Source organism: Phascolarctos cinereus, unplaced genomic scaffold (assembly GCF_003287225.1).
Source record: "Phascolarctos cinereus isolate Bilbo 61053 unplaced genomic scaffold, phaCin_HiC Scaffold_4;HRSCAF=312, whole genome shotgun sequence".
In the NCBI taxonomy this organism is placed as follows: Eukaryota; Metazoa; Chordata; class Mammalia; order Diprotodontia; family Phascolarctidae; genus Phascolarctos; species Phascolarctos cinereus.
In genome coordinates, this window is record NW_027555847.1 from 308,191,300 (window position 1) to 308,768,015 (window position 576,716).

The following is a 576,716-nucleotide window of genomic DNA, read 5'->3' on the forward strand; positions in this document are numbered from 1 at the left end:
CATTTTGCAACTGAGGCATCCAATTTTTAGATGAAAACTAAGGAAATTGGGACTTGGGATCTTGACTCATCCTTCAGCACAAGGACACCGACTGAATCTGTTGGACTAGGAAAAAGAAGCTCCCATGGTCCATGCTCATCTTGGTTTGAACTTTCTTGTTGCTTTCATTCAGGGACTTTCCACCTCTTCAAGCCATGGCTAGTTCACTGCTGGTGGAATAGGGTGAGTGGACGCAATTGCCGGCTCTAGCAAGGCTCCGCTCCTGCTGCTGTCACACTACCTTCTCGTTTTCTTGATTTTGGCACTTCATTTGCTCTTTTGTGTCTCTTCCTCTTAACTACTTTCTCCCTCCCCCACAGACCAAAAATCTGTCTGTTCCATTAAGGAGAAGTAAAAAAAAAAAAAGTAGATGCAATGAGAAAGGCATTACATTGAAAAAACCTTAACTTTAGGTGATTGAGGTTTTGTCTTTTTCCTACAAATTTTGAAATTCAAAAAGCATTACAAAAACTCTCTGTTTCAAGAAATACAAGAGGAACAACTACAGGTAATAGTGAACTTTATGAGGCAGGTAGCCCTTTCTCCAGTAAAGAAACAGACTACTGTATACAGTGGTTGCCTTCAATGATTGATGCAAGTTACATGGTAACGGCTGCCACAGGATTATTTTTAGGGGAAAAAAATTATTTAGAATCAGTTTTCACTACATGCTTGCCCACTGAGTGCATGCCCTTTACTGTACTCTTAGAGCCCAATCAGCTTATTCACTCTTCTTTGAACTTAACCTTGCATCTCACCTCTTTGCTGCTTTGCACAGGTGCCCCCACACCTAGAATGCACTCCTCCTTCACCTCTGCCTCTTGGAACATGTCACCTTCTAAGAAAAGCCTTTTATGGTCCTCCTAGTTGTTAGAGATCTTTCCGTCTCAAATTATTTTGTATTTACTTACCTGTTTACATACACATTGAGTCTTCCAAGAGAATGTAAGGGAGAATATAAGGGCAAGGGCCATTTTTGTTTCTTTATACATCCAGCACCTAATACAGTGCCCTACACAAATGGGGCTGCTTTATAACTGCTTATTGAATTGAATTGATTAGCATTGTGACAAAAACACTTTGGGGGGCAAAAATAGTTTGAAGACTTTTTGTATCTAATTAAATCCTATTTTCCTGAAAATCCCCATTTGATGTATTAACACATGTATTATTGCAAAGAATTCCTTTCTCTAACAAAAAATTTATCTTTTTGTAATTTGTCATGTCTCCCAAACCAAATTCACTCCACACACTGTTCCATTCTCTTAGGTGACTCAGTGTTAGTAACCACAAGGTAAATTATTCAACCTGCTAAATGGGTCCTTCAGAGATGCAGATATCATAACAAACAGTCCCTTGAATTGGTATCCCATTATCCTTTGAGGTCTACAGCTATAAAGTATCCAGGGCTATTCAATTGAATTGTCCTTGGAAAGTTCAAATTGCCAAGACTTCCTAGACATTCTCTGAGTGGGAGTCATGTTATATGTCACTTCCCCAACAAGCTGGAGAAAGTACGGGAAGAATTAGACAAAAGTTCAGACAGTTTTCAGGCTAATCAGAAACTCAGATATTTTGGGTGGAGAACGAGAGAAAAGAAATGGTCATCTCACAAAAATGTTCCAGCATCCTGCTACATCATCTTGGGAAAAATTCCCTCAATGATTTGCCCAGGGTAAGTAAAAATTGACACTGGGCATCTATTAAAAAGTAAAAGACATTGGATATTTCCATTCAATTTATCTATCAGTAGAAGAGGGTAAGCCAAGAAAAAAAAATCAGTGAGGTATCAGTGAGGGCTTAAGTTTTTGGGCAGGGGTAGTGGTGGCGATGGTGGTGGCAGAGTACAGTATTTATTTACTAAGCTTTTTATATATGGAACAAGATCATAGCAATCTCAGAGTTCTCTTAACATGGACTTCAAAAGTTAGCAAACTCAAGATATAACTATTGCAGAAGTGACCTTAGCTTTAAGTTTAGGCATTTTAATTGAATTTCTACATGAATAATGTCCTAGAATTATGAATGTTTTTTATTTTCCCAGCACATTCAACAACTTAATTGCCTATTCAAATCTAGATTAAATGAAATATTCTGCTAATGACTATGGTAATTAGTGATAACTTGTTAATTGAAAACAGTGGAAATAAAATGAAAATTTCTCTGGAGCATATCTGCAATAGATTTTCCCAGGCTTGTCTGGCTGTCTGTAGAAGTCTGTTACTTGGGAATTGTTTCTATAGTGAAAAAAAGTATGTGGGATTGGCCTTTGAATTAATCACCACCACTGGCCCCTGAATTTATGCTGATCTCTAGAATAGGCAGTCATCACCCAAGAGCTAGATGCAGAGCCTTCAGACTTTCCTTATCTCTTGGACAGCACTCCTAGGTGTCTTTGAAGTGGGGAGGACACTAGCCCATGGGTCTTGTTCAAAAAAGAAATCAAAGACCAGTGATATTGTGGGTTGGAGGAAGAGCTACAAGACCTCTGAAGGACAAAGAAATAACACATGGACCAGCAAAAGAGAGAAGAAAAATCAGAGAGAAGGAAAAGAGTGGTAGAGAAAGACCAGAGGTAACAAAGTATGTGTGAAAAAATACAATTGGAAGAAGGAATAGGTTAGGAGGGAAAGAATCTGTAGATGTGTGGGGATACAAAGACTGAAACAAAAATGGCCCTGGATCTCCAGGACTATACAATTATATATAAACAGGTAAGTAAATACCAAATATTTGGAGAGAAAAAGATCACTAAGAACCAAGAGGTTTAGGGAAGGCTTTCTCTGATACTTAGCCAACGAAAACATCAGAAAGCTAATTCTATTATATTGTGTATGATATTCTGTCATTTTTTTAAAATGAAAAAACAATGATTTCACATAAGTGAAACACTTCACAAATGAAAAGCAATGAAAAATTTTAAATCAGGCAACATCTATCAATCAATAGGCCTTTGGTGATTATATTGCACTTGGATACAAAACTCTTATAGTTCATGGCAAAATCGCATGAACTATCTATGTTTGGATTTCATGATTTATAGATAATCAACTGTGATAAAAAAAACAATTAAGATACTAGTCATTTGATATAATCTTGGCCATAATAAAAAAAAACAACCTGTCATATAGTCACATTCTCTGCTATACTAGATGTTTAACTAATTACTTGTTAATAATTTATTATTATTTATTAATAAAATTATTACAATGGTTGACTGTTGGCCTGACCTAAGGTCCCTGGCATGTGGGCCAGTGAATTTTTCCTTTTTTTTTTTTGCATTTTAAAAATTTATTTATTTTGACTTATCAATAATCACTTTCATAAACTTTTGAGTTTTAAATTTTTCTCCCCCTCCCTCCTTACCTCTCTCCCCAAGATGGCATGCAATCTGATATAGGCTACACACGTACATTCCTAGTAAACATTTTCACAGTAGTGATGTTGTAAGTAAGAATTAGAACCAATAGGAGGAACCACCAGAAAGAGAAAACAAAATACAATAGAAGAAAAAAAAATAGCAAATTCTATGCTTTGATCTGCATTCAAACTCCATAGCTCTTTCTTTGGACGTGGATAGCATTTTCCATTAAGAGGCCTTTGGAGATGTCTTAGATCCTTGTATTGCTGAGAAAGGTTAAGTTTATCAATATTAGTAATTGCACAACATGGCTGTTACTGTGTACAATGTTCTCCTGGTTCTGCTCACTTCACTCAGCATCAGACCATACAAGTCTTTCCAGGTTTTTCTGGTCTGCCTGTTCATCATTTCTTATAGCACAATAATATTGCACTGCATTCATATATCATATTCACAGTTATGATTACTATCTGTGTCTTTCTCTCCATTCTTTGCACCCCCCCCAGAATTTTCACTTTTTCAATGGCCTCAGACTAAATCCCTAATTGCAAGTAACTTTCACAGATACACATGTGCCCTTGGTGTCAAGTAGGGCCAGGTGAGAATATAATTAAGAGAGAGCAATGTAAGGGTCAGGCTTTATCATTCAACTGGCCTGCGTGTAATTTTGCCACTTAGTTAAAAGAATTGCTTCTATGAACAGATGTCTAGCAGTGCCATCACTTTGAATCTTGGCCTACAGAGGAAAAAGCAAGTAAAATGGGAAAAATAATATTGTTGGTATTTACCTAAATGTTGGGAGAATTAAATGAGATTATAATAACTCATTAATGTTTCACTTTACCTATACATATTCATAGTTTAAACCCTGTGTCTTTTTTGATCCTCACAATTCTGGTGAAAGACATTAAGCAAATTGCCCACGATCACAGCGATAACATGTATTAGAATCAGGATTTGAACCCAGTTTTTCAGGGCAAGTCCAGCATTCCATCTGCCATACATTGCCTCCAAGGTATTTTTTGGTCAGTAAGCTATTATTAAGGTGACACTATGTGTAATCAAACTAGCTCCAACCTAACTCTTTGTTAATTTCAAGTAAGTCAATCTCTACCTGAAACAGGTATTTTGCTGCCTAAATGTTGTACTTAGTGGAAATGAACATTCTTGCAAGTCACTGGAAAAGGGAAAATTCACTTGCCCACATGCATAGGGACCTGAGGTCAAGCTAAGAGTCAACCAAGCCCTCAACAATAATTATAATAATTTTGTTAATAAATGATAATGAATTGTTTACAATAAAATAGGAAGTCTAGTTGAGCAGATAGCTGGCGTCAGAGTCAGAATGAGCTGGATTCTTGCATTCTTTGGGTTCTGCTAATGTCTAGGAATAAACATAGAGAATTAGAGGATGTTAGAGTTGGAAGGGACCTTTGGGTTCATATAGTTCAATCACTAAGGTTGAGAGAGGTGAAAGGATGTTTCTGTGAAAGAGATGTAACTGGAATCCAAGCTCTTGGAGGGCTTTCTCTACTATACCAAACATTTAATAACTTGCACAACTAAAATGAATGAAACAATGGGGTGGACACTAAGAATGTATGAACCTCAATAACAGCATTCTATTATGATTAGGTATTAAATCACATTCTGTTAAATATTATGATAATATTGTATTAATATTATTATTTTTGTAATCTTGGGCAAATAATATAAACTCATCATCTCACATTTTCTTTAAATACAAAGTATGGAAGAGACTACAAGCCTTCTCACAGAAAAAATTCTGAAGAATATTATAAATGATTGGGTGTGCTTTTCAAACATGACATGTTATCATCCATCTATAAAAATAACAATGTTATTTTTCTTACAGCTAAAGATGAGGTTACTCCCATAATTCAACTAGCATGGAAAGTATATGCTTTGAGGTTTTTTTTTTTCCTAATAGTAATGAGGCAGCTCAGTGGTATGGTCGAAAGAACACCAGGCCTGGAGTCAGGAAGACCTGAGTTCAAATATGACTTCAGGTACTTACTTAGCTGTGTGACCTCAGGTAAGTCATTTAACCTGTCTAGGTTTCCTTATCTATAAAATGGGGAAAATAATAACTATTACCTCCCAGGGTTTTTGTGAGGATCAAATGAGATAATAATTGTAGAGCGCTTACACAGTACCTAGCACATAGTATCATATAAATGTTTGTTAGTTGTTGTTATTATTAGTGGTGGTGACTAATTTACAATTTCCTGCCTAGTCCTACTTGACAGTTGGGGCACGTGTATATCTTTGGCAAGCTATCTGTGGCTAGGGATTTAGTCTGAGGCCATAGGAAAAGCGAAAACTCAGTCCCCACATGCACAGGGACCTGAGGTCAAGCTAAGAGTCAACCAAGCCTTTAATAATAATAATAATAATAATAATAATAATAATAATAATAATAATAATAATAATAATAATAGTTGTTGTTGTTAACAAGTAATAATGAATTATTAACAAGTAATAAAATAGGAAGTCTAGTCGAGCATATAGAGAGCTGGCTTCAGAGTCAGAAGGAGCTGGATTCCAGTCTTGCTATGACACCCTAGCCAAGTCACAACCTCTCAGTGCCGAAGGCACCTCACTAAGGCTCCCAATATAATTAAGTTATATTGACTACACTCTTCTGCATTGCTGGAAGAAATTCCTCACTAGGAAGGCTCTCAGGGCTGAAATCACAGATCCAACAAAAAATTAACAAAATTTCATTTTCTTTAAAATATCGAAATAGTGATTGTTAGTAATAACATTTACATAGTTCTCTGCATTGACCTTGATGCAAAGGTAGAAGAGCCTGAAGAAGATCAGGAAGATGATACAACAGAAGACACATCAGAAGATTCAAAATCAGAAGGTGAAAAAGTTGACATTGATGCAGAGGAAGAAGAAGAAACAAAGGAAAAAATCTCTAAGCAGAGAAGATGAATTGTAACTCTCGCCATTGGTATCTACTGTGTCCAGTGTAAAGAGAAAATGTGAATTAAAATTGCTCTGTTTGGGGAGGCTTGGGATTTTTTTCTTTTTGCTGTCTCTTCCCTGACCCCACTGTCAAAATGTCAGGATTATGGTTTTTGTTTTGTTTGTTTTTGTTTTGGGGTTTGTTTGCTTTTTTAGTTGAATTTTTTAAAAACATTCCTCATGAATGTAAATTTGTACTATTTAACTATTTGGTGTAAAATCAATGTGTACAAAAATTTAAAAAAAAATTCTCCCCTTCCCCCCAAAGAAGAACTAAAGGATGCTTTCTAGGTAAATAGTACAAATACCACTATTCTTATTTTAAAGATAAGGAAATTAAAACTGACAGAAGTTAATTGACAAGATGAGGGTCACATAGCTAGCAAGCATTGTAGCTATCACATGAGCCTGTTTCTCCTGACAGCTAGTCAGCTAGGTGGCACAGTTGATAGTGTTCCAGACTTAGTCAGGAAGACCTCAAATCCAACTTCAGGCACGCACTAGCTTTGGGACCCTGGGGAAGTCACTTAATCTCTGCCTCAGTTTCTTCATCTGTAAAACGGTACCTATTTCCCAAAGTTGTTGTGAGGATAGAAGGATAATACTATTTATAAAGTGCTCTGCAAACCTTAAACCACAATAGAAATCTCTGTTATCTTTGAACTGTATAGTCATATCTGATTTTTTGTGGTCCCATTGGTGTTTTCTTTGCAGAGATACTGGAGTGGTTTGTTATTTCCTTCTCCAACTCATTTTAGCTATTTATCTTAGCTATTATTATTATTATCCCTAACTCTAAGACTTATACTACTGTTGTCTAATTCCTATATATCAAATGAGATAATTCTTGTGAAGTACTCTGAAAACCTTAAAGCTCTAAATACATGTGAACTGTTAATAATATAAATGTGGAGGTAACACTTTTTTTAACAAAAAAAGTAAGTTACAATTCAGGTTCTATATAATATCCTGTATTCTTATGCTTAAAGTAGGAATGCAAGTATTGAATTAAATTCATATTGTAGGGCTTTGTTAAAGATAAGACTTGCTCTAATTAGGTCTTTTTGGAACTTTCAGTAACAGGATTGGCAACAACCCTGAATTATTGACAGTTTCACACTCTTAGCAGGTCATATTAAGAGCAAGGCTCCTACGTAGTTAAGCAGAGTATGACTTTATGTGTTATTTCTCCTCTCCTCCCAAGGTAAGCTCCCCATGCAAAAAAAAAATACAGTAAAATTCTGTTTAAAAATGCTTTGCTCTCTCATCAGCTTGAGTAGTTCTTGTCCCTAGGGTACAGAATGATGTATAGAGTTCCTTTCTCATTCTCACCTCCAAAGCCAATCACATGGATGTCATTTCTGTTCCTTGACCTCAATGCTATGGTGAGTTTTTACTGTATATATAATTGAGCAGAGCAAAATAGATACTTGAGCTTTCTGAAGTACTTATTTCTTTGCATCAAATACATACTTCCTTTGGTGAACTCTCACTCTTTCAACAAGCTTCTTTGAGGAAATGGGCTTTAACAGCTTAGCTCATTTCACTTGTAAATGTAGGATTATTTTGGTCTTAGGAATTCCAGAAGGGTATCTGGGACCTTTAGCACCTAACCCCGATGGACTTGCCTCTTTCCACTTAACCAATATAAAAGTACCACTTTCTCCTCCTTAGGTGCTTTTTTCTAAGCTTGCCTCTATAGGAAAGTAATGAAATATTTTAAATAATGTATTCTTCAAAGGACACTGATTCTTTAAGGTATCAGAAATTTTATTATTGGGTGCTTTGGATATGTAACCACATACTAAAAATATGTGTCATGTTTTATTCCCTCAATTAAAAAAAACAACCACAAACATCTATATTTATCTTTGGGAATACTTAGAGAACAATCAGCAATTAAATTGCTAAGGCTAGTTTCTTGATCCTATTTCTAAAGTCATCTTACATAGCATGCTGGACAGACTGCATAGAGAGCATATGTGTGCTGGATAAAACAGATGCAGGCTTTGGAGAGACTTTGAGATTTGATGTAATTAGAGGAGTGTGGGCGGGAACAGCTTTGAATAATGAGCTACTGTCAGGAAATCATATCTGATACATGTGTAATCCATTCTGTACAATTGTTTCAATGCTGCACATGTAATTACACTATAAGGTGTAATAGCCACTGTCAAGCTGTGCTCCTTAAGTTTAAGACAAAAAAGAAAAAAGAAAAAAAGATTATAATCAAATATCATCAAAGTGTTTCTTGGAGACAGTCACATATCTTCAAAAAGGTCTTCTGGACTACTGTTTTTTAAGGTTTCTAAGGACATATTTTCAGATGAGATGGGTTCCTTGCTTGATGACTGAAGTTGTGAAGCCTCAGGTCTAAAGACAAAAAAAAGAAAAAAATATTTTTCAAATTAAGAGCCATGGAAACAAGCATCCAGAGGGTTTACAAATGAAAATAAAGAAAACTACAGTTGGTTACTCAGGCTTGGGGAAGAATTTTGAAGAGTTTTTCTCCATGAGATGCCAAGTGTAAAGCAAGCTGAAGGAAACACAAAACTGTTATTTATTTATTCCAATCACTAGCTGTCTTTCTATTTAATTTGTTTCTACTCTAAGGCTACTAAATATGCAAAGCTGACATGAAGATTTCTGTGTTGTCAAGGCAGACATGGCTGTGCTGTGTTCATTTGCACCTCAAGATGGCGGCAAGATTCTCAAACCTTTCATTAATTATGTGATATATATATACATATATATATACATATATACATATATATACATATATATATACATATATATATATACATACATACACATACATATATATATGTATATGTATATCCCTGACGTGATACGATACACGATCTCAGACTGAAAAACATTCCATCTTAGGCCTGCAGACAGCTGTCACCTCTTCCTTTGGTCACAATTGAGAATTACAGAATTTCTGTGATAGAAGGGACCTTAGCCTTCCTCTAGTCCATCTCCTTCACCAAAGGTGATGCCATTATAACATGATGACAGGAACTGTCCAGCTGTGCTTGAACACCTCCCAAAAGGGAGAACTTATAACCTTTTAGGGTAGCCCATTCTACTTTGGGGCACACCTAATTATTAGGAAGTTTTTCCTGACCTCAAGCCTAAATGCAAATTCTACCCACTATTTCTGGTTCTGCCTTCAGGAGCTCAAAAGAACAAGTCTAATACCTCCTCCATACAACAGCCCTTCAGGTATTAGAAGCAAGCTATCAAATCATCACCATCATCATCATCATCATCACCATCACCGTCATCATCACTCATCTCTTACTATGTGCCTGGCATGGCTGCTAATCACTTTATACTTATTATCTTGTTTTGCCTTCACAACATCTCTGGAAGGTAGGTGCTATCCCCATTTCACAGACAAGGAAACTGAGGCAAACAGATTAAATGACTTGCCCAGGGTCACATAACTAGTAAATGTCTGAGTCTAGATTCAAATTCAGGTCTTCCAGACTCCAAACCCAGTACTCTATCAACTGTGCTACCTAGCTTCCCTTAGTCTTTCCTTTAGGCTATACATGAGCGATATTTTCAACCAATCCTCATATCATGTGCTTAAGCTGTCCTGGTTTGACCTCCTCTGTGTACTCCAGCTTATCAACATCCTTCTTAAACCATGGTATTCAGAAGACAATACAGATTCCAAATGGGAATCTGACTAGGGCAGACAAATATGGGACCTTCTCTTCCCAGTTTCTGGAAGTGATATCCTTCTTCATGCAGCCCATGACTGCATTAACTTTTTTGGTTGCCATTTATATCAAGCCTCTAAAAATCTTTTTTTTTCAGAAAAAAACTGCTATCTATCTATATCTTCTCCTTCTCATAATTGTAAAGTTGATTTTTGGTAGCCAAGGTCAAGACTTTTTATTTACCCTCCTTGAATATCATCTTCTGTGATTCAGCTCAATGCCCTAGTCTGTCAGGATCCCCTTGGAGTTTTATCCTATCATCCTCTTTGTTAGGTATCCCTTCAGGCTTTGTGTCATCTGCAAATTTGATGAGGATACCATCTCCGACTTTATCTAAGTCACAAATGACAATGTCACACAGCATAAGGTCAAGCAGAGATGCCTGTGGGCTACTTACTGGAGACTTCCTGCCACACTGATGTTAAACAATTAACAACTTCCCTGAGTCTGGCCATCCATCCAATTCTATATCCATTTGATTGTATTATAATTTAATTCAGAGGTTGGCAACCTATGACCCACAGGGCAAATATGGCCTGTGGTCTGTTTCTGTACAGCCAGCAAATTAAAAAATGTTTTTTAAACATTCTAAAATAAAGTTTTAGTGTATTAAAATGTAAAAACAAAAAACAAAAAACACCACCAAAAAAACCCCAACCCTATTCTTAACTTTCTGGTTATACAAAAAGCAAGATACAGGAGGATTTGGCCCATTGGCCATAGTTTGCTGACCCCTGGTCAAGTCTATAACTCTCCATCTTCTCCACAAGAATAGTATGACATAAAATCTTGGTCAACTATAGCCAAAGAATTTCCATCAACTACTAATCTAGTAATCTTGTCACAAAACAGAAAGGAAATGATGTTTCTTTGGCAATAACTTCTCTTGATGAAGCCATACTGGTTCTCTGTGACAACCACTTCCCTTTATAAATTTTTGTTAATCATCTCTTTAAAACCCCTTCTAGAATTTTCACAGGAAACCACACCAAGCTTACTGACCCACAGTTGGCACACACTGTTCTCTTCCATTTTTTGAAAATTGGGACAATACTTGCCCTCCTCCCTTTTGTGGTACTGCTCCCATTTTCCAACCTCTTTCAAATATTACTGAGAGGGGCTCAGTAATTTCATCTGTCAGTTTGCTCAGGACCTGACCATGTTCTTTATCTGATGAATTCATGAAAGGCAACAAGGTACTCTCTTACTATCTCCTTATTTATCTCAGGTATCAACTCCCTGTTTGTTAGTTATTTTTGTTTCATCAATTCCAGTGTAAAGGTCATTTTCCTTTGCAGAAAAAACAGAAACAAAATAAGCTTAGCTCTGCCTTCTCCTTGTCAGTTATCAAGCTATTGATATAAGGCATTAACGCAAAGGAAAACCAAGCTCGTGGTAAGGTATCATTACCCCAGATTTCACTGTGGGAAACAGAACGTCATTTACTATCTTGATTTAAAATCAGGTTCAGGTGACTACAATTCCTACAGCAATGGAGAGACTTCTAGGCCTATGTAAATTTGTCAACCTAGGAAAACAGACCTTTTCACTATTTATATTTTTTTACTTGTTTATCCCAATTTTGCCTTGGAAAGTGTAGGGCCCAGGGTGGAATCTAGGATTAGAAGGTGTGAGGAAAAGGGAAGAGGCCCCTTTCTGTGACTTTTGATCAGAAGGTCCTTGTGGTCTAAGATACCATTGACATAAATTGTAACCCCTTTATAATCCAGATGATCTTACAGAATTGTTGTGGCCAAAAGAAAAAAATCATCACTCTGCAGTCAACTTGGTGATGAACCTTTCCAGATTCATCTAGCTGCTCCAGTGACACCACAGAGACAGCCCTATCACTGGGCCTGTGATCTAGCTTTTCCAAATTAGTAAGAATAGCCAGAATTTCTACTCAGTTGGTAGAGCCTTCAAGGACCCTGGGTTGCCTCCATTCACAATGAAGTACCAGAGGAGAAGATGAACAGATAATGGTAATAAGTTGTTATTACTACTACTGATTAGAGGTGGCAACAAGAGCAGCTCTGTTCCACCTATAGGAACACCTATATATAACACCTATAGTTAACACTTGTGTGTTAACCTGTCTGTAAGATACAGCCTTGTCTCCCACTTCAGAGATAACAGGAATTAGGTTATTGCTGTTATTGAATATACTTATATGACAGAATCCCCAAACGACTTCCTTAATGTGAATAAGGATGCCTAGCGCTTCTTTGGGTCTTTCAGTAGATTAATCAAAAAGTTACTTAGAAGCTTTCCTGGGGTCCATGGACCACAGACTCCTTATATAGTTGTTGGCGGCTACTAGGCCTTGATGCTCACTCTGACCTGACCCCACAGTAAACCACAGGCTATCAACATCTCCCCTCATGGGCATAGTCATTAATATAATACCACAGTAGGAATTGATGTAAGGTAAGTAGAGCCCACTCTCCAGGAGTTTAAATGTTAAAATTAACAGAATCAACACAGACATACTTATAGGTCTATATAATTAAATATCTAAATATAGACTACATAAGATGGAGACACAATGATATAGCACAGACCAAAAAATATATAATTACATGTATTACTTTTTATCATCAACTTAGGAAACATTACATTAAAAACATCTTTAAAATCTATAATAACTTTAAAATTGCTTTTCTTTCTGCTGCCCAGCCCTCCCCCAAAGAACACAATCATTTCAATAAAAAGTTAGACATGTAGAATTCTTAGTTCTTTTCATATTTCATAAAACTCTTCCCCTACACACAAAGAGATCAATTTAATAAAGAAACAAAGACTTCTAGCTCTGGAGTCTGGTGACCTGAATGCAAATTCCATCTCTGACAACTAAGACAGGTGTGAATGTGGGCAAATTACTTACCTTTTCTGGGCCTCAGTTTCCTCATCTGTAAAATGAGAGGTCTGGGCCTATAAGGTCCCTTCAAGCTCTAAATCTAAGATTCTAAAGTGACTCTCAAATAAATAAGAAAAAAGACTCCAAGCCAATAACAACAACCTAAACCAGGGTCTATCAGCTAGCTCCAATCTATAGAATTATATAGGTTTCTAGAATGAACTAAAAAAAACCCCAGTTATTCTACATATTTTATTTCCCACATCAAAGAGATAATCTACAGAATGAAAATCTTAAAGCAAAGAAATTCATGTTGCAAGGACTAATGCTTTAATCTAGTTGGTGCGGTGGATGGAGCACTGGGCCTGCATTCAGGAAGACATGAGTTTAAATCTGGCCTCAGACCCTTACTTAGCTCTGTGATCCCAGGCAAGTCACTTCATCCTGTTTGCCTCAGTTTCCTCATCTGTAAAATGAGTTGGAGAAGGAAATGGCAAACCATTCTCATATCTTTGTGAAGAAAATCCCTAATGGAGGCTGAAGACTGAAATGACTGAACAAGTCAACTAGTATTTATTAAACACTACTATGTGCAAGGTACCGTGCTAATAGCTAGAGACACAAAAGCAAGGAGCAGTCCCTGTTTTCAAGAAGCTCCTTGTTTAAGTGGGAAAAGACAACATGCAAAAAGTTATATAAAGGCAGCTAAAATGAGATAACAAGCCAGTCTCTAAAGTCACGAAAAGATAATGAGAAACAAGTTTGAAACCGGAGGGGCTGAGGGTGCAATGCCAACCTTACTACTCTCTGACTCCATGACACCAGGAAAGAAAAATTTACAGCCCATCATTAGTTCATGTATAAAATTAGGACGATGCTACAAAGGAATCTCTTAGAACTGCTTCTTCCTTCCCTCCTGCTTCCATCTTGCCCACCTCATTCTCTGACCTTGGGAAATTTTGATAACAATTCAATTTAGATATAAATATTTCACAGAATATGCAACTGGTCCATATAGTTTTAAGAAAAGGTAGAGAGGGGGCAGCTAGGTGGTGCAGTGGATAAAGCACTGGCCCTGGAGTCAGGAGGACTTAAGTTCAAATCTGGCCTCACACACATAACACTTATTAGCTGTACAATCCTGCGCAAGTCAATTAACCCCTATTGCCTCACAAAAAAAAAAAAGGCAGAGAGGAGGAGCATGCAAATAGCTGCGTCTATAATAGTGCAGTAAGTTTGTCAACAAAGCTTTGGGGATCTAATCATGAGAAATTATTTCTAATGAGAAACTGAGTTGAGAAATTATTTCTAATGATGTATAAAATGATCAGCAAAAACAAGTCTCAATATACTGAGCTGTGATTTGACAACGATTATGAGTTATTAAATTTATATCTGGATGGAGAACAACTCAACACAAATGAGTGGCAAGTTGCATCAGATTCAAAATTTGGGACTGGTGGAACTCATAGGTTATTCAAGTTAGACATTACAGTAAGTTTTTTTTAAAACCAGTGGAGATCACTGGGTGGATTATAAGTAGGCACAATGATCTCCCGTTAACTGGAAAGATTTAAATAACACTAAGCAGAAACTGGCTATTTAAGAGGCAACTAGTATCTTCAACCTGAAGATATCAATGAGCTTAATTCTGGGTCTCCACCCAAGGCGAGAATTCCCGCTTTTTACATAATTCCCAGTGGTGCCGCAAGAGTCCCAGACCTTAGTCATATCATTTAAGGTGATATGAGTAAGGTGTGTGGGTGTGTGTATGGGGAACATAGCCACCACTCCTTATTAGGGCCTGGCAGAGTTAGCCACCAAGGATCTTGTGTCTAAAAGCCTCTTGAGGAGCTGTGCCCTTCAGGCCATGGACCCTACCTAAAGCCTAGCCTCTGCTGTCATGTTCTAGGGGAGCTGTCTCTACGGGCACTGTAGCTTCTGCCTCCTCAGCAGCCACAGCAAATGAAGACCTGGAAAAGAAAGTGTAGTTACCAAAGTTTTTCATACTATTAAATAGCTCCATGTCAGAATCATTTGAAATGATTGTAAAGATGTGTTTGTACATTAGCTTTATCTCCCCTCTGAACATTAGCCAAATTGGATTACCTGACATCTGGACTACTGGGCCTTTCCTCCTGTCCTGCAGATGAACCCAATTCCCTCCCCCCCAATCTGTGCTGTCTTTCCCTGTGAGAGTGTGTACTCCTTGAGAGCAGGGCCCATCTCACTTTTGTATCTGTATCTGTAGTTCTTAGCACAGTGCTTTGCACACAGTAAACACTTAGGGATAGGGACAAGGATGGACTTGTGACTTCATTAGTAAAAAAAACTCTTGGGTAAGTAAACTGGTTCTGCCAGTGCTGGTTTGCATCTTTTTTTCTTTAACTTCTGAGTCTTACAGAATTGCCTAAAGCAGGGGGGTCAAACTCAAAACAGAAACAGATCACTGTGGACTGCATATTGATTTGGAAAATCTCAAATTCACATTATGTTGTATTGTATTTTTATTTATCTTGTTAAATGTTTTCCTACTACATTTTAATCTGGTTCTGGCCATAGGCTGTGATTTGATGCCTCTGGAGTGCTCTGGGACTATAAAGAGATTTGCTTGAGACCACACCTGTTACTATATGTTACAGTTGGGATTTGAACCTAGGTCTTCCTGGCTTGAGGACAGCTCTCTCTCTTTCATGATGTCTTGTTTTAAAAAATACTTAACAAATGTTTTTTCATTCATTCATTCGTAGATCAGAACTCTATTACAATAAATAGCTGAGTCTCCCCCCAGACTACCTCATGAATTTGCACTCGCCCTAACAGGTTGTGGCTGTGGTCCCTACATGGCAGCTACTACATAGAAGCTGCTGGTGGCACAGTGCATAGATCCCTGGACCTGGAGTCATGAGTCAGGAACACGAGTTCATCTCTGGCCTCAAACCCTTGCTGTGTAACCCAGAGAAAGTCTCTGTTTGTCTCAATTTCCTCAATTGTATAATAAGGATAGTAATAGCAACCTACTCAGATGGCTGTTGTGAGAGCCAAGTGAGATAGGTGAAGGGGCTTAGCACAGCACCTACCCTTATTCACTCCTGTGCCAGATTCTAGGAGAAACTCTGAGGGCCTTGGCTGTCTGGTACTATTCATTGCTCAGACTCCATCCAGAACTTTCCCTTTAACCATCAGACAACTGAACTCCACTTGCTTTTACAAACGGGATGTCCTGAGAAGGTAGAGCAACCACAGTTATCTCACCAATCATCCCTCCAAACTACGGGTGTCCTGTCCCCTGGCACCTCCATGGTCTCAGGGGAGTGTGCCTAAATGTGTACTAAAATTGTAGTGAGGCAGCACACAGCTAAAGATCCTGAGGGCAAAGGGATTAACTCCTAGTTCCCTTTTTCCTGAGAGTCCTTTCTTACTTTGTAGAGATCTCATGAAGTTCTCCCCGGGTGTAGCTGTCTGCTAGACCCCACAATTGGTACCTGAGTAGAATCCATAGTCTACACTTTTCTCTCCCAAGGGGTCATGACTCCGTGAAGCTGCCATTTCTTTGTGGGTCTAGTTTGTTTTATACGTTTCTCATCTAGGGAGGCAGGTGATGCCATGAACCACTGCTACTCCAAGAACACAGCTACCTGACAATGATAGAACTCCAGATTCATCAAAGTTTAAAAAGTCATCACTTGGTCAATGAAAGGGAGAGAGAGAGAGAGAGAGAGAGAGAGAGAGAGAGAGAGAGACAGAGAGAGAGACAGAGAGAGAGAGAGACAGAGAGAGACAGAGAGACAGAGACAGAGAGACAGAGAGACACAGAGACAGAGACAGAGACAGAGAAAGAGACAGAGACAGAGAGACAGAGACAAAGAAATGGAGAGAGATAAAGAGACAGAGAACAGAGTGAGGCAGAGACAAAGGGGGTAAGGGAGGGAGGGAGACAGAGAGAGATGGGGGAGTGGGAAGAAGAAATAGAAAGACATACAAAGACATAGATGCAGAGATTCTCTCTTCCCTAACACTCACACTAAAAGGATGATTCCCTAATTCCCTTTTAGGTGTCCACTGCTAGATCTGATCACCATTCAAATGACTGGCTCTGATTTAGCTTATAGTTCTTATATGTAGCCCAAAGATGTTTTCTCTTTATCCAAAGATCAAAGGACTTTATTCCTCTAATATTGATTTAGGAATTGTTTGAACTTAGTCTATACTTTTGACTGATTTATCGAATCAAGCTGTTTGGGTCTTCTGTAATTAACTAGAAAATGGAAGAGCCTCTTAACTGGCATTTCCTTGACTCTGAATTCCCTTCCCATCCCATCCCCTCCCCACCCCTTCCCACTCTATATACATCTTTGAGATTAATCTTAAAATACCATGGGCAGTGGGTCACACCCCTGCTAAAGATCCTGGCCTTCCACTTCTAACTGGGCCAAGTCAGAGGATCAAGACCATTTAGTACAATTCCCATTCTTTTACAAATGAGGAAATATAGGACCTAGACAGATAAAATAACTGAATCAAAGCCATAAGTAATTAGCAAAGAAAGGATTTGAACTGACCTCTAATTTTACTGTTTCACTTTTATTTCTCTTAAGGTTGCTTCTCTAAGTTAATGTTCCTCATCCTGACATTCAAGATAATTCACTAGCTGAGTACCCCATCCTTTATCCTTTGCTGATTCAACTTCAGTTCTCTCTCCTTTAACCCAGACACCCTACTTCATTTTAAAATTAAAATTTAAAATTAAAAAATTTTAATAATTAATTAATTTATTTTTAGTTTTTAACATTCACTTCCATAAGATTTTGAGTTTTAAATTTCTCTCTCTCCTCACTCTTCCTCAAGATGGTGTGCAATCTGATACATGCCCCACTTATACACTCATATTAAGCATATTTTCCAATTAGTCATGAGTAAAGAAGAATCAGAACTAATGGGAGGAACCATAAGAAAGAAGAACAGAACAAAACAATAACAACAAGAAGGACAGCAGATAGTGTGCTTCCATGTGCACTCAGACTCCATAGTTCTTTCTCTGGATGTGGATAGCATTCATTGTGAGTCTTTTGAGTCCAGACATTCTACTTCAGTCAGAATGGTTTCATTATTTATCCTGCAAGGGCATGAGCATGGGTTTTTCGGATGGCAGACAACAAGCATTAATTGCTTACTGTGTGCCAGGCACTGTGCTAAGTGCTGAAGATCCAAATACAAGCAAAAAAAAAAAGATAGTCTGTGCCCTCTAGGAGCTTACATTCTACTCATTCGATTGTAAGATCCTGGGGGGCAGGGCCTGTCTTGCTTCTTTTTGTATCCTCAATGTTCAGCACAGTGCCTGGCACATAATAGGTGCTTAATAAATGTTTACTGATTGATTTGTGGAGGAAGTTAAAGGGAATGGAAAAGGAGAGGGGGAAAGAAAGGAAAGAAGGTACACATTTGGGAGGATGGTGGCAAAGTCTGGAGAGTCAGAAACATGGATGGGAGAGGAATGAAGCATTGCCAGCATGGTTCCTCAAAACAGAGGCCTAGGAAGGACCTCATCAAGGGGAGAAAAGGGCAAGAATGGCTGGGTAAGAAGAGCTTGAGGAAAATTCCAGGGTTAGAAGGCAGCTCAATGTCTGGAGACTCAGAAGTCCAGCTAGAAGGTGGGCATGGAGACTTTATGCAAACATCTTCAGTTAAAATACCTTATATCCTTTGCTGAGTCTGGTCAACGCTACTCTTTCTTTAAGGCCCAGTTCAAGTTCCAACCCATTCAGGCCTCTGAGCCTAATATCATTTGAGGTTCTCTAAGTGTTGTATAATTACTGAATATCTGATCATTTTCACAGGTAAATTTTCAAGTGTGGTATCAAAAGATTAATCTAGCACAATGGCTAGTACATTAATGGTCCTCAAGGAATAAATGATGAAATGGTAAAGAATTGCCTTGTCTGACACAACAGTCCCCATGCTCACGAAGCTCCTGTGGCTCCTTACTACCTGTAGGATGAGGTACAAATACTTCAGCTTGGCACCTAAATCTAAGCATGTAATTTTTGTTGAATTGAAATTGAATTTGTAAAACTGAATTAGCATGCTGTTGTCACTATTAGAATAAGTTCTAGATTTGGCATCAAAGGACCTAGATTCAAATACTGCCCTACCAGGGGTGGGGAACCTGCGACCTCAAGGCCACATGTGGTCTTCTAGGTCCTTGGGTATGGCATTTTGATTGAACCCAGGTTTTACAGGACAAATCATTTTATTAAGGGGATTTGTTCTGTGAAGTTTGGATTCAAAGGGCTGCACTTGAGGACCTAGAGGGGCACATGTGGCCTCGAGGCCACAGGTTCCCCGCCCCGCTAGACAATAGCTGTGTGACAATGAGCAAATCTCTTAACTTCTCTGAATATCAGTTCTTATAAAACTCACCACCAGGTACCATGTACACTTCCTACTAATAATAAGTTATAACAATAATCACATCTAGCATTTATGTGGTACCTATTATGTGCCAGGCAATATACCGAGAGCTTTACAAATATTTCTTGTTTAATTCTTACAACAACCCTGGGAAGTAGGTGCTATTATTATTTCCATTTTGCAGTTGAGAAAACTGTGGCACACAAAGATTAAATGACTTGCCCAGGGTCACACAGCTACTAATTTGAGACTGTATTTAAGCTCAGGTCTTCCTGAATCCAGGCCTAGTGCTCTATCCACTATGCCACCTAGGTGCCATGAAATTTTATCTCATAGGGTTGTTGTAAGAAAAGCATTTTGTATAACTTAAAGCTGTGAGGTATTATTATTAATAAAACCTTGTTCAAAGAAAGTGAATGCAATGTTCCTTCTCAGAAACATGTCAGCATCACAAAAAGATGGCTTAATGTTAAGTTGCATAATTGCTGAGATTTCTTTGTTGTATTTACTTGCTTTCACTATGCATAGAAAATTTTGAAACCTGTAATCAGAATTATGTTGCCACCATCTAATTAACTATGAATAGTACAGATCAAAGACAAGATTTGTGGAAAGAAATGGCCTATCCTGGGGAAGTTTCTCTATAATGCTATGATGAATGATTGACTTGCCTTTTAACTAGCTATTAGTTAAACTGCCAACATCTTTTCAAGCAGTGTTTGCTTTTACTGGTTCATTTTGTAAAGATGGCCCTTTTCATCTAAGTAAAAAAATACACACACACACACACATACACACACATATATGTATATATACACATATAAATGCACATATATTTAAATATCTAGGACTTTTTTCATTCATTCAAAAATTCACTCGATAGATCAACAAGCATTTATTAAACACCTACTACGTTATAGACACTGTACTAAATGATGAGGATACAAATATAAGTGAGAGTTCCTGTCTCCAAAGAGTTTGCATTCTATCCATTTTTCTAATGGGCATAATAGAAGAAACAAATATTTACCAAGGATGACCTTTATGAAAAGAAGAAAGCTCAGAGTTGTGACTTCAGCTCTCTGTGAGGCCCAATCAAACTGTGGGATGAAATATGGGATTAATGATGCCACCGAATCATCTCCAGAAACATGTGCGTGCCAAAGAGACTGGTTCTGGAGTCAAGCAGCAAAAATGAGTTTTTAGGATATAGCTGTTCAAAGTAATCACAAGACAGATGCCGGCTCCACAATCTACTGTTTATTACAGGCCATCATCTAGTTGTTGTTGTTTCTAATATTCACATTACATTTGGCTGGACATGTATGGAAGGCCAAAAAATTAAAGAGAGCTGATAAAGCACTTCAGCTCCCATTAAGATGGAAAATAAATTGGGTCCACAGTTGCCAAACTGACATAATTATCTTGCTATCTGGTTCATGTTGAGCAAAGAAACACGAAATGGACTTGAAGTGTTGGCAGACTTTATCCCACAAGCCTGGTGATGCTATTATGGTTCTATGTTTCCCAGCTTTTGAACATGATACTTGAAGACTTGAAGAAAGGCAAATAGAGCGAAAAATGAACAGGCTGCATTGTGAAACATATTCCTAGAAACCATAATTATCAATCATCTGCTCAGGGATGGATTTCCTGAATATTCCCTTTGTTTATCTGAATTACTTACAATTTCACTGCTTGTAGTATTGCATAATTAGTGACCAATCCACATATATTTAATACATAATACTTAATACTATGTTTGTAGACATTTTCTGTGTTCTCCCCCGAGTAACCATGACAATAATAATGAAGTGACTATAATTTTATAGTGGACATAATTTGATTGCAAGCTCATATCTACCGTCCCTGAGGCTGACAGGATTGTATTTCCCAGACTTATTCTTTCCCCCAATCCAGTATAAGCCAACAAACATTTATTAACGAATACCAAATAGTTTCTGTGATTACTGCTTCATAGATATAATCTCTGAGATTTTCATAATACAGTTTGAGACCTCGTACTGCTAGGCCCCCCTGCCTTCCTACTTTTTCTTCATTATTTTGCTTGTTGCTAGAGGTTTTGAAGAGATAATGGTCTCTGTTTAGGTGTGTTACAGAGGGCATTCTTGCTGTAGTTATGAGTTGGATTCAATGGCCAAAGTAGGTCTTTTTCACCTCTGAGATTCTATGATTCCATTTGCATATGTAAGAATATGCATATACAAAGCTGTCAGACTTGCTACAACTTTGGAGAAATGCTGTTACTTGCGAAGTATACTTATAAAACTCTGTATGTGTATATAAAACCACACATACCCATATTAAGACATACTCCAAATATTCACTAGTAACTGTTTCCCTAAAGATTTCTAACAGTTGTAACAGAAGGCTTTTAGTCTCCAAAATTAAACAATATATGTGAAAGTACTTTGTAAACTAGAAAGCGCTGAAAGACATAGCATGCCTCCCTACCTGAACTCTTCCGAGCAGCCACCTCATCCTCTCTTGTACACATACATTCATTAAGCACTGTTGCTTAGACTTACCCTATCTCTTAGCACCTCAGTAGGGCAGCTTGACCTCATTTCATACCTATGAGTCCCAGTGGTGTACTGTAACAGCTTACAGACAGTTCTTCCCTATTTGGAAAAACCAGTAAGAAACCATATCTTTACAAAACTATAATCTCTTACAGGTTTCTTCATTGCTCTCCATTAGTGAGACTCAGTGAGAGATACCAGAAATCTTGCTTTCCTGTTGATCTTCAACTCGTAGCAGGAAAAACCGTGAGGCTCTACTTATATTCACCAGTAGGTTCACGTAAGTAATATATTTATTTACAGCGATGACAACAACAACAACAACAGAAAGTAAAGTTCCATATTGGTTAAATCTGACTAGCTGGTCCCCTTTTAGTTTAGTTTCAGTGTTGAAATGAAAGGAGACATCCAAGTGATTCAAGAGTTTAAAAAAAAAAGTAGGTTCATTAGCCATTGCATACAAAGGGTACTCAATAGCATCTAGTTTGGATAGACTGGGTACCTTTGCTTCCATATGGAAATGTACCTGGTAGTGGGGCAGAGTGAGATGCCTCCTGTACTTTGGGACATCTGCAAGTTTGAAGGGCCTGGACATCACGTGGATGGGCCTTGTTATTCCTTTAGGTAATCAGGAGGCCAGGTCAATATGACTCGAAGCCACCAAGAAGTTGTATAAAGGCAGGCTCAATTTGAGATTTAGCTACCTGGTTTGATCAAGTCCCAGGGACAGCTTTGATAACTATCAAGGAACAAAAGTGGGTGGATTGGGAAAAGATAACCCTGGTACATATGAGCCTATTACATACACATATTCTCTTCTTCTTCTTCTTCTTCTTCTTTTTCTTCTTCTTCTTCTTCTTCTTCTTTTTCTCTCTGTATACATCTTATACACACACACACACACACACACACACACACACATGTTTCGGTCAAACACAAACGTGTGTGTGTGTGTGTGTGTGTGTGTGTGTGTGTGTGTGTGTGTGTGTATTATGGGCAGCTAGGTGGGGCAGTGGATAGTGTGCTGGGCCTTGACATAGGAAGACTCATCTTCAAGAGTTCAAATCTAACCTCAGACACTTACTAGCTGTGTGACCCTGGGCAAGCCATTTAATCTTGTTTGCCTCAGTTTCCTCATCTATAAAATGAGCTGGAGAAGGAAATGGCAAACCATTCCAATATCTTTGCCAAGAAAACCCCAAATGAGTCATGGAGAGTTGGACACAATTGAAATGACTGAACAAAAACAATATATATGTGCCTGTGTATATATATTTATATATGTATATATAGTCACATACATACATACATGAATATAATATACACACATAAAGAATCAAGTACAACAACAAATTCAACTAAAAGGGTATCTATATTATTTTATTTCTTATAATTTAGTTCATTTATACTCATATTCAGGAAACTCTTCTGGCCTTTATACTGTTTAGCCTTCTTTGAGATTATTTTCAGATATAATAAAGTAATAAAAAAGGAGACAGCATGGTATAGTGAAAAGAACACTGGAATGGAATTCAAGCCTCCCCTCTGACACCAGTTATAAGACTGAGGGCAAATCAGCAAAGCTCTCTGAATATCAGGCAACTCCTTTAAGGCTTACCTCCTGAGCTACAAAAGGTTTTCTGCTGGTTGAGAGGTTCCATACCTTGACATTCACCTACTTAAATGCCACATTAACACTACTTTACTACTTAGGATAAATCATGATGGTCAAGACACAGTCTGATTCTTATATAGTACAACAAACTGTGGGTCATCTCTTGCTCCTCTTTTGGAGGAAACCTAACTCTCTGACTCTCCTTCTACCTTTTATAATGAAGGCTCTGAAACCAGTGTCTGGCCCAGTTGTTTCTAATTTATTATAGCAAGCTTTCTCTGGGCAAATGATTCAATGTGATTCAGCAAGCTCACTCTTGAAAGGAGTGAGGCTATTTTCAAAACAACCAGCACATGTTAAATAGTTAAGTAATTTAACATAAGTATACATAAAATAAACAAGAGAAGAAAATCTTCACAATTCACCAGCCTGGGGTTATACTTGAACAGAATAGGGGCTGTTCTCTAAATCTGGTGGTCAAAGGATGTCAAGAGTTGGTTGCTAAGTGGAAAAGAATAGACAGAAATATGAAATATAGCCCTATTTTGCAGCATTTAAGTTGGAATTAAACAGAGCCCAATGAATTGAATGAATTTTGCAAATTTAAACAGAAAAACCAAATCTATTTAGAATGAACCAACCTAAAACAAACTGTTACATTATATATCTAGTTTCAGTTGATTATGTCAGCAGAATGGGGGGGGGGAGAGAGAGAGAGAGAAAGAGAGAGGGAGAGACAGAGAGAGAGGGAGAGACAGAGAGAGAGGGAGAGAGAGATGGAAGACCGACAGACAGAAGTTTTAGTAACTAGGTTGACATGTTAGCTAACTGCTGTATTCTAACAAGGTCTTAAACATGCATTGCACTCCAGTTTGGGAAAAGATGAACTATTGATAAGAATGTTTATCATACTGAAATTTGTAAAATTTCACAGCATCATCCATGATAGCAAGCTGCTTGCTGCTGCAAAAGCCCATCCTTTGAACCTATGATTTCTGACACACCATGATTTCTGACATATCAGAATTACAGGTGACCCAATGGACAATGAGAAGATTATTGGAAGGTGTAAGAAGGTTGTAGCATACTACCAATGATGACCTATTGGTGAGAAGGAACAATATTGATGTGGAGGAAAAGGGAAAATTGTCTGAAGATATGTGGACATACAGGGAATTTAGCAACAAATGTAGTTCTTAAAAAGAAAGGCATAGAAGATGAAAGCAAAGGCAGGACATGGAAAAAAATACAAAAACATGGCCTGATCTTGTAAGAATAGTATCAGTAGAGTAAAACTTGAGGATGAAATGAAGCTGGCAAGAATGCTAAGGGAAACCAAAAATGATTTTTAGCTCTATTGGGGAAGAAGCAGATCAAAGAAGAGAGAGGATTACTGCTGGTATTGATGAGGTGTAGATGCTAGAAGTGCTGGAACCCTGAAATCACAACAAGCGGGTCCTGTCCGAATGAATTCTACCCAAGCCTTCTTTCAGCCAAAGACAAAATTTATTACCAGTGAACCATACTGGCCAGACTCTTAAAGAATCTGAACATTAGTGACACCCATAAGGACAAGTGGGCATGAGGAAATCTCAGCATTTAAATGGGGGCCAGGATGAATCTTATATACAGCCAAGTAATTTTGGGGTATTTGGAGGGGGGGCTGGGAGGAAGATCTGGGTGACTGGGGAGAAGCTTAGGGTGAATGGCTGGGAGGTTGAATGGGGTCATACATGGGATAGAAAATGAAGGGCTAGGCTTTATTAGGGTAACAAAGAGCTGGAAGTAAGAGGTAGGAAGGGGTCTGGATAAGAACAAAGATGAGAAATATATTAGGATCAAAGACTAGGCTTCTTCATTAGGATATCAAAGGAAATAAGGCCTAGGAGAAGGGAGAGCTAGTCCATCAGAATAAGAATAAGAGATAAGGAAAGGCCAGTTGAATGGATTATAGCCTCAGCAACCAGTTGAGACCAAGTAGGTGAGTGAGGTCAAAGGAAGTTTAAGGGTTTTCTGGGGCCATAGACAAATAGGACCCACATTCTTTTAGGGGCAAGGGGCAAAGGTCTTGGCTTGGGCCCATATCCCATCAATATTGTTTGGGGAGACCATACTAAGATGGAGAAAGGACAGAATAAGGATCCAAAAAGATCTCAATAGATTAGCACATGGCTGAATATAATATGTCATTTTTTAATACGGTCAAATGTCAAGTCTTATAGTTGTGTCAAAAAAACTGAGGCCTAGAAAGGAAAAATGACTTAGTCACTGGTCTATATGCAGTCAGTAGCAGAGTCAGGATTCAAATCTAGGTCCTCTGGTTCCAAATGCAGTGTTATTCCTACCAAATCACACTACTTGTAATAGTTTACTGTTGTGTCTTAGTAATTATGCTGTAGTAAATAAAACTCAGATTGTCTTCGAATTTTAGAATCTTGGCAGGGCTCTGTTCATAGTTCTATAGTGGGAAAGGACTTAAGGCAGGGGTAGGGAACCTGCAGGCTCGAGGCCACATGTGGCCTTCTAGGCCCTCAAGTGTGGCCCTTTGACTGAATTCAAACTTCACAGAGCAAATCGTTTGCATTCAGTCAAAGGGCCCCACTTGAGGACCTAAAGGACCACCCGTGGCCTCGAGGCCAAAGTTCTGCACCCCTTACTTAAAAGATCATCTAGTTAATCCAATCCATTCACTTTACAAACCGAGGTGAAGTGATTTGCCCATGTTATTATATGTAGTAAGTAGAAAAGTTGGGATTCAAATCTAGGTCACTGGATTACAGGACAGCTAAGGGGTTCCATAGTGCATAGAATGCTGGGCCTGGAGTCAGGAAGATTCATCTTTCTGAGTTCAAATCTGGTCTGAGACACTAATTTGTGACCTTGGGCAAGTCACATAACCCTGCTTGCCTCAGTGTCCTCATCTGTAAAATGAGCTGGAGAAGGAAATGACAAATTACTCCAGTATCTTTGTCAAGGAAATCCCAAATAGGATCACAAAGAGTTGGACATGACTGAAAAATGACTGAACAACAATAAAAGTTGGATTACAAATTTTTGCCCTCTTCTCACTATGCCCATGAAGCTTATGGGTGTTTGATTAATGGAGAAAGACTCCAGGTTTAGATAGAAGATTACATAGAATAATTCTAATCACAAATCTGCATGAGTGGCTTAGGTATAGCAATTCTTCATCTTTTGAAAGAGAATAATTGATTTCACATCCTGCGTGCATGTCAGAATAAATTGTTTTTACAAAGGGAAATATGTATTTTCCTATTATTATGACATGATTACTACAAAAGGCCTGTCTTTGCAGTCAGCTAGAAAAGGCTTAGATTATACCCAGACCAGAGAACTTCATCAGATGGTGTCCTGAGAACCAGACAGCTATATGAGATGAGACTTCTGAGCCTTAAATGGACAATTTTATTCACTGTTTACTTTTCCCCTTTGCAACTTTTACTAAAGGGGACTGCCCCCTTTGGTTTTTTCAATGCATTGATCATTTTCTCCTCTTTTTTTTTTCTCCCTCAGATTGTTACCCATCATAAGTACCAAAACCCTTGAAGTGTTGGCCATATCAGTTAGTGATTCGTTGAGGTTATGCCTCTCATTAGAATCAGATGGTGGAATGTGAAAAATGACTATTAATAATCAATATCTTGGAGATTCAGAGCCTCCTCAGACCCCTTCTTCCAAAGTCCAGACTTTAAGTTCAGTTTTTCTTCTGAAGGGCATTACTGATAACGAGAATGCATTGATTTTCCTTATCCTGATCAGCCCCCACCCAAACTTGCAAGTAATTTAATCTAAGGTAGGGAAGCACATGGTGTTCTCAAGCTTGGGAGAGACAGATTCTTTTGTCTAGATAGCCCAAGGCTGGGAGTGGTCTGGTATGGCTGGAAGTGGTCTGCTATAGAGATATTTTCTCTATTCAGGGGTGAAAGAGTGAAATCAGCCAGTTGGAAGGGTACAGAAACTGTACACCCTAACCCCAAAGTGAGCTTGGTTCCAGACTGACTCCTATGCATGGACGCATGCATGCTGCCCGCTCTGAGAGAAATTAAAAACTGATACAACCTAAAAAAAAAAATTGACAACAAACTAGCTTTAAAAAAAAAAAGGCCTGTCTTTACCATCTGTAAATCAATATCTCCATCCACATACAAACCTTTTGCTGTTCTAGGTCTTCTGGGATTGTGAAGCTTCCACCCCCTGCCCCCTTAACCCCCAGCTATGTCAAATCATGCAAGTATCCTGTGCACAGTAGCCCTCTGGAACCTCCATTGCCCTCATCCTTTTTAAGAATTTTGAGTTCACTTAGCTTCTAAAGCATTGGGTAGAAAGCTATGCAGTGAAGGCCAAATGGTCTTCTAAAGGAAGTCAAAAGAATCAAGGAGAATCCAGTCATGGGCTTGACATAGAAACCTCTAATATTATTCTAGTCCTCCAAAAGTTTAAATGTAGAAACTGACACCATGAGTACTCCAATGTATAAAAATGATTGCAACTATTATCTAGAAAGAATCTTTTCAACATAGCTAAAATGTAAAATTATAAATGTTTACCACCAAGGTGAGACATATTCATACGTGAGACAGGGAATACTTTTGCTCACATCTATTTTCTATTATACAAGTAGAGGGGTTGAATATATAATGACATCAAGATAACCTCTGGAAATTCAGTAAATATTTGATATCATCTTATTTTCTTGCAATTTCTTGCAAGCACACACCTGTGCTGGCAGAAGAAAAATCATGTTACTTAAAAATTCTAGTTTGTTTGATTTTCTGTTAATTTTCAGTTTTACTTCAGTTAAACTTCAGGGAATATATCCTTCTGTACCCGGAATGAAGTGGACAACCAAGTGTAATAGTGCAAAACATTCTAAGCTGATATAAAATCTTCAGCTGTACACATCCCCTACTGAAAGAAACATGGTCCCTATTATCAGCAGGGAATAACCAACTTACACCATCACTGTCAAATAAGACAGAAGAATCACATTTCAGAAAGCAGAAACCATAGGTACAAATTAAAATGTTGAAACTGCAAAATTCTGAGAATCCAGCTTGTCTGGAATTAGAGAAGCTGTCATCCATAAATTTGCAGTCAGTTCCAAAAGACAACCATGAAAATTGGACAGGCTATAAACATGCAAGGAAAACATACAGCTGTATTCCACCCAGGCCAATCCAGATTTCTATTAAGATGCTTCACTGCATGTAACCTCAGCAGTCTTTTTAAAGGCTTTAAGGGGGCCCCATGAATGGAAAAAGAGGAGATTTCAGTTTTTCTCAATGGCTTCCTTTGTTACTTAAACATAAATTGTTCTCTGAATTTCCCTTTGTTAAAACAAGCCCATTTGTTTTACTCCTTTTCATTTCACACACAGTAGAAGGGTCTGACTTATTATTTTACAATTGGAACACTTTCTATAAAACTAACAAATTTAGATGTGACTGGAAGAAATATTAGAAAAATCATAAATAAAGTAATAAGCTTCCAAAGAACACTGAGCATGTCTGTCTGCTTAAAAGTGTTTTACTTTGTTATATACTGGGAATCTCTAACTGAAAAAGTGCTGTATCTCAGGAGTCTCCTCCCTTTTCCTCTCCCTCCTCTTCCTTTCCCTTTTCTTTTCAAGAATGGGTCTCCGCAACTCTAGGTAGAGTGCCCACCCATGGGCCCAACCGCAACACAAAAGCTTTGACTCATTCTGTTTCTGACCTGCACCAGTTCATGTCTCCTCAGGAAGTCTGTCCTACATTAGAGCAAATACTCAATGGGCTTACCTCACTACAATTCAGAACTCCTCCACTCAAACAATCTACCAATCTCAGTCTCCCCAAGTAGCAAGGATTAAAGGCTTGCATTAACAAGCTCAGCAGGAGTCTTTAACTGGGTTGTTTGGAGGTAAAAGAACACCTGAGAAACAAAGTTCCACATGGTGGCTAGGTTCCATGAAAGCCTACTGAGCGCAGATCAAAGGAGAACTCTAGTAACAATAGCACTATAGAATCTAACACTATTTAAACATTGTTTCTGTAGGAAAATGAACTCAGAGTTCCAAGTTAGAGTGCTGTGGACACATCTTCATCTCCACTCTTCTCATTCCACCTACTGCAGCTTCGTCCCTCTGGACACACTGTTGTTGTTCAGTGGTTCAGTCACCTGTGACTCGTTGTGACCCCGTGGACCATAGCATGCCAATGCTGTCCATGGACTTTTGTTGGCAAGGAAAACTGGTTTGCCATGGAAAACTGGTTTGCCATTTCCTTCTCCAGTGGACTAAGGCAAACAGAGATTAAGTGACTTGTCCTGGGTGAAAGGGCTTGTAAATGCCTAAGGCCAAATTTGAACTCAGGTCTTCCAAATAGGGTACAACAGTATATATGTTGAATATAAATATGCTCTTATTTGATCAATTAATCAGTAAGCATTTATTAAGTACATACTATAAACCAGGCATAAAGACAAAAATGAAAATAATTCCTGTTCTCAAGGGGCTTCCATTCTATTGGGTAAAAGATACTGTTATCTGTTGCCTAATTTAGATATATGCTTCCATTTTCAAAGACAAGTCTATTCAAACTTTGGAAATAATAGCTCAGTTTCTATAGAACTTTACAAAGTGCTTCTTTTACAACAAAATGATAAGGTGGGTATTATCTCCATTTTACAGATGCAAAAACAGTCTCTAAGAAGTTGAATAATTTATGCAGGATTGAATAGCTGATAAGTGGCACAGCTGGAATTCAGGCTGGGTTTTATAATTCAGTGTTCTTTGCACACAACTTCTAGGCACATTATCCCACTGTTTAAAGCCAACATTCTTAACAAGGGGTCCATGAACTTTTAAAAAAATTCTGATAACTGTATCTCAAAATAACTGATTTCCTTTATAATCCTTTTATTTTATGTATTTAACAACATTATTTTGAGAAGGGGTCCAAACATTCCAAACAACTAACAGAAGGGGCCCCTGGCACAAAAAAGGTTAGAAACTACTAGGTTAAAGTATAAAATCTGAGGGGCAAAGAAAGGGTGTTTTTTGTTTTGGTTTGGTTTTGGTCAGCAGACAAAAAAAAGGCAAAGATTTCAGATAAAACAATTTGAGATTGCAGATAAATCAAGATTTAACTTTTTCCCCAAGTGACATATTAAAGAAATGCAAACAAGAGGAAGTAGGCAAGAGCCAAGTTGTATGTTATATCAATGAACTAGAACACTTATGACATGAAATGACCTATGAGCTTTCAAGATTTGTTTCAAAAATATCATTGAGGGGCTACTAAACGTGGCCATCCTATATAATTTGGCAAAAGTCCTAATTCTGGTAGAAAATGTTTGTTTACAGCACCAATATTGTTCAAAGTTTTTACTGTGAGAAAATGGAAGAGTGAGAATCAAAGTTAGTTAAAAATGCCCTTTTGAAGCATATGCAGCGTGAAGTGTTTTTCTACAAATGTTCCTTTTCAGCTTTTTTTTTTAAATTTAAGAAAATTAAAGATACCACCCTGAGTTACAAAAAATGTGACTCAGCTACTCCATTGCTTGTCAAATTAGAAGAAAATGTTTAAAATCAAGGAAGGGTGTTGAGTGAAATTCCAGGTGTGTTAAAATCCAAATGAATGATGGAACCTTCAGTATTTCTGATGAGATTTAATAAGAAATAAAAACAGACCACAACGACTATGGGAACTTTCAGGCCTCTGTCACAGGTGGTTTGCATAGATGCACACACCGATACTATTTTATTGTTTGGTGGATTGGGTTTGAGACAGAAGGAAAAGAAGAAACTAGGTATATAGACATATGCTTCTGCTCTGCTCTTCAGTGTCTACGTCCTTATTGAGCAAACACTCTCAGTGACCTAGGAATCTGATAAAAGTACTAGTCTACTAAGCAGGCCAAGGGGCCATTTTTTACAGAATTTAAGAACGATTATAGCTGACAGCTGTTATAGAACCTTTATGGAAGTTGAATGAAAATATCTATTGCAGGTAAGCAAACAAAATTGAAAAGAAATAAAACTTTAAAAGTGATAAAGTTTGTTTTTATGTTATAGATAATTATATTTGAATATCATAGAATTGCAATAAGTGATTAGGCTAGGCAATGTATAAGATCCTTTTCACCTCTGAGTCCTACAACTCTAGGCCAACTATGGAAGAAAACCACCTCAAGTCACAGTGAAATTGACTTGTGAGAAGACAAGCCATGAGATAAGATACTTTTCAAAGATAAACTTCTTTTCAATATTTTAATTCTATATTAAACAAAAAAGGATCATCTTTCACATATGAAGATTATATTACTGGGTTAGCATCAGTAAGCTATATCCTCTGTTTCATTTTTTTTAAGTGATGATCAATAATTTGTCAAAGCATCCAGACCTTCTCACAGAGTATCTCTCCTGTTTAATAGCAAGCACACTTTTCAGATGGTTGGCCAGAGCAAATTGTGGCAATGAAAGAAGGATTTACCATTTTGAAGTCTAACTGCAACACTGACTGCATTTATCAATTGGTACCAGGGAGATGGATTTGTGAATGAAAATTAAGTTGTTAAGGTAATTTGACAATACAAATGCTAACCTCATTTCTACTAAACACATTTCTTCAAATCGATTAAAGCCAACAGAAAACATAATTTAAAAATATGTGTTAAGCTAGATCTAAGAGCTTCTGGATAATTTCTATAGAATCCAGTGTTCTGTGTGGTGGCCTATGTTTTGCATGAATTGTCTACATTTGGTAAAAAAAAATTATAGGAATGTTTACATGTAAATGAATATGCATTGTGAAAAGATAGCTCTTAATTTTAAAGTTTACTTTTTCTCAAAATTATATAGTTCCTAAATTCCTGGTACTTTAAATGTTGCTATTTTCTTAAAATAGTGTAACTATAAGAATCACTAATGAGACACTTTCAAGAGTGTGAGAGGAAATTAAGTAAATTGTTTATGCAAATTGTCCTTAAAACCATTTTGTTATTGTTTGGTTGTTTCAGTTGTGTATGGCTCTACATGACCCCATTTTGGGGTTTTCTTGGCAAAGACACTAGAGTGGTTTGCCATTTCCTTCTCCAGCTCAGTTTTACAGATGAAGAACTGAGGCAAACAGGGTTAAATAACTTGGCCAAAGTAACACAGCTAGTAAATATCTGAGGCTGGATTTGAATTCAGGTCCTCCTGACTCCAGGCCCAGTGCTCTATCCACTGTGCCACCTAGCTTCCCTAAAATAATTTACATATAATTATTTTAATACATAAGAGGCAGTGTGGGGTAGGGGATAGAGGACTAGCCTTTAAGTCAGGAAAGACTTGGCTTCTATCTCTGACAAACAATAAGTGTGACCATGGGCAAGTCATATCCTCTCAGTGCCTTAGGTAAAGCTTTAAGGCAATCTCTATGCTGATGCTTCTTGCCCCAACCTCTCTGATGACCTCTGATCTATCTCCAACTGCCTTTCTGACATCTCAAACTGGAAGTCCAGTAGACATCTTAAACTGAACATCCAAAACAGAAATCTATCTTTTTCCCCTAAACTTTCCTGCTTCCTATTTTCCCTATTAATGTAGAGGGCAGCCCCACCTTCCCAGCCCCTCAGGCTTGTAACCTACAAGTTATCCTCAACTCCTCACTATCTCTTGCTTTCTATATCTAATCTGTTGCCAAGGCCTGTCAATTTCACCTCTGCAATATCTCTCCACCTTCTCTCCTCTGACATTGCCTGGTGTAGGCCCTCATCACCTCATGTCTAGACTATTGCAATAGCCTGCTGGTGAGTCTGTGGGCTTCTAGTTTCTCCCTACTCCGAAACATCCTCCATTCAGCCACCAAAATGATCTTCCTAAAGCACAAGTCTGCTCATATCACTACCTTACTCAATAAACTCCAGTGATTCTATTGCCTCCAAGATTAAATAAAAAATATTCTGTTTTGGCATTCAAAGCCCCCCTTTTTTTTACCTTTTCAGTCTTTTTGCACCTAATTTCCTCACCACATATTCTTTGATCCAGTGATACTGGCCTTCTGCCTGTTCCACAAACAAGATGATCCATCTCTCAGTATTATTTTTAAAGACTGTTTTTCAATTTGATATGCTAAAAAATACTGAATTAATGTTGCTGTCCTCTTTGTTTACAATATTGTAATCACAATCCAGAATTTAACTGAATATAAAAACATGATTTCTATCTAGTAAATTTAACTGTAAAGGTAAAAAAAAACAACAAAAACCCCCAACCCCCAAACAAAAACAAACAAACAAACCAAAAACCTGAGTTCAAATCTGACCCCAGACACTTATTAGCTGTGTGACCCTGGGTAAGTCACTTAACCCTGATTGCCTTCAAAAAACAAAAAGGAACCAAGACTTGAAAATTTCCAGGGAGCTAAGTGGTACAGTGGATAGAACACCAGTCTTGGATTCAAGAGGACCTGAGCTCAGATCAGACTTCAGACACTAGCTGTGAAACCCTGGGCAAATCACTTAACCCTGATTGCCTTTATTTTTTTTTTAAAGACATTTTCTCTGGCTATCCCCATTTTTGGAATGCTCTCCATCTTCAAATCTCTATACTCAGACACTTAGTAGCTGTATGAGCTTGGACAAGTCACTTAATCTCTATTTGCTTCAGTTGACTCATCTGTAAAACAGAGATAATAATAGCACCTACCTACCAGGGTTGCTGAGAGGATTAAATGAAATAATAATTGTAAAGCCCTTAGCATAATGTCTGGCATATAATAAGTGCTATATAAATGTCAGATTATCATAATCATTATGGACTTCCCTGGTTTCTTTTAAGTCTCAACTGAAATCCCAACTTTTACAAGAAACCTTTCCCAACCTCTTTTAAGTATAGTGCGTATTTAACTGTATATTGCTAGCTTTTTAAATATTTGTTTATGTGTTGTCTCCCCCATCAGATGGTGAGCTCCTTGACAGCAAACTGTTTTGGGGACTGTCTTTTGCTCCTTTTTGTATCCCTAGTGCTTAGCACAGTACCAGTCACATAGTAAGCACTTAATAGATGCTTACTAATTGATTGATAAGACTGTAAGTTCCAAATGAGTTGCTGATCTGCACCTATGAATGAAGTTTTCAACCCTGGAGTTCCCCCTACAATGATGAAATAACAGGCCCAACTCTCTCTCCCTGTTCCAATACAAAATCAATTTATTTCTGCTAATATCATTAGTTCTATTTGTCTTATGGATACTAATCCTATGATAAAAGGAAAATTCCAACCATTCAAAGCAAATTACTATTAGTTCCCACAAAGCTGTTGCCTTTTATGCTTATTAATGTCTTCTTTAAGATGTTACAAATTGAATTTCAGGAACCCTACACACCAGATGGAGAGCTGACAAGACAAGGAGGATAGAGAAACACCTTGGAATCAAGAAGAAAAAGGTTCAAGTCTTGCCTATGAGGCACTGGATTTCCGACTCTGGGTAAGTCACTTAACCTTTTACATTGTTCCTATCCACTAAGAGATTCTAATCCAAGACATATAACATGACATACACAATTACACCAAAGGACATACAAATTCACATTCAAACATCAGGAGGAGCTATCTAACATCAAGTATTTTTATTATCTTCCATAAACAGTAGAAGTATCTATGTGTAAATGTGGATGAAGGAGAGTGAAGAATGCAGTATGTGTATGGGTGAATTTCTTGTTCAGGAAAGATGGAGGTGAGAATGTCCAAAAGAATGCTTTGTCTTGTATAAGGAAGAAGGCAGCAATCCACATCTGCGCAACTGGGACTTTATTAGAAGACTACAGATGTCAATCAACACAGAATAACCACTGTACACATGTGAACCAGATGCTGCCACGTAAAATAACCCATGGTGTTACATAGATGAATCACTGAAAATGTAATTACACATCAGTCTTAGGTTATTAGTAACAGGTCCACCTATTTGGATCCCATATGGTTCCATCCATGTAGTCCTGGAAAATCAGCAGATCAGTACTTAGAAACGCACAAGCAAAAGTCCTTTCTTTGCTACTCCTGGACATGCACTCTCTCTCTCTCCCTGTAACTTCCCTCATGACAAATAAGTGATGATTGTATGTTTTTAGTCAAATATGTTTGGGATAGCTATCTTCTGCTGCCTCCCATTAGGAAAGGTTGTATCAATGTTTATATGATAGAATCTACTTTTCAAAAGATTTTATTTCAACTGGAAAAGCACTTTTTTTCCCCAACAGACATACAGAATGTTTATAAGAGTATGTCTACAAATTCATGTTAGTAAGGGAAAGTATTTATTTGTTTATTTACTTTTTGTAAAAATTCTGACTCCCTAATTTGCCCAAGCTGCAAGTATAGGGGTTTCTCATGGGCCAACACAAGCTTGGCCTGCTCCATTTACAACTTGTGCTGGTTCATCCTCCTTAGGCAACTGGTAGCTGCCCATCGCTGAGGGCTTACCATAGTAATGGCAAACTTAGCTCAGACACTGTATTGGTATAGCTCACTGTAGCTCAGAACTCTTGAGCTCATGATCTACCAGCCTCAGCCTTCCCTGTATCAGAGATTACAGACATGCACCACTTTTTGCCTGGCAAATTTATTTAAAATTACTTAGTATACACTAAGTTTAGGTTTGAGTTTGGGAAGTGAACTGGTATATATAATTATTGTACTGATTATGAGGTCAATTTTCTTTAAATGTACACACATATACACATTTATAGGTATAGAGAGATGGATGGATTCACTAAAGCAATGGCTCTTCATTTTTGTGTCTTGCAGCTCTTTGGTAGTCTGTTGAAGCCTATGAACCCCTTCTCAGAACATTTTTTAAAAGATTCATAAGTGGAAGGAATGCTAAATTTCAACTAGAAGTAGTAAAAATAATGACATAATCTTTTTTTCTATTCAAGTTTGTGAACTCCATGAAATTTATCTGTGGGTCCCTTAGAAGTCCATGGCCCTAGATTAAGAAACCACACACTAAAGTGTCATGATATTTAAGGTGGTTAGGAAGAATTTGTTTTAATACAATGTTTGTCAGAGCTCAGAGGGTGATCTGCCTGGGTCTAATAAAGTTTCTGCCTATTTAACATCATCTATTTTCTTGTTTTCTATTTGTGTCTTGGTACTCAATGACAAAATGAAGCTGAATTTTTAAGTCAAATACATAACTTTTTCGAGAGAGTTTAATTTTCTTTTTTTCACATATACCATTCCAAGCAAAGAAAATCAACAAACCAAAGCATCCTTCCAAATTACACCAACATTGGAAAACTAAAGCATGACACATATATTCATGACTACTATAATATCATATTTAATTAACTTAATGTCAGAGTCTCACGTGTTCTTAAATGACCTAAGAAAGATGGAAAGCAACAAGGAAAGAGCAAGTGATCCAGCAGGGTCCTGGTTTCAGCTGTTGGTTTTACTTTCTTTGAGTACTAGGCAGCATGAGCCCAATTAACCCTAACTGGCAAATGGGACTGTCTCTCTCCTTTTCCAAAGGTATTTTATCACTCAATTAAATAAAGAATAAATCTTAGATTGACTCTAATCCCAATATAAGGATGGCATCATCTTTTTAAAGCTGGAGAGAAAGTACATAGTGTTGGGTGTGGGCTTGGGGCTGAGGGAATGGGGGATTAAACATATAAAGTGGCATGTCAGCATATTCTTTGGAAATCAGAAGCACAGATCACAAATTTAAATCACAGGTAGCATAACATCCCCTGAAGGGAAAATTTCCAGCTGCTTAATAAGCACCCTGAGCCTTTATCCCTGATTAGCATACTATAAAAACCATAAGAAAGTAAAATCATTGCTACTTGCTTTTAATACCATAGACTGTTAATTGTAATAAGATATTCAAGGTCTAGCAATAAGAGTCCCTTGCCAATCTGCTGGGAATTGATGAAAGCAATTAAGGAGAGGGTCTTGGTATTGTCAAGCTGTCAAGCAAAGCTTAATATGATTCTTTAAGATTGTACATTTCTTTCTACACTCTTGAAGAAATAGACTGCAAGCTGCTTTCTGGCAAGAATTAGTTTCAGTAAAACCAAGGGAAATGTGACTACATTACTAAAAGCCCATGCTATGCAGTGATTAAATTAAATTCTGTGTGTCAAAGTAAAAACATCAAGAAATAAACCATATTTTAGTCCAAAATGAATCTCTTGAGTGGAAAATGTGATATTTGCAGATGTACTGATTGGAAAACTGATTTTACCATAAAGAATATTAAAAGTGAAATGCCTTAAGCCTAGTGAGAACAATTATTTGGTTTCTTTCAATTATACTTTTTGAAGGAAAAAAAAACCAGTTCATGCTGAAGAGAAATGAATTTCCAATAAATAAGATCTGACTCATTTATTACTAATAAAATAATCTAGCTTAAAAAAGTTAAGTTTCTAAAAGACCACTGAGATCAACTATTTTGTGGCTCTGTCTTCATGGCAAACATGGGCAGCTTTGTGGTATGGGAGTAAGGGAAGCACTGAGCATAAAACTTAAGTTCAGCACTTTAAAAAATCTTTTCCCAGGAGCTTGCCATAACAAAAATGTTGGTGCTTTTTGCAACTTTCTTCAACTTGCTCGGATGTGAGGGGTAACCATTTTGGAGTCCCATTTCCTCTTTCTAATAATGAAACAGATTTTTGGAGAAATTCTCCTCTAGTTCAGTTCCTTGGAGAACAGGGATTGAAATCATTAGTCTTTTGACCCACGAGGTTCAATTTCAATCCAACAAACATCTATTAAGGCACTGTGTTGGTTCTGGGGCTACAAAGACAAAAACAAGAAAGTCACCTACCTCAAGGAGCTTGCCTTCTTCTAGGGGTGAGGTTACAACATGTACACAAGTAAATACAACGTGCATGAAAAATAATACAGAGTAATTTCAAGATGAAGAAACTATCAATAACTGGGTAGGTCTGGTATGTCTCTTCTAGAAGGTGGCACCTGAGCTGATTTTTGAAGGAAACTTAGAGCTTCTGCAAGCCAGAGGTGAGAAAGGAGAGGGTAGCTTTTTTTCTGACCCCTTTTAAGAAAGTTGCATTACATCTCACTCATTCAGTTTTGCAGAGTCCGGGATTGATATTACCTTAGAGGCTGGCCAAAAACCAAACCAAACCAAACCAAAACAAAAAAACCAAAAATATGCTTCCTAGAGTCAATCCACAGCCTATCCTCTCTAAGGCAAAGACCTGTTTATGAGAATTACAATGGTGGCAACAACCTTATTTAACATAGACTACATCCTTGAAAACCAGTGCTAAGGTTGATGACGGCAGCACACTGGAAAGAAACAAAGCCAGACATAAGGAATAGCCTGCTGATCTTGAAATATATGAAATCCAAGTGTTTATTTATTAGTCTTTCTAGAATAATAAAAGCTCTCTTTTCATGCTTCCAGATGCACCATAAAAGGAGTAGCAATATCAAAAGGCAGTACTAGTTTAAGTATTAAAAGAGTGTTAATGTGCACATTCTACTGTTCATTTCACATCTGTGGATGGGAGTAAGGATGAGATGTGTAGAAACTCTAAATAGATTAACACAGTACCTCAAGTACAAAGAGGACTTTCAGAAAAGTCTCATTAGTGTTTTGGCTGATGAAGTTGGCTGTATTTTGGGGGTCTTAGTTTTCCTATTGTAGCCAAAATGGTGACAAAAGAAGTAATGTGCTGTCTAGAGACCAGCAGACAAATATTTTTAGAAGAGATTGAAGTTTGTAGGCCTAGGCTGGTGTAGACAGACATGGCAGAGACAGACAAAGCAGAAGGGGATATTTTCATGTTAAAATAGAGTGATCAATGGAACTTAATCAGAGAACTCCTTTGATAATGATCTAAGCATGCAACCAAAATATTTATTGTATTACACATGTATTTTTCTACTGATATATGAAGAATTTCATACTCTTGAGACTAAGTATAAGACACGAATTATGGAAGCAAGATGAGGTATTTTGTACTTTCTATATAGTGACACTAAATGAGAAATTAAATGATGGTTGAAACAGCCTTTTGTTATGAACATGAGAATCAGCTATTTATTCTTTTATAAATCACCAAACCACATACCAAATGTTTATTTTTATCTCCTACACTCAAGGGAAAACAGATGAAAAACCCTCAGAAGACAAACGGAAACTTGCTTCAGAAAAATGGCTAGAGAAATGATTTTGGGAAATCTGTATGGCCACTTAAAAAAAAATGGCAACTCTGGGTGCGAGTGAAGGATTTCTCAAGAAAAGTGAACAAGATGGCTTTGTTTGATTATTTTTAAAACGTTTCCTTTTTTTTTTACGTCATGTTCAAGTGGATCCCTCCTCATTGTCTTAGCCAGTGAGCTCTGTTAGATAATTAATAGGGAAGAAACACTGACATTTATATGAATACATATCTATCTTACTTCAACCTCCTTCAATTCCACATCCATCTTACATTGTCTGCAAAATGTAGCAGAAAAATTAAAAAAAAACTTTCCCTCAAATTATATATGCAGCAAGGACTCCCATTTGGCCAGGGTGGTATTAATCAAAGCATAATTGGGCTGTATTCTCACATGTATGCTAATGTTTAGCTGCGGAAACAGTAAGGCTTGAGGATGGGCCCGTTTGCTCTCCTTGTCATACAAGTGGGTTGGTGGTGTTTGCAAAAGAAAAGACTTGGATTTATACGCCAAGCTGAACACGGAAAACTTAGTTTTCATTCCTTGAATTTCAAGTACTTTGAAAGATGCTATCATTTGACCTTCCCCTAAAGTAGCTATAGTCAGAAAACCATATACTTGGCGAAGAATTTCATAGTTTGCCTCGTCTATTCTTTTGTCCCCAGTTCAACAAATACTTAAGTGTTTTCTCTGTGTAAGGCATTAGCCACTGAGAATACAAAGACTGATATGACTAACCCACATCTTGCTCAAAAGGAACAATTTTCTTGGTGTTAATATTCTGGACCTATGGGGAACTCCTGGTGTGGAAACTTCCTCCAATGGTACAGATGGGCAATTCATCTGTAAACAGCAGTTTTATAGGGCTGTCTGATGTTAAATGACTAAAGGTCATTTGAACCCAATCTTCCTGCTTCCAGACCCAGCACTCTAGCCATAAAGGACTATGATTTCATTGCTATAGGGCGCTCCAAGTAAGGGAAGTCCCTTCAACAATGCAGATTTTCAACAGCTCTATATTTTATAGTCACAGCATCTCAAAGGGCTTACGACCCAGCAAAATGGGAGAAATATATACAATACTCTCCTATATGACAGAGAATGGGAGGTATAAAATATACAAAGGATAGGTTCAGCCAGGAGATATTTTTATTTATAGGGTGGGTAGAAGGAAAAGGTAGGGGGAGAAGTAAGAAAAGAGTATCAATGAAACATTTAGAATACATAAAAGGTTAAGGAAGTTCATAAGGGGACATAATTAAGGCAATGTTGGTACAACTATGTTAAATTTACTTTAAAAAAAATCAAAGCTTTCCATAGAGATTCAGGGTTTCAGATACAATCCTCTTTTTCTGTTCTTTGTTTATAGAAATGTTCATGATTGATGATGTACGTCAAGCTTTTTTAAAAAACAGAAAACATGGGGAGGGAGAGGAGACAAAGAATAGAGAAGAGAGTAGATAACCTTTTAATTGGACCCTGAAGGAAAAGAGGGACCATCAGCAGTTGTGGTGGCAGTGGTAGAAGGATGTATAGAGGAAGGCACAGAGACAAGTCAGGATCAGAAAAAGAAATGGAGAGTAGTTCAATGTGGCTGGAAAGTAGAGTATGTGAAGGGAGCATTGGGAGATAAGACTGGAAAAGTAGGATGGAGCTTGAGTGTGGAGGGCCTTCAGTGCAAAAGTCAGAAGTTTATTCTTTACTACATAGGCAATGGGCAATCCATAAACATTTTTTGCATGGAGAAAGGACAAGATCAAAATCACATACCAGGAAAATTCTTCAGATAGCAATATGGAAGGTGAATTGGAGAGGAGATAAGAAGATCATTAGATGTCTGCTATAATAGTCGTTATGAAAAGACTTAGGAATTTTCTTGGGCTTCCTCTTTTCCTTTTGTCCCTAAATCTAATTCAGTACAGGACTCTACTTTTTTTTTTTTCCAGTGAGGTGGTGAAGTGGATCAGGTGCTGGGCCTGGAGTCAGCCTCAGACACTTACTAGCTGCATGACTCTGGGCAAGTCACTTAACCCTGTTTGCCTCAGTTTCTTCATCTGAAAAATGGGCTGGAGAAGGAAAAAGCAAACCACTCCATTATCTTTGCTATGAAAATCCCAAATGGGATCATGAAGAGGTGGACCAGACTGAAACCACTGAATAACAAGGGTGAGGGGAGGACACCAAACCCATGACTTAATTGTTATAGGAAACTCCCTTTCCGAATGCAGGTTAATGCTTTTAATACTGTTTTACTAATCATCTTTCCCTAATGGGCAACACTATTTTCTCCTCTTTTCTCACACTCAATTTTCTCAGTGAAGTAGGTAAGCTTATCTGTTAAAAGATAAGGTATTAGTGATAGATTTGGGAGCTTAAGGTGAGAAGAGATTTGAAACTGAAGAGAATATGACAAAGAGACAAGGAAAAATAGCTGTGTAGCAGCGAGAGCCCAGCTTAAATGATATAATACAATGGTGTAACAATTAAAAAAAATATTCTGTCCCTATTCTTACAGTTTCCCCCAATTAATCAAATTAAAAACAAAAACAAGAGCAAAATTTAACTCAATACCTATCTACGTTGTCCAGCAAAACATATTCCCACATTAGCTATGTCAGAAAATTGTTTTTGAATTTTAAACTCATTACTTCTCTGGAAGGAGGTCAATTGTGTGTTTTATCTTCATTCTTTTTGATTTGTGATTTATCATTTTTAAAATTTATTTATAATTTTATCACTGTCAGAGTTCTAAAATCTTTTAAATTTTAAATTTAAATGTTATCGGTAACATTATTTCCATTATATAAATCATTCTCCTAATTCTGTTTACATCATTCTTCATCAGTCTATGAAGGTCTTCCCAGTGTTCTTTGAATTTGTCCATTTCATCATTTCTTATATTACAAAAATATTCCATTACAATCACATATCACAATTTATTAAGCCATTTCCAATAAGTGAATGGCACCATAGTTTTTACTTTTTGATTTTCAAGAGCAGCTATAAGTATTCTTGTACATATCGATCATTTTTCTCTTTCATTGATATGATTTTTGGGGGAGTCAAAGGGTTATGCACAGTTTAATAAGTTTTGGAGCACAATTCCAAATTTCTTTCAAGAATAACTGGATTAGGGGCAGCTAGGTAGCAACACTTAACTAGCTGTGTGACCCTAGGCAAGTCACTTAACCCCAATTGCCTAAACAACAAAAACAAAAACAAATAAAAAAGAATAACTGGATTGAATGCAGATCAAAGCAAACTATTTTTTCTACTTTCTTTTATTATTATTATTATTATTTTGGTCTGTGTCTTCTTTTACAACATGACTAATATGGAAATAAGTTTTGCATGATTACACATATAAAACCTATACAAACTGTTTACTATCTCAAGGAAAGAGGAGGGAAGGGAGAGGAGGGAGAGAATTTGGAACTCAAAATTTAAAAAAATGAATGTTAAAAACTGCCTTTACATGTAACTGGAAAAAAATAAGATGTTATTTAAAAAATGCAACAATGCCCAGAGACAATCCTCTTAGTTTGTTCTTCTTTGTATATGGAAATATTTTGGTGTTTTTTTTTTATGTTTGTCAAGTTCACAATAAGAAAAATTTTGAACAAAAAATTACTAGACCAAATCATGGCTCTACTACCAGTGCACTCTTGTATCTGTTTTTTCCCATGGCCCCTTCAGTGTTTGTCATTTTCGTCTTTTGTCATCATTGCCAGTTTGATGATTGTGAGGTAGAATATCAAAGTTGTTTTAATGTGTACTTCTCTAATTATTAGTAATTGAGAGCAGTTTTTCATATGATTGTTAATAACTTGGATTTCTTCCTTTGAAAACTACCTGTTCATATCCTTTGACTATTTATTTACTGAGGAATGACTTTTAGCCATAGAATTTGAATCAGTTTTGTATATATTTTGGGAATGAGACATTTATCAGAGAAACATGCTGCAAAGATTTTTATTCCTAGTTACTAGTTTTCCTTCTAATTTTTACAAATAAGATTTGTTCAAAAAATTTTTAAATCTTATATAATCATAATTGTCCATTTTATCTTATGTGATCCTACCATCTGTTTATTCAGGAATTCTTCCCCAATCAATCGATTTGAAAGGTCATTTCTTCCCTGCTCCCTTAATTTATATGACTTTTTATATCTAAGTCATGTATCTATTTGGAGCTTCTCTTGGTATACAGTGGGAAGTTTTAATCTAAACCTAATTTCTGCTAGCCTGCTATCCAGTTTTCCCAGCAGTTTTTGTCAAGCAGTTTATTCTTCCCCCAGTAATTGTGGTCTTTAGAGTTATTAAACACTATGTTATTATGTTTCTGTATGTTGTGTACTTAATCTATTCACTCACTCCACCTCTTTCTCTCTCCTCTCTCTTTCTCTCCCTCTCCCCTCTCCCTTCCCCAGTACAAAAATTATTTTAATGATTACTGTTTTGCAGTAGAGTTTGAGAAACTGGTACAGGCAGACCCTTTTCATTACCACTTTTTTCATTATTATCCTTCAGATTTTCAACCTTTTGTTTCTCCATTTGAATTTTATTATGATTTTTTAAAACTCTACAAAATATTGTTTGGGGAATTTCTTATAGCACTGAATAAATAAATCAGTTTAGGTAGTATTGCCTTTTTATTATATTGGTTTGACATAAATATGAGCAATTAATGTTTCTCTAATAAGTCTGTATTTCTGCAAAGAGTATTTTATAGTTAGATTTATATAGTCATTGGGTGAATCTTAGAAGATACAGTATTTGATAGGTTTTGTAGTTATTTTGAATAGAAATGTCCTTCCGAGTTGTTTTTGCTGGGTTTTGTTAATATATAAGAATGCTGATGATTTATGTGGCTTCATCTTACATCTAGAAGCTTTGCAGGTTATTAACTATTTCAATTAATTTTTAGTTAACTGTCTAGGGTTCTCTAGGTACACCACAATATAATCTTCAAAGTCAGAGTTTTGTTTTCTCTTTGTCTATGCTTAATCCCTCAATTTATTTTTTTTCTTATTGATATAGCTAGCATTTATATCAATATTTTATATAGTAGGGGTAAAAACTGGCATCCTTGCTTTATCGTTGACCTTTCTGGAAGGACCTTTTACTTTTCTCTAGTACATATAATGTTTACTAGTAGATTTAGACAAACACTATTTAAAATATTAAGGAAAGGTTTATTTTGTTTAATAGAAATGAGTGTTGCATTTTATCAGAAACCTTTTTGTTTTTTTAATTAATTAATTTTTAGCTTTCAACATTCACTTTCATAAGATTTTGAGTTCCAAATATTCTCCCCATCTCTCCCCTCCCCCTACCCCAACATGACATACAATTTGATATAGGCTCTACATATATGTTGATATTGAACCTATTTTCACATTAGTTATGTTGTAAAGAAGAATTAGAACCAATGGGAGAAACCACGAGAAAGAAGAAACAAAAAAAAAAGAGAGAAAGCAAATAATAAGCTTTGATCTGCATTCACACTCCACAGTTCTCTTTCTAGATGTGGACAGCATTTTCCAGCCTGAGTCCTTTGGAGTTATCTTGGATCTTTGCATTGCTAAGAAGAGATGAGTCTGAAAGTTTGTCATTGCACATTGTGGGTGTTACTGTGTACCATGTTCTCCTGGCTCTTCTCACTTCACTCAGCATCAATTCATTCAAGTCCAGTTTTTTTCTGAAGTCTACCTTCTTATAGCACAATAGTATTCCATTATATTCATACCATAACTTGTTCAGCCATTCTCCAATTGGTGGGTATCTCCTCAATTTCCAATTCTTTGCCACCACAAAAAGAGCTGCCATAAATACTTTTGTACATGTGCGTCCTTTACGCATTTGTATATAGACCTATAAGTGGTATTGCTGGGTCAAAGGGTATGCACATTTTTATAGTCCTTTGGGCAAAGTTCCAAACTGCTCTCCAGAAAGGTTGGATTGGTTTGCAATCAAAAGCCTTTTTGGCATCTATTGATACAACATTTTAAATATAATATTATCATCATATTTTTATTTATATTATTAACATGGTTTATTATGTTGAACCAAATTTGTACTCCTATTATAGACCCAATAAGTCTATAATGTATAATATTTTTAATATTTTGTTTTAGCCACTTGCTGATATTTTGCTTATAATTTTTGCATCAATGCTCATTAGGGATATTGGTTTGTAGTTTTCTTTTTCTCCTTCTTCTCTCCCTGGTTTAGGCACCAAGATCATATTGGTATCATGGAAAGACTTTCTTTATTATTGCAAACAATTTATGTAGTACTGGAATTAATTGTTCTTTGAGTGTTTGGTAGAATTTACTTGTGAATCAGTCTGGTCCTAAAGACTTTTTCTTTGAGAGTACACTGATATAAGTGGTATTGCTGGGTTTTCTCAATCAAGCAAAACCTTCCCTTAATACAAATCCTGGAAGTGTTACCTAAGAATTAAAGTGATCACAAAAATAATTTTGGTGCTTCAAATGGCTTTGAGGAGATGGATAGATTTAGAATGGAATTTTGAGAATTTCTGAATTTGGTAGTACAAATCCAAGTAGATCAACTATACAAAAACAGAGCCCTACATTCTAAAAAGTTGAACTCATTCTCATACAACATTGAGGAAGACTATAAAAATATTTCCACAACAGTATATGCTACAGTCATCCTGATAGTAAGAACCACAGGAGGAAAGGTGGCACCTTTAAACTTCAGTTCAGCTGTCATCTTTTTCATGAAATATTCCTTAGTGACTAAGGGCTTAGTGTCTTCCAGAACACCTGTTCTGGTCTTCCTCCTCTCCCCATCCATTCAGGTTATCAAGACTCTTTTCTGAAGTTACTTTGTATTGACTTATCTTTGTAAATGTTTTATTCTTCTAGAAACAGGGATGGTTCAGTTTTTTTGTATGTCCATCCTCTAACACATTGTGTCAGTATAATTTTGATCTGAATTGTACTGAAATAAATATTCCTTTCTAGATATTACATTCTCAGAGGAGGTGAGGAGAAATGATCCACTTCATGCTTGGACCTTCCAGGTTACCAGATTCAATATGGAGTTTTAAGGAACAATACTAACCTAGGAAACTATAGCATACTCATGCTATTGCCTCTATAGTTCTGATGAAAGTTATATTGAATTGGAGAACACCAAGAACTCTGGCTGTGCAGAAAAATATAAGGCACATAGTCTTAATCAAGTTCTCGGTAAAATTATCTACATTTTCACTTTGAAAAACCAGGAAACTCCCAGTAATGCCTGTTGTCAACAACAATGAGTTACCTAGTATATTTGGTGTTATTTCATAAGTGTCTAATGAAATATGTGGAAAATAGAAGTCATTACCCCCCAAAAAAAAAAAACTGAAGTGAAACTGGTTAACTCCACCAACTATTAGTGGCAGTGTTTAGAAATGTTTTGATTAAAGACAATATTGTTCTGTTACTCTTGAGTAACTACACCATTGTTACTGTTACAATCTGCACCTGGAACTTTATTCACATATATTTCTTTCCATCTTTGGTGTAGTTGGAGAGCTTTACCATTATAACCACCACCTCTTCCACTTTATCTTGTCTCAAAATACATTCAACTCTATCTAGCTGAAGTACCTTCCTATAGTAGGAAGATCACTGAATTTGATTTTAGAGTGCCAAATTTCAAAATATGGCTCTGTAATTTATTACCTGTGTGACCCTAGAAAAGTTACTTTGAGTTGTAAGAATAGCTCATAGAGAAGAAAGTCAAAACAAGAGGATGATAGTCACATGATAATATAAAGGAAAATAACAGTAAATCCTAACAAGATTCAGATTAATGTGATGCCCAATCTTGGGTCTGGAGGGCTGATGATTTTTTCTTCCTCTCGATAGAGAGGCAGTAGATTATGGGTTCATAATCCTGCATGTAATGTCAAGACACTACTTTTGTTTAACTTTTTCTTTAATTTGCTACAAGGAATAGTTCTGGGGTAGGCAGGTTATTGGGAAGTGGAAATGATGTAAAAGGACAAAAAGGTTCTTTAAAAAAGCACTTTAAAAATACAAAAACAACAAAAAAAGACAAGTCACTTTACTTATCTGGACCTCAGTTTCCTTATTGAGAAAAAAAGATGGGTGGACTAGATCAGAGTTTCTAAACCTGAAATATGTGAACTTGTTTTTAAAAATATTTTGATAGCTGTATTTCAATGTATTTTTTATTTCCCTTGTAATGTAATGCATTTGATGCACTTAAAAACTTGATTCTGAGAAGATGATAGTGTTAACCAGACTAACAAACGGGATGACACAAAAAATTTTGAGAACTTCTGAGCTACAAGGTTCCTTTTAGCTCTAAATTCTTTGATCCTATTAAATTTTGAAATTTTTAAAATAAGAATTTATTCATTTATTTTTTGCCTTTTTGGTGAGGTGATTGGGGTTAAGTGACTTGCCCAGGATCACACAGGTAGTAAGTGTTAAGTGTCTGAGGCTACATTTGAACTCAGGTCCTCCTGACTCCAAGGCCATTCACTGCGCCACCTAGCTGCCCCTTAAAATAAGAATTTAAATTAGATCATTGGGCAATACTGTCTGAGGAAGTATTCAACTATTCAAGTACAAAACCCATAACGTAATATAACATTTATAGCATAACATCATTTTTATAACATAAGAATAACATCCATGTGTTATTTGGGCTTTCCTTGATTTGTGTGGGAAGTTACTCGTATTTAAATTTTAAAAAAGTATTTCAAGTCAACAAATATTTATTCAGTGCTCACAATATGTACTTTGTGAATAAATGTGGAAGCATTATTTCCCCAAATGGTGCTTATTATGATGGGGATGATCTTGCCTTCAACTTCAAAAATTTATCAGCATGAGGAAAAGAATCATTTAATTTTTGTCTTGGCATGCCCAGCACCTGCCTGGTATATCGCTGGAGCCTAATAAATACCTGTTGATGTCAAAAGGTAGATGCTTAGAATAAAGTGGATGAAGAACACTGGACAGATAATAGCAATAGTGGACAAGTAAGATTATATATATGCTTGTTTTGTGCCAAGTGCACAAGATTCAGACATCCAATAATTTCATATTGATAGCTGCGAGCATATCTTAAGCCTCTAAAATGTCTCAAAACCACATGAATAGTTCTAAGAGACACATGGAAGTTTTGCCTTTTGTCCTTTGCTTGCAATCTCAGCAAATAATTTATTTTGTAAGTGTGTTGTTCCCTCATTTCCTTTCTCAAAATATTTTTCACCCTTTGACTCTTGCTGTCAGGAAGGCCCTGTTTCTCATGTGATTTCAAACCATATTAGTTGCTGCTTTTAAGAAGCTTATGTCTACTACTTTAGAATCATAATTTTTTTTCATGGCGACAGAACCTCAACCTGGACTACCTGGCAAGAAGTCCAAGTTGAGGATCTGTCTCCATGGTAATTATAGATCACCAATTTTATCATTCTTATTTCTTCCTTACGGACTCTGTTCCAAACCAAGGAATTTTTATATAATCTCTTCACTTGTGCCTTGGACTTTACGAAAGATCCCCATGTGGAATTCTCTTCATAATTCTGTCAACCAATTCAAGTCCCTCCTCACTTCTTATAAGAAACCCTCTCTGGCTCACCCCATTCCACTATATTCATTGTCTCTTCCATATTTGTTTTTAAACATAGTTTATGCCATTTAAAATGCTTTCATGTTAGTGCTGTTTCCGTGTTTAGACTACAATCTCTTCCACAATAAGGACTTTCTCTCTTTCTCTCTGCCTCTCTCTCCCCTGCTCCCTCTCCTCCTATACCCCCCGCCCCAGTATAGGGATCTTTATTACTCAGACGATAATTCTAGCTTAGATTCATGCACAAAGCATTTTCCACAACAACAACGGCACTTAGGTGAGGCAAGTGTTATTATCCTTATTTTATTTTTTTAAATTAAAAAAATTTTGTTGTTGTTGTTTTTAGGCAATTGGGGTTAAGTGACTTGCCCAGGGTCACACCACAGCTAGTAAGTGTCAAGTGTTTGGTCTGAGGCTGGATTTGAACTCAGGTCCTCCTGACTTCAGGGCCAGTGCTCTATCCACTGTGCCACCTCACTGCCTATTATCCTTATTTTAGAGATGAGAAATGGAGGCTTGGAGAGCCAACCTGACCTGTCCACGGTCACAAAGCAAATGAATACCAGCGCTAGGATTTAAGCATAGATCTCCTAACCTCAAGTTTAAGACTCTTTCCATTACAATACACTTAAAAACGAAAACAAAAACAAAAGTAACTGATGAAGTCCAATACCATGCTACAGACATACTAGGGCAGGGGTGGGGAACCTGTGGCCTTGAGGTCACATGTGTCTCTCTAAGTCCTCAAGTGCATCCCTTTGACTGAATCCAAACTTCACAAAACAAATTCCCTTAATAAAAAGATTTGTTCTGTAAAACTTGGACTCAGGCAAAAGGTCACACCCAAGGACTTAAAAGGCCACATGTGACCTTGAGGCCACAGGTTCCCCAACTCTGTGACTAGGTGAACAATTAATGCTTTATTAATGCTTATGTTAAAAAATGCAGAAAACATACCTATGGGTACATACTATTATATTTGAATTGTTCATGATGAAATGCGTTCCAATGGATTTTTTTTTCTAATCTAGAAATATAATCCTATATAAGACATTTAATTTGTGTCACTAGGCAACAGGCTCACCATTACAAGTATGGCTGCTAAAAGGTGGGAGATTTTGGCCCCAGCAACCCATAAAACAGCCTCTATTCCCATTTGGTCAAGTTCTGATTCTGTAGTACTAATAGCAGAACAACAGAAAAGGAGCAGAGAGTACTACCAATCGTCAAGGTTTTAGAATACATACTAATATTAGTTTAGGTATTGGGTCTCCTTGTACTCCTCTAAGGGCACAGATATAGTCCTGAAGGAGCTGAACTATGCTGATAAACAAAAATGGAAGATTTAAGAAAGTTGAGGGTAAATAGAAGAGTGGTTCACAGATTTTCCCTAGAAAGGCAAATAAAGAAACTGACAATAATGGATTCATCATGTCCATAAAGAAAGCAACAAACATTCCATTGGCCACTTGACCATGAATGAATTTTAAAAAGGCTTTATCCAGTGGTTCCTATATGCTAAGTCACTTCACCTTACAGTGCTAGCGATGAGCATATGCCAAAAGAACACTACAACGATTACGACAGCTGAAGCAGGTCTTCAGAGGATGAAGACATTCCAGGAAGAGCCTGAGAACTGAAACATAACACTGGTATTTTGTGTTTTGAATGTGAAGGCCGGCAGAGGAGAGGACAGTGAGAACTGTGATAAAATAAGGCTCAGGGAAAAGGAAGGAAAGACCAAAGGCTTGCAGATTATCGAAGAGTTTCAATTTTGTATAACATGAATACTTTCTTCAAGAACAGGGTCTGAGAGCACTCAATACAACAATGACTAACCATCAACAAAAATTAAATGAACTCTATCTTAATGGAAAAGCAATGACTGATTATTGATGTTTTAATCATTCCTTAATGAGATGTGAATGTATAGTATGAACATCAATGCATCAGAACGAGGGACAAAAAATTAACACCCCATCAGAAGAAAGGATTAAGATTAGAAGGCAATCAATCTACACTTATTTATCAAGCACCTGCGATGAGCCATGTGCTGTGCTAGGAGATATGAGCAGAAAGAAGGAAGCGATCCTTACTTGAAAGGAAGGCAATAACCATTTATATAGTGCCTACTATGTGCCAAGTACTATGCTGAGCACTTGACAAATATTATGTCATTGGATCCTCACAACAACTCTGTGAGGTAGGTACTCTTATTATCTCCATTTTACAGTTAAGGAAACTGAGGCAGACAGAGTTTAAGTGACTCGTTCAAGGTCACACAGGAAGTGTCTGAGTCTCGATTTGAACGCAGGTCTTCTTGACTTGAGGCCCAGGGCTCCATTCATTGCTCTACATAGCTGCCTTGGTGAGGAAAGGAGCTTATACTCTAATCATAATAGTGTCAATCTGACCTATTCAAATAGGCCAAGGAAAGCTAAGGGAAGAGATTATGTTTCACGATGGGCTCCACATAGACCAATCTACACTTCTACCGTCATCTATCACTTCTTCCCAGGATGAACCCTTGACTCTAGCCCTGGCGTTCTCAACCAGTGGGTAGGGGAAACTTAGGGGAAGCTAGGTGCTACAATGGATAGTCCTGGGCCTGCAGTCAGGAAGACCTGAGTTCAAATCTGGCCTCAGACACTTGTTGTGTGACCCTGGGCAAGTCACTTCACCCTTTTTGCCTCAGTTCCTCACATGTAAAATGAGCTGGAGAAGGAAATGACAAACTGCTCCAGTGTTTTTGCCAAGACAACCCCAAAAGTCATCTCAGAGAGTCAGACATGACTGAAATGACTCAACAACAACAACAAGGAGAAGCTTGTTAAGGAAGTAAGGGGAATATTTTTATCTGATTTTATTTTGAAATGATGAATTAGTGAAGTTACAAAATTTTTGGTACACCCTTGGAAAGCATATAACATTCTTAGAAAACATACTGACAAGGTTTTACTTCTATCTCTAAATTAACCCGTATTTGATGTGCATATGCATGGTAAATTCTAGAAATTTCCTTTCATAATGAATAAGGAGTACGGAAAGATTCAGGGAAACCAAACAACAGAGGCACTGAAAAAGGCTGGGAACTGTTGCTCTGGCCCCAATGGTCTAACTCACTATCTACCCAAAAGATCTTGTACCTCCCTGTCTTTGTTCAAGTTGCTCCATGGGCCTGCAATCCCTCTTCTCTCTCTGGATTCAAATCTTTCCTTCATCTTGCTAGGCCTGGCTGAAATGCCATCTGTTTTTCCAAAGCCTTCCTAGCTGGAAGTGATCTTTTCTTCAACTTATCACTGAGTGGGCCAAAAGTTCTTTGGAAGCCCGAGAATGACATTTTGCACAGGGTCTCACCAGCAAAGAGCATGTATTCAGGAGATATTTGTCATCTCTCCTTTCAGAAGTGGCCTAAGGAATAGTTAAACTCACAAAATTAAGGAAATACTTTAAAAGCTTTGGCAATCTTAGTTCTTTTTTTGACAATCATTTCCCACCTTTTTAGAACACTACCAATGGGTTTTAAAATAGTCCCGACATTATTCTGTTCCTTCACTGTACTTTCATTTTGTACTCACAGCTATTGCCAATTGCAGGCAGGGAGTAGACAGTATGTCAGAAATCGCTTGTTCCCAAGTCCTATAACTCATTTGCCTGAAGAGAACAGTTCTCTCTATTCAGAAAACACACGAAAAGCCCATATTCCTCCAAATGCAAAAAGTGGCTAAAGTAAGCATTCTGACTACTTCAATAACCTTATGTCAATATACAATGTATTAAAGTGGTTGTCATGAGCAGAGCTCCCCCAATGCATTCTGCATTGTCTCATTTTCTCTGCATATTATTTCCCATGGCTTTGCTCCCCACTTGTCAATTAGGGCAGTCAAATGTTTCCCACCTCATGAATTCCCAGGCATGAAACTATGGTGAAGTCAAGTTGTAGTTGTGTAATTGGGGAAAAAATAAATAGTACCCTTCTAAGATCATTATGAATTATTAAAGAAATTTTGTCAAATCGGGTGACATAATGCACATGTAAGGAACTCAGATGTTAATGAATACCTCTGGTGCTTTACACAAAATAAATAGATTTCAGACATTTCATTTGATAAACATGACTGTGATTACAATACGTATTGTTACTATAAATTTAGCAAATGACATCATATATTTAGCAGCAATCTTCTGCCATTAGATGCAGAACATCTCCTCCCAGACATCAGGGGTGTTTAGCCTGTAGCCAGGGCATGCTTTGACTTTCTTTTCCCTACCAGGGGCAAACACTCAGAGAGGAGTCCTTGAGGTTCTCAGGACAAGAGCTATATCTATCACTGGTGAGTTTTCTGTTTGCAGCTTTTTAAAGATGCATACTCTATGGTAGACATAAACAAAAAAATTAATGAGACATGCTGGGCTATTTTATTGGTTCTAATCTAGTCCTAGTATCAGGTCTTTCAATATGAATATTTCCAGGCCACTGGAAGGCTATTTTATAAACTTCTAATGCCAAAAAAAATAATAATACTGTCATTTCTCTCAAAATTATAATAGGGAGTAGGAAATTATACATAGGATACAAGCTGATTTTTAAAAATTCAGTGATAATAATACTGGTTGATGCTTATATTTATAGTGATATATCCATCTATCTATCTATCTATCTATCTATCTATCTATCTAGATATAGTATAGATATTCTCGAAGTCCAATATATTACCTGTCTTGAGTGTCATGAGAGCTCTGAGAGGTAGGTATTATACAAGAATTATTATCCCAATTTTAGAGAGGAAGAAACCGAGGTCAGAAGTTAAGTGACTTGCCCACAGTCAAAGTCAGTAAATGTCAGAGGCAGGATTTGAACCAAGGCCTCCCTGTCTCTAATTCCAATACTCTATCTACTAAACCATGATGCAGCCTGTGTACATACAATGATACAAGGTAAAGAACACGGACTGGTTCAGGAGTCAGAGGAGCTAGGTTCACATTTTATCTCTTCCACTCATGATCTCTGTGAACTTTAGCCAGTTGCTTAATTCTCCTTAGTCTTTGTTGTTGTTCATTCATTTTCAGTTGTGCCCAAATCTCTGTGACTCCATTTGAGGTTTTCTTGGCAGAGATACATTTGCCATGTTCTTTTCCAACTCATTTTACAGATGAGGAAATTGAGGCAAACAGGGTCAAATGACTTACCCATGGTCACACAGCTAGTAAGTCTCTGAGGTTGGATTTGAACTCAGGTCTTCTGGACTCCAGGCTCAGCACTCTATCCACTGTGCCACCTAGCTACCTACTCCTTTGATCTCCAATTCCTCAACTATGGGATGAAGTGGTTGTGTACTAAATGGATTTGAAACTCCTTCCAGCTCCAGATGTATGATCTTATAATCTGATGAATCCATATCTCTTCTAGGTAGTTTAATATTCTAACATCATGGAACATAATGGAAAAAGCACTGGACATGGAGTGAAAATATCAAAGTTTGAGTCCCATCTCCACCCTGTAAGGTGGGGAGCAGGGAAGGGAACACCTTCTCTGGGACTATTTCATTAGCTCTAAAATGAAGAGAATAATGTTTTCCCTGCTTGCCACCTGGGTTAGTGTGAAGAACATTTTTTGCAAAACATAAAATATTACATAAATGTGAATTCTTATGTCTGAATATCTGAGGCTTTTAAATGATAAACTTTTAAAAACGATATTTTTAATGGAAAGATAGTGCCTAGCACAAACTATGTAGTTAATTTTTGTTAATTGAACATTTGTGGGTAAAACATAATTTGCAAGTCTCTGCCATATTAGGCTTAGTATAACGACCATCATTTAATGTTTTCCTGATGACTCAGTATCATCATTCCAGACATACCATTTTTATATGCTACAGATGCCAATAACTCACATTCATACAGTGTTTTTATTTACAAAATGCTTTCATGTAAATTATTTCATCGGATCCTTACAACAACACTGTCAGGTATCACAGAATTACAGAATCTCAGCGATGGAAGACACTTCAGAGACCATTAGTCCAACCCAAATCTGAACAGGTATCCTGTCTAAAACTTCTGTTTGCAGTACTCCAGTAAGGGGCAACCTAACTCCTTACTAAGGCAGTCCATTCCACTTTAAGGTGGCTCTGATTGGTTAAAAAATTCTCTTTCTATCAGGCTTGAATTTGCCTCTTTGCAATCTCTACCTACAGTTCCTGGTTCTCCTAGGGCAAAGCAGAACAAATCTATCCCCTCTTTTTAGCATACCTTCAAATATATAAAAAAGGGATATTGTGCCTTCCCTAGAATAATTATCCCCAGTTCCTTCAACCAATCCTAATGTGTATGAAATCAAGGCCTTTCACTGGATGTTGCCTTTGTCTAGGCAGTATCTAACTTAACAACATTCTTCCTAAAATGCGGTACCCAGAACTGGCCTTAATATTGCAGAAGTCATCTATTCCACATTTCTCCATCGTGTCCAGAAGAACAGCATGAACCACTGCCAAATCCATGCTGCCTCTTTGGGAATCTCTACTTCCTTTTCTAGATTTCCTTTCCTTTTCATTCTGACCATCCATTTAACAATACATCCTACAATTTCTCCAGGAATCAAAGGCAAGCTCCTCAGCCTCTAGTTGGCAGATTCTATTCTCTTCCCTTTTTTGAAAATAGTGACAACATTTACCATTCTCCAATTCTGTGGTACTTCTCCTGCTTGCCGTGCAGTCTGAACAAGTATTATTATACCCATTTGCAGGAGAAGAAACTCAGGCTGAGAGAGGCTAAGAACTTAGACAAGACACAGTCAGCAGGAAGGGAGTTAAGAGTTGAATAGGATAGCTAGGTGGTGCAGTGCACAGGGCACTGGGTTTGGAATCAGGAAGATCCATTTATATGCAAAAACCCCACAAGTTTCATACATTACAAAAAACCCTTCCATTACAACACAGAAGTGATATTATCAGACAAGCATCAGTGAAGTACACTAGCTTTTCTAGAGTTATTATACAATGCTGTAGATAATGTAGCTCACATAATACGCCCAAGAACAACTACACTCCTACACTCAAGTACAATTAAAATGACAGAGGCAGCCCTCTGAGTGTGGTTAAGCCATGTTGGTTATGTTTTTTTTTTTCCACGCAGAAGGGCGCAATTACATTGAAAACTGAAGTTTGGGGTATTCAGAATGTAAACTGTCTGGGGTGGGGAGAAGACAGAGATGGGGAGAAAATTTGGAACTCAAAATCTTGTGGAAGTGAATGTTGAAAACTAAAAATAAATTAATAAAAAAAATTAAAAAGAAAAAAAGAAAAAGAAATTGAATAAGCCTTAAGTGAGTTCCCTAAGAAAAAATTCCCCAGCACCAAAGGTATTTATAAGTGAATTTTACCCAACATTTAAATAACAATTAATTCCAATACCATAAAAAAAACTATTTGGAAAAATAGGAGGAAAAAGAAAAAAATGAAAACTGAAGTTATAAAAAAAAACTTTAAACAACCTTCTGGAACCCAAAACACAATCAACAGAAGACATACACAAGAAATCAAACTGTTCAAATACCTTTTGCAAAGTAAGATGCGTCAGATGCATGTAATTTGATTAAAGCTGCTATATGTAAAACCGTGTAGTGTTTATGTCTTCTTGTAAACAAAAAGCTGTACTACAGTATTATGCTACAACATTTTTACTTTCACAAGAGTAAAGCAGACAAATCTGGTGCAGGCCAGCACGCTGTTTCAGAGACAATCAAATCTCTGAGGCAGTTTGATGGATTTACTTCCACGTAACTCGTTTCACTGCTTTTATCCTTTGAGTCAGAATGTCTTACTTTCACAGCATTTAGTAGACCATGGCTCATATATGGCACCAAAAATATTCATTTCACTGAAAGGTCTGATCTTTTATATATAGCTTACTTTCTGTTTCAAAAGAATGAGTTGTAGAAATTAACAGGGCAAAGTTTAACTATGGTAAAAGTAGACCATCAGTCTTTTTCTGGTGTACCACTTTTTTTTTTCATACAGGCACATAACACCAGTTAAAGATATTATACCTTGATTACATTCCCAAAAGACAGATATGCTGCAAACATGCAGGTTTTACATATTTGTTTGGCGCAGGTGAACTAAATAATCTTGTCTCCAATATCTGTGTATTTCAATTTACAGTGCAAGTTATCATCCAATTTTATTCAGAGGGGGGGCATATACATTTATAGGGCTGAATCTATCTAATTCTGCCTATCTCAAACACCCAAACATCCTAAAGTATCAATTATAAGACACGTTTAAAATAAAACTCTGGAGAACATCAAAGGAAAATGCCATGCATCTGCTCTTTAATGTTTTCCTATGATATATTAAAATAAAAACAAAAACAAAAAATTTAGTCTCTTTGCAAATAGTGACTTAGTTTATATTCTCTGGATTTTTTCAGCAGAACTGTTTAACTCTTCTTGTTATTTAGCTGTTTCAATTGTGTCTACCTCTTTGTGACCCCATTTTGGTGTTATCTTGGCAAAAATCCTGGAGTGGTTTGCCATTTCCTTCTCCAGCTCATTTTTATAGATGAGAAACTGAAGAAAACAGGGTTAAGTGACTTGCCAGGGTCACACAGCTAGTAAGCGTCTGAGGCCAGTACTTTTTCCACACTTTCAAAAATAGATATGGAAGACCATTGAATGATTAATGACCTAACAACAGTTAAAAAACAAAAAACTCTTGATACCAAGTTGCAAAATCTCTGCTACCTAGTTGCTTTTTGTTCATGGGCATCCTCATAAAAATAGGAAGAGGTACTTGCACTTATGTGATTGCCTGGATAAGGTCACATGGACCTCTTTTAGAAAAGGTATTAATTGGAAAATGAATTAAAAGGTTGGAATAACCTTCCGTAGTTTTCTAACATTCCAGAAAATCATCTTTTCTGTTATTATCAGTGTCCTTTGATTTCTTGCCACCATTCAAAATATTATGATTGTGAGAACTGAGAAAGCTCATGGGACTTGGAGTCAGATTTGAATCCCTGTTTATATTTGTTATTATGTCATCATGGACAAATCATTAAACTTTCTGAGCCTCAGTTTCATCATTTATGAAAGAGGGATAACAAATATTTGTATCATTTACCTCATAAGTTGTCGCGACGATCATATGCAATGGTGTGAATACAGATAGTATTCTGTAAACCTTAAAATGCAATACAGATGTCAGCTCCTATTATTAATAACATTCTGTTTCACTAATATAATTGACCATAGGCATCTCCTTGTTAACTTGCACCTAGCCTTCTATCTTTTGTTCCTCTTGTAAAATAGGAACATTTATCACCATGTGTAAAATTTGTGTTACGATGATTTAAGGAAGGCTTACTTAGGATTACAGATTTGGAGCTGAAGATTGCTGGAAGCCATGGAGTCTAACTCCTTCATTTTACAGTGCCCTTTCTACTACACTAAGCTGCTTCCGGATCTTCAAATTTTTCATCATCCTTGTGATGACCTTCCTATTGATAGGAGATCAGGTCACAAATTTCTAGAAACTCTTACTAATGCTTGACTTTGAATGAAATTTCAGGTATAAGTAACATTACAATTTGCCTCTTTTTTTTTTCTTCACTATTTGCATCTTTAATGTAATGTAATTATGGAATTGAAAAATCCCATTCAGTGCTTAGATCAATCTTCTCACTGAATCTCTTCTGTGAACATTTCTTATTCTCTGTTATACCCTGATTCACAGCTTGAATGACTGAGTTAGACAGTGAGAACTGGGGAGGAAGATGGAGAAAATATCTTAAGGCACTTGACCTCATTTCCTCAGAGGGAATACTTACAACTGTCTAGCAATAGAATGGCGATCTTATGATTGCATTTTTCCGGTGGCCCTGCGATACCCTTAGGGAAAATAGATCTAAATCACTTTAAAAATGCTGAAGACAGAGAAGGTTGTTCTTGATGAGTTACTACGAAAAAAGAGAATGAGAGATAAAGGCTAGGTGCTCCTGGTCCACACCCTCCCATAGTAATGTCACAATAAGTACACTCAGCAGCTGGGACATTCCTCAGTGTTTCTTGACATTGTGTGAATACCACACTGCAATACACTGGCTATCTACCAACAACTCATCTTCTGTTCTGGTCAGACATTTCTTTGATAATATCCTTCTTCCCACTTCTGCATACTTCCTAATCTGTAATTTGTTGTGGTCAGCCAGACAATATGCATTGATTAAATGCTGATTGTGGGCTAGGCACTGTTCCTTCACACCACATTCCTCTCTGTTGCTCTTTGAGAGGTCTACTTTAATCCTTCAGTTACTAGAATATTTTTCACAGCCACAGAATATCACTGGAAAAAATATTGATGTTAAAACACTGTTGTTTCAAGGAGAAGTGTGGGGTCATTGTGTCCTTGAGACAATAGGAGTTGCCAGCCTCTGATGACTTACTGACCAGACATTTTTCTAAAAGGAGAGGAAGAGGCTACATCCAGAAAAGCTAAGTGTTTCTATATCCTTTTTTTGTATATTCTTGCTGTGTTAGGGCAAAGCAAACCTTCTTTGTTAAGTGTTCAGTGTTTTGTGAGTCTTCTTACACTTTATTTCCCAATACATACTCTCTGATTCAATGGCACTGGTCTCCTGGTTGTTCCAAGCACAAGATGCTCTATCTCTCAGCTCTGGGCATTTTCTCTAGTTGTTCCCCATGACTAGAATGCTCTCCCTCCTCCTCTCCCTACCCATTGAACTCCCTGTCTTCCTTTAAGTTTCAACTAAAAGCCCACCTTCTAATCTACAGGAAGCCTTCTCCAACCCCTCTTTATTCCAGTGCCCTCCTTTTAATTATTCTCTATTTATCTTGTGTATGTAGCTTGCTTTGTATATATTAGTTTGTATTTTGTCTCCGTCATTAGATTGTAAGCTCCTTGAGGGCAAGGACTGTTTAAGTATTTTCAATACTTAGCAAGGTACCTGGCACATAGTAGGCACTTAATTAATGTTTACTGACTGATTGATTCCCAAAGGCAAGCCAGCCCTCTCTCCTCCTCCTGCTAAACACTGGGCCCAGATTATCACTGGTTTCCAGTGCCTGTCTCAGATATGCGTAGTGATGAATATGTGCTACAGGCTGCCCATCCAATTGCATAGGACATATCTATGAGGCCATTAGTGGACTGCATTAAAGCGTTTAAGATCTTACACGAGTTACAGTTAATAAGATAGCCTGCTGTGGCAGGGGAAGAGAGCATGGTGGGGGGAAGGAGGGTATATATATGTAAGCTAGGGGGAAAATCTGCATATGTATTTCAACTTCAAAATCACTTGAGCATGACAAGAGAAGGGATAGTGGCATTCCACTACACAATGGGACCTAAATGGCTACATACCTGAAGGGCTGCCACACCTCTCCAGCCTCTTAGAACTTAGTCTTTTTTTTGCCTTTCTGCTCGGTTCTCTTTATTTGTGCTTCAGCAGGGAGGATATAAAGCCATCAAGAGATGAGCCAGGATTTCCAGACTTTCTGATTTAGTGCATTTAGCGCTTTGCCAAAGCTCATGAAATCCCAGCATGTAGAAGCAGTTTAGGGATCAAAATTCCGATGGTCTCAGCAGTCTCTCCATCCTAATCAGGAAGCCACTGGGGCTTGGCTAACACAAGGCCCTATGGCTATACTATGTAATCAATACCGATCGCTTACTTAATTTGCTGAATGCAAAGAATCAGGCAACAGTTTAGGAATGATATTATTGCATTTCTACTGTAAGCCTGGTCTGATCATCTAGAAAATTGAACTGGAAAGAGAGATGAATTTGGAAGTAGAGAGCCTGGCTTTGAATGATGGCTCTGTTATTATTATCAAATAGGTGGGAAAATCATTTAAAATTTCCATGTCTCGGTTTCCTCATTCACAAAATGAGGGGATGATACAAGATGACATTTAAGGTTCATTCTAGCCCTATGTTTTTTCTTTTTAACCATACCTGTGATATAACTGGTATAAGGAAACTCTCTTTACAAATGCAGATTAGCAAATGCTCTGGAACTTCTTGACAGTTGCTTGGGGCATTTGGAGATAAGTGACTTGCCCAGGGTCATACAGAAACAGAACATGTCAAGTCTTCTTGATTCCAAAACTGGCTCTCCATCCTCTATTCTGTGGGTCCTATGATCCTAAAATTCACGAGAATTCACTTCAACAAACAATTAGTAAGAACCTACTATATACAAGTCCTTCTGTTAGGTTGTGGTAGAAAGATAAACAGTGCCAGAGATTCTGCCCTCAAGAAGGGATACAATATTTATACAAATGTTAATGTGTTATCTTAATGATCTGGAGCTTTGAAATAAATAAACAGATGAGTAAATCGATAAATAAATAACAGTCCATATTCTACAATAGGAGTTCACATGATTAAGGAAATCAAATTAATTCAATTAAAAAAACATTTATTTAGTTCTTACTATGTATCAGGGACTGGGGATACAAAGACAGCCTCCTCCCCTCAAACCTACTCAACCAGGGCTACTTATACTTTACTGGGTGAAGGGGAACAGAGGTGACAACATATGTACAGAGAAGCATATATCAAATACATACAGAACAAATACAAAGAAATTTTGGGGAGTGTGTGGGAGAGTACTAACAAGTGGGGGGAATCAGGAAAGCCTCCCATAAGAGGTAGCAGTAGAGATGTATATTGAAGGAAATGAAGGATTAATCAGGTAACAACTAAATATTTTCTTTAATAGACTTAAAACCATCTTCAATAGAACAATTGCTAAGGGCTTTAGGATGTGATTTGAAAGCCTGAAATAAAAAACAAAACAAAACACCGATGAATTCCTGATTCTGTATTGGAAATTTTTTTTGCATAGCGCTTTAAAACAAAATGAACAAACAATGAAGCAGGTAATTAATAGGGTAAAATTGTAATATGAATCTAAGCTAGTTGTCTAGAATTGCCAATTTTCTTAATTTGTAAACAGTATCTACATTTACTGATTTTTGAGTGTCTATTGCGTGTAGACCAATGGGGGAATATATGAAATTTGATTAAGATGATATAGAGTTTGAAATCTAATTACCTGGAGGGCCCTGTTTAATTGATTTTACTAGCTCACTAAGCACTTAATGTAGTACTTCCTTCAAAATTTGCAGTATTGAGGGTGGTCATTCTGATAATTCTCATTATCCTGCAGATGGATACATGCATATCTAGACATATGCATATAGAGATATACATACATGTATAAATATCTAGATATGTTTGTATATATGTGTGTGTGTGTGATATATATGTGTATAGCATCACATAAATGCAAACCATTGTCTAATTTTCATAGTTTAGATGCAGCTGTTGTAGCACTATGGTCCTGTTAATCAGATATAGGGCAAAAATGTGTACTCAGGTAAAATTCTGCTGGTAAACTGTTGAGAATCTACAAGTACTTAATGCCTTCTGAACTGATGTAAAATACTGATAGATACCTAATCTCACAAGATAAGTGTAGTGAACCTCTTCTACAAGGGAAAGAACTGGTTTTATTTTGTGGTTCTCAACACACAAATTTGTTTTAGGTATTCTGTCAGGGGATTTAAAAAGAAAAATTACATTCAGCATTTCTGCTAATTGAGATGACCCTGATTAGTAAGGTGAGGCAACATGATGCAAGGACAAGACTGAAATTAGGAGACTTACACTTAGGACTGGCTTCTACACTTGCTAGCTGTGTGACCAAGGGCGAGTTGTTGACCCTCTCTGAGTCTTAGTCTTCTTATCTGTAAAATAGAGCTAGCAATGCCAGCAATAGGTACATTTAACAGCAACTAATAAAAGCTAAATGAGCTGCTGATTTACCTTTCAGGGTTGTTGAGGGGACCAACTGCAAAGTAGTCTGAAGAACTTGAGATTGCATGTAAGATCTGCTATTAGTTTTATTATATTATTAATAGTTGAAGTTAGCCATATATACATTTTTTGTTATTGTCTGTTCTATTGTGGAAAAGCAGAAGATCACAGAAAGGCTAGAACTGCTGCTCAGGGGTAAGAAGAATTAAATAATGAATAAATGAACGGTAAAAGCTGACACGGAGAAGGTAGAACAGCTTCATTCTTACTTTGCTTCTATTTGATTGGCTAAGGAGATTAAATGACCTTTGGACTGGAAAGGATAAGCAATCAATCAACAAGCATTTATTGAGCACCTACTGTGTGAGATGCACTGTGCTAAGTGCTAAGCATACAAAGCAAAAAAGTCTCTGCCCTCAAGGAGCCTGCAATCTAGACAAGTGATACAACGTGTACCAGGAGAGGTAGATATGATATTGAGACAAGATAAAGTTAGGGGAAAGGCATTAGCATACGGAAGGAAAGGCAGGAAAAGCTTTATTTACAAGGTGGTGCTTGAGCTGATCCTAGAAGGAAATCAAGGATTCTAAGAGAGGAAGGGAAGAGGGTGCACATTCCAGGTATGAGGGGTGGTGAGCACAAAGGCATAGAGATGGGAGATGAAGAGCCATGTACATTAAGAAGACAAGGCCAGATAGCTGGACCATAGTGCCCTCATAGGGGGTGATGTGTAATAAGGCTGGAAAGGTAGATTGGAACCAGGTGGTGAAGAGCTTTAAATACCAAAAAGAAAAAAATATATTTGATCCTACAGGTAAAAAGGAGTTATGGGGTTCATTGAGCAGGGGAGAGTCATGGTCAGACCTATGCTATAGAAAAAGCACTTTGGTTGAGGGACTGAGTCAGGTGGTCACTCTGTGAGTATGTTGTGTGTGAAGAGAAGGCAAAAAAAAAAGGCAAAAAATACTGACACTCAAAATAAGTAAAGAGATGGTAAGAGAGCCCCTCATTGCCCTTGATGAATTCAAGTCACTTTGCCCAGAAGAATCAATTCTTGGGTATTAAAAAAGCTAGGAGATGTAAAAGTGGCAACTATTGGATATGGAGTAAAAGACCTGGGTCCAAGCCTATGTCTAGAGGTTTTATGTTCAATGCTGGGTGTCATATTACAGGAATGACACAGATAAACTGGCTGGGAACCAGACACAGGCAACTAGCATGTTGAAGGGCCACCAGAATTCATGCCACATGAGGGCTATTTGAAGAAACTGAGAATGTTTAAAGTAAAGAAGAGAAGAGTCATGGAGAAATGTGACAGCTATTTTCAAGTCCTTTATAGGGGTGTTCTGTGGAAGACTGATTAGACGCATTCTGTTTTACCAGGGGGACAGAATTAGGAGCAAAGTGTAGAAGTGGCCAAGAAGTAAATTTAGTCTTGACGTCAGTAAGAACTTCTTAATGTTAGAGTTCTCCTGGAGTAGAATGGGTACCTCAGGAAGCAGTCTGTTCCTCCTCAATGAAGGTCTTCAAGCAGAAAATGGATGACCATTCCCAGGACAAGCTAGAGTAAGGGTTCCTCTACCTTTGAACTGCCTTCCATCTCTGAAATTCTGTGATTTTGTGGAGAGGCTACTTCTAATAATATGGAAAAGTTTCTTTCTTGAAGTAGATAAAAATACCTATGACCTTGCTTAAGCTTTTTATCTGTTTAGTAATCCTTTCTTCAAAGAAATGTGGAGTTCTTCCCACTCATATTCTTGACGATCACAAGATTCTAAGTTTCCGAATTAGTGAGATGTGGATTCCCACTAACTTGCTATAGGACACTGGCAAAAATCAATGGTATAGTAGAAAGAATACTGGCTCTAGATTCAGGGTTTGGATTTGAATTCCACCTCTACTTATTTCCTGTTCTTGGACAAGTTATTGCACTCTGGGCCTCAGTTTTTTCATTTGTAAAATCAAAGGGTTGAATCAGATGGTGAGGCCCCTTCCATTTCTAGAGCTATAAACTTACGGTTATCAAGCTCCCTTCCAGCTCTCACACTGTGAGCAGACTCTAAGAGGAATCTATTTGCTTCAAAATTTGCCATAGGTCTTTTGTATTTGTTATTAACCATATTTTTCTTTATTTTATACTTGAATATTTCTTCCTAACAATTATACCTCCCTGAATCACTAACGAAAAACCTTCAATTCTAGCATAGCTCTTGTCTATATAATCTTCACAAATGATAATGGGGGCACTGGGGACATGAAAACTGCCTTAAATATCTGAATGGCTGTAATGTGGAAGGGGTACACTTTTTCTACATAGTCAAGAAGAAATTGTTAAGTATTTACCATGTGCGAGGTACTGTTTTAAGTGCTGGGAATACAAATACATACAGAAAGAAAAACAATCTCTGTTATTAGAGCTTACATTCTAATGGGGGGAAGACAACACATACAGAGGAAGCTGAAAAAAAGTGGTGGTGGTGAAGGTTCCCAGAATGGAGGCATGGGAGAGGAAATCCTGTGGAGGTGAGTCAGCAGTGTTGATCAGAGAGGATGAAGACATGGTCAGCTTAGGCTGACTCCTAAAAACGGAGGTTCTGAGAGGAAGTAGCTAAGTGGAGGGAGAGGCCTCAGGAGTGGATGGGCACTTCCCAATGTGAGAAGTAGTCTAGGGTGGAGTGAGCTTCAGAGGGTAAAGAGGTTTCTGGGACATGGTAGAGGAAGTACTGTGGAGATGAGTCACCTATGCAGCCTGAAGAGAAATGTGTAGCTCCAAAATGAAGAAATGGAACTGGGGAGTTAAAGTTCTACATCAGAATATTTCTTTACAGTCATTTCTATTACAGCTATTCTCCAACAGCATGGGCATTCTCTTGGTCTTGCTATAATCCACAAATGTTCCACTTCTACACAAATGAACTCCAAAACTGCATTATCTTATCATAGTCTTTTATCACTTTAGCCTTCCTTCTGCCTTTCAACTCATAACTCTGTTCTTTATCCTAATCGTGACCTCCAGTGCTTCTACCTCTAAACTATTTCCCAGGTCATCATGCTTACACTGGTTATATTCTCCTCCCTTCTCTGTTTCAACCCCTTGGTGAATGAGTTCTATTTTACCCTCCACACATACTCAGGGTCTGCAAACTACAGCTTTCAAGCCAAAGACGGCTCAGTACTGCTGGGCCAGATTTTGCCCCTGGGGATGTAGTTTTGCGGAGATATCTGCTCAACACTAGAATCCCTTGCTTCCTTATCCCATTGATAATGACGATGCCTTGCCAAGCCCCAAACTTGGATTAATCCCACTCTCCAGTGCCTACACATTTGCTGCTGAATGGAGCTGGGGACAATCATGAAATGCTATTAAATTATGTTACATAATGTCAACTGGGTCATCATTGCAATGAGGAATTTCTTTTACATCTCCCAAATTTATTCAAGTATTCCATTCACTACAAAGGCTTTTCCAAACTTCTTTTTCATCCCTCCTCAGACTTCACTTGGTTCACCCTTCTCTGCTGAGAACCTATTCCGCCTCCTGTTTCACATTATTTAAATACTTTCTGGCACTATCTACTTCATCCTTGTCTCACATGCCTAAAAATACACCCATGTCTCCCCCATCTTCTTGTGAGTTGTGAGAAGCTAATCCATTGTTTTTGAAGCTATGGATCCAGCCAGTCATTCTAAAATCAATTTGATGTTATATGAAGAAAGTTATTGTCCTATTCATATTCTTTGGGCCACTGTTGGGCATATAACACAAATAGGCCAATGGGAGAATGAAAGGTCCTGTAGATAGCAAGATATTCATAGCAATACTTTTTGTAGTAGCAAAAAAACTATAAACAAAGTAGGTGTCAATCAATTGGAGAATATGAATGTAATGGAACATTATTACACTGTAATGATGATGCGAAGAATTTAGAGAAAAATGGACATACATTATGTATTGACACAGATCGAAGAAAGATAAACCAGGAGAATACACAAAATGACTCTAGTAATGAAAATGAAGACACCAGAACTGAGATCAATACTGTCTTCAGATGACTGTGCAACCTTGCAGCAGGCACAGAGGTAGTGAACTACAGGTATGGGATGGAATAAGACTGTCAGTAGCAGTCTTTGTATCAGATTGATTATATGTAACTTTGTTTTTTGTTATCATGGTCACAAATTTTTTTGGTGGGGGGCTTTCTTTGTACCCCAAGTGTTTAGTATATTGCCTGGTATCTAGAAAGTACTTAATAAATGCTTCTTTACTGACAAATTTGTGTTTCTGTTTAATGAATTCTGAAATATAATTCAAGAAGGCTAAGATTCTCCCCTGCCCCCACCATGTGAAATATTCATTTTACACATATGGTTACTGATTTGAGAGTCTTTTCTCCTGATTAAAAAAAAAATGAAGGATGCTATTCCATTTACTTATGAAGTGTCTTCAAAAATTATAGTCTTTAAAAGCTTCAAAATATATATAGCATATATAAGTTACATAGCACATCGTAAGATTTTGTAATAGTTATATTTCATAATTCTATTTTGAAAAGTTCTAAATATTTCTCAACCTCCCTCATTAAAAGTCTAATATTTAGCAATCTTGAGGCTATTTATTCTTACAGAAGATCAAAACAATCAATGCCCTGTTCATCTCTATGAAATCAAATGACTAAGATTCAAGGTCTTATATTTTTGCACAGTGACACTTTGAATATAGTTAACCTGATTCACTGATGACTAGGGAAAACTATTAAGGAAGGCACTTTCTGTATAAAAGGTGATAATAAGCAAAGCTACATTAATTGTCTGTGTAATTTTAATCTACATGTAATTTAGGATTATCATGCAAAAGTGCATGTAATTTAAAACTGGATTGAAGAATCTTAATATATTTCTGCATAATATTACCATTTAGCACACACTTTCTATACAGAGGAGGCTGTTCATTAAACTACTTCCTTGAATTATTGAGTCCATGCCAATGACTGATACAAAACATTACTTAATATTCAAGGAAATTGCATCTAGCTAGTAAAAATGACAATAACAAAAACAGCTATTCCAAAAAATGACATGGTGGCATAGCTTTGCAAAAAAAAAAGTGTTTACTTATGATATAATTTATTCCTTTTTCCTAATAGGTCCTATAAAATTAAGGTGAAACAAGGGAGAACACCAACATGAAAACACAAATACAACATAAATAAAATAGTCAAAGGAAACAAAGGATCCAGTTGCAAATTGTCTTTGCCAGTCATCCTGGAACTCTTCCAAAAACCAGGTCAATTAATGTCATTCTCAAAGCAGTTCCATAATTTACAGAACTTTTACTTTGGCAGCAAAGCACTCTAAATATCATGGATGCTGCCAATTTGGGGAAGTGATCATATTATTACATGGGAGATTTTCTTGAAAATTTTCTCCCATTGTTTCTAAGGATACAGGCTATCTTTGTGTCTAAACACACTTCAATAGAGATTCTGTAAGGATGAAAGGAAATTCTCTCCATGACTACTGCTTTTTTTTTTGACTTGTAATTTTTTTAAGGTAGAAATTTAGTAAGAGTTATTGTTCCACATTTCTGATGTTTTCAAAAGAGGAGTTGATTTGGAAACTCCAGGGCCTTGGAGGAAGTGGTCAATCTATTGTCCTTGGCTAAACACATAGTTCCATTTGGATGGGTATCATTTTTCTTTATTATGACTTAATGACAAGACAGAATGATGCTTAGTCTACATTTTCTTGGGTATCTTGATGCATTTCTGAGGTACCAAGAAGAGTTTCATGAGTTCTTGGGTTGAATTTAGGTCACAAAGAATATTGTCCTTGGCTAAATGTGAGGTCCCATTTTGGTAGATATCATTTTTCCTTATTATGTTAATGAAAAGTCAGAATAAACCTCTCATATAACTCCCTGAAAGACGAAAGAAAATTTGAAAACTGTGATACCTTCCTTATCTAAAATTCTTCTCAGAGGCTGACCATAAACAAACAAAAACTGCCTACAGCAGCCAAAAATTGCATAAAATCTATTCATTAATAACCAGTCATAGAAGTATCTCTCAAGATCTTACTCAGAGCTTATTTACCCCTATTTTACATGTGATTCTAATACACATTTCCAAATCTATAACAGATTGGAAGCTACAAATAAAAGAGCTGACAAAAGTCATATTGATAGAAGTAAGAACTGACAGCTGTTTGACAACAGAAGAGACAGAAAAACTGAAAAACAACAAAATAGCTAGGGGGTGCCAAAGCGAACAGAGAGTCAGGCCTGGAGTCATGAATCTTCCTGATATCAAAACTGGCCTCTGACACTAGCTAGCTATGTGACCCTGGGAAGTCACCTAACCCTGTTTGCCTCAGTTTCCACATCTGTAAAATGAGCTGGAGAAAGAAATGGCAAACCCCTCCAGTATGTGAAAAGAAAACCTCAAAAGGAGACATGAAATCTGACATGACTGAAATGACGAAACACCACCATCCAACGAAGAAGCACTCCAGCTAGCCATGCTCAATCCTTCACTCATTTCTTGGGCTTGGTTCCTGACTCTCTAGATGTCTCCACCATGGCCCCATGAGGGTACCTTCTCATCCCCCTCCCATTTTCAGCTCCCCTTTATATCTTGTCTTTCCCTATGAGAATGTAAGCTCCTTGAGGGAAGGGACAATTTTTCTTTTTGTTTGTATTTATATTCCCAGTTCTTGGCACACAGTGAGTGTCCACAATGAGAAAAAAAGAAAACAGTACTTTAAATGTATTGCTGGATGCTAAAACCTTCAGATAATGGTTACTATATAGCACGCTCATCTTCAGAAAGGACTAAATTATAAAAATAACTGACATTTAGATGGAATTTTAGTTTTCAAAGTACTTTAAAATACTAAGTTAGTTTAATTATTTAAAAGCCTCTGGAAGTTATATGTTATTTCACAGATTGAAAAAACTGAGACTCAAGAGTGGCTGAAGGACTTGCTCATGGTCACAAAACTAATAAGTGTCAGAAGTGAGAATTGAGTACTCTATACACAATGCCACCAAATAGTGCAAACAGTAATGCCCATCAGGGTTAGAAAAGAGTTCAAGCCTACATTATTTGTCCTTACAACATTCCTTAGGACTCTTTGTGGGTACCTCTTAGTCCCTGCCGTACAAAGGGTCCTCACATCATTCACTGGCTTTCTAGAGATTCCCCAAACCATAAGATCCTTACTAGACCTTAATTAATAGACTCATTCTCCTTGGAACACTCCCCATGGCATTGTGTCTTTCCTTCCTTCTTTCACAATCCCTTACATTTTACTCTCAGGTGAGTTAAATTCGTAGCAAAATGTTAATGATGATTGATAGATCAGTGATAAAAGCTTAATGTGCTAAAATCTGACCTCCCTGGGAGGGTGTCTAAATTTTAAAAGAGGTTACTCTTAGTTACCATAATGAAAAGGAATTCATCTCTAGTGGCACTGTGGTATTGGAATGAAGGTGGGTGAAGCTGGGTCTTCATATCTATTGCCCCTTGAATCAAATCATGTAAGTAACTGTGTCTAGATGTAAGGACAGCTCTGTGAGGAATTTTATTGTTCAATTTTATTGATTTATAAAGGTATCATAATTGTTATTAATCTATGAGGATTAGTTTGTTCTGGAGGGAGAAAACATTTAAATCCCTTGCTGGAGACAACTTTTATTGTTTAGCCATTTTTCAGTCATAGTCTTTGTGACCTCATTTGGGATTTTCTTGGCAAAGATACTAGAGTGGTTTGCCATTTCCTGCTCCAGTTCATTTTATGGATGGAGAAACTGAGGCAAACAAGCTTAAATGACTTCCCCACGGTCACACAGCTAGTAAGGGTCTGAGGCTGGATTTGAACTCAGGTCTTCCTGACTCCAGGGCTGAAAAATAGTGGGTTAGAGAGGCTTCAGGAGACCTGCAGGTCTCCTCTAGGCATCGACAGTTATGAGAAGATCTAATGACACTAGCATCCTTGCTATTCTATGAACATGGTGCTCCCTTCCCAACTCCATGCCTTTTCACTGGCTCTGTCCCATGTCTGGAGTGCTCTTCCTCCTTGTCTCTGCCTCCTGGCTTCCCCTCAAGTCTCCGCTAAAATCCCATTTTCTGAAAGAAATCCTTTTATGGTCCTTATTCATTATAGTCATTTCCCAATAAGATTATCTTCAATTTATCCTGACTACATCTTGTTTGTACATAGTTGTTTACATGTTGTTTCCCTCATTAGGCTGTGAACTCCTTGAGGGAAGAGACTTTTTGTCTTCCTTTGTATTCCCAGTGACCAGCACAGTAACCCGGCACACACTAAGCACTTAGTCAATGCTTGTTGTCTGACCAACTGAAATCACAAGGCTGTTGTGAGGAAAGCACTTTATAAACTATGAAGTGTTGGGTTCAATGCAATTCACTGAGCATTTAGTTAGTATTCACATGCTGTACAAATAATAATATTATTCAAACTTAATTTCTTCTCAACTTTATTTCTTTGCATGCAGAGTTTTTTCTTGGAAATTTGTTTAACTTATTTAAAATCCAGACAAATTGAGCATTTAAAGAAAGAAACAGGTCAAATTCAATATATTTTTGTAGATCTGTTCTCACTGATGGCCTCTTTCTTCAGTGACATAGATCATTATCCATTCATGACTGTCATGCTGTGGGACTTTCTGTCTACAGCCTTTCTAAATCCACTTTGTATGGACATCAATAGAGCACGTGGTGGTTGTGGTTTCATTGTTTTCAGTCATGTCCTACTCTTTGTGACCCCTTTTGGGGTTTTCTTGGCAAAGATGCTGGAGTGGTTTGCCATTTCCTTCTCCAGTTCATTTTACAGATGAGGAAAATGAGGCAAACAGGTTAAGTGACTTGCCCAGAGTCACACAGCTAGCAAGTGTCTGAGGCCGAATTTGAACTCAGGTCTTCCTGACTCCCGGCCTAGCACTCTATCCACTGTGCCACCTGACTGTCCCAGGAGCATGTGGATCATCTATCTATACATTACTTCTCCCTCTTGGTATATATAACTACTGCATCTTTTTTAGGTGTCCACATTTCTCTTATGACAAACTTTACACCACACTCCCTACACCATGTCTTGTTTGTAATGTGCTGTGGCCCACTCACAACCACCTTTCTCTCTACTGTCCTTTGGGTAATCATGAACTTCAATTCTTCATTGACTAGTAAGTATTCCATGGCCCCCACAAAATCTAAATATAAGATTTTATGAATTTCATAAACTTAAAGACCTTAAGTGAAAAATTCTCATGTTACAGCAATATTAGAAGGAAAAGAGAAGACTAATGATGAATTTACAGTTTACACTGTTTTCATTTAAACTATTCTCTTTTACCAGGCATAAATAGTTAGTAAACAGAGGAATTCAAGAAAGACATCTACCTTTCATCCCTTAGACTAAATGAAAATGTAAAAAAAAGTCTTTCTGCAAAAATAAACACTAATTTATGAACCTATGTTGACATATTATAAGGTATAAAAGTTATTTTCGTAGTTGCTAGGACTTCAAAATTTTCTGACAACTTTCTATAGCCTATATAGCAATAATGGAATGAAAACTAAGAATAGGAGGTTTTTATGCCAGTCACAGCTGTTGCCATGAACTTGAGATTTCTTCCTCAATTTCTACAGAGACAATGTAGAACAATACCACCTAGCTTACAGTCAGATGAGACATGTTATTTATTTTTTGAATTGCTTTCATAATTACTCAAACACTGAAGGAAGTGGGGAAAAAAGATTGCTATGGAAGGAAGAAATTAGCAAATTCATGAAAGAGTTCTGTTTACGTGTCTGTTTATAAATTTGATGCTTTGATTATAGATATTTGTTCCCAAAATTGCAGGCTAAACCTAGGTCTGCAATGTGAAATGCAAGATTTGCAGAATTCAAAAATATAATATAATCTTATGTATTAAGATTGATTGGGACAAGAGCCAATTGCATTGCTGTCTTATTTCCTTCTTTCTATGGAAGCCAAATTTCTTAGAAGAGTAGTCTAGCCTTACTGCTTCTTTTTTATCATTTAGTAATCAATGGTACCATCACTCTCTCAGTTACCTGGCTAGAAATAGCCTTGGAATCATCCTGATTTTTCCCTCTCTATACTGAATCACTAGTAATGATAGTAGCTGAAATCTATACAGCATTTTAAGGTTTACAAAGAACTTTACACACATTGTCTCATTTGATATTCCAGGCCATCCAGTTCAACAGTTATTATCATTGTACTTTCAAAGATGAGAAAACTGAGGCTCAGAGAGCCTAAGTGATTAGTGCATGATCACCTAGCTACTAATTGCCAGAACTGGGGTTAGTACCTAAGTATCTCCCAACCCCAAGCCCTATGGTCTTTTCATAATACTAAACAGTCTCACAAATTCTATTCATTCTTCCTTGGAAACAATTGCATCTATCTGTTCCTTCCTTTCTACTCCCAACTTCTCCAAGTCCTTATCATCTCACTAAAGGACTATTATTATAGTGTCTCTGTTTCTACTTTCTTTTTCTCCTTCGAACACCACTCCCAAATAATCTGTTCTATATGGTGTAAAATCAACTTTTTTAACATACTGCACTGCACATGGTGAACCCTGCTCAAAAAACTTCAATGGTTCCATACCGTCTAGAGTATGAAGACTTAAACTCTTTAGTCTAGTATCAAAGACCATCCATAAGAAGTTCTCATACTACTTTTCTAACCTTATCTCTCACTGTCCTACATGAATCTTCTCTAGACAAACTAGTAAAGTCCTTGACCTGTGAACATGTCATAGACATTCCTGCCTCCATACTTCTGCTAAAGTTATTCTCCTTTACTGGAATACCTAAAAGCTTAATCTCTCAAACAATCAAATCCCACGTCAAGACTCATTTCCTTAACCTTAACTTTCTACAAACATCTAGTTTATCAAGCACCCGGTTAGTATTGTCCAGGGTGCTGGTAGAGATAGCTGGACTTAAAAAGTCATGGTCCCTGCTCCCATAAAGTCTACAGTCTAGTAAGAGGAGATATCACATAAACAGCTATAATATAAAATAATACATAAGTGCGTAAGAGAAATATACAAAAGGTGTTATTTGAAATTTCACTAGATAAGAAAGATTATTAACTGGAGGCAGAGGATCAGGGAAGGCTTCATGGAAGAGGTGACATTTATTCTGGGCCTTTAAAAGATGGATAGGATTTCAATAAGTAGAGATTTAGGGGAAGAGATATTCCAGGAATTAAAAACAAATAAACAAACAACTCGTTAAGTGAACTCAGGCAGGATATATTTATGGGGGAGGGTATATAGTCTAGTTTACTTAATGGGGTCGGTTTTATTTCACAAAGACTTCAAACATATCAGAACTTAACAAATGACCACCACTATATATACAAAATATTTTTTTTTCTAAAATGTCTTAGGATCATAGAAACTGAGGTTGAAGGGTAATTAGAAGTTGTTTAATCTATACCCCCTTCATTTTACAAATGAGGAAACTGAGACCCAAAGAGATTAAGTGACTTGCCCAAGGTCACTGGAATTGACCAGTGACTACAAACTCACCTAACCAACTAAATCTAGCTGGCCCACCCTGAGGCTGCCCACTTCTCTATCAAATAAATACTATCATTGCTTCTAGAAACAGCATGACAGTCAAGTGTCCTATGGTTCCACTCACCATTCCTAAACAGAAACTCCCATTTTTTGGTAAACTATTCCCCTGTTTATGTTGTTGTCTCCAATTACAACAGAAGCTCCTTGAACACAAACATTGTCTCATTTTTGTGTTTATATCTCCAGTCCTAGCACAGCACCTTGTACATAGTCAGGAATTAATGCTTTTTCATTCTAGGGTCACATTTGGGATTTGAACTCATGACTTTTGTCTCTAAATCTAGCGCTTTTTCTACTACAAAGTACAATTTTCTCACAAATGTCATGCATAGTTGTTCTATTTCTCTCTTGTAGGTGGGACAATATAAAATGCTTCTAAACCTAAAAGAAGGTCAGTGTTTTATTTTGTTTTTTATAAAGAGCTATACTGCGAGAAACTATAATTCAAATTTAGTAAGCCTGAGTTTTTTAGAGAATGCTAACAAATGTGTGTACATACCTACAAATGACAATATAGGTAATTGGTATTTAAGAAACTTAATTACTTTGTAAAGAGATATTTAGCATGATTTCTTGTAATTTGTTCATTACTACCCTGTAGAATATTACCAGTCTATAATTAGTAAGCTAAATGTTACCTGGATAGCCTAAAAACTGTACCTAATAAATGTTATCAACAACCATCTGAAAATATACTTCAAATTATAAATAAGAAGATAAATACAAATTAAAACAACTCAGAGTGTACCTCACACCTACCAAATTAGCAAAGATGAGAAGAAACAAAAATAGACTATTTTGGAGGAACTATGGGAAGATAGGCACACCAATAAATAATATACTGTAGTTGGAGCTATGAGTTGATCCAACCACTCTGGAAAATGATTTGAAATCTGAGAACAAAGCACCTAAATTGTTATAATCTTTGATCTGATGATCTCACTCCTGAGCATACACCCAAGGAGGTATAAGACAGAGGAAAATGTCCCATATGTAAAAAAGAATATATTTAAATCAATACTTTTTTAGGATATCAAAATGCTGCAAACTGGACGCTCTCTGAATGTCAAACGGATGACCAAATTGTGGTATATGAATTCAATATAATGCTATTTTATATCACAAGCAACAATGAATAAAAAGGAATTCAAAGAAATTTAAGAAGGCTACCAGGAACTACAGAATACAGAATGAATGAAGCAGAACAAAGAGAATAATATATACAATGACCACAATGATGCAAGAGAGAGTAACAGTCAAAAACACCACAATTCAGATTAATGTGGCAACCAATATTGCCTCCAAACATTTTTGTTCTCTTGATTGAGAGGGGGTAGACTACAAATATATAATATTCTATATGTTGTCTGAAATGGTGGGTGTGTCAGTTTGTTTTGCTTAAATTTTTTTTTATTACAAAGGTTACAAGAGAAGAATTTGGGGGGAGGGAGTTATTTGGGAAATGACAATGAAATAAAAACCAAATAATAATAAATATCTTTTCAAAAAAGATTTAAAATGTCTTTCTAAATAGCAACCTTTCTATTAGGGATAGACAGATCTAATGACAGGAACAGAGAATGTCAGAACTGGAAAGGACCTTTAAGACCACCCAATCTGGCATCCTCATTTTACAAAAGATAAATAGATCCCCAAGGATGTGAAATGACTGCCCAAGGTCATACAATGAGTTAGTGGCATAGTCAAGCCTAGAACTCTCTCTCTTGACTCCCAGTGTCCACTGGGTTTTATTTTTTTTACTAACCATAAATTACTGAGCTGAATTGGATCTGTACCTGAAATTTCATTGGGAGAGGGAACTCCCAAATAAAGCACCTTCTCTACAACTTATAATCTTAGAGAGTTGTGTAGAGCACTAAGAGGATAAGTGACTTGTTCAGGGTCTCAGCCAGCATGTGACAGAAGTGTGACTTGAACCCAGGTCTTTCAGGCTTTTAGCCTAGCTCTCAATTATGCCGAGTTGCTTCCTGACACTAATAAATGGAGATAGTACCTAAGATCACCTAAATGCAGGTACAATTTAATCGTTGAAATGTTGTGGCACCTTATGATAAAACAGGCCTACATTTTTTAAAATAGAACTCATTATTTAAAAAGTTTGGTTTTCCTAAATGGCAATGCTGCCTCTCATTTAATAGACTGGAATGATGCCACTAAAGAACAATATTGGAAGGAATAGAAATAATTATATTATTTACAATACAAAGAATTAATTATCGGCAAAGGCAGGGTAATACTAGGTAGACGGAGAGGCATCCTGAGATGTGTTGAGGCAGATGAGGGTGACACTAACAGAGCCAATGCAAAACCCTTGCTGCAGAGGAAGACACTGGCCCAATGATTTGTGGAGATCTTGTTAGCAGTAAAGCAGCTGTTTTCTGGTTCTCCTCCAGAAGACAGACATTCTCCACTGGGTCATTAGAGCATCATGATCTCAAATTCAAGACTAGAATAAAGCAAAACTACTGCCCTCAAACCACTACCCAGAATAAAACCAACAAAAGCAACAAACTTCAATTTTAAGTGAAAAATAAAATTACATAATTATAGATCAGGGTTGTGTGGAGGATTCTGTATGTGCAGTTTAAGTCATATTATGAGGAGGTTGTAGGTTCTACATAGAAAGGCTACATGTGTAATGAATAATCATTATGGTAAATAGTAAAAGAGGGGACCTGAGTTAAAATTTGACCTCAGAGACTTACTAGCTGTGTCACCATGGGCAAGTCACTTAACCTTGACTGCTTCCCCTCACCCCTTTACCAAAATAAATAGTGAAAGAGTGCATCTTGGATTCTAATCTACTGCAAAATACATGAATGACTGTTTACAAAGGATGGAAGGCAGACAGATACTTAATGGTGTTTTTCCTGGTCCTTTAAAATGAGATAACACGTAAAGTGCTTTGCAAACTTTATCTAAGTGCTACATAAATATTAGATATATTATTATTAAAAAGTTCTGTCACTAGCTTTCACTTAAGAAATGAAATACATAATGCTATTCATATGTGAAAATAACGCTTATGATTTATTTGTAGTTGTAGCAATGTTTTCACAATGAACTTACCACAATTCCTAACTTCAGTCTCCCTAGTGAGTAGCTAAACCCATTGGTGAAGCAATGGGCTAGATTTGCGGATTCTTTAGCCATGGATATATACAAGTATTGAAACCATGTCTCATTAGGTTATGCTCTAATCAAGAGAGCTAATTTCAGCAATAGCAGGTATATATAGTAGTTGCAAGGTAAATATAGTAACTATTTCTGCAGGCAATAGGACGTAGCTCATAAAACACCAGAGTAATGTCAAGAAGACCTGGGTTTGAGTCCTGCCTTGGCATTACTGGTAATACTGTTGATGGGCAACTCTCTAAAATGTTAAATTGTAAAGCAGTTGCTGACCTGTGCTGGAAGAAGGGATTTCCTTCCTGAGAGTTCCCTGTGCCAATGAAGTCTTAGTCAAGACCAAAATGAATACCGTAATTTTATTTTTACTATCCAGAGGCTTCCAAGTATGAATTCCATAGAATTCCAATAATGTCAACTAGACTGACTTGTGTCAAGGATAAAAAAATAGGATCTTGAGGAAATTAATTCATACCTAAGAAAAGTATAGATATTGTCATATTACTTACATAATTCATAATTTCCAGTACTTACAGCATGTTGATCCCTCCTTTGTGGTCTCAGGCAGAGGTACCCTACGCTCTTCCCTCAGTTTTTGGCTCCTGTTTATATTACAACCTTTTTCTTGCCCAATATAGCTCCTTTTTTTTTTGCATGGGTCTTGCCAGAAAACAAATTTGATAAATTTCTTAGATTTAAAGATCTAGAGTTGGAAGGGGCTTCAGAGACCCTCTAATCTAACCCCCTCATTTTACAGTTAAGGAAAATGAGGTCTATAGAGGTTAAGTCAAACGTGCAATGTCATCTCTCCTATCCCTGGTGGATGGAGGGTGAAGGATTTTTCCCCTATATGCTCAGATCTGGCAAGTTCTGTGAGGGGTTCATTATAAGGTTACAGCTGCAATATAATAATAATAATATGCAAATAATATGTACATAGTGCTTTATGGTTTGCAAAGTGCTTTACAAATATGATCTCATTTGATCCTCACAACAACCCTGGGAGGATTGATCTTCTTCCTAGACCACCCTTTAATGAGAAGAGGAGGCAAGAGGAAAACTAGAGAAAGGAGAAAAAAATCAGGTCAATTGGGCAATTGTACCCAGGAGACACTACCAGGAACCTTGGAGGTCTCCACATCTCAGTGATTTATGCCTCTGGCACCTGTTACTCCAGCACAGTGTTCATGGATTTGGCCATTTACTGGGACATCCAGAATGTATCCCCTGAGAATGGGGAGGGGATCCTATTTATAAAGAATAGCACAAGAGATCACTCTATGGACATCTTGGAGGAACACACTTTGAGAGTTACTTATCCAGGGTACTGGTCCATTATTACACAATGGAAGAAATAAAGAAGACAGACAGATAGGCATAATAGACAAATGTATGAATAGGGAGCATCTTTTAGATGCTTTGGATATAAGTTTTGATTAGCTGAGAAAGGAAATTGAAGTTCATACAGACAGACCTATTCATGTCCACTGGTCCCAAGGCACATATTTAGATTTCAGTCAGAGATTTATTGTGCCAGAGTATTCTGTTTCTAGAACCTCACCCTACTACGGATATTATCTTATTAGCCAGGAATTAGGGGCTGGAACACTCAGGCCAGTCTCTAGAGAAACATGCCAAGGGGAGGGGAGATCTTAACAATTCTAGTTCAGATTCAAATAAACTTTGGGGGAAAGAAGTGTAATAACTAGCTTCTGTGAAAAAGCATGTTTTTTAACTTTTGAAAATCAGATGTAGCATTCCAAGAGGGTGGCGTGACATCAGAAGAGATCAGTGTCCATGCCTCCACCCAAGAGCAGAATTCATCTGAACACAATCCAAAGGGATTACCTAAGAAACTACAAAACTCATACAATTCAGAAATGAAAGAACATTTTGGTGATCTTCAAGTGAATTTATTACTTTTAATTTTCTATGTCTATTATAATGAACCCCCCCCAATCCCTCTTGTTTAAAATGAACTTGTTGCACAATACAGCATCTCAGCAAGCATCCCTATAATTTCAAGGTATTTCCCAACTACTGTGGACAGGCTGAATGACTATGGAGGAGCCTCACTCTTGTATTATTTGTTCCTGCCAGTTACGAGCTCCAAAAGAGCTGTGAAGTAGATTACCTAAAACAGCAGTTCCACAGAGTAATCCATGGCAACCAAGTATTCCACTGCTACTGCTCATATGAAAGGCCAGATCTTCTCTCCCAGTATTTTATGTCTGTCTTTTCTTCTCTAGCCCACTTAGACTCATATTTAAATATTTAATCATATTTAAATTTCTGATTTATTTGTACTCATTTTGAGAATTCTTTCCCAAACACTCTCTGAAGAACAAAAAGATAGATGATAGCCTTAGAGCTCCCTGATCTTAAAGGAAATGTATCTCTGTGTGTGTGTGTGTGTATATATCATATATACATACACATATCTATACCTTCAAGTTATAATCAAACCAAGGGGTTGAACTATATCAGGAGATCTTAACCTAGGGTCAATGAAAATGTTTAAAAATATTTTAATAATTGTATTTCAATATAATTGGTTTCCTTTGCATTCTTATATATTTTTATTCTGAGAACGGCAGCTAGGTGGCGCAGTGGATGAAGTGCCTGTTTTTTGTGCACAGTCCTTCATTTTTGAAGAGGACTAATAACATCATGGGGTGATGTTTTGTTCATGAGTCAAGAAGACTTATCTTCCTGGGTTCAAATCTGGCCTCAGAACCTGGGAAAGCCATGTAACCCTATCTGCTTCAGCCCCTCATCTGTAAAACGAAGGAAATGACAAACCACTCCAGTATCTTTGCCAAGAAAACTCCAAATGGGGTCACAAAATTGGACAAGGCTGAAAAATGACTGAGCAAAACAACAACATTCTGTGAAGGGGTCCATACATTTCATCAGACTATCAAACGGTCCATGGTACAAAAAAAAAAAAAGAAGAAGAATCTCCAAGCTAGATGACCTCAAAGGTCCCATCCAGCTCCTGAGCCTAGGAGATACTAGTTCACAAATGGCTTCAATGCAAACATAGTACAAGAAAGCCTAAAATTGCCTATTTTAATTAGAGAGCCAGCTCCTATTAGATTCACATCCAGTGAGAGAAAACATTTTATGTAAACATTACTTAAGGGAGTTGATCATGTGAAAATCTGTTTGAACATAACTCAATTCTCAAAGTATTAGTGTTTTAGCTATTAAATTGATATTTCACAAAAACAAAGTATTTCATTTTTAGTATCCAGGGGCTTCAAGTTTATTCCCATAGCATTTTAACAACAAACCATAAAACATTTAAACCACTAAAATCATTGAGTCAAGAAATATTGCAAAACTGTGATTTTAAAAAAATTTAACAGTAACCCAAATCTAATTGAACATGTGGATTTAAAAGGATTTATTGTAGAGAAAACCACTGAATAATAGTTTTTAAGTATACTTTTAAAAAATATGATGCTATTTTATAGCACAAATCTGGAAACAGAACATTCAATGCAAATTAATGGATTAGTCTCCTTTGGGGGCAAGGATCTGTTAGGCTCCTTAGCCTGAATTCATACCCCAGCATGTGATAATTTGGCATAGCTACATTCTGTTGCTATGTAAATCTGTTCCTTTTCTATCTGCCCAATTAGGTTTCTAAGGGAAAATTCTGTTGAACAAAGTCTCTCTTTCCTAGGTTCTTACAACTGAAAATAGTCATCATCAACCCTGAGAAACAATTCCATTTTGACCTCAGCAGACCATTGTTCCTTTGCCTTTCTTTATGGTTTTTTCTCTCTTTTACATATTAAGCTTTTTCTTCTGACAATATTCCCATCACCTCTCTCACTTGAACCTCTTTACCTCATACTATTTATTCATAGCTTTTCAAATTCAGTGGTCTTTCCAATTTTGACCTTCCTCTAAACATTTAAAAAAAAAGAATTCTTGGGAAAGTGCAAACATATAGACAAAAGTATAATAATAAAAAATCATTGTATGTATCTCAGAATTAGGATCATTGTGACTTTAGCAAAACAATTCAGATCACAGTTAAAACAAATAAATGTAATACAAAATGCTTAAGGAGTACACTCATGTCTAAGAAGGAAGGTGGGGTGAATGGAACATGTACCTAATGTCTTTACTTTGGATGACAGCAATAAAGCAAAGTGTAAGAGTCATTTGGAGTCATTTAATGTTCAATTCCAAATCTTAAATGCAAGACAGACATGCACATTTCATGAATTAATGGAAGAGAAGAGATGGCAAAGATGTAAGCTGGGTAAAAGAGAACAATGAGTCACATTACCATTTTGGAACATTTCAATTTTAAGTCATAGACAGTTTTATCTGAATTTTTAAAAAGTGAATGCTTCTTTGCCACCAGCTCTTTTAAAATATTAATTTAATTTTTCAAGCTGACAAACACTAAGAAATAGCAAACTGACAAATCCTGCAGCAAAATAGAAGGTTACAACAGTAGGAAATGGCCATGTTAACTCTCTGTTCTACTTTCAGAATGGGAGAGGGGAAAAATAGTACTTGACCAGGAGTCAGGAGATCTGGGTTCAAGATCCAGTTCTTCCATCAAAATAGCTGTGTAACTTGGACATGTTATGTGACTTACCTAAGACTCAGGTTCCTTATCTGAAAAATGAAAGGGTTCAACTATGATCCCTCTGAGTTAACTGATCAAGGTTGGCCAGCCCCTTCCAACTCTAATCTCTATTAAAAAATTAAATGATTTTAAACCATTATATCTATGTGAATATGTAATTACTTAACTGCAAAAATTAACTCCACCATTTTTCATTTAATGAATTTTGATGTTAATGTATTCAACCACATTGTGCCTAACAAAAAGAAAAGCTGCAAGTCACTCCAAAAGAACTGTTGGGAAAAAAACAAAAAAACTCCCCCAAAACAGAAATCAGGCCAGCCTCAATAACTGAGAGAGAATTGCTTCATCTAGGGTGCTCCTTGATAAGAGTCTGTACAAACCACTGCCCATGTTAAAAATAGACATGCAATGATATTACTGAAATTGCTAAATCATCAGTGAAATTGGAGTGATCAACTGTCTCAGTTGACAGGGAAAGCAGAGTGGAAAAGAAGGTATCTGGGCTTAAAAGCACTATCTGGCTATATATTCTCAATTCATTCCCACCAGGTCAACTGCAATCAACTGCTCTAGTTAACATGGAATCATGGAATGGTGGGAGATGGGGAGGAAGGAGGGGCATTTTCATAGATTCTGTCGCTATATGTTGCTTTTTAAGAAGCTAAGTCCCATAATGAAGTTTTTTTTTTAATTTTCATTGTTCTTTATTGAATGAGAGTGAGGCGAAGAATACAGCTTGGGCCGTATATTGGCAAGGGGGCTTTGTCAGTTCCACGTTTACACAAGCAACAGAAGTGTTTAAGCTTTTGCAGCACTAGTGTCTACTTGTCAAACTGGACCATGTTTTATGCAGAAGTTGGAATGGGATAGTTGTGGATAGATAGGTAAGCCTCCTCCACGCTTGCAGCAGCTTAGCTACAATGGTCTGAGGTTCTTTCCTTATTTCTGTTTCTTGTGGGAGGCCTGCCTGCTGACATTCTTGGGAAGGCAGGTAGGAGCCTGTGTAATGTGCCTGTGTTCACCTGGGTGTCTGTGTGTGGTCCATGGTTGGACAGGATTTAGCATGGCTAATAGATTTGACAGTAACCAAGTGACAGAGTCGGGGGGGTGGGGGGGGATGGGGCTGAAGTTTTGTCAAGGAGACCAGAAGTCAGTCAAGGAAGCCTGGAGATGGTGTAGCTGGGAGCCACTTAGGGGCCCCACTCACTTGGATTACAGAATATAAAGAACAGCATAGACTTAGTTTCAGGTGTGGTAAACCTAATCACCTGCCTGAGTGATGTAGGCAAAAACCAGAGGTAGGAATAACTGATGCAAAGGTTGAGGAAATGAGTCCATCTGGCAGGAATTCTTGGGCTGGGGGTCAGAGAGCTCCAAAAATTAGTAGAGAAGTTTAGAGGAGCAGAGATAATTTCCTGCTATACTTACTTTCTCCACAGAGAGGTCTTAGGGCTCTGGGGAGAGGGTGCTAGGGAAAAAAAAAGGTGCTGATAGATTTTAGGGCATATGTTATATTGCCCAGATTTGGGAAGAAAATGGGAAATGCTTCTACCCAAGAAAGATGACATCTGAATATAGGGTGAGTGCAGAAGACAGAACTTCACAAATGGATCAAAAGTGGTATAATGCTGTTACCCTCATTAGGCAGGCAGGAAGACGTGAGTAATAGAAGACAAATAATGTGGAGTTTAAATGATATAAAGGTAGTTGGGAGTAGCATTTGCATTGCCATGCTTATTCTACCACAATCTCTATACCAAATGGGATGTGGTTGGTTCTGCTCTGCCCAAGCAGGAACTCTCACATAACTTTGGAGGAAACCAAAAATTTTCCTTCAGGGATACAAGCCACAATGAAAGGGAAGAGAGACAGATATTCTTGAAGAGTCAGGGTTTGTAAAGTGAAAGCAAGTAAGAGAAGGCAGACCAGCTGAAGTCTCACTGGGATTATGATTGTCCACTTTATCTCCTTTCTGAGACGTTAGCTCTCTATTGGCAGATTTATATATTTAATGACCAAAAGAGGTGAATCCTGGGAATATAGCCAGGAAAATGATGTAATTTGACCATTTCAACTATCAGCAAGGAGGCTCTTTGGGGAATAGTGGACAGCACAGGGTAATGAGAGTATGTGCAGAGCTGATGCACCTCTGAGAAGGGCTGAGTCTGGTACGCTGACATTCTGGGTGTGCAGTAACTGAAGGCTGAGTAGGTCAGGGGCCTTTGGTGTGTTCTAATTCCTAACTGTTGGAAGTATCTTTTGATTCTTCTCTGTCCATCATCCACAGTTGCCCATATTGGAATTTATAAAAAGGCCAGGTAATTCTAGGCCTTGCAGAAATGAATGGCATACCAATGGAACAGAAGCCTTGTAGCACCTTCTTAGGACTTAAAAATTCTACCAGAACTTTGTATTAAGGCCATCAAGAGGAGAGCTGTTCCAATTTTTAAGGAAACAGCTTAGATTTCACTGTTATCTAGAACAAGGAGAGCTCTTTTAGGCCTTAAAAAGGGCTTTTATGATGGCTTCATTGGTATGGTACCTCAAGTGTAAGCTTTTTTTTCTTTTCTTTTCTTTTTCTTGTAGAAATGGATCCTGATAGGGTAGCCATTGGGAAAGCCAAAAAATAGAAAGACCTAAAGCTAGAAAGCATGCAGCAATTCATTGCCTGTTATTCACTATGGGAAACTACACTGTAAGGGAAAGGGAAGTTATTGATAATTAAGGCCATCTCACAGATTTGATAATGTATTGTGGAAAGAACAACAAAATCCAATAATGTTCTATAGTGTTGATTAAAGAAAATTTGATGTCATACTAAATGTATTACATGCTCCTATGTCTGCAGTTATCTTGCAGTCCAAATAGTGTATTAATTTTAAAATGCCCCAATACTGTAATATATCTCATCTATGTCGGTATTCCCTCCAATGATGTAGATCACAACCCATCCTTACTTGCCTGTCCTATAAGACCCTCATCCATGTCTTCTTAAGTTTGCCAGTGGGGATCTACCCAACCCAGTGAAAGTCTTTTCTCCTAAAAGAATTGATTATGCATAGTTAAATAACCCAGACTACTGCTGATGATAACATCACACAAGTAGCCACAATTTATGACAAAATTTTGGAAAGTCTTCTAAAGGAAATTAGGAATTTGGCTATTCTTCACACTAATAAATACCACCATCTTCAATATTTATTGGTATGAAGGTCTTCTTGGATCCTAGATAAGTATTTGGATATTTTATTACCACTAGCACATAAAATGAGGCATCTTGGTGTGGTGGAGAGACAGACAAAGCTGGTCTCAAAGTCAGGAATTCTTGGGTTCAAGTCCTAGCTCTGACACACAGGAACTGTCTGACCCTTACTCAAGGGCAGATAACTTAAACTCTCAAAGTTCTAGGCAATGCTCTCAATATATAAGTTGAAGAGTGGACAACTAGCATAAGTAGAGGAGACAACGTCCAGGTAATCCACTAGAAAACTTCAACAGCTTAACTGTAGTAGTCTGGAGATGTTTTTCACTTTTGCTTTATTTGTTTTGTGTGGACCTGGTTGTTGACACTCTGGTGGAGAGCAGATACGTACCTGTGTGCCTGTGTTTAGGTTTTCCCATTTATTTGTAAGTAGTTTATACTACAGGTCTCTATGCTGCTGCAGAGTGAGGAGGAAGAGTACACAAAAAAAGGGGAAGGATGGAAGGAGAGAAAGCTCTTTTGGATTTGGCCAAGAACTGAATATCTGTTGGGAGTGGATAGAGCCCTAGTTTTGACTCCAGGAAGTCCTGGGTTCAAACCCTGCCTCAGACACTACCTAGGAGACGCACGGCAAGTCACTTGACATCTCTGGGCCTCAGATTCCTCATCTGTAAAATAAGGTAGGTGGACTCAATGACTTCTTAGGTTCTCTCCTACTCTAAATTTATGGTCTTAACAGCCTCCACGGCTGAGTACAATCCTTTATCACCTAGACAAAGTGTGCATCAGTGAAGATCACACATGATAGGTTCTCTTAGGCACCTTTTTATTTTGAAATTAGTAAAAAGTAAATAGACCCTCCTTGAAAGAGAGATTGTTCACTAGTAGCAGAAAGATTAAGAGAAGCTAAAGTTTTGGTTCAGTGGCCTTAAAACATGCTCACTCATTTAAAGCTTTGTTTTGTTCTCCTTCCTTCTATGGCATTTACTATTGCTAATCAATGTAACATGTGGGGATAAACTGTAAGTTGTCAAAAAGGGAAAAGTACTTTCCCTCTTCAGACTTACTACTGACATTCTGTGACTAAAATATCCAGACTTTTAGTTCCTGGTAGTTTCCTGGTCAAGTTCTCCATGGTTAATTCTCTCCACAGTTAATGGGAATGAATGCTATTTTTATGTAGTTAGTACCTTTTTAATTCCAGAATCAGACAACAAGCAACACTAATGGAAAGTTAAGTCACTCCGTGGTGAATGTCAAAGTTCTGATAATTTTCTAGCTTAACCTTCTGAAAGGAAGAATGAAGCCATTTGATTGACACATGATGACATTGGAAAGAACATCTGTTAAAAAGCTCTGTGAATAATAAAATCTATCTTAATTGCCTATTTGAGAAAAGCTATAATTACCATAATACATGCCTTATTTATTAAACAAGACATTAATTTGTTTTGCAAATTTGCAAAGCTGTATTCAAGGGATTCTCAGGTCTGCATTTTATATTTTTAAATTCCTATTGTGTCCCACCAAGTCTTCTCAGCGAGAGAGATATCCAATGCTTTTTACAATATGATAAGCAAAAGAATGACTTATTTGGATGTTCCATTCTGCTTTTAGCAGATACATCAATATTCATCTCATGACAGGGTTGCTAATCTTTCAGTCAAAGTTCTTGTAGTCTCCTAGGTAAATCCAAACTAATAAAAAACATAAAGTAGAATAAGAGTATGCTAACTGCAGTCAACTTCGATTTGCCCAATTAATTTTCTTTTCTTCATTTCACATATGTTACCTTTGTACTCCAAATTTACATTACAAGTTCCTCGAAAGTAGGGCCAAAGTCTTGTACTTCTTCATATCTTTATTAATTAGCATAGTGTTGGGTACAAAAAAAGGACCATAAAGTCTTGCTGATTTGAGGGCCAATAGGCATAATTGATCTTTTGTCTAATTTGTTATCAATATAGAGAGAAGCATAATTGAAAATCAGCATGTTGTACAAAATAATTTAGACTTGCTTTCCAATATACACCTTTTCAAAAAGATTTATATTTAATATTTTTTCCCTTAAACTAAAACTATACTAAAACTAAATTTTTTGTCACAGATAGCCCTCAGTTGGATATATTGATTTTCCCCACACAGTATTTTTTCAAGTTAAGCTAATACTCAATCACAAAGCTCCTAAGTAGCAGTAGTAATAACATCATTGGATATTTACTGACTACCCACATGACATATAACATATGGAGGAGATGTAGTGTAGTAGGTTATAAAATAATAAACCTCTGAGTCACAGCAACATTGTATAATGACTGACTTGATTAGACTTAGCTCTTCTCAGCAATGCAATGAACTCAGACAATTCCAAAAAACTTATGGTAGAAAACGCTATCCACATCCAGAGAAAGAACTATGGAGTCTGAATGCAGATCGAAGCATACTGTTTTCTATTTTTCTTTCTTTGTGTTTTCTTTCTCATGGTTTTTCCCTTTTGTTCTGATTCTTCTTTCACAACATGACTAATGTAGAAATATGTTTAATATGATCATACATGTATAGTCTATATAAGATTGCATGCTGTCTTAGGAAGGGGGAAGTAGATGGAAGGGGGAAAAATTTAGAAATCAAAATCTTATAAAAGCGAATGTTGAAAACTAAAAATAAATTAATTAAAAAATAAATCTGTGAATCTTACTGGTACTTTATAATAAAGTTAGGAATTTTATATAATAAAGTTATTAGCAAAAAAAGAAAGTAAATAATAAGTAGTTTTACAAAGTAATTCATTTAAAAACAGAAGATGAACATGGAAGATATCATTTGTGGATGGTAACATTGAACTAGATCTACAAACTAAGAAATTAGAACATAAGAACACTACTTTGCTTATTTTAATCCTCATCCATGAACAATTCTAGATAGTAGAGAATATTATCCTTCAGAGTCCTCTGTAGACTCGAAACCAGAAAAAAAATATTTTGTGGTTGGATAGAAGGAAATTACTAAACTTTCCATACAGTTTAAGAAAGTGGGTTAACTGCAGCATGAGCTATTCCAGTCTTTCATGAACTGGCCTTCATCATTCACCTGCTTGAGGAAAAAGAACTGCATAAAATGGAAAACTTCTAAAGTCTAAAGTGCTGAGAAGGATTCTCAAGAATACTTGAATTCCAACAAGAAAAGAAGGGAAAGCCTAGGGGAGAAGAGGGTGGTGGTAGGGGAAGAGGGAAAGAGAGGAAATGACCAGTAATTAAAGGATTATTAAAAGCTCCTAAGATAAGACAAAGTCACGATCTTCCTTTATTTGCTTGGCTTCAGCTGGCCAATCAAAGAACCTCTGTGCTTCCTTTGCTTTAATCCATGTGAAAATCATCTGCTATTGTTTCATTTGTAGCCAATAATTACTGATAGGTTTTCATCTTACTAGGTTTGTAGCTCCCTGTTGCACTTTAAAGAAAAGATAAGAAAGGATGGCACATCTCTTTTCTTTATTAGTGGCTTTAAAAGGTCAGGAAATAAAAGTAACATGCACAGAGTAGTACAATTCAATGAAGTCCACGGTACTGGTGCAGCTTTCTAAGGGAATCTGAGACAGCAACATAAAACGGCTCATATATATTATGTGCCAAATAATTCTGGTTCTTTTTTAATATTAAACTTGATTTTAAGTTGTAATTTCCAATTACAGTTTAAATAGCCTCTCTTCATATGCTGATTAAAACATCATCATTTGAAATATATAAACACTTTTTGCATTAAGCAGCATCCTAAAAAGTAGCAAATACCATCACATTTCAAGCCTGGTTAAATGGTCATCTTGATAGGACTTAACTGTTTGGTAGACATTTAAAAATGATAGTTCTTGTGTTTAAGAAAATGTATAAAGATTATACTCAATTTTCCAAGAATCACAGAATTTCAGGGTTGGAAGGGACCTCAGAAGCCATCTAATCCAACCCATATATGAAAAAAAAAATCCCTACTAAATACATCCAAGTGGTCACCCAGCCTTCATTGTGAGGAATCCTGCAATCCTGAAACAACAGTTAATCAACCAATCAACAAATATTTATTAAGTGCTACTAAGTGCCACATGCTGTGCTAGTGATGGGGATACAAATACAACGAATCAAACAATCCCTCCACACAGGGTTTACATCCCAACATCCCATGTTAGTTTGCAGGTAGTTTTTCCTGACATCAAGCTTATATCTGCCTCATAGCCACTTCCACTCTGCTTATCCTCTCTGAGACCAACTACTAGACCATGTCCGGTCCCTCATCTGTGAGAGCTTGCCAAGTACTTAGAAATAACTCTCAAGTTACCCCTGCCTCGCCCCTCAGTCTTCTCTTCTCTAGGCTAAACAAACATTTATAGTTCTTTCAAACAATCCTCCTAAGACATACACTCTAGTATCTTCACCATTTTGGTTGTCTTCCTTTGAATAATCTAGTTCATCAATGATTTTCATAGAATGACCTTTCCTTTCTCCACCCCAGTCCACCATCCACTTAACTTATGACTATTGTCTTGTTGCTTGTTATGTGATGATTATCAACAGCCTTTTTATAAGGGCAACAAAATGGTTACTTTCAAAGAACTAATTCCAAAAGGAAGGGAGAAAAGTATAGCTAGCTAAAGGAGCAGATGAATGTACATGATCCTACTAATGATGTTGGACAAATTATCTGGGTTGTTCATTTGCTTTTTTGATATGTGCTATTTCCCCTTCAGACAAATGAAACGGACAAATAAAATTTATACAGAGAATGTTATGAATGTCAGAACAAGGAGCTGGAAAAAAATACAGACAATCCTTTCTATTAGTAAGGAGTGGACTATTTTTTGCCCCAGTATTGACTCTGCATTAAGCAGAGCATATTTTTTTTGGTGAAAAAAGTAGCACAAAAAAACTAGTATAAGACTTATCCGTGGAGACCAAAGTGAAAAGAATACTCATGAAAAGTCTGTCATCTTCTAGATATCAACATTCTTGATTAGTGCAGCTGTCATTTTCCTCTGCAGTTTGACAAAGCATATACAGCATGTTTGATAGCCCAGTGACTGACTGTACAAATGCTCACTATGGCTAAGGCCATAGTGAGCCAAAACAACTTTAGCATTGCAAAGGTGGCTTATTTGGATCTGCTGGTTGTAGAAACACAAGAGGTACTATTAATTAGCACATAAGAAAATTGCTATCTCGTTAGGGTTCTCTGCACTGTCCGATAATAATAAGAGCTCACATTTATATAGTGCTTTTAAGTTCTATAAAGGGCTTTTCTCATAACAACCCTGAGAAATGGATAGTACAAGTATTATTATTCCCATTTAAAGAGATTAGGAAACAGGCTCAGCAAAACTAAGTGACTTGCCTGTTGCCACAAAACTTGTAAAATACTTAGGGCTTTTAAATTCATGTATAGCACTCTTCCTCCTTATTACAATACATATAGGCATCTATGGATTTACTAGCTTTCGTGAAAAATGGCCAGATAACACCACAGGCTATTGAGTGTTTCAACTCCTTTATTGGGGATCATGTATGGTTTGGGCCACATGCATATGAAGATTTTCTTCAACACTACCATCTCCTGATACCTAAATTCTCAGTGGGACTAGTCTTTTGAACTGAGGCAGCAAAGCATGTGGTTGCCTAGAACCAATTATGTTTAGAAACCAATTTTCCTGGTAGGGTACCCAGGACAAGCACTGAAAATGCTGAAAGGAATTGAAATGGTGTTTGTTACAATGGTAGTGAGAGAAATAGCACCAGAAGACATGGCATTAACAGAATTACGATGTCCCGATTATGAGAAGCAAGCCCCACTGCACCCTGCATTGGTTGGGACACATCAAAAGTACTGTGTTAAATTCTAAGCACATATTCTCTTGGAGGAACTGATGAACTAGAGTGGTCTCAGAAGAGAGCAACTGAGTGATGTGTGGAGGTCTAAAAACTCTAGACATATGAAAACTGAAGAAAAGGAGTTTTAGTAATTTTTAAAAATTTTTTCATATATTTAAAAATGTGAAATTTATATACATTTATTTAAATATAAAATTTTCATATATTTAAAGGGTGGTTATGCACAGAAGGAGTAGATTTGCTTTGAATCATACAGAGGATAGATGTAGGCAGGGTGAAAGTTACAAGTAAGCATATATTGTTTCAATGCAAAGAACAGATATTTAATGATAAGAACATTCTAACAATGGAATAATGGACTGTCTCATGAAAGAGGTTCCTATCACTGGAAACATTCAACCAGAGAATGAAAGACTGGTTTACAGGCTCTGGCCTCATATCTTATCTCTGATATTTAATATCTGTATTTCCTTAGGCAACTTAGTTTACCTCTCTGGAACTTAGTTATGAAATAAGGGAATTGGACCAGATGGCCTGTGAGGCTCTAGCTTTGGAATTATGCTTTTGTCACTATCTACAGAAATAGGGCAGCTAGGCGCAGTGAATAGAGTGCCAGGCCTGATGTCAGGAAGACTCATTTTCCTGAGTTCAAATCTGTCCTCAGATACTTACTAGCTATGTGACCCTGGGCAAGTCACTTAATCCCATCAGCCACAGTTCCTCATCTATTAGAGGAGCTGGAAAAAGAAATGGCAAACCACTCCAGTATCTTTGGCAAGAAAATCCCAAATGGGGTCACGAAGAGTTGTATACAACTGAAAAGCAACTCAATAACAAAAACAGAAATGCTAGAATAGAGATTTTGAGACTGGCTAGAAAGTTAGACATTTAAGATCCTATACGATTAAGAATGTATTATCCTAGTTATCAAGAACAAGATAAAGTCTTTTAGGGGCTGATAGATAGATGGGTCCTGATTAGGCAGATATACTCTGCCCAGCATTCTAGGTTATATATACCGTTACTTAGCTTAACAAAAGATGCATTTTGGGCTCCTGGAGAAATAATAACAGTTAGCATTAATATGACATTTTAAGGTTTGCAAAGCACTTTACAAATATATAATGTCCTTTTATACTCACAACCACCCTAGGAAGTAGGTGCTATTATCCCCATTTGGGCAACTTATGATCTTTCTAAAATTCAGATTCCTTGGATTTAGCTGATATAAGGCCCAAAATCTCAATAACACTGAGCTATTAAAAAATGTTGAATCTAACTAAATATTTAAATAAAGATTGTAGCTAGATAGAAGAAAAAAAATCTAATTGCAAAAGACAGTAGAAAATCCAATAACAGGATTAAGATGCTAAAAGAAATAAACATCTTTCATAAATGAAGTTACAAAAGACAACCTTAAGAAGAAAACGTCAGCTGAGTGAGTTGCCTAAGGTAAAGAAAGACAAGTTAAAACATGTTGTGATTAAGAAATGGATATGGAGTCTGTGGCTGATGAAACTAGTTAGTAAAATAAAATGCAGATTAACAAAACAGACACAACTGAAGAAAATGAAAGAATATTATTTGTATTTTCTTTAAGCATTAAAACAGCTGGTAAAACTCCTCACTGATTTTTCAAACTTAAGAAGTTAAGAAAAGCTATTAATGAAATTTGAGTCAGAAACTAAAAGATTAAAATGTGGAAAAAGTGTTATTCTATTGACAGCAGTTTGTCTACTGCCCCTTTACCTCCTTCCAAACACATGAGATGAGATTTTCCCCAACAGCTCAGTTGGTCACAAAGGTGACTTTAAATGCTATCCAACTGAGACTTTAAAAAATCCAAACAACCCAACTGCCAAGAAGTACCACAGAGACCTCATGATGAAACAATTCTGTGTTGAATTCAAAATGTCAATGTATTAACAAATGTGCAAATTAGCTACTTGACATGTTGCCTCTATCATAGAATTATTTTTAAATTTTATATTAGTTCATTAATGTAAATTTTGATAATTTAAACTTATTTGTATAACACTTTGAGGATTAGAAAACACTTTTCTCAAAATAACTATACGAAGTAGGTAGCACAAATATAATTATCCTTATTTTACAGACATAGAAATGGATCATAGAAGTTAGCTCAATCAGGCAATAAATATTTATTAAGCACCTACTCTGTTCTGTGCTAATTGCTAGAGATATAAAGAAAGTAAAAAGTCCTTGCTTTCCAAGAGCACAGTCTAATGGGGAAGATAACATCTAAATGACTATGTACAAAAAAGATATGATACAGAATATTTGGGAAATAGTCAACAGAGGGAAGGTGCTAGAATTAAGAGGGAATCAGAAAAGGCTTCTTATACAAGGTAGGGTTTTAGCTGGGATTTGAAGGAAAATAGGGAACACAGAAGGCACTGATGGGGAGGGAAAGTATTCCAGGCATAGAGGACAGTCGGTGAAAATGCCCAGTCAGGATACAAGGAACAACAAGAAGGCCAGCAAAGTACATAGGCAGAGAATGCAAGGTGTAAGAAGACTGGAAACATGTTTATGTGTCAGATTAAGAAGGGCTTTCAATGGCAGAGCATTTTATATATGATCCTAGAGGTGATAGAGAGGCACTGGAGTTTACTGAGTAGGAGGATGACATGGTCAGACCTGGACTTCAAGGATATCATTTTATAGTTGAGAAGAGGATGCATTCAAGTGGGAAGAGACTTGCGGCAGACAGACTTCCAACTAGTAGGCTACATACATTGTAATAATCTAGGCAGGAGGTGATGAGAGCCTGCACCAAGGTGATGGAAGAAGTGTCAGAGGAGAGAAGGGGGCATATTCAAGAGATCTCATGAAGGTAAAACTGGTTGGTCTTTGCAAAAGATTAGATATGAGGGGGAGGTGAGACAAAGGAAAGGGTCAAAGATAACACCTAGATTGTGACCCTGGATGACTAGGAGGATGATGGTATCTTCCACTGTAACAGGGAAGGTAGGAAGGGAGAAGAGTTAGGCAGGGAGAAATAATGAGTTCAATTTTTGACAGGCTAATTTTAAGATGTAGTTTAACTACAGTTACAGAACTAGCTAGCATAACTATTGTGATGAAAATCTATTTCTTGACTCCAAGTTCAGGATTCTTTCCAAAACTCATCAGTGTAGACAGTACCAGCCCAATCACGCTTGCCATCTTTTGCAACTCTTGTTCATGTTCTCCCATAAAGCCAATACGTAGGTCCACCAGCATAGACCATTTTCCTGTTCTTTTGATACTGCATGTATGCCAATAGAGTACCTAGGCTGTCCACCAGTAATATCTTATTTTAGCTATGCTACCAGTCCTATTTATTTTTCTGGTAACACATTTCTTTGATGAAATCTTTTACTCCATATAACTCCAAGAAAGAACCATGCTAAATCAAGTCACTGTGTACTTGGAGATATAAAATATAAATATAAATATATATAAAATATAAATAAAAATATAAAGAGTACAGGTGAAGGCAGTGAAGATATGGTAGGAAAATATTACTTAACACTTAAATAATGAGAGAGGAAAAAGGCTTGTCTCATGCTTTTATTTTGTCAATATTTTCTTCAGTAAGAGAGTTGGAATATGCTGAAGCGTGACTTTTATCCTAGAGGCATCAAGAAGCCACTGAAGCTTTTTACTCAGGGGTGTAATCTTCTCAGACCTTCATCTTAGGGATGCTAATAACGAAACTAAATCGAGGATGGATTGGAAAGAGGAAAGAATGCCAATCATTATGCCCACTTTATGGTTTGCTTTTCCACTCTAGGCAGTAAGGCCATCGTTGTTAGCAACTATTTCTTCTCAATGTTCTGTGCTACTTCCCTATAATACAGCACAGTGTACATAATGCAAAGGGCTTAGAAATGTTAATGGTCTGATGTGTGTGAATTATTTCAGGTTATTAGATACCATTTAGAAAAGTGCTACTCTGAGTAGTACTGCAGTAAACATAGAGAACTACATTACTCTATTTCTCTAAATATCTAATATGAAAGAAGAGAGTCTTATCCCTTATATTTTTCAGTTGGAACATACCTAACAGACTGTAAATTGATCCGATATTACCGATATTAATGGGAGGCATCATGCTTACCATAGAAAGCACAATGAAGTTAGGAGGAGCTGGATTCTAATCTTAGTTCTTTTATTTTTCTTCTTTTCTTCTCCCTCAAGATTGGGTCTCCCAATCTCATCCACTCAAGGCCTGGTCAGTATAAAGCTCTGACCTGCTCCGTTTCTAATCTGGGCTCCTTCATTTTTACTGAGGCAACCTGGTGGCCCCCTGTGCCTAGGAGCTCACCATTTTGGTGTCAGACTTAGTGAGGATACCCTGTGGCCTTTATTCCACTATAGCTTAGCAACATTGAGCTCAAGTGATCCAGCAGCCTCAGCCTCTCCAGTAGTTGGGATTTACAGGCAGGCAGCACCACACCCAACAACTAATCCTAGCTCTTCTACCAAAATTAATTATATGAACTTACGTAAGTTGCTTAATTGCTCTGTGACTCAATTTCTTCATCTGTAAAATAAGGAGGTTGAACTTTATGATCACTAAGGTCGTTTATGACCTGAATGTAATCAGTTTTGTTTTAAGTCATTGAAACTGAGATATGACAGTGCATTCTATATGAGGTTACTCTTAAAGACCATTGATCACTTGCATAATGCAGATACCTATAAATAAAGCTTAAAGACCATTTAGTAAGCTATGTGTCTGCTCCTCTTTATTTCTGAGTGTAGTTTAAGGCACATACATTCATCTTCCAGGATCTATGGGCATATGGTTACGACAATCAGTTTTGAGAAACCCTGAAGAATGTTGTAGTTGAGTTAAATGTGCATTTTGTCTTACATTGAGTTCACTTAAGTTTCTGTTCTTCTTCACCAACCTCAGCAGCTAAAATGGACTGCAACATTTTCTTTTTTATCTCCAGGTGGGCCTTGAGTGCTTTCTGGAGGGCCTTTGGCTTTGGAATACCATTTCCCTAGAGATGCTGCACAGTGCCAAATCTCAGGTCAAAGATGATTATCATCTAACTTTTCTGGGGTGGTGATTCATGATGATTGTTACTATTCAGATTCTGAATTTTGAACATATTATGAGCCTATTTGCTCTTGGACTAGGTAAAGATATGTCACTTAGACCACTTGTCATGGAGTTAGTTTCAGCAAGGAGAAGGGCCATATCTTCATGTCAGAAGGGTGTAGGAAGAAAGTGTTCCCCTTGCATCCATTACTGCTAGAAGCAAGATCCTCAGTCAGATAAAAGATATAGAATGGAGATTTCAAAAACCTCAGTTTGGTTGGCTAGACAATCACTGCAAGTGAGCTGGGTCCAGAAATGAGAAGTAAATTGGAATGATCACATTCTGGAAATTGTACAGTACTTTCAGTAAGCACAAACTGTTGGAAAAGCTCATCACTTTAATGTCAATGTTCTCTGAGTTTTGTTACATGGCTGTAAGTCATGTAACACTGCTATCTCAGGAGTATCAATTCAGTTAAATTGAACAAGCATTTACTGAGCATCTATCTATTAGGTGCTAGGAACTGTGCATAAATCCACATGTACACCAACATCTACACCAAAAGCTACAACATTTATATGCTTTATATTTATTTATATAATATTTATATATATGTATATACATATATATGTATGTATGTATATGCTCATATAGATACAAAAGTTAATACCTTCAAGGAGAATTTGTACTTTTGCTTTCAGTGAAATATAAACTTGAAGGAAGGAAGGAATTTTTGTCTTTTTATCCTTTACAACAGTATGTGGCAAATAGTAGGTCCTAAAGAACTTCTGTTAAACTGAAAGGGTTTATATTCTATTGCCGCATATACCTATTCTCTCACCTCACAGAAATCTTTATGAAAGTTGTTCGTACGTGTAGTGAGGAAGTAACCAAAAGGCAGTGAAAAGACATATGGTGGGCATAATTAAACTATAGTCAGTTACCAAGGAGACCACATGGAAGACATGGTGTAAAATTGTTAAAGACAGAAAGGTGGGCGGTGATATGGTGCAAATGAGAGACAACAAAAGGAAAGTAAGGCCTCAAGCATGTTGGATAAAACTTTTATGGTGGATTTATTGAAAAACACAGAAGAATCATCTAAGAATAGATGACAGGGAAAAGGTAAGCTGCACATTAGTGGAGGGAGCAGCCACACTAGTCAAATTCCAGATCTATCAGAGTATCAGAGGATATAAAATAAATCATACATTATGATCAGAGACCTATTTGTGCTGATTACTCTACTTCAGGGATAAGATATTAAATATATTAACAGTAAATGCCTTCTTTTGTGGGGAAGAGTACAAAGGACATCGAACAATAAATTATTTATCTGGGTTTTGAAGAACTTCATGTTAAAAAATAAACCTCAAAATGATAGAAGGAAAATAAATAGAAAATATAAAGCATATGATATATTTCCTTAATCTAAAACATGGAAAGCAAATACTCTAGGAGGGGGTTCTGATGTTTTATTTCAACAGAAATCACGTCTCTCAGTGATTTGAAATTTAAATGCTTATAATAGCCTCTGGGAATTGTGGTAAGGATCCTTACCAGTCCACATTATAAACATGAGAAGAGAATTTTTTTTAAAAAAATCACCTATGTAGTTTTCATTAAAATGCACAATCTGTAAATTAATACTCTGTATATTTAATGGGAATTGTGATATCTGACTGAAGAAAATGTAAAGCCCTAAAGAAAAACTGAAATCATGCTTTAAAAGATCTTAGAATAGTTAATGTTGAAAACTGCATTAATATATTTTAAACCTTTGTTAAATTTTTTAACTTTTTACCTTTTTTAACTTTCTGAACACTTTAAAAATCACTTAAATATCCTTTTTAAAAATACATAATCAGTGACTGTATTTGAAAAACATAAAATTTTAAATAATTGATCTTTAATTATTGTCAATGATGAACACAATGAATAAATCATCTTTGAAGTATACTAAACATATTCAGTGTACTTTGGAGCAGTCCCAAAGCTCCATTAATCAAAACATGAAGGAACCAAAGTGGGAACCACAGAGTAGTTAAATAAACAGAGAATGAAGCTAATAAAAATCTACCTTAAAAAAAAATTCAATATTCCATTTCTTTTGAAACGAAGGTAAACATCATGATACAATTAAAGTCTTCTATAAATGAAGCTTTTATTTAATAACCAAAATAAACATATTCTGGCTTTACATTCAATGTGTTAGTAATTTACCATGGATAAAGGTTCATATTCTCTAAATAGTTTATATATACATATACAACATGTACACACTTGTGTTACATGTATACATGTACATTATATACATATATTATATACATGCATGAATATGTACATGTGAAATATCAATCTGCAGTCTTTAACTGCAACCTCCTCATAAGTAGGGGTTGTTCATTTCTGCACCTAGCACAGTGCCTGGTATATAGCAGGCATTTAATAAGTTCTTATTGATTGATTTATAGCAACTCTATAGTTAACTCTTTGGTTTTATATATGGTTGTTAGGTATATCTACAAAATTTTTAAAAGTATATTTCCCCTGATGTGGAATTTTTTGGGGCACTAGACCAAACACAGTATAAACAAGAAAAGTTTTGAAAAAATAGAGATGTCCGGTCACTATAATTCTGAAATAGCTAACACAATTACAATAACTTAAGAGAAATGTTCAGAGTGAGTTGAATATGTAAAATCTCTAAAATATTATAAATAATAGTAACTAGAATCTACATAGTACTTTAAGGTTTGTAAAACACTTTATAGATATCTCATTTTATCATCACATCATTCCTGAAAGTGCTATTGTCTTCATTTTACAGATAAGGAAAGTGAGGCAAACAAAGGTTAAGTGACTTGCCTAGGGACACATAGCTAGCAACTGTGTAAGGTAGGATTTGAACTTAGGTCTTCTAGACCCCAAGTACAAATCTTTATTCTCTGGACCATCTAGCTGCCTTTTGTTGATAATATTATAATAACATTTGGTCCTTCAGATAGTATGATAGTCAAGTTAAGTGTTTAGGGGCAGCTAGGTGGCACAGTGGATAATGCGCTGGGCCCAGAGTCAGAAAGACCCGAATTCAAATGTGGCCTTAGACACTAAACTGTGTGACCCTGGGCAAGTCATTTAACCCTGTTTGTCTCAGTTTCCTCATCTATCAAATGAGCTGAGCTGGAGGAGGAAATGGCAAACTACTCCAGTATCTTTGCTGCCAAGAAAACTCCAAATGGGGTCACAGAAAGTCAGACGTGACTGAAAAATAACTCAACAACATTTGTAGAATACTATACTCATTACCAAGGAGGGCCTATAGATGGTCTGGTTATGATTTAAGGATTAACATGAGAACTCCACTGTCAAAAGGAGTTGAAACTGCCTTAGTTTCCAAAGACCACTTTCAATGTCTTTTCAGGTGAAAATTCTGAAATGTGATGACAATATTCACCTACTTCTTATAACCATCATGAAGGCCATGGATATTAAATTTGTAAAATAGTTTAAAACTATAAGGAGCTATTTACTTGTTAAAGAATAATAGTTTAGAAATAAGTTACTCTAATAAGCTTTTAAAATGTAAAAAAATACGCAAGAAAACAATACATATAGAAATGTTTTCAAAGGAAACAAAAACTTTCTACTACTATATACCATATCTATAAATAATAGATGAAATATGGAAATAATTTTTACAACTTTCCAATTACGTCACAATAGTTTAACTCTTTGCTAAGGTTTTTTCCGAATTTGTATTCACTACAATTTGATTTACTAACATTTCCCATGGGTTATAAAATCAGTAAATTTTTCCAAGTTTTTTTTTTCTCTTGTCAATGTCCAATATAGGAGACATACCAGTTTAATATTTAATAATATCAATCTATCATGAATCAAATCTTAGTCTTCAAAATTCCTAATCAAAATAGTATTATAATTATGTAGAATAAAAGGCTGGTTTAGAGACAAGACTATTACTGGAACATAAAAATAACTGATTAACTTAAAATATAGATTATGACTTGCTCTGCCTTTCTGGGTTTTGATTATAACTGGGAGAAGGGTGAAAGTATTTCAAGCTAGTAACTTTTTGTGGCATTTATAAACTAGTCATAACCAGAAAATACCAGAATTGTTATAGGAAAGTTTTTCCCCAAAATTTCTAGTTCAATTTAAAGATAAAATAAATAGAGTTCGATTCCCTAAGCTTTCTTCTAAGCTTATGTGAAATTGTGACAATTAGCATACCAAGAAAGGACACTTAAAACAATACAAGAATGATACCTCAAAATTTGATAGCAACACATTATAATTTTGTAGAAGTAGGTTGAATTGAGTTAGGACAAAGCAAAAGAATTTCTAATTTGCTACTTAAGGATCAGGCAGATCAGAATCACAGACTGTTTAACATAGAAAGGACCTTAAAAAACACCTAACGCAACCCACTTATTTCACAGAAAAAAGTAACTGAGGTTGAGAGAGGTGAGGTTACACAAGAAGCCACAAGAATAGAACCCATGTTTCTGAACTGCTGGGCCAGTACTTTTTTCCCCACTATACCACAGCTGTCAATAAGGGAGGATCTGGGTTGGGGGATTTCACCCTCACATATGTGCTGATCTTTTTAGGGGGATTTCTGTCTGTTAAAAAATAGATCTCACCAATTGGAAGAATCACTTCTTTCAGGAGTAAAAATACTCCTATAATAATCAGATGTTATGATGCTAACACATTTCATATTTACTGGAATCAATGTACTGGGTTGTGAATGTTTTTATACACACATTTTAAAATAAATTCTAATGCTAAGAAATTTCTCTTCCAAGTAATCTTAGTACTGAAAAAGAAAACAAAAGTAGTAAAAAGGAACAGAATCAATTCTGAATTTCAAGTTCTCATAAAAAGCTAATTTAATTCCAGAACAAAAGAAAAAAACTTAAATTTTTTTTTTACTACAATGTCTTGAATAACGTATTAGTCATGTCTTAATAATTTCTTCTGTCAAAAAAGTCCCTCCTTGGTTTCAAAGGGATTGTTGAGGGATTTTATTAAAGATAAGAATATTCTTCTTCTGTCTTTATACAAAAATACATTTAACTGTTTCCACATCCTCAAGAGAACATCACTTTAGAATCACTGCAAATAGCTATTAATAGAAATCAGAATGAACTAAATTGCCAATTCAAATACATCATAACTTCTTGCTTCTCATTTTGAAAATATGTATTTTTTCTTCTGAACTAATTATTCAACATTCTATAATTCTGACATGTTATGGTGATAGAACACACTGAGTTGGTAATACATTCATTCTAGATCAGGGTGAACCTATGCCAGCACAAATGGTCAACCCTAATCAAAGAAAGCAAATGAAATAGCCAAAGCCAAGAAAAAACTGTAGACATGGATCTCATCTGTTCCTCTTCTGATACTGACTTTCAGGGCTGTTTGCTCTTTAAGTTGATTATTCTCTTTTGGAGTTTAATCAGATCCTTTTAAATGAAAATGTTTTCCAAACAATCACAATCATAGACCCATGGAATATACTCATTAGAAATAAACTATTTGCAATGTACCAGACATTAAAATTAATATTTAATTTATTCTTTCTGCAATTAAAGTTACTGTCACTTCCTTAATAAACTGCATTACAACATACATCATATTTAATAGAGTTACAATGTAAGATGTTATCTTATGAGGTTAGGTACTAATGTTGCCAAATTATAGAATGTACTGTATAATCAATTCCATTTGGTTTGAAAATAATATTAGTCACTACATTTTTTCATATGCTGAGCATCATCAGACCAATTTAAAGACTGTGTGGAAACAAAACATACTCAAAGTAATTTCATAAGAAAGTGAATTTCTGAAATATTGTTAGAATTTCTGAACACCCTGTCAAATTTAGCTTATCAAAATCAGTATCATGGACAATAGAAATATGAGGAGGACTGTAGTAGGATGATAAAATTTGAGCAAGGAGAAAACAAAAATCCATAGGAATATACTGTTGGAAAATGGATACCATTTTTACATAAATACCATTAACAGTCATTCAAATAAAAATGAGAACTTTAAAAATATATTAAATACTGTTTTCACTGCAAATTGGGTTACATTGGGTTATAACTAATTTACTTTCTTGTTTGATAAAGGTTATTTCAGGATATGCATTTAAGCCTATTAACCAATCAACAAGTGTTTAAGTGCTTACTATTTGCTAGCCATTGGAGATGCAAGTACATAGAATGAATCAAACTAGGTTATGAAACACTTTAAAAGCTCAACAGAGGAGTTTATATTTTCTGCTAGAGGCAACTGGAAGCTGCTGAAGTTGATTGAGAAGGGAAGTGACATTGTCAGAAATACCCTTAAGGAAAATTACTTTGCAACAGTATGGAAAATGGATTGGAGTGGTAAGAGACAAGACAAGCCTGGGAGAGCCATTAGAAGATTTTTGGAATAATGTAGATCAGAAGTGATGGGAGCCTGAACTAAGGAGGTAGCCATGGCTGGATTAAAGACATGTTGTAGATGTAGAAATGGCAAGCTTTGACCGTTGATTGAATATGTGAAGTGAGAGTAAGAAGATGAGAATAATGCTGAGATTGCAAATCTGGATTACTGGAAGGATTGATAGATACTTTTGGTAGAAATAGTGAAGTTTGGAAGAGAGGAAGGTTTTGAGGAGAGATAATGAATTCAGTTTTGGACATGTTGAGTTTAAGATGTTTTGGGGACAGCAGTTCCCAAAGTATGGAGTGGGCACTCCTGAGGATCTGACCCTAAGACCCGTTCAGGGAGGTCTACAAGGTCAAAACTTTTCATAAGAATAAGACATTTTAATTTCTAATATTGTAAATATTGATTGATATAATTTAAAAAAAAAGTTTTTGGTAGTATAATTTTTAGGAGTATAAAGGTATCTTGAGATTAAGAAGTTTGAGAATCACTGCTCTGGGGCATCCTGTTTGACATATACAACAAATGACTGGTGATGCATAAGATATATAAATACCATATCTCTTATACAGATGACTCACAGATATTTGAATGCTTATGTACATTATAGTTAAACAAGTGGAAGGTGAAAGGAGGGAACATAGGGGGTGGGGTTGCCTAAGACAGAACCTTAGGGAACACTCTAAGCAGTGGTCCATACAGGTAGAAGGAAAACCAGGAGACGATAGTAACATGAAAACCCAGAAAGGAGAGGGTGGTCAACAGGGTCAAAATGCAGCAGATATATCAAAATGATGAGCTGAGAAAAGTTTATCATATTTATCAACCAAAAAAACCTTCAGTTGGGTGATGTTTGGAAGCTAGATAACAAAGGGCACATCTGAGCAGAGTAACTATTTAATAATGTCTTAAGAAGTTATTTAACATTATTTAAATATTAAATTCATGTTCTGATGGCCAGAAGAAAGCAGCAGTTAAAGGGCTACTGTGGCTATGAAATATGCATAAAACCTATGTTACTAAGATTATTAATTGCCTGATGGAAACATTTATGGAGAAATAGAGACTTGCATGTGAAAACAACTTCTTTTCCCCCTGACATTAACTACTTACAAGGGGCCTAATCCTTTAACTGAGAAAATATAAAGTTGCTCTTTGAGGGGGTTACACCAATAACATCTACTAGGACCCCTAGTAGAAAAGCAGGCAACTTCCTAAGTGATAGGATTCTAGAGACCTCAGAAAGGCTCTTCGAACTACAAATCCCTCCCTCATCATCTTGTCCTGGGACTTGGAAATGTTTTACGCCTTTGGATCTAAAAAGGATTTTGGTCCCTAGTAAGATACAAAGTAAGGAGTTTTATCTTCAATCAATATCAACTAATACATTGTTTGTGGTGCAAGAAAAGGGCCCTAAGAATATGGGATAGTTGATACATGGAGTGAAAAGGAAAAAGGGTTGCTACGCATGGAGAGAGAGACCAAAGCACAATTTTAAGGGAGGCAAGGGCAACTTTATCTTCTTCCTAATTTTGCCTTTGGTTTTCCACCTCCTTGACAGAAAGTAAAAACCAAATCAGTTTGGCTTAACAATCAGTTAATACTCCATTAACTAACCAAAATGTGATTTAGTCAAAATGGTTTAACTGATCCCCAAATATGGCCACAGTCTAATTTATGGAATATTGAATTAATATCATTAGGAGAGTTCCATTTACTACCTTCCAACAAACAGGACTCTGGCCAATTCATTTTACATTATTTTTTGGACATTAGAAAAGTGAGTTATAGGATTAGATCCAGAGTTGGAAGAGATCTCAGAGGGCACTCAGAGCAACTCCATTGTTTTAAAAGTTAAGTGACTTGCCCATGCACACAAGGATGGGATGTATCAAAATAAAGATTTGAACCTATGTCCTCTGACTTCAGAGGACATTTTTACTCTACATTTTTACACTGTAGTAATGCTGCACTTTAATTTCTCTTTTCATTTTTTTTTCATTTGAGGTGTAATAAAATAAGGCCTTATCAATGACTAGATTTGATTGCTGAATAAGGCCTAATAGCATTATTTAGGATTTCTTTAACTATCCATTAAAATATGTATTGTATAGTTTTTTTTATCAGCATTAAGGCTATTTTTTAAAGTGTGCTTATTGAACCATAGGACCTTATCTAAGGATATCAAAAAGTCTGATGAATACAAAAGCAATTTGTGTGACCTCTAGTTTCTACGAGCTTATTCATTATGTTCCAGAGATGGAATTGAGAAAATAAATTAGAAAGAATTCTACCAAATAATTTCTATGAAGGTAGATAATAAATAACAAGGAACGAATAGCATATGGTTATGTTGAAGATTCACCCTGAGTGCTAACACACTGACAGAAAAGTATGACTGTTTCCCATAGAGCATAAAAGCACGTTTATATTGTATACATCAGTCACACTCATTTTTAATGAATATTTATCAATATGTACTAGATTCGAAGGTTTCAGAGTCTTTTTGGAAGTAGGAAAACATTAAATTATTCCTGAAATTTAAAAAAAAGTATTTTTATTTAAAGAAAAGGTGAGGGACAGGAAGATCAAAATGAGCAGTTCTCTTCTGTTCCTCAATCCTGCTAACATATGCCAAGTTAAACTATCATCTCTTTAACCACGCCACTTAAGTTGTGGTATGTTTTCAATTTACTAGTTTCCTGTGATCCAAATGAATGGAAGTCTTATTTTTCAGAATCCAAAGTTGCAGAACATTCAATAGACAAAGTAGAATTAAAAAAAGAGAATTACATATTTTAAAATTGTTATGCTTAAGACAAAGCAAAATAATTTAATATCGCACAATGAGTGAGAGTGTCTTGAGACGAAGAAAAAAATAGAAGTCTAGGAAAGTGCAGTTAATATATTAGCCAGAAACTCTATGAAACACATCACAAAAACTCTTTTTTTAAAAAAGTGTACTGTAGCAATTACCAAGGCATCTTGTATTCTACACTGTTGAAAATATCATAGCTTGAATCCTTTTGCATTAATAACTACATAATAACCTCATTTCTGTATTAATTTAGTTGTGACCTCAATGATAATGCGGCCAAGTGGCCTTACAATAAATGTAGTTTTTGTTGCATGGCTACTAAGGAAGGAAAGAAAACAAGCATTTATTAAGCACCTACTATGTGTCAGGCACTGTGCTAAGATCTTTACAAAGGTTATCTCATTTGATCCTCAAACAACTCTGGGAAGTAGGTGCTCTTATTATCCCCCATTCTGCAGTTGAAGAAATTGAGGCCAACAGAGGTTCAGGGACTCGCTCAGTGTCACAAAGCTAATACATATTTGAGGATACATTTGAACTCAGGTCTTCCTGATTTCAGGCCCAGCTGAAACTACCACAATCCTGTCCTCTTTCCACCTCCTTACCCCACCCTTCATTCAGTGCAGAGGCTACTCACTGATCAGGCAATTCACCAGAGGGTCAGTATCAATGTATATCACTGAAGGGGGAAACAAAACACAACTAACAGGAAATCCCATTTAATGAAATCATTCTTAACCCTTCATAAATGAGTGGGAAATAATCTCCCTCATAGACTCCTCTTTGCTGTTGTTTAGTCATTTTTCAGTCACATCTGACTCTTCAAGACCCTATCTGGGGTTTTCCTGGCAAAGATACTGGAGCAGCTTGCAATTTCCTTCTCTACCTCTTTCGACAGATGAAGAAACTGAGGCAAACAGGGTTAAGTGACTTGCCCAGGGTCACACAGCTGGTACATGACTGAGGCTGAATTTGAACCCAGCTTTTCCCGCTTCCAGGACCGGTGCTCTATCCACTGTCTTACCTGTGAGGAAAAGGAACAAATTCTGTAGGAGATGGGAGAAGAGAAACACACTCTAAGGACACTGGAGCGAGGACTACTGCTGGTAAGTCTGTCCCATTAGTTCCCTGCCTCCTCAGGTACTGAGGTTGCTGAAGTTACTCTTGCCCAGTCATCAATTGCTTCCTCTCCACCTCTATAGCTGTCAATCACAGAAGCTCTGTCTCTGCAGACATCACTCTGTTCAGAAGCTACCTCTGGACTGCAGTGACCAAATCACCAAGCACAGGAACTTGGACTACGGCAATCTGCAGCCTGAAGCTACTTTTCTGCTGTTCTAGCCACCTTGGACTTTCTGACCGCAGTCAGTGAAGCTCACTCCACTTCTACTTCAGTTAAGTGTTCTTTTAGCCTTAGAGAGCTCAGGCTACACACTAGTGCTGTTAGTTAAGTCAGTCCGCCCAGGCTAGGTGCCTTGGGGAGCTGTGGTTAGCCTACTTTTTAGAATAAATGTCAGTAGGTCATGTTGGTGTACACAGGGCTTTTGTTGGATTTTTCCTCTGACAAACCTTTATGCTTCACCTGGGTGACTCCTAACTAAAATTCCTGTACCCTAACCCCTTTTAATTACAGTGCCTTCCCTCTGTCACTTATTTCCTATTGATCCTATATATATATAGCTTGCTTTGTATATATTTCTTTGCATGCTGCATCCTCAGTACTAGCACAATGCTTGGCACATAATAGGCATTTAATAAATGTTGATTGATTGATTGCTCAGCCTTCTTCTCTTTTTGTCCCCTTTAGCTGGGGGTTCTCAACTCTTACCCCCAACTGGGTCAGGGATAGAGTTTATGCTCTTTTTTTTTTTAATTTACCACGTCAGGCAGCTAAGAACCCTTAGCCTTCACACCTCCTTTAGTCAGAAAAACTCATTCACTACTCTGTGTATCCCTTTCCATTCCTACCATGTGTTCCTCTAAAAGCAATGTTACACACAACATAGTTGTATGTACATGTTTATTCTCATATGTGTGTATATATATGTATACGTGTTTGTATGCACACACACATATTCCCTTTTAACTGAAAATTATGCCTAATTACCGTAACAAGAAACTTAGAAATGTTTGTTGAAATAACTTTGTCACTTTAGGAAAGTCTTCATTCATGTTACTTAGGAACTCAAAAATCTTTGGTTGCACAGGAGCTGCTGTCTTTTCGATGATCTTTAAGAAGAAATTTGGGAAAATATTCAAGATACTGGACCCCTTTGCCAACTCAGCATGAAGACTGACAATACTTCTGAAAGGTGATTTAATCTGCACTAAATAAAACAGACATGTTGCTACTTTCAACAATACTTATTAGAAATATTGAACTTACTGGGTCAATTTGGCCTCTCATAATGAGCCAAGCTGTTTGTGTGAACAACCTAGCCTGTAAAAAAGGACTGCTATATGTACACATTGTCTCTACCTCTCTCTTAGGAATAGCAGAACTATGGCAGAAAAATGAATACCATTTATTCATTCATTTCAGTCATTCAACCAATATTTACTAAGAATACAACACTGTATTCCAATGTGTAGGTAATTCAAAGTAGTCTCTGCCCTCAAGGAATTTATAATCTAAAAGAATAGTCTATATAGTCATAGACCAGGTTTTTTTTTTGTTAAAATTAGATCCAATAAATTAGAATGTCATGGTACCATGATTTTTTAGAAGTCAGAGCAATTAAGGTATAAATGTGGAGTTAACTTGGTATTCATACTCTTTCATGAAATGTTATATCCTTTTATTTAAACCCAATATAATTTCAACCCTTACTGACTATTATTTTATGTGTTAGATGATACTAATGGCATTTAATCTTCTGAAAATTTCAAATTTAAAGAAATTTCTTTTCCTCTTTTTTGTTACTCCAACATTAGCAGTGGCAAACAACATTTTAATAAACTTTGTGCTAGGATTTTAAAAACACAAACCATAAAAAATACATTATCTGAGTTTAGAAAGTACTTATGGAAATACCAATCATCTATAATTTTGGGATTATGTTTAATTAGGTGACTGTAATGAGAAACTATATAGAGTTTAGTATGATATATGTTGATTACACATTTTTTTTTCAGTTGATTAATTTTTTTTTATGTAGCCCCTTGGCTTCTGTGCTACTACCAGGAGAATTGCCAAAAAGACATTAGTTTCCAGAAATTGCTAAATAGATTCTGTTCCAAAGTGTAACTGTTTAGTGACTTCTTTATTTTCAAACTTAGTATTGAGCCTCATGGGAAGTAGAAGCCAGAAAAGATTCTTCATGTAGCATCCATGGAGGGGAAGTGATCTTTGGATGCCAACTGCCCACCCTCCACTTTCTCCATGACTCTGGTGGGCTGTGGCTGCAAGATGGTAGCACTCATAAATGTGGGACACTTGCTACTCTGCTCCAACCCTTCTCTTAGTCTGTCAGGGAGGAGGAGACAGTAAAAGAGGTCTGAATCTCCTAGCTATTAGTCAAATGCAGCCAACTTTTACTTATATTGTTGACCTCCCAATTGAGTTATTAATATATCCTTGTTGATTGACTAATTGAGGCACACTCTTCCTGCTCTCCCCCATCCTCCCAATACCACCTCCTTAGAACAAACAATGTAATATTTTCAGAACAGAAGAGACCCAGATAAATCTCAGAATATATACTACAGCTATCAAGTAACATAACAGACAATACCTAGTAGGACTAAGATCTCCTCCTCTGTTAACATTAGGTGATGTGAGCAACAGTCAAGTCACTTAATATAAACAGCACATGCAGGAAACTTTGTCTCTTTGGACAATCACAGATAATATTTTGGATGATGCTAAAAAGAAAGACAGCACTAATAGCAACAGTGAAAAAGATAATTTTTCAGTGAGTGAGAAACACAGGAGAAGCTAGTTCTAGCCTTTGGTCTACCACTTTGGCAGCCACTTCTGGAGTCAGATGGCTCATGCCATCTGAATCTGCATCTACCACACATCATAATAATTAATGTTGATAACAACCACATTGAGTCTTACAAAAGGTTAAATTATGTTCCATTTAGAATGGCTTGAAGGGAGGTGATAGAAAGTGTTTAAAGATTTCATTCAGAATACAGAAAATTGTAATATGATATCTCAGTACCTAAGGGATTAGCTCTCAGTTGTCAGGTAAAATCAGTTATTCAGAAAAACTTGTTCCCCAGTGGTTTGTGAAAGCAAAGGCCTAGGGAGATTTGTAAATGTTTCAATAGAAAGGTGCATATCAATTGCTTGTAATGAATTAAGCAAATAATAAAATAATATTTCAGGTTCTCCTAAGGAAGATATGAAAATAACACAAAATATAACAAAGAAAATGGACAGAGTTTCATTCTTTTCACTAGTTTATTTAGGCAACAGATATTGTTAGGCTGGGCAACTAACATAGACTGAAGTAAAACACCATACAACTTTTTAACTGATAAATATTGAAGTCAATATTCTTGGATATTTAAAATTCTCTTTGACACCTTTTCATTTTTACTCAAGGGCAGCTCTGATGAATTGTTTCATATTAGACATAGGTATACTGAATAAACCTGGATATACTCATTGAATGTGAAAATAAATACTGTATTTGCCTGGTAAAACAAAATATGAAATATCTACATCAAAATACAAAAGGAAAATATTTAGTCCACTGATTTAGACTCACACTTTTTTCTCTTTCTACACAATCTACACTTTGGTTATAAATAAAGAAATAAAATCTGGCACATGGGACTTCAATTCAATGGTGTCATGGAACAAAGAATAACGAGCTAGACTAGGAGTCAAAAAATCATGGGATTAACTCCCTCCTCTGACATCTACTAATTGTGATCTTGGGCAAGTGACTTGGTTTCTGTGCGCCTCAGTTTCCTGACATGCAAAAATGAAGATAATAACAGCATCTTTCTTCATAGGGCAATTGTGAAGATCAGGTGTGAATGTGTACCTAAACGTTAAAGTGCTGTAGAAATATAAGCTCATTATTTTTATGAATTTACAAGAAATTTCTATGTTTTATTTTCTAAATCCTGACAATCTATATTATATAAACAATACAGAATCAGATGCTCTAGTCTGGAATATCCATGGTTTCTTAAACTACTTCAAGTAACACTGCTCTTCCCAGGGTTGCTTATAGAAATAATTTGGCTGTTTTTCCTTTTGTGTTTTGGGACTGTTTCTTGCTCATTATTCTATGTGTGACTTAACCTCTGATTTTCTGGTTTTTATAAAATGCAAGTTTTCTGGTCTATACTGAACGAGATTTTGACAATTAAAAAACAATAGGCACAGAATCCAGGATTGGGCAGAGAAATGAAGAATATGAGTAACAGTAACAGGAAGAATGTCCACTTTTGGGGTCCAGACAAATCTACCCCAGGGATCATGTAAATCAACTTGGGCTCTTATCTAAAACATCATATGATAGATGGAATCTGATTTACATTTAATCCAGACTGTCATCTCATTAAAACTCAATTGGGATTCTTCTCTTTGCCATGTTTGCAGGTTAATAAGATAAAAAGGAAAAGAAAGTGAGAAGAAAAATCTCAAAATACAACCGAAACAAAAAAATGCTAACAATGGAGATATTTACTTGAATTTAGCACCTCAAGTTACAAATTCTGATTCGAACATTAAATTTTGAATCGTGCAATGGAGCTGAACCCAATATGATCCCAAGATCTTTAGTATCCTATATGCTATTTCCAATTAACCTGGAAATACCAGAAGAATTTTTTAAATGATAATTTTAGCACTTACAGTTCAGAAAATAAGAAATAATCACTAGGGTAACACTATTTATCTAAGCACTTCACATTCCCTCCAATTTAGCCCAACACTGGGGTGCAGGCAGGGGGACAGAAGGTCCTGGTCTTCATATAAATAGAAAAACAGAGTTAAACAATGTGAATTTTGTTATGGTAGAACGTGAAACTTTCATAAAAACAAACGTTAGCTATGCTAACACAAATGAACTTACCTTACTATAAGAATTAAATGAAAAATTACTTACCTTTCCTTTTCTTGAAGAGGTGGTTTCTGATGAACCAACTGAGGTTCTGTATCAACTTTTTTCTGCAACCGTTGCCTCTTCTTTCTACTTGGTGCAATATCTGTGACATCTGGACTTGAGATAATGGAATCGTTTTGGCTAAAATTGGCTAAAGTGAAATGAAATGAAACAAGAAAGTGACCCAACAATGCAAGGAAATTTTAAAATAACTAAAGTCAAAATACTCTTTTCAAGCTATAGAAAACATTTGTGAGTAAAGTGAAACCTTGGTGCTTATTTTTTTACCTTTTGTATTGACATTTAATAAAAAAATTAAAATTCCTGCTTTATGTTCCTCTGGCAATTGAGGAAAATACAGCTTTAGTTTTTGATCTTAATACCATATTTTTTTCTTTTCTCCTTAGTTCTAGTTTCACAGCTTTGAGGATTCACTGTGAACTGAACAAAATATGAAGTTAAAAAATATGAAAAATGAGCTGACATCACTAAATGTCACTAAAGTGGCTATACCTTTAGAATCATATAAAAATCACGCCTAAAAATGCTTAATAGACATGAAGCTAGCCTAAAGGGTAAAAAAATAAAAAAAATTTAAAAAGTGTTTAAATCGCGTTGTCTGTCACCTTAGCAAACAATCCTGCCATAAAGGTAGCATGAAGTCTGATGGATGGCTGAATCCTTCCTTCCTTCCTCCTAACAAATATCTGCTCAGGCAAATGTTGTGCAGGGCACAGTAAGGAATACAAAAATGCACACAAATCGGTATCTAAACCTGAATTGCTCACAATCCAATGAGAGAGGTCCACTACAATCCAACAAGCATTTTTTGATTCTGTGTGCAAAGGCACTGCGTTTCAAGCTGGGATGCAAAAATAAAAGGAAAAACAGTAATCGGGACCCTAAGTCCTAAAAAAAAAAAAGGAAAAAAAGAGTAGCTTAATACTAGATTAATATATCACTCAATGCTTATTTTCTGGATGAAAGCAGACTAATTTATAGAAGGACGTACAGTGAGCCAACTGTCTCACCCTCATCTTCATTATCATACATTTATGGAATACCTGAGTTAGGTATTTGAGATATCTAGATACATTACATACAGTAGTTGCTGCCCTTAGGAGCTTATAATATAGTTGAGAAATCAGGCTTGAAAAAAATGTACTTAAAAAGGTAAATAGTAGTATAAATCAAATAAGTGGTACAAATAATAAGAACTACAAAAATACAACTTCCCAAATTACATTAGGAAACTCATTTTGATCTCTCTAATAATAGGTTATCATCATTTGTTTAAAAATAAAAAAAACAAAGTCTTTCTTTGTCAGCAAAGTGCTGTTGGAAGGTATTCGGTTTTTAAAATCACAGATTCACAAAATATTAGACTTGAAAGTGGTCTCAGAAGCCCAACCTTTACCTGAAACATATATCTATATAGTCAATCTATAACTTTCTATTTTTAATATAAATTCAACCAGGAAGATGAGGTCCTTTATTTCAATCATTCATAGAAGGGGGGGAGCAGAAGAAGGGGAAGTGGTAAAAGAAAGTCAAATGATATGCCCATTATCATGAATACAGTAAATCAGGAAAGAGAAAGCTTTTTTCTTGATGTTTAATCCAGTAAAATCTCATCTAAAGTAAGTCCTTTCATATAATCAGCAAAGGATGGACTTCTATATGAAAGAAAAGGTTAGCAAAAGGGTCAGGGTCAGAGGGCATTTTAATAATAGATGGGACACAGATCAATTTACAAACTAGAAGAGGGATAGCATTACTGGCAAGTACAATGATTTAGAAAAGCAGAGAAGAAAGCAAAGGCAAGAGTTATTTTCTTGATATTTTTAAAATGAATGAATGTTAACAGTACATAGGGTTTTGCAAATAGAGAAAGAGGTGTTCTAACCCAGACAATCATGTACTAATACTCTGTTAGCTAGTCTCTTCAAAATACATACCAGTATTCACTAAACATAATATTTAATCTATAAAAAGACTGCACCATTTTTGTCTTTTCCCCAAATACACTGGAGCCTCTACAATGTTGCCATTTGGTGACTTTATTAACAGTGGCCACACAAACCGTGTTACAAGCCTTTCTTAAAATGTTTTCTTCCCATTTCTAGTTATATATCAGTGACATAATTTAAAGCTCAATATATTAAATCTTTGAAGTAATGAAGCACATCGTTTACAATTCTTTTTTGTACTTCATATCTTTCTTTAAAATGAACCTTTGATGTAAGTTACCAGGATGCAAAGCTATTAATAACCACATTTTTTATTATAAACTTAACACCAAATAAAATGAACAATGCCATACACATGAAACAGAAAAAGACTGCAAATGCCCTTGTATGTTTTTTAGCAATATTAATTAAAACTATTATTTGTTGAACTCCATCTCTTCTTTTTGAAGATAACTGCTTTTGCTAATAAGGATAGAACTTTCTATATAATAATGCTTCCATAGCTCTTTAGGATTTATGAAGTACCTTACATACATACATTTGATCTTTACAATGTCCTTATAAAATAGTTACTATATATGTATACATGTATATATGTATGTGCATGTATTATATATAATCCTACATGCAATAAAAATGAGGACTAGGCAGGTTGTGACTTCCCCATGGTTACACAGCTATTAAGGGGAAACAGTCAAACTCAAGTCTCAAAGTCTATCACTTTCCGCCAAAGCAGCTGTCTCCCACAGCTACTTACTAATCTTCTAGGTGCAGCTTATACATGTGCACACATATTATTTAACATGCAAATTCAACCATTTTATTACAAAATTAGTTAAATAGAAAGAACAAGGATTTAGCAAACTTAGGAAAACCTGAAAAGAATCTGTGATTTCATCAGCATGAAAAATTCCTAATATGGTAACTTTATTATCACAAATGACAATTATATGAGATAACAGAGTTCTAGACAGATGCCTGGGGCAAAAAAAAAAAAAAGGTTAAGTGACTAGCCCAGATTTAGAGGAGGAATTTGAATCTAGGTCTTCTAAATGCTACCTTTACTTTGCACTGTACTTAATCATCTCAAATATTTTGAATTGAATGATTCTGAGGCCAGAATTTTTTTATAACTGCAAAAACTCCCAGAGGGCTTTTCTACAAGGGTTTATATTTCCGGGTTTCCCACTGGGGAGTATGAGCCTGATGATAACTAAAAATCAACTGAGGCCATATCCTTAGCAGAGAGTAGTGAGCACAAAAAGGAAGTTTCTTTCTATTTATATTTCAATGATAAAGGTTAAATGTTAGCTAAATTCAGGCTTTAAGTTAAGATAAAAGATTTCACATTACTGTATTGACTGAAACAGATTACTAGAAAGAAATGCAAGTCTTGTGAAATTCAAACTTGGCAAACTACTCCAGTTTCTGCGAAGAAAACCTCCAATGGGGTCAGGCAGAGATAGATTAGACTGAAAGACTGAACAACAATAAAATTCAATTTAATTTATTAATAGTCACTAACTGCCTATAGTTAGACACACTTATGCAAATAAATAGCAAAGGTTGTTTGTTTAGAGTATAAACAGGAGAATTAATTTACTAATCCCCATCCTTTTAACCCTAATCTCTGTTTATTTTTTGCTTCTCAAGTAAATTATTACCTAATGATATTACATTAATATACTAATCATCTTTAGGATAGCATTGTGATATCCTCACAGGACAAGAACCCAGGATGACCCTGATGTCTCTAATTCTGGAGTAAAACAGAAATGTTAGCAAGCAGTTACTTTATTTCAAGTATCCTAATGGAATTCTGGGGGGTAGGTGGGAGGTAGGCAGAGAAGCATGGAAAGAGTTTTCAAACAGTAAAGTGCTTTTCCTTAAAAGAAAAAAAAATTTGAATCAGAACTAGAATATGGGAGTGACAAGGGTAATGAACTGTGATCTCAAGGACTTACTCCTTACTGGATGAATCTGATCACACAAGTCATTAAGGTCTAATGTTTCTACTTTGTAACTTTCTTCTACCTATTTAGTGGGGAACTGCATGCATTGTAGAGTCAGGAAACAGAAAAGCAGAATGAGCATGGAGACCATGGAGGATGGAGTTGAAACTTGCTTGACAAGGGGAGAAGAGGGAGGAAATTAGGTTGAATTGGTAGGGTGGTGTCAAATTGTATAAATCAGGCAGAGGGATTTGGACAGTATTCTCTCAAGACCATCCTCCATCTCTTCCTCAAATAAATTTCCTTCCTTTCCTCTTCTTTTTAAAGAAAAAGAAATAATTTTATTGCTATATTTTCATTTTACATTGCCCAAATTTCCTCCCTATATCCCTTCCCTTCCCTCCACTCCCTAAGAGCTATCCCATAAAACAAAGAATAATAAAAAAAAAATTCTCTAACTTAGAACTTATGCCAGTTTATTTGACTCTAAATCCTTGTCCTCTTCTCCTTACTCCTTCAGCTCCATCCTTACTCCTATTTAGGGTCATATAACCAAGTGACTAAAGGTAGGAGAGCACGAGCAACAAAGGTCATTTGAAGGAATTGTAGCTGAAATTGTACCTCTCTTCGTATTGAACAACACAGAGAGTTAGTTCCTTAACTCTTGGAAAAAGGGAAAGGGGGATGGCTAGCCAATACATGCATTTGAATCTTATTGCATACTTTTCAAATGCTCATTGAGAGTGCTGCAGGACAAATTACATATTTAGTTCACGTATCAAATTCACTACAATTAGAAAATGTGGTCTCTTCATATATAAATCTTGGAATAGGGAAAGGAAGGCTTTGACAAAGATCTCCTTACCATCTGACAAGGGCTCCGCAGGGGCCAGGAAGGATATGTTCCAACAGGAGAGAGAGGCACAGTATGAGATTCCCAGAGCTCTTTCAATGTCAAGATAAAATGACACTTTATCAAATGTTCTGGAGGCTTCCTTAACCTTTCAGCAATGTGGATTTACCCCAGGAATTAACATATTTTGTAAATTTAAGTCTACAACTATCAAACCCTCAAAGCTCAATATTTTCAACTTCTCAGCTTGTTTGGTCTTGTTACTTGTTATCAGGAAACTTGTTTTTAATCCTAAGTTTTAAATATTTATTTTTATGATAGATTGCTTTACAACATTAGAAGGCCTAACAAAGTCCCCAGGGAAGATGTAAAAAAATCAATATCCCAAAGTGTAAGTTATTAATGTTAGCAATCATTTAGCTTCAGAATCAGTATCCCAATGAAGAAGCCTCAGGTGTTGAAGTTCTATGGCAGAACTCTCCTCTATTCCAAAATCTTCAGTTGCTCCTCAGTTCCTAAAGAATACAGCTAAACTCCTTAACCTGCCATTTATGAACCTCCATAAACTGCCTTGACAACATTCTTTCTCATTTCTAACCTACAGGAGTCTGCCATTCCACTTGTACAGGTGCTACACAGTCTGGAGTGCCATATATATTTGGACCTAAGTGCCTATGTTCTCATTTCCTCTCTTCAGAACGTGCATTCCCCTGACCCCCTAGGCAACATATTTGTCTTACTTTTCTTTAAAGCCCAGCTCGAGTTCAAGCTTTTCAGTGAAATTTTTCAATCTGCCTTAGCCCACAGAACTTTCAGCCTCCTCTAAATGCCTATAGTAGCTAGATGACTAATTTAGAACGCGAAAGACACTCTTATATAATTTATCCTTTTATGTATGTATGTACATATATATGTACATACATAATATATATCCCATCTCTCCTACTAAACTGCAAATTATGCTAATAGGGATCATGTTTTGTATTTCATTGTATTAATCTGCACTCAATAGATTATAATATTTGATGATGATATCAAATATGTATATATTTAGATGTATATCTAATATATGAAAATTTGTTTGCTTTTGGGGTTTTGGATAATTTTCTCCCTTTAAAACCTACAAGTTGTTCAAAAGATAATTCATACAGATAACTATTGGGGTTTGATTGGCCCTATGTATTACTTGGGCAGATTTTGGTTGATGACCCCAAAGAATTTAACTAAAATATGATTAATGATCCTCACTACCTCTCCTACATCTCTAAAAACCAAGAAAGTGACATGTAAGAAAAAAAGTGATTTTCCATTTTTCTGACCCAATCCAATAGCAAGAGAACCATAATAGAGAATTTCTTGTCTGCTGCACTAACACAACTATGCCTCACACCAAAACAAGCATCAAGCTTAGATAAAAATCCTTAAATTAGAGCATTTAAAGCACTGTGTAAAAGCTAAGCTTCAAAAACTGCATTCCTTTCTTTTCCCCAAGGCAAAATAAAACAAACAAAACCACTTTTTTCCTATATCTTCAATCTTGGTAATGCATCTTATTGGTAGAAATAAAGTTATTGGAGGAAAGAAATTGAGATAAGGCCAATTATTCCCTGCAGAAATTTCCCAGTATCTTAGAATAGCCATATATCTTAAAGTGGGGTGTTCTAATCTAATCACAATCAACATTATGTTTTCCTTTGCCATTAGCAGATAGGGCATTTAAAATTTTTAAATAAATTACTATATAATTTTCACACTGTAATCTACATAAAAGCACTGATAACCATTTTACATAGAAAGTCAATGGAATAATTTCTTAGTTTGCAATCAGTAAGTAATTGATAATTAATTACCTGTGCTCTAGACCCTTAAAAGTATGTTATTTTCTTTTATTTTTCAAGAAGTCATATTTCTCACTTAGTCAACACAGCAGGAAGTCAGATATGAGGAGAAATAACATCTGACAGAAGGATAACCAAAGAGATCTTGGAAATTTAACACTCACAATGTCATTTGCAAGGGTCAGAGGGGTTGAGCTACAAAAGATAAATTAAACATAGGTGAGGTTCATGAGTGGAAAAATTATAAGTTGCCGATGTTAAATTTATTTATAAACTACATAAAAGTCATATTTCAAAGTTTTAACTACATTTCATTTTTAAAAGCTACCCAATTTTTATAACTGCAATGTTATAAATAATGTTATAACTTCAATGTTATATTATTCAACAAATATTTACTTCAACATGGTGCTGAGCAGAATGATGGGGAAGTCAAGTGATAATAATTATTTGTGCATACAAGATATTATCTCTCCACAAGATTATAAACTCTCTGGGGACAAGAAGTGTCCTCAAACAACAACAAAGTGTTGGGGAAATGAAGCATACACAAATAACTGCAAATTAAAATGGAGTAAGTGCCATAAGAACAGTACAAATTAAGTGTTCTGAAAAGTGATTTTAAAAAGCAATTGTTTAGGTACTTTTAATTGAACTGAGGTATTTTCCAACCTTTATAATTCTTCAAATTATCTCTTAAGGTCTTCATTTTGCTCACCCAACAAAACCTATTCTAATTATTTTCCCCTAATGCTTTTACCTGAAATAAAAAACAAGAGCTAAAGAAATAGACTTCACAGGTTAATCATTATATATTATATTTCTATATGTGAGTTTTGCTATAGTATTAGTGACAAGCACCATCCTGGATCCCTACTAGATCTAGCTGGTGTCAGAGAGGTCATCAGGTCCCAAGACAGTCTATTCCAGTTTTGGAGAACTCTATATAGAAAAAATTGCTTCATCATATTAAACTTAAATATGTCACATGGTTTCTATCCATGGTCAAAGCTCCACAATTGGGGACCAATCTATCTTATGCATGGAAACCATTCAAATATTTGAAAACAGTGATTATCCTCTGTCTTCTCTAGGCCAAACAGCTACAATTTCTTTAAGAGATTTTCTTACCTCATGATTTTGAGTCATCTCACCATAAAAATCTTACTTCTTTTGACTTACTTCAGATTGTCAATGTTATTCATAAAACGTGCCACCCAGAACTGAAAGCGATATGATCCCTCGAAGCTATTATACTCTCTCTCTCTCTCTCTCTGTCTCTCTTTCTGTCTCTCTCTCCTATAATAGCCAAACTCCTAAGAAAACATGTTATCATCTTTAGTCTAAACTGCCTCTATTTTCATTAATTTCTCAGTCCCTTACAATTTGCCTCCCCATTACATCTATAGATTGAAACTGCTCTTTCCAAGGTTGCCAATAATTTCTTAAGTGCTAAAGCCAAGGACTTTTTCTCAGATCTTATTCTTCTGGACTTTTCTGAGGCATTTGAAGATTCTGACCACCTTCTCTTGGTTTTCATCTATCCACATCTGTCCATCAATCAATTAATGAGCAAATATTAAGCACTTATAGAGCCTGCCTCGTGCCAAGCACTGGGGATTAAAAAAAAAAAAAGGAAAAAAATAGTCGATGCCTTCAAGGAGCTTGTAAATATAAAGGATTTTGCCAACAACTATGCTAAAATTTAGGCATTTACAGAATTTCTCCAAATAATTCAGTTTGAAAAAAAAAGATATAAGATTAATCTTAGTGAAGAGGTCTAGGACTTTTGGGGTGCTGCTGGAACCCCAAAATCGCATACCGGGCCGTGCCTGAAAGAATTCAACTCAAATCTTTTTCAGCCAGAGGAAAAGTTTATTAGTGACAAAACATATAGGCCAGGTGACGCCCGTAAGGACAGAAGGGCATGAGAAAGTCTCAGCCTTGCAGGCCTGAGATTCTCAGCTGGGTGATGCCCGTACAGACAAGCGGGCATGAGAGGTTCTCAGCCTTTTGAGTGTCAGATTCTCAGACCCTAATGAGGGCCAGGGTAGATTTTATATACTTTTGAGCGACCAGGGAAGGGTCTGGGTAAATGGTCTGGGAAAAGGGTCTGAGTGAGAATTCCCAGAGATTGGAATGTCTTAAGAGATTGAATAGACAATATGAATAGATAATGAAGGAACTGAAAGGTATCTGAATGAGATTAAAAAGTAGGCTAAGGCTTTCAAAGGGAGATGAGGGGCTGGGGCCTGTAGACAAGGGAAGCCAGATTCTCTTTGGGGCAAGGGGTGAAGACCTCAGCTTGGGCCACATCCCATCATTAGTATGATTTATTTCTAATAAATCTATGCTGGCTTACAATGACCATTGCTTCTCTTTCCAGGTACTCACAAACCATCTCTTTGATAATCAGTTCAGAAACAGATAAGATAAGCAAGACACAGAAGTAATAAAAAACAGCAGTCCAGTATTTAAATAGACTCAAAAACACAAACTACTTGAGGAAAAGACTGCTCAAAAGAATTGTTGGGAAAACTAGGAAGCAGTTTAGTAGGAATTTAGTTTAGAACAGCACTAAACCTCATATATAAAAAATACAATAAACTTTAAATCGATATAAAATCTACACATTGAAGGTCACATCATAAAAACCTAAAATAGAGGAAAATAGGAGGATGTAATTTTCACACTTATGGCCAATGGTAAAATTTTTAACCAAACAAAGAAATATGAAAGATCAAATATAGAATTTTAACTACATAAAATTTAAAGAGTTCTGAATAAAGAAAATCAATGTAGCTAGAATAAGAAGAGCAACTATAAAAGGGGGAAAACATCTTTGTGCCAAACATCTCGTTATAAAGGTCTAAAACCCATATGGTCTCCTGCCTCTACTCTGCCTTTTTAGTATTCCTGACTTACTTTAAGATGAGTAAATCCTAGCTGACTGACTGACCCTAAAGTTACCTCCTGCCTGCTCCGTGTGTATCTTGTTTTTATCTAATTATATATATATATATATATATATATATATCATCTCCACCATTAGAACACAATTTCCTCAAGGGCAGAGAATTGTTTTGGCCTTTTCCCTGTGCCCTCACTATTTAGCATAGAACCTGATGCATAGCAAGCACTTAATAAATGTTTGTTGATTGAGTGTCACAAATACATAAGACCAAGAAGCACCATTCCCTAATATGAGGCTACTAACAAGATATGGATATGCTGTCTTACAAAAAAAAATAGCATAGTATAAATGATTATTTGAAAACGATCTCTAGGTCATTAATAATATCAGTGGGGGGATAGAGTTAACAGAGATTCCTTCCCCATGGTCAGGAAAGGTAGTTCTTGCTGGTAGTTCAGTTCATCTTACTCCTAATATGGTAGTTTTGTTGTTATTATTGTTGCTATTGTCCTTAAAATTATTAGTAAGTGGGGCAGCTAGGATGACTTCTAAAAATTCACTCATCTGAAGTTCATGATATATTTTTGGAACATATGCATTGTGTTCCTACTTGTGAATCACAAACAGCAAGATAACAGTTGATTTCTCCCAAGTTTTCTATCATTTCTACTTCTCTTTTTCTTATTGGCTAGAACCAGGACCCACACAGAAGTTCCCTTCATTGATTTCCCTAATTTTAATAATTATTTATATTTTTAAAGTACTTTTCACAAATGTTGGATGTTGTAGGTGATGTGGAAAAACGGGGACACTAATGCACCGTTGGTGCAGTTTGCAACCATGTCCAAAGGGTTATAAAACTGTGCAAATTCTTGGATCCAGCAATACCCCTACTATGTCTATATCCCAAAGACATCCAAAAACAAAGGGAAAAAGATCTATTTGCACAAGAATATTTATAGCAGCTCTTTTTGTGGTTTCTAAGAATTGAAAATTGAAGGGATGCCCATCAATTGTGGAAAGGCTAAACAAGTTGTGGCACATGATTGTAATGGAATATTATTGTGCTATAAGAAATGACAAGAAGGATGATTTCAGAAAAAACCTGGACTTACATGAACTGATGCATGGTGAAGTGAACAGAACCAGGAGAACACTGTACACAGTAACAGTAATATTATTCGATGAAGAACTGTGGATGACTTAGCTGTTCTCAGCAATACAATGATCTAAGATAATCCCAAAGGACTAATGATGAAGCATACTATCCACCTCCTGAGAAAGAACTGATACTGTTTGAATACAGACTGAAGCATGCTATTTTTCACTTTTTTCATTCTTTTTACTTTTATTTGAATCTTCTTATACAAAATTATTAATATGAAATGTTTTACATAATTGCACATGTATAACCTATGTATGATTGCTTACCATCTCAGGGCGAGGGGAGGCGGGAGAAGAAAGCAGGGATAGAATTTGGAACTCAAAACTTTAAAAAAATATTGTTTTAGCATATAATTGAGGAAAAAATAAAATACATATTTTTAAAAAGTAAATTACTTTCCTCACAACAACTCTATGAGATAGGTGATACAAATATAATTATCCCCATTTCAGAAGAGGAAATTGAACTGCTAGGATGTTAAGTGACTTGCCTGGTCGCAGTCAGAATTTGAACCAAGGATGACCAGTGAAAAGACCAATGCTCTTTCCATTACACCACACTTCCTCAACCCTCTGAAAAGATCATGGAATCATAGATATGGAGTTAGACTGGACCTTAGAGGTCATCCAGTCAAACTATCAATTTTTACATAGGGGAAACTGAGGCTCAGAGAGGTTCTGACTTGCCTTAGATTACACAAGAAGTAAGTGGCAAAGGTAGCATCTGAAACTAAATTCCTTGACTTCAAATCCAAGGCCCTTTCTGCTGTGCTCCCTCCCTTCCCTTCCATGAAGTTATAAGCAAGGAAAATCAAGAATTTAGCAAGAAGTAGCTAACCTAAAAGCTAGGAAGACCAAGGTTCAAGTCCTATCTCTGACAGATAATGGCTATGTGAGCCTAGACAAGTCACTTAATCTTTCAGTATTTTAGGAAATAAACTGTAAGTGGCAGAGAAGTTACCAGCCTGTATTGGTAGTAGGAATTTTCTCATTTGGGAGCTCCTTATATCACCGAAATCATAGGTAAAATTTCAGTCTGTCTGTCTGTCTGTCTGTCTGTCTGTCTCTCTCTCTCTCTCTCTGTCTGTCTCTCTGTTTCTGTCTCACACACACAATTCCAGAAGTTCTGTTATGGTTTATTGTTGACATTTTTGAGATGCTATGACCTTCAGCTTGGCATGGCTGTCAGGCAGACTCTCGAGAACCAGAAAGTAAGAAGCTTGTCTGATTTTTGATTCAGTTAGTTTTCTGCAACACTTTATAATGATCATCCTTGGACATCTCATATGGGGTTTCACAGCAAACTCCCATAGCTCCTCTAGGCTGAAATTCTCAATCATTACTAAAGTTATTTATATATCAGAGATGCCAACTGACTTCTGAGACATCTGGATTTTCGAGAGTACAGCACAGGAACAGCATTACATGTGGTGGCCAAAAAAAAATCTACTGTTAATTGTTAAAGCAAGAAACACATGAGGAAAACAAAACAAAATAACCAGACTATGAAAGAGCAATTTTGAGCCTTCAACATTACCTTTTATTCCAGTGAGCAGTTATAAATAATAAACCCTGGAAAGCTGTTTTAATGGCTAATAGGTTTCAGATAACAAAACTACAATTTCTCAGCTTTCACCATTTTCATAAAGGGGCCCCTGCATGTATGTGACCCACATCGTGAAATGTTTGGGGTACAACATAAAGCTTTCATTGTTGCTCTAAAAGGAAGGGATTAACTTCTGGAAACTTCAAGACCTTTTAACTGTTTCCATCATAGTGGCTGGGTATGCCCTTGTGAGATATTTATGTTGGCTTTTCAGGGTTTTTTCCCCCCAATCATAAGCATACAGGAATTGAGATGTACATCTTAGAGATTACTCTATCATAGTCACTTTGAGGAAGATCTTGGCCTATTGTGAATAAATAAAATGAAACATTTCTTTGGAACAAAGTGTATGATATTTTAGATTTTGTGTACTTTTCAGTTAGCTTCATGTACCCTTTCCCTCCCCCAACGCTAAACAAAACAGCTATGTACACTGATAGAACCTCAAAGTATAGACCAGGCCTAGTTGTAGCTATGTATATTATTTTTCTTCTCTTCCAGCGAGAACCTTTCCTTATTATGAAGTTTTTCAACAGACAATAAGATCTCAATTATCTGTCCTCAATAACCATTAGAAGAGATAGACCAACAATTTATGAGATCATTGTCCATTTATGAGAAAGTTTTTCTCTAAAAGGTAAGACATATTTGTTGTTGTTGTTGTTGTTGGAAAATTTTTGGAATCAGACTCTAGACATTTCCATTGGGTAAAGCTGTCAATACACATTGATTTAAAATAGGTTTCACTAATTCTTATTTTAGCTAGGGTCTATTTCATTTATCTTTATTTTATTTTAAAAGCAAGTTTTATTGATGCCTTCTTTTCTTTATATTATACTTTTCAACCTCTCCTTGACCCAGACTAAACCTTTCTTTATGACACAGAAAAACAGTTAAACTAACCATGTGAAACAATGAATGCATCCTGAAATGTATAAAATATTTTGACACAGTAGTCTTACAACTTTCAACAAAGAGGCATATTTCCCTTATATATTCTCTAAGACCTTCAATTTTTTCATAATTCAGAGCTCAACTCAGTTTCAGTGATCTTTTAATTTACATTATTCTTGATATTGTATATAGTAGATTCTCAAGCCTCTGTGAACACTGAATTAGTGAATAATGAACCACTGTTCCTTAGGGAAATACAAGGGTAGGCTCCTGAAAGCCTCTGGTCATATTTACATTAGCACTTTCTGGAATGGCCTCATGTTGGTGAATTTCCTCTTCCTTTTTCTTGATGTACTCCATTGCTGATTAACATTGGACTCACCGCCAATAGCACTATAACTCATGTTTGAATGAAGCTTATCTTCCACATCTATTTTCTCCGTAAGGTACATCACAGACTTCTTGTGCTTAAGAACACTACACCTTCTACTAATAATTGTCTTCATGTTCTCTTCTCTACTAGAATGTGAGCTCCTGGCAGGCAGGGACTAATTTTATTTCCCTCTTAGAACCTCCAGAATTTAGCCCAGTGCTTGGCACATAGTAGGCACTTTAATAAATGCTTGGGGACTTAATATGACCTGAAATTCCTTCCAGTTCTAAATCTTATGATATTAAGATCTACTTATACAATGGTATCAGCAAGAAAAGGAAGACTGAAAAATATGACTTGATGGTGCACAGCAATCAATCAACTAGCATTTATTAAGTGCCTATTATGTGCTGGAAGAGGCAGCTAGATGGATAAATGGATAAAGCACTGGGCCTGGAGTCAGGAAGATCTGAGTTCAAATCTGGCCTCAGACACTCACTAGCTGTGTGACCCTGGGCAAGTCACAACATGTGTTTGCCTTTAATCCACTGGAGAAGGAAATGGCAATCCAGTATCTTTGCCAAGAAAACCCCATATGGGGTCACAAAGAGTTTATATGACTGAACAACTGAGCAAACAAATGTGTTGGATGCTATATAAAGTACAGGGGATACAAAGAATCTGCTCTCAAGGGATTCACAGTCAAATGGTGGATACAACACGCAAACAAAAATGTACAAACAAGATATATACAGGATAAATTGAGGGAAGGAATTAAAATTAGGGAGGACTGGGAAAGGCTTCTTGTAGAATGTGGGCATTTAGCTGAGGCTTGAAGGAAGCTGGAGAAGTTGGGAGAGAGTGGTAGACAGTCAGTGAGAATACTTGGAGTCAGGAGATGGAGTAGGCTATTTAAAGAATAGCAAGGAGTGGATCACAAAATACAAAGTGACTATATCACAAAATACACGGAGGCAAATTAGGTAAAAAGTAGTAAAAATAGGAAGGGGACAGGGATTTGAAGGAAGAAGGGGTTTGAAAGCCAAACAAAAGATTTTATATATGATCCTGAAGGTGCTAAGAAGTCACTGGTATTTATTGAATAGATGGGCAATATCATCAGACCTGAATTTTAGGAATTTAGGAATTCAGCAGTTGAATGGAGGATGGATTAGAGTGGGGAGAAACTTAAGGCAGTGAGACCAGTCAAGAGGTCATTATGATAGTTTAGGCTCGAAGTGATGAGTGCCTATAATAAGGCCTCTGTAGTGTCAGGTGAGAAAAGGATGTGGATAGGAAAGCACAAATTGAACCATGCATTGACCAGAGGGGTAAACAATGCTGGTAATTCTGCTGTTGTCCTTCAAATTGGCCAGTAACAAACAGAGCTAGGCGTGTGAGGAGAAGGTGAAGAGGAGGAGCCAGATGAAGCTCATGAGAGTGGCCCTATAACACCAATGAAATGATCAAGAGCTTTAGTACCTTTTTCCCTTTGAGGTCATTAGAAGAAAGAGTGGTCATTCCTCTTCCTCCTTTCACTTTAAATAATTTAATACAGATGGAACAAAATGGGGAGAAGGAAAAATAAATATGTTCATAGGATCACAAGCTGGGAGAGAGGTTAGAAATCAGTTAGTCCAAACCCCACATCTTACAGATAAGGAAGGAACAATACAATAGGTAAATTGCTGTCTACAGTCTCCCTCTCTTCCTGTAATAGGCAGCCATTTCTAAGCATCTTCCTACTGTGAAGATGATATTTAAGATGTCATGATGTACTTGGAAAAATATACTAAAGCCATTAAGGTTTTCATAATGGATTCAACAATGGTGTGCATAATAAGCTATATGTGACCTGAAAAAATACATATGACATTATAATAATATTCTTGGGGGAAATGTGCTGGCACAATTTCTGTCAATGTCATAATAGAATTATGCTTCAGGAAAAAAAAATCGAACAACTCCATTCACTTCATGGTATCTCTTTCTTTCCCCTAAAAGATTTAGAGATGAGGTAGATATAAAAAAGTATTTAGCACTCTAGGAAGAAGTGATCCAAGCTGTTTTTCAAGTATTTTTATGCGCTAAAAATCTGTTGGCAGCAAATTTCTATGTTAGAATTTCTATCTTAGAATTCCTTACTATTTTTGATTTGTTACCAAAATAAATGTTCATGATTACTATACTAGTAATATGTGTTCTTATTGTTATTATGTGTGTATGTATGCATGGATGCATGTATGTAGGTATGTGCATATATACATATATATATACATATATATATACATATATATATATATATATATATATATATATATATACATATATATATATATATATATATATATATATATATATATATATATATATATATATATGTATACATATACATGTGTGTGTGTGTGTGTGTGTGTGATAAAGACTGGGTCTCCTAATCTTGCCCAGGGCAGGAAGTACAGAGGTTACTCAACGGTACTTCTGCCTATCCTACTTTAGTTAGAATTCCCAAGCTTTAGATATCCCATAGTTTCAGCCTCCCTGATAACTCACCTCAGAGGAAGGTTACAGGAGTCTGCCACCAACTCTGGCTGCTACCTTATATTTAACTGGAATTTTTTATTTTAAAAACAGGTGCTACCATAATTAGAAATACAGTCAATCCTCAACACTTGCATGTTTAACTTTTGCAACTTCAAGCATTCGTGTGATTTTATTAGTAACCTCATTTTCACTTTCACATTGGCAACTGTGTACATTCATGGCTACCTGTAGTAGAGAAAAAACAAAAAGAGAGGTGCAACGTGTGCAAATGTGTGGAGCAGCCAATATCCTACTAGGCACTTCACTGGTCATACCAATGTAGAGTAAAGAGGTTCCAGGGTGCAGGAAGCATATACTGCTGATGAATTATTTCAAGCTGGTGCATCCTTCATGATCTCCTACACCATTCACCAGCCATGAAGAACAGAGTGTTGGAAATGTAACCAGACTCCTCATGTTCCAATAGCAATGACTAAAGTCCCAGCAATCTCTCCCTTGGTGGCCAAGGTAGAGAAGTTTACAGCAGTATAGTGTGCAGTACAATGCCTTCATACTGCCATACTACCTTGAATTTATTTTGTATTTAATCTGTATATTCTATTCCACTAACACACACATAGCATATATATATGTTACAGACGTGTGTGTGTATGTGTGTGTGTGTGTGTGTGTGTGTGTGTGTGTAGAATTATTAGAAAGTAGGGATTGTTTAATTTTTTTGTCTTTATATCCCCAGTACCAAGCAGTTCCTGAATAGGGGGCTTCAAAAGTATTGACTGATTGATTGCCATACCTCATTTACAAGGTTGTCTTGAGCAAAATGCTTTGTAAATTTATGCAAATGTGAATCGCCGTTGTTATTATTCCATCAGCCTTTATATAGGTCTGCTGGGCTAGGGTGTGAGGCGGTAGGGGAGAAGAACTGTCATAGATTTACCATCACTAAAACAAATGCAATCCAGAATGACTTGTAAGATAAAAATTTGTCTGCTGGTGCTTTAATCTCCTGACTGCCATAGGAACTACCCCCCTGATGTCTGCCTCTTTCTCCAAAAAAGATAGGTGCCATATATAAAGACACCTGTCTTACTCCTCACTGAAATTCCTATAATAAGCAAGGCACTATCTCTCTTAGTGTTCTGTCACTACTTTAAGAAAAGACAGTCTGTTACAATGAATCAGGTGACAGTTCTTGGTGCTGTTTTTTGGGAAGACGTTTTTAAAAACCAGATTTTTGTGAGCAAATAGTATATAACATTTTGGCTATAATAAAAAGAAATAATTTATGATTTTGGATATTTTTTCAAAAAGTAAATGCTATAAGGACACTTCATGATTTTTGAACTATTTATCAAGAACTTTTTTTGTATTTTTATATAAGTAAAAATAAAAGTTTCATATATTTCTTAGGTAAAATACAAATTTAGGAAAAGAAAAAACCTTTAAAACTTTAAAAATGGAGTAGTGTCTATATGTTGGTTGTAAAAAAATAATTCACTAGATTTGTTTGTACATAAATGAATAGGCTAGGTGTAAGAAGATCCATAAGATATTCATTTAACGGTAAATCTGGTACTTATATATTAAATACCTAAAGTTAGCATTTTAAAATATCCCTATAGAGAACATTTTAACTCTGCACAAAGAAGTATATTATTTGTAAATAATAGTTGTCAGATAACTCAAACAGGAAACATCTACAAAGGAGTTTTTATAACACAGGTAAGGCAGTTAGAAAAAGAGAAAAACCTTACACACTCTTCATTAGTTGAGTTAACAAATATTGATCAAACAGCAAGGAATGCTTGCTCCATTGGGAATATTATGAAATATCATGAAAAACAAAACACTCCTGGGCATCAAGAAGCTTACCATCAGGAAAGAACTGGGAATCAAGGCAATGTTCATCAATAACACAATAAAACCAATAACATCAATAAGAAATGGTGAAAGGGATAATTATGGAGAAACATGGGAGGATTTCTACAAACTGATGTGGAATCAAGTGAGTAGAACCAGGAGAACGATATTTCAGCTGTAACATGACTTTAAAATGAATAGCTTTGACAGACTTAAGAATGCTGATCAACATGATGATCGAGCAGGATTTCAGAGGATCAATGAGGAAGCAGGCTACACACTGCCTGACAAAGAGGTGATGGGCTAACAAAATGAGACACACATTTTTAGACATGGGAAGTATGAGAATTTATTGTTATATTTGTTGAGAGGGAAAGAGAGAGAGAGGGAGAGAAAGGGAGAAAGGGAGAAAGAGAGAGAGAGAAAGAGAGAGAGAGAGAGAGAGAGAGAGAGAGAGAGAGAGAGAGAGAGAGAGAGAGAGAGAGAATGTTCATTAATTGAAAATTTTTTTTTAGTTTACCATCTAAAGGGGATATAATGTCTACTATAAGCATAGCATAAAATACAAATAATGGCAGCTGAGGAACTATATGAACACTATACCCTAGCATCTCTTAAGAGTGTGGTTAAGTCTCTGGAAAGCAGACTGGAGGAAGACCAGCCAAGCTGTACAATGGCAAGCGGATTCCCAAAATCTGTCAGGACAAATCTGAGAGTCATTTTGTCCACCCTGGATCTGTAAAAGCACTCTGGCCTGCACAACCAACAGCAAAACTAACAAGTGATCATCCAGCTTTTTCTTTAAGAAGGAAGCTATTACCTCCCAAGGCATTCCATTCAATTTGGGGACAGCTCTAATGGTTAGGAAGCTTTTCCTTACACAGCTGGTTCCTGTATCTAGAATGCACCACCTCCTAACTTCTGCCTCAAAGAATCCCTAGCTGCCTTCAAAACATAGCCTCAAGGTCACCAACTATAGATGGCTTTTCCTGGTTCTCACCATTATTAATACTTTCTTATGCCAGAAATTACTTCATATTACTTAGCATATGTCTATATATCTACATCTATATACTTGTGTACACATATATTGCCAGGGGTATGCAAGCTCTCTGAGGGCACAGTTTTGTTTTCTTTTTGTCTTTCTATCTCCAGCACTATGTGCCTGGCACAAAGGTGGTGCATAGAAGGTTTATTGAGAGATAAGATGTAATAGGGACAAAAGAGAGATGCATACAAGTACATTAAAGTACATAAAATCATAGGAAGGAGAGAACATTATCAGCTCAGGGGAAAGTTTCACTGAAGAGTTGGCACCTAAGCAGAGCCTTCACAGAGAGATTTTAATTGGGGAAGATGAGGAAGGAGGCAAAAGACATCCAAATGAACTCATGGAATAGATAGCATTTTGGAGTGGGAGTGACATTAGAGATTATCTACATCCAATCATTTCTTTTAACACATGTGAAATTCAGCCTCAAAGAAGTTAAATGATTTGTCCAAAATGATTTGTCATACACCTAGCTACCGACAGAGAAGAAACTATAACTCATCCTGCCAGTTCTTAGGAAGTTATTCATTCCACTACAACATAGTGTCCCATCCCTGAGCCCACAAATCTACATCTCACACTTTAACTTAAGATCATATAGCCAAGAAGAGCTAATTTATCACTTTGATCTGACCAGAGATCGTTTGCAAGACAGTGGATTCACTCAATATAGCTAAAAATCATCCTATGTCATAATTAAAATGGCCTAGTTTGAAAAAGTTTTTAAAAGTAAAAACTGCAAACTATTACAAACTATATGAAAGATCACTCCAAATAAGTAATATGAGAAATGCAAACCAAAACAACTCTGAGATGTAAAACCTTGTACTCAGCAATTATTGGTGTCAGCAGATGAGAATAGTCAATGATATGTTGGAGGGACTTTAGTAAAAACAGGTACACTAATATAATATTTGTAGACCAGCAAATTGGCATAACCATTTTAGAAAGCACTTATTACAATGTCCATATTATTGAGCATATGGGATTCTCAAAGATTCCACTGCTTCACGTATGTCCTAAAGATAAAAAACAAAACAAAACACGAGAAAGATCCCTCACATAGAAGAAAGTACTCTTAGAGATATAAAAGGGAAGGGAAAGGGCCAAGCATTTGTGTCAGGCACTTAGCTAAGTGATTTTTTACAAATATCACCTCGCTTGATCTTACAACAACCATGAAAGGTAGGTACTATTATTATCCCCATTTTACAGCTGAGGAAACTGAGGTAAACAGAAATTAAGTGACTTGCCAGGGTCACATAGGCAGTAAGTGTCTGAGGCTGGATTTGAATTTGTCTTCTTGACTCCAGGCCCATCCTCAGCTCCTCTCTCATATCAGGGGCAACTAGTTCTTGTTAATTGTTAACTTTTCAGTGTGAGCATTTATACCTTGGAAATCAGCAAATGCTACAAATCAGGGTTTGATTTACTGTTTTGGTGATTATCTAAATTTTAAGAAAGTATTGCAGAATGTTAATAATGCAGATTAATCTTAAAAGTATGTCTTGCCCTTATATTTCACCCCCTCCTCCAAATAGCTGGTTGTTACCCATTCACTAGCACACCTTGTTTTATACTTATAAATCCTATCTATTGTTAAACCTTGTCATTTCAGGAGGCAGCTATGTGTTGCAAAGGACTGGCCTTCAAGTCAGAAACACACATTCAAATCATACCTTAGATCCTTATTAGTGGTATTACCCAGGGTAATTACCACTAAACTTCTCCTAGTTTTCCCATCTGTAAAGTAGGGATAGTAATAGTACCTACATCAAATGAAATAATATATATATATACATATACAAAATACTCACAAACCTTAAATGACTACACAAATATGAGCTATTGTCATTACTAGTTTATCTTCACAACATCTTTTGTCTATATGTTCCTTTCTTTCTGCTCGCACAGCTACCACCCTAGTATAAGCCCTCATAATCTCAGGCCTGCACTACTTTATAATAGTATTCTGGTTGGTCTTCCTGCTTCCAGTATCTCCCAACTATAAGCCATCCTACATCATGCAAAGTAATTTTTGTAAAGTTAAGTCCTCAACATGCCATCCTTCTCCCCATTCCAGTGGCTCCCTATTACCTCCAGGATCAAATATAAAACCTATGATTAAGTATTTAAAGCTCTTCACAACTTGGCTCTCTTCCAATCTTTCTAATCTTTTTGTACTTTACACTCCCTTCCTCTCCCCATTTAGTACTCTATGAACCATACACTGGTCCAGGGTGGGGAAACTTGCAGCCTCAAGGCCACATGTGACCTCCTAGGTCAAGTACTGCCCTTTGACTGAATCCCCAGGACTTGTTCTGTGAAGTTTGGATTCAAAGAGCCACACCTGAGGAACCTAAAGGGACACATGAGGCCCGAGGTTCTCCACCCCAGTGATTGCCCTATATGTCATTCGTTAACACATAATGCTCACTGTGCAACTCTGTGTCATTTTACTGGCTGCCCTCCATTCCTGGAATGCTTTCCTTCTTCCTTCTTGACTCCTAGATTCCTTGACTTCCTTCAAGACTCAGGCACTCCTGACTCCAGGCTCAGTGTTCTATCCACTGCTCACCTAGCTGCCCTAGCAACTGTAAGATGTCTTTTCTGGTCCAGGTCTCCCCCGCCCTCAATCCCTTCCAGGTACACTGTGTGTGTGTGTGTGTGTGTGTGTGTGTGTGTGTGTGTGTGTGTGTATGTACACTATATATGTGTGTACTATATATAGTAAATAATTATGTACATATAATATATGTTATATAAATAACTGTAATAATACATATATGGTTATAGTCATTTACATATTACCTCCTTTATTAGAATGTGAACTCCTTGAAAGCAGAGATAATGAAGCCTTATACCTTTCTTTGTATCTACAGTGCACAGTGCTTGACACAAAAATGTGATTAATAAATGTTTTTAAATTGCCTAACATCAAGACACGCATTGGTTCTATGACTGTATTCTTAAAATGTAGGAATCAAGTCTTTTAAAATTTTTTGTTCATACCATGAGCCAGTTCTTCAGGTTTCAGAATTGGCCTGTTAGCCCACCAGTGTAGTGAGGACTGAAGAGTTCCTCGGGAGTACTACAGAGAAACAATGGATTCAACTATCATCATCTGAATCAGACCTCTCAAATAATTGGATATAATTTGCTGTTGTCCAACTACTGAGAAAAACAACTCTAAATAAGAGTTTTCTACTATATAAGCAGGTCTGCATAACCACGACAGAAAAGTAGATAATGAGCACTGACAGAACACATCATTTCCAAATCTTTTAATGAAGCTAATGGGTGAAAATTATAGATTTCTCTAACATGATTCTTAACTGAACAGAAATTGTAAATGCTGTTATTTAAGAAAGTAGGCATATTCTCCCTCGTTTACATGAGGGAGGCACATAGAGAGTTGTGGTAATGTAGTTTCTATAGAAAAGTATGTGAAGAACTCAGTGATAAGAACAAGTTCATAAAACAAGAAATATAACATACAATGTCTATACCATTTGAAGTGCCCTAAAATATAAGATTGCTAATTATATTACTACCACCATCATCAAAAGACAATTACTAAATACCTGCATGTTCTTAAAAATCTACACAGTGAGTTAAAAGATGTGGTTTCTCTCTTAAGGGGAAATAATTGATGCCAAGAGAGCCCAGGCAAAATTGTTTTTAAAGTATGAATGCTATTTCACATTTATAGAAAAAGTATGGTATAAAATTAAGCAATTTACTTTACCACTGTATATATTAGTTTAATTTGGCATGATACGCAGAGGTGGTAAATTCTATATTGTTGGAGGGGATAATCCACATTAGTGAGATCACAGATTTATTTGAGTTTTTAATCATGTATAATAAAAAGCAAGAATTCATGCATAACTAAGCAAGACTGAGTCTTAAAAAAAAGAAAAGCAACTATAGCTGTTACTGTAACAGCATGCATGATTGATGTGCCCATTTCATCTCAAATGAGATAATATTTATAAAGCACTTAGTATAGTGCCTTTACAATCTTATTCCCTTGTGCCCTTCCTCCCCCCCTTCCTAAACTGAAATAACAATTCAAAGTAAAAAAAAAATGCTGGCTAGGACATGAATTTGAAGTAAATATGCAGAATACTAGCCAGATTTTTCTAGACTTTCTGAGTTTTCTAACTGCATATACTCTTAACTATTTAGAACTTTCCTTAGAAAATATTCTAGTTCTTTGAATTAATTAGGAACCATTGGATCTACTATTCTGAAACTGCTTAAAGATATTTTTCACTGTGCATGAATACTCATTATGTTTACTGTTGATGAGGAGGATATATTGTTATATTTATATGAGTTTGTGATATTTGCACTTGCCAACAATAATTGCAGTTAGCAAACAACACCATAACTGGGAATTTTAAAAAAAAGTAAAATAACCCAACCCCAAACCAACTAATCTATGCAGAGTTTCTAGTGAAAATTCTATGATTTTGTTCAAATATCTACGCAGGACAAGAAATACAAGAGACAGAATAGTGAAGGTAGAGAACTGGTCTAGAAGTCCCACTTCTGACAAGGCTGCCCCTTTGACTGAGTAAGTCACTTAACCTCTTGATCCTTGAGGTAATTCTCTAAGACTATACATTGCAGAGAAGGCGCCCACTATACTAGTAAGGGGAGATTCCTTATCTGGGATTTCTCTGTAACAATGACATCATAGATATACCACAGCAATGACAAAAAAGAGTAAAATAGGATACTTCATGGACTCATTAGCTTCTATATGCCCAATTCTAATTTTTAAGGAATTATTTTCTTTAGCGAGATTCTGTATCACCTTTTCCATTTGGCCAATTCTACTTTATAAAGAGTTGCTTTCTTCAGTGAATTTTTGTACATTTTTTTTTCATTTTTCTGTACTTCCTTTACCAAGCTGTTGACTCTTTTTTCATGATTCTTTTGCATCATTCTCATTTCTTTTCCAAATTTTTCCCGTACCTCTGTTATTTTATTTTCAAAATTCTTTTTGAGCTCTTCCAGAAGTTCTTTTTTGGGGGGAGTCTGAGACCAATTCATATTTTTCTTCGAGGCTTTGCATGTAGCCATTTTAACATTTTTATCCTCTTCTGAGTCTGGGTTTTGATCTTCCCTGTCACCATAGTAACTTTCTACGGTCAGGTTATTTGTTATTGTTGTTATTGCTTGCTCATTTTTCCAGCCTATTTATTGATCTCCAACTTTATGCTAAAGTTGGGCTCTGCTCCCAGGTCATAGGGGTTATTATCTCAAGCTTCAGGTTTTTTGTGCTGTTTTTAGAGCTTGTTTTAGGGGTCTATAAGTCTTCAGTTCTCCTAAGGGGGTACACCATCTAAGGAGAGGTGCTGCTCTCTTCACCTGTGCTATGGTCTATAAGTAACCTCAAGCACTCTTTTGTGCCCTGGAATTAGAACCAGGGTCCCTGCTCCCCTGCGGCTGAGAACTCTAATGTGCTAGTGCTCCTCTTCACCCTGGGATTACTTTCCTGGCCTGCTTTCTGGATCCCTTACGGGCAATGCAACAGAGTCCTGCACCCAGGGCCAGCAAAGGGTCCCCTATAATCTCCTTCCGACCAGTTTTCCAACCCCCTTTCCATCTGTGGGCTGAGAGCTCTGGAAGATGCAGTTGCTGATTCAGTTGCCCCCAAGGTCTGCTGCTGCTTGCCAGGGTGCGGCCTGAACTGGACTGCATTCCATTCTTACCTCACTGAAACAGATCTTTCTTATTGACCTTCTAAGTTGTCTTGGGGCTGAAAACTGTTTCACCTCTTCCTTTTGTTGGTTCTATGACTCTAGAATTCATTTTGAGATGATATTTCAAAGTTGTTTGAAAGAGAATTTGGGAGAGCTCAGGCAAATCTCGGCCTTTATTCCATCATCTTGGCTCCACCCCAGCTACTCTTTTAAAAAACAAATTCCCTTCAATCTTTACTAGCAACTAGTTTCACTCTTCTGTCTTTCACATGGATACCACTCTACCTGCCAAGAGGAAGAGGAAATAAATATTTCAGCATCTGCTACATCATTGTCAATTTGTTTTATAGTTTTTGGTCAGTATTTCTTCCCTATTAGATTATGAAATCCTTGACAACATGGATCCAGGCTTGCTAATTTTGCATTTTTCCTAATTTGTAACCCTCTACTGTCCATAAATAAGGCATGTAATACATGTTTTTAAAATTGTATTGAGGGGCATCTAGGTGGCACAGTGGATAGAGCACCAGCCCTGAAGTCAGGAGGACCTGAGTTCAAATCTGGCCTCAGACCAAACACTTGACACATACTAGATATGTGACCTTGGGCAAGTCACTTAACCCCAACTGCCTAAAAAAAAAATTGCATTGAGTGTAGAGTCTGCTAGATATATAGTAAGTAGCTTATTAATAGTTACTTAAATGATTTTTAAATGCAACATGGTAACTGGGGAAAGGTATTCAGCTGAGGATAAGAAATAAAGATCTTTTCTGAAGAGAAACTATTACTCTCAGGAGCCACCTACAGCTAAGTATCATCAACTCCCTCTTGTTGGTGTTGTAGCAAAGGAAGCACACAGGTTTTACAGAAATTGAGGCAAACTTTTAGCACTTAGTTGACCCAATTCTACAAGCTTTAGAAAAGGTAACGGTCATATTCAAAGGTCCCAAAAGGAATTCAGGGATAGTTTAAAATTCTGGTTAGTATCTGTATGCCCCCATTTTGAGGGCTAGATTACAAATAACAACTATAATTAATTAACTAAAATTATTATGCTATATATTTGTGTTATAAAATTTTATTAACAATTATTATTTAATTAGGATTGTTCCCATATATTTACACCTGTGATAATACCTTTCTCTTCACTTTTTTGTAGTTTTAATGTGATCTCTTTTTTAGAAGACTAATAGATAATTCCCTTAAGTAATTGTTATGTTTGTTAGTTTTATCAATTTAACAATGAACTTCTGCTAGAGATTTGGGCATTAGTAACAAGGTAACAAGGAAAGTCATCTTTCTGAAAATTGACATTGATCTAGGGAATAAATAAACACCACTGAGGAACTTGATTTGAATAGAGGCTTAAGACTTCAACTTAAGAAAAATAAATATGTAATATAAGACTTCATATTCCCCCTGAAACCTGTCTCTCTTCCCAACTTCCTTGTTCCTACTGTGGGCACTGCCATCAAGCTTATGACCTCTGCTCATTCAAAATTATTCCGTCTTCTTCACCCCTTCTAGTCAATCAGTCACCAAATCTTGTCTTTTCTGCCTCCTCAACATCTTTTGCATCAGACTTCTTTCTAATTCATAAGCCAACCAGTCTAGTGCAGACCCTCAGAGTTTATCACCTTGCTTGTCTTATCTCTCCTCTCTAATTCATCCTCCACACAGCTGCTCTCTCCAAGCCTGGTACAATGGATCACTCAGAGGTTAAGAGTTCACATAAGCAATTCCTTTAATAATAACAATAATAATAACAACAAATTAGAGATATCTTAGGTAAATGTATTCTGAAAGGCAGGGAAGAAAAAAGTACACATGGAAGCAAAGCAGGTAAAAAGCTTCCCGTGAGGAAAATAAAGTAATAGGCAAAGAAATTCCCTTGGGTCTCAGGAGCTCCCCTCCAAAGTCCTAAAACTGTCTTTACATTTTCCTTGCTAAAGGGTCTACCACCAGGGTTCCAGATCAGTTCACCCGGGAGTAAAGCTAACAAAAATTTCCTCAAGCCTGTCCCCCACACTCTCGGTTATACAACAGCCTCAGTTGTTTTTGTGGGAATGTTGGGGTTAACTCCTGCCACCTCAGTTTCATAACTCCTGTCATAACAGCTAAAGTGCAAGACTGAACTTGCCACTCCCCTGCTCAGCTCAGCGAAATTCAATAGCTCCTCATTGTTCCCCATGAGTGTATATAGCTCCTGAGTTTGGTTCCAATCTCCCCTTCCTGTACTTTGTGGGCTGTGCCTGTACTGCCACTAGACAGGGAGAGGGGCAGGAAAAGCCTAGAAAAGGTGAAACTGGGAAATACCTCCTCCAGGATCTAAAAAGGGTATCAGGCTAGAATTACATCTATCTGCCACAACTTAAATATTTCTGGTCTGGGGATACAATAGGTTCAGAACAAAAGCGACTTCTTGATTGCTCTTAAGGTGAATGGTAAGTAAGCCCTTAGTTTACACTTGTGAGCTTAGCCCTTCCCCACCAAATACTAGTTACACAAAAGACATTCACAAATAGCAAATTGCCATTTTCCAAGCAAAATAGCAAACAGAAATCAGAAAAGTTCTACAGATCAGAATATACCAGAGAATATGACAGTGATTAAGTTCTTCAACTGGGAGTGAGATAAGATCTCAGTTCAAATCAGGACAGAAAGAACATTTGGGAAGACCTGGATTCTAGCCCTACTACTGACAGACATACTAGCTGTGTGAGCTTAGACAAGTTATTTAACTTGGCACTTTAGATAACTCTTCAAAACCATAAGTTGCAGAGAAAGTGCTTACCTGTGTTGGTAGAGGAAGTTCCTCACCAGGAACTTCAATGATTGACAGGTACAGTTCCTATCCCATTATAATTCTGTAACTCTACTTTTATTGATTCCTTTTCTCATTCTAATGGTGATTATTTCAAACCTCTCTGGCTCTCCTCAAGTTCTCAATCAAACTCCCAATGCCTACATTTAATGAATGGCAGCCTTCTTGTTCACTGAAATGACTGAAGCTACCTAAAAGAGTTCCCTCAACTGCCCTACTCCAATTCTCAAAGTTTCTCAGAACCACCACATACTATCCTTCCAACCACAGAGGAAAAGGTATCCCCATTCATCAATAAGGTTAACATACAACACATACTCTTGAACCTTATTCTTTTCTGCTTACTCCAGAATAATATTCTAGCAGTCATCAATCAATCAATCTTAATTAATCAACAATATTTATTAAGTGACTACTTGACATCTATTCTCTCTAATGCATCCTCAAACTTTTTACTATCAATCTTCTGAAAAGTTACCTAATATCTAATTTCTGTTTCCTAACCACCTTCTCACTTTCCCTCAAAAATCATCACCTCATTGACCTGTCAAATATCTGCCAAAACATGGTGAGACTTGAATCCATGTCTTGAACCCTTGCTATCCAGATTCTATCTCCAATATTACTAAAACTACTGTCCCTAAGATAAAAAAATGACCTTTTTAATGGCCAAAACAGTTTTTTTAAGTTTCCATTACCTTTGATTTCTCTGAAGCCGTGATGTTAAGATACTTCTACTGGATAAAACTCTTATCTTCAGAGATACCATACTTTCCTGCTTCTCCTCCTACCTTACTAATCATGACTTCTCTGACTCCTTGACCTTTTCCAGACATTTATGATAGTTGTTACCCAAGGTTTTCGCCTTTGTCCCCTTCATATCTCTGTCCTACTCTTTTTTGGCAGTCTCATTCACAGAATGTCAGGACTGCAAGAGACCTTAGTAGTCAGCTCATTGCTCTAGCACAGCAAGATCTATTTGGATCCTGAATCTGCTCTCCAACATGTTAGCTCTCCCTAGGTTTTGTGTCATCTGCCAAATTTGACAAGCATTTCATCTATTCCTTTATCAAAGTTATTGAAGAACTTGTTGAAGAGCACAGGCCAAGCAAAGTTCCCAAGGGCATTCCACTAAAGAGCTTCCTTCCCAAATCATATGAACATAGACTTTTAGTTACAAGGACCCTTAAACTATAATGAGAATGATTCATTTCATAGCACCTGATTTGAGGCTTCTATGACCCTTTCAGATTATGTGATACCAGCATTGCCTACTAATGACTATTCTTATAAAACAATAAGTAAAGGTCAGCCATAATTATTTTTATTTAACTCATTCTGAATGCATATAATTCTACTCTCATAGGATCACAAAATCAGAGATTCAGAGCTGGAAAGGTCCTTGGACATCTTCTAATCCAGCCACCTCATTTTACAGTTGAGAAAACCAAGCCCCAGAGAAGCTAAATTATTTGCCTCACATCACACAAGTTCTAAGTGGTAGAGCTGGAATGAAAAGCCAGTTCCCTGGACTCTTCAGCAATTTCTCCACTGCATCCCATATGCCTACTCTCTCATACACTTTCCCCAATTCTTAGTAAACTATATCTACAAATAGAATATACAGAATTCCCATGATTCACAGTCTATTGATTATGTCAAAAGAGGGAATGGGGTTTGTCTTGTATGACTTTTTCTTGTTGCAGTCATGCTGGCTTTTAGTTATCATTGCTTCCCTTTCTAAATGTTCACCACTCATTCCTTTAACAAAGTACTCTAGAATTTTGCTAGGAATTGGAGAAGTTCACTGGCTTTTATATCTACTCCCTCACAGCTTAAATTATCCCTTCTATAAGAGATGATTTCCAAACTTTTACCTCTAGCCCTGCCCTCTTTATTGAGTTGGAAACTTGCATCTTCTACTTCTATTAAGAGCCCTTTAAAATGTAAGTGCCTTGATTCATTTCATAGTATCTGATTTGTGGCTTCTTTGACCCAAATTATGTGTATAACCATATCTTTGCTTCTTAGGATTTTGCTACCATAAATGCTATTCCTCCTCACCTTGGGCAATGTAAATGAACTGATATTGCTTACTAGAAAATATAAAAATGCATATATACATGCATATACATAAACATATATAGTTACATTAATATTTAAGACCTGGAAAGGCCTTGCTCTTGAAAGTTTATTTCCCCTCCCCTATATTTATCTGAATTAACATTCATATGAAGAATCTGGAGGGGAAAATCAATGAGCACTTCCGTACGGACTTTGATCTTCACTTGGGAGTATGACTTAAGGCCATTTTTCTAGCACTAGCTAGACAATTTGAGAGCCACCTCCCTGCAAAGATCCATGTCCACAGTAATAGGCTATTATACTGTATTCCTACATATTTATTATTCTCTTTTGCTTTCATCCCTGAAAACAGAAGCAATGGTCTCTCCTATTTTCTCAATTATAACTTCATAGATAAGTACTCATATAGGTGCACACAGCTCCATGGCACCTGGGATCACAGATAAGCTCCTACACATCCCCTCTTGCTCAACCTTGATTAAACTGGTAAACATTCCAGTCTCATCTCTTCCCCCTTCAATAAGCTACTATACTCAAAAGATACCAAAATGGAGAACTGGAAGAAGAGGTATTATTCTCATAATACTTTGCTCTCACTAATCACATCCAGGAACCTCTGAAAAAGAGGAAGCTTCTTCAACATGAGTCAAAGGTAGTACTTTTTGTATACAAAAAAAGAGAAAGCTTCAGGAATCCATCTTTGGGTTTGGCACACCATAAAATCTAGATGCAGATTTGGAGAGTGAAGTGCCCCATTTTTGTCTCCAGATACTCTGAAGCATCAATTGGCAACAACAGAATATCCTTTATTAAATCTTTTCTGGACACATCTGTCATTTGGGTGGGCTTCTGAGCTTTCCTGCCACCCTACAGAAATGCCAAAATGAAGGAATTCACAAAGAACTGCTTCTATCATGAATGGCTCTAACTTAATAACATCTCCATGTTGATGCCACACTGGCAGCTCAAATTCAGCATGTTCCTAATCAATTATGTGTGTTCTCCAAAATTTCTCCTCCTTTTGACTTCACAACTGACATAATTCAAACTTATGAATTATCCTATTTCCAATTTTAATTCCAAAATATATCTTAGATACATTTTCTCAGTTCTATTTCCATAGTAATCAACTGTCTGTACAATCCTTGGTTTCCTTCTAGATTTAGCTCATGAACCACCTACTCTGAGAGGCCTAGTTCAACTCCCTTTGCCCCAGTTATTAGTGTCTTTTCCTTCAAGGTTACTTTGTATTAGACTTTTGTCTTGTATATACCTATGTATGTACATGCTGTTTTCCTTAATAAAAGGTAATCTCCTTGAGGGCAAGGCCTTTTTCAACTTTGCCTCTGTACTTCCACTAAGTGCCTGGCACACAGTAGGAGCTTAATAAATATGTTTCTTTACTGGACTATTTGCAATATCTTCTTACTAGGTCTTCCTGCTTTTAATCTCTGTTCTTTTCAACAAGGACTTTATATCACTGTCCTCAGTTTCTTCAACTCTAAAATGGGGATAATAACAGCACCTAACTTGGCAGGGTTGTTGTGAGGATTAATTGAGATAATATTTGTAAAGAGCATAGTGTAGTGGCTGGCATGTAAGAGGGGCTATACAAGTAAGTACTCCTCCTTACCATGCCCCACCCCTGAATAAGCTTTCTTATAATTATGTCTATTCATTTGACTATGTTGTTTAAAAGTTTCAAAAGACTTTTTGAATGTGTTTTCCTATTAGTAAAATGGGAATAATAACATTTGTACCACATTTCACAGGATTGTCGTGAGAAAAACACTTCATAAAGCTTAAAAGGGCTATTGAATGTGAGTCATTGTTTTCATTATTGAGTAAAATTGCAATATCTTAACCTAGTAATTCCATCTACTGCCACCCCTACCTTCTACCTTTCTCCCTCTCCTTACTTATTTCATGATATTCTTCAGCCAAACTGAACTATTCCCTATCAACCAAACATACCCATTACTTTCCTACCTCCATGCTTTGCTCATGATTTTTATGCCAGGAATTCTTTCTCTCCAAGTCTTTGCTGAAGTCCCTCATTCTTCAAATACTGGCTCAGATGCTACCTCCCAGAACCTTCATCATGATCTTCCCTTGACTTTCTGTGACATTGTGTTATTTACCTCTCCAATTCACTTAATATATAATATTTCATATGAGGAGAATGGGCTCCAGTGAGTGGTCATGCCAATATTTTATTCTCCATGCTTATCTTCATTTGGCTATTGTTCCACACACCTGCCAACATAAGACCTCATGAAACTGGTTTCCCACCTCACCAAACTGCACATGAGGAAGAGATGGTCCTTCGTGTGACACCAAGGCTTGCTTAAGTCCTGACCCTACACTTGTATTTTGAATGGTGGCCTAATGGCAATGTATTTACTTTAACAGTCAAAGACGATGAAAATTGCATTTCTGGATTTAACGTATCATTACATATTTTCCATGTATGAGTATATGACATATCATAAATTAATAATAATACTATTAATAATAGTTCTGTTACTAGAGTTAATATTCTGTGTCACAAATTCTATTAGCTGGCCTATTTAATAAAGATATTTCTACTCTTTTTGTTCAATTAATAAAGAGCTGGCTGCTCAATAATGAAGATAATTCTGTTTCTCTTATTTATTCCTCTCTCCAAACAAAGCCTGAGAAGGCAGGACATCCTTGCTCTGCCAAGCTACGTGGTATCATTATCCTAATGATGCTAGTTTGATAATATTTGGGGGAGTGGGTAGAGTGTAAGTGCACTGAAAAATCCAAGTCTTCTGAGCCTCAACATTTGTCCTCAAACTACCTATTTTGTTTCAAATGGTGTAAGATTTTACATGGATTAGTAGTATAGTTTTCTTACCCTTGGGTTTTTCAGAATTTAATGGTCATCTTGTTAAGTACAGAAGTTTTACAAGTGAATTTTCAAAGATCTTTTAGTTTATATCCCACCCTTTCTTTCCTGTGCTTTTATTTACACTATTCCCCACTATGGCAGGAATTTATCTTAATCTTGCTTTTTGTTTAGGTATTTTGATAGCTGTATTTCAATGTAATTGGTTTCCTTTATAATACTTTTTTTTTTCAATCATTTAAAAGCATTATTCAGAGGAGGAGGCCCACAGTCTTCCTTAGAGTGACTACCAGAGAAGCCTATGGCACAAAACAGGCTAAAGATCCCTAGCTCAGAGTGTAATCAACTCCTTCCCAGCTTTTAGGAGCCAGTTCAAACATCACTTCCTCCATGAAATCTCTCTTAATTTCCCTTGTCAAAACTTATTTTTCTTTAGTCAGATTTGATAATACCTTGTTTATAGTTCTCTTATGCATTTATCGTGTTTCAACTTGTACTCTATTATAGTTATTTGTGTATGGGTTATATCTCACTACTAGAAGGCAAGCCCCTTGAGGGCAGTGCCATAAATCCACTGGGCAGGTTATTCTGTGTATCTCCCCCAGAAAAACACAAGATTCTTTATATAGTAAGCACTTAATAAAAATTGAAACAAAAACAAATCTGGCCTTTGCACAATACTGAATGTTATATATCTTCAATTATTTTTGACTGTAAATTATTTCTTAAAACTGATTTAAGATAATTTTTTTCACTGAAATATTGTATAGAAGCACAGAAGTTTACACTGTGTTTTAAAAAGCATCATTGGATAGAGCTTCTTGGAAAGAAAAAAAATAACAAGGAACAAATGTTTTCTTTAAGGTAATGTCATATAAAATAGAGATTTAAACCAGGCTGACCTACAGATGAAAGGACTATTATTTTGCAAGGAAAGTCATTAAACACACCTAGCTGCACATTGTAAAGTCCACTAGCAAAGGGAATTGTGACTCATGTTAGCTATTACGAAATGACTGATTCAGGGAAGTTGGTCTCAGACACAGTTTATAATCAATCACAGTCAATGTAATCTGTGAGTAAGTGGCACACTGGCCAAGGCACAGGCAATGAATAGAGTCCTTTAGAACTCATTTGGACATCACACAATGTTTAAATAAGTGTTATGATGAAGCTTGGTGAAAAACAACCACTGTGAACCACACTTCAGCTTTCTGAAATAGGTAAGAAACTGTACCAAATAAAAGTCCAACCGACGGGCTTTGTTTAGCAATGTGACCAGGCATAAAATAAACTATTATACAGTCCTGACGTCATGCCAGTGGAGACATGATCAGGTAATCAATCACTCCAGAGTCAAAAATCTGTAAACGTGGTGATTTAGTATTTAAACACAATGGCAAGTACTATGATTTATAAGGAAGCATCTCAATGAAACTACATTTACCTTTAGCCTATTGCAAATCTATTCAAATCACAAGGAATGATATGGCATTAATGATAATTATAGCACAAAGAATTAAGGCAATAGTAATTTCATGTTTAAAAATGATACTCCTCCCACTCCACCCCATTGATTATTGGCAAATTGTATTCACCACTTACGGAATCTGAGGTAATCTTGGGAAGGTAAAAAACATTAATATCTCATTGAAAAGAAAATAATGAACACAATTCATTCACACATGTAATACTTAAAGGTTTACAAAGTACTTTTGGGAGAAAGGATTTTGACCATATTGTCCTGCACATATTTTAACATACGTACACTGCTTCAAACTTGAACAACATGCATTTATCAAGTACCTACCATGCCAGATTCTGGGAATTCAATATACATATCTATACCTATATATAGTATGTATGTATGTATATGTATATGTATAGATGTGTATATATTGGTATATTTATATGTATTATATTTTATCATACATATTTATATATATATTTACAGTGGAAAGAGTAGTGGTGGACTTAGAGTTGGGAAACTCCAGTTTGGTCACATACTGTGTGGCTCTGGGCAAGGTACCTCTCTGTACCCCATTTTCCTCATCTGAAAAATGAGCTGAACAAAATGAGTTTGATGGTTCTTTTGAGCTCTAACATTCTGTGCTTCTACATTATTACAGCATTCACTCAGGTGAAAAATAATAGCATCAATTTCCAACTATTTTACAGAATAAGTTTCTAGACATGATGGAATAAAACCTAGGTAAGGAGAAGTTTCCCTTTCTGATAAAACTAATAAACAATACCACTTGGCAGCACCTTTGTCAAGAATTGTGTGAAAAAAATAAACAATCATGCAGCTTTAACACAGGAACTCACCAGAAATGAACTACATCAAAATAAGTCCAGTTATTATTTTTTGAATTGGAGTGATTTTTACAAACTCCAAATGGAGGGGCAGCTAGGTGGTGCAGTAGATACAGCACCGGCCCTGAAGTCAGGAGGACCTGAGTTCAAATGCGGCCTCAGACCAAACACTGGACACTTGCTAGCTGTGTGACCCTGGGCAAGTCACTTAACCCCAACTGCCTAAAAGCAAAAAAACAAACAAACAAACTCCAAATGGGTTTCCGATGGAATTGAGAACCTATTATATTTTGGTTATAGTATAGAATGCAATACTTCTAGACAGGTGAGATAACCAGGTTTATATTCCTTAAACAGATTATTTTCACATAATTGGATAAACAGAGGCAGCCAGAAGCAGCGGATAGAGGGATGGTCTTAAAGTCAGGATTGTTGTTGTTGTTGTTTGTCCTTCATTCTAGAAAAAGACCATGCCATCATGGAGGTGATGCCACGACATGAAAGTGAATTGGATTTAAGTAAGAGAGAGCTATGTAAAGTCACCAGGCTCAGTTTTTCTCTAGAGCCATCTGAGTTTAGTGGCCAGATACATATCAAGACAACTGGGGGTGGCTCCAGATGTGGTGGAAGACCTTGACCTTTTAATGCTAAGGTCTTTAGCAGGTTTCAGTTTGACAAGACATGGGTTCAAGTTCTGTCATTAACATATAAGAACTGTGTGACCATGGTAATGAAGTCACTGAATTCCTCAATACCCAGGAAACTTTCTAAGACAGTAAAGTACAGAAGAATTGAGGACCTGTATCAATGGAGAGAATTACCTTGTCAGGATACTTACCTACACTATTGAAATCATAGATCTGCTATTCTGTCCCTCCCACAAACCCTCAATCCCACCAAAATAAAAAAAATTCATGTTCTTTAAATAAATTTTATCATGTCCCATTATTTCATAAAATATCATTAATGAATATTCATTTAAAATTTTAAAATAACATCTCGGCAAAAAGATTAATGTAAGTTATCCCAAAAAAATCATTCAGTGTAATTCAGTCAGATTTAAAATACAGATGCAAAGGATGGTCAACATTAGGAAAACACTTATTGAAAACAAAAAATCTAAAACTACATATTTATATTAACCAATGTACTAAAAAGCCTTCAATGAGTAGAACATTCATGTAAAAAACCCCATAAAATAAAATAGAAGGACTTTATTTAGTATTATAAAAATTATGAATTTACTGACAATTGTTAGTGCACACAACAGAAACACAAGAAGCTTTTCTAATAAATATAGGAATAAAGAAAGGATTCCCCTCTTTCTCATTCTTATTTTACATAGTTCTTGAAATGCTAGCAATAACAGTAAGACCAGAAAGAAATTAAAGGCACAAATATATACAAAGAAGAGACAAAACTGATGCTATTCGCTGATGACATGATAGTTTACTTAAAGAATTATAAGGAATCAGTAAATAAACTAAATGAAACAACTACTATAAAGTAGAATAATGCAAAATAAATTCATAAATATCACTATAATTTCTCTATGTCAACCACAAAACTCAGAAGGAATAACAAGTAGGGAAGAACCAAATAAAATAACCATAAAATGTATAGTCGGCCCACCAAAGTATAATCAATGGCTCCATAGATGCAATTGGAAAATGTTCCTTAAAGAATTAAACAACAACTTAAACAACAAAATGATATTCAAAGCTCATGATTGGGCCATGACAATATAATAAAAATGAAAATTGAAAGGGATACTTTAGAGAGACAAAATAATAACAAAATTTATTTGGATAAATAAAAAGGCTTGCATACTTATGGAAATAATATAAAAAGTAGTAGTAAAGGAGGGATAGCACTTCTGGACTTCAAAGTATATTATAAAGCAGTAATCACCAAAACTATTTGGTGCTGATTAAAAATAGAAAAGTAGAACAATTGAATAGACTATGCAAGGAATAATTAGAAATTATAAAACTCAATAATGGAGTGTATGACAGACCTGAAAACATAAATCACCTGGGAAAGAATTCCCTATTTCCCAATAATTTATGGGAAAACTGGAGAGAAGCTTATAAAAAATTAGGCTTAGGAAGAAGGGAAGAATTTATGAACAAACAAGAGATAGGGAGCAATACTAGATGCAAAATGGGCAATTTTGATTATATTAAATTAAAAAGGGTTTGCCAAACAAAAGCAATACAACCAAGATTAGAAGGAAAACAGAAAGGTGGGAAACAATTTTTACAGCAAGTAAGCGTCTCTGATAAAGGCCTCATTTCTGAAATAGATAGACAACTGAGTCAAATTTATAAGAATACAAGTCATTCTCCAATTGATAAATGGTCAAAGGATATGAATCAGGAGTTTTCAGATGAAGAAATCAAAAGCTATCTATAGTCACATGAAAAAATGCTCTAAATCACTATTGATTAGAGAAATGAATATTAAAACTTCATCACTTCACAGCTATCAGGTTGGCTAATATGACAAAAAAGGAAAATAATAAATGTTGCCAGGGATATGGGGAAATTGGGACACTAATGCACTATTAGTGGAATTGTGGAAGTGTGTCCAAATGGCTATAAAGCCATGCATTTCTTTTGATCCAGCAATACCACTACTAGGTCTATATCCCAAGAGATTTAAAAAAAAGGGAGGGGGGAGAAGGACCTATTTGTAGAAAGATATTTATATCAGCTCTTTTTGTGGTGGAAAAGAATTGGAAATGAGGGGATGCCCATCAATTGGGGAATGGCTGAACAAGTTGTTGTATATGATTGTAGCGGAATATTACTATACTATAAGGAGTGATGAGCAAGCTGATTCCAGAAAAACCTGACAAGACATATATGAACTGATGCAAAGTGAAGTGAGCAGAACCAGCAGAACACTGTACACAGTAACAGCAGTACTGTACTAAGATCAACTGTGAATGACTTAGCTATTCTCAGTAACACAATAATACAAGACAATTCCAAAGGACTCTTTATGAAAAATGCTATCTACTTCCAGAGAAAGAACCGATGGAGTCGAATGCAGATCGAAGCATATTATTTCACTTTCTGTATTTTTTTTCCTGTTTTTCCCCCTTTGGGTCTGTATCTTCTCTTACAATATGACTAATATAATAATATGTTTTGCATGATTGAACATGTATAACCTATATCAACTGCTTATTATCTCAAAGGGAGAAAGACCTGAAGGAGGAAGAGAAAAAATTTATAACTCAAATTTTTCTTTTTTTAATAAATGTGAAAAATTGTCTTTATATGTAATTGGGGAAAAATAAAATATTTAAAAAATAAATGTCAAAATTCTCAATGTCAAAAAAAAGAAATTAGGCTTAGATCACCCTCTTATACTATATGCCATAATAAACTCAAAATGGATAAATTACTTGAATTTTAAAAGTCATACCATTAAAAAAATTAGATGGGGGCAGCTAGGTGGTGCAGTGGATAGAGCACCAGCCCTGGATTCAGGAGGACCTGAGTTCAAATCCGGCCTCAGACACATAACACTTACTAGCTGTGTGACCCTGCGCAAGTCACTTAACCCCATTGCCTAAAACAACAAAAAAGCAAAAAACAAAAAAAAAATTAGATGGGAACAAGAGCAGTAACTTTCATAGCCGTGGTTATGGGGTGAAATCTTAACCAAAAAGAGCACTGAGGCAGCTAGAAAGAACAAAATAGATCATTTTGATTACATCAAATTGAAAAGCTTTTACATGAGCAAAATCGAGGCAACTAAGAAAAACATAAAAGTAGCCAATTTGGGGAGAAAAAAAAACCTTAATAAAAAGTATCTTTCATGAGAGTCTAATATCCAAACTATAAAGGCAACTAGCAAAATCCATTACCCAGTAAGTTGTTAAAAGATAGCAACAATCACTTCCCAAAAGAATTAAGAACTATCAATAATCATATAAAATAATGATTTAATAAAAAAAAAAGATAAATATAAATGAAAAAAACTCTGAGGTTTTACCTCACACTCATCAAACTGGCAGAGTCAACAAAAGATGAGACTAGAAAATGTTAGGGTGGAGTGAGATTGTAGAAAAACAGCTTTATAAACGCATTATTGGTAGAGTTGTGAATTGGTCTAATCATTGCAGAAAGCAATTTGAAATTATACTTAAAATGTGATTAATATATTCATTTCCTCATGGATGGTGGTAGCTGTGGGAGAAAGGGACAAATGTGAGAGAGGTCGTGGAGATATAAGTGGCAAGATTTGACAAATGTTTGAATGTGTGAGGTGAAGAAGAGTAAGGAGTTAAAGTATAATTGTGGAGATTCAAAACTTAGGAGACTAGCAGGATGACGGTACCTTTTTCAGAAATATACAAGTTTGGAAGAGGGGAAGGTGTGGAGAAATCATGATTTCAGTCTTAGACATTTTTAATTTAAGATGTCTCTGGAATATCTAGTTTAAAATGTCCACTTGGCAATTGGTAATTGTGGGCTGGTGCTTAATGGGAAGCTAGAATCTGGATATAAAGATGTGAGTCATCTGCATACAGATGATAGTTAAAACTATGGAATATAATGAGGTTACTGGGAGAGTGCAGAGGGAGTAAAGAAGAGGGCTTAGGTCAAAGTCTTGGGCATTTAGAGGTATGCTGGAGCAAGCCACATACTGGCTTGCAAAAGCCAATTGTTAAAATTTTAGCGTGAGCATTTACACTTCGGAAATTGGCAAATGCTACAAAGCAGGGCTTGATTTAATGTTTTGTTGTTTAGACTTAAGAAAGTGATGGAGAAAATTTGGATAATTTCAGTTCAACTTAAAACTGTGTCACCGAGACATTTTCCCCCAAGACAGCCCATTGTTAAGTGTTTCCTAACATACCCTTGGGAACATCCACAGAGAACATGATATGGATGATGAACCAGCAAAGGAGACTGAGAAATAGAAAAAAAAAAGAGATTATAAGCAGCAAATAGTAGTGTCATCAAAACTAGAAGAGAAGAGAGTATCTAGTAGGAGAAGGTGGTTAAGTGTCAAAAGCCGTAGATAAAGCCAATAAAGACGAGATGTGAGATGTGTTTTCTCATGTAGCACATCAGTCAGTCAATAAACATTTATTAAGGATATACTATACGGTAGGTATTATGCTTAGCACTCGGGATACAAAAAGAGGGAAAAGACAATGGAAAAGACAGTCTGCAGCTTCTCTCATGATCTAATGGTAGAAACAATAAGCAAACAAATATTTACAAACAAACTACATTCAAGATAAATAAGAAATAACTTATAGAGGAGAGATATTAGAATTTAGAGGGGTTGGGAAAGGCTTCCTGTATTAGATGGGATTTTAGTTGGAACTTAAAGAAAGCCAAGGAAGCCAGTATGATGGAAACAAGGAGGAACAGCATTCCAGGCCTGAGGGAAAGCCAGAAAAAAACACTTAGAGCTAAGAGATGGAGTGTCTTGTGCGTGAAATAAATAACAAAGGGGCCTGTTTCACTGGATCAAAGAATATGGAGTGGGGAGCAAGTTATAAGAAGACTAGAAAGGTAAAAAGGGGACCGGAGGTTATAAAGGGCTTTGAATGCCAAACAGCATTTTGTATCTGAACCTGGAGGCAATAAGAAGCTCCTGAAGATTTTTGAGTAGAGACTTGATTTGTGTTTTAGGAAAATCACTTTAGTGGCTTAATGGAGATTGGACTGGAGTGATGAGAGATGAGGCAGGCAGGCTCAACAGCAGACTACTGCGATGGTCCAAGAGTGAGGTGAAATTGTCAAGCCTTGGCAATAGACTGGAGACTTAGTGAGCACCTGAGGATGATACTTGGGTTGCAAACCTGAGGGACTGGGAGGCCTTGGACATTAGAGGTGGAAGTATCCAAAGAAATTCTTAAAGAAATATGAACACATTTATTGTATTTTCTACTTACTAGTTATTCACTTACTGGCTTCATCTATAAATTTCTTTGAGATGAGGTGAATTAGTTGGGATTTATACCAAGAAGTGCGGTTACACAGTACAACTTAATGGAAAAACTAAGCATTTCAAGCAAGTCACAGGATCTGGATTTCAATCACAACTCTTCTCTTTTCTACTGGAGGACCTTTAGCAAGTCACATAACTTTTCTGGACCTCAACTTCCTTCTTTGTTTTAGAGTGAGGGAGGGTAGAATTGGTGACCTCAAGGGTCCCTCCCAACTATAGATTCATGATTCTAGATTTTTTTTACCTTCATTGTTTTTCATTGTTTGATACAGTCATACTGCTTATGATCTTTTGTAATCTTCCTCTGTAATTCTTTTGCAAATTAGTTTGTATTCAATTAGATACCAATACCATGTAACCTGTTGCTGAATGGCAAAAAATGGAAAACACATTTTTAATTGCTTAGAAACCCTTATTTCTATTATTTACCCCTAATAATTATTCCATCAAAAGTACCTACTCTTCACATAGACTCACTGTGACTTTTATTTGTTCAAATTTTCTATTTCAATTACCTTTCTAATTCAATTCATTCTTTTCAGTCATGTTCAACTCTTTGTGACCCCATTTGGGGTTTTCTTGGCAAAGATACTGGAGTGGTTTGCTATTTCCTTTTCCAGCTCATTTTACAAATAAGGAAACTGAGGCAAACAGGGTTAAGTGACTTACTCAGGGTCACACAGCTAATAACTTCCTGAGGCCAGATTTGAACTCGTGAAGAGGAATCTTCTTCATTCCATGTGTGGTAATCTGTGCCACCAGCTACTCATCTTTGTATACAACTTTATAAACCTGAATTTGTCCAGGGGCTTCACATGATCTAGAAATCAAAATAATTTATAAAGGTATTCAGGGACTTTTTCCGTATAGGGGATTAGGTTCTGGAAATACTGGTCTATATAAATTGTTTTTTCCTACGTACCACAGGAAAACAATATGATGGGACAACTTTCTGATGGCCCCTTTGAAACTCGAAATGAACAGCATTGTGCCAGTCTTTAACTTGTAATGAATGTACTCAATTGTCAATTCTATGCTTGTTTCACCTTGTCTCTTCTAGTCACTTCAAAAATTATTATTCCTACTATCATACTTTTATTTCAAATAAAGTCAACTTGTAACTGCATAAATCTCCCCTAATTCTGTTCTGTCATACCTGTCTCTCATCCTGAAATGATCTTTCATATTTAGGGTCTTCTGTATTTGGTGCCATTTAATTTTTTTTTTATTTTTGGCTATTTCCTGCATAGTATTAACCACAAGGAGTCTAAATTCTTTGAGTCAAGATTCTGACACTAATTTGCTGGGAAAATGTGGTGAAGGACCTGCAGCATCTCCGTTTCCTCATCTGTAAAATTAGGATATTGAATTTTTAAGACTGCCTCTGGCATTTGTAACCTATGAATCTATAAAAATAAGAACCAGAGAGGTAGGAGCAGTATAAATGAGATTGTCCAGTAAGCTAAATCCTATCACAAAGTAAGTGAAATAAGAATTATGAACTGCTAGAAATTATGCAACTTGGCTTATGGGGCTGAGTACCAAATATTGAGGCTTTGATGAATAATAGTAGTTCCTTACAATTATACACAGCATTATAATTCTTAAGGCATTTTCACATATATCATCACATTTGATTCCTTCATCATCCTTGTGACATGACCAGAATAGGATTATCATTCAAATTTTAGAGTTGAAGAAAATAAGGCTCAGAGAGAAGTGATTTGTTCAAGCAAATTTAAGTGATATGTCATAAATATCATATAAGCATTTACACTGGAACTATAGAACCCAGGCCTCCTAATTCCTGGAGTTCATTAAACCATTTCCATTACATAGTGCCAACTCCTAATAGTTTTTCACATTCCTATAAATCTAAAGGCAAGTAAAAAGTACCTGAGATTAATCATATATGCATAATTTCCATAGTCATTTTCTCTGTACTTAAAGGTATCTACCTCTCAATACATAGTCTTTAACTTATAATATTATCTAAGATGTTAGATACATAAAAGAATTGAATAGATTAACTTTTCCAAAATAGTTTCCCATAATAGTGGAAATATTCAAAAGACCCAAAACTTGAAGGTTGTTATTTAAATCCATTTAAAATTTTTCAAATCTATCATTTCATCTGATGAGATAATCTTTAGTCAATAGTCTGCTCCTTCTGTTTCAACTGGTAAATGTAATACCTTTCCCAACTATAAATTCTTTCTGTTACTGAAAACAAATATGATTTTAAAGAAAGGTTTAGATTTATAGGCGATAAATAGGTTTCAAAAGAAAAATGGAGGAGTCATTCCTAGTTTTCAGAAGAATGTGTAGGGAAGAAAGTCAATTCCTTTAAACAATCATCAAATGGTTTTTTTAGTCAGTGACAAAAATACTAGCCTGGATGGCCAATAGGTCTGTAGCTCTTAAATAATCCTGTGACTTTTTGTGGGATTGCGGTTCCATGACTTCATAAGGGTGGACACTCCTCCACCCCTTCTCAGTCACTGTGATTCTTGTCTGTGTTTCCCCAAGAATTCTGCACAGAAGCCCTAGTCAATTTCCAGAGGCTTTCTTTTTGTTGATTTGATAGCTAAGTAGCAATTATAGTAGTGTCTCTCTTAATACACGAATGGCTCACACCCTACACCAGTCACATACATACACACACACATCCATCCATCCATATATATATATACACACACACACACACACACACACACACACATATATACATTACATACATAACACTTTTCACATGTAAGTTGGCATTGGTAACATATACAGCTTGTTTATGTCTAACATGTATCATTCTATTATCCTTCAAGTTATTTTTTATTTCTTTCTTCTTTAGAGATTTTTGCTCCATGGATCACAGCAACCACTGTGCAGTTTCCCAAACGCAACCCAGTCTGATCTTCTCCCGCAATTGTGGAATTGTGAATCCTGTTTACTGCCCATATGCCTAGAATTGGACTAATCTCGTGGGCTACTGGTAGGGGTATATTTTAATCCACATTATTTTAATGCAATGTGGATGATTTGACCAATTTCTGTAGAGTTGCTGTGGATTTCAACTGAGGAGATTATTTGGTATTCTTGAGCCAAATGCTATTAATGCATTATTATCTGTAAACAGAAAACATAGCAATCCGTGGGGGATTCTACTACTTTTTGGAACACATTCTGGCCATTTTTCATGATACCTCCCCCCCAGGCCAATCTAGTCATTATACCTTTACTCAGACTACTATCTTCCCACAGGTAACTGTCACTCTGTCAGTAGATTCCTTGGCTCTGATAGGTTAACTTTTATCTTATTTCACCAGGGTCTAGCCCTCTACAGACTCGCTAACCAATGCTAGGTGTATGTCCTTCTCCCCTCCCCTTCTGGCTTTATCTTTTCTTTCCTTTTTTTTTTTATATTTTTTTTAATGTAAGTTCCTTGAGGGTAGGGACAGCCAGTATTTATATCCCAGGGTTTAGTAGAAGGCCTAGCACATTTGTTGTAGTTGTTTTGTTGATTAGTCCTGTTCAACTCTTCCTGACCCCATTTGAGGTTTTCTTAGCAAATATATTGGAGTCGTTTGCTATTTCTTCCTCCAGTTCATTTTATAGATGAGGAAACTGAGGCAAACAGGGTTAAGTGACTTGTCACATAGCTAGTAAGTATCTGAGGCCAGATTTGAATTCAAAAGATGAGTTTTCCTGACAGGCCCAAGACATTATCCATCTTGCCACCTGATTCAGTGTCTAAGTTCATTTAAATGTGGTTTGGGAGGATCTTTCACATACAGAGTGCAAAAAGCTGGAATTAAGCAAGATGGTAAGGAAAAAGTTGTTAGTTGATAATATTTTATACTGTTAATTTATATTGGGTATCTATGAAATACACAACAGTCTATGAACACAAAGAGGGATAACAGTCAACCAGCACTTAAGAACTTATTCCTAACTCTAATAAAATTTGCAATACCTTTTTTTTTGTTTTTGCAAGGCAATTGGGGTTTAGTGACTTGCCCAGAGTCACACAGCTAGAGAGTGTTATGTATCTTGAGGCGGCACTTGAAATCAGGTTCTCCTGACTCCAAGGATGGTACTCTATCTACTGCACCACCTAGCTGCCCCAAATTTGCCATATGTTAACCATGTCTAAAACAATAATGGACACTGAAGGGCAATATGATATCAATGGTAAATTTGCCTTATTGTGTATATCTAAAATCAACACGCAGAAAAACTTTATTGAACGTGGAAATCAGATCTATGAAAATGTTTTAGTTGTCACTGGGATATTTTTGTGAAGAAAGTATTTGATACAGATTAAATGGCTATGTAAATAAGATGTTATTAGCAGCTTTATTATTAGTATGTTGGTATCCATGAAATATTAAGAGAATAAAAAGAACTCCACTAAATAGGGCAGTTCTTCCATGGAGACTTTACAGAAATACATGCAGGCACAGTGGCCCACACCTTTAATCTCTGCTGCTGGATGAATCTGCAGCTGGGGGATTGCTTGAGCTAGGGAGTTTTGAGCTGCAGTAGGCTAAGATAATTAGGTATCTGTACTAAGCCCAGTACCAATACAGTGAGCTTCCCAGGAACAGGGGAGCCATGAAACAGCCTAAGGAGGGACAAACAAGCCTAGGTCTGAAAAAAGAGCAGGTCAAAACTATCATGCTGATTAGTAATGGGATTTGTCATGACTGGCTGCTGTTTTTCCTGCCTGAGTGAGTAGGATGGCCTAATCTCAAGAAAAGAAGGAAGAGAAAAGAGGAGGAAAAAAGAGATGAAGGAAGGAGAACAGAAGGAAAGGAAAGGAAGGAAAAAAGAAGGGAACAATAGGGAAGGGAATGTAATAAGCATTTATTAAGTATCTACTAAGTGCTAGGCACTGTGCTAAGCATTTTACAAATATTTCATTTTATCCTCACAAAAACCCTGGGAGTTAAGTGTTATTGTTGTTGTTATTATTATTATTATTGTTACTATTGCTATTATTATTATTATTCCCTTTTTATAGATGAGGAAACTAAAGCAGGCAGAAGTTAAGTGACTTGGCCAGGGCTACACAGCTACTAAGTGTCTGAGATTGGATTTGAAAAGAAAAGGAAAGAAAAAGGAAAGGAAAAGGAGAATGTTCATAAGATCGGATGACATAGAGTTGGGAATATGCATCGGGAAAAGGAACACTCACCAAGATGGGATCATGAATACTGGAAGTAAATGAAGTATAAAATCCATAGCTTTTCTCAGGTCCATTGGCCAATTATCATGGAAATGTATTTGACTGAACATAACAGTGACAAGGTCAAAGAGTGGGGATGGTGTTCCATTTTCCGGGTATGAAAAACATAGTCAAAGCACATGTTCTATTATGGGAGAGGTGGCTGTGTCTGGTGTATGTGAAGAAGAGTACATACACACATACTTATTTCAATTAATGTCAACAAAAATTAAATGCCTAACATATGTAACACTCCTTTGTAGAAATACAGTGTTTTTTATTAATTTGAGAATTAAAAGCTTTTGAAAGTGTTGACAATATTATAATTACTTTGCCAAAAATAAGTCTCAGAGAAGCTCAAATATCCAAATAACTATACTTTAAAAAAAAAGGCATTTTAAGATAGACCTCAAGGAGCATAAAACTGAAGCCACTAAACTGGGAGTTGTCATAAACTATCCATTCCTCTTCCTCCCCCCTCCCCCTTGGCTCAATCAGGAGCTATAAAGCAAAGTTATTTTAAATTTCATAAGAAGATGGATGAAAAATAAAAGTTCACAGCTTTCCAAAATGCATACCACTACAAGGATAGGAACTCAGATCTGCAAAGAAGCGCTGACAACTTTTGTTTTTGGTAGCTCTAGAAAAAAATACTGCTTCCATTTTGGCTAACCAAAAAACCAAAATGAATGTTAGCTATTTCAGGGCAGGGTATAGCAAATTTATTAGTGCCTCTTAACAGAGCAGTATTGGGGGCAGGAACCAAAACAAATTTGAAGGTTCTGGAGAGAGAAAAAAGCCAACAGACGTAGATGATTCCTCACCAATTTACTTGAACTGCATATACTCCAAGCATTTTTTTTAAATAATGCACAAAATAAGTAGAATTAATTTATATTTATTTAGCACCTGTCATCCTAAGCATTCACACTAAGTCCTCACAGTGAAGACTGACTATAAATCACTTCACTCTTTCATATTGGCTTTTCAGCCTGACCAGAACAGTACCAACAATGGTGGTGCAAACATCTCCATTCCTCCTAACAGAACATTAATGTCACAAAGCTAATTCTTTCTCTTGCTGAATATGTACCCCTTAGACTAAAAGCAAAGAAGCCAGCATATTCTATCCCAAAACTTGGGCCCTTTATATGCCATCAGGAGTTTATTTTAAATGAGAGCAACATGAAACACATGAAACAAAATTATATGTATGTATGTATATATATATATATATACACACATATATATACATATATATATATATATATACACACATATATATACATATATATATATATATATATATATATATATAGAGAGAGAGAGAGAGAGAGAGAGAGAGAGAGAGAGAGAGAGAGAGAGAGAGAGAGAGAGACAGACTTCCTGGAAACTTTAGAGCACAAAATAAATTTACGTTTTCACTTTCATGTAAAATGACTTCTTACTCAAACAAATGACTGTTTTTCACTCAATCTTAGAATCACGGGCCTGGAAGGAAACTCAGGGATCAAGTCCAACCCTCTTACTCAAAGAGCAGCATAGTTTAAAATGTTGTTATTCCTTATGCAAGTAACTTTTGTTGAGAATCAGCATGTCCAGCATTAGGACCTCTCATATGTAGGGCCTGTTCCTCTTAGGGGGCTCTAGTGGCTGTTTATTCAAAATGAGACAACCAGTCTCTTGAAGGCTGCACGGCAGCTTGGTGTGTTCGCAGTTGCTGTCCCACTGTTCCCAGTGATGTCAGGTTGCCCAAGTTGGTGATTCCATTGAGTCTACTTTTAGCATTCCTTCTGCCCACCCTCCTCATGGCGGCCTCACTTCAGTGCTCTGTACAGCAGCTGCTGAGTTAGGCGGCTGTCATCCATCCTTCACACACATCCAGACCATCAGAATTAAGTTGCAGCGAGCATTGCTTCAACGCTGGTGGGCTGGCTGCACTCCAAGTCCTCATTGCTGGTAAGGCTCTCTAAGCTTTTGATGTTAAATATGACTTCTAGGTGATGCTGATGAATCTGCTCAAGAAACCAGATGTGTTGCTTGTGGTAGAGACTAGCATCCTGGTAAGGAGAAGGCTACACTGTAGGGTTTGAGACTAATGTTGAAACTGTCGTAGCACTGACACTATGCTTCGAATCGATTAGAGTGTTCAGTTCTATGGGGCCAATGGAAATATTCAGCCATACATACAATTGCCATCCTACATTAAATTCAACACGCATTTATTTATTAAGTGCCTCTCTATGAGCAAGACATTATGATAGCTGGGTCTCCTTCAATCTTATGCCAAATTCACTGAGTTAGAGTGAATATGGAAAGCAGTCCATAATCTCTTGCAGGCCATACTTTTAAAATATTATGGTCATTGTCATTTATCCATTCCTAAATCTCAAAAACTTTTTTTTATAATTAATGAGTCTAATGGAAAAATAATACTGCAGCATGTTGAACGCTGCATAGTTGTGTTGGAGAAGCATAGAATATTATTGATCAAAAGAACACTAGAGGTCATCTTAGCCAACAATGTGCCCAGTATAGGAACCAATCCCACAACATGCAAGCTTAAGTTGTCCAACCTCTTCATGAACATTTTGGGATGGAATGCACTACCTCATAAGGTGGAGGCAGAGGGATGGAGAAGCAAAGAGGAAAAGTATTTATATATTACTTGCTATATGCCAGATACTTTGCTAAGTGCTTTCCAAATATTATCTCATTTACTCTCACAACAAGCATGGGAGTAGGGTGCTGCTCTTATACCCATTTTAGGATTGAGGAAACTGAAGCAAATAATGACTAAGTAACTTGCCTAGGGTCATATAGCTAGTAAGTATCTGAGGTGGAATTTGAACTTGGGTCTTCCTGATTCCAGGCCCAGCACATTCCATTCACTTTGCCAGGTGCTGCAGTGGATGGAGTGCTGGGTTTAGAGTCAGGAAGACTCATATTCCTGAGTTCAAATCTGGCCCCAGACACTTACTAGCTGCGTGACCCTGGGCAAGTCACTTAACCCCGTTTGCCCCAGTTCCTCACCTGTAAAATGAGCTGGAAAAGGAAATGGCAGACCGCTCCAGTGTCTTTGCCAAGAAAACCTCAAATGGGGTGACAAAGAATGAGACATGACCAAAATGACTGACCAACAACAAGAAGATACCTCTGTAATGTGCCCAATTCCATGTGTAGACAGCTCTCGTTGTTGGAAAGTCCTGCATTATACTAAGCTATATAATCTACCAACCTCTAATTTCCACCCATTAGGTCCTATTCTGCCCTCCACAGGTGACAGCATGGTGGAATGAGTGGACGAGAATAATTTGTTTCAATGGTCACGAAGGTGGCAGAAGCAGGTGCTGCGGAATGCTTCAAGCTTGGTCAGACACAGAAGATGCAAGGTCACCTACTGCATCTTGGGCCATCACCAGTCATCCTGACTTTTGTCCTCTGATGACTCAAGAAGAGAAAGTGGTGCTGACGACTTTGCGCATCTCTGCCTCACTTGAATCCAATTCATGAGCAAGTCAAGACATTACCTGTGATGTCCTGGGTCTTCTTCAAAAACAAAGGATTAACAACAAATTTTGGACTCCAGAGCTAAACAAAGAAAGTATAATTCCTCTTCCACATGACATATCTTTAACTATATTTAGATTGTTATCATTGAGATTAACATCCAGCTTCCTAGTCTACTGTTTCTAGAATGGTCTTTTTCTTTTGTAGCTTTTTGAAAATTGTTCATATCTAATCTTTTAAAATCTCTGTCTTCTTTTCTCTGTGATTTGTCAAAGATTATAAACAAGAGGTTGCATAATCAAGTTTTCAAGTCCTTTTAGTACCCTGGAATGTCTTCTATCTGGACTGGAGAAATGAATTTATTTACAGTAACTGGGATTAACTTGTTATCTTTTTTGCTTGTCCAGGTCTCCAACTCTCTTTTAACTCTGGTTGTTCAAGCTTTTTAGGTCAAAGAAATTGCCTTTTGATGGAAAATGAACCAATAGGAGTTATTTCTTTTAGTTCTCCAATAGAGATGAGCATATTTATTCTATTCTATTCTATATGCTAGTTTTTAGCTCCTAGGATCATAGGTTTTAGGGCTGCCAGTAAGGCCTCATGAAAGGCATCTAGCCAAACCCTCTCATTTTATAGTGAAAGCAATTGAAACCAACAAAGGTTAAGCAACTTGTCCAAGATCACACGAGCAGTGACAGCGACAGTATTAGATCACCAGCTTTGTGACTCCAGTTTGTGCACCCATTTTCACTTTGCATATGCCTTATTTTCTATAACTGATTATAAATTCCTTGAGGGCATGGACTGTCTTGTGCACCTTTGGATCTCCCACAAAACCTAGAATAGTACCGGGCATTAGCAGGCATGCAATACAGATTTCTTAAATTGCACTGACCTCTCCTTGCCAAAACCAGCCACTATCACCAAAGTATTCATATTCACGTTGTTTTACCAGGCTGGCTGTTGTTGCTATTGTTCAGTCATTTTTCAGTCATGTCTGACTCTTCGTGACTCTATTTTTTTTTTTTTGGCAAAGATACTAGGGTGGTTTGCCATTTCCTTCTCCACCTCATTTTCTAGTTGAAGAAACTGACACAAACAGGGTTAAGTGACTTGCCTACGGTCACACAGCTATGAGAGTCTGAGGCCACATTTGAACTCAGGTCTTCCTGACTCCATGCCTGGCACTCTATTCGCTACACCATTTAGCCGCCCTTCCAGGCTGGAGATGGATTTTAAAATTTCAGTTTTGGAATGGAGTTTTGCTCCATTCTCTATTTTAAAACAAAGAATAAAACAAGGTAATCAATTAATTGGACAAGGTACTTCGGTCTAGATTCTAAGTACACCTGTCAGCAGCAGATATTATCCCCATTATGAATACCTGTTCACTGTAAAAAGGAGTAAAGTTTTTTGAAATTTCACCATGTTTCTTGGCCCTTTGTGTCCCTTTGATTTTGTCAAATATAAACAACTCACTAAATTTAGGAAAGGAGGGCCAGATCTGTAATCAAGACCCAATTTTGCTACTTACTAGCTGTGTGCCTATTGTAAATTTATTATACTTGGCTGAACCTCATCTATAAAATAGGAATGATAATACCTACCAGGCTGTGGTGAGGAGCAAAAAAAAACTATAAATGGAAATATTTTCTATTCAACTGAAGAAGCACCTACTATGAGCACCTACTATGTACAAGGCACTGTGTGCTAAGTGCCGAAAACACAAAATCAAACATAAAACAGACCCTCTTTTAAAAAGGAATTTAAACTCTACTGGAGGAAAAACAGTATGTACACAGAGAAGGAAGCACAAAATAGATTCAGAGTATTTCTGAGACAGAGAGGAGGAACCTCTAAGTGCTCTGAAGCATTATTATCAACACACACAGAAATTATCACAATTTCTTTCAGGAAACTTTCCAACTTTACTCTGGGCCTAAGTAATTCATAGGAGTTACTAATAAGTAAGATTGATTAAAGCAATTTAAAGTGGTTGTCTAAATTTATGATGAAGTACTTTTCTATATAAGAAAGTCAAGGTAGTAAAAAAAAATTTGTTAACCCACAACTGTTATCAATTTTTTGCAAAGCTGACAATTTATACTGATACATTTCTCAAGACATCGATCAGTCTCTATAGTTGTTAACAATGTCTCTCATAACTACTTGTGGGTAATCAATTAAGGAAGAACTTCCAAGTGATAGCCTATAAAAAATCTGATGTAAAAAGAGATTAGATTTTGTGCAAAGTTGCACATTTTTAGTTGTATTAAGATTAAGACATGGACTTCTTGGTCATCAATGAACACCTTTTTAGATGGAATATCCAGAGAGAGGAAAAAAAAACATTTCTCCAATACTATCATTATTCATATTCATAGACAATGGGGCCCAAACAGTCACACTTTCTAAAATTACCCAAGAATAACACAGCAGGATGTGTTACATGGAAGGGGTGCAGAAGCAGCAACTGCTTTTCAGCTGCCGTCAGACACAAATGGTTACTATGGAGATAGCCAAAAGCTGGTTAGGTGAAACCTTTTTTTACTACTAAGAAGATGAGTTTAGGCTGCTGGACGTACCTATCCTTATTCCCATGCTTCAAAAAAACAAAATGAATTTTGGAGGCACATTAGCAACAACAAGGGCTAAGCTATTACAGAAACAGCAGCAGTAGTAGTAAAGGCAGTAGCAGCAACAGCGACTGGCATTAACATAGAAATTTAAGGTTTGCAGAACACTTTATCTTTGTTAACTTATTTGAATCTCATGACCCCATGGGGTAGGTGCTATTATCATCGTCCACATTTTACAGTTGAGGAAACAAAGACAGAGAATTTAAGTGACTGGCCCAGCTAAGGTCACGCAGTTGCAAGTGTCTGAAGGAGGATTCTAACTCAGTTCTTCCTGATCCTAAGTCTCAAGTTCTATCTACTACACCACCCAGATGCCCAAAGGCAAGGGCACAAATTGCATGATTCTACAGAATATACTATCAAAAAGGCATATACAGGTTTGATGCAAGGAAAAATTGCTTGATAATTAAGTTGTCCAAAAGTGGAACAGAATGCCTTGGTAACAGGTTCCTCCTCACAGTATGTTTCCAACAAAGCCTGGATAATCATTTACTAAGTGTACTGCAGAAAGAATTCTTGTGCAGCTAGACATATCCTGGGAGGCCCCTTCCAACTCAAAGATTCAGTGGCTGTAAACTGGGTCTTAACAGTGCCAGCTCCTAATAGGGTTCTAATGGCAGAAGCAAGAGAGAACCTTGCCTAAATTAGGAATTCTCTTAACACAGTTAATGGAATGGGCTGGAACTGACCCTTGTTATTCCAGAAGGCAAGGTGGTCCATGTGTGCAGAGAAGTTCTCCAGAATAAGTATGGCCTAAAAGAGTCTGTCTGAATTAGAATCCAATGAAAGCTCTAGAGGACCCAAAGCCTTTCAAGTACTCCCAGGGTGAAAAGGACATTTAATAGGCTCTTATTTCCCCTGACAGTTCTGGGTGGCAAACTACCGGGCCTTACAGCACTTGTTTCAGGAAAAATAAAAATGTAGTCATTACCAGGTGAGGTTATTGATACCTTTCAGGTTCAGTCTGGGGGGGTATTCACTTTTGGAAGCTAAGATCTTATACTGTAATTCAAAGAATCTGTATGCTATTCAGCATAATTTTGCATAAGCAGTACTTCACTATTGTCTTTCATTAGTTTCCTTCCAAACTACCCTCAAGAGAGGGGGAAAATTTCATCCCCCTAATTTTAGTCAGTGTGAAAAAGGGTGGTAGAGGCTGCTGTGATATAAAACTCAAACAGACATGGTAGGCTGTATATTGTCTAAGAAAAACACAAATTGGCATCTGTGTTGTATTGTATTTTTATTTATTTTGTTAAACAAATTATAATTTAATGACATTTTAATCTGGTTCTAGTTCTTTCAGGAGTTTTGGAGGCCTGCCAGCAGCTAGTTTGCCGCCTCCAGCATAGAGGAAAGATAACCTAGCTACAGGGCATGGGTATGCACAAGGGAAGTTAACTCAAATTGATCTCTGTTGTTTACCAGTTTATAATCTTAGTCCAGCGCCCCATAATGCAAACAGGTCTTAATAAAATGCATTCCTTTTGCTCATTATTCATATTAATTACTTAGATGTTATTCATTGGTGGAATATATCCAATTTACTCACTAAAAATGTTTGGACCTTAAAATGTTCAGTTCTTACTGAAATCAATCAAGTACTTATTTAAGCACTACTATGTACCAGCTGCTAGGGATACAAATACAATGAAACAAAGAAGTCCTACTCAAAATGAGCTTATATCTAACAGAGGAGACAGTAAGCATAAATATAATCATATAGAGAATAAACAACAACAACAATAACAACAAAAGAATAAAGCCAAAGAAATACAAAGTAGTTAAATGCAAGGAACTTTGAGACAGAGGGCACTAGAAGTCGGAGGGGACCACAAAAACTTCATATAGAATGTGGCACTTAAACTGAATTTGGAAGGAAGAGAAGGATTTAAGAAAGAACATGAGGGGAGGGAACACATGCCAAGATTGGGCCAGGCAAGGACAGCATGTCACGTGTGAGGAACAGAGAGAAGGCACTTTGGGTGGGTCGCAGAGTGTGGAAGGCGTGGCAATAGGACTTTCATTCCTCTGGCTTAGCAGATGATTTTTAAAAATTTTAATTTCTGATTTTACTATAAGATGATAATCTATCCTTTTTGTATCCAAATAGGTTCATTATTCCTAACTTAACTAGAAAAAAAGTATATCTCATTATTATTAAAAGATAAACGAACAAAAAAAATCTGTTCATAAAGAGGTTGCCTAGCAATTTATTGCAAATTACTCTACCCTTTCTTTAGCATCCATAGATAAAAGTAAATGAAAGGTTTTCTTGAATGGGAGCTCCAGATTCACTAAGTGACCCTGGGCAAATCACTTAACCTCTTTCATTATCCAGGAAAGGGATAATAATGCATACTTAACTCAGGAGGATATTTGGGGATTTTAATAATTAATCGAAGGCACTTTACGCAGTGAGTACTGCTATTAGGTTGCACATGTCTAATCTGAAGAATGATTTATACAAAGAAAGAATGAATACATTAAGTTCTCTCACGTCCCCTCTCCTGTAATTTTCTCCCCCTTTTCTTCCTTCCCCTCTCTTCCTTTTTTCCTCTTTCCTCTCCTTTCCGCTCTTTCCTTTCTCCTCTGCACCTCCTTACTGTGGGGGGAAAAAGTCCAAAGCAATCTGCAGGCTATATGATAAATTAAAATATTTGCTAGTCACCTAAAGATGAATTCTGCCTACCTAATCCATATTTTTATTTAGTAAACTGAAAGAAGACCCACTTTACATTTTAATATATACATTTCCTGCTCAGATTTTGTAGAATCTATTTTTTAAACCAAGTTCAAGCACTTTGGATCTGTGTTTCATTTCTTCTTGGCAAACTTCAGCTTCCTAATTTCTTATATGAAAACCAGAAGGAAAGGGACAGTTAAATGGCTAATAAAAATGCTCCTAATTCTTTTACATCAAAAAGTTCTTGCAGAACAATATTCTGATAAGTTAAATGTAAAGATATTAGAATCAGAGAACCACGGAATAAATTTATCTCTTGAAGAAGATTTGAGTTAAAAAAAATTACAGAGAACAATAAAATATAAGACTTCAACTAAACATTGGGGAAAACTCTGAAAAGTTTTGCCAAATTTAAAATAGCAGAGTTTTACAAGAAGAGTTACTCTTTACAAATTGTCTGCACACATGAAAGAACCTAATTCTATTGCCCCCAGATATAGCTGTGTATTTCCTTTTCAAGAAAAATTTCCATTGACTTCAGAGAGAGATGTGATGCTCTGAAGACAGAATGAGAGCCAGACTTATTGCATTTAACCAGTATTCTGAGAGTTTATATGGAAAGGAGCACAAATTGTTTTTCTCTGGGAGGTTTTTATCACATTTGATCATAAAAGGATTTATTTCACATATAAATGAGGTACCAATGTAAAATATGCATACCTGTACCATAAAAAGCAAAGTAACTTAATTTCTATGGCAGAGGATTTGGGGAAAATTGAGGGGTTTCATGCAGAATCCAATATAACCCTATGAATGTCTAATACTTGTCATTTTGGGCTCAGGTCAATTAATCAAGAATATTTTAAATGTCTTTTATAGATTTGAGGCTGTACCATCTAGTTCCATGATGACTTCAGAGATTTCTCTTGGGTCCAAAGTTCTAGGTTATCTAAACTGGCCCAAGATAATCGTAGATCTCCAAAATACTGGGTACTTCAGATTTAACAAACAACTCCAGCAAGTAATGGCCCCTTTTACATGAGGAAACTGAGGCCTAGCTAAGTGAGATTAAAGACCTTACCTGCCTGGGGAGGGTGGAGGGGAGGAAGGGGGAGAAAAATTTTCAACTCAAAAGCATATGGAAGTGACTGTTGATAAATCAAAATAAATTAAAAAAAAAAAAGAACTTACTGAGTGGTAAGCAGTAATATCAGGTGACTCAAGCTCAGGTCCTTAAAAATTCCACATTTAGAGTTTTTCCCAATGGAACACAGTAAACTATAGTATATGTCTTTTGCTTGGTCAACAATACACTTATGTGTGCTCAAATTTGTTTATTTTATTCCATTTATGGGTTAGTTTCTTTTACAGGTAATTTTTTAAAAGGTTAAGAACTACTAGCTTTATTCTCAAAACACTGAAGTTCAAATTCTATATACTTATTTTCAAGCATATTGTTGTTTAAAGTAATGTGCTAATAGGTATGAGGACTGGACTTATGATTTTACTAGTATACTCCCTGATTGAGGAAATTTCCTCTACCAAAGTAGATTAGCATCTTCTCTGTAACTTGTAAATCAGCTTCTAACTCCGTAACTTGGAGTCTTAGAGAGTTGCTCAGAGTTCTAAGAGGCTAAATCTTGCCCAGGGTCAGCAGCCAATATATGTCAGAAGGAACACTTGAACCTAGGTCTTCCAAGCCTTGAGGCTAGCTCTATGCTGCATCTACAATGCATTAGAAGACAGCACTATATTAATAAATCCAAAAAGGGAAACATACTTTGTTCTCACCTGGAACTACTTCAGAAGGAACAGGTAAATTTTCACTTTCCTCATCAGTACTTTCATCATAGGCTGACTCTCTTTTCTTACAGCTTTCAGTATGGTCTATAGATTCCCTAGGGACAAAGAAAGGGGTATTAAAATTCATTCAACTACCTTGGGTCAGATTTTTATTTTCACTTATTTATTTATTTATTTGTTTTTGTTAGGCAATGGAGTTAAGTGACTTGCCCAGGGTCACACAGCAGATTTTTTAAAACAACAAAATTAGTGCATATATTTTATGCTAAAAAGCTTCAGAAAAGATCCTAGGAACATAATTCTGATTAGATAAACACATAAACCAGTTTTATAGGCATATATATATATGTGTGTGTGTGTGTGTGTGTGTGTGTGTGTGTACACACACACACACACACACACACACTCACTATGATCATGCCATCTTACAGGGGGGAAATATCAATATTAATTCTATTAATATAAAGATTCTTCACTAAAATAAAATACACCAAAAAAGTGGTTTGATGCTTTTGGGCAATTATTCTCTATAAATAAATCTTGAATACATTTTCCATTGGCTATTATACCAGGTCAATACATGCCAAAACTTGCCACTTATTGAAGAGATTTTGCAATACTTGCCACCTAACTGATGAAAAAGTCATATGTGTTTCTTAAGTATTGTTTTTAAAATACTCTATGACCTACAAAAGATATTAAATATTGACATTAAAAACACTTTTAAAAGAGGGAGGTCTATTGTACAATAAGAGTGAAGGTTAATAGATGAACAGCTCAAGGGATGTCATGGTATTCATGAATTTTTTTTAAAGAAATGTTTAATTGATCCTGTATTCATGAAATATTAAAAGAACCCAAGAAAAGCCTCTAGCACATTGGTTAGATTTCTTATAGAAGATTCCCTTTAATATGAACATGGGGAAAATATATTTCCAAGAATGTGAAAAGAAACTGGACTCAAGGGTAAGGAAAAAAAAAAGCAACTTGAAACCTGAAGATGAGTAGAGACTAAGAACAAGAAATTCAACTTTGAAAAGTATTTTTTTCTCTTGAAAACAATATGAACAATATGATAATATTCACAGATGGGGAGAGAATAAGAAAAAAATTAGTACCTTACTTAACCAGGTCTTAGAATATTTCAGAAACAATAGAATACTTATCTTATGAGTGAAGTGGCAATAATTAGCAGTGCCCATTTTATCAGTGTCAATTTTAGATACATATGGAAAGATCAAATGAACTACCTAAGGTCATGAAGTCAATAATCATCAAGAACAGAATCCCTGCCTCTTAAATCCTAATTCAAAACTATAACACTTACTAGGTTATTTGAGCCATGAACATTATTATTGAAATGTTAAATAGGCTAACATTCATTAAGTTTGAAGAAATATAATTTAAATATACATATTTATCATCCAGTAATGGGATATCCAATTATAAATGCCAATACCTTTCATCTTGTGTGTCCTCTTCTGGTTCTTGGGCTTGTTTTAACAATTTATGCAAACTTCTAATCTTTGCTTTCTTTTCATTCAGCACCAGAACAAAACGCTTATAAAGGTCTGCCTCCAGATTTTCTTTAGCAGTCACACATTTTTCAAGACTAAAATTTAAAATCATAATTAAATTCTTACTTATTGGTCTTCTAATTGAATAATTTCAGTGAAAAGATATAAGAAAAACACATATCAAAATCATTCCCTCATGCTCATTGTTATTAGTATAGTTTACAGCAGAAGGCTCAAATGGTGTTAGAACACTTCCAAGCACAGTTTGAATCAAACTAAAATGTAATTGGGAAATATTTGACAAAATAAATAAAAATACAATAGGACATAGATAATGTTAATATGTGGTCTTCAAAGTCAATATGTATCCCACAGGGATCCTTATGCATGGTTTAGCAGACCCCATTTCTTTTTGAGTTTGACAGATTTACATTCTCAAGTAGGACTCACTGAGACTTAAATGAGAAAATGTAAGTAATGTATGCTACACGTCTTAAAGCATTACATAAATGGAAGTCACTATTATCTAGTTAAATTAGGGATACTAAATTCATTTTGTCATGTATTTCCTGTAATGATTGTGAAAATTTTAAAATGAATCTAAATAACTTAGCGTGAATGTCAAAAATTCCCAAATTTAGCCATTTCTTGGATTCATTGATGACAAATACACACACATTTATGAACTGAAAAGTCCAATTAAAAAACCAATGGATTGATATAGTTTTATAGTTTGGAGTGATATTAATAAACAAAGATGAGTAAACTGTTGAGGTCAGATTTGGGAGAGTGGTTTAGGTATGAAAGAATTCACTTAGACTTCTCTTTTAGTCGTTTGGAGCTTTAATACATGAAAGCACACATGGACCATTTACTGTAGCCATGGGGCTGAGTAAAAGGTGCTGATACTTGGGGAGGACTAGGCTTACAGATAGAGAAAGCTATATGGCCAACAGATTTTTAGGATTTTATGATGGTTAAAGATTAAGAACAGGAAGGTTTTCAGGGTCTTATGGTTTTTAAAAATTAAGGATAAGATAAGGTGGGACATAGGTTAAAGATTAATGACAGAGGGAACACTGGATAAGGCAGACAAGGAATTTTATGGTCTAGGATAAGGGGAAGTTTCATGGTGTTTCAAGATAAGGGGAAAAGGACTTTAGGATGCTCTTAAGTTACAGGATGAGTTGCAGAATGAGCCCCTCCTCAGGAGGGGCCTCACAAAGTACTGGAAAAGCAACCCTTAATGTTCTTTTTGACCCTTATGGCGCCATATGCTGTATCCACATCATCCCACTCCTCTTCTAAAAGTGATCAAATCATTTAAGAAAGTATTATTAATTTTAGTCTTCCAGTGCATGGAGAGAGTTAATCTGACTAGAGAAGTAAGGAAACGGCATATGGACATATATGGACATACTTGATATGTGATCTGCATGCCAGGAAGAACTTTACTTCAATAATCCTGAAAATACTCTTCCACGCTTTCACATTCATGTTGTCCAGGTTTTTAGCTGGCATTTACTTCGGTATTCCTAGTTTGCAGTTTACAAATTAAAACAATTTACTTTAAACTAGTACATACTCCTTTAAATTCCATCTAAATCAAGGTCAAAACATCTCTGATGAGAATAAGTCAGACTTATATAGTATTTTAAGGTGTGCTAAGTGCTTTGCAAACAATGATCCTACAGATGTAGAGACTATGAATATTATTATTCCCAAGTACCAGATAAACTGAGGAGCTAAGGGACCACTTAAACAACTAAAAATCACTGGGCTGGAGCTGGAGTGGAATACAGGTCTCCTGACTAAAACTCTTTCTACTGTGCCATGACAGCTTTTTGGCTATTTATAGTTACCTTCATTGAGAATTGAATTTTCAGGAAATTCACTTACCTCTCCCACCAAAAAAAAAAAAGAAAATAAAAAAGGGAAACATACAAATGTTGACATAACAGAAAATATGTATCTTCATTCACTCATATTTGAATTTCAAGAGACATACAGAATTTAGGACTTTAAGTGAATGACAAGGAAAATGCGGCATTATATTTGTTCTATAGGACCAGTGAAAGAACCTATTAGTAATATAAAAGCTAGGAGTCTGAATTTTTTTTAATATGGATTCCCCACATACACAGATATGAGATTTTCTAATCCAGTTTTTGAGAATCATTTCATACGAGTTATTTCTCATTCATTTCATGACTCGTTTCATAAATAATACATATGATTTAGGATTTGAGGGAGGCAGGTCTGGTGATTAGGGTCAGGCAGGCCACAGGACTGTTAGTTTGAGAGGTCTGGGAAAGGTGAGGACCATCTTATGACCAGAGGGTCTTGGCGAGATATGTGAGCTACCTCTCGGAAGGGTTTTAAGTTACGATTGGCAAGTCTTGGGCGATTGTGACCAAAGGATTTCCCCAGCAGAGTTTACAGCCAACAAATCAGGAATTTAGTAGAGAGATCTCAAGTATGGCCACATTGAGGCAGCCCACGAAACTTGGATAGGATGGTGATTAAGAAGAGTCGGAGCCTGAGGAGGTTATCACCAGAAGAGACACGGATAGAGTGGCTACGACATCCGAGTTGTGACTAACAGACCCCAGGAAATGCTCTAAGTCTCGGGTGGGGCTGTGGTTGGAAAGAAACCAGGGTCATAGCTCATAAATCCTGTGGTAGGATGAAAACTCCTTGAGGATAAGGACTTTTTAATTTTGCCTTTATACTCTTAGTTCCTAGCACAGTACCTTGTACATAATGTTTGTTGTATGGTATTAGATTGACAAAATGTCATTTATATGAATTTGTATATAAAGCAAAGTATAGGAAAAAGAAGTATATCACAAGGAAGGCAAGGAACTGAAGCTAAAACTAAGTGGTATGAGCACAGGCAGACCCTGCTGTAATCACAGAAGAGTTAACCTCTGCATGCATACTGGGTTATGGCACTGCCTTTATACTTTGAATACAAAGTATCACATAGGTACAAAATCCTTACCACATGTCAAGAATGATACTGCTCTAGCAAGAAGGATGGGGACTGGACCTGTGATCTCACCAGTAGAAGGCACTCCAAGGGGAGGAGACTTCCTCTATGAATGAGGGCTGTTTTTTTTTTCCTCTGGAGCTTATAGTCTTAGACAGGTACATGGAACACTGAGAAGTTAAGTGACTGCTCGGGGTCACATGGCCAATAGATGTCAAAGGTGGAACTGAAGCAGAAGTCTACCTGGCTTTGAGGACTTCTCTTACTATATACCATGTTATCTCTCAGGTACTACAAAAAGGTGTCTTTTTTTTCTTCAGGTAATGAATTATGGGAAAAGCAAAAATGCTATACCACTACGATGCTTTTTTACAAGGACTCAATTCAAGAACTAATTCACAACTTGTAATATATATGTATGTGTATATATGTGCATATATATATATGTGTGTGTGTGTATATATATATATATATATATATATATATATACATATATATGTGCCAAATGGAAATGCACTGTATGAAAATATAAGAAGAAAGTATCATTATATGTTATTACATTTTCTGACACAATATATTTTTGGGATGTTTCATATAGTAAATAATTCATCTAATTTGAATGTGATAACAGATGGCTGAACAGAATTTTCATTTAGATTACTTCAACAATTTTTAAATGAAACATCATATGTACTAATCAGCTATCAAGAGAATTTTAATCTATTTATTCAAATTAACTCTTTACTGAAACATCAAATTAAAATATATCTTTTGTATAAATGAAAACAACAAATGATTTCAGAACCATATATACAGTTAATTCAGCATTTAACTCTAGATAAGGCTTATACACTCCAACATGGATAACACTGTGCTAAACACCAGGAATACAAGATGAGATATGTCAGTCTCTACCAGCAAGGAATTCATAACCTAATCTCCTCTAGGCCTATTAGATGACCTAAAAGCAAAATAAAACTTTCTTTCAGGATGGGGTTTTGATTTTGTTTTTATTGGCATTTTGATTAGTAACCTGGACAAGAAGGATGGGATGAATTACAGGAATTTATCAGAGAAATGGATCTTTAAACAATCTACCCACTGAGCAAGTTGCTTTTTTCATGGTTTGGATACCAACTGATGACCTACTCCTGTATTTTCTAACCAACCTCTTCTGAAGCTAATACTTTTCTCACTATGAACATGGAGCTACTTTGCCTTCAATATAACTGTTCCACCTCCTCTGGGCATAGCAGAAAACCCTTATATACTACCTCTCTCCTAGGGAGTTATGTCTAAGGTAAATATGTTTAGATTTTAAAATACATATTATTAATATTACTGTTGTCATCTTCATTTTTCCCATTCATTCTTGTCTATTCAGTTGACATCCTCTTCTCACCTGGCAAGGCTCTGTCTTTTCTTCATTCTCCTCCATGGTCATCACATCTACTCCAATGGCTTCAATATCATCTCTGTATTAGAAACTATCTGCTCTATAGGTCTGATTCTGAACTCTCTGAGTATACCCCCAGCTGCTGGCAGGGCATTTCCATTTGGTATTCCACTAGCACCTCACTCAATAAGTCCGAAAGGTGTAACATCATCTTCTCCCTTAAACTTGCTAGGTTATTCCCCTCAGCTTCCTTATTTCCATTGATGGCATTACCATCCCAATGATCACACAAGCTAGAAACCTTTGTTTGGTTTCTCCTCTTCCCTTCTTCCTCCACATCTTAATTATTATCATATTCTACCTCCACAAATCTTCTCATATACGTCTCCTTCTCTTCAAGTCACACTGCCATCAGTCTAGTTCAGACAGTATTTACTTTCTTCCCAGAATACTGTCATTGCCTCTAACTTGCCTTCCAGTCTTCAGAATCTCTCTTTTCTAATCCATCCTTTGCTTAATAGTCAAAATAATCTTCCTAAAAACCAGTTAAACCATATCACTGCTCTGTCTCAAAAACCTTCAGCCATTCATATTTCTTAGGGGAAGCAAACAAACAAAACTCTTCAGCATGGCATTCTCAATATTCCATAAGCTCGCCACAAACTGATTGTTTTTATGACAACAGATTTTATTGACAGCTTGCATGCTTCTCTGTATTTATTCATCATATGAAATAACTTTCTACTCATTTCATAATACAACTTTAACATGCCTTATGCTTCCATCAACTAGGCTTCTAGTTCCTTAGTATTACCCTACCAATACATTCTTAACCCTCATACATTCACACAGGCCACCAGTCCCATGTCTATTTTACACTCTATGCTCAATGCCATGTGCTAAAATCCTTCTTTTGCTTTAAGGCCTGGCTGAGCTACCCCTGTTCCACGAGGCCTTCCACAACCCTTCCTTACTGAAGTGACTTTCTCTTTTGTCTGGATATCTCCTTTGTTCCTATTATATTATGCCTTATATTACTTATGGACATGTCTTACCTGCCTTATTATATTGTATGTTCCTTGAAAGCAGGACTGTGTTGTTGTTGTTGTTTTAAATTTATTTCTATATCCTATAGTACATCATAGTGCTTTGCACATAGAAGGCATTTAATAAATATTTGTTGTATGAAACTGAATTGTTGTAGGGGTTATATCATTTCAAAGGGAATTTACTAACTGAAAAAGAATGATTCTACTACTATTAGGTGGGCCCAGATAGTTATTAATCCACTGAAATCTTATAAAGTCATAATAGTCATAATACAAAGATAACAGACCCAACTCTAATGATATTCATACTTACAGTGACTTTACAGTATATCCCTTAAATTAATTAACAGACCCATATTGGGATACTCATGGCTAGAACTTTAAAAATAGCAAAATAATTTTGAAATGATCACAGAAACTGGATAGTCATAAACATATACATACATACATACCTACATACATACATATACATACATACATACATACATATATCTGTACAAATATAAATGAAATTCAATATTGAAAAATCGGAATTATGGATATGGCCAGTGGGGGGGAAAAAAAACTAAGAAGATTAAGGAACACCTCAGCAAATGCAGTACACAAAATGCTCATATCACAGTGGATAGTGAGCTGATTAATACCCAGTAATACACCATTTATTCTAAGCAAAAGAAATCAGATGGTAAGATATAGAGAAAATATAAGATATGTAGCAATGTTATTTTCCTGTTATAACCTTGCCTGGTCAGATTTTATGTATTCACTTGAAGATTTTACAGCTTTGGTAAGGAAAAGTTTGGAAGTAAAGAAGTAAGGAAAGCAAGGAAAGAGTAAGGAAAAGACAATATACATAAAAAAGTAAAATATACTTAAGAAGGTGATACAAGTGATTTAATACGTACTTAAGCACATGAAAGGTTCTTACACAAAAGATAACCAGCTGATCTCCACTCTGAGAACAACAAATAAAGAAATGGCCATAAGTTGAAGCATGAAATATTCAGGCTGATGAAAGAGAAGAATCATTTGATAGTGACAGATGTTAAACACAGAAATGAGTTACCACGGAAGGTTGAAGACATCTCTTGAGGTCTTTAAAAATAGAATTGATTCTGTCTCTACATAATGTAATCCTGCTTAAAGGCACAAAGATGAACCAGATGAGCTTTCAAGGTTCGTTTCTCAGTTCTAATAATTTCATGACTGCCAACCTCATTGAATTTGTAGAAAACTGTCACAACTAATGGATTATAACTAAATATCCTAGGGAATTTTACTATGTTCTCTATATCCAAGGAAAGTCCTTCAGAAAAGGAAAAAATGAATTTTGGTGCTGTAAATAAATTATCATGAAAAACCACTGGAGTAAAAAGTAATAATAATTTAAAAGGCAATATAATATAAATACCATCGAAGTAAATTTTTTTTCTAACTTTTCCTTTTTTAAAGAGTATATGTATCTCACCTTTCTCAACTAAATGGTATCTTTGCAAGTTTGAAATGTGACTGTGAATTGGGTCAGGAGCACAAAAGTCTGTATATTCAAAACTATAATAAATATCATATCGCTCCTGCATTAACACTCATGGAACCTATTTAGAGTTTCTGAAGCCTTCATACACAAAGCTTATTTACATAATATGATACAAATAACTATAATAAGCTTGGGTATCTAGTTTTCAAGGCCATAACAAATTAGAGATAATAAATTTAAGGGAGAACGGGACATGGAAAATGAATAGTGCCATAAACAGTCACCCTAATCACAGCATTAAATGATAGCTGACAATATGACAGCATGGAAAAATTAAGAGAAATTATTAAAAAAATAAACAATTATTTAAAAAGCATAGCAGTTTGCAATAATGTGTTGTAACTGCAAATCCATATCTCAGTATTTCCTAAGAGCATTAATGTATTCCATAGTTGATATTTATAAAACAAAAGTTATCATCCAAAAAAAGTTAAATCTTTATCAATACAAAGTAAATCATGGGGAAAAGTGTATTATATAAGATATTAAGACTTCTATTCAATTAAATATATTTGCATATGTACATATATAATTATGATTAGTCCAAGAAAACCCATTCGTAAAGGGCTCTACAATGTCAAGATTTCCACTCCATAACTTAAAGCTGATTTGCATGTATGTATAAAGCAAAAATAACATATTAAACAAAGCATTCATTTAATTTCAATACCAAAATTTTCATAAAGTACACTGATTTATAATTATGTCACATGACAGTGTGTTTCTGATGGGAACAGTACATGATAATTTGTCCTTTTGCAATGTGAATGTCAAATGTACATTTACCATAAACAGTTAATTTTCAACTTAATGGTGGCTGAACAAAGTTGACAATATTATTACAATGCCAAAGCTACATTGGGGCTGTATGGTAACCTTAAGAAAGTCATAGTTGTTCTTGATGCCTGGAGATAGTACTTTTTCTTATGTGAAATATCTCATGTGAACGGTAATCCTAATAGCAGGGAAATGTTATTTTGTTATATCATAAGTTAACTTTTATATTCACAATTTTGAAAAAAAGAGTAAGAACTAACTGCCGAGTTAGATTTCTATTTTGGAAAACAAACTACTTATGATCTGCAAATAAAAAGGAAAGTTTAATTTAAAATGAAATCAAAAGAGATTATAATGAATAATTCTTATTCTTGCTAATCCTCCACAAAGTTACTATTCCAATATCTCATCATGAAGTGGAGATAATTAGACTTTTAAAGGAGTGTGAGCTCTGACAGATCTAACCAATGAGGCAGCGTCTTGTGGGGAGAGAACATTTGGTCAGCAGAGGTAGGTTCAAATTTCACCTCCAAAAGTTAAAAGCCACTTAACCAGTTCTCTTTATGTAAAATGGGGATGATAACACCTCAAGTACTCACCTCAAAGGACTTTTTTGAGGATCAAATGAGATTGGTGTAAGGTGAAAAGTCCACCTTGGAGTGCTATATATCATCGTTATTGTTGATACTGTCATTATTATGGTTGTCATTATCATGATCACTTCCCATCTGCAGCTCTGCTTGGTTCCAACTCCAGGAACAAGATGACCCTCCCAGGATAAACTGATCACTTCTATTCCCATCACCTAGCTACTAACTCAGGACTGGATACTCAACGCTGTCCCACTTTTCTCAACCTTTTCGAGGGCAAAAGGGTGGACTCCTCTCAAAGCTTTCTTTTATGAAGAGCAAGATTTGGACTTTTCAGATCACTCTACTTTCCATATGCAGCTCTGCTTGAGTGGAGCTCCACTGAATAGGATGGAAGGAGATACTATTTGGTGTCCCCCTCCTTCCTACCCACCCTCCCAATTTCTTCCTTTTGTGTATGTCTTCCCCCTTTAAATGAGAAATTCCTTGAGGACAAGGGCTATCTTTCTTTTTCTTATTTATACCCCTGGTGCTTAGCACAGCACCTGGCACACAGTAGGTGCTTAATAAATGTTTACTGAATTGAATTACCAACAGAGACACATGCTGTCTGTCTGCTCTCTGAATCAATCCCAGGTAAATATGGAAAGGAAGATCACTAGTAGAATTAGTGATTAGGTGGACTATTTGTCAATTCAACCTATGAAATTAAACAAAGTACTAAATGGTCCCCAATCCTGTGTACAATAACAGCAGCAGAATGGCAGAAAAGGGAGCAAAAGGTGCTAAGAATCACAATTTCTAGAAAATTTATGGACATTCATTTAACTCTTGTTACTCTAAATGTAAGATCTCTCTCCAGTGACTAATCAATGAGTTTACATGACAATGGAAAAAACAAACCATATCATTATTTACATTATTAATGTAAGTAAAACAAGTAAAAAGATGTAAGAAAATTGTAGCTACATAAAAAAGATAGATTCAAATTCTATTTGGAAAAGTAGAATAAAGGAGTTGTTAGAGATAGTTTTTATTGTGTCTTCAAAGTCAGTAAGAATCATTTCAAGAGACACTTGTTTATCTCTCCTTATAGTACTCATGACGAGCCAAAGCCAAAAAGAAGGCCACAAAAACAGTTGCAGCTCATGTAACAACATCTAAGGATAGGAAGCAAAAGTGGAAAAATTCTGTAAAGGCCTCATTAAGATCCTCCAAAGTCAAACATACTTTAATTCCCATACTTGACAAAAAACATTGATTCAATCTGACAAGTGTCCTTACTTTCTCCATATTGCTAATCAGTCTTTTTCCACTATCTCCTCCTTCACCTCTGTCTCAGGTGAAGAAATGGCCCTTTTTCTTGCCAAGGCAAATCTCTCTATGTGAAGTCTTGTTGATATTCCATCCTGTTTTCTCTAGCAGAATGATCCATCATCCCCACTCTATCTACTGATTTCTTCCTTGTTGCCTACAAACACATCCATGTGTCCTTTGTCCTTAAAAAAAAAATCACTTAATCCAATAATCACCACAAGCTATTGTCCTATACCTTTATTCCCCTTCATTGCTAAACTCTGTGAAAGAGCCAATTACACTCGGTACCAGGGGCAGTTAGGTACAGTGCATACAACACTGAGCCTGGAGTCAGGAAGACCAGAGTTCAAATATGGCCTCAAACACTTAGCTGTGTGATCGAGGGCAAATCACTTAACCATGTCTGTCTCAGTTTCCTCATCTGTAAAATGAGCTGGAGAAGGAAATAGCAAACCACTCCAGTATCTTTGCCAAGAAAAGCACAAATGAAGACATGAAGAGTCAGACACAACTGAAATGATTCAACAACAATGACCACAACACTTGGTGCCTTTACTTCCTCTCCTGTCATTTGCTTCTATACAATCAACAATATGTCTTCCAACTGCATCATTCAAAAACTAAAACTAAAAATTAAAACTCCTCTTGCCATTAATTCTTAATTACCAGACTTAATGATTTTTTTCTCTGTCCTAACCCTCTTGACCTCTTTGCAGCCTTTGACACTATTGGTTACCCTTTTCTCTTTGATAATCTCCTCTCAATTTTGTGATACTGCTCTTTTCTGGCTTTCCTTTTACTTGTATGACTGTTTGTCAGTTTCCATTGCTGGATCTTTATCCAGGTTATGTCCACTAACTGTGGATTTCCTCTAAGCATCTCTCTCGGTCCCTCTTCTCTTCTACATTCTCTTGCTCAGGTCAATTATCATCATTATCTAGATGATTTCTAGATCTTGTCCAAAACAGAAAGAACTGATTATCTTTTCTCTCAAACCCCCCTCTCTTCCTAACTTCCCTATCGTTATGAAGGACAGGCACCACCACCTTCCCAAGTCATTCAGTTGGACCTGGATGTCATCCTTGAGTCACCCCTTATATTTACCATACGTGATCAATTTGTTTCCAAGTCTTGTCATCTCTACCTTCACAACAATGTTCCTAGGGTCTTCTTTCTCTTTATTCACACAGCTGCCAGCCTGATGCAGGCCCTCATCTCCTCCTGCCCAGACTATTGCAATAGCCACTGGTGGATCTCCCTGCCACCAGTCTCTCCGCACTCCAATCTATCCTTCACTCACATGCCAAAGTGATTTTCTTAAAGCACAGGTTTGTTATGTCACCCCTAACCCCACTCAGTAAACTCCGGTTGTTTCCTATTGAATCCAGAATCAAATCCCCTATTTGGCTTTCCAAGCCTTCATCACCTTCCCTCTTCCTACCTTTCCAACCTTCCTACTCTACATTTCCCTCCTTGTACTTTACAATCTAGCCACAATGGGCTGCTTGCTGCTTCTGGCACACAATACTCCATCTCCCTTCTGTGAGATGCATGTTGACTCCTCCAAGGAATGTGAACTCCTTGACAGAAGGGACTATGTTTGCGTTGGGACATCCCAGCACTTAGAAAAATACTTGGCATATTGTACACACTTAATAAATGCTTACTTACTGATTGACTAACATAAAAAAACTTGCCCATGCATACCCAGCTTGTAAGCATCCAAAGCGGGATTCATCATGATTCCACATTCAGCACTCTATCCAAGATGCCATAATAGGAGAAGCATTTTGAGAAATCTTCTGCCTATCACAAGCCAAAATCTGGCTATTTCTGGATAGTTCAAAAAATAGGAAATCCAGCAAACTCCTTTGTTCTCATCTGTGTGTCAGAGACTCAGAACGTGCATCAGCTGTCTCATATTCCTACTCCTGCTTTCCATTCAAGCAAGTGGTATTGAATATTGATGAGAAAGTCTTCCTCTAGCCTCTGGCAGTCATTTTAGACTAATTTGTTCAAGTACCAAATACCCAGTCTGCATTTTTGTGGGTAATTTATGAATAGTTCCTTTCATCCTAAGGGCACTCTGAATTTTGCATACACTGTTTATAATGAATATAGCTCATCACCTTTAATTTGATCTGTTTATTATAACATAAAAGTGCACACCAAGGTAGAATTTCAAATCAAAAGATGCCCTTTAATCCTACATGCTTAATATATATTGTTTTACACCAAGTTAGAAAAAAATATAAATTAATGAGATAGATCATGTTTTCAAATTTTGGATTATACAGTATGCAATTATTTGTACAGGATGAAATTAAATTAACTTGCTTTATTAAAAATTCTCTTATGACATTGGGGATAAAAATAATTGTGGGAAACTTAAATTTTTCTACATGTAATTAAAGCCATTAGTGATATGACATGAATGTATATAATTTCAAAAATCTGTTTTAGATCTATATAAAAATAACTTCTTTCAACTATGTAATTCTGTAGGTATTTTCTCAACGATTCGCTAAAATCCTTCATTGCTCTCAAAGTAGCAGAATCCCTACAACTATGAGTCAATGGTCTCATACAGAACAAACAACAGAATGTCTTTACACAATTTAAGATTTTAAGTCTGAATGTAAGAACAAAGTTGTAAATAGATACATATTCACTATTATTTTATATTGGCTTATAATATTATTCAGAAATGAATATAGATACTATAATTCATATATAAACACATAAATACATAAATATGTATATTACATATATACAAAACCTAGGTAATCCTGACTACCTATTAGTCTAGCTATCTATATATAATGTATCTACATATAGTCTAGCTATTTACATAGTATATAGGATCATAGGATCCTAGATTTTGAATTACAGGAGACCTTAAATGCCATTAATACGAATTCCTCATTTTATAGGTAAGAAAACAGAGACTCAAAGTATCACACAGCTAGCAGGTGTCAGATTTGTGATGTGAAAGCCCCTTCCAACACTCTATCTCATCTAGGACATGCTACTTCCAACATGCAGGCCTTGAAATTAGGACTAATGGAGTTACAAAGCTACAGCTGCAGCCTTGGCAAAATCGCTCTCAGGGGTGTGACAATCCTCTATGACCTCACAATGCAGAACAGTATTCTGACTTACACTGATTGAAAGGGTTTCCTCACCTTGAGCTTGAAGAGGAAGGTCAAGGAGGAAAAGAATGAGGAGAATGAATATCTGTATATGTGATGCATATGTAAGGGTGGAAGGCCCACTTCACCTCAATTAATGTAATTACAGAATGCTCAGATATCTTATTTGAATCAGTTAATAGATATGATTCAGCTTTAAATGTGTGAACAAGATGATTTACACCCCGTAGCCTATTTATGAAGTTTAAGCCATTTTGATTGGGCCAACAAAGGAACAGCTGATTGGCTAAACAAACAAGCTAATCATATCTGTAGAGAGCTTTAAACAGTGGAGAGATTTTAGCTGTTCATCAGTCAGTCAATGAGTCGTCCAAGTGGTGAACCAGGCAAGCAGTGAATGAGTAGAGCAGTGGGGGACTCCCAAGGTCAAGAGCTGAGGATTCTCAGCTAAGGATTCCAGAGCTGGAGCTAAGATGCTGAAAGGGAACTGCTCCTGTGGAGGGAGGGGAAGGTTTCTCTCTCCCTTTCCCCCACTTTCTCCCTCCCCACCCCAAATCTTTAACTATGTAACTGGACAGACTAGACCCTCAGCAGACAGTTCATCTGGCCAGGATCAGGGAGACTATACTTCTAGGACACAATGAATAAATCCAGGAGCAGAGTAACACTCTGAGAGTCTTAAAAAGAGAATAAGCTGAAAGGAGCATGATTCCTTGTACTAGAGAAGAATGGCAGCTTTGGATTCAAGAAAGGATTTCCAGGCCATAAAACATGAGGAAGCAGAAGGGAAAGGAACAAGCACTTGTTAAGCACCCACCCTGTGTCAGTAACTATACTAAACACTTCAAACAAATTTTATTTGGTTCACATAACAATACTGTGAGATCATCATAATAATTCCCATTTTACAGCTGAGGAAATGAAGTAGAGATTAAGTGACTTGCCCAGGATCACCTAACTAGTAAGTATCTGAGGCTATATTTGAACTCAGGCTCCAATTGTGAGTTACTTTTGCCACACATGTACTCTGCATGATGTCTCACTACCACTGTAAGTTTGAGCATGCATATGTGGGAGAGTGGGCTCCAGGATGTTGAGGGAAATGACTTGTACCTACTATTCTTACTATATCAAATCAGAAAATACCTTTGAGAAAAGCTAATTGAGGCTCCTGATAGATTGTTAATGGGAAGCAAACCAGTGAGGGATTATGAATAACACTAGAAACCTAGGCCCTTAGGCTTCTCCTAAGAACCCTGAGAATAACTAACAACCAACCTTCTGGGGGCCCCAAATATCAAGTGTGATAGAAGGCTGGGGGAGTGGCCCTGTGAGTGTGCATCTATGTGTATAAAACACACAGACATTTGTGTTCCTTTCAAACATTTAATCTATACACATTAATTCAGGGCATGCACTGAACTAAGGTTATTTTACACATGAGAAACTTCAGGAGGGAGAAACTAAATGACTTTCCTTCTGTCATTCCAAAAATCATAGCAAAAACAAGAACAGAACTAGAATTTCCAAATTCTTTATCCAATTGCCTCAATTACCCCAGTTGTTTTAAAAAAAAATCCCAATGGCATGACATTTCAATCAGATAAAAAGCATTTAGTAAGAGCCAAAATATGTACTCTAAATCCCACACACTACTCATACCGAGGATCCAAAAAATTAATCATGTATATTTATGTTTCTGGCACGGTAACATAATTTATGAATCCCAAAATATCCCAAAATATAATCTATATATTTCCTGTAAAGAATCCTGATGAATATTACTGTACTTCCTTCTTCTTTCTGCCTAGTTATTCCCTGTTGCCTAGATGTGCATCAGTACTATAAAACACTAATAACCTGTAGGAAATAATGCCTGTTTAATGGCGTAACTCTGTTTTTCCCAACTCAAACTATATTACAGGATGGTAAAATATCTAGTGTAAATTTTCTACTAGAAATCTCTCTAAAGTTCAGGGGGGGTAAGAAACAGGATGTGGAAAAACACAGGAATAGAATTCTAAGACAAGAAATAGAAGAATGAAAAAAGGGTTTTTTTAAGTTTATAGTCTTAATAAAGATCAAAATAAAAACTATCTTTTCAAAGATGTTCATATTAATATTACATGTAATTACAAAAAACTAGAAGTAATCTAAATGTCCAACAGGGGAATGGTTAAAAGAACTGTGGTACATTAATGTAATATAATATTATAGTGCAATTAAGACGAGCAAGTTAAAATACATTTTAAAAAATCTGGTGAGACCATTGTGAAATAACTCATAGAAAAAAAAGCAGAGACAGAGAAAAAACACTTACCTATGATCACATGAGAAAAAGTGAATGAAAACAAGTGAACAAAATTTGTCCCCAAAGAAGAGATGGAAATAAAAAATTCTTTTCTTTCCATAGATGAAGGGCTAAGGTTGAAATGTTGGTTAGTTTAGCTGAACTGTTCCTTTTTTGCCTTTGTTATTATTTGATAAAAGGGATGGCTCTGAAGGTACAGGAATAAATAAGAATATATGGAGTAATGTAAGTGACATAAAAACAAAAGATAATCAAAATCTTTTTAATGTAATGCTTTTGTGATCTCTTAATTGCTATATCTAATGGTCTTTTGTCAAACCTCAGCCTTCTTGACCTCTCTGCAGCTTCCATGTGATACCCAGTTGTTATGTGACCCCTCTCATGGGGGCCATCCTAGGCCTTTTTTTTTTCTTTTCTATACCTTTTCATTTGATCTCAGCTCCCATGGATTTAACAATTATTCCTATTCAGATGATTCTCAGATCTATTTTTCAAACTCTAGTCTCTCTCCTGAATTCCTGTACTACACCACTAACCACATACTAGACATTTTAATCTAGATGTCCTATAGGCATTTCAAACTCAATTATGTCCAAAATAGAACTCATAATCTTTACCTCTAAATTCTCTTTTCTTCTGAAAATTCTTGTGAGAGTTAAGGGCACACCATCTCCTTGTCACCCAGGTTCACAACCTCAGTGTCATCCCTGACACTCTCTGCCTCACCCAACACATACCATTAGTTGCCAGATCTTGTCATTTCTTCTGAATAATATATCTCCTGCATGTCCCCATGTCTTCAATCACACCACTATCACCCTACTTCTGGCACTCACCACCTTTCTTCTGGATTACCGTGTGTGATACCCCTCTGATTTGTTTGTCCTCTGTTTTTCTAATGATGGATAACCTCTTCCTTCCCAACTCTAAGTCTTTCCATATTTTTCCAAGTTCACCAACTCATCATTTCCTATACCACAGAAATATTCCAATCTTATACTGTCTAGTTATTTTAAATAGTCTAAAGCAGTATTGATTAAATATGGTTGACATATAGTATGATTCCCCCTATTTTTCTCTTTTGATTGAATCTATTTTACCTTTAACTTTGTCTGAGATCATGATCACTACCCCTGTTTCTTTCCCTAATAAATTCTACCTCTGACCTTTATTTTATGTTTGCATGCATCACTTATTTTTTATCCCTCCTGACTCTTACACTTTACTTCTACCCCAACCTTGCTCTCCTATTACTAAACCTACCCCCCTCAAAGATCTCACTCTTATCCTGTCATCCACACTCTTTGCCCTTCTTAGCCTCTTGTTTCTATCTGAATTCAGAAGACTTCTCTAGCCTTCCAAATGTTATTCCCTCTTTATCCCATTCTCAATAATCTAGACACCCTTCTATTAACCCCCCATCCTATTCCCTCAGCTTCTTATTTCTTTATAAATTTAAAAGACTTTTATTCCCTTCTAAATGTATATATTGTTCTCTCTTTAACCCAGATCTGATGTGAGTAGGGTTCCCTGTAAAAATCCTTCCCTTATCCTCTCCCCCCTCCCTATCCCCTCAGCTTTTTATTTCTTTCTGAATTTAGAAGACTTTTATACCCTTCTCGATATATACACATTGTTCCTTCTTTAATCCATTCCTGATAAGAGTTGGTTCTTGTGTGATTCTAAATGTGGAGCTGCCATAATTGAATTGGTTTTTTTCTTGTTGCTTGTAATATTTTCTCCTTCAACTAGGAGTTTCAGAATTTGACTATGATATTGTTATAGGCTTTTCTTGTAGAATCTCTTTCAGGTGGTAATCAGTAGATTTTTTTTTCTATTTCTACTTTCTCCTCTTGTTCTAATTCTTCAGGACAATTTTCTTTAATTATTTCTTATGGTATTGTATCATGATTCATTTTTTTGATCACAGCTTTCAGGTACTCCAATAATTCTTACGTTTCCTCTTCTTGATCTGTTCTCCAGATCAGTTGTTTTTCCTATGAGAAGTTTCATATTCTCTTCTATTTTTTTTTCATTTTTTATATTTTATTTTTTTGTTTCTTGGTCTCTTATAACTGTGCTGGCTTCCCCTTGTCCAATTCTAATTTTCAAGGAGTCATTTTCTTCCTTAAGATTCAGGATCTCGGGAGAATGGGGGTGTGGGGAGGGGTTGGGGGGGGTAGAGCCATGGCAGAGTAAAAGCAGTGACTTGCTTGAGCTCTCCCCCAACTCCTCCAAATACCTGTAAAAAATGGCTCTAAACAAATTCTGGAGCAGCAGAACCCACAAAAAAGACAGAGTGAAACAAATTTCCAGCCCAAGACAATTTGGGTGATTGATTAAAAACATGTATTGCACCAGGCTAGGAGAGGAGTGCAGTTCAGCATGGGTCATGCAGGCAAAAACCAGGCCTCAGTGAAATTGGAGCAGTCCTCAGGGGATTAAATCAAGGGGAGCTGTGGTGGTTTCTAGACTTCTCAACCCCAAAGCACCAAAGACAACTTAGAAAGTCAGTAGGAAAATTTCTTCGGGCCTCAGTGAGAGAGGAGCTCAGTCTGGCCCCACTACTGGAACAGCCCTTGGGCAATGGCTGCTTCTGGAGCTCTCACCGCACAGACAGAGGGGGAAACCAGTGGCTAATCAGAGGGAGATTGCAGGGATCTCTTTGCTGATTCTGAGGCAGGACTCTCTTGCTTTGCCCATGCTTGGTTCTGGGTCATAGTTCTGGGTGGCAGTCCTAGGGTTGAGGAGGAGTGCTGGTGTGGTGGAGCTTGTGGTGGTGGGAATCCTCCTCACAGTTCCAAGGCAGAAAAGAGTGCTTATGGTCACTCATAGACCATAGGCCAGGCCAGGGAAGGAGCAAACCCCTCACCCTCAATCATATCACCTTGGAAGAACTGAAAATTTACAGGTCCCTAGAAGTGTCTCTGAAACCAGCTGCACAAAACCCTCGAAGCTTGGGACAGCTTGTGGACATTCTCCATACTAGAAGGAGACCCCTACCTTAACAAAGAGTTTAAAACTCAAGTAATTGGCTGGGAACATGAGCAAACAGTGGAAAAAAAAAAGTCAGGCCATAGAATCTTTCTTTGGTGACAAAGAAGATCAAAACATACAACCAGAAGAAGACAACAAAGTCAAAGCTCCTACTTCCAAAGCTTCCAAGAAAAATATAAATCAGTCCCAGACCATAAAAGAGCTCAAAAGGGATTTTGAGAAGCCAGTAAGAGAAGTACAGGAAAAACTGGGAAGAGAAATGAGAGTGATGTAAGAAAATCATGGAAAACAAGTCAACAGCTTGCTAAAGGAGACCCAAAAAAATACTGAAGAAAATAACACCTTAAAAAATAGACTAACCCAAAAGGCAAAAAAGGTCCAAAAAGCCAATGAGGAGAAGAATGCCTTCAAAAGCAGAACTGACCAAATGGAAAAGGAAGTCCAAAAGCTCACTGAAGAAACTACTTCCTTAAAATTAGAATAGAACAATTGGAAGCTAGTGACTTTATGAGAAATCAAGACATTCTAAAACAAAACCAAAAGAATGAAAAAATAGAAGACGATGTGAAATATCTCACTGGAAAAACAACTGATGTGGGAAATGGATCCAGGAGAGATAATTTTAAAATTACTGAACTATCTGAAAGCTATGATTTTTTTAAAAAAAAGAGCCTAGACATCATCTTTCAAGAGATTATCAAGGAAAACTGCCCTGATATTCTAGAACCAGAGGGTAAAATAGAAATGGAAAGAATCCACCAATCACCTCCTGAAAGAGACCCCCAAAGGAAAACTCCTAGGAATATCATAGCCAGAGTTCCCAGGTCAAGCAGCCAGAAAGAAACAATTCAAATATTGTGGAAACACAATCAGGATAACACCAGATTTGGCAGTTTCTACATTAAGGGACTGGAGGGCTTAGAATATAATATTCCGGAGGTCAAAGGAACTAGGATTACAACCAAGAATCACCTACCCAGCAAAACTGAGTATAATCCTTCAGGGGGGAAAATGGATATTCAGTGAAACAGAGGACTTTCAAGCAATCTTGATGAAAAAAACAGAGCTGAATACACAATTCAACTTTCAAATACAAGACTCAAGAGAAGCATGAAAAGGTAAACAGGAACGAGAAATCATAAGGAACTTATTAAAATTGAACTGTTTACATTCCTACATGGATAGATGATATTTGTAACTCATGAGACTTTGTCAGTATTAGGGTATTGAAGGGAAAAAAAATCATATGGATAGATGGATATAGATAGATAGATAGAGGGCACAGGGTGAGTTGAAGATGAAGGGGTGATACCTAAAAAATAAAATTAAGGTGTGAGAGAGGATTATACTGGGAGATGGAGAAAGGGACAGGTAGAATGGGGTAAATTATCTCTCATAAAAAAGACAAGAAAAAGCTTTTACAGTGGAGGGGAAGTGGGGGAAGGTGAGAGGGAATGAGTGAATCTTATTCTCATCAGATTTGGTTTAAGGAGGGAATAACATACACACTCAATTGGGTATGGAAATCTACCTTACCCTACAAGAAAATAGAAGGAAAGGGGGGAAAAAAGCAGGGTGTGATAGAAGGGAGGGAAGATTGGTGAAGGGGGTAATCAGAAGCAAACACTTTTCGAGGAGGGACAGGGTTAAAAGAAAGAATAGAATAAACGGGGGTCAGGATGGGATGAAGAGAAATATAGTTAGTTTTTTACAACATGAATACTATGGAAGGTTTTGCATGACAACACATGTATAACCTGTATCAAGTTGCTTGCCTTCTCGATAAGGGTGGATGGGGAGGGAAGAAGGGAGAAAATTTGTAACCCAAAGTTTTAAAAACAAATGTTGTTTTTTGGGGGTTTTTTTGCTAGGCAATGGGGTTAAGTGACTTGCCCAGGGTCATAGAGCTAGTAAGTGTTTTATGTGTCTGAGGCCGGATTTGAACTCAGCTCCTCCTGAATCCAGGGCCAGTGCTCTATCCACTGTGCCACCTAGCTGCCCCTTAAAAACAAATGTTAAAAATTATTTTCACATGCAACTTGGAAATAAGATATACATGCAATGGGGTATGGAAATGCCCTACAGGAAAATAGAAGGGAAAGGGGATAACAGAAGGTGGGGGGGGATAGCAGGGAGGGCAGATTAGGGGAAGGGGTATTCAGAATGCACGCCAACTTCAGGTGGGGGGAGGGGCGAGATGGGGAGAAAATTTGGAACTCAAAATCTTGTGCAAGCGAATGTTAAAAACGTAAAATAAATAAATTAATAAATAAAGATTCTGGATCACCTTTTCCAGTTGGTTGACTGTCTTTTCATAATCTTTTTTTTTCTTGGATTGTTCTTTTTTAAAAAATTTTTCCTCAATCTCTCTCATTTGATTTTTAAAGTCTTTTTTAAGTTCTTCTATGAATTCTTTTTGGGCAGATGACCATTTTGATGTTACTCTTTGGGGTAGGAGAGGTTTTTTTTTCACTTCAGCATCCTCCTCTGAAGACAAAATCCAGTCTTCTCTATTCCCATAGTGACTTTATATACTTAAGGTCTTTCTCCTTTGCCTGCCCACTTTTAAAAAATTTGTAGCAGCTTATTATTATAATCCCCTCTAGAGGGGATGGTACTTCTGGCATCAGATCCTCCTTCAGTTCTCCTCTCTTGCCTGGAACTGAAACCAAGATCTCCAGCCTCCTGTAGGGGCCCACAGCCAGTGGCACCTGTGCAACACTGCTTCTGCATTCACCAGGCAAATGCTGGTTTCTTCTTACCCAGGGCCGCGTATTGGCAGCACAGCTGGGCCTGGTGTCCCTAAAGTAATTTTTCTTAAGCACATTGTGAACATATCACACTCTCCCCCACCCCAATAAATAAATTCCCATGGCTTCATATTACCTCAAGTATCAAATACCAAATATCCTATTTAGTACGTAAAGCCCTTCACGATTTGACCCCTTCCTACCTTTGCAGCTGGTCCTGTCACAATGAACTACTAGCTCTTCTATCTTCCATTCCTGGAATGCCCTCACTCCTGTCCTCCACCCTGTAGAATACCTCACTTCCTTTAAGACTCAGGCCAGTGACACCTCCTCCAAGAGTCTTCTCCTGGTTCTTCCAACCTTCCTTTCTAAAGCTTCTTGTCGCATGCTCATACCCATCTTATAGTTACATTTATATATATAAATGTGTTGTTTTCTCCATCAAAATAGAAGTTTTTTGAGGGTAGAAATTCTTTTTGCTTTTTACTTGTATCCTCAGCACTTAACACAGTGTACAGCACTCAGTAAAGTAGTTAGTAAATGTTCTCGAATGATACATTTCTGTGATATCTCTATCAAAGATGGTTCAATTTTTTGCTGCCTTCTGCCCTTTGGCGGGGTGGAGGGGGGGAGAAAAGACAGACGGACCTATAAGGAGAGACAGGGAGAGAAGAGGGGGAAAGAGACAAGAGGAGCAGAGAGGAATAGACAAATCTGATGAGAATTTAGAGGGAGGGACTGAAAAAATATTATCATACACTGCTCATTTAAATTAATTACTTTAAATATAAATAAACACAAGCAAGTTCAATTGATTATATTGATGTTTAGTGAGAAAATTCTGTTTTTAAGGTGCTTAATAAATGTTTATTGGTTGATTGACTGATAGTGGCCAAGACTGTCATGATAGGGTCACCCATAATGTAAACTGAGAAAATGGTAAACCCTGTTATTTCAGACATGCCTGTTCCCTTGATATACCTCTCCCTCTAATGGGAAATTTCTAATGATTTAAAAATAAGTGAGAGCCACTAGAAGTTAAAATTTTGTGGACCGGGAAAAATTTGCTACAGACTGTTTCACAGAGACAGCCTCATCAACTGGAAAACACTGACCTAAAACTCAATATTAGATAAGGAATGACTTTGGTACCTGTAACTGAGCAAACATTTATTATAAGTCAAAGCATAACTTAAAAAATACATACGAATCGACAAACATATGATGTTTCTAAAACTCTTCCAAAAGCTCAGTGTGTCCTAGATGCACACATGAGACCCACCGCTTTTGGACATCACTCCAGTCCCTCTGAAGCATCTCATTCTCTCTCTGCAGGTGTTTGTTCTTGGCGAGCTGGTCAGCTACACAGTTTAGGCAATAGCTCATCAGTTCTCGGATGACTTCAGCTGGGCTTGAGACTTTCTGCAGGTTTAGTGATCCAAGTATGAACTAGGACAAAAGGAAAAACTGAGTTAATTTCTAGTGACTAAAAAAGATTAAGTAACCTGGTTTCAAACCCAAGGGTTTTTTTTGTTTTTGTTTTTTTAAACAGGCAAAAAATGTAAAGCATAAATACAACTTCACTTGAACATTTCAGATGTTAGAGAGAAATGTAAGTATTTTACCAATTTCGTTTTTCCTATTCATGGTCATAATAGTAATAAAAATACAACCTAATAGCAATGGTAAGGACTCACCAAAAAAGCAGCATACTATTTATTACCACAAAAGTTCAGTTACTATTGTTATTCAGTTGTGTTCAACTCTTTGTGACCCCATTTGGATTTTTATTGGCAAAGATACTGGAGTGATTTGCTATTTCCTTTTCCAGCTCATTTTACAGATGAGGAACAGACACAGGCAGGGTTAAGGGACTTGACCAGGGTCACACAGCTACTAAGTGTCTGGAGTCAAATTTGAATAGAGGAAGATGAGTCTTCCTGACTTCAGGCCAGGCACTCTATCCACTGCACCACCTAGTTGCCCAACAAAAGGCCAGTACCATTTGTTTATTTGTTACCAACCTAATCTGCATTCTCTTTATTCAGTTAAAAATGTTTATACCAACACATTTTAATGCTAATCTCTAGTAATGTATATGGGAAGGGCATAATGAAGTTTAACATTGCTTAAAGATTTCAAAAATAGTTACATTCAGGCAAAGGGAGAGTTGTAGGCTATCAATAAATAATATTGTTTAACACTACATAACAAAAAAAGGAAAAGCTATGTACTTAGTTTCTATATCTAAAATCAATGTCTAAAACCACAAATAAGAACAAGTTAAGTATGTAGTAATATATTTTAGGTTTGGTTTGAGGCCTTTTTGAACCTGAACTATAATTTCATCAAGTCAGAGGAATGGCAAGTATGGAAACTGCCTGCATCTGTATGGAACTCCTTCCATTGACCATGACTTCATATCCTTGAAGAACTGCATGGGCACAAAGGATTAAGTGATTTGTCCAGTGTCATAGAGTCAATATGTGTCAGAAGCAGGACTTGACATAAGGTCTTTCTGATTCCAAAGTCTGTCTTCTATCCACTGCACCAGCAGTGTCAAACTCAAATAGAAACAAGGGCCATCAAATAGTACATAAGGATCCCTGCTGGTCATGTACTGCCTTAAAAAACCACATATTAACATTATCTATGTTCTATTGTATTTTTATTTTACTAAATATTTCTCAATCACATTTTAATCTGGTTCAGGCAGCACTCCAGCTGCAATGTGGCCTGCAGCCATGGATTTAACAACTCTATATACTATATGATGCTGCCTTTATAAATTTATCCCTTCTACATCACAGGGGTTGGTGCATAGCACCCTTGCAATGTGGAAAATCCATGTAAAAACTTTTGGCCCTCCATAGCAGAGAAGAAATCTGAATTATTATGTTGTTAAAAGATAAAATATGTTGATATACAATCCTATACACATATTTTATGCATTTCTGAGTTTCTAAACTTTTTCTGTGTCATCTGCTGGCCTTTATGTGTTGTCTGCAGCTTCTGTAAAAACTCCCAAAAAATTGCTATTTAATTTCTTATGCCGACCCATGATATACTGAAACCATGATGGGGAAAGTCCTGATGTGGAAGGGATAACTATATTAATACACTATATAGAAGCAAGTGATGAATCACTGAATGAATGAATGAAAACTATTTATTAAGCACTTTTATGTGTAAAGCATTTTGCTAACTTCTAGGAAGACAAATTGCAAAGCAAGCCACAGTCCCTGTTCTCAAGGAGCTCACATTCTACTGGGAAGAGACAACACCCATAGGAAGTTTCAGGGGCAAGTCAAATGGAAAGGCCCTGTGGTCCTTAGGGTGCAACAGCAAAGCAGATAGCAATCTTCCTTACTGTCCTTTCCTCTGATAAAACAATATCAGTTTCTGATAATGCCAAGGACTTTGGTCTCGAGAACTTCTTTTTCTAGGTCTTCAGTAGCTATGACTGCTTAAGCTTTTTAGCACACATAGGTTACTAGGCCAAATCTCCACAAGGGTTGCTCCCCTGGATGATGTCAGGGGGAGACTGGGGACTGGAAGTAGGGTAGATGGAAGGTAGAGGAGGATGCCTGGGTTTACCTCCTCCTTGGTGAAAATTGGTTGAAAACGTATTAGTGGTGGCAGGGACGGTGGGTACTTTCTCTACAAGGTTGCTACCCTCAAGGTTGATGGTTCGGGCGAGGGGCAGGGGGAGGTGGAAGCAGGGACAGTGATGCAGGCGGCAATGATACTATAAGAACTCTCCATTTTTCTGCCCCTTGGTGTCAGTTGGTCAGTTAGTGGTATTGGTGGGATAGAGAATAATTGACCCCTTTCCCACAAAGCTTGCTCCCCTAGAAAATGGCTAAAAGACCCAAGGTGAAAGAAAGGTTAATGGTCTCAGTGCCATTGTTATTCCAGAGGCTCATGAGCTCAGAGTTCGAGGGGAATACTACTGTAGGGTGGTGGTGCTGGTTTCACTCTCCTGGCACATGCTGCCTCCTGTTTCTTCCTCAGGGTGCTTTGCTGCTTCAGCAAGACTGGCTTGCTTGCCCTATTGGTGGCAGTTGTTGGTGAGACCATGAGCCTAATGATACAATTAGGAAAAAACCTTAGCACAGTGCTTGGGACACAGGTACTTAATAAATGTTTATTGACTGACTGGAACATCTGGCTTCTTCTTTTACTGAAAAACTGTAATATGTATTGGGGTGTGTGTGTATATACACACACACACACACACACATATATGTATATACAGATACACACAGAATATGACATATTTGACTTCCTAAGATCAGAGAATTTAGTCAGTCATGAAATCACGAACTTCAGAGATCATCTAGTCCAACCATCTCATGGACTGACTGAATGAATGAATGAAAAAGCATTTAGGAAACATCTGCCACATTAATTTTACAGGTGAGATAACTGAAGCACATAAATATTAAATGATCTGCACAAAGTTGCATGCTACGTTAGCGTCAAAACCAAGAAACAGGAGACCAGTCTTCTAACTCGGCTAAATGATCAAAATACCACACATGACTGTGACTAAGAAAATTCCCTAAATGGACAACAATTGAAGAATACATTATTATCCTGATTGTTTAAAATGTTTTAAAAGACAAGCTATAGTATGTATGAAGATGAGATTCAGCAAGTTGCGAGAGTGGAGAGAGTACTGGATCTGAACTCAGAGAGCTGGGTTCAGATACGAGCTGTGCCACTTACTGTGTAACCTTGAACAAGTTACTTAATCTCTTTGAGCAACCTTCTTGATTAAGTCCATTGGTAGGTGTATTCCTGATAAGGCATTCTAGATCAGTGATTGGCTATGTACAGAATTGAAAAGGAGTAGGAAGTTAGGCCAAATTGCCTTTGGGAAACTATGATATCAGTTCAATGACTCTAAAATAATCACCAAATCAAAAGTCTAGAATTTGCACTCGAAGTATCATCAAGTTATGCTATACAGCTAAGAATCTTGGAATAATAATCTCAGAAGAATCAACATTTCAGTTGCCCCAAAGGATGACAAAAATTGAGCCATGGTAGTTCAAGTGGTATCACATATTTCTAACAATGATTTGTTCATAAGAGTTAGGATAAAAAACATCATTAAGGACCTACATCATTCAAAAGAGAGGTGTGCCAATCATGTATCAAGAGAGGACAATAAATTAAGGACAACCTAAGTGCTGTACTGGCACCTTCCAAAACATTAAAATAACCAGAGGAAGTCTATATGAACATTAGTTGACTCCCCTAAAAAGTATTCACAGAAACATGGATAAGAAATGCACAGGGTAGCAAGACATGGAGGGCCTATGATGTATATCACTGGAGAGACTATCCACACCAAGGTCATAGATTCATTGAAGTATTAAAATATTGTTTCACAATTATCTGGTTCCATCACAGCTGTCTCATGAGCTGTAATCTGAAAACTTCTTAAAAAAAAGGCCTACATAGGATAACATCTAAAATTTTATGTAAAGCACCAGAAATATAATTATATTTATAATTTTTTAAAGCCAAAACCCAGAGACTACTAAAAGTTAAATGGCCCACTTATTTCTTTCCCTTGAGTGTAAAAGTAAGACACTTAAGAATAAGCCACCCCGGCACCCAAATTTACTCCCACTTGAATAACTATTGAGTAGAACAGAACAAAGACCCAGGGAAGGGAATACAGAAATAGAGAGCTCTATATCTTTTTTGGGGAAGTGGAAGGGCTGGCTATATTTGGGGATGAGTTGCATTTGAAGGTTTAAATTTTTTTTTTACTTTTAATTATAAACTTGTGATTATCTTAGAATAAGACTTAATTTTTTTGTTTGTTTCTAAAACTTTATGGTATTTCAGATTCTATGGCTCATCTACATAGCATAATTTTACATTTTTCCCCAAGAAGTTTTTATAATAATTTAATTCCTTGAGAATGCCTCTGTATAATATTCTTAAAATTATTTAGCAAGATACACTTTCAACAATGTACATGCTGAGGAATAAATTAGTCAGTTTACAAAAAAATTTAAAGGCCAGCAAAATGTCCCTACCACCCAGTTCCCCTAGCGTACTATTTTTAAACGATGTCAAGTAGTTCCTAGATCTTGCGACTACTTGGATTTGTAGCTCTGTGGAGTGGGCCTCTTTGGCTGATTTATGTTCATTAACTTGTTTAACATCTTCTGAAAGAAAACCATAGTTAAAGAGTTCTTACTTAACATTGCAGAAACCCTGCCAGGAGACTTAAGGATCATTTGTCTGTATTGTGACAACTTTTATTAGGTCTCTCTCTTCATTCTGTTTAAAGAAAAAACAATAGACCTTTTTTCTTCTTCAGAATATACTAACTAATCTACAGGCACAGAAATATGAGCTCAATTAGGAACACATTTATTATTATTTCTCTGGCTTGAAAAATGTTTTCATTTTACTTTTCTTTTTCAATCACTATAGCTCATAAAATCCATCCCTGTGGTCAATTCATTTGTTTTCTCTTAAGATTCTCCTTTCTCTATCGATCCTATATTTTATATCACTAAAAAAAAGTATTTGCACATGCATTATTTCACTTGGTCTTCATGACAAGCCTGTAAAGCAGCAGAGTTGGGTCTTGCCTGTGAAGTAGCAGAGTTGGGTCTCACATAAACTATACTGTGGCAGAAATTAGATTTAGATCAGAATCTGACACCATTATAAATCGCAAATAGATAAATTATCTAAGCATAGAAAGTCACACTATTAAAAAATAAGAGGAGAATGGCAGATTATAGCTTTTATTGGGGAAGAATGTATAACCAGACATGGAACAAGGATTTAAAAAGATGAAAGAGTTTTGATTATACAAATACAATAATCTCACAAAAATCAATAATCAAATTAACAGCTAATATTAAAAGGAAAATATGTCTTAAATATATCTGATAGAAGTCTAAAATCTATAGAAAACTGACACAAATTTCTAAGACTAAGAGTCATTTCCCAATAGATAAAGGGTAGAAAATGATAGTCAAAAGAAATATAAACTATAAACAGCCATCTGAAAAAAAAAGTCTTCCCATGCTGAAGGGGCTGGAGGCAGATAAGCAATAAGATCCACTTCTGGTGGAGCTGTGGATTAGTCCAACTGCTTTGGATTAATAATTTAAAATTAAGAAAATAACTGAGAGTTATGTAAGATTTCTTCCTTTATACTACCACCAGTATCTCTCCTTTTCCATAGATGTGGTCATATCACTTCTCATGTTCCAAACCTTTGAAACATTTCTTGCTACTACCTACTAAATAATGTTGAGAAGTGTGGCATTTCTCAACACGTCAGCACTACCCTATCTTTCTGGCATTATTTCATTATATTTCTCTCAAAATACTTTGAAGCTAATCCAAATTGGGGTATTCATTGTCCCTCATATATGCCCTAAAGACTCCTGGCTCCAAGCCTTTACTCACCTTTTTCAATATGCTTGGAATGCCCTTCCTTCTCAGTATCTGCCTCTGGGTCCTTTTCCTTCCTCTAATTGGAGAGGACAGAGGGTGGGCAAAAGAGAACTTTTCTCAGATCCTCCTTTTAAGGAGGGGGTCCATGGAGCCCTCATCATTCCCAAACTGGCTGAACTGCTGTACTTCATCATTCCCTCTCCTCCCTCTTTTTCTTCCTCCCTTCCTTTCTGCTCCTCCCTGCACCCTTCTCAGATTTTGTGTGTATGTTGTCTTCTCCTATTAGATTCAACATATAGTAGGTACTTAATAAATGTTATTGACTGACTTCATTAAGCTTCTGCCTCTCTATTTGTTCAATTCCTATCCACCCTTTAAAGCCTAACTCAAATGTGGAAATACAATAGCATAGTAGAAAGAATCACAAGATAACAGAGTTGAATGGATGCTCAGCAGCCTCCTAGTTGAACACAGGCCTGAAAAATCATATCTACAAAGCCACACCTTACAAATAGACATTCAAGCTTTGTGTGAAGACCTCCAAGGATAGGGAGCATGCCACGTCCTGGATCAACACATACACTTTTAAATAGTCCTGGTTGTTACGAAGTTTTTCTTTCAGTAAATCCTAAGTTTGACTCTGTCCAAACTTTTACCACTTTTCAATTTTTAATTTAATTTTTAAAATTTTATTTATTTTAATTTCTGGAATAAAACAAGTATTTCCATAATATAAGAAAAAAATGACTGCACATGAAACTGTAAGAGCCAAACACAACAACTCTGAAGTCTCTTCCACATGACATCTCCTCAAATATTTTTAAAAAAGGTTTAAAATGAATCTGGAAATCATAGGAAAACATGAACATACAAAGAACATAAAAAAGGATTGTACAGGAATCTGTGATTGTCTTTTATAGACAGGTTCCTGGGTATATTTCAAATTTAATATGATAATTCCAATACTGCTTTGTTTGTCCCCTTCTGAACTTCCAACTGTTCCCTTCCATTCATATTTTAATAATTCATAGACTTTTTTCTTTCCTTTCTTCTTTTTGGTATCAAATTCTTTGTAACAAATTAAGTGTAAGTCATGCAAAACAAATCCATACAATGGCTATAACTGAAAATATATGTCTTATTCTGGACTTCTAGTTTATCACCTCTCTGCCAATAGATGGGAAACACAATTTGTCATTAGACTTCCAGACTCATGATTGGTCACTGTGTTGAGCATACATTTTATATCTCCCACAGGTGTTTTCCTTTTCCATACTGTAGTCATATAAATTGTTCTGATATTGTTCACTCCATTCCATATCAGATCATAAAGTCCTCCCATGTTTTTCTGAATCTGTAAGTCTTTCACATACTTAACGAATATCGTCATGTGCTCCTTAGGTTTTCTCCTCCACCTGAAAAATTCCTAGTTTTTCCCATAGATCCTCATATGGCATGGATTTGAAGATTTTCCCATAATGGCTGGCTGTCTTCTAGATATTCCTAAGATTTTTTTTTGTCATGTCTTTTTTAAAATGTGGTGTTCAGAACTGAGCACTGTAGATGTGGTTTGACCAGAGTTAAGTAGCATGTCTACACCCTTTATATTTCTCTTAATGTGACTCAAACTCTCACTATTTTTCTTAGCTTCCATATCATACTATTGATACATATCAAATTTGTAGTACACGAAAATCCCCAGACCTTTCTCAGTACTACTGTCTCATCATGCATTTCTCATCTTATACATATAAAGTTGATTTTTGGAATGCAAGCAAAAACTTTACATTCATACCTATTAAATGTCATCTTATTAGATCAAACTCCATGCTCTATTCTGTCAAGATCTTTTGGAATTCTGATTCATCTAGTGTGTTAGCTAGCCTTCCCAGCTTTGTGCCATCTGCAAATGCCATGAGGAGGCCTATGCCTTTATCCAAGTCATTAAACAGTATATTGTACTAAGAGCTGAATTTCGGCCCCTGTTCTATGGCTAAGTAGCTATGTAATCTTAGAGAAGTAATTCTGCCTTGTTATGTTTTGTTTTCTTCCTCTCTAAAATGATAGGGTTGGACTGGATGGCCTAGAAAGGTACCTTCCATCTCCAAGAATCTATGAAATGCCACCTCTCCAAGAAGCTTTCCCTGATTTCCCCTAGTTCAGAGTGAGGGAAAGAATAAGCATTTATAAAGCACCTATTATGTTTTAGGCACTGGCTAAGTGTTTATTACAAATATCTCATTTAATCCTTACAATAACCCTGTAAGGTTAGTGCTATTATTATTTCCATTTCATATTTAAGGAAAACTGAGGCAGAGGTTAAATGACTTGCCCAGGGGTCACACAGCTACTGAGTTCCTAGGGCCAGAATGGAGCTCAGGTCTTCCTGATTTCAGACCCAGCACTCTATCCAATGCACAGAAAAACTAATAGTTACTTGCTTAAATCTCTCATGTCTTATCATGTATATTATCTACTCTAATTACTATATTTTTCATATCCTACTATCACCCAGGGGCAGCTAGATGGTGTAGTGGATAGAGTGTTGGGCTTGAAGTTAGGAAGATTCATCTTCCCGAGTTCAAATTTGACCCCAGACATTTAATAGCAATGTGACCCTTGGCAAGTCACTTAACACTGTTTGCCTCAGTTCCTCACCTATAAGATGAGCTGGAGAAGGATGTGGCAAACCACTCCATTATCTTTGCCAAGAAAACCACAAAATGGGATTATGGAGAGTCGGACATGACTGAATAACAACAATACTACCATCACACATAAGATCTATAAAAGCATGGCTTATGTTTTATCCAAACTTTATAAGTCCCTTAATTTCTAGCAAAGTGTTCTGTACAGCAGAAAGGCTTAATGAATATTTATTGACCAAATGTCAAAAATTAAATTGTATTTAAAATAAATACTTTGGAAAGCCAGCTTGAAAGTAACTTACGTGGAAACAATTTAGAGGAAGGATTTGTAACTTTTTGTGTGTCCCAGGGCCCCCAAACAATCTGGTAAAGTCCATGCACCATTTCTCAGAATAATGTTCTTAAGTGATAAAATAAAATACATAGAATTACAAAGAAAATGAATTATATTGAAATACAATTATCAAAATATTTAAAAAGCATATTCAGAAACCTCAGGTTAAGAATCTCAGGTATGAAGAATGAAAGTAAATTCTAGCAATCACCTTATTAAAGTTCTCTAAGTGACATTGTCTCCTAGAGGTAAATGTTAGAATATTCTTTCGTTTATAAAATACTGCTCTTTAAGCCACACTAGAGCAAGTGACAAACTAAGCTTATTTTATTTTTAGAAGCCAGATTACACTATGAGCAAAACGTGAACCCAGAAAATGACACCAAATTATCTCATTATCACAACTGCCAGACAGCTTTGACTAAGACACGTTTTTAGAAAGGAAGCCGTTTTTCATCACTTGAAAGCTTTACTCAGGCAAAAGGGATAAAGAGCTCATGCCACACTTGGATCATGAGCGTAGTGACTGGAAATCCAGCAGTAGAGAAAAATGGAAAAAGCAACCCATTCACTTTTCCTTTTACCTAATATGACAAGTGGCTACTAACGCTACATCACTACAGCTACAAGGGCTTTTGGCAAAGGAGAGGTCAAATATATTCAATTAAAATTCCCTAAGGACATTTAAAAATAAGTTTTGCTCCTCTGCTCACTTCATTCCCATGAAAAGCACCTATCTAAAATTGTTTCATTTGCTAAATTTAATTTCCACTTGCTAGTCTTATAATAAAAGTCAATACCTTGACTGGTTCCAAATTATAAAGTGAAAATGGAAATTTATGACAATTAATCAGAAAATTCAAGATCCCAAAGGGTTCACATTTGACATATTCTATTTTTCAACATACTCATTGACTCCAGATGCTTCAATTACCGCCTCTGTGCAGGCACCTTTTAAATGTACATCTCCAGTTGTGTGTTTCAGTGTCTCTTTTTCACTACCTATTAGGACATGTCTACTTAAATGTCTTGCCTATACTTCACATTGAGACAGCAGGGTAGAGGAAAGGTCAGGAAGATCTAGATTTAAATCCCCCCTCGGAAACTTGGTAGCTCTGTAAGCTGGACAAGTCACTTAACATACTTATTCCTCAGTTTCCTCATCTGTAAAATGAGGAGATTGAACTCAATGGTCTTCTCATTTCTCACCTGCTTTACTTTGGGACTTCTCTTACTGACTTCTCTGCCATGCCTCAAGGAAACTCTTTATTGGGATAATCTCAGCATCTCCTAAGATCCCATCAGCCTTGGTACTCCACTCATCACTACCTATACACAATAATAAGTGATTTTGTTATTACTATGTAGTTAAGTCCCAGATCTCTATATTCAGCCCTCATTTCTCACCTAAACTCCAGCCCTACATCTGGCTGCTAGACATCTTCAAGGGGATGCCCTATTTCCATTTCAACAACTATGTACTAAGTACTCTGTACAAGTCACTCTGGTAGATTTGGGGGATATGAAGAAACAAATGAGACAGCCTTTGCTCTCAGAGGGACCCCATTCTACTGGATGGTTGGTTGGTTGTTGTCCTTTGCCCTCAAAGAGGACCAAAATGACATCACTATGTTGGGGTCAAGGTACAGTGCGTCCATCTGTGCTTAGAAGACTCTACTACAGGCCACGCACAAACAGTCCATATAAATATTTAGAGTAGAGATGTCTCATTACGCTTTGCTCATAGAGCAGAGCACCTTCCCATGTCTGTCAATCAATTCTAAAGTTCTTCAGAAAGACCTTGAGATGAGTGTTCAGGGAAGATTAGCAATTCTGGTGTGAGGATGGCCAAGCCCTTTTCAGGTCTGCTTTCTCCCTGATTCACCCAATTCTCACCTGTGGCTCCAAGAAGATGTAGAATGTGCAGCAACCAAACCCCAGCAAACCATTTCAGCAGACAGGCTAACCCAGGTTAAGGATAACTGAAGACTCTCAAACCCATCAGTGATTTGGGAGAGAGGGGAGTGTCTATCCCCAGCACGTGAAGATTTCCCCTGACAGAATGGGAAGAGAACAATTTGTTCAAACAGCCATGAAGTTGGCTAAAGCAGGTGCTATGGAGCACTGAGCTTGGTAAGACATCAAAAACACCAAGGTCATCCATTGAATACCAAACCATCACCAGTCATCTTGACTTTGTTTTGCCACTGGACTCTGATAACTCTGGAAGAGTGAGGCCAATGACATTGCACAACTCTGCCTCACTTAAATCCAATTTGTGCATGACTCAAAAGACATTACCCATACCAGTTTCCTATTTAATAAGCTACTATACTACATGCTTTAGTAGTATATAAAAATATGACAAAGGCCCTGACAATAGTAACACATCAGAGTCAAGGCAAATCCAACTTTTATCTCATAAGATAGCTTACAAATGAGAAAAGGATGCTGATAAGTACTCTTTGGAACAAGATAGGAATGCTATATTTGTCAGAACACTAATCTCACATTTCTAGCTAGAGTAATTCCTTTTGGCAAAGTACAGATGGTTTACAAATTTTGTTTAAAGTCTCGAACTAATTTAACTTTTTTATTAAAAAATGTTCAATATCCTAGACATTTTATGTCATTTAGAGTAGCCCAATCAAAATGGAGGAAAAATACATGCTTGACTCTAACTACGGTAACACAGACTATAAAGGTCTTTAAGATGATGTAATGTTAAGTTATTTTCTGTAGAAAATATAAATATTGATTGGACTTGTGCCTGGCTTTAAATATGTAATTATGCCATATCAACCTAGCTATTGAAATTTACATAAACTTCTTCTACACTCTACTGTGAGAATAATTTATATCTTCATGATTATTCTACATATTTACTGTACATTATTTACAAGAGGTACCACAGCAGAGTGGAAAAAGCCTTGAATTTGAAGTCGGGAAGAGTTGAGTTAGAATCCTGCCTCACATGCTACCTATGTGACCCTGGAAAAGTCATAACCTCCATGAGCCTCAGTGTTTGTCACCTGAAAAATGAGAATAATAATGGCACATACTTCACAGAGTGATTGCAAGGATCAAATAAGGTAATATGTGTAAGGCACTTTGAAAACTCTAAAATGCTCTATAAATATGAGATATTATTCTTTTTTTATTTTTTTGGTATCTAGGGAATCTCTAGCCTAGTAATATACTAAGTAACTGACACCAAGAATGCTCAAACAATTTGTACCAAAGAAAACCCAAAAGTCATTGGCAGAAATTAGAAACATAATTCTCTGCCCCAAAGGCCCACTAAATTTTTTTCTCTGAAATACTCAGACCAAAAGAGGTTAGAGGAAAGGAGTTCTGGATGTGATCTGAAAAGACTATATAGTATTCAGAGGCCATAAAGCAAGTATGCATTAACTCAAGGCAAAAAGAGTATAATTTTTGTTTAAGGGTTGCAGGTTAGTCTCAGACATATACTTAGAGGTGAAACTGGAAGGTCCCAGATGCAATAAATGGATTTAGACATGCAAAGCTAAAGTTGCTTCTGGATTACTTTGTTAGGGGAAGACAGAACAGAATTCCTTAAGGAAAACAAGGAAGGGAAAAGGAAGGGAAACGAATAAGCATTTACATAGAGCCTATTATGTGTCAGATGCTGTTATTATCCCTATTTTACCATTGAGGAAATTGAGGCAAACAGAGGTTAAGTAACTTGCCCAGGATCACACAACTAATAAGTGTCTGAGGCTACATCTGAACTCAAATGTTCCTGATTCCAGGCCCAGCACTCTATCCACTGTACCACCAAATGTCTCTGGTGGCAGGAATGTAATGGGGAGAAAAATGGACAAAGGGGAAAGAAAGCAGGGGATGATAAGCTATTAAATGCTTAAACTCTTAAAAAAACCCAACTTTATTTCTATTCTGAATTTAAACACCAAGTAAAATGAGCATTTTCATATGCAGCACTGCTACAGTGGACAGAATGCTGCATCAAGAATCAAGAAGACCTACTTTTAAATTCCGACCAACACTTACTAGCAGTACAACCTTAGGCAAGTCACTTAAACTCCTTCAGATTCAGTTTCCTCATCTGCAAAATAATGATAATAATGTTACAGGCCTAGCAGGGTTGTTATGAAGACCAAAGGAGATAACTCTGGCAAAATACTTCACAAATCTTAAAGCACTATGTAATTGCTATTATTACGTATAGCAGAAGAGGGGGGAAAAGATTGTTCATGAAATTGCAGACCTCTAATTACATACAGCTTGTTTTTCTTTTAGAATGTATTATAAATTCAATCTGTTTTGGCTATCTATGATTCTTTCTATCTTCTAACCCAGTTACCTGTCCATTTCCCAGAAGCAAATGACTTTCACTTCTAGGTTTTGAATATATATATATATACTATAGTTTTGAGTTGAAAGTAGGAAAAATATATTTATCTTCTTGCTCTACCTTTGTTTTACAAATAAAAGATCTAAGTCTGAAACTCACCTATATCCATTATGTATGAAGGGCCGCACCATCTCTGTGGGCTGCTAAAAATTAACCTTCAACACTCTCCATTGCTCTAGAATCTGTTGCTGTGCCTGGTTTTCACTCCACAGAACAAGAGGCCCTTCCCAGGTTAGGCTAATCACCTCTAATTTCACCACCACGCTTCTAACTCAAACCTTTTCTGACACCACCTTCCTCAGCCTCCTCTCCCCTTTGACTGAAGAGCTGGAGAGTGGAGTATCAAATTCCTCCCAATGCTTTTCTTTATGGAGGGACAGAAACTGGATTTTTCTGCTCCCTCCACTTTGCGCCTGATGTTTTGCCTGGTTTCAACTCCATGGAACAAAATATCCCTCCGCCTCTCTCTCCATTTTCTTGCCTCCTCTTCTGTGTTGTCTCCCTCAATTAAACTGTAAGCTTCTTGAGAGCAACAACTTTCTTTTTTAAAACTATATCCCTAGTGTTTAGCACAGTGCCTGGCACATAGGTGACACAATACATGTTTATTGGTTTGGATTAGAAGTGATCCCCACATGTACAAAAATATTTATAGCAGCTCTTTTTGAGCAGGCAGACTTCTGAAAAACCTGGAAAGACTTGTATGAACTGATGCTAAGGAAGTGGGCAGAACCAGACAAACATTGTACACAGTAACAGCCACATTGTGCAATGACTAACTTTGACAGACTTGGCTCTTCTTAGCAAAGCAAGGATCTAAGATTCACAATGGAAAATGCTATCCACATCCAGAGAAAGAACTATGAAGTCTGAATGCAGATGGAAGCATGTTATTTGCTCTCTTTTTTTGTTGTTTTGTTTTGTTTCTTCTTTCTCGTGGTTCCTCCCATTGGTTCTAATTCTTCTTTACAATATGACTAAACTGAAAATATGTTTAATATGAATGTATATGTAGAGCCTATATAGATTGCACACCATCTTGGTTAGAAGGGAGGAGGAAGAGGGGGAGAAAATTTAAAACTCAAAATCTTATGGAAGTGAATGTTGAAAACTAAAAAATAAATAAATTAATAAAAAAATAAATAAAAAGAAGTGATCAAAAATAGAGTTTCCTGAGATTGGACGGGTAGGGAGGGGGTTTATGAGAATTAAGGGGAGAAGCTATGAGACTGCAGTCCACTCCACAGTGAGCCAGGGAGGAGAGATACCTTGGCAGGAAGCAACCTGCTTTCAACAGAAAAGGAAGCAGGCAAGATAGTCCCTGGGTTCTACAGAAGGAATGAAAGGGAATTCATGGGTTCTCTATTTCCCAACCCATCAGAACTTAAAGTCTGAGCACTCTTAACAATCCCAAAATCCCAAACAACTGAAGGCATTGTGTCTGTGGTGATTATCATCTAGCAATAATAGTCTTATGTCAGAGTGCACTGAACAAATAATTTTGCCTTTAAGGCATTTTATTATATTTTTTATTTTGTTATATTTTTTAAAAAGCACAATTATACAATGTTACAACACAAAATTAATTTGAATCTATGAGAATGATCTAATATCATAACAAATTTGATTTTGATGTTTTTCATTTCTATTCAACAACATTCATTATATGCAACATGCTATGCCAAGACACTTTTCTAAGGTCTTTGTTGTGGCTACCATTACCTTCCATTTTCCCTTTGTACATAGGTGTGTGTATATGTATACACATATCCATATCCATACATATACATTCAAAGTACTATATACCTATATGATAGGTGTATATGGCATATACCTGGGCTGTTTTTGCTTTTTCTTTGCATCCCCAATATTAAGTACAAGGCGTGGTACATAGGAAGCTCTTTAATAAATGCTTGATTAACTGATTCAATCATGGGGCTAGCCATTCTGAGAGTCAAATCCGGCTGGCCATCTGTTCCTGTAAGGCTAGTGAGCTAGGAATAATTTTTTTAAAATTTTACATTTTTTTTAAATGCAATTACATTTTATTTTAAAATAAGAGAACCATCCTTAGGCTGCCATAAAGCCACAGTTCAGATTTGGCCCACAGGATATAGTTTGCCAACCCCAGGCATATTATCAAAATAATATATAAAATTAAATTTCATGAAAAAGATATTTGTTTTTCAACTGAAAATCAACACACAAAAAACAATGAGGTAATTATATTTATTTCATAAGACATTTTATAGTGAAGATAAAAGCATTGCACATGAGTTTTCAATTCATATTTCAGTCTCTGCATTATCAAAAACAAAACAAAATAAAACAAAATGCCAATTGCTTCTTTATTGATAGGTGTTTACCAGTAAAAAGACTAATGGATTGGCTTTAGTGTGTTGTTCAATACTTAGCTCATAAATCCTTTTCAGTTTATAAAAGCACAGAGCTAAACTCCAAGGCCAATTCCACTGTGTTTATCAAGCTTTACAATGAAATGTCTTGGATATAAAGACTTCAATCTCTCTGAGTAATCAGCCTTAAATTATATTACATCAGGATTTATTTCTATGTTTTAAATCTGAATGTATGGAACCATCCTCTCTCTCACCCTGATTTTCAACTTCTTCTCCATTAGTTCCATCTCTGTGCTGCCTACAAGAATGGCAAAATCTCCCTTATAACCCTTCCATCTCCTCAAGTTATCCCTGTGTTTCTCTCCTCCCTGCCTATTACAACCACTCTTCTACAAAAAAGGCTTTCTTCATTTATCACCTCCACTTTTCTTATCTCGCCCCAATTCTCAACCCCTTACAATCAGTCTTCTGTGCCCATTTGAGTTAAATTACTCTAGTCAGGGTCACCTTCATTGATAAAGCTATCACTTTTTTTCATCTCTTAGCCTCCCTGAGCTCTCTGCAGTATTAGACATTTTTGATCATTGCCCACCATCCCTTCTGAACACTCTCTCCTCCTAGAATTTTCATGACATCACTCATTGTAGTTCTTTTCTTCCCTGACTGAATAGTTCTTCTTAGCTGCCTTTGCTAGATGATTACACATATCACACCCCCTTCCACAGGGCTTTTTTTTTCTCCAGGGCTTCTTCCTTTTCTCTCTCTACACTTTTTTTCCTGATGATCTCATCAATTCCCATGGAGTTAAATATCATCTCTATGTAGATCATGAACAGATCTATATATCCAGCCCTAGTCTTTTTCCTCAACTCTATTCTTTTATCTACAACTGTCTATTGGACATCTTCAAAATGATGTCCCATATCTAACTAAATCTCAACATTTAAAAAACAAAATTCATTTTCCTTCTTACTAATTACCTTACTTCTGCCAAGGACTAGGGTTTGCAAACTACAAATAATCCATAACTCTTCGCCCTCACTTACTCCCTATATCCAATTGACTGTTAAATCTCGCCATTTCTACCTCTTGAACATCTCTCATATCTGTCCACTCTTCTACATTCACAGCATAACCATTGTAATTCAGGCTCCTATCTCCTCTCACCTGAACTGTTCCAAGGGCCTATTAATTAGTAGATAAATTAATTAGGAGATCACTAATTAGGAGATCAATTTCCCTCTTTGCCTCCATTCTCTTTTCTCTCTAAGCCAATGTGCCAAAGCCAAAATCCCAGACCAGAGGTCTGACCATGTCATTCCCATGTTGAAGAAGAATTGTGTATTTCCCACAAATCAAATAACCAATATCTAAAAGATCAGTTATCACACTTCGTAAAGTTGAAAAATAAGAGATTACTATTCATTGAGACAAGATCAAGATTCATAGGTTTTTAAGAACTCTATAAAAATAAACTACATTTACTATCAACATATTTTATTATATATTATATATTGCAATATATAAGATGTATATTATGTATTGCATTGTATATTATTTAGTATTTCCTATAATTATATATGACTTATACATAATTATACATATTATATAATTATATATTATATTGATATGATATATTTTGCATATCATTTATGTTATCATATTTTCATTAGTGTCCATTCACATTTTCACTCCAAATTAGATGCACATGTGTGCACACACGCGCACACACACGCGCGCACACACACACATATATATGGACTTGTGCTACTGATCAATTAAATTAATGAAAATTATCAGGTTTAATAAACATTAAATCTACAAATTTCAGCTTCAAAATCTGATTAAAAAAAACAGTATTTGATTAAAATGATCCTTACCCTTTCGGATGAGTGCTTCTATTTTGTTTTTAAAGAAAACTTGAATTGTTGTCAGTTAATTTTAAGGATGGATTATTTTTTTCACTGAAACAAAAAGTCTTTTGTCTTTACATGACAGTCATTTTCCTTTTAATTAAATCTTATTTTTCAGTGATTAAGCATTTGTTTTCTCCTTTCTCTCCCCATTAAAACAAAACAAATAAATATAATCAAGCAAAACAAATACTTAATTTGGTCACTGCCAAAAATGTGTGTCTGCATAGCGAATTCATTACCTTTCTGTCAGAAGGTGGGTAGCATTCTTCATCATCAGTTTTCTGGACACATTTAAAAAATTTAATTCCATCTTTTTCAATATTCATTTCCTTTTAAATATTTCCTCCCATCATGACTGAATTTTTCCTCTTGATAAAGACATTCATTTAAACAAAGGAAACTGACACAATAACCTTGTCCAATATTAGATACTATATTTCATTCCCATAGTTGCTCATGTCTCTATTAATAGGAGAAAAATGTTTCATCATCAGTTCTCTTGAGTTGAGATAGTCATTACAATAAGTCTGAGCTGCACTGCGTTTTGATATTGCTTAAAGTTCCAATATTGTTGTCACTATGTATACCATTCTCCTGGTTCTGAATACTCTACATAAATTCATATGTTTGCCTTATTTTTCTGAATTTTTCATAATTGTCATTTCTCACTGCTCAAAAATATTTCTGTTCATATATGACAACTTTTCAAACCACTAACTGAAATATAAGCAACCATTTCTAGTTTTTGAAAGATTATTTAAATTTAATAACATATAGGATATGTGTGTGTGTGTGTATGTGTGTATATTTTTTTTTGAGTTGGGGAGGACTGGCTTTTAAGTTTGAGTCCTACAGTTTCCCCAGATTTCCTTTAATAGTAAGACCAGTGAGAATAAATGAGTCAGAAATCATTTAAAGGCTATGCCAAGACTCTACTAATGTCCTTTAACCAAGAAGCTGCAGGAAATAATCTACCATATGTTGGGTTAAATGTTTTTTTACAAACTAAAGTTATGGGGGTTTATCCTAAAGCTGTCTTCTTTATTTTCATTGCACACAGTACTGTGGTACTAGTTAGGAGTCTCATAGAAATCCAAGTACAAAGTAATACTTCCAGATGGTTTTTTAAAGTCTTTTCCAGCATTTTGATATTAGTTCACCAAGTTCTTAACTGCAGAGAACAATACTCTATTATTCAATTCTGTTTCATGTTGTAATGAAAGCAATTTCTGAAACATTTCCACATTTACAAACATCCTTTTCCCATCTTTGCCACCTGGGTTTCTACTTTTAATGGAAATTTTTTGTTCCTTGGGTTGTCTTCTGAAAACATCATAATAAATTGTCCCAACATATGAAGTTTGACTTCATTCAAAGCTTTTTTATCAAACTGTGCATATGGCTCCAAACATATCATGACCATCATCACATCACCTGACTCCATGCAGAGATCTATGAGAATCTGAATCTAAAATCTCCATTATTCATTCTCAACTATTTTGCTTCCCTATCTATTTGATTATTAAGAGAAAGACTACTTCTAATCCTACCAGAATATGATTCATGCTTTTGCTCTGTTCTCATACAATTATTCTGTTAGGTTCATGGTAAGTCCCTCAACAGTTTTCTGTATCATTTCTGACATAATGAATTGGTATTAAATAAACACTTTTAAAATCACACTTAAATAAACTCTTGTTGTTTGTCCTTCATTCTCGAAGAGGACCATGACATCAGGAATGTGATGCCATGAATTGCAAATGAATTGAATTTAAATGAGGGAGGGCTGTGCAAAGTCAAAGCCTCACTCAGATCAGGAGGACTGGAGATAGCCCCAGATGCAGTGGCAGACTTTGGCATTTTTAAGCTAAGGTCTTTCCCAGGTATCAGTTTGACTGAGGCAATGCTCATTCAGTGTTTAAGGATAGGTAGGAAATGATGCAAAGAATGGACTCTCATACCTAGTTAAAAAAAAAATCAATCTGGGATGGAAAGACCCTCAGGGTTTCTGGCCAAAATTGAAACAATTGCTATTTACACTCACTCTGACATTAGGGCCCAATAATGACCAAATGAGGCTTGGGCTGGCATCTGTGGTTAGCCAACTGATGAGAGCCAGAATGATTTGGGTTTAAAGTATGGTCCTTAAGAAAGAAATCTAGCCTTCTGGAGACCAATTTGGAACTATGTCCCAAAAGGCTATAAAAATGTGCATACCCTTTGACCCAGCAATACCACTTCTAGGGCTATATCCCAAAGAGATCATAAAAAAGCGGAAATGACCCACATATACAAAAATACGTATTGCAGGTCTTTTTATGGTGGCCAAGAAATTGAGGAGATGCCCATCAACTGGGGAATGGCTGAACAAGCTGTGGTATATGAATGCGATGAAATACTACTGGGCTATAAGAAATGATAAGCAGGCAGATTTCAGAAAAACTTGGAAAGACTTATATGAACTGATGCTGAGGAAGTGGCAGAACCAGGAGAACACTGTACACAGTAACAGCAATACTGTGCAATAATCAACTTTGATAGATTTAGCTCTTCTCAGCAATCCAATGATCTAAGATAATTCCAAAAGACTCATAATGGAAAATGTTATCCACATCCAGAGAAAGAACTATCGAGTCTGAATGCAGATTAAAGCATACTATTTCTCTCTCTCTTTCTCTCTCTCTCTCTACCTCTCTTGTTTTTTCTTTCTTGTGTTTTTTTCCCTTTTGTTCTGATTCTTCTCTCACAACATGACTACTGTGGAACTATGTTTAATATGAGTATAAACATATAGACTATACCAAATTGCTTGCCATCTCGGGGAGGGAATGAGGGGGTAAAAATTTGAAACTCAAAAATCTTACAAAGGTGAATGCTTAAAACTATATTTACATGTAATTGGAAAAAAATAAAATAGTATTAAGTGGGAGGAAAAAAGACTGGGTGGATACTTGGGCAGCCCATAGAAGAGGAAAACCCAGGAGGTCTGGAAAAGAGCAACAATATCCAGTATTTAGTACCTAACAAAAGAAAAAGTAGAGAGAGATGAGGCAGAAGTACCCTACAGTCCTCTAAGTGGTTGAAAGCCAGCATCATCTCTGATAAGTTGAAATCTGTCACAGCAAGAGGAGGAGACACTGAGCCACCTCACTGTGAATGATTCTTCTGGGAAAAAGAGATGAACCATTTGAGTTGGTCCACCAGGAAACAAATCAAGTCAGAGATTGTGGCAAAAGTCACATCTCAGCTCCTCAGCTCAGTACCCTCTCCGAGACCAGGGCTATGAAAGTGAGCAGAGTAGAGGGACCAGCCAGAAGAGCAGCAACACAATCCAAGAGTTCAAGAAGGGGTAAAGCTTGGCCCTGGGATAAAGTTCCTATCTAGAATCTAAGATTAGAGATATGAGTAAACAGAAAAAAACTCTTAATACAATGAAGAAATATCATGGGTTAAGAGAAGCCCAAGAGGCAAACCCAGAAGAGAATAACTCCATAGTAAGTACAACCACAGCCTCAATGAGGAAAAAAAAAATAATGCCTTAACTACAAAGATTCCAAAAATGAATAGAAGAAATGAAGCAAGAAATAAAATAATAAAATTAAGTCTTGCAGAGAGAAAAAGAAATAGCATAAAAAAGAACAAGATCCAAGCAATAAAGTGACTTCTAGAAAAATAAAATGGAGAAAAAAGAACTCACTGATTCTATGACACAAGAAATATTAGATCTAAATCAAAAGACTAAAAAATTAGAAGAACATGGGAGGCATCTATAATTGAAGGGGATCTAACTAATACCATAGATGTCTTCCTGCAGATCTCCTAAAATTAGGTGGGTAATAATGGAGCAAATGGAGAAAATGCATTTGTTTCACTTCCATCTCACTATGTGATAGTCACTATGTGACTGATCTATCCCTCCATATACTTTTCCATCTCTGTGACATTATCTTTTACATTGCTCACAGCGTATAATCATTTAATTATAATATGCTATGACTGATTCCTAACTACCATAACATAATCCATTGAGCTCTAGCTGATCCATAACTTGAATTTGTTGGGAAATACAGTATTCCATGATTCAGAGACATATAGAAGGGATTATAAAGCATATACGTTATCACATTAACATAAACTAACACATGAAATCATTTTTGTAGATAAGAATCAATGGATTATTTCCCCAAAAAAAGATTCCAGTCATGAACATATAAAACTAAACTGTTAAGTCCAAAGAAATAACTTAAAGTAAAATGTCTTAGAGAAATTATTTCCTTATAGAATCACAATAAGGATACAAAAGAGGTATGGAAGTCAATCAGATAACAAAAACCAAATATTAGTAATTATACAAAATATTATATATAAAAAATATAATGAAGCAGAAGAAAAGTCCATACTGTATGTTCAAGAAAATGAAATAACATTAGGAATAATCATCTTTATTGATGCATAACAGACCTCAACCACGTATCATCAACTTTGCTAGAAGCAGCATGAAAGATATCATGATAGATGTCTACAGGGGTTGGACTAACTGGTCCCTTACAAATTTAAATTCTATGAATGCCCTGAACATAATACTCTAGGGATAGATCTTAAACCTCAAAGTATCATAAAAATATGAAAAGTTGTGTTCATCATCTTCTTCATCATTATCATCAGTTTCTATGGGGTTGGATAGGGAAGGAAGTTCTATATTCCAATACTCAAAAGCACGAGGATTAAAAAAAAAAAAAGATGACTGGTATTGAAAAATCTAGCTGTAGTCTAAGGAAATGTGTTAGCTTTACTATTATTTCAGTAAACGCTGATGCTGGGAGGCTTTGATCACTTGAAACTCCTGAGAATATCATGGATACAAATCAAAACAGTTTGGGAAATCTGAATAACATTACTATGGCTATATTCCTAGACTGAATATCTATATGGCAAGATTAGAGATTAGAAAACTATAAAAAGATGCCACGTGCCCCCAAACTCTTTTTCTAAGGAGGAGCCGGAAGTTTAGAATTGCAATTCTCCTCATTAAGGTTACTCACTTAGATTAAAGCACTGTCCTCAGAAGGTCACTATTAAAAGGTGCATATTGTTACAATAGGAATAACACATCAGAACACAGTAATAAATGATAATGGATTAGCTAGCACGATTAACAATTACTGGCTTAATGGAATTAAGAGGCAGAGGGTGTTCATTTGAATTGATCTGTTACAAGCTGTCTGATACTGGACAAATTATTTCCATCTGAGCCTCAGTTTCTTCATATGTAAAATGATAGTACTGAACTAAATCAGACATTCTTAACCATTTTTGTGTCATGAGCTCCTTTTGGTAGTCAAAGGAAGCCTATGGATTCCTTTTTAGGATAATGTTTTTAAAAGAAGAAAATAAAATTCATCCGATAAAAAAGAAAACGAATCACAATTAAAAAGAGTTTACTATCTATCTAGAGCTATATATCGAATATGTGTATTATAACTATATCTATTTTTTTTTAAATTCAAGGGCAGGGGTGGTCATGAGACAAGATGGTGAAGTGATCTGGAGATAAGATGCTGAAGTGAGAGACAGCATTTTTACCTTAGCTTCTCTACAACCTTCATCACAATAACCTAGAAAGCACACCAGACCAAATTCTGATCAGGAAAGACAACAAAAAGTCATAGTGAGTAATTTTTCCAGTCCACGGCAATTTAGGAAGACAGAGAGATCTGAGGATACTGTGATGGAGCTGGCCAGGAGTGCAGTGTAGCAGAAGTAACAGCAGCAGAGAAGAGCATTTCAGGGCCCAGGGAAGGAAAGGAGGCTCAGCCAGAGTACCTAGGAAGAAAAAACTGGGGCAGAAAGAGATCCCAAGGGACCCCTGTCCTAGAACTAGGAACACAAACAGGGGTTTTCTGTTTATGGACAATGGAAGCTCTGTCAACTATTACCCAATCCTAATTTACAGTTCCAGGGCCAAAAGGAGCAGGAGCCCTACCTGTGTAAGGAGAAAGGAACAAGTTATAGAAACCTAGCTAATAGCAGAGGGGGGGACCCAGTTCTAAACTTTCGCCCTACACAGAAGCCTGCAAAGGAATAACCAGAGCAGGAGACCAAGACTAAAGGAGGGGCAGCAGTTCAGTCATCTGAACCTTCAGAACCTTCCAACAGGGTAACAGTGACTGAATCCATCAGCAGTCTATGGAAATTCAATCCCACACAAGACAACAAACCTGAACCTGGGTCAAGAACTTGCAGAACTCAGACCAGGAGTGAACAGACCTCTAGCCCAGTCACAGCCAGGTCAAGAAGAAAATACAGCAAGCAGCCAAAAAAAAAAAAGTTCAGGGGCCTCTAAGTTAAAAATCCCTGGATGAGATGGTCAGTTCTAGCACTAAATCCCTTGAATGTTGTATAACATCCTGGGGAAAGACCTTAAAACTTACAGTGTTATAGAAATGTCAGTATAATCAATTTCTTTATGGGTGGAGGAGGAGAGACAAGCATGGAAAGGCCTGAAGCATGCTGCCCATGAAGATTAGTACTAGGCACAGAACTGTATGGAGGACACAGGATACTTGTAGAGAGAGAGCTAAAACAGGTAGTAAGATGTGTAAAGAAGAAGCAGCTATGTCCTGTTCTTAGCTCCATCACAAACCTAATCTACAGCACCTTCACCAATAAAGAGGGGATGCAAGTACTTGACAAATAAGTTGAAAACTAGAGGTAGTCAGAATAAATAAGGATTAAGATTTGGAGTCAAGATAAGATCAAGAAAGCCAAAGCCCAGGTACAAAACAAATGATGCTCAGGAGAACCAAGGCTCAGGAAATCAGAAGCAATGCTGTAGAGATGCTACAGCAATGTAAGGCGTTTGCATTGGAGATGGACACAATGCTATGCTGTGATAGACTTGGCTATTTCATGCCCTGCTGCTGAGGCTTTTTGAGTATTAAAGAAGTAATACACACCTCTTCCTTTGGCAGAGAATTCATTCTGTTTGGGGTTACAAGGGTTCCTCTGCATTTCAAACCAAGGGAATATCCTAGTTGGGAGAGGGATGGAAAGGGGGAGTAATGGTAGATGATGCAGATAAGTGGCACAGTAGATAGGGTACTGGGCTGAGCTCAGGTTAAAATCTGACCCTCACACTTACTAGCTGTGTGATCTGGGACAAGTCACTTAACCTGTTTGCCTCAGTTTTTTCATCCACAAAATGGGATAATAATAGCACCTAACTCCCAACGTGTTGTGAGGATCAAATAAGATTTTTGTAAAGTGCTTAGCACAGTGCCTGGAACAGAGCAGGCACTGTATAAAAAACTGTTAGTTATTCTTCTTATCATTATTACTACTACAGCAACTACTACTACTATTAATTTCTGATATTAATCCTGACTGATGGATGATAGAAAGCCTGACTCAGAATCAGGAAGAATTATATTCACCTAATGCCTCTGACACATATTGCCTGTGTGAACCACTGCATGAACTTCCACATGCCCACCTCAGTCATTAGCATTGTGGCACATTGTAAATTATTTTTTTAATGGCTCTCACTTGTTACTAAAATACATCACCATATTAAACTACTTTTAGATATTCAGATGATTTTCTGAACTGTATCAAAAGAAGGAATTTCTTCACTGCATTTCTTGAGCAACTCTTAATCCATATCCTTTCATAAATTTTTTGCAGCCGGTCTGTCTAAGCTGCTGGGAGGTCTCTCTCACTTTACACTGACATTGTAAAGATGCAAATGTCCATTTAACACATTCTTGCCTTATGACCAACCCATCACCCCTTCACTCATATGTCTGTGATGACATTCTTAACTCTCAATAATCTCTCAGTATCTCCTCAATAATTCCTTGCTTGTAATGTCTTGCAACCTATTACTATCTACCACACGTATTTCCTTTGCCTGTGGGTGAAATTTCATTTCCAATTTTTAAAAGACTCTAATGTCTCTATGACTCTCAGCCACACAAAACTAGAAGATCACTAGTATTTAAAATATGGAGTTTTGTGGAAGTCATTAGACGATCCTTTCAATTTCTCCAAAATAATCAAGCCCATTTTCTTCCTGCTCAAGTTGGAGTTCAATTCATTGTGCTCATGAAATGACTATCAAAAATCCATAACCAACGTGCAAGTTCTCTAGGTTGTCTATGTAATGCCATAAAAGTTTGGGGAGTAGGAACTCTTCAATCACTCAATTGCCAAGTGTTTATTAAGTACTCATTGTGTCAGCTAGTAAATCAGTAGAGAAACATTTGTTAAGCACCTACTCTGTGTCAAGCACTGTGCTAAGTGCTAGGGATACAAAGCAGTTCCAGCTCTCAAAGAGCTCACTGTGTTCCAGGTACTCTGCCTAGTACTGGAGATACAAATACAAAAATGAGACAGCCTCTGTCTTCAAGTAGTTTTATTTCATTGGAGGAACATAGAATATTTAAAAAATAAGTACTTGTAAGATATATACAAAATAAGTACAAAGTGATTTGGGAGGGTAAGGCACTAGCAGTGGAGGAAGCCAAGAAAGAGCCTTACACGAACCTTAAAGGGAAGCAGGGATTTTAAAAGGTGGTGGTGTGGTGGCAGAGCATTCCACATATAGGGGAGAGCATGCCCAAAGAGAAGCAGTAGTACCCAGAATATCACAGACCAAGAACATCGAGAAGACAGATTGATTAGAGCAGAGAATACATATGAGGAAGTAATACTCAATCAAGCTGGAAAGATGGGCCCAGAACCAGGTTGTGGAGGGCATTAAATGCTAAAAAATGTTTGTTTCTGTCCAAGAGGCAAGAGAGGACCAATTAATTATCTCTAGGAGGGGAGTGACAGGAGATTGTGAAAGGTACTCTAGGAATATCAATTTGACCTATCCACTTAGTTTTTCCTCAGTGGGAAGCTAAGCCAAACTCTTTTGAATGGATATGGCTCTCTCCAGAAAGCTCTCCATGTTCCTGGGTTTGATGCAGTCAGTCCAAGTCATTCACAAAGAGTAAGTATCTAGAGGACCTCACCACCTATAAGGAATCCCTATTCTATTTAGACTCTCTGCTGGAGCTCCACCATGTAAGAGACAAAGATCTTTAGCAAGTACATACCCTTCTAAAAAAATTTACTAAAATAAAATAATTAATAGCATAAATAAGCTATGATTTTTTCAAGAAAAAAGAATGGAATTTTTTATTCCTTTTTAGTCTTCTTCCAACTCTTTGATCAAGTGCTACAAAAGTCTACATTTGAAAAGTAATGCCAACATTATAGGAAGTTAAACACCTGATTTAATCTTAGGAATTTAAGTAATGCATAAATTATGCTTATTATGTGTCAGGCCCTGTACTAAGCACTTTTTAAAAAAAATTATCTCATTTAATCCTCACAACAACACTAGTAGGTAGGTGCTATGATTATCCCCATTTTACAGTAAAGGAAACGGAGGCAGAAGTTAAATAACTTGCCTACGGTCACATAGTTAGTACATGTCAGACCAGATCTGAACTCAAAGCTTCCTAATTCCAGGCCCAGTACTATATCCACTGTGCCATGAGCTGCTTCACATAAAATATACATGGCATGGGTTATTTCCAGCTTCCTTAAAACCAAACATTAATTCAATTGATTTCAAATACTTTAAAAGGATACATTATATTTCCATTTCCAAAAATATTAATCTGTCCCCTTTAAACAATTTAAAACTCTCTATACAGAATAAACTTATCATGTAAAAATATGAGGTGTAATCTTAAATCAACTGGGATCTGCCTTCAATAACCTTAACTATTACCCCTTCAGTGTAAGAAAACTGAAATGATCCTTTAAAAAAAATGAGTTTTACATACCACTAATAAAAATATAAAATCCTATTAGAATCCTTTCATTTTATCACTTAAAGAAATGTATCAAACATGTTCCTTGACCCTTGGAAAAGTGGTTATGAGTTGTTTAAAAGATAGATAAATGTGCTTTCAGAGATCTCATAAGGGGAAAAAAAGCAAGAATTACTGAAATGCTGGTGATGATATTGTCAGTCATGTTAGCAATATATGTACAATTGATGTTTTCATCAGAAAAACACACACAAAGCACTTTAAGGATGAACCTTCATATAAAAAAAGAACATTTTAGAATGATTTCTCAATTGATGATACTCATAAAGATGAAACCCAGATCAAGAATGTTTTTTAAATTTTAATTTAAGTGTCCAGAGTTATAAATGTCAGATATGAAATAAATTTTCTTGAGACACTACTTTCCTCCAAGTGTTGACCTTTACTTGGAGAAGTGATGGAAACTATAAAGTGTTTCATGAATATACCCTAAGAATCAAAATGCCCAAATTGTGGCATTCAAGTTCCACTCCCTATGAAATTAAGTACCCTGAGAGTTAACTTAAATTTCTTCAAGACTGCCTTCTTGATTTTCTTGCTGAGAAAGTGAATATATGTCTATATGAAGAAAAATGAGATAATGCCAAGATAAGGCAAAAATAAAAAGGCTTTACCAACTTTACAACTCCAAACAATTTTCCAGCATGAGTAATGACACAAAATCTATTTGAAACAATCTTAAAGTGTTCATCCAGTTCTCTCAACTTTCAGAATTTACTAAAACTACTTAGAATCTCTATCTAATACATTTTAGACTTCTTTAATGTGGTATATACTGTGTATATGTAATTTGCACGTGGCAAAATTAATGAAGGAACTGGGGCCATTTGTAGAAAGTACAGAAAAGCCCTAGTTCTTGCCCAACCCTCTAGATGCTTACAATATTTATATATACATATATATATATATATATATACACATACACACATATATATACATATATATACATATATATATACATACATACACATATATATATACATATATACATATATACATGTATATATATATGCAAGCACATTTTATAAGGAAACATAAAAATGCTTTCTTTTTGGGTAAAAACATCTACAGTAATCAAAAGAGATAGGCCACCTTGCAATCATCTGCTTGCATTTTATTGCCAATTTGTTTACACTGAACCTATAAACAGATTTGCAAATAAGTATTTGCCCAAGGCTGATAATTAGTTATTGGTTTCCTTCCTTCTAGACCTCAGAAAAGGTGGAAAGTTATTGTCTTTTTTTTAGTGTATTTTTTTAAAAAATCTCACTTACAAAGCTAGCCCGCCTCATCCTAATTATTTATTCTAGTAACTCCTTGTTGCTGGGTTTTTACTGAGTTAGTACATACATTGAATGAGGTTTATTTTGTTCATCAAAACTAACTTAATTATTATTTGGTCCTGAATTTTATTAGGTCTCAATCTGAATTTATCTTGGTCCTGGATACTAGGGGGATAATAAGCAAATATTGTTTCTATGCACATAGTTCTCAATCCTGCTATTCTAATCAATAATGGAATTTAATAAATTAAAAATCCAGCAGTAACAATATAAGCAAAGCACAGGCTTCTAGGTTGAACCATTAGCTACTTTAATGATATACTTCTCAGCCCTTCAAGATACTTATTTTCCTGAGTTATATGAAGTTAGAATCTCAACCAGAATCTTGCCTGAACATTTCTCTTTCTTTGCATTTATTGTAAACAAGTTTTCCAGTTGATAATTCAAACCATTTGTAACTCTGGCAGGTGTTCAGTATTGAAATCTTTATGGAGGCTCATATTCCTTCAAAACTGTACAGGGAGAAGGAACCACATATAAAATTCTACTGACCCATATTGGGGGAAATATCCTTAAGCAAGAGAATTAAACTAACATAATAAAGCATATACTTTACATGCTACAGATGGTCAATGTGCATTGTCTAGTTCCATTATTATTTCCCTAGTGTCTGTTTATTTTCATGAATAGCTATAAAAATACCAACAAAAACCAAACTGCGCTTGTTTACTACGTTACTTTAAATTATATAAGGTTTCAAAGTCAAAGGTGGTACAGCATACACCCAAAATTATCTTTTAGCTAAATACCAAAATGAAAGCCTTGCAAAATGACACAATTACAAAACATCTCTTAATGGAAAGGGCATTCATTTTAAAGCACACTATCACAGAATGTTCTCCTTGTTTCCTTTCTATATCTCATCCTCTAAACAAACGGATAATCAATTTTTGATTGTCCATTGTGAGAGTAATTTGAAAGAGAGAACTCCACGCTTGTATCTTACATGCCATGAAAATTTTGAAATTTCCCCTAATTCAAAAAATAGTTATTAAACATTTGCTGTGGGTAAAATATTGTGTTGGACACCAGAGGTGGAAAGACATTATATAGCACAACCCTGAGCTCAAGCTTACAATCTAATGGGGGAATAAGAACATGCATAAATTATGATAATAAATATTATATAAGCGCATAGGAAGGATCCAAACTGTGGGTTAGGAGCAATTTGAGGAAGGAGGGGTCATTTCTAGATTGAAAAAATCAGGAAAAGCTTCATAAAGGAGAAAACAGGTCAGCTGCACCTAGAAGAAAAAAAAGGATTTCAATAGGCCAAGGCAGACGCCAATTCTCCAATAATGTATATTGAGAGCAAAATACAGGGATGAGATAGCATAGAACAAAGAAAGAAAGTAGTCTAATTTGGCTAGAACAAAGAGGATGTGAATGGAAGAAATACAAATGAGATAAGGCTAAAAAGGCAAACTATGGGAAAATGTATAACTAAGGCATTCATGCTCTTTCTGGTAAACAATGGGAGATTATGGATTTAAATGATATGATCAATGCTTTGCATTAAAAATATTACTTGTACCTCAACGTGAAGGTTGGATTGGAAGGAGAGAGATTAGAAGTAGGGAATTAGGAAGCTTCAACATGAGGTCAGATGGGATATAGTGAGGGCCTGAGCTAAGGTAGTAACAGTTGAGCAAAAATGGATTTTAGAGATCCAGTAGGAGAGCATTTGGCAACTGACTAAATATCAATAATAGAGAAAGGGCAGAGTCAAAGATGACTGAGGTTTAGGTAGAAGGTAGTGCCATGAATAAGTGAGGGGAAGGGAAGGGGGTTTGGTAGGAAAGGATTAACTCACTTTCACACATTCCATATCATTTACCAGACATCCTATGACTTTTGCTACCTACTTCTTTGTTTTGGTGGAAGAATAATGAAGGGTTAAAAGTTATTGAAAGAGAACAAGAATAAGAGAAACCAAAGGCACTGAGAAAAATTAATATGCTGTATCATTTAATAATAATATTACTCTGCAATCCAGCTTTTTCCCCATTTTGTCAGACCCCATTTCTCAATCTAGCTCATCAGGCATGGTGGAGTAATGTGATCACTCACTAGCTAACCAGTTTAAGTGGGACTCTTGCCTCTACTTACAGAAAAAGAGGACCAGGTTGAGCTAGGCACTCCTCAGGGGACAACTCTCCTGTTCTTCTGTCTCCCTGTCAAAATTAGAGGTTATTCATTCTCCAAAGGGGAGCCCAAAGGGGGTGAGTGGAGTACCTGATCGGGATGGTGTCTTTTTTTTTTCCTAGCCAAGACTGCTAGAGGCAGCTGGGTTCCACAAAGCAATGAACATTGCTTAATTGCCAGAGATTGGAGGGATCATCCACACCTGAAAGCCAACCCACTTTCCCCTGCTACAGACTGATCCTATCTCCCGAGGATTACTCCCATCTTCCAACTAGGAAGAAGTAAGGAGGAGCTGAGATAACTCTTTTAATTTTTTAAAATTTTTTTTAGGCAATTGGGGTTAAGTGACTTGCCCAGGGTCACACAGCTAGTAAGTGTCAAGTGTTTGGTCTGAGGCTGGATTTGAACTCAGGTCCTCCTGACTTCAGGGCCGGTGCTCTATCCACTGCACCACCTAGCTGCCCCAAGCTGAGGTAACTCCTAAGCCACCTCGTATTAAAATGTCTAACCAATTGAGATGATTTTACCTTTGCCTAGGCTTGGTTAAAATAATGTACTGTCAGGTCAATCAGAGGGAAGACACAAGTAGATTTAAAAGACTCAGCCCTCACTCAAAGTCTTTGGTCATTGACCCAATTTATTGATTACTGCTAGCCTAACTAATAAATTGATCGTGCTCAGGTCCCTGGTTTTTTGGTTGACGAGGCCAGTGTGACCCACTTCATTAACAGTTTACACATCACAGTTAGTAAATTGGTATCTTGCCCTGGAGGAAACTCTCTGTCTCAGCCTGCCTTTGTCACAATTTTACTAGCCATAGCACAGATAATCTGCAAAACTCAATAATTTGACAGAAGGCGATGTCACTGTAGAGAGACTGAAGGAAATGAAGAAGAAAAGAGGGCGTAAGAATTAACAAAATAGTGAAGAGGGAAAAAAATGAATTAGACAAGAAATTGCATTTTGTTCCCAATGATGGCGAAGCTTGATGTGGAGGTAAATAATACACTTCAATAATCAGATGCAGAAATTTTTGGTGACAATTATAAATGAAGACTACCCAGGACTCAGGTACTGAAAGTCAAAAGACAGGTGTAAAAACAAATTAGAAAGATACAAGGAAGCTCACACAAAGGGTAGAAAAAGCATGCTCCAGGGCATGAGAAATGAAGTAGAAAATAATAATAATACCTATATCAAGAGTTCTTAAATTTTTTGCATGATAGATGCCTCTGACATTCAACCATCAGTTGGTGATGAGGTGCAATCAGAAAATGAGCAAAAAGTTCTCAGAAAAAGGAACTTGAAATGATTTACAACCGAAATTTTTTTTCAAATTAATAATAAGAGAAAGGCAAGGCAAAACAATTTTTAGATTTTACTTAAAATAAGCAAACTTGTCAAAGATATCAAAAATGTAGTCATCATTGGAAAGGATATGGAAAGATAAGCATACTAATATACTGCTGATAGAGCTATAAACAGGTCTGACCATTCTAAAAAAGCAATTTGCAATTATGGCCTTTAAAAAAAAGGCAAATGAATGCCCATGACCTTTAGCTATGTGATCCTATTGCTCATCAGTCAGTCAATAAATATCAAGCACTCACTATGTGATAGGGCAGCTAGACGGTGAAATGGACAGTGCTAGGCCTAAAGTCAGGAAGACTTCAAGTCTGACCTCAAACACTTACTAGCTGTGTGACCCTGGGCAAGTCACTTAACCCTGTTTGCCTTGGTTTCCTCATGTGAAAATGAGCTGGAGAAGGAAATAGCAAACTGCTCTAGTGTCTTTGCCAAGAAAACCCCAAATGGGGTCACAAAGAGTCAGACATGACTGAAATGACTGAACAACAAAAACTATGTGCCAGGCACTATACTAATCCTCTGGATACAAAGAAAGGCAAAAAACATTTCCTGCCCTCAAGGAGCTCTCAATATAATGGAGTAGACAACACATACAAGCTGAAAAGCAGGGAGAGAGGTGAAGTACCCAAGCAAGGGTTTGATGAAGAAGAAGGGAATGCAGCTGGGGGGAGAGGTGTTGATGAAATGGTTGTCCTGGGCACCCAGGAGGATCTAGAAAAGTTTATGACTCCCACCTTCCACTCTCTCCAATCAGAGGGGCCCCCAGAGGCAGAGAGTACTAAGAAAATATAAGTTTCAGGGTTGATGTGAGTTTGCAGAATGATGAGATTCTACAGAACACTGAAGAAATCTAGAAGAATGCAGCCAGGTGGGAAATGATGCCACACAAACACACACACACACACACACACACACACACACACATACACACACACACACACACACACACATATATGTCAAGGAGGTCAAAGAAAACAATCCCATATAGACCAAAATATTTATGACAGCATTTTAAAAACGTTAGCAAGGAATTGTAAACAAAGTAGTTTCTCATCGATTAGAAAATGGTTATACAAACTGTAATATAGAAATACAATGGAATATTATCATAATATTATTCTAGACCCAGCCAGCCATGCTTCACACTCTACTCCAGCCCTGTTCTTGCCACTGACCTTTACTGTAACTGAACCCTCCAGACCACCAAACTTCACTATCTGCCCTGCTAAAGAACCATTCCAACATGTACTGGGGACTTAACCCTTTCACCACTGGAATTCCTACCCTGTGGCCCTAAGTGATCTATTGATGACTGTCACATGGTCTACAATAATTAGCTTCATTCACATTTGGTCCCGGCTATCTTGTTCTCTACGCTGTCACCAGCTGCATGCTTTCCCACAATCTCCTTTTCTTTTTGTTTAAAAAAAAATAGATGACTTTCTGGGTTGCAGAGAGATATATCTGGAGGTAATGTAAGAACAAAAGATATCAACTGCTAAGTAGATATGTATAATAACAGCAACAACAACAACAATAAAAACATTTATATAGTGGCATCTATGTGCCAGGTACTATGCTAAGCACTTTATGATTATTATCTCATTTAATCCTCACAACAACCCTGGGAAGTAGGTGCTATTATTTTTCCTTCTCATACCTGAGGAAACTGAAGCAAACAGAGGTTAAGTGACTTGCCCAGGGTCACACAGTAAGTTATCTGAAGCCAGATTTGAACTTGGGTCTTCCTGACTTCAGACCTAGGTCTCTATCTACTGTGCCACCTAATTGACTCTCTCTCTCTTCCTCTCCCTGACCTCTCTCTCTTTCTATATGCATATATATGCATATATATACTCACATGTACATATATGTATATATATACACACACGTGTATGTGTGTGAATATATATGTAGCAACCATCTGTGGTGTAATAAGTAGAAGTGTGTAACAATGGATATATGTATATATCTGTCCATATCTATATGTGTATATATGCATATCTATCATATTATCTTTATTAAATATAAAATATTAAATGCATCAGTTTGCATATTGTTATATTATACAAATTATAATTATATATCATTTTACATAGTGGCATAATATTTATTATAATATGCATAATATGTTATATGGTATATAATGATTATTATCTATATTTGTTTTAATTTTTAAATTTAGAAATTATAAAAATATAAAATATTGATTTTATTTAATTCTGTATTCTCTTTAATATTTTATGTGATCTAATAATTATGTAATTATTTAACAGTATATAATCTTATATATTATAACAAAATATATTCTATACTATGATATATAACCACATATATAATTATACAATTTTGTGTACTATATAGCATATCATATTATATATGAATTGTTATACTTAATATATGCATGATATATAATATGTAATATATAGTACACACATACATACACATACCCCTTGTTGCACACTTCTACATGTGACTGCCTACCTCATTTGCTCTTAGTACTGACTCTGGTTTTCTTGGCATAGATGCTGCAGTGGTTTGCCATTTCCTCCTCCAGCTCATCTTACTGATGAGAAAACAGAGGCAAACAGGGTTAAGTGACTTGCCTAAGTTCACACAGCCAGCTTTGAACTCCAGAAGAGGAGTCTTCCTGACTATTGGCCTAGGACTATCCACTTCGCTACCTAGAGGGCCCTTGACTTCTATAAGATAGTACACACTGAACTGACCCACCATATAAGGCTTTATCTAAGCCAAGAACCATTCAAAAAGTCTTCTACAAAGACAATTCTCATGGAAATGCAAAACATTGACACTTAGGGAACACTTCTCCCAAGACGGGTCTGAAACTCAGATTTTCCCTGAAACATACTTGTTAATGATACTAAGGATACAGATAAATAAGCATTTTAGAGAAGAGGCTTCCAGAAGCTGGCGGCAGCTCTTAGTACTTGTGTCGCTCAGCAAGGCCTTAGACTACCTTTGAGACAGCAGCCACTGAACCAACTCCTCTATATGGGAAGCTACTTGATATATTATGAAACGTTCTGTAGAACATTTAGGGTATGCTTCCTTAACAGAAACATAATTGCAACACAGTTTTGAACATCATAAATCACTTTCCTCTGTATTAATCTGTTTCCTGTCCAATGTATAACTTGATATATTTGCCAGAAAACTCTCAAGATGAGAAAGAATTATTTTATGGAGAACAAAAAAATACACATAATTCAAAACCAGTATACATGTAAATTTCTACCATACAGAGACAGTAAACTATCAAAGGAGCCAGCCTATTTCACAACATTAAAAAAAAAAGAAAAAAGAAAAAGCAAACAAGAAAAAAATCTATAGCATCTTAACCTAAAATTTTAATAGTAAGGTTATATTCTTTTTATCTTTCACAAAGCTGACAGGTTTATTATCCTAAAGTGAGAATTAGATCATGCCACTGTCTCCTACTCAATGAATTCCAGTGGCTCCCTATTGCCTCCAGTATCAAATATAAACTCCTTTTTGGCATTTAAAGCTTTTCACACCTCACCCAAACCTACCTTTCTCCGTTATTCTTGGCCAGGTAGACCCTAGGCCAATCCAGTAATCTGAACTGAGCTAAAATGCATGGATTAAGGCATTCCTGGATCCTAAAAAAAGAAGGAAAAAAAAAGCCACTCCTTAGTATATGGGGCATTGGGCCAGGCCACAGAGGATAAAGGAAAAGGGAGACTTAGGGGGTGTGGGCAAAAGGGGCTCTAAGCAAGGAAGCATAAATATCCCCAGTCCTTACCAGGGTTGGGGGATGGCATCCCCATCACTGCCGGCAGCCCCAGCCGGGGCTCTGAAGGAAGCAGCAGTGAATGACACACATGTAAATAATGGCAGTAACAGGTACAAAGCAGGTGTGGCTCTTACACACAAACACTGCACATTACTCCCTTCCACACACGGATGTTTATCATCCTATGGCTTTCTCATTTCTCATACACTAGACTCCATTTCCCACTGCCTTGCCTTCTAGGTAGCTGCGCTCCAAGCTTGGGTGCACTTACTTCTTAGCTCCATCTCTCATTCTCTCTATTCTCTTTAAAACTTCGTTCAAGTACTATTTTCAACATGAGGCCTTTTTTGATCCTACCCAGTTGTTAAGTTTTTTATCTCCCAAATCACCCTGTATCCATTTTGTATGTATAGAGAACAGCTGGATGGCTCAGTGGATAGAACTCTGGGCCTGGAGTTATGAAGACCTGAGTTCTAATCTGGCTTCAGACACATATTATCTCTGTGACTCTGAGCAAATCACTTAACCTCTGTTTATATTAATCCCCTGAGAAGGAAATGGAAAACCACTCCAGTATCTTTGCCAAGAAAAGCCTACAGGCAACATAGTCCACAAGGTCACAAAGAGCTGGACATGACTGAACAACATATATGTACATGAGGTCTACCACAACTAAACTGTAAGCTTATTGAGGGCAAGGATTGTTTTTGCTTTTGTCTTTGTATCTCCAATGCATGGTGTTTAATTAATGGCTGCTGATTGATGGGTTGGTTTTATAATAAAAAAATCTAAAATGTAAATGTAAATGTAAAATATAAATATAAAATGTATTTTACATAAAATGTAAAATAAAATGGGATATTTTTTAATGCACTATTTATACTTTTAAGATTAAGAGATAAGCACTGAATTAACAATTCATTAAACATGAATCTGGGAATTTTACCAACAAGTATACTAGGAAAACTGTAAGTCTGTCACTAGACCAAAGACATATAAAGCTTTAGAACTACACAAGAGTTTTACATACTGATTGTCGAGTTTGATCATCACAGGCCTGGGAAGAGAGCACATACTTCATGTTTAACAGATGCACAGAGATATTAAGTGATTTAACAATATATCCAAGGTCAAGCTGGTTAGTGACAGAGGCAGAACTCAAACCCAAATTATCTAATTGCAGGTTAAATGTTCATTTTAATACATGACTGAACCAATACCACAAACTTTCAAAGCAAAGTTGTCACAACTAGTATTTTCCTCTGTAATATGTGAAAAATATTTAAGAGCTATGAAACCCTCTTTTAAAAAATGCCCCTTGGTATAATTTATAAGTACTTCAAAGCACATCTTCAAAATTAGTTATTAGGTATGTAATAAACTAGTTAGTTATGCTTAAAACATCTGCTTTATTTTTTTTAAGATACCAGAAATGCTTTTGAAATGCCTTTTCTACTTACTATACTTTTAGTGGCTAATTATTAGAAAATGATCATCACACATTTTCCTTAAAAACAATCCTAGGATACTTTTTCTACAAGTGCCTAACCTAAGAATGAATCAACTAGATTTATTTTCTTATTTAAAAATGCTTAACATTATTCCAATTCACAACTGCCTTCATGATTTAAAAATTAAGAGGGAACTATAAGTGAAATTTCATGGTGCCATGAATGAGGGCCATACTTTTGATCAGTTTCCCTTCTCAAGGAGACCACATGTGAAAGTCAATGCTAAATTAGGGTAACTGCTGCTCACCGTGCCCTCATCACCTAACACTTGGACTACCGAACTAGTCTGTTGGGTGGTCTCCGCAAGTCTCTCCTGACTTTAGTCAATCCTCTCCTGAGCTACCAATATGATCTTCCAAAAGCATGGGTCTAACAATCACCTCACTTCTCAATAAACACAAATGGGGTTGTGTTTACACAACCTCCGGGAACAAATAAGGATCAAATATAAACTCCTCTCTTTGGCATTCAAAGCCTTCCACAACTTGGACCCTTCCTAACTTTTCAGTCTTCTTACATCTTACCATTCCTTTCTGTCCCTCAGCCCCTAATACACTCTGTAACCCAGTGACACTGGCCTCCTTGCTAAGACCTTCCATCTCCTAATTAAAAGCCTTTTCTCTGGCTGTCTCAGATAGCTGAATGCTCTCCACCTGAATGCTCTCTATCCTCATCCCGGCCTCTTGGCTCCTACAGATTCTTTGAAGTCTCAGTTCACATCTTACCTTTTGTAAAAACCACCTTTCCCAGCCCCCCTAATGCTAATGCCTTCCCTCTGGATTATCTCCATGTGTCCTGCACACATTTTGCTCCAGGGCTATCTATTGCCTTTCTTTCTTAGCTCAGTACCTGCCACATAAGAGGTGCTTAGTAAATGCTAGTTGACTGACATTCACAAGTTCAGGTTAAAAGTTAATTCATACTACCTCAGTTTCTATCACTGCTTCTAAGTGAATGAAAAAGCAGTGACTTATTCCTGTGAATCACACATCTGTGAAAATCAAGTGATTCTTTTTTCTTTTTCTTAAGAGTTGAAAGAATAATAAATTGATCTCTAGGCTACATTATGTTCACCTCAGCATTGTCTGTGATCTAACTGCTGTGTTTTACTATAAAGGTTTGTACTGTAATATTTCTGAAATTTCTGTTGTGGGGACATACAGTTAACACAATACCAGATAACACAACTTTTGCTATGAATATTTTTTATACATGAATGTAAATATGCAAGAGACAGACCTTCCACCTCCAATGTTTATAAATTGAATTTTAATATATTCAACTAAGATAAGATTAATTTGATCTCCTTTTAGGTTATTTGCCAAGGCTACAGAAATATAGTATTTGAAAATATGTTTATTTTCTGAAACAGGATCTAAAACCAATCAAAGAAATTGGAAATGAAGAAAAATTATTAGAATGCAAACTTCTATTCTTCTCAAAGTCAATGTTGGATCTATGTTCTTTTTAATTATTTAAATTGCCTCTAATACTTGGAAAATTTTTAATAATTTCCTTTAGAAAAAAACGACTTTCACAATTTATTCAACAATATACCTAAACATTGCATGTCACCTTATCTTTGCTTAAATTTAATCCTTCAATTGCTTTTACAATTTGCCTCAAAGGTCAGAGACCATGGTATGAACAAATAACATTTATAGTAGCTCACATTTATACAAGGTTTTATATTCTCTCAACTGTAAAATAAAGAAGTTGGACTAAATGACCTTCTGAGGCCCCTTCCAACTCTGAATCTATAATCCTCTGATGTTACATTCTACAGGGTATCTCACAATACCCTTGTGATAGAAACACAAGGTTGTGTAGGGGTGATAATTAAAGCCAAGGGAATATAGAAAGTCACCAAAGCAGAAAGGGTAGGTGGGAGAGAAGTGAAAACTGAGCCTTGGGCCATTCCATGCCTCGAGGGGGCAGGGCAAGGAAGTAGAAAAGATGACCAAAAAGGTCATTAAATCAGTAAGTTTGGTCCACAGAAGAGATATCTGAAAGAGTGTAACTCCTTTCCCTCTTTGCACAAATTGGTTTAGAACAATGCATACACCACCATAAGGGGTTGATGTTTTGATTAGTTTGGCTAAACTACCTTTTTTCTTCTTTTACAAAATTGCAATAAAAATGGCCTTTTATGTCAAGGAAAAGGAGAAATGAGAGATATTTGGAAATGAAGATGAGGTAAAAACAGAAGATGTCAATGAACAGAGATTTTTGTTTGTTTGTTTGTTTTTAAAGAGTAATCAGGAGAGCCTAGAGAGTGCAGAAAAGGCTTGGGATCAAGAAGGGGGTGATCAATGACGTCAATGTAGAAAAGTCAAAGCAGAGGAGGACTGAGAAAGCAATACTGAATTTGGTAGTTGAGAGACTGGGCCAAGTTAAGCCCTTGCACAAAATAATTTCATTACAGTGGTGGGTTCAGAACCCAAATTGCAAGAGTATGAGAAGTAAATGGGGCAAAATGAGATACTGGAGGCAGTGAATGTAGACTTTTTTTTTTAAAGAAGTTTAGAATCCTATCGTATAGACTTACTATTAAATGCAATATTGAAGGCAAAAATAAGAACAGGTACACAAATAAAGCAAGGCATTGTAAGATTAGGTACACTTTTGTTTTTAAGCAAAGTAAACCAGATTTCCACAGTTAAGATTTAACTATGACAGTTATTCACTAATCTCAGGTTGCACTTACCTTGCCAAACCTCTTCTCAAAACCTGAACTAACAAATACCCTGTGCCACTAAATCTCCAGAGTCCATGCCACCATTCCCTACGGAAATTAATCTCAGTTTTGGAACTACTGCCCTGAGGCTGAGCCTTCTGAGTGAGTCCAAACTTGTCTAGCCCAGCATATCTTGCCAGCCCTAGACCATACTAAACTATGCTTCGCAACCCAGGCTATCTTACCATTTGTCTTCCTAAACACATACGCAACCACAGACACACATTTTGCTCCAGGTTTACTATGTAACCAAATCAACAGTACCAGTACCTTTTAGAAAGTATATATCAATTGACTGCCCAATAGTTCAACTTACCACCCCCTGAAATCAACTCCTTAACCCAAAACTCTTTCCCAAGGGCACCAATCCCTTATGTATGAAGTCTCTATACATTAGAATTAAGTCCCTTGAGGGTTGGAGCTGTCTCAATTTTTGTATTTATGTCTCCAGGGCTCAGCACATCAGAGACTAATAAATGCTTTTTCATTCATTCACTCATTCATTCCAGGAACTACTGTAAATTTGTTAATCTATGCATGATGACTTAAGATCTTAGGAGAGGCAGAATGGTACAATGCATTTGGAGTAAAAGGGCCTGAGTTCAAATACTGGCTCTAGTACTTATTAGCTGTGTGACTATAGGCAAATCTCTTCTCTCTGGGTCTCAGTTTCCTCATTTGAAAAATGAGTGTTGTACTCCTTCCAGAAAAGAAAAAAAAAGGTAAGGTCAAGAGGCAGTATGGTATAGATAGTGAGCTGAATACAATCATAAACACCTGGATTTAAGACCCACTTCAGACACATACAAAGCTATGTGACCCCAAGCAAACCACAATGCCTTTGTGCTATTTCTTTTTTTTAATTCAATTTTATTTTCAGTTCCAAATTACTTCCCTTTCTCCCACTCCCTTCACCACCCATTGAGAAGTCAAGAAATATAAAACTCACTAAAATATGAAGTCATGTAAAATATAACCATGTTAACCATGTTCCCATGAGGAAAAATACTTCAATTTGCATTCTGATTCCATCAGTTCTCTACCTGAAAGTGGACAGCACTTTGCATCATGATTACTTTGTAACTGTGGTGGGACATTGGATTCATCTGAGTTACTAAATCTTTCAGTTGATTATCTTTACAACATTGCGATTACTCTGTAAATTGTTCTCCTGGTTGTACTCACTTGACTCTCCATCAGTTCATATAAATCTTCCTGAGTTTTTATGAAATTATACCCTTCAGCATGTCTAACAGCAAAACAGTGTTCCACCACATTCACATATGATAGATAATTTGTGCAGCCATTCGCCAACTGATGAACATCCCCTCAGTTCCCATTCTTTGCCACCACAAAAAGAGCTGCCATAAATATTTTTGTATATATGGATGCTTTTCCTCTTTCTTTGATCTCTTTGGGGCATAGTCCTAGTGGCAGCATTGCTGGATCAAAGAGTAAGCACATTTTATAGCCCTCTGGGCAAAGTTCCAAATTGTTCTCCAAAGTAGTTGGACTAGTTCACAGATCTACCAACAATGCCTTAATTTACCTGTTTTCCCACCTCTGCTACAGCATTTGTCATTTTCCTTTTCTACTTAGCCAGTCTCATGGGTATGAGGTGGTACCTTGGAGTTGTTTTAATTTACATTTCTCTAATTATTAGTGACTTAATGCATGCTGACGATAGATTTCTGAGGGGCTACATGTATCATCTCAATACATAAGAATGTAAACAATTTAACTGTTTATTTTGTTATGACTTCTTGTCCATATTTACCTTTTTATGTTTCTCTTGAGTTTTGTGTTTGAATGTCAAATTTTCTATTCAGCTATGTTCTTTTCATCAGATATGTTTGACTGTCTTCTATTTCATTAAATATCCATTTCTCCCCCGATAGGATTATATAGACAGTTCTCACTTTACATAAATGGATCATTCCACAGACCTCTAGGTAAAGTAATTTTTACATATTACAAATTTTCTTGCAAACATGGGAAATGGAGAAAGGAAGGAGGCCAAGAGCCTACGGAGGGAGGGTGTCACCACACATGGGGGCTGGAGACAGTGGAGTAAGCATAGGAAAAGGGATACATGGGGCCTAGGGGCCCAGTATAGACACTTAAGGGCCGGACATGTGGGTAAATGGGTGGATAGGGGCAAAGGTCTCCTCTCTCAAGTCCCTGATCTGGCAGTGGGGGCAGTGAGGGCAGTTTCTTAATGTATCCATTCTTCTGCTTTTACTTAATTTTAGTTGTTTTTTAATTTTTTTTAGGGTTGGGTTTTTGTTGTTATTGGGGGTGGGAGACCAAAAAGCATCCAGGAAAAGAGCAGGAGTAGAGAACGAAAGCACAGTACTGTACAATAAAGTTATCATAGGTTTTTGTTTATTTGTTTGGTTTTTGGAATGTGGATATTTTTCAGAATTCTTTAGGCAAATCCAAATTTGCATAATGAGAATTTATGTAAAGTGATAACTGTCTACATTCAGCTTTGGAGGGTAGGTTATTCTTGATTGTAACCTTTGCTCCTTTACCTTCTAGAGTATCATATTCAAGCACTCTGCTCCTTTAAAGTAGTAGTTGTTAAATCTTGCGTGATATTGCCTATGATGCCACAGTATATGAATTCTTTCTCTTTGTTTGCAATATTTTCTCCTTGACTTGGGAATTCTAGATTTTGGTTTTAATATTTCTGGGAGTTTTCATTTTAGAATTTATTTTAGGAGGTGACCAGTAGATTATTTCAATTTCTACTTTGCCCCCTGTAAGATATCTGGGCAATTTTCTACTATAATTTCTTGGAATATGATGTCTAGGCTCTTTTTTTTTATCATGAATTTCAGGTAATCAAATGATTTTTAAATTATCTCCATTTTTCATGTCAATTATTTTTCCAGTGAGGTATTTCACATTTTCTTCTACTTTTTTTCAGTTTTTTGACTTTGTTTTATTGTTTCTTCATATCTCACGGAGTCATTGGCTTTAACTTGGCCAATTCTAATTTTTAAGGAATTATTTTCTTCAGTATTATTTTATACTTTTTTTAATCGAGTAGTCAATTCTCTTTTAATAAATTTCTTGTGCAGCTCTCGTTTCTTTTCCCAATTTTCCCCCACCTCTCTCATTTGATTAAAAAGAATTTTTTTTCTTTTTGCTCTTTATAAAAAGCTCTTTAACTCTACTAAGAATTCTTGTTGGCCTTGTGTCCAATCTGTAATTTTCTTTGAGACTTTGCAGGTAGATGTTTTCAAGTTATTATTTCTTCTGTATTTGTGTCTTGAGTTTCCCCATCATCATGATAGCTTTTTATGGTCCAGTTCCTTTTTTTGTTTGCTCATTTTTCCAGTGTACTTCTTGACTTTAGACTTTATGCTAGTATTGGACTTTGCTTACTTTGGGCAGGGGGGTGGTATCTGGTCTGACTTGCTTTTATTGTTCTTCTGCTGCTTTCACACTTCACCCTTGGGGGCCTATAATTTTTGGTGCTTCTAAACCAGTGTGATCTGGGGAAGGATCTATTTACTGCCCTTCTGATCTGTACTCTGTAAGTTCCTGACCCGTGTTCAGGTTTATTGGCCTGTGTGTGGCTGAGTTTATATAGACTATTCCTAGATTCAGTCACTGTCAGCCCACTGGGAGGTTCTGTAGGTACAGAGGGACTGAACTACTAGCTTCCCCATGGTTTTGGTCTCTTTTACTGGTCATTCCTCTGCAGGCTTCTGTGCAGGGCTAATGGTTAAACTGAGTTCCCCCTCTGCTTTTGGGCTCAGAGCCACACAGCTATGTTTCTGGAACTTGTTCTTTGACCTTTACTCATGTACGACCTCTGCTCCCTGTGTAACTGTTCCTCTCACTCCTAAAAGTGTAACCTGGGACTGAGTAGTAGTCAACAGAACTGCTGGATGTCCCCCATTCCTGCTCCCAATGCTAGCATAGGGGTCCTCTGTGAACTTTTTCTAACCAAGTGTTTCCTACTTGGTATTTAGTCCCCTTATTGTCCCTGGATGTTGGATTGCTCCCAGGTGCCTATGCCTGCTGGAGCACAACTGCCTGATGCTGCACTCCTGGCCAACTCTCTCATCCCCAGTGCCCTCTCTTATTTTCCTAAGTCGCCCTGGGCTGGAAAATCTACTCATTGTGAATTTTTCTTTGCTTTCCTAATCAGAATTCAGTCTGGAATGTTTTCTGTGTTGTTGGAAAGGAGGTTGTAAAGGAGCTAAGGCACAAATGCTGACTCTCACTCCGCCATCTTGGCTCTGCCCCTCCAGTGGGTAATTTTCAAACATTATAAATTGTAAGGATGGTACCTTTCTGCATTAGTAGTGAAAATTCATCATTTAGAGTTTCTTATATCAGTGAAATCACAAAGCTGGTAAAAAAAAATAAGAGAACTCTGTCCCTATGAATTACTCAAGGTCACATAACTTCTTTTGGTGAACATTGTGTGAAAAGAAAGAAGGGCTTGAGTGTAAGGAGAAGATTATGATGACTAGGGAAGGGCTTGAAATAACCATCAAAAGTAGTTTAAAAATAAGGCTGGAAATCTCAACCATTAATAGAGTAGGAGAATCAGTAATGTGTCTGAAGCCACAGTGCTAAATTTTCATTGCATGTACATTTTAGAAACTGGCTTGATTTATTGTTTTGTTGACTGACTAGACTTAAGAAAGTGATGGAGAAATTAATGATGCAGATTAAACTTAAAAGTATGACATGCATTTTTAAAAGAGCTGGTTGTTAAACATTTGCCAGCACTCCACTGTGTTTGGTAAATAATGCAGATTAAACTTAAAAGTATGACATGCATTTTTAGAGCTGGTTGTTAAACATTTGCCAGCACTCCACTGGGTTTGGTAAATAATGGCTACTAAAATTGGTACTGTATGAAACATTTGGACAGCAAGAAACTCAAAGAAGGAGAGGTTGTTATAAAATGGTAGCATCTAGTAAAATGAAATTCAATAGGAATAAATGTAAAATCTTATACTTCAGCTTTTAAAAAGTCATGTTTGCAATATGGGGAAGACTTAGTCAGACAAAACTTGTTCTGGGAGTTTTAAAGGACTGCAAACTCAATATGAGTCATCAGTTTGATGTGGCAGCCAAAATAGCCTAGGGTAAATTAAGTTGCATTAAAAGTGCTATAGCTTCCAGGAATAGAGAGGTCATAGCCCTACTGTCCTCTGCCCTGATCAAATTTCATCTGGCAGTTATGTTTGGTTCTGGGAACCATAGTTTTTAGAAGGATACTGATAAGCTGATAAGTGCCCAGACGAGAACAACCAGGATGGTGAAATCCCTTAAGTTCAGGCCATATAAACATATAAGGATCAGCTGAAGGAATTGAAGAAGACTCATGATAGCTGTCTTTAAGTATTAAAAGCTGTTATATGGAGGAGGGATTAGACTTGTTTTGTTTGGCAGTAAGGCAGAAAAAGAAGCAATGGGCAAAAGTTCCAAAGACACATATTTAGGCTTGATTTCAGGAAAAACTTCCTACCAGTCCTAGCTGCCCAACAGTAGAATGGACTCCTTCATGAGGTGATGAGTATTCTCTTCTTGAAGGTCTTCAAGCAGAGGCAAGGCTACCATTTGGCAAGCATCTCACAGTGCAGGGGCTCTCAACCTGGGGTTCCTGAAAATGACTCTTTACATTGTAAAGATTTTGATAACTATAACTCAATATAATTGGTTATCCAATGTTTTCTGTTTTATGCACCGAAAAACAGGCTTTAGAGAAGTGTCACCAGAGTGACAAAGGGGTCTATCACCCCCACAAAAAGGTGAAGAATCCATTTTAGAGTATGGGTTGGAATAGATAATTGCTAAGATTTCTTCCAATTCTCAAATTCTGGGATTCAAAGCCAGGCCTCTTAATTCCAAGACTTCAACTCTAATATTCCTTCTTCATCAAGCAACCTCTTGTACTAAAGCACCCAGTTTCTCATGTTTGGCCTGGATTTCATGATCATGTAGCTACGATATCTGAGCATGACCATGCTGGTTTCCATATACTAGTCTGCCTTTCTGAAATACAGAAAAGGTATTTACAAGGGAGTGATATCACTAGAGTCACAAGACTTCTGCTGGAAATTATGTGACTATCTCAATAACAGGCGACTAATAGTCTGTAATAAATCAACCTTTATTCTCAATTCAGAACAGCTATATTTTAAGTTTTTCTGGCCCCTCAAAATGATTTTACCTTATGTGTATAGGTTTAACTTTTCCTAAGTTTAATTTTAGCTCTAGATAGATCTAGGTCTCCTTGAATTATTTTTGTGTTTGTTTAATAGGATAAGGTCTATTTCATTTTTGTTTATGTATCTTCAGCACCTAGTACAGCAGGTACTTAATAAACATTCATTATATAACTGATTATAATTCATGTCAGTATGTCAAGGACTTGTGAATTCATTCACATGAGAACTCCTTACAGCAAGGCAGACTAAGTTACAGGGTTACATATGGTTTATAGCTATACATTTCATAAGCAGTATATGAATACAAGTCTTCTTCGCTCTAGGTAAAGCAGTCTGTTCATTACATCAAGTGCCAATCAATATCAAGTATAATTTATTACAAATTATATAACCACGGTGGCATTGCGGATATTATCTATGAAAACAAGAGTAAAATTGTACTGCAATTAATTTATGAATAATAATATTTTTCATTTTAGAGGCCAGAAAAACTGCTGTAAATAAAAGCAATATTACATTGTATAACATCCCTTCTCCACTCCATGTTGTATGTTTTCAACTCAGATAATGTTACAATCTTTCACTTTGTAACAGTGAACTGCTACATAACAATTTATATTTACATAATACTCTAAGATTATGCCAAGTGCTTCCTCACAACGACCCCATGAAATAAATAGTATGAATATCATCATCCCCATTATAAAGATAAGTAAACTGAGACCCAAAGTGAAGGTTAAGTGCTACCAGCAAGGTCATGTAATTTTTAAGGCCTTTGATTTCACATCCAGCAACCCTTCCACAATGCTATGTCAGATGTGCATTAACACAAAAGCTACAGTGATGATCAGGATAATGAATATCCTTACTTCTCTAATTTCAGAGAATGTATGTCAGTCATTTTCTCACTTAAAAGTCAAGGGCTTAGGGGTGAAGTTGCATAGATAAGGAATGCTTGGGCACTTGGATTCCAGACTTCTAATACAGAATTTAAAATATAATTTCTATTTCAGTTTGAACCTTAAAGTAGTACCTCTTCAGGTATACCAAATTATTAACTGAAATGTTCATTGTATAAATCAATATAAATCAATATTTGAATAAATGCCATGTTATTTAAGCTGCAAAAAAAAAAGATTATTTCAGGGCTTTATATAGTTCTGATATACACTGATTTAGAAACAAGATTTACAACTAATATCAGATGTCAGATTCAAAGGAAATGTCTATACCTAATTTCTGACCAACCAGTGGAATAATTAGTAAGTAGCAGCCACTGTACTGCTGCCAGTGGTAAGAGTGGTTAAAAAGAAAATCCTAGGGAAATTCTCACCTGTTTTCTCTGTCTTAGAATTAATGTAGCTGAGCAGGAAATTATTCTATGCTATTTGCAGTAAGAATACAATGCATTATTCAGTTTATGTGTTTAAAAAGTATTTGTGGCCTGTCACCATCATTTATATTTTTATTTCTATGGGAAAGTGCATTTCCAATCCCAAACAACCAACTAAATGGAACTTTGGAACATAACCTATTTTAAAGATGGTATTTGCCAACTTGAGAGGGGGTGGTGGTATGTCTAAACACATGGCTTGATAGATACAGACAACTCCAGCAAGCTTCTAGTAACAATGCAACTGGGGAAGCAACTGTTTAACAACTTTTAGTCTTAGAGAATTGCCTGGGGGAGACTAAGAAGTTAAATGACTTGTCCTCCATGTAGCTAGAGTCAAAGCCTGGGTTTCATTCCTGAGGCAAACTTCCTACCCGCAATTCCACTTGGCTTTGAATAAGCCTAAGCTTACTGATCACTCAAAGCCCAGCTCACATCCTCCTTAGTATTATGTAATCAAAATATGTGAAGCTGGATTTTTAATGTAATCTTAAAAATAACCTAGTAATGAGACAGAGAACCGTAAGTTAATAGCAGAGGCAGAATATGAACTAGTAACAAAAATGGTGCTTCTTAGAGTGACTTCATAAACTTTATTCTATTTTCCCAACCTGATGTGATTGACCCCTCCTCTGATTTCCCACCCTTATCCCCTAATCCTGAAACTATGTACCTTCTTATAGCACATATTTGGCTTGCTACACTATGATAGATATGTGAACTAATCACAGTCTTTCTATTGGACTGTTACTCACTGGGGATGGCATGAACTAAAATCTGGTGTCAGACACTTAGTAGCTATGTGATGTGACCCTGGGCAAGTCACAACCTCTGTCTTAGTTTCCTCATCTGTTCAATGAGGATGACAATAGTATTCACTCCTAGGGTGGTTGTGAGAATAAAATGAGTTGATATTTGTAAAACATTTTGCAAATATTAAAGTGCTATATAAATTCGACTTCTTCTTGTTATCTTTGTCTCCCACAAATCCTAGCATATGAATCCACATATAGTTGGTGTTCAATAAATATTTGCTGAACCAATGTTGAATAAACAAAGCATCAGAGGGCCTGTAATAAACACAGACTACAAAATGCTTTGCTTCGTTCACCCTAAAATAGTACATAATTGCACACTTTGGAGCCAAAATGGTTTAAGAAACCTAAAGAATAACTATTTAAAAGAAACACTGACAGAACCCATAAAGAAGAGATAAAGAAATATAGGATCCTGAAAGAGAGATGTAGAAATTAAGGAATAAAATGAAACCCCACACTAACCCACTACCAGAAATGTATATGGGTTTAGATACAGTAGCTACGAAACTAGAAAATCTTTATGGTAGGGTACTGGGTACAAATTGCTTCTGAAGTTCCTGCTAGCTAGGTTGTCTAGTTAAGTGTGAAAGTTTTGAAAATGTTAAAAAGACTTATACAAAACTATGACAGTATTATGATGACAATGAAAGGGCCAATGCTATTGGATAATCTATGATGAAAATGCAGCTAATCAATACAAACTATTAGCATCGATAAATAATATCACAGCCACCACGGAGTTTTACTTCCTAAGAGCTCCAAGTACAGATGCAGGACACCCAAACTTTATCAATGTTTTCAAATACGTTATTTTGTTACTACACAATTGTCATGAAATCCTCTGTGTTATTTTGTGGTAACTAAGTAAATAAGTCACATCAGGCAGAACAGTACCTTGCTGTTAGCAAACACTCAGACCAGAAATCTAGTTTCACTTTATCTCCAATAATATTAACAGCTACAACTTGTTAAATAAACACCCCACTTCTGTTCGTGATTTTCATTGTAACAATATAAAATAGGGAAGCAGAGCTATCACTAAATATTTTCTGATGACACGGATTACATTTTTTAAAAAAAAATTAGGAATTCAGTTGTAATAAATCATTCAATATACTGCTAAAAGAAGAGTTTTAATCATTTTAGTATATGAAGGTCATTCTGACTGAAATTTATGTACTAAAATACACACAGTTCCAAAAAAGTAATTTCCTAAAGTAAAATTCCTGTCTTCATTCATAATGAATGTTTTACAAAATTTTACAGGAAAGGGGTACTATTTACTTTAATTGCATGCTACAAAATGTTAAATCATGAAGATTTACGTTGTTCAACTACTGTGAATGTTTTGGAATTAATTGCTATGGTGACAATGTTAAAATTGTGCAAACAAAACCTGGCTTCTAAAACTGCTCAAATTTGTAGATATATGTGGGAAAACAATATAGTAGAGGTGGTTATTCATTCATTTTCAGTTGTGTCTGACTCTTTGTGACCCCATTTGGGTTTTTTTTTTGGCAAAGATAACGAGAGTGGTTTGCCATTTCCTTCTCCACCTCATTTTACAGATGAGGGACTAAGGCAAACAGTGTTAAGCGACTTGTCCTAGGTCACACAGCAAATACGTCTGAGGCCAGATTTGAACTCAGAAGATAAGTCTTCCTGACTATTGGCCCAGCACTCTGTCCACTGTGCCACCTAGCTGCCCAAGACTTGCTAATACGCATTTTTCTTACTAGTGATTTGAACAATGTTCCATACGGTATTAATGTGGTTGTTGCTGTTCAGTTGTTTCAGTCACTTCAACTCTTTGTAATCTCATTTGGAGTTTTCTTGACAAAGATACTGGAGTAGTTCACCATTTCCTTCTCCAGCTCATTTTATAGATGAGGAATTAAGGCAAAAAGGGTTAAGTGACTTGCCCAGGGTCCCAGAGCTAATAAGTGTTTGAGACTAGATTTGAATTCAGGAAGATCAATGACATAGAAACTGAGTTCATTCTTAAGTGACATTTAACTGGAGTTGTTGATCTAACAGAAACTTTAGATGTTCAATAAATTTTAGTTTTCCCGGCCAGAACTTATGTTTAGATAAGAAAAAGAAGAAAAGAAAGAACACACATGTACATTTTAAGACAATATTAAGATACCATATTAAGAATATATTCAAATTTGTTTAATATGATCATACATGTACAGCCTATATCAGAATGCATGTCATGGGGGGGGAGGAAAAAGGGGAGGAAATTTAAAACTCAAAATCTTATAAAAGTGAATGCTGAAAACTAAAAATAAATAATTTTTTTTTAAAAAAGAGTATACTCAGTTTAGAAGAATTGCTGACCAACACTGATGAAAAGATCTTCGCCCTCCTCATCCCCACCTCCCCCCCCTGCCCCATCAGGAAATCCCCTGTACAAATAAAATCACAGATCCAGACTTAATCCCATTAAGAGCTTGAAGCGTTCCTGAAATTAAAGAGGATAAAAGAGATTTTTTTATTTTAAAATTTTTTGTTGCTATTTTTTATTTTTATATCACTTTCATTTCCCAATACATCCATTCATTTGCCCTGTCCCAGAGAGCTATCTATTATAATAAGGAATTTTTTTTAAAAAAAGGAGGAAATAAGTTCAACCAACAAAACAACACATGAAAAATCTTACTTTATGTTCAGTATTTCAAACTTACAGTTTTCTACCAGGGTAGCCAGTATCACAGTGGATAGAGCACCAGGTTTGGAGTCAGGAAGCCCTGAATTCAAATGCAGCCTCAAAAAAAAAATTTCTACAACCCCGGGCAAGTCACTTAACTTCTGCTGGCCTCAGTTTCCTCAACTGCAAAATGGGGATACTAACAGTGCCTACCTCACAGGGTTTCTATAGAACCAAATTTACAAAGCACTTACAGCAGCACCTAGCACATAGTAGGTCCTATATAAAAATACTCACACCCTCCCTCTCCACCCCTAACTGCTGTAAAGAAACAGAGAAGAGATATAAATAAGTAATCATAATCAGATCTGAAACTTCATTATTGTAGTAACTTCTTTTCTTGATGTGTATCTACTACAGAACTAACACATTCAGTTGCTAATTCACCAACACAGATTATGCTGGCTAAAATGCTCTAAATTCTGGAATCCTTTATTTCCATAATGTAACCCAAATTCTTTGTGTTTGAACTTTTTCATGTTTGTGTGTGTATGAAAATATGAATATATATATATACACAATACATATATGCATATATTATATAATCATTATAAACATGTGAACACTTTGCATGCTACATCTTTTGTTTAGGTCAAATTTCTTCATCTATAAAGAGGATAACAACACGTTTCTATCTACTTTCCTAAGTTATGTGAAGATAAAGTAAGACGTGGGAAAAAAAGTTTAAAAATCATATACAACTACAAGTAATTGCTATTAATATTGCTATTATCACTATTTAAAAAAAGAGATGAGGTGGATAAACTCATATTAACCATTTATTCATTGTTTAAAAGTACATCTATTAAGAGCACTCATGGATTTAGTCTATCTAGCTAATATTATAAACATGAGGAAATGAAATACGTAAATAGGTGGTATAGTAGATAGAGCGCCAAACCTAAAGTCAGCAAGATTCATCTCCCAGAGTTCAAATCTGGCCTCAGAGACTTAATAGCTGTGTGACCTTGGGAAAGTCACTTAACCATCTTTGCCTCAATTCTTCATCTATAAAATGAGCTGGAGAAGGAAATGACAAACCACTCCAGTATCTTTGCCAAGAAAACACCAAATGAGGTAATAAAGAGTTGGACATAACTGAAATGACTGAACAACAATAGAAAAGTTTAAGTTTAAAACAAGTGCCAAGATATCCATTCATTCATTTAACAGATACTCATTATACCCCTATATTAGCTAAGTCATCATACAAAACACTGGAGAAGATGAAAAGATAAATGAGATACATCTCTGCCTTCAATAAACAATTAAATATATTTGGTGTAAAAGAAAAGTATAAGTACTACATGAGTTCAGACAGATTAGTCCTGGTTGAAAGAAATCAATGAAAAATTTCAAGGAAATAGCATCTCAGATTGAATTTGAAGAATGGGCATGCCTTGGTCCAGACTAAGGATTTTGAACTTCATTCAGTAAATAAAATGGAGTTGCTAAAGATTCTTGAGAAGCAGAGAGCATTGATCAAAGTTATTCACTAGAAAGATTATCTTATAATTGTGTATAGGTTGGATTAGAGGAAGAATAGTTATTAAAATGCTATTAAAATAGTATACAAGATATAGAATGATAGTCTGAACTAGGTCAATAGCAAAGAGAATGTGTTGCTGTTGGTTTTTTTTTTAAGGGAAAAGGGAGTGAAAGCAAGAGACACAATTGAAAGAAAATTGGCAGGACTTGGTATTTGACCATACATGTGGAATGGAGGGAGAGGAAGGAATTAAATATAACTCAGAGGATATAAGCAAGCATGACTGGAAGAATAATAGTGCCATTAACAAAATTAGGGAACTTAGGAAGTAGAGAAGGTTTGGGGGAAAATATTATGAGTCAATTGCAGACATATTAAACTTTAAGTCTCGATAGGACATCTGTCAAGAAAATCAATAAAAAACATCAAGGAAATCAATGGAAAAAAATATGAAGGAAGGTGGCTTCACAGTACCAGATCTCAAACTGTATTATAAAGTGGTAATCATCAAAACAATCTGGTACTGGCTAAGAAATGGAGTGGTGAACCAGTGGGATAGATTAGGTACACACTACACAGTCATAAATGATCAAAGTAATCCAGTGTTTGATAAAGATAAAGACCCAAGCTTTTGGGACAAGAATTCACAAGCTGACAAAAACTTCTAGGAAAATTAGAAAGTAGCTTGGCAGAAACTAGGTATAAACCAACATCTCACATCTTACACTAAGATAAGGTCAAAATGGATATGTGATTTAGACATAAACGGTGATATCATAACAAATTAGGGGATCATGGAAAATTTTACCTGTTGGTTCTATGGATAAAGGAAGAATTTATGGACAAACAAGAGGCAGAGAGGATCATGGGAAATAAAAATCAATAATTTTAATTACACTAAATTTAAAAGTTTTTACACTAGCAAAACCAATGCAGCCAAGATTAGAAGGAAAACAAGAAACACAGGGAAAATTTTATAGCAAGTTTCTCTGTTAAAGACTTCATTTCTCAAACACAGAGATAACTGAGTCAAATTTATAAGAATACAAGTCATTCCCCAAATGATAAATGGTCAAGGGATATGAACAGGCAGTTCACAGAAGAAGAAATCAAAGTTATCTACAGTTGTATGAAAAAATGCTCTAAAGCACTCTTGATTAGAGAAATATAAATTAAAACAATTCTGAGGTACCACCTCACATTTATAAGATTGGCTAATGTGACATAAAAGGGAAATAACAAATGTTAGAGGGGGAAAATAGGGACATGGCGGCTAGATGGCTCAGTGGGTAGAGTGCTAGGCCTGGAGTCAGGAAGACTCAAGTTCAAATCCAGCGACCCTCTGTTTGCTTTAATCCACTGGAGAAGGAAATGGCAAACCACTTCAATACCTTTACGAAAAAACAAAACAAACAAACACAAAAAAACCATGAACAGCATGGTCCAAGGAATCATGAAGAGTCAGACATAACTGAATGACTTAACAACAATGCGCCATTGGTGGAGTTGTGAACTAATCCAACCATTCTGGAGAGCATTTTGAAATTATGCCCAAAGAGCTACAAAACTATGCATACTCTTTAATCCAGCAATGCCACTACTAGGTCTGTATCCCAAAGAGGAAAAAGGAAAAGGATATAACTGTACAAAATACTTATAGCAGTTCTTTTTGTGGTGGTAAAGAACTGGAAATTGAGGGGATACCCATCAAGTGGGTAATGGCTGAACAAGTTGTAGTATGTGATTGTGATGGAATGTGCTATAAGAAATGACTAGCAGGATGAAAAACCTAGGAAGACTTATATGGAGTGATACAAAATGGAGTGAGGAGAACCAGGAGAACATTGTCCACAATAATAGCAATATCGTATGATGATCAACTGTGAATTACTCAGCTATTCTGATCAATACAATAATCCAAGACAATTCCAAAGGACTTATGATGAAAAATGCTATCCACCTCCAGATAAAGAACTGATGGAGTCTGCGTGCAGATTGAAGCATAATTTTTTTTCACTTATTCTTGCTTTTTTAATTTTGCAACATGGCTAATATGGAAATATGTTTTGCATGACTTCACATGTATAACTAATATCACATTGCTTGTCTTCCCAATCAGTGAGGGAAGGGTCGGAAGGAGGGAGAAAATTTGGAACCTGTAACTCCAAAAAAAAATGTTATAAACAAATAAATAACAAATTTTTTAAAAAAATGGATATCCAGACAGAGATTTATAGTGACCAAGTAAAGATAAGAGTCTGGAGCTCAGAGAAGTCAGTCAGAAAAAGAAATATAGAAGCAAAGAATTCCAGAGTTGGAAGATACCCCACAAGAAATCTAATGCAAAACCAAGAATCCACTTTAAAATGTTACCAACAAGTGATCATTTGTTCAAAGACCCATTTCACTTAAGGATAACTCTAATATTATGATTTTTTTTTCATGGTTATCAAGTGGGAATATGCTTCTCTGAAATTTCTCTCCACTGCTCCTAGTTCTGCCTTCTCAGGTCAAGTCAGTTTGGGACTCAGTGGGACTCTAACTGAAACTAGAAGTAGATGAGATTACCAAGGTAGAGACCACAGAAGGAAAAGACAAAGACTGAGATCTGGGGAATCTCTACATATCATAAGCCAGAGGATGAAAAACCTTAAAACAGACAGATCAGTCTGAGAGGCTGGAAGAGAGCCAGAAGGGTTCTCAAAAGAGAAGAGTATCAATGCAAATGAGGACTGAGAAGGGGATATTGGCTTTGGCAATTAGTAATTCACTAGTCACCTTTGAGGGAATAGCTTCAGTAGAAGGATGGAGACTTATCAGATTTCAGGGAATTAAGAGGAAGAGTTGGTGGTAAGGAAGTAGAGTCAATGAAACTATTTTCTCCTGAAATTTAACAATAAAAAGACTTCTTCCTTTCTCATCTTTGTAATGAGATCATCACTTAATGGGGTAGCAGAATTAAGAAAGAGTTTAAGTAGGATAAAGGGGACAATATTGTAGGCAGTTAGGAAGAAGAAAGGAGAATGTAAAGAGGAGAGGAGAAAGGGGGGAGGATGGAAGAGATGAAGGGGAGAAGGGGAGAGGAGAGGAATGGAGGGGAGGGGAGGGGAGGGAGGACAAGGAAGCATTTATTAAGCTCCTACTCTGTGCCAGGCACAGTGTTTTACAAATAGTATCACATTTGATCCTCACAAGATACCTGAAAGGTAGGTGATACTATTATCTCCTTTATATATTTGAGGAAACTGAGAGAAATTAAAGTGACTCACAGGGTCATACAGTCAGTAAATATCAGAGGACATATATGAACTCAGGTCTTCCTAACATCACATCAGAGAGCTATGACAGCACAACCAAGATGACACAAGTTTAGCACCATTTATGTCTATGCTGCCTTAAAAATGTCCAAAGTTCTCTGATCTCAAAAACCATGTTCTTATGTTCTGCATTTCTCTAAGCGCATATTCCTAACATCCTCTCTGGGTGACAAATTTAGGTACAATACTATAGTACTATAGGTACTATAAAGGGCTAAATTTATCTAATCTCCCTTCACAAGGATAGTCTAGCCATTGCAAATAACAGGATCCTGGAAGTAACTCTAGAAACAAAACTAGAAAATATCACAAATAGATGATGATTAGAGACCTAAGACCGAGGAGCTTTCTGGTAGAAACACATAAACCATTAAAAATAAAGGTAATGACTAAGTTTTTTAAATGAATGAAGACTAAAAAATAACTAGGAACCCCTTCCTCCTCCCCCCCACAAAAAAAACCCCACCAACTTATTCCTAATTAAGCAAAGAGAGGGCTAATGATGCAAACTTTTCCATTGTTATTGTCTCATCAGTGAGTAACCTAGAGGAACCACCCTGACTTGGACTAAGAACTGGGCTCTATTTCATTGCCAGTTACAATCTAGGCTTTTTTTTAAAAAAACATTAATAATAAGCTCTGATTTTATGCAAAATGCTTTTTGGGGGGGCATTAGACAGATATGTTTTACTAAATGAATCTCTGACACATTTGAAAAACATAACTGAAATTTTTGAAGAAAATCTTGCCCTTGTCTCTTCCAAATCCTATGCTCCCATTTATGCAGTACTATAAACTTCCTCCTTCCCAGTTTAGGTAGTTCAAAGATTCTGTTTATATTTGACTCTACAACCTGATTCCAAGTATAGAAATCCATAATGGAAAATCCATTAACCATCTGTAGCTGAATCCTTCTCCAGCTAAACACACCATTCTCAGAGATACCTTTGAAGGATCAGTAAGTTCAAAATCCATTATGATGATTCACATTGGTTGGAAAAAGTTATAAATACTTGTTAACAGATGATTAAGAACAATTAGAAAGCTTTTCAGTCCTTTGCTATGGCTAACAGTAAGGGAGAGGTAGAAACCAGAAGCAACTCCAGCATCTTTGGGCAGAAGAAAACCACCAGATTTAGAACTAGAAGGCTTGGATGCTATTCACGCTGCTGACATTAAATTGCAGTGTGACCTTGGACAAATCATTTAATTTCTTTCAGCTAGAGTGTCCTCAACTGTAAAAATAAAGGCATTGACTTAATGATCTCTAAGGTCCCTCCCAGCTATAAACCTACTATCCTAAGGAAAACATTACTTCTGTAAGTTGCAGTAAATCGAGGGCATACCACTGTTGGAATGATTCTTTCCATATTTTCCAAAAAGAATGGATAAATCAAGAATGTACTTTGAGTATGGGGTTTAAATTCTAGATAATAAGAACAGGAGGGAATATTCTCTATTAGTTTGTAATACTTTCGTTGACGTGGAAAAATTACTTCCATCAACTCCTCATCAGAGGGGCCGACCCTTTGGATTGTTCTCCTCCCTTTTCCAGCCGAGTGGTAGTAAAGAGTTTGTTCTTACATTTTCCCCCAAACTCTTTTACTTGGTATGGTCTGTGACCAGGTACATACAAATCTGCTCAAACACTTTATCATACGTGCATAGAGTTAGAGACAGAAGAGAACTTAGAGGCCACTAAGTCCAACTACTCACTTTTTTACAGTTGAAGAAAGTGAGGCTGAGAAAGTTTGTTTTATTGTATTTTTAGTTCTAGATTCTCTCCCGTCATCCACCGAGAAGGGAAGAAATATAAAACCCATTCCAAATACATCACGAAAAACAAATTTCCTATCAGCCACATTCAAAAACAAAAAAGGAAAGGAAGAGGGGGAACAATGCTTCAGTGTATACTCTGAAACCATCAGATTTCTATCTGGAGATGGACAGCATTTTTCATCATGATTCCTTTGGAACTGTGGGGCATCATTGTGTTTATCAGAGTTACTAAATCTTTCACGATAAGGCTGAGAGATATTAAGTGGCCTGCCCAGGAACATAGTAAACCCTCAATAAATGTTTATTGATTGATTGACTAGTTGATTGAATCAGGATTTTAACTCAAATCTTCCTGACTCAAAACACCCAGCACTATATCTACTGTACCACCAAACTGCATTCTCCTAAATGAAAAAACTGCCTAGACTGGAATAAAAGGCCATCGATAATCTTGTTCCAATATACTTTTCCAGTCTTATTTCATATCACTCTATGTTCCAGTCCAACAAGACTATTTATTTCTTGAAACTGTCTTGCCCTGACCCAGCTCAGTGAATCTGCACAAGCAATTTCATGTACCAATTACACACTAATTTTCTACATTCCTACCTACTGAAATATTTTTCTTCAAGACCCAGATGAGATGCCATTTTTTCCAGAAAACATTCACTAATTCCATCAACTGCAAGTGATCTTTCACCACTCCAATTTCTCATAGCATGTTGTTTGACCCATTCCTTTGTATTTATCAGTATATATGTCCGACAACCCCCAACAGACTGTAAGCTCCTCAATGGAGTCAAAATTGTTTTTCATCTACATGCACACAGTGACTTGCTTTACTCATGTATCTAATAAATAAACAATCATTTTACTTTACTTATATCAGGTACTGAATAAATGAATAAGCATTTATTTAATTAAAGTGAACAGATCAGATGGATATCAAGGTTTAGAAGTCCAGTAAGTTTCATGGAACAAAGCAAGTTGAACTTTCTTCTATAGCAACTTTGGCTTTACTATATTCTAACCAACTAACTGTTCAACAATGACAACACTTAAAATACTATCATTAGGGGGGAAAAAAAGATTTTTACATATGTTTTTCCTTTGTTAAGGCCTAACCAGAAGGTATTGGGTGAATAACATTTTTGTGTGTGTGTGTGAGGCAATCAGGGTTAAGTGACTTGCCCAGGGTCACACAGCTAGTAAGTGTCAAATGTCTGAGGCTGGATTTGAACAGGTCTTCCTGACTCCAAGGACAGAGCTCTATCCACTGCACCACCTAGCTGCCCCAACAGTCTGTCATTTTCACACTTACTTTCTATGACAAAAAAATACAAGAAAAGATAAGCAAAATTCAAGATTTCTTGAAACAAATTCTATCAACATTTTATTTTAATATCACCTATTTTCCCCAAAATATTCCTTATAACAAAGAATAAAAATGAAGGGGGAAAAAAAAGTTCATCAAAACTATCACATGGAAAAGTCCAATATTATCGGAAGGATCCCACATCCATGCTTCTTTCCCCTACCCTTCAAGCAAGCAAGGGAAGGTATCTTCTTGTAGCTCTTCTTAGAGGACAAGTTTAATCATTAGTTTGACAGCATTAGGTTTCGATTGTCTTGTTATTTCCATTCCATTGTTATCGTCATTGTGTCTGTTGTTTCCCTGGTTCTGCTTATTTCACTTTGTGGTCAATTCCTATCAGTATTACCTTGTCTAGTTCACAAGATTTACTAACTTTCAATGTACTTTCAGTTTACCAGAAGAGAAAAGCAGGTATTCCTTAGTTTTAATGGAGGTCTAATCAACATAAGGAAAATAATAATGGATCAGTTCTTAGAGACTTTGCATTCCTCATCACTGTAACTGCTATTTATGCCATATTTTGTAGCTTTAAAAATGCTTTATCTTAGATGAGTCATTTGATCCTCACAACAACTGTGTATATTAAGGAGGGTGAGTTGTTGGTTGTCGTTACTGATTCTGACTTTATCTTTTCTTTTTATGGTATAGAGATAGAGACAGTGTCCAAAGACAATTATTTCCTGCTATTATTATTTTATATCTAATGTTCTAAGGACTGTTGAACAAATGAACAAAAACTGGCTTTTTTCCCTTTTTTTTGGTAACTGAATGAAAGCATTTGGTATATGCACTAATCTAATCTTTTTTTTTTTTTAAGGAATTTGAGGTTAAGTGATTTGCCCAGGGTCACACAGCTAGTAAGTTTCTAGTGTTTTATCTGAGGCCAAATTTGAACTCTGGTCCTCCTGACTTCAGGGCCGGTGTTTTATCCACTGCGCCACCTAGCTGCCCCTAAAGTACAACCACTAATCTAATTCTTCAGGCTTTCTGAAAGCACGTTTTGATAACTCCAGAAGCAGAGCGGACAACAGGGATGATATGTACTTTGACCTATTCTCACATGGTATTTTTTCTTACAAGGTCTCTGTATTTTGAAAACTTTTCTTTCCATGTAGCTTGAATACTATGAGATTTTAATGTAGCAATATCTAATAAAAACATCATCCTCAATCTTTTATGAGTCAAAGTTAAATCCAGGTAATTGTGAACAATAGCTTTGTCTATAACAGTGCTTCAGTTCTAGTAGCTTGTTGGATTTTTAAGGATATTCTGAAGTCTTTATTTGTAATATGGGATGTGTATTATTCATTTACAAAAAATAGCAAGGTTCTGATGTTTAATTCTAGGCAATGAGTCACATCTTGATAGGTATTCAATTTGTTGTTGTTGTTGAGTCATTTCAGTCCTGTCTAACTATTCGTGACCCTATTTGGGGTTGTCTTGGCAAAGACACTGGAATGGTTTGCCATTTCTTTCTCCAGCTTATTTTACAGGTGAAGAACTGAGGCAAACAGGATTAAGTAAATTGACCAGGGTTACACAGCTACTAAGTGACTGAGGCCAGATCTGAACTCAGGTCTTCTTGATTCCAGGCCTGGTGCTCTTCCCATTGCACCACCTACCACCTGCCCTACAAGGAACACCCCACAGGTATTCCATCGGTGCTAAATATTTATAACCTGCAGTGAAGCATCGCACCATTTCTACTGTTCCTTACATAAGCTTCATTCAACTCAATGTCTTTACTCCTGTAATTTCTGATATTGGCATTTACTTAACCTTGAATTTCCCCTCTCTTTCTTTAAATAAATTCCTCTGACTTAGCCATTTGTTCAATACTCCGTTGTCAACCTATTAATACAGTTCACGTTGAGTGGATGCTGCCCATACAGATCTTTTGATTCCACTCTTGGATTTTATCTGTTTCACGGGCTTCATGTAAAGATATTTAGTCTTGATGATATTATTGCTATTATTCTCATTTTAAAGATGATAATAATAATAATTAACATTTACATAGCACTTCCGATATGTTAGGCACTGTGCTAAGAGCTTTACAATTATTATTTCATTTGATGAAGAAACTGAGGCTTGATGAGTTTGCACAACTTGCGAAGGTTACACAGCTTAGTGGCAAATTTTAGCCTGGATTATGTGACTTTAAATATGATACTAATATACCACATCTGTCCAATAATACAAGCTCAGTCAACCACCAGAACAGATGACTGAATTTCTACTACATACCTAACCATTCAAAATTCAAGAACAATCAAACAAACAATGTATGATATGTTAAATACTGAGGACACAATGACAAAAACCAAATAATCCAAGTTCTCAGTAAGCTTACATTGTACCCTGGGAACCAAAATACATACACATAAGTAACAACAAAATTTATACTGAGTAAATTCAGGGTAGAGGAATGAAACAATCTTGGTTATCAAGGAGCTGACATTCTACCAGAGGAAACAATATGTACATATATGAGCAAGTGTATAATATATCTATCTATCTATCTATCTATATCTATATCTATATTTGTATATATACACATGCACATATATGCACAATATTATATATACACAGATAATATTGTAGCTGTGGCTAGATAGATGATAGATAGATAAACATTAATAAAGTACCAATAGATTTAGGGGGAAGAGGTGACCTATATGGGTGAAGCTAGAAAAGGAGACAGCATCTGATCCTTGAAGGATAAGTGGCATTACAGCTGGTGGAGATGAGTAAACTGTATACATATAGTACTTTACAGTTTGCTAAGTATGTTCATATATCTCACAACAAGTCGTGTATTTTAAATTGTTGTCACATTATGAACAGTGGTTACATTCATAGGTTAGTCCACAAATGCCTGGTTTTCTCAGTATGTAGCACAAATAGCTCATTTTGTGGGTATGTACATTTACTATAATTTGTAGCACTCTCTTTTTCTTTAAGTTTATTTTTAGTTTTCAACATTCACTTTCAGAGGATTTTGGGTTCCAAATTTCTCCCCATCTCTCCTCTCCCCCACCATTACAATGTGCATTCTGATTACCCCCTCCCCCAATCTGCCCTCCCTTCTATGATACCCCCCATTCCCTTCCCCTTTTATTTCCCTGTAGGGTAAGATAGATTTCTATACCCCATTGCCTGCATATCTTATTTCCCAGTTGCATGTAAAAACAATTTTTAACATTCATTTTTAAAACTTTGAGTTCCAAATTCTCTCCCTTCCTTCTTCCCCAACCACCCTCATTGAGAGGGCAAGCAATTTGATATTGTTCTAGAATTTGAAATTGTTCTAGAAACTGCCTTGGTTTGACAAATGAGTCTCTTAGCTTCTTCTCACTCAGCCCCTGCCAGCCAGTGTATCTGTTTGTCCCCACTGAAGAAAGGCAATGAGCATAGTTCTTAAATAGAGAACTGCATCTATTAGACCTCTCTCATATCAATTTATTAAAACATTTCTTCTTTTTATTATCAATATCATATGTTTGGAATTCTGTCCGTCCTTGTCTCTTCCTTCAAGTCCAAGCTAAAATATCACTTTTAATGAGGAGCCTTTCTGGATTCCTCTTAATACTAGTGCCTTAGTTTTGTTGATTTTTTCCAATTTATCTTGTATACACATATCTTGTTTGTACATAGTTGTTTGTATGTTATCTCCCTTATTAGACTATAAGTTCCTTGAGGGCAGGGATGTCTTTTACCTTTCTTTGTTAACTTCAATATTAAGCACAGTAGGTACTTAATAAAAATTTACTGATTGACTATGTACAGAATAAATCTATGAACAATAAATATAAAATAAATACAAAGTAGTTAAATACAAGGACACTAGCAACTGAGGGAATCAGGAAATAATGTTTGAGCTAAGCTTTGAAGGAAGGATTCTAAGACGCAGAGTTGAGGAAGAAGGCATGCATGCCCAATCTTCATTTAAGCTCTTTCAAAGATTAGCATATAAACATTTAGGGTGACTTTCAAATAATCACAACGGAAGAAAATCTTTTGAAAAATACTACTGGAACTATTTGTTCATGCCACAGTCCGGCTGGCATTCAGTCAATCATTTGTTTTAAAGTGATATTTGCTGTCTGGTTTCCACAGTAATACACAGCCTGTTTATTTTAAATATTACATGGTGAATAAGTAGAGAATTATTTTCTCAGATTCATATTGCACATTAACTAATGATTCTTGGCCAAAGAGAACACAAGAGACCAAATGCGTAAAAGACTGGTAGGATCCAATATGAAATTTAGCCAATATTCTGCTTTAGAGAACAGAAAATGTCAAACTCCAGCTGTTTTGGCTTAATAAAAGAATGTACAGCCCAGTTTAACCTAGTCTTTTTCTTTCCCTAGAGAAAGAAAAGAAGCCCATGACATAATGTGTCAATTTTTTTCCTCTTGTTTTGTTAAGGAGTAGGACTTTACATTTTGTCTTACTCTTATAACCTTTAGTTTCCTTTCACTTAATTAAGCATACAATAAAAGCCCTTATCTGATTAGGGAAAGGATTTGTATTTTGCGATTGAAAACATTAGAGAAGTCTTTGCTATTAAAGTTAGTATGAGAAAACTATCTTAGAAAATTAACACTGAAATAATTAAATTTGTCTCCAGATGTATATTTTAGAGCATATAACAGCTACTTTAGCCAAATGGTATACATTTTGGAAAAAAAAAGATAAATATTTCTCTGTTGGTTTGGCAACAAAATATGCAACAGCAGTTTAATTTAAATGAGAAAATAAGTATCAACATTGGAAGAAAATAGCTATTGTACAAACTCTTAGAAATTAAACCTTTAACTTCCCATTTAAAAAGGCAATACGCAAAGTAAAAAGAAAGTGACTTAGTGGGAAAAAAGGTAGAGATAGAATTTTTAAAGATGAGAACCATTTAATATTTCTCACATTAGATAATATGTCAAAAAAAAAGGTTGCTCTTTAGAAAGAGGCAGTAGTAGCACCAACCCCAAATAATATATTTTTAAAGGCCCTCTGGGCCTACTTTGGGACAAGAAAAGGGTTCAGTACAAATGAAATCCAATTTCACCAGACCAAAAGTGAACTAAGCAAAATTTACCGATTTTTCTTAATACAGATTGCCTTGTTATCTTCCATGCCTAGATTTTAGATAACAATGAAAATGTTTCTTTTCCAGAGCCTAAGCCATCAGAGATCAAGTCCTAAGAGGTACTACCTAATTCAATTCAAAACAAACACAAAAAATTTACTAAGCACCTACTACCCTTCTAAAATTTGTATTGATACCTTTTGTTTTGTACACCATAGTCATTTCCTAATGAATATCACATACACACACACACACACACACACACACACACCCTCTGAATCTCTCTTGTAACAAAAAAAGACAGTTAAGTAAAACCAAAGGTCAACCAAAGTTCCCAAACTCTCAAAAGAAGCAAAGGTATTTCAACAACTATTCTCTGGGACCATGGTTAATCACTGCAAATAATGATGGACTTCCTCTAATGTTGCTTTTGTCTACACTATCATAGATATTGTGCACATCGTTCTCCTGGCTCTGCTTTCTTCCTTCTGCATCAGCCCATACAAATTCCAACATTTCTCTGAATTTCTCATATTCATTCATCATTTCTTATTGTATAGTAATATTCCATTATTTTCACACACCACAATTTGTTCAGTTATTCCCCAATTAATGAGCACCTACTCTGTAATTATTTATTAACTTTAAAATGCTGCTATAAATATTTTTGGTTTAGATTTCTTTGTTATCAATCTCTGTGAAGAATGCGCTCAGAAATGAGATTATTAGGTTAAACTGCATGTACAATTTAACGATTTTTTACATAATTCCAAACTGCCTTCTTAGTTAGAATAATTTAAAGTTCTAAAGAAAGTGCATTAGTGTACCTGTCTTCCCAAAAAGAGGAAGAAGGTGGAGGTGGTAAATTATAATCTAGTAAGTATGACATTAATACCTGAAAAATTCTAGAAATGTGAGAATTTGGGAAGGTAAAAGCTAATTAATCCCAAAGAGCCAGCATGGCTTCTTCAAGAATAAGCCTTGTCAGACTAACTTTATTTCCTTTTTGGAAAGAATTATCAGATTGTTAGATGAGGAGAATGTGAGGCTCAGTAAGCCTAGACTTCGGAAAGTAATGTTTTTTATTTTTTCCTTTTAGTTAACACATGAACCAAATAACAGTACAATTGAGTAACTTCATAACTTTTAATAACCACACACAAAGTGTAGTCATTCATAGTGCAATATAAACTTGGAGGTCTCTAGTAGTGTCCCCTAGGGATTCAGGAGCCATGCTTTCAAATTTGCAGATGATCCAAACTATAGAGGGATAACTAATATGTTGGTTGAGAGAATAAGGACTGACATTGTTCCTGACATGCTAGAATAGTCTGAATTGGATAAGATGAAAAGTAATTGAGATAAATATAATGGCCTATTCTTGCATTTAAAAAAAATCATAAGCACAAGTACTAAAGAGAAGAGATATTCACATGAAAACATTACTGAGTTTTGCTTGAAACAAGTCAACTATGTGATATAGTGGTCAATAAAGCTAATGTACTTTTAGACTATAACTGAAGAAGCACAATGTCTAGAATATGGGAGTTGTCTGTCCAGCTTTACACCCTATGTGTGTCTGACAATATTCTTATTGTCGGACAATAAGAAGGGAAGCACATTTTAGGAAGGCATTGACAAGCTGGTATATGTCCAGAAGAAAGTAACCAGAGTGATGAGTCATCTAGATCATGCCATACACAGATTTTACTGGAGAGGGGAGAACTTGGGCGGGAGGTGGCAGGCAATAATACCCATCTTCAAATATTTAAAGAGTTGTCATATGGAAGAGTGATTAAACTTGTTCTTGGCAGGAATAAGGGCAGCTGGTGGAAGTTGCCAAGAGCCAGATTTTGAACTGATTAAGGAAAAATGTCGCAACAATTAGAACTGTCCAAGACATGTCTTGGGTTGTAGTAGATTAAGGGAAGCAGCATGGCACAAGAGAAAGAGTACTGGCTTTATACACAATGGGTTTAAATCTTGCCTCTGACACTTATTACCTGTATGATCCTGGACAAGTCATTTTAGTTCTCAGTGCATCAGTTTCCTCATCTGTAAAACGGTAGGGGTTGGATAAGAAGGCCTGTAAGTTCCTTTACACTTCAAATTTACGATTTTATGATTGTATTTCAATAGGATCCTTGAAGTATAAGCTAGAAGTCCACTTATCAGAGATACTGAAAAGGTTGGGTTAAATATTCTCTAAGATCCTTCCCAACTCTGACATTCATCAATTCTGATTTATAGCCCTGGTGATTCTATAGCTCTGCCTTTCTGCTTCAAGATTGAAGTTTTTATATATTTTGACTACCCTCATACAGTAATTCTTCCAATCCCTAGGCAATGTTAGGTGCCTCTATTATGTATTTCTTGATGTTCACTTATTACTGAAGGACTGAACAGTATTCCAGTATAAATATTCCATGGATTTTTATAAGGAGAGGCAAAAAAAAAATTCTTCATTTTACCTACAACATATTTCCTGACAATGGCCATCCAAATAATAGACTAAGATTTTCAAGACTAGCTTCTCCAAATGCCTACTCTTACGTTTGTTTGTCATCTGCCACTTTTCTGGTCTTATGATGAAATGTGGTGTTACCCTCACCCTCTAAGAATTAAGTGTGTACTCTTTTGTTTCCTACCTCTAACCCAGTTTTCTAACCAGACCAGAATTTTACTTACCTGTGTATGTTTCATAGTACTCTTACTAGTCTGTTCCTTAAGTGTGGAAAACATGTTTTCTCATTTTTATATCTCTCCTAGCACAGCATAATACATATAGTAAATGCTGAATGTTTGTAAAATTGAATGAATGAATTCTATTTTTAAAGAACTGTTAATATAGAGCCCTTGGAAATAAATTACATAATCTAATTTCCCATTGCCTCATATATGCTTATCTAAAACCCTAAAATAATTATGACATATTAGACATAATTTCACCTTGTTGAAAAAATATTTCTTTTCCTAAAATAGTTTATGGTTGCTTATGGGTCAAGATTAGCTCTTAAAAATTATTATGAATATAACAGCATTATGATATCACTGTATCCATTATATAAATATAAAAATCTAATGTCTAAAGAAACAATCAGAATTAAATATCCATTTTTAAAATTTTCTAATGCCTAACTAGCTTTTCACATTGCTGACTATAATCAATCAATGACTTTTTTTTGAGCTCCAGGTAGACCTAGCTTTTTATATGGATCACAGAATTAAACTAATAGGTGCCTAACCCACAGAGCCATTTCATTTAATATGGTAGGAAATATATCAGAACAGAAAGTGATTTGTTTCAATTTCTTCCACCAACTCAACATTTTACTTACCCAAATTGGGAACTGGGTCTTAGCCCAGAAAATGGGACACCACCTGTTCTCTACCTCACAGGATTTCTATGCAGTAATGACTACAAGATTACTTTGATTTGTTTGGAAATATGTGCTATATAAACAATTTGTTATTCTTTCTAAAGGCTTATGGCTAAAAACTCCACTGGGAAACAATGTAAAGCTGTGAAATTTATTCATGGGAGTTTGTTAAGTAATTAAAATTACATTAATTTAACAGATAGTATAAGTTGATAGTATAAAGTAGATTGCAAAGGGAGAATGAAAAATGTTTAAAAATATCAATAAAACATTTATTCAAAAATGATGAGAACAGACTATTTTCTAGCAACCTCAAACACTAAGAAAATGAAAAAGTGCTGACAAAACTAGAAATCATTTTTATCTCTTCACTAAAGCATGAACTTAAAGTTTGGGTTAGTTTACATATTTTTAAAACCATTGAACTTTTTTCCAAATTCTATATAGAGTCTATTTTATAATGCAGAATTTTTTGTATTCAGACTCCCCCACCCACCCAGCTACTATGAACCATGAGAGTTTTTTTGTATTTGACTTTTCCATGGATAGTAGAAATGAAAACTCTGCGATTCTGCCCACTGAAGCAGTTTCATGAAAAGCCAGATTCTCAGATAATAGCAAATCCAATGGGTCAAATGACATCTATCAAGCCCACTGAACACAGTGTAAGAGGACTGAGAAGAAACCACATAAGAGAACTAAGGAAAGGGAATATAGTATAAGAGAAGGGAAGAGAGGACACAAGAGAGAAAGGAATAACAGAGAAGAGAAAGGCAGAAGAGAGGGGTGAGGGGGGAGAGGGGAAAAGGGAAGGGGGAAAGGGAAAGGGATTTCATTAGACTATCTTTTTTCTGGACCACATATTTATTTTTATCTAAGTCTAAAAATCAAGACACACAATTTCTTAAAAACCAACTACAGTAAAAAGGACTAGGACCAGACCTGAGAGACTCCAACACAGCAGCAAAGATTCTTGCCAAAAAGCCACAGATGTCCACCACATGAGCAGCTAACATAATCATCATGAGGGATGTGATGAAAGTCCTTTGCACACAATGCAATCATCCTAAGGTGCAAGTATCCATCTGGTCTTCATTAATTTTTCTAGAAACTCAATAACTTTAAAGATGTTTAAACAAAGACATATCTATAAGAAACTTGTGTTAAAAAGAAAACCTCAAGAAAGTTATAAAGTGATTCTATGGTAAAAATCATGATCCATTTTGTTAAGGATGTAAAAGGAATTGGCCTTAAAACATCTTAAATTCTCATTTTATCCTTAACGTGGCAGGTCCAAAAGAGATAATCAAGACTTTGTAGAAATCAAAATTAGTCATCTCAGTTTGACTCCTAGCAAACATATCTAATTAAAAAATCAAAAATCAGTATGAAAATCCTTTATTTACTGATAATAAAACTAAGGAATAAAGAGCTCCTGATAAAATGCTAAAATGAAAATAGCAGTTTCTTTTACTTCTCCCCCCCCCCCACTTCATCATTTAATTTCAGTGGGAGGTTTTATTTGCATAGTCAATGACCAAACAACTTCCTTCTTCGGACTGATCCATTCACAACCTTTTAAAGAAAAGGAAATTTTCATGAATTTTTAAAATGAACATGATAAACACCTATTCAACAAGACAGGAATGACACTTTATATCCATCCTTGGAGATAGCTAAACTCCATTATCGAGTATTAAATCAAATATTACCAAATAATTATTGTTTTCAAACAGCTCAAGGATTGTAGTTTACAACTTAAACAGAAAGCAAGAATATTAATTCAAGTATTAGGTATAAAATTCAATGCAAACCAACATTTATTAAGCACCTAATGTTCGCAGGGTACCCTAGTAAGTTTAGTTTAAAAAAACAGCCATAACTTTTATGTGTGTATACATATATATGTGTGTGTGTGTGTGTGTGTGTATATATATATATATATATATATATATATATATGAAAGTATATAGGTACATATATGTATATGGCAGCTGGGTGACACAGTGGAGAAAGCACTGGGCTTAGAATCAGGAAGACTCATCTTTCCAAATTTAAATCTGGCCTCAGACAAGTATTAGCTGTGTGACCCTGGGCAAGTCACTTAACCCCATTTGCCTCAGTTTCTTCATCTGTAAAATGAGCTGGAGAAGGAAATACAAACCATCCCAGTATCTTTGTCAAGAAAACCCCAGGTGTGGTCATGAAGATTCAGATGTGACTGAAAACAACTGAACAAAAACACATATATGTATATACATACATCTATACACATACACAATATACTTTTATATTGCTATTGCATGGCTATTATATTATATACAATATATTGTTATTATAATATATAATAATACATTATTATGTTGTTGTTATATATGTGTATACACAATGCTTTAAAGTTTAAAAAGCAACTTCCTCACAACTCTTTTATCTATTTGCTAATGTCTATTTCTAATTTAATTTAACATACAAAATAACAAAAAAAATATGCTGATGTCCTGATCAATGTGAGAAAAGTATTTCATGAAATCAAATTAATCTTGAGACTATTATGGTGTTATCACTAAATAACTTAAGAGATGAAAAAAAATCTTTGGTCCCAACTTGTGATTTCATTGATAAAAGGATTTCCAGGTGAGAAAACTCACTCTACCAATGCAGAACTAGAACTGTCATGCAACTCAAGAGTCTTAGGGAGTTGTCTCAGGCCCTGAGAGGTTAAATGATTTATTCAGGGTCAAACAACCAGTACTATCAGAGGCAGGATGTGAACCTGGGTCTTCCTGACTCTCAGATCAACTTTCTATCTACTATGCCAGGTTGCCTCTCACAGTAAAGGCAACAAGTATCCCTTAATTCATTGATCCTGGCAATTTGAGTTTATCCTTTTAATATCATAAAGTGAGATTTAAAATAACAAGTGTATGTTTAATATACAACAATCTAATATTTATCCACACTGTAGCAGAAATGGGAAAAGCAAAAAATTACAAATTTCAAATTAAGAAAAAAAAAGAAAAAGGAGGGAAAAGTAGCAAAGGGGAGAAGGCAGTAAGGAAGGGGAAGACAGAAGGAATATGGAAGAAGGAAAGTTAGGAAGGAAAGAAGAGAAAAAAGGTGGAAGAAAGGGGAAAGAAGGAAAGGAACAAGAATAGGAATGGGCAAGGCATTTGCTATGAATGTGATCAGTTTCATAATGATGTCAGTATTATGTCTATTGACTTCTCTCTGTTCCTGGATACTCTCTTCTTTCTGGATTTTCCTGACACTTACTCTCCCGGTTTACCTCTTAGCTGTCTGCAATTTCTCAGTTTTCTTTGCTGGTTCATCTTCCATCTCGTGCTCCCTAACTGTGGGTATTCCCCAAGGTTCTGTCTCAGAGCCTCTTCTATTCTTCCTCTAGCTACAGTTTAGGGTCTACATTCCCTGACTTGGTAACCTCATCAGCTTCCATGTGTTTAATATCATCTCTATGCAGATTGCTCCCAGATTGATAAGTACATCTCTCAGCTGAGTTTTGGTGCCATATCAATCAATCAATATTTATTAAAGTGCCTTCTATGTTCCAGGCACCATTCTTCTAAGCACTGGGGACAGATACAAATAAGAGATGAAGTACCACGGCTGACAAGGTTATCTCAGTAATGAGTTTCCTGGGGCATATATCCAATTGCCTACTGAACATATCAAAATGGATAAACGGGAGATGTCTTAAACTCAACATGTTCAAAACTGAACTCATTTTTTTCCCCAAACCCTCTTCATTCCAAACCTCCCTATTTCTCTCTAAGGCACTATCATCCCTCTAGTCTTATAACTTCGGTATTATGCTGAACTTCTTACCCTCATATACAATCTGTTGTCAAATCTTGTCATTTCTACTTTCACAACATCTCTTCCATTAATCTTTCTACAACCACGTTAATTCGGGCTCTCCTACTCCCTGTCTTATATGACTGAAACAGCCTACTTATGTCTCTTGCCTCAAGTTTTTCCCCATTATGGTGTATCCGAAACACTGCTGTTAAGGTAAGTTTCCTTTCCTTTTTTTCTTTTTTTTTTTTTGTGAGGCAATTGGGGTTAAGTGACTTGCCCAGGGTCACACAGCTAGTAAAGTATTATGTGTTTGAGGACAGATTTGAACTCAGGTCCTCCTGAATCCAGGGCCAGTGCTCTATCCACTGCGCCACCTAGCCGCCCCAACTTAAACACCAATCTGACCAAGATATTACCCTATCTGAATGTAGTTATTTCCTATTGCTTCTAGGATAAATTATAAACTCTTCTGGGGAGCTTTTAAAACCCTACACACCCTGGCCTCAATCCATCTGCCTAGCCTCATGAAACAATATTCTATTATATCCTCACACTCTAATTCAGCCAGACTGACCTTCCCTCTGTTCTTCACATATGACACTCCATCCTCCATTTCTGTGTCTTCACCCTGGCCATCCCCCATGCCTGGAATATACTCCATTCCCCTTAACTCTGCCTCACAGAATCTCTGTCTTTGCTTAAGGTACGATTCCAGCACTATTCTGCATGAAGACTTTTCTAGTCCCCACAAAGGCATATCTTCTCTCTCAAACCACCTTATATTTAACAACTTTGTATATGTTTGCATTTATTACCTTTATATTCATATTTTAATTTTTAATTGTCCCCCCAATTAGAATGTGAGCTCCTTACAAGAAATTATTTCAATCTTTGTCCCAAGTGCTTAGCACTTAGTGAGCACTTATTAAGTACTTGTTAATTGATTCAATTCAAAGATTCAGTGGATCTGTGGTCTCTTCATTGTGAATATTCCTCCCAAGGAAGTATATCACAATCCAGCCATAGCTTTTTATCCAGTGTAATTTTTGTCCATCCCATCGTTTCTCTGCATCTTTTAATAAGCCATGGGTACCAGTGTGGCACTCAAGCTATCAAGTTGTTTCCTATTCCTCATTCTCACTACACAACCTACCCACCACCTTTTCAAATTGTACATTTTCTGTATACAATCTATTTAAGCCACTTCTTTCCTATAGGTCATCGCTGGTAATAATCTACTAAAACCCACCATGCATTGCTCTGTAGCCTTTTAAGTCATATGCAATTTTGATCATTCGCAAAGTGTGACTACAAATAGAGACTGGGTATTATGCCCTTTCCCAGTGTCTTGATAGATTGGTAGAATTACAGTTAACTTCCCTCCTCAGTCCCAAAGCCTTATTAAGTCATTTGGTCTAAACCCAGCTGCTCTCTTTGTCATCTTCTTCAGCACTATTTCTCTATTCTCATATGGTATTTTGGATACTAAGAATCCAAATCTGACAATCCCACTGCCATCACTGAGGAAAACAGTTTTTTGTAAAACTGTTGAGAGATCCGTTCCATGTTTTCACATGGTTGTCATCCATCTATGATAATCATGGCCCAACCAGGCTGGGTTGTTTCTAACACCAAGCTTTCTATAGATTTGTTTTTTCCTTTATCATTTGGCTTTTATGAGGCCTATGATCATCTGTCTTCCTCCTCTGTAATGTTTTACAAATGAACTGACATCCTAAACCAGTGTTCCCTTGCCGGCCATGTCTCACTAGCAAGGAGATTAAGTATTTGCTGGTTGAAGAAGTTTCTAGACTGATTTGGCAGCACCATCCTGGTAACTGTTTTATGTCAGCAAAACCTCCAAATAAAAAGTGAGGGGGGATGATGGTCTATGTTGGTGTCTCTGTCTTTATCCATTTCCTGGTTTTTGTGGTCAATAATTTTTTGAATAGGTCACACTGGAATTTTTATAATTGCATTCAGTGACTATCTCCTTAATTCTAATTTGTCTGAATTTACTGTTGCTTTTGACATTTTTATATGACTGAGGTAGGTGATTCAAAAATGACTGTGACATTTGTACAAAGTTATTTCTGGTCTACTCAGACCTATATTTCTTTCTTTTTTTTCCCTTTTATGATGTTATATTGAGTATGTACCATGCCCAATTGCTCTCGAATCTCTTCTTGAAGTATGCCTCATGCCAGTGTATAGGAAAACCAAGGTTTTTGAAGGCTATGCCACTGAAGTATAGGTTCCAATAGATCCTCCTGTACTATCCAAGAACTAATCCAAAGGTGTCAAACTAAAATAGAAACATATCCCTGTGGCTCACAGATTGACTTAAAACCCCACAAATTAACACTGTCTATGTTTTATTACATTTTTATTTGTTATATATTTTCAAATTACATTTTTTTTTGGTTCATGCAACACTGAAGACTAACCTGGACAAGTCAAGAGAAGTTTATCACAAGTAGGAAGACTATTATGACACTAATTCTTTGGCCATGACAATCTATGAAACAACATCAAAAAAAAAATTTTTTTAACACACAAGTTAGAAGCGATCCTCAGTCTTAGAAGCCCCCTTCAACTTTTTAAGTGATTGGTAGAATGGTTAAAAGCACAAAACAAACAGTGCTAAGATTCTATCGTATGTAGACCACTCATAAACATTAATCTAACAGTCAGTGTTCTGAATGTGAGATCTTTGTCTCACATAATTTGACCCATAAGTTGAAATGCTACTGGAGGAACTGAACCATATCAAACCATATCCTTATAAAGAAAATCAAAACCTGTAAACAAGTTGCAGCCAAAGAGAATGAATGAATCCTAGAAATTAGGTCAATATATACTTTTATACTGACTTCAATGCAAAGGTGACTAGAGGGAAAGATGCCCCTCCCAAAAAAAAAAAACTTGACAAAAAATATGGCCCAGAAATGAAAAAGAAATAAAAGAAACTAAAGGCTTTGGGGACTATGCAGAAGCCTCAATCTGATTCATCGTGAATTATAAATGAAAAATGAAAACAGATAATAAAGGCAGAATATTATACTGAAAACTAAGAAATCATTCATTCTAAGTAGATAAATTCAAATACAGTTGCTCCCTGACTGTGAAAATGTTTGGAATTAAATGAACCTTTGTACTATCTCTTAAAGGTAATGTCAGTGTTTAGTCAACCAGAAGAGAAATTTTCTAGAAATAAGGGCTCAAGAAAAGCAGGACTCCTCTTTCATGAGTGGAAACCACAGCTGAGTTCCTACCTAAAACCAGCGTTATTTGATTAGCATTTTGACTGATATAGAACTCTTTTTGAAGTAAGATTAAATAAAGAACATCTCCCAGTAAAGCAAACAAAAGTCAAACTATAGCTCCTGATTCAATTCTCCTAATCTAAGGCCTTGTTTTATATATATATAGACACTGATAAAATCTTAACTTTGAATCAGAGGAAATTTAATTGCTACCTCCTCACCAGAAGGCTGATACCACTGCTAATTTTACTAACTATTGGGATATTATTATTTTACCCTATATTGAGTTAAGAAAAATACTAGTTGTTAAAGTAGGTTGATCTTGGAGACATTATATAGGCATAATTGTAGAAAATGACGAATACATCAGAAAGTTACAGAATATGATCCACCACCTGTGCTATAAAATACAGTTAAAATTTTTTAAAAAGAATAATGTGCTTGTTTTAAGTTTCATGTATTTGTCAAATGAGGGATTTGGACTAAATGATTTCTAAGTTTATTTTCCAGCTCTATTCCAAGCTTCTTTCAGAGTTCTATTTACTTTTAAGTTTTTTTACCTTATTTATATGTAATTAAAATGAGAGACCTGATTAGTAGAGATTTTAAATGGTTTTAGGAAGCTTATTAATTATAACTGGTCACCATGCATTTATTAATTGCCTACTATGTGCTGTGCTAAGCACTGGGAATACAAAGAAAAGTCAAAAAAAACAGCCTCTGCTCTCAAGGAACTTATAATCTAATAGGGAAACACCATACAAATACGATATACATATATATATACACAAATACGATATACACACACACACATATATATATACACACACATATATATATATATATAGAGAGAGATGCACATATATACACACATATAAATATATACATATGTGTGAAATGGTTTTATACTGCATGTATTTATACTATATGTACTACTATCTGTATTTCCATTAGTTATAATGCATTATAATTCTATATATAAATATATAAATTCTAAATATATAAACATATAATTCTAATAATTACAATTAAAATAATATATTATTATTATATTTTCATTATTATACTAAAAGACGCAAGGCACTAGCATTAAGGGGGTCTGGGAAAGGCTTCTTGCAGAAACTATGATTTTAGCTGAGACTTGAAGGAAGTCTGGGAAACCAGGAGGTATTGGTGAGGAAGGAGAGAGTTCCATGCCTGGGGTACAGCAAGTGAAAATTCACAGAAATGAGAAGATGGGCTAGATTGTGCAAGGAGGAATTTTCTTTGCATCTTAAATTTTCTACTAAAAAGACAAAACCGACATTTTTGAAGGAAAAACTTTCATTTTGTCTGTTACTAATTTTTGTTCATTCTTTAAACCTAACAGTCATGAAAATGAGTATGTGTAGAGTTATGTCCTGTAATTCATTTCACTCAAATAGTCAAATGACAAACAGCTGTTTGGGGCTCTTAATTTACTTCATAAAGAACTTTATAGAAAGAGAATTCACTCTATTTTCAACTTTTCAAATGTGGCCCTTGAAATATTATCTGGGAACCCCTCAAAGATCAAAATTAAACAATACATTATAGAATACCAAATGAACTTTACATGTAAAGCTGAAACAGCAAGTAAACTGTTAGAAGAACATAACCTATGGCCCTACCCACAGTGACATTCCTCTTGATTTCACTTATTTTTTGTCCCTTGTACAAAATTCTTAATTTTTCCCTAAAAATTCAACAAGTATTTTAAAGTACTCACCACAGGCAAGACACTATACTAGGCACTAGGGATACAAAGAGAAAAAAAAAGAAAAAGAAAAAGAAAGAAAGAGTACCTCACTCCAGGAGCTTTTAACTAATTACATACTTCCTTGCCCTAACCAGTCCTGGCTTATCAAGGAAGGTAATTACCTCAATTACATTTTAACTTTGAGACTTTCCTGTGGTTTCAGTTGGAAATCCTCTTTTTCACTTCCCTTGCTTCCATGCTTGGACACATTTTACCAATAGCAAAGCCTCAATGAAACAGTTAAGTAAATGATAACCATACAATCTTTGAACCATGCCCTCTGAACTCTCAGAAATTTCTACAACCTCTTAAAGCACAGGGCTGGACAGTATTTTAGTAAGTCAGGTAAGTGTCTAGTAAAATGAGGTCTCTTGGATTCTGCCCTTCTTCCTTCTTTGGATCACATTTTAAACAATCTCCAAAGCCTGACCAAATTTTTGTTCACATCCTTCTTTTGGCGTGTCTGAACTTGCTTCTTCATAAAACTCCCTGGCTCCAGACATTAATTCTTTTCAGGGTATCTCAAGGGGTGTTTGCTGGAATCAGCACCAGAGAGCCAATGTTCAGTGTGAGCATTTACACCTCAGAAACAGGCAAACACTACAAATGAAGGCTTCATTCATTGTTTTGTTGACTGTCTAGACTTAAGGAAATGATGGAGAAAATAATAATAATACAGATTAAACTTCAAAGTCTGTCCTGCACACATTTATTTTTCTCAGAGAGCCAGTTGTTAAACATTTACCAGTATACCCCTGCCAAACACATAGTTTTGACCCTGTCACACAGTTAGTCCTTTAACAGTTCCATGTAGAAATCTGAATCAAACACATGTGCCATATGAGGTCATTTTTATTGGCACCCCACTATCTAAAAATTATTCCAATCACATCTTCTCGTATCAAAATTGTGCAGTAACCTGATTACTGCTTTCAAGTGAGATGGTACTTTTCAACTTTTTAAAAGTCAGTTCATTTTCAATTTTCTAGCATATGCCTTCTGATCAATTTTCTAGCATATATCCTCTAATTAATCAAGAATTTTCTTACTATGTAATTCCAGGAAACGAAACTTACACAGGCCCAAGTAAAACTAGGCAAGGAGTCCTTGTTGCATTTTCTTAGATTATTATACTCATCTACCTGTACCTTACCTTCATGGCCATGTTGCATCTAGTATAATATTCTGCCCATAAGGTGCTTCACTGTTGATAACTGGATAAAGGATATGCGGAATACAATTAAAATAACTAAAATAAAGTAACAGAAGGCACCTTTGAAACTTGAAAGTGCTATATAAATGAAAAGTACTATTGAAAATTCTATTATTCAATTATCTTCCTTGACAATTAGGAACTTAAATTCTAATACTGATACATTTGTTGTATCAGAGTTTAATTACTATTACATAAGCATCTTTTAAACCAGGTACGAAGGGAACACTAATAAACTCTGTGGAAGTAAAAATCTTGTGCCTCTCTTAATATGGTTATCTCCTTCAAGGAATGGGAAAAAAATATAATGGATGGGAATATTCGCTTGGTTAAGTGTGGGTGGGCTTGTCAGTTTTGTTTTGTTTTAATATAGCTTTAAAGCTGCTATAAAGTGAGGTTCCTGCAGTCTTTTGGTTATTCCTTGCATATGTCTGATTATAACTCTCAAAAAAATGGAAAAACATGTAAAATGAGAGGAAAAAAAACTTCTTATTTTGACTTGGGTGGCGGGGAGGAGGGAGAGGGAGAGACAGAGAGAAAGAGAGAGAGAGACAGAGAAGGGAAAGAGAGAGAGAGAGGAAGGAGGAGGAAGGGAGGGAGAAAGAGACAGAAAGAAACAGATACACTAGGGCATGAAGCAGCTGCAAGCCTGCTTTACAGATGTTTTGTCTGAGACACTGAGCTTTCATTTTCTTAAGAGGAAGTCTCTTGTTGAGACATGTTCCAGGTACTGTATAACAAAGAACAAAGACACCATCGGAAAGAACCACAAGAAATACAGTTCTTACCAATCGACAGTGGCTGCAATTTATTTTACTTCCTTAAGTCTCTTAGTTTAAAATGTTCGTGTTGTATTTTAACATGAATAGTCAGTATAGCGTGCAACGCTATCAGGTAGATCTGCCAGTGCCTTATGGAAACCCACCGCTCAAGCAGAATGACCTAAGATCCTGCAGAATGACTTCTCAGTGCTCACTGTGGCACCCTGCTAGCTCTGTATACTAATCTTTCTAGCCATTCCATAATAGTAGCCTTGATGAAGCTCATTGTTCAGGAAGCGAAATGCAGGCATGCCCAGATGGCATAAATATGCAGCAAGGACTAAACAACATTTGATGAACACATGCAGACCTGGCAGCAAGCCATGAGATAAACCTTGTGTCCAAATCGCTAGACAAACACTACTTGCACACGTGAGAGACGGTTCTAAGCCCACATGTGTGCAAGTCGATTTATTCCACTTTACCTCCTGCTTAACCCTGTAGGACTAATCTAATATGAAAACAGTTCATGTGAACATGAGCACACTACAAGTAGAGACTTCATTTGATTCATTTCACGTGTTCCATTGTGATCATAGCTTTCTAGAAAAAAACAGTACGAGGTGAGGGGAAGGAGTAAGCTTTGTGTTCTGAGGTGCACTAAATGTTAAAGCTGGGATTAAGAAATTTAAATTAGTTACACACGGGAAAAATTCCTCAAAGGCTTTTCCTCCTTGCCATGGGTCCACATTGATTTCTTAAGTTGTCAGAATCATTAGGGGTGGTGGGGAATGAGGGAGAAGGGGATGCACATCTTTGGCTTGGTTATTAACAATGATTAAATACTATATATAGGCTAATCAGAGTTGGAAGATGAACAAGAATATATTGTTAAAAGCTATGAATACCTCTGGAAAAAGATCATTTTCTAATTTCACTTTCCGAAGAGCCATGAGCACATGAAGGATGAGATAAGGAAGGTCATAATCGGTTTTAAATGCTGAATGATTACAAGAAAATTTCACTGGTCTGAAATTTGTATTAGTCTCACTTAATTTAATCAAGTAACCCTCAAAATACACATTTATTTCCCAAAGCTCCACCCAGTCAGAATATCTATGCTTCTTGTGAAACCTCAACAGGTTATAGAATTATTAAGCAGGTCATTAAACCTTATTATGATATACTTTGAAGTAGTTAATATAATGCTTTAATTAAAGTATATGTACTTCAATTATTAAATTATTATTATTAAATTAATTATTAAACCTCAAGCAGGTTATAGAATTATTTGCATCTGTTATATTATGCTCTCTGTCCTAATTTGCATGGCTGGGGTACAATAGCCCTCAGGTCATTCATTGTCATAGCATTGTTGTTCTTCAAATAAAGTAACCTGATAAAGGTTTGCTTGTACAGAGGAATAAACAAAATTATACAATTTCAGAAAAACAAGCTTTTAAATAAGTACCCATAATATATATTTTCTGATTAGCATGTTTGTGTTCCATTTAAACACAGGCACACACAATTTAATTCAATTCAGCAAACCCATGAATGTGATACCCATTCCTCTTACTTAACAAAAACTAGAGAAACAATTCTTCTACCATTTACAATAAAAAAAATCCTTTGCAGTTTTTCAGAATACATTATAATATGAAACTGCTCCATGTGGTAAACTTCTAAAAATTATTATAAATCAAAATTGATTTGTAATCAATGAATCAATTTTTTCATTCTATTTATTACCTCATCTCTCATTCTTTATCTTCTGAATTATTTTCCCAGCTTCTCACTTCTTTTATCTTCTTCATAGTATAAACTTATTTTTTTCAATATTGGACATCCTTTAGTGAAATAGTTATTATTAGCTTTTGGTAATTTAGGTGGGAGTTATTTTGGTTTACTTTTGCTTTTTATGTCAAAATTATTTTTCCTGGACATCACCTATTTACACAATATTTATCTATTATATGACGTTTTCCATATATTTTTACTTGGTACAATTATAAAGCCTTTTTAAAAATGGTACTAGGATATAGAAAAGGATCTTTCACAATCATGAGAAGACCAAACCATTCTTATAAAATGTTACATATGTGGTTATTCTTCTGAAGTTATTAAGAGAAAACAAGAATGCATTTTTAAATGGAAAAATAACTATTAGGTCATCTAGCCCATTTGTTGACATGTACTTCTTCCTAGCACATAAGTACAACAAAAGATTAGTAGCTTTTCTATTATATGGTACAATCTCCATTGTTTCAAATAAACAAAGTTATTTGCTATGATCAAATATTCAAAAATTACTTTCAAAAGATACAGTGTCAAAGAAGTACCACGGTGTAGGGGAAAGAAAATTGAAATCAGGAGTCAAAAACATGGGCTTTATTCTCACCTCTACCACCAAACAGCTGCTAAAACTGGAGCAATACAATGCAACAAATATTTACTAAGCAACAACAACTATGTACAGTGACCAGTGGCAGCTCTCGGGAAAATGCTAAAATAAATAAGGGCCCTTCAGATATGGAATTTGCTGTCTAGAAGGGTGTATGCATCACATACCCAAATTACTATAAGGCAAAATAGAACATAATAACATGCGAGGGAGGTATAAAACAAAGAGCCATGCAATGTAAGGTCTGAGAAAGAAATGCCCAGGAAATCAGGAAAGACCTTACGAAAAAGGTGGTATATGAGCTGGGTCTTGAAGAATGGACAGGAGTTCAATAGGCTTGCAGATACAGGAGGACATCCCAGGCACAGAGAAAAGACATAGGATTTACATCATTGGAGATGAGACAGAATGGGACATGTATGAAACAACTGGAAGCTTGGCAGGAGCATGGAATATATGCATGGTGGAAAGTAGTATGTCATAGGGCTGGAAATGTAGGCCTGTACCAGAACGACCCCAAATGCCACAATGAGCATCTTGGATTTGATGGAAGGAAGTCACTTATCTCGGGGCCTCAGTTTCCTCCTCTCTAAAATAGAAATTTGGGCTAGGTGATCTCTAACATCCCTTCCAGCTCTGAATTTCAGTTGTTCTACATAAATATTCAAGTTTATGGAACCCTTTCAATGACATAATTAAGAATTTATTGCCACCACAGTAATACATATTATGGCAAACATATCTAAAAACATACTTTTATAGAGTTAAAAATTGCCCTGCCCTTGACTACACAACTGAAACTAAACAGGACACCCAGAACAGACCATAATTAGTTCTGCAGCTGTTCAAGATCTGCTTGGCCAACAAGCTCTTCCTAGCCAGTTTACTTATGCATAGCTATTTTTTTAACCAGTATTTCTCTATTGTGCATGTCTATAACTTTTTAGATTAAAATGTTCAATCAAAGAAAAACAGTTTTCTGGCTCTTCCTGTGTATGTAGTAAAGCCTGTGCTGACACAATTCACTGTGCCACCTCATTTCTAGTGCTAGAAGATGCTCTATTTCCTTATCAACCTATAAATAAAGTGTTAGTAATCCAAATGTAGATATTTGACAGACAACTAATTTAATGACAAACTTTGCTCACTGAATTAAAATCAGTATTAGGATTTATGGGAATAGTGATCATTATAATACTTTTTCTACTCATCAAATACTATTCAGCTTATAAACATGCAAGATAATGATTTATATACTAAAAAGATTATCATTAAAATTTTAAAATTATCATTACAATTTAAAAAGCTTTAAGAAACTCATTATATCATAGAGTTCAACTCTCATTTTGCAGATGAAGGAGTTGGGAATAGAGGGAAGGGAATAATCATTTATATAATGCCACTATTTGCTAGACACTGCACTAAGTTCTTTGTAAATTTTATCTCATTTTATCTTCACAACCATACTGCAAGGTAGGCATTATTATTATCTCCATTTTTATAGTTGAAGAAACTGAGTCAGACAGAAGTTAAATGACTTGCCCAGGTTTACATAGCAAGTTTTTGAGGCTGGATTTGAACTCAGGTCTCCCTGACTTGGGGCACAGTGCTCTATCCACTGTACCACCTGCCTTGATGAAGAAACTATGGCCCAGAAAATTGAAGTGAATTCCCAAGATCATATGATTAGTTAATGACATATAGAACTGAAACCTGAATATCTCCATTTCTGGTTTAGTGAATTCACTGCTGTGTACATTGTTGGAGGATCACAGATGAAGGGCTTGAAGGGAATTGACAAGTCATGTAATCGTCTAACTCCATCCTTTTACAGAGGAGGAAACTGTGTCCACAGAGCTTTAGGGAAGTGTCCAATGTCACACAGGTGATAGAGAGCAGAGCTGAGTTCCATATCCATACTTTCTGACTCTATCTATGGTCCTCTTTCTAGGGTGACATAGGTAGTACATGGCAAAGCGAAGGATTCAAATTCGTGTCCTCAGAGGCCAAATCCAGTATTCACTCCACTGCAACCTCCTGAGCCAGTGACAGAGCTCAAAGACAGAATGCTTGGACCTCTCAAGTGCCAAACACTTGGACTAATGTTCTTACCACTATCCCATAATGACTCCCTGCTATGATACATAACTATACAAAAATTCATTATTTTTCACTTGTCAGTGAAAAAAAACCCATCATGTTTGTATGTCCATTTCTTATTGACAGCATCAAAATTTGCCATTTTATACTTTGCTTTTTTCCAGACACTGACTTTCTAGCTTTTTAACCTCTGGTACTTAAAGAGATCAGCAACACAGTGACAAGAAGGAAATAACTCACTTGCGAAACTGTTTCTCATTTTCTGTTGCCTACAGAGATGTTCCCAAGAATTAGCTCGAATAATTGAGAACTAATTTTTTCTCTTAAGTGGAATTTCCAAAATATAACCAGGATGAACTATACTATACATACAGTAAGATGTATTCAAATTATTACTTATCTGTTCTTTGGTCCTACTTCAAAGAGGGATTTGTTTCTTTCATTTGAAAGACAAGAGTAGGAGAAAAATAAACTCAAATAGGAAAACACATTTCTTCAACATTTTTAATCTCATACTTAAAGTTGAAGATTTCATTATTTTTCTTTTAAAATTTTTGTTTACTATTGAATTGAGGACATTAAAAAGTATGTGCTTACCTAAAAGATGAACTATCGTTACAATGATTACAAATTCAACACTATCAATTCTAATGTGACGGCCAGAGTTAAGAATGTAGTGATAATTACATTTATTACAGTTTACCCTATGATACCATCAGCTGTATAATAACCTTCCAAATTTATAATATGCATGCATAGACATTCAAGAAGAAAATAAAAGATGAAGATACGTTTCTTCAATTTTAACTCTTCCAAATGTACGTTCCATTAGTCAAAAAAGCAGAAAAATTTGGCTAAGCTCAATTGCTTTTATACTTTAATTTGTAGTAAAATAGCTGAAAAGGACTAGGTGGTACAGTGGATAGAGCACAGGGCCTGGAGTCAAGAAGACCTGAGTTCAAATACAGCCTCAGACACTTACCACCTATGTGACACTGGGCAAGTCACTTAACCCTGTTTGCCTCAGTTTCCTCATCTGTAAAATGAATTAGAGAAAGAAATGGCAAACCATTCCAGTATTTTTGCCAAGAAATCCCAAATGGAATCATAAAAAATCAGACAACTGAAAAATGACTGAACAACAAAAAACAAGCTGAAAAGGAACTGCAGAAAACTGCAAAAGAAATGTGGGGAAAACACAGGGTAGATTTCCTTACTAAGACATCTTCAAACATTTTCAAATATTCCATACAAGAAGACTCATCTATAAAAAGTGAGGATTTTTTAAAAATTCTGTCAAAAATACTGAAGATCCATAATTCTACATATAAACCTTTAGGTGTCACTCCTTGAAGGCCTCTGACCTTAATCCAATGACTGGATTATCTTTAAGCAGAAAGACAGTGAGGGGAAGAAGAAACATTATTTTGGAAGTTTAAACAGCATAACTACAATGAAGGCAAGAAAATGAACAAAGGAAAACATTTCTTAAAAGTAAGGCTTATTAACTGATGGCATTATCTCCCAAAGAATGCAGTGGAAGCCCCACTCCTTAAATCACTAGGAACTAGTCTGGACAAAGCACTCAGGAACAGACTATAGGCATCCAATCTGCATTGGCAGGGGAACTGTTTTGAAGAATGCTTTCTGATTTTCAACTGCTTGTCATTCAAAAGACACAAAAGAAAGGTAAACGTCTTTTGAAGAATGTTATTTGTAAATAAGCTCCACTGCAAACAAAGTATCTTGGGAGTGGGGGGGATTTGTTTTATTCACAAATTTCCAAATTTAAAAAATTAACAATCTTTCTCTTTGCATTCATTTCCAAATACAAATGTCCTATTAGAAGAAATAGTTTTATTTACTTTTCTATTTTTAATCTGCTTTTCTTTTCCAAATAGCATTTGAATAATGACTCAAGTATGTGTATAAAACCACTTCACAATAAAAAGGGAGCACAGTAACATCTGAAAAGAATTCAGTCCATCACCTATTAGGAACAGAAACCACAGATGCAACTGTTTGTCAGTAATTTCAAAGAAAACATTTTGGAAAAATTAATTATATTTTTGGGAAATCAGGTGACACTGGTATTCAGAGCTGCCCAAGGGCTTTCTTCTATGTAACTATGGATGTCTCTCCTTACTTGTTATTTAACCAATAGCTGCAGCCCCAAACATTCAGCTTGTGGTGGCAATGAGCCTCTATTCACTAAGCTACTCTTTGGATGCCTGGTATCCAATTGGCTGAGGGAAACATACTCCAAGTCCTTCCAGTTTGACCCAGAAAGACCTTCCACAGCTTGCACTTAACAAATCCCATCTTTGAAAGCCAAGGCTCATCTACAGGCCAGCACGAGGCAATGGAACAGGCCATGAATGGATAATCTTGTGCATGTAACAATATATGGATTCTTTAACTTTAGCTCGTGACATTCTTACCTATAAGATTTTTTTTTCCATTTAAACTAAAAGTGCCTGTGTTTATCATCTAAAGTTCTTCACAAACTGGCTACTTTTCCAGGCTTCAAACCTTCCATGATCCAGCCATATTCACCTTCCTCTTCCCTATCCTCAAAATTCCATGCCCTTTCTCTGTGCCTCTGCGGAAGCTGTACCTCATGCTCTGAATTCACTCTCCCTTATGTCCACCTCATGGAATCCCTGACACACTTAAAGGCAGTTCAGGTAACACCTGCTTCAGAAAGCCTATGCTGATCCTCAGACGTGCTAGTAATAACCCTCTAAAAATTACTTTCTAGGTACCATATAATTGTAATAGTACCCCTACCCTTACCCCATGGAATGTAAGCTCCTTGAAGGCAGGGATCTTTTGGTTATGTGTTTGTATCCTTAATGCCTAGTAAATTACTTTGTACATGGAAGGTGGTTAATAAATGTTTATTGCTTGAATGACTTATTACAATTCAACTTTTCTTCATCCTACTCTTAATTTCAGCACCAAAGAGTCATGAAAAAATTAATTTTGTAACTGCTACTAACTTATTCTAAATAATTTCAAATTTTATTATTAATATTTCTTATTCATGCTTCTTAGCTGTGGTCTGGGCAGCATTTTAAAAGTACATTTTCTCAAATAAATGATTGAGCAATAAAAAATGTCAATTCCATATTAAACTATTTCTTCATATAAATACAGATATACTTGAAGCCCAAATGTTCATGATCAAATTAATTTAGAGGTAAACATCCACTTGTTTAAATTAGAGTTATTAATAAATTTGAAAATCATTTATGAAAAGCTTACAAAATAAGAGAGAATCACCATCTACTATTAAGTTCCAGTTCATTACTGTTAGTAAGCATTAACTTGGTTCATATTTATAACAGTTTTCAAATTTATTTCATGTAAGACTATATGAAGTCAAAGATGTCACTGAATACTACATGGGATATGCCAAGCACTAATAGGTTTATGACAATGATAAGTTTATTCATGTGAATTTTATTATCAAATTTGTGTTAATAACATACCAGGAAAAAGAGACAACTTTGTTCAGTGCTCAGCTAACTATTGAAATCAAGCAAGGGGTTAAACAAATAGATGCAGGGTCATCTAGAGTTTTCAGCAATGTCACTGAAAGATGTCCTTTACTCAAGATTCAGGCAAATAGCAATTCCTACTAATGTTTATTTTCATCAAAAGTTCCTACTTATGATCCACACCGTACTAATAGCACTAAGGCCCAGAACAGTATAAAGCCTTTCAGAGAAATCCAAAATAACCCGAAAGAGATGAGACCAACCCATCCACTCTGGATAAATCAAGTGAATGAAAAACACATCTGCCCAGACCATGATATGAGAGATGGTCATCAAACTAGTCCACCAATTTGTATAGCTTGGACAAGTACTCCATCAGACGAATAGTGAGGTGGGTTGGGAACTGAATCAAAGGAAGAGATTAAGTTGGATAACAACTGGGAATTGTGCAATATTTTCAATGATCCTAGACAACATGCCACTACAAAATTCCATTTTTTATATATGTGTATAAATTGTGAAAGGCAGTATTGTGGAGTACACACAGTAATGGCTTGGGAGGCAGAGCCACGTTTTAATCTTGGTTTTGCCAACTACTATTTTTGTGACCCTGGGCAAGTCACTAACTTCTCTAAATTTGAAGTTTCCTCCTCTGTAAATCTAAAGAGGTTGAACTAGATGACCTCTAAGGTACTTTATCCAGTTCTAAAACTATGATCTTGGAGGGGCAGCTAGGTGGTGCAGTAGAGCACTGACCCTGAAGTCAGGAGGACCTGAATTCAAATCCAGCCTCAGATCAAACACTTGACACATACTAGCTGTGTGACCCTGGGCAAGTCATTTAACCCCAATTGCCTTAAAAGAAAAAAACCATGATCTTATGATCCTATGACTATGGAATAATACATTATTAGAAAACATTCAATCACAAACAATCAAAAAAGTAATTGAAAGATTCATGGCAGGCAAAAGAAGACTTTGGCATACTGCCTATCATAACTTACACACAAATAGTACAAGAGGCATCACTGAGGACTGCATGTCTTAAAAAAAACAGATGGACTGATAATAATAATAGTCACAGATGACACATAAAAAGGAATGAGATAAAAGAGAGAGAACTTGGGAGTACAAAAATGTTCTGAACCACCCCAGATGCTATAAGAACAAGAGGAAGGCCTCCAATGGTTCGGGGGAATCTTTTTTGAAAAACTTATGGGAAACCATGGATCAGAATGACAAAGAATGAAAAGGGTTAGAGATTTTCAATCACAGATGGATCAAAGAATCAAAGTAAAATAAGCAACTTAGGAAACAAAGGAACCATATTGTCTAAATGTGTCATAGAATTATCAGAATTATATGTAGAATTTTCTAACAGCTATTACCTAGGTGTTTCAATCTCCTTTCTTCTGCTTGCTTTTTCATATGGAGAATCAGGCCAATGATATTAAGTGATTAAAAAGGAAAAAAGGAGCAAAAAAGAAAAAAAAGAGGAAGGAATGGCAACAGTGAAGGTAACAATTACATTTTTTAAATAAAGAATAATTTCTTAGGAGTAGAGTATAGATAATATAAATTTATAAAATTATATAGGTACAAAGAAACAAATATAACCAGTTTCCAGTAGAAAGTACCATATGTGGTATAGTGGATAAACCTGAATTCAAGTCCTATCCTTGACATATATGTGTGACCTTGACTAAGCAAATCATTTAATCTGTCAGTATCCCAAGGCAGCTCTCCAAGACAAGTGGCAGAATAAATTGACAATCTGTATTGATAAAAGGAGCTTCTTCACTGGGAGTTTCCTACACCAGTGAAATTCCGAGAAAGGTCAAAAACAAAGGTCATGTATGTGTATATGTATGGGTATGTGTATATATAAATGCATATATATGTATATATACACATATGGATATATATATATGTTTAAGAGAAAGATGTGTACATATGTGTTTATATACACACATGCATGACCTCTATATACAGAGGGAAAAGTTGCATATGTGTGTAACTATATATGAAGAATTATACATTTCAGCTAGAATTTCATGAAATTAAAATATGTTTCATGCCATTAACAGCTTGCTCAAAAAGGTATGAAAATTTAGATACACATCTTTAAAAAGTAAAGCTTGTCATAATTATAGAACTAAGGAATATTCTAGAAATCTGACTATTTTTAAAGGAAGAATTCAGAACAAAAGAATCTTATATCTGAAGACACAACAAAGAAGATTCAAAAGAAATAGTCAGATAGGTAGGGGGGAGAACTAGGACAGAGCAGTGTCACATAAACCTAGAAGAGGGTGAACAACAGTATCAAAGGTTGCAAAGAAGTTAAGCACAATGAGGACTGACAAAAGTCCATTAGATTTGGCACTAAGAATTCATTGGTCACTTTTGAGAGCAGTCTCATTGAATAATGAAGTAGAAGGTCAGACTATACAGGGTTTAGAAGGTAATGAAAGGAGAGGAAGTGAAGGTACTTGGTAAAGATGGCCTTCCCAAGCACTTTAGCTAAAAAAAAAGTGGAGGAGATAGGGCAATGGAGGGTTGAATCAAGTTTGGGGTTTGTTTAATGATACCTAAGAAGTCATAAATACAAATGGAAGATTAGAGAGTCCATGGGGATAGGAGAGGGGGCAAATTGCTGGAGAGGATGAGAAGGAATGGGATCAAAGGTATATGTTGAAGGTTCTGTCTTGGCAAGTAGAAGAGCTACCTTTTACTGTAAAAAGGAGTCTAACAAGGACACAGCAGAGAAAGATGTCAGAAATGTGCAATGAGGAGGAGGGGAAAAGAGAGAGTTCTTTGTGGATGACCTTATTTTTTCAGTGATTAATGAAGTCTGTAGCTGAGAGGGTAGGAGAAGGGGTGCCATGAGAGACTTGAAGAGGGATTCAAAGGTTTGGAAATGGCACTGTTTGGATGAGGGGGATAGTAAATAGACTAGAAAGGTGTAAAAGTATTAGAAAGGTGTAAAAGCATTACCTTGCAGTGGTAAGGGCCTATTTCAAATTGGATATCTGACTGGCAAGTCAAATTCAATATGTCTAAAGAGATTGTGAACATAAATTTGCAGTGGAATCAGCAAAGTTTTGTGAGTTTTCTTCAGCTTTTTTTTAGCAGCATATGGATCAGGGTAAAGGAGGCAGATAGTGAGAGTAAACCATCATTGGAGTTCGATGAGGCTTCATTAGCAACAGGACAGTGGGGTAAGGATTTCAAGGATATAGAAATAGTAAAGAAGAGAATATAATTTAGTATTAAAGCATCTCTTTTGTTCTTATCTATGTTCTTCATAAAGATCACTTGCTTTTCTTCTACAGAACTCTGTTTAAAACTTTGGGGAAAAATTGTCCCCTTAAATTTACACACTGTTCAGCAAGTCAATTCATTAAGCATTATCAGGCACCTATTACAGGCCTGGTACCATGTCAAATGAAAAGGATATAAAGACAAAAAATGAAACAGCCCTGCCCCAAGGAGCTTCCATTCTATTCTGGAGTGAAAATAAGATGGATACAGATATTTGCATATAAAATATATACAAAGAGATCTTTTTTATGAGGGGAAGAACACTAATTGCTTATTCATATTGTGTGAATAGTGAAAGGCATGGATAAACACTCTTTTATCTTTTGCTCTGAAATACATTATTCTATTTATCCAGTAGGGGACTGATTCCTAGAGCTGGAAGAGTCATCTAGTCCAACTCATATATTTATTTATTTGCCTTTTTTGTTTGTTTTTTAGTTTTTTGGGGGTTTTTTTGTCTAGGCAATGGGGTTAAGTGACTTGCCCAGGGTCACAGAGATAGTAAGGATCAAGTGTCTAAGGCTGGATTTGAACTCAGGTCCTCCTGACTCCAGGGCCAGTGTTCCATCTACAGCACCACCTAGCTATCCCTCATATATTTATTTTTATAAAGCATGTAAGGGGGAACTAACTTCTTTCCAAAGCAGGACCATTCTGCTCTTTAATAGCACTGATAGGCCACACTATTTACAATCTACTGAGGTGAATATTAAGACAAGTTTTCAATTAAGGAGTACACACTAATAAAAAAGAAAAAGAAAGGAGATCAAAGTATATTAGACATGAGATGAAAGCATGGTAGAATTGTGTTCTGAATAATTAAGAGAAAGAATAACCTAAGCACAGGTAATTAAAAAGTGAACATATTATATTTTAGGTATAATATAGGCCTATCCTTATTGTATGAAAGAAATGATGAATCACTGTTTTATATGGTCTAAACAAGATTTTCATATGGAAAGAATAAATATTTAAGCCATCACCAGCTATTCTCTTGAACAGAAATATTCCTTTAAAGATAGTAAGATCCTGGAAAAATAATTTTAGGAATAACGTAGCAAGTTATGAATAAGTACGAATCTAATATGTTTCTAAAATTTTTGATAGACTCATTCGTCTGTAAATTTTACTATTATGTTTCTTTCTTTAAAAAAAAATGGATGAGGCCTGATAAGTTATACTTGGAACCTACTAATTAATTTAAAAGAAGTGAATCAGAAAAATGACAGTATCTTCTTCACTGTTCATTCTCTTTACATGAGACCAAGAGTACTCCCACTGAGTCACAGCCAAGAGAAAACATAAACATGAGCCAGGAGAGCATTTATTAGATCATCTTCCATCTTGTACATCAGGCTAAAAAAACTGTCAAGGAACTGAAGTGTAAAGAACAAGCATTCAGGTACTACACCTGAACCAAAAATAATTCATCATTATCATTTAAAAAAACCATATGATTTGATCCCTTTCAAAAAAGGAGTTTTCACATTCATGTTGCGTTTAAACATTCTTTAAAAACTGGTGAATGCTGGCAATTATTTTCATATAGAACATGAAGTATTTATTGATTATAAAGACTGTTTACTATTTTCATCTAGTTGTACAAATTTGTACCAATTACAAATATGCATTCTTCAATTTTTCAAGGTCTGTTATCAATTCACTTTATTGTTATGAATGAAGTCACTTTTGCTGGAAGTGTACTATTTGGGGATATTCAGCTTGTGTGAAGGGAAAAGGCCTGGGTAGAATAAAGGATAAAAGTATTAGTGAAGAGTTATTAGCTTTACAGTGTTTTCAAAATTAGTCAACAAATAAAGTACTTTTGTATGGGAGGGTCCAAGCTAATACAGATTTAAAATGGCTCACTATAAAGCACTTTCTTCACCCCTCATTCTTCTTCCCACTCTCTAGAATACCTTTTTCCCCTCGTACCAGAAGGCCTCTGCCATAAAATTAGTTAGCCCTTAGACAAAAGTAGAAGAAAAGGCTGTCCAGCTGGTATTATTTAAGGGACACCCAAAGAACCACTATTAGCACTGCTCTTTTGGATTGAAGTTCTGTGTCTCCAGGAAGTCTTATTAAACCTTGGGAAGTGGAACAATTTAGCTCAAGTTCGTTTACCATATTGCATAATTTGTTGCAATTAAGGAAGACGTAAGAAGAATGAATGCAGTTGGCTTGGTTTGGTTTTTTTTTTTTTTTGGTTGTTTATCCCCAGATGGGATGTTCCAGTGAAAAGCAGCAGGTTGTATAACCACCAGTATAAATTAAAGACTTTAATTCAATTCAAATCTATTAAGTGAGGTATTATGGTAGATAATAGAGATACCAAAATGAAAAATGCCACATTGCCAGCTTTCAAGAAGTTTATAATCCCTATTACTTGATAGTTGTAGAGGACTGTGCAATTATGAAACTCCTCTCATATGGGCAACATCCTCAATCAAAGTGGTTATATATATCTTATTACCACCATTGTATAACACTGTAAGTTTCCGAAAAGTCAAATGATTGCTGCTAACAGTAATTTAATAAATAAAACTATAGCCACTAAATTAAATATATCATTTCATAAAAATCAATTTTTAAGTAGCAAAACTTTTCAAAAGACTTTTTCTCCATATTTTCAAACTTAGTATCTGAGAAGTATTTACATTTGTATATGCATATTTTCTGGATTATCTCTCTCATAAAACATTTTAACGAATGTTGTGAAAACGCCTCATGTCTCCTCAAAGTACCACAGATACAAAAAGTGAAGACTTAACTTCAGTGAAAACAAAAGCAGTTTCCTTTTACTGAATGGAGCCTGGGGGACTTATTTCTAACTGCTGAAAAAGGAAGACATAAATTCTTCCTTCTACAGTAGTGACATTATTATTGAAACCCTTGTAGATAAGGAACTTACAATGCACTAGTCATAGGTATTGTTTTTGCTTCAGAAGGAAATGGAAATAGGCTCATGTGATTTTAAAAGGTCCTACTATATAAACTATTTTACCAAACCTTTTCCTTTCCAGTGTCTCTCTTTCAAATCAGTCACTCAATCAGCAAGTATGTAGAAAGGGCCTTTCCATACACACCAGAAAAGAAAAGAAATGGTTCCTGACTTTTAAGAAGCTCACATTCTATCCAAAGAGACAGCATGTATATAAATGAGCATATGCCAACTACAGACAAAATAAATACAAGACAAATTTAAGAAGGTACCAGCAACTACGGGGGAATCAAGAAAGGCTTCGTGTAGAATATGGCACTTGAGCCCACTTGTGAAAGAAAGAAAGAATTCCACAAGTGGAGGTGAGGAGGAAATGGACTCCAGGCATGGGGGGACAGCTGGTAGAAAAGCACGGAGACAGATGACAGGGTGAGGGTTTTTGTGAAAGTACAGGAAAGTATAAGAAGACCATAAAATGTACAAATGGGGATAAAATACAATAGTGTTGGAAATGCAAGATTGGGTTAGGTTATAAAGGATTTTAAGACTCAAACAGTAAATCTATGGTCACTAAATTCAATATATCATTTCATAAAAACGAATTTTTTAAGTAGCAAAATTTTTCAAAAGCCTTTCCCTCCATACATTTAAACTTAAAATCTTAGAATTGTTTAGCATGCATATATGCATATTTTCTGGAGATTTTCTTTCTTGTAAAACTTTTAGAGTATTTTGAAAATGTCTCATGTCCCCTCTAAAGTACCACAGATGCCAAAGTGGCAGAGACTTAATTAATCCAATTGTTACATTGATACTAGAGGCAATAAGAGTCATTAATATTTATCGATTAGGGAAGTGACCATGGTCACCTTAGGAAAATTATTTTGGCAGCTGTGTAATAATAATGATAATGATGATGATGATATGTAATATTCATATAGTGCTTACTAAGTACCAGGCACCATGTTAAGCACTTTAGAAGTATTCTCTCATTTTATACTCACAATAAGCCTGGGAAAAAGATGCTATTAGTATCTTCACTTTACAAATGAGGAAATTGAGGCAAATAGACATTAAGTGACTTGTCCAGGGTCACACAGCTAGTGTCTGAGGCTGGATTTGAACTCAGGACTTCCTGGCTTCCAGGCCTGGCACTCTATCCAATGCACCACCTCGCTGCTCCAGAATGAATTAGGAACTCATACTCATCAATAAGCAAAGACCTTTAGTATATAACTTGGAAGCACAAGTACAGATGTTAAACCAGATGAGACGCCTGCAAAAGTGTGAAACGTATAGTGAAACATAACATTAGCATTCTCCCAAAATCCCAAATACATCTAGTACAAGTTACTTTCCACATAAGTAGAATAATACACATATCTATTTTCATGTGTTCAGCACTTACACAATAATTTATATTTGCCAAAAAATTAGTCTTTCATAAGAAATCATCATTTAAAAATTATATTTTCAATCATCAAAATAAGCAGAGTCAGCCAGTCTAATGAAAGAGCACTGGCAGTGGTATGAGAGCCCTGGCTTCAAATCCTGCCTCTGACACTTTTCTCATGACTTTAGTCAAGGATTCCTGGGCCACAGTTTCTTCATCTGCAAAATGAATGGGTTGAGCTAGATGGGTAAGATGTCTCATACAGCTCTATGAGGTCTAGAACGCTATGATCCAAATCTCATTTGTTTTCGATACTACCAGTCTATGTAAACAGGCTCATATTACCAAATAGAGAATAGAACCATTAATATTAAAAATAATTGAACCAGAATCCTGTATTATTCACATCAACATATATCTCCTCTTGACACATTACCATGCTTTAAATGCCACACTAATATTAAGCCATCATTGAAATATATAGTGTGTACATAATGGGTATCAGAGATAAAATATTTTGCAGTCATCAAATTAGCTTTTTACTTAAAAGCAATATCATATTTGAGTCTGTTTCCATATTCTTCCCACTAAATATTTTAACTCTCAAAAAAGTAAAAAAAGTGATTAGATATCTAATAGTATTACAGACTGTAGCAATCAAAAAGCTCTTGATTACCAATGTGAATTATTATACTGAAAAACTGCATTTCTTACTATCAGGTTAGTGACAATTCCTGCAGCAGCTAATGAAAACCCAAGAAAGTCTTCCAGATCCTGACTTAAAGCAGTATAACTCAGAGTAGACACACACAATGCATTTTTAGAAGAAATATCAAAGCACACAATGCTAATAATGTTTATCACAACTACCATACAGTCTGTGTGATCACTTGTGTGGATACACATATAGACCAGCTCTCAACTAGGTAAGAATAATAGAAGTCATCAATGTAGGGCACATTTTCAATGACCTACAAAAGCGTCACTTTATCTTGGGGCAAGATTCATTTTTTAAAAATTGAGCAGTTAGTCCAATTGCCTGGGAAACAGTTTGAACTCCAAATGACCTTTGCTATCAAACAATACATCTTTAGCCCTTACAGCTAAGTAACCTTTCAGACCTAGATCTACCAAATCAACACTTGGGACACTTTTAGCACCAGGCAACTTTTACTCCCACCTTATATGTTGCCTTATTGTGATAAATTACTATTAAACTGCACATTTCAAAGGTAACTCATCAAACTGGAAATCTAATATCTGATTTTTAAAATTATCTTGAAAAAGTCTTATGCTGCTATGGTAAGCCGCAGCAATACAGAGAGCAGGAGCTTCCATTTACCTAATTATTTCATGAAGGTTAGTCAATCATCCTTGGGCATTTGTGCATGAAGGGTTAGGAACTGTTATGAAATGATTTTACATATTTTTCCTCAACAGTTGGAGAAAACACCTACTACATCAAAATCTGAACAGACAATGTGACTGCTTTTCTCTATGATCCAATTCTGTTCAGCTTAATTACCAGTTTTGAAAAAAGCACAACAAGGAAGATTTGGGAAGCTTTGCTCCATTCTTTAAAGACATGATGTCCCCAGCAAAGACATTTGGAAAGATTTCTTTCTGAATGGTCACCTACTTAGATGAAGCAGTAAATCACTGGGTCTGTGATGGTGTTTGTTTAGGTGGCAAAAGTTTCTGTGATAGGGCCTCAATGGCCCCTCACTGGGCTCTGTGTGTGTGGCCTATCTCTGTGTCACAGCTGGCTTGATACAGAAGTCTCACTGTATTCCCAACTCATTGTTATTTTAATATGACTAAGCAGTCAGCTTTGCCTTTAATATCCTCAAACAAGTCAGAAAGGTACTACCATCTTCCACTTTTTAAAAAAAAACAAAACAAAATGCTTGCTTTAAAGAAGTCAGGTTAGAATATAGAGATTACAATTATAAAACAAAACTAACCAACCTATGTATTGTGAGGGAGAAGATATCATTTAGAGTTAGGAAGGAACCCAAGATTTCAAGATACTGAGTAATGTAGAACATACAGTTACTTTGATCACTGCTTCAAAAGGCTACCAGAACAGAGCAGTAATTATAATGAACAATGCTAAAAAATTTGCTAGTTACTCCTTGGGTTCAAGATGATATTCTTCTTAACACCACCTTCTAATTATTAAGCTATTAGTTTAACATGCAATAACAGCTACAAAACAGATTTTCTTTATTGCAAAAGCTGCCTTACAATATGTCATATTACCTATGGCCAGCAACAAGCTACATATAACATGTCATGATGTGACATAGCTCTTTGACAAATAACTCAATAAAGCCACTAGTGACTAAGAACACAGAGAAGGCAGCATCAATAACATGGGTTCAGTGTGGCATGTTTAGCCAGCATCAAGGAGGCTGATCTCATGCCTGAATGCCAAAGATTTTAGATGACCTGCCCTAGATAACATAATAGGAGATGACCAAGGAAGGACAAAGATACAAATTTTTGGACTCCTGGTCAAATGCCCTTTGCCCTATGCTATGTTGCCCATTCACCACTTCCCTTTAGACATCTGATGCATATCTAAAAAAGAGTCAGCTACATTCAGCTATATCAATCCAATGACTAGCATTTATTAAGCATCTACTGTATGCCAGACACTGTGATAGGAAATGGAGATACAAAGACAAAAATGAAAAAAGTCCCTGTTTATATTCTTCTAAGGAAAAAAACAGGAGAGTACGTAAGTAGAACATAATACATGCCTAATAAATGCTTTTCAACAAGACTTGCTCAACTCTACACTGTCCTTGAGTATCTTGTGTCTTTGTCATATTGTGTCCTGCCAAGCTTCAGTCTTAGATCACTTCCATCATCTACTGACTTGATGTCATTTACCAAGAGCTCCCTCTTCGCCCCTCCTCTTCATTTCATATCATTCGGATGTCTTTTGCCATTATCCCTTCCCTCAAAGGTAGCCCTACTCCTTGCCAAGGCTAACTCGTTTACTTGTCCATGTCCTCTAACAGATTGTCCCCTCTATCATTCCTACTGTCTTACTTATCTTCAGTTTCTTCCTATCTACTGGCTGCTTCAATACTGCCTAAAAATATGCCCATATCTCCCCTATCCTCAAAAAATCCTCATCTGATCCATCCCTGTTAATTATCATCCCATATCTCTTCTGCCCTTTGTGGCTAAATTCCATGAAAAAACCACCTAAATGGATGCCTCCACTTCCTCTCCTCTTCCTCTCTTCTTAACTCTCTACAATCTGGCTTCTGACTTCATCATTCAACAAAAACTGCTTTCTCCAAAGCTGCCAGTGATCCCTTAATTGCCAAATCCAATGGCCTTTTCTCAATCCTCATCCTTCCTGACCTCTCTGTAGCCTTTGGCACTGTCAATCACTATCTTCTTCTCAACACTAAATTCTCTCTAGGTTTCCAGAATACTACCCTCTCGTGATACTCCCTGACTACTCATTATTCTCTTCACTGGATCTTTATCCAGGTGATTTTCATTTACTGATGTCTCACAGGACTCTGTCCAGATAACTGTAATTCTGCTTCAACTTATTCTGCTTGCTTATGCAATCTAATAATGTCCTAATAATGTAAAACGAGGATGTTAATAAATCACCTATTTCCCAGGGTTGTTGTGAGGAGCAAATAAGATATTAATTGCAAAGCGCTTAGCATAGCACCTGGTACGTATAGGTATTATATAAATGCTAGCTATCATTATTATATATTATTATATAGAATATGAAAAGAAACTTTCCCCTTTGCTGATATGGATATGGAATACTACATAGAATGTCAGTTTTTTTCAATGTATTAATAGGTTTTCCTGAGATTTTTCTCTTCCTCTTAAAAAAAAAAACCTTATCATAAGGGAAGAGTTTTGGGGAGGGACAAAAGGAGAAATCTAGGTGATGTAAAAACTAAAGGTATCACTAAAAATCTTTTTTGAAAAAACAAAAATACATGCTAACTCAAAGCAGCTTATAGTCACTATTTAAGCAAATCTGTCAATGTAACAAGATGGGTCACAACCATGAAAATATTTGGTACCACAGAGAGGTTCTATGGTTATCTCACAGCAAAGTACTTAAGGTGCCAAATTTAATGACATTAGGCATGTCATTAAAAACATGCTCTTGACAAGTGTGACAAATTTACTGACCTTTTCTATAATGACAAGTAGATATTTCTAGTATGATACTTAACAAATCTTTTTTTAAGTAAATACACATGCTCTGTCTCTTCAAGGTAAAGATGATATTTGAACAATGAAAGAGAGAATAATTACCTTGGAGAATGCATTGTAGAAACAGATGCTTGGAATTGTTTGTATCATTATGCAATTTTGCTGTCAAATACAATGCGTGGGTCCCCTACGAAAGTTCTCATGTATATATACTTTAAAAAGTTGGAAATAGATTTGCCTTAAACATATTTAAAAACTGTCCAAATGAAGAGTTTCTGTGAGTTATAAGGCCATTCATTAAAAATGTAAAAAGGCAATGTGTTCTGACTAGTTTGTAAGAAATAACTGACATCAAGGAAAATGGAAATTTGGCAGTCCAATTACAAAAAACAATTACATAACTAGAGGATGAGATTAAAAAATGAACATCATGATTAAGTAAACACAACAATATACATCTTTCAGTTGGAGCTAAGTGTTTTTATGAGCTAGCTTTTTCAGACATGACAGTCATTAAAACCCAAGTATCAAAATAAACTAAATTTAGAATATTGTATATGATATATGCATTTATATAATTTATAAATAAATAAGCATATATTGGGGGAGTATGTGCTCAAAAATGTTGACATATTCTATGATCAAAAAATTTTGGAGAATACTACTCTAAGTAATAGGGAACCAGTGAAAGAGAAGCCGTGTCAAATAATGTGACTTCATATTTCAGTACCTGGATGGGTACCTGAGCCGTTATGCAGAACCCCCAGCCCCTTCATTTTCGGTATAACTCTCCTTTACGGCTTCCTAAAGACCCTCTGTGTATACAAGTTTCACTCAGTGTGTTTAGTGTAAGTAACACTGCCCACACTGGGTAGTTTCCCATAAGAGTAAGGAGTCCAGACTGGACCTACGATTTCACTGGTATTAGGAACTCCCTGATGAGGAAACTCCCTCTACAGATGCTAGTCAGCACCTTCACTACAATTTAGTCTTGGAAAGTTGTCAAGTCAGGTCAGTGAAAGCTTAAGTGACTTGCCCAGGGTAACGCTGCCAGTGTGTATCAGAGGCAGGAGAAGAACATAAATCTTCCTGATTCTGAGGTCTATCCATTATGGCACACTGCCTTCTCTATATAAGGTTATGTTTGTTATTTAGGACTTTTGAAACTATAAATGAAAATTCACTGAATGAATTTGCAGTTTTTGCTGGAAATGTATCAAGACAAAGCAGTAACTTCTTAAAGCACAGATCTTTTTAACAAAAGAACATTCATCAAAATGGTCAAGTCTGTTAGGAGCTTAGTTCCTATTGACTTATTCTGCTTACCTATACAGTCTAATAATGCCCATCACTATTTTGCCTTACATCTCTAACCTGCTGGAAAATCTCGCTCTGTTTCCAAAGTTACGATGTTCTCTCAGCTGTTAAAATAATTTTTATAGTACTATTTTAATTTGTGGGAACGTAGATAACAGGTTGCTGCAGATTCAGAGCTTATATGAGTACCTCTCATCTAGCTGGTCAGTGTCCTAAAATCACTGGCAAGCAGATAACTAAAATATATGACATTTCAGATACAGAATCTTTTCTGTACAAAAAGGAAGTGCTGATTGGTGATCTTTAGTGCTAGTATTCTATCCTGAGTGCTGTCATCCCATTTTTGTTGCTAGAACTACACCTCTGGGGTTGTAACTCCCCTCCCCCTACTAGCCGTTGGGGAGCTTTCCCCTCTCTCTCCCCTACAAGCCGATCTGAGACCACAGGCTTCTGCTGAATAAACCTCATTAGGAAATTTAAGCTTCCTGCCTGCATGTGGCTTGTTTCTTTCTTCCCTGCCTGCTAGTTTATCACAAAATCACTCATTTAGAAGAGAATTGCCACTACATGTGGGAAGTAATAGGGACAGGAAAAGCCAATCAATTCTCCATTTCAATTATTTCCTACAGATCTACAAAATAATTCTACCCATTTGAGGGGAAGAAAAAGGTTACTAAATTACGGGGCCTTCCTCAAGCTCTCTTGACAGACACCAACTGAACACTATGGGTTGCTCATCTCTCTTCACCATATGACTGGTCTGGCTCCTTCTCTAGTAATCTGTGTTCCTGATGGCTCCTTTTGTGTCACTCCTTCACAATCTTCAGTTGAAATAATTTTTACTTATCACAGACTTATTGTGTTTATAACCATATAGCATCACTGGATTTTTTTTTCCTTTTGTTTAACCAGACCTATGATTTAATCAGGGCAGGGTGTTCCTGCTGAGGAACTTTGTCTGCCAGGGTAACGATTAGAACCTTCTCTGCATCTTCTTAGAGAGCTGTCAAGGACACTGAGAGGTTAAGTGATCTGCCCAGAGCCACACAGCTAGGATGTATCAAAGACAGAACTTGAATCCAAGTCTTTCTAACTCTGAGATCACTTCTCTATACACTCATGCTGTCTCATTGGAAAAATACTGAGGATCAAAATATGGGGCTTAGTTTCAGGGAGAAGGTTTTTTTGGGGTCAGTTCATCAAAAGCCTGCTGATTTTTTCTTTTCTTTCCTAAAATATTTTACTAATGCTTTTTTAACATCACTATCATTTTGCAATGACTTCTCCCCTTCTCAGACTCCCAAGAGAAGTTTCCCTTGTAAAAAAGAAGTTAAGCTAAACAGTAAGTCAGTAAACATTTATTGGGACAGCTAGATGATACAGTGGATAGAGTGCTGGGCCTAAAGTTCATCTCCCTGAAATCAAAATTGGCCTCAGACACTTACAAACTGTGTGACCCTAGGCAAGGCACTATACCCTGCTTGCCTCAGTTTCCTCATTTGTAAAATGAGCTGGAGAAGGAAATGGCAAACCACTCCAGTATCTCTGCCAAAAAAAAAAAAACGCGAATAAGGTCAGGGAGAGTTGGACCCAAGTGTTCAAAAAAAAATTATTAAGTATCTACTATGTGCTAGGCACTGTGCTAAGCAATGGAGATAAAAATAAAGACAATTCCTGCTCTTGAGGCACTCACAACTGAATGGGGGAGACAATATGTAAACAATTGTGTACAAACAAGCAACATACAGGATAAAATGGAATAATCAACAGAGAAAAGGCATTAGTATTAGGGGAGATTGACAAAGGCTTCCTGTAGAAGGTGACTGGGACTAGAAGGAAGCCAAGAGACAGAGATGAGAGAGGGCATTCCATGCATGGGGGACAGTCAGCGAAAACTGACCCCTCTCTCCTCTTCCTACCCAATTCTGGGCCCACAGCATCATCCATCTGCATTGTCTATCCAAGATAGAAAGACTGTTAATACAAATGCATATCATAATTTGGGCAACAGACATCTTTTATCCTCTTGCTTTCCTTCTGCGTATACCCTTAAGTTTAATTCTCTTGTCTGATTATATCTCATTTAGGAGGCTCAGCAAAGTACTGGCTATTAAAGCAATCAGAAGAGTGTGATCTGCAAGCCACAACATCTGGAGGATTTTATCATCTATCAGGAACCCTTATTCCATTTGGATTATGCAGTGGACATCATCTAAGACAAAAGGAAACACCTTTTGCAAGCATATGACCCCTTCTTTTATGCTACTATGGATATGAAAAATCAGAGATCATAGTTATCTCTGTTGTTATAACTTTCAAGGAATATCAAATGATATGTGAACAGGAAGTTCTGTTGAATATGAGTTTTGTAATATAATAATGCGCTCTACATTTCATCATCAAATCATATTTTCTCATTTTTATCTTTTCCTCTCATTTCATATCAATTTTTATCTTTGCTCTCACAAGTTGATATATAATCAGGCTACTGACTTGTTAAGGCAAAAATCAAAATCAATATGAAAACAGAAAATAGAATAAAAATGAGAAGATATGGTTTGACAATGAAATATGAATGGAGAACACTATTATATTCATACTTCCATTTTCAATAAAAACTATGTTTTGAACAAAGGCTTAAGACTCCATCCCATCAATTGATACTAAATGCTCCTGCTTTTACTTATAGTCCTCCAAGTCTCTAATTATTACTCTTCTAATATTTTATTAAAAACTCTTTTGCCACTAATTATCTTCTGTTTGCTGGTGTATTGCACCTAAATGCTACATGAGTTCCTAAGTCTTTTTGTGTTCTACAGAAAGCTAAGGACTTAACCTGAAAACCAATTTACAACCAACCATGACCCACAGCGTTGATAGTGAAAAGAGGAAAAAGATATTAAGGAGAACTCCCTTCTGAAGGATTGTAAAAGTTTTCTTAGTGGACAATGACTGCTTTTTTTAGGTTCTCTGGGTATGATGATGACAACAGATGCCACTCCCTTCCTTTAATCAATGAAGAAACTGAGGTCCAGAGGCTAAATGACTTTCCTTAGGTCATAATAATTACTACCAAAACTTCAACCCATATCTCCTTCCCAATACAGTACTCTGTCCACTATGCTATGCTGTCCAACTAACTTCCACAAAAATAATCTATCTTTTCCCTTTCTCTTCTAAACCAGTTTCATAACTGTTTTGTAACTACTGAATCTGAGGGAGAATTAAATAAATTCTAACCTTATAGAAGAAAATGAACCACATGAAAGAATGGAAGAAAAACTTCAAATGCAAAACATGCCAATACAATTTTCATCTTTCTGTTATGAGTCACCATAATTAAACATTAAATAAGTGCCTACAATTGTTGGTAGACTTGGACAGAGCAGTTTCTGTAGAGTGGTGGACATAGAAGCCAGATTGGAAGAATTTGAAAATCGCATAGGGCACATGCCCAGCAGTGTGATAGCTCTAAATCAAAGAACATGAACAACTTAGTGATCTTCTTTGGATAATTCCAAATTGTTTCCCAGAATGGTTATACTAATTCACAGTTCTATCAACAGCACATTAATTTGCCTGTTTTCACACAGTACCCTAACATTAACTGTTTACATCATTTCTCACCTTTGACAATCTCTGAACATGAGGTAAACCTAACAGGTTGTTTTAAACTGTATTTCTTTTGCTGTCATTGACTTGAAGCATTTGTTTATATAATTGTTCATATTTTGCTATTCTCTTCAAAATTGTTTTTTCAAACCACTTATCTGTTGAGTAAAGGTTCTTGGTCTTCTCTATTTTGTGTTAGCTCCCTTACAAATATCCCCTTAGACATAAGATGTTTATCAATGATACATAATGATGCAAAGATTTTGTCTTTCCCATTTGACAATTTTCTATTGCTTTGCTTGGTGAGATGAGAGGCTTTGTGTCCAGAATATTGAATATACTATAAAATATAGCTGATATGTCATCTGGTTTACCTTATCTAGAGAAGGTTCGCCAAGGAAGGTGGTCAGTTGGTCAAGAAACCTTTTCTAAGCACCTATTATGTGCCAGGCACTGTGCAAAGTGCTGGGAATACGAAGAAAGGCAAAAGACAGTCCCTGATCTCAAGGAGCCCACAGTCTAATGGAGAGACAACATGAAAACGACTATGTACAGGTAAGCTGTATAATACAAATGGGAGATAATCAAAAGAAGGAAGAATTTGCATTAAAGGGTAGCAAGAAAAGCTTCTTGTAAAAGATGGGATTATAGCTAGAACTTTTTTGAAGAAAGTCAGGCAAGTCAGGAGGCAGAGAGGAGGAAGGAAAGTACTCCAGGCATGGGGAATAGCCAGTGAGAATGCCCCAGGTCTAGCAATGGCATGTCTTGTGCAAGGAACAGCAAGGAGGCCAGTGTCACTGCATCACAGAGTATCTGGGGGGAGATGGGTGACAGAGGAGTGAGGGGCAGGGAGAGGTCAAATAAGATATAAGAAGACTGGAAAGGTAGGAAAGGGACAGTCTATAATAAAAAATAATTTTTTTAAAGAAGATCAGACTAAGAGTTCTATAAATAGAATGGAAAAATAGAGGAAGGTATGGATCCTAAAGGGACAGGGCTGAAATAACGGGAGAGATAGCATGGAGAGAGGATTTTTGCATCAGCATATGAAAACTGAATCTCAGGGACATGGGGAGAAGGTGGGAGTCCACAAGACACCGGATGGGAAAAGAACCAATTGTTCTGGGATTCTACCCTCTCAGATCCTGTGATATCTAAACACAATGTCTGTGTGGGGTAGAATCAGCTTCCACAGTTTGTCACTCCAAACACCAGCTACTTATGTGTGCAGATGATGAGCAAAGATGGCAAGGAGTTCTGAGTCAGGGTGTTCATGTGACATGGCCTCCTGCACTGACTTCATAATCTAAGCCAACTCCATAACAACATTCAAGGAAGACAGAATACATGTGGGGTAAGCATGTGGGGTAAGATCCTCAGCTCTGAGTCCCAGGTAGTAGAAACTCACTAAGTATCGTTAGGGCCCTGAACATCAGGATTTCCAATGGCTCTGACCCCATAATATCCCTGGCTCCATTGTGACTTGGGATCTCATGATTCAGCAACCTCAGCAGTAGCATAGAACAACTGTCATGTTTGTTCTTTTATTTTACTGTTGATGCTCCCAAACACTAACCTAATACAAAATAAAACACATAGGGCTTAGGGTATGAGCACTTTCTTATTATTTAATTTAAGCATAGAAGGCTGCTCACAAATGAACCAAAGATATAGATTGGTGAGGCTTGTTAACTAGATTATATTGTACTGCTTCATTTTGTATACTTATATAAAGAACATTTATTAATTACTGCCTATGGGCCAAGCACTGTGCTAGGTACCAGGGATACAAATACAATGAAACAATCTCTACTAACAAGGAATTTGCATTGTAATAGATTTCAAGTAAAAATTGAAGAAGCAGATTTTTTTCAATCAAATGTACATAAAGCATTCATTAAGGAGGGAAGAAGGAAGGAAGAAAAAAAGGAAGGAGTGAGTATTTATTAAGTCCTTACTATGTCGAGAACACTATGCTAAGTGAAGAGGATACACATATTAATAGCTAGCATTTATACAGCATTTTGGGTGTGAAAAGCTTTTATCCTCAAAACAAGATAGGTGATATTATTAAACCCATTTTAGAGAAGAGGAAACTGATACAGAGAGTTATATGACTCACCCAGGGTCACCCAGAGACTGTCCATGGCAGGATTTGAACTCAGGTTTTCCTGACTGCAGGTCCACTGTACCACTTGTTGTTTAATGTAATTTCCACTGATATAATCATATCCACTTCTGATGTTGCATAATTCAGTTCCAAGGACTTCACTAACAAGAATTTTCTTTTCCTGATCTTTATGGATGATGCTTGTGGGGGTGGGCTGGAAGGCAGTTAATCCCAGGACTCTGTGGCTCAGTGTCCTAGGTTGCCTCCATTTAGGTCTGAGGGGAAGTGGTGGTAATAGTTTGACTGGGCAAGCACAGGTTGGCAATATTTCTTGATAAATTTACTAAGAGGGAAGCTTAGGGTATAAGACTTAAGATTAGAGAGGATAAACCATGCCCCAAGGCAGGTCCTCCGGGATGTGTTTCACTCATAGGAGCTGCCCTCATGATAACCAGATTGGCTGAGATGCTTGGGAAGATGCACATAAGTGGGAGGAGCTTTTCTTGGTTCTGACCCACAGAAGGGAGGTGGGCTTTTTAAATGGTCTCACGACTTTTTGCCTTTTCCCTTCCAACTTTCTTCCAGAGTGAACATGAGAGCACAGTAAGGGGACAGACCCATTGGTCTCGCCAGAAAGCACATGAAAGCACAGAAAGCACCCATTTGATCAGAGGCAATTTCTGGAACCTCAGGTTCTGGTTGCCTTTTACTTTTCTTTTCCCATTTTTCAGCACAAGTCAGATACTAAAGAGGATACTTTTGTAGTCCAAGAATTAGCAGAAGCCAGGGCAATGAGAGTTTCGAGAGTTTCTGGGAAAGCACATGGCTTAAGAAGAGAGTTACAAACCCTGGCTTCCTAGTCAGAGGAGGATGGAATTTCCTATAATCCAGCATTCTATTGGAGATTAATTTCCTGCTAGTTTTAGATGTTGCCTCACAGGAAGCCTCAATTAATCAGTCAACAATTATTAATTAATTGCCTACTATGCACCAGGAGTAATGCTAGAAACAGAAGATACAAATACTAGTTTAAAAATTTCAGGAGTTGGTCTCCTTCCTAGAGAATGACAAATTCTGAGCTCTGGGTATCTGGGACAGAAATAAGGAATTTGCACATTGTTCCTAACATGTACAGGGCAGCAACAATAAGGGAGCAATATTCCTCCATTATATGGAGGAATAAGGGACCTGAACTCTGTACTCCACTATTACAATGAGGAGAGACAGAGAGAGACAGAGATGAACAGAGTCAGTCAGCAATGATCTCTTCATTGCCAAATCTAATGGTCTTTTCTTAATGCTCATCCTTGGCCTCTTTTCAGCCTGCGACACGATTTATCACCCTCTTCTTGATACTCTCTCCTCTCTAGGTTTTGAGAACACTCCTTCCTGGTTGTCCTCCCACTGGTCTGACTGAGCTTGCCCATTCTCTTGTCCTGGTTCTTCTCTATGGTCATACTCACTAACTGTGGCTTTGTTCTGTGCCCTCTTCTCTTGCCCCTCAATACTCTCTTGGTGATCTCATCATCTCCCGTGAATTTGATTATCATCTCTGCTGACAAATTTCATATCAATTTATTCAACTTTAATTTCTCCACTGACCTCCACTACCACATCACCAACTAACATTGGAAATCTCAAACAGAATATCCTGTAGACATTTCAAATTCAACATGCACAAAACAGAATACTAACCTTCCCCTCATCTGACTTTCCCTATTACTGTCAAGGATACCACTATCTTCCCAGTCACCCAGGTTCACAACCTCAGTGCCATTCTCACCTCTTCATTTGCACTCACTTCACATATACGAGATGATATTAAGGTCATTTCTGCCTTTACAACATATCTTGCATATGATCCTTCTCTTTATTCACACCGCCTGTACCTTGGTGTATGCCTTTATCACCTCAGCCTTGGACTATTGCCATAATCTGGTTGATTTCCCTGCCTCCTCTGTCCCCTCTCTGGTGTATCTCCCACTCAGGTGCCAAAGAGATCTTAATATGCCCACCACTCCACACTCAATAAAATCCAGTGGCTCCCTATTATTTCAAAGACAATATCTAAAATTGTATTTTGTTTTTAAGGCCCTTTACAAACTACCCCTTTTCTACCTTTCCAGTCTTCTTATACTTTACTTCCCTCCAAGTCTTTTCTGTTTTACCCACTGGCACTAAAGTTCTTGCCATTCCTCCTGATTCTGTGTATGATCATTGACTGGACTCCACGCCTGACATGCTCTGCCTCCTTACCTCCACTTAGTGATTTCACTTTCTTTCAAGATTTAGGTCAAATCCCACCTTCTGCAGGAGGCCTTTTCTGGTCTAACCATCCTCTCTTCATCTCCCTCATATACCTAGTGCCTTTACTCTGAGATTACCTTCCATTTATAATGTATAAATCTTACAAGTAAATAGTTATTTGCATGTTGCTTCCCCCATTAGAATGTGAGCACCTTGAGAGAAACGACCATGTTTTTGCCTCTCTTTGTATCACCAGCAAGCTTAACATGGTGCCTGGTGCACAGTTAGTAAAGGTTAACAGACTGGCTGGGAGTACAAATACAAGGAAGACAGTCCCTCCCCTCAAGAAGCTTGAATGTTAAAAGAAGGAAGATAATGCATAAAAGAGAGCTAAAAAGGTGGAGCATCTTTGAGTATCTTTGTAGAGATGGCAAGGAAGTGGTATAGAAATGAGGGTTCATCAATTTTGTGTGTGGGTGGATATATCACATGAAAAGGTGTGTGTGGAAAAAAAAGGGCTCTAGCTCTATCACCCAGTGTATTATCTATGACCCTATGAGGGTGACATTGATTCAGGATGACATTAGAGTCCTACAAAAAAGTAGGGCCTAAAAGAATTGGAAATTGAGGGGATGCCCATCAATTGGGGAATGGCTAAACAAGCTGTGGTATATGAATGTAATGGAATACTATTGTGCTATAAGAAATGATGAACAGGCTGACTTCAGAAAAACCTGGAAAGACTTGTATGGTCTGATGCTAAGTGAAGTGAGCAGAACCAGGAGAACATTGTACACAACAACAGTCACGTTGTGTGATAACTTTGATAGACTTAGCCCTTCTCAGCAATGCAAGGAACTAAGACATCTCCAAAAGTCTCATACTGAAAAATGCTATCCACAACCAAAGAAAGAACTATGGAATTTGAATGCAGATGGAAGCATACTATTTGCTCTTTTTTTCTTTTGTTTTGTTTCCTCTTTCTTGTGGTTCCTTCTATTGGTTCTAATTTTTTATTACAACATGACTAATGTGAAAATATATTTAACAGGAATGTATATGTATAGCCCAAATCAGATTGCATGCTGTCTTGGGGAAGGAGGTGGGGAGGGAGGGAGAGAAAAATTTAAAACTCAAAAGCTTATAGAAATGATTGTTGATAAATCAAGATAAATTAATTTTTTAAAAAAAGGAAAAAAAGTAGGGCCTATCAGAGAGGGAGGGGAGCTATATTATTTGCTTTGTGCTATTTTGAGGCTTTTGAAATTTTGTGTTTTTGTTGTTGTTGTTGTTGTTGTTGTTTGGTAGCTTTTTAGGAGCTCCTGTGAGGCCTTTGCATTTTCTGTTGGGGATAAAAGGGGAAAAGAGAATAAAGGTTAACCTTTCCTGACAAATAAATACAAATATATTTTCTACATAAATACATCTCATAAACACTTGTATGGGACATGAGGACCTCTTTTACTCATATCTATGATACAAGCTATAATCAGCCAATTCTAGGTACAAGTAGTGAGGCAAAGAATGTATAAATTTGGGGTCAGCCCTCAATATTGGAACCAGTCCATGCAAGGCAAGGGTGGGTGGGGCTTCTTGATCATGGGTTTATATGTGTATTTTTTAGAATAAATTAGAAGCAGATACCTAATCTGTCTCTTAGAGAATCTCTTAGAGACAGATACCTAAACAACAGCTTTCCTGGTAAAGAAAATACAAGCAGTGAAGAGTACCTATTAGGTCATGCAAGCTTTTGTTTTGCCAATGCATGACTGATGCTTACTACATGTTTCCTCTGCCTTTTCCAGTCCAGTCTGAAATGGCTCAAGGAAAAGTCCCCTTGGCAGGTTGCTTCAAATTCACAAATCTCACCCTTAGAAATTTTTTCCTGAGACTCAGCCTAAATGTCTTTCCTCTAACTTCAACCTCATAAAACTCCATACTGTTGATAACTATTTCTTACTTTTCATGGCATTTTATACTTTTGCAAATATGGCATTGGTACTATTGCTACTAATGTATATCTATCATAATTAGACATCTATAAACAGGGAAAAAATTAGGATGAGAAAAAAAGGCTATCATTCTGGACCAAAATATTACAGCAGTATCAACAGTTGATCATTAAAGAATATTTCAAATTCAAGGTTGATATTGATGCTAAAACATGGAGAAGTGATCAGACTGCAAAGAACTAGGAAGTTTAAAAGCAATCAGTTGTAGATGTTACCTCTTTTATGAAATAAGTGCATTCATTCTTGAAAGGCAATATATACAGCTTTCTTAAAAAGTTTTTGTATATATATATGACACTGCTCTAATTGGATCAAGAAACAGAATACTATAAGGCTTCCTTAATTAACTCTATAACCACTTGAGAAATAAGCCTAATAATTGTCATAGGAATTATAGAATCTCAAAGTTGGAAGGGACCTCAGCAACTACCTAAATCAACCCATATTTGAATACGATCCTCAGAATAACGTATCTGATATCTAGCCTTTGCTGGAAGACTGAAGGAGGAACCTCCTGCTGCACAGGGCAGCTCATTACACTTTGGGATAGTTCTGTTGGGAAGTTCTTTACAAACATGCCCAAATTTGCCTTTTTGCAACTTCTGCCCAGTTTCTCCTAGATCTACCCTATGAGACTACACAAAACCAATCTCTCCCCTCTTCCACTTGAGAATCCTTCAAATATTTATGTGTCTCTCCCCAGCACAGTGACTTGCTGATTGATTGACTGAAGACAGGTATCATCCCAAGTCTTTTCTTCTCTGGGCAAAGCATCTAGAGTTCTTTTAACTGATCCCGATACAACATGATGTGAAAACCCTTCACCATCATGGTTACCTAATTCTAGAAGCTACCCACTTTATCATTAAAATCACTGGATAGTTCCCCAAATGTAACCCAGACCACTGACTTCTTCCTATTTAATTCTAGCTTCAGCTCCACGACCATCTGTGGTGCATGTCCCAGATACATGACCTTTTTAAAATGTGGTACCCAAAATTAAACATAGAAAAAATTTTAAACAGTAGATGCAGAACACATACTAACCACACTGGATGGGTGATCCACTGTGTTCACCAATTAGTACAAGTATCTGGGACATGAACCATAGGAGGGCATGGAGCTGAATCCAAAATTTAATAGGAAGAAAATAGTGTTCTACATTGCATCTGGACAACTATCCAGTGATAAGATGAATGAATGAATGAATGGATGGATGGATGGATGGATGGATGGATAAGCAGGAGGGAAGGAAGGAAGGAAGGAAGGAAGCAAGCAAGCAAGGAAGGAAGCATTTACTAAGCACATACTATGTGCTAGGCACAATGCTAACTAAGCACTGGGTATACAAATATAATCATAAAGACAATCTCTGCCTTCAAGGAGCTTACATTCCAATGGGAAAAGTCAATATACAAAAGGAAGCTGAAAAAGGAAAAGTAGGGAGAATGACATTCCTAAACTCACATGGTTTTAAAGTCTAGAGGAAGACAGAAACAGTGTGGAAAGGAGGATGAAGGCAGGTAGGCCTAGGCACCTCAACAAAATGGACGTTCCAAGACTCACCAGTGGGTAGGCCATGTGAAGAGATAATCCATGATTAGTAAACTTAGACCCCAGGTGCTGAGAAAAATTCTAGGATTGGAGTTGAGGGGGAGAGAGGAGATTGGGATAGGAATGTGATCCCAATCTGTTCTCTGAACCATAACATCTTTTATAATACTAACCTGAGTCATGGAATAATGCCATAATCTCCAAAGAATCAAAACTGTGATTGATGCATAAGGAAATAGGGAGATTCATGGTCAATGTAACAGACTACAGCATATTACAGCAATGACTTGCATACAAAAAAATAACTTGTAAAAACCATTAATAACAATTACAATAATAACTAACATTTATAAAGTGCTTAGAATGTGTCAGGCACTGTACTAAGCATTTTTCAATTATTATCTTATTTGATCCTCATAACAATCCATTTTACAGATAAGGAAATGTATGATTTGAAAATAGGGTAGGCCAATCATATAGGGAGAGTAAGGTACAACACATGGCTAGTGCAAGTGCAACACCAATATCTATGAAATATGTTGGGGAAAAACCTAGAGGAAAGGCTCCATTATATTTAATAGATCCTTTATGGAGAATTTACAGAAAGACATAAGCAAAAATTATATAAAATGAAAAGGCAAGGGATATCTACAATATGCATCTGTAGAAGAAGAAACTCTAACATTTAGATCACAAATCTAAGCATATAAAATATCAATTTTGAATGTAGTAAAAGGGAGCCTAATTAAAATAATCCTGTGATGACTACTTAAAAAAAGGCTTCCACTTCAATTTATGTTTTGTAATAACAGAATCTCCTGTGTTCAGTTTATTCAAAATACTACTACCACTACTACTACTACTATGACACATAATCACCAGCTCTACCATCTGTCCAGCTAAGAAAAGAACTATAATAGGAAATCAATGAAATTTAAAAACACAAGAACACAAGAACAGGATGTAGGAGACCAAGGTTCCAGGTGTGTCTTCACTAATAGCTTTGTGTCTCATTTCTTCACCTGTGATAATAAATGTCCCCACCAACCTCATAGGGTTGCAAAACTTACATGAGATAATTTATGTGAACCTTCTTGGAAAATTATAAAAGGTTATACAGATGAGGCAGTGTGCTGTAGTGAATAGAGTGAGCCTCAAAGGCAGGAAGATCCAAGACCAAATACTGCCTTAGACACCATATAGGATGAATGATTCTGGGCACAAATCTTCTACACTTTCAACCTTCCCAGAAACTCTCTAATGTGTTAAGTTATGAAGAAGGTAGCAACCTATATTAGTAAGAGAGAGCTTCTTCATCCAGAAGTTCCCTACACCAATTAAATCAAAGATCCAGTCTTTATCCTTATATATGTGAATGACCTTACAGAAAGGTGTAACATTAAATAGCACCCTATCATTGATGAATGGTTGTATTTACTATACTTGTATATGGCATAAAAAACAAATTTACTTTAAACTCTCACAAGTGATAGTGCCAAAGTATTACATCACACAGAAACTCATGGAATGAAAGACTATTAGGTGAATGTCTAGGCTACGCAAAGCAGTATCTTTTAAAAAAAAATCTGGGGCATTATAAGAGTAACAGATATGATCCTCTCCATCAGAAAGATTTTAATACACCACAATCAATGAAAATAACATCTCAGTAGGCCTTGAAGTACACTGAGGGAACTCCAGATCAGATACCAGAACCAAGAGAGACAACATCTCATAGTAAACAATTGAGTAGGTTTTTTCAGTCAATATAATCAGAAGGGATTTGATAAGAAGGACTTGGAAAACAAGGGAGCTTGGACTGCCGACAAATTACAGTTACTTGAAGTTACTCGGAACTCTATTGACAGCTAGCCAATACTTAACGAATAAATATATAATTTCTCTTGCTTCCATTCCTTCTTTTCTATTCCCAGCACGACCACCCTAACCCAGCGTATTATCATACCATATTCGGTACTCTCCTATCTGGTGTCCTTACCTCCAGTTTCTTTCTACTTTAATTCTTTCTTTGTACCAGATGTAGATCTATAAATGGTACTTTCATCATGCAAATACTCCCATTCAACAAAATTCAGTTGCTCTTAACCACATAAAAGGATAAAGGTCAAGTACTTTAATCTTGTAGTCAATACCCTCCAAAATCAAATACTAAGCTTACTTCCCATTACTTATGGGAAACTCTGCACAAATTCTACCAAGAAATCAAATTGACCTACTCAATTTACCCCAAACAAGAGACATGGATTTGTTCATAGTTATATGAAATATCCCTCCTTCTTTGTTCTTTTTCCCCTAAGCTGAAACTTTTAGAGTAAAGCTCAAATGTCATGTCTTCCATGAACCTATGAGAGAAATTATTCTTCTTTTCTTGCATTAATAACTAATTATTGAATTAGGACCAAGATTTTTCTCCTTTTCTACTTATTCATCCAGAAATCAACCAGTGTGGGAAATCTTGAGCAAAGACTTACCCAGACTAAGACCTAATTAAAGACAGTAAAAGAAATTCTAAGTTTAGGTGAATGGGTAGATTCCTGTTCATCGTGCTTACTCAAAACAAGTTTGCGAAAATGTGAATTCTCCCTTTTGTCAGACAGGTAATATGGAAATTTGATAATGGTAATACGGAGATTTGGGTGCTCAGTGTCAAATAGCTCAAGACTCTCATCGGAATATAACCCGCCTCTCATGATAATATTCATTCTCTCATTAATTGTTAACCAATCAGAGTTGATTGTCACTCTCAGGAAGACCCACTCTTCTAAGGGCACAAAAACTGTGAGCCCACCACCATAAGGAGTCTTTGGCATTCAAGAATGCCATTGACTTCTTTTATTAATAAAATGCTAACATTATTAACAATTTACCCAGAAACTATGTCTCTCAAACTTTTTAAATGTCACCCCTATCAGGATTCCCAATTCCAGAAGCCTAGCTATGACCTCAAGCAGGCATCTAAGTCATGGGAGTGCTTCCTTAGTAGCTTTTCCTAGCCCAAAAGACCTCAGAGGGGTTATGCACTCCACTATCAGCCACCTCAGTCCAGCAAGAAGGTATAGGTATTCTCATTAATTATGGACACTGAAGCTCCTGAACAGATAAAGAGGAAACCTTACACTGCAGAGACCTAGTTACCAGAATGCTCCATTGCAGGTCTAGGGCTAACTGAATAGTTCTGGGCTCTTATCGTCTTTATTTGGAGTTCTCTGATATAGGGAACTCCCTAAAAGGAAACTCCTTCTATAACATAAATCAGTACTTGCAAGGAAACTTAGAATCTTAAGGAGTTGCCTAGGACAGTGGAAGGCTACATAAGCAAGGGTCACAAAGTCTGTAAAGGGCAGGACCCAAACCTATTTCTTCCTCCTTCCCAGGGCAGCCCTCTATCCACTATAGCATGCTGCCTATCATTTCTGGGCTACCCAAAAATAAAGGTTTTAAAAGATCCTTATTAAAGCTACTGCTCCTTTAGGATGCTAGCTAGCACTGGCCTTGATGAAGCATTCTTTTCCTGTTTCCTAACTGTTGATGCTGACCCTTTTTTATTTCAATGTTTATTGATACTGATTTATTTTGCTCTTTCCCAATTTGTTTCTCCCCAGTTTGGAACTTACTTAAGGCTATATCTGTCTCAAAAAAAGACTTTATTATGGGATCTTCTTTCTTGATTTTTGCAACCAATTTTTGTAACAAAGTCAAAGTCAATAAATATTTATTAAGCACCAGCCATGCTATGTGCCAGGCACTGTGTAAGAGCTGGAGATCCAAAGAGAGGTATAAGACAGTTCCGAGTCCCAAGGAGCTCCCAATCTAATGGGGAAGAAAACATGTAAAAAGAAGCTAAAAAGCAGGATGGGTGGCAGAGGGCTGGATGAGGTCCTACAGCCAGAGTGGGAAAGGATCTGAGAAAGTGAGACTTTCAGAACTCATTTCATCTTTGGGAATGATGAGTTTCTGAAGCTCACAAAGTCTACGAAAAGTAGCTGGATTTAACAGGGATTTTTTTTGTTTGATACAATTTGATACAAGCTGATACATTAAATCTGTCTATGTTAGGATTTTGTTATTTTGTTTTGTTTTTCTCAATGTTCACTTATAATTTACTCAATTTTCTTTGGGTTATTTGGGTTACCTATTTCCTGTTCATTTAATTTTCATACATAATCATTTAAGTTTGCAATGCTGTTGCCACATAATTCAACACAGCATTTTCTTTATTACATCTCTATTTTTGTGAATTCTCATTTTTTCATTTTTTATTAATTTGCTTTTGTCTCTTTTTTAAAAAAATCAAATTAGTTAATGGTTTCTCAATTTCCTTATTCATTTAAAAATAACAGCTTTTGTTTTTGTTACTAGCTCAATTGTTTTCTATTTGACATTCTGATTATCTTTAATTTATAAGTCCTTTGTGACTGTCCCAAATTATCAATTTTTTGTTTTTTTTTAAATGCAGCATAATGTACTAGCCTTTTTTACCTCTTTTGTTAATAAAAATATACAGTGATATAAATTTTCCATAAGGTCTTCCTTAGCTGCATTCCATGTATTTTGTTATGCTCTCTCATTATTATTCTTTTTACCATAATTTTAATTTCTATGATTTGACCTTTGATCTACTTATTATTTAGGATTTTTTAGGGTTTTTTTTTTCAATCTCAACTTAGGTCAGTCCACAATTTTTCTTTATTTTTCCTTTGTTATCCAGATCTTTGATTTTATCAGTACAGGGAACTCCTTATAAAGAAACTTCTACTACCAACTGAGATCAGTAACTATTCTACACATTACAGAGTTACATGTGGGCTTCAGAGGTAAAGTGACTTAGAATTACATAGCCAATATGTGTCAGAAGCAGGTCTTAAATCTTCAGTTCAACTCTGGAACTCTAGCCACTCTGTCATATTGTCTCTCATTTTTTCTTTGCTGTTGACAAATTTCATTACATGATATACATGATATAAGCTTAGAATGGATATCATTAAAATTTGTCATCCTGTATTTGCTTATGAACTATTTATGTGTTAGTTTATGATCAGTTCTTGTGTAAGTATCATGGAGAAGAAGCCTAAGGATATCTCATTCTCTATAATTCCCATTGAAATTTTTAAGTTTTTTCTATTTATTTTGCCATTACACTTGTCAATCTCTGACAAAAGAATGTTAAAGCCACCCAGAATCAGTGTCATACTATCTTGATCTTTTCAAAATTTTAAATTAAGTTTTCCTTTGAGAAGTTGGTTGCTAGACTCATATGAATGTTTTATTGAGGCAGCTGGGTGGTGCAGAGATCAAAGCATCAGGTCTATAGTCAGGAAGATTCATCTTCCTGAGTTCAAATCTGGTCTCAGACACTCACTAGCTGTGTGACCCTGGGCAAATCATTTAACCTTGGTTTCCTCAGTTCCTCATCTGTAAAATGAGCTGGAGAAGGAAATGGCAAAGCATTCTAATATCCTTACCAAGAAAACTCCAAATGGGGTCATGAGGAGTTGGACACAATTGAAAAACGACAGAAGAACAACAATGTTTTATTGATATTAATATTATAAGGCATTATGGCATAGTGGATTGAATATTATACCTAGAATTAGAAAGACTTAGATTCAGTTCCTACTTCTGATATTTAATAGCTTTGTGATCATCATTTAAATCATTTAACCTCTCTAAGCCTCAGGCAAACAGTACTACTAAGTAATAATTCTTCCACCAATGATATCACAGATTCTTGACTTATATATGATGTCTCTAGTTATAAGGTAGTTTCTCTACTTATCTTTCTTAACAGTATGTGATAGGGGTGGGATCTGTGATTTCAAAGGTATAGGAAACTCTCAAGTAAGGAAATTCTCTCTATCAATACAAGTTAGCACCTTCTCTGCAACTTATAGTTCTAGAGAGTAGCCTACAGCATTGACAGGTTAAGTGACTTATCCAAAATCACACTACCAGCACATGCCAAAGGTGGGATTTAACCCAGGTCTTCCTGATTTTAAGATAATTTATATATTCAGTATGCCATGCTGTCTCTCAATAGTATATTTACTCTTTTACTACTATTATAAATATTTACTATTTACTATATAACATATGCTATATATTATATACTACATTATATAATTACATAATATTATATTATTATATATTAATTATATATATTATAAAGTATACATTCTATATACAAAGGTATATTTGCTACATAAATATTTACTATTATTATAAATAATACACATTCACTATTACTTTACTAGAAATTAGGGGTGTATGAGGTCTTCAGGGAAGACTTGCACCTCTGGTGTGAGGGCTTGCTAAGAAGCCCTTTTCAGGGCTGCTCATCTACTTTTGCTGTCTACCTTCACCCAACTCTCACCAGTAGCTCCAAGAAGCTTAGCATGCACAGTGGCCACACCCTGGTAAAACCAAACCATCTCTGCAGACAGGCTAAACCAGGTTGAAGGTAACTGACAGGACTTAAACCCATCAGTGAATTAGGAGGATGTCTATCTGAAGCACATGAAGACTTCTGGTGCAATGGCCTGTTGGAACAGCCATGAAGGCAACTGAAGCAGGTTCTGGGGAGCACTTAGAGCTTGATCAGACATAGAAAATGTCAATGTCATCCACTACATCCCAGACCATCACATTGACTTTTGTCTTGCCACTGGACTTTGATGACTCTGGAAGAGAGGGTGAAGTTGATGGCTTTCTGCCCCACTTAAATCCAGTTCATGCACAAGTCATGACACCACCCTGTGATGTCATTGATCCTCTTTGAAAATGAAGGATAAACAACTACAAATCATTATTGTAATTAGATTTAGCCCTTCCTTTTGAATTTAAGTCCCTAGATTTTCTATGTATATACCTTCACATCCATAATCAAAAGCATGTTTCTTAAAACAGGAAATTTTGAAGATTTATTTCCAATTCATTCTGCAATTTTGTTTGTCTTTAATTGGTGAATTTAGTTCATTAGCATGTAAAATTGTTGTAGTTAAGTGTGATTTTCCCTCCATTAGGCATATTGACTGCTTTGTTTTTAACAATCCCATCTTAACCTGTGAACAAGCATGCAGCCACACATCTCCCAACCACAGCAAATACAGACCAAATTAATCTTCCTTTGTAACAATCCACTCTTAATTACTGCTCCTCTCTCCTATTCACACTGAAGACAGACCTGGAATTCTACTTTTAATGATAAAACATCTGTCTTTTTTCTTTCTTTTTTGCTCTCTCCTAGGCAGTTTAGATAAGAATATGGTTTAGGAAGCACACTCTAGAAAAAGCCTATGCCAGTTTCAGATTTCTAAGCAGGAAAAGAATTAAAACTTTTGATCTCAGAGAAGAACCATCTTTTTCCAGAAGTGAATGCTCAGTTTTGCAGAGGCAGTAATATAGGCTAACATGTCATGCTGTTTGGTATGTGTTATATGGCTGAATGGATAGAGCACTGGGCCTGGAGTCAGAAAATCGAAATCTGGCCTCAGACACCTCAGACTACCGTGTGATCCTGGACATGTCACTTAACTTGTTTGCCTTAATCCACTGGAGAAGGAAAGAGTAAACCACTTCAGTATCTTTGCCAAGAAAACACCATGGACAGTATTGGCATGCTGAGGTCCACAGAGTCACAATCAGAAATGACTGAACAACAAAAACAATATCATATTATCACTTCTTTCACTTACTGTAATTGCTGACAGATCTGTGATTCAAACTGATTCAAATCTATGCTTCTTTACTATATGAATGGTTTCCTCTGGGCTGTAAACAAGGTCATCTTTTTGATTCTGAAAATCTGGAACTCTGCAACTATGTTTCTGGATAAATTAAATTTAGGATTCCTCTCTGCCTGAATACTATAAATTCTATAAATTTTCAGTCTTCCCTTTGTTTCCAATACTTTTGGCAATTTCTTGAAACATACAGAATCTTTGGGGTTTCTCTTTATATATTTCTAGAATATCAATAATACACACGATTTTTTGAAGAGTTCTATCCTCTAGCTTTGTTGTTTGGGTTTGTAAGTGATCCAGTCTTCTTCCAGTTTTGCCATTTAAAAAAAATTTAAAAATAAATTTGCTTTATTAGTTCTTCTTCCATCTGTCATTTTTAAAATTCTGCCTGCGTGACTGTGTTCCTTAGAGAATTTACCGCCTCTTGAGATCTTCCATCTTCTTTCCTATAGTATAGTCTCATGTAGGGCTTCTTAAACTTTTTCCACTTAGAACCCTTTTCACTTTTCAGCAGCATTTGTTGGAGTTGCATGGCCTGAGGGCATGCCCAGTGCAATGTGCACATGCTTTGTGTTCAGAACCAAGGCTGAAGTGAGATTCAACAAGGGTTTTACATGTGTCAGAGTTTCCTTTATATCTCTTATTGGGATTCTATATCAGATTGGATGGTTTTTTGATACTGTTCTCTGTTCTAGAAATAAAGCTATTGTTCCAAATTTTTATTCTTTTCTTTAGGAGATTTCTCATATTTTTTTCCATTCACTTTATGTGAGCCTCCTTTTAAATTAGTCATTTTTTCAGTTTTTATTGGTTTTACTGTGAGGTATTCATTCACACCTTTATTTACTGCTTTTCTTTTATTTAGAGCATTTGTTACTGTCCTAATGACATGTGGGAGACTAGTCTTAGTAGTAGTAATCATTCGCTTCACCATCCTGTTTCAATTTATTTTAAACAATTTTAAACAATCAGTCAAGAAAATGCAACAAGGTACTTTGAAACTAATGCATCTAAACTCTAGTTCCACCAAGGTATCTGATTAAGTTGGTAGCAGTCCAGTGACTCAGTCAACAACCATTTCTTGAGTGCCTACTATGTGGCACACACTGTGCTAAATACTAGGGATACAAAAAAAAAAGACAAAAAATAGTCCCTGCTCTTAAAGAGCTCACAGTCTACTAAGGGAGATAACAATCATAAAACTATGTACAAGGGGCAGCTAGGTGGTGCAGTGGATAGAGCACCGGCCCTGAAGTCAGGAGGACCTGAGTTCAAATCCGGCCTCAGACCAAACACTTGACACTTACTAGCTGTGTGATCCTGGGCAAGTCACTTAACCCCAATTGCCTAAAAGCCAAAAAATTTAAAAAAAAACTATGTACAAATAATATACATACAGATAAATTGGAAATAATCTCAGAAACAAGTCACTAAAAGTAAGAAGGACCGAGAAAGTCTTTTTGCAAAAAGCTGAACTTTACATAAGACTTAAAAGAAGCTAGGGGCACCAGGAGGCAGACATGAGATTAAAGAGTGTTCTAGGCATGGTGGACATCAAGTCAAAGTGCTCAGAGTCAGAAGATGAAATCCAGAAGGAAGATTAAGTTGTGTATGTGTGTGTGCGCATATACATATGTATGTATGTACATATACATATGCATCTATGTATATATTCATATATATATATATACATAGATGCATATATTCATATATATACACATATGAATATGTACACACAGATACATTATATATTTAAGAGTTAAGATCTAGCAATTTCATATTGAAGAGATATCTATCATTAGCATAAAGATGGATTCTAAACATCTGCTTCATGGTTGGGAAAAAATAATAGATGGATTTGCTTCTAATGACTACATAACTCTGTCAACAGAAAATACTCTTAGACTTGAGGCTATATAGACAACATTCCTTTGATAGGTGACAGAATGAAGGAAAAGAGTTAGAATACTTGACTAGAAATAGTGAAAGAAAACTCCATTCAAACTATTCTAAAGAGTAGTTTCTTCTAAAGGAAGAAAATAGTTATACTTAAATATCAAGTAAAATTTAAGTATTACACACTTGGGAAAGTAGAGCTGTACAGTTTAACCTAGCTATATCTATGCCTTACCAACCTAACCTCTTAATATATGTCCTTGATCCCATCTGTTCCTGTCCTTTCCAGAAGACTGCACCCTCCACCATCCCCATACTCCCTCTCCATGTATGGATTCCTTCCCTACTTCCTAACAGATCCAAGTTCTATGTGGAGGTTCATGAACAGTTTTTGACAATTGAAAATAATTAAATTAGTTTCAATGACATAAATGTTATCATGAAAGGTATCCAAGTGATCCTTAAAGGACAGTCTTACATTCCATAAGTATATGACTATTTTTTATTTTGATAACTACTGTCATCTTAAAATTCAGTTTTATTTGCTGAAAAAAAAAACTAAATTAAAAGTAACTTTAATGTGACTTTTAAATGTTTCCTATAAAATGAGATACCACAGAAACCATGACAGATTGGGTAGATTACTGGGCCTGGAATTAGGAAATCCTGGATTCAAATTCCACATTAGATACTTAATAGCTGTATAATCCTGGGTAAGTCAATTAATGTCTCTAAGCCTAAACTTCATCTTTCACAAAATGGGAATAAAAGTAGCATCTATTTCCTAGGGTGGTTGAAAGATTCAAATGTATATAAAATGTAATGTATGTAAAAACCTCTGAAAGCCTCAAAACACTACACAAATGTCAGCTATTATTATCATTAACTTAAAATGAAGATGAGCCTAACAAATAAAAAAGCTATCAAAGGTAAGCTATTGCAATAACTGAAAAAGAATAGCTTTGTTCTATAACTAAAAAGTAAGTAATAAAACTGAATTGCCTTTTTCCAATTAAACTAAAGGACACATAATAAATAAATAGATGGAGGGAGGGAGGGAAGAAGGGAAAGAAATATCTATGTATTTATGTGTGTGTGTGAGTGTGTGTGTGTGTGTGTGTGTGTGTGTGTGTGTGTGTAGAGATATATCTACACATACATCCATATACACACATTTGGAAAAGGAATTTTATGAGGTTTTTATTACTCTTTCAGTATCAACTACCCAAAATACAGGAAATTTTTAAACTTTTCCAACATAAAAATGCCATCTGCCTATAAATGATATTCTATTTTTGCAAGAATTGCAGGACAAACAACAAATTTTCAATTTATATAAGCCTACACTTGAAAGTCATCACCAATTATGACAAAGAAGTTGGCATAAGACAAGTAAAGCCCATTATAATGGGTGGCCTTTTCTTCCACAGTTGTTTTGTTTCATCTGGAAATAGTCCTTTGAATTAAGTTCACCCAAAGCCACAAAGACACATGGCAATGATATAGACTTTTGACTTGTTCTTTTTAAAATAAGTTTATTTAGTTTCCATACTTGGCTTTATTTTTTCATAAATCTGAGGACATGTCACATCCATCAACTTCTAAATTGTGGGGGAAAGTAGGCATCACTTCCATAACCATGTAGGTACAAGCAGCCATTCAATACATGTTTGTTGATGGATTGATTAAAATGCAAAAATACTTTTCTTGGTTTAATCAAGTAACCAATTTATAAAGGAGTTGTATTCCAAAAGTTAATTTGTAAGCTGGCTGTTTGGCACTCAGTATATATTTTCTCATAAGGAAAAAAAAAGTTATACATGATGGCTAAGTTGCTGGGCCAGCTCATAAAAATCTATATAACCTACAAAGTAGATGAAATATTGCACATTTGTACAAAATACTAAAAATAACACTGTTGAAATGTTGATGAGTAAATAAGACAGAAAAGTACTGAAACTGGATAAGAGTTTAAAATCTTGAATGTTGATGTTTGAAAGTAGGTGAATTAGGAGATAGTGCTGTAAAAAAAAAAGGAGGCAAATGGAAAACTCTGTGGAGATTCTAGAGGGGCACTTGAGGCACTTTCAAGAGATTAAAAAAAAAGGCAACTTAGAGATCATCATATCTCCTAAGTTTACAGAGGAAGAACCTTAACTAAAAAAGACTTAAGTGACTTACCCACGGTTCCATAAATAAGCAGCAGAACCAGCACCTGAACACAGGTCCTCTAACTATGTACCTTTTACTATGGTGAAAAGCAAGTTCACTTCAAATACAGTAGCTTTCCTGATTTTAGATTCACTGGCTTGACTCATATGAGCAAGGGCTGGCAGAAAGAATAGGAAAAGTTAAGTGTATTCAAGGGGCTGTGACAACATGTAACAACACGTTTCAAGATTTTATTAACTAAAAGTTCTAAATAGCCAAAGAGATACAAAAAATGTTAGTGCACTGAGCGCAATTCTAGCACTATCTTAAGCATCTGGACACATGATTGGGGGGAAATTGGAAGGTTAGGAGTTGCTTTTGGAGGTGGGATTTGGAAAGGAAGTGAAGAGGCTACAAGGCAGAGAAAAACAATGTGCAACTGATCATTTTTATGTCTGAGGTCAGCTGTACGAATGAGGTATTTATTTGCATGTCAGGTGTTTATAACCTGGTAAGTCCCTCTATATATTTCTGCTCTTGTCTACATGACACACACAATATTAAGTAGTAAGATAAATTTAAATATATGAAAACACTGTATTTTACCCAAAAAACAGCTATAATGTTTCATAGATGAAATGATTCCAGTATTATATAATCTAACAGCAATAAAAACATGTAGCAATGTGGAAATTTTAAGTAAATGATGTCTATGTGAATTGAAAGTGCATGTTACTTTCAATTATTACCATGCTCCATCTGCATAAACTTAAGCATAGAGTAAATGTTCATTTTTTAGACACCATTAATTAAGAATCTGTGACCACTGGACCTGGGCTCAATTGAAGCAAACTGTGGCATTCTCTAAGAAGAAATGATTGCTAAATCAATAAGTAGCATAAACAAAATAAGTAGCATAAACACAATGAGTGTTATGTTCAACCTATTTAATAGGAAAAAAATGACAGGCTTGAATATTATATTAAATCTAATGAAATCATATATGGATAAATACAGATGAAATTCAATGAGGATAATTATAAAACTTATTCATGGCTCAAAAAATCAACTTCACACATACAGAAGGGAAAAAAGAAATAGAGATATGGACGTTATAATAGTCTAAACTCAAAGAGTCATCCATGTGACACGACAGTCAAAAAATTTATTGTAGTCTTAGGCAGCATTAGGGGAGGCATAGTTTCTAGGAATGAGGGGTTTATAGTTACTGGGTACACTGCCTCACTTGGACCACATATGAAGTACTTTCTTCAATTCTGGGCATTATAGTTTAAGGACACTGATAAGAAAAGTGTCCAAAAGAGAGGAACCAAGAGAATGAAAGGCCTGGAATCCATGTCATAAAAAGATCGCTTAAAGGAACAGGGGCATTCAGCCAGGTGGAAATAAAACTTGGGGGGAGAATGGAGAAGATATGATAGCTGCCTTTAAGTCAAAGGGTTATATTATATGAAAGAAAACTTAGACTTGTTCAATTTGTCCCCAGATGGTAGAAATAGAAGTAATGGGTAGAAGTTGCAAAGGGGGAAATTTGGCCTTTAAATCAGGAAAAACTTCCTAACAATTGGAGCTAACCAGATGTGGAATGGGCTTCCTTGAGAAGATGTGGGTTTCTCCTTCACTGGAAGTCAGGTATTGGATATGGGTTGGACCCCGTTCATCATGGGGTGATGTCTTGACTTGTGCACGAACTGGATTTAAGTGAGGGAGAGTTGCACTAAGTTGTCAATTTCATTCTCTCTTCCAAAGTCATCAAAGTCCAGTTGCAAGACAAATGTCAAGATGACTCGCAATGGCCCAGGATGCAGTGGATGACCTTGGTAGCTTCTATGTCTCATCAAGCTGTAAGTGCTCCTGAAAGCCTGCTTCAGCTGCCTTCATGGCCATTGGAACAGATTGTTCTTATCAGCCCATTCCACCAGGAGAAATCTTCATGCACTTGGGATGGACATCTCTTTAACTCACTGATGGGTCTGAAGCCTGTCAGTTACCCCTCAACCTAGTTTAGCCTGTCTGGAGAGATGATTTGGTTTTATCAGAGTGTGGCCACTGTGCACACTAAGCTTCTTGGAGCTACAGGCTTCACCTTGGGTGAAGGTGGACAGTAAAGGTAGATGAGCAGTCCTGAAAAGGGCTTGGCAAGCCCTCACACCAGAGGTGCTAGTCCTCTTAAACACTCTGTACACCCCATGCGGTTGGCCTAAATAGCTGCTGAGTTCCCTTCCAATTCTCCAATTCTATGAGGCTCTGTGACTTTGCTACTTTTCAATATTGTTTGTATGCTTTTAGACAATACTAACTGTAAATTAATCTGGTATATGACTACATGTATAGACCTATTTTTGAATTCAAGCATTCAAATTCTACTGTAGAGAGCACAATTACGATGGGCTGGCCATGTTGTTCGAATGTCAAGTATACACTTGCCTAAAAGACTATTTTTTTTATGGAAAACTCACACAGGGCAAGCACTCACATGGTGGTCAGAAGAAGCAATACAAGGATACTCTCAAGGTCTCTCTTAAGAACTTTGGAACTGGTTGTGTGACATGGAAGAAGGTGGCACAGGACTGCCCAACATGGCATACCCTCACCAGAGAAGATGCTGTGCTTTACAAACAAAGTAGAATTGAAGTAGCTTAAAAGAAATGCGAGATACACAAATTTATAGAATCCACCCCAAATGTTCACATGGACTATTTGTACCTGACCTGCGGTAGAGCATTCTGAGCTCATGTTGGTTTGATCAGCCATAGTTGGATGCTCTGTAACTTGATTCTAACAAAGTGATGTTATTTTGGTCCTCTTCAAGAACGAAGGACAGCAACCAATAAGTAGGTATAGATGCTTTCCTTTATTTCTAATTTTCTTTAGGGAAAAGGTTTAAATCCTTAATATAAGAGTATATATATACAGATATGTACACATAGAAGAATTCAGAATTAAACATATGTGTATATATATGTATAAAAATATGTATACATGTATAAATATATGTATGTGTATATATGTATATACGTGTGTGTATATATATACATGTATATATGTATACATACATATATACATGTATATATATATATACACACACACACACACACACACACATACAGAGAGAGACTCCTCATTGTAAAGTAGAGGTAACCTTGGGCACCTAAAGGCACTTTTCTGGAAAGGCTTTTCTTGGCCCAGTGATGGAACCAGATCTGTGCTGTCCGTATAGCAGTCTAGCTAAGTTGTGTATGTTCCTAAATAGGGTAAGGACATTTTTAAGTCATGTGATCCTCAGAGACAATCTATTAATTCATAGAGGACTAAGGGAGCGTGATCTTTGTTGCTCAATTTAGTTCCAATATAAAATGTCACTAATAATTTATATTTATACATGAAACTTGAAGTAGACTCCATTCACAATAGGCTTCATACTTAAATGAGCATCCAGAGATTTAAAACAAAACAAAAAAACCAAGCCAGTTTCTGGCAGGTTGCCCAACTTAACAGAAAAACATTTAAACATTTTAAACATCAGCTTATTCAACTTTGTTTCTATTTCAGTGTTTTCTAACTAACTCTACATGCTAAGAAAATACCTTTACTTCTGCTAGATTATGCTTGATATTTATTTTATAGCCCTCTGTGGTTTAATTTAAAAAGGGAAACAAAATATGACAATTTAAATAACAATTAAAGCTATTCTTTTCTGCTTTTTCATCAACACTTGCCCACACATGTTCTGACTCTACTCTAATTATGTGTACAACTTCTAAGCTGACTTTGACAAAGCCACTCCATCACACAAATAGCTACAAAATATTTGGCATTATCATGAACATCACTGATAAAAAATAATCACATAATTACTTCACAGTAGCTCTAACAGTAAATTCTGTCCCTTGATGAAATATATATAAAAATACTTTTTAAAAAAATATATAGTATTAGTATTAAATGTTGATAAAATTTATTACTGAAATAATTTTCACAAACCCTTGACTTGAAGCTTTTTGATGCAATATTTTTAACTGTACCTACATTTAGAAATTAGTGTTTATGAGCCATATGTTCTGCTCACAATGTGCTACTTGCTTTCTATAGTCAACATAATTAATTCTAGTTGAGAGTTTTGACATTTTATCATGAGGAATATCATGAAAATTTTACTTACAGAAACATCTTTCAGGCTTTTTTCATAGGAGAAATGGCAGTTCTCTTTAGAAAAATCAAATCTGTACACATTCGCTGGTTCTGTTCCCACCACCAACGCTTTTCTGAGTTCACCAACATACTTGTCTCTTTCCATAGCCATGTCATCAGCTTCCCTGGAAATCTCAGATGCAGTCACTATGGGAAAATATTAGTGATTTTTTTAAAGGTTCAAAGCAAAATTCTAACTAGAGTAAACATGTATTTATCTGTTGAAATATACTTTCCACTACTAGAACTAGCAGATATTTAAATTTAGAAAATCAATTTCCAACTCATTTAAAAATTATTTTACAGTAAAGCAATTACCCTGTTTAATATAATTATTTTATGTCTTCCCTCACTCACAAGTCATTCAACTTCTTACATAAAAGATTATCATGGATTATGAAGCATCTTAGTGGAGCAAGATTTAAAGAAACTTAAAATACCTATATATAACTGAAACTCATAGGATCATATCTGCAAGTAACCTTAAAGGTCACCTAATCTAATCTTCTAATTTTAAAGACGAAGAAACTGAGTGCCTGAGAAATTAATCTAAGTTGTGTAAGGTAACACTGGTAGGAAGATTCAGAGACAGGATTTGCATCTAGATATTCTAATTGCAGAATCAACAATCCTCCTAGTAACCCAATCTGCCTCCCTAAGTATTTAGCAGGGTAATCTATGCAACCTGTTAGAAAACTCAATCTAGCGAAGATTCTTCCTAACACTGAACCAAAATATTTCTTTCTTTAACTTCCATCCATTGCCTTAGCTCTTTTTCTTGTTGTAAAAATAAGGACAGAAATATTTTACTCCATCTTCCACATGACTTCTCTCCCAGTAAAAAAAATGTTAACTTGTCCATTCCCTCAACTGTTCCTAATCTTCTATGCTTTCAGACTACTTGCCATCTTGGTCACTCTCCTTTGTTTATATTCTAATTTATTCTATCATCATCATCATTATTATTTTAAAGACTAGGCTTCCCTATAGAGAAAGTACTCACAGTCCCAAATCCACTACTGATCAGCACTGAAGCTCTGACCTACTCCATTTTCAATCTGGGCTAATTCAAATAGGCAGTCTCATGGCCACCTTACCTTGGAGGCCCACCTGAGGAGGCAGTCTCATGGTCACCTTACCCTTGGAGGCTCACCATACTGGTGCCAAACTTAGTGTTAATAACCAATCAGCTTAGCACATTGCAGTTCAAAGTGCTAGCGCTCAAGCAATCCACCAGCCACAGTCTCCTCTGTAGCCAGGATTACAGAGGCCCACCACCACGCCAAGCCAATTTCTTCCTAAATAAGTGATATTCAGAATTGAACACAATAGTACAGATGTGGTAGTCCTACTGCAGAATACAATGAAATTATTCTCTCCTCTCAGCTAGAATGCACATCTTACTGTAGATGCAACATAAGTACGTAATTTGCTGGTACAGAAAACGTGACCTTATTGGCTTATATTGAGCTGTAGTAAACTAAAAAATTCGAATGTTTTTCATGTGAACATCTAAAGTTGAACCTAGATATAGGACTTGAATTTACCTCTTTTATTTATTTATATATTAAATTTCATCTTGTTTGTTTCAGTCTATCATGTTGGTCACCTGTTATAAGAGATAGAGCAGTAACCTTTCTATGCACCAGCAATTTCAGCCACTAAAACCAATATAATGGAACCAGTGAAATCCAACAGGGACACAGATGTATCACACAATTTGTGTAAAAGGAGATAAAAACAAAATGATTGAAAAAGGGAAAAGTTCAAAGAAAGGCAAAAGCCAAAAATGTACCCTGATGATAAGCAGTAAGCAAAGAAGGAGTAGACCTTAAACTTTATTCTGAATATCTACATGCAACTGGCACATAACAGATAAGTACTTAACCTAAGAACATAAAGAAAATCTACATCAGAGTCAAAAAAATTAGCTTTCTCATCATACTAGAGGTATTTGATAATATCATTTCATTTTTTGAAAAAATTCATTACTTTAAAAAGTATTTGGCCCACTGAAATCTACCACAAAACTTCTCACTAAGACTGAAAAGTTCTCTAAGAGAATACACATGTGGAAGATTTATTATTTAATGATGAGGGGGTTAATGAGTTTATGTTTACGCTGTTTGGGAAAAGGGTATCATAAGTTGTATTGCTATTGTTGACATTCTCATCAAAGCCATATAATAATCTATGCGTATTTATGATCATATGATATCAATTACCAAACAACTTTAAGTTAACACAGTGCTAATGCATTTGAGAAAGAAGTGATAAACTCCCACCACCAAATACCAGTAAAACTCCAAGAATATAGATTAAATACATTTATTGTTAATGAAAACTAATCAGTGAAGTTAGTGGATCAGAACTTAAAAGGGACTCTTCAGATCTTATTCAGATTGGCAAAGTTGACAAAAAAGAAAATAAGAAATGTTGGAAGTGCTAAGAGAAAACAGGCATATTAATTCACTGTTGGTGGAGCAGTGAATCTGTTTAGCCATTTTGGAAAACATTTTAGAACTATGCCTAAAAAATTACTAAATTCTGTGTGTCTTTTAACAAAGCAACACCACTACTAGGTCTATAGACTAAAAAAAACAAAAAGGACCCATATGTATGAAAATATTTATAGTAGTTCTTTTTGTATTGGCAAAGAACAATGTTGTTGTTGTTTATCCTTTATTCTCGAAGACGACCAGGACATCAGGGACACGCAAGTGAATTGGATTTAAGTGAGGGACTGCTGTGCAAAGTCACCAACTTTATTCTCTTCTCCAAAGATATCTGGGTCCAGTGGCAAGATATAGATCAGGATGACTAGAGATGGCCCTGCTGTGCCAAAGAACAAGGAACTAAGGGGATACACATAAATTGGGAAATGGCTGAAAAAATTATTTTATATGAATGTAACAGAACATAATTATATCATAAGAAATAATAAAAGAAATGGTTCCAGAGAAACCTGGGAAGATTTATACGAATTAATTCAGAATGAAGTGAGTAGAAGCAGAAAACAATTTATACAATAACGACAATATTGTATAGAAAAACAACTTTGAAAGACCAAAGAACTCTGGTCAATGTAATGGCCAACCATAATTCTAGAAGGCCATTAATGAAGAATGCCACTCCAGACAGAAAGATGATGGACTCAAAATACAGCATGAGATACATATTTTTAATATAATCAATGTGGGAATTGTTTTGCTTGACTATGCATTTTGTTTTCTTTTTTTCTAGTGGGATGGAAAAATAAGGATAGAAAATAAATGCATTTTAATTAAAAATAAAAATTTTTAAATTAAAAGGATATAAATTTCCAGAGGTAGGGACTCTTCTGTCTCTAGATCCACATAGTACCTTTTTCTTAATAAATGCTTTCTGATTATTTGATTTTTCAACCTTTTTCTTTCAAATTTACATTTACTAATATATCAAAAGACTATGTCAATGCAACCAAGATTAGGAGGGAAGCAAAAGAATGGGAAAGAATTTTATAGCCAGTGTCTCTGATAAAGGCCTCATTTCTAAAATCTACAGAGAACTGAGTAAATTTATAAGAATTCAAGTCATTCCCCAATTGATAAATGGTCAAAGGATATGAACAGGCAGCTATCTATAGTCATGTGTAAAAATACTCTAAATCATTACTGATTATAGAAATGCAAATCAAAACAACTCTGAGGTACCACATCACACCTATCAGATTGGCCAACATGACAAAACAGGAAAATGATAAACACTGCAGAAGATGTGGGGAAATTAGAACACTAATGCATTGCTGGTGGAGTTGTGAACTGATCCAACCACTGTGGAGAGCAATTTGGAACTATGCCTAAAGGGTGATAAAAATGTGTATACCCTATGACCCAGCAATAGCACTTATAGGGTCTGTATCCCAAAGCGATCATACAAATGGGAAAAGGACTCACATGTACAAAAATATTCATAACAGTTCTTTTTGTGGTAGCCAAGAATTGGAAGTTCAGGGGATGCTCATCAACTGGGGAATGGCTGAGCAAGTTGTGATAAATGAATGTAATAGAATACTATTGTGCTATAAGAAATGATTAATAGGCTGACTTCAGAAAAAATTGGAAAGACTTACATATATTGATGCTGAGTGAAGTGAGCAGAACCAGAAGAATACTGTACACCAGAAGAATACTGTACACAGTAACAGCCACAATGAGTGATGACTAACTTTGACAGACTTATCTCTTCTTAGCAATGCAAGGATCTACGACAACTCCAAAAGATTCATGATGGAAAATGCTGTCCACATCCACTAAAAGAACTATGGAGCCTGAATGCAGATTGAAGCACACTACTTTCTTTCTCTCTCTTTTTTTTGGTTTTGTTTCTTCTTTGCAAAGTTTCTCCCATTGGTTCTAATTCTTCTTTACAACATGACTAATGTGAAAAATAGGTTTAATATGAATGTATATATTGAGCCTATATCAATTTACGTGCCGTCGTGGGGTGAGGGGGAGGGGAGAGATAGGGAGAGAATTTGGAACTCGAAATCTTATGGAAGTGAATGTTGAAAGCTAAAAATAAATTTATTATTAAAAATAATAACACTATAATAAAAGACTACAATATACAAAGACAGAACTTGATTTCTTATTGCTGATTGTAAAACCTTTGCTTAATATCTTAAGCTGTCAAACCTACAAGTCTCAGACATTTACTAGCTGTGTGACACTAGGTAAGTCACTTTACCTCTGTTTGCCTCAGTATCCTCATCTGTAAAGTAGACATCATAATAGCATCTACCTCCCAAGGTTATTGTAAGGATCAAAGGAAATAATAATCATAAAGCGCTTAGCACTATGTCTGGAACATAATAAATGTTATATAAATGTTAGTTATTGTTACCAATTACAAATTAAGATCAATGTCGAACCTCATGTTCGATCTTTCTACGCTATGAATGTTGACAACCTACTATTTTGCACATAAAATTTTTTATGAGAAACATTATGAAGTATATTATAATAATTTTCTATTTAGTAATAACTAAATATTTATGCTAATGGACTTCTTCAGACACTACTCTCTTCCCCCAAGCACTAACCAAACAGAATAAAAAGAGCAACTGACACTCATATTGCTTTAAAGTTTGCCAGGTCTTTTACATACATTATCCTAAGTCCCTACCTCACTGCTGCATGGCCCTGTATAGAGAAGAGAGACATCCTCCACTGCAGACTGGACTAAAGCAAGGGAGATGTGCTCCTAGCATCACATCTGGACATCCCCATTGGAGGCCACAGAACCCATTGTGCCAAATGGAAGCCACGGGTTACAGTAGTATTATTAGCATTATGGATCAGCTTCAGTGGAGGTGAGAGAGAGAATCTCTCTAATGTTTCAAATATTCTTTCTATAAGAAAATTTCTTTGGAATTCCAAGCAATCAAATTACAAATAGACTTCTGGGGGGAACAAAAAACCCATCTCATTTATGAGAACGTACAGAATGATATTTTTACATATTAGTGTGATGATCTACCAGGGGTGGGGAACCTGTGGGCCTCAAGGCCGCATGTAGCCCTCTAGGTCCTCAAGTACAGCCCTTTAACTGAACCAAACTTCACAGAACAAATCCCCTTAATAAAAGGATTTGTACTGTAAAACTTGGACTCAGTCAAAAGGTAGCACCCAAGTACCTAGAAGGCCATACATGGCCTCAAGGCTACAGGTTCCCCATCCGTTTCTATACTGTAACAGTGAAATTTAGGAAAAAAAGCATAAATAACATTTGAATTCCTACAAATGACAAGGAAGCTTTTTTTGGTGATGGGTATAATGCTGATGTATATAAAAGTTATTAAGTTATTAAGATAAAAATTAATTATCCTATGTCATTCATTAATCAACAAGTATTTATTAAGTGACTCATGCGCCAGGATGTTATTCACAAGATTAAATTAGAAAAATACCTTTCAGATGATGAATCAATACCTCGAGCATCTATAAATTTGGCTAGGTAGATACTTCCTCCCATAAGGCAGACTAGAAACCATCTACAACTCAGTAGATGAAAAATTCCCCTAATGTCAAATTCAATATCACAGGCTGTTCAGACAAGACTAAGAGATCTAGGCCATTTATGTTCTGAAGAGAAAAACCCCATGTCCATCAAACACACATATGTTGATGTGAAAAGGGAGAGACACAACTAGATAAATGTATATGGAGTCCATCAATGAGCAGAGATAGCACTGCCTAGAAGAGGAAACAGCAATAATCCATATTTCTTGCTCAAGAAGTGCTACCTTAAGCAGAAGACAGAGAAGAGGTGGGGTACTCTCAGCTCAAGAGTCATAGACATGGGCTGGATACTGCCCCTCCAGGAAGTTTTGCTGTGAATGGGAAAGAGTACATCCATGCTGAGAGAACAGATGTATTTACTTATAATCTTTTTTAATAGCATAATTAAACAATCATATACAGTTAAAGAGTGTAAATAACATCAATTGGTCATGAGTCTCTCTAAATTTACCTAGGCTGGTTCTCAGAGGGCAGACAGATGGTCAGTCCCCAGCCTTTCTACCTCATTGGTCCTGCTAGAGTTTGTACCCATTGGTTTGGCCTTCTGAAGCCCACAGTCACCTCTATGCCTTGCTGAGGCACCAAAGTAGGACTGCAGTGTAGGGATGAATCAATGAGTCTAAGTATTTCTATAAGACTTTATAAAGGTCTTAGAAATACTAGATAACTCTTTTAAAAAGCTTAAGTCTTTGCTAACAATTGGGTTAACATATCCATTTGTTCAAAAGAAATCAAAGTAAAAATTGTTTCAAGTCCATTTTATATAAAAATAACCACAATTCCTTAAATTAGCCTAGATTTTGTATCATGCTTCTTGATTAGAAAAGAATGTGACCAATGCCAAAGACTCAAGCCAAAAAAAGAAAACAAATTAGCAGTTTCTTGTAAAGAGAACATTTACTGAAAATATAGCTAATGATGTCCAGAGGCCTGAATCCCAGAGCAAAAAAATATTTCCTGAAGAGTATATTTTGTATCATTTTCATCTTCTGTCATAAAACATAGATAATAGCATCAAACAAATGTTCCATTTACAAATAAAAATAATTAAATTATGCAGTATTTCTCTTGTTTGAGAATCATATAAGCTTAGGCTATCATTAAGGTACTGAAAAATAGTTTAAACTTGAATATTTGCTTTTGTTATTACCTGCTCCACTCCATGCTGACTGGCCATCTGTAAGAGTTATGTCAAAACCAGAACCAAGATCTTTTTCCCAAGATACTTGTAGAAAATAAATTATACTGGGCTCAGAAACCATATGGATTCTGCTCACATTTCGCTCCATTCTTCATTCACCTATTATGGAAAAAGAGAATAATCATTTAAATTAGTCTTTCTGTTCTCAAGGATTCTGTGCTTATTAAAAAGAAAAAAAATCCAACAACCTCACAGTTAAAATGTATATGTCTTAATTATGACACTACTTATCCAACAATTTCAACCATCCAGAACATAGCTAAGAAACAGAAAACCCAAAAGGTGGCTAAGACAGACCACAAAGTTTACACTCTCATAGCAGAGCACCAAAGGCCGTTCAGAACCCATTTACTTTTATTTTGCACATAATTCTACAAAGCTTAGTTATCTGGTTTTTCAAGTCCACAGCAAATGTGAAGCTAGAAGAAGGCCTCCTAGTAATTTTTGTACTGACAGAAGCAAGAAATAACAGTTCATGTGAAAAAAGGCAGAAAAAAAAACCCTCCAAAAAAACCACTGCGTTCTAGAGCATGGGGCAAGTGACTCAAAATGCTCCCAATGGATGTAAGGAAATCACTATATTATTATATATTATTATTATTATTATACCACTGAAGATTATGATAACCTGGCTAATTAATAAAAATGTTAGAGTATGATCAGCACAATCTATCTATTTAAAAAGTTTTTTAAAAGTATGAAAGGTATATTAGATTTCTATCAAAAATCATTTTTACTTAGTTTTTATGAGGGGGGAATGAACAAGGAGTGCATTACAGGAATGGGGGAGAATCTATGGGAAGAGGCAGAAGATGGAATGTCAGCATGAGGAAGAGCAAGTGTGGCTGAAACATAGAGTCAATGAAGGGGAAAAAAAAAGTAAAATGAGCTAGCAAAGGGAATCTAAAACCAGACGATGAAGAGTTTTAGATGACAAAGAAAAAAGTTTGCTGATCCTAGAAGCCAGAGAGAGAGCTCCTCTCATAAACTAGTGACATGCTCAGGCCTGTTCTTTAGGAATATAATTTTGGCATCTGTGAAAAGGATGGACTGGAAAAGAGAGAAACTAGACTTGAGAAGAGTTATTGTTGCAATAGTCCAGGCGAAAGGTGATGAGGCAGTGAACTGGAACACTGTTGTTGAGTAGAAAGAAGGTGACATATGTAAAAGATGTGGTGGAGGTAGAATCAAGAAGATCTGGCAACTAACTGGCCATGAGGGATGAGGGATAAGGGAGAATTTAGGATGCCTCTGAGATTGTGGACCTGGGCAATTAGAAAGATGATGGTAAACTCATTAGAAATAGAGGAGTTAGGAGGGGCAGCTAGGTGGCACAGTGGATAGAGTACCAGCCCTGAAGTCAGGAGGACCTGAGTTCAAATCCGGCCTCAGAACAAATACTTGACACTCACTAGCTGTGTGACCCCAACTGCCCTAAAAAAAAAATAGAGGAGTTAGGGAATTTAGAGAGAAAAGGGAGGAGCATTCAGAACAACCCTGAGGTGTACCAATAATTAGGGGGTAAGACATGGGTGGAAACCTAGCAAAGGAGATTGAGAACAAGTGGCCAAGATGGACAGAAAACTTGGAGGACAAAGATCACTCAAATCCATGAAGAAGAGAATTATCTAGGAGGAGAGGGTGATCAACAGTGTCAAATGCTGCAGAAAGGTCACAAAGAATTAAGTCTTAGAAAAGACCATTGGACTTGATAACTTTGAAATCACTGGTAACTTTGGAAAGAACAGTTTCAGTTGAACTGAGAAGTCAGAAGTCAGATTTCGAGGACTTGACATTTGTGTGAGAAGTGGTATAGTAAGTTTTATGAACTGTGCAGATTAGATAGAAGGGGGTTGAGCCCAAATGCTTTCCCTTGGAGGGGGGGAGGTCCCTCAAACACACAGTAATACTACAAGTCTGGAGGGCTATATATAGTTCAAAGGAGAAGGTGGAAGGAAGAACTTTTTTGATTGTTTAGGAACTTGGTATGAGTCCTCTAGGTTTTCTATCAGGTGAAACAAAGTCTATACTTTAGAATAGGAAAGGATTGGACCTGTGATTTCATTAGTATTGAGAACTCCCAGATGAGGATACACTCTGTGCTAATTTGGGTCACCACCTTTCTTGGCAACTAAAGAGTCTTAGAGAATTACCTGGAGTACTGAAAGGTCAAGTGATGTACTCAGAATCACAAAGCCATTATGTTTCAGAGATGTAGTTGAACCTAGGTTTTCCTGGCTTTAAAACCAGCTCACTACTCACTACACAATGCTGTTAGCTGAGAGAACTGAATAAGGCAATGAGGCATTTCCTCTTACAGAGGTGGTATATAAGAAATACTATGGGGTAAAAAAAGATATCAACAATTTATTTTTTTTTAATCTGGGCCTCCATAAAGCATCTGGAAACCTCACCATTGCCTGACCAATGATATCACTATACATCTCCTGGTAGCGAGAAGAAAGAAAGCTTTTTGGTCTCATTTTAGTCTCTAATGCTATTCCATTAAAGTCAGAGGCAAATAGATTATAAAGCAGTTTATTAAAATGTAAACAATCCCCATTTTTAAAAAAATGAATTTAAGATTATTTTAAGTTCAGATTCAGGACTCTGCTTAATAATTTTAGTGAAGACCAAAAAGTCAGTATTAAATGAATAATAGCTCTTTTCTGCCAAAACACTGTACTTGTCTGTTTAATTTAACTTGCATAATTTCCAATTGGGGCAAAAAAAGGATCTCTTAAGGATTGTGATGGTCTACAGAGAACAGACTTGTCTATTTTATTCATATATATAAAATTCTAGAAACACATGCCAATTTGTTTTTTCTGTTGTTCATATGAAATCAATCAGAAGTAGCCTTACATTGGATAGTGAAGGCAACATTTACCCAGACGTGATTTTCCAGAGAATTTAGGCATAAATTTCCTTTTGTAAAACTTATCAAGCTTATTAAGTAACTATGTTTTCAACAGCTATTCTTTTGGGAGGGGGGACAGGAAGATTTGAACAAAACTTATTAGTACAAAATACCAAAATGTAAGCCAGGGTAAAGGGCAGAAAAACTATAACTCCAAAATAGATGATCAATGGGTATAACATTTTAAATGCAAAAGATATTTCCAATCTAATTATTTCTTTACCCTCACCCTTAAAGGACATAAATTTATATAATTTCTATCTTATAATTAATTTAAACTTGTAAGATTTTATTGAAATACAAAATCTGATTGCCAAACAGTGATTAGACCCATGTTTTTGTTGAAATGAAGAACTCCATGTTGGATGCCACAAGTGAAGAGTGTTAATCACTGAATTATCCTAAAGGAATAATCAAGCCAAGGTAAAGTTCTTCCATGAAAAAATGAGATTAAGAGCATATGAAAAAAAGAAAAAGAAATTTTTTTCCATTCACTTTGTAGTTTTATTTTTTCTTAGTGATTAATGTGTTAAGTACTATCAAGCACACAAATATCCATAAGACCTAGTCTCTGCTCTTGAGAATTTATAATTAAGAGGGTTAAGATCTGTACAGGACAGGGGAAACTACAAGTTCCACATATACACAAAAAATCCTAAAGGCATTCAGGAGGGAAAGAGATCAATTTCTTTACAATAGGTTTCAGTTTTCTTAGCTGGAAAATAAAGGGATTAGACCACATGATCTTTCATTAGGTCCCTTTATGGGCTAATGTTCTATAACTATGACCCAATACTAATTTAGATGTATCAGGTACTCTTAAAAGAGAAGAATGTAATATTTGAGTCAGGCAAGAAAGAACAGAGTTTCAAAAAGCTGGAAGGTATTCTGAAAGTGCCACCAAGAGAATGGTAATCAGGACTGCTTAATGTTAGGAAGTAATGATGTATAATGCTATTGTTGTTGTTTAGTCATGTCCTATGCTTCATGACCCCATTCTAGTTTTCTTGGCAAAGATACTGGAGTGGTTTGCCATCTCCTTCTCCAGGTGATTTTACAGAGGAGGAAACTGGGGCCAACAGGATTCAGTGACTTGACGAGGGTCACACAGTTAATAAGGAGGTTGGGCTTCATATACTTTTAGGCAATTTAATTATTATGTTAACAACATGGTATAATACTTCACAGTGTTTCAACAGATCTGCGATTTTATCCATGTGGGCATTCTTTTTTTCAGTAAACATATTTCTCATTACTATATTGCCCATTTACAAAAACTGACAATTTGTTGGGCCATAAAATCCTCATAAACACATGGCAGAAAATCAGAAATATTAGACATAAATATCAAACATTAAAAATTAAAATTAAATACTAACCAAAAGACAATAAAATTACATTCTACTGAAAGGCCACTGAAGAAACAATGAAGAAATCAATGGAAATTAAATGGCTCAATCCTAAGGAATTGATGGATCAATAAACAAAGTATAAAACAGTAGATAACTTCATAAGTGATCAATGCTGTGCACCATTATGACTCTGGAAGACCAGTAATGAAGCATATTCTTTTCAACGTGCCATCTATTAACTCACAATCCCCCCAGACTACTAGGCTCCTAGATCCCTCCCATAGTCTTTCTGTATATAAGGTCCATCTTGTCTCCATTAAGGTGCTCAGATTCTTATAATCTAGTCAATAGCTCACTAATGTTCAGACTCCTTAAGAGTCTGCCCAATATTGACAGACATTCTAATACACCTTGTCTTTGGCTGAAAAAAAAAATATGTGGTTCAAAAGCGAATCAAGCCTATTTTCAGTTAACATTTTGCTGTTACAATTTCCATAATATCCAAGACTCTGAGTGAGAGGTTATTCATTGAGAAGATCACAGAAGAGCTGGTAAAGATCACCTCACACAATCTCATTTTGAAGATAAGGGAATAAGCCCACAGAGAAGAACTGATTTACTCAACATCACAAAAGAATACATCCAGATTCCTGGATAGCAAATCCAATGCTCTATATATCATGCTGTTTCTGTGTACCCCCTTCTTTCTAGTCTACAATATTTATAATGTTTTAAACAAGAATTACTTGTGCAAAAAAATCAATATGAAGCAATAAAAATGCTTACTATATATTGGCATATACAATAATTTAAGCTCCTGTTTACAGCTTTGAAAAGCAAGGCAAGCCAATAGTGTAAGTAACAATTCCAAGCATTCATACTCAATTATATTCAAGTATTAGCTTTTTTATAAGCATCATAGGCTATAAAATATTTGAAAAATTTTAATTATAAATATGCTATACTTGAACTACAACAGCCTTCTAAAAGGTATTCCTACTCCAATCCATCTCCCACATAGTTTCTAAGATTAATTTTCTCATTGATTTTATCATGTCATTATTTTACTTCACAACTTACCATAAGTTCTAATTTCTATCATATCAAATCTAAACTCTTGCATTTAGCATGAAAGTCTTCCAACAACATACCCCAATCCTGTTGCTAAACTTTTCTTTCATTATTATTTCCCAATACAGTGGCTCTGTCCCAATGAAGACATTTCCTTACTATTGCCTACCACACCTCATCCATAATAGCCTCTATGCCTTTGCTTATGGCATTTCCCACAGTTATAAAATCCTTTTCCCTCCCATGCATCAAGCCATGTCTCTCACTTCTAAGAAAGAACATAAGGGGTAGCTAGGTGGTGCAGTGGATAGAGCACCAGCCCTGGATTCAGGATGGACCTGAGTTCAAATCCGGCCTCAGACACATAAGATTTACTAGTATGTGACCCTGAGCAAGTCACTTAACCCCAATTACCTCACCAAAAAGCAAAAGAAAAAAAAAAGAAAGAAAGAAAGGACATAAAACCAATCCCTTTTAAGGCTTCTCTTAGGAAGTCCATCTCATTCTAGTCATTCTGTATCCCCTGACCACACTTACAAACATTTTAACTGCTACCTTTAACTTTCTTTTGTGTTTTTAGTACGTTATCTCACTAAAGCCATTGTAAAATTCTCAAACTAAATCTTTTTCATTTAGAGTTATTTCTTCTTCAATTAACAAGCATTTATTTTCTCTCCCTCTCAACACATCCCTTTCACATGCCAAAAAAAAACAAAAACCCTTGCAACAACAAAATAATAAAATGCATAGTCAAGAATGACAAATTACAGCATTGGTCATGTTTTAAACTGGTCTCCTTGAATCCATCACCTTTCTGTCAGCAGATAAGCAGTATACTTCATCACTGGTCCTCCAGAGTCATGACTGTGCACAGTATTAATCGGTTATGAAATTATCTACTGTTTTATGTTTATTGATCCATCAATTCCTTAGGATTAAGCCATTTAGTCTCCACTGATTTCTGAATTCTTTCTTCAGTGGCCCTTTACTGAATGTAATTTTATTGTTTTTTGGTCAGTAAAAGATGTCATTAATATTTCTGATTTTCTGCATGTGTTTATAAGGATTATATGCCCCAACAAATGGTCAATTTTTGTAAATGGGCAATACAATAATAAGAAATATGTTCACTCTTTTGTATTCTCATTCAGTAATTGGCAGAAATATAGTATATCTAACTTTTCTAAAACTCTACTCAGTTTTTTAATTGCATCGTTTGGTTTTGTTGTTATTGTTGTTAGATTTGTACCCCAGAAAGGGGTACGTTGAGAATCCCAACTATTAGAGCAGACCTGCACAACTCGGCAGTAGGTAGCAGCCCAAATTAAAATAGGCTAAACTTCTTCAGGCTACAGATAGGTTTCAGGGCACCCAAAATCCTTTGGCGGGCTGCAAGCGGCCTGTGGGTCATATACTGCACAGAACTGTATTATAGTTTTGCTGATTATTTCTCCCTATAACTCACTGAACTTTTCCTTCATGTATTTCATGTATGCTATTTGGTGTGAGTGTCTGTGTGTGTGTCTGTGTCTATGTCTGTGTATGTTTATCATATATATGTTAAATATTTGTCTTAATTCACTTTATAAACATCAAACTTCATCTTCTAATTCTTATACACTTCTCCATAAAGAGATGAACAAAAGTTTATACTGTAAGAATAAATTTAAATTTGAGGCCCATCTTGCTCAACACATGATTGAAGCAAGAGTAAGGATGATAAGACACCAAAGGCATTAAATGCTATCTTCTATGACTGAAGTTTTCCAGATCCCATGACCATGGACAGCATTATGAGAAACTTTCCCAGAGTAATAACTATCAATGTGATGAAAAAGTAGCCAATCTAAAATGAAATAATCAAAAAAAAAACCCTGGAGAATTAGAAATTTTTATGAAATTATGCTTAAATAGAGGAAGATGGTGGGCAGTATCCTACCATCTGTCAAGAAAAAAAGGCAGCAGGAGAATAAGGATTTGTCAATGTTACAGAGAAGAGGCACTCCAACCAGCTGACAAAAGTATGATAGTAATAATAACTCACATTTGACAAGCATTCAGCATTTATTAGCTGCTTACTATATACACTATACTAAATACTGGGGATATAAGGAAAGGCAAAAACATAAACATTCCTTTTCCTCAAGGAACTGATATACATTCAAAATGACTACCAAGTAAAACAGAGCTAACTGCAGAGGGGAGGGCTCAACTGGATAGAGAAACTATGCAGACTCATGCAGAACATGGGTTTTGATGTGAGTCATGAAAAGAAGACCGGAAAGTATGAGGAAGAGGAAGAAAAGGCAAGCATTTCAGGCACAGAGAACAACCAGTGCAAAGGAACAGAGAAGGGAAATGACATATCAAGGAATGATTTCCAGAACAAAGGGAAAAAAACTGAATAATAGGAAGGAATAAGATTGTAAAGAATCGTAAATGCCTCACAGAGGATTTATATTTGATCCTGCAAGTAAATGGTTGCTGCCACAGTTTACTGAGTAAAGAGACATGTGGTCAGACTAACTCTGTCAGAAAATCACTTCAGCAGCTATGCAGAGGATGAAATGGGGTGGGGAGAAACCAATTAGAAAGCTATTATGCCTTTTGACCCAGCAATACAACTTCTAGGTCTGTATCCCAAAGAGATCATAAAAACGGGAAAAGGATCCACACGTGCAAAAATATTTATAGTAAATCTTTTTGTGGTGGCAAAGAATTAGAAATTGAGGGAATGCCCATCAACTGGGGAATGGCTAAACAAGACATGGCATATGAATATCATGAAATACCATTGTGCTATAAGAAATGATGAGCAGGCAGACTTCAGAAAAACCTGGAAAGACTTATATGAACTGATGCTGAGTGAAATGAGCAGAACCAGGAGAATATTGTACACAGTAACTGCCACATTGTGTGATGACTGACTTTGATAGACTTGGCTCTTCTCTGCAATGCAAGGATCTAAGATAATTCCAAAAGACTCATTTTGGAAAATGCTATCCATATCCACAGAAAGAACTATGGAGTTTGAATGCATATAGAAGAATACTATTTGCTCTCCTTCTCTTTTGCTGCTTTGTTTTATTGCTTCATTCTCATGGTTCCTCCCATCAGTTCTAATTCTTTTTTACATCATGACTAATGGGAAAATATGCTTAATATGAATGTAAAAGTAGAACCTATATCAGATTGCACATCGTCTTGGGGAGGGGGGAGAAGAAGGGGAAGAAAATTTAAAACTCAAAATTTTATGGAAGTGAATGTTGAAAACTAAAAATAATTTTTTTTTAAAAAGGCTATTATGATAGATCAGGTGAGAGGGTGATAGATGTGTGAAGGGATATAAGGAGTATACTGAAGAGATACTGTGAAATCAAAAATGAAAAAACTTGGTAATGAAATGGAAATGTGGGGTGAATGATGGTGAGGAGCTGAGGATCACACTGAGGTTGGAAGCCTGGATAACTGAAAAGATGGTGTTACCCTCAATAATATGAGGGAAATTAGAAAGAAAGGAGATTTGTGGAAGAAAAATGAGTACTGTTTCATACACACTCAGTCTGAAATGTCTACAGGACATCCAATTCAAAAGGCACAAAAGACAGTTGTAGTAGTAGTAACAGCTAACATTTATATAGCATTGTAAGGTTCGCAAGTAATTTGTAAATATTATCTGATTTTATCCTCACAACAGCCTTTAGAGGTAAGTGCTATTCTTATTTACAGATGAGGATAGTAAGACTGACAGAGGTTAAGTGTCTTGTCCAGGATTATATAACTAATAAGTATCTAAAGCTGGATTTGAACTCAGGTCTTCCTTACTCCAGGTACAGTCCTCTACATACTTTACCACTTGGCTGCCTAGAGACTGAAATTCAGATGAGAGATCAGGGCTAGCTGTAAAAATCTGGGAATTATCTACATAGAGGTGAATATTGAATCCATGGAAGCTGACCAGATTATCAAGCAAGGGAGTGTAGATGGAGAACAAAAGAGAATCCAGGACAGAGTCTTGTGAGCTAGAGAGTATGACCTGAATAAAGATCTAGAAAAGAAGACTAAGAAGGAATAATTAGACAGGTAAGAGGAGATCCAGGAGAGAGCACCGTTACAAAAACCCTTGAGAAGAGAATATCCAGGAGAAGATGCTCAGAGTGACAAATGCTACAAGGAAGTCAAGATGAATCAAGCCTGAGAAATGGTCATTACATTTAGCAACTAAGAAGTCACCGGACAAAGAAAAGACTTGAAGCAAGAACAATTAGGACTCTATTCCAATAACCTGGGCAAGAAATGCAAGGATCTAAGACATCTCCAAAAGTCTCATGATGGAAAATATTATCCACATCCAGAGAAAGAACTATGGCGTTTGAATGTATATCAAAGCATACTATTTGCTTTTTTTTTTCCTTCTGTTTTATTTTGTTTCTTCTTTCTTGTGGTTCCTCCTATTGGTTATGTTGAATAGGAATATATATGTAGAGCCTCTATCAGACTGCATGCCTTCTTTGGGAGGAAGAGAAGGGGAGAAAATTTAAAACCTAAAAGCTTACAGAAGTGAATGCTGAAAACTAAAAATAAATTAATAAAAAAAATTAATTTTTTCAAAGAAAAAAATAATCTAGGTATGAGGTGATGAGATGAATGGAGAGAAAGGATCAGATGGGAGAGATGTGAAGGTTAAAAATGGAAAGATTTGGCAATTGATTCCACACATAGAATGAGAAAGAGAAATTGAGGATAATGCAGAAGTTATGAACCTAGGATATTGGAAGGATGGTATATTGCCTTTGACAGAAATTGGCAAGTTTCAAAGAGGAGAGAATTTGAGGGAGAAAATAATGAATTCCGTTTTGGACATATTAAATTAGAACTATCTTACAGACAACTGGTGATGTGGGACTATAAACCTCAAGAAAGGGTTATGGCCAGAACACAAACAACATGGTATGGAGATGGTTAGGAAGTGGTATAGATGCCAGGTTCCAAGCAAGATAAGGTGAAAACTCTCTATCAGAGCATAGCACCAGAGTTCACGATGTGATTGGGGGGGTAGGAGAAGTTCAGGAGGGATGGAAACTATGGTCAAAATAGAGGCAGCATGCTAAGGAGATGGCCAAGAAGTGACATGGAGGCCTGGTTCCAGATAAGATAAGGCAAAAGCCCATTTTATACATGAGAAGGCAACACAAAAAGGTTGAATGAATTGACCATGGTCAAAGAATTAATATGCATTGAGACAAGATAACCAAATGGTTTAGCAGAAATTTCTTGCGGTAATGAAGGGTGGCACCTGAACATTTTCCCTTTGTTCTAATTCTATATTCAAATTCCTAAATATCAGGAAGAAAGTATACCACTAACTGACACATAACTATAGTCTATTCTGGCACTCATTGGCTGCTAGGTGGCACAGCATACAGAGCTGGACTTAGGAATCAAGAAGATCTGAATTGCCTTAAAACCTTATTAGCTATGTGATCCTGAAGAAATAATTTTCTTCTCAGCCTCAGTTTCCTCAATTGTAAAATGAGGATAAATAATAGCAAGTACCTCAAAGGATTGTTGTGAGAGTCAAATAGGACAACACAGTAAAAGCACTTGGCAAAGCTTAAAACACTTTATAAATGCTAGCTATTCTTATTGTTGTTGCCAATTAACAAACTGGCTTGCAAGTTTGAAAACTTGAGAGTTCTGCAGAACTTGACCAGCCATGGCCAAAATCAAGGTTCTGAATCCATGGAGCCTGGAGCATTACCCATTTGAAGGTGATTTTAAAAACTTGTAAGATCTTTAAGATCTCTATGTCAGCTATCATTGCTACTGCATCAAAGCACAGTCTTTAAGTCTTGCCCATTTCATTCCAGCACTGTCCATCCAGTAAAATCTGGGTACAGAGCATATACTTAAAAATTATACACTAAAAAAATTCTAGTTACAAGAAAAGGAAAACAATGGAAAACCAATTTACATAAATTCACCAGAGCAGCTCTGCTACGATGTTCTTTCTATATCACAGGAGCCTGTTTTAGGGGTAACAGCATTATAATGAGGTCCATTTAGTACTTCTAATAATAAACATCCTTGACAAGATCCAAGACAGATCTGCCTTACAGGGAATTCCACTCTATAACAAGTCATGTTTTAGCAAGCACAAGTGTAGTTAAACCTCATTAACTCAAAACATAAGAGACTGGGGGAAAACAGAGTTTTAATTAACTGGGTTTGGATTACTCAATGTTTTAATTAAAAAGCAAAGAGCATCTGTAGACTTGGAAATATGAGCTGTTTCAAATGATGCATTACTCCAATATCAGCCTCCATTTCCATGTAGTATCTAAATCCTATGATTTGCTTATACAAACATTTCAGCAGTTTAATATCTAGTGCAACACTTATTTTATTTTGACAAGAAGGTGAGTATATTTCAGTTCTTCATAAATTATCTTCTCTATACCTGACTACACAGGACAGCTACAAAATAAGTTTTTAAAAAGTGGTTTAAGGTTTATAGTGGGTAAAGACTTCATTCAAAGGCCTCAGAAGTCCCAGTTTTCTTTAAATAGTATAGATTACTAGAATGTTTAAAGCTGCAAAGGAGCTGGTGGCACACACCTATAATCCCTGCTACCAAGGAGGCTGAACCAGCAGATTTCTTCAGAGTTCTTAGCTGTAGTGGGCTAAGCCAATCAGGTATGTGCACTAATGTATCACAAATTTGATTATTAGAAATTAGTAAAGTTACCTTTAGACATTGTTAATCATTTCATTTGGATTGGTCCTCTTGCTTTTTTTTTGCAATGTGTATATATTTTTAAAATACACACGCACATATATGTGTGTATGTATATAATAAGATAAAATGACAGAGGATACATTTTTCTAACTAAATATATACCTACTTCCCCAAATACCCAGAGTATATTATGTGATATTATATGCAGTACTTAATAATAACCTGCCATATAAGACATGTATTTCCTAAACTGGAAAACACAATTCTTCTGGTTCCCAGAATGATGAAATGGTGCAATCTGAAATTTGGTAGGTTTCAAGTAATGTTTGGCCAAGGAAAGAGTTGTCTTTTAAGTCAGCTTCAAAGGTGCAAATTATAGTAAGGGCATGCCTGAAAAAAACTAGCTCAATTACTCTGTGCTTAATTCTGCTTCTCTCAAAATTCAATTATGCTCTGTAACTCTTCTATAGTTTTATACAATACTTACTATTGCAAAACATGTTATATTCCATACACAGTGTTTATATACTCTTAAATACAAGACATAAAAGCCAGAGGCAGAGAGTGCCCTTGAGGAAGATATGAGTTTGAATTCAGCCTCAGCCACTTTCTAGCTGTGTGACCCCGGGCAAGATATTCCTGTTTCCTTATCTGTAAAATGAGGATAATAATAATAATAATAATAATAACAACAATAATAACACCTACCTCTCAGGGCTGTTGAGAGTATTGAATGAGAGAATTTTTTTTTTTAAAAGTGGTTAGCACAGTGCCTGGCATATAGTAGGTACCATATAAATGCTTATTTTCATTCCTTCCTCTTCCTTTCCCCTAACAAAAAGCATGCACGAGACAGCTTGGTAGGACTATTTTCAAATTTATGTCATAAATCTTGATAGACAATCTGACATATTACCAGGACTTGGACTGTAATTTTCCCCAAAATCTGGCTTGTTGAAAACCTTAGTGAGGACTATAACTAGTGTATAATGTTTATCTAGTGGCATGATAGCTATATAGTGGTTTCTTTTTTCCTTTCAAATACATTTCACTTTAGAAATGACATTTATATTAATAATAATAACTGCTATTTTTAGTGCTTTAGGGTTTGTGAAGCACTTCAAAAAACAGACATTTTGCTCCTCAAAACAACTACATAAGATAAGTGCTTTTATTATTCCCATTTATAGGTAATGAAACTAATGCTAAGAAATATGAAGTGACTTGCCCAAGGTCACACGGCTCTTAAGTGTCGGGGGCAGAATTTTGTCTTCCTGACTCAAAAGTCCAGCATGCTAGCCACTTCTTTTATTCAGATGTGATCTCTATTCAGATTACTAATTCCTGTATTGCAGACATATGCTTAACATGTTATATATAGGGAGTATTAACATAAAATATCTTAAAGAAAATCACACTGCTCACAGAGATTCAGAAGAAAAATAATGTTAAAACTTAGTTAACTTTTGCCCTGGAGGTTGGCCTCCTTCAGGTCAGAAAGCCTGATTTTAGTTCTCTACTCTTTAGGTAGCCTTTGAAGAAACATGTAATGTCACCAAACCTATGGTTATCATAATTATGTGTTAACAAGTGTGAACTAATCACTTAAAAAAGAACTATTCCACAGACTCAAAACCAGTTAAAGAGAAGCACCTTGCCAAAACCCCACCTAAAAGCAGGCTGTCATAAAACACCAGCTGGAAACCATTTCTGAATTAATTCAGCTCAACAATATTTGAATGGCTACCATGCACAAGGCCCAGTGCTACGGGGGTTTATAAAGACGAATAAAACATGGTTCCTGACCTACTTATAGTGAGAGGAAAGAGGAGTACAGAAAGAAGCACAACGCAGACAGAATGTGGCAAGGGACACAAGGAAAAATTTAAAGTGAGCTCCAAGGGCATTCAGAGGGGAAAAAAATACCCTAGAGTTCACCTTCAATAATAACAAGATTTGATATTTAAAGAAATTTAAGGATTACAAAACACTTTACATACACATTATAATTACCTGGAACCACCCTATAAGTTAAGCACTACAGGTACTTTTATATGCCCATAGAAAAGGAAACTGAGGCTCAGAGAGATTAGTTGATTTCTCAGTTGTCAAACTAGCTGTCAAAGGCAGGTTTCAAATCAAGCTCTTCCAGACTTGAGGTCCAGCAATCTATTCATTAATTTCACTTTGCTTCTCAAAATATCGCCTCAAAACAATTTCATCAAGTATGGTTACTACAATTTTTTTTTACAGTGAGGAAACAGGTTTCAATTTGAGCTAAGCTTTGAAGGAAGGATAAGATTTCAATAGATGGGGATAGGGAAAGAGTACATTTCAGGAAGAAGAAAAATATCAAATGTATAGAGGTAAAAGTATGGGATATGATTAAGAAGTAATCCAGTTTCACTGGAGTGTTAGGTACATAAGAGAAAACAGTATAAGATAGAGTATGAATTCTGCCTACTTCTCCTCCTAGTCTCATGTATGGAGGACAGAGATGAGAGAAGCACCCTCTACCAGAGAGGAGGGTGGCCAGGGATTCAGTGTCTTCAAGATTGAGAATAAAGTTTCCATGCGTGCAGAAAATGGGATAAAAAAACATATGAAGAACAGGATTAGGACAAGGGGAGTATTGTTAAAGATAGACCATACCTCTAATATGTAGACAAATATATCTCTACTTCCCCAAATGCCCAGAGCATATTGTAATATTATATGCAATAATTAACAACAACCTGATATATAAAACATGGAAAACATGAATTCAATTGGCTCCAAAGATGATGAAATGTAGAATGTGCTATCCAAAATTTGGTATGTTCCAAGTAATGTTTGACCAAAGAAGAAGCTGTCTTTTAAGTCAGCTTCAAAGGTGCAAATTATAGTAAAGGCAAGTCTGAAAAAACCTAGCTCAAGTGGTAGAAATTATCCATGATTGGAGTTTGGCAAGACAGACAAGAGAGTAAGAGACCCACAGACATTATGTCTCTCTTAATGCAGTTTTTGTCTTAGTTTTCTTAACTGTTTTACTAATCCAGCTGACTCATATTGAATTTGGAGCCCAATATGCTGTCTGACCATGCCTCCCTCATCTTGTTACTTGTAAAGTTGATTTTTTTTTAATCCAAGTATAAGACTTGGTTATCCCTATTAGATTTCATCTTATTCATCAGTTCAGCCCAGTGTTCTAGCCTGTCAGGATCTGTTAGAATCCTGACTTTATTATCCAGCAAATTATCTCTCTCTAAACCTTGCATCAAGTACAAACTGTATAATAAAAATGTTAAACACAGAGCCATGAACAAATCCCCAGGTCGCTCCACTGGATGTATCCTTCTAAACTGACATCTACCCCATATTCTGAGTCCAGTCATTCAACCAGTGCTAAATCCACCTAACTTTACTATCATTCTACCACACACCTTTCTTTCTTTCCACAAAAGCACCACAAAAGATGTTAAATACTTTGCTGAAATCCAGATAAGTTATATTTCTTTCTTTAACTACCTCCAGGCTAGTAACCCTGTCAAAGGAAATGAAGTTAGTGCATTATGACCTATTCTTGATGAAGCTGTGCTGGCTCTTCCTTTTCTAGATACTTGCTTTTAAAGGCATTTTTCTCTTCAAATATGTCCAAAGAAATGTGGTTCAATTCAATTTAATAACTAGTTTGTGTGCAGAGTACAGCATCTATAGTCTATCGGTGGGTAAGGTACAAAGATTAAACAAGATATGTTTTGTCTTGCTAGAGTTTGCAATCTAGTAGTGAGACACCACACAGAATAATTAGAATACAAAACAGAACAGGATTAATGTATGACAGAAGCAGCTAGGTGGTGTAGTGGACAGAGTGACAGGCCTGAAGTAAGGAAGACTCATCTTCCTCAAGTTTGGACTCAGATACTTACCAGCTAAGCAACCGTGGGCAAGTCACTTAACCCTGTTTGCTTCAATTCCTCATCTGCAAAATGAGCTACAGAAGGAAAGGCAAACAACTCCACTATCTTTGTTAAGAAAACCCCAAATGGGGTCACAAAGAGTCAGACACAACTGAATGACAACAAAACCATGGCTATCTTTGGGAATATGGCATGTTGTGAAATTTTCCAGTAAGACCAACAAAAAAGATTAGCAGTGATAGATTTCTTTGAAATGCTTACATAATTCAAAACAACTGTCAGCCTATTACATCCATTTAATCTCATCTTCTACAGGATCAGCAGCAGCCCAGACTGAATTTCAATTACATGAGGTTGCTGAAACTTCAATAATATTGCTAAAACCACATGAGAATCAAATTTTTTCAAATACTGTTGAAAAAATAATGTTTCTTTTAAACTTTACTTTCTTCCATCATTCTCAGAATATAATCATCTCATCTAAGACTCTGCTTACATTTGGACTTTTTAGCCCTTCAAAGACAATATTTTGAGAGGCAAACTTGGTAAAGTAAGATTCAGTGGTCAAGTCCATTTTTAAGCACTTAGCAGTGGACCACATGTGATGTTCCAGCACCACATAAGTATTGTGAACCTCAGTATCCTCTCAAATGTTTTCTGAATATCAACTGGGGCTCCCACAAGTTATTTTGTGAAAATATACTATTGAAAGAGGACTTGAAAGTACCTCATTCTTCCACTTACTGAAGTCAGCCTCTTATTAAATGTAAAATACAAAGCATCTATGAGTCCACTACAGCTAGGAAGGAGGGATGTCTTTTAAAATTCAGTAAGACTAATTCAATGGTCTCTTTGCTTTTACCATCCCTGTAAATGGGAGTAGTCAGTCTTAGATTTTTTTTTTTGTCCCTAGACTACTTGAAGTCTAGCTCTTCAGAAGAACTGACTGATTAGGGCCATAAGAAAACCAGTGTTTTGTTTCTAAGGGCAATAAAGGTCACACTACTATGTGCACCTCACCCTGTCAGAGCCAGGGATCTGAGACGAGCCTGCAGGTGGGTAGAGTCAAGTCCCACCCCAAACTGGTACATCAGTAGCTTTATTGAGAGCCCAGAACAGTTGAGAATTGAGTAGCTGATCTTTAGCACTTTGTGCCTTTGGTTCTTGGCTTCTCACTCAGAAGAGAAATCAGCTGTTGGCTGGTATGCAATTGATTCCATCTACACTGAACAAATACCATTCACAGTTGCTTCCCAGTAAACAAGACACTTTTTAAATAACTTTACAAAGAATTGTGTATGCTCTTTTGGCCTGTGATAAGGATAAAGCAGGAGCCAACTGACTTAGGTCACATAAAGTTAGTTACAACACAGTATCATTGATAACACCGGTCTGAACTTTTGCTTTTATTTGGGGGGCTGAAGGATGGTGGGGGTAGAAGGGGTTGGTTTATGGCTCCTTTTCAGACCGCTTTTGCTGCAGGTGTTCAAACCTCTGCAGCTCAGTGAGGGAGCCAGACTTAGAGATCAGAAAGGGCTAACTACGAGTTTCTAATGGAGCAATTAACTTAAGTGCTCCCTTGTTGAAAAAAAAAAAGGAGGCTGATACCTTAAGTGATTTCAGAATAAAAGATTAGCCCAGAGCACATGCTGTTAATAGACTGTAATTAGATTCCTGGTGTCACTGTTTGGTTTGACCTTCATTCAAAATAAAAGAAAAAAGGAAAGAAAAAGAAAATATGAAGCACAAAATAGAAGAGGGGTGAATGCAAGGCTGGTTGATCTTGAATATCTTAAATATCTCTCACTCCATTAAAAAAAAAATCAAAAGTAGGAACAGACACCATTGGTAGGCAAATATATGGTCATAACCCCAAATATTCAATATACAGCAATAATCATTATGCAAAAATTAAGGAAAATAAGGCTATAAAGAGTTTTCTGACCTGCTCAGTATTCATTCAAGGTAACAACAACAAAAAACACATGGCTTACCATCATCTTTCTTAAATTACTATTCCCACATTAAAAACATGACTAATGTAAGTATTCTATCATTTTTATTATGTAAAAGCATTTGTACTTACTAGATGTGCTCTCTCTAGCTGGCCAATGGAATTATAAACTTACTTGAAAATAGACCAGATAGAGCATGAGTAATTTTGAAACTCTATTTGTCTTTGTCGTTTCAAAACTACTCATTTGCAAATATTATTAGTAGAGTGAGTTAATCTAAAGCCAGGGAAAATTCTTAACTCTCCAAAAAGATTTTTTACAAGTTGGAATTTTCCAAAGCTCAAGAGAAAGGAATGACCCGGATTGCAGAATATTTCTGTAGTCCCATTAAAATAATCATTTCTATTAATTTTGAAATTCATTTAAAAAATGCAACTGTAGCCACGTACTGATACCAGCTTTCCTCAAATATAAAGATATAGTTAATGCTTAAGGTATTGATCCCACAAAGCTGATCAAGGCTGTCACTCCCATACAGTCATTAATCCATGCAAGCTAACAATCTTGGGTTTCAAGGATCAACAAAGGTGCCTATGGAATAAGATATAAGGAAAGGCATACTATGGATGAATTAATTACCTTTACTAATGAGGCATTCACTACTCAGATAAGTACCAAACACACACTCTCATTCTAAACCGCTTATTTCCAATGATTTCTTCTCTGGGATTTATAGGAGGTATTAAAGTGACTTATTTGAATTTCACTTCCATTCTCCACTTCATGTTTTCTTACTCTAGGAGAAGTAGGTTAAATAACTACAAAATGATAATCACTGATTAACTTACAAGTCAAATAAAGTTCCTAGAGAAAAATGTACAGCCTCCATCTCCAAAATCTTTTTAAAATAAAAGATGAATGCACAAACCTTAATAATATAGTCTCCTTCATGAGAATTAAATGGTCCCTTATATTTCTGCAACCTTGGTCATAAGGTTGAGTGAGTATCCTTAATGTCTTACAACATTTTACCAAGCTTTCACCAAAGATACTTCAGTTCTAATTAGAGAGTTTCAAGAAAGACTAACACTTTTCAGAACCAAAGGAAAACACAGGAGATAAGATAACACCTGAACTGTGCATCAGCTAAACAGCACCCTTTCATAGGAAGAGCTTCGGTAATTTCCATTTTCTAAGTTCTGCCTTCCTTTGTTCTTCTGTTTTAACTTCTGAATAGTGAAGATATATGTCACTGTGAAGCACAAGGTTTTCAGACAAGTTTGTCTGCTGTCTTTCTGAGCTGAAAAATGTGTTGTGCACAATTGAAACACTATTAATGTGACTTGTATAAGAAAGGAACAGCAAATTTGTGCATAGTGAATTCTACCCTCTTGCCACCTCAGTTTAACTATTACTGTATTCCACTATTTCCCTATTTTCCCACGGTGAGTGAGGAGGTACCTGATAAAGAAATAGGGTGCAAGGAAATCTGATTTTAGTCTGAAATGATGAAAGGGTATTATACATCCTCTATCTAAATTACAACCTAATTCTATAATACAAAAACTAAGAGTACAAAACAGGTGTTTACAATAACAGCCACGCTGTACGATGACTAATATTGATAAACTTAACCCTTCTCAGCAATACAAGGATCTAAGACATTTCCAGAGGCCTCATGATGGAAAATGCTATCCACATCCACAGAAAGAACTATGGAAGTTGAATTGCTATCTTTTTTTTTCTCTTCTGTTGAGTTTTGTTTCCTCTTTCTGATGGTTCCTTCTATTGGTTTTAATTTTTACTTACGTCACTAATGTGAAAATATGTTTAATAGAAATGTAAATGTATAGCCAGATTAGATTGTGCACTGTCTTGGGGAGGGTGGTGGGGAGGAAGGGGCAGAAAAATTTTAAATTCAAAAGCATACAGAAGTGATTGTTGATAAAATAAATTAATAAAATAAAATTTTTTAAAAAACCAGCTGTTTATATTCAAGCTATCCACTTCTAAGCTGTTCCATTTTGTTCATTTTCTACTGTAACATATTTCCAAGTAACTCTCTATATGTAAGCCACAATGCACCAACCCCTAGAGTTCTCCTACAGGTTTTATGCTGGCTACTGTCAGTTCTGGGTTCTGAGACTTGACAGGAATCGTTAGGCTCTTTAAACAAATCTTTAACTCTTCTAGAGGCTCTGAAAATGACCATCGCTTTTCCCTGCACCCTCACTTTACAATGCCTGATTAGCATTGTCACCAGGATGTCCAGAGAACTAGACCTGTCCAAATCAAACACGTCACCCTGCTCCCAAAACTTGATGTTCCTTTCTGTAAAATAATGCCAAGTTACCTGGTCAACAATCTCCCATCACCTCTGATGCTTCCTTCCCCTTCATCCCATAGATCAGTAACTAATCCTTATCAATCTGCCACCCCTTTCCACTGCCATTCACAATTTCACAGACAAAATTACCCTTTACCAGTATCTTGTCTCTAATCTCCCACCTCCAAGCTAAGCCACTTCTGAAGGTACAGCTCTGATGATGTTACCTTACTGCTCAAAAAATCTTTATAATGGCTCCATTTTGCCTGCCAAATAAAATCAAAACTCCTCTTTCACCTAAACCTTTAACATCCTCTATAATCTGGTCCCACACTCACCTTCCAGTGTTATTTTACAATACTCTCCTTAATAACTTTAGCCAGCTATTCACAGTTCCTCAAAGAAACCTCATCTTTTCCTGCATTGGTGTCTTTGCTCATGCTATTCCTTCTGCCTAATATGTCCTCCCTACTCCTCTCTGCTTGTCAAAATTTCAGCATCCTTCAAGCATCATTTCAAAGGCCATTTCTTCTATGAGAGCATTCTTTCATTCCTCCAGCCAGAACTAATCTTCTCTGAACTCCCAAAGCATGTTTTTGTACCTCTCTTTGTCTCATTCAACATTATATTATAGTTATTCTATGCATATCTTATCTTCCTTGCTAAATTACAAGCCCCACTGAGGGCCTGTCTTATTTATTCTTTTATCCTTTGTGGCATCTTGCAGCATAATACATATTCAATAAATGGTGACTGAATGCATTACCTCAATAACAGCAGTAAGAAAAAAAGAAAATTAAGAGTAGGAAAACTAGACTGTCTTTCATTGAATATTGATTCTACACTTGTTGAAGTGATTCATGAGATCTTCAAGAACATAGGCCTGCTTTTTTTCTAATCTCTAAGAGCAACGGGCATTATAATACCAACATTCTCTGAGTCGCATTTGATTGTGAATTAATTTTTTTAATGTCTCAAATTGGGGACATGACTAGGGATTTTGGAATATGGCTGTTTATAACAGGTTGGGGATTCCACATGGAGATATCTTATTGTAGTACATTCAGAGGCAGAAGGTATGCTAGTAAGAAGAGGACTTGCAATAGGGTGGAGATGGCATTCATGGGTATAAATGAAATATTTATTAGTTTGAATTATCTAGAGAGTGCCCCCCCTTATTTAAAAAATCCTAAACCCATAATCACACTCTCCCTTCCCATACAAAGGGCACACTCAACCAAACAAAAAACTCTCCCCCCAAATAGCCTCTTTACCTCATATCAATTCCTTTTTTGACTAGAACATTCTCTTCCATTTCTAAATATGTAACAATGGGATACCTACCCATAGAATTTCCACTCTGTGACACAAAGCCATATTTCCCAAATCCCCAGGCACTATCTTGAATTTGGAACATCCCTTTAATGCTTGGACACTTAAATACACCACAATGACTATACTTTAAAACTAAGAAAAACAGCAGTATGGACAGCAAAGTAGCTGAGGTACAAAGATTAACACGTGCTGCTTATTGTACAAATAATAATAATAATAATAACAATAATAAATTAGACAAGCAGCTTTCCCTTACCATTCAAGGCTGTACCTATAGGGGTTGTAGTGGCCGAAATTATTTCTTACAGAAAAAGATGATTCTGAGCAGAAGAGGGGAGCTTTGGGGTTTAAATTCAAAGCCTTAACTATTAGGACTGACACTGTTAAACCAACTTTCAGTTCTTACATAATATTCTTCCTAAAACATAAACATAATACTAACTTGTTAGAATGGTTCGTTTAGCCCCCCCCCCAATGTTCTCTCTCTGACACTAACATCAGTGTTTTGGTGGGTTATGACAGTATCTCTGAAAGGTCCAGGAATGAAACCCCAAAATATCTCTGTTGTGTGATACCATGGAAAGAGCACTGATGTCAGAGAACCTGGGTTCAAATTCTACTTCTGTGCCCATAGGCAAGTCACTTAATGTCCTGGGGCCTCAATTTTCTCTTTCATAAACTGAGGGGGTTGGACTAGACAGCCTCTAAGGCCCCTTCCATATTTATGATCCTAATATCTTGAAATACAGAAATCAGAATGAAACTAGAATCAATTTCATGATCAGAAGCTTAAGTATTAAGCATTTATCTGCATGGGGCATAGGACAACATACAATAATACTAAATTATACCATATGTTCCTCTAGGAACTTGTGGTCTAAGGTGGTAGGACAAGATGTTAAACAGTAAGATATTAACAGTAAGAGGCAGCATGGTGTTGTAGCTAGAAAGCTGGCCTCAGAATCAGAAAGACCTAGTTAAAGGCCTGCCTCTGATACTTACTACTTGTGTAATTCTGGGCAGGTAACACAACTTCTCACGGACCCAGATGAAGAGCTACAAAACAGTTGCCTATTTGCACTGATGGAGGAACTGACGTGTTCCCACTAGCAGTGAATCACAGGTCTGAACAAAAATATCATAAAAAAATCAAATATATTTGAAAAAAGAGCAAATATGTTAAGCAGAAGAAATGATGAATGATGACCACAACTCTTCCAGTAAATTCAGGAAAGATTCAGGAAGAAATGAGATTTCAAGAGCTAAAATGATGAGATAGGAAAGATTTTAATGAACTTTAGCAGGGAAAACCTTCCATGTGAATGGTACAACTTTACAAAAAGCTCAGTAGACAGATAGCAGAGGGAATAAAAAGGCTATTGTATAAAAACTATTTAAGAGGACTTGAAGAAGGCTGATTCCAGAAAGGGAAAAGGAGAAAGAAACATGGAAAGGGTGAAAAAGAAACAAAGTATGTGAAGCATCAGGGGCATTACCATTAAAGATTTCTGAAACATAAGGCTGAGGAACTTGGCCTTAAATTTTAGTGTGATTGGAAGGTCCCACAAGGTCAAAAGGAGGGCAACGACAAACATAAGAGGCAGCAACATGGCTCCAGTTAGGATGGGCTGGAGATGGGGAATACAGAAGGGACAAAAATGCTTTCATAGGAATATATGGCTTTAGGACTAGAAAGGGCTTTAAACATCACATAACCCAACTTCTTCATTTTATTGATGGGGAACCTAAGCCCCAGGGAAGTGAAGGAGACTTACCTAAGGTCACACAGGTAGTAACAGACATGAGATTTGAACCCAGATCCCTATGACACCAAATCCAGTGGCATTTCCACTACACAATCCTGTTTTACAAAATGGAGGAAGAGGAGAAAGAGGAGATTTTACAAATCCCCTGGATAAATAAAAACTTTCACCCCAATAAACAATCAGTAGCAGCAACAGTATTTTTAGTATAAAGTACTAGGCTGGAAAACTTTCACCCTTCTTAATAAACAAAGGGTGGCAACAGCTACCATTTGATGGAAGCCTTTTCCTCCTTCCTCAGCTTCCACAGCTAATTTCCCTGAGGGAAGAATGTTTATAATTCACGATGCCAAGACATTAAATGACCATTTCTAAGTTCAACTGGCTTCCAACTGTTTTTCTCATGCTCTAAGCCCAGTCAGTCATCAAGTCCTGGCCATTCACAATATTCCTCGCATCCATCCCCTCCTCTCTACTCACTGCCATAACCCTAATTCAATCCTTCATCACTTCTCACCTAGACTTTGTTTTTTGTTTTTAATATTTTGTTTTCCCCCGATTACATGTAAAACCAATTTTGAACATTCCTTGTTTTGCTTTTAAGTACTGAGGTCCAAATTCTGTCCCTTCCTTCCTCCCCTTTCCCCTGACTGAGAAGGTAAGCAATCTGATGTAGGTTATACATGTTCAATAATGTAAAATATTTCCATATTAGTCATTTTGAGGAAGGAAGGAACAAAGGAAGGAAAGAACAAAGGAAGGAAGGAAGGAAGGAAGGAAGGAAAAAATAGCATGCTTTAATCTGCATGCTTTAATCTGCATTCAGACTCCATCACTTCTTTCTCTGGAAGGATTTTTCATCATATGTTCTTTGGGAATGTCTTGGATCATTGTGTCTAAGTCATTCACAATTGTTCATCATACAATATAGCTGCTACTGTGAACAATGTTCTTGTTCTGCTTTCTTCACTCTATATCGGTTCATGTCAGTCTTTCCAGGTTTTTCTGAAATCATCCTGCTCGTCATTTCTTATAGCAAAATATACCACAACTCATTCAGCCGTTCCCCTGTGGATGGATGGACATCTCCTCAATTTCCAATTTTTAGCCACCACAAAAAGAGCTGCTATAAATATTTGTGTACAAATAGGTCCTTTTCCTCTTTTTTTTTTAATCTCTTCAGAATACAGTCCAAGTAGCGGTATTGCTGGATCAAAAGATATACATAGTTTTATATTCCTTTGGGCATCACTCCAATATGGTTGGATCAGTTCACCACTCCACCAACAATATATTAGTGTCCCAGTTTTCCCACATCCCCTCCAACATTTATCATTTTCCTTCTCTATCACGTTAGCCAGTCTGATAGGTGTGAGGTACCTCAAGAGTTGTTTTAATTTGTTTTAATTTGCATTTCTCTAATCCATAGCGATTTAGAGCATTTTTTCATATGACTATAGATAGTTTTGATTTCATCTGAAAAATGCTTATTCATATCCTTTGACCATTTATCAATTGGGGAATGATCACTTAGGCTATTTTAATATCTTCATAATCAATCTGATTACAAAATTACATATATATGTGTATACACACACACACATACACACACATACACACACACACACACACACATACATATATATATATAACAGACCTTAGAAGGTCATTTATCTAATCTAACTCCCTCATCTTACAGATGAGGAAACTGAGGCCTAAGGAGGTTAAATGACTTACCCAAAATCAGTCTAAACTCACTCTAATCCTTCCTCAAGCTGTCAGAATTATATTTCTAAACTACAGGACCAGTATGATATGTATATAGTCAGCTATATAGTCAAGCAATACAATGGATAAAGTGTTGGACCACTTGGAGTCAGAAGTCCTAAGTTCAAAACTAGTCTCATAAACTTACTAGTTTTGTGTGGCCTTGGGCAAGTTAATTAACCTCTGTCTTCCTCAGCTATCTTATCTGTAAAATGGGGGTGATAACAGCACCTATCTCATAGGGTTGTTGTGAGGATAAACTGAGATAATACATGTGGATAGCTTTGTAAACCTTAAAGCATTATATAAATGTTAGGTATTACTATCATGATCTTCATAATTATTATCATCATTATCATTATCAGTTTAGCAAAGACATGAGTATGCCACTTCCCTGACCAAAAACTTTCAGTAGTTCAGTCCTGCCTGTGGTGTACAAGACCACCTCCTCAACATGCTATTTAATGCCCTCTACGATTTGTTTCCAACTGACATTTACAGTCTTATTTGAGAGAACTCCCTTCTCTGCAATGCAGCTAAAGTGCATTGTTTGTTGTACACAGATTTTTTCCTTTCTCTCCCTCCTCTGTGCATTTGCATAGGCCTTCCTTCATCCTTGGAACATACTTACACCTGGCGTTCAGCTGTTAAAATCCAGTCAGCTACCAAGACATAGCTCAGGTCTCACTTCCTCTACGGAGTGTTTTAAAATATTCCCCAGTGAAAGTGACAGTAATCTCCCAGTGACAGTAATCTCCCACTATCATCTCAAATTTTTCTACAGCACTACAGATCTCTCCTTTGCACCTATCATATTCCCCTCCCAGTTTGATTTTTTTTTTTCACTAAAGGGGCCATTCCTTGACTTACTTCTTAAAGATGTCCATTCACTGAATGGACTCAAAATACACTCAAAGTGAGAATCCGAAAAGACCTTAGTTTAAAAGGGCCAGGGTCTCCCATTGCATCCTGGGCCAACTCCAGTCATCCTGATGAATATCTGGCCAATGGACTCAGATGACTCCGGAAGAGAAAGTGGGCTTCTGACCTTGCACAGCCCTTTCTCACTCAAATTATAGTCAAATGCAAGTCAAGTCATCATCTCCCTGAAGTCATGGTCCTCTTCAAGAACAAAGAACAAACACAATTATTCTTATTTGTTTACATAATGTATCCTTCCTATATTTAAGTTTTATGCATAAGTCATATGAAAGCAAAACTCATAGAAATATAGTCAAAAATATAAATTATTGATTTAGAGTTATGGTTTTAAGAATGACTACATCAAGACAGTTCAATCTACTTTTTATGGACACAACTTAGAAGTTAAATTTCTAAGTCAGGCACAGAAAACTGAAAAAAATCTACAAATGCCCTCAGGGATCCTGGCAAACTATAAATCCTAATGAAGTCATCAACAGTCTTCAAATATAAAATTATCAAGAATGATTCTCCCATTTCGGGGAATTTGGAAACATTTTAGAAAGTCAAAGGAGTGGCCTTATCCTTATCATCCCATTACAGATAAGACCTAATGGGAAATTACAAAGTACCCCAGAAACAAATAAAGCTACTTTGTGTGATATGAACAAGTCTATTTCAGTAATAAAAATAAAGAAGTTAACATACATAAATGTGAAGTTGGTCTCAGGATCAACTGGTTCTCAGAAAAACAAAACTCTTCTAACAAGTTGAAATGAAAATAAATGATACCAACCTGATAGATTTCAGTTGGAAAAATGCCATGTCAGTCCATCAACAACCACTGAATCCTGGTGACTAGCATAGTGGAAATAAAACTAGACAGAATCAAGTGACTGAATTTGAATTCTAGCTCTAAAGACATGTAACCACAGGCAAGTCCTTTAACTTCTCTCAAGTTCAGTTTCCTTATTTTAAAGTAATGTGATAAGTATTACACTAAATTCCTCAAAAGGTTGCTTTTAAGACAGAATTACACAAAGTATAAAGGGCTATAAAGTGCATATTATTATTACTGATTGCTGAGCAGTGTACTGGGCACAATATTTTCATAAAAAGATGGAAGGCATGGTCCCTTGCCTTCAGGAATTTATACTACAGCTCATTAGACAGAACAAATGACATGAGAAAATATCAATAGTATAAGATTCTACATACATACCACAAAGGTGGTACAGGTAAACACAAGCACTAGTTATATGATAAGAAAAGGAATTTCAAAGACATTGTCAAAAGCATATTAAATAACTATTCTTCATTTTTAAGGTCAAAAAATATTTGGGAACTAAAATATCAAAAGAAGGCATGAGAAAAGTGGTGAAGGAGAGAATGTTCATATAAGAAGCTGAAAGTGACAATTATTAATAACACTGAATACTCAAAATGAGCTATTTGTCTAAGCTAAATGTACCCTCCCAACTCAAAGGATTTACATTTTATAACGTGACACAAAACATGCTTTTTAATTCATTCTACTTTTGTGTGTGCTGTACCTTGGCTAGAAATATAAATAGAAAGAAGTCAATTTTACCAGGTCTTTCTCTTTAAGAGAAGAAGTCTCATGTCTCAGGCTAGAAAGGGGATACAAAGAAAGGCAAAATCACTGCCCCTGTTGTCAAGGAGCTCACATTCTAATGGGGGAGACAGTATGTCAACAACTATGTACATATAAAATATATACAGTGTCAATCTCAGAAGGAAGGCACTGACAACTTGTGGAGGACTGGAAAAGGCTTACTGAAGGTGGAATTTTGGCAGAGACTTGAAGGAAGCCAGAGAAGCCTGGAAGCAGAAAGCCATGAGACATAATAAGGATAAGAAATAAGTTCTGTTTTATAAGTTTTTGACTTAGAGTGGGTACTGGAAAGAAGACATAAAAAGAAAGCTCTCTACCACATTTATCTTACACTTGAATTTGCTCATGCTCTCAATGCCTAGAACGCCCTCCTCACAATCTTTTCTTTCCATCGCAATTACCTCAAATACTGCTTCTCCTAGACTTCCCTTGATTCCTCAGGCAGTAATAACTTCTCCCTTAAACCTGCTGTAGCCTATAGCTTACATGTCTCTTATGCACTTACGTATTTTTTATTATAATTATTTGTGTATGTTATGTTAACCTAATAGACTTTAATATTCATGGAGGCAGAGACCCTGTCTTATCTATATTTTGTATTTCCTTCAGTTTCTAGAATGTGGTACATGGTTCATGGATGTTTGTTCAGTTGAAATGAAATACCTTATTACCTGAATTGGTTGATAACGACTCAATTTGAGTGGCTAAACTTTAGCTGCTCAAAAAAAAAACCTTACCATATACCAAAATAAAGTCAAAATGGGTACAAGATTTAGACATAAAGGCTGATACTATAAGCAAACTGGGAGAGCAAGGAATAGTTTACCTGTCAGATTCATGGAGAATGGATGAATTTATGAACAAACAAGAGACAGAGAACATTATGAAATGCAAAATGGACAATTTTGATCACATTAAATTGAAAAGTTTTTGCACAAACAAAACTGAGGACACTTTTTTTTTGATGAGGTAATTGGGGCTAAGTGACTTGCCTGGAGTCATACAGCTAGTAAGTATTATGTGTTCGAGGCCAGATTCAAACTCAGTTCCTCCTGACTCCAGGGCCAGTGCTTTATCCACTGCACCACCTAGCTACCCCCAAACAAAACTAATGCAACCAAGATTAGGAGAAAAGCAGAAAATTGGGAAAGAATTTTTATAATCAATGTCTCTGATAAAGGCCTCATTTCTAAAATACACTCATTTCTAAAATATATAGAAAACTGAGTCAAATTTATAAGAATACAAGTCATTCTCCAATTAATAAGTGGTCAAAGGATATGAACAGGCAGTTTTCAGATGAAGAAATTAAACCTATCTATAGTCATAAGAAAAAATGCTCTAAATCACTATTGATTAGAGAAATGCAAAACAAAAACAACTTTGAGGGTACCACATCACATCTATGCATTGCCAGTGGAGTTCTAAAAGGATCCAACCATTCTGGGGAGCAATTTGGAACTATGCCCAAAGGGCTATAAAAAAGTGCGTACCATTTGACACAGCAATACCACTTGACACAGCAATACCACTCCTAGCACTGTATCTCAAAGAGATCATAAAAATGGGAAAAGGACCCACGTGTACAAAAAATTTATAGCAATTCTTTCTGTTGTGGCAAAGAACTGGAAATTGAGAAGATGAGGGGAATAGATGAACAAGTTGTGATAAATGAATGTCATGGAATACTATTGTGCAATAAAAAATGATGAGCAGGTAGCCTTCAGGAAAACCTGGAAAGACTTATATGAACTGATGCTGAGTAAAGTGAGCAGAACCAGGAGAACATTGTACACAGTATCAGCCACATTGTGCGATGACTAACTTTGACAGACTTATCTCCTCTTAGCAATGCAAGAATCTAAGACAACTCCAAAACACTCATGATGGAAAATGCTGTCCACAGCCAGAAAAAGAAGTTATGGAGTCTGAATGCAGATTGAGGCATATTATTTGGTCTCTTTTTTTTGTTTCTTCTTTCTTGTGTTTTCTCCCATTGATTCTAATTCTTCTTTACAACATGACTAATGTGAAAATAGGCTTAATATGAACTATGGAGTCTGACTGCAGATCAAAACATATTATTTGGTCTCTTTTTTTTGTTCTTCTTTCTTGTGATTTCTCCCATTGGTTCTAATTCTTCTTTACAACATGACTAATGTGAAATAGGTTTAATATGAATTTATGTGTAGCACATATATCAAATCACACACCATCTTGGGGTGGGGAATGGGAGGGATAGGGAGAAAATTCAGAACTCAAAATCTTATGGAAGTAAATGTTGAAAACTATTAAAAATAATTTTTTTAAAAAACACCTTAATCTATGTCTAGCTTCATAGCAAGACAACTCTTTAGCAAGTAAATATTGAGACCCTGTGAAAGATGTGACCTTCTGAAGCAGATATTCTTTTATGCATTTCTAAGAAAACATTAGAATACTAAAGCATGTAGAAAGAAAATACTCTCATAGTGAATAGGTCTTTGATTATTTCAGAATATATTACCCCAAGTCATTATTTCACAATTCCACATATTAATAACTAGTTGGGTGGCCAGTCCATTGAATTAGTACATGAGAATATATATCAGGGTCAGGCATTACAGATGGACAATGAACTGGGGCCAGAACTGAATAGCAGAAAGAAAGCAGGCTAGATTGTATTTGGGAAATTGCACAATTCTATTAACTATCCCAAGATGCTCTTTAGGGAAAAAAGTCATCTTTTTAACACAAATGTTTACCCATTGCTTCTACAGCGTTATAAATCTTGGAACACCACAATCTCTTAAGACTGAAAGTTGCAGAAGAGCTGAAAGGCAATGGAAAGATGTATAGTAGGCATCAACAGGTTTCAATAATGGCTTAGACTCAAAAAGTGGCTGAATATCAGGGAGGAAATGTACAAGGGAAAACCACAGTTGGCCAGTCACATGGCAAAAGAAAGGAATAACAGATGGACTCCATTGGTTCCACATTAAAAAAAAAAAAGACTTTGAGAAAGGACTTCAGCACACTGGATAGATCCCCAACGGAGAATCTACGGAAGACAGAAACTTGGATGAGCTGCAACTGCACCAACAGAGATATGATTTCTTAAGAAGCTTAATTTGGCTATAAAGTAGATCTAGTCACTTTGAAATATTCTCTCAATGGATTATCGTGGAACAAGCAGTTTATTCATAAATTATCAAGCATGTAAACAATTGACCAGTACATAGACTCCAATGAGGCTTATCATCTCTGAACTTATTACGAGTCATAGGAGAACCTAGACTTACTAGGATAGTAGGAGATAAGAGATGAATAGGGCCTGAATTTTCTGTATTGACCAAACCAATTATTATATAGATAATAGTGAAGGACTAATTAATTTATTGAGAGGCAACTAAGCCCTATTCTTAGTGAAAATCATGAGAACAAATAGCACATTTAGTACAGACTACTTAAAGACAAGATGAGAAAAGATCAAAGAACAAGGGACACATTATATTCACTCCTATTTACCTTGTTCAGTTTTTTAAGCTATTAATAGAGATAAAATGTTATTCTTGTTTACCTTAATGGACATAGTATATTAATATTTCTTAAGTAGCCATCACATACAAGATGCACTCTATACATAAAACTAGAAGTAATACACTCTCAACTTAAAATCACAAACTCCCCAAAATTAACAGTAAATAATCTTTTGAAAAGAAGAAGCAGTTTTGTTATCAGTACAGGATGTAAATGAAGAAAGAGATTTCAGAAAGACACTTTGAAAGAACTTTGCATGTGGTGCAAAAGGCCTTTGGGGGGGAGTGGGGATGGGAGGAAGGAAATATGATAATAAGAATGCCCACTTAAAGCAAAGTGATACAAATTCAAGCCAAGACAAATTATTCAAATATATAAAATAAGTCACAACCTGCCAAAACTTTTCCCCATTGTTCAAGGAATATCTCTGCCCAGGATTTTGCAAAGTTTTATCTAAAAAGTAGACATAAGTGATCAAAAGTATCAAATATTGCATTTTTCCCAGTTGGTTACAACACTGAAAAAGGATGAATGGCTTTGTAAGATCCCTTTGTGAATCTGTCCTCTCATCTATTTCATATCTAACTCTCTCTGTAAAACCAAACATATGATGTAATATAAAACTTTTCATTTTCAATATTTCTTCTCTATAGGCCATAATATGAAATTTAGGATCATTTTTGTACCAACACATTTAAGTTACAGATTTATTAAAAAAAATTAAGGCATTGTGAGTACAAGTCTAGATTAGGTTTTATCAATTAATTTTATCAATGAATCTGCTTATATTTTGAAATTTTAAATTCAATGTTATGTTCCAACCCATCTATAAGTAGACGAAATGTATCTAGGATAATTTAAATGTTATAATTTCATGATTTAAAATATTTTCAATGTTTCCTCTATCTTGTACCAAAAGCCCTTTTATAAATTTAACAAAATAATCACAAGAGTTGTCTCTACTGATCCAATTGACAACACCCCTTTAGGCATTCTTTATCTCAAATGTTTTCTTCTGAGACATATAATGATTGTTAATCATAACAAATAACTTAATTATAGCTAAATTACAAAAATTTCATACACTGTATCCTTTTCACTTTACACAGGAAGTCATCAAGCTTACAATGCAATTGGTTCCTATAAAACATACCTAAGGCAAAACATGATGTTTTGAATCCTAGTGTAGGATTTTCTATTCACTCCTATTCAGTTTCATGGGGTGTATGTTAAGGGAGGATTAGCACTTCTGTTTTGGTGGCTTGCCAAGCCCTTTTCAAGGCTGCTTATCCACCTTTGGTGCACAACTGGTCACCCTACTCTCATCTGTGGCTCCACAAAACTGTACCACATACAGCAGCCACACCCCAGTAAAACCATCTTGGTAGAGGGGCCAAACCGGGGTAACCAACAGGCCTCAGACCTGTCAGTGAATTAGATAGGTGTCTACTCCAAGAATGTAAAGACTTCCCTGAACAGAATGGGTGGGTGAGAACAATTTGTTCTAACAGCCATTAAGATGGCTGAAGCAGAAGCTATGGAGTGCTTACAGCTTGGCCAAATATCAAAGATGCCAAAGTCATCCGATGTATCTTGGCCAGTCATCCTGACTTTTGTCTTGCCACTAGACCTTGATGATTGGGGAGAGTGAGACTGACAACTTTGTGCAATTCTGCCTTACTTAAATCCAATTCACACACAAGTCAAGAGATCACCCTGTGATGTCACTGGTCCTCTTTGAAAACGAAGGACAAACAACAACATCTAGTTTCATATTATTAGATTTAGTCCATCACTGGAGACGTGGAGACATTTCTGGATCTTGGTTTTGTTGGCGGGTTTTTTTCCCCTCCCTGGGGGTGGGGGTTGGTTGGTTGTTTCTTTTTGTCACTGAACCTACTGGCAATCCATATCAGCTTCATGTCATCTATAAATGTGACAGGCATGCCACCTATGCCTTTTTTTCAATTATGTTAACTATGGAGACCTGAATATATCAACAACAGGGACAAGGGTCCCCTATACTTGATAAGCAATATGATGAACCAGTAAGCAAGGATAGCGATGGTCACAAAACTGGACTCTCAAGAAAATACACTATCACAATTAGTCTAGATAGGTTTGATCTCTGAAGAAGATACACAAATTAGTTTGGGATGGGTCTGGGTTGTAGTAAACCTTCACAACTGAAGAGGTTTATTAATACATTAATTTCAAGATCTGGTGGTTTATCTCAGTGCTATCTTCATCTATTCACTAAAAGATAAATCGGGTCTAAATTATCTTCCCAGAAAACAGACTCACCAAATTTGAGAAGATAGTATTCTCAGGATATAGTATGAGCAGGAGGGCAGTAGTGGGCTAGACAGATTAACTTTTAAAATATTTAATTTTTAAAAATTAAAACAATAAACTTTGTTTTAAAGGAGGCACACATAATCTCCATGGAAGAGATTCAGTGGTAAAAGTCACATCACATTATGCCTAGGTTCTCCACTTTGACAGAATCTCTCACCAATCTGCTGAAGTATCCTTAGGCTTTCCAGTAGACACCAGAGGCAGAGGGCTCTTCATAATATGAAGCTGCTATTTGAACATATGTAAGTCCATAGAAAGTTAGTTTCTGGAAATAGAGCCCAGATGATGAACTAGAAGGAAGAAATACAGTTGAGCTCTTGTCCAAAACTCCCCCAAACAGATCTATAAAATGCACCAGATGAAATCTTGTTGGAAAAATCCCAAAAAAACCACAGTGAGTCCCGGTTGGTGTACCAAAAAAGGAAGAAGTTCAGAAGGCAGCAATAGCAGCAGCAGTGTAGCTTGGGCCCCAAATTCAGAGCAGGTTCTGACTTCTAGCATCTAGCCCAGCCCACAGAGGAATCACGAAGGCAGGGAACCCAGACCAAAGACAAGCCTACAATTCTGCCACTTTAAACCAAGAGAGGTATCCAGCAGGCTGATGGAACAGAATCTAGCAGAACTCCATGTTTGCATAGACCCAAACCCAGGTCAGGAACTTGAAAAGGTTGGCCTAGAGAGGCAGCAATCAGACTCTGCCCTGGATCTGACTCTTTTGGGAATACTGAAAGCTTGGAGGTCCCTAGTTTGTCCCTGAGATCCTGGAATAACAAGACACTCGATAACCCAAGAAAACAGCAACAAGACCAGCCCAAACCTTCTCTCCAGAACTGTGGAAGAGACTAACCCTAGTATCAAGTCCAAAGTTAGGAAACAGGCTGAAAGAATAGGCAGGGGGAAGAAAAAAGAAAAAAGAACTGCACCATAATGAGCTATTATGGTGGCAGGGATGCTCAAGAACAAACACAGAAGAGAATGATTCCAAAATATCTACAAGCAATGCCTCAGGGGGAAAAATATAAATACATATGTAAAGCTTGGGTACAAACTCAACTAGAATTCCTAAAAGAGACAGAGTTTGAAAAAGAGTTTTTAAATGTTCTTATAAATGGCATGAGAGCACCTGAATAAAACAGAAAAGAAATGAGAGCTGTGAAAGAAAACAATTGAAAGGGAATTACAACCTGGTGCAAGAAGTACAATCTTGTCCAAGCAACAGAATCCCTAATTCGAATAAACCGAACAGAAGCCAATGACATGACGAGAAAACAAGAAATATTAAAGCAAAGTCAAAAGGCTGAAAAAAATGGAAGTAAATGTAAGCTATCTTATAGAAAAAACACCTACCTTAGAAAAAAAGTTCAAGAAAAAAAATTAAAAATAATTGGACTATCTGAACACAATGTTCAAAAAAAGAGCCCGGACATCCTATTTCAAGAAATTTTAAAAGAAAATTATCAAGATCTCTTACAAACAAAGGACAAATTGCAAAAAGAATCTACTGGATACCTCCTGGTTGAGGGGGAGGGAGGTTAGGTGTGAGGATGAGAAGGTGAATCTTGGCTGATTAAAACTAAAAAAAATTTAGTTGCTAAGATCAATGCATCCAACACATAGCCATGGCAATTGTCATACTGGATTCTTCCATGCCTCAGCCCTGTCAGTGCTTCTCCTGTAAGTATTACCAAAAGCAAAAAATAACCAAATGATCTGGTAAAAGAAGTTGTTTGCAGTCAAAGCTACATTTAAGCCATGGATGTACCATCTTGAAAGGAAGTAAAAGGTACCCTATCAATGTCCACATTAACAAGAAAAACCTAGAATACCTTAAGACCACTCAAAAGGTAAAATGATGCCAGGTGCACACCATTTTCAGTAGATTCAACTTCATTATCATTTAGATTCTTAAACATTGGCATTAGCACTGTGTAATCAGATAATTGGTCAGCAGTACTTGCTATATGTAGAATTGAAAAGGGAAAAAGTTAAGCATCTCAATCTAAAGGCCTTCAATCTCTCAGTGAAAGAACCCAAGGTCATTTTTCTGACAACATCCAGGAAATTGAGAGAAATAACTCCCTAGAAAGATTCAGGTCCCTATTAAATGGTTACCATCTTGTATATTTGTGCAGTTTTAATTACTTTACGATTTTATTTTTATTTTACTTTATACCCAAAAAAAAATCCAAGTCTCTCATTTAGAATATAAGGTCCTTGAGAGTGGAAAACATTCCTTTTTTTGTATTTGTAACCTAGTGTAGTTAGAGCTGTCCCAGGAAACTGCCACCCTCCTCCTTACTTCCCCATTCTCTACACAATCCCCCTGTCCTGGGACCTTCTCCAATACACCAGCGCCAAGTTGATGCCCCAGGCAGACCCCATCACCTCCTAGCTTCTAAAGGCTCCCTCGGCCTTCTCCAGCACTGGGCCTACGAAGTCCCTCCTGTCTCTTGACTCTGCTTCCAGCCTCACCAGGCAACACTTCATCTTCCTCCTGACTGCTATAAGAAAGGACTTCAGGCCTCAACAATCAAGGACAAGGACAGAATAAACCCGATTGCTTCAACAGATCTCTCTACAACCACTATTACTCTCTAGATTCCTCAACAGTTAGCATACTCCCATCCTCTGTTACTCTCCCCATCCCAGTGATTCTGAACTCCAAACTGCCAATGTACAAACCCCATTCCCCATTCTCAAGAGTATAATCCCTTATTCCCATTAACCTCAAACCTACTCTTTTATGGGCCATTCCAGATCTGCCTGCCCCTTCTGCTGTGCCCTCTGCAACTCTGACTCTACAACATACATACTCCTTTCATCTTAAATGTTTTTTTCCCTCGTATTTCATCTTCTGGGATTCACTGAGACCTGCCCCCTCCCGATGATACTGCTTCCCTTGCCACTGTTTTCAGGACTGACTATATGACCCCTAATACCTCCAAGTCAGTAAGTGTTATGGGGAAGACAGAATACTTGTTGTGCCTTGCCACTTTCAGACTCTCACTCTACCACTACCATTCAGTAACCTCTTTTCCTTTGATGTTCACAGTATTCTAATTTATTTCCCAATCCAAATCCTGGCAGCTATTATCTATTAAGTCTATCAGGACATTTTCCTTCCTTCCTCAACTAATTCAGTTCCTGGCTCATAATCTTTCTCTCCACCCCAACTCCTGCACCCATAAAGGGGATTTCAACATGCATACTGATGTTCCATCAAATAACCTAACTTCCCCATTCTTTAACCTATTCAATTCCCACAGACTATGTTTCCACTATTCATCTTAACCACATATAGATATCTTAACTTTGATCTTGCTATCACCCACAAGAGTTCCACATCCATGTTTATGAACTCAGAAATTTCTTTATCTGACCCAAATTTATTTTATAGTTAAGCCTCTCTTTGTGCTTTACAAACCCTAACCTGGTTCTTTGTCATCATCATGACCTTTATTTCTTTTCCTTTCAGTTCTTTCCCAGGCCATCATCCAAACACCAGCTACATTTGCCTTCTTTCCCTACCTCAGCCTCTTGGTAAACCAATTCAGCTCTACACTAGCCTCTATTCTCAACTCTTTTGTCCCCTTGTCCTATTGCCAAGCCTCAATACTGGACTACTCCCACTATCCACTTCTTCAGACCTATTCACATGCTATTGAACAGAGAAGAAGGAAAACACATAAAACATGCAACTTAGGTCCATTACAAACTTGTTATCTACTTTCACCTGGGCTCTCACCAAAGTATTTCTGCTTGTTGTTAATCAATCAGCTAATCCACTCTCCATAGGAGCTTTTTCCAAAACTTGTCTTTCCTCAAGCTTCCCACAGTAACCCCCTCACCCTCCCAGCTGAATGCCTTGCTTCACACCTCCCTGAAAAGAATGATGCAATCCACAAAGATGTAGGCCCCTCCTCACCCTTTCTCATCTCATATCAGTCAGGCAATCTCCCTATTTCCTCCTTTACTTGTCTTGGATGATAAGGTGGCCCTTCTCCTTGACAAAGCCAATTCTTCCACAAAGTACACCCTTGATCCCATCCTCTTATGTTCTCCAACAACTGCCCCCTCTATGGTCCTGATTCTTAATCTCTCACACTTACTTACAGATGCATCTATGTGTTTCCATCCTTTAACAAAAGAAAACCCTCAAATGAAATGACCATCCTGGATACCTATTATTCTATATCTCTCCACCCTTCTATGGCTAAACTCTTGGAGAAAGTCATCTACATTGGGTGGCTCCACTTCCTCTCAATTTTTTTTTAATATTTTTCCCCAATTACATGTAAAAACAATTTTTAACATTCATTTTTTTAAAACTGTGAGTTCCAAATTGTCTTCCTTCCTCACTCCCCTCCCTGAGATGGTAAACAATTTGATACAGATTATATATGTGCAATCTTGCAAAACATATTTCTATATTAGTCATGTTGTGAAAGAAAACAGGAAAAAAAACATGAAAAAAAAAAGGGAAAAATAGAATGTTCCAATCTCCATTCAGATTCCATCAGTTCTTTCTCTGGAGGTGGGTAGCACTTTTCATCATGCGTCCTTTGAGATTGTCTTGGATCATTAAATTGCTGAGAATAGCTATAATTCATAGCTGATCATCATACAATATAGCTGCTACTGTGTACAATGTTCTCCTGGTTCTGCTCACTTCACTCAGCATCAGTTCATCTAAGTCTTCCCAAGTTTTTTTCCTGAAATCATCCTGCTCGTCATTTCTTATAGCACAATAATATTCTATTGCATTCATATACCACAACTTGTTCAGCTATGCCCCAATTAATGGGCATCCCTTCAATTTCAGTAGTGATATTGCTATATCAAAGAGAATATACAGTCTGATTGCCCTTTGGGTATAGTTCCAAACTGCTCTCCAGAATGGGTGGGTCAGTTCACAACTCTAACAATGCATTAGTGTCCTAGTTTTCTCATATCCCCTTCAATATTTATTAACTTTTCTATCATGTTAGCCAGTCTGATATGTGTAAGGTGATACTTCAGAGTTGTCTTAATGTACATTTCTCTAATCTATAGTGATTTAGAGCATTTTTTTCATAACTACAGACAGCTTTGATTTCTTCATCTGAAAAATGCTTGTTCATATCCTTTGGTCATATTATCAATTGGAGAATGACTTATGTTTTGACTTAGTTTTCTATATATTTGAGAAATCAAGCCTTTATCAGAGATACTTGCTGCAAAAAAAAAAAATTCCCAACATTCTGCTTTCCTTCTAATCTTGGTTACACTGGTTTTACTTGTGCAAAAAAGAAAAATACTTTTTAATATTTTGTTATTTTATGTTTAATATCAATACTTTAATGGATAATCAAAATTACCCATTTTACATCTCATAATGCTCTCTATCTCGTTTGGACATAAATTCTTCCTTTCTTCTTAGATCTGACAGGTAAACTATTCTTTGATCTCCTAGTTTATGGTACTACCCTTTATGTCTAAATCATGTACTCATTTTGACCTTATCTTAGTATATGTTGTAAGATGTTGGTCTATACCTAGTTTCTGCCTTACTGATTCCCAATTTTCCCAGCAGTTTTTGTCAACAGTGAGTTCTTGTCCCAAAAGCTTAGATCTTTGGGTTTATCAAACACTAAATTACTACAGTCATTTACTACTATATATTGTGTACCTAATCTATTCCACTGATCCACCACTCTATTTCTTAACCCGTACTGGAATATTTTGATAATCACCACTTTATAATATGGTTTGAGATCTGGTACTGCTAGGCCACATTCCTTTGCATTTTTTTTTCACTAATTCCCTTGATATTCTTGACCTTTTGTTCTTCCAGAAGAATTCTATTATTTTTTCTAGCTCTATGAAGAAATTTTTTGGCAGTTTGATTAATATGGCACTGAATAAGTAATTCTCACTCCTCTAAACCCTCCGCAATCTAGCTTCCAAATACATCCAAAGAAAACTCTCTCCGTTTACTAATGATTTCTTAACTGCCAAATCTAATCACCTTTTCTGTTTTCTTCCTTCTTGACCTCTCTACAACATTTGCCATTGTTGGTCACCTTTTCTTCTTTGATACTCTCCTAAGTTTTGATAACTCTGCTCTCCAGTTTCTTCTCCTTCCTGACCACTTTTCAGTCTCCTTTGCTAGACTGCCATCCCCGCCACTTCCACTGAATGTGGGTATTCTGTTCTGAGCTCCCTTCTCTTTTCCTTCTATACAATCTCACTTGGTGATCTTCATCAGCACCCACAGGTTCAATTATTAGCTTTGCAAATAACTCCCAGATTTATATATCCAGCCCTCCATAGCTCCATTTCCACATCACCAACTACCTTTTTGAACTGGGTGTGCTAAAGGTATCTCAAACTCAACATGTCTAAAACAAAGGCATCTTTCCCCCTAAAATCCACATCTCCTGATATTTTTTATAACTGTTGAGGACACTACCATCTTCTTAGACACTGAAATTTGCAATCTCAATACCATTCTGAACTTATCACTCTCAATCACATCCTCATCCTATTACCAAAGCCTGTCATTTCTTCTTCTAGATCATTTCTCACTGTCATTCCCTTCTCTCCACTTCCTATTATCTCCAGGATCAAATAAAGTCTTCTGTTTGGCATTTGAAGCAATTCATAACACGGTTCTTTCCTAACTTTCCTACTTCATCACTTTGCTATCATCCACAAACTGAATGCCCTAGCCAAGCTGGCCTTCTCGGGGTTCTTCACACAGGACATCCTATCTTCCATCTCAATGTCCATTCTCGCAGTCCCCAGGCCTGGAATACTCTCCCTTCTCATTCGTGACTCCTAGGTCCCCCTGAAGCTCAGCCCTCTAGGAGGCCTCTCGAGGATCTCCCAAACCTCCTCCTCTCCCTGTGGCCCTGGGCCCTTAACCTCTGAGATTTCGTGCCATCTACTCTGCATGCATATTAAATGTAGCTAGTTGTGTACACATTGTTTCCTCATTCTCATTTGAGCTATTTAAGGGCAAGAACCAAGGAACTTTTTTTTGGGGGGGGGGTCGGTGTATCTCGGCTCTTAGCAACAGTGACCTGCATACAGAAAACGCTTTAAAAAATGCTTAATCACTGTGCCTTACAATTTGCGAACACCTGACCGGGAGAATGGCTTTGGGATTCCAATCCAGTAAATTCAAGTTTTCCTTAAATTCATTAATTCCGCCACCACCCCCATACCCTTCAGTATTCCGCTGTCCTGAGAAGAATGAGGATACCCCCCGGCTCCCTCGGGGAAGGGGGAGGAGAGGTGGGCTTGCTCGAGCTTTCCGAAGCAGAGGGGAGGGGCGGCGAAGAATGGGAAGCCAGCTCTAGGAGGAGCTGGAGGGACTTAGTAAGTTGGGGCGGCCCCCGGGGGTCCGAAGAGGACGAGGATAGCGAGGACTAGCCTCGATGGACAGGGGACGGCAAGCGAATTAAGCCGCTGGGGACACCCCCGCTTCCGGGCCCTACCTCGTTCAGAGTCTCCACTTCCGGTTTCCTCCAAAAGGCCCGCTCCCGAGGCACAAAGAGCCGCGGCCAATCAAAAGGACCTTCCTCCCTTTGCGTCACTACCCAGGGACAGATGAGTAGCCCCTTCCCTAAATTCTAGGCCAACCGCGCCGCCGCAGCCTCGCGGCGCGTGAAACCCGTTCTTTCCTCGGACCAATCATCGGGAAGCGTGAGCAGCAAGGAGAGAAGGAGGGGGCGGGGCCAAACGCCTCTTCCGCCCGTTGCCCCGGAAGGGTGATGTGGCTGGGGGTAGCGGAGGTCTCACTATGGTAAGAGCCGGAGGTCGGGGCTGGGTTGGTGCGCCTGGGCTGCGGGCGGTGGGCCGGGGTGGCCCTGGGGTGAGGGGGTGACGGGCCATGGGGCAGGCTCCGGTGCGCAGACGGGGAGATCCGCGGAGGAAGCGGCCGGCGGGGAGGCAGCGAGGCGCCCGCACCAGAACCCCGCCGGACGAAGGGTTTCTGGAAAGGGAAAAAGACGGGCCCAAGAGACCGGGGGAGGGAGAGAAGGACGAGGATGAGCTCCCTGGGACCCAGCTCAGGGCATCCAAGAAGGCCTCAGGAACGTGGGGCTGGCGCTGCCAACTAATGCCCCCGCCCCGCCAAGGGTTTTAAAAATAGCTGCTGGGAGCGTCAGCGGGCAGGTGTGAGGAGCCCCGACTGTAGCCTGGTTTCTCTCGAAACTTTGGGGCTTTGAGTTCCGGAAATCCCCATGTTTTCTCTGCTTTCTTTTCACGTTATTACCTGGGCAATGGTCTAGGAAGTTTTTCAAGCTCCAGCGCTTGCTGAAACAACTAATTGGTTGTTTTGGTTTTTTTTAGTTTCGTCCCACAACATACACAACAGTGGACCCCCAAGGTTTCCTTCATTGAAATAACCTTATATAAAGTTCCTTTATGGGAACTCATCCTGAAACCTTGCTTGCCTTGTTCTCCGCCTCCCCCCAAAACCCACTTAAGTAAAAGTGTAATTAGGGGATACCTGATCCAAAAGTTAAGTAAAAATAAATCTTGAAATGATAAGGGCATAAGAACTATTTGAGTGGTGGAAAGATCTAATAAGCTTCTTATATTTAATATTTGCCAATTATACCAAACACCAAAGGATCTTGCTATTTATTACCCCACCTCTGACCCCTCCTGGATGTGTGATCCTTAGTGTCCCCAAAGGAACTGTCAGATACTATAAATTACGTAGCAGATAGTGTTCTGTATTGGTAGAGAATTTCCTTACAAGGACTAACCTATTCAGCCAATGAAATCACAGTTTGATTGTTTGTTTTTAGAAACTAACATATTTACAAAAGAAGGCTTCAATGCATGTAACCTGGAAGGTTGTCCTGATTCTAGCCAGTACAGTACCTTGGTTAGAAGCTTAATATTTCCAGCTTAATAACTAGGTACTGAGTCCTGTTTTTACTACCCAGATTCTACATTGCTAGATACACTGTTGTAGGTTAAGATTCTCTATAATGGTGAATAAACTCTTGATAAGATTCTCTATAATGGTGAATAAACAGATTTAAAGGTAGCTCTGGGAAGTTTTCTAGTGGTTGATTTTTTTTAAAAATTTATTGTTCTGAACTTGAAACACCATGCCACCTGCTAGAAACCTCATGTACAAAAAAAAAGAAAGAAATAGAATTGCATATGAAACTTTGAATCTCATTATGAACAGCTTGTTTTTCTTTAATTTACCATATTCCAGCTGTCTTGCTTGTCTATGTTCCTCTCTGAACTTTGTCTTTGCATTTTCTTGAAATGCTTCTCTGGCACTCTTTCTTTTTTTGGCATCGCTATTATCCCAATTTCTCTCCCCAACCCCACCACCCAACCTGCAAAAAAAAAAAAATCCTCCTTTACAACAAGTTAGCATAATCAAGTAAAAGAAACCCACACATCAGCCAATCCTGAATATATACTTCTAGTCAGTCACTTCTGTGAAGAGATAGGAAATCTGCCTTCTGGAGTCATTGATGGATATTCAGTTGAAAGAGTTACTAAATGTTTCAAAAGCTTTTGCTTACAGTGGTATAGTAGTCATTGTATAAATTGTTCTCTTAGCCCTGCTCATTGCACTCTGCATCAGTTCATAATGACTTTCTCAGGTTTCTCTGAATCCATTCCTTTCATCATTTCTTCAGACAATACAATGTTCCATTACAAATAGCATAGTTTGTTCAACCATTTCACAGTTTACAGAAACTTAGTTTCCATTTTTTGCTACAATGAAGCATTGATAATGAATAGTTTTATACCATACGGATCCATTATGTCTAGTATTACAGTCCCAATTTTAGTGGCTTGAGTAATTTTAAACTGCTTTTTGTAATTGTTAGACCAATTCACAGTTGTTTTAATTATTACACCTTTGTCAGAGAAACATTTGCAAAGATTTTCCCCCCAGTTAACCCTTTCCCTCCTAATTTTTGCTGCATTAATTTTGTACAAAAACTTTTTAATTCTGTGTAATCAAAACTAACATTTGCAAAGATTTTCCCCCCAGTTAACCCTTTCCCTCCTAATTTTTGCTGCATTAATTTTGTACAAAAACTTTTAAATTCTGTGTAATCAAAACTGTCCATTTTATTACCTGTGTTCCTCCCTGTCCTTCATGTAGTCAAAAACTCTTCCCCTTTTCCATGGTTGTGAAGGGAATTTCCGTCCATTTGCCTCTAATTTGCTTATGATGTGACTTTCTAGGTCCTATATATAATTGCAATGTAATGTATTATATGGTGTAATATGTTGTTATTAACTTGATTTCTGGCAGACTGCTTTCCAATTTTCCCAGCAATTATTGTCAGCTAGTGAATGCGTCCTTATTCTAGTAATTGAAGTCTTTGGGTTTATTAAACATTAAACTGCTATGATTGTTTTTGTCTTGTGTTCCTCCTCTTACTCACTGATCAGTTGTTGTTATTGCTGTTGTTTTTAGCCATTACCAAATTGTTTTGATGATTTTTGCTTCTTAATGTAGTGTGAGAGCTGCTACTGCAAGGCTTCTTCCTTCCCACTTTTTTTCTCATTATTCCTTTTTAAATTCTTGACTTTTTGTTCCAATCACATCAGACCTTCTGTGTCTAAAGTTTCAGGCCTTTTCATCTGAGTTCGTGCTGTTTTTCCTTGTCATAGATCTCACTGTCTTTTTGTACAGACTTAGGCCGGATGAAGGAGGTTAGTGATATTTCTTTTTGAATTTTTATATCATTATTTAGTCTGCTGCCTTTTTTTAGGTCATTGCTGGAATATATGTGGGAGAGCTGGGCTCCTCTGCAACCTTTCATACTATCTTATCTTGAAGTCCTCTAACACATTTTCTTACGCGCGCACACACACAAACACACACACATACACATTTTTTTAACTAGGAAACAATTACTCTTTAATTCCACATTCATACAAGAGTAGAACTTTTGTCTTTTGGCTCTCATAGTGGGTAAAGGACATAATTCTAGTTTCATTAATTTAGTATCATAATTTGAAAGAATTATATAAATTATATTTAAGTTTAGTTTTATTTAAACCTAAGTAATAAGGCAAGCAGCCTTTGTAGAGAAGCATTCTGCTTGTTAGCTTTTAAGATCCATGTACCAATAGTCCTTGTGTGCTTAATAAAAATATATGATTACGGTTAAAATATAATTGTCTTAGTGATTTTTTTTTGCTGTTCAGATAAAAAATATAACAAGATCCAGGTAGAAAATAAGAACATCTGTCAAGCTGTTAATCTTTCTGTATTTATTATTTATTTTCATTAGCACGAGATGTCCGAATTAGGTAGAAGTGCATTTGGGGAGGTTCAAATAAGAAGGGTTCAAAATAGGCTCATGTAGTTATTCTTCAAGAATGAATCACTGTCTAGGCATCTTCTTGAGTTTAACCCAGACACATTCCTTAGGTAACCTAGAGATAATTAATGTTATGAGCTTAGGAAATAGTTCAAAAAAGGGCTTAATTCCAGAAATGAGTCAAAAATGGGCTACTACATCGTGTGAAGTTGAATTGAGTTTCTTTTTTGAGAGTCTCATCTACAAAAGTTTTCTGTGTCATAGCAGAGGACACAACCATTTAATAAGACACAAGTACTTTAATATAGGGGGAAAAACAATTTCATGTATTTGGCAGTTCTAATATAAATATAACAATAGGCTTAAGGAGCTACATATGGCTAGTGCATTTGCCACAACAATAACAACAAAAATTTGACCAGAATTAATGAGAATCTTGTTGCTTTTCATTAGTGTCATTAAAAAGTCTAAGTAAAAGTATGCAAAAATAAAAGTTGAGGAATTATTATGAATGTTAATAAATGTTAGAATATAAGTTCCTGGAAGACAAGGACTTTTTTGATTTTGGTTTTGATTTGCCATTATCTAGCAAGTGTTGGGTACATAATAGGTTCTTAATAACTTAAATACTTAGTTATTAATTGACTGACTAGACCATGTGCCAACATAACTAATTCCCTTAGGCCCACATTTTTGGAAGCAGTATGGTCCAGAGCCGTGATTCCCAATTTGAGTTGATGCTGTGTAATCATTTGCTTTTATTTAAAGTTCCCCATTTTCTTTCTCTATTTATGTTTTAGGGATACAAAGACAAATATAAAGAGGATTCTTGCTCTCAAGGGTTCACTGACAGTTATGTAGCACTTACAGACTTAAAAAGACTTTTCATAGGTCTTCCTCAGATGAAGAAGTGACTGTAGTTATTTTCCTCATTTTACAGATGAGAAAGCTGATGTGCAGAGAGGTTTATAGGATCATAAATTTAAAGGTTAAAGGGACCTTAGGACCCACCAACGCCCTCATTTTATTTTACAGATGAAGAATTTAAGGCCCAGGGAAGCGAAGGGTCATTCCATACAGCCCAATGTCTTACAGCTAATAAGTGTCAGAGGTAGGATTCCTATCCAAGTCTCTCCTTGTTCCAAAACTAGTATTTTTTATAGCATACTGAGTATGTCATTTCCTAAATAATTTGGACATACCCTGAGTTATTGGAAAAACAGAGTTAAGAACCACTGGACTGGACTAGTTTTTTGTTGGGTTGTTTTTTTTTTTTTAGAATTTTACAGTCTGTCCTCATAATCCTTCTATATATTTCTTTATAAAACCAACCAACCAATCCTGAATTATCTTAGCATTTGCAAAAACATCTTTTCTAATAAGCCCTACAAAAGAGATAGGATATTTCTCCTCACCCAATCTTTTTTACACCTTCATACTCAATTGAGGATCAAGATGTATAACAATGTATGGCTGCCCCTGTTACAATATGTAACAACTATTACAGGTCAGTGAGGTCAGTAAATGTGGAGAATTCATCAGCTATGCCCTTGAATGACCCAAATTTTAGCTTCTGACTATTTTTCACTTGGAAGTGTTGAGTGCAAATTTGAGATTATATATATATACATATAATATATAATAGTTCAACGTATAGCTACAATAAAGACCAGCTCTAGAGTTACTGTGCTGTGTACAGTGTCAGATGAGCTACCACTGACTTTGTAACACTTTGTCTACAACATAAAGAAATACCAGGGATTATATCCTTGTGCTCTTACTGTACTAAAACTAAATTTAAAAAACTTGTAGAATTATAGATTTAGAACTGTAGGGGACCTTAACAAGCAGTCCCTCTTTATTTCTCATTGTAAGCTTAAGAGGAATGACTTTATCATTGACCATTTTTTCTCCCATTACCTAGTACAGTGCATTATATATACAGCATGTTACCCGTGACCTTTCACTGGAACCAGTACTAAAGTCATTTACAACTCTAGAATTGTTTTTAATATGTCTGAATTATGGTAAATTAGGAATTAGGTTCTAATTTATACAACTTTCGTGACCTTTCACTGGAACCAGTACTAAAGTCATTTACAACTCTAGAATTGTTTTTAATATGTCTGAATTATGGTAAATTAGGAATTAGGTTCTAATTTATACAACTTTAAGTCACTGGCCCTTTGACTTTATACTGTGGGTTAATTTGAGCCCAGGTAAACATTTGAACAAGTTGGGGTTTTTTTTTTGGGGGGGTCATTTTTTTTCATTAGTAAAAATCCACCTTTACTCCTACCTACCTTCCCCCAATCCTTGAAAAAGAAACATTAAAAGCCCTTGTAACACATAGGTGTGGTCAAGCAAAACAAATTCCTGAGTTGGCTTATCCAGAAATAGTCATTATACCTGCCCTGAGTCTTGAACAAGTGTTTTAATAGTAACATTTAATAATAAAATAATAATAAAACTTAAGATGCTACTGTGGAAAAAAAATCATAGAAATCAGTAATTATATGGCATACTGATAAGATATGCATAGTGTATAGTTTTAAAGAGTACTAGTTTTTGAGTACCAGGACCTGGTTTGGAATCTTGGCTCTCCTACTTCTTGTATAACGTTGGGCAAAACTCTTAACTTTTCTGGGCCTCAGTTGCCTTATCAGTTACATTGTCCCTAATACACATTCCACATCTAAAATGTGTCATTTGACTGGAGGTAACCAGTCCTGATAGCTCAATGTTTGTTGAAGATACTCTAACCAAAAGAAATGCAGATTGGTGAGGAGAGCCAAACCCACAGTAGGATGAGGGAAATATAATTCCCCTCATGTAATTTGTAAAACCCAGCATCCAAACTCCATACACATCTTCTCTTTCTTATAGTTAGTACTAATCTAGATTATAAACTACGAAACAGAAAACTACATCAGTCATAAATGTAGGTTCTAGTACCATAAAACTTGACTAATTCAGCTTTATTGGGGAAAGACATGAGTAAATAAGTGAAAAGTCTTAATTATAACACTTTAAGTATATTAGCTGACATTTATATAGATATTTAAGGTTTACAATGTTACCATATATACGTTATCTCCTTGGCCCCTCAGGACAACCCTGTGAGTGTATATAGATGGATCATTGTCACTATTTTAAAGGAAGAGGTTAAGTGTCAGAGCCAGGATTCTAGCCCAGGTATCCTAATTCCCAGTCCAAGAATGTGAATGTACTTCTCTTATTCTGGATTATATTTATTAGGACTCTCCATACACTATGCTTTATCAGGGCAATAAAAATGGTTTATAATTTTGTGTCAAAGATCATTTTAAAATAGTACTGACCTTTAATCATTTTTGCATATAAATCGTTCTGTGTATTCGAAAACATTTTTGCCCTCCTATCAGGAATATTCCTCTTATATTCCTATGCTATTTTTCACTTTTTTCCTAATCTTACACTTTCCCCCCACTAATTGTGTTGAATTTTATCCTATTTTGTTTATGTAATCATTATATGATCAAAAATTAAAGATATGCAGATAATTGTGAAAAAGTTAAAAGGTATTACTATAATTAGTACACATCTTTTACCATATAAATAGCCATAGTTTTTTTATTTAAAAAAACACATAGTATTTCCTATTTTAGATTTGAGGTTTTTTTCATAGAGAATGCCTGCAAGTAGAGCTTTTAAATCATCAAAAGCTCATTTTTATAATGCACTATTTTCTAAAGAATGATAGAGAAGAAAATGGCATAATGCTTAATTTTTATAGTTTTTAGTAGCACATACAAATTTCGTCAAAAGAAACACATGAAATTAATGTTTTTTCCATGTATCAGAAATGAGGAATGTTACTTCTGGTTTTAAATTGTATCAGAAGATGGCATTTTGAAATGAATGAAGTGGTTTTTTTTAAAAAATAGAATTGGAATGTGCATGGAAGGTTAGAAAGAAATGCCATTGTGGCATTATTCCAGAAAATATTTTGGGCGGTGATTTAAAATGTCAGCTGATTTTATAATAATCATTTGATACTTTGTACTTTTGCTCTTGAGATCCATGTAACCTGTAAACTTGAAATTATCAAATACTTCCATGTTATTTAATAGACTTTTGTGTTTATTTTTAACAGGTCTAAACTTGTAAATGTATATTATACCTCTGGTTTGGGCACCTTGTTGGTAGTATATGATTTATCTACATCTAAGGACTATTCTTATGAAGATTATTTATAAAGTTGCTGCCTGGCTTATGAATACCTAAAATCATAATAGAAGGAACCTTAGAGGTTATCTCTTCTAACTTTCTACCCATCTTGTGAATATCCATATATGTATATATCCTAAATGTAGGGTATTAGTTAGGCTTCTTCTCCCTCAGTCCCAAGGGGAAGGTATATTCCTTTGATAATCAAGGCAGGTAGTAGTGTACATATTTCTTTCTAAAAGCTGGGCTGTGAGAGGAAGAAGAGATACAGAACAATAGTCTTAGTCATGGGCATGTTTTGTTGTTAGGAAGGAAAGGAACCCGTAAGTAGTAATGGTTGAAAATGAGAGAATAAGAAAGGTAGACAAGATAAAGTGGATAAAGGTCAAGTCACCATGCATTTATTAAGCACCTACTATTTTCCAGGCATTATGTTAAGCTCTGGAGATACAAGAAAGGCAAAAATAATCCCTGTCCTTAAAGACTGCTTAGTCTAATAGAGGAGACTATGCCATCAACTGTGTGCAAACAAGATACGTACGTACACACACAGAAGGAGAGAGAGAATAAGTTGAAAGTCGTCAGAGGAAGGAAAGAAACAAGCATTTATTAAGCACCTTCTGTGTTCTAAGCACTAGTGTTAAGGACTTCACAGATATCTCGTTTGATCTTCACAACCCTGGGAGGTAGGTGCTATTATGATCCCCATTTTACAGTTGGAGAAACTGAGGCAGACGGGTTGAATGACTTGCCCAGGATTACCTAAATTCAAATACAGATTTGAATTTGGATCTGAGTCCAGGCTCAGCACTTTATCCACTGTGCTGCCTAGCTGTAAATCTATGATCTAATAACAAGTGGCTGTTAACAGTTTTAAAAAAAGAGAGATGAAGGGGAATTTCTTATCAAGTGAAAAGTGCTGATCATGGTCCAGTGAGAAGGGAAATGTCTTCCTAGTGTTCTGAGTTTTTCCATAGGACATTTGGATTAAATAGGCTTTTGTGGACCCGTGTGAGGCACTAACTCTTGTTTATTCAACAGCACATTTTTATTAAGTGAACACTATACAGTAAATGAAGATAAGAAACATTGTTTATGGAAGGGAAATGGGTTTTACTTACAAATATCTAACTTGTGAACCAGGTTTTGAAATGCAACTCATTTATAAATAAGCGTGTGGTTTCTTATATCCTTACCTTCATATGACTTGTTCATTGATACAAAAATATTAAATTTACCCAGATGAATTTTTTGTTCTTTCAAACTCACTTATTTTGTGATGAAAGTAGAAAAATTACAAGATTTGATCCCTGTCCCCAAAAAGTTATTTACTTTAGCTTTGAGCCATACCAATGTAAATTATATAAAGTTACATAAATACATAATTATTTAAGATAATTGGATATTAGAACTGACAGGAGTCTTTTCATGCTGCTATATGTGACAAATCAATAATTGCCTAAGTTGAGAAAACAAAAACCGAGAATGTGCCTAGAGCTTGACTGCCAAATCTTTAGAAATTTCTTTCCCTTCTTCCTACTCTGCTGATTTGACTGAACACTTATCATCATTTTCATTTGCAGAAAGCAAATGACAAACATCTTAGAAAAAAGTTTAAGTATCAAGACCCTCCCCATTTCTGTTTATAGGATCACAAAGTTTCAGAACTGGAAGAAACCTTAGCATTTGTTTGATGGAACCCCCTCATTTTATAAATGAGGATATTGAGAATTATAGAGGTATGGTGACTTAGCTGAGGTTACATACCTATGTAATGCCAATTAAAGCTCTTAACAGGTAGAACACAGGGACCCATCTAATGAGATGAGATTTACAGTAAGAAGGCAAACTATAAACTCTTACATTTGGATTTATATGAGGTTTGAGGCATAACTAGACAGCAGCTCTTCTGAAGGGAAAAAAAAATATCTGCAAGTTTTAGTTAATTTAAACTCAACATGAGTCAGCAGTGTGCTATGGAACCCAAGAAAGGTACTTCAGGCTTAAGCTGGAAAATAATCAACATGGTGTCTAGGACTAAGGACATGAGGTGTTTTCTGCCTTGGTCAGATGAAATCCTAAATTGAATTTAGTTCTGGGTACCACGTGCTAGGAAATATTTGTAAACTAGACTGAGTGTCAGGAGCAAGGCAAGATGGTAAAGGATCTGGAGATAATGTAACTGGAGAATTAGTTGAAGGAACTGGGAATGTTCAGCCCACGGAACATTTTCACCACCTTATGGGTGAAAGGGTGGAGCGTAGGCAGGATCGTGACAGTTGGCACGTCAAAAAGAAATTATATGTATCCTTCTTGGCCCAAGAGGGAAGAACTAAGATCAATTGAGGGGAGTTACAACGGCAAATTTAAGCTTGATATGGGCTGGGAGGGGGCGAGTCTAACAATTAGAGCTATTCAGTAATGGAGTGGACTACTTCAGGAGCTGGTGAGTTCTCCCTCACTGGAAGTGTTGAAGAAAAGACTGGGTTACCACTTGTCCAGAGTGTTGTAGAGGGGATTTTCTTGCAGGTCTTCTTTAACCTTAGATGGCCTCTGAGGACGCTTCCAACTGTGATTCTTTTGTATGTCTATTGGGAAGTTCAAGCATAATCAGTTTAAACTTAATTTCTTAATGCTAATTGAAAAGTAAGATAAATGCAATTAGAAAAATAATATTTTGATTTGGGGAGAAATAGCAAAATCCTAGTATCCTAGCAAGTGTCCCAAAGAAAATGTCACTCTTAGATCTTGTGAACACATATTTTTCAATAATTGTGGCCACTTAGCTTGGGCAAATGAGTGCTAAATTTCTTTTGTATATAGTGCTTTGTATAATTTGCTTTTTCTCCAAATTGTTTTTTAACATCAGATAGTAATAACACTTGATGAATTTGTAAATAGAGGCTACTTTGGAAATGCTGACCTAGTTTTGTGTATGATAAAGTGTTGATCCATTTCTTAAATACTTAGTGATTTTCATAGTAATTAGGTCATGAACATTGACTCATTTTTGCAATGTCATTCTTGTTTTCATTCCTTTTTTTCATTTGTCTTCATTTCCTTCTTTTACAAATGAAAAAAAAATGTCTTTTATTCCATGTTAAAGGAAGTGATGTTTTAGATGAAAGGATATACATGTATGTATGTGCAAGCATGTACACATGCATTTTCACACAAACACAATTGGCTTATCTGATATTTTAAAGTTAATGTTTTGTTTTATAAAATTGTAACCTAATCATTTATGTAAATAGAATTGTAGCTTCAGTTTTTTAAACAAGAAGAATTAGCATATGTTATCTACTAGTTTTTTATTTATAATAGACCTTTAGGAACTTAAGTTTTCTTTGTTACATGAAGGCAGCCAGCATTATTTCCCTGAAGCAGAGACAGTGTAGTGAATCTAGGAAACTCTCAGTCAGAAATTCAATAAACAATATTTACTGAACACCTATTGTATGTATTGTTGATCATCTGGAAACTAAACAGAGGCTAAAGCATCCCTCCCATTTATATAGTCAAATACCAATCAGTCAAAGATTTTGAAGAATTTCTGTATTTTTTTTTCATTTTTTATTTTTTTATTTTTTATTTCGGTAAAACTATGTTTTGCTGAAGCTATTAACTACCTCAATTTGTTTGTTGGATCTCTGGGATTTTTTAAGTAAATCAGTCAACCGGTAAGCAGTTACAAAGTACATAAGGTATATCAGGCACTATACTATCAAGTTGTCTGCAAACAGATAATTCTTATTTATTTGGGGGAATGTTTATATTTTATGTATAGCAGATCTTCAAAAAGCAGCATGCAATAATGGATCGAAAGCTGTCCCCAGAGAGAGAAAGATCTGGATTCAAGTTGCCCCTCTGAATGTCTGCCTGTATGAGCCCAAACAAATCATTTTACCTCTCAGAATACTGAAAGACTCTCTAAGATCATAAAAGCCACAGAAGATCTGTATTGGTAGAGAGAATTTTGTTGTTGGGAATGAAATTACAAGCATCCAGTCTCATCCTAAAACAAAGCCCTTCTTGTCCATTGGATCTGAGTTGTATTTTCTTTCTTGTTTTATTGCTTTTGCGAGCAACACTAATGTTCTAGTACTCTACTATGGAAAGATCTTAACCCATGTACTTATATGGGGAAAACTTAGTCTTCTTTGAAAATAGTGCTAGTGTTTGGTTTTAGGTGGATAATTTTGATTATATCGAAGGAGGTCCTTTTTGTTACTGTGTTTTTAACATGTTAGAAGAAATTTTGTCAGGCATCTTCATTATTTGACATAATCATATGGTTTTGATTGTTTATTTGATTTATTATGCTAATTGATTTCTACCAGTAAGTCATTTTTATATCCGTGTTTTGTAAACAACAGATAATTTTTTTTTAATATATTGCTTGTAGATTCTCTGCTGAGATTTACTTTGAATTACTGTGTTATTAAAATTGGTCTGTAGTTATCTTTCTCTACCTTATTCCTCCCTGGTTTGGGCATTAGAACCATATTTGCCTTTAAAAGTTTAGTCAAATGCCTTCTTTTCAATTAAGAAAACTTATTATTTGTAGCAGAGGCATTGCTTGTTTTTTAAAGGTTTACTAGTACTCCCTTCTAAAATACGTCTGCTTAGGTTTTTGTATTAATTGCTGTTTTCATTATATGATAGGCTATGTAGGGTATATATGATATTTCTATCTTTCTGCATTTATGTATGATTTTTTGCCATAATTTTATAAGAAACTTTGTGATTCAAAAATTATACATGTTCCTTAATATTCCCATTCAGAAATGACCATAAGTCTTTCAAATATACTTTTTCATCTTTTTTTGCTGTTCTTTTTCCTTTTTTCTATCCAAATTATCTAGCTCTAACAAAGGAACATTAAAGTTCTCTATAATTGCTCTTTTACTACCTATCTCTTTTGCAATTTCATAGAATCATTAAATCATATACTTAGAAGGGTAAGGGATCTTAGAGGCCATCCAGTACAAACCGTTCATTTTATTCAAGAAATTCTGGCCTAGAGAGGATAAATGTTCTGCCCTCAATCAATGAGACCAAGGAGAGATTTAAACTCCCAATTCCATTGTTTCTGTCAGCCTATCCCCCCTACCCCACTTTGCTACTGTTAAATGCAAATAACTAAATTAATGATTATGAACAGTTTTAAGAATTGAAAGGGACCTTCTGTCCCTTTTTAGGCTCCTCCACTATTGCATAATTGAAAATAGACCACATGGGACTGGTAGCTAATTTGTAATTTAGTGGGTTACTATGGGCAAGTAATTCATCCCCCAATAGCCATGTTTATTTAGACTGGTCTTCAGAAAACAAGCTTGATTTATTTCCAAGACTGCTTGAAACCTCTCCAAACTGGTAGACCTTGCATTCCACTAGTAAAGCTTTCAAAGCACACAGGATCATCTTCACATGATAATAAATTGTCAGGCCACATCTTTATGGATTAGACATAGATTTATAGATATATCTATTTCTACCTATGCTTATATATACATTCCATTGTAACAAGCAAACTAGCATTAAAAAATTTTCCACATTTTGTGTTCTCTTTTTAGTCTTCAAATAAGGAGCTTCTCCTATAGGTATCCAGTGTTGAATAAATATCAGTCATTAGTGGTTTAAACAATAAGAACTATCCAAGGGAAGGATAATAAAGTCAGTGTAGTAAAGATTTCTGGGTTTTTTCATTCATACTTAATATTTCCATATGTGGAACACATTAATGCTAATAGTAATAGCTTTTATCTGTATGTAGTCCTTTAAAGATTGCAAAGTGCATTTCATACTTTACATTAGTCATTCCCATTTGACCCTCCCAACTTAGCTATGAAGTAGATACTGTTTTTTCTTCCATTTTACCGATGAGGAAACACTCAAAAAAATCACTGACTTGCCCAAGGTTGTATAGCTAATAAGTATCTGAAGGATTTTGAACTCATGTCATTCTGACTCCAATTCCGGCACACTAGCAAAGTGAGTATATCCAGTATGTCCACATAACAAGAAGAACCCAACAGGATCAGAATGATGACAGTCCGTGTTTTAGTATCTATCTGGGGATACAACGGCTTGTCCTTTCAAAAAAGGGGAGCTGTTGTTTAAAAAAACTCCTTTGATCTACATAGACAACTTATATTACTTGGCACTTTGGGGTCAAAATGTACATAAATTTAAAGTCATTTAGAGAACTCACAACACCTATGCATTCACTATTTTGGATCCTAGAAGTTAGGAAGGCAGACATTGTTAAGTCAGATACCACTCATGCTTCTGATAAATATGAAATCTAAAAATAAATTTATTGTGAAGGGAAAAAGTAAACCTACTTCTCCCCAAAATTATGATACATAATATGTTAAATAGTGATATGACCAAGGGTCTGACTTTAATTTGGATTACTTATTCAATCTGGTATCCATGTTAATTGACACCTGAGGGCCTGCAGAAAAGCAGAGTGCTTTATGGCAATGCCCTGAAGATGTGAAAGGAGAAAAATGTTAAAATGAACAAATTGCGTTGTTGGAAATTTCGTGATGCATATTGAGACCAGAAGAGTTAGGAGAAGCGTAGCCTAAGCAGAGCTAATTGCATATTCTGTCTTAGTGTTGAGCTATGTGTGAAAGTGAATAAGATTTTGAATATAATTATTAAGTAATTTATAACAGGATTTTTCAGTATGTGTTTTAACAAGCATGCATATACACATATTTTAAATCCACACGTCTGTGTTATATTTTATGAAGAACTTACTTATTCCTCAGCAACAGTTGTCTTATATTTGAAGTTAACATTTTTAAAAACTTGAAAACTAGGAAACTATCCATGAATATTTAATATTAATAACAACAACAATAATAGCATTTATTTACTTTTATTTTTTTAATTAGAGTTTACTAACCATGTGATGTCTTAGGCTTAGTATTTAAGACACATATTATATGGTCCAGGGCCTAAACAGTTACCCCTTCCACATCGTGGTGGGGGGAGTTAGGGCGCAGCATACCTACAGTCTGGAAAATCCGTGCAAAATTTTTTAGCCTGCCATACTAGAGAAGTTTAAATTTTTTTTAAATTTTTCTTTTATGGGATGTTTACAGTACCTCAGTTGTAGAATTTGGTTTAATTATTTTTGGTCATAGGTTCTGTGTTGGTTACTGGCCTTCACATGGCATCTTCAGCTTCGCAAAACTCCCCCAAAATTCCCATTTCATTTCTTAGTGCTGCCCCACACTATATCGAAATCATGATGGGAAAGTTGCAATGTGGAAGGGATAACTAGTTATTTCCCACTTAAAATTGGATGTCTTGCTGATAAAGGACTTTGAAATTTGTTGTTAGCTAGGTCTCCCAATATTCACAGACTTTTAGCTCTACCATATCTTTCCAATCAGATTTCCAATCAGAAAAGCATAAATCATCCATGAATTAGGAACTCCAGGCTTTTCTTTAATCAGAATACCGTAGGCCTAAGATATTTTTTTAAGTCCAGAGGAGAATAAAGAGTGCCAAAAGTTGGCCTAGACTTGTATTTTGGCTTCCTCACCTTTGTCTACCAAAATTATACATAAAACATTAGCTCAAGCTATGTTCTCTAGGAACCTGCACGTTTTCAGATGTTTAGGATATACTTTTATTGAACTGGAATTTTTTTTCTTTTTTAGCATTGAAGTTCTGTTTTGAAGCAAGCAGGAGTACGTGTATAATTCTAATCTTGGTTCAAAGCATTACAGAAAATGATCACTGATTAAAATGTAATAAAACTACATGGGGTGCTCTAAAAGCATTAAGTTAAAAAACAACCTTCTTCAACTTAATTCTGTTTCGAAGGAGGATAATCTCTCCTGTGTGCTAGTCTCATATCATCCTTTCAAGTTGGCTATGTTAAACGATACCCCAGAAGCATTTTAAACTTACCATGTCCAAACCGAATTTATTATCCTTCTTCTCGAACTCTCTCCTCCAAAGTTATGGATTTATAATCTATCAATCATTTAAGAAATTTTTATATTGATAACAAAGTGACAACTTGGAATCAGGAAGGCCTGAGTTCAAATTCTACCTCTGATATTTAACTCTTAGCCTCAGTATTCACATCTGTAAAATTAGAGGTTTGAGCTCAATTAGAGGTTGAGTTATTCTAGAAAAACTTCTAGCTCCAAATCTACCCTGTGAACCCTAAATCTATAATGCTATCTATGATTATGTAGTTTGACTCAGTTTTTGGTTTGGGATTGTTTTTGTGAGTCCCACCCCCCCAGCAGTTCTTCATGTTGCAATTGTAAAAGTAACTGTGGAGGGGCAGCTAGGTGGCACAGTGGATAGAGCACCAGGCCTGGATTCAGGAGGACCTGAGTTCAAATGTGGCCTCAGACACATAACACTTACTAGCTGTGTGACCCTGGGCAAGTCACTTAACCCCATTGCCTAACCAAAAAAAAAAAAGGTACCTGTGGAGATTAATACATAAACTCTGAAAAAAATGAGTTGGCTGTGCTGTGTTGAGAAAACGTAGTTACTAAACATGTCTGTTTTCATTCTACTCTGAAAGCTTATAATATCTACCAGTTAATTATATCTTGCCCTGTGTTGTCTTAAGTTATTTTCATTATTTTTATTTGTTCATTTTTATTCCCTGCTAGACCACTAAGTTAATATATATTATGATTTTAAAAAGGAGATAGTTAATACAGAAACAAATCAGTACGTCAGTTGTTGAGAGTGCAAGGCCCTAGTTAAAAAAGATTTGTCCTTAACACTGTTCTGTATAGAGTTTTTTCCCCTTACAATTAACATTCTGTATAGGTTACATATTTTATCAATTCACTTTCTCTGTGATTTTTTTATGTTAAGTTTAATATCGTTTTTAAAAAAACTAATTAGAACTTAAGAGTAAGAGAACATTGACTAAACCTATTAGTACTAAAGTTGGATTATCAGTTATGTTCAAGTTTTAAAGTTTAAAATACAGCTCTTCTATGGACATCAATTTCAAGGAAATAGGTCTAAAATTTCCCTAAAAAAGGTTAAATCAACAGTGATGATCAAAAACACTAATATTCTAAGTTAGAATTCACATCTCCAGCTGCCTTTCAAACATCTCAACCTGGATATTCATTAGACATCTTAATATGTCTCAAACAGAAGTCATTATCTTTCCCCTAGACCCTACCCCCCTCCTATTTTCCCTGTTACTGTAAAAAATAACCCCATCCTCCTAATCCCTCAGGCTCACAATTTAAGAGTCATTCTGGTTTCCTCACTTATCTCTCACCCCTCATATCCAATCTGTTGCCAAGACCTATCAATTTCACCTTTGTAGCATCTCTCAAATATACCTCTTTTCTCACCTGACACTGTCACCACTCTACTGCAGGCCGTCATCACCTCACACCTTGATTACTGCAATGGCCTGCTGGTGGGTATGCCAGTCTCAAGTCATTCCCCACTCCAATCCATCCTCCATTCGTCCACTAAAGCAGTTTTCCTAAAGTATAGGTCCAATCTTCACCCCCCAAATGCACTCTCAACAACTGACGTACTGATTTGTTTCTGTATTAACTATCTCCTTTTTAAAATCATAATATATATTAACTTAGTGGTCTAGCAGGGAATAAAAATGAACAAATAAAAATAATGAAAATAACTTAAGACAACACAGGGCAAGATATAATTAACTGGTAGATATTATAAGCTTTCAGAGTAGAATGAAAACAGACATGCCTTCATAATCAGAGCCCTTTGTAACCTAGTCTTGTCCTGCCTTTCCATTCTTCTTAAACCTTATTCCTCAACACATACTCGGCCTTCTGACTTCTCTACAGACAAGATACTCCATCTCTCAGCTCTGGGCATTTCTCTGGCTGTCTCCCATGCTTGGAATGCGCTCTCTCCTCCACTCCAACTACTGATCTCCCTGGCTTCCTTTAAGTCCTGTCTTAAACAGGAATCCCACAGAAAGCCTTGTCCAACCCCTCTTAATTCCAGTGCCTTCCCTCTTTTATTTCCTGCTTACCATGTGTATATATAGCTGGTTTTGTGTATATTTGTTGTCTTCCCCATTAGATTGTAAGCTCCTTCAGGTCAGGGACTGTCTTTTGCCTCTTTTTATATCCCCAGTACTTAACGCAGTGCCTGGCAACTAGTAAGCACTTAATAAATGTTTATGGATTGATATAGCTACTTTCTGCTTTTGCAGGGGCAGTGGTTGAATGTTGAAAAAGATGTCAAAATGTGCTCAACAAGCAAAACATTCTTATTTGTTGATGATAACGTTGTTTATTGTTGTTCAGCAGTTTTGAGTGATGTCTAATTTTTATGATCCCATTTGGCATTTTCTTGGCAGAGATACTGGAGTAGTTTGCCATTTCCTTCTCTAGCTTATTTTACAAATGAGGAAACTGAGGCAAACAGGATGGAGTGACTTGTCCAGGGTTATACAACTAGTATGTATCTGAGGCCAGATTTGAATTCAGAAAAATGAGTCTTCCTGACTTCAGGCCTGGCACTGTATCTACTGCACTACCTGGCTGCCTTAGCTATTATTTATATCAAATGCCAAAACATTATACTGTCTAACAGTCCATAAGGAGACAACATGTCTTAATAATTAGCTCTCCTCAAAGCCAGAAAGACTTGAGCTTAAAGCACACCTCTGACACATGTTGGCTATGTGATCCCTGGGCAAATCACTTAACCTTCCAGAGCTCTAGACAACCAAGACTATAAATTTCAGAGAGAGTGCCAACCTACATGATAGAGGAGGTTCTGCACCAAAAGCTCCCTGAACCATTGACATCCCTATCCCTATTCCCTAACAATTCATATAATTTAAACATTCCTGTTGTCCAAAATGGGATAGCATTTGGAAAGTTAGTCCATTATAATTAGCATTAATTATTTGGGGAATATATCTTTGTCAAAGATGTTTTTTTAACTCAATAATTTCCTCAGATTCATAAAATAAAAAAAAAAATTAATTGTAACAAGCTGTACTGAAAATTTCCCTTTACAATAAAGGGTCTGCTAGAAAATGGAATGCTGTTAGAAATGCTGTTTTTTAGAAGTGCCATTTTAAGGGGCAGCTAGGTGGCGCAGTGGATAGAGCACCGGCCCTGAAGTCAGGAGGACCTGAGTTCAAATCCAGCCTCAGACCAAACACTTGACACTTACTAGCTGTGTTGACCCTGGGCAAGTCACTTAACCCCAATTGCCTAAAAGCCAAAAAATAAAAAAAAAGAAGTGCCATTTTACCTGAAATTTATGTGCAAGGTTAATGAATAAAAAAGCATTTCTCAAGGGTTTACTTTGTGAGTGGCACTCTGCTAAACACTGGACATATAAATGCAAGATCTACGTAATCCCTGCCTAGTAATTCAGGAAAACAACAAAAAAGAAAGGTCAGCTGGAGGGCAGATGGAAAGGTCTTAATGGTGCTGCTGGAGTAGAATAGATGGCAAGGCCCAGTGGTCCTTAAAGTTACATAGGTAATTAGATGGAGGGAAAGTTGCAGGGAAGGTTACAGAGGCAGGCCAGATAACAAGACCTGGAAGATCTTTGGAGGCAGTGACAGGGCAGATGGTAAAACCTGATGGTCCTCTATCAGAAAGAGCTCTTGTTGACTCTCATCCCGTCTAAGCCCCAGGGAAAAGGCAGGATAGGAGAGCACCCTTCGTTGTGGCTGTTCTTCCTACTTCCCCCAATCCTTCTGTCCCCAAGTCCCCAGTGCGTCCTGTGACTGCCCACTGAGAGGACAAAGGATAAGGCAGTCCTGGTGATGGCAAATCTTCCCGTCTCCTGGCCCTCTTGGATACAATTCTTAGCTGTTCATTAAAGCAAGCTGTCTCTCACAAAATGTCTTAACACCTAAAACCTTTTAGTCCTAAATACTGAAGGGTTTAAGTTTCTTAAACAATGAAGTATGTATTAACACACCTCCAATATAAAGACAGCTGAATCACCCTGGACAAGTCACTTTAGCTCTCTGAACCTGTTTCCTTATCCATAAAATGAAAAGTTTGGACTCGACCTTCCATCTCTTAAATCTATTATCATATGTTCTGTTATAATCCCAGGAAAATGTAGTTCAGGAGAGTTTTAATCAATACTAGTAAATTCCTTAAAAATCATACTGAACATTAACATACTTATAGAATACCTAAGAAATTTCTTCTGAGACCAGCCCTCTTATCACTCTGTATATATTAGGTTGCATGTACAAATGCCTCCTTTGTCCTAATGTCTTTTCTAAAGAATCAGTAGGAAGAAACATCATTTCCAAAGTGAATATCTGACTTTTTGCATTTACTACTTAAAAGCGAATATTACACTATGAGAAAATAAAGATTAGCTACAGATATTGTATTTCCATGAAACTTAATATTCCATTATATTAGGATATATAAGACATAATCTGTTTATTTATCACATTAATTTCTAAAATGTTCATTAGATATCTTTTCTCCCTTGAAAATCAGAAGGAAAATATCTCCCCTACACACAAATTTAACCACCTCCAAATAAAGCCTCATGGCCTTAAAACATTACCATTAATATACTAAAATCTCTGTGTTCTATAACTCATTGTAAAATTTGGTAGTCAAGCCAGCTTCCTCTCAGTTGGTCTTTTGGAGAAATGGATGGTTTCTTTAAGTATGCTAGTTGTCATTCATTATTTCATAGGATCATAGAGAGTTGGAAGGCCGTCAAGTCCAGCCCCCTCATTTTACAGACAAGGAAACTGAGTGTCACAGAGGTCAAGTGACTTGCCCAAGGTTACACAGCCAGTAAGTGTTTTGAGGCAGGATTGGAACCCAGGTCTTCCTGATTCCAAGATCAGCATTCTTCTGTTTTTTGATATGCAGAGTATGAGAAGAAGAAATTAAATTTGTAAAAGGTATCAAAATATTATTATGAAATTGAAATTAATTTTTCCTTTTCTTCTTTTTTGTTTTTTAGTCTGCCATTTTCAATTTTCAGAGCCTACTGACAGTAATCTTGCTGCTTATATGTACCTGTGCATATATCCGATCCTTGGCTCCTAGCCTCTTGGACAAAAATAAGACTGGGTATGTTGCTAACATCTGACTGTTCTAATTAATTCTTTCATGCACATCATCTGGCAGTTAGTAAATTAAAATTTCATATATATGCTATGAAATTTGCTTACTCTGTGTAAATTGGTTTAATAATTCTTTACAGTTTCTTCTACTTTTAAAATAAAGTGGAGTTTTACATTTATGAGTACTTTGTGAAATTAAAACATGGATTTGACAGGTGACCTTGAAGTGTTATACTAAAAGTGTGTATTATAAGAAGCCTATTAAAATCTTTCCTCTTGGATTACTGATTTAATTTATGACTTCAAAAGATATTCTTTGGCATTAGCTCTTATGGAATCATCAAAAACATGAATAAGGTTTAAATCATTTCCATTTGGGAAGCATATTTCACAGGTTGTACGTTACTGAGTGTATTTATAGTGTCTATAAATAAAAATAATAAATCTTACCACTTTTCATTCTTGGTACTATAGTTTCTCCAAGCCTGTATCTAAAATTATCTTCTAAGAATTTTATTTGTATTGCTTAAAACAGTAATGAAAATCAACTATTGGACATCCTGTATCTTTGTTAATTTATATTTTCATGTCCTATATGAAAAAAGTAAAGCAACATGCTGAAAACAGTTTATTGCATTCATTACCAGGTCCAATTTCTTTTTTCATTTTTCAGCTATTTTGAAAAATAACCTGCTATGTGCAAAGCACCGTATTAGACCCTGGAGAAGATGCTAAGATAATTTGGCTAGGATATATGAAATAATATAAACTTCAATGCTGTACAGCACCTACACTATTAAATACAATAACTACATTAATAAGTAACAATTGGAGAATCTTAAAGTACTCTCTGAGGTCGGAAAAAATTAATTAGAGCACTTGAGTTCAAATCATGCCTATTCTGTTTACAACTTCTATATCTGAAAAATGAATGACTTTGACTGATTGGTCTCTGAGGTTCCTCCCCTGTAAATATTATAATTCAGTAAAGGAAAGATTAACTGCGGAATATAAGGAAGGCTTGTTGAAAGAAATGGTTTTTGAACTGGGCCTTGGAACAGGATATCAAAAAAGGAGCAATGAAAAGACACTGCAGATATGATAAAAAGCACAAAGGTAGGAAAGCCCTGGATTGTGCTAAGGATGATGTGTGATTAGTACAGCTATGGTATGTAGTCCACAAGGAAGGGAGCAGTGCAGAATTGGGCTGGAAAAATGCCAGGTGGTGAAAAGCCTTGAGTTCTAAGCTAATAAGTTAATAAGCTAATAAGGAATTTTGATAGAGAATTAGAAGCCATTTAAGACTTGAGCAGAGGAGTACCATGGACGGAACTGAGTATAAGGAGTATTAAACAACAGTGTAAAGTTTGGGTTGAAGCAAGAGTTTGATGTAAAGAGCCAATTAGGAGGCTAAGAGTAGTCCATGGAGATAGTGAGGAGGACCTAATATAGCAGTGGCCATAGGAACAGAAAGGAGGACACAGAATCAAGAGAGATTAGATTGAAGAATTGTAATGGATAGGATTTGGTGACTGATATGTGAGAGAAGGAAGAATCAAACACACCTCTTGGACAAAAATAAGACTGGGTATGTTGCTAATATCTGAATGTTATTCAGGGATCAGTGTGTTTGTAATGTGCAGAAAGCTCTTTGAGTCCTGTCATTTTTAAACACTAAAATTTTTCTCACAATATCTAACTAACAAACTATATTACTACTATTGGATTGAAGAATTTCAGTTGACTATACAGAAAGTGACCTTAAGGATTTTAGTATCCTGAGGAGATGACAGTATAGCCTCTCTTCCTTCTTGAAGTTTTCTTCGATTATTCTGATATCATCTATCTGCAAACTCCAATTTATATGTGGCACTTATACATAGTTTGTGCCTAGTACAAGTGAAATAGTATAAGAGAAGCTTAAAGAGATGCAGGATTCTTGACTCAGTAAGAAGGCAGATGAAATTCAGTTTTATGTAGATATTAACAATCCAAAGAGCTTTTATGATGCCCTGAAGGCTATTTCTGGGCCAAAGATGTATGGTGCATCTCAACTACTAAGTGCTGATGGAGCCGCATTGATTAATGATAAATACATGATCCTGGAGACATGGGCAGAACACTTCCATGCTGGTCTAGGTCTTCTTATTTTTCCCAACCTGGAACTACAGTGTCCACTCACATGTCCAGTCTCACCACTAATCAGCTTGAGAGCTTTGACCTGCTGTCTTTCCTACTTGGGCCACTTTAACCTTCTATGGGCAGCCTGCTGGCCCTTCTACTCCTGGGGGCTCACCATATTAATGCTCAGTTTAGTGCACGTATCCAGTCAGCTTAGTCCACTGCAAGTCAAAACTTCTGAGCTCAAGTGAACTTCTAGCCTCAACCTTCTCAGTAGCAAGAATGATAGGCATGTACCACCACAACCAACAGTGGGGTGAATTCTTAACAAAACAAAGGCTAGAGGTAATTACAAAAGATAAAATCAATCTTTTTGATTACAAGAAATTGAAAGGCTTTTGCATGAGCAAAATCAGTGGAATTAGAATACAGAAGGAAGGCTTTGACTTAGGGAAAAAATTTTCTCAAATAACTTTTAAGGGTCTAATAACCCAAGATATATAGACAACCAACATTAATATAAAATATTCCAAAAGTCAATACGGCTTTAAACTATTAAGGATTTAAGCTATTAAAGCCTAAAACTGTACTAATACTAAGAATACTAAGACTTGTGGGTGACCTTGTATATAAGACCACAAACATTTTCCCATCAAATAAGTGATCAAAGGGATAGGAAAAAACAGTTCTCAAGAGAAGAGTTGCAAACTATTTAACAGCTATATGAAAGAAGGCCCCCAAGTCATAAATAAAAGAAATGCATATTTTTAAAAAATTGAAATTTTCCCTCACATTCTGCAAAATGAGAATAGTCAGTATTGAATGGGCTATGAAGACAAGTACATTAATGCACTCTTGGTAGAGCTGTGAATTGGTCCAACAATTTAGAATTATATAAGGAGAGTGACTAAAATCTCTGTACCATTTGATGTAGTAATTCCACTGGTAGGCCCCAGTGAATGAAAAAGCATGTATTAAGCAATTATATGCTAGACAATGTCCTAATAACTGGGATGCAAATATTGTGAGCAAGTAGGACAGTCCAGAAACTTAAAATCTAATACAGGAAGACAGCAATGGCTTAGTTCCTGGATGGACAAAGCAAAATCAAGCTCACCTATAAGAGCCCAGGGACCCTGGGACAGAATCTAAGTTCTGGTGGAAAGGGAATGAGGAGGTTGGCCAAAGTGCAAATGACATTTAGAATTAATGGAAAGAGGATAAGAGAGAGGAAGTTATCAGCTGGGGAAAACATTTCATATCAAATATTTGTTTGAAGATTCCAGTATCCAAGAAATATGAGAACAGAGAAATATGGGATAAAAATATATAATCATTCAATAAGTGGTCAAAGAATAGGAACAAACTCAGAAGAAGAAATATCTGGGAAGGGGTGTGGTGGCCTGCCTCTGGGCAAATTAAGGCCGAAATTCACCTCAGAACCTTTAGCCCCAGACACACAGTCCAGGTTACAGAGCGTGATCAGAGTACAGCAGGTGTGATTTGGAAGTGGCTAGGAAACAGAAGTCAGAAACGAGAAGAAAGGCCCTGATACACATTAAAACATGTATAGCAGCATTTTTGGTAGTTTCAAAGAGATGAAAACAAAGTAAATATGTGTCAATTAGGACATTAATCAATGGTATTACATGACCATAATGGATTATTACTGTGCTATAAGAAATGATGGGGGAAAAAATGATGGATATGGTGCCTAGATGGTGCCATTGTGCACAAAGCGCTAGGCCTAGCGTCAGGAAGAGCCATGTTGAAGCCTGGCCTCTGACACTACCTGTGTGGCCCTGGGCAAGTCACCTAACCTCTATTTGCCTCAATTTCTTCATCTGCAAAATGAAGATAATAACACCTACATCCAAGAGTTGTTGTGACGATCAAATGAGATAATAGTTGTAAAACATGAAGCACAGTGCCTGGTACATACTAAGTGGTCTGTAAATTTTAGCTATTACTATATTATGATTACAGATCAAGTAGAGGTAGGAAAGCTGTATACACAATGACTCACAAAAATTTAAGTGGAGAGAACAAAAATAACAGGAATTGAAATTGAATGCAATGAAATTATAGTGACCAAGGTCTGGTTCCAAAGAAGAGAAATGAGACAATACCTCCCTCCTCTTCTTCGCAGAGAGGGGACTGTGGGTATGCAGCAGTGCTTATAGTGTCAGATTTTATCAACATGTTGGCTGGTTAGCTTTTACTGAACTTATCTTTCTCTTTTTTTACTGCTAGGAGAACCATTCCTTATGGCTCTTTTGGTAGAATGGGGGAGTTTGTAGAGTGAAGGATACAATGAGAAACATATGTGATGTACAAAGGATACTATTTTTTATAAAAACAAGATAGTCCTTCATTTCCAGGAGAAGTTTAGGGCCACTAAATGAAGTTTGCAGTTTCCCAAAGGTAATCAGTCCAGTCCACTTTCCTGCTCCACTTAATTCTGGACTAAACTTCTTATCCCTTTATACCATTTCTCCTAGATACACATATTGATAGACAAGCTCTCTAGGTTTTCCATTCATCTTCATGCTGTCTGGGCAGGGCACATTGTCCATTTACTTATTCTTTTTGTATGAATGGTCAGGCCAACCTTCTTTCAATGTTTACAGATCTCTTCTAGGAGAATTTGCAATGTCATGCAATAATAACAACAAAAAATAACTTTGGTCAGTGATCACTGATCCTAAGCATCAGGCCAGGCAGAGAAATGTATTTTCCCATTGTGGTGGAGTTAGGGTCTAAGTTAAAGAGTGATGTCCTGTGGATGGCAAGATTCTCCAGATGCTTCTCTTTACAAAGTCCACTAAGCTAGTTTCATTGAGCTCTGAAACATTAATAGACTCTTAGCACAGAAATTACTCTGGATGTATATATCACTGATTATGATTATGACTCATGTCAGCATGTAATATTCATTATATGAAGCCACTTTGTTTTCTTGAATCACAGCTCTTTCAACTATAATAGAACTCTCCTACAAAGCATGTATTTTTAGATGACATTTGGTTATTTAAATAGATTTTATTGATACCTTTTGTCTTTAATCACAGTTATTTCATATGCCCCTCCAGATTGAACAGTTAAGCAAAAATCTCCAATTTAGTGCCTGTATCTGATAGTGTAGACAATATTTCACCCTAGTAGACCCCTGCTCCTCTACCATAAACATACGTTTCATTATCTCTTCTCTTTAACTTTCATTGACTTTTCATTTACTTGGAGTTGGACATACTTTTAGTGACTCTTTTACATTTACTTTGTTACAATCATTATGCATGTTGTTTTTAAGAGTCTATTGTCAACACAGTTGATTTCTTTAAAAAATCTTCATGTTTGTATTCTTATTTACATACATTAAAGTTCCATTTTATTTTGTCCTATACACAACATAATATGAATATGTGTTCTTCGGTTAGGAGAATGAATTTGTTTTCATGTCTGTGTTTTATCTGAAAGTTGCATGCTTTCTGAGAATCATATGGTATTGAATGTCCTTTAACTGCAAAAAGAGTATTCCATGCTCAAGTGGAAATGTCTAGACAGATTGGAGAAAGTGAGTTCTGGTGACTTCATGCTTTTAGTTACCTCACTGCTCAAAATAACACCTCTTTTTTTCTATTGCAAATATCATGTAAAGCTACAAAATTAGCAAAAAAGAATATTAATATTTCATTTTGTTTCTTTTTTCCATAGCATAAATATGATAGTATTATCAGCAGTAAAACACATTAGTACAAAGCCATAGTTGCCCAACTGACTGGTACTGTTTTTCATCGGCTGTCAAAAGTATTCCTGTTTTTGAGATGATGCAGAAATATGTCTAGGAAAGGAAGTATAAACAACAGACTGTTTGGGAGTTACAAAATCAACAAAGTATAACCCACTAAAGGTTCTTTTTAGATCTTAAAAGATTCTCCTCACCTTCACCCCCTCCTCCCAATTCACAAAGTGAATTATTAAGGCGGGAAAGGAAGGTTGGGGGTGGGGGGTGTCCACACTAATGAAATTATGGATTTTTGGAAGGAAAGGAAAGTGAGATGATACTAGGGTGCTTAATATTTGTTGAAATGAAACATGTTAACTAAAGGCTATGGTTTAACACAGTTTTTGAAAGTACAACTTTCAATAGCTGATGACCACTATTAAATTTCATTTGTAATGAACAAAATAATGGTGGCCCTTCTCTTCAAGTCCTGCCCATCTACATGTACCCTTGATCCCATCCCCTCCTATTTAATGCATCAGATTTCCCCCTTAGTCATCTCTTCATTCTCTCACATCCATTCTTTTCCTGTTTGCTGGCTCCAAACAAGCCTACATCTCCTTATTCCCTAAAAACCCTCAAGCTATCATCTTGTAAGAGACCATAGAGGCAGTTATGTGACCCTGGGCAAGTCATGTAACCTCTCTTTGCCTCAGTTTCTTCAATTATAAAATGAGGGTAATAATAATACCTGCATCACAGGATTATTGTGAAGATCAAATGAGATTATTATAAAAGGCTTAGCACAGTGCCAGGTATATAGTAGGCTTTTAGTAATGCTTGTTCCCTTCCCACTTGCCCTATTTCTCTATCCTATCTCAGCCCAACTCTTAGAAAAAAATCTATCTATACTCATTGCCTACATTTCCTCTCCTCTCAGTCATTTCTTAACCCTTTGCAATCTGAATTTTGATCTTATCACACAAATGAAACTGCTCTCTCCAAATTTACCTGTGGTTTCTTAATTGCCAAGTCTGATGACCTTTTCTCAGTCTTCATCCTTCTTGACCTCTCTGCACATTCGATACTATTGATCATCCTCTTCTAGATATTCTATCCTCTCTAGGTTGTTATGACTCTGTTCTTTCTTCTTTTCATGTACATCTGATGGGTCCATCTTCAGTGTCTTATTGAATAGGAGTTCATGTCACACCCCTCCCTGTGGCTATACTGCAAGGTACCCTGAGAGAGAAACGAGAGGCCCAGGTGTTAAGCAAGTCAAACCACTACTATCACCTTTAGCAGAGGTATCCAACATGCAGCCCTGCTGCCCTGGCCAGATTAAAATGTAATTGGGAAATATTTAACAAAGAATAAAAATAAATGTTAACACATTCAGTATCAGCTTGGACTTATATTTTTGCCCAGGGTATTTCCTCTAAATTAACAGTTTTGCTTTGCATTCATAAAGTTATTTATTATGTTTTCAGGAAAAGGTGAGGGGCTTGCATAGGATTTTATTGAGCCAGTATTCTCTTTCTGTCTTGGCAGTTCAATTCAGAGGTAGTAAGTAATTCATTCACCATCTATCTGTTTACACAAGAATAATTAATATACTTTTAAAGTGCCTAACAGAATGAAAAGTCAAATCATGCTTCAAAGTAAAACACTTAACAGCTTATCCCAATATGTGTTCCAGTGTTTATTTGTATGTAAAACTAGAGAGGACCCATCCTCATCCTGATTTTTCATATTTCAAAAGTGCCTTATGTTTTCTGGAAGCGCAGATGGCCTTATGAACAAAAGGACCAGCTTTGGAGTAGGAAGGCCTAGCGTTGGAGTCCTGCCTCTGATGCATAAATCAGCTATGAGATCCTGAGCAATTCACTTAGCCTGTCAGTCCCTTAAGCAGTTCTTCGGGACTCTAAAATAATGTATCAAAATCACTGTGAAGCTTAAAGCACAATGTAAACGTAAAGGGTTTGGGGGGGGTTTATTTTGGTTTCGCTACCACTATTTCTGTTATTTTCAAAAAGTAAAATCACAAGTCCTGATCAAATAACTAAATTCTGTGTGCATTTTAATAAATACCATCACTTAATTCACATGCAATTGTAAATTGTAAATTTCTAGTCACCTAAAAATTAAAAGAAAGTGTTAGTAAATAACTATTGTGCTAAATAAAAATCTATTAATGGATTTAGTCATGAAAAGGCAATTAGCAACAATGGAAAAGATAGTGTCTTTGGCATGCAGATACTAGAATTAGAGTTCATGTTTGCAGAGGAATTAAATATCACTACATCCTACAAAATTAATTTCTTATTATTGAATTATGAAAATGTCTACTTCACCATTTTTATAATCTAAAAATTTAAGAAATTGGTTGTAGTTTTCTCAATTGATTTTCATTTCATTTTGGATATAAATTTTCTGTTTCAAAGTATAAGTCATTTAAAGCTAATTGCTTCTGTCTTTGTGTGTGGTAACCTTTGTAAAAATTTCTCCACTCAACTACATTAATTTACCTTTAAGTTGACCTTTTGCACACAGATTATTTATATGAAATGGTGTTCTGGATTCATGTGAAAATGGGGAATGAGTAAATTTAAGATTCAAACAAAAGTAGCCAGAGGGGAAAGGCCAGCTTCTAATGAATTCATCACACCAATGTGGAAAAACTAACTTGTGGGAATAGTTTACCATTACAAGTATTCACTTGCCACTTTTTTTTTCCCCTTTTTATCCTCTACAGACTGTTGGGTATATTTTGGAAGTGTGCCAGAATCGGTAAGTGTTTCTTTTGTTTCCCCACCAATCCTTCAGCTGGAAGTTATTTATCAACTTTTTTATATTATACATACATGAAAGTCAGCTTTAAAAGTGCAGGCTTCCCAGTTTGGTGCTTTTTTGTAAAAGTTTGCAAATATCCATAAAATTCTTTGTTGATTGGTATTTAAAACTATGCTATGCAAACTACTGTATAACGTTTCATTGAAGAAGTCAGTGGGCCTCATCTTTCCTAACTCAGCTATATGATACTATGAAGTTATTAGTGAGAGCAAGATTCAAGCATTTATAGTTTATTATTTTTCTATAATTTATTTCATATTGCATACTATTTTGAATTACATATATTCATGATGTGGTTAGGGAATACTGGTTTTCTGTCACTTCACGATGAAGTGTTATGGGGGACAAGTAGCAAACATTCAATAGTGTATCAACTAACTCTCATGTTTTCATAGAGTGGCTATTTCTCATTGACTGTGGAAAAGGCTCTTTTTTAGCTTCTTAAATAGCGTTTAATAGAGTTTTCTCAAGATATAGAAAATACATTATTTCATTGAAACTGATGATCAGTTGCTATAATTCATGCATTTTTGGGGGAGTATGATTGTACCATTTAGGCTAAGTACTAATACTACTTACTGTTGCTTAACTTGTCTTTTAGTCATCTAAAGAAAATAAAATTTCTATATTTTATAACCGTAAGAAATCAGAAATGTCAGTTGTATTTACATATAACCTCATTTAAATTTTTCTTTCCTGAAAGTCATTGACCATAATTTTTTGAAAGTCTTAACCATATTAATTGAAAGTCTTAACCATAATTTTTTACTTTTATTTTTCCTAGACTTAGGTAGAAAAAAAAAGCTTAACTGCAACCTGAATTCATATATAAGCTTTGAACTATAGCTTTAAAGTAGATTGTAGAATCAACAAGGCATTTTCCTCACTTAAAATGCCACAATTTTGACTATATCTAGCTTTAGTTCCCAACTTGGAAGGTATAGAACACTCAGAGACAATTGAGATGAGGACAAATAATGAACAAGTTGAAAATTTTAAATTAAAAAAAGTAAAACCTATTAGGAAATGTTAAAATTAAAAGAGCCTTCAAAGAGAAACTTAAAGTTGACATATATTTGAAGGATAGGTAGGATGTGAAAGATAATAACCAACTGCTTATTTTTAGAGACTGAAAGTTGACTGGCAATTTACATTTTTCAGTGTCTGCAGTTTTTCTTAGGCAGACTAAAAAAGTCATTGAGTATAACCAAAGGGAGATAAAGTCAGATGAATCATAAGGAATATTCTCAATCATTGATTATAGCTTTGAAAGCCAAAGTTTACTGAGCACAAAACCAAGAAGCTTAGGAGAAAAGAAGGTGAAAAGAAAAACATAGAGAAGGATGAAGATGAATAGCTCCTCCAAACACACTGCCTCAGGATGGGAAAGGGAAAAGCAGCTGGACTAGAATAGCAACCTAGATGCATTCTCTGTAAGGGCAAGGAGCCACAAATACCCCAATTGCCTCTAATAATAGCATTAATACAGATAGTACATATTGATCAGTGATCTCAATAATGATCTTGGTTACTAAGAAAATGCTAAATTGTGGTCAATATGTTCTGTTTACAAAGTCAGAAAGTTCTATTGATTTTTTTTTATAGTTATACCAATTGTTTCCCAGTACACCCATCCCTCCCTGCCCTGTCAGAACTCTTCCTTCTAAAAAGGAAAAACAGTTAAACAAAACCAACCCCTCAGTTCCTGTATCTGACAGCATGTACAGCGTTCAATATCCATACTACCAACAGGAGAAAGGAGGTATTCCTCATGTGCCCTCTGGAACCAACATACGTCATTTCACTTGACTTAAACTACATTTTTGTTACTTTGTCATCCAATTTTACTCATTGCTTATAGCCTTCCCCAGTTCTCCTTTTTGTACTTTGCACCAGATTCATGCAGGTCCTTCCATTTTTCTCTTGATTTCTCATATATATTGCTTATTGCAGCTTACTAGCATTCCATTGCTTTCATATGTTGCCATTTGTTCAGTCATTCTCTTGTTGAACACCTGCTTGATTTTGAGTTATTTGCTACCACAAAAAGTTCTGCCTAGAATATTTTTCTATTTGCGAGACATTTCTTGCTGTCATTGTCCTAAAAAGGTTTTTTCAAATTCCATTAGAATGTAAGATCCTTGTAGGTAGATACTACTACTGCATTTAAGTACTTGGCACACTGGAAGCACTTAAACAGTGCTTATTGGTTAATTGTACTTTTAGAGAAGGGAGCACATATCAATGAGATCATGGAGTCATGAAATATTCTGTTAATTCTAAATTTAATTTAATTTTAAAACACCAATTTGTAACTTTTTTTGCAGTTAGTGATTTTCAACTGTATATTTTTGTTTTCTCACCCCATCTTTTTTCTTCATATCCTTTTTATATGAAGACTTGGTGTAGTATAGTGAACAGTAAATTGTGTATGCTTTATTGAAACCAGGATTTGAATTCCAGCTCAGTTCATTAGCCATGTGACCATCGTAAAATCACTCAACCTTTTTGTGACTCGGAAAGTAATAATCAGTCTTAAAAGATTCTTGTGAGGAAAGCTGTCCATCAGTGTTACAGTGTAATGCTATGTTAATGTGAGATATTACTGTCTTCCCTTGGATGCTGTTGTCACCTTCACTGAATATTTGGCACTATGGAGTTGAGCAGTTTAGAAATGGCAATACCAAAATGCTGTTTCCTCAACCAGATGTCTTCTTCTCTACACCCAGAATGTATACACAAACAAGGAAGCTTTTTTAAATGAGAAAATGCACAGTCCAGATCATCTCCTCATCTCACACATCACAACTGTTTTACATTCATTTTGCCCAGACCTAAAATCAGACAAGTGGTAACATGCTTACCAAGTTCAGCTGAAAGATGTTTAACTCTACCACATGGCAGTTTCTTTTAAGAAAATTAAGAGCAGAAAAATAAAACCCATATGTAAATTATAATGTTCAGAATTGGAGGAGGAGGAGGAAAAGAACTTCCTCAAAAATTAATTTCCAACAGATGGAAAATTGCAGACAATATTAATTTCCTCAGTTGTTTGAGGTTTAATAAAACTTTGTACTGGATGACGACAGTATCTTGCCATAATGACAGAGTGTGACAGTCTTGCTTTTGGGATCTATCACTGAAATCTGTTTGCATATGAATGGTAGGCTTATTTGGGGATCTTTTTGTTTTCCACAGCAAAATATTCCATGTTTCTGGAAAAAAAAACTGGACCCACAGTATTTTTTATGAGAAAGTTTTCAATTAATCAGTAGGATTGGAAACTTTCTGCTTTAACCAGTGGTCCTAGGTGCAGAGGTGGGGAACCTGTGACCTCAAGGCCACATGTGAATTTTTATGTCCTCAGGTGCAGCCTTTTGACTGAGCCCAAATTTTACAGAACAAATCCTTTTATTAAAGGGATTTGTTCTGTGAAGTTTGGATTCAGTCAAAGGGCCATACTTGAGGGCCACGTGTGGACTGGAGGCTGCAGGTTCCCCAAACCTGTTAGGAGGTAGTATCAATTAAGTAATGTCAGACTGAGGCCATTTTTCTTATGGCGCAACCCACTCCTCCTTCTGTACTGCTTTCAAAAAGAAAAAACAAACAAACCAAAAACCTATCACTAGAATTTTGATTCATCAAAAACAAGAAATTTGTCTTGTGTTCTCTGAATGTTTACATTGAGCGGAAGCAAAGATATTTGTTTAGTTCATAGTCTGGAGGAAGTAAAGTTTACTCAGGAAAATTTTGTGAGTGGCCTAAAGGATTTTAATCAATGAGGTGATAAAGATTGACAGTTCCCACAGGCTTGAACTTTTTAAATGTATGTATGTGTGGCATTTAAATGTAATAGAAATGGATAGAAATTATTATTTCTAAAATTGTTTTTGGTGTCCTTTTTGTGTTTTCGTCTTTGAGCATTTCTTCAAACCCATCTTACTGCTTATTATTGTCACCCATATATGCTTGTATTTCCTATGGGAATAATTACTCTCTACCAGGAAGTCATTCACATTTTAAAAATACTTTTGCTAATGTATTGATTTCTCTTTACATTGCATTAGATTTTTCCTGGTACTATTTACAACACACAAATAGTTATACAATTCATTAAGCCTAATTTAATGGCTTCAGCTTTCTTGTTTATCTTGAACTCTGGCTCTCCACTGCAGTTTTTTGTGCCTCTTCTTCCTAGACATCAGGAACTATAATATGACACAGACTATGAATTTTCAGGGCTTTCTGTATTAAAAAAAAAAGGCATGTACAGTAAGAAGTAATTCTAATGAGTTTAAAAGTAAAGATGAGGCAGCTGGGTGGCGCAGTGGATAGAGCACCGGCCCTGGAGTCAGGAGGATCTGAGTTCAAATCCAGCCTCAGACAGTTGATACTTAGCTAACTATGTGACGCTGGGCAAGTCACTTAACCCCATTGTCTAGCCAATGAAAAAATAAGGCAGTTCATACTTGATTATACAGCATTTGTATGTATATAATGGCTACAGCATTGGACTTCCAGTCACACAGGCCTGAGGTCGAATCCTGCCTCTGATGTTTACTATGTGTGTAACCCTTAGCATTTAGTTAACCTTAGTCATTTAATCACTTTCAGTCTCAGTTTTTCTCATCCCTACAACAAATATTATTAGCTCCTACCTCATAGGATTGTGAGAAACAAATGAGATAATACATGCACAGTTATGGGCCCATGTTAAGCACTCAATAAATGCCTACTGAATCAAAGAAAATAAATAGCTATATTTATTTTTTTTCCAACAGGTGAACGAAAGAGTCCTTATGTAGCAGTATGCTGTATAGTAATGGCTTTCAGCATCTTGTTCATCCAGTAGCAGGAAAATGCCAGAATTTAATTGCTGTCAGATTTCTATAGATAAAGGACTTCCCTACAGAAAACAATGGGAAGGATGATTATTGACCCTTTCAGCTGTGTACCTTGACTGAAAGACTCCTGGTTGCTATTCTCAATTATATGTGTTAATGGACCAAGGTTGTTCTCTATAAATAACTAAGACGCAACTATTAATACCAGAGTGGATTGATATCTGCCTGATGATCGACCTTATTTATAGTTCTGCCACTACAATGGCATTCTGTAAATGTCATTCTTTTATGTCAACTGTTGATCTACAGGAGGTATTTCTATCGCATACAGTAGAAAGCAAACTTGGTAAATGATTGCTGAAGTTCCATTCTGTATGATTCGGCGTGGGGGGGAATTGTATCCTTATATGAGAACATTTCTATAATGAACATTTTTTTTATTTGAGAAAAATGGTTGGATGTTATGCAAGGGTTCATAAAAATTGCATTTGTAAATAATAATGCTTTAAACATGTTTTCCCTGGACAACGCAATTTGTACTCAGTTTTATCTGTGGCTTACTATGTTTTACAACTTTATGAAGTCAGTCTGTGCAGTACACAGAGAAATTGCTAAGATTGTGTGTAAGAGTGTTACAAGAAAAGTATTGTTTTCAGATCCCATTACAAAAAACATGAATTCTTATAGATTTTCTCAATTAAAGCAAAGAATTATAAGGAAAGTTTGCTAGGGTATTTCCCCTTGAAATCTGGATCTGCATGCATCTTAAGCTTTTATTCAAATACCTGCTGCTAAAGAAAAAAACATTTTAAAGATTAAGTGAACTAATTAGAACAGTTGTGAAATGGTGGTTCCTATGTTTCATTGATTTGTATCTCAAGTCTTTAATAATGAAACAGTTATTTTCATTGCCAGAAATTCAAACTGTATTAAAAAAAAGACTTTGAAAACAGATCAGTTGATCCAAACAAATGATTTTTTTTTTGACAACTTGATCTGGTGTCTTTTAGATGTCTCAAGATATATAACTGGTAAATGCAGGTATTGAGCTGTATCAACGCCACTAATTTAGTATTCTCTATTCTTAAACATATTTGATACTAATCGCCTTCAGATTGAACAAAAGAATAACATCAGTAACTTTTAAAACAACAAATTACAAAAGTGCAATTTATGTACTCTGCAAGAGTGCAGTTATTTTTATGGATCTTCAAGGAGAAGGCAAAAAAGGAAATTTTCATGATTGAGTATGCTTAAAATTTCTTTGTTTCAACTAAATTCAGTCAGTTTCAAAGTAGAGTTCAAAACTTGTGAAACATTTAATTATTTTAAGTGGGTTCCTTGTGTTGGCAGGTTGTAGGCCAACTTAATAAAATTCTTGCTCAAATATTGGTGTGAACACATGTATAAATGGACTCATTGGGCATCAGTTGGCTTCCACCATTTGCAACCTTTGTTTCCCAGTTATTTGGTCTAGATCTGTAACTTTGTGTCCAATGAAATAATGAATTTCAAATCTGAGAAGGTGCATATAAAGCATTTAAATTACTTTCTTATTTATGACTTAAAGATCTCGATGAGAATTGCATCAGAATACTTCTTTTTACTAAATTAAAAATTGTCCTCTGTAGAAAATCCTAGTTGCTCTTTTCAGCCATTGTACTCAACCAAAAGTGAAAAACTTGTGTGGGTTTTTCTTTTTGCTACATTCAGAAACAGTCTGAAAATTTCTCATTTGTAGAACATTGTTTTCTTTTGTTTTCCATTTTTAAGTTAATTTTCAAGGAGGAAGAAAGTCACAGAAATAAAATCTTTTTTAAAAAATTAAATATTGTCTGATCGACATGATTGTGTTGGCAGTTATTCTCAATTTAGTGGGGAGGGGGCATCATCTTAAACCACGAATGCTAGGAAGCATTGAGGAAAGCTTATTACATAGGGTTTTTTTTTTCTGGTGGTGGGGAGGGGAATTGCTTTTTTCATTTAAAGAAAGAGATAAGTACTATAATGGGCTGTCAGTGTATTGATTTGTATTACATTTTTGGCACATTGGAGCCTGCTTAAAAGTGGTCTAATTTACTTCAGACAGGGAATCAAGTTGAGATCTGTTTCTGTTTACTGATACTTAATTGTAGCACTAGATCTAGGGTTTCTGGGGTATTTAATTCAATAAACCTTAAGCACCATCTAGGAGCTAAGCACCATACTGCACTCAAGGAGAGATCAAAGATTAGGTAAGACATGGCTCTTACCCTTATGAACTTACTAGTAAAGGGATATGATTTACACACACACACACACACACACACATACACAGATGTGTTACAGAATACCTGAGTGTATCAGTCACTAAACATTATTAATCATCTACTATGTGCCAAGCACTGCTGAGGCAAAAAATAGTCCCTACCCTCAAGGAGCTTGTAATCTAACGGGAGTACTGCAGTTGGGCTAGAACCATCAAGTATACACTTATTGGTGTTAACAGAGGTTAATATTAACAAACACCTTGATTTTAACAACAATCCTTTTTTAAATCTGTATCTGTAGCTCCTAGTTCATCCGTACATAGCATGAAATTGTTTTGGAATGTTCATTATGAGGAATGAAATACAGGATTTTTGCTGAGAAAATAAAACAGTGAGGTTCACTTTTATGTACCATGTAGATTGCTTTTAGTACAATATTTAGGATAGTTAAATCACTGATTTTAAAGTTATGTGAGCTATAAAGCTCTCTGAAGTGTTGTCATTTAACTTTTAATACATAGAGAAAAACAAAAGCCTCCCAATTCTCTCTGGGATGGGGTTAGAAGTTGGAAGATCACTACAGATAGTTCCCTCTGAGGTAGTCATTTTGCTCTTTGGATTATTGGGGAAAGTGAGTAAAAGGTGGAGGAAGAAATAGAATGCTATGGAAAACATTTGTGGCAATGTCACTGTGTGGATGTTGGGCAGAGTGGAAGGCAGCTTATTTCCTATACTAACCAACTATGCCTTATGTTTCAAATAGACACAAACTTATATGATTTTTTTAAATGCTGAAGATCCTCTGAAAAGAAGCAGTTAGCATTTTCTTTTATGTGTCCTTCAAATAAGGAGTGCAATTTTTTAATCCAAAGGACAGAATAGACTTTTTGAAACCCGTGACATGTGCCACCTTTTGTTCTGGGAGAGTGGAGATGTGGATTAAGGACAAACCCATTCTAGGAGATTTCTGCATAATAGGTTCATCTCTGACAGCCACTATATAGCTTACTTCAAGTAAGTTGTACAGATTGGGTGTGTGGTTGTGAGAGATTACAACAGAAGTAGAATGTATGAACTTACAACCCAAAGATCCTCTGTATGCTCCTGTCTTTTGGAGCTGATTTTGTGACAGACTAGGTGGGGCACATTGGATGTGGTGCCAGGTCTAGAATCAGGAAGACTTGTGTTCACATTTGGTCTCAGTAGCTATGTGACCCTGAACAAGTCACTTAACCCTGTTTGCCTCAGTTTCCTCATTTATAGAAAAATGATAAACTGTCTGCAGTAGAGTTTGAATGCTTGGCAGTTCAGCTCCAGAAAGGACCTTGGTGTCACCTTAATCTCACCAGTTGATCTTCAAAGTCTTCTTAAGACAATTCAAATGGAAGGGTCCAATTGTAAATAAGTTCACTAATGAAGGAGTAAAATAATTAGATTTGGAATCAAAGGACCTGATTTTGAATCTAGGATCTGTTACTTAACATCTATATGACCTTGGGCAAGCAGCTTCACTTCTGGACTTGAGTTTTCTTACCTGTAAAATGAGGACATTGGACTTTCAGAGGTCCCTTCCATGTTCTCAATCCCATGATCCTTACTGACTCAGAGGATCATAGATCCTCTAATAAATCTTAAGGTTTGCAAATCACTTCATACCTTATCTCATTTGATTTCACAACAGTCTTGGGAGGTGTGTCTTGTAGGTATTATTTTCCCCAAAGCTAGGGAAACTGAAGCACACAAAACCAAATTTAAATTTAAATCTCCATGACTTAAGGTCCAACACTATCCACTATTTTGTATTGTTTTGCAATACTATATGCAAGGTACTTTGTTAAGTATTAGGGATACAAAGTGAAGGTTACACAAGCAAATGTGACTTCATGGAAAATCATGAATACCTGAGCATTTGTATTTCACATCTACATATTGGCACCCTCAAGAAAAAGAAAGATTATAATAATCCCTTCAACCAAACAATATAGCTTCTTCAAGAATAGGTTTTTTCATAGCACTTATAGTATGCTTCAGTTACTGAGTAAGCACTTTAGAAGCCAACCTTCATAACTTGTTTAAGTATTAGTTTTGATATTCAGTTTTAAAATTTGGAGTTTGAAATTTTTGTCTTCCATCCAGCCCCTCTGCCAATCCATTGAGAGTGCAAGCAATATGATATTTATATATGTGAAGTCATGCAAAAGCATTTCCATATTAGCCATGTTACAAAAGAAAAAAACAAGAATAATAAAGTTAAAATATTATACTTCAGTTTGCGCTCAGAATTCATCAGTTCTCTCTCTGGGCATAATTTTAAATTGCTTTCCAGAGTAGTTGCTAGAGCTAAACCATTTCACAGTTCCAGGTCCTTCCACAACACCTTCAGTATTTGTCATTTAACTTTTTGTTATGCTTACCAATTTTATGGGTATGAGATAGAACTTTGAATTTGGAATTATCTTATTAATAGTAACTTCTTGATAGGTTGTTGATAGCTTGGATTTCATCCCGTGAGAATTAAATGTTATATAATTTCATAACATATTATATATTAGAAAATTGCTTGAGAACTTATATGCATCTGTTCTTTATCTTTAATGTCAGATTTTTATCAGAGAAACTTGCTTCAAATGTTCCTTCTACCTCTGAGTTAATTATTTCTCATCTTATTTTTCCCACATGGATTTGTATTTGTAGAAGCTTTGTAATTTTATGTAATTTCAAACTGTTCGTTTTATCTCTCATGATCTCTATACATTGTTTACTCAAGAATTCTACTATAATATATAGTCATTAAAGAAATATATTCCCTGAAAAAAAAAGAAATAACAAGTATTCAATCTTTGTTTAATTAAGTTGAAAAAAAAAGAATTCATCAGTTCTTTTCTTGGAGGTGGATAACATTTTTCATAACGAGTCCTTTGGAATTGTTTCAGATCACTGTATTGATCCTGCTAGCTATCATTTGTAGCTAATGATACCTATGATTTACATGGCACTTATAAGGTTTGCAAAGTGCTTTCATGGGTATCATTTGATCCTCATAACTGGGGTAGGTGCTATTATTATCCCCATTTTAGAGATCAAACTGACAGAGATTAACTTACCCAAGATCACATTAGTGTCTGAAGCAGAACTCAAACTCAGGTTATCCACTGTGCCACTTAGCTGTGTAATATCAGTTATTACTCTAATAATAAATGAATATTATTGAATTCCATTAACATGGAAGCCATGTAGTATGGTGGAAAGAGTGGCAGATTTTGAAATGAGATGATGTGTGTTCAGATCTTGACTCTGCCACTTATTATTAATGTAAACATGCTTAGCTTCTCTGAGGGCCCTCAGTTTCTCAAATATAAAATAATAGGTTTGAATTAGAAGGCCACTAATGTCCATATGAATGAAAAAATTATGATTCTCTGGATCATAGGATCATAGGATTGAGAACTTGGAAAGCCTAATGTCCTTATTTGACAGAAAAGGAAACTCAAGTCCAGAGTAAGCTGCTTGCCCAAGGTCATATAGATATTAAGTAACAGATCTCAGATTCAAAATCAGATCCTTTGATTCCAAATCAAGTTCATTCACTCCATTATTAGTGAATTGCTTCCATTTGAATTGTCTTAGGAAGACTTTGAAGATCACTTGGCAAGATAAGGTGCGGGAGGAGGGGGGGAGCTAAGTGGTGCAATGGATAGAGCAGCGGCCCTGGAGTCTGGAGGACCTGAGTTCAAATCCAGCCTCAGACACTTGACACTAGCTGTGTGACCCTGGGCAAGTCACTTAACCCCATTGCCTACCCAAAAAAAAAAAGATAAGGTACATGACAGTGAGGTCCTTTCTTAAGCTGAACTGCCAAGCACTCAAACCTACTGCAGAGAGTCCTGTCTCCAGTGGGCTACTCATGTTGTTTGAATTCCAAATGTACATTTGATTAAAAGATTATATTTTATAGAGAGCTCACACAAGGGAAGTGCTCACACAAAAGTCAGAAGAAGCAATACAAGAACACTCTCAAGGTAATCTCTGAAAAACTAGTATTGACTGGGAAACATGGGAAACACTGGCACAGAACTGTTCAGCGTGGCATGCCTGCATCAAAGAAAGCGCTGTGCTCCATTGTGGAGGGCCAGAGCTGGAAAAGTCTAAATATGGGATTAGGAATTTAGGTTAGAGCTTGCCTCTTCCTTTTTCCTACCCATAAAGGGTTAATTATTCAAACCATTTGGCTCACCAACTTTCTCTTGCCTAAAAGGTTAGAATACTCTGACCCTTAGACTTTGATGGTAAGCAGGTGTGAAAAATTAAGGATGTGGGTAAGCGCTGGGGTTAGTTACTGTAAGAATGGTGAGAACTGCCTGGGGATGATTGTTAGCTTTCCCGATATAATCTGGACTTTCAGGTTAATAAATGGCTCAGTCTTTTGCTGACCCACCTGGCCTACTGTCTCATTTAACACTCCTCAGTTTGATGCAATACTTAGTCGAATGTGACGGGTAGTGCTTGGACAGGGACCCGAAGAGGTACAAGAGAAGAAAAAAGAACCTTGGCAGCTCCAATGCTGTGAAAATAAGGTAAGAGAGCAATGGTCACAACATCCTATCTTTTACACCAGGCTGAGTGGAAATATAGGGGAAACAAAAGAAAAGAAAAAAGGCTCGGTAATAGGAGCATAAGAAAAGAAAAGGGCTCGAACATAAGAATAGTGCCGCTTTGGAAGGGCCACACACACTTTCAGTTCTGGGAGGCATGCCTGGGATTGACAGTATGGGTCAAACACAAAGCAGAACCAAAGACAGCAAATATTATCTAAAACTTTTCAAGGAAATAGTGAAAGAAAGAGGTTTATTTATTACAGATGGTCAGTTACAGGAATTTTTGGAATGTGTAGAAACATGCTGCCCGTGGTTCCTTCCAGAAGAAACAATAGACTTAGAAACATGGGGAAGGGTGGGCGGACAAATGAGTGAGCACTACAAGGAAGTAGGTCCAGGTGCATTCTCCTTGGCTACATTCTCAATTTGGAAAGTGCTAAAAGTGTGTCTTCCTCCTCCAGAGAAAGTGCTATTAACAACAAAAATACTTAAGGCAGATGTGGGGGCAGGAGCAGAAGAAGAAGAAGAAGAAGATGAAGAAGAAGAGATGAATAGAGTATTTGAGGAAAAGCTTAGAATTGTAGAAGAAGATGTTATCTATGCAAAATCTATCACACCTTCAGCACCACCACATCCCCCACCTTCATATAGATCAAGCTCATGCAGAGAAGATAGTGAGGAGACAAATAAAGATCAAAAAAGCCATAAAACACATTGTAAAGGGATATTAGAAGAAGCAATTACAAAAACAAAAAAAGTAAGAGGAATCGCACATTTTCAAGCACAAGTCATAGCAGCTAATAATGTCCAAAAGCCTCAATGAACACTAAAATGTTTTAATTGTGAGAAACCAGGTCACCTAAAAAGGGAGGATAGAATACCCGAAAAATCTCTCAAAATTCTCCTAGTATGCCCTGTCCAAAATGTCGCAGTGGTAAGCATTGGGCTTCTCAATGTAGATCTTCTATTGATATTGATGGACAACCTTTAAACCCCCAGCGGGGCCAATCCGGCCCCAGCAAACAGTAGGAGCTGCGTTCTCTCTTATGCACCCCAGGCCAGCTCCAACTTCGCAATGACCACTGTGCTTGATCTTATACAAGCTACCTCTGGTAGCGCTGGGTTGGATTTAAGTTTTCATATTTCTACAGAAATTAGTGATGATGTAGTTTGCATTCCCACCAGTGTGTATGGTCCACTCCCTCCTGGGACTGTGGGACTTATATTAGGTAGGAGTTCACAGTCACTCCATGGTCTCATGGTTGTCCCTGGAGTAATAGATTCAGATCATGTTGGGGAAATTAATGTTATGTTGTATGCTTTCCCTCGTTGCCACATTTCTATCAAAAAAGGGGAAAGGGTAGCTCAAATGATTATCATGTAATATAAAAAGTTAGGAAAAACAGCTAAAAGAGTAAGAGGAACAGAAGGCTTTGGGAGCACAGGGATGTTTTGGCATAGAACTATCACAGATGCCAGACTTATATTAAAGTACATAAAAGTACAGGGAAGAGATTCAGTTTACTGAAACATACGAATGTCACCATAAGTAGCAAGAATTTTTCATAGGGGTCACAGCCAAAGATAAAAGAACAGTACAAGTTCCAAAAATAACTTGGAAAGAAGGGCTTCCCATATGGGTGGACCAGTGACTGCTTAACCTAGACAAAATCAGGGCTTTTCAACATAGCAGAAGAACAATTAGCTGCAGGACACATAGAACCATCCACAAGTCCATGAAACTCTCCAATATTTGCCATCAAAAAGAGGTCAGGAAAGTGGAGGATATTGAAGATCTCAAACAGACAAATCATGGCATGGAAGAACATGTTAAGGAACCTAAGTATTGACCAGTTATAGATAAATGGTTTAAGCAGCCAGGAGGTGCATTTTTGTAAAGAATTGATTAAAGTAGACCAACTAAAAGCAGCTGGAGAAAGAGAATTGTTATTGGATACCACATACAGGGACTTTTAAATACCCAAAGTTTGAACTTAGATGTCAGCAAAAAAATATATAGTACTAGAAGATGTAATAAAGTACAGAATAAGGATTCCTATTACTATGAAACACTTGACAGAAACAGAGATCAAAAACTTTTAACAACAAAACAAGAGGTACAGGCAGCTTAGGTTTTTACTTAAAAACATAATTTTCAAAAGGCAATTCACTTGTACATAGGATATTTTTCCTTCTTTTTAATGAGAGGGAAAACAGTAGAAAAAGTCTTTAATAACAACAGATTTTGAAAAGGGTTTTTTTTGGTAAGTTTTATAAGAACTCATTCAGATCTAAAATAAAATTCTCCTGTTCCTAGTCTTTACATGCTTCATATCATCACTGTCCCAAGTAGAAGGGAAAAGCAGTTTTCAAAACTTTATTAATAACAAATGGTGGAGGTATAAGCACAAAAATTAGGATCTGGTTATGGTTCTTATAGTCTGTCCACTCTTATAGATTTATTTCACCCCTCCAAGAAAGCAAGATCATATGTAATTGCCAATCTCGGCTAATTAAGATGCTCTACATCAGAGTAATATGAGTGGCACAACTTAAGATTGAGGGCTGTTGGGAGGGCCGTATAGGATATCTTATGCTTTCTCCTACTCCTGAATCTGTTTGAATTTTGACCTTTCAGAAGCATCTAAGTTTTTCAAAAGGAAAAAGCCCTATAGGAGAGTTTATTATGAAATCCCTAAATGTTTTTTCAGAACATATATAGAGCTGTAAGAACAATTACAATTGGTTTACCCAAGAGGAAAAAATGAATGTTTCAGATGCTGTCTTTAATTCTGCAAACAGCCAGGGCCCCACACCCATTTGTTCACCAACATCTTTAGAGAGACAGAAAGCTCAAGCAGCTGAAATGAATGATGATAAAGTAGATAATGAAATTGTACTTAAACTACCACCAGTTGTTAACAAGAAAGTAACACCATTGACTCAGACTCCACCGAGTTCAAGAAGAAAGGCAAAGAACAATAAAGAATTATCCTGAATATGGCATCTGCTCAGGGAACTTGGGTTTTGTTATTAGAACCTATTCTTATATATGATGGCAGTTCTGAGTAGTTCATCTTAACCATTTGTTAATTGTTAATTTGGAATGGGTGTTCTTATCAGCACAACCAAAGTACACTCTCCAAACATATCAAAGAGTAGGTAGTAGACAAATGACCAACAAAGAATTCTTTGCACATACTTCAAGGCATTCAAATAACACAATGACACTATGAGTGACATGTCCTACTGTGAACTTAGAGAAATTGAATTTCATTACACTGAGTTTTTAGGATATTTGGAAATTTTTCAGGTTGAATTTTTTTTCTGGTTGAAAGCACCTGTTTATTGGTTAGAATATCAACTCATGGCAACCTGTTTCGCTGAACCACTGTACAAATACAAAAATCAAATCCACTGGAAAAAGTTATAAACAGAAATTCATAGTAAGTGACCATTTCATAGGGAAGTCATTGTTGTAGAAGCACTGTTGGAGAATGACAAGTCCCTGGTTTTTATTAGCTTAAATTGGAGCTGTTAAGACTTTATTTGGATACAGACACACTCCAAAGGCAATGTGGAATCAATTCATCTTTTGTAACATTTACTGACTTATCTGGTTCAAGTCAGCACAGAGTGTGTGAAACAAACATTCTAAGATGAGAAGGGATATAGTAGAAATTTGACTATTATACAGTGACTGCAAAACAAAAGCTTTTAGAAAAACCAATTACATTTAGACTCCTTTGGATGTAATATGTAATACAAGTGTTCAAATGCCTCTTGGAAAGGAGGAAAAACAAAGAATAGAGCACCATTGTGTAAGTAAAATAAAGGCTTGAAATATCTAAAGACTATTCCATTGAAGTCCATAATAATCAAAAACCTAACATACTGTGTATGATACAAGATTTTGTCAGGCACATTTAATCTGTTATCAGTTATATCAATTATTAACACTTTACACATTTTTACTGTTACTGCATTAACATTCTGCATGTATAACCAGTAACTGGATGAAAAGGCCTGTGGTGCCTCCAAAGTGTAGGAAGAAATTTTGCCAGCACGCATGACAGATTACTGAATATAAGGTGCACCAGCAGCCCATGCTTGCTTAATTTATACATGAAATGCGATCTTAAAATCAGTCATTCTACTATAGAACACTGCAGGTAATGCATCTGTTTTCACTAATTCTAACCAGTCTAGTGGCATTGACTGTCCTTTGAATAAAGGGAGAAAAATAATAATGGAATGTTTTTCATGCTTTTCCAAATAAAACACATTACTGGAATCCCATATAACTCTACGGGACAAGCAATGGTGGAACAAAAAAATAGATCCCTGAAAATACTTCTTCAAAAGCAAAAAAGGGGAGAAGTAAAGGGAAGGCCACAAAGACAATGGGCACAAGCGGTATATGCTCTAAATTTTCTTACACCTGATAGAGAAGGCTATACCCTGGCTGAAAAACACTTTAAGGTTTATGGGAAAGATAATAATGAAGAACAAAAGACTCAAAAAAGTCATGTGGAAGGACCCAAAAACCAATCATTGGTTTGGGCCAGATAGGTTGTTGACTTGGGGGTGAGGGCATACTTCTGTCTTTCCAGATGGTGCAGAAAGACCAATATGAGTTCCTGAACAGAACATCAGGATCTGTGCCCAGGAGGACCCAGAAACTTCAGACACTCAGACTTCAGAACAAGCACAGAGACAAAAGAACAAGGAAGGAATACTTGAGACAACGGAGCAAGACCCTGGAGTTTGATAACAGCATTAACTCTCATTTTCCCCTGCAGCCTTGAGGTGTTGTTTTTCTTCAGTGCCTGTACAATGTACTCTTTCATTTTACAAGGGCAAGCCAGTTAGAATTAAGTCTTCTTCTGTCCTCCACCATGGGATGTGATTGCTCAAGGGAAGAATCAACCCCAGGACACATTGCTAAAGTGACTAACATCATACAAGGAGAGCTATGTTTGAATTGCTTACCACCTTGCAGGAGGATTATACCATAGCAAAGGGAAAGCCAGTATGCTTCCAATGTGTTTTAGGATAGAGGTAATTTTTGCTCATTCTGTTCTCTGGCATATTGTATCCCTTGTATCACTTACTGTCTCATCAATGTCACTTGGCAACAGCTTCATTATGTTATCTAGGATATTGTATCCTTTGTATACTTAACAGCTGTAAGAAGCAGGAAGCATTGGCTTGGAATGTGTCATTGGCATAGTGTTGAATTTATTGGAGATCTTTGATTCTGATTTGTCTTTTGCTAACAGTCATTTCCCAGGGACTCAACCCCAGAACCTAGCCTGAGAAACTCTGGAAAATTGGGCATAACCAATATAGTTTAAAAGTACCTGCTGTTTTCATGGGTAACATTGTTCGTTATATCTCACTATTGCTTGTTATATTATCTACAGTAAAATCATGGTTCAAGTCTTTGGGTACAGATGTTCATCACCTTAAGTAAATTTATAAAAAAAGAAAAGGGGAGTTGTTGAGGGCCAGAGCTTGAAAAGTCTAAATATGGGATTAGGAATTTAGATTAGAGCTTGCCTCTTCCCTTTTCCTACTTGTAAAGGCTTAATTATTCAGACCATTTGGCTCACCAACTTTCTCATGCCTAAAAGGTTAGATGCTCTGACCCTTAGACTTTGATGGTAAGCAGGTGTGAAAAATTAAGGATGTGTGGTAAAGGCTGGGGTTAGTCACTGTAAGAATGGTGAGAACACCTGGGGATGATTGTTAGCTTTCCCTATATAATCCGGACCCTCAGGATAATAAATGGCTCAGTCTTTTGCTGGCCCACGTGTCTCATTTCACATTCCTCCATTTGATGCAATACTCAGTTGCAGGTGACACTCCATGAGCAAAGCATAATTGTAGTAGCTCAAAAGAAATGTGAAATGCACCAATTTAGAGACATCTCCCTCCCAAATGATCAGAGACTATTCGTGCCCGACCTATGTCCATAGCCACAATGGGACACACTGTACATTGAACCCAACATCGTGATGCCATTTTGGTCCTCTACAAGCACAAAGGACAAACAACAATAGCAATACCACTAGCTCTGAATCCCAAAGTTAGAAAAAGAAGAAAAGAAAAAGGAAAAAGACCTAAATGTACAAAAATAATTATAGCAGCTCTGTGGTGGCAAAGAATTAGAAATTGAGAGGTTACCCACCCTTGAGAGAATTAAGAAGATCCCCATCGATTGGGGAATAACTGAACAAGTAGTGGTACCTAATTGTGATGGAATACTACTGTGCTATAAGAAATGATGAGGAGGATAGTTTCGGAAAAACTTGGAAAGACAGATGAACTGATAAATGATGAAGTGAGTGAAATCAGATCATAGTACACAGTATCAGCAATATATTAGTGATCAGCTGTGAAAGATGTAGTTACTCTGATCAATAATCATTTTTCTATCTTATTTCTTGACTTTGAACTTTATATTAAAGTTGGGCTTTGCTCACTTGGTTGGGGAAAGGGGGGCAGGGGGAGGTGGCATAGCACTGTCCCAAGCTTCAGGCTTTTTCATGCTGCTGTTTTCAGGGCTAGGTCTTGGGATCTGTAGGTTTTCAGTGTTTCCAAGGTAGTGTGATCCGAAGAAAGGTATAGTCACTGCTCTCCTGGCCTGTGTTCTTGTCTTTACCCAGGAAGGACCCTGCTCCCCTGCAGCCACAAACACTAGTGTTCTTCTCTGTCCTGAAATATCTCTGGGCTGAGAGTTCCTAAAGTTGCTACTACTACTACATGCACCTCGAAGGCCCATGGCAGCAATATTGTGTGCACTCCAGACCTGTCTCCACCTAGCTGTCACAGACCTCTCCTAACCTCCTAAGTTGTCTTGGACTGGAAAAATGTCTCAACCTTTTTGTTGGCTATGATGCCCCAGTATTCAATTTGACATATTTTAAAGTTGTTTGGAAAGGAATGTTGAGAGAATTCAACTGGGTTGCTGCTTCTCCAAAGTCTTCTATTTTAACACCAGTATTTAATGCAGTCCCAACCTGCCTAACACGTAAAGAAGACAACAGCAGCATGTGAGTTTTGCTCTTCAACTGAGTTTTAATTTTAAACCTGTTTAGTACTATAATAAAAAATTCAATAGTCCCTGTTGTCAAGGCATTTTCATTCTATCAGGATAGACAGCAAGTTCATTAGTATATGTAAAATATATACCTCAAAATATAAGGTAATTTTTGGCAAGGAGGCATTAACAGCAGGGAAGATGGAGAAAGGCTTCCTGTAGAAAGTGATACTTCCTAATTAATAGGCAAGACCTAATCAATGCCTGATCAGTCAATGTCTATAACAATCTTCTTGGGTATATGAAATAGAGGTTAGGTGCATAGGCTTATCTTGCAGTGATTCTAAGCAGTTGCATTAGCTTTTGACATTGATCTACTAAATACATTACTAAATCCCAAAAGGGAAGAAAAAGGGGAAAAGCTGGATAGAATAACAAGCTCTTTTAACCCAGAGCCCACTCTTCTGTTGTTGTTTTAGCATTCTGCAACAGCACCTATTACGTTCTATTTTTAATATTGCATTTGTTTTAATCAGCCAACATGGGCCTTCTTACTCTTCCAGCTCACCCCTCACTTGAGAACACAAAAAAGGCAAAACCCATTGCAAACATGTATGATCAATCAAAACAAATTTCCACACTGGCCATATAAACAAAATAATAATTTGTCCCATTCTTTATTCTGAGTCCTTCACCTTTCTGTCATGAGGTAGGTAGCATGTTTTATCATTATTTCTCTGGAATCATGGTTGGACATTTTGCTGGTATGAGATCCGCATAATAGTATCCCATCACATTCATATACCACAATATGTTCATTCATTCTCCAATTTATGGATAATCCCTCAGATTCCCATTCTTTGCCACTTCAAAGAGCTATAATTTTTTTTCATTCTTAGAGTTTGTTTTGCTTATGACTAATTTCCTTTCATTTATTCTCCCTCAAATTCCCCCTTTCCCCTTTCCCTCCTACTTTCCTATTAAGTGAAATGTATTTCTGTGCCCAACTGTGTGTGTATAGTCTTTCTTCTTTTGATCAGTTCAGATGAGAGGGAGAGCATCTATTAACTTTAGCAAATAATGGATGCTCAAAACAAACAAACAAAAAAACCTCAGACAGGGGCAGCTAGGTGGCGCAGTGGATAGAGTCTTGGAGTCAGGAGAACCTGAGTTTAAATCTGACCTCAGACACTTGACACTTACTAGATGTGTGACCCTGGACAAATCACTTAACCCCAATTGCCTCACCAAAAAAAAAAAAAAAGAATAAATGATCAATTATATAATGTTGCTGACTGATAGCCTTACGAATAACATAAAGTTTAACCCATTCACTGGCAAAGTTAAAATTATAACCCAAAGACACTAACCATTGCTAGTCAAGTGTTGTATATAAAAGTAATCCGTAAGCTATGAAGAGTCCCACAGAAGAGAGGGGAATTATATATAGATTGTATTTGTCATATACCTCAACTGCTTATTTTGCACTGTAGTGAGCTTTTGAAAATTACATATGCACATGGAGAATTTTAATTAAAGGGGGGCCAAAAATAATAAATGTAGCTAATCAAATAAGGGTAAAAAGGCAGAAACACAGCTCATCATATCTTTATAAAAAGCATAGTAAAGGGTCACCTACTCTGAAGATGAATTACTGAGGGCCTTCCAATTTCCTAATCAGATGAGTGGCTTTTTTTAATGGTTAAAAAAATTCCCATCATTTGAAATAGGCTGGGAATGGAAGGCTGTCTCTGCCTCCATCCTCTTCACCCACATATGTCTCTTTGTGTTCATGACTAATCAAAGTCACATTAGTTTTTTGAGGGGGTTTTGGTTTCTTTTGGTTTTAGGAGAATAAATCTCTTCAGTTTAATATATTACTGTTTCTTTTAACAATCTTTCAAACCCAAATAGGTTGGATTATTTTCCAAGTGATGTCAAGTCCTAATTCCTCCAGCAATGGTTTAAATCTAGTTCAGAGTGCAAGTGACAGTCATTAATAGCTTGTAATTAGTCCCTACTCTGTTATCGGTTAAGAGTATTCATGTGCTCAAATAGAGCCTACCAAGTAATTCTCATTCTCTATCCTGAATCACCTAGATGAGCTATGACAGTGAGGACCATGCCAATGCTCCAGGTAATCCAGCCAGCCAAATGACATGGTCTCTTTGAGAAATGGGTGAAACTTGTGCTGATTATTTTCCTGGTTGTTTGCTTCAATGCTAGTAAAGAGCTTCAGCCTTTCTCAGCACTGAATTCTCAGTAAAGACCGCTCAAGTAAGCAAATCATACTATCACCAAAGTCAGTGAGAATAATTAATATGTATTTCTAGTTGGTCTCTGACTCTAGAAAAAAGTCTAAATATGAATGGGGGAGGAGGAGAGCTGATTTTTTCTTATGACAGGAGAATTACAATGTAGAGCAAAGAACAACGTAGTACCCTTTTTAAGAGAAGTATAAACTCTTAGAGAGAAAACCACATTACTAATATGGAGCCCACATTTCCAACTCAACAGGTAAAATGTATCTGTTAATAACTTTGCCTAAAATGATCTAATTTAACATTAAACAAAAGGGCAAAATCTGTTTCCAATTCAAGCAGTTTGCTTGGATAACATCAACTATTAACATATTTACCTGTGAAAAAAATGAAAAAACCAAATTAACTTAGAGGAGAAAACACACCACTTGCATTAACCAATCCTCTCTCTAATTCCTACCCCCTGTGACTGACTCCATGGAGGGCAGATGAACCAAAGCATATGTGCCACCACAGGCCTGTTAATACCTGGCTACAGTCCTTCTCTTGGTCACAGAAATGGCAAGGCCCACAAGTATATATTTATCAAAAGATTTCAGTTTTTGTCCCTCAGTGGCAACCAATGAATTAAAAACTATAAAGCAATTATGAACCACTTTAAAAAAAAAAGAAAGAAAGAAAAAGAAGAAGAAAGTAGGAAAATATAGAAAGTCAAGGAAAAAAGACCTAGGAAAAAACTCAAAATAGGCCATGATTAAATCAGGAAAAATGTATTTTAACAGGGATAAGGTCAAAGTTAGATTCTTGCACTGTTGTAGATTGAAAGCCTTTCTGATAATTAGGACGTAGAAGGAAAAAAATGAGAGCCATGAATGACTCCACAGGCTGTCCTTGAAGCCAAGTTAAAGGTCACACAAATACTCAGAATGGATTGTTGACATCATTAGTCAGCACTCAGGACAAATGAAAATCTAATAACCAGAAGTTAGAATGTTTTTAGATTCCATTTAAGGTTATTATCAAGTAGAGAGCACAGTTGTAATTTTCATTCAATATTCCATTGATTTATTAATTTGTGACATTCACAAACTAGACATGGACATTAAGTCTCAGAAACCCAGCACAGAAACTAGGTCTTTGAAACCAGCCTGTGACTAGTGGGAAAGAGAGCTACAAACTGTACATGAAAAGAGGTCCTCTCTACTGACCCACAATAAAACCGGCTTATTCTTCAGGAAGCAAAAATGTAGAAGGGTGGATCCTTCTTAAAAACTTTTCTGGCCTTCCTGGCTCTGGGATCACCATGGCAGCCGTGAAGAAATCTGTGATGAAGGGCGGCAAAAAAAAGAAGCAAGTCCTTAAGTTTACCCTGGATTGTACCCATCCTATGGAAGATGGGATTATGGAGGCAGCTAATTTCGAGCAGTTTTTGCAAGAACGAATCAAAGTGAACGGAAAGGCTGGCAACCTCAGTGGCAGAGTCGTAACCATTGAGAGAAGCAAGAGTAAGATAACTGTGACGTCAGAGGTGCCATTTTCTAAAAGGTATTTGAAGTACCTGACAAAGAAATACTTAAAGAAGAACAGTGTTCGGGATTGGCTGCGGGTGGTGGCCAACAGCAAGGAGAGTTATGAATTACGGTACTTCCAGATCAACCAGGATGAAGAGGAGGAAGAGGAGGAGGATTAAACCCTCTTGGGTCTGGAAACATTTTGTATATGATCTTGAATAAAACTTGAACCAAAAAAAAAAACCTTTTCTGAGTAAAATGAACTTAACCCAGTCAGTATTATAAAGAGCACCATGCCCCTTTGAGTCTCTCTGCTAATGGGCAACCACACACCATTAAACATTTTGCATTCCATGCTTTTAGCTTTCTCAAAGAAATGAGGAATGAGCCATGAAGCCCAAATGACATTCACATGCCACCATGCAGCTTCAGTGTCAAAAACCAAATTATAGTTGCGGACTTGGCAATTCCATCCTTCCAAGGTTCTGTATGTCTACAATAAATACTCTTTTTTGGATATTTAAATCTCATGTTTTAATATATGTAGTAAAAATTAAAATTGATATACAAGTTCTCAATCAAGGTATGATTTTCCACCAAACATTCTCTAATTCTAAATCAGGTGGGAAGGAAGAGAAGAACCAGTTTTCAATTGCTTCCCTAAGTAGATGAGATTTCAAAGAAAAGATAGCATTTACATAAATATACATATGCTTATACATGCAGTATGTATTTATAGTGTAGAACATCATGACTAAAGATTAAATTCTACAAAAGATTAATGACAAATTTATTTTTTGGAGTTTCTGTTTATACTCCTATTACTAAAACTGATCATTCAGTTTAGAATTCTTGATTCCAAGTCCTTAGTAAATGAAAGATGTTTATATTTTTGAAGCATCTTTGCACTTCACAAGACATACATGTCACACCAGAGTCAAATTTATAAATATTTTCTTCCCATAATAGCTCCAGTCAAAGAAGACCTAATTAAGTTAAGCCAACAATTAGTAATGAAAATGTAGACAAAAAAGATGACTAATAAATTGTGAAGGTTCTTTCTATAAATTTCACATATTTGTCTTTTAGGCATATATATATATATATATATTGTCATAAGGAGACATAATTTGGTCCTAGAATCATCCACACCCTTTATAAGGCTCACAAAGAGAACAGTGTACAATGTTATGGATAGCTATATACCCACATCCTCTGTGCTGAATCACAAAAGAAATATATTCTTAGGGGAAAAACAATGGAATAGTTTCATAGGATAAGCTAGTGCTTATCTCTTTCTAATATCAGGAATGAGTTTTCAGTGGAGTGCCTCAGAGGTATTTACTAACTGGAAATTTATACCAAGCATTCAACAAAGGCTGTCAGATTACTTTACCTTTGTCCCTTTGAGGTATGCTGCCATATTTAGAATCCTTGAAGATTACATTTGTTAATCCACTTGTATGTCCCTGAATTACAGAATTCCAATGTGGAGGGGACCTCAAAGGCCATCTTGAAAAATTCCATACTTAAGCCAGAGTCTGCTCTTCAACATTGCTGGCAAGTGGCATCTTAAAGATCTCCCATGTTAAGAAAACCACCACTTTTCCAGGCAGCCCATTCCACTTTTGCATATCTACAATCTTTAGGAAAACTTTTCCTTCTAATAAGCTTATCTGTTCACATGCAATTTCTGTCTATTGTTCCTAGTTTTGCCCTCTGGGGCCAAACAGAAGAATTCCATCCCCTCTCCCTCTCCCTCTCCAAACAAGCCTTCAAAAACTTAAAAAAGATTATCACATCTCCCTTGAGTTTGCTAGCAGCTAAATATCCTCATTTCCTTCCATTGATCCTCATAGTCTTCACTATTCTGGGAATAATCTTCTAGATACCAACTTATTTGTCAACATCCTTCCTACAAGATGGTGCCTAACACTGAACACAACACTCCAGGTATGGTCTAACCAAAGCTAAATACAGCAAAACAATTGCTTTCCTTGCTCTAGGTACTGAATTCATTAATAAATCCTGAAATCACAATAGCTTTCTTGAAGATCATGTCACACTGTTACCATATTGAATTTGTAGCCCACTGAAATCCTCAGGTCTTTAAACTACCTCTCCAAGGGATTTTACCTGCTTTATCTTCTTATAAACTGCTTTTCACCTCCTTGGAGACTGGTTGTACCTGGTGATATCTAAACATGTTTTTATTAAAAATGTTATTTGTTTGAATGTCTAGCCTCTGAGGGATCAATTGAGCCAGATGTGGAACTCCTGGAATATGGAAGGTGGCAAGGTTTGTGTGGAGAACAGAAAATAGTTTCTCTGAAATGCAAAGTGCAAGATGCTTCTAAAGGAAATAAGGCTCTTGGTACAATTTAGCCCGATATCTATTTGTTCATGGCATAGATTTCTTTTTTTATTATAATTGCAAGCAATGACCACATCTCCTCATTTAAAACAAGATGGAGAATAGTCCTTTCATTTGGTTAATATGGGAATATCTAGACCAGGGGTGGGAAACCTGCGGCCTCGCAGCCACATGTGGAACAAATGTGGAAAGGTGGAACAAATGTAGAAAAAGGAATAATTCCTTTTATTAAGGATATTATAAGAATATAATTTGTTCTGTGAAGTTTGGATAAAATTAAAGGGCCGCACTTGAGAACCTAGAGGGTTACATGAGGCCTCGAGGCCACAGGTTCACCACCCCTGATCTAGACCAATGGTAGAAATTTCATTTAGCTTGTCAGCTAAACTGTAGGGATAGACTGGCACACTCTGCCACTATCAGTCATCATCTCTTCAGGTTTTCTAATCAGATTTTTTTTTTTAGGCAATTGGGGTTAAGTGACAGCTAGTGTCAAGTTTTGGTCTGAGGCCAGATTTGAACTCAGGTCCTCCTAATTTCAGGGCTGGTGCTCTATCCACTGCGCCACCTAGCTGCCCCTGATCAAGATATTTTCTGAATATTCCCTTGTGATGTTGCCTGTCCCTAGCACACCTTGCAGGAGAAATCCTTCTAATTACCATGGCTATAATTTGGATTGCTGCTCCCAGATGAAGGGCATGGTGATCCTTCTGGGCTTTCTCCAGAATCAAGAGAGGCTAGCACATAATCCAATTAATTATACTCTGCTAGAGAAAGCAAATTCTTTATTAAAATAACCAGTGTAAATTATAAATTAACTTCTAATTGCTAACCTTTTAGCAACATAAAATGTATAGGCAAGGTTAGAAGAAATCTTGTGCCTCTACAGACCTTTCTCCCTTGTTTATTTTGAAGCTCCACGTGGCTACTGCCAATATGAATTACCCTGTAAGATACTTTTTTAAAAATTAAAATTTTATTATGTGTTATTATGTAAATGTTTTATTATTTGTATCCTTATTTTTAATATTTCCCCCCTTTTTATCAATCTCAATAACTTTTTACAGGGATAAATTGATTTCAAATACTCTCAGGAAGTGCTATATTTAGCATCATTGGTCTGAGCTTTCAGGTTATGCATTCTTTTTATCCCCTGTAAATAGCAAAGAAAACAGTAATACTATTTTCTCCTGCGTGACTCACCTGTGATACTGTCTCAGTGAGAAGTTCTGGCTCTTCTCCTTTCCTGAAGCTGAAATTACTCATTAATCTTTTATTTCTTGATAGAATGGGTATCTTTGCTAACTTCTGTGGTGTCTTACAATGTTACCAACTGCTTCTTAAAGGTACATCTATTATTATGTTTGGATGGAAGTTTTTGAACAGAGACATCAATGGTTTCTGCATATTCTCAAGTATATAGAGTATAAAATCAGAAAATGTTAAAGCTAGAAACTATATTTTGAAAGAGAGAGAGAGAATATGTCATCCAAATTCTTCATTTTACAGGGGAGGAAACTGAGGTAGAAAGGAAGTGATGTGCTTACAGTGACATTGGTTATGACTAGAAGGGCTAAGACTGAATCTGCATATTTTTATTCATAGGCCAGTATTGTTCTCGCCATACATGTACAAAAACATGTAGTGCTTCTCTGTTAAGATACCACATTATGCTATGACAACCCTTAATCCATGAATACTTAAACCATGTCATCAATAAAACATCAGCATATTCTGGACTGTTTTAGGTCATGTTTTAGCCAAGTCCCAAAGTCTTTTACTATAACATAAATAATATACTAAAACATAAATAAGCAACTTGTGAGTTGCTTCAGAACATTTGCAAACTGACAAAAGCTCTTGTCAGCATTGCCAAGTCCCATCCACAAGAATTAGCCAACTAGGTACATCTAGGTGGCGCAATGGATAGAACACTAGGCCTGGAGGCAGGAGCACCTGAGTTCAAATCTGGCCTCAGACATCTAACGTTTACTAGTTGTGTGACTCTGGGCAAGTCACTTAACCCCAATTGCCTCACAAAAAAAAAAAAGTAGCTAACCAGATACTGACTGGCAGAGGGCAATGCCACTATCTCCTTTGAATACCATCTCAATCCCTCCCTCACTCAAGCTATTGAACCACAGAAAATTCCTATCTGTAGTCTGCCTGGTCCTAAGGGATGCAAATGACTCTGCAGCTCCTGAGAATTATCTATAGTCTAGGTCAGTTTGGGGGCTTGTCTACTACAAGGGCCTTCTTCACATTTTTTGATCATGGACTCCTTTGGCAGTTTGGCAAAGACTATGGACCTTTGTCAAAAAATTTTTTAATGTATAAAAGAAAATTCATATAGTTGTAAAGGAAACAAATTATATTAAAATACGTTCCTCAGAATATTAAAAACAACGAATAAAAAAAAAAACAAGTTCATAGACCCAGGTTAAGAACCCCTGGACCTGAAAGGTTTTGATTACCAGAAGGAAGCGGTAATTATACATTCTCACCTAGAGCAGCAGTATGCACAGTGACCTGGTCTTTTCCCTGAGAACAAGATTTTAGTAAGGTTCCAATGTATTAGTACCAATATTTATCCCAAGGAAAAAAAAACATTATGGACCAGATGTTAAATTGTATAAACATAGCATAAAGCTATTCTTCAGGAAAAGGAAATTTAATTTAGTCCTCCACAAGAAGAAAACACAAATAAGACCACATAACAATGTTTCTCTCGATGTTAGAACCTTAACAGCTGGGTTTTCCCATATGGAATATGGGTCACATAAATAACCCAGAAGTGAAGCAGTGGGGCTGTGAAGTTAGAAAAAAATGATAGATGAACTTGGACACTATACGTATCATACCCAATGGAATTCCAAGGAAATACGTAGTCATCGGGAAGTATTGGTGGCTTAAAATGAGCATTACCAAGATATTTTATGGGAATGCTATAAACGCACACAAATCAAAACCAACTTCTGAATTCACAGATCTCTGATCCTGCTAAAGTGATTTGCCTCCCTCTGGAGATAAATTAAGATGCTGCTTTTCAGAAAGATTAAGGTCCCTTAAAGATCACCGGCTAGGTGGTAGTGGATAGAGTACCAGGCTTAGAGTCAGGAAGACCTGAGTTTAAATCTGGCCTCAAACATTTCCTGGCTGTGTGACCCTGGGCAAGCCACTTAATCGTGTTTGCCTCAGTTCCTCATCTGTAAAGTGAGCTGGAGAAGGAAGTGGCAAACCACTCTAGTATCTTTGACAAGAAAACCTCTAATGGGGTCTTGAAAAGTCAGACATGACTGAACAACAAAACCAAAAATGATCTCTAGTCACTCTCCCTATTCCATTCCTGACTGTATGTTTTGAATTAGAGATGGAAATTGAGAAAATTTGCTACTAGTTGGCAATATTTATTTTTAACCTGAGATCAGCAGTGATTCAGAAATCCTAGATTTGATTTGCTAAGCTTGGTTGTACATTTCAAGGGGAAAGAATATAGTAATGATAATAATAGCTAGTATTTACATAGTGCTTAAGGATTGCACAGCATTTTACAAATATTATCTTAATTTGTCCTTCAAACAACCCTGGCAGGTAGGTGTTATTATTATCACTATTTTGTAGATGAGGAAACTGGGGGAGATAGAGGTTAAATGACTTGCCCAGGGTCACACGGTTAGTAAGAGTCTGAAACAGGATTTGAATTCAGATCTTCTTGATTCCAGGTCCAGCAGTCTATATGTTGTGCCACTTAACTGCCCTATTTGCTTTCCACATGGGTTATCAGCAGGCTAAAAATACAGTAACAATGCTTACATTACATTATTACTCCCAATTCTTCCTTCTACTAACATTCACTTTGGTATAGGTTATATTAATAATTGTTGTTCTGAATTTCATTGATATTAATCGATTACATTATAAAGTGTTTCAAAGTTTAAATAGTAATTTCAACAACATTGTGAGGCAGGTAGTACAAGTATTATTATACCCATTTTACAGATGAGGAAATAGCTCTATGAGGTTAAGCATCTTCCCCATTTGCACACAACTATGAAGTATTGAAGCTGGAAGGCAATGTGGTGTAGAAAAAAGAACACCAGATCTAGAATCAAATTCTGGCTCCAAAACTTTACTACTTGTGTGACCCTGAGCGAGTCAATCTATCTTCCCTGGACCTTAATTTTCTCACCCTCAATACCAAGGGCTCGAATTCACTGAACCCTAGAGTCCCTTTTCCCTCTAAATCTACAATCCTAGGAAACTACAAAGTACCTTACAGGGAAATTTAAGATTAAGAATCGACCTTTGTCATAAGAAGGTAGAATGAGTGAAAAAAAATGAAACCTATTTTTCATTCCCCCTTAACATAGGAAGACAAGGTGAGAGACCTTGTACTTTCTGTAGCCATCATGATTGATACATTGTCTTTTAGTAAATTATTTCACCGCTCTGCCTCAGTTTCCTCTTATGCAAAAGGAAAAGATTGGACTAGATGAGCTCTAAGATAACTTTCAGTTGCAAAAATCAATTCCTATCTTATTGCCAAGATGGACAATCAATGTCCATCTGTTGCCTGCCCCCCACAGCCTCAACTTTTTTATTGACCAAAAATTGCTAAAAATAAGTAACTAGGGAAGGAGCTTCTAGAGGACCAAAGTATGTACATTTTCCCTTTGGTCATCCCTGTTTATCTTTTAAATCCCTTTCACTGACCCATTTCTCAGTAATGTGGATGGAAACTCTAGAATGTATATACAAGAAATTTTAATTAATAATTTAATAGGTATAAAGTTTAATCTTCCTAAGAGTTATAGGGAAGGGCATTCACATGATTTCATGCCACCCATATAACTGCTAAGATTAGTTCCTTGTGAATTTGGGCTCATATTGGCAGGAAAGAAGAGAGAGGAAGTGTGTCTGATGTAGCTTAAGCCCCCTAACCCCATGTGAAATTGGGAATATAGAAAGTCAGCTGAAGTCTAAATACTTAGTTGTTGCTGTGCTAATAGAAATCCAAGCAAATAATACGATAGAATTGTTAAGATATCTCATCTAAACAAGTTAAAACAAATCAAAAAACATCCAGACCCATTTCCCCAAATGAACTCATTCTCCTAAAGGCTCAAAGGTCAATGTAAAGAGTTTAGGTTTCAGTGCAGTCTACCTTGTGTTGTAGCTAGAATATTTCTGCATGAGTCCTTGGATATTTATGTCGTAGTAGCTTACTGTGAGAATCCTCTGAGTCCTTTCTGCTGCGTGAACTCATCTTGGCTTGCTCTGTGGGCTTCTTAGTACTTTCAGGCCTCCTACTTTCAGGAATCTGAATGCATCTGATCTCATCTCACCTCATGTCAATAGCTGTGCACTAGCCTCTCCATTTATTAAATCTCCCACTTCACAGAAAAATGTCATACCAGCTTCATGATGCAATTACTTTGTGCCTAGACAGAGGTGGGGAACCTGCAGTTTCAAGGCCACATGTGGCCCTGTAGGTCCTTGGGTGCGGCCCTTTGACTGAATCCTAACTTCACAAAACAAATTCCCTTAATGAAAGGATTTGTTCTATAAAACTTGGACTCAGTCAAAAGGCTGCCGCCAAGGACCTAGAAGGCCACAGGTGTCCTTGAGGCCATAAATTCCCCTCCCCTGGTTTAGACACACCACTACATTAGAAATGGAGTTTTTAGAATTTCTTCCAATGATCAGTGATTTTAAGGCTCAAGAATCATGGGAAATGGGGTTTTCTACCTCTCAACCATGCATACTTCATACTGAATTTGTTCAATAGAAAATATTCTTTGCTTATCACTAACAGGTTTATTTCTTATTCTTCTCTTTCAATCAGTAAATTCATAAATGAATAATTTCTCTAAATATTTTTATTGGAAAAAGACCAACCCAAAGAATCAGAGGATCTGGTTTTGAATCCCAGCTCAGTGGGATTATGATCCCATGCCTTTATGTCATATAGACTTTTGATGAGTCACTAAGCCTCTGCAGGTTCAATTTACTCATCTGTAAAGGAGGGTGTTGGAGTAGATAATCTCTAAAGTTTCTTCCAACTTTGGTACTATAATATGAAATACACAAACAAGGTAAGAGAAAAAAATATCAATACAGCCATGAGATTAGAATTATTTATGTTAAAATAATATGTTACGACAAGAACACTTTATTTTATATACCCTTCTATTCTGTTTTCTGTCCATAAACAATTAAATGATCAAATTGTTTTTGTTGTTGTTCAGTCGTGTCTCACTCTTCATGACTCCATCTGGGGTTTTCTTGGCAAAGATACTGGAGTAGTTTGCCATGTCCTTCTTCAGCAGATGAGGAAACTGAGGCAAACACAGTTAAGTGACTTGCCCAGGGTTACACAGCTAAGAAATGGTTGAAGTGAGATTTGAACTTAGGAAGATGAGTCTTCCTGACTCTGGCTTGACACTCTATCCATTGTGCCACCTAGCTGCCCATAAAGTACTTTACAAATCTTAATTCTTTTTGTAAATTGCAGGTAATATTATTATACAGTACATATATTTTTGTTATTGTTGTTATATATGTAGTAATAGTCAAAATAAAAGTTTCTGTAATTATCTTTTCCTTACTTTGTATTACTGTATTTTTTTCCTATATATTTACATATATTTATATATAATATAATATATTATGTTATATTATATATTTATATATTCTTTATATTTGTCACTTTTAATGGCACAAAAATATTCTAATGCACTGATATACATTAATCTGTTCAGCATTTCCAACTGATGAACATGTCATTTATTATCAAGTATTTCTCAATACAAACAAAGCAGCAATGAGAATTTTTGTACAGACAGTTTAGTTTTTTTTCTTTTAATTGTGTCTTTGGGATATAGTCTTATACAATGCTTGGATATGGTCAATGGGTCAAAGGATTTGGTTAGATTTGTAACTCATTCTGAGTAATCAATAAATTAATAAATATTTATTAAGTGCCTACTATAAGCCAGCCACTATGCTAAGCACTGGGACACAAAAAGAGGCAAAAGATAGTTCCTACACTCAGGGAGCTCGCAGTCTAGAATTATGAGCATTAGAATTGAGGGGCTGGGAAAGCCTTCCTATATAAGACATCATTTTAGTTGAGACTTTAAAGAAGCCAAGAGGCGGAGATAAGGAGGGAGAGTATTCCAGGTATGTGAGACAGCCAGAGAGAATGCCCAGAGACAAGAGAAGGAGTGTCTTGTTTGTGGAATAGCAAGAAGATCAGTGTCAGTGGATTGATGAATATGTGCCAGGGAAGTGAGATGTAAGTAAACTCCAAAGGTGGGAGGGGGGCTAGGTTATGAAGGGCTTTGAACACTAAGCAAAAGATTTTTAATATATATTTAGTATATTAATTTAATTTTATTAATTAATTATTATATTTAATACATTTAATATTGGATGCAATATGAAGCCACTGGAATTACTGAGTAGGAGGGTGACATGGTCAGACCTGTACTTTGAAAAAATCACTTTAGTGGCTGAATAGAGTATGCATTGGAGTGGGGAGAGATTTGAAGCAGGCAGACCCACCAGTAGCTATTGTAATAGTCTACATGTGAAGTGATAAAGGCCTGCATCAAAGTGATGGAAATGTCAGAGGAGAGAAGAAGACATATTTGAGAGATGTTGCATAGGTGAAATCAACAGGCCTTGACATCTTCGTGGCTATAGGGGATGAGAGATAGTGAGAAGTCAAGGATAACTCCTAAGGTTGCAAGCCTGAAGGTCTGGGAAGATGATGTTGCCTTCTACAGTAATCAGGAAGAGAGAACTGATGAAGAAGGATAATGAGTTCCATTTTGGACATGTTGAGTTTAAGACTAGACATCTAGTTCAAGTTTTCTGAAAGGCATTTGGAGAGATTGGAGATCAGTAAAAAGGTAGGGTCAGGATAGGTAGACTTGAGAATCATCAGCAAAGACAGTAATTACATCCATGGGAGCTGATGAGATCACCAAGTGAAGTAGTACAGAGGGAAAAGAGAAGAGGGCTTAGGACAGATACCTGTGAGACAGATGCTGTTTGAAGGCATTATCTGGATGAGGATCCAGAAAAGGAGAGTGAAAAGGAGTGGTCTGACAGGTAGGAGGAGAACCAGGACAAGGTAGTATCTCAAAAACCTGGAGAGAAGAGAATATCAAAGAGGAAAAAGTGATAAATTGTGTCAAAGGCTGCAGAGAGGTGGAGGAGACTGAAGATTGAGAAAAGGCTGTTGGATTTCACAACTAAGACATCACTGGTAATTTTGGAGAGAACAATTTCACTGCTATGATAAAGTCAGAAGCCATATTATAAAGGGTTAAAAAGTGATTGAGAGGAGAAAAACTGTATATGTATATTATCATGCTGGTTTCCCAAAAAATCAAACCGTTTTCTAATTCCTACCCCCCTCTAATGTTGCAGAATGCCTATTCCCTTATTTTCTTACTTGAACTACTTTTGTCAGTTTTATTAGTATGAAGTGATATCAATTGTAGATGACTCTTGGTAGGAGTGCTAAGAAGAACTTACTTGTCCATTGACCACAGCGTGAGACAGGAAGTGTCAACATCAGCTTGAAAGAAGAGCAAGAGAAAAGAGAATTAAAATTATTTCTAGACCTTTAATTGCTTGGCCTTTCCTCCCTCTATCCTGTCTCCCATATGTTTTCACTTGCTATGATCCAAGACAGCACACTTATGCAGCTGTCTCTTAACTGTGTGATGACCCCAGCACAGTATGAGCTTCTAAGAAGACTCTTCTTGCTTTCTTATGTTTATTCCTCCTCAAAAGAAGTTGGTGACCTCGCTGACTTGAAAACCTGTCCCCTTGAAGGAATGGTCTAATGGACATTTTCAGAATCTTGACAGAAGAGACTTAGATTCAATCAATTCATTTGTTTCACATATGGAAATTAGTTTTAAAAAAGAAAGCTGATCATAAACCATGAACTGCCCTATGAGGCTAATTTCTTATGCAAATGTATGAAAGTTAAACACACATCCCTGGCTCCACTTCAACTCTATGTAAACATTCCTCCTGTTCAAGGCCAGCCCTAAAATGCAAGCAGAGGAGATGATTTCAATGTTCTCAGAACTAATAGGGGAAAGAGATTCCTGCTCCCAATTCCCCTCCACTGCTAGTGCTCTCAGCAACTGACTGTTACTGGTGGCCTGAATTCCCTAAAGAAAAAAGACATGATTTCTTTAACATGAGGACTATTTATAAGGCACTAAGCTAGAATAAATGTGGAAATATGGGGACATTTCTAGCTTAATCAAATATAGAATTGTTACTAAAAATATCTTCTATAAGTTGATACACAACCTTGAATGCAAACCTTAAAAATATGCGTACATACATGGGAGTACAGCAAATCAGATGTAATTGGATTGTATTCACTCACATATACATATTTATTTATCTCACTTTAGCCCTATTGGTCTTGTTTAACATGAAGGCATATACATAGCCTGGTAGATCTAAACTCCAGCACAAGAGGATGAAAATAAATAATAGGAGTTGTCAGAAGGGTGATACAGTGAATAGTCACTGGCCTTGAAGTCAGAGAGATCTGAGTTTGAATCCTACCTCAAATACTTACTAGATGTGTGATTCTAGGCAAGTCACTTAACCTGCCTAATTTTCTTAGTTTCCTTTTCTTAAAAAAAAGGGGAATAGTAACAACAGTTTCCTCCTAGAGTTATTGTGAGATTCAAACGAGATGACAGATTTAAAGCACTTTGCAAACCTTAAAGTACTGTAATAAATGCTATCTATCTTTAGGGGGAAAGATATTGAGGAAATGTAGGGAGAGAAATTATTTTCTGAACAAATGAGCTAAGCTATACATACACACAGGTGATAAAGGAATATATATTGGGCAGCTTAATAACTCTTTGGGCATAATTCCAGATTACTCTCCAAAATGGTCAGATCAGTTCACTTTTCCACCAACAATAAATTAGTGTCCCAATTCATCGGGGGAGGGGGAGAGAAAAAACAAGGAAAAAAAGAAATTTACGTGATAACTTTATTATATTTAAAAGAAATAGCAGGTTGTACATAATAGATGTGTATTTTTGTGTGCATTTTTAAAAATTCTACTGTTATGGAAATGCTTGCTTTATTTCATAAGTTAAAATAAAATTCAAGAAAAGGAATATATATTTGGAAGGAAGGAAAGAAGAAAAATCAGGAAAGAGAGTCTCAGTTAAATAGATAACTCCTCAAGGGTTCTTTTCAATTTAACAAACACACCAATCAATCAACAATTTATTAATCTCCTACTACGTTGTAGGCATGAGGCTGAAGTGGGGAATATAAATACAAAAGTGAGGCTATCCCTGTCCTCAAGAAGTTTAAATTCTATTGGGGGGGGAGTGCGGTTGGGGTCTGAAATGCTACATATGCACAGATAAGTGGGTACAAGGCAATTTGAGGGGGAGAAACATTAGTAACAGAGGGAATCCTAGACGTTTCACACAAAAGGTAGCCCCTGAGCTGAACCTTAAATAAAAATCAAGTCCTGACAGAGATGAGGAAGGAGCGCCTTTCAGGTAAGGTAGAAAATTTGACTGAAGGTATGGAGATGGGGGTGGAGGATGGGGTGAAAAGTTGAGCTTTGAAACATGAGACCTCTTTAGCTGGAGTATGTTAAGGGGAGTAATATAAAATAATCTGAAAGGCAGATTAAAACCACATCATGGAGAGATTTCTATGTCATCCTGAGAAATTTGCGTTTTATCTAAGAGGCAAAAGGGCAAATGAAGATCTGCTTTAGCCGGGAAGCAAGTAAAAAGGTTAAGCCTATTCCTTAAACCAAATATTTGGTGATAGAGGAAAGAAAGCATTGGAGAAAAGAGATTGGCAGAGACTCCAATTAGAAGTTTGTGATGAAGGTCTAATCTAGAGCCTTACCTAGATTGGCAATCCAGAGCCTACACCATTGCTGCACCTAGCCAAGCAGGATATCCGTATTCCATTTCTCTTCACTCTTCTCTTTACCTTCAGGACAAAACTGAATCTGTCATGCCATCAGAATTCCTGGCTGTTGATATGGTCCAACTGAGAACTTCTGTCTAAAATAAAGTTGTGGCTGTATAAAAGGAGAGGGATCTGAAATATGTTGTGGAGACAGGACTGGTAAGCCATTTATATTGGGGAGAAGAGTGAAAAATCAAGGGTAATTCTAAACTTGGCTGACTAGAGAAAATGGTGGTCCCCTCAACAGAAATAATTAAGTTTGGAAGATGGAGAGGTTTAGGGAGGAATAGAACAAGTTCTATTTTGGACCTGTTGAGTTTGAAATAGCAAACATCTAGGTAGAGACATCTAGCAGACTGGGTGATGTGTTATCCAGGTTTAGGAGAGAGGTTAAAGCTGACTATAGAGATTTGGCCAGCACATGTGTAGAGATGATCATTGAGTTCATGAGGACTGATGGGAAACAGTATAACAAAGAAAAGAAGAGGGCTCAGGACAGAGACTTAGGAGACATCCACAATTATGGACCAAGAAAAAGAGGATGATGCAGCAAGGTAACCAAGACTAGAAGGATCAATAAGACAGTTAAAAGAATGAGAAGAGAATATCATCACGAAAACCCAGAGAGGAGAGCATATCCAGGAGAAGGGGTAGAAAACAGTATAAAATGAATGAGAGTTGTCAAATACATGAGGACTGAAAGTCATTGCATTTAACAACTAAGAGATTATGATAACTGTCGAGAAGAGTTGTATTCCATTGACAAAGCAGGAAGCCAGATTGTAAGGGATTCAGAGTTGAGAGGCAGGTGAAGAAGTAGAAATAGCAAGGGTAAACAACTTTTTCCAGAACTTGTAAAGGAGAAGAATATGGGAAAATAGCCTATGGAAATGGCAGGTCAAAATGAAGGTTTTTAAAAGGATGGGGTTGCGATGGGGAGTTGGTCCTGGTTGTTGTCAGTAGAGAAGCCAATAGATGACATTGAAGATAAAAGGGAGGGAATCATGGAAAAGAAGTTCACAGAAGAGAGATGCAAATGGCTGTGATCCAGAGGGGTTGTGTAGGCAACTGTACCTTGGAGACTGTAATCAAAGAGGAGAGAATGGGGTGGGTGGGGGCTGGGGGGGCACAAGGATGATAAGGCTGGGATTTTTATTTGTGGCGTAGGAGAGAAGACAGAACTCCCAGCGGATGATCTTAATTTTATCAGTAAAGTAGGAGGCTAAAGACCTCGGCTGAAAGGGAGGGCATAGGGGACAAGAGGAAGGGGCTTGAGCAACTGTTGGAGGGAGAATGATAAATAGTTAAGTTGTTGTTCATTTGTTTCAGTCATGTCTGACTGTTTGTGATGCTATTTGGGGTTTTCTTGGCAAACATACTAGAATGGTTTGCCATTTCCTTTTCAAGATCATTTTACAGATAAGGAAACTGAGGCAAACAGGGTTAAGTGAGTTGCACAAGGTCACAGCTAGTAAGTGTCTGAGGCTGGATTTGAACTCATAAAGATGACTCTTTCTGATTCCAAGCCCAATGCTCTATCCACTGTGCCAATTTGCTGCCTCTAGATAGTCAAGTAGAGAACAACAAAGGAAATAGTGTGCAGTATTTCTCTAACTTAAATCACTACGCACCTGAGACTAGTTTATGTTCTGGATAATGCTACAGATTTCAGTGACCCATGTCTTGCATCAGAGCAAGGCAAATATTAAAGACACATTCCTCAGGAATGCTCTCACAATCCAAGACCACTTTCCTGGCCTGGTCGGGCCATTTATGTGAAGTTCCTCCTGGGCCATTTCTCTATAGCCTATTATACCAGCCCCCCTACCCCCAACTTTTGAGACAAAATCCCACCTTCTGAATTCTAAGTTGTCAGACCTACTTATGAAGAGGTCTAGGACTTTGGGGGTGCTTCTGGGAACCCCCAAGATTGCGATGTCGGGCCCTGTCTGAATTAATTCAACTCAAATCTTCTTCCAGCCAGAGAAAAGTTTATTGTTATGCTTTTCAGCGGGCAAGGATTCTTAAGGATCCTGCAATCTTAGCATGGTACAGTTAAAGTTTATATAGGATAAAATACAATAAAACATGTGCCAAATATGCTAACAAGGTGATTCAGGGTGGGATTAGGGAGTGGTTAAAGAGTGGTCAGTTTCTTAAAAGAACATGCACTTCTTGTATTTACTGTGCAAGCATTTTACCCAGACTTCACTAGGAAAAGCCCACAAGGGGGGCCACATGGAGGTGTGGTTTTAGGCCTGCTACGTCACTAAGTTAACTAGAGTTTAGGGGTAACTGAGAGTTGTGCAGTCTGCCACCAATCAACGTTGTGTTTGACAAGAGAGAAGTAGGGAGTATATATATATGTCTTAAGTCTAGGATACAGTTAATGAGGAGCCCAGGATGTAGATAGTGAGGTAGGGCAGTAGTATAGATAGTCCAGTGGGTAAGAATGTCTTTATGACCCAGTGCAAAGCCAGTTCAAATTAATAATTCGTTCAGGTGCTGTTTGTTACTGCACCAGGGAGAGAGATAAGGGTCTTGCTGGGGCCCACTCATGAGTAATTGCTAGGCACAGTGTCTTTGCGCTAGGGAGAAACTGTCAGGGATAGTGTTTCTGAAGCTAGGGAGAAATTGGGGTCCAAGTACAAGTACCCAAACATAAGCACCCAAGCACCCCATCAGTTAGACCATGGGATTTGGAGGTACATATTTACAAAGGCAAGATGGTAGATAGAGAGCTTACCTTGGGGTCAGGGAGAGCTGGGTAAAAAGTCTTATCTCTGTCACACACTGACTACACAATCCTAGACTAGACCCTCTTGGTGCCTTAGGCAAATCTGTTTATCAGTTGCTGTTGGGTAGAGAGAGGTCCCTTATCCAAAGTTCCCTACACCAAGGAAATCTGCAGGAACTGACAACTTCCGTCTCCTCCCTTCCCCCAAAAGAGGAGAGCCAAAAGGTTTCTGCCTTCTCTTTTATCTAATCACTCAGCCTAGAAAGTTTCCCCCTTTTCAGATCTGTTCAGGGAGGGGATAGGTAAGAGAGAAAGGAAAAGATGTATCATTGCTCACCTATTCCTAATTATTAGAAGGTTATAAGGTCAATCAATAATTATGATACTGTCATTGATAATATTCAAGAAGACTTGTGTAAGTAAAGCTGGAAGAAATACCAACCTCCCCACTGTTAGTATTTAATTCTTTTAATTTAAGGTCTTAGTACCTTATTGAACTTTAAATGCCCCAGGAGAAGGAATACTTAAATGTGTAATCAGTGCTAATGAGTTTATGGGATCCTTTCCAGAGAAAAGATTTCGAGGGCATTAAATCCTCAAGGTTTCAAGAGGAGTACCACTGACCATGGGAAAAGGATCATAGATTTAGAAGTGGAAGGGACATCAGAGACCTTCTCGATTAACCTCCTCATTTTATAGATGAGAAATTGAGGCCCATAGATGTCACATGGGGGTTTGACAGAGTCAGGATGTGAACCCATGTCTTGACTCCAGAGTCAGTAGTCTTTCCTCTATAGCCTATTGCCTCCATACTAAAAAAACATGGGCAGATTCAGAGACAAACTTCACTTCCTTCACAGTCTGATTAGGCCTGTGTCTGGCCCTATTCTCATATCATTATGAGAGATGAACTCTCAGAGGTGAAGCCTCCTCAAAAGGTCAATAATTTTTGACTATTATTTTCAACACCCCCCCCACTCACACCCTGTTTTTAAGCATGTAACAGAAAGAATAAGCCCTGCCCCACTCCCAACCTGAGCCGTTTGCCCTTGGCTTCCCGCCTCTTCCCTTGTCTTTGAATTTTGGGCCTGGAATGTAAGCCCCACCTCCCAGTTATGGGGATAGGAAGAAACTTTCGAGCTTAGAATGTAAGCCCACCCCCAGTTAAGGGGGGAAGGGATAGTGGTGGGTGGAGACTTGTTTGCATAGTGGGTGGAGACTTTTCATGGTGAGCAGAGATTTGCTTTTATAAGGCGGCCCCTGTTATGAGGTCTGTCTCTCTCTCCACCTGTATGGAAGGACAGTCGATCTCTCGAGATTGTAGTAAAGGCAACCTTTGCTTTCCACCTTGAGAAGTCTCTGAGTTTAATTTGGGTTAGGGTCGCTGCCCCACACAGCTTGATGGTATAGGAACACAGGGACTGATCCAAGTTGCCAAAACCATCACCACCATCAAAATCAGCATCAGTTGAAAACTTACTGGGTCCATGGTCCTCTGCCAGGTAAGGCTGGTGTGACTTGAGTTTTAATTCAATGAAATCAAATCCAACAAACATGTATTCATTGTTTACTATATGCAAAGCACTAGGCTCGATCTAGATGAAATATACGAAGATGAAAAGTACACATTTTCTTCTCCCAAAGAGCTTACTAGATGAACTATTTGAGGTTTATGAATTTCATTGCTAAGTGACCCACTACTTTCAAGTGTATATGAAAGACAGAGCACCATCATTCAGTTTTTGATGAATTATCAGGTCATTGCAATGTTAGTGATGGGTTGGGATCTGGGCCCCAGAAAGGAAAAACCCTGGATTTTCCCACATGGCGAATCTCTGGCGTTAGCCTGAGGCTATAATCCCATCAATTGGCCTTTCATTGTGGCTACACCCAATCTCCCAATTCTGTTAACCTAGCCTGGCCTTCTTTTGTCTTACCTCCCTATGTATGGCCCCCAGCCATTTCCCACCCTTAATTCTAGCTAGGCTCCATTCTTCCTTGGCCATGAGGTCCAAGTCCTAGGAGTTCTGTTCACCTCAGGTTACTGCCCACTCCTAGGTCCCTCCCATAGTCTTTCTGTATATAAGATCCACCTTGTCTCTATTAAGATGCTTAGATTCTTATAATCTAGCCACTGCTTACCCATGTTCAGACTCCTTAAGAGTCTGCCCAATATGATGGATGTTCTAATAAACCCTGTCTTTGGCTGAAAGAAAGCCTGGGTCAAATTCTTTTGGACAGGACCCACGTGTTGTGATTTTGGGGTCCCAGCACCCCTGAGCCCCTAAACCAGATCATTAGTACTTAATAAAATCTTGGAATTGGAAGAGATGTTTAGGTATTTGGTCATTGCTTTTTAGTGAAAATATTCCCTCTCTACCATAAATAAAAGTCCTAGGAGGTTGCAGTAGTTAGAGTGCCAAGCCTAGAGTTTAAAAATCCTGAGTTCAAATCTGGCCTCAGACACTTATTAGCTGTGTTTCCCTGGGTAAGCACTTAACCCTGTTTGCCTGAGTTCCTCATTTGTAAAATGAGCTGGAGAAGGAAATGGCAAACAACAACTTCAGTATTTTCAGAAAACCCCAAATGGGGTCACAAAGAGTCAGAAACTACTGAACAACAATAACATCTTACTTAAACACTTCCAGTGATGGACAGAAAACTCGCTGCTTTTAGGGACAGTTTATTCCACTTTCAGATAGTTATAATTTTCTTATAGCTACCCAAATCTGCCACCCCCTTTAATTTCTACCCATAGGTTCTAGCATCTCTTGCATCTACCCATTTGCCCCCTTAATTCAAGTCCTTATCACCTCTTATCTGAATCATTGTAAATGCTAAGATCTTTCCCCATTCTAATACATCCTCCAAACAATAGACAAAGCTATATCTCTAAAGCAGGAGTCTGATCACATAACTCTCTAACTCTATAAACTCTAAAAGCTTCTATTATCTCTAGGATCAAATATAAATACCTTCATTTGTCATTTAAAACCTTTCACAACCTGTCCCCAACCTACCTTTCTAGTCTTGGAAACTTTACTCCCTTTCATGCCTCTCTTCAGTTAAGCCAAACTGGCCTTCTCCATCTTCCTTCTTGGTGCTTTTGTGCAGAATTTTTCCCATGCCTGTGCTGTCTCTCCTTGCCTCTGCCTCTTAGCACCTCTAGTTTCCCTTAAGAGTCAGCCCAAGAACTCCCATCTGCACGAAGCCTTCCCAAATTCCCTTATCATGAGTCCTTTGGGAATGTCTTGGATCATTGTGTTGCTGAGAATAGCTAAGTCATTCACAGCTGTTCATTGTACAATATTGCTGGTACTGTGTACAACATTCACCTTGTTCTACTTAGTTCACTCTGCATCAGTTCATGTAATTCTGTTCAAGTTTTTCTAAAATTATCCTGCTCATCATTTCTTATACTATTATGTATTCCATCACTATCATAAACCACAACAAAACTGACTGTTCCTATCAATTTGACCATTTATCAATTGGGGAGTGACTTGTAGTCTTATAAATTTGACAAAGTTCTTCATATATTTGGGATATGAGACCTTTATCTGAGAAACTATCTATAAAATTTTTCTACCAATTTTCTGTTTTTCTTCTAATTCTGTCTTCATTGGTTTCAGTTATACAATTTTTTTTTAATTTAATGTGATTGAATTATCCATTTTATACCTCATGATGTTCTCTATCTCTTGTTAATTCATAAATTGTTCTATTCATAAGTCTGATTAGTAATATGTTCCATATTCTTCTAATTGGCTTATGATATCTCCCTTTATATGTATCTATTTTGACTTTATCTTAGTAAATGGTATAAGGTATTGGTCTATGCCCAATTTTTGCCAGACTGCTCTCTAGCTTTCCCAACAATTATTACCAAATAATTCTTATCCCAAAAGCTTAAATCTTTACATTTGTCAAACTGGCATACTCCCAGGTATTTTATATTGTCTACAGTTATTTTAAATGGAGTATCACTTACTATCTCTTCTTGCAGGGTTTTGTTGGTAACATATAGAAATGCTGATGATTTTGTGTGGGTTTATTTTATCTCCTGCTACTATGCAAAAATTGTTAATTGTTTCCACTAAAATTTTAGTTGAATCTTTAGGATTTTCAAACAATATTGTTATGTTGCTTGCAAAAAAAGAGATAGTTTTATCATCTCATTGCCCATTCTTATTCCTTCTATTTCTTTTTCTTCTCTTGTTGCTATTGCTAGCATTTCTGATACAATATTGAATAATATTGCTGACAATGGGCATCTTTGTTTCACATCAGATCTTACAGGAAAAGCTTCTGGCTTATCCCCATTACAAATAATGCTTGCTGACGATTTTAAGTAGATGCCTTTTATCATTTTAAGGAAAAATCCATTTATACCTATGCTTTCAAGTGTTTGTAATAGGAATGAGTGTTGTATTTTAGCAAAAGCTTTTTGCATCTATTGATATAATCATCTGGTTTTATTTTTTAGTTTTGTTATTGATATAAATGAAGTACTGAACCCTATGTGCTCAACTCCATTTTGTTTTCTGACCTTCACCTTGTATGCCCTTCTTCACGGAAGTAGGAGTTCCTATCTTAGGAGTGCCCACCTTAGAAGCTCCCCCTTAGAAAACCCACCAAGAAAGATACCCGCCCCAATCTTATTCCATGATCCTTATATGGACCCAAAGGCAGGATTAACCAATCGCTTGTTTGGCTTCTGTAACTTCCTGCTTATGCAACCCCTGACCCATTTCCTCTGTGGCCTCTGCCTTTATAAACTCAAGCTCTGCCCCTAATTGGGGCTGCTTGATTTGGGTGTGCATACCCCTTGCAGCCATGTTCTAATAAATCCACATTTCAAATTATGTCTGGGTCTCGCTCGCTGATTTCTCTGTACAACATAATCAATTATGTTAGTAGTTTTCCTTATGTTAAACTATCCCTGTATTCTTGGTATAAATCCCACTTGGTCAAAATGTATAATCTTTTTTAATATATTGTTGTAATCTCCTAGCTAGTATTTTATTTAGAATTTTTACATCCATATTCATTAATGGAATTGGTCTATAATTTTCTTTATTTTTGCTCTTTGTATTAGTGCCATATTTATTTCATAAAAGGAGTTTGATAGCACTCCTTTTCCTATTATTCCAAATAATATATTTAATATTGGAATTAGTTGATCTTTAAATATTAGATAGAATTCACTTGTAAATCCATCTGGTCCTGATGCTTTTTTCTTAGGAAGCTTATTTATGGCCTGTTCAATTTCTTTTTCTAAAATAAGGTTGATTTAAATATTCTATTTTCTCTTCTCTTGATCTAAGTAGTTTATATTTTTTGTAAATATTCTTCCACTTCACTTAAATTGTTAATTTTTTGGCATATAATTGGGCAAAACAACTCCTTATAATTGCTTTGATTTCATCTTTGCTAATGGTATATTCATCCTTTTCATTTTTAATGCCAGTGATTTTGTTTTCTTCTCTCTTTTTAAAAATCATATTAACCAATGGTTTGTCTATGTTATTTTTTTTTTATAAAATTAACTCCCAGTTTTATATATTAATTCAATGGCTTTCTTGCACTTAGTTTTATTATCTCACCTTTAATTTTTAGGATTTCCAACTTGGTGTTTAATTGAGGATTTTTAATTTGTTCTTTTTCTAATTTTTAAAAATTACTTACCTAATTCATTGGTTTGCCTTTTCTCTATTTTATTGATATAAGCATGTAGAGATATAAATTTTCTGCTTTTCCTGCATCCCATAGGTCTTGATATGTTGTCTCATTATTGTCCTTTGATTTAATGAAATTATTCATCGTTTCTTTACCCTGCTCATTTTTTAAGATTAGGTTGTTTAGTCTCCAATTAATTTTTTATCTGTGTTTCCATGGTCCCTTATTGAATATAATTTTTAATTGCACTGTGATCTGAAAAGGATGCATTTAATACTTCTGCTTTTCTGTATTTAACTATAAAGTTTTTTATACCCTAATATGTGATCAATTTTTGTAAAGGTACTATGTACCACTAAGTAAAAGGTGTATTCCTTTCTATTCTCATTCAGTTCTCTCCAGATATCTATCATATCTAGTTTATCTAAAATTCCATTCACCTCCTTAACTTCTTTCTTATTTATCTCTTGGTTAGATGAATCTAATTCTGAGAGGTGGAAGGTTAAAGGTCCTCACTATCATAGTTATTGCTATCTATTTCGACCTGTAATTCATTTCATTTTTCCTTTAAACATTTAGATGCTATAGCATTTGGTGCATATAGGTTTAGTATTGATATTGCTTCATTTTCCATAGTACCTTTTGTCATAATGTAGTTTCCCTGTTTACTATTTTAATTAAATCTATTTTAGTTTTAACTCTGTCTGAGATCGTGATTGCTACCCTTGCTTTTTTTTTTAACCTCAGCTGAAGCAAAATAAATTCTACTCCAGCCCTTTATTTTAACTCTGTGTGTATGTTTTTTCAGATTCTGATTTTTACTCCATTCTGCTATCCATTTCTATTTTATGGGTGAGTTCATCACATTCACATTCAAAATTATAGGCACCACTTGTGTATTTCCCTCCATCCTATTTTCCCTTTCTATTATCCTTTTCATTGTGTTCTGATCTTTTTGTCACAAAGTCTTTCAGTTTATCTCCTGGTAATCATGCTGCCAACAATGAACTTCTCCAAGCTTGCGAAGCCTATCCTTAGATTACAAATGTGTAATTATGCCCATGTGGAAAGCATACTAAACTATGTTGCTTGAAGTGTGGACCCTAACTCCCCTTTTAACAGCAGCAATAGGTCTTTATTGGTGTTTATATGTGCTCTATGTCCACAGTGTTTCATAGACTTGCAAATATCATAGAAGTCTTTCCTTCTTTGCAAAAGCACAGACGGATTCTATTTACTTTTAACTTTCAACTTCAAGCATTTATAGAAATTGAGTAAAAGCAAATCACTTAGATTTAAAACTGACACAAACCAGGCTCATTCATTGGCAACATTCAAAGTGCTCTGAGTCAAAGGTTTTGTGTAAAAGAAAAAACAAAATAAAACTTAAAACATAGATCCTATTTGATGGAATTTTACATGTATAATGCTGAATGAGTGTATATTTCTCCAAAAACAAATACCTTGTCTTTAAAAAATATATATACCTAAAGAAACAAGCCAAAAGTATCAAAATTCACTTTTGTCCCTTCAAAAAGGAATAAAGGTTCAGCTTATCTTTCCCTCAATTCATTTGCTTAAACATATCCCATAGGAATAAATGAATCAAGCATTTTTATAATATGCAAAATTATTGAATTAGAATACTGAAAAGTAAGAGATTCAAGACATATGAAAATAAATATCAAAGAGTAATTAATCCATGCTTATGTATTACCAGGGTAAAGAGATACACCTTTATGATTTGGATGTAACTAACAGATCTCTAGTTACTGAAATCTGTGTAATAATTGGCATTTAATCATTGAAATGTATGCCTAATATGTATGTTCAAATATGCTTTTGAACAAATGTTTTATGCCTCTGTGGGTAGTTTTATTTTCTATCTAGTTATTATTAGTTTATCCTTACATAGAGCTATTACCACAACAGATATTATTAGTATTAAAACAATTAAGAGAATGGGACATGATATACCAATTTACTAATTATAATTAACTGGCATAAAAATAGGCTAGTGACATTTGAAGTGCAAACCGTGCTTACTTCTTTACTAGTGGCTACATGCATAAGGTAGGTAGAAGTAGCCAGAATAGGTAGAAGCAGCTAGGTGGCATAGGGGATAGAGTTCTGGGCCAGAAGTCAGGAAGACCTGAGTCCAAATCCAGATTCAGATACACTCTAGCTTTGTGACCTTGGGCAAGTAACTTAATTTTTGTTTGATTCTGTTTCCTCAACAATAAAATGAGGATAATAGCACCTACCTTCTAGGGTTGTTGTGAGGACCAAATGAAGTAGCATTTGTAAGATACTATTTGGAAAGCACTTAGCAGAGTGCTTGGCACATAATAGTTGCTATACAAATGCTAGCTATTATTTTTATCAAATAGAGAATGCCTCCGAGCCATAGTCTCAGACAATAAGTAAACAAGTTTAGTCTGAAGCCAATCTTCATCAGTGGTACATTCTCCTCTTACTTTGACCAAATAAGGACAGGTTCCTTCATCCTACTTTCCTCCATCTAGTCACAGAGAGATACACAGATAAACAGGGTCTGGATCTACGATGCCTGATCTCTCAAGAAACAAGAAATGAGGTTCCATTCCTACAACCAATATGCCACATGAAAGTTTCTGTGAAAGTAATACCTACTCACACAAATGGACAGTAGAGAAAGGATTTCTAACACTGTAAAGCACAGAGGTCCCTGGTTGTCACATGTTTCTCTGTGAACTTGAAAAATGTCTTTGGCAAGATCCCAACAGGCCTTTTCACAATACCTTGAGGTAGCATTATGTTTCTGTGGATATTCAAGGTTCTACTTCCTTCTAACAAACTCATGGGGCCTAGTACAGGGCTTCTTAAATTTTTGTCACCCCCAACCCCTTCAGCACTTCTTCAACTGTGGGTCATGACTCACAGTGACCTAGAGATGGATTCATGAGGAAGTGTGAACATTCTTGATGGTATCAATGATGATGCTTCAGGTATCTTGACTTCCCTATTCATCAGTTCCATCACTAGCCTGCCCTAACTAAAAGTGGGTACAGCAAGAGGCTCCAGAGGTATGGACAGTGTCAATAACAGAGAGACATAAAAAAGAATTCTTCACAATAATGAAGAAGCTCTTTGAAGCTTCTACTTTAGGAGTGTGTGGATTCATGAAGGAACTATTAATATACTACTAGACATTCTCCCAGTGCCCACTGTCTCTTCTTTCAGAGGCACAAAAGGGGAAATAACAAAAATGCTAGCTTGTGGACATGCATTGTTCACTTGTAGCACATTATCAATGAGACTCCCCTCTGCTTTTAGAACATATAAACTTGATTTTTTAAAAAATAATGCTTAATTGGCAAAAAACCATTTTCTTCCTACATCCCCACTCCCATTGAAAAAAAAAAAAAAAGAAAACATTTATAACAAATTACATAGTCAAGAAAACAAATTCCTGCATTGGCCATGTCCAAAATGCATGTCTTACCTTGCACCAAGAATCCGTTACCTGTCTGTAAGAGTTGGGAAGCATATTACATCATATATCTTCTGGAATCATGGTTGGTCATTGTGTTGATCAAAGTTCTGAAGTATTTCAAAGTTTGTCTTTGCAATGTTATTGTTATTATATAAGTTGTTCTCTTGGTTCTGTACAATTCACTCTGTATCAGTCCTTAAAAATCTTCCCAGGTTTATCAGAAACCATCCCTTTTGTCATTTCTTATGGCGTTACATCTACATATCATAATTTTTTCATCAATTCCCCAATTAATAGACACTATCTTTATTTCCAGTTCTTTGCCACCACAAAAAGAACCATACTATACTATACTATACTATACTATACTATACTATACTATACTATACTATACTATACTATACTACTATACTATACTATGCTATACTATACTGTACTATAAAAGAACCATACTATACTACAAATATTCATGTCCATGTCGGTCCTTTCCCTCTTTCTTTAATCTCTTTGGCATATAGGCTTAGTAGTATCACTGGGTCAACGGACATAGAAATATGTAGTATATTCCAAATTGCTTTCCAACATAGTTGGACCAATTCAAAGCTATGCCAACAGTGCATCAATGTACTTTTGTTTTTTTGTCGCACAACTCCTTCAACACTTGCCATTTTTTCTTTTTTGGGAACTTTGCTGGTCTAATGAGTATGAAGTAGAACCTCAGACTTGCTTAATTTGTATTTCACTAACTATTAGTAATCTGAAGTGCTTTTTCATATGACTATTGATAACTTGTTTTTCTTCCTTAGAAAAATTTCTGTTCATATTCTTTGACCATTTTTATCATTTGAGCAATGTCTCTTTTATTAATTCAAATCAATTCATAAAGTTGATTTTATTTTCCACCCTACCTTCCACTGATACAAAGACAAAAATGTAATAGTCTCTGAGCTCAAGAAGTTTGAATTCTAGGGGTTAAGAACCCAAGTCTTTCTGACTCTAAACCTATCCCTCTAACTGCTACACCATGTGGATTCTCTGGTTTAGCTTATAATTATATAAGCTGTATAGTAGTATAAAAAGGAAATGTCAATATGAAGGGCATAATTTGGCTGAGGAGGACTTTCCCCATGGCTTCAGAAAAGGGAAGGGAAAGTCACACAAACCACTCCTGTCTTCATCCATGGGGCCTGGCTTTGGATGTTACCTTCCCTCTGGCCGTACCTCTTTCTGCCTACTTCTTTCTCTAGTGATTGAGGGAAGTATGGAAACTGCTTAAGATGCCTTGGTTCAAAACTACAGGAGATAGAAAGACCTCCAATTTTAGCCTAGGACAGTGATCTACAGATTCATGTGCTTATTCTTTTCCCCCACTATTTTCAGGGTTCTCATTAACACAGATTGTTAATAAAAATAATAATAAAAACTAAGAGTCCCTAGACTACAGTGACCTCCAGTCAAAAGGTTAGAGAAGAAAATCCTGACCTGTAAAAATCTGTATATCAACTAATTTCAGGAACCACTCCCCCCTTCCCACTTATATACTCTTTTTGTATTTATATAATAACAGGGGCAGCTAGATGGCACAGTGGACAAGCTCTGGCCTTAGAGTCAGGAGGACCTGAGTTCAAATGTGGCCTCAGACACTTAATATTTACTAGCTGTGTGACCCTGGGCAAGTCACTTAACCCTAATTGCCTCACAAAAAAAAAAACAAACCCAACCCAACAAAAAAACATAATGACAAAAACAATTAAGAATAATTTTATCCTTATCTAGAGAGAACCAGATCTGAAATACTAACGAAACAGCTTAACAAAAGGAATCAGACTTAGAGTTTAAACCCCTTCCCCAGGGAGAGAGAGAAAGGAGACAATTGATTAGTGGCTTGGGTCTCCTCTGGAAAAACCAGTCATCTCTCCTCAGCATACTTTTCATTTAATAAAGGGAGATGTGAGCAAAAGCGCCTAGCAGTCAACCATTCAAAGTGTCCTCCCTCTTGTCTTCTCTGTTCTTCAGTCACTTCTCCTCTTACCAACACAGATATTAAATCTCCCATAGAGGCATAATCTTGCTTTGTATATTTTAACTGAAATGGATGATCAATACAGTCTCTTCTCAGGCTGTGAAGACTATGCTGTCTTCTTAAGACACTCTACACTCGTTAAGACATTACTATATTTCCCAAGATCTCTTAGCCAGGACCCAGACCTGCAGAACATCCAAACTCAATGAAAATAAGAAAAAAATAACCCTTATGTTATTTACTTACCAGAATTGTGCTTTTTAACCTTACATTGTGGGGCAGCTAGGTGGTGCAGTGAACAGAGCACCAGCCCTGAAGTCAGGAGGACCTGAGTTCAAATCTGGCCTCAGACTAAATACTTAACACTAGCTGTGTGACCCTGGGCAAGTCACTTAACCCCAATTGCCAACCCCCCCCAAAAAAAACCCTTACATTGTTATGGAAATTTCAGTTATTAGATATATTGGTGAAGAATCTCAAATACTTGAAAAGATAGCTTAGTATTGAAGAGTTTCTGGTTATCTCATTGGTCATCTTTATGTAAAGAGAATCCAATAATTTGGAAAGGTATCAAAGGTTACCTCTAATTCCCACCAGGCTACCCTTTTAATCAAACTATACGGACTTTGCAAAACAAATTTTTGCTATTATAGTGTTATATAATAAAAGTGGTTCCTATAAGACTTAAGTATTTCATTAAATTTGGGAGTATCAAGATTGAGAAAATAGCTTATTATTTAACATTTTTATCTCTCCATTGGCATATGACATTCAATTGTCTGGACTTGACATGTTGGAGTAGGAGGTCTCTTTAGCCATTAACTCTAAATATTGCTGTTTCTTTGCCCTGTCCATGGCAAAGCATGTACTATATCTAGTTTTGGGGAGGAATGTTATTAGTTCTGCAAAAAGAAAAACACCCAAATGGTTCTTTCCAAGCTGGTGACTCTATGAATATGTCTATGAGACCATGTCATTGTGTCATGCTTTGCTTTTTTGCTGTTCTGTGGTTTACCCTGTCTTCTTCGGGTCTTGAATCTTCCCAGAATTTTTCACTAATATTGGAAAAGCTGGTGTACTCTGATCTAAAACAATATGTTGAGGAGGTGGATGTTAGGCTGTCAGATGGGATGAACAGGAAAGTTTGGGTCCTGCTGATGTTGAAGTAGGTGGCAGAGAAGCTGCGGCTGGTCAGGTCATGCTGACATCAGATTTCATGGAGCAGGATCAGAAACAGGCTCCCAGGACACAATGTGGTTGTGAAGGGCATTCTAGCCAGTCAACATGTTTCCTTATTTGTTCATGCAATTTACTTTATAGATTCATGCAAGCTGGACATTTTTTACTGAATCATATTATCATATGTCACAAATATTTCAGCTGTACAGACATGGTCTCTGAATCACCAGCCTGTAAAAAACCTTGCAGATAGTTTTTATTTTACAGAATAGATTTATTACATGAAAAAGGCTATAAAATATATTTCAATAATTGATTGATTTATTCTGTAATAATATTTCTCTATTGATTTTCACTATAAAATTGGAAGTGTATACCTGGGAAATAAAAACATTTCTCCTGATAGATTGAATTGAAAATTATTAGTGAGGATGGAAATTTTTGAAATCTCAGCTATGTGCTGAGATATGTGGCCTTAGAAAAAATATGGGAGACCACGGTACCTGGTGGTCATATTATTCTTTTCCTACGTATTCTATTTAGAGGGAGGAGAAAATCCCATTAAATCTGTCTAGAGCAACAGTCTTCATATGTGGACAAAAAAATCCCAGTTTCCTTTTCCCTGGAGGCAAACCAACCAGCTTATGTGTCTAACTTTACTGTAGCATTTGAAATAGACAAATGGAAGGCCTCTATGCCATCCAAAGGAAAGCACCATTAGGTTTGGGAGATGATTTACTTAGACTGTGACAGCAGGTGGGGTAAATGAAACATTTTTTAGGGGGAGAGAGGTGGGCTATCAAGACAACTTGCAGCACATGGCAGCAGGATTTTACAAAGTGAGTATTTTGAAGAGCAATTTCAATGAAAGTGGCCCCTTGAAATGCTTCCAGATTTAAGAGAAGTGTAACAAGGCTGACTAGAGTTCAAGATGGTAGATTCAAGATACATATGATAAAGTCTAGGGGGAAACAATTCTGAAAGATGAGGCAATTTGTAAATTTCATAGGTCTAAGAATTCTGTAAATCGATTCCTTCTTATATCAAGAATATTGCATTTAAGCCATGCTAGATAGATAGATGGATCTCTTTTCCTTGACTACATAGAGAAGAAAATGTTATAATCACCCTTAGTAACCCATTGTGATGCTCTTTCTTGTTTCTTAGGTAACTGGGTGGGGAGAAGATTTTTTTTCATTGACAATTATGCTAGGAAATTGTGATCTCTTTTTCATAAAGACTATATTCATGCTCTTCTATGTTCTCAGAGAGATCATAGAATCACAAAATTTCTGAGATAAGAATTTGATTGTAATGGGTTTTTTTTTTTGGTCTACAGTTAAAGGGCATTACAATTTTAATTCTTTTCAGGGCTAAAACAACAAAAAAGAAAGAAAAGATAGAAGTAGGAAAAAAAGAATTGTTCTTGGTACTGTAAGATGTCAGATCAAGAAAAAGATATATAATACCATGGACTTGACCTTTTTCTATTGGAAAAACAAAACCATGTTAGATGTGAGGAACACTTGAAAGCTGCAATTTGGATTTTGAACAATGTTTTCCATATGGGGCACATGCCAGCTGTAATCTTTACAGGTTTCCAGGTCACTCCCAAGGAAATACAGGTTTCAGATTTCAATCTATAAAGACTTTAGAAATTACAGATATATAAACTTAATTTTTATTCTTGAAAAATGCTAGGAAAGTTGCAAACACCTCATTTAAAGGAGGGTACTGATAACAACAAGCACAGGAACATAGAGAAAGTGCTAAAATGGACTAAAGAGCCATTTAATACACCCCCCTCATTTTACAAATGAGGAAACTGAGACCCAGGGTGGTTATGACTTATGCAAAGTCATACAGGTAGTAAGAATCAGAGGTGGATCATGGTCTCTTGATTCCAATGACCAAGCTCATTCTAGTTTACGTGCTTCCTCTCAAGCTTCATAAAGAACAAGCTTTGTTGGAACAGTCTCTTGAGATTGATTGTTAAACATGGTAGACAAAGGGGAAATGATAGATCTGATACATCTTTGCTTTCATAAAGCCTCTAATTCTGTCTCTCATGATATACTTGTAAACAATATGGAAAAAATGATGTCTGTCACATTACAATTAGGTTGACGTACAACTGACCATATTCCGAGAGAACTTATCAGGGAAAGTATTAAATTAGGGAAACAGGATAATATAACTTCAGTTTGGAGAGAGACCTTAAAGATCATTTGACTCCACTCTTAACCAATACTGGGATTCTTTATATGACACTCTTGTCTTGAAAAAAAATTAGTGTCAGTTTTTGAAGAGGTAGAGGAAAAACTGAAATTTCTTTAAAAATTTTCATAAAACCAATTAATAATAGATGTGAGTGATAATAACAGAACCTGTGGTGTAGGGCTGCTATAAGGTTCAAATGAGAGTACATCTGTAAAGGGCTTCACAAGTCTCAAAAGTGCTCTATGTTAGCTTTTATATTATAAGAATTGAGTTTCTATTTCATCAAAGCTCTTTTGTTTACATTATTGTAGTTATTTTGTATATTGTTTTACTAGTCCTTCCCAGATCCCATATGATTTCTAAGATTCTATGATGGTATGATTCCATTGTTTGAATTCAAACACTATTGACCTATTGTTTTAATCAAGATTGGCTTGGAGGTTTTACTTACTGTTAGATGGAGAGAACAACAGATTGAAATCTGGGATACTAATGACTACAGCAGCCTTGATAAAATAAATTCACTGGAATTTGTTTCCCCCTTGACCCAAATCTGATGACCATCAGGGCAGAGTGCACACCCTACATCGATATAAGGCTCATCTTTTCTCGGCTTCTGTGTATTTAAGAGCATGGTTGAACAGAAATATTTAAGTCTGTTGCTTAACAGGAGTCACTTGAACTTGCTACTTTTGGTTAAGGTCCTGTATAACATTTCCAATACTTGCTTCTGATTCCTTAGTGTCCAGTGGATGCTTTTGTTAATGCACCCAACCAATAGGCATTTGTCACATCCCAGGTCCCCAGAGACCTCTAAGCCCCTCGAGATTCTGAGTGTAAACCCTTTTCGAACTACAGCATTGGGCATAACTTCATACTCTTGGCTCATCAGTTACTGTCAGATTTAGTGAAAGAGGAAAAAATCCCACTAAACAAAGGGACAAATGATTTTCAGGAGGATTTTGCCTAATTAGGAGATGGATGACATAACAGAGGTTGCTGGCACTAATTGCCTACTGATGAAACTAATTCAGTTTCTGAAGCAGTGTTTTTCTTTGTTCCTGGTTATTCTTTGTTTTCTGCATGATGAGCTTTCCTTTAGAAATATGCTTCAGGAAAAAAAAAACTGCCATAAAAAAGTATGGGGCCACTGGGGAAATAAATGATATAATTACCTATGACACCCAAATAAATGATGGCTTCTTCTTCCAGTCCTCCCTCCTCTTAATGACTCTGATGACTGAAGTGCCAGAATTCATTAAGGAGAACAGAAGCTAAATCTCTGGAGATTAAGCAGTCAGCAGGATTCATACCTGCTGCAAAATAAGTTGCCTCCAGGAATGGCAAATCAGTACCTTTTGCAACTGACAAAGAGAACCCATTAGGTGCCCATTTTGAAACCAAGGAGAAAGAAAAATCAAGTGGAAGAAAAGTCTTAAGAAGAGAGACAGACAGAGAGACAGAGAAACAGAGACAGAAAGAGACAGAGACAGACAGAGAGACCGAGAGACAGACACAGACATAGACACAGAGATACAGAGAGAGAGAGAGAGAGAGAGAGAGAGAGAGAGAGAGAGAGAGGGAGGCTTTCTCTTGTTTTTCCAAAAATCAGGCAAAACCTATTTGTCAATAGGTCACATTGACTTGTTTGAAGTAATTTGGCTTTCAGAAGACAAATAAATATTGCATGTGTGAAGACAAGCCAGGCAGTTAGAGGCATTCTTCTTTCAGAAGGCCAAGTAACTAGACTCCAATCGAGGAGTATCTGGACAATTTTCAATTCCTATAGCAGAGGGTTCTTTTCTAATTATGTGAGGGACGACTTTAGGATTTCTAAAAAATTAAGATCATAAGACCATCAGTGTAATTTCTTTCTTAAGATAATATGCATTGGTAAACAAATGGTTTGCAGTGACATTACCAGATCAGCTGTGGTCTGTAAATTCTAGTACACTTTTGAAATGTTAAAGACATCTTATGGTAAGAATTCCAAAATGTCCCTGTAAATACCCCAGCATCTTAACGTCTGTTAAGTTGCCAGCTTTTCAGAAGTCTGATTCAGGTGTTCTTAACCTTTTTTGTGTCATAGACCACCTTGGCAGTCCAGTAGAGCAAATATATCCCATCTCAGAAGAGTGTTTTATAAAATACATAGAATTACAAAGGAAACAAATTATATTGAAATATGGTAATAGATATAATATCCATATATGCACATACATATTTAAAAACAAATACACAGAGTCCAAGTTAAAAACCCCTAGTTTAATTCTATCACAAACTAATCTTAATGTCAAATAGACCCTGGGCCTTTAAATGCAAATTTCCAAACCACTCTAGGGAGAAGGTGAAGGGAGAATTGCATCCATCACACTCTTATTTAAAATGAGTTTTAACCCCTTAGGCTGAAATAGAAAATATAAAAACCAGCCCCAATTTTTTATCACCAATTTGGCAGAAAACATCTAAATCTCTAGAAATGGAAGCCAATGATTTTACTGAAATGAAAGTTGCAGTTTTCAATAAAAGCAGAGTGAGGGTATGTTATTTTGAATGGTATTTGTAATTGGCAGTAGCAGAAGCAGTCTAGATGAACCGGAGATTGAAGAAGGGTGGGAATGAGTGGAGTATTTTGGTGGGGTGAAGCTGGCTCCTTGCAGTATCCACCAAACCCTGATAAAAGAGTTTCAGAAAATCAGTCTTTCTTCTTGCCCCCCATATCATGCAGCACTATTCATAGTACTTTGGCTCTGACTTGTAATGGTAACAGGGAAGACTGGGGGGGCCTGGAAAAATAAGGAGGAGTATTTGTTGTTTTAAATTTGAAAACAAGTCCAGCTGGTGTCTCCATAATCTCTCAGCTCCAGGATTCATGTATTAAATATTTGGATTTCACTGGGCTGTTCCGCTCTAAGTGGGTGTTCTAAATTATTGTCGTTTGTGTTTTTAGCATATGCGTGTATGTAGCCCTTCATATTTCACACTGGGCCTTATAATATCTTCAGAACTCTAGTCCCTGTCACTTCTTAGTAATGCAGGTGACCGAACTCTTCAAACCTATTCACAGTAAAGATCAGCTAATAATAATGGGAAGGCAGGGGGAGGGAGGGGGAATGAAACTCTCTTAATGTCATCACCACATCCAGCCCCATCTGAAGCTGTGGCTTTTTGCCCAGGGAATTAAATAGTGGTACGGGGAGGGAAATCACAGAGCTGGCAGTTGAGGGGAGCCTTGGCCTGACAGCTGCCCAGTGCTAAATTCTTATTGACTTACCTCTTTAGCCAATCCTAATGATAACTTCTCTTTAGATTTCACGCTGGACTTTGTTCTCAGAGATACAGTAAAAGGGATGCTATTGTTTTTGACAAAGCATTTGGCAGGGAGCTGTTTCATCTGCTCAGCAGTGTTACAAGTGCAGGAGCACCCACAAGCACCCTCTCCATAAACCTAGTGTGTGTGTGTGTGTGTGTGTGAGAGACTCCTCTGGGAGGACTATGCAATTGTGCCCAGGGAATCTAATAGAATAGAACCATGGTTCAGACAGTCAGATGACATGATATAGTGGGGACCTAAGGTCAGAAAAGATATAGGTTCAAATTCTGCTTCTGACATTTACTAGTTGTGTAACCCAGGGTGACCTCTCAGCCTCAGTTTCCCATGTATAAAATGATGATTAAAACAGCAACAAAAAAAAATCCCTCTATAGCACCTACCTTACAGGTGTGTTGGAAGAATGAGATAATATATTATCAAATACTTTACAAAATCTTTAAAACTGTCAGATAATACTGAAATCCTTCAGACTCATAATTTAACAAAGCCAAAAAGACTATTTGTGAAAGCCTGGGGGAAGGGAAGGAAATGTAAACCCTTAGAGAAGGACAATTCAGAAGAAAAGGTCTTTTTTTTCTTCTGTGTAAGAGGAGAGTTAAGCTCTTTCCCAGAGAGAACATTAAGATGATGCCAGAGGCGCTAGAATCTTCTCACGAACTACAAAGTATGTATGACAAAGGCAATGGGGAAAGTGTCTGTTTCTGTTTGAGGCAAATTTGATGAAGCATAAAGGGTGCTGTTTAAAAGGTGTCCCTTAACTGCTATTTACCTCCCTTTTCTCAGCTGTAAAATGTGGATAACAATAGCACTTTGCAGGGTTGTTGTGAGGATCAAATGTGATAATTATCAACAGTGCTTGACACAGAGTAGATGCTATATTAATGCTTCAATTTGTTATTAGGCAATTTTCTGTTTTTGGCCGTGCCACTATGTAGCTATGTAAAGGGAATAATAATACTTACCTTCCTTACAGTATCACGAGGAGAAAATGATATATTTGAAAGTCTCTTAAAAAACGCACCAACAAATGTAAGTTATTGTCATTATCATATATACAAATACACATGCATGTTTTAATTTTCTTACTCATTAATCCCCAAGTCAATGCACTACTCAGTCCTTTTTCTGAGGATAATCTTCAAAGACAACCAGGAAGAAAAGAGAGTTACTCTCTCTTTAGGTGTCTTTTCATGGCTGTAAAAGTCCCCTCGAAGGGATTGCCCTAATATTGTGAAATCCCAGTCATTCATGAGGGAGCTCAGGGAAATATCTTTGTTTTTGAGCCTGATCCTTCTGTTGAGGGAAGCCTTGATCCCTCTGGGGAGGGGTATTAACTCTCTTAGCCTTCAGGGACCCATGTAGGCTATTACCTATTGGCAGGACGCTGAATGCTTCCTGAGGGAACCAAAAGAATGAATGTAGCTCTGTATCATGAGCTATTTATCCCCTTCTTAACAGTAAGATCCAGTCCCTTCTTTTCATTATTGAAAATTCATTAAGCATCCTATGTCCTTAATGCTGCTTAACCTGAAAAAAGCCAGGTCCTTGCTCTTAACAGAGATTTCTTAGTGCTTTTTAAGGCATTGTTAGTCATTTACCATGATGCCATGTCAGTAGAGAAATGAGCATCTTATGCAATAATGCATATTTTCTAAGTGACAGATTTACACATTGTGAAATCTGGAGAGCAACTAAGGACTCCAGCCAAGTGTGGTATTACCATGGAAACCTTGTCAATTACATTCCAGGTGTAAAACAGGGAGATTATCTCAAATAAGAAGACTAAAGGATTCATCTACTCCCTGGTTTAGTTGTTAAAGTGAATTATGGTTTGAGATCACTAAGATACTTTGATTTTATTATATAAATTCATTGCCTAACCCTCATGTTAGGAACACTCACCCTTCTCATCTGACTACTGAAATCTGTCTTCTTTAAGACTCAGATTGGGCTTTAGTCTCTCAAAAGAGAATGGTACTCAAAGTACAATATGTATCAGGTATGGGACAGGTATTTATTTTCTTCACACAAAAGAAATGCTAAAAAAACCAAAATACTCTCACAAGTGTGCAGTGGCACTCAAGACAAACAGCAAACAGTAGTGTTCCCTACTATAATCTATGACTGGTAGGTTGAACTGGGAGGTTGAGTATTCTTGATTAGGTATTTTACATTTCACCTTAGATGCACTGTCCAAACAGCTCTCAGTATGTCTGCTGGTAAAATAGCTAGGATTAATCTAATCCTCTTCTCAGTGTTGATCCTCTCTAAGACCATTAGAGTAGGTTGCTGGGGTGCTCTATCCCTTGCATCATTAGGCTCAGAACAAAGGACTAAGGACCTCAAGACCTGTTGAAATCAAAAGGTTTCCTGACAGGTCCATCTGGGGAGAGATACTCATTTACTTAAGATTACAGAAGAACCAATGGGGAGGTAGGATGCATAGTAGAGAGAGTGCTAGGCCTGGAGTCAGGAAGATTCATCTTTGTGACTTCATATCTGGCCTCAGACACTTACCAGCTGTGTGATCCTGGGCAAGTCACTTAACCCTGTTTGCCTCAGTTCCTCATCTGTAAAATGAGCTGGAGAAGGAAATGGCAACACACTCCATTATCTTTGTTGAAAACAAACAAACAAACAAACAAACAAACAAACAGAAAACCCCAGTGGGGTCACAAAGAGTCAGACATGACTGAAAAATGACTGAACTTTCTGAACAAAAGAACCAATATTAAAGCAGAAAAGGCAGGCAAGAGTCCCAGTGCAAGCTCCCCTAGTTGAGAATCTCTGCAATAGCAGCCATGTGAATAAGATCACCATGGTGCCAGGTTGGATCAGGGCCAACCTTTTCCTAACTCTCAATAGAAGTCTCAGTTACATAATAACACCTAGAGGACTCCACAGAGTCCAGAAGCCAGTCTCCAATGTGGCCAAATTCTGTGACATAATATCCCTGGAGTCCCCAAAAAATTTCCAGGGGAATTCTGGGTGGACACTCCCTGGAATTGCCCCTCTAGGCCAATTCTACATCTGTTACACATTTATTTCAGGGGATGTGAAAAAAATTTTTCTTATTTTTGCTAACCTTTGATTTCTTTTATAAACCTATATATTTCATGTATCTATAAACATTACTTGGAGAAGGGATCCATAGCCTTTTTACCAAATTGTCAAAACAGTCCTTGACAAAATAATACGGTTAAGAACCCTGGCGCTAATGGGAATTTAGAGTTAGGTTCTGAAGAGCTTTAAGTACCATTCAAAGAAATTTAGGGAGTTATAGGGAGCCATTAAAGTTTTTAGAGCAGGGGAATGACTTGGTCAGACCTGTGTTTCAGTCACTTTGGCGGCTATGTGGAAGATAAGAAAGAACAGGAAGAGTTTTGACTCAAGGAAGTTAATTAGAAAGCTCTTACAAATAGTCTAGGGCAGGGGTGATGAACCTGCGGCCTCAGGGCCACATGTGGCCTTCTAAGTCCTTGGGTGCAGCCTTTTGACTGAGTCCAAGTTTTACAGAATAAATCCTTCTATTAAGGGGATTTGTTCTGTGAAATTTGTCACAGTCGATGGCCTGGAGGCCACATGTGGCCCTCTAGGTCCTCAGTTGGGGCCCTTTGACTGAATCCAAACTCCACAGAACAAATCCCCTTAATAAGGGGATTTGTTCTGTAAAACTTGGATTCAGTCAAAGGTGGTACCCAAGGACCTAGACGGCCACATGTGGCCTCGAGGTCACAGGTTCCCCACCCCTGTGCTAGATACTTATGTTGTCTCAAAAGAGATTGAGGTCTAAATCAGATGTCTGGTGTCCAAGTGTGAGGGATATCCATGCCTACTTTCTGTTCTTTTTCAGTCTACTCTTCCAGTCTTCTTACACCTTACTCTCCCCAAACCCTTCCCCTGCATTCTAGGGACACTAGCCTCTTTGCTACTCCTCAGGTAAGACAGTCCATTGAGACTGTATTTTCACTGGCAGTTTCTAATGCCCAGAATTCTCTTCCTCCTCCTCTCTGCCTTCTGGATTTTCTGGCTTCCTTCAAGTCCCAGATAAAGTCCCACTCTCTTTAAGAAGCCTTTCCTGATTCCCCTTTAATTGTAGTGTCTTCCCTCTGTGTTCTCCAGTTTATCCTGTATATATATCTAGTTTGCCCTTAATTGTGTGTTGTCTTCTCCATTAGGCTGTGAGTTCCTTGAGAGCAGGGACTGTCTTTTACTTTTCTTTGTATTTCCTGCATTTACTATATTGCCTGGCCCATAGTAGGTGCTAAATAAATGCTTGTCGATTCAACTTATTGTCTTGCTTCAGCTGTTGAAGTTCTGGGGAACAAACCTCCAAAACTGAAATAGTTTAGAAAGAAATTTATTAGGTTGCTTGGTAGAGGAGAGAGAGCTGAAAAGGAAGTATAGCTCCCTCTCATCCAGACTCTGGAAAGTTTACCTTATATAGGACTTAGGCAAGGGTGCCTGCACACCTGTCACAATTACCCAGTTAAGCAACTTTGCCAATGGGGCAATTTGACCAAAACACAAGCTTGGGTGGATTCATCACCAGTCCTCAGTCTGATAACCAAAAACAAGAATGATTTGGGTGAATCCTGGACCTTGTAGCCATCCTGAGCATTTCTAGAGAATTACTGGGATCATGCAAAATTCTAAGTATGGCCAACCTTTAATCAATCACAAAAGGTGGAATTTAAACAGTAAATAATGTTCCCCAAACCATATAATAAATCATTTTCCCTACACTATTATAAGTTGGGTAGCAATAAAAAGGTTGATAATAAAGCAATATGGTTAAAAATAGAATATACTTGCTTAATAATGTAAATAAATGTCAGTTATCATTATTACAGTTGTATTATACACAAGCCAGTGCCACAATTCAATTAAGCTTTTAATTAATCCTTTTGACTGATGATGTGAAGGAAACCTTTTGCCATTTTAGTCCAGATTGCTTAATTTCCCTTATTTCCTCCTATTTATCAGTCTGTCTCCTCTTCCTTTCACAGGAATTCATCCAAAAAGCTCTTCATCTGACCATCTTCCTCTGAAGCACGTTCAAACTCTCCCACCTCTGACCCTTCTTTAGAACCATGTCACCTCCTTTCACTCCTCACTGCATGGAAGAGCCGTATAAAGCATAACATTCCATCTAGAAGCACAATACAGCTCTATTATGTTTTCCTTTGAAGGGATATTTGTGTTTGACAGGGGTTCCTGGTTGTCTGCATCACAACCTGAAAATGCCTGCATTTGTTGTAGTTAAGTGACACTTGGTCAGAGCCCTCCTACTGACACATGACCCATGACTTAAACAGGAAGCTTTCTTTTGCTTAATGAACAGATTACCTCTGAGAAAACAGCATTAGCTAGGTTTGTTTCCTTAGGTGGGAAACCAGTTTATACTTGAATATTAGTCTACCATTCAATTAATTCTGCTGAGAAGGATTGCCAAGTATCATTATTCCTATATTACAAATGAGAATACTTAAGTATAGAGAAGAAAATTTTACTTGTCAAAGATCATGCAACTAGTAAATGTCAGAGTGGATACCAGAATTCCAGGCCTATTCTTTTTTTTTTTTTTAGCTACGTCACACAGACTCTGTCTCCCTCTTGGACTGTACACTTCTGGAGATAGTGGACCATACCTCCTTCAAACCTTTTACCTTCTTCTGAGCATAACACTGAACAAACGCTTAATAGAAATTCTTCCTATTTCCTGGGTCAGTCTTTGTAATGGTTTAACAAATCTTGAGCTCTTAGTAGGTAGAAATAAGTCTCACAACAACTTTAAAAATCCACTTGTGACCCATCAGAACTAGATTTCTTAGCTTTTCTTTATTCTGCCCAGTTGCTTGGTATTGACCTAGATTCTACCTGGTGGTCTGATGAGTCAAAGAGCTTAAAAAAAAAAAGATAGAGACAGTTGGGTGGTTAGCTATAAAGGCAATTAAAAACATTCTGGGTGGGCCATTTTCCCCTGAAGTTGTTAATATTGATGAGTAACAGCATGTGGTTTCTGCTGGGGCTTTAGTTACTTAGGATCCTAAATCTAGAACTGGGAGTGACTCCTGAGGCCATCTTGTCCAACCCCATTTTTTGGAGATGAGAACACTATGGCCCAGAGAGATTAAGGTACTTTCCTGAAGTCACACAGGTAGTCCTAGAGGCAGGATTTATATTGCACTATTTTTTAGAGAATAGCACAAAGCAGAAACTAGAAAACCAAACTCAGAGAATGGAGAAGAATCTTGAGTTCTCCGTCCTAAAGACTTTCTCATTATATTTCCGGTGGAGCCTTGATGATTGTTGATGTTCTCCGATTTTATCCAAAATTCAATCTACAGGAAAAGATGAAAAATAATAATAACACACTCCATAGCTGAAATTATTTCCCTCCTTCATTCCCACTCCTGAATTTCCTCTTGAAGTCCTAATTAAAATTCCATCTTTTACTGAAAGCTTTCCCCAACCACTCTTAATTCTAGTGTTTCCTCTTTATTAATTGTTTCTTATTAATATTGTGTATAGCTTGCTTTGGATATATTTGTATGTTTTCTCCTTCATAAGGCACTGTCTCTTGCCTCTTTTTGTATTTTCAACACTAAGCACAGTGCCTGGCACATTTGTTGTTTTTCAATCACATTTGACTCTTCGTGACCCCACTTGGAGTTTTCTTGGTGAAGATACAAAAGTGGTTTGCCATTTTCTTCTCTAGATTATTTCACAGATGAGGAAACTGAGGCAAATAGGGTGAAGTGACTTGCCCAGGGTCACCCAACTAGTAAGTGTCTGAGGCCAAATTTGAACTCAGGACGATGAAGCCTCTTGACTCTAAGCCGTGTGCCATCTCACTGTCTTGCCTGGCACATAGTAGGCACTTAATAAGTATTTATTGATTGATTTAAAAGTTGAACCCCAACATAGTAGTGAAGACTCTGAGCCTGCAGGCTGGGTGGAATGCATCCTTATTAGAACTGCCAGGGGTTCCAAATAATAGCCTGGCTCTTGTATCTCGGTATGAGACCAAGAGCCTGAGCCATCTGTGCTCCTAGAAATTCACTCCAATAAATTTGACTTAAAATATGTAAAAACAACAACAAAACCCAGCAAATGTTCCAATGCAGTGACAAAAAAGAAAAAGAAGAACAAAATTCTTTTCTGCGAGTATGCTTGAGCAGGCTGAACATTATTCCTATCCTTTCTTCACTGTATATTCACATTGAATGAATTCAATAACAATTTCATTCAATCAATCAATCAAAGTGCTTACTATTTGCCAGGCACTGTAGTCCTAGAGATCAAAAGAAAATAAATGTAGCCCCTGCCCTCAAGGATCTTGCTTTCCAATTGGGGTGACATACACAAATTGATCCACTTAAGATATCTACATCAAGGTAGCCTTAAAGGGGAAAATGCTGGCAAGGAGGGGGACTGAGAAAGACCCCTCCTAGGTGGTAACACTTGAGCAAAGTCTTAAAGGTAAGTAGGGATTTTGTAAGATGGAAGTCAGGGGGTAAAGCACTTCAGAACCAGGGGACAGGAGAGAGTTTATGGAATATCAGGTGTGAAAAACAGCAAAAAGGCCAGTAGAACTATACCATAGAATTAGTTCATGGAAGGCAGTAAGGTAAAAGAAGACTGGAGAGATAAAAAGAGGCCAGGTTTTAAAGGATGTGCTAAATAACTTATACAGTACTTTCCTCACATGAAGCTATAGTTAGAAGATATCAGAGGTAGGAGTCAAACTCAGGTCTCCTAATTACAAGTCTAGTATTCTTTGCTCAAATGGAAAGGAACTTTTGAGGTTATTTTATGCCAAAAGATGGAACAAGGACCAAGGTTAAGTTATTTGCTTGAGATCACACAGCCAGTTTAGTGGTGGTGGCAGAAGTAATGGCTATGTTGGAATGACAAGGTTTTAGCCATGGTGGGATTGAAAAAAGAAGGAAAGAAACCAACAGGGCTTATGGATCTCTTCAATGTAAAACATGGTGGTGGTTGCAGGACTTTTGAATGTTGCCCTAAGGAGAACTGCATAATGACCAAGACCCTTGGGATCTATATCCATTTAAGATATCTTCATCTACCATGGAATAAAATCTAGCGCAGCAGCTGGATAAGCAGCTGGGTGGCAAAGTAGATAGAGCCCGGGCCCTGGAGTCAGGAAGGCCTGAATTCAAATCTGACCTCAGGCATTTACTAGCTGTGTGACCCTGGGCAAGTCACTTCACCCTGTTTGCCTCAGTTTCCTCATCTATACAATGAGCTGGAGAAGGAAATGGCAAACCACTCCAGTGTCTTTGCCAAGACAACCCCAAATGAGGTCACAAAGAGTCAGACAAGATTGAAAAACGACTAACCACCAACAGCAGAAATGCTGGATAAGAGCTGCTAGTCTGACGCCCCAGGGCTGGTTACTTGCACCAGTCTCTGGCCTTCATCTACCCTCCAAGTTTGCTCTGAGCTCATTGCTTATTGGGTTCCCTGTGCTTCAATTCCATCCCCACCTCAGATTCCTCAGGACAATGCCATGTTTCACTCTAGTCTAAGACTTCCTCCCTAGCAAAAGGAGAGGGGAGAGGGAATCAGAGTGCAAGCATGAATCAGGTATGAGACAGGGAGTTTAATTCTCATAAACAGAAAAGGGATTACTGACCATTACAGGACTATAGAATGATTACTAGAATTTCTTTGGGACATTTGTGACAAGACTGCTCATTAGCTATTTTATATATTTCATCTCTACTGAGTATAACCTGATGAATGCCAAATGGGCTCTATGTGTCAATGGTTTCTATCTTTCTGGGAGACTCTTCCTGGTCTTGCCCTCCATCTGCTGCTGTACATGCTACTTTTCCCCTCTAGCCAACACCCTGCTTTCAGTGTGCTTGGGGAGGGGAAAGATTCCAGCTTCCCCTCAAGAATCTCACAAGACTCCATACAAAAGGAAAGAAAGAACAAACAGGAAGTAGCCCCATCCCATCATATAAGCCTTCTGAGGGTAGGAGCTCAGAGAATTGTCCTTAAACCTCAAGGCCATCTGGAAGAAGAGGCTTGAGGGCTACAGATTGCCTTTGAGGTATATCCAAAAAGTTCCAGTTCAGAAGCCAATTAAAGGAGTCCTCATGACCAACAGGAAATAGAATATCTTCACTTGTGCTGAAGTTGGGAATGGGGTAGAGTAGAAAGGCTTCTTTATCACATATACCCAAAAGGAACTACGAAAGAAGAAGGTGATGTAGGTGCAGGGGATGTGGAACAGGGAAGGCAGAGTGGTATACGGCTCTGGTGTACCAAAACTATTTTAAGATGGAAATAAGAAAAGCTGGAAAGACAACTGGGGCTCTGGAATATTCATGTATTTTATATCTCCAAAGTCTTGCATGGTGCCTGAGACATAGTAGGCACTTCATACATGTTTATTGATTGATGGCCATCTTTGTATCCCAAGTATATATGTTGCCCATTCGGAGAATTTAGTAAATGTTTACTGAATTGAAGAATAGGCATTTGGAGCAAGTTATCTAGACTAGCAAAGTTTGTGGCTGTACATGTATTTTGCTTCTCTGTTTTTTGGAGATAACCATTTCCACCCCATTCATGGCCCTTGCTAGCTATTAGCTTGTCCCTTCATTTTCTGTGGTTTCTTTTTCATCTGTCTGGTCATAACACTTTTCTGAGGAAGTGTAGGGAATTAATCTGATTGTAACTGCTGGCTATTGACTGATGTGACACTCAGTTCTATGATGAAACTGTGATTCTATCATCAAAGAAGTCAGTTTGTGCTTTCAAATTAAACTCAAAGAACGAACTGGATGCGTTCAAATAAAGTACGTTCTCAGCACTCTGACGTCAGCTTATTGCATTAACTAAATTCAGAAATGTGTATCATAAGTGATAGAGCTATAACTGGGAATTTTAGAGTTCAGGGCAATTAGCACAAAGTACAGCTTCAGGTGGTTAGGTAGGAGATGTGTAGAGACCCAGGTCACCAGTGCCAGGTCACCGCTAAGGAGGCAAATAGGAATAAGAGGAAAAGAGTTCAATCTAGTATGCCATCTGCTAACTTTCTTTTAAAACTAATTCTTCTTGCCAAGTAGGAGCTAAGCTCCATTGTTTCACAAGTTGTCCATACTCTGGTCAAAGCCTCAGTCACCACATCTTGGTTAAAGCATTGTTTGCAGACACATGTTTAGGGATTAGAATTCAACCTTAAAATGGTTTAATAAAATGTACATACCATATAACTACGAATATGAGGCAAACTGCCCTTCAGGAACAACTTTAGATGTGGATGATGCTCCAAAAGTGAAAAACTATTCTTAACTGTTCTGAAAGCTAACAATTGTTATGATTATTGTGAACACAGATAAAACTATAGCTGAGGGTTTTGACCTGTGGTCCATGAATTGCTTAAATTTTTTTTATATAATTTGATTTCATTTATAAATGATATCCTTTTATTTTATTTTATGCATTTAGAAACAGTATTTTGAGAAAGGGTCTATTGGCTTCATAAGACTGCCAAAAAGGTCCATGATACTAAAAAAAAAAATTAAGAACCCTTACACAAGGAGACTTCTGCAGCTAGAGCCAAGATGGCAGAGAAAGTACTCAGCTGAGTTCTCCCCCAATTCTCCTCCAAACAACTTTAAAATAATACTTCAAATCAAATTCTGGAGTGGCAGATCCAGCCCAAGACAACATAGGAGGTTGGAAAGAGAGATCTGTGACATGCAGGAGGAGGCTGGCCCAGGGCCCATGCAGATGAAACGCCAGTGTTGGGACTAGGTGGTAGTGACAGAAGCAGCAGCAGTTTTAGGAGCTTTCAAGCCAGAGACAGAAAGGGGACTTGGCAACTGGTCAGAAAGAGATTACAGGGTATCCCTGTGCTAGTACTGGTCATAGGATCAGACACTGTTTGGCAACTCCATTGCCTATACCCACTTCTGGGGCATAGTTCAAAGGTGGACAAGAGTACTTTCAGTCAAAAGGGAGTAGAAGTCTTGAGCAGTATCACTTCTGGTTTTTAGGGAGATGGGGCCCTGAGGCACAGTAACAAAAGCAATTCCAAGGGAACAGGGGCCCTTCCCAGGTAAGGACTAGAATGCAGACCAAGAGAGCAGTGACTACATCTCTCCCTAGATCACACCTCCTTGAAAGCACCCAAAACTTCCAACCCCCCCTTACCCCCCCCCACACTAACTCTCAAAACAGCAGTGCAAAAAAACCCCTGAAGCTTGAGACAGGGCCCCCCATTCCACCAGGAACAAAGCCCAATATTAACATAAAGTTCCAAATCAAGTAATAGGATAGAAAAATAAGCAAACAACAACAAAAAGAACATAACTGTAAAAAGCTACTATGGTGATAGGGAGAGTCAAGACACAAATTCAAAAGAACATAATGAGTCAAAACGGCTACAAGCAAAGCCTCAAAGAAAAAAATGTGAATTGCTCACCAACCCAACAAGAATTTTTGGAAGTACTAAAAAAAATTTTCAAAATCAGAGTAGTAGAGGAAAAATTAGGTAAAGAAAGCAAAGACAGAAAATTAGGAAAAGACAATTAACATCTTGGTAAAAGAGGCACAGGGCAGCTCACTGGTACAGTGGAACTGAGTGCTGGACCTGGAGAAAGGAAGACCTAAGTTCAAATGTGACCTCAGACACTTACTAGCTGTGTGACCCTGAGCAAGTCACTGCATCCTGTTTGCCTCAATTTCCTCTTTTATAAAATGAGCTGGAGAAGGAAATGCCAAACTGCTTTAGTGCCTTTGCCAAGAAAACCCAAATAGGGTCACAAAGAGTCAGACATGATTGAAACAACTAAACAACAACAACAACAACAAGAGGTACAAAAATTTTGAAGAAAATAACTCCTTAAGAAGCAGAATTGGCCAAATGAAAAAAGGGGTACAAAATCTCACTGAGGAGAATAATTCCTTAAAAGTAGAACTGGCCAAATGGAAAAAGAGATATAAAAATTCACCAAAGAATAGGGCAAATGGAAGCTAATGACTTTATGAGACATCAATAAACAATAAAGCAAGGTCAAAAGAATGAAAAAAAAAATAGAAGAAAATTGAAATATTTAATGAGAAAAACAACTGACCTGGAAAATAGATCAAGGATAGTATAAAAATTATTAGACTGCCAGAAAACCATAATCAAAGAAAGAGCCTAGATACTATATTTCAAGAAACTGTAAAGGAAAACTTCCTCAATATCTTAAAGGCAGAGGGTAAAATAGAAATTGAAAGAATCCACTGATCACCACTTGAAAGAGATCTCAAAATGAAAACTCAGAAAAACTAAGACTATCATAGTCCAATTACAGAGCTTCCAGGATAAAAAGAAAATACTTCAGGCAGACAGAAACTATTCAGATACCATGGAGCTACAGTCAGGATAATAATACAAGATTTAGCAGCTACCACATCAAAGGAATGAAAGATTTGGAATATGATATTCCAGAAGCCAAAAGAGGTGGGATTGCAACCAAGAATAACCTGAAAAACTGAGTATAGTTTTTCAAGGGACAAAAGGAATATTTTGTGAAATAGAGAACTTTCAACCATTCCTAATGAAAAGGCCAAAGATGAATAGAAGATTTGACTTTCAAATATAAGACTCAAGAGAAACACAAAAAGGTAAAAATGAAAAAGAAATCATAAGGCATACAATAAGATTAAACTGTTTGTGTTTCCATATGGCAAGATAATACAGGTATTTTCTAAGAACAGTGTCATTATTAGGGCAGTTAGGATTCCACAAAGAAAGAGGGTGCAAGAGTTGATTATGATGGGATCATGTAAAAAAAAATGGATAGCTGAGAAAGAGATATGCCCTGGGAGAAGGGAGAAGGGAGAAGGGAGAAAAAGAATGAGGAGAATTATTTCATATAAAAGAGGCATGCAAGGAAGAACTTTTACAGTGGAGGGAAAATGAATCTGTGTGGCAGGCAATGCTTAAACCTCACATCTGGATTGGTTCAGAGGGAAATTTGTACGTATATACACACATGCATATGTACAAATATTTGTATGTATTCTTGGTAATAGAGGTCTATCTTACCCAATAGGGAAGTAGGGGGAGAAAAGAATAAATGAAAGGTGGGTGATAAAAGGGAGGGAAGATAAAAGAATGCAGTGATCATAAGCAAAACAGACTTCTGAGAAGGGACAGGATGAAAAAATGAGAGAGAAGGATAAATAGAAGAAAATAGTGTAGAGGGAAATGCAGTTAGTAATTGTAACTGTTAATGTTAATGGGATGCAAGTGCAGATTGTATTAGAAACCAGAGTCCAACAATATATTGTTTACAAGAAACAAACACAAAACAGAAAGACACACAGAATTAAAATAAGGGGCTAAGCAGATCTATTATACTTCAGCTGAAGTAAAAAAGGCAGGGGTAGCAATCATGATTTCAGACAAAGCAAAAGCTAAAGTAGACCTAACTAAAAGGGATAAGCAGGGAAATTACTTCTTACTAAAAATCACCAGAAAATGAAGTGATATCAATATTAAACATTTATACAACAAATGGCATAGCATCCAAATTCTTAAAGGAAGAGTTAAATAATAAACAGTAAGACTATACTAGAGAAGGACCTCAACTTTATCTTCTCATAGCTGGATAAATCTAACCATAAAATAAATAAGAAAGAAGTTAAAAAGATAAATTGAATCTTAGAAAAGTTAGTTATGATAGACCTCTGGAGAAAACTGAATACTAAAAAGGAATATAACTTTTTTTCATGTACATGGCACCTTCACAAAAATTGACCATGTATTAGCACACAAAAACCTTACAACCAAATGCAGAAAAGCAGGAATATTAAATGGACCCTTTTCAGACCATAATGTAATAAAAATTACATTTAATAAAGGGCTTTGGAAGCATAGATTCAAAGTTAATTGGAAACTAAACTAATACTAAAGATGAGGTCAAAGAATAAATAATAGAAACAATCTATAATTTCATTAAAGAGAATGACAACAATGAGACAACATTCCAGAATTTGTGGGATGTAACCAAAGCAGTACTTGGGGAAAGTTTATATTTCTAAGCTCTTACATCAATAAAATAAAGAACAGATTAATGAATTGGGCATGATTAAAAAAACAAAAACTAAACAAATAAATTAAATATACCCAAAGAAACACCAAAATGGAAACCCTGAAACCCAAGAGAAAGTAATAAAATTGAAAGTAAAAAAACCCAACTAATAAAACAAAAAAAAGCCCAATTTGAATGAAGAAGTAGTCTGAAGGATAGCATTTTTAAAAACAGATATTTTTATTACTTTAATATTTGTAGATAATTTGAACCTGCTAACAGAAGTCCTTGGATGACCTAATTGTCAAAATGACTAGATAAGAATAATTTATAATGAACTGTATGTCTAAAGGTTTTGAGGTATTTGGAAACGTCCTTTTCAATTATTATCAATATTTTCCCAGCTGTTTTGGTTTAGTTTGTAATATTTACTCATTTTCATTATCTCTGAATACAGTTTGCTAAGTAAAGCAAAGGTACATTTCACTGCACAACTATTCAAAATGATCACAAATTGCATCTTAGCAGTCAAACTAATGAGTTTTTACTGCATCTTTAAAATGGGTCAAAATGTCAGAAGATTTACCTAGGGATGTGAAAAATTACTTTAATGATCAATCAGACAGCACATATTTATTAAGCGCCTACTATGTGACTGGCACTAGGTTAAGGGTAGGAATACAATGATAAAAGTCTGTCCTCCAGTACCTTACATTTTAACGGGGAAGGTAACATGTACCTATGCAGGGATGTACAAAACACATACAACATAGGAAAAAAAAGTAATCTTGAGGAGTAACATCCACCTAGCAGCTAGGATACTAGGCAAGGCTTCATTCCGAAGGTAGCATTAGATATGAGTCTTGAAAGTAATCAGGTATCCAAAAAGGTGGAGGTGAGGAAGGAGAGCATTCCAGGGATGGGGGTAGTTTGGGCTTAGTTATAGAGACAGGAGATGGAATTCCAAGTGTGGAGAATAGCAAGCAGCCCAATTTCCGTGCTCCCTCTTTGAGTGCCAAGGGCTTAGAATTAATTTTCCCTGTCTCCTTTACCTCCTCCACATTTCCATCTGAGGAAAGGGCAGAGCCTCAAGAAAGCTAAGCAGCCCAGACTTCCCACTATGCCTGGGTCTAGGCCAGAGGTACTTGTTTTAGTGAGCTCATTAAAATGTACATCAACCTTCCTCTATCCCTCCCAGAAGGAGGCTGAATAACTGTGTTCATTTCTTACCAATCTGTGCCAGTTCATCTTTAGTGTTAGATGCATGAATTTTATGAATTTATTCATGCCATTGGGGTGGGCTTCCTTTAGCTTAGGTCTTTAATGAGATCACAATATTAATATGATTTCTCAAAGGCTTTATTGGATTTTGATTATATCAAGTTGTTTTATGAACTATAAATAACAATAAAATTACACCAGCCTCTTTAATCAAGAACTACTTAAATAGGAGTAAATTAAAGATATTTGGTGGGAGGTAAAATATCCCAACAATCCTGTGAAATGCAAATAGCTACTTAGAATGATTCCCCTGTGTTAGATTCTAAGAATAATAGTGCCCAGGAGTCTGGATTAATTTTCTCTGAGATAATATATTATCTAGCTTTAATATACTGAGAAAAGCCCACAGGGTTTGATGCTAATCTCTTCCTCAGAGCCGAGGATATTGTCAGTGTCCAAAGCAACAAAAAAGGAATACGTTTGTTAAAATCTACCATCTCCTCCCATTTCTTTCCTCTCGCTTTATGGTGGTGTTCAATTGAAGTGAAAATGGCAGCTTGGTTTCCACTACTACCTGCCTCTCTTTGGCATGGATCATGGAACTTAGAACTGAAAAGTTGCTTAGAGATTGAGTTCCCCACTGCCATTCTATAGATACTGAATTGGAGGTCCAGAGAGCTGAAGTCATTTGTTCAAGTTTGCTAGAGCCTAGTGGTGGAGCCTGGATCTGAACCCAGAGACTTTAGCTACAAATATTGGATTTGTTTCTCTAGTCTACATTGGAATTCTATTTTTTAAAAAAGCAAAGAGAGGTTAAAGTGCCAAGGTTGGATCATATTACAGGGAAATTGAGAGAAATTATTCAATAAACTCTGGGTTCTAGATGACATTCACTCCTCACCTTTGCCATGTCTTTTTTTAGCAGACAAATTCCTTTTTAAGTTAAATAAGCCTACGTTTTGCTGGGTGCAGTAGCTTATTCCTTATTCTACCACCCATACCATCTCCCACAAAAGTAAATTTTAAATTCTTAATTTGTGGCTTAGTTTAGAAAGAATTGTTCTGTTGTTCTTTAGGAAGTGGGCAAATCTTGTGGTGCCTACTGGATGAGTAGAAACCCTGTCTTTGTCCCTTGGTGCTTTAGAACCCTTCTCTTTACAGGAGGAGTTAATCTGTAACATCCTCTAAACCTTCAGGACCAGAACTTTGGAAAAAATAGTTAAATAGATCATATGCACAAAGAACAATGGCTTCCATTTTGAGAGTGAAACTTCTGCCAGAAATACTGGTTGAAGAAAATGACATTTCTGCCACAAGCCTAACACAGTAGATGTATTTTCTGAGTTTTCCATCGTCTTCACCCCCTACAAAGCTAGAATATCATGTCTTTTGACTGGACTAGAAATCAGAATAACTGAGTTAGATTCCAGACTGCCATTGAATTACTGTGTGATTTTGGGTATGTTATTTAAAGTGACTAAATATCTTTTTTTATGGTCCCTTCATTTTAAGGTCACTATATGGTTCTTCTTCTGCTTTCTGGGATCAAATAGAACAAATTCAATCCCTTTTCCAAATGTCATCCTTAGGTCCTTGTAGATAGCAATTGTATCCCTTCTAGGCCTTCTTTTCTCCAAGCTAGAGTCGCAATTCCAACAACCAATGGCTTGGGCTCAATAGCCTTCTCCATTCTGTTGCCATTCTGGGGACCCTCTCTAGCTTATCAATGTACTTAACCATAGTGTACAGAATTGAACATGGTATTCATGATAAGGTCTACCAATGGTGGAGTGCAATGGCTATCACCTCCCTATTCTTGGAACCTAGATAACCTCTTTTTTTTTTTTTGGTAAGGCAATTGGGGTTAAGTGACTTGCCCTGGGTCACACAGCTAAGTGACTACCATGTGTCTGAGGCTGGATCTGAACTCATGTCCTCCTGACTCCAGGGCCAGTGCTCTATCCACTGTACCACATAGCTGCCCCAGATAACCTCTTACTGCAGCCCAAGATCATATTACCTTTTTGGCTAACACCTAACACTGCTGACTCATACTGAACCTGTAGCTCTCTTAGACCTTTAGATATTTATCAGACAAACTGCTGTCTAGGTATGCCTCCTCCATCATGTTCTTCCAAAGTCAGTTTCTTGGACCCAAATGTAAGATGACATTTCTCTCAATTTTATTTTATTAGTTTTCTAGCCTGTCAAGATTTGTTTTGGATCCTCACCCTTTCATTAAATGTGTCAGTTACACCTCCTAGCTTTGCATCACCTGTAAATTTGACAAGAATGTTAACTACAACTTTATCCACAATATTGACTAAAATGTTAACTACCGCTGGGTCCTGCATAGATCCTATTGGAGCATGAAGCTACAGGCCTCTTTTCCAGTTGATATGGAGTGATTAAATAATTTTGGAGTCTAACCATTCAGCCAGTTCTGAATCCATTTAATCACACCAGTTCGTAACCCGCAACTCCCTGTTTTGTTCCGACACAAATAGGGTGACATAGTTTAACAAAACTTTGCTGAAATCCATTCTTCTCATCTGCGAGTTTATTAACCCTGCCAAAAAAAGAAATAACATTAATCTGGTAAGACTTGTTCTTGAAGAAGCCATGATGGTTCTTTGTGACCACTACTTCCTTTTCTAGACTTTTACCAGCAATTTAAAAAAGAATACATTTTAGAATTTCCTCAGGAATTGAAGTAAAACTCACTGTTCTCTAATTATACCTTTTGTGGGATATCCCTTGAAGTCACTTTAAAGGCAGAGGTGACTTACAATGACACTTTATTCCTACCTCCCTCCATTCCTGCCTTGATATTTCCAAATAAAATGGAAAAGTGAAGAATAAGTTATTTTGCTCCAAATAGCATGCAAAGGTTGGAAATGTGTCTTGTAAAGACATGGCTTATCATGAATCTCTGTGGTGGACAAAATGCTGAGAATTTCAGGTTTGGTTACAAGTGTTGAGCTTGGCCCAAGTTCAGCAAGTTCACTTTGTAGAGAGCCTGGCCTGAGTTAGGAATAAATCAGAACCAGTAGAGGTAAAGTCATACCAAAGTCCACTAGTGGTTTCAGATGGAAACCAGATGAAATAGAATGGTTTTATACAACTTCGACAAGATACCAGAGCAAGCTTAGTAGTTTTAAATGGGTTTCTCTCAGGCATTTTATTTTAACTTGACCCTGAGGATACCTCAAAATCACCAGACCCACATTCAGGAAAACAAAAAGAAAGTTGGTAGAAACAGGTGGCTTCACAATTTTGACTTAATATTACTGCAACGACCTATTTCTTATGCAGATTATATGGCAGATTTATCCTACTACATTTCCACATAAAATAGAGCATCAAAGTAAGCCCATACTAGGGCTATCCATTATACACTTTTCAGTCTGTCCTTAATTCTATTTCTAGGTGGAATTTTGGAAACAAACTTCCACATCTTTTTTTAATGTGATGCTTTTGTTGTAGGTTCTCAATTATTTTAGCTTTCCATTTTACGCTTAAAACGTATGTCTTAAATCCTGCCTCACTTCTTTGTGTGTGGAGTTCATCTAGTCAAATGATGAAAGCTGATCATTCTAGGCTTTAGCACAATTTTCTTCTCATGTCAATCTTTATTTTAGTTTTACAATTTTTGCCAATTTGCCTTTTTAAAGATTTTCTTATTTTGTTCCTCAAAAATCAAAGACTCAAAATAGAAAGCACAAACTTGTGTTGAGAAAGTTTCTGACAGACCATGTTGCAGTGTGATTATTAGCACCGTGCTACAAAGGTCAATAGGGAAAGCTTGACTGATGATGCCAGGCAAGCACTTGGCCATCAGACTTCCACTGCTGCCTAGCATTTCTGAGTTCCATGACTTCGTTTTCCTTTGGTTTATCAGTAAAAAAGTTACTTGATCAGTAATTGAAAAGGTACTTCCTTTGCAGCCTGAAAAAAATTACAGATATGGATGACATGTTTTGCTAACAAAAGGTGTTTTGTGAGAAATTTGAAAGGGATTCGGGGAGAGGAATCTGCTTTGAGTGGTCAATGGGTCCCACAGAGGAGCAAGAGGCCTTCAATGTTCATTTGCACAGGGATCTCACAAGTAAATTAATTATCCTCTCAAGAGAAGGCAGCTATAGCATCCTAATCAGAATAGGAAGGAATGAAAAGGAAGGACATAAAAAGATTTCCCAAGGTTGTATGTTCAGGAATGAGTACTCTCAATGTCTAGAAAATGTTAATATCAAAATGAAACAAAGGTTTGTGTTTTTACAAATGAGTTTTTTTCTGTATTAAATTCCTCAGCTGAAAAGCCCCTTTCTTCCAAAAGAAATATGTCTCTGGTGAGCTTTATTGCATTATTCTGCAAGGTAGGCTAGGGACTAAATGATGGATAGGCCCACACTGAAGTTTACTGTTGGAGGACAGAGACCACCTCTCCACCATACTTGATAAATATAGTAAAGAATGAGTACAGACAGGAGGCTAAAAGAATATAAAGGCCCACTCTTTCTTTAGTGCTGATCCGCATACCAGAAACTCCATGTCCCTACTTGGTGCCTTTTCACCAGCTGTACCTCATGCCTGGAATGTTCTTCCTTTCCATCTCCCCCTCCTGGCTTTCTTGGCTTCCTTCAAGACTTAACTCAAATCCCATCTTCTCTGGAAGGTCTCTCATGGTGTCTGCCACCATTTGTGCCAACATCCCCCTGTGAGGGCTTCCATTTGCCCTTCATAGATCTTGTATGTAAATTGAAATATTGGCATATTGTCTCCCCTTCTTACAAAGTGAGCTTCTTGAGGGCAGGGATTACAACTAACCTCTCCAGTATCATGTCCTAAGGCCCAGAAAGCAAACAGGGATCTCTCTACCCAGCACTTAGCATTTATAGTAAGCATCTAATAAAAGCTGGTTGACCGACTTATTGTCTTGTAAATGCAATGTTGTACATTAGAATGTATACTTTCTTCTGAAGTCAAAGGGCCAGGGTTCAGATCCTTCCTTTGTCACTCTCAGCATAACCTTGAGAAATGCCAGTCTCCCTGGGCTTCAGTTTCCCTCATGTGTAAAATGGGAGTGTTGAACAAGATGGCCTCTAGAGTCTTTTCCAGCTTTAAATCTAGAAGCCAAATTTAAAATTTCATTTTGGCCTCTATAACTGTGATACTATAGCAACCATAAACATTTATTAAATGTCTATTCCTAGCATCAGTCAATCAAGATGCATTTGGCAAGAGTCTTTCACATGTCAAGGAATGAGCATCCATTGGGAATAAAAATATACAAGTGAGGCAACCCTAGCCTTCAAAGGACTTAAATTCTAATCAAGGGCACACAATATATATATCAATCAGGCAAGCAGTGATCAGGCAAGGGGGTTTTGTTCACAGACATTGAGTTTAGCTACAACATTCATTCAACATCAAAAAGCATTTGTGAAGATCCTTCTACATCCAAGGTGCTCTGCATGGTGTCAAGGATGCAGATAAACAAAATGTACAGTGAATGACACCTCTCCAGACATCTGGAGGTGGCTAGCAGGAGCTAGAGAGTCTTCTTTTTGCCAGACTAGTCTCCTTTCCACACCTCCCCACTAGTACCTAAACACCTGCATTTCACCTGAAATGTTAGGATCTCAATAATAGGGTATCCTGAAAGTCGCAATGCAATGTTAAGCTTTCTTATAAATCTTTGCATAAAAGCTTTATAAGAAAGCTTAAAACTTCAGGGTTATCTATTTCATTACATTTCATACAAAGTATCCCCAAAATCAAACCCTTTTGGTTGGCATCTTCAAATGGGGTGTCAATGGAATTTTTTTTTAAAGCTGATATTTTATATCATTTAAAAATTTACGAAGCACTTAACCCATAATTTCTCATTAGATCTCACTACAACCCTGTGAGGCAGCTACTACAGATATTATCCCTATTTTTCAGATAGGAAACTGAAGCTGAGAGGTTGAGTGACTTGTTCAAGGTTCTGTCACAAATAAATGTCAAAATGAGATTTGAATCCAGGTCTAGCATGCTGTCTTCTATAACACACTATCTTTCAACAAATAAATGAGAAATATGAGTGAAAGAGGGAAAGAGAGACAGAGACAGGAAATTAGGGGAAAACATGGATAGGAAATAGGACTGCAGAGGTTTATAACAATGTCAAGATATTAGGAGGCACCCTCTTTTCCAGAGCTAAGGCCCAGCAAGCAAACTGTGCCCTGAACTTGGCATAATACCAATCCTTTGTGCTTATCTTCTGGAACTGATTGTCTCTGAGCTCTGGCAAGTACCAACAGGAGCAGAGATGAAGTCCTGCTACGAACAGACTTTTTTGTCACTAGACTACCTTGCCTCACCGTTGCTGTTGTGCCTCACCCCGGTTGCCTCACTATGCTGTCTGACTCTATGTCTAGCCACAAAAATATAAATCAAGGTTCAGACAAATTCAAGCAGATCCCCCAACTTGAGGTGGGTCCCCGATACATGTGTCTAATCTGCCTCCTTGCTTGTCAGTCATTTCCCTCACTTTGAAATTAAATTGTTGCTTGATTCCTGACTCCCCTGTTTCTGCCCTACTCCCTTCAGCTTTGGCCATCCACAGGTTTAGAGGCTGATTTGGCCCAGTTAACAACATAAACTAGAAACAGGTGGGTCTTATGAAGTGGTATTACAGTTCCCTAAAGAGTGATCTTCATCTCATTCATCACTGTAGCTTGTGTGGTACACAGCTCTTTAGTTTAAATGCCAATTTTCTTTCTTTTTTATGAAATTTCCTTTCTGTGTGCACTCTGTGCAATGTTATTAATAAACTTAAATGTGAGTGTCATGCAAATGGGGGTGGTGTGTGTGTGTGTGTGTGTGTGTGTGTGTGTGTGTGTGTAATGGATGTGCGGTACAGATATGGTGGAAGTAGAGTTTGTAACTTGGTTTTCTGAAATTTTTTCAAAATTCTGAACAGACCTTTTGTAGTAAAATAAAAGTCTGGATTCTCTTCCAATCTCATTTGTGCTCAGGGAACAACAGCTTTTCTGGTACCTCCATTCTTTCTCCACACCCCAAATGTTTCTGAATGTTCCATATCTTCCAGGGTACAAAGATTCCATAGTATTTGGCAAACTTCCAAAATGTGGACTATGACAGAGAAAGCCTGAGGACATAATCTGAGTTTGTTATTGTTTCTTGGTCACCAGGATTAAAAAAAAAAACTTTTCCTTAGGAGTATTATGACCCAAGATATGCAAATTATTAATTTTTGGCAACTTAAGTCACTTCTACTATTTTTGATTATACTTAAATACCTCAAGGATGTTGTGTGGTTCTCTGATTCACGTCAGGTTCTTTCCTTGAAATCTGAAGACGCAGCTGATGGTGGGAATGAAAGCATAATACTTTAAGGACTGGTTTTCAAGGAGGAAAGACGGAGCTGTTAATCCTTTGTAGTGCTGATCACTAATCTCTTCTATTTGGCCTCAAGGACTCTGCACAATTTCCCCAACTAATCTCTCCAGTATCATATCCTACTACTTCCCAACAAAAACTCTTCAGATCCAATTGGATCAGTTCTCTGACAATCCTTCAACATATACCATGCTCCTTCTCACCTTCTTGCCTGTGTTCATGCTGTTCTCCCTCCCATCCACCTGAATTCCTCCAGGACCTTCATCCTCCTTCCTCAACAAAGTTTAGCACCAACTATTCTAACCCCCATGTCCTTCCCTTTCTTAGCTCCTAATAACATTCACACGAGATAGTATGGTGTCAGTCTATAGACATTTATTAATTATTTAATACCTTCTATATGCTAGCCATTGTGCTAAGCATTGAGGATACATAGAAAGGAGCTCACAGTTTAATGAGGAGGCAAGATGCCAAAAACTATGTGCAAAAAAGCTATATAAAGAATAGATTAGAAATGTTCAACAGGAAAATGGCACTAGAATTATGAGGGATTAGGAAAGATTTCTTTTTTCTGTTTTTATTATATAATATTTTATTTTTTCTCTGACTACATGTTAAAAGGATTTTCAAACTTTTTTTAAATAAAGTTTTGAGTTCCAAATTTTATCCCTCCCCTACCTGCTCCCTGAAATGGTAAGCAATCCAATATAGTTTGTACATGTGCAATCATGTAAAACATTTCCATGTTGATCATTTTGTACAAGAAGACTCAAATTAAAAGAAGAATGAAAGAAAGGAAGAAAGGAAGTGGAAAACAGCATGCTTCAGTCTGTATTCAGACAGTTATCAGTTCTTTCTCTGGAGGTGGATAGCATGCTTCATCATGAGTCCTTTTGGATTTAGGAAAGACTTCCTGAAGATGGAATTTTAGCTGGGACTTGAAGGAAGCCAGGGAAGCCAGAAGGTAGAGATGAGGAGGGAGATTATTCCAGATATGGGGGACAGCCAGTGACAATGCCCAGAATTCAGATGTGGAGTATCTTGTTCAGGGAATAGCCAAGAGGCCAAAGTCATTAGATTGAGGAATATATGTGGAGGACTGTTAAGTATAAGAAGACTGGAAAGTGACGGGGCAGATTATAAAAGGCTTCAAATGCCAAACAGAGGATTTTTAGGAGGTGGTTTACATAGTATAGTAGTTGGTGATTAAGCCTTGAAGTCAGGGAGATCTTGGTTCAAGTCTTACCTTTAAAAGGTACTAACTGTGACCTCAGAGAAGGCACTTAACCTCTCTGTGCTCTAGGCCAGAGGTGTCAATCAGGCATGGGCCACATGTGGTCCCAAATACTCCCAAGTGAAGGGGAACCAGATAAAAATGTAATTGGGAAATAATTAACAAGACAAACAAAAATACAACACAGAAAATATCATATTTTGAAATTGTCAATCTGCAACCTGCAAAGATGCTTACGTATGAATTAGTGGCCTCTGTTTTTATTTGAGTTTGACACCACTGCTTTGGGCAGCTTACTAAAGAAGCAGAAAAGATGGTGCTGATCTTCTTTGGGAATTTCCTCACTTGAGTTCTATATACTAATGAAAGCCCTTTTAATATGTATAATCTGTACTATAAAATTTAAAACTTAGTTACTTTAGCTTGCTTATCATTTATTTTTCATTTTATCATATATATTGGATTCATCTCCTCCCCTAGACTATAAATTCTTTGAGGGCAGGGTCCATGCCTTATAATCCAGATTGTGCTGGGTATGTAACAAGTGCTCCACTTATGCTAGAGCACCTATCTCACAGAATTGCTGTGAGAATCCATTGAAATAACACATGCATTTTGTAGTTGTTTAGTCATATCCAACTCTTTGTGACCCCATTTGGGGTTTTCTTGGCAGAGATACTGGAGTTGTTTGCTATTTTATTTTCCAGCTCATTTTACAATTGAGGAAACTGAGGCAAGCAGGGTGAAGTGACTTATTCAGGGTCACACAGCTATTAAGTGTCTGAGGCTGGAATTGAACTCATGAAGATGAGACTTTATGTTTCCAGGTCTGGCTCTCTATCCACTGTACCACCTACCTGCCCCATGTATGCAAAGAACTTTGTAAACCTTAAAATATTATATTACTACTACTAGTTAGTTGATTAATTATTATGAATCTGAAAATTAGTTTTAGAAAAAAGCAACTAAAATAATAATAATTGAAATATGCTTATAACATGTTTTACGAAGCATTTTCTTTAGGCTGTCTCATTTAGGTCCTCAAAACATCCCCGCTTGGTTAGGTACCATCAATATCTTCTGCTCATTTTGCAGAAGAAGGAACTGGAGGCAGAAAGTGTTAAATTACTTGCCCCTGGTCACACAGATAATGAAGATCAAAGGTAGGATTTTAGCCCAGGTCTATCACTCTTTCCAAGATGCCAAGTCCCTCAAGCAGAAACTAAAAAGCATTTTTGATCCACAGATGAGACAACAATTCCAATATATAGGGTTCCAAACAACATAAGCAGTGATTTCCTATTCTGAATCACTGCACAATTATTTGAAGCATCATTCCCCCCAAGTTGTTAGTGTTCAACCTCCCCCAAACTATTTTGCATCTATTCTGTATCTATTTTCTATTCAATTATTTGTTCACATGTTTTCCCTTAGTATGTTGGGAGTTTCCTAACATTAGGCACTTCTCATTTTTTGCCTTTGTGTATCCTGCACAGCTCCTGATATGTAATAGTCATGCAATCAGTGTTTATTGAACTGAATTTTTTGACCATCCACAATTCCTTCTCAGCTTTATTAAAGCTCTCATTTTAAAATATGCTAAGCATTGCAAGTTTTATGTACATTTTCTTACAAGTCCAATCTCTTTTTCTTAGACATATTTCTGCATTATTATTATTATTATTATTAGGTTCAGGTCTAGACCCCTAGATAATATTGCCTATGAAAATTGTAGTAGTATTTGATGTGTTAGGAATGTTATAAATTGTGCCACCACAATTTTGCTTCTTATTTTTTTGGGGAGGCTTTTTGGGGTTAAGTGACTTGCCCAGGGTCACACAGCTAGTAAATGTCATGTGTCTGAGGTTGGATTTGAACTCAAGTTCTCCTGACTCCAGAGCTGGAGCTCTATCTACTGTGCCACCTAGCTGCCTAATTTTGCTTCTTATTTGAAGACAAATCAAGAGAAGCTTTTTTTATTGTCTTATGTTAGATTCATTTGATTCTACTCAGATCATGTGTTTTGAGAGGCCTGTGGCTGCATATGTATACATACATGTACAAACCCCATTATATGTATATGGAACATATTTGCAGATTCTTGAAATCTTGGGCATGGCCCCTTTTTTACCCATTAAATTGAAAGATTAGTCTTGTACGGGCTTGTAATGTGGCTGCTGGCTAGATGGAGAAGAAAGAATTTCATGGCTTAAACCAATTCACTTACTTCTTGAAGCATTTGTAGTTTCCTTCCAAGGATGTAGCAAGAGGAAGTATTTCAGTTTCAAGATCCTAATTAATTCCACTATTGCCCTTCTCCAAAATGTGCTTGGATAGATCTGAAGGACTCCTAATCTGTGTCCATGCTAGCTCTCAGTACATCTAATTTGTTGGGTTTTGGATGGGGGGTGTGTCTATCTTTGTATGTGCCTCCTAGAATTGTGATTGAATTTTCCATGTGTTTGAGTTTACTCCTATATTTCACCCCTAAATATTTGGAACAAGAATAACTCCAAAGGGAGATAGGGAGAGAATAAAATGCCCAGATGTTATTCATCTCCAGTGTTGAACAGGCAGCTGCCCTTATTTCCTCATGTGTTTCACAGTGAGCAATATCCCTGTTTAGTTGGTAAAATATGCTCTGACTTCACAAAGAAAATGGATTTTTAAAAATTGTGTTTGTGCTGAAACTTCAGGTTGACATCAACATGGTCTTTAGACTGTTGACATTTGCAAGACTTATATGCAATCCTTACATACTGATGAATCCCTATGGAATGGCTGCTCCAGCGTTGGTGGCCATGGGACCTCTGCTTTTCTCCTACTTCTGTTTCCAAGGTATATTGATTTGACCTTTGTAATATCTTTTGAATATATCCCCTTTTTGCCTCTGACATTGCTACCACCCTGATGAAGGCTCTCATCTCCTTATGTCTGTACTATTGCAATAGCCTGCTGGTTGGTCTGCCGGCCACAAGTCTCTCCAGACTATAGTCCATCTTGTGTTCAGTCACCAAAGTGATTTTCCTGAAGTGGAGGCACAACCATGTCACTCCACCCCTACTAACTAAACCTCAGTGGCTCTCTATTACCTCCAGAATCAAATAGAAAATCATCTCTTATTCAAAACCCTTTAAATCCTACCCCTCCGCACAATCATGCATACACCCTTCCAATATTCCTAAGTATTACACTCTGACATGTATACCTTGATTCAGTGACACAAACTTCTTTCTATTCTAAGAATAAAACACTCTATTTCTTGGCACCGGGCATTTTCATTGACTTTCTCATGCATGAAATGCTCAACATCTCACCCCCTATCCTTATCCCTCATCATTTCTACCTCCTGGCCTCCTTCAAGTCCCAGCTAAAATCCCACACATCTACAGGAAGCCTTTCCCTATCACTTTTCATTCCAGTGCCATCCCTCTGTTAAGTATTTCCTATTTATTCTGTATATAGCTTGTTTATGCTAGTTGTTTTGATGTTATTTACCTCTTTAGACATTAAGTTTCTTTAGGGCAAGGACTGTCTTTTGCATTTCTTTGCCTCCCTAGTGCTTAGCACAGTGCCAGACATGTAGTAGGTGCTTAAATAAATATTTATTGACTGATTGACTGCTTATTGCCACTTAAGCCTTAGGAGCTGGCTTATGCAGTTTTCCTTAGAAATATCATGAATTATCAATTAATACCTAGTTATTTTCTAGATTCTTAGAAAATAAAGGAACCCGATATTTTTCTTCACCCCTGTTCAGCTTCCCAGAAAACAAAACATGGACCCTAGTCATGATAATTAGATAAAAAAGGCAATGGCTATTTAATTCCAAGACAGGACCCTATTGATTCAAAACTGACTTGTCACTTGGAAAGGGGTGGGGTGGAGACTATTCACCTTCACAGGTGACAGATTGAAATATAAAAGACACATAATGTTGCCTCCAACCTTCAAAAGTGAAAAGTTGAACAGGTTTAAAATCTAGCAAGAAGGAACATAGAATAAAAGAATCATAGATTTAGAGCTGTTAGGGCACAACTGGTCAATCCTCCTATCTCATTCACAGGAGAGGTTAAAGGGATTTAGATAGGGTAAGCTTAAATGACTTGCCCTAGGTCACACAGATAGTAAGTGGCAAATCCATAGTTTGAACCTAGGTTCTCCAGTGCAACTGGTAGCTTCATGCCTGAATAGAACAGAAGTATTAGGTTGGATTTTCGGTCATAGGTGTTTGGCTATCATTGTCTCAATCTTTCTCTTCCCTTTTCTATTGCATTAAGGACCTGGTTGTTTTAGCTCCCCTTCAGTGTCTCTCCTTTTCGTCCTCTTTTCAGTAATACTGGTATGACTCCTAACTTTGAGTTACCATTAAAAATAATGTACTACAATATGATAAATATTTATTAAGTACCCACTACATGCCAGGATAATTGTCTGACTAAATGCTATGTGCTAAGTGCTGGGCATGCAAAAAAGAAAAAAAAAGGCAGTTTCTGCCCTGAAGGAGCTTACAATCTAACGGAAGAAGATAACATACAAAAGGAAGCGGAAAAGCAAGGGGAAAGGAGTGTTGAGAGTACCCTATTAGGGGGCATGATGATAGCAGAATTGAAATTAAACAGAGCAGCTGGAGGGAAATGAAGAGTTAGCTGAGCTTCTGGGCCTTCCATAAAAAGAGACTTGGGGAGGAGTTTTTCCATCTGCCCTCTAGACCTGCAATCAGAGAGACAGAGACAGCTGAGGGTACTGATGAGTTGTGGGCACCAAAGCTGCCGACATTTCCTTGATGGTTAGTTTTCTGGTGATGAGCTTATCCTGGGAAGGTGTGATGATAGTATAGTCAAAATGAACCAGAGCAGCTGGAGGGAAATGAAGAGTTATCTAGGCTTCTGGGCCCTCTTTAAAGGGAGGCTTTTTGGGAGGAATTTAATACTTCTAAACCTAGAGTGGGTTCTTAGTACAGTGCAGGTCAGGTGGCAGTATGCCCCATGGGGCATGGCTGCTTCTGTGGATATGTGTGTTCAGTGCTGAAAGACTTTAGGATGAAGCAACAATCCTTTGGTCCGTGTAATGGCAGGTAGAGAAGAGTGTATCAAAGGAGGATTGGTTATCCAGCCATGAAGAACTGTCTACTCAATAGATTTTAAAGGGAGAGACCATATCTGTTCTCAGGCTCTTCCTCTTTTCTCTAAAAGGTGTGATGTGGACCTCACTCTCTCTCTGGAACTTCCTGTGAGGGGAAGAAGATGAGGTGCCTCTTTTGCCAGGCCCCTCTTGGAGGAGAAGATGACCAGGACAGAGTGATGAGCTTAGCTGGCCAGAAGACACAGACCTCGAGGGAGGCTTTCAGAAAGCACAGAGCCAAAGTGAAGGTAAAATGCCTGTTCAGCAGTCTGCATTTTAATGTGTTAAATATTAGCCTCTCAGCAGAATAAAATAGGAATTACGGGCTACCATATCACATTTTGTCAATGTATGTGTATGAGTCTTTCGTGTTTTGAGCATTTCTTTTGAATGGAAGAAATAAACCTTATCCACATTACACGTGGAGAACCTTTCTGCTCTATTTTGGAGAGACTAGCTATGAGCCAAACTTTTCCCCCAGGGCTTTTGGGTTGGGTGGGTATAAAGAAATAGAGAGTGTGAGAAAAGAGACCAACCCCTCCCTTTAGAGACTAGGTTCTCCCAAGACAGAACTAGAGTAGACAAATGTGTCTCAGGCCTGCCTCTCCCCAACTCCACCAGCTGGTATGGTGTTATAATATGTATGTTACTATGCTTGGATTTTTCTTTACAGTCTATTTTCTTGATAATAACTGTCTCTCCATTTTGAGCAAAATTGAGTATTTAGTGGGATTCAGTCTGCCAGTGCTGACAAAATTCCTAAGTGAAAGGAATATTGTCCATTAACATTTGGGGTGTGTCATATCTTCATTAATATCAACTTTCCCCCTCCCCAATTGCTGTCTTTTCACTTTGTTATGGTAGACTTGGCAATGGTTTGAGACTGTACCTCAATACCCAACCAAAATCATTGCTTTCTACACTGGGCTTCTGGCAATCCAGAGCAAGTTCCATTGTGGTAAAGAGAAAGGGAAAGAACACTCAACTAAGACTGATCCTCTGCCCCCAGAACAGCTGTGCACCTGTCTCAGATTTTATCTTATCTTCCCACCTCCCTGGGTGGCAGTGTGGGGTAATGGAAAGGGTATCACTTTTAGAGACAGAAAATGTTTGTTCCAGTCCAGACTCTGCCACGTCCTAGCTGTGTGACCTTGGGCATGTGTCTCAAAGTCGTCTAAAAAATGGGGATATTCATGCCTGTTGTACTTATTGGTCAGAGTTGTGGTGAGCAATGACACATAGCTCAATGGTTAGATCTATGGAAGATTTATGGCAGCACATGGAGGAGAATCTTACAGGATGATGTATGGATAAATTATGATCTGTATTATAGGAGGGTATAATACTCATATCACTTGGGACATACATGCATTAAAGCATTCCAATACCAATTATTTGAGTAGGTGTTATATTCCTCTACTAGGCTATAGACTCTATAAAATCTAGACCATGTCTAAACTTAACCAGAACCAAAGACTATGTATCTAAGCTAAATCTTTCCCATTGCTTAGGCACAGTATTCTGCACAGAGTGGATGTGTAGTAAGGGTTAACAATGGGCATCCCACTGCATGGAGTGCTGACTTCTGCCCTGGATAATATTACAACATCTAGGTTGTCCCTTCACCTTCATCCCTTGATGACTTTGGGGAAGGGAGAGGCAGTCTCTCTGTGTGTTTTTCTCTTTCTCTGTCTCTCTGCCTCTGCCTCTTTGTCTCTGTCTCTTTTTCTGTCTGTATCTCAGACTTCTCATGAAGGGTGAGGAAGACCACAGTCTCCCACTTCCAGTACTTAGGGTAGCTTCATATGTGCTGCCTAGATGAAACTGAGTGGGAATCTTGGACCTCTGGATGCCTCTTCTGTTTTGTGTTTCTCTCCCTGCCTCCACCCCCAGAGTAGGTGCCAACAATAATCTTGAGAGATGAACTTTTAGAGTGTGGCTGCCTCGGGAGTTCAAAAGTTTCTGGGTTCCTTATGTGGCACTGGCCATACTTTAGGAATTATTCTTTTTGCTACTACAATGTGTATTGAAGAAGATGACCTCTGGAAGAAGGAGAAGCCCAACCCTGAGCCTGGTTTGTCAGAGGTATCTGGCTTGAGGGAACTATTCAAATAGCAGCCAGCCCAGGAAAAGGTTAGATAAGCTTATTCAGAAGTCTGGACAAAATGTTTTACTTTTTGTTGTTTAGGTATCAACTTTCTGTTGAGTATTATGGTAATTATGAGTTGTTGCTTCATGGTTAAGTTTATGTTGATGCACACTTATGTGGTTTTGTTTTTTGTTTTTTTAAATTTTAGTAGTTCAATGTGAAGAAAGTGAATAGCTGTCCTATGACTGATTTACATTGTACATTGGGCAACTTCTCACCTTCTTTTGAGGGAGAGCCTATATAAACCAAATCTTTGAGTAATTCTCCTCTGGAATCTGTGGTAGTGGGGTAAAGAACCAGAAGTAAGAGAAAGAGTCTGACCTTAGGGACCAAGCTCCCTCAGAACTGAACTTGGTCCATGTGAGTGAGTCCAGAGCTATGAAGGATGGTTAAGTCAGAGAGGGCAGGTAACCAAAGGTCAATGTAAATGTGAGTTGCTATTAGCAGCCTGGGTCCATCTAGATGCAGATATTGTGAAGGTTCAAAGTCTGTCTCCCTGCTTACACATCCCCAAATGTGTTACAGAGCTACAGAATAGCTGTTGTGAGTTGGGAAGATTGAATGATTTAAAGATGTCCCAACTGGCCTCTTAGAAGTAAAATGGGAATCCTCTTAGTAGTCATTCTCTCTACTTAGAAATTTTTGAATTAGCTGATTATCAGAATCAGAGCCAATTTTATCATTCATGAAGAGCCAGATGCTAAGAAGAAAAATGAAACTAAAGGGGTCCAGGCTTGTGCTCGCTTTGGGAAACCTGACAACAGTATAGTGGAACAAGAAACTGAAGACTAATCCAGAAAGGATAGCTAGAGGGCTGGTGATGTCCCCATTAAATCTGGAAAGCCTCATTTGACACAGCAAAAATGGTCTGTTTTAATTTTCCCCTTTGTAGGAAATAGATCGTGCTGGAGAGAGAGAGAGAGAGACAGACAGACAGACAGACAGACTGACTCTATTTTGTTAAGGAGTCAAGACTAGTAATCAGACAATTGTGTTTTAATATCTGGAATGACTTGAAGCAAGGAGTTGTGGAGGAATCCTCAATCAAAGCAAATGACCAGCACAAAATGAAGCAATCTCTGCAATTTGAATCTATGTATATATATCTCTCTCCTAGAATGTAAGCTCTTTGAGGGTAAGAGCTGTTTTGTTTTATCTTTGTAGCTTGAGGCTTAGCAAAGAGCTGTCAAACATCATGCTAGTTGATAAATATTCAGTGAAGTCTATTTTATGAATAGGGGACATAAGACAATAATAGCTAACATTTATTTAACACCTACTTTATGCCAGGCACTATGCTAAGTGCTTTACAATTATTACCTCATTTGTTTCTCACAACAACCCTGAGAGGTAGGTGCTATTATTTTCCTCATTTTATAGAAAAGGAAACTGAAGGAAACAGGTTGCGTGACTTGCCCATGGTCACACAGGTAAGTCAGTGTTGGAGGCCGCAAATTTGAACATAAAGATCCCTGATTGTTACATATTGACTTAGACAATCACATATTGACATTATCTATGTTTTATTGCATTTTTATTTATTTTAAAAAATATTTCCCAATCATATTTTAATCTTGTTGGGTAGCACTTCCAGAAGCATGTTTGACCCTTCTGCTCCAGAGGATGTTAGCATCTGTGGGTCAGTAAAAACTCAGTCAAGGAACTCCAAATGCTGTTTGAGGATGGCCATTCTAAAAAAGATACCAGATCATACTTGTAGTTCTATCAACTTGAATGCTTGTTGGTTTTCTTGCCTTTTGTGCAAAGAAACAGATATAGAAACTTTATTTGGAAATTCTAAAAAAAAAAAAGCCTGTAAAGCAATCTACATGTCTCCCTTTCACAGTACAAATACAAAGCGGACCATATAGCCTGTAGTGGAGGGTTTTTTTTTTATGTGAATAGGCATCATGCCAAGTAAATCCTCACCAAAAAAAATCATTGTGGATTATGTGTTCTCTTTTTATCTACCATGAAGAATTCAATAAATCTCTCTAAGTATATTAAGGGTGGTCTGTATATTTCAAATGAAGCACAGAAAAAATTTGGTATTTTAAAAGTTGTCCATCATTTCTTTAGAAAAAAATTTAATTAGCAAACCCTTTCCCTTTTCCCTTTTCACCATTTTTGGCAATCTGATCATGTGAACTGAAATGTAGGATAAGGAAGCATATCTGGTACTAATTTCCCAACCCAGCACCAGATGTTGTTTTCAAGGGTCCTCCCCCCTCTCTACCTCCACTCCTGACTCTTATCCCTTCTTTTTGTAAAGTTTCTAAACTAAAAACTAATAATGTAGTTGTAGGCTAATATTTTAATCCCCTCCCCCCCAGCATTTAATGGTTGAGAGGAAGGTCATTAGTGACAGCACTACCTAATGCACCCAAGGAAGACCCTTTGTATACAGATAGAATATATATGACAATATCATTAGAGCCATTTCTATTTAATATAAGGGATATATTTACCTTTAGTGAGAAATATAAAACATCTTCACAAAATCTGAAGTTGGAAGATGAGGGATGGGAAACAGAGTGTGTGGGGGAGGGTAGCTCTTGGCTTTTAGAGGACTCTGATGAAGCATCAGTGCTCTTGTCTAGGATTTCCTTCCCAGGCTCTCATTGAGCTGGAAAATAACTCAAGAGGTTACAGCTGACAAGGGGGAAGTACTAGTTAAATATAGGCCAAAAATATTTACCTTTCCAAAAAATTTTTAAGCTATTACATAGTCTTTTTCAGTTTCTTTGATGCTGAAAAAAAGTTTAAATTCTGACCACTACAACCAATCTTTTCTTCTCAGAGGAAAAGGTATTATCCCTTGACAGACCTCTTCAGATAAATAACAATTGCTTGAAGGTTTGCAAAGTGTCTGTAAGAAACACAGGGTGTTAAGTCAGACATGTAATAAAGTGAAGGGTTTGCCTTCTATGTCCCAAAACAATGGGGCAAGTCAATAACTTACTGTGGATGTCAATGCCTTGAAATGCTTTGTACATCTATGTAGATGTGAGTTTATTCTCACATTCATTTGAGATATGGTCTTTTTACTAGAAACATCAAAAGTTACATTAAATAAAATGACCAACCTGGATTCCAGAGGACTGATGAGGGAATGCATATTAATAGAAAGGTTGTATGCTATAGTTACAGCGTGGAGGGGTACTGGACCAGACAAGGTCATTTTATTATTTTGTTTAACTGTACTCTGATAGCAACAAAGAAGCACCAGTAATCCCTCTGACAATGCAGATCTGCTACTTATAGTTTTAAAGAGTTGCCTGAGCCATAAGAGATTAAGTGAACAACTAAGGAAGGGGCAGCTAGGCAGCACAGTGGATAGAGCACCAGTCCTGGAGTCAAGTGAACCTGAGTTCAAATTTGACCTCAGACAATTACTGCTTATGTGACCCTGGGCAAGTCACTTAATCCTTTTTGCTTCGAACAAAAAACCAACCAAGGAGACTCAACTTCTCTCCTGTGAAAACATTCCTTATTTTTACCATCAGGATATTCTTTCTAACATTTAAATTAAATGTCTTCTGTTGAAATTTAAGCCTGTTCATATCCTTTGACCAATTATCAATTGGGGAATGACTCGTATTCTTATAGATTTGACAAAGTTCTTTACATGTTTGAGATATGAGACCTTTACGTTTCTCCCCAGTTTTCTCCTTTCCTTCTGATCTTGGCTACATTGGTTTTATTTGTACAACAACTTCATATATTAAAAACAAAAGAAGTTAAAAAAATCTAAGCCTGTTCTTTTAGCTCAGTAGACAACAGTAGAAAACATCTGTTTATTATTCATATACTGTATCTTTTTCTACAAAAAAAAATGGATTTTTTTTTAGCCAGGAGGCATATCCAGGCCATCTTTCAAAACCAAACAGCAAAGCATTCTAATAAATGGGCAGCTATAATACTCTCATGAAAGAATAAATGTCACTTCTCTTAACTAAAGATTTTTTTTAAATTGAGCAGTGCCAAACCTATCTTTGTTTTTCTTAATTTAAAAAAAAAAGGGAATTACCTCCCCCCCCCGAAATAAAGGGTATGGCCAAGACAATTAGGCAAGTTTCTTTCAGTTCTAATGTTACAGAACTCTATAAAAGCAAAATGATATTTCTCTAATTTTGCTAATACCTTCCAGCTCAAATCAGCCTCCATCTCCTTTGTATCTTGTATGTACCTTGTTATTTAGGTGCTGTTTCCTCCATTAGAATGGGAGCTTCATGAAGGCAGGAGCCTTGTTTTTGTCTTTCTTTGTATCCTTATCACTTATCAGAGAGGCCGACACATAGTAAATGTTTAATAAATGATTATTTTCTGAACGAGTGGCCATAATTTAAAGGGAAGCAGCTTATATATAAAATGCCAGTTGAGATATGTTAGTCATGAATTAACTATAATGCCTCATTATGGCATGGAGTTGATCTGGTGTCTTCTATGGCTATGTCCATGGAGCCCAAGCTCTGGTAGGTCCTAATCATCTGCAAAGATATATAAAGTGTTTTGCAAATACTTAAAAAAAATTATATACATGTTAGTTGTTGTTGTTAGCCTTGAGAGAGATCCTATGTCTGCCAACTGAGAAGTAATCTTGCTCAGTTGAGAGACACTTGTTTCATGGAAGTTGATTACCTGGTGAATTTTTTAGGCCACAGAAGCTACTAAGGAGTGAAGAGATTGCAACGATTTTCATTGACAGGAGGGAAAAAACCATGATAATAAAATAGCTATTTCTCAGAATATTAAAGGAAGTATTAACTCAGTGAAAATTACCTCTGCAGGCTATAAAATAAACCCACATAAATCATCAGCATTTCTATATATTACCAACAAAGTCCAACAGCAAGAGATAGAAAGAGAAATTCCATTTAAAGTTACTATAGACATAAAATATTTAGGAGTCTACCTATCAAAACAAACTCAGGAACTATATGAACACAATTACAAAACACTTTTCACACAAAGTCAGATCTAAACAATTGGAAAATCAGTTGCTCATGGGTAGGCCGAGCTAATACAATAAAAATGACAATTCTACCTAAGCTAATTTATTTGTTCAGTGCCATACCAAACTACCAAAAAATTATTTTACAGAGCTAGAAAAAATAATAACAAGATTCATTGGGAAGAACAAAAGGTCCAGAATATCAAGAGAACTAATGAAAAGAAATGCAGGGGAAGGTGGCCTAGACATTCCAGATCTTAAATTGTACTATAAAGCAGCAATCATCAAAACTACTTGGTACTGGCTAAGAAATAGAGTGGTAATCAGTGGAATAGGTTAGGTTTGCAAGACACAGTAGTCAATGACTATAATAATCTACTATTTGATAAACCCAAAGACTCCAGCTTCTGGGATAAGAACTCACTATTTGACAAAAACTGCTGGGAAAACCGGAAAAGAGTATGGCAGAAACTAAGCATAGAACAAAATCTCACATCATTTACCAAAATAAAGTCAAAATGGGTTCATAATTTAGACATAAAGGCTGATACTATAAGCAAACTGTGAGAGCAAGGAATAGTTTACCTGTCAGATTTATGGAGAACAGAAGAATTCATGACCAAACAGGAGATAGAGAGCATTATGAAATGCAAAATGGATAATTTTGATTACATTAAATTGAAAAATTTTTGCACAAACAAAGCCAATGCAACCAAGATTGGAAGGAAGCAGAAAACAGGGAAAGAATTTTTACAACCAGTGTCTCTGATAAGGGCCTCATTTCTAAAACACTAAAGTCAAATTTATGAGAATACAAGTCATTCCCCAATCGATAAATGGTTAAAGGATATGAACAGGCAGTTCTCAGATGAAGAAATTAAAGCCATCTATAGTCATGAAAAAAATGCTCTAAATCACTATTGATTAGAGAAATGCAAATCAAAACAACTCTGAGGCACCACATCACACCTATCAAATTGGCCAACATGATAAAACAGGAAAATGATAAATGTTGGAGAAGATGTGGGAAAATTGGAACACTAATGCATCGTTGGTGGAGTTGTGAAATGAACCAACCATTTTGGAGAGCAATTTGGAACTATGTTCAAAAGGCTGTAAAAATGTACATATCCTTTGACCCAGCAATAGCACTTCTACTAGGGTTGTATCCCAAAGAGATCATACAAATGGGAAAAGGACCCACATGTACAAAAATATTTATAGCAGCTCTTTTGGTTATGGCAAAGAATTGGAAATTGAGGGGATGCCCATCAATTGCGGAATGGCTGAACAAGTTGTGGTATATGAATGTAATAGAATATTATTGTACTATAAGAAATGATGAGCAGATGGACTTCAGAAAAACCTGGGAAGACTTGTATGGACTGATGCTGAGTGAAGTGAGCAGAACTAGAACATTGTACGCAAGTAACAGCTATGCTGTGCAATGACTAACTTTGATAGACTTAGCCCTTCTCAGCAATGCAAGGAGCTAAGACATCTCCAAAAGTCTCATGATGGAAAATGCTATCCACAAAAAAGAAAGAACTATGGAATTTGAATGCAGATCAAAGCATACTATCTACTCTTTTTTTTTCCTTCTGTTTTGTTTTGTTACCTCTTTCTTGTGGTTCATTCTATTGGCTCTAACTCTTCCTTATAACATGACTAATGTGAAAATATGTTTAATAGGAATGTATATATATAGCCAATATCAGATTGCGCGCTGTCTTGGGGAGAGGGGGGAGAAAAATTTAAAACTCAAAAGCTTATGGAAGTGATTGTTGATAAATAAAAATAAATTAATAAAAAAAGAAAAGTCCTATGTATGTGTATAGGAGCCCTTTTTGTGGCAGCAAAGTACTAGAAAATTTCTACACTATAAGAATCAATATGATGGATCTAAAAAAACTATGGAAAGATTTATGTGATCTGTTATGAAGTGAAATAAATGAAACAAGGAGACAAGTAAACAATATACACAAGGACTACAACAATGTACATGACTACGTAAATAGAAAAAGCCACACAACAAAACAATTGAAACTGAAGACTACAAATAATAAAGATGAAACTTTGACCCCACCCCCAAGAATAGAATATCATATACCATTGTCAGATGAAGTCATTGTTTCTAATTGGTTGAATTGTTTTTGCTTGATTGTTTTGATCACAATTGTCTTATATTAATTTATCATACAGTTTATCAATTGTCTTTATCAAAATTCTCTTTATAAAAAAGGCAGGTTTGTGTGCAGTGGAGGCAGAGAGTAGAAATAACTGCTGTAAAGACAAAAGGAAACAACAAAATATGTGTTTGTTTGACACTTGGTGTCTCCTATCTTGCCCAACATGAAAGGGTAGAGTCAGAGTCAATTAACATTTATTTATTTGTTTGTGTATTTATTTTTTTGGTGAGGCAATCTGGGTTAAGTGACTTGCTCGGGGTCACACAGCTAGTAAGTGTCGTGTGTCTGAGGCTGGATTTGAACTCAGGTCCTCCTGACTCTAAGACCAGAGCTCTAACCACTGTGCAACCTAGCTGTCCCTCAATAAACATTTATTAAGTTGTTAAAAGAAAAATTAGAGAAAATTACCCCTGCAAGTTGAATACCTATTGACTTTAGAAAATAGAAAGAGTTCTTACCATTTTTTTTCCTGTAAGCTGTCCCACTCTGACACTCCACACATAAATTAGAGGATTACTAAGAAGGAAAGCTAACAAATAAAAGGTATCATAGATAGAGCACTCATGTAAGAGCTAGGTTAAGATCTAGGTTCAAGTCCTCCCTAATAATAATAACAATATTTATATATCAATTTAAGGTTTGCAAAGCGCTTTATAAAGATTATTTCATTTCTGTTTTGTTTTTTGGGTTTTTTTTTTTGGCTGGGCAATGGGGTTAAGTGACTTGCCCAAGGTCACACAGCTAGGCTATTCAGTGTCATGTGTCTGAGGCTGGATTTGAACTCAGGTCCTCCTGACTCCAGGGCTGGTGCTTTACCCACTGCACCACCTAGCTTCCCCAAGATTATTTTATTTCTAGGAAGTAGATGTTATTTTTAATATTTGTATTACATATAAGGAAACTGGGGCAAACAGAAGTTAAATTTCTGGCTGAGGGTCACGTGATTGGTTAGTGTCTGAGATGAGATTTAAACTCAAGTCTTCCTGACTCCAGGCCAAGTGTTTTATCTATTAATCTCTCAGGTTCTAGGCAACTCTTTATGACTCCAAGGTCATCACTGCATCCCTGGACATTTCTGGTTGTCTTGACTTTTGTCATGCCACTAGACTTGGATGACTCTGGAAGAGAGTGAGGATGATGACTTTGTGCAACTCTGCCTCACTTAAAGCCAGTTCACAGGCAAGTCAAGACATCACCCTGTGAAGTCACCGGTCCCCTTCCAAAATGAAGGTTGAACAAGAAGACAGTTTCCATTAGTAGAGCGATTTTCTTTACTGGAGTTTCCTTTCTTCTCTAAATGATGAAATCATAATCTGGACCAAAAACCGAAACAATGAAAAATTTACCAGTTTGTTCCATTTCTCAAAATTCAGTATAAATGCAATTGTGTATTCTCTTACACTTATCTGACATATGATTACATATTCTGATTGAGTAAAGAAGTACAAAGCTCCTTCACAAGATTAATTCTTGTCTTTCTTCATGTACTACAAATGTGTGTATGTGTGTATATACACACATACAGTACATATATGTGTGTATATACACACACATACACATACATACAACATATATGTATATATAAATGAATATATATACACTTAAATATATATATGTAATAGCCACAATAGAAATAATACAATCAGCCAATCAATCAATAAGCATTTACTAAGCACTTATATTCTTGCAGATACTACGTTAAGCTTACATTCTTTCTGATGGGCAAGCTAATATGTAAATAACTAGGTACATAAAAGATATATACAGAATAGAAGGGAGATAACCTTAGACAGGAAGGAACTAACAGCTGGGGAGCAATTAGGAAAGGTCTCTTGCCAAAGGTAGTACTTAAACTGAGTCTTGAAGCAAACCAGGGATTCTAAGAGGCATGGATGAAGAGGGAGGGACAACCAGTACAAACACATGGAGATGGGAGAGGGAGGGTCAGGTGTCCAAGGAACAGCAAGTACACCAATGTATTGTAGAACATGTTGGGGGGGGTAATAAAGTATAATAAGACTAGAAAGCAACAAAGTGGCCAAATGCCAAACAGAAGGTTTTCTATTTAATTCTGGGGTTAATAGGGAGCCCATGGAGTAAGGGAGGAAGGGGGATATGAACAGAACTACAGCAACAGCAATAGAAAAAGGACCATCATAGCCACTCATTTAGGTAGCATCAAATGATTTACCCATAATCACCCTGGGAGGTTGATGGTTCAAATATTACCATTCATATTTTACATATAATGGATCTGAGGATCAAAAAAGTGAAGGGACTTACCCAAGGTCACACAACCGATCCAGCTCACTTTCCACTGTGATAGTTTATTTCCTATAATAGTTTATTTTCCTCTGGTGCCACCCTTGGGAGGCAGCCATTGAGAGGTAGTATGGTATAGTGGAAAATTTTGCTGGATTTGGAACCAAGGAATTGATTTGAATTTTTCCTCAGATATTTACTAGCTGTGTGATCAGATAAGGAAGTCACTTAAATTCTTAATCTCAGTTTTCTCATCTGTAACACTGAGGTAACAATACCTGTACTACCAACCACTTTGGGTTAATGTGAATGATGTCCTTTGTAGATCTTAAAGCATCACAGAAATATGAATAGTTATTCTAGTTGAGTAAGCTTTGGTGTTCTGATGAGATTGAAGAGGCCCTGGGAAGGCTCCGTCTTGATGAAAAGGTCTTATTACCTACCTGCCAAAACTAACCTAAAGTATTCTATATAATATTACTCTCTGGAGGCATCTTCTTTTAAAATGCATATATCCCTGAGGAATAGATAACATATGGAGTTGTTATTAGTCACTAAGCCACTAGTCACTGTGAATTAGTCAAGGCATTACCCTGTGATGTCATTGGTCCTCTTCAAAAGCAAAGGATGGACAAGAAGAAGACAGAATGAGAACTTAGGTCTTCCTGTTTCCAAGTTCAGTAGGCTATCTTCTTTGCCACCTACTCATTGATACTTATCATAGTATCATTCATTTAGAATTGGAAAGGATCTCAAAGTTTACTTTGTTATGATGCCCCTCCCCCCCATTTTCCAGATGAAAAAATCAAACCCTTGGACTCTTGATCTAGCATTCTTTCCACTGTGCCACTTTGTATCCATCATGTGCTAACCTTGTTGGCAATGATGGGCAAACCAAGAAAGATATCCACAAAAATATCTCTGACGTTGGTTCATGAAACAGAAACCTTCACTCAAATATACATATAAATACATACACACATATGTACTTTTTAAAAAGTCACCTTAAAACCTTGAAAAATATTATCATCAGGGATCTCAACTGAAAAACTTAGTATTTTAAGGCTGAGAGGTATTTGATTCCAAGAGACCACACAGAATGCTTTTGTTCTTAAAAAAGAAGTCTGTTCAGGCTACATGTTTCTATGACATGATTTACACATTCCTGATGAGTTTACACAGGTTGTGACCAACACTCCCACTCTGTCATGTGGTTGGCTCTCTGGTCCACTGTCAGAACAGTCACTGTTGATAAACAATATTAGCTGGAGAAGTTCTTCAACCCTATCAGTAGTTATGAGTGACTCTTGACCAGAATAGTTAGTAAATGAATCATGGATTCATTTGTAATAATTTGGATTGGATAACTTAAATTCTTAGATCTCCCCAATTTGACATATAGTGTACTGGGAGAAGGAAGAAGATGGCATCTCTCACAACAGAGTACTACTAATCTGATAAATGGTGTTGACACATAGGAGGAGATTTTCCTCACTAATCAGAATTAACACTCATGTTTTCACAGGATTTCTCTTATGAAATAGAGCTCAGGGAGACCTCACACATACTCAGGAACTTAGATCAGTTTAAATTTGAAATTATAATTCTGATAAGTTTTTCAATTCAATTTGGTGATCAAAAATGTCTTTATCAGAAAAATACAGAATTGAGAGACAAATGGGAAAAAATCACATTTCTGGTGAAAAAAGACTTCCTAGTTATTTCCTTTTTCCTTTCTTGCCTTCTATGCTATAAATTGAGTTAGAGATCAACAGAGTGACTCCAAAAGAGTATTTAATGAATGGCACAACAATTGGATGCCTATTGGTCCTATCCACTTATTTAACATTTAGAATTTGCTTGGGCTTCTTTCCTGAGACCAAGAGTGTCTGCCTCTTTTCTGAGCACTTGAGAAGTTTTACCTAATATGAATTATTAGGATAGCAATGAATAAAACATGAGGTTATCAAATGATATATACCAGTCAATCTAGATCAATTCTCTGATCTATATTCAATGGGTGTATCCCTTGACTCATTTCTGTGTATCACAATTCTTACCTTTGTTATTGGACTCCTCTGATGATTTCACAAATGGACATATATCAGGTGCCTTTATGATGGCCAAGGATATATGCAAAGATCTACAGTTATCATTCAGTTTCACTAGGCACATGAAGTTTTATTGCATTTAGGTAAATGGAGGACAGTGTTGGTGAAGGTCATGAGATCTGCAAGTCTTCATTAGTAAATTATCATTGCTGTTGCTGTTTCCAACTCCACTCTACCCAACGACTCCCTTCCATGTCTGATAGTCTGCACCTACTCTTGCCTTAAAGTCACCTAGAGTTATAAGCTTGTCCTTTTTTGGCACATTGATGATGAGGGTCTCTAGGTCTCCATAAACTCTTTCTTTGACCTCACTGGGATTCATCATGGTGGGAGCACGTGCACTGATGATGGCGGCACAGCTTTTTCCTGCAAGTGGCAATCTCATTGTCATGAGCCTCTTGTTCACTCCTTTTGGTAGGCATACAAGCTTGTGGACTAGATTAGCTTTGATTGCAAAACCTATGTCAGCTTCATGGTACTCCCCATCACTGCAACCACTCCAGAAAAACATGTATCCAGCTCTGACTTTGGTAAGTTGGCCTTCATTTGCAGCCTCGTTTCACATAGGGCTACTATTTGATTATGATAACCGATGAGTTTTCTCACAACAAGACCTGTTTGTCTTTGACATCTACTGGATTGTGTGTTGTCCATAAGTATGTGCACATTACACGTCCCAATGATGAGTAGGATCATCTTTGCAAAAGTTTTTGTGTATGTTTTTGTGTTTCAGCCACAGATAGGATCCCTGCCTGCCACAGTGAGCAGGAGAGGGTTAGATTAAACAAAGCAGGCAATTTTTAGGGCATGTTTTCTAGCTCCTTCCTCACAGCAGGAGGTTAGCAGTGTGGTCTTTAAGAAGACTGCTCAGAGGGACATGGCGATAGAGCATGGGCCCTGAAGGCAGGAGGACCTGAGTTCAAATCTGGCCTCAGACCAAACACTTGACACTTACTAGCTGTGTGACCCTGGGCAAGTCACTTAACCCCAATTGCCTTAAAAAAAAGAAAAGAACAAGAAAAAGTGAGTATAATGCTGCAGGAGAAAACATGGATTTTTAGTGATATAGAGGACTTTCAAACATTCCTGATGAAAAAAACAGAATTGCAGAAAAACTCTGAAGCACAAACCCAGAAGTTAAGAGAAACATAAATAAAAATAAACATGAATGAAATTGCTCTTTCAATTTAGGGCCAGGGAAGATAGAAAAAGAAAAGTCTGATCTTAGTTTGAAAAGAAAACAACATTTAATTCTCAAAAACAAAGGAATCTGACATTTACCCAGTGTTCACTGTGTGTCTGATGTTATGCTAAATATTGTGAAGAAGGCAGCAAAAGTATGGCATATCCTTACTTTAAAGGAACTTACAATCTTGTTGGGGAGACAGAACTGACCCATGAAACAATGAAAGCCATTAGTTGCCAAACTGTTTAATACTGATTGTAAGTTTGATGAAAATGAAGACTAGTATAGGCTACAATAGACGAGGAGGATTTACAGCCAGGAGCAGGAAAGATACCTCAACAGGGGGAATACCATGAAAAAATCAATGGAAGCAGAGATGATCATGTTAGATGGGGGAGAAAATGAAGTGATTATCTGACTAGGACAAAGGTTGGATATTAGGGAGGAATAATGATAGAGTGGGACCAGATCATAAAAGACCACAAAGGGCAAGAAAAAGAGTTTGGACGTGGTATACTGGACAGTAGGGATCTGTGGTACATTCTTGATCAGAGAAGTGACATGAACATGGTTGCACTTTCATTTACTTCTCAAATGAAGGACTTACATACATACAGGTAGAATCACCTGAACACTTCTGACAATTGTATTTTCCTTTTCCTAAACTTAGACATTAGTGAATTGAATCAATTAAGTGATACTCTGTAATGTAGCTATGAGAGATTGCCTTGGCTAGGAAAAAAATAATTTGATTGGCAAACCAAATTAGTATGAGATATTTGATTAAGGATAGGTAGCTATAGGGCCCATAAATGAGCCTATATTTTTGTGTTAGATTAGTGAAGTTGAAATACCCTCTTTGCTAAAAATCAGAAGAGTTAGGACTTAGACTGAGAAACACTTTAACAATCTACAATTTAATTGGTGATTTCTTTCTTGGATTCAGATTGCAACCTCACTATATCTTAATAAATGTTTTTTCATGAGTTACTCTGGTTTTTTTAAAAAAAATATCTGGTAGCCAGGCTTTTAAAACTTAACATATAACATTGTTGGACCTGTGCTTAAGTCTTTCTTATTTTGTAGAACCTTCTAGTGATTGTACTTCACTAGTAGAGCCTTCAAGAACTCAGAATTATATCCATATGACATGAGGCATCAGAGTAAGCCTTTAGTGTAAGAAGATTAGGACAAAGCTTAGGTCAGTTAGAATTTAGAGCTGAAATAATGTTGGTGATATCCTTGGTCACCAACAGCCTTTGCTAGCTTCCTAAACTCATTGAGAAATCTTGGTGATGTTAATATTCCTTCAGTTGCTCCTGTTTCAAGATAACAGTGTATTGGAACATTGCAAACCCTCCCAAATTACATTATTTATGCAGGAAAAATTAAGTGGATGAAAAATGCCTGTTGTGATATGACATGTATATGTCTAACTTGAGCAGATACTGTAAGCTGGGCCAGAACTAAACAGAAAGAGAACAGAAGAGTGAGTTTTTGGGAAATTGCTCAGGGTTTTTAATGAACACAAGCTTCTTCCTGAAATAGAGGTCCATCTTTTTATCACAGTTAAATAATACTTTCCGGTAATACTGTAAATCATTAAAACACACTAGGCAAATGCTAATGCGTGGTTTTCTTTTTTTTTTTAATAAATTTTTATTTCTCTTTTCTTTTTATATCACTTATAACATGTGGCTTTCTAAGTGGCTCATGGAATATCTTAGCCTCCAAAGAATGAAAGCTGAGGATCACCTCCCCCCAAAGTGGAGATGTTCATTGTGGGTGTGAGCAGGTTGCAACACAACAACAATGAGGAATTGTGCAAGATAAGCAACATAAGAATTGCACTAAGAGACATATGACCTTAAAAAGTAAAGTGTTCATACAGAAAAAAAGAACAATAATGGATGAATCTCTAACTTGTTCAGTTGAGAGCCATACAATTTTGACAACTCTGGGAATGTTGTTAGCTAGTTGGGTGGATCCTCTGTGGGGGAGGAAGTGAACAAGAATTGCACAGCATAAGAAGGTATAGATGGGTTGCAATCTGGAAGAGAATATCCACATTGATGATATCATAAATTCATCAAGGCACTGAAATATCTGTCTCCGTGGAAATGTAGCACTTGATTTCTATATTCTTCTATATATTACTTTATTTTTTTTTCCAATGCAGTGTCTCTCTATTCACTTACTGAGACACATTCCATCATTTGGTTCTTTACAGAATTGATACATTCCATAACTGATTTTTACAACAACAAGGGCATTTGAATTACTGTATTCTTTACAGTCAAATGTGTTCATTTGCATATTCTGTGATCTTTTAGACTTAATTTAACAAGAATTTCAAATTGATCCTTGAACAATGACACATGTCATCTATTAGGTTACTTATGGGAAAAAATTAAAATCAGATTGCTTGATTTTTATATATTTATCCAGAAGGTGGTCAGTTATTTGATAAAAACTGGAAGTCATTTTTAAATGTGTCATCCTGTCTTTTCAAAAGTTTTGCTTATCTGTTAATTTTCATGATAGTGAGATTTCTCATATATGAAGCTTTATGTGTTAAGGTATTTTGCATGATGTGTGATGTGATCATTAATAAACATTTCAATGAAGTAGTAGTTATGACATTTCCTTCTTGCAGTCTAAAAACAACTGGAATTTTCTTTCTACACTGAAGAAGTAACTGCTATTCTTTAAGATAGCGGTCATCTTTGCCTTGTTTGATTAATATGTCTACCTGAGAATCTGGATGAGACTTCACATGATGAGTAGCATCATATACCTTCCACTTACTTTGATCTGATTGTAAATATCCATGCAAGGTCTTTCCCCACCAGGGAACAGATTGAACAGAATGATGACACAGATTTATTTTTGTTGGGATTTTTCAAAGAACAAACCATAGTTCCATGGTCTCCTATGGAGTGGCTAAAATTAGACATCTTCTCTGGCTCAGTTGGAAAATTGACATCTATCAGCTTGGACAGCTCATCTATTATATAAGAATACATCCCATACTTGGTTTTCCAAGGTTCTTCAGTGGCATTCACATAAAAACCAGCACCAGTACCAAAGTCCCAGTTGTCATCTTCTCCTTTAAAGCTGTAGCCATATGGACCATTGTTTGGTACAGTGATGATCATGCTCTGCTGTAGTTTGTTGATAACCATTTTTTGGTAATAAAATTATGTTCTGTGCAAGTTAAACCAGACAGGTAATATAGAACAGGACATTTTCCAGTTTCTGCCTTGGGTGGTAATTAGATTCCAAATTTCATTTTATATTTTGGTTTTACATTGTTATACTCATATACTTTTTGAAAACCCTCAAAGCACTTGTTGCTGGAAATCCATTTCAAGGTCATAATCTCTTTGCTATTCAGTTGCTACTGTTTTTCTATTCACTGCCACAAGGTCACTGACAGAAGATGTATGATCCTTGGCTGGTGTAGGCATAGGTAGAGACTGCAGAAAGTGAAGAAGGGAGAGGAGGAAGGAGAGGACTCTATATGTTAAATTATCTAATGTTGTAACCATTTAGACCAGAGGTGTCAAAGCTTTCCCTGTGGCTGACAAGATTAAAATGTAATTAGGAGGCATAGGAATGAAAAATGACCCCAGAGGGGACCAAGTCTGTGCAGTTCATGTTTCTGGGAAGTATTTGTCGCTCACCTCTAGCAGAAGCAGTTTTTAGGAAACTTGTAACTGATCAAATATTTCAGATAAATGGAGGATAGACAATACAGTAACATCTACATATGAAATAGGAAACCCTCCTGATTATCAAGGGCAGGCTTGCATGAAGAAACATGGCATTACCATGAATCATCTTACCAGGCAGATTACCAGAGAAGATTTCCTTACCTTTGATTATACACTGGGTATAGATGAAAGAAATCTGAGAGATGTGAATACAGAAGTTTATCAAGTTAAAAACTTCAAAGCTAAAATTGAACTTCTCTGAAGCTATGAGCCACAGAAATGATTTCTCATTGAAAATCTATATTATGGAAATAACTCTGATTTTGAGACTATTTATGAGCAATGTGTGAAGTGCTACAAAGCATTTTTGGAAAAAATCTCATTAAGGCTCACTCTCATTCATTGCTAAAGGCCAATAATGATTGACATCAAGTTAAAAATGATATATGTGTATCAGATGATGTATTATTAAGAAGTAACAATCTGCAAAAAAAAAAGTGCAATTAGGAAACATTTAACAAAACAAATAACACAATAGATAATGTTAATATGTGGTTTTCTAAGTCAATAAGTGGCTCACAAGGATCCTTTTGTATGGTATTTGTGGTCCCTCTTTTCTGTTGAGTATGACACCACTGATTTAGACCCTGAAACCATGTCCAGGAAGCTCACTTGTGTAATATGTAGCACAGCACAGAACAGAACAGTGGACTAGAAATAGGTAAAATTGAGTGACTGAATGAAAAATCATTTATGAAGCATGTACTTTGTGCCACTCACAGTACTAGATACTCAAAATACCATTAAAAAAGTGAGAGTCCTATAATTTGAAGAACTTACATTCTAATGGGGGAAATGTATATAGGGAAAAGAAATTTAGCTAAGTGTTTTAAGGGGCATATTTACTAGAATCCCTTCCCTGTGGACAGGGATAGTATTTTTTTTTCCCTAAAAGGTATTGAAACCATCTTTGAGATGTAATTACTTAAAGGCAATGAAGGCTCAGGCCACTGATGTAGCTTCCTTCTTGTCTGAGTATAAGTGAAACTTGAACATTGGTTAGCTATGGGCAACATAGGAAGAGATGATTGATCATACTTATTAAATATCTTCCTCCCCTTCCCCCTTGGCTAAATAGACCTTCTTTTCAAATTGTTATATCTTTTACAAGTGTTTAATTTCATTCTCATTTCAAATCTAAACTGCCAAGGTACTGGCCTGAGTCATGCCTTTCTTATAACACCAGGGAAGGGTGTTTGGTTCTGAGGAGTCCCAGGGATGTGAGGGAACCATAGTGAGGTTGATTGTCACTCTTATTTTAGAAAAGGGGTACAAGGCAGATATGAAGATGTCCAGAGTGGATGGACATTTATGTGTGTGTATACATACAAAATTAGAGCATTTTTTATGTTTATATTATATACTTGCACATATAAGAATAAAATATATGTTTATATTACGTACAAGTATATAATGTAGACATATATTTGTATATAATATAAATATATAATGGAATAAATGGAGATGATTAAATACTACTTGTGCCTGGCACATAGTAAGCATTTAATAAATGCTTGCAGATTGATTGATTGTATCTAAGGTCTCAGAATGGAATCTGGTTCTCATGTGCTACTGTGAATGAAATTCCCTTTCCAGAAGTTTCTGACTGCAATGATTAGACAAGACTATTTGTATGATCCTTGCCACAGGAAAGTGTTTTGGCCTGGGGGTAATACATATAATAGTTTTCAGAAAAGTGAGCCAATAGGCTAGTTAGCATAGATTGCCTTCTGGGGTGCTGAGTGAAAGAATAATATGTTTCATTAGTTGCTTAATAAAGTTGTGGCCAAATGCCAAATCAGTTGAATCTACTCCGCTTTTGTTCTCACTTGGGCATTGTTCCACCCTGAAAAGAGAGGCAAAAGCTGTGAGCTCTTTGAGTTACTAGACAAAGACTTTCAAAGTCTCCCACCTGCACTGCGTAACCACTTTCCATCCGTCTCTTCAAAATCCCCCCCTCCCCATCTTGCCACAAATACTGAAAAAATGTCTGTTAAGAATAAAGGGTAACCATGGTTGTTTAATGGGTGAGGTTTTGGAACAAAACTTGGAGAGTGGAAAACGGCTGTTGACTATCTTCATTTTGAGCCTCCTGGTGAAAAAGCAGCAAAGAGGAATTAGGGGTGGGTAGGTTAGATGGATGGGGAAAAAAAGACAAGGAGAGATGTCTCAAGAAATCTTTCCAAACTTTCTGTTTACTTTTTGCTGATGAGTCAAGGACCCACAAGTATAACTTGCAAACTTTGTTTGTATCTTAATAGAAAAGGGTAAGAATCAAAAAGACATGAAAATTTTTAAAAAATATTTTTCCTTGGCTGGGGTACTTTCTACTTTGGAAAAAAAAAAGGTCACTTTTTAAGAAATGTACTTGGTAAATTGCAGCAATATAATAAAAATAGCTTTTTTAAAACATCAGACCCTGGGATTTCATTGGCATAAAGGACTTTCTCCTACCAATGACATTTGCAACTTTTCTGAAATTTATAATTTTAGAGAGTTGCCTGAGGCATTGAGAGATTAAATGACTTGCCTAGCTAGTATGTGTCAAAGGTAGTATTTGAACTCATGTCTTCCTGCCAGCTGTTTACTCAATATGCCATGCTTTATTAACAAATAAAAGCTCTGCTTGATTATGTATTAAGGGACCAACTCAGATTCTGAATGTTTCTCTGCTCCCCTTAGTTAAAGCCTTACAATACCAGTTACATGTACTGGCAATTAGAGTAGCTGGTGATGCCTTCTGATTGACTGTGAAAATGGGTGGGTTGGTGAGATTTACAGGAAGCATTTCTTACTTTACAAGTTTGTTTGAATGTCAAAAAACTATTAATTTAGGGAGGAGTCCTGACCCCAAGGGGCAACAGAGCCTATTTACTTCTTTCTTTTTTCTGGTGTTTGTTTGTACCAAGATGCTGTCTCTAAGGATATGGGAGCTTAACAGCATCATTTCTTCAAAGAATGTAAAGATAGTTGAATGAACAGTAACCAAATTGAAAGCAAGAGGTTTTGGTTTTTTTTTTAATAAGCCTATGTCTTGGGTTCCTTATAAACAAGACTCATTCCTATGGTGTTTTAGCTTCCCCTCCTGCTTCCTTTTTCCACTTCTCTGGTTGCTCTTCAGTGCCACTATGCAGGAAGCACAACAAGGAGGAATCTCTGACCCCTCTGACCCTCTGTTCTTTCCACTACACCATACAATTAGGCAGATTTATTGATTCAAGGCAGCACTTAACTTGGAGTCACTATGAAGCATCTTTGGATAAACTCATTGTTGGTTTCAAGTAGATTAGTCTTTACATCACCCATTCAGTGCCAAATTTGTAAAACAAAAAATTAACAAGCTGATATTTATCATACTGTATGAGATCACCAGAGAATGGTAAGTCATGCCATGCGGGAAGTAACAGCTTGGGTGGCTCACATTAGACAGGCAAAGTTGTGTCTGAGAGGGATGGGAGGTTCAGTGAGGTTCTAGTGTTAGAACGGCCTTTGTTAGAGTCCTCTTGACTCACTCAAGAAAATGTGGGCACATGTTCTCTATTACATCCCTTTAACACTCTTTCTACCATTCTTCTGGGGTTGTGTGTCACTCTATTGCCAAGGATTCATTGATTTTTTTTTTCCTTCTCCGGTACAGTCATTAGCAGATAATAACAATTTTCCATTGCACTGACTTTTGGAGGAGTCTTCAGTCTAAACTTTCACATCTGTTTAGGTTCATTTTCTTGTAAACTGTGATAACTTTAAAGAAACTGAGGAGCAGAGAAATCAATCTGCCTCAGTGCTGGTTGTAGATAACACTATGGAATAGGTGAGCTTTATCAGTGCTGCCATATATTTCCTTCTCAATGGCCTATGTTATTGCTTACTCAGATATCCTGTTATAGAAAAACTATCTTCCCTCACTTGGCACCTCCCTCCACCCATAGAGCTTATGATAACCCAGGGCCCCAACTCTGTAGACCTTGGTGAGCCCCTCCTTAGACTATTAAACTTACTCCAAATATAGTGGCTTTTGTGTTGGGAATTTCAGATAGAAAGGGAGAATTATAGCAAGTGAATGGGATAATGAATGAAGAATAAACAATCTATTCATGGGCACTTCACTTAACTTCTCAAACTCAATTTTCTCATTTGTAAAATGGGAATAATAATAGCACTTATCTCGCAGAGTTGTTTTGAGGATCAAACTAGATAATATCTTGAAGTGTTTTGCAGACCCTATAACTCTATATAAATCATATCCATTTTTAGTTATTATTATAATAACTATTATTGTGAATTAAGAGCCTACTATGTGCCAAACACCGTGATAAGTACTAGGCATAGAAATACAAAAGTGAGATAGTCCCTGCCCTCAAGTAACTTACATTACATCAGAATGCTCCCTGATTAATTGGTTTCCCCAAGGCCTAGTTGACAAAATCACAGATGGCAAGGGTGAAGATAATGGAGACAATGAGGTGTTAAGATCTTAAACAAAATATCTCCTCCTTAGTTATTTATGAGGTGTGAAGAAATTTTCTGATGAAAGATGATGGAATTAGAGGACAGCCAGCCATTGACTGGCTAAGAATCAGCAAAACCCTGGTGGACCTTCAAAGAGTAAGGCACCCTCTCTAAAGAGTCAAGTAAGAAAAGAGATAGCCCTGAGCAGTGCCATCTTTGGAAAAGAGAAGGGATTCAACTATGGATTAAGAACCCAACCCATGAGAAACTATTTTACTTTCTCATCATCAGCCATGATATCTTAGATATCTTGCAATGGAGCCACTGGACCGGTAGAAGACACTGTACCCATCTGGGTTCAGGTCCAGAGAACCCATTTGAATGTAATGCCTGGAAGAAGTAAGTATGTTGGTGAGGACTAGAAAACCATAATTTTAGGAGTTGATTTCACAGAGTTTATTGAATGAGGATAATCATTTTCTAGGGGATTTAGTTTGCTAGTATCAATTAGGAGGTAGGACAGATAATCTAGGGGAATTACTATTCAGTACATTCTCATAGAGGACTACAAAGTAGATAGGGGAGTGTTGGCCAGGGAAGGGAGTTGTCTATGGAGTCACAACTGTCACACCCTTTCCAGTGGCATTGGTAGTTTTATTTTGATTACTAGTCAAAAAGCAAGAGGTAGAAATTAGAATTGGGGGTTTAGATATACTAACAGGGAAGATGGTAAGATACCTGTATTGGGTAGACTATGGTTTCCTAGTAGAAATCTTCTTTGAGGCTAGCTGACTTTCACTTACCTCTCCCACCAAATAGGACAGCTTGGCTTCATGGCTGAGTGCTAAAGCTGAGAGGATTAACTCTCCCAGCATGGTGTTACACAGTCTCCGGAGGTATGGTTCCAGAGAACCACTGTTCCTCCCAGGGAAAAAGAGGACAGCAGCAAGGCATATGACAAGATGACCTTTCTGGTTGGGCTTTGGTTTCCTGGTAGATGGCTAGATGGGATGTGAAATCCAACAGTGATGGATCTTGTGCTATATTTCATATAATAATGCAAAGGATTGGTCTCATTTTCCATCTTTCTCAATGCATTGTTTTTATGTCAGAAGTAGTGTTGATATTAATGTGAAATTGGGCACATAATTCATATGATGAACTTCTTTGTCGTATCAATGTCATAACCATTTCTCAGAGTTTATGTTAAACACTCTAGTTAAGAGAATGAAGCAGGTGTTAGGGTGTTTCTTCTAATCCTGACTTTACTTCTATGATGAAAAAGAGTACTTAAAGTAAGAAGACTCCAACCATGCCCTAACTGTGTGACCCTGGGCAAGTAATTCAACTTCATTGAGTCTCAGTTTTCTTATTTATGAAATGAGGATAATAATACTGTACACTACCTTCCTCACAGGATTATAAGGAGGATCAAATGAGATACGGTATGTAAAAATCTGTAAATATTAAAGAGTTATATACATGTGAACTATTATTAATTTCCTCACAGTGTTATTGCTAGGAATCTACTTCATAAACATAGGAGTCTAAATAAATATCATTATTAGTCAGTCAACAACAGAATAAACTGGAGATAATCACATTAAGAGGGATCAGGAAAACTGAAGGGCAGAGATGAGGAAGGGAGTTCCAGGCATAGGGGGCAGACAATGAAAATGTAGAATATGGAAATGGAATGTGTTGTTTGAGGAACAGCAAGAAGCCTAATGTTACTGGAACACAAAACACATGTGTGTGTGTGGTGGGGAAAGGGGTAGGGAGCTATAAGATATTTAAAAATTAGAAAGGTAGGAAGGAGCTTTAAAAGTCAAATGTAGGATTTTTTTTAACCCTGGAGGCAATAGGGAACCACTTGAGTTGACTGAATGGAGGATGGGGGTTTGACATGGTCAGACTTGTACTTTGATAGTTGAATAGAGAATGAGTTGGAGTGGGGAGAGAGACCTGAAGAGGGGAGATCAGCCAGTAGTAGGCCATAGCAATGGTCAAATCACAAGGTGATGATGAGGGTTTATACCAAGATGGTGGCAGTGTCAGAAGAGAGAAGGGGGCATTATTGAGAGATGTTACAAAGGTAAAATTGACAGCCTCGGCAGCAAATTGGATTTCGGGTGGTGAGAGAGATTGAGGAATTCAGATTGACACCTGCATGGTGAACCTGGATGACTGAATTGATGGTGGTACTATTGACATCACCATCATCATGATGATCATCATCACCATCATCTATTGAAGCCACACTAAACTTGTTGAAGCTGATGTGGATTGGATGCAAGCCTAACAAGAATTACTAGAAGAGCTTAAAAATCAAGTAAAAGAGGTAGAGAAAAATTGGAAAAAGAAATGAGAGTGATGCAAGATAATTATAAAAAGAGAGTCAACATCTTGGTAAAAGAGGCACGAAAAAATACTGAAGAAAAAAAATAATACTTTAAAAGACAGAATTGGTCAAATGATAAAAGGGGCAAAAAATGTAATGAAGAAAACTACTTAAAAAGTAGAATTGGCCAAAACTCCTTAAAAAGCAGAATTGGCCAAATGGAAAAAGAGGTATAAAAACTCACCGAAGAAGAGAATCCCTTAAAAATTAGAACTGGGAAAGTGGAAGCTAATGAGTCCATGAGGCATCAATAAACAAATAATACAAAATCAAAAGGATGAAAACATAGAAGAAAATGTGAACTATCTCATTAGAAAAACAACTGACTTGGAAAATAGGCTGAGGAGAGATAGTTGAAGAATCATTGAACTATCTGAAAGTCATGATTAAAAAAAAAGCCTAGACATCATATTTCAAGAAATTGTAAAGGATAATTGTCCTGATATCCCAGATCCAGAAAGTAAAATAGAAATTGAAAGAATCAACTGATTGCCACCTGAAAGAGATTCCAAAAGGAAAACTCTTAGGAATATTATAGCTAAATTCCAGAGTTCCGGTAGAGGAGAAAATACTGCAAGTAACCAGAAAGAAGTCATTCAAATATCATAAAGCCACAGTCATAATCATGCAAGATTTAGCAGCTTCCACCTTAAAGGAGCAGAGAGCTTAAAATATAATATCCCAGAAGGCAAATGATCTAGGATTACAACCAAGAATAATTTACCCAGCAAAACTGAGTATAATCATTCAGGGGAAAATATTTAATGAAAGAGAGAACTTTCAAATATTTCTGATGAAAAGAACAGAGCTAAATAAAAAATCTGACATTCAAATATAAGACTTGAGAAGCATAAAAAAAGTAAACATGAAAGAAAAATCATAAAGGACTCAATAAGGTTAAACTGTTTACAATCTTACATGGGAAGATGATATTTAACTCCTAAGAACCTTATTATTAGGGCAGTCAGAATGTATATACATAAATAAAGGGCATGGATGTGAGGTGATTATGCTGGAATAATCTCCCCCCAAAAATATGAAGGGGTGAGAAAGAAGGATACATCAGAAGAAAGGGGAAGGGAGAGGTAAAATAGGGGAAATTATCTCATATAAAAGAGGGAAGAGCTTTTACAGTGGAGGGGAAAATGGTGGCGGACAACACTTGAACCTCACTCATATCTAAATAGGTTAAAAAAAAGTAATAACATACACAGTCAGTCAGGTATATCTATCTTATGCAACAGGGAAGTAGGAGGAGAAAGGCATAAGAAAAGGGCAGGGAGAGTGCTGGAAGGTAGGGTGGATTAAGGGAGGCAGTGGTCAGAAGCAAAACAGACTTTTGAGGAGGGACATGATAAAAAAAAAAAGAGAGGGAGAGAGGGAGAATAAATATGAAAAAAATAGTAGGGAGGGAAATATACAGTTAGTAATCCTAATGTGAATATGGATGAAGCAGAGAGCATTATGGGTTATAAACCAGAATCCAATAATACAATATTTATAAGAAACAAACATGAAACAGAAAGGCACACAGAGTAAAAATAAAGGGGCTGAAGCTGAATCTGTAATGTGTCAGCTGAAGTTAAAAAGGGCAGGGGAAGCAATTATGATCTAAAACAAACAAACAAAAACCAACCCAGACCTATTTAAAAGAAACAAGCAGGGAAACTAATTTTGCTAAAAGGTACCATAGATAATTAAGTAATAGCAATATTAAACATATATGGACCAAATGGCATAGCATCCAAGTTCTTAAAGTAAAAATTAAATGAATTATAGGAGAAAATAGACAGTAAAAATATACTAGTGGGGTTACCTCAACTTTCCCCTCACATCTCTAGATAAATCTTACTATAAAATATATAAAAAATAAGTTAAAGAGAGGAATATAATTTTTGAAAAATTAAATATGATAGACTTCTAGAGAAAATTGAATGGGAATAGAGAGAAGTATGCCTTTTCTCAACTATACATGGCATCTATACAAAAATTGACCATGTATTAGGGCATTAAAAACCTCACAAAGAAATGCAGAAAAACAGATATTGCATTCATGCTTTTCAGACTATAATGCAATAAAAATTACACTTAATAAAAGGCTCTGGAAACATAGATTAAAAATTAATTGGAAACCAAATAATCTAATCCTAAAGAATGAAGGGGTCAAAGAACAAATCACAGAAACAATCAATACTTTCATTAAAAAGAATGACAACAGTAAGACAACATAACAAAATTTATGGGATGCAGCCAAATCAATACTCAGGGGGAAAATTTATGTCCCTTAATGGCTTACATCAATAAAATAGAGAAAGGGTAGATCAATGAATTTGGCATACAATTAAAAAAAACACTAGAAAAAGAACAATTTTAAAACATCCAATTAAATACCAAATTAGAAATCCTGAAAATCAAAGGAGAGATAAATAAAATTGAAAGTAAAAAATAAAAACATTGAACTAATCAATAAAACCAGAAGTTGGTTTTCTGGAAGAACAACAATACAAGAGATAAACCAATGGTTAATTTGATTTAAAAAAAAAAAGAAGAAAGCCAACATAAAAAAATGAAAAGGGTGAATGCATCACCAATGAAGATAAAATTAAAGCAATTATTAGTAACTATTTTTACTCAATTATATGCCAAGAAATCTGACAATATAAGTGAAACAGATGAATATTTACAAAAACATGAATTTCCCTAATTAACATAAATAGGATACTTAAATAACTCTATCTTAAGAAAAAGAATCTGGGGACAGCTAGGTGGTACAGTGGATAAAGCACTGGCCCTGAAGTCAGGAGGACCTGAATTCAAATCCAGTCTCAGACCAAACACTTGACACTTACCAGCTGTGTGACCCTGGGCAAGTCACTTAATCCCAATTGCCTAAAAAAATAAATAAAGAAAAATTAAAGAAAAAGAAACTGAACAAGCCATCAACGAACTCCCTAAGAAAAAATCCCCTGGACCAGATGGATTCGCAAGTGAATTCTACCAAACATTGAAAGAACAATTAATTCCAATACTATATAAACTGTTCAAAAAATTTGTAAAGAAAGAATCCTACTAAGTTTCTTTTATGACTCAAAAATGATTCTGATACCTAAGTCAGGAAGAGTAAAAACAGAGAAAGAAAACTATAGACCAATTTCCCTGATGAATATCAATGTAAAAGTTTTAAATAAAATGCCAGCAAGGAGATTATAGCAATATATCACAAAAATTGTAACTATGACCAGGAAGAATTTATATCAGAAACGAAAGGCTGGTTCAATATTAAAAAAAAAACAGCTATCTCTATAATTAACCATATCAATAACAAAAACAACAAAAATCATATGATTATATCAATAGATGCAGAAAAAGTTTTTGACAAAATATAATACCTGTTTCTGTGAAAAACACTGGAAGGTATAGGAATAAATGGAGCTTTCCTTAAAATTATAAGTAGTGTCTATCTAAAACCATCAGCAAATGTTACCTGTAATGGGGATAAATTAGAAGCCTTCCCATTAAGATCAGGGGTGAAGTAAGGATGTCTATTATAACAATTATTATTCAACTAGATATGCTGACCATAGCAATAATATAAGAAAAAAGAAATTGAAGAAATATGAATAGGCAATAAGAAAATAAAACTCATTCTTTGCAGATGATATGATGATATATTTAGAGAAACCTAGAGAATCAACTAAAAAACTAGTTGAAACAATAACTTAAGTAAAGTTGCAGGATATAAAACAAACCCACATAAATCACCAACATTTCTATATACTACCAAGTCTAGCAGGAACAGATAGAGAGAGAAATTCCATCTAAAATAACTGCCAACTATATAAAATACCTGCCAAACAAACCCAGAACCTATATAAAAACAATTCCAAAATATTTTTCACACAAATAAAGTCAGATCCAAACAACTGGAGAAATATTAATTGCTCACAGATAGGCTGAGCCAATATAATAAAATAACAATTCTACATAAATTAATTTACTTATTCAGTATCATACCAATCAAACTACAAAAAGTATTATATAGAGCTAGAAAAAATAATAACATTCATCTGGAGAAACAAAAGGGCAATAATATAAAAAGAATCCAGGAAAAAATGTGAAAGAAGGTAGCCTAGTAGTACCTGATTTCAAATTATATTATTAAAAGTGTTAATTATGAAAAAAATCTGATATTGGTTAAGAAACAGAGCGATGGATCAGTGGAATAGATTAGGTACGTAAAACACAATTATAAATGACCACAGTAATCTAGTGTTTGATAAACCCAGAAATCGAAGTTTGTGGGACAAGAACTCACTATTTGACAACAATTCTTTGGAAAACTGGAAAGCAGTTTGCCATATATGTTGGTATAGTGCAACATCTCATACCATATACTGAGATAAAGTAAAAATGATTACATGATTTAGTCATCAAGATTGATATTATAAACAAATTAGGGGAGCATGGAAAAGTTTACCTTTCAGATCTGTGGATAAAGGAAGAATTTATGACTAAACAAGGGATAGATAGGATCACAGAAAGTAAAATGGATAATTTTGATTACCTTATTTTAAAAATATTTTCCACAAACAAAATCAATGCAGCTGAGATTAGAAGGAAAGCAAGAATCTGGGGGCAGGGGGAAATTTTACAGTAATTTTCTCTAATGAAAAGCTTATTTCTCAAATAGAGAACTGAGCCAAATTTATGAAAATAAGAGCCATTCCCCATTGATAAACGGTCAAAGGATGTGAACTGGCAGTTTTCAGAAGAAGAAATCAAAGCTATCTATTTCAGTCATTTTTTTCAATTGTGTCTGACTCTGTGACTCCATTTGGGGTTTCCTTGGCAGAGATACTGGAGTTGTTTGCTATTTCCTTCTCCAGATCACTTTATAGATGAGGAACTAAGGCAAATAGGATTAAGTGACTTGCCCGGGGTTACATAGCTAGTAGGTGTCTGAGGCCAAATTTGAACTGAGGAAGAGGAGTCTTCCTGACTCCAGTCCTGATATTCTATCCACTGTGACAGCTACTTGCCAGAAAAAAACTATCTATAGTCATATGAAAAAGTGCTCTAAAATACTACTGATTAGAGAAATGCAAATTAATACAAATCTGAGCTATGACCTCACACCTATTATATTGGCTGAAATGAAAGAAAAGTAAAATGATAAATGTTGGAGGGGATGTGGAAAAATAGGTGCACTTATGCATTGTTGGTAGAGTTGCACTGGTCCAACAATTCTGAAGAACAATTTGGAACTATGCCCAAAGGGTTATAAAATTGTGCATACCCTGTGACACAACAATATCAGTACTATGTCTGTGTCCCAAAGAGATCAAAGAAAAAGGAAAAGGACCTACATGCTCTTTTGTGGTGGCAAAGAATTGGAAATTAAGAGGATGCCTATCAATTGAAGAATGGTTGAATAAGTTGTGGTACACAATCATGATGGAATACTATAAGAAATCATGAGCAAGATGGTTTCAGAAAAATTTGGGAAGACATATATGAACTGATGCAAAATGAAGGGAGAAGAACCAGGAGAACATTATACACAGTAATAGAAATATTGCAGTGATGATCAACTCTGAATGATTTAGCTATTCTGATCAATACAAGACAATTCTGAAGAGCTTATGATGAAAAATGTTATCCACCTCCAGAGAGAAATGATGAATTCTGAGTATAGATTGAAGCATATTGTTTTCATTTTCTTCATTTTTCTTCTTCTTCTTTTTTTTTTTTTTTGCAACATAGCTAATATGAAAATATGTTTTGGCCTGATTTCGTATGTATAATGGCTATCACATTATCTACCTTCTCAATGGGTGGGGAAGGGGTTAGAGGGAATGAGAGAATTCAGAACTTAAATTAAAAAAAGAATGTTAAAAATAAATAATGAGTTGATTTTTTAAAAAATAGAATAAAGACTACCCCATGCCTTTATTTTATATTGAGTGACTTTGGAAGAGTTACAGACCCTGTTACCCACATTTAGGAAAATTTAGACATAAATTTAGACACACTTAAGCTGTTTTAGGGAGAATTCTCCAAGGTAAAACTTTGGGGTGGAAGCAAGAGCCAAATAGAGCAATTGATTCATTGAGGAGTCAAATCCAGAGAACTGGACACAGTATTCCTGATTCCAGAGTTCCTTGTTAAGAATGGGCAGGGCCAGGGGCAACATAAAAGGTGTTTGTGGGAATATCTTTAATGAATATGTTCTTGTTTCACAATTCTGTGATAAAACAATATTTATGAACTATTGCCTTTTTTCCCAGTGGTATGCTATAAAGGTTAAGCAGACAACATTTGTTAATATTTTGAGAGTCTGAGAAGAAAGATGCCAACCACTAATTATGAATAGTTATTAAATATAATTCTCGATGGAGAGGAAATTAACAGCAGATAGGAAACATTAGACGCTACAGAGTGTGAAATAAGTACACATTTTTCTTTTAGGGTGCTGAGTTTCAGTGTGGTCCAAGGACCTGTTGTGGTTGCTGAGATCCTTTTGGGGTATCTATGAGGTCAAATTTTTTTATAGTAATATTGACATGTTAATTTCAAATATAGCAAATGTTGGTAGATATAACCCACATAAACAAAAGCCTTTCAAGGTAGGTCTTAATAATTTTAAGAGGATAAAGGACCTTGAGACCCAAAAGTGTGAGAACTGTTATTTTAGTTTCTCCTGAATGTCAGCCACTTTATAATATCCTGATTCAAGTTCCTAACCAGAGACTTCAAAGTGTTTCATCAGCCCCTGCCATCCAGTAAGTCACTACCATTTACTGGACACCTACTGGGTTTGAGCACAGTAATATGGGCCCGTTTGATCTAACTGCTTTAATTTACCTCAGTACTTGTTCCTTGCAGCAGAGGATCAACCTTCTTTTTCTACATCAAACTTCTCTCATTGTTTCCCCCCCTAGGCTTTCTCATACCTTTCTCTCACTTTCTCCTTTTTTGCTACTCTACATCTGCTCCCTTTCTCTAGACTCTGTCCCAGATGAAAACTCTTTCTTTAGAAAGATTTCCAGATCAATACAGATTAATTTATTTCATACCATCTTGCATTTCACTCTTTGTTAGCCCATTAGATTGTAAACCTTTTGAGGGCAGGAATGCCTTTTAAAAATAATACTTCCTTCCAACTATGTGAAAAACAATGTTTAACATTCATATACATTTTTCAAAATTTTGAGTTCCAAATTCTCTTCCTCCCTTCCTCTCTCCCCTATCCCTCTCTGAGATATTAAACAATCTGAAATAGGTTATATATGTATAATCATATAAAACATTTTCATATTAAACATTTTATGGAAGAAAACACAAAAAGAGGGAAAGAAAGACAGAAATAAAAAAGGAAGGAAAGAAAGAAAGAAAAAGAATGGAAGAAAGAAATGAAAGATAAAAAAGAAAGATGAAAATTATCCTTCAGTCTGTATTCAGACTTCAGTTCTTTCTCTGGAGGAGGATAGCATTTTTTCATCACAAGTCTTTTAGGGTTGTCTTGGATCATTGTATTGCTGAGAATAGCCAAGTCATTCACAGTTGTTCATCATACAATGTTGCTGTTATTGCTTATAATGTTCTCCTGGTTCAGCTCACTTCACTCAGCATCAGTTCATTCAAATCTTTCTGGGTTTTTCTGAAATCTGCCTGCTTGTCATTTCTTATGGATCAATAGTATACCATCACAATCATATACCACAATTTGTTCAACAATTCCCCAATTGTTGGATATCCCCTCAATTTCTAGTTCTTAGCCATCACAAAAAGAGCTGCTATAAATACCCTATAAATAGTCCTTTTCCCTTTTTAAAAAAATCTCTGGGATGCAGACCTAGTAGTGATATTACTGGACAAAAGGGTATGCACAGTCTTATACCCCTTTGGGCATAGCTGTAGGAATGTCTTTTGTCTTTCTTTGTATCCCCCAGTAATTTGCACAGTGCCTGGCACTTAACAATTGCTTGTTGACTGATTGACTAACATAGTAGACATATATGCATATTTTATTTTTTTGTGTTGAAACAAACTAATTTATATGCTTTTCAAGAATAGGGACCATGTATAACCTTCACACATTCCATCCTACATTATATTCTCCTTGGCACCCAAAGAAGTGGGCATTTAATAAAAAATATCTTAAAGATAATAGTTTTCCAATTAAAGATAATAGTCTTTTTGAGACTGGCAAATAGGAGGGTTTTGTTTGTTTGTTTGTTATTAAGCTTTGGGGCAAGAATTCCACCAGTAAAGTAGCACTAAGTCTCTCCTCTTAGTGGAAATGATGAACAACATTTTAGTTGAGCAGCATCTCCCCACCCATTCCTGTGACTCAGGCCTCACATAAACTAAACTACCCAGATTCCAGAAGCCTAAGAAACATACAACTAATTGGTTGGGTGCATGGATGTACTTGAACTTTTTCATTTGGTTGGGCTTAAATAGTTGTGAATGTTAAATGAATCTAGAACAAAGTTCAAATCCAAACAAAATATTATGGCTATTAAGCCACAGGTATAAATATTATTAAGAAATAGAAGAAAAGGAAAAATAACAGAAACTCAAGGCAAACCACTAAGTAAGGGTTTTAGCTACCTTCCCTCCCAAAAGCTGAATTCTGAAAACAGAAATATAAATGTGTGTGTGTGTGTGTGTGTGTGTGTGTGTGTGTGTGTGTGTGTATATATATATACACACACATACATATATATGTATATATGTACATACATATATACATACGTATACATACATACATACATATATATGTATATATATATACATATATATATTTGCCATAGGAGATGGGAATGTTATATAGTTAATTAATAATCACTACAATATTTATTGTAAAGGAATTAAAGTGATACAGTGATTGAATCATTTTTAAGCTGTTACTGCTAGATCTCTTAAATGTGGAGTTGAGTATATGTATTATCTGTCAATAATAAAGGGGGAAGTTGTTCTTGCATCATTTTTCAGTTGTGCCGGACTCTTCGTGATCCCATTTAGGGTTTTCTTGACAAAGATGCTGGAGTGGTTTGACATTTCCTTCTCTAACTCATTTTACAGATGAGGAAACTGAGGCAAATAGAGTTAAATGACTTGCCCAGGGTCACACAGCTCATACCTGAGGCTGGATTTGTACTCAGAAAGAAGAATCTTCTTGACTCCAGACCTGACAATCTATCCACTGCTCCATCTACCTGCCCAAAGTGCAAAGGGAAGAAAAATGTACATAGCACCTACTATATGCCAGGCACTCTGCTTTACAAATATCTCATCTGATCCTCACATCAACCCTGGGAGGGAGGTGCTATTATTATCGTCATTTTATACACATTATCTTATTTGTTGTCTCTTAACAACTCTATCAGATAGGTAATACACATATTACTATTCCCATTTTACAGATGAAGGAACTGAGGTAAGGAAGAGTTAAGTGACTGGCTCAAGGTCACATAGCTATGAAGTGGCACGGTCAAGGGCTTGAATCCAGCTCCTTTGTCTCTCAGACAAGTGATCTTTTCCATATACTTTGCTGTTTTCAAATTCCTAAAACAAGACTTTGGCTCCAGAAATAATTTGAAAAAGGTAAAATTCAGCAGAAGGCTAATGTTATACACAGGCCATATTTTTAAATTATCAAAAAAAAATAATCTTACTAATCCTTAGTTTCCTTAGAGATGAGGGGAAGATGTGGCATTATGGAAAGAGAATAGGATTTAGAAATCTAGCTCAATGACTTCCTGTCTATGTAACCCTGGTAAGTTACTTTCCCAATCAAAGCCTCACTTTCTTTTCTATTAAACTAAAGGGTTGGACTATATGATGTCTAAGATCCTACTTCTAAAACTTCTTATTTTATAATCATCCTGAAAAAAAGGGAAAATAATTGTCTCACCTACTCCATAGGGTTATTGTAAGTACCGAGTGAAATAATGGATGTGAAATTGCTTTGTGAACTCATAAAATGAATTATGATGTTGCCTATAGAAACTCGTTTTAGGGTTAAGACATTGATACTTTGTTGTTGTTCAGTCATTTTTCATTTGTGTCTGACTCTTCAAGACCTCATTTGGGGTTTTCTTGGCAAAGATACTAAAGTGGTTTGCCATTTCCTTCTCCAGCTCATTTTATAGATGAGGAAACTGAGGCAAACAGGGTCAAGTGACTTGCCCAGGGTCACGCAGCTAGTAAGTGTCTGAGGCCAAATTTATGAACTCAGGAAGATGAGTCTTCCTGACTCTAGCCTCAGCACCCTATCCTCTGTGCCACTTAGTTACCCCATATTATTTCTAGGAGTCCTCTAATAAAATACAAGTACATCTAAGAAGAGTAGTCCATTATCAGCTGAATTTCATACCTTAGCACAGAATCAGATAATCTATCATACAGGAAATTATAGCAAAATGAACATCTAGGTCTAAGGATCGTCAGGTTCTGATGCAGGAGGGGGGAGGTTATAAGGATTGGTGAAGAGGGGAACAGACTCCAGTGGGGCACCACACTAGAAGACCTTGAGCAGCCAGGGTATCATAAAGGTACAAGATGTTTGCAGCAGGGGTATGGCTCAAACCAGCTCAAGAGAAATTGTTAAATTTTCTATGAGAGCATTTACTCTTTGGAAATTGCAAGTGCTACAAATAAGGGCTTGAGCTGTTGTTTTGTTGCTTCTCTAGACTTAAAAAAGTGATGGAGAAAATGTTAGTAATGCAGGTTACACTTAAAAGTGTGTGCTATCTACATTTTTCCTCCTCCTTTTCCCCAAACTTTGTTGTTAAACATTTACCAGCATACTACACACTCCTGGAGGGATTTTTTTTTACCAGTTTTCCCAGAAAATCATATTGCTGCCACTTTACTGAGTTCAAAATAGAAGATCAGGGCATCATTTTTCCATTATTATCAATGGCATTTCAATGACATTCTTCATGTATTATGTATATATGTATATATGTGTGTGTATGTATATATATATGTATACACATACACACAGAGTAGGTTTAGGGTAGATGGAATCATAGGAATACTGGATAAAGAGTCAGGGCACTTGATTTTAATTCCATTTCTTCCACTTACTACTTGTTAAAGTGTGATCTTAAGTAAGTCATTAACCTCTCCTGGCATCAGTTACCTTATGTGTAAAATGAGGAAGTGGGACTGGATGTCCTTGAAGGTCAGTAGGGTCAAAATTTGAGAGACCAAACAGGAAGAATAATTCCAGCCACAATAATCATTTGAAACCTTTTAAAACGGATTCTTTTTCATCTTAAGCCATCATGATTAAACAAAGCCACACTCCAGTCAAAAGTCAATCCATTCATTAGGAACACATTTTGCCCTCCATGCTTTGCATTTCAGTGACCTCTCTAAGAGGGGTGTGTGTGTGTGTGTGCATGTGTGTGTGTGCGTGTGCGTGTGTGTGTGTGTGTATGTGTATGTAGCTCTGAGGTCAGAAATACAGCAAGGGGCCACATCCTGTCATCAATTTTGTCCAAAGCTCCCACAGCCATCCGAAAGAGCCCAGCATGTGTAATAACAGCAGGGGATATTCCTATAGCATCAGAAAGCCTCAAAAGTCACATTTTTAGGAGAAATGCATTGTGATTTCTTGGTGGCACTGCTATGTTGTTATATTCATTAGGAAGGATGATTCAATCTTTCAATATTCTGAGTGCTTTTCTTTTTTTTTAACATATTGTTCATTTTCAAGTCTATAGCAATGAGGAAGAGATATGTGGTATATGGAAGAATAAAAGGATTTATTAATAGATCATGTTTTCTAAATGTAAAGACCATTGAATACAGTCTTCCCTAATGTAAAACTTTGTTGTTGTCGTCGTCATTGTTGTTGTTCAGTCGTGTCTGACTCTTCCTGATCCCATTTGGGGTTTTGTTGGCAAAGATTTTGGAGTGGCTTGCCATTTCCTTCTCCAGCCCATTTTACAGATAAAGAAACTGAGGCAAACAGGGTTAAGTGACTTGCCCAGGGTCACACAAATAGTAAATGGCTGATGCTGGATTTGAATTCAGGTCTTCTAGATCCCCAACATAGCACCACCTAGCCACCCTAATGTAAAGCTACATGCATTTATAAAGTGTACTTAGAAAACGCTGCTTTAATGACTTTGAAAAGCAAAAAACCAAGCAAATAAAGGTAGCAAACCCAATTTAAATGGAAGTGTTTTATTTTGCTTAACTCACCTGAGGCAATTGCTAATAATATTATTAGTAATGTTATTCATATATTTATTTATTTTTCACTGGACCTGTGATTTCATTGGTGAGGCACTTCCTTTCCAATGCAGATCCATATCTTGGCAACTTATTGTCCCAGAAAGCTGCCCAGAGGCTCTGAGAGGCCCATACAACCAGTGTGAGTCAGAGGCAAGATTTGAATTGGGCCAAGTCTTCCTGACTTTGAGGCCAGCTCTCTACTTCGAGGCCATATTGGCTTTCATTACTATTATTATTACTATCTAATCCAATAAACATTTATGAAGTGCCTACCTTGTTCCAAGCACTGTGTTAAAATTAGGATGCCTCAAGGAGTTTACAATCTAGTGGTAGGACGTGTGTGTGTGTGTGTGTGTGTGTGTGTGTGTGTGTGTGTGTGTGTGTGTGAGGAAACATGTAAAGGCAGGAAAGAGATAGGGGTGGGGAACAATGGGTGGGGGACACCAGGGGGTACTTGTCAGGGCATCCAGTTCCCTGGAGCTGAAACCAGGCAGAGCAGTAAATGCAGAGTGGAGTCAGCTTAAAAGTCCAATTTCGGCCACACATCTGGAGGAGGTTGGTACTCCATCCTCCGACCCTCCAATCAGAGGGGAGAGGAGGCAGAGGGAGGTGGTGTCAGTCAGGGCTTGAGTGAACAGCATACTGGTGAGTTTAGAAATGATGAGCCCAACCTGGGAGGGGCATCTTGTCCTGTGGAGCTGAAACCAGGCAGAGCATAACACTTTATTTTTTTTTTCCAGATAACTTTCACATAAAATGTAAGTGCTCGCCTGCCATTAGGGAGCTGATATTTTATACACATGCTGAATGTTTGTGTTTCCATACCACCAGTTTTTATGAAAGAGAAATTTTACTGAAGGAGAAAATGAAAACTAAGGAGACCAGTTGAATGCTACAAAAGATTCATGAAAGGGAATTGAAAAAAAAAATCAATCCAAAAATTGAAGAAATAAAACCAATAGATTACAAGTGTATTTTCATTGCCCCAGTGGCTATGGGCTTATAAAATTTGTTTTTGTTGTGTTGTCAATGAATTCTCTGAGGATGAAAAGATCAGCTTTGTGATCAAAGACATACAGAAAAATGAATCCTTAGAACCTCCAGGGTCAAGATGAGATTTCACCAGTGGGCAAATTTTATTATACTTTCTACTGAAATGTCAAGTTGGTTCGGTTTAATTCAATCCTCACTTATTTAACACCTCCGGTATGCTTGGCATACATATAAGATGCACCAGAATTGTATTATTTTTTCCACATCTGAAGTTTCATTTTATCAGAGGCATTCTGCAATGGTCAGGTTGCTGAACTGGAAATCAGGAGAACTAGGTTCTAATCCTACTTCTGGTACAAATTAGCTACATGACTGTACAAGTCATAGCCTCTCTAGGTCTCAGTTTAATTGTCTTTTAAATGAGTTGATTAGATTAAATCAGGTCAATTTATCAATATGCTTTTATTCAGTGGTTATTATTTGCCAGTCACTGAGCAAGAGAAAGGGGATGGATACAAATACAAAGGTGAGGCAAGCTTGCTTGCCTTTCAGACACATTCTACTGGGTGCTAGAAGATATTCAGAGATAAGTAATTATAAGAGATATTCTCTGCTCTCTCAATCTCTCTCTCTCTCTCTCTCTCTCTCTCTCTCTCTCTCTCTCTCTCTCTCTCTTTCTCTCATCTATCTACCTATGTATCTATCATCTGTCTATCTGTCTTCTATCTCTATCATACATATATACAAATATAGACATATATAAATAAACAAATCATTTAGTGTCTAACATCTAGATGATAGCTAGCTAGTTAGAAGATATAAATAACTAGGGGACTATGGAAAGGCTTTTCAATGGAAGTGGAACTTGGGCTGAGACCAGAGAGTAACTAGGGGTTTTAATATGATTGATGATGATGATGATGATGATGATGATGATGATGATGATGATGATGTTGTTGTTGTTGTTAAGGGAATCACCCTGTTTCCAGGCCCCCAGGCTCAAAACCTAGGTGCCATCATTGACTATACAATCTCACTCACCCTTATCCAATCAGTTGCCAGATTTTATCATTTCTACCTTGGTAACATCTCTCATATGATATTATCTCTCATAATATCTCTTTCCTCTGACACTGCCACCTCCTAGTGCAGGTACTTAACATCTTATGACTGGACTATTGCAATAACTTTTGAGTTGATCTCCTTGCTTCAAGTTTCTCCACTCTCCACTCTATCCTTCACTCATCTGCCAAAGTGGCCTTCCTAAAGTGCAGGTCAGATATTACATCCTCCACCCTCTATTCAATAAACTCCAGTGACTCCCTATTATTTCCAGAACCAAAGATAAACTCCTTTATTTGGCTTCTTAAACACTTTATAATCTGGCCCCTTCCCACTTTTCCCATCTTCTTACACCTTATGCTTCCTCCCATCCAAGACCCCATGTGACCCAGTGACTCTGGCTTCTTTGTTCTTCCTTACATAGGAGACTTCATCTCCAGAGTGCATTTTCACTGGTTGTTCCCCCATGTCTGGAATTCTCTCCATTCTCATCTCTGCCTCTGGCTTCCCAGGCTTCTTTCAAGTCTCAGCTAAAGTCCTACTTTCCTTAAGAAGTCTATCCTAGTCCTCCTTAATCTTCGTTCCTCCCCTTTGAATCTCTCCAATTTATCTTTTATACATTGTATTTGTTCATATTTGTTTGCATGTTAACTCTACCATTAGGCTATGAGTTCTTTGAGACCAGGGACTTTTTTTTTTTTGCCTGTCTTTGTATCCTCAGTGCTTAGTATAGTGCCTGGCACACATTAAATGCTTAACAAATGCTTGTTGCATTTAAGAACAACAAAGCCAATTATATTTGTTTAACACATATCTTCTTGACACTGCCTTACTAACATGTTCTTTAAGGATTTACTACTGTGTAAATGAATAATAAATTCTCACATGTATATGGTACTTTACAATTTATTAAATATATATTGCAAAATACAGAGAATAGTTCTAACATACCTATATGTATATACAATATATTTTATAAATATAAATATATAAATATAGACATATAAATATATGTCTATATTATATATCTATATCTATATCTATATCTATCTATCTATCTATCTATCTATCTATCTATCTATCTATATATGTATATATGTATATATCTCCTACATTTGATAGGATAAACTCTAGGGAGAGAGATTCTGAGGGTATTATCATCCCCATTTTAAAGATGAGAAAACTGATATACACCTACACCACATTGATTCAAGCACCCTCTCACTAAATCCACTTTGTGAGGGATAATATTCATAAGATCAAAGATATAAACAGGAAGGTGCCTCAGAGGCCATCTAGACAAATCTCTTACTTTTGTAGATGCAGAAAATAAAGCCCAGGACAATGAAGACATTTATCCAAGGATACAAGTAAGGTTGGGGTAGTATTTGAACACAGAGGCCCTTAGACTTCAGAGTCAGTGTTGTCTCTGCCCTTCCATGAGATGAAGTCAGTCGATCAATAAACACTTATTAACACCTACAAGATGCCAGACGCTAGGATAAGTGATGAGAAAGATTGGCCTTATTTGCCATCACAGACTAATCTTTCATTCAATTTTGCCCACACAGTTGCTAGTGCAGTTCACAGAAATCACATGTATTAGCAAGGGGTGGCCTTAATCTCAAAGTACAGTTTTTTTTAAAGTAACGATTGATCATTTAATTTTTAAAAAATTAATGAGAAACACTTGTGTTAAAATTATAATTTAGAACTCCAGGTAAAACATTTTGGAAATCAACAGAATTAAAATTAAAAGGACTACACCAAAATATCCTCTGTGAACTGTGCTCCCAGCTTGAGTCTGAAGGATATTACCAATTAGACACATATACTCACCCCATCTACAATCCTGGGCGCAGAGCCAGTAGCAGCCATATGCTAGACTTTGTATTATAGAGGGAAACAGATATGTACTCCCACTATCTCCCGCTATTTACTTTTCTGAAAATTATTCGAACTAGTGAGCAGCTTAACCTCAAATTTTCCACCCTTCTTTGTCTGCTTCTTGAGGATTCTTGTTGGTAGCAAAATCCAAGGCAACTATGTTGCATCCCTGTGAAGGAGGGAAGAGATGGATGAAATTCCACGATCTTTGTTATGGCTTATTTCCCCTGACACCAGTAGAAGACTTGGAGCTCTTTCTTGGGGGATATGACCTTGGGAGCAAAGTCCTTCCCCTTTATTTTCCAAGGCACTGAAGACAAGGCTTCAGGAGACAGCTGCTAACCCATAGATGAAATAATTTCTCAGAGTATAAACTTCATGGACAGCTAGGTGGTGCAGTGACTAGAGCGCTAGTGCTGGAATCAGGAAGACCTGAGTTCAAATCTGGCCTCAGACACTTACTAGTTGTGTGACCCTGGACAAGTCACCTAACCCTGTTTGCCTCAGTTTCCTCATCTATAAAATGAGCTGGAGAAAGAGATGGCAAACCACTCCGGTATCTTTGCCAAAAAAACCCCCAAACAGTGTCATGAAGAGTCAGACACAACTGAAACAACTGAACAACGACAAACTTTATGTAAGATAGATGATTAAAGATACGTATAGAGAGTAAATATAGAATCCATCTTTATTTGGCTCAGGAAATCAACTCTACTTTAAAATCCTGACTCAGACTGGACCACTCAGTAGAGAAAGTAGCTCTGACTCGATACAGATGCTAATGCTGACTATGTCTCTGTGACTTTGAGTAACTGATTTAATCTCCTCAGTTTCCTCATATGTAGAATGAGTAGGTTGGGCTATATGGCCTCTGAATTCCCTTCTAGCTTTAGACTACGATATTATGATTAATTCATTGAAAAAATACCTGTCCCAAAAATTTAAGTGCAACTTTAAGCTTTTATAACTTAAATAGTATAGCTTAGAACAAACCAAGACTTTTGGGACACCCTGTATTTATTGAACACCCAGTGCCAATCAACCAGAATTTTTTTTAACTGCCATCAAATAATGGGGATAAAAATGAGTTAACATATATGAGATGCTTTGCAAAACTCAAAGCGCTATGTAAATGTTATTATTAAAAGATAAAAACTGAAGTTCCTGTGCACCTCCCCTGAAAGGTTATCTTCTTCCATGAAGCAGTTAGACATGGGCTGAGTGCTCTCCTGCTATATTCCCAATCTCTTTAGCCTCACTTGCTCATTTTTTGGGTTTTGATGGTTCAGAGTGAGTGTAAATAGCAATTGTTTCTGTTCTGATCAGAAACTCTAAGAGCCTTCCTCTCCCAGATTGATTCTTTTGTGAAGTGAAACTAGGCCATCTTTTGCCTCACTTCTTACCTAGCCTTTAATCACTGAATGGATGTTGATTCGGCCAAACCAAGACCTGGGAAAGATCTAGCTGCAAAAGGCTAAGGTTTCCCTCTGCATTACCAGTTGTCCTGATCTATGTCTTACCACTGGTCTCTGAGGACCCTGGAGGAGAGAGTGAGGCTGATGGCTTTGCACAGCCCTGCCTCACTTAAATCCAATTCACTTTCAAGTCAAGACATCATCCTCTTGATGTCATCAGTCCTCTTGAGAATGAAGAATGAGGGCAACTAGGTGGCACAGTGGATAGAGCACCAGCCCTGGAGTCAGGAGGACCTGAGTTCAAATGCAACCTTGGACATATAACACTTACTAGCTGTGTGACCCTGGGCAAGTCACTTAACCCCATTGCCTAGGTCCCCCCCCCCAAAAAAAAAGAAAGAATGAAGGATGAATGATAATCTGTTCTGTTGGTTTGTGCCTCGTGTTTCCTAAGAGGGATTCCTATGACCCATAATGCAACCAAGTAAGGAGATTTTGCTTGGTTTCTGTTATAGATGAAGGAAATGCAGATTCATGTGGTTTAGAATGAATGAAGTAAAAATCATGTATGAATCACTTCCCATGTGCCAAGTCTTGGGCTCACCACTGGGGATACAGTGCAGGCCATGCCATTGAGGTGCTTATATTCTAATAGTGGAAGACATCACATTTTTGGAAAGGGGTCAGGGAAGGAAGTTTGGGGTCTGGAACTCCTTTGGAGAGTGAGTGGAACAATAGGGCAGTTGACTGAATTTCCAGCAAGACAATGATATTGTTGAGATGGAAGGCATGGAAAGGAGATAACTTTGCAGTGACAGGGCAAAACAATAAAATGAATTGGACTTCAATTTGTTGATGATATGACCCTTACCTTAGTTTTACCTTAGATTACAGCCTCTGTGTGGGAAATACTGCAATCTTTGAAAGACTCTCTGGGTTCATAAGAGTTGATTTACAGCCAGAAGAGACCCTCAAGGCTATCTTGTCCAACCCCCTTATTTTACAAATAAGGAAACTGAGACCCAGAGAGGTCAAGTATATAATCCAAGATCACACAGGAAGTGACAGAATGAGGATCTGAACTTTGGGCCTTTGAATCCCAGAACTTTTCTGTGCAACATTGCCTCTCAAGAGACCAACTCAGGAGTGATGAGATTAACAGTGAACTTTTTTTTAAAAATTGTGTTGAGTAACACAGAATACATTTTAAAAATTGTAGGACATTATTCAGAATTTTTTCCCCCAATATTATACTTTGGCTGGTTGAAAAATTTTTTTTTAAATTGTGTCTACATATCTATTGTTTAGCAATAAAAATCTTCCTTTGTTTGTATGATTGGTGGGGGATTCTTCAATCCTTTGGGAATCCTGAAGAACTTAATATTAAATAAAATGCTCTGGAAATTATAAAGAAATCTGGCACATGTTCTCTGTCTCTGAGAAATTGAGAGACAAGATAATTAAACATAATTAAACCCACAATTCTAGAGAGGTTAAGTTGACATGACTGGTACTGACAAGAAGTTTTCAAATGACTGATACACATAGGAGTAGATAGGATGTGAGTCAGATGTGCTGACTCACGCTTTGAGGTCAGTGGTAGTACAGTAGTGTTTGCTGGCACATATGGCCGCCCATTCTCTAAGCGTACTTATACTGGTGTAGACAAAGCTTTCAGAGAAAATAGGGGTTACCATGGGCTCAGGTGGTCAAGAAAGGCTTTATGTAGGAAACAGTATTAGATTTCTTTATTACTCCAGGTCCAATCTCTTCATCAAGCAGATGCTTCTAACTTTGGCCATCGTCCTGTAACACACACCCTTATCTCTGGACTGCATTATTGTAATATCCTCTTAACTGATCTTTCTCCCTCTGGTCCCTCTTCTCCCTGGCAAAATTATCTTTCCAATGCCAAGATTGTATAACATCTTTCTCTTGACAAAAAATTGTCAAATTCTTCCTATTACATACTAAGATAAAATACAAACTCCTTAGCCTGGCATTCCAAATCCTCTATGTTCTGCTTCTTGCAAAAAAAAAAGGGATTGTTTCATTCTTTGTATTGATGCTTCTGGTGCCTGACATGTTTTAAAAGATTAATCAATGTGTACAAAAACATTTATAGCAGCTCTTTTTGTGGTGACAGAGAACTGGAAATCAAGGGGATGCCCATCAATTGGGGAACAGCTGAACAAATTGTGGTATATGAATGTAACGGAATACTATTGTTCCATAAGAAATAGTGAGCAGGCAGATTTCAGAAAAACCTGGAAAGATTTGCATGAACTGATGTTGAGTGAAGTGAGCAGAATCAGGAGAACATTGTACACAGTACAATGTACAACAACATTGTGTGATGACGGATTTTATTAGACTTAGCTCTTCTCAGTAATGCAATGATCCAAGACAATCCAAAAGACACATGATGAAAAATGCTGCAGAAAGAACTATGGAATCTGAATGCAGATTGAAGCATACTATTTTCTCTTTTTTTTTTTTCTTTCCTGTAGTTTTTCCCTTTTGTTCTGATTCTTCTTTCACAACATGACTAATGTGGAAGTAGGTTTAATATGATTGCATGTGTATAGCTACATCAGATAGCATGCTGTCTTGGGGATGGGGGATGGGAGAATGAGGGGAAAAAATTAGAACTCAAAATCTTATAAAAGTGAATGTTGAAAACTAATAGCAAATAAATTAATTTAAAAATTTAATCAATGCTTATTGATTAATTGAATTTTCTACTTCATGAACACCACATTCTAACCAAAATGTGCCACAATCTCATCCTACCCTTTCTTGCCTCCATGTTTCCCTCCATTTATCCAGCATCTCTGGTATTGATAAAAAAAGAGTTCTTCTTTATTTCCACCTGATGAAATATTTTTCTTCCTTTGAGACCCAGCTTAGGTGCTACCTGTTCCACAAAGCCTTCTCTGATATTCCTATACAGAAATAAACCTTCCCTCATTAAATCTTTTATCCTCTATTCCATTCACACACGCACACACACACACACACACACACATATACAAATTCACAGACCCCCTGAAATCTATCCGTGGACTCCTTAGTCTAAGAAGACAGATTAAAAAATTCTGGATCTAGGCAAATTGTCCACCTTCTCTTTTAATTCTACTTATTCCTAATTTTGTTAAAAAGCTCGAGCTTTTCCCAAACCCTTCTGTCTGCTAAGGAAGCAGCTTGTTCTCTTGACTCCATGGGCTCTCCCTTTACTCAGGACAAATTTCTCACCAGGCAGATAAATCTCCAACTCCCCAAGAAATCTTGAGCCCTAACTTCTCTAGGACTCATTCCATATAGTTGCCTCTTCCTGTTGGCCCTTCTCTTTTCCTCACTAATTCTTCCAGAAGGTGAATTCCATCTTCATCTCTTTTATTCCCACCCCCTTGAAATCCTATTGTCTAGTGAAATCATTTTAACTTCTTCATTCTTTTTCAATCATGATTCACTAAAAATGATCATACATTTACATAGAATAGAAAAAAGGTGACATCTTGGCTGCACTGTATCTAGGAAGGACATACATAATGCAAATGGCCTTCTAAATTCTTTGCCGCTATGGATCTTAATATAACAAATCAGTGGAAGAGATCCAGAGTGGATTCCTTTTCTATGGATTTTTTTTTAGACTGGACCTGTAATATCATTGTTTGGGATGCTTTCAGTGTCTTTTGATACAGATCAGTGATATGCAATCTATAGTTTTAGAGAATTGTCTAGGGTCCTAAGAGGATAAGTGACTTGCCCATGGTCACACAGCCAGTAAGTGTAGGAATAAGGATTTGAACCCAGAACTTCTTGGCTTCAACTGTTCTTTCTCCTACCTATTTATCTAGGTGTATTTCAAAGTGGGGGTCTAGCATGATGAGAAATACTATGAGATATAAAATAAGATCACTAGATATCCCCAACAGAAAAGGAGACAGTGTCTTGCCCAAAAGAGAATCTTTAAATGGGCGATTATTCAGTTTAGGACAAAGAGCTGTGGCTCTGGATGCAGACAACGCTCCTCTGTGATGTGCCACCTTGGGCTTGTCCCTTGACCCCTGTGGCCTTAGATTTTTATGTGTGTAATGGAGGAGATTAATTTCTGCTCCTAAATACTTCACCAGGATGTTAAAAAGACAAATGAGATGACATGTGAGGGCTTTGTAGGGAAGGTTCTACATGTGTAATCCAAGCTACTGAAATTACACCCTGTAGATTTGAGGCCATTTGTCTGGGGGACTGTGAGATGTAAATCACTTTCCTCATTAGTTTGTCAGTTAACCTTGGGAAAGTTATTTAAATTTTCTGTATCAGTTGCCTGCCTTTCACACGTGGGAAAGTGACTCCATGCAAGGCTGGTGTAAAGTATTAGTGTTATGCCTTGGTATACACTAAACACAAGTCTTTCCTACACCACTATCTTGCAGTGTGACTTTGAACAGGTCATTTAACATCTCTGGGCCATAGTCATCCATAGTATGAGAAGATCTGACTAAAATGTTCTCTAATAACCCACCTGAGAATAAGCAGAAGATCTGTGCTTTCCACATTACTAATGATTTAATAGATAAAGTCCTATAGAGTTGTCTAAAACATATATAAGGTAAATTATTTGACCAGGGTCATATAATCAATATGTATCAGAGGCAGGGTTTGAAAGTTGGTCTTTCTGAGTTCAAACTCAAGATTCTACTAGGCCATACTATTCTAGGTCAAAATAAATAATTATATAAATATGCCACTGGAACTAGTCTCATGAAAAATAACCTTGAAAATTAATATGGAAATATTTGGCTGAGAATTAGTTCCCTTTGTGGAATGTAAGAAGGGCCAGGTAACAAAAAAAAATTTTTTTAATTGAAAAAAAAAGAAAAGAGAAGAAAAAGAAGGGTCAGGTGCTAATTTGCCTGTGAAATACAAATATGTTATCACTCTGGCTGAAATGAAGGCAAAAAATTTAGTCATTGAATACATATCTGGTTATAAAATTCTGCATATGCTATCTAATGTGACCTTTTAATATGTGCTGTTGATGCTCTTTTTATTTTTCTTGTATCATGGTCATTTTAGTCAATCAATCCATCACTAACCCTTTATTAAACACCTACCATGTGCCAGACATTTTACTGGGTTCAGAGATAAAAATGGAAACGATTCCTATGCATTGTCTTCCTTGATAGAACGTAAACTTGAAAGTAAAGATTGTTTCCATTTTTGTCTTCCTATCCCCAGTGCCTAGCACACATAGTACAATCTCTCATAGAGATATCAACTTGTGTTTGAGTTAATGTTAAATTGCATATATAAAGTCAAATATTTAGAGCTACCTTATTTATCACAGTCTCTTAATGCATTCTAAATCATCTATTTCATGTATAGATGTAATGGTGACCGGCCAATAGAGGCCCAGTCCTTAGAGAATATGCAGGAGCCTCTGCCCATTTGGAAGGCTTGGTGAACCTGCTTTTGAAAATGTGTGATGACATATAATGAACAGGCAGTTTGACCAGATCATGCCTTCTGTGTAAACTTGTTTTTGAAGCAACTAGTGTCACCCCAGCATCTTATCATCATCGAGAAAGATTCCCTCATTTGCCCTCTTTGGCCTAGAAAACACAAACTGCTTATAAACATGAGTGGAAGTAATTGATTGTATGGATTCATCCCTACTGGACATTCTTGTAAGCAAGGCACCCAATAGGCTCCAAAAGGAACCTCAGTTCTTTCTTCCTGTGCATCGCTGATTCAAAATTTTGATACACCCTTTGCCTGTTTTCTGACCAGTTATAGCATGGTGAAGAAAAACATTTCACTGAGTTAGAACTGAGTGTACATACAGATGGCTTGAGTGGGTTAGATTGCTTTCTCTTTTTTCCTAGTGGTGATCTAAGAAAGAAAAGCTGTAAGTCTTCAGGTAGGGAGAGACTACCAAGCCCTTATCTCCCCACCTGAATGAAAGAGAAATATTCTCTGTCCCTATTGTGTTTATTTTCTCCTCATCTTAGGTGAAGGAAAATTGGAGATAGAATGATTAAGCTGTGACCTTGTGAGCTACAAGAGTTGATATAAGCACTAAAGAACTGGCAGATGAACCAAGAAGGAGCCAGTCCTGAGAAGTGACCAATTTTTCTCAGGTCGACAGTGGATTGAACTGACAGCTAAAATACCTTATCCTGAAAGCAAAGAAACAAGGCATCCTTAAGCTGTGCCATACCCAAAAGTGAACTTAGTAGGGGCAAGAATTTTTGTAGCAAGCCCCTTAAATTTGACCTCACTTTCCCTTAGGATTGAGGGAGTAGGAGGGGTGAATATAACCTTAGATTTTTGGAGGGCCATGTACTTTGTACTTGTATTCTCACTATATATTCTCAGTAAACTTCACTTTGTAAAAGCTAGCTGGTGTTAACTGGTTGTCAATGATATAAATCAAATGACACTGAGGTACCAATCACTGACAGTGATATGGGGAAACAAACCAGATGGAGGCTTGAGCATTAGAAGAGATCGATAGCCCATTGGAGGAAAACTAGAATCCCAAGGGGCATGGGGGAAGATCCAGTCAGTCATATCCTGTGGTCCTAACCTGCTAGTAGTATACCTATCATGTAGATTGGGAAAGTAAGTTAAGAGTCTTTATATATATATAAACATTTATTACATTCATTTCCTCTTCCCTTGTCTACTGCTATCACCTTAGTACAGGGCATCATTAACATCCACCTGAACCACTGCAATAACCTTCTTATATTTCCTTAGGTCTCTTTTCTAGTCTTTCTAGTCTATCCTTCTAATTGCTGCCAAATCTAGCTAATGCATAGATTTTGTCATGCCATGATATTTCTAGTAAAACATCTTTAGTGGCTATCTGCCTACTGAGGAAAGTAAACATCCTTTTGCAGCATTCATGGTCCAACATAATCTGGCACCACTTGACCTGTCCAGGTTTGTTTCATGCAACTCCCTGACATATACTCAACAATCCAGACAAAATAGTCTATTCTCCATCCCTTTAACATACCCATCTCTACTCCCTTCCTCCCACTATTCTGAATAATCTTCCCCTTTTCTTCTTTACTCAGTGAATTTCTCCACATACTTTAAATTCTAAATTCTAAAACCTTTCTGTGAAGGCTTTATCTACCTCTCTCTCTTCTTCTCACTTACCTCCTTGGACCCCACATAACATTTTGGTTTTCATTTCTCAAAAGACCTAGTCATTATTTTATGTTGAACTAAATTCTCAAAGGGCAGGTAGGTGGTGCAGTGTTTAGAGTGCCAGGCCTGGAGTCAGGAAGACCTGAGTTGAAATCCAACCTCAGGTACTTACTAGCTGTGTGACCCTGAACAAGTCACTCAACCTTGTTTGTTTCAGTTTCCTCATCTCTAAATGAACTGGAGAAGGAAATGGCAAACCAGTCCAATATCTTTGTTAAGAAAACCCCAAAAGGAGTCATGAATTGTTAAACATGACTGAAATGACTGAATGACAAAAATTCTCAAGATCATGAAATCCTTTGGTTTTTATTTTGGAAGAAGACTCTTCATTCTGTGGGACCAGTCTTCCCTCAAGGGCTTTCATATTTAATCTGACAGAATTGTCCCCCTGCCCTTCACTAATTTAGTATATGACATTGAGTAAATTAAAATATGAAGAATGGAAAAAAGTCCCTTCCAATTTGAAATACATACATTCCCACTAAATAATCTCAGCTGCTAAAATACTGTAAGGGTTATAGTAAGGCACTGAATTTTGGCAAAGGTTACTAAAAAGAAGAAAGTGGGGGGGAAAGATAGGAATTGATATGTGATACAAACTGAATAGAAAATAAGAGTATTTGAGACTGCAGTGTAAAGTGTGTGTGTGTGTGTGTGTGTGTGTGTGTGTGTGTGTGTGTGTGTGTGTGTGTTGGAGGGCATTTGTATGCTTATCCTTTTGTAACTCAACAGTTTTTTTGAACATACAGGGTATGTGTTTGTAATGTGGGTGTTTCTTGTTTTCATAGCCTACTATTCATAGAGAGATGCAGATAGATTTAGCATTGCGGTAGTATGGTCTGAATATGTTTCCTCAAATAGTCACTCTACTCCTAAAAGGAAAATATGATTGTTCTGGATTGCTTCCTCATCCATCTGCCAGCCTCAGTAGTAACTCTTCTTTGATATCATAACATAGAGATAATGGATTGTCAAGTGAGATAGTGCTTTCCCCATAAGTAAATAGAAAAATAGCCTCACATTTGAACTATGCATATTCTATGCCTCATATTTCTTTATATAATGCTGGAATAATTGAGTCTACTACTATAAAGTAGGTCACTGGAACCAGTAACATTCTTAGAGTGAGCCAGAATGGAGGGATAATTAATTACCCAAGAAAGATGACTGTATGGGACGTTGGCTAGTTAGGGTTGTTTTTTTTTTATAGAACAGAAGAAATGCCATATTAAGCCAGACTAATGGTCCTTCCAGCTTAGTATACTGTCTCTGAGTTCCCTTAGTTACCCTCTATTATGTTATTTTTCTGCATGACTAACTTCCCTTTAATAATCTTAAAACTAGCATTCATTCAATCTATGTAAACTTTTCTTGAACCTGGATATATTTGTTAGCTCATACAACCTCCTGGAGGTTAAATTTACCTGTATTTCTTATTCTCTGCTCAAATAATTCAATTTCTTTGTCATAAAATTAAAATTGTATTGATTGAATGCTTTGCAGTTACAAAGTTTTTTTGAAGTATATTATCTTATTTGAGCATCCCAGTAACCTAATGTTATTTAGATACATTAACATAGATGCATTTAACATAGATACAACATAGACCCATTTAGCAGATGAGAAAATTTAAGTTCAGAAAGGTCATATGTCTAGTAATAATAGAGCTGGGATACAAAATTAAATCTTTCAGTTCCAAGATCTAAGATTTTTCACTGCGTGCTATCTTCTGAAAATTTTATGCTTGGAATGAAAGCATTATAGAATTTCAATTGCAAGGGAACTCAGGATTCAAATAATCAAGTGTTTTTGTTGTTGTTGAGTTGTTTCCATTGTATCCAAATCATCATGACCCAGTTTGGGGTTTTCTTGGCAAAGACACTGGAGTGGTCTGCCATTTACTTTTCCAGCTCATTTTACAGATGAGGAACTGAGGCAAACAGGGTTAAGTGACTTTCCCAGTGTCACAGAGCTAGTAAATATCTGAGGCCAGATTTGGACTTTTGAAGTTAAATCTTCCCGATTTCAGGCCCAACACTCCATTCACTGTACCACCTGTGTTACCAGTCCAATGGTATCAAACTCAAATAGAAACAGATTCCTGCAAATTGACTTAGAAAATCACAAATAAATATTATCCATTTTGAATTCTATTTTTCTTTATTTTGTTAAATCTTACCCAGTTATATTTTAATCTAGTTCAGGCTACATTTGGGAGTTGTGCTGGCACCCCTTCTAATCTGTCCTACCCCAGAGCAGAAGTCCCACCTTTGACATCCTGAACAAGTGACAATACAGCTCTTCCTGAAGACCTCCTGCAATGGAGGAAGAGCTTCCTGCAATGGAGGAAGAGCTTCCTGCGAAGGCATCACATTTCCATTTTCACCCAGCCTTGTTTGGTAGAAAGTGCTTCCTTATATCAACTTCAACGTTATTTCTGTGCAGTTTCCATTCATTGCCCTTGGTTTGTCTTCTGATCATAGCAGAATAAATCTAAGCTCTCTTCCATGTGATAGACCTTCAGATATTTGGAGATGGCTGTCATTTCCTCCCTCCCTTCAAGCTTCTCTTCCTCAGGCTAAAGATCCCTGTTTTCTTCAGCCAACTCTCATGATTTAAGACCCCTCACCATTTTGGTCACTCTCCTCTGGATATATTCCCTTTTATTAATGTTCTTCCTAAAATATGACACTCAAAACAGAATGAAATATTCACATGTGGTCAAACATTTATTATTCTGGACCCTATGAATCTCTTCATAGGTAGCATTAAGACTTTTTTGGTCCTCACTTAGCTGTGTTGACTCATATATAATTTGCAATCTACTCAAACTCTTAGATCTTCTTCACGTGAATTATTGCCTCGCTAGCTTTTCTTATGCAGTTGATCTGTTAAAGAGAAGTTTAGCACAGATTTTTCTTTATTCTTTATTATTAAATTTGACTTATTTTGGTCTGTTGAAATATTTTTAGAGCCTAATTCTAACATGTCAGATATATTCCACCCTTCCTTCCCCCACCCCCTCATCCTTTGGTCAACTTCTTGGGTCATACCATCTTGGGTCATACCATCTTCAAACATCATTGATCAAAAAACCAAAAAAGACTTTGCACTTAAATTGTAGACATCTATTTATCTCTTCTTGTAATAAATTTCTCCTAAATTTTTGTCAGTTCGATTTCAACAAACAATTTTAGTCACCTTTTATGTGCAAAGCACTATGTTAGGCTTATATTATGTGAGGGTTACAAAGACAAATATAAACTGGTCTCTATCCTCAAGAGGGTACATTCTACTACAGTGATGCAACATATACAACAGTGGCAGCATCATGCCATGGTGCTAGACTTGGAGTTGGAATCCTTCCCCATGACACTTGCTAGCTGTTGTGACAATGGGTACATCATTTAATACCTCTGAGTTTCAGTTTCCTGATCTGTAAAATGGGAATAGCAATACCCACACTATTCACCTCTTTGGGGAGTTGTGAGACTTAAATGAGGTACCATATAAACTAAGTTTCAAACATAAAAATACTACCTAAAAGTTATTATTTTTACATAGAAAGTCTAATAAAAGTTAACTTTAGAAGAGAGAATGCTAAGTAATGGGAGGAAAGTCAAAACTTCACAGAGGTATTAGCATCTTAGCTGAGTCTTAAAGAGAAGTAAGGATTCTGAGAGGCAAAGATGAGGAGGAATTACTTCTAAGCCAGGGGGACAATTTGTGTGAATGTGTAAAGGTGGTAGATAACATATCAAATATAAGGAATGATCAGTCATTCAGTTTAGCTGGAATTTAGAATGCATGAAGTGAGTTAATGTACAAAGATAGTTTGGAAAGGTAAATTTCAGCTTGATTGGGAAGAACTTTAGCAGCCAGGCTGCGAAGTTTGTGCTAGAGTCTATAGGGAGCTATTAAAGGTTTTATGTAAGGGAATAATACGGTCAGACTTACACTGTAGGAAGATCAAATTTTGCCAACTCTCTGGGCAGAAGGGAGAGGGTAGGATGCAGGTAGACCAATTAAGGAGTCAATTACAATAGTGCCAGTAAGAGGTAATGAAAGTCAAGTCTATGTGAATGGAGAGAAAGGAGCAGGCAAAAAGAGATGTGTTGGAGGTAGAATCATAAGACTTGGTAACTGCTTAAATATGGGGCTTGAAGAAAAGAGGAAGAGTCAAAGATTTTCTCTGATGTTATGAACCCAGGAGATTGGGAGGATGGTGGTGCCCTTTATAGAAATAGTAAAATTTGGGGAAGGGACAGATTTAAGGTGAGAGATGATGAGCTTAATTTTGTACATGTGAGTTTGAGGAACTGGGGGGACAGCCAGAGAGAGATGTTCACCAGATAGAAATGCAGAAGTAGAATTCTTAGGAGCAAAATATGGATTTGATAGTTATCTGCATAGAGTTGACAATCAAAACATGGCAGAAAATGAGATTTTTAGTCTTCCCCATAGCTTTCATGACTTTGAAGGTTTTGTTCTTATCTACTCTCAGGCTGTCTCTTTCTAGGCTGAAGAGTCTTAATCTGGTTAATTTGTCCCTATACAGAAGGACTTTAAAAAAAATCCAACTGATCACTGGCTTTTTTATGAATCTTTTCTCTAGTGGGGAGGAAGGGTGCCACAATTCTTCACACTTACTTATACAAAAGTGGGCAATTTAGTATCCCCTAGAGCAATGATGTCAAACTCAAGTAGAAACAGGGACCACTAAATCATGCATAAGGATCGCTGAGGCCTGCATATTGACTTAGAAAACTATATATTAGCATTATCTAGGTCCTATTGTATTTTTGTGTATTTTGTTCAACATTTTGAAATTATATTTTAATCTGGTTTTGGGTCTACTAGGAAGTGTTGGGGCTCTGCCCTAGAAGCATGTCATTCTGGAGAGCTCTCCTTATACTTAAAATTGAAGAGGAAAGGTTACACTTTCTGTTTTTATTTCAGTACTTTTTCTAATGGGGTCCAGCTCTCTATAGGTTCTTGACCAATGGGACACATAAATTTATTCACTTAATTTAATGCAGTCTTTCTGGCAACAATATATGGACATATACCATACATTAATACCATTAATTGACTCCAGAAAACAGGATTGCAGATGAAACAGAGTTGCAGAGGGAAATTTTTTCTATATCAAGAATGCTATATCCTCCTGGGAAGCCAAAATTAAGACAATAACACTTAAAAATCAGTCTATACTGATATTTAAGGCTGTAATATAAACTCTCTGAGATCAGGATTTATGCTCTATCTATATTCTAGTCACTAGCAATCAGCATGGTGCTTCACACATAGTAGGTACTTAAATATCTGCTGAATTTTTGCTGTTTGTCAGCAGGGTGAGGCAGGGTAGAACCGCTAGCACATGCAGTTCTGGAACACTAAGTTAACAGAGGAATTCCTAAATTATTCACCTGACAGAATAATTAAGAAATGACTTTGAGAGGCAGCATGACATAGTGGAAAGAACCATAGATTTTCAGTCAGAGGACCTAAGTGTGAATCCTGGCTCCCCCTCTTACTACCAGTGATTGTAGACAAGACATTCTACCTCCTTGGGTCTCAGTTTCTTCATTTTTAAAAGAATTGAACTAGATGACCTCTAAGGTTCCTTTCAGTTCTAAACGAATAACCCTATGAATGACTGAAGAGAAAATCCAGAGTAAAAAATTTTCCATAAGGGCGAGGTCTGGGTTGTAGCTGTCTTTACCTCTTTCCACATACAGTATAATACGTAGCACATATTAGGTAGTTAATATATAAATATTGAGCGTTGTTGTTTGGGGGCTAGGCTTAGCCTAACACTTTGAAGGTGACTGGAAAGACAGGCCAATTTTTCCTTCTGCATGAATATCTTAACCTCTACGTTAGTATCAACCTGAAGATAGTGACCCTCATATGAAACTGAAGATCATTTGTCCAAAAAATTCATTCCCTGCCCTATTGTCTGTAACTGACATAACAGCATAATTCATGTCTCCAGAGGAACAGAACAGTGGAGAACCACTAAGCAACAAAGGGATAACCAGGAAGGGATTTCATTAGAATTAGAGTCCAAATTTTTGAAAGCTAAACTGTGGACCACTCTTCTTAAGAGAGGAGAGACATAGAGCAACCAATGGCCATCACTTACAAAAGTTGAGATAAAAGTGTTTTAAAACTCAGGGTTTCTCCCTCCCCCATTCTTTTGTGTTATGTAAGCAGCTAGGCTAGAGTTAGAAACAATTAACTTCATACCTCTTTGTTGTAGATGGGAATTTCTACTTATGGGGACATGTATGAAGGCTGACCTTCTCTCTGTCATTTAACAAGGCAAGGTAAGAACAAAGATTCAATTTGGGTATCAGGATTGAGTGGGGATAGTCTCCCAGAATTGACAGGATATTAAAACCCAGTATTTGTTTATAATGTATTATTAATATTTTTGAGGAAATGCCATATGAGCATTGATTAAAAGAATAAGAATTGGGTAGTCTGGTGAAGAGAAGTCTTGCAGAGGACAAGGTACAGCTTTCAAGTATTGGAAGGGAGATTATTCTTTGCTCTGCTTGGCTCTAGAGGATAGAATTAGGAGAAACAGATGAAAGTAACAGAGAGGCTTTTTAAAAAAAAGCACCTTCCTAATAACTATTAGTAGTAACTCAAAGTAGAATGGGCTGCCTCAGGAGTTAATGGTGGATGACCACTTGTCAGGTAGAAACAATTGTTTATATATGGTTTGGGCTAAATAGCATTTGAGATCTCTTCCAACTTTAGGATTCTGTGATTCTATGATGAGGGTCAAGAAAACTTCACCTTATGGTATGTACTTGTTTTGGCAATTTTGGATGCCTGGTGTTTCCTGTCTTTTGTCACAGGATGTCTGATGGCTCCTATTTTTATTTGTATAATTTCAAAGGAAAATAAAACACAATTCATGATCTTGAAGAATTTTTCTTTTTCCCTAAGAATACAACATGATGGGTGGAGCCGAGATGGCAAAGTAGAAGAAGCACTGCACCCCTGTTCTGCCAACATTTCCTTCCAAACAACTTTAAATCAAATTCCAATATGGCAGAGCCAACAAAATGCTGGAATTAGACATTTCCCCAGCCTAAGGCAACTTAGGAAGTCAGAAGGGGAGGCCTGTGACACCATGATGGGGGTTGGACCAGAGCCCATATGATAGCAATATTGTTTGTAGACTTTGGAAGTAGCACCAACAGCAGCAGCAGCAGCAGCAGCAGCAGCAGCAGCTTTGGGAGCTCTGAAGCCAGAGACAATAAGGAGATCAGGCAACTGGCTAAAAAGAGATTATAGGGGATCCCTGTGGTAGCACTGGGTATAGCACCTGGCACTGTTTAGCAACTGCATTGGCTATACCACTTCCAGATTGTAATTCTAGGGTGAAGAGTGCTTTAAATCACAAGGGAGCAGAGCTCCTAAGAAGCAGATACAAATTCAGAAGACAATGCTTTAAAATAACTACAAGCAAAGCATCAAAGAAAAAAAAGTGAATTGGATACAAGCACAACAAAAATTCCTGGAAGAGCTAAAATTATTTTAAAAATTAAATAACTGTGATAGAAGAAAATTGGGAGAAGAAATGAGAGTGATACAAGAAAATTATGAAAAGAAAATTAACAGCTTGGTAAAAGAGGCATAAAAATATTGAAGAAAATAACAGCTAATACCTTAAAAAGCAGAACTGGACAGATGGAAAGAGAGGTACAGAAACTCACTAAAGAAAATAATTCCTTAAAAATTAGAATTGGGCATGTAGAAGGTAATGACTTCATGAGACATCAATATACAATAAAACAAAATTAAAAGAATAAAAAATAGAAAATGTGAAATATTTTATCAGAAAAACAACTAATCTAGAAAATAGATTGAGGATAGATAACTTAAGAATTATTGGACTGCCTGAAAGCCATGATCAAAGAAAGAGCCTAGACATCCTATTTCAAGAAATTATGAAGGAAAACTATCCCAGTGTCCTAGAACTAGAGGGAAAAATAGAAATAGAAAGAATCCACTGATCACCTCCTGAAAGATATCCCAAAATGTAAACTCCTAGGAATATTATAGCCAAATTCCAAAGCTCCCAGATGAAAAAAAAAGTAATTCAAGTAACCAGAAAGAAATCATTCAAATATGATAGAGTACAGTGAGGTTCACACAAGACTTAGGAGCTTCCACATTAAAGGAGCAATGAGCTTGGAATATGATATTCTGGAAGGTGTAGGAACTAGGATTATAATCAAGAATAACCTACTCAGCAAAACTGAGTGTAATCCTTCAGGAGAAAAAAATAAATATTTAATGAAATAGAGAACTTTCAAGCATGCCTGATGAAAAGATCAGAGGTGAATTTTTCTTTCAAATGCAAGACTCAAGAGAAGCATAACATGACAAACATGAAAGAGAGATCATAAAGGACTCAATAAGGTTAAACTGTTTACATTCCTATATGGAAAGAAAATACATATAACTCCTAAGAACTTTAACATTGTTAGGATAGTTAGAAGGACTCTACACAGAAGGCATGGAAGTGAGTTGATTGTATTGGGATGATCTAAAAAAAGAGGATGGGCAAAAAAGAGAGATATACTAGGAGAAGGGGGAAGGGAGAGGATGAATGGGAAAATTATCTCACATAAAGAGGTATGCAAGGAAGAACTTTTATAATGGAGTGGAAATGGGTGGGGGCAGGAAATGCTTGAACCTCACTCACATCTGAATTGGTTCAAAGAGGGAATATATGGGTATACACACACACACACACACACACACACACACGCATACATACATATGAGTGTGTGTGTGTGTTTTCAATTGGGTTTAAAAATTGATCTTACCCAACAGGGAAGTAGAGGGTAAAGGAGATAAGAAAAAAAGGTGGAGTTATAAAAGGGAGAGTGGATTGGGGGGGAGGGAGCTGTGGTCAGAAGCAAAACAGGGGAGTGACAAGGTAAAAGAAAGAGAGGAAATGCAGTGAATCCTTGTCAATGGATAGGGGAGATGGTAGAGGGAGAAATAGAATTTGGAGCTCAAAACAAAAAAAAAAAGAATGTTAAAAATAAATTAAGAAAATAAAGGAGAGTTTTAAAAGAGACTAAATATGAGCACATAGAACATTTCAAGGAAGAAAGCTGGAGGCATTTTGTTGTATTGGAAAGAATTGCTCACCTTTGCAAAGAGAAAATATATTTTCAAATGTCTTGTAAGCTAAGTTTATGTTGTTCATGTCAATAGAAGGAAAGAAAGTTTGGGCTCCTTCTCTTTCTTTGAAGACCCATAGTTTATCACTTTTTCTTGACATGTAGTCATTATGTTGTTTATGAAAGTCAACCCCTGAGCTCCATGGGAGGTGCTCAGGAGAAATCATAGTAGAATATAAAAGCCTTTTTCCTTAACCTCAAAAGCATACAATTTACTGTCCCCTGGAGACATCACATTCTGGAAATATCTTCAGGAGAGCTCTCCTTATGCTTAATTACAACTGAACTGAATTTAACAATGACTATGTTTGGAGAACACTGGAATTCCTCCAGACTTTTCCTCTTTGCAGAAGTAGATAAATTTGATCAATTTACAAAAAAAGTTTGTTTAATGTGCAGGATACTGACCTCAAATTAGTTTTTTTTTTTCTGAAAGCCAAGACATTTCCTCAGGTTGGTGCCATGGAGTCAATTAATGAATAAAAGCTCACTGGAAAGATGAAGTAAAGGGCAGTATGAGAAGATTTTTATATGGAGGGTGTCTCGTTAGCCTAGACATATCATCATGAGGATGATTTGTTAACCTCTTATGTAAATTCAGTCAAAAAAAATCTGTGGTTAAAATGGTTTTGGCTTCCAATGTCAAGACTTTGTGAATAAACAGAGACTGTGACCTATCATCAGTATAATTCAGGAGTTTTTAACCTGGGAATAGTGAACATGTTTTTTTAAAAAAACATTTTAGTAACTATTTCAATATAATTGGTTTCCTTGGTAATTGTATGCACATTATTATGTGTACTTAAAAACATTCTGAAAAGGGGACGGACTATCAGAAGGGATTCATGACATAAAAAATGTTAAGAATCCCTGCTCTAATGGAATGGAGAGATTATTTCTTTTCTCTAATGTAAGGAAGAATTCCAACCTTGACTTGTTAGTTGGCTAACTCAGGTAGCTGGACATCCTTTCAGAGTTGATGCTTTCAGAATTGTTTGTCCATCCCAGCTGAGAAGCAGCTCTTCATAATCTTTGATCCAGTATTTCTTGTTTCATTGTATTTAAAAGACTAGATACATATCCATGTGTGTGTGTGTGTGTGTGTGTGTGTGTGAGGCACCCATGCAGTGTGCTCGAGCTTCCCTTCCTTATTTAAATCTCTAAGAAAACAAATATCTTCCTCTAAGGGGAAAGTACATTCCTAAGAAAGCTGAATTCCCAGTGGCAACCGAGTCATTGGATGGATTCTCTCTTGCCAGAACAAGGATGTTTGCTAGGTTGTTAATCCTTCATTCTGCACAAACCTTTCTCCTGCGTGTGTGTGTTTTCCTTGCAAATGTTGAAAGTGCTTATAGGTCAGAGGAGAATATAAGATGCATCATCACTTGACAGGCCTACTAAGCTTATTCTGGTAACAGAGCATCCGGGATCTGTCCAAAAATGCTTTTGGAAGCCAGAGGATTAAGGTGCATTTCTTTTTCCTTTAAATTCTGAAGTCTTAATTGGGTAATTTTTGTTATATTTGGGGGAGAATCTGACAAGAAGAGCACACAGTTATAAAGTAAAGCATATAGTTCAGAATGGCTAACATTAAAAAATATACTTAGGAAAAACAGGGACAAACACGGAAAAATAGGGATTTTCATTCAGGAAATTAGCCTTTAGGAATAGGAAGCACTCATGAAGACAAAACTGTGGTACATGCTTCTTCTCTCGAGTTAGTTTGTACTTATCTGTCTCTCAAAACAGCTTCTGTGAGTTTGAAACAGTTGTCCACTCCAATAAATCTCCCCAAACAGCATTGTTTAAACAGACACTGTCACTATGGAAGTAAATAAGAATGATTTATATTTTAGGCTTAGAACCATCTGTTTTGTGTGTGTGTGCATGTGTGTGCACGTGTGTGCATGTGTGTGTGTGTGTGTGTGTGTGTAGAAAAAAGCTTGGGCTGTTTCTATTATATGTATGAAATGGAATAATAATCTAAATGGCTGGAAGGAAGCTGTTTATATAAGTTCCTTTCTCCCATTATTCCCTTCTCTCTTCTCTTGCTAATATTTATTTTAAGTACAAAGCTAAGTGTCTCAGACTTCATTCATGATCAGGACATGACTGAATGTTGCCACCCAGAGAGCTCCTGGTAAGAAATCAGCTTAGCTTTTATTTCCTCTTCCTTCCAGGATTTCCATGGTGCATATTCTGAAAATCACAGAACACAATTCTGTTCCCAAATATTTACCTATATTTAATGTTGGCCATTGGAAATTTCCAATGACACTTTCTATAAATTCATAGGACCTACTGAATTGATGGGGGTTTGAAAGTATTTAAGCTTTTAAATCTTCTTGTTAGTCAAGGCAGAACTTTTCCTTGTAAGTAAATGGAGGCTTGGTCAAATAATTTGGACAAAAGAAGGCATAACTAGTTGACTATAGTGTCTTTCCTCAGGCTTTTCTTTTTTTAAAACCTAGATATTGCTCTAATCACATAAGTGTCAGAAAATGTTTTCATTTGGAAAAACCAGGATTTTAAGAATTTTCAAGGGGTCTTGGATAATTCCATATAATGGCTACTGCTACTGAAGTAAACCTTTGGGTAGTTATCTAGATAATTCAACCATTCATCCTACTCCTTCCTTCCTTTCTTATCTTTGCTACGTGTAACTCCCAACCTTCTTCCAAACAACAATCCAGTATACCAATGGATCTAAGAGCACATTGGTATAGTTACACCCTACAGCAGTTCCAGTCACAATCATCAAGGCCTACCTACCTATCCTGGGACGGGTTGGTCCCTGTCTACTCATAAGTTCACTATGACAGATTCACCCAGCATACTGAGGGACTCCTTCACATTCTCTGGTTATTTCCAGGATATCATTAGATCATGTGGGTAGCACATCTGTGTTATTCCTCTCTCTCACCATGTGACCATATATCCTATGTGGCTAGGGAAGACATGCTAAGCCTAGATAATGGAATGGCATAAAAGACTGATGGTGTAAGCAAGTAATATAAAGTAGGCTAATTTAGGTTGTAATACAATTGATAATACAATTGTCCAAATACATGTTGATAGTTCTGGTTCTATTCAGTGCCTTACTCTAGGTTCTCATCATCTCTTGTATAGCTTATGGCAATGACCTTCTATTTAGCTATATTTTACACCACTTACTCATCTTACATATGCAATCATTTGCCATATCTTAACATGTCTACTTTCACAATGTCACTACCATCTAACTCCTTTCTCTTTATTCACATAGCTATTGTTTCATTTCAGTCTCTCATCATCTTGCCCAGATTATTACAATGGCCTCTTCATTAATTCCTCTGAGTATGCCCAAAGAGCAATCAAACTGTGCATACCCTTTGATCTAGCAATATTCCTACTAGGTCTGTATCCCAAAAAGATCATAAAAAAGGGGGAAGGACCTACATGTACATAAATATTTATAGCGGCTCTTTTGTGGCAAAGAATTGGAAATCAAGGGGATGCCCATCAATTGGGGAATGGCTGAACAAGTTGTGGTATGTGATTGTGATGAAATACTGCTGTTCTACAAAAAGTGATGAGCAGGTGGATTTCAGAAAAACCTGAAAAGATTGACATGAACTGATGCTGAGTGAAATGAGCAGAACCAGGAGAACATTGTATGCAGTAACAGCAACATTGCACAATGAACAACTGTGAATGACTTAGCTAGTCTCAGCAATACAATGATCCAAGACAATTCCAAAAGATTCATGATGGAAAATGCTATTGGCATCCAGAAAAAGAACTGATGGAATCTGAATGCAGATCAAAGCATACTATTTTTTTATAGTTTTTTCCCTTTTGTTCTGTTTCTTTTACAACATGATTAATATGGAAATTAAAAAAAAAAACCTTTTCTCTGTCCCTTCTAACTCTACTCCAGTCCATTCTACACCCTATTGCCAAGTAAATTTTCCTTAAGTCTAGATTTAACCATGTCACTCCTATGCTCCATTGGCTTCCTGTTACCTCTAGGATAAAATATAAATTAACCTCTCTTTTAAAGCCTCCACACAACCTAGCCTCAACCTATCTTTCTAGACTCTTTGGACATTACTTCCTTTCATCCTGTTGAACTGGCCTGCTGTCTGTTCCTTATATGTCATATTCCATCTCCTCCTTTATGATGTCCCTCATACCTGGAATGCACTGCCTGTCTACCTCTACCTCTCAGAGTCACTCTGCCTCTTTAAGATGCCACTCAAGCATCATCTTTTACATAAAGCTTTTCCTGTTTCCCCCAACTACTAGGGTCCTCCCTCTCAAACTTTTGTTGTTGTTGTTGTTGAGTTGCTTCAGTCTTGTCTCACTCTCTGTGACCTTATTTGGGGTTTTCCTGGCAGAGCTACTGGAGTGGTTAGCCATTTCCTTCTTCAGCTCATTTTAGAGATGAGGAAACTGAGGCAAACATGGTTGAGTGACTTGCCCAGGGTCACACAGCTAATAAGTGTCTAAAGCTGAATTTAAACTCATATCTTTTTGACTCTAGGACCAGCACTCTATCTACTATGCTACCTAGTTGCCCTTCCCCTCTCAAGCCACTATGCATTTAAATGGATTTTTATTTATTCCCATTATATTTATACTGCATCTTCTTATATATATACTTATTGTTTCCTCTATTATAATTGAGAGCAAAGACTATTTCATTCTCTCTACTGTACACCTAGCACAATGCCTGATATATAGCAACCAATTAATAAATGCTTGTTGATTAATTTAGTACCTATACCTTCCCTTGTCTCCCTAGCTATGACACTGGCATGGTGGCAAATTCAGCTTGTGTGGAAGTAGAGGTGTGATGGTTTTGTGTGTGTGTGTGTGTGTGTGTGTGTGTGTGTGTGTGTGTGTGTGTAGAGTACTTTCTCAGGGCTCTGCCACACCATGTGACCCATATTACTTCCAACCAATCGATCAATAGGCGACCTACTTTTTCTTCAAAGATGGGTGGTAATTCCTGCTACTGCTTTCATAAGCCAAAATTGCCTGGATAATTATATCAATTTTCTCTAGTCACTTTGCACAAAGAGAAGTACCCATGCTGAACTGGAGAAGGCAGATTGCTCAGTGTGATTTTTTTTTTTAACCAGGATGAATTATCTGTTCTGAATAGCTGAGGTAATACATCAGCGTTTTAAACAAAAGACAAGGTTCCCTGCTGAGGAAAGAACTCAGCTAAAATGTTGCCCTTTCTTTCATTTTCCATGTGCTTTAAAAAGGAGGTGCCTCTTAGGGAAAGCAGAGGTAGTCAAGAAGAACCCAACAATTTGGCTTTCTGTTACTAAATTCATTTCTCTCTGCGTATGACTGCCAAGGCCTTTCTAGATATAGAATATGCTTAGCCTTCATTCCTATCAACCGACTAGCAAGATCCATAACTTTAGGATGAAGAAAAAATCCATCTAGCCATATAAGGCATCAGATATTTTAATAATCAACTCCTAGAGTGAATGAAGGGCAACTCCTTTTTTTTTTTTTTTTGCAACTCCTTCTTGACAAAGCAAAGGGACCAACTAGAATATGTACTCTCCGTGATTTAATATTCCATTCAGTTCAATTTAACAAATATTTAGTAAACATCTGTGTACAAGATGCTGAGCTGGGCAAGGGGACTCAAAAGAGAAATATGACATGGTCCCTGGCCTTCAGGGGCTTGAATTTAAGAGGGAAGATAAGGCACACACCCTCGAAGTATAATATCAAGCAGGCTATAGTAAATACAAAGGGAAAATCCAGACAGGTCTTTCTTCCAATCTTTTTTTCTGCCAAAGTAGGCAACAGCTTTGAAAAATTTGAGAAGGGAGAGGTCACTTTCAAATGGGGAGATCAGAGAACATTTAGTGCAGAAGACAGCACTTGAGTTGGTGCTTGCAGTAAGAAAAGAGGGATCATTGGATCGTAAATTTAGAGCTGGTAGGGACCCTTGAGATCATTGAGTCCCAATTCCTCATTTTATAGATGAAGGAAGTGAGGCCCAGAGAAATAAAATGACTTGCCTAGGATCACATGGCTAGTAAGTGGCTGAGGAGAGAGATAGAAGAATTAGTGATTTAAAGGTAAAAGGCAACCTTAGGTCTAGTGACTATAGAGTTTAAGATTTCAGGTAAAGGAAGAGGGGAAAATAAACAAAAATAAAGGAAGTATTTACAATGTAGCTTTCAACAGTATTAAGGGGGAACAGTGAAGGGGATATGATTGGAAATGAAATATATAGGGCAAAATAATGCAGAAAACTTTGATGGTCCTTAAAGGAAATCAGCTAAATTTTCTTCTTCACATCTGGGAGAGGCTAGTTATGCATTCTCTATAATCTGTAAGGCAGCTAGCTATTTTCTTTTTATTGGCTTAGGGCCAATCTATTCTTCTCTCTCTTCCTCTCCCCCTGGCTAACACAGCTAAAATTTCATATAGATATCCATAGTTCAAACATAATGTATCATGCTGTTCTTAGATGAAGATGATACATTGATCGTCTGTCAGGAGGGTATGCTCTTTGAATTGTGTTCTGAATGGTGGTGATAGATTTCTGCTAAACAGTTCTCTCTTTCTCACTCCCTTCTCCTCATGTCCAGCAGCATATACTAACAGGCTACGGGAGTAGGAATACAACCTTTAGAAGTAGATCAGAGCAGAGCTAATTGGCCCACATGGGAATTGAATCCACGACCTTAGTCTCATTAGCACAGTTGTCTAAGCAACTGAGCTAACTAGCAAACAAATACTCTCAAGCCTAGAGAATAAGGCTGTATGTTGATTTATCTTCCTTTTAAAACAGGGACATATTTTCCCTATTGTGCAGAAAGGTTAAAACAGCATCACTGGTCTTGCTCAAATACAAAGGTTGCTAATCCCCCAAAGGTATCTGCTGTGCTTGAAATAGAAGGAAATGAACAGAAAGGAAATTCCCAGATTTCTTGTCTCTACCAATATGCAAATAACCCTACGGAAGACAAATGATTTAAGAGTAATAGTGCCAAGATTTCCACAGTCAAAAATTCTTATTTCCGCTGCTGTATGTCCTACTTATTAATGAAATTGAATCCATGCCTTTACTCTGATTGCGAAGCTATAGACTGAGAGGTCCTCTAGTTTATAGAAGCCAAGAAAGAAGGATTTTTCAAAGCTGCATTGCCTTGGGATAAGCCTCTTTCTTTCATCAGCTAAATGCTCTTTTCTCCTTATCTGCTCCCGTAGCACACACCCTTCAGAATAGTGAAGTAAAATGGAAGAAATGAGCGGATAATTCCTTGAGTTCATTCACAGAAGGAAAAACTGACAATGAATTCTGAGCTTCAATTTATGCTTTGAGCAATGGAAGGGACCATAACACTTCTTTAAGAGCTCCACCCTCAGTAATGTGCCTTGTTTATCTAGCACATGGCTGGCTGTTCATTCTGGGAGCAATGTGCTGTTCTTTAATGTAGAATAAACACTATCTTGCCAATTCTAGTACAGAGAATGGAAACTTCAGCCTATACTACTGACAGAAATCAAGACTATAGGTCATCTTCTTCCATTCTTCTATTTTCTTACTTTGGCAGCAGTTACCAGCCAACAACTATAACTTGCCAGCAGCTGATTGGTGTGGGCAGCCTTCTTTTAAAATTCTGAAAGTTCCTTTGAGGGTATGGAGCACAGAGGACAGAGTTTCTGGGCTATCACTGGGGAAGGGAAGAGTTTTGCATCTAAAGAGGAGAGTCTGCAACAAAGCCATGTTTAGATAGAACAAAAACCTGGTGGGGATAGAGTGAGAGAATAGTATCTCAGTGTTGCAGGGAAACCCAACAGTCTTCCAATACAGCCTCCATCCCTAAGAGAAATTCTTTCTCTGTAATCCCTTCTCTGTAATCCCAGCAGGCTGGCTCCAATGTGATCCACCCCAGTAAATTACGAGTCTTAATGTTATACTTAGGAATAATAAGCTGAGGAATCAGAGGGTAATAAGAGAATTTTGAGATCAGCCAGGATTTCAGACAGGACTGTACTGAAATCAGCTAATATCAATAAAGAAGGAAATGCTAAAAGTAATACTTTGAAAGTCTAGGTGATACCAGTCAAGTCCAATGACATGCATTCTCAGATAATAAGGAATTGCAAACATAATTCTAGACCCATTCATTATAATTTCAAAGAATGTGTAGGTCATCGGGAAGACACTTCTGATTATTTTACATTCCTCCCCAGGTAGTCTTAAAGCTTGCTCTTGCCAGAATATTTCTTGCCAGTGTTTGCCTTCTGAACCAGTCTAGCTGTTAAAACCTTAATGACTACATAATGGCTTCTCTCTGCCTCTCCCCTTCTTTTCCTCTCTCCCTCTCTTTCTCCTTTCTTCTTTCTCTGTCTCTGTCTCTCTCCCTATCTTCCTCTCCCCTCCTCCTCTCTGACTCTTTTCTGTCTCTCTGTTCTCTCTGCCTCTCTCTTTCTCTTTGAAAATAGTTGGAAAAATAGGACTTGGACAATAAATCCTATGAATAGGCAGTCCTGGTATAGATATAAATCCTAGTGGCCTCTTTTCAGCATGAAGTATAGCATTTGAAAATCTTCATTAAATTCTGTCTGTTTGGAAAGATTATTTGAATAGTCCCAAAACAAAATTTTGGCTTTCTAGCCCACCCTCCAGCCACCTGGACCGTAAAGGACAAAAGAAGTCCAAGTCTTTACTACTATGGCATCTGGCAGTACTGATGGACAACTCAGCAGCTACTACATGGAAGCACTGCTTTTTCATTTTGCTATTTGAAGGGAAGCAAACAAAGTTGGTGAGAAATGTTACTTCCCAGAAGTATTTGCTTGAAGAGTTTGCAGCAAAGGTTCCTTGCCTTCCTATAAAGCATAAGAGAAGAAAACAAGCCCCATAGCCATGTGTGGTTTTTTCAGTCAGTTTGGAAACTTTCCTTTTGTTGAGGATGTTTAGTACAAATAGGGATATTTAAGGGAAAGTGACAGGAGCTCCATGGGTAGCCTATGGGATTCATAGTACAAGATAAAGTAGGAAAGTTCCTGGTACATCTCTGTTTAGTGTATTGAAAGCCTTCTGATTCACTCACAATGAAACAGAGCAAATTCATTAGTGGAAACATATTTTCAAAGGAAAATAACTTGTTTCGCCTTTAGTCACTTGACAGATAAGTAATAGCTTAGAAAACTCTAGTGTCTATAAACACTTTTGTCCTTACATACAATCTCCTAGAGCTGGAAAATTTCTGTTGCTTTGATAAGATAATCTGCCATAAACCTTAACCCTTTTTAGCTATATGAACCTGAAGGCATTTCTGTCTTTGACAAGATGCAAAATGACACAAATCCAGAATAGTATCTGTTCAAAAATCCTGAAGAGGATAATAGTGATAAGCAATAAGCTATGACTTCATTGAAAATTGGGAAATGTTGCAGTTATTAACAGTTTTGTTTAGTCTGAGAAGCAGTGGAGAAAGATTGTTGCTTCACTGGATCAGATGGGGATGTGGCAAGAACTTCTTCATTCTTGGATTCCATTCCTAGCTCTGCTAATATCATTCTGTGTTATCTTTGACCAATGCCTCTATTTTTCCAACTTTAAACCATGTATAGTATTACCTAGGTGTAGGGGTGGGGAACCTGGACATGTGGCCCTCTAGGTCCTCAAGTGTGGGTGACCCTGGGACTGAATCCACACTTCACCAAACAAATCCCCTTCATAAAAGAATTTGTTCTGTAAAACTTGGACTCAATTGAAAGGCCATGCCTAAGGACCTAGAAGGCCACATGTGGTCTCAAGGCCTCAATCCCCACCCCTGAGTCCTAGGCTGCTAGGTGAGGCAGTGGATAGAGCACTGGGCCTGGAGTCAGGAGGACTCCTCTTCAAAATCTGGCTTCACTGACTAGCTGTGTGACCTGGGCAAGTTACTTAACCCTGTTTTCTTTAGTTCCCTCATTTGTAAAATGACCTGGAGAAGAAAATGGCAAACACTTCAGCATCTTTGCCAAGAAAACTCCAAATGGGGTCATGAAGAGAGAGACATGACTGAAAACATCTGAACAACATAGTATTACCTCATTTGTGTGGATACTGAGAGTTTTAAGAAAGACAATTTCTGAAATCATAGGTAACAGAGCTGGAAGGGATCTCTGAAATAATTTCATTCAAATTTCATATACACCCAAACATTCATAGCAGTACTTTTTTTGTGGCAGCAAAAGAAAACAAACAAACAAAAAACCCTGAAGACAAAAGAGGCATCCATTTATTAGGAAATGGATGAACAGATATGAATATTCTTGTACACTAAGAAACAACAAATATAAAGAATTCAGAGAAACAGTTAGACTTAATGAACTACTGTGGAATAAAGGAAAACAACTTACACAATGGCTACTCTAATGTAAATGAAAAGAATATGGAAATAAAGTTAAATGCTCTTCCATTATAACAACCAACCTTTGCCTTCTCTTGTTGAAATGTCCAGTGTTCTGGGTGTGAACTGTTGCATACCCCGTTACACGTGGTAGCTGTGGCAAATGGTTTTGCTTAATTTTTTTCCCTTTCGCCATAAAGGACAATGTAGTAGGTGGGGAGAGGGAGAGGATATATTTTAAAATGATTGTAACATAAAAAGAAAATGCATCAGTAGAAATTAAAAAAAAAACGAAAATAAAAATGTTTTAGTTCAACCCCTTTATTTTTACAAATGAGGTAACTGAAGCTGCTCAGTAAGGGGTTAGTGCCAATTAGTGGCAGAGCTAGGTCTAGAGACCAGATATCCTGAATTCTCAATCCAATTCATTTCACATTATACCATGTAGAAAATAATTGAGTCCAAAAAATAATACAATAGCAATCAATTTATTATCCTGTAGAAACAGCTCAGTCTGGAAATGCTGCCTGCATTGCATTTATATATCTCTTATCTCTAAATCTGTATCTCTCTATATATCTTATCTATATAAAGAGAGTAGAATTTTAGGAATTTAACTTTAGTTCTGTAGTTCAGAACTATCAAACATGTGGTTGAAACTAGATTAAAATGGAGTTGGGAAATATTTAACAAAATAAATAAATATACAGTAGAACATTTGCTACATAGAGCAGTTGTTCTTAGTCAGGACCTCTTTTGGGGTTTTCTTGGCAGAGATACTGGAGTGGTTTGCCACTTCCTTCTCCAGTTCATTTTATAGATGAGGAAACTAAAGCTAACAGGGTTAAGTGACTTGCCCAGGGTCACAGAGCCAGTAAATCATCTGGGGCAGGATTTAAATTCAAAAATGAATCTTCTTAACTCCAGGCCTGGTGCTCTATGCTGTGCCACCTGGGTGCCCACACAATAGAACACAAATATTATTCATATGTGGTCTTTTAAAGCAGTATGTAACCCCATAAGGGTCCTTGCATACAATTTAGGTCTATTGGTCCCCATTTCTATTTGAGTTTGAGACCACTGCTGTAGTTATCCTTTTCTTGATTCAATCAATCAACAGGTATTTAAATGTCTACTATATGTCTGACACTATGTTGGGGATACCAACAAGAGAAAAGAATGAGACTAGTCTTGCCCTATAGGAGTTTGTTATTTGTTTACCCCCAGGAAAATATTTATATCGAAACAAATCTATAATTTTTTTCAAAATAATTTTGTGGATATATTTTGGTTTTACATTGTCAAAATTTCTCCCTCTATCCCTTCCCCTGAAAGAAATAAGCAAAATCAGTCAATACATGGAAAGAATCGGAAAATACATTTAGTGTTCCACACCAATGGAACTACCATGGCTGCAGAAGAGTTAGGTTAGGGTGTTTTCTCATATCTCATTTTTGGGCCTTTTTTTTTTTTTATAATTTTGCAACATTCACTTTTGATTATTTTGTGAGTTTTGTTCTTTTCATTCACAGTGTAGTAGTTATTATGTATATTATTTTCTAGTGTCTGCTTAACTCACTGTGCATCAGTTCATGCAAGTCTTTCCACGATTCTCTGTATTAATTATATTCATCATTTCTTATAGCACAATAATATTTCATTACATTCATGTATCATACTTTATTCAGCTTTCCCCCCCCAGTTGACAGGCACCTATTTTGTTTCCAGTTCTTTGTTACTATGAAAGTGTTGCTATAAATACTTTGGTTATATGGAAACTCTTCTTATCAATGACTTCCTTGTGGTATAAGCCTAATAGTGGGAATCTCTGGGTTAAAGGATAGGGATATTTTAGTCACTTTATTTGCCTAACTCCAAAGTGCTTTCCAAAACGGTTGTACTTAGTCATAGTTTCACCAACAATGCACTGCTGTGTCTATCTTCTCTAACATTGACTATTCTTATCTTTTGTCACCTTTGACAGTTTTCTGGTGTGGAGTGAAACCTTAGAATTTTTTTACTTTGCATTTCTCTTATTATTAGTAATCTGGTGAATTTTTTTCATATAGTTATTTATAGTTTGTAACTCTTCTTTGGAGAATTTCTTGTCCTATACTTAGACCATTTAACTAGCAGAGAATGGCTTTTGGTCTTTCATGTATCTGTTAGTTGCCTATATATTTTAGATGCCAAATTTTTATAAAAGAAGTCTGATACGAAGATTTTTACCCCATTTAAGTGCCTTTCTTCTTATCCTAGATGCATTGATTTTGATTGTGCAAAACTTTTCAATTTCCTGCAATCAAAATCACCCAATTTTATTTTTTGTAATTGCCTCTATCTCTTGGTTGGTTAAAAAATACATCTCCTATACATATTTGTGAAATGTGTATGATTAGCTTCTCTTCTAAATTTTTTATAGTATGATCTTTAAAATTAAGGTCATGTATCCGTTTTGAATTTGCTTTATTTGAAGAATAAATAGAATAGAGCATAAGGCGTTGTTGGTCTTATCCTAATTTCTGCCAGACTGGAAAACTAAGGTTTTTTCTTTTTAAAAGAAATTGGTTCTCAGTTATCTCATGAAATAATGTTCCTGTTGACACTATAAGAGATGTAGTATTATCTCTATCCGGGAAAATTCCACCTGAACTTCAAGACATGACTCAAATATCATCACCTTCATGAAGCTTTCCTTGGTCCCATTGCTACAAGTGACCTCCTTCCCTCCCCTCTCCTTTTCTCTTTTTGAGACTAGGTCTCTCCATCCTGCTCAGATTAGAAGGGCAGGGGCCATTCATAGTTTTAATCCTATTGCTCATCAACATAGCTTTGACCTGCCCTGTTTCTGAGTTAGTCAGGTTCACCCCTCCTTAAGCAGTCTGGTGCTTCCCCTGCTCTCTCCCCCCCCCACTGCAGCTAAGAACACCTGAGCTCAAGAGATCCATCAGTCTGAGTCTTCCCAGGATCAGGGATCATAGGCATATGCTACCATACCTGGCATAACTATAGCTGATGTAAAATAGCTACTGACTTTTCTGAGTAAAATAGTTACTAAGAATATATTTACCTGAAAAATTTCCCCTAGTTTCTTAAAACAACCCATTTCCTTTATTAACAGGACTGGCTGTGGTAAGCAGACTAGAGAACTCATCTATGAACTAAGATTTGAGGGATATTTAGGTCCCATATGATGGAGATTATCTTTCCCAGAGACCTGAAATTTCTATAATTTGTTTATTACTTATGGAAATTCCAAAGGCATGTATTTTATTGGCACTAAACCCCCATTTTTTTCTAGTCAAGTTCAATTGTCAATGACTCAATGTACCATGGACGTGATCCTGTATTCTGAAGGCTATGCCTGATCAAGTCAACAAATACTTATTAAACATCTGCCATGTGATAGGCACTGGCCTAAGTGCTGGGGATAAAAGAAAGGCAAAAACAATTCCTGCTTTCAAGAATAACACAGTTTAATTGGAACGAGGGAACATGAAAACAATGATGTATAAAAATATGCAGAATAAATTGGAGATCACCTCAAGGTGATTAAGGAGGATTGGGAAAGGATGTATTTTTTTGGGGGGGGGTTGGCAGAAGGTAGAACTTTGGCTGAGACTTGAAGGAAGCCAGGGAAACCAGGACATAGAGATGAAGAGATAGAGTGTTTCAAACTGGGGGACAGCCAGTGAAAATGCTTAGCCAGGAGCTAAGAATGTCTTTGGCAAGGAATAGCTAATCACTAGTTGGAAGAGTACATAGAGGGGAGCCAGATATAAGGAAACTGGAAAGCTTAGAACGGACCAAGTTTTGAAGGGCTTTAAAAGTTAGGGGATATTATATTTGATCCTAAAGGTAATAGTGTGGCACTGAAGTTTATTGAAGAGGGATTATGTGGTCAGATCTGTTCTTTAGGAAGATCACTTTGAAAGCTGAGTGGAGGACAAATATATTGTGGCAGGGGAACCAACTGGCAGACTATTGCAATTGTTCATACATGAGGTTGTGAGGGGGTGATACTAGGCGGAGGCAATGTCAGAGGAGAGAAAAGGACAAATACTAGAGACACTGAAAAAAGAAATAACAGGATTTGGTAAATGATTAGGTATAGGCAGTGAGAGAGTGAAAAGTTCAAGATAAACCTTAGGTTGTTGGGCTGGGTAACTGGGTATCCTGGACTTGAACAGAGAAGTTTAAAAGGGGAGAGGTTCTTGGGGAAGAGATAATGAGGTTAATTTTGGACATGTTGATTTAGGGTGTCCGTGAGACATCCAATTCAAAATGTCAAATGGGCGGTTGGAGATGAAAGACTAGAGGTCAAGAGAGAGGTGAGGGTTAGGCGATAAGATCAAAGAATCATTTGCACAGAGGTGATAATTATATCAATGGGAGCTGATGAAAACACTAAGTTAATATATATTGAGAAGAACACACTGGACAGAGCCTTGGGTAACACCCATGGTTAGTGAATACACCATAAATCACAACTTCATTTGGGTCTTCACTACTGCAAGGCAATTCTTTTATTCTTCTCCAGTTGGTTTCCTATCTTACTACCCATATAATCTAACCCAAATATTTCTTCTTTTTTCAAGACTCTAATCCCTCTCTCTTTCCTAACCCTTTTAATTGAAGACCTTCATTCTTACTTTACTGAGAAAATTGAGGCCATTTGCCATGAACTCTTCTCTCCTTCTCTTCATTTCAAGATCCCTTAAAATGATTTCCTTCTTTCCTTCTTTTCCTTAATCTCTGATAATGAGGTGGCCCTTCTACTTGCCAGGTCCAACTTTTACCCTTTTTGTTTACCCATCCCTTCCTGCCTTCTCCAGAAGATTATCCCCTAAATAATCCCTTCTCTTCCTCTAATCTTCAACCTCTCCTTATTTACTGGATCCTCCTTTCTGCTTTTAAATATACTCGTCTCCTCTCTATTAGGGTCCAGTGAGAAAATCTTCACTAGACCATACCATCTTCTGAAGCACTTGTCCTGTGTCTCTCCTCTCTTCCTTAGCTAAACTCTTAGAAGAAAACAAACTGTCTATACTTAGTATCTCTACTTTCTTTTGTCTCACTTAATCCTCAACCCTTTATAATCTGGCTTTTGACCTCATCAATCCACTAAAACTGTTTTCTCCAAAGTTACCAACAACCTTTTAATTATAAGTGTGATGGTCTTTCCTCAGTCCTCATTCTACTGAACTTCCTTACTGTATTAACACTGTTAGACCCCTTCTTTCCTGTTTACTTTCTCCTTTCTGGGTCTTGGTGATATTTCTCTCTCGGTTCTCTTTCTACCTATCTGACCATTTCCTCAGTCTCCTTTGATGGCTCATCATCCATACCTCCTTTCTTAACTGTGAGTATTTCTTTTCTTTTCTTTTTTTTTAGGTAATTGGGGTTAAGTGACTTGCCCAGGGTCACACAGCTAGTAAGTGTCAAGTGTTTGGTCTGAGGCTGGATTTGAACTCAGGTCCTCCTGACTTCAGGACTGGTGCTCTATCCACTGCGCCACCTAGCTGTCCCAACTGTGAGTATTTCTTAAGGCACTGTCCTGGGCATTCTTTTTTCCTATTTTTTTTCATTTTCTTGATGACTTTATCAATTCCTATTGCTTTAATTATCATCTCTATGCTGATGACTTACAGATCCTGCCCAAGTTTCTCACCTGAACTTTAGTCCTTTTCATCTGAGATCTACTGGACATTTCAATTGGGATGGATGTTCCTTAGGTATCTCAAACTCATCACATACAACAGAACCTATATTTTTCCCAAACCCAGCTGTCTTCCAGTATTTTCTATTTTGGTCAAAGGTACCACCGTTCTTTCAGGATCCCAAGATCATAACCTTGGCACTATCCTTTACTCCTCATCATGCCCATCCTGTGCATTCAGATCAGTTGTCAAATCTTATGATGTCTGCCTTTACAACATCTCTTCCATTTCTCTACTCACATAGTTACCATTTTAGTTCAAGCCTTTGTCCTCTTGCCCAGATATTACAATAGCCTCCTAATTTGTCTTTGCCTCAAGTCCCACTTGAGTCCCATCTTCATTCCAAGTCTCATTCTCTACACTGCCTCCAAAGTGATTTTCCTAAGTGCAGAGCCTACCATGTGACTCCCGACTCTATGAACTTTAGCAGATTTCTATTGCCTCTATGATAGAATACCAATCCCTCTTACTAGCCTTCAAAGCCCTTCACAATGCCCTTGCCCTAATCTCTCTTTCCAGCTGCATTGGGCATTACTTCTTTTCCTGAAATCTGCTGTCCAAACAAATCAGAAGGTGTCTTCTCTGACTATCCTCCATTCACTCCAGTCACACCCTTCTCACCTGTCTTAAGTAATAGCTCAAGCACCATCTTCCACATGAAACCTTGTCTGATTCCCTCAAATGCCATTGCCCTCACTTCCTGTTCTATATTTAACCACTTAGTATTTATTCTCTTTACATCTTATTTTCCATGTACTTATATATGTACTTATTCTTCTCTTTCTTGAGAGTTGGGATGCTTCATCTTTGTATTTGTATTCAAAGGATCTAACACACAGTAGTTGCTTAATAAAGTGATTGATTTAATGATATTGAGACACTTTTAATTTTTATGTTTCATTGGTTGAATTAATCTATGAAAAAATGTAGTAGATACTTAAGCAATTAAATTTCTAAAAATATAATTATCATGAAACTATTGGCTAAATTACAGTAATTAAAAAAGCACTCTTTTTCCTTGATGTCATTTTAAAATATCCAAGCTATCAAGACTGACTCAATTCAATGGGCTAGGCCACTAGGATAGGCATCTCCAGTACTCTGTTCAGTGATCCAAGAGGTTTCAGTGACTAGTTTTAAATCTGTAGTGAGATTCATGTTAATTCAGCTGTTGCTCATGTGTTCAGGGAGATTTCTATCCTGTCTTTGAAGAAAACACATAACTTCCATCAGTATTAATGGGAATTACATGTGTACCATGAGAGGAAAACATGGACTAATGGTCTTTCTTGTGGGTCTTAGGGAAACATGATGACAAAATTTCCTGTGCATATTTTTATATAGTTTATGTTTAAAGTTCAATATTTTGATGGCTTTTGAACAAATAATTTAGCTATGACATTATACTCAAGATTAATTGCTTCAATTTCCTTTGTAGACTGGAGGTTATTTTGCTTAATTTGCAAAATGTGCTCCCAGTTGTTCATGGAAGTAAACTGAGGATCCATCAGGGTGGCCTGGCAGCCCTTGAATAGCTAGGGGTGGTCCCTTGGCCTGAAGGGAATCCCCAAACTTGCACTGGCAGGTTAGAAGAACACTACAAAAAGGTTAAGGGTTACTCTGTGCAGGATCAGTAGCAATTCTACCCTCTGCAAATCTGCTTCTCTTTAACCCTGTCTCCCCCACAAAGGTAGTTATTAATTAATCTTCCAAAAAATATTTACTATTATATAAATCATAGCAGCTCATGAGAGAAGCATTGCCTAGAGGGTACAACATTTACATAATGACAATGGAGGCAAACATAAATAATCCCTAGTAACTAAGCTGTGAACAACCTACTCTTGATGAAAAGTTATAAAACCTAAAAGAATCTTCCAAAACACTTTGAAAAATAAACTGCTAGAGCCAAGGAAAGGTCTGAAAGGTCCTTGAGATAAACATCTGGGATACCATTAAGGCCATGTAATGAACGTAATAATGTTCTTAGACTAAGTCTAGGGTGAGTAATGGACTCCAGGTAGACTTCTCCATGCTCTAGTAATTGAGTGATTTGGAGGATCTGGATAGTTGGTCTCTGTTTCTGAAAAGTCTTAGACTTCACAATTGAGTTCTTCCTTGGAAATGATGAACAAAGATTTGTCCATTAAATTTTCTGATAAGGAAACTGAAGCTCAGAAATATTAAATGGTTTTGCCCTGGCCACACAGTAATTGTCAGTTGTGACTCAAATCCAGATAGTCTTGCTTCTAAGCCTAACACTTTAAGCTCTATACCTTGTTATTTCTAGATCCTTGTATGTTAGTGTCTATGTATTCACGTGTGTGTGTGTGTGTGTGTGTGTGTGTGTGTATGTGTGTGTGTGTAGTGACCACAGAGCCTCTCCTTGATAACATAAGGGAGACAATTCTTTAGTGATACCAACAGGTTATGAGCCACCAAACCAGCCTAAGAAGGGAACTAAACAAAAAGATTTGAAGAGTGCCCTGAACTTAAGATAAAGTCTTTAATTTTAACTCCCTAAGGATTAAATGAATTTCAGTCCACTGCCCAAGATGATTATTTGAACTGGCATTAGAAATTCCCTAGATCCTCTTCCTTTTGGCATTCAAATGAATTGAGTCAGAAAAAGCTTTAAATAAAGGAGATGAAGTCTTCCACTCTCCAGGCTTGCATTTCTTCTTTATTGTGTATATTTGTCAACAATAAAAAACCTCTGGCTTTGGGCATTTTGTATTGTATTTTGGACAGTCTCTGGCAACTTAGAAGGACAGAACATCTCTCCATATACTTCTTTATATTTACTTGTTTGACACCTGGGAACATATGACAATATAATCCTTTTAGGAACAGGAGAAGTTGACATTTCTCTTACTTCCTACTTCTCTACATTTCTGATTCTCTAGGGCAGCTGTGTCACTCTAGAAAACAATGATTTGATTCAAGAAAATCAGCTAATGTAGAATTATTTTTCCTAGCCTTCTTTGTGGGAGAAAAATTCCATTGCAGTCCTTTAATCTAATTCCCAAGAAAAGGAGCTAGTACCATAGTGGATTTCAGTGCCTGGTTAAGAGGAAGGCAAGACTCAGGAAATACTGTGAAAGTGCACTCTTATATACTCTTGGCCATATTTCAGGGATCAATCAACCAATATTTATGAAAGGCCTACTATGTGCCAGCACTGTGCTTAGGATACAAAAAAAGATGCAAAGGACAATCCCTGTCCTCAAGGAACTCGCAATCTAGTGGAGGATACAACATGCAAACAAATATCTACAAAGCAAGCTATATACAGGATAAACAGAAAATAATTACCAGAGGACGGCACTAGATTTAAGAGGGATTGGGAAAGCTTTCTGAAGAAGATAGGATTTTAATTGGGACTTAAAGGAAGCCAGGAAATTCAGAACAGAGAAGAAAGAGTATTTCAGGTACTAAGTCTATCTCAGAGACAGCTAGAGAAAATGCCTGGTGTTAATATGTGGAGTGTCTTATTCTTAAAATAGCCAGGAGGTCAGCGTCATTGGATCAAAGAGTATATTTAGGGAGTAAGGTATTAAGAAGACTGGAAAGGTTATGAAGGGCTTTGAATGCCAAACAGAATATTTTGTATTTGATCCTAGAGGCAATGGAGCAGCACTGGAGTGTGGTGAGTAGGTGCTGGGATGGTAACATGATTGGATCTTTGTTTTAGGAAAATCATTTTAGTATCTGAATGGAGGATGGATTAGAGCGGGGCATGAATCAGGCAGATCCACCAGCAGGCTAATGCAATAATCAAGGCATGAGGTGATGAGGGCTCACACCAGAGTGGTGGCAGTGTCAGAGGAGAGAAGGGGAAGTATTTGAGAGATGTTGCCAAAGTGAAATACACAGACCTTGGCAATAGAATAGATATAGGAGGTGAGAGGTGGTGAGAAGTGTAGAAAGTGTCCCCTCCCCACCAGGTTGTGAGCCTGAGGGACTGGGAGGATTGTATTGCCTTCTACAGTAAGGAAAGTAAGAGGAGGGGAGGGTTTAGGGGAAAATATAATGAGTTCTGTTCTGGACATATTGAATTTAAGATGTCTATTGGATGTCCAATTTGAAATGTCCAAAAGGCAGTTGGAGATGGGAGACTGGGAGGTCAGCAGAGAGTTCGGGGTAGGAAAGGTAAATTTAAGAATCAGCATAGGGAATTTGATGAGATCACCAAGTGAAATACTATAGAAGGAGAAGAGAAAGGACAGAACAGTTTCTGCCTAGGACAGAACCCTGAGGGACACCTATTGTTAGGGGTCATAATCTGGAAAAGGATCCAGCAAAGGAAACAGAGACAGAGTGGTCAAATCAGTAGGAAAAGAACCAGGAGAGAGTAGTATTTGGAAAACCCAGAGAGGAGAGTGTATCAAGGAAAAGAGAATGAGCAATAGTCTCAGAGATTGCAGAGACATCCAGAAGAATGAAGATTGAGAAAAGACCATTTGATCTGACAACTAAGACATCATTAGTAACTTTGGAGAGAGCAATATTGGTGGAATGATGAGGTTGGAAGCCAGATCATAAGAGATTAAGAAGAGAGTGAGAGGAGAGGAAGTAGGGATATCTATGCTAGATGGTCTTTTCAAAGAGTCTAGTCACAAAGGGCAGAGAATTATGAGACAATAATTATTTGAAATGAAAGAGTCAACTGAGGGTTTTTTTTTTCTTTCAGAGTGGGGGAGATATGGACATATTTGTAGGTAGTAGGGAATAAGGCAGTAGACAGGGAGAGATTCAAAATAAATGAAACAGTAGGAATGACAGAGAGGGCAACCAATTTTTGGGAGGAAATGAGATCACTTGAACAAGTGGAGGGGCTATTAGCCTTAGCAAGGAGTAAGGCCACTTCATCATATGAAACAGGGGTGAGGGAGGAAATAGTGGCAGAAGGCACCAGAGTGATAGGAAATGAGGAAGAGGGGAGAAGAGAGAGAGCACAGTAAATGGCTTCAATTTTTTTTCTATAAAATATGAGGGATTTTAAACATAATGGGGTAACCTAGAGTTCACCCAAATTTCAAATATTTAAACCAAATATAATGTTTCCCCTCCCCAATTTTCTGTTTCTGTCAATGATAAACCTTTTTCCTGCCACTCATGCTCAGAACTTTTGTATCCTTTTTCATTCTTCTGATTCCTTTATCTCCTAAATCTAATGTGTGACCAAGCCATATTGATTATTCTTTTACAATCTCTCTCACATATATTCCTGCCTCTTCACTCTAAAAGTCACTGTAATCCTCATACTGAGATGACTGAAAATACTGTCTGGTTGATCCCTTTCCTTCTATTCTTTATCAAATTCAGTCTACTCCACACGTTGATATTCGACTAATATTTCTAAAACAATAATTTCATCATGACATTTCTCTGCTGAAGAACATCCTCTGTACTGCCACATCAAATCCAAACACATTATCTTATTAAAAGTCCCACATTACTCATACAACTTGATATTTCATAGCTTACCCATGCAAACTGTCTCCTCTTATCAGCATGTTGTATAAGGTTAGGAGTCCCATGTTGAGCATAGTGCCTTGCACATAGAAGGTGCTTAATAAATGTTTATTAAATTAAATTGAGTCAAGATAGAGTAGCAGGTAGAAATATATCATAGCTCTTCTACCATACCTTCTCCACAAAGATCTAGAAAATATACCAGACCAAATTCTGATCAGGAAATACGAGGGAAAAAAAATACGAGTTCTTTTTCCAGACAGAGATATCTGCAGACATTGGGAATGGGATCTGGCCAGGAGTACATCATATGCAGAGCATTCTAGTACCCAGGTACTGAAAGAGTACCTGAAAGTGGTCACCACAAAAGGAATCACTGGAATCCTAGGGAATCACTGAACTAGTGTAGGGTGAAGGGATGAGTGCCACCTGGCACATAACCAGGTCACACATCCAAGGCAAACTGAAGTGAGGACCTGCATTGCTAGAGGTGACTGAGAGGAATGGTCACAGAAACAAACAGTAGCTGTGTGGCTCTGATCTCAGGAGTAGGGCAGGGACTCAGTTCTAGCCACCCAGGCTAAAGCCTCCAGCGGAATAACCAGGGCAGAAATCCTAGACTAAATGGGAGCCTGCAGTTTGGTCATTCTGAACCTGTTGAGCCTCCTATGGGCTAATAGTGGCTGAGTCTAGCATCAGTCTACTGAAACTTTTAACAACAAGATAAGTCAACAGACCCAAATCTGGGTCATCAACTTGCAGAGCTCAGACCAAGAGGGCAGTGAGCAGACTTAGCTTTGGATCACATCACTCTGAGAGCACTGGAAACTTGCAGGTCACAGTGTGAACTGCAGAAGCAAGAGGAGGATGCAAGAGAACAGAAGCTCAGTCCAGACATTCCCCACTGAAGTATGCAGAGTCCAGTCTCAACATAAAGACCGAACTTAAAGAGTAGGCTGGAAGAATGAGCAAACCAAGCATAGTCCAACTAAAGAGCTGTAATGGTGAGAGGAATGTTCCAAACATAAATTCAGAAGAGAATGACTTGAAAATATCTAAAAGCAAAACCTTAAAGAAAATATATCTTGTGTATAAGAATTAATCAGAGTTCCCTGAAGAGATAAAACAAAAATAAAAGTTAAAAAAGAACTAAAAATTATTTTGGAAGCCAAATGAAAATAGTAAAGGAAAAATAGGAAAAGAAATGAGAACTATGGAAGAAAAATATCAAAAAAAAATTAATAGCTTTGATCAAGAGGTACAAAAGCTTGCCCAAGCAACAAACTCCTTGAAAATCAGAACGGAATAAATAGAAGCCAATTACTCCATGAGACAAGAAAAAAATATTAAAATAGTCCACAGACTGAAAAAGTAGAAGGAAAACAGGTATCTCAGCAAAAATAAGTGACCTAGAAAACAGACTGAGAAAAAAGAACTAAGACTTGTTAGACTCCCTAAATGCTATGAGCAAAACATGAATCTAAACATTATGTCTTTGCAAATCCTAAAAGAAAACTGCCCAGGTCTCTCAGAACCAGTGGGCAACGTGGAAATAGAAAGAATCCACCAGTCACTTCTTTAAAGAAATCCCAAAAAGAAAACTCCCACGAATATCATAGTCCAAATCCAGAGTTTTGAGGTCAAATAAAAAGACAAATACTGCAAGCAGCTAGAAAGAATTCAAGCACCAAGGAGCTATAGACATGATCACATACAATGTAGCAGCCACACCATAAAGGAAATTGAAATATATTCCAGAAGGCAATGGATATGGACTCACAGGCAAAAATAACTTACCTGGCAAAACTAAATATATTCCTACAGGGGGGGAAATGGACCTTTAATGAAATGGTATACTTCCAAACATTCCTGATGAAGATATCAAAGCTATGTAGAAACTTTCAAGTTCAAACACAGGATTGAAGAGAAACATAAAAAAAGATAAACTATAGGACATAAGTGATGAGGACAGGGAACAGCAGTCATTAACTAAACAAGGTTAAACTGTTTTCATTCTTATACGAGGAGATAACGCACTTACCTGCTCTAAACTCTATCATCATCAAGGATCATAGAATCTAATTAGATAGAGGACCCTGGAGTGAATCTGTTATATTTTGATGATCTTGAAAGAACAATAGAAAGGAAGGGGAGGAGGAATCAATTGGGTGGGGCTGGGGAGGGAAAGGAAGAAAATTATTTCACATGTATAGGGGGCACAGGAGGAAGTCTATATCACAAGAAGGATGGAATGGGAAAGTGTGGACAACACTGAAACATTGCTCTCATCTGAATTAGTCAAAGGAGGAAAGAACACACACACACACAACACACACACATACACGCCAGTATGCATGCATGCACACACAGATGTAGGTACAGAATATAATTTTTTGGGGGGCGTGAGTCAATTGGGGTCAAGTGACTTGCCCAGGGTCACACAGCTAGTAAGTGTCATGTGTCCGAGTTTGGATTTGAATTCAGGTCCTCCTGACTCCAAAACTGGAGCTCTATCCACTGTGCCACCTAGCTGTCCCCAGAATACATTTTAAGCAACAGGGAAATAGGAGCTAAAGGGATTAGGGGGAAGTGGCAGTGGGGGCAAGTTGAGAGGGAAGATAAGAGGTAGGTAGATTAAGAGAGAGATTAGTCTGAAGAATAGTTTATGCACTTTCTGAATACACTAGACTTTTTAAATAGTATTGTAGATTTAGAACTGGTAGGGATATTGGAGGTAATCAGCTCCAATGATCTCATTTTACAGATGAGGTACCTGAGACTTTCCCAAGGTCACATAGGCAATAAGTAGCAGAGCCCCTATCATTACCTAACTCCAGTTCCAGTGCTTTTTCCACTATTTCATGCTTTACATCCTCACCAGTGCTGTTTCTTTACCCTATACCCATCTCCCTAAAGGTCCTCCTTCTTCAATCTTTGGCTAACTTAATATCATCCATTCCTCATTGACTAACTTAAGTCCCTTATCTTCCATGGAGATTTCTGCTTTAGAAGGAGAAAATTATTCCTTTCTGGGGAAATTACATTCGTAGAATTTTATAGAGACCAATAGCACATTATTGTGTGAATTTTTTACATTCCTCTTTGTTCTTGGTCATAAACAAGAGAAAAAATAGGAAGAAGACTTAAAAGACTTACTTAAAAGTAGCAGGGAACTTAGAAGGGTGAATGGGAGCCTTTTTCTCTGACGTATAAGTAGGTGGCAAAAGCTTTCATACATGGTAGTTAAAAGCACTAATAAAATAACTCACATTTATATAATAGTTTAAGATTTACAAATTACTTTCCTCAAAACAGCCCTGTTAGATGGTACAAATTTTAGTACCTCAATGTTAGAGATGAAGATGGTTCAGAGAGGTTAAGTGATTTATGCCATGCCTATAGTCAGATACATCATAAGTGTGAGAGATGGGACTCCAAATACCAATAGTTCAATGCTCTTTCTACTACCCACAGAAAACCGTCAAAGCAGTATTGCACAAAGCTACCTATGGACACCAAAAGACTGGCTCTGTGGCTACACTTCAGAAGGGCTTTTACTTAGAGGAATAAAGATTCCGGGTGAGTACGGTGCCTGGAATGAAGAGGACATGAAAAATGCTTGTTTATTTGTCAACAGAGGTGGAAGACAGTTTCTTACTCAAACCTAAGGGAAGACAGTGTTAGATTAGTCAGTAATATAGAGACTGTACTTATTTGTTATAAGCAAGAGCTTTTGGGCAGGGAGGATGGAGAATAGTGATGATGATACTTAAAAATAAAGAAAATATCATTAATGTGTCTTTAAAAATAAGTACAGAGTAGAAGCAAGTTCAGAAGGTGACACAAGCAGGCAATATTGTAGCTATTATGTTAAATTTGAAATATCAAATTAAAATAAACAAGTTGTAGATAGTGAATATTCATGACTTCATGACTCTTTTGCTGTTGTTCTTCTTTGCATAGGGAAAAACTCATGTTTGTGAAATTGAAAATAATAAAAAGGAAAAATGTGGGAAAAAAAGGATTAAGGTACTTCTAAAAATCTTGCTCTGACTTGTATAGCATTAAAAACAATGCTATGGGGGCAGCTAGGTGGCACAGTGGATAGAGCACTGGTCCTGGAGTCAGGAGGACTTGAGTTCCTGAGACCTTGACACTTACTAGCTGTGTGACCGTAGGCAAGTCATTTAACCCCACTGCCTAGCAAAAAACAAAAACAGAAAATAATGCTATAGCATAATATTATGAAGTGTCCTTTAAAGTTTGTGATTAGCTCCTTAAACTTTTTGTTGATAACTTTTGTTTTTAGATCACCTTCATTTCCAATATGTTTCTTCTCCCTCCCTTTCTCAGAGGAACTCCTAATGTAACCTCTGGATTAAAGGGTCAGTTGTATGGGACTTTCTTCCCTCTGTTTGGGATTGATTATTCAATATCCCACTATTGTGTGAGGAGTAGAGTTGGTGAGAGTGGAAGAGAAAAGACATCTGGGTTCTTCAGGCTTCCAGCTTCAAGAGAAAAGGTGGGCAATTCCAATCTCTCTTCAAGTTGCTGAAGAGAGAGAGAACAACTCTGGGAGGAAGCTAACATAGGAGGATCTGGCAATCTCTATTATGTCCTAATCCTCAACTAGCCACACTTAATACTTTAAGAAATTTCCTGTTGGATGAAATCTGGGACTCTCTCTCTTGGTCATGCTGAATTATTTTGCTCTCAAAGGGACAGCTTTCATATATTATTATATGCATATTTCTTCTGATTTATGTTTTGCTATTCACTTGGATAAATGGGTTTCTTGCTGTGTGTGTTCATTGTGCAACTGGCATTTGGTGGGAAGGAAATCAAGCCTTAGTTATAAAGTTTGGGGCTCTCCTTTCTCATTAAGGAACAGTGATTAGTAGTTCAACTTGAACCTAAAAATTACTTCCCTTAGATTAGTAATATTTAAAGGAATAGATAAATCCTAGCACGGTAATGCCTTTCTCTGAAGGTTAGTGGGTATAGGATGACAGTGGGTATAAAAGGATCAGGTGAGGGTTTTTTGAGGGTGATGGAGATAAGGGCATATTTGTTAGCAGCTGAGAATGAGCCAGCAGACAGGAACAGATGAAAAGAAGTGATAGATAGAAGATGGAGATGATGAGAGACAATCTGTTGCAGGAGAAAGGATGGAATGGGATCTCCTAAACAGGTAGAGGGGTTAGCCTTGGTAAGGAGGAAGACCGCTTCTTCATGTGAGACAGGGATGAAGGAGGAGAGAGGGCAGAAGAAATATAACTAGCAAGAGTCACACAGCTAGCAAGTGTCTGAAGTCAGATTGGAACTCAATTCTGTTTCCTAATTCAAAACTCTTTCCACTATAGCATATCACAAAAAGAGTGACAATAAAAATGTATTTAGTGGTGAGAATCAGCGCAAAAATACTGACCAGGAACTGAAAAGGAAAAAAAAGTGTGATTTTAGATGTTCATTTCTACCATATGCAGATTCAGGTATAGGTCTTTAATAACACAATTCTCTTTTACTAACTTGAATCTCACTGGGGACATTGCACTATAACATTATTGAATTATATTTGTATTTGAGAAGAGAGGGCAGTGACCGGAGACAAGGAGAGGAGCTCATTTGATGGTTTCTACTACTAATGTCTGAATAGACATTGTCAACAACAGCAAAACACTTTCACATAATGATTGCATTTAAGATCCATTTTCCAGTCATCTACTGTGTCTGTATACCACACTTCCCCCAACAGTTGAGCACTCATATTTAGGGAAAGAATGAATTATGCAAGCTTTTGCAAAGGCAGAGGCCCATTTCAGAAGTGAGGAGAATTAATGTATCCTTTAAATCAGATCGATCTAACAACTGATCAAGCAGAGAGAGATCATCATTTCAACCGCTGGCTTGGGACAGGGGAATATTAATTCCCCAGCATCTTTAGGAAAGGATGAAGTAGAAAAGACCCTTTCTAGAAGATGAAGAGCATAGTGTTTCCTCACTGAAAAATGGGGTTGAAGCAAACAATTTTTGCCAGATCCTTCCCTTCCTTGAAAGAAGCAGTGAAAGGCCTACAAATAGACAACCCTCAAATTAAAATTAGAGTTTTCACAAACATATCCTGTCCCCTCCATTGCCTCAAATTGTTCAGTGTGGAGGCTAAATAAAGGTTATAGAAGCAGTCATGTTATTTAGGGCTCAACTGTAATTCCATTCCTAATTTCAATTACCATAATTACCCTCCCTTGGAACAACTTTCTAAAAGTCAGAACATCAAAGCACAAGTTGTTTGCTTGGATCTTCTGTTCTCTTATCAGGGTGCCCTGAGGTAGCCCTGAACCCTCTTTCTCTGCCACCCTCTCTCCTCTAGCCCAGACAGCCAGAAGAGAGGGCTTCAAGTTTCCCTATGTATTTGGTCTTCTACTGAGAACTATTTATAAAGTCTCTGCTGACTGTCCTTTCCTCATTCTGATAGAGATATTCTGTGCATTCTGGGTGTGGAAGAACCAAACTATGTAGTGGATGGGGAAGGCTGAGAATTAAATGAGCTAGTGGAGTGTTCCCCTCTTTCAAGAGGAGAGATAGGGATGAAAGTATGATTAAGAGCAATATAAATGTGATGTCCAGTCTGCCTGGAATTTCTGAGTTAGGGGTGACCCTAGTTGAGTTTTGTTTTCTCTCTTTTCTCTTCTCTTTCTTCTCCTCCTCCTCTGCCTTCTCCTCTTCTGCCATTGTCATCATCATCGTCATCATCATCATTATCATCTTCTTTTTCCTTTTCTTCCTCTTCTTCTCCTCCTTGTCTTTTCCTCCTCCTCCTCCTCTTTCTTCTCCTCTTCTCATTGGGTTGCCCTGATTTGCCCAGGCTAGAAGTACAGTGGCCATTCATGGGCCTTACCCTAAAATTGATTTACATGGAATCTTTGACCTGCTCTGTTTCTAACCTGGGTCTATTTGCCCTTCTTATGCAGCCCAGTGCCCCTCTTGCCCCCAGGGGCTCACCATATTAGTACCAGGCTTAGTTTAAATACCCAATAGGCTTTAGTCACACTGCAGCTCAGATTTCCCAAACTCAAACTTCACCTTCCCCATTGGCAGGGATTACAGATGTGTGCCACCATAACCAGCTTTTTTTTTTTATTATTCTTTCCCATTACCTTAATTGTCCCATACTCGGGCTCAGCAGATTCTTACGCTTCAATACCTCAAACAGACATGATTTCATCGAGGTGTGAGTAGTCCCTCCTCTTCTGCATGTCATAGCCCATATAGATCTTCTTTGACAATCTTCATGAGTTGATCTGCATCCCATAGCTAATCTAATGATCAACTTTTACATATAAAACATATCTAAACTTGTCTTTGTAAAAAAAAAAAAGGCCTATAATCTATCCATTAGTCTTGTACTCAAAGCCTTTCAAGATTAATAGAGGCTGGTGAGACCATATGCTTCACCATCATGACCTTCACAAATCCAAGGTCATTTCTAGGAGATGATGAAGCACCAACATAGAGCTCTAGTCACTTGAGCTGGTGGAAAGGATTCTCATAATCCTATACGAATCAACTTTTCTATCTCATCATTGCTTAACCTTACTCTGCAGCATTGTGTTAAATCTCCAAATGAGCCTAGCGGGTAATGGTAGAGTCCAGAGACAGTTTCCTCCATCTAAGTTCCTATCAATGCTTACTCAGTACTATATCCCCAATTACTACCAGTACAGGAGTATAGGCTAAGTACTGTGATTCAGACATAAACCCCAGTGGAGATAAAAATACATTTGATATACCACTTTTTTTTAAAAACTCATTTTCACAGTAAACTGAAGTAAACATAATTATAAAGCCACCCCCTCCGTACATTTTAGCACATAATTACAAGGAGGGGGAGCAGATTCTGAGCCTAGTATTCTTAAAGTCATGATAGATTTATTGTAGTTTTCACTTAATAACCCAGGTTTCTGTGATAACAGCTGTATAGTTACTACCCTTTTATAAAACTAACTCTGTTTTTACCATCATTTTCTGATAAAAAATATGATTCAGGGCTGGAATCTTATTAGTTTTCATTGCTTAAAGGTGTTCTTCATGACAAAGGGGTCAGAACAATGTCTATTCCAGCTCCTGGGATTCTGCATCTGAGAAAGAAATGCTCCATCACATGATAACCACACAGAGCATGCTGCCAGCAACTGGCTTCTCCTTGCCTTTGTTTTAATACGGTCAAGGCTTACAAGGTTACAAGGCTTACAACAATTTAACAAAAGATGGGAAAAATCTTCCTTACCATCATGCCAATGGAAGGAACAATCTCAAACTCTTGTTTGTATTTCCTTGCTATGTCTTAAAGGGTCTTCTATAATAGGTCCACACAATTTAGAGAGAGAAAGGAAAGAAGATAAAGAAGAGAGTTTTCACATGTACAAAAATATTTATAGCTGCTCTTTTCGTGGTGGCAAAGAATTGGAAATTGAGGGGTGCCTATTAATTGGGGAATGGCTGAACAAGTTACAGTATATGAATGTAATGGACTACTTTTGTGCTGTAAGAAATGATGAAGGGCATGGTTTCAGAAAAATCTAGGAAGATTTATATAAACTGATATAGAGTGAAGCAAGCAGAACCAGGAAAAAAATTGATATAATAAGAAAACATTTTAAAGGCAAACAATTTTGAAAAGCTTTGAAACTCTGGTCAACAAAATGATTGACCATAATTCCAAAGAACTCATGGTGAGACATGCTATCTACCTTGAGAGAGATGGATTCAGAGCATATATACATATGGATTAGAGTACATATACATATGTATATATATATATATATATATATATATTACATATACACATATATATATATTACATATACACATATATACTACATATTTATGTTATATGTAATACTTATCTTTTGGATGTGGCTAATGTGGAAATTTGTTTTGTTTGACTATACATATAATATTGATTTTGTTTTTCTTGCTTTCTGAATAAATAAGGGAGGGGTAGGTGGGAAGGAGAGAATTTGGAACTGAAAATAAAGTGAAATTGAATTTTAAAAAAGAATAAAGGTTTTACATCTATTTCTGACCCTTTCCCCACCAAGGCCAGAAAGTGATTTGCTTAGTGGGATCTCAGCCATGAACAATATTGCATAAGAAGTTAAAATGGTGCAAGAATCTTGAATTTTTGGGATTTGATAGGAGAGGGCATTATGGCAGACTTTAGAGCCATTCAAATGGAAAGGCAAACTGCTACACAAGAATAGCAGGGAAGATGGGCAGCTCTCTGGGTTGAGCTGAATGAAAGGAAGATGGTCTTGACATAAAAGGGAATTTAAAAAGAGGGGAATGTTTGGAGGGAAATGAGTTCACTTTTGGACATGTTGAATTTAAGATGTGTAAGAGACTTTTAGTTCAAGGTGTCCAAAAAGCAGTTGGAAAGGTGAGAGTGGAGGTCAGCAGAGATATTAAGGCTGGAAAAATTAATCTAAGCACCACATCATTTGCATAAAAATGACAATTGAATTCATGGGAACTTATTATTTACTATGAAAAACAGGACACAATAAAAGCAAAATGACTTCTTAAAGACTCTTCCCCAATAGTGTGTATCCCATCAACAAGTAAAAATTATACAAGATTTCTTGATAGATATACTAACAGAGCTAACTTTATTCAATCAGTCTTTAAGCAAGCCATCAACAGGGAAACATATTAGGACTTCACCACTGTTAGAGAGGAGGCATATTTTTGCAAAGTCCAAAGAGTGCCACCCTATAGATGATACTCCAGATGCTCCTACTTGTAGATGACATGGTCTTGATTGCATCAAGCCCTGAAATACTGCAAATCCTAGTAAACGAGATCTCTGATTACGCAAAGGAGTTGGCCAACAATTAATGAAGAAAAAAACCTAGCAATTGGATAGACAACCTATAGAACTCATCTATCAATATACATACCTTGAAGTATACAACACAAGGGAACACAAACACAGGTGCAGGTATCCACCCCCCCACCCCCACCCCCTTAACTGTACTGCTCTGCAATGAGATCTTGTCTCTCTCTCTCTCTCTTTCTCTCTTGTTCTCTTTCCCTTCAAAACACTCAGTTCTTCTATCAGACTATGATGTCACTCAAACACCAGCCCAATAGGACAGCTAGTTTTAAATGCCACCTGTAAGACTTGATGTTCCATAAACCAGTTTCTTTAACTCCCTGACTATGCAAGAAGTTGATCCATTGTGAAATCAAGCTTCTATTCCACATAATGTTTTCTGTTCATTGACCTATTGAACAAGTCAATTTCTCAGACAGTATAATGTTGGCTTTTGCAGTCCTTGTGAGTGGGTGCCACATTTGTGGCTTGTTAACAGGTTTATTAACAGATCTTTCTCTTAGCTGTGTAGTAACTCTGATTTGGGAAAGAGGAAGTCATTCTTACAGTGAAAAAAAGGAAATTCCTTTTGCTTTGGTCACAAAACTAGATTAGTTTACTATTTGATGTTCAGTTGTAATCAGTCGTGTTTGACTCTTTACGACCCCATTTGAGGTTTTCTTCGCAGAAATACTGGAGTGGTTTGCCATTTCTTTCTCCAGCTCATTTTATAGATGAGGAGACTGAGGCAAACAGGAGTAAGTGACTTGCGCAGGGTCATGCAGCTAGTAAGTATCTGAGGCTGGATTTGAACTCAAGTTTTCCTGACTCCAGGCCTAATATTCTAGCCACTATGCCACCTAACTGCCTATTATTTTATACATGAATAATTATCTTTGGGCAGCATGCCCTCTATGGAAAGTTTGGGATAATGTTTGACTTTAGGATGATATGAAAGAAAAAAATCATGAATAATTTCCTTAAAGGTACTAGTTATTCTTTTAAAATCAGTTAAAAAAAAGACATTTAAAAGGTATTCTTTTCTCTGTCTCTCTAACCTCACATCACCATTATCACAGAGCTTTAAGCATAGTGTAAGAATTAGATTTGGTTTGCAAAATACACATACTTTTGTGAGGCAGAACAAGTATAATGCTTGCTCCTAAAGCTACTCTTTAGGGTATCTACAAGGGACCACAACACATGTCAAGAGAGCCAATTTCATTGTCACCCTTACCATCATTGCCAGCTCCTAGAGGCTACTGAGCACACATTGTGGATATGACCTGGTTTCAAACATTATGAGGACTTACCCAAAAAAGAATATACTCAATCTTTGCCCCCCAAGAAACCAACTGCAGTATTTCCCTGTCTTAGAGAAGTCACTGCAATTTCCCTCATGTGAGGGTTCCCAGGGTATAATTTACTCACTCTGACACAGAGGACTAATGGTTACAGCCCTACAAATGCTTACTGATTAGTACTTGAAGAGTAAGGAGGCAATCTTCCATCACACTCCACACCGGGTCATACCCTCACTGGAGCACAACGGGGCCAGGTCTGTTCTCGGTTACTTGAAAGGGAGGTAGACTCAGAGGAGATTGTGGCAAAGACAAATGAAGAGCTGGAAAATGGAACCTCCCAAGAAAGTTGAAAGGAACTAAGATGATTTGGCTCCAAGATGAGAAAGTTAAATCATGACTAAGTGATTGTCTCCAAGTGTATGAAGTGTTATTTTAGAGAAGATGGTGACCAGCTGTTCTCCATCACTGCTGAGGAGAAGAACAAGAGGAAATGTTTTAAGCTATAGTAAGAAGGACTTAGGTCAGCTATAAGAAAGGATTCCCAAGGA

The 576,716-nt window shown here is 36.6% G+C and overlaps 2 protein-coding genes, 1 long non-coding RNA gene and 3 pseudogenes across 7 annotated transcripts; 4 read left to right on the forward strand and 2 right to left on the reverse strand.

Moving 5' to 3' along the window:
• Positions 1–8,143: 8,143 nt before the first annotated feature.
• Positions 8,144–368,699, reverse strand: XRCC4 (X-ray repair cross complementing 4). Of its 5 annotated transcripts, none has more exons than XM_021007891.2 (8): positions 368,494–368,693; positions 327,401–327,550; positions 320,160–320,335; positions 192,465–192,631; positions 170,257–170,409; positions 168,775–168,892; positions 112,124–112,271; positions 8,144–8,770 (listed from the first exon to the last, which is right to left on the reverse strand). In XM_021007891.2, the coding sequence occupies exons 2-8, from the start codon at positions 327,537–327,539 to the stop codon at positions 8,706–8,708; spliced, it is 966 nt and encodes a 321-aa protein (XP_020863550.1). In that variant the 5' UTR covers positions 327,540–327,550; positions 368,494–368,693; the 3' UTR covers positions 8,144–8,705. The 5 variants fall into 5 exon arrangements, with proteins under 5 accessions (XP_020863550.1, XP_020863543.1, XP_078009268.1 ...); XM_021007884.2 differs by having other exon boundaries at positions 168,786–168,892; positions 368,494–368,689; XM_078153141.1 differs by lacking the exon at positions 8,144–8,770 and adding an exon at positions 105,854–107,073 and having other exon boundaries at positions 368,494–368,699.
• A 3-nt stretch (positions 368,700–368,702) lies between these two features.
• Positions 368,703–404,976, forward strand: TMEM167A (transmembrane protein 167A). Its single transcript, XM_021007922.2, has 4 exons — positions 368,703–368,801; positions 389,503–389,612; positions 398,206–398,240; positions 403,085–404,976. Exons 1-4 carry the CDS (start codon positions 368,799–368,801, stop codon positions 403,153–403,155), a joined length of 219 nt encoding a protein of 72 aa, XP_020863581.1. The 5' UTR covers positions 368,703–368,798; the 3' UTR covers positions 403,156–404,976.
• A 3,662-nt stretch (positions 404,977–408,638) lies between these two features.
• LOC144456905 (uncharacterized) lies at positions 408,639–415,803 on the forward strand. Its single transcript, XR_013486122.1, has 2 exons — positions 408,639–409,970; positions 414,605–415,803. It is a non-coding gene; the product is annotated as an uncharacterized LOC144456905 (long non-coding RNA).
• A 4,779-nt stretch (positions 415,804–420,582) lies between these two features.
• On the forward strand, positions 420,583–421,045 carry LOC110222185 (large ribosomal subunit protein eL22 pseudogene; annotated as a pseudogene).
• An 80,258-nt stretch (positions 421,046–501,303) lies between these two features.
• Positions 501,304–502,115, reverse strand: LOC110221945 (S-formylglutathione hydrolase pseudogene; annotated as a pseudogene).
• Positions 502,116–502,361: 246 nt separating this feature from the next.
• LOC110221938 (low molecular weight phosphotyrosine protein phosphatase pseudogene) lies at positions 502,362–502,861 on the forward strand (annotated as a pseudogene).
• Positions 502,862–576,716: the final 73,855 nt, after the last annotated feature.

What these genes read in the sequence shown, in the direction of transcription:
- XRCC4 (XM_021007884.2), bottom strand. Translation starts at nt 327,539, where the DNA reads ATGGAGCGAAATGTGAGCAGAATCCATATGGTTTCTGAGCCCAGTATA. An exon ending in GTCAGCATGGAGTGGAGCAG is followed by an intron (nt 320,336 to 327,400) that starts GTAATAACAAAA and finishes ATTTTCCCATAG; the next exon opens with TGACTGCATCTGAGATTTCC. An exon ending in GAGGACACACAAGATGAAAG is followed by an intron (nt 168,893 to 170,256) that starts GTATTGGCATTT and finishes CTTTGTCCCTAG; the next exon opens with GGAATCTATAGACCATACTG.
- TMEM167A (XM_021007922.2), top strand. An exon ending in TTGGACAAAAATAAGACTGG is followed by an intron (nt 389,613 to 398,205) that starts GTATGTTGCTAA and finishes TATCCTCTACAG; the next exon opens with ACTGTTGGGTATATTTTGGA. An exon ending in TTGGAAGTGTGCCAGAATCG is followed by an intron (nt 398,241 to 403,084) that starts GTAAGTGTTTCT and finishes TTTTTCCAACAG; the next exon opens with GTGAACGAAAGAGTCCTTAT.